Source organism: Lonchura striata, chromosome Z, assembly GCF_046129695.1.
Source record: "Lonchura striata isolate bLonStr1 chromosome Z, bLonStr1.mat, whole genome shotgun sequence".
NCBI classification, from domain to species: Eukaryota; Metazoa; Chordata; class Aves; order Passeriformes; family Estrildidae; genus Lonchura; species Lonchura striata.
The window spans coordinates 80,354,980-80,931,695 of NC_134642.1; the positions used below are offsets into that span (position 1 = coordinate 80,354,980).

The following is a 576,716-nucleotide window of genomic DNA, read 5'->3' on the forward strand; positions in this document are numbered from 1 at the left end:
GACTTTGACAAGTTACCCCTATGCAAAGAAGAACCAGATAATCCTGTTTTATTTTGCTTATGCTTAGCTTTCTTGGCAGAACTTAAATAAGTTTTAATGGTAAAGGTAATTGGGTGGCAAGATGTAACAATCTAACTTAGCAAAAGGAAACAAAACCAAGCATTCACTACATGACTTCTAGTCATGCTCTCACAATTTAAACCAGTACCTTGTAGTCCCAGTCTGCACAGAAAAATTGAGAGGCTGTGAAGGACTGTGGATATTTGGGAGGTGATCCTCTTGCAGAGAAGAGTTTTTCAAAGAATACTACATAGGGGATAAGCTGTTGCTTTTCTTAAAAAAGCACAACAGACTAGGTCCATGATTAAGCACAAAAAGGAGAATATTGTATCCACAGTACTGCACTTTTCCCTAACCCATTAGAATAGCTCCAGACATGTATCTTTGGGGTAAGACAATGAACAATGTAAAGCCAAAACCTACATCTCAGGGAGCTGGTGTTATGCCTGTCCCACGGCACCCAATATATTCTGATATTCTTGTAGAAAGAAGTTAGTGAAGTATTTTTTATCCCAAGGACAGGCTGGCTGTCCTGGCTGGCAAATGACAGGGGGCTCAAGTAACCAGTCTGCTGCCTTTTGTGCCCCACATTGTTCAAACACAACAGAAACCACGTTTGTTTGTAACCATCACCTCTTCTTTTCCTCTCTGCAACTTTCTGGATGCAAGTTTTGAAGATCCTCAATTCTGTTCCACTGAGATTAATTAGACAGAGGTCTACAAATTACATGGGACACAATAAACTCAACCAATGATCTAGGCAAGGCAAATACAGGCTGAGAGGACTCTCCCCAGCCAGAACTCCAAGCCAGGTCAGGGAGGCAATTAGTCAAGAGTGACATAGATGTCCATTAAGACAAGCATTTTCCACCCATAAAAGAAAATATTTATATATACAAGCCATCAGTAGGAAGTTCTGATGGAGAAAACAGCTGACTACTTTTATGTTTAATAACCTCATTACTGTGGACCTTAATCTTTAAAAACTCTGGTTCTTTTTTTTTTTTTCACAGATAATAGATCTTCATTTATTCCTTCTGATGTTTGGATATTACAGTCACATTCTCCATAAGAACTTCAATGCTTGTCCTAAACACAGTTTCTAATTTAAACCTGTCATTCTTATGTGGGTAATCTCAATTTCTACTATTATGAGACATACTAAAATACTACCAGCTGTAGTATGCAGCAACACTTCAAGTTTTGGAAAACCTGAAAATCTAAAGATTTTCTAATACAATTTGTATGAAGAATTGCCCTTTCTGGATAAGCAGTGCTCTTTAGCGGAACCCTGAAAGCAGAAAAATGCAGTTATTGTCTGGACAACATCACCTATTGTGAGCTATGATGAGACAGGGTGGTGATGGGATGCTGGAGGAAATTGGAAGAAATAAATCTTTTCTTCAGTGACTACACTTATCTATGTTGATTTCAAAAGCAAAGAGATTTAAATAGCTCCCACAACTGATTAAGAAAATAACCTGGTTGTCATATATCTTGTAGACTCAGATAATTAATATAAGAAGATACAGACTAAAGCATGCCACATGTAGCCTGCTGTGCCTTTCTTTCAAATTTCCTTTTAGTAGCAGATGGATGAGAAGAATTCCCTCAAGCTCCTACACCAGCATCTGCTTCTGAGTGAGGCTGAGCCTGCAGAGGGATTGCTCCAATTCAAAGTCAGTCAGGGCCACTAAACTGCCCAATTGATTTCATGTTTATCACATTGTCTTATATTCATATAGATGAATATATGGGGGATGTTTCTTGCTGCAGAAGACAGAAACTCACTCTGATAAAGCATATTTTCTGGAATTACTAAATTAAGATGAACAATGGTACAATCTGGAAAGTTTTTTCCCTTTTCTGGGAGTTTCTATGCATGGTTACACCTGACTGACATATTTCTGAGTGTATCTTTTTTTAGCATTTGTTTATCTTCATAAGAAATATGGGGAAAAAACTGTAAATGGGACCTCCCTGGGACAAAAAGTCCTTTTAGTAAAGCAAAAAAATTACAGAACTCATCTTGCATTCAGAGTAAAAATTATCAGCACAGAGTGTTTTTCAAAGAAATGGATTCTGTAAATAAGAGGTTCAGAGCATTTTTAAAGTCCCGGTAGTGCTGCCTTTCATATTCTCATAGTGTGTGTCTGACATAGGCTTTAACAGTACAGCTATACCTGCTGCTCCTCATCAGTCTGTATAACAGTCTAATTTACTGCCACCCCACTTCTAAGTTCAAATTACTTGGCCATACTAACATTCAGCTGACTGAAACAAAAAACAGGAAAAACTCAATTTCCAGCATAGGGGAGGAGAAGGGAGTATACAAGAAAAGGATAAAGAGGAGGAGGAGGAGAAAGAACATCTCTTTGTTGCTGGGATGAAAATAACTGAAAAGTACATCATACAGAGGTGAAAACTAGAAAATAAAAGCAACTACGAGAGGTACATCAGAAAAGACAGAAACAAAAGGAAAAGTGGTGGAAAATAGTGTATAAACTGAAAAAGAGAAAGAGGATGAAAGTATTATAAAAATGCTCTAAGCAGGAATTGCTTCTGTAGGAGCTGCTCCTGCCAAGCAGGGACAGAAAGAGAGTATCAGATGAGGTCATGAAAATGTAAACAGCTTTGATGGAATTGAAGTGCAAATGTTGCTTGCACAGGTCTTATCCTCCAATGTAACATTTTGCCTTGAAGGCAACAGGAATGTGGTCTAAGCACCATGGGTGTTCCTCCCCTTCATCTGCTTCCACAGACCTCCTGTGCTCCTCAAAAACCCAAGCTGCGTCCCTGGCCTGGCTTCCTACCTTGCTGCATGGTAAAACACAATTTTTAAAGGTGTGCTTCTGGTGCTTCCAGCAGGGAACTGGCAACCTGTCTTGCTGTGATTCCTCCTAAGCACATGGGTTATTAAACAGCAAGGCATGCTCTAGGTTGCTCATATAATATGTTTTTTGGGTTTTTCAATGTTTGGAGGTTCTTTTCCCAGCACTTGAACAAAAAAAATGAAGCAATTGCTCATGAAGCCAAGTACATCTCGATACCTTGAAGATAAAAATTTAATTTTGTCAGCCTTGGAGAGCTATGTGTCCCACATTAGATGTTCACCAATGATTGTGAATGGACCAAAGTGTACAGCCCTTTATAGCACACTAAATATTATGTACAAATTGATTACACCATGGACATTAATTTATTTTCTAGGACACAAAACTAGGAATGCTACAGCTTACACGGCATGTAAAATGCAGTACTAATCCAATAGTTGCATATTCTCAAACCCACCACATTCCAGAAAACCACAGATTGCCAGGGACTAATACAGCAGTGCTCCAAGGATATAAGGGTTCTGTACACAGCATCTGTGAAGAGAAGATTAATGAGATTAAGCCATTCCTTCTTTATTAATATATCTACAGAAATGCTTTTTCTTTACAAACTGATAGTGTTCCATATTCATAATACCAAGTTCACCAATAATTTCCATTGCTGTTAGCACTGAATGATCACGATGAATTTTTAATTTGTTTGTACATGTATTTATATCATGTTCATGTTGTCTTGATAGTGTCTGAATTCCTAGGATCTTAATTCATTGCCAGAACAGCATACCTGAAATACTTTTTGAATGTCGGTGTACTTATACTTTGAAATCTATTAACCCAACTGATGCTTGTAACCAAGTTCTACACCATTCCTTGCATATTTATAAATGGGTGTTTGTACAGATTATAATGCTACCAGTATTTTACCAGTTAAAAATAAATGTTGTATTTCTGTTTGCTGCTGTCTGTATCATGAAAAAAAAAAAAAGTATTTTACTTATGCTGCTCTCTCAATAGAAGTATAAAGAAAATCAAGAAGGCAATATTGACTGTATAGTAATCATTACTAGTGATGCAAGTTCTTCTGTAAAAGATGTAAGGACTGGCAGAAGAGGCAGACAGCTGATTGAAGCAATATTGACCTTTTCAGAAAAACACTTGTGTCTTCTAAATTGATTGTTTCATCTACTACTTTGAAGCTTTCAAAGAAAGCATACTCAGCTTAGAATAAGCATGACATTTAAGGACATTAAATGTCCTTAAATTATTTTGGGAAATAATGTAAAAAAATCACCCACTTCTCGTTCCTTCCTGTGTGATCCTTCTGCATTTGGAGGAACCAAGTTCAGAATGCTGTTGAGCAGAATTTGTACCAGGTACAAGTGTCCAGGTCTTGGCAGAATATGCTGCAGAAATGGGCACTGGAGAGGGAGAATGGGTCAGCCCCACACATGCACCCTCAGTGTACCCATTGTGGGGCACAGCCAATTCCTCAGCCAAGATGGTGGTGACTCTGTAATAACACATAACATGGGAAAACGCTGCACAATACCTGTGAGGGAGGACTGAGAAATAATCTGAGGAGCAACCCTACAGACTTCAAGGTGAGTGCAGAAGGAGGGTCAGAAGAGTTCAGTGCCAGAGCTGAGGCTGTCCTGCTCACCATGGAGGAGACCATGGTGGGGCAGCTATGCCCCTGCAGCCCATGGAGGGTATGGGGGAGCAGAGATCAGCATTGTACCCATGGAGGAACCCACACGGAGGATGCAGAAGGTCCCAGGAAGGGAACTGCAGCCCATGGAGAGTCTACCCCAGAGGGGCTGTTGCCAGTGGAGGGTAGCCCACATTGGAGCAGGTTTTGGTGGCAGGATTGTGACCTGTGGGGGACCCACTGGCGTAAGCTGTTCCCGTGGAAAGGGAACAGCTGGAGCAGTAGTGAAGATCTGCATCCTGTGACAAGGACCCACAAAGGAGCAGTAAATTAAGGTCTGTATCCCACAGGAGGGACACGCTGCAGCAGCAGAAAAGTGAGGAGGAAGAAGCATGAAAGAACCACTATGGACTGACCCCAGCCCCTATTCCTCATATCGCTTTTTGGAGGCAGAAGGATGTAGAAGTGTTGACACTGAAAGAGAGCACTTGAGCCTAGGAAGAAGTTGGGAAGCCTTTCAGGTTTTGTCTTTGTTTCTCATCATGCTACTCTATTTTTAATTGGCAAATAATTAAATCAATATGCTCCAAGTCAAGTCTGTTTTGCCTATGACACTAATTAGTAAAAGATGCCCCTGTTCTTACCTTGTCCTATTAGATTTCCATCATATTTTCTGCCCCTATCCAGTTGAGGAGAGTGAGTGAGAAAGAACGGGTGGACATCTGGCACCAGTCAAGGCTGACTCATCAGAGAACTGATGATAATTCACCTAATAGTAACAGATATCTTAGGATGATGGTAGAAAAAGATAAGCTTGGAAAGGATCTCAAGATGTTTCTAGGTCAAACTCCAGCTTAATCAGCTGTGAGGCTAGACAAAGTTTCCTCAGGACATTATTCAGCCCTGCTTTTAAAACTTCAGGTGTTGGGAACTACACAGCTTTATAGTCTCACACAGGTAAATGAGAGCCATCAGGGCAGAATATTGTTTGCATCTATATGAATATGCACTAGACAGCCAACAAATCAGACACCATGTTAGTGTGAATGAGGTTTTGAACATAGCAGGGCTGTCCAACCATAGAGCATTCTTTAGCACATAACTTCATGAGCTTCTTTAACACAGGGTATTCCTGATGCCCTTTACACCACACTTATACAAGATAATTAATTTGACCATAACAACAGAGAAAACTCATTAACACTTTGACATTTATTTGGACTTATACGAAAGTATGACCTTTAGGTTCACGGAGAAAATCTGAGCAACTGAACAGTTGATGGGTTCTGAGATTATTCAAATACCTACAGAACAAGCCAATATTTCCATTTGCAGGATCATCCTGTATATTTCTTCACAGGTGGAGACATATCTGGTTAAAGAATACTGAAAAAGCTATTCAGTTATAATGAAATTACTAACCTTGTCAAGAATTTGATTGCTGGTTAGTTGGGATGTCCAGCTTACTCATGATAACACTTAGAAAAGTTCCCCCATGTAAGCGATTTCCAGGATGTCCCTCTTGGTTTCATTTGCTCAGAACAGCTTGCTTTAATGAAGAATCGTTTTGATTTTGCTCTTCATGAAAAAAGACTGCATTGGCACTACTCTCTAGAGGAGACATAGCCAGAAGACACAATCCCTGAAGGCAACCAGAATCCACCCAGTGAAAGCTGACTGTAAATAAACCAATACCCACTCAAATGCATACTGAGCTTCAAGCTTAAATTGGTGGCCAGAGAAGATGGTGATTATTTACCTCGGGAATAATCACATTTCTTGATGATAATTGGAGGGAATACAAGAGCTACAGTGACCCATGTGTCATCCCTAGGAAGTCTGGTAGCATTGAATGGGAAAATTCGTGTCAGTTTCAAATTTTCAGCCCAGTGGTGCTGCCCAGAGAGAAGTACACCAAAGCCAACTTGAGTTGAAAAAGGAAATGTGTTACATGCTCCTTACATACAATTACAAGCTCTATTACAAGCTTACTGCACATAGTTACTTCTCTGTTGACTCCATGGCAAGTGACAGAGATCACTGCCAGTTCACACCATCTCATCACTGACAAAGTGATGTCTGCACAGATCCAGGTATGGAGCGAGAGTGACAGACATCCCTGACCCTCTCTAAATACCCACAGAGCTGGAAGGAAACTGCCCAGTGCGATGCAGGTTTGTGTAGGAAATGATACAGAGAGAAAGACAATTATTTGTGTTGTGAAAATGTATTGAATTCTGTACAAAAATGGCTCTACACAACATGGACCTGTGCAGAGCTACACAATGATCAAAGTACCCAGCTACACCTCCATGTCCCTGTAACTAAAGACACAGAACTGTGCACAGCTCGACCGCTCCGCGCGTCCCGAGGCAGAACTGGAGGCAGACAGACGCGGCTATATCCAGGCACAGCGCTGCCCCGTACGAACAGGGCTGGGACGAGACACAGGGAAGGCGGCCGGCCCCTCTCCGCCGCTCCCCTCGGCCCCTGGTCCCTTCTGGAGATCTCCGGAGCACAGGGAGCAGCGGGAGACCTGCGGCGCGCCCCCAGCCCCGCCACAGCCGCAGCGCACCCACAGCCTCCCGGGCCCTTCACAGCCTCCCAGCCCGGCAGCCCCGCAGCGCTGCCATCCCCGGGCGTCCCGGCCCCGAGCCCCGAGCCCCGAGCCCCTCAGCCCCTAGCTCCTCAGCTCTCAGCCCCTCAGCCCTCAGCCCCTCATCCCTCAGCCCCTCAGCCCCTCATCGCTCAGCCCCTCGGCCCTCAGCCCCTCATCGCTCAGCCCCTCATCCCTAAGCCCCTCAGCCCCTCATCCCTCAGCCCCTCAGCCCCTCATCCCTCAGCCCCTCAGTCCCTCAGCCCCTCAGCCCCTCATCCCTCAGCCCCTCATCCCTCAGCCCCTCAGTCCCTCAGCCCCTCAGCCCCTAGCTCCTCAGCCCCTCAGCCCCTCATCCCTCAGCCCCTCATCCCTCAGCCCCTCGGCCCCTCAGCCCTCAGCCCCTCAGCCCCTCAGCCCCTCAGCCCCTAGCTCCTCAGCCCCTCAGCCCTCAGCCCCTCATCCCTCAGCCCTCAGCCCCTCAGCCCTCATCCCTCAGCCCCTCATCCCTCAGCCCTCAGCCCCGAGCCCCTCAGCCCCTCGGGCTCTTCCCTCCCGCCCGGCCTCCGCCGCCGCCGCCGCCGCCTCAGCGCCCCTGGGCGCCGCGGGCACCGCAGCAGCTCCTCAGCAGCGCGGGCGCCTCCCGAGGCGCTGTCCCCGGGGCAGCCCCGGTGCCTCAGCCCCACCGGCCCTTCCGCGCCGCCGACCCCGAGCCCCGCGGCCCGAGGGCGGTGCCCGGTGCCCCGGCGCTCCCCGCCGCTGCCGCCGGGCCCTGGGAAGCGCCGCCCGGCCCGGCCCGGCCCGGCCTCCCCCAGCGCGGCCGGAGGGGACGCGCGGCGGGCGCGCGGGGCAGGAGGGCGCGGGGGCAGCGGAGCGCGGAGGGGCGGAGCAGCGTCTCCCTCTCCCGCAGCAAAAGGCCTCCTTAGCCATGGGGCACTTTGGAAATGAAATGGGCCGAAACCTCGTCTCGGAAGTGCAGCTCGAAAGACCGCTGCCCCGAGAGGCGGAGGGAGGGCCGCGGCAGCTGCCGCACCTCCGCAGCCGCTCCCGGCCGCTCCCCCGCTCCTCCCGCAGGGACACAGCGCGGCCGTGCAGCCGAGGCTGCAGAGCAGCTCCTGCCAGCCCTGCCCAGCGGCACCCTTGGCGGCTGACCCAGGGCAGTGCGGAGAGCAGGGCGGGCAGCGGAGCCTGGGCCATCCCTGCCCGGACTCACCGGCCTGCCGCTGCCTCCCGTGTCGCTGGCAGCTGCTGCCATCCCTCTTCCTCCTCTTCCTCCCGGGCTGCCATTCTCCATCTCTGCCCCAGGCCCCCTTTCCCCATCGTTTTCTGCTGGGTTCCTTCACCTGGGGTAGCCTGCAAGCCTTGACGTGCTCGGCTGGATTAGATGGGCAAAGCCTGGAGCCACGAGCTGAGTCCCCTCTTGCTGCAGTCAATGCAAGCGTCTTTCACCGGCTTGACTTGGGGAGGTCGCTGGGGCTTCTGCCTCAGCCAGGGCCTCTGTGGAGCTCTTGCTCTGCTTGCTTGGGGGCACATCTGGAGGCACCTAAAGCAGAAATTCTGGCGGTGAGAAGTGGCAAGAGACAGGCTGGATGAGGAAGGGAGCAATTGCCAAATTGCCCCTCTCTCACTCTACGGCTGTCCCCAGAGAGGCTGGAGGGAGATGGCATGAGCTGGCATGGGAGCAGAAGCCCCCTCAATCTGACTGCTCCCCCACTGCCACTTAGAATGCATAAGAAAGGGCTGTTCATAGTACCAGAGGCAGTGCCTTGATGTGAACACCATGCCCTAACACAATGCACATTTTTGGTTTGGAAACCTGCCCCCAAGCAAGTGGAAAGTGCATATGCAATATGAAATATCTAGAGGGATAAGAGCTAAGTCCATCAGCTGGCAGCAAGAGTGGCACATGTTTCCTGGGGCACTAGAATTCTTTTTGAATAGGAAGTATACAAGGAGACACCAAATGAGGGAAAGATTGGGCTTGGTACCCACAACACATGAAAAGTAATCTGTGATACAAATATGGTTTTGGCTTTGAGAACTAGCTCAAGGCAGCTCAATACTCTTGCAGCTGCTTGAGATGCAGGAATAGCTTCTGGTCTGCCAAACTATCTGTCTTAATGTTATGGATAAATGAAGTTGTCATCCCATATTCCCCTTTCTGTTTCAGCTGGGCAAAGCAAGAATATCTCCACATGTGGTGACAGGACAGGTTTAGCACCGTTAGAAAGCATGCAGATGGGTCATCTTCAAAGAAACATAAGCTGTAACACTTGTATACTTACGAATTTATTTCTAACACCTGCAGACAGAAGTCATTGTAAAATTGTTACTATCAAGTCAAGGGAAAATTGTGACTAACAGGTAGCAGGGAAACAAGGCATTTTTTAGAAATCTTGCATTTTGAGTAGTAACCCACCACTGAGAAATGTGTGCCGGGTTTATCTGCTTTAAAGAGAGTAATATTTCTATGGTTAACATTTAAGACTCTAGTAATCCCTTTTCTTGCAATTATTCAAATTGTGACATACATCCTGAATGTAGGTTTAAGTCATGTTCTTACTAGAGATAGGACATGCACTCCTCTGATTTTTTTTTGTCTCCTCAGCATCTTCTCAAAACTTCTGTATGCATTTTATATGACATCACTATACATATAACAAGTTTCAATGGTCAGTGGTATAAAGAACCCTTCGACACAATCTGAAATTTTTCTCTAGTTAAAGGACAGAGCTAACCTCTTTTTCTCTTTAGGAAAGTAAGACTAACTGGAGTTATCTGTTCCTGCAAGCTTTTTATCCCAAAAACTTGGTAATGTACAATTATTTGTAAGTATAACTACTATGTGGAATGCTATTTTTACCCACTGTATTTTTTTAACCATAATTTTTTGTGCCTTACTGATATATTTATAATCCTCCTTACAAAGAGGAAGTGAGATTTCAGATCTCACACCTTTTACTATATGAACAGGTTATTTAAATGCACCGTATGACCTGTGTTACAGAAGGCTCAGGTCCTTGTATGGCTTTATTTTCTGTGGGCAGTCTAGGCAGCATGACAACAGAGCAAACAGGTGTGTAATATGCATGTTATCCACACTGGGGAGAAGGAAGATTTTTTGCTTAAGTATTTGACCTGCCTATACCAGGTGCTGGCTTTTAGTCCCTTAGGATTTTGCCAAATAATCAGAAAAGCCTTTCTTGTAATCAGGGAGAAAGCCAAACTGTTGATGCTTGTCTAAGGTCACTCCTGTGTTACTGATCTGCAATTAAATGTGAGAACTTTGCTCTGGGCTACTGAGGCAATGGAAGATTCTCCAGCTGACTGACTTGACTGCTTTGGGATTAGAATCCTGCAGTAGTCAGGCAAATAAATATAGTACCATGGTAGACAAAAACAGTGTCACAGCTGGACAGCTCTGTGCTGCATGCAGAATAGAAGCATCAGTCAAAGTTTGTAAAAGAAGCCTTTTCACTGAGACACAAAGTGCAAAATATATCCCCTTGTTACCTAAATTCCTCCTCAGAGAGGGATCAGGGTGCATCTCAATTTAATCTTAGCCCTACACTTAGTCAATGCTTTATGCCTAAATGATTATACAGCTGTAATACAATCCTTGCACTGATTTGTCCAACACAACTAAGGATGGCAAACCATAATTTATTTAAAACTATTACAGTAATGCTAATTAGCAGAAAATACATATTTTTATATTTATTTATAAAATATCAGAATTTCCACATAGTATAATTATCTATAACAACTACTGTAATTCACTATTGTTGAAGCACTGTTGAAGCACTGCTACAGCACTAAGGCTAGCAAAAACCATTTTTCAGTAGAGATTGGTGTTACTCACCCATACCAACTACCATGGGCAAATCTCTTCCATTCAGTCTCCAGGAGCAACCTTGAGGCATACCCACACTCTAAGGGAAGGATTTTCACACACCTTAGGGAGGTATGTGAGAAGTCTTCACTGTGAAAAAGTGGGACTGGGGTTTTGCAGCGTGACCTAATTGACTGCCAGTCATAGATATTTTAGGCTAAGTGTTGCCAGGCTTATTCAGCAAAATATGCTCCTTTTTTTGTAATTAGCTCTTTGGTTTCTTCTGTTCAACACTTCTGACTCTCTATATCAGGGTCTTGCATGGCTTTCCACTGGGTCTGATAGCTGGTCAAGGAGACCTCAGTGTTTTCAGCACTAAAATCAGTATATCCTCTTTGCTCAGTCTCATCACTGATAAGCAAAACCTACTTGCTCATTGCATCACTGAACAGCAGGCCCTTTTTGCTCAGTTTATCACTGACAGAATGTAACTATTATTAAGTTCAAGCTGCTGTATCTAGGTTTAGGCAGAGCATCCTACTACAGACTGACATTTAGAAAGCTTCTTAGAGGTAAAAGTGTCAACTTAATTTTTAAAATATTAATATTCTTATTCCACTTTTATGGAACTGTTGAAGCTGCATTTTCAACACTGTGCCTGCCATACTTCATTAGAACTTTCCTTCATCTCCTCCTTTGTGTTTTGCATTGGATACCGCTGAATGCCAGGCTGTGTGCAGCAGAACAACCTTGCACAAGCCAGATCATAGTAATTATGATGATGAAGTTTTTACAGTATCATCTGGTAGTGCTGGATTTCCTGTGTAGATCTTATGTGAAGATATACACCATGCTGAGCCTGAAACAGCATCCATCACACAGAATCTGCCAGAATTCACAGAATTCCTTCAGTGCATCAAATGGCATTCATAAGCACAGAGCAGCAGGCAACTCTTAAATTGTGCTTGATTTTAAGCTCTGTCTTTGGTGTGACAGCCTTTTGTCTGCACCAGGAAAATATTTGGGAAAATATTTAAGGATTTGTTCTTTAATGAATTGGTCAAGGATGTACCCCGACTTTCCTCTTGATTTGATAGTCACCACATATATTAGCAGTGAATAACACTCATCATACAGGCTGGCACATCTGTTTTTGTTGTTCTTGTTTGGGGGATTTAATTTTATATTATGCTCCCTCCCCTCTTCAGCTGCCTGTCTTGGTCCACTCCCACTTCTGACACCAAAGAGGTCCCAATGGAGAGTGAGGCTAGGGGGAGGGAAACTTACCAGTTTCCTGAAATGATACTGCTTGCAGTGACACTGCAAACACTCATCTGTGTCATCTAAGCAAATATCCAGGTTCTTGTATATTGGAGTTCCTGAAGACTTCAGAATATTCAGAAAAATATGCCTTTATTGCTCTGCTTCTGCTATGTGGACATCCCAAATCTTGAATCTGAGTGCGGGTGAGAAAGTGAGTTTTCCCTACATCAGAATACTGGTTTTACAAGCCATTACAGCCCTACAAAAGGAGACACATTTGTACACAGTACAGACAAATTTGACATACCATTACCATATTGAAAAATGATCCTTAAATAATCTAAGTGCTGAGATTAACTAACTCTTGGGGTGCTATATACATGTGTATAAATATCTACATACATGTATGTGCATATAGAGATATATATGTATCTGTACATATGTGGGTATATATGAATTTAGGTATACACATGTATAGGTGTATATATAGGTGTGTGTGTGTATATAGGTCAATATCAGTGTGTATAATAAATAGATATCGAGAGAGAGAGAGAGAGAGAGAGAGAGAGAGAGAGAGAGAGATAGGCCAATAAAGACCTACATGTGTGTCTATATATTTAGAATATTATCAGTATCTACTTAATGTATGCAAATATAATATATATATGTATATATTATCAGAATATATTTTAGCAGTGTATATATGTATATATACATATATACATATATATGTGTTACATATACCTATATATTATGTATACTCACATGTATTTCTATCTATTTTACAGCCATAAAAAACAAGACACATTTGTATACAGTGTACAGAAACCTGGCATACCTCCACCATATTCACAAATGATCCTTAAATCATCTATGTGCTGTGAGAAGCTAACTTCTAGTGGTGCTATATATGTGTATCTATATATTGGTATACATGTGTGTGTATATATAAATATGTATGTATGTGTACATATGTGCGTATATATAAATAGAAGTGTGCATATAAAAATATATATAGAGAGAGGTATATATCTATATATCTATATCTGTACCTATCTATACATATAGGTTCTTATCCAGTGAAACCCTAAAGCAGAAGATACAGAAAAAGAGGGGAAAGTCACTTATGTCATTGACGGTGGGTCACAGACTGTGGGACTATGTGGGGCATGTGCAGGGCTCGCTGTCTCTGGCTGCCCTTGCCCTCGTCCATGCTTTCTTCCTGCCCCTGCTACTCCTCCAGGTATTCAAATGGTCCCAGAGGCATAAGCACAGCCTTAACCACCTCCACCTATCCAATGTCATTGTGGTCCAGGAATACCAGAGCATCAGCTGTTTGTGCGTGCTGTGTCCTGGGCCCTCTGTCCCTTCTGCTGAGGTTGGCAGGTGCTGGGCTGTGTCCAGGAGAACTGAGCTGTCGGCTCTGGGGCTGTGAGGGACATAGGCTGGCCCTTCTTCCTCTGTTCCTCTGGCTTTTGCACCCATCTCTTCATCTATACTTTGTTCCTGCTCCCGTGGTTCTTCTGGCTCATCAAAGGATCTCTGGACCACGGCCTTCTTAACCTCCTCTGTCCATACATAGTCATGGTAGTCCGGGAATACCAGTGCATCAGCTCTTTGTGCATACTGTGTACTGGCCTCTCTGCCCCTTCTGCTGGGGCTGTTACCCTCATCCTGCACCAGTGCCTTGTTCCAGGTCCCCCTGTTTTAACATGTGCTCCTTAGATCCCGGGATCACAATTACAGCTCTACTCAGGAGCTCATCCCTCATGTACGGGGCTGTGTCCAGCAGATCCAGGCCATCAGCTGTGTGGTTGTGCAGGCAGGGCATGTGCCAGGCTCACTGCCCCTGCTGCTCTGGCTCTTGCTGCCAGTGTTGCATCCATGCTGTGTTCCAGGTACTCCTGCTCTTCTCTCTGCTTGAGTTTCTGGATCACAATCATAGCTCCAAGATGGTCCCAGGGCAATGGCATGAGTGAAGAACTGACCAGGTTAGGGTATTGCCTGAACTGGAACCTCTGAGCCAAATGCCCAGCACTGGAGACCCTTGGAGGTGCGACGAGGATTGGATACAGGAGGCAGGAGAGGCTTTCTTGTGGTTTGAAGTCCAGCAGGTTTGTTGGGTGAAGTGAGGGGAGGGTACACAGAAGAGGAGAGCTGAAGGGAACACAGGCAAGCAGAGCTCCAAGCACCACTGTGCAAGGGTTTTTAAAACATCACAAAACAGGGGGTGGACACAATGATATCGCTGTCTGGGGGACTATGTACAAATCATAAACGGGACGGGACTGCTGAGGAGCGTGTCTCAAGCTGTTTATTTTCCAGCATCAATCTCATTACATGGCTATGACAATGGGAAGATGCCAGCAGCTCACATCTCAGCAGCAGAAAAAGAACTTAATGTTACAGCTTACTTTAAAAGTTTTTTGACCAATCACACAAAGCAAAAGCATATTGACAGTAGTTCTATCCAACCACTATTAGCACACGTACCTTTTGTTAAAGCAATGCTTGCTTATTGTTAGTACAATACCTGCTTGTAAGCCTTAAAGCACAATGCACAGAGCTCCATTATTACGCTCAGAACTTCCTAATATCTTGCTAGATAAACTTCTCTGTAGCTTAGGGAGTGATTCTAGCCAAGCATTAATACACAGACCATTGTTCTATTTGTCCTTACTTTTCTACTTCTTATACGACTTTTCTGCTGACAAATCTTATGGCTCCTGCTTAGCTCTAACTGCAGTTCTGCTGCCTCTGAGGCCTGCCTTTAGCAGCTTTCCCAAAAACCCTCTGATTTTAAGGATTCCCACAATTCCCTCTCACAGTTTAACTAAAAAGAAACTTCTGTAACTTTGTTGTTTATTGACTGCTTTGTATTTCATAGCTTTACTCTAATATATCTGCTTATTACTTGTTTAAAACATCTTTTCGCTCGCATTAAGCATTGCTATATTACAACACAACAATTTTAATGTTGCGAAAGTTCTATCAACTTAAAGGGTATATGTTATATCTGATAGCAATTACAAGTGATTGTTCGAAAAAGTCTCGCTGGTTTTAAGGTCTTAATCTAAAACTTTCTTCTATGTCTACACTTTCATTTACTATCTCTGTAAGATTTTTAAGAACTCTCTGTGAATCTATTTCTTACTTCTCTGTCTTGTGTGATAAAAATTTCTTTGATAGTTTTGTCTATCATTTATTGTACACACTGAAGTATGTAAAGTATTACCACTAGTATTACCACTAAAACACTTAACACGTATAAACTTATTTTAGAAAGATCTTTTAGCTAAGGCGTAAAGCTCTATTTTTGGAACAAATTATCTAACTATGACCCACTATTTTTTTAATTTGAGTTGTCAAATTTTTCAACTTTTGTATGATTTTGTGGATGGATTTAGAATGATCTGATAGGTTTATATAATACAACCCTTCAAATTCATCACAACTATGTCTATGTGTTAGTAAAAGAAAATTAATTGCTGCTCTATTTTGAAGGGTAGTCTGTTTAACACTGTTAACATCTGTTAGCATATTGTTGATTGTAATGTATGTGGCATTAGTTTGTTTACTTAGTCAACATCCAGCCTGATCTAATTATTTCAATGTTATTGCTGAAGCCAGCTGGGGTAAAAACAATCTTGCTGAAACCTTTTTGCAGCATTCTAAGTTATGAAATCACTCTTACAATTCTTATCACAGTGATGACCAGATTTCATTCTTTTATGTTTCTTCTTAATTATTGCTTTAGCCATATGTGCTCACACAGTGAGTATTCTAATGCTACATGGGCCACCTTCAAGGCATGATGGAAGGCTCTGCTAAGGTCAATCTGTTCAAATGAACTAATATTCTTTTGATAATTGTCATGGATATTGGTTAGCTTTGGAAAGCACATTTTAACTGTCTGAACAACTTGAATTGTTGTGTGCAAAATAATGGGGGATAATATTGTACTTTGGAGGATCACCTCGCTAATCATTAGCTGTAAACATAAATATCAATTATTAAAAAACTAAGAATTTCTAATTCTTGGGGTTCAGATACTGCTTTGGGAAGTTCTTTGGCTCAAATGTTTTAATTTAACACAGGATGCTCCTATTGTCAATTTCACTAGGCTTTCTATTGAATTGCTTTCTGATTAAGGGTAAATTCTTTACTGGCACACTGACTAGATAGGTTGAGAAAGGCTTTTCTGGTTCTGAATTTTTCTGGTTCTGAATTAGACAAGCATATGATATTTGAGCTTGCTGCCTTGGCTAAGGTCACCTAAACATTTGGGTTTTTGGTTGTTCTATAGGCAAATTTGCACAAGACCTGACATCAAAATGGCCTCTTATTATGGCCACCACATCACACACGGCCACGCCCAGCTGTGCCTTTCTGTTCCCTAATGCGATCTTAAGAAAGACAGTGAAGATATAAATGATATGTGAACAAGCTGAGATGAAACATACAGCTTTTGTACTTTTTCAATTTCTGCTTTGCTACCTGTTGGCTCAGCAAGAAGGATCCAAGTAAATAACAGTCCAGAAGTATGAGAAAGGGAGAAGAGGAAGGAGATGCTGTTATTTTTCCCTGCATTTGTCCAAGAAACACTCCTCATCTATAAGCAGCAGCTTAGTAAGTTTTATTCAGGAAGCAAGAAACCGTCAGCCAGCGTAGGATGTCATGACTACATCATCAGGCATCTCTTTCTCCACATGCTCCTGCCTCTGGATTTCACATCTTCCTTTGGCCTTTCCGGCCACTTAGAAGCTTTTTCTCACTCTCCCTGACATCCACTCATTCAAAGCCCTGCCAGAATTGAGGATTTTTTCTGAATTGCTGTAAAGGCTGTTGGAGGCTGCACTCTGCCCTGTGTCATGACACTGAACTCTGGAGGATTTCTAGAACTGCACATCACTCCGTTTTGTGGAATTCTCAATCAGAAGTGACTTGAGCTCAATAAGCCAACTTTTGACTTAATTAACTGGAATATTTTCCATTCCCTTCTCCCATCTAAGGCACTTTTTTCCCAGCACACTAAAGAGGGCACAAATGAGTCAGATCACAACACAGGTTTTGTTTGTTTGTTTGTTTGTTTGTTTGTTTGTTTTTGCCTCGCTTGTCCTTGAGGCTTTAAAAAGAACACCTGGGATCAAGGCATGTAAGCACTGCCAAGACACATTACAGGGACAGCTCAAGGTGTTGGTAAATCTGTGGAGAGAATAGCGTCTCCTTCCAGACAGAAGCTAAACAAATTTTTTGCGTTGGTGCTTGAGCCAAACAAAATACACAGCTCCTCCGCATTTGACTGCAAACTGGGTTGGCCTCAGCTATATTTTTAGTTCTCAGTCCATGTGCTAGACTAACAGGAGTGACATGCTCAAGAGATGCTCTTTAAGCTCAGTTTCTGTCTTCCCCTTCTGCACGTTACGCACCACTAGATGGCATTCAAAGCATGAGCCATTTCACATTTCACTGAAGACTTGCCAGGATTTCCTTGACCTCATTATTAATAAGTTAAGGGAAGGCATTATGTGCCCAGAAGACCATGATGTTTTATTCTGTGAATCCTTAAATAATGATACTTATGCCTCAAGGGAATCTTGAAACTAAGTTATCTGGCTGAAGGGCGTTTCTCTCTCTATGGTGCTATGAAAAGCAGTAATTTTGGATTAAATGAAATATAAAATAACCCAGATATGTTCCAATGAAAAAAAAATTATGAAAATGGCGGGGGGGGGGGGGGGGCAGGGGAAGTAGAAGTCTGTGGAGAGGCAAGCTACGAAGCTACATTCTACATAGACATGCATAGCAAGTATATTTTTTTCATCCCTACACTATGCCTCTTGACAGGGGCAAGAAAAGGAAACCTGGATTCCAAACAAAACCAGCCCTGGACAGACACCATGAGCTCAAGTTTTTTTAATCTATCTGAAACTATTATTGATTCCAACAGAAAATAATTTTTATTTTAAAATATGGGGTAAACAGTATAAAAACAGGAAGAATAAGGTCCTAATTACAGTACAATGCAGAAAAAACATCCTCAAGTTTCTGCTTTCTCTCTCTTCTCAGAACTTCCTTCTCCTGCTCAGGCTCACACAAATAAAAATACACCTACCCACGATTATTTCTAAGAGAATATATGACACGGTGGCTGCTAGGAGATACCTCTGGCTAACCCTATCTCCTGGCCCATGCCAGGAGTGGTCACTCGCTATCCGCCCCTGGGGTCAGCCTGGGTAGCAGTGTGAGCAGCAAGGCTGCTCTCTGCCGTTGCTGTTTTTAATCTGAGTCGAGAATTCCAGGTGAAGGAAAAAGAGGAGTCATTAGTATGGGTTCCCAAGAGGTTTAATTCTTGAGAGGAACAAGGGAAAAGTGACAAAGAATACAAGCTTGCAACAACTTAAATAGGGGGGAGGTTAGAAGGGGAGGACACAACCTTCAAACAATTACAGGACACCTGCGGAGGAGCACAGGGTGGGGAATACATTGTGACAGCCAAACGGGGGGCAACAGGGGAGAAGAATAGTTTAAACATACCAATGGGATTTCAAGGGATACAGGAGAGACAGAAGATTGTAGGAATAAAGTTGAGACTACAGCAGTGACAGACAAGGGAGGAGGGCAGGGTTACACTGACTGGCAGGGAAGGATCCAGATTAAAGGCTTTGTCTTTGGGGAGATGGACAGGGAAATGGGAGGATACCACTCTAGGTTAAACTAAATATGCACGGGGGGCAATCAGAACAAACCATTTTGAACTTATAACAGAAAAAGCACACCACCACAAATATAGATGCAAGATGCAGACAGGTAGGAGTGTTTAGATGTAGTTTATGCTACCTTGGTGCATTTCTTTAAAAGACTTAGCAGGACCACTGGGAAAAGCTGGGGACCACCACTCCCGATTCCATGTTCCCAGATGTACTCTGAATTCAACCTGTGCCAAGAGAACATAGAAAAACAGCTTTATGTCAGCTCTGATAGAGCCTATTAAGATGAGTTATTAGGCTTTGTATGCGATCAGTTACAGCCCTTGTATTGTAATAGTGAAATCACAGACCAATAAACTATTAAATGCATCTGTAACCAAAATAGGGAACCTAGTCTGCTATCCAAGAATATGAATAAAATAATATCTCAGAAAGACAAACAAGACAGGGCACTAATAAGGGCATAAGCATGTTTCTGAAGAAGGATGAAGACATGGCAATGGTCATTATGTCCAGGTTTTTTTCCACTTGTCTTGATTCATCATGGAGCAAAAGCCAGATTGTTAGGAGATGGAGAGAAAAGGATGAAGTTCTAGGTTGGTGGACTATATTACCTTCTGGTGTACGGAAGAAAACAGAGACCAGAGTAAGTAAGGAACTGGTCACTAAGGAAGCAAGAAATTCTGTTTTGAGTTTTGAAAAGTTTAAATTCCTTTACTACATGAAGTACTTAAAAAGTAGGCAAATGCTTCCAATGGCAGTGAGCTCTCTGTGTTTCTCATGTCTGACTTCACTGTGATATGTAACCCTTTCCACAAAAATCAGCATTCACAATTTATACTTTATGACCTTCTTAAAAGACTGCAAAAGTTTTGTTACATTGAAACACATAGAGGTCAAAATATGTAAATAATTCAGGTACTTTATGTGCAGCTGATTCTCTGAGCAAAGCACAACAGAAAACTCATTATGCTAATATTTTTAGAAATGCTACAGGCATATGGATAAGTGGAATCCCCATCGAACTGCATTGACAGTTCCTCAGCATGGAAACCTTCAGACACCTTTTGAAATAATGTATGGTTGAAAAACAAAAGATGAAATATTCAGTACAGCTCAGTGTAGCACAGTAGTCTTTGTAATAGACCATTTATATTATCTTTCCTCATTAGCTTCAGGGGCACATTAAATTATACTGGATTGTTGCATTTACTTCAATAGAATTAATGCAAGCAGTATATTATGAGATTATGACATATTTTCACTTCAACTAGATTAGAAGGAGTAGAAGACCTACAGGAAACCACACTGCTGGTAAAGGAAAATTCGTTTGGTTATTTTATGTAAGCACCATGCAGAGAAACCTTACTCTGTTTTGGTGGTGGGGTTTTTTGTTTGTTTGTTTGTTTTGTTTGTTTTTTTTAACTAGATTTAAAATATTTACTGTTTCCTTACAAGTAGATTTCAAATATGAGGGTAGATTAGTTACCTGGAAAAGATCTGATAGGATGTGTCTAGCTTATTTTAACCCATTCATGAGGAATCTTATTACAGATTGAAAAGTGAAGAGAATAAAGGTTTATAGCCAGATTAGGTTAGTCCAGATGGTTTTTATCTGTTTTAATTATTAAGTGATCCTATAAAGCCACCCAAAGTTGATGGAACAGCAGCAGCTTCCATGCCCTTTGTGCAGTCTAAAATAACACTTTGGAAAACCTAATTCTTCACTAACTCTTGCTCTATTTTCAACTAAGTGTGTCAGGCACAGTCCACAGAGCAGGTTCTGAGGTGCCATTCAAGCTGTATGGCATAAAGAAGCCCAGAGCTGCTCCTCTGCGTGAGTAAATGAGTTAACTGATCAGAGGAGGCTGCTGAATATATGTATTTATGAGATTAATTTTTATTTCATAACTCAGTAGCTGTGTTTTTTTTTTTTAATCTCTATTCCTGTGCCCCCTTCCAAGCTTAACCTCTCTCTGTTCAGCTTTCCTCTTTGCTCTGAGAGTTTCCCTCACTCTAATCTTTCTCCTTGCACCTTTAAGTACTCTCTCTCTCTCTCTGTCTGCATTCCCACATTCCCTGGCTCTTTTAGAAGATTTTTCACCAGGGATAAAACAAGCCTGAACAGTCAAGTCCCCTGTTATTTGGTGGGGGTGGGGGAAAGGCTGCACAAGCAGCTGCACAGATGAGCCCTGAGCCATGGCAGAAGTTGCAGTCTGGTGCTTCTGCAGCTTGGGTGTAGTGAAGGCCAAAGAGTTTGCGCTTCTCAGCCTCAACATGTTTCAGGCATTATTGTGCCCTGATACTGAATGTGACTGGGTTTTTTCCTGTTTTTCAGGCCAGATTTGCAGTTCCCCTACTGCCAAGGAAAGGGGCTGGTGGGTGCTCTGACCTGGGTAAATATTGCCACCCAGCAGCAGGATATGGACTATTTGGCTTTTCTGGCCTTCAGCAAAGGTCAAAAAGGTAAGGCAGTTTTATTTCTCCCAGCAGCCTGTGGTCCTTGATGGATGCCTTGAGTTAGCCCTATTTCTGTGCTCTGAGACTGCAAATTTTTGAGTGTCAAGAAAATTAAGGTAAGAGTGAATTAAGGTAACCTTGTGTCTGAGACACAAGTCTGAGACAGTCTTTACTTACATCTGCCTTGTGTCTGGAGTCCATGCATGAGTCAACTGTATAGAAGTGGCGACATTCAATAAATCACTATTTTTTCTACTCACTGTCAGAATTTAGGTAATAGACCTTAGGGTGGTATTTCTGCAAATTTTAAAGTCCTTCCTTCCTTCAGAGGAATTATTATGGGCTGTTCTATTGAGGTTTTCTTGAAAAAGGAACTAGACTCCTCACAATACCAATAAATTAATGAAGCACTTGCAAGGGATGTGGTATCCTGATAGTAATACTCAAAGCTCAGTCTGAGCTCTTAGTTTACTCCACAAACTGATGCCCCGAGACCAAGCTGAGAAACTGATTCTATATTAGGATGCTTTGCTTTCTGCAGAAGCTGAGGAAGGATATTATTATGAAGTGAACAAGATACCTTGCCTTTAAATTTCACAGATATTTTTGTCTGTAAAGGAATAGTGGCATTCAGAGTACATGCTCTCCAGCCTGGCACACAAGCTCTGTGTGAACCAGTTCCAGGTCTGGCTGCCTCAATGCAGCCCAGGAGCAGCAGCACACCAGGATGGTTGTTGTTCTGGGATCCAAGCTGCTGTTCTGCTGAGAGGTCCATGACAATTCATTGTCATCTGTCAAAGCTCCTGGGTGTCCGAGGTGGGGCTGTGCAGCACCAGGCAGGGACATGGATTTGGACGCACATATTTTTCTGCTCTCTATCCCTCAAGTTTTACACCTTATTCTCTGCTTTTTCTACTGTGTCCATCCCAGCTGTGTCCTGAAACTGCCATTTGCTCTTTGTCCTGCTCCTGTCCCCTTCTCAGTATCTCAGCAGCTTCCCTACTCAGATTGGTGCTCCCTGTCACAGCCAAAAAGTTCTGTAAGAAATTTTCAGCACCAGGTGTCATTCTTGCTTCCATTTGACCCAGATGGCTTCAGGTCAACATCATTTTCTTTGCTTAAATGAAAGTTCTACTGTAACACACATACATATTTTTATGTTTTTTCATAACCATGTATGTATAAAACATCACTTGTTCTCCTTTCCTACAAGAAAGGCTCTTTGAGGGTGGGCACTTCCCTTGTGAAAATGTGTCACAGTGACCAGAAGAAAGAAACTTTTCTTTGGATCTTCATAAATGTGATGTTAAAAACTAGTCTTCCAAAGTTTAAGGTAGTAGAATATATGTTATTATTCCAAAAGGAAATATAATAAGGAGATAAACAGAAACAGTAGTAACAGAATCATAGTAAGCACAGTTGGGAGGACTCTTGAGAGATTATTTAATCCTTAGTAATTCTTGCAACAAATACACAGTCCATGACTGCTTCTGTCTCTTTTGGCAGTCCCTCTCCCAGTAGTTCTATTCCCATTAGGACATATACAGCTAAAATTTATCTTGATTGAATTGAAGCCCGTTAATTTTTATCATCCCCATTTTACACAGATTATTATCATGTGCCCTATGAATCCTCTTTGGGCCATAGAACACAAGATCCTCTGGTCTTTCCTTACGGGTCATATTTGATCATATTAAATTCTCCAGACTCTTCTAACATCTTTCCTAAGGGCAATACATAAGCCTGGGACAGACTTCAGCTGAGCCTTACCAGAGCTGCATTGAGCAGAGAGATAAATGCTCTATTATATTCCAAATATCCTGTTGTTGCCATGGGCAACAGCAAAAAGGAATAACCAGTGGCTGAGCCCCCTCCCATTAGTGAGGAGACTATTTGCCATCTAAACAGAATTGAAAGAGATAAGGAAGGTTGTGGAAAGTGGATGAAGGAAACAAAAAGCACCAGCTGAGTCCAGATAAACAAGCAACTGAGGTAAGTGAAGGTAGTACCATATGTAAATGAAGAACTGGAAAACTGCAAAGTGGCTGAGCAAATAAAAGGTGAACCTTTTGCAGATTGCTTAGCTTAGAGGAAACTGTAATTGTGCACAGATCCTTTTCCAGGTTGCCAGGTCTCCACATTGTGTGGCCAACAACTTTGTGCTGCACATCCACATCTCTGTCCGTAACATCTAGGGGCAGCTGCTTGCCTGCCCATATTTTCACCTTTAATTATTCCCACCTGTACATAGCTTGGAATACAGTTTTCCTCACAACAGAAACAGCACAGATTTTGGAGTTTTTAACTGAAGTTTATGTTGTAGTCTAGTGATCTTCAATTTCCTTTCTCAAGGTTTGCTGCCTCAAAACCTTTCATTTTTTTTATTAGTGAAGACAATTACTTATGTTGCTATTCCATACTCTGAATACCATCCGAATTAGTTTGTTTGACAAAATAATTTTTATTTCCAAACCCAGCCTCCAGTATACTCACTGTCATTTACCTCTTCATTTCAGTGCAAATTAAATAAGCTTGTGACTGTCTTTGCAACTTACTAATTTTCTTTCTTTAGTGTCAGAGTTTGGAACTGGTTAACATTCAAAAACATTTCAGATCAGCTTTATACCTTGTTACTTTAGGTCTGGTTTTGTTTCCTCTAGAAGCTAAGGCTGAGGAAGACAGCTTTTAACAGCAACATTTAAAATTTTCACCTGCTCAGTTTTTACAATAGATTAAATTTCTAAACAACTTCTGATAATTCTAATCCAAAAGGTTAGATATTTTTTTATCTAAAAAATCTATCTGTAAAAGTTCCCAAATAATGCAGATACCGTTTAAAATTTTGCTGTTCAAGAACCACTCCTCAGCTGGAAGGAATGTGAACATTGGGCCACATGAAGTTGCTTTACCTCCATTTTTTAATCATATCTCAGGTGTTCCTAATTAAGCATGGAATTGGGATACATCCTATGCTGTAAAAGAAATAGTGGAATTTGAAGTGGGTGCTAAAACAGGGATCTTGAAGACTTAATTCTCTCTTGGAATTTGATGGGATGGAAATGTGTCATGTTCAACACATGTGACTTGTAAGGAATAGCTGATCTTATTACCTGACTTCATTTATCATCCATTTTAAAACAACAAACCTCTCTAGTCCTCTCTAGACCAGTTGGTCACCTTATCTCCCTACCTTTTCAGGAAATACTGCATTTAGACATGGGTGAAATATTCCTATAGACACAATATTATGAGTGGTTTTGTTGCATTGACTGGGCATAAGGATTAATGTGGCAAAGTCTCTGTAACCCACTGCTGACTCACAGAGAGTTACAAGTTTTCAACACCTTTAAAGATTGGGGCATACTGAAGGACATTTCCTTTACTAGCTCAATCTTGAAAAAAATAGCGATAAACTCAGAAAGAGCAGTAGCAAAATATTTCCTGTGGGTCAGATCCATGCCATGAAAGTTTTAAGTCCACGGGCAAAACCAATTTACATCATCTCTGCTCAGCTTTTACAGGACACTTCCTTTCTAAAAATGTAACACTTGATTTTCTCAAACTGACATAGCTTTTCATTTCTCCATTCTCTTGTGAAATGCTGTTGAGTTGCATTACCTTTCACTGGATTTTGAAAATTCAAAGTGATTTTCATTATAGAAGTCTCTTCCTATATTGTTTTCATTAACAGGCTCACTAGATTCAGAAAGATGTACTTTTTTGGAAAAAAATAATTAATTTCTGTTTTCTTCACTTTACTTGCATAGACTAAAGTTCAGTTATTGCCAGCCAGTCTAAGTAGGCTACCTTTTTTGACTTATTAAGAAATTAATTTGAAAGATTGCTGTTTCTGACTTTGAAGTGCTGTGAGGGCTCTTACCATGTCAAACTTTCTCTATTATGCCTGAGTTTTCTACTAAAAATCTTTTAAAATTCCATAAACAATCAGATAGTAGAGTAAATGCCAGTGTTGTTTCAAGTACACTGTGGTCATAATAGTGCTGTCCCATTCACAATGAGAGAAAATCAAAAGGATTTTTGTTAAAAATAATCTTTGGGTTGAGTTTCATTCATTTGCTTCTGAATTAGGAAAAGGTTAACAAATTCCCTGTACTGAGCTGATTCTCCTCTATCTAACATGGAAAATAGCTTCAAATCCATAAATAAGTGTGACATGCTGTAGTGTGGCATTGCTGCAATGTCATTCATTGTAAACATGCTGCAGGCATCTCCTTTTTACCTGCCCCTTTGTTCCTTATCTTTATTCTAGATAATAAGCAGAGAGGAAATATTCAAAGCTATTTTTGTCTCCACATGCATGGATTGAGTGTGCTCCAAAACCACTAAACCAACAACAGTAGGGAGCTAGATTCCTTTTTCCACTTAACAAAGGAATGGCTCAAGTAATCATTCAAACAGCATAAGAAAGATTAGATTATTTTTTTTCCTGCATTTTGTTTCATTGTTACCCTCATTGTAAGTGGAAAAGATCCATGAGAAAAGCAAATTTTTAGCAGGGTCCCTAGTATTGCTCAAGGATGATTATATTGTCAAATAAATCCCAAAAATTATTTGAAAAATAGGCTAAATTGAATGGCAAGGGACTTTGCTAGTTATTGTAAACTTCAGGAGAGTCTCATCTAGAGATGGGTGACTGAGTAATAAAATGTTACATGAAATTCAGTGCCAGTCTCCTGGGAAAAAAAACAAATATAATTATAAAATATAATTATAAACAATAAGTGATGAGTAGAGGATAAACTGAAAAATACAATTATATCCTCCTATTAACTCCATCACTCCTGCATTTTGTACACAGAAAGTGTGTAGTTGAAGAACAGGAGGTGGAGGATTCAGTAACAGGGATGATCAAAAGTGTACAACATGTTTAAGTTTCTGGTATCAGGTTAATCCAAGTAGATTTGGATTCTGTAGTCTGGAAGAGTGGAAGAGAAGGCAAGGGAAAGCTGAAGAGTAGACAGTTGATTACTTTTCCTCTTAGCTCAAGCATGAGGAACATAATGGAGTTATCAGACAGCAAGCTTAAAACGAGTAAAAGGGACATAGCACACAGCTAAGCCAGGGAATTAATCATCCTCAAATATCAAGTAGTCAGAGTGGGAGTGAGATTAGAAAAACTGACATCTGACAAATTCATGGGTGGCTATTGAACATAAGAGGCACAATTCAACCTCTAGTTCAGGAAGTTCCTTAATCACAGATTGCCAGATATTCCTTACTTCAATGCTACATGCTTTCAGTAATATATAATTTCCTAAGTTTCTGTCTGAGATGAGTACCAGATGGTCCCTGTTTTGACCCAGTTGTTACTATGATCCTGTATTTTTGTGCAGTACGCATTAAATTATGCCGTGTCTAGGACCAGAGCTGACACAGAACCAGCCTTCATGGTATCAATGAGATACAAGTGATTTCCAGCATAAGAACATCCTTGGGAGCAATAAGGAGCATTCCCTGCATTCCTATGAGTTTGTGGACCCAAGCCATCAATGGCACAACACTGCCAGCTTTGAGGATTACCATCTATTAAAGTAAAAATCAGGAATCTGAGGTCCGGTGTGACTGTGACCGAGATTTCTAATCAATTTTGCACAAGCAACGTGCAGACACCAGATGCGATTACCCAGCCAGGACCAAGCTCTGAGCAGAGCTCCTGTGGTCAGGAGCCCTCATCATCAGCAGCAAATTCCCTGACTCAGCCAATGCTTTCATTTTCATATTTTTGCAGTGGTAGCAAGCCTGACTCTAATTTTGGATACAAGTAGTGCCATTCTTGGCCTTAGGAAATGTATGCCACAAAATAGGTAAGAAAATAGGGGAAAAATGTCAAAGGGAAAGATTCAAATTACAATACCATTGGAAAATGGGAAGAAAAAGAGAACTCTTCCTATTAAAAAATAAAAGTAAAGAGAAGGCTTATTTTTATAAAGAAATACATGTGTCTTGAGGTTCATCTTATAGGCTACATCACGTTACAGAGTTCTGCATAAGAAGGTCACCACACTTCTCACTAATCTATTACTTCTTGTGCTGCTCACAACAGTAATCTCTGGCACATGTTTATCAAAAATATTAAAAGGCTACAGATCATGAGTCATATAATACTCTAATCTCCTCACAACTTTTACTCATGTGTTTCATCCTATGTTTTAATTTTTTTTTGTTTTAATTAGTTTTTTTCCTTTACCAAAAACCCCAAATTGTAAGCAATGTAAGCAGGTAGAGGAGCAGAAAGATTAAGAGGTCATGATTAGGGAAAGATGAACAAGTAATGTAGAAAGATTATGCAGATAAATATCTTTAATAACAGTTCTTGATGCTAATGGCAGAGTTTCTTAAGTGGTATAACTGGGTGCCTTCTGTTATCTATCATGATGAAAACTGATGATAATTAATTTCTTGAAGAAAAGGAGATATATTGGACATCGGCCAGTTCCTTGGTTTGTTCCTCATTACCCAGTCTTTCCTTCTTTGCTTGAAAGAGTTAGAAGAGCAGCTGTCCAAGTGTATTTTATAGGTTATGAAAGCATAGTTTATTAGAAAATAAATTTCTTCAAAAGTCAACATGTTTACAATTATTCATATTTCTTCATAGAAAATGCTAATCTATCAGCATCTCCAAATGCAGTTGTTGCTCTGAAAATAAAAAGTCAAAAACTGAAAGAGATGTTTGGTTTCTATCAAAACAGAAAGTTCTGTGGTTTTGGGGTTTTATGTTTGTTTGATTTGAGGTTTCTTTAAGTACTTGTGTAAAAATGAGGTCTTAATAGGAAACTAAAAACCTGGACTTAATTCCATTGAGATGAAACTAAACTTTCAGGTGTTGGAATTCTCACAAAACAGAAATTACTGTTTACAATCAGCTTTTGAAAAATTCTTCTTCATTTTCATTTGAAAATTTTCCAGCTTGTTTATCTAAGGGTTGGAGGAATGAAGTTCCTCCACCACTAAACCCTGACTATAAATTTGTATTTTCAATTAGTTAAAAATATACTTAGAAGTCATCCTTCTGGTCACCTCTAGCTTTCAGATTGTCTCAAGCAGTAGCCTGTGATATTTATTCTAGGAAATAGTTCTAGGAAATCAGATTGATTATTAAGATTGTGGCTGGTCAGCATTCCCCCTCAGGATATTTTACTGACCTACTGAGCTTTCCTGACAGTTTAACCTCAAATCAGGAAAACCCTTTTGTTGATAGAAAAATTCATTCAGTATGACCTAGTTGCTAGTTACAGCAAGATTCATCTAGTAAAACCTTTCATTTAAAAGCTTTTTTATTGGCGTTACTATTCAATAGCTTGGGGTTATTTTTCCTTCCTTCATGTACACAGCTGTGAGATAAATGAATTCAGGTATCTTCAAGTAACAAATCAATAAAAGATATTTGCATACACCCCCTTGCTTGTTAATTTTCCCCCTCTGTTGAATGCAATGATTTTACAGATTAATTACTCCATTACAGTCACACCCCAGACTGATGCACATCACGAGATAATGTGGCTGCAGACAATCCTTTAATCGAACCTCTAATTCCAACACAATCCTATTTGCAGCCCTAACACAGAGCACATATGTCACCTTGATTCATCCTTGAGTGGATACCAACCTCTGAGGAGCACGGCCAAGGAGCCCTCACACCCTGCTGGGGCAGCACCGCCTCCATCAGAAGGGAGAGCCCTGACAGTGCCACAGCCTCACACTGTGCCACAGCTCCTCCTTGTCGGAACTCAAAATGTCCCTCAGACATTTTTGGAGGTTCCAGGCCCTGGTTGGAAGCATTTGAGACCCTGGCAGGCAGCTGGAAACAGCTGTGATTATGGATTTGAACATGGAATGATTTACCAACTTTGAAGGTGGAACAAGGAGTCACAGAAGTTTACATATTATAGTAGAAATAGTTACAAAGTAGAGGGAAGAATTTTTTAGTATTGTACAAGGGGGTTTTAACACCTGTACAGGGGGGGGTTTACTTTGTACATGGGGGTCAGAAGTTCTAAGATGGAGGAATGTAGACCGGTCCTGCTTCTCCTCTTTCTTCTTCCTTGCCTCCATGTTCTTGGTGATGTTGGCATTCACAGATTGGTTTAGAGTAGAAAAGCACTTGGTAATATTGGTAGTAGGTATTGGGGAATAATTGTAAACATGTTATATGTAATATATCTTATAAAAGATAGCAGCAGCCCTGGGTGGGGGGGGGAGAAGAAGAAGACACTGGACAGTGAGGGTGTCAGGAGTGTGTGTGTCTCTGCCGGGGCCGCTGATCAAACAGCCGCAGCCCGCGAACACAATCTGTTAGATAACTCGCAATAAACTGCCTTGAGACCAAACAACAAGAGGCTGTGGAGTTTTTCTTTGGAAGCACGGGTTGGAGGAGAGACTTTACCACCACATGGAACCCCTGAACCAGGCCAGGGTTCTGACACTCCTCACTGTCACTGGCAGTAATGGGGTAATCTCCCACTCCACAGTGTCCATCCACAGAAAAACATTTTGTTTGACTTCACAGCAGCTTTTCACAGATAATGAGATTGCTTTTGCAAGGAAGACAATAATTTGCACCCAAACAAAACTGAGAGGCTCATTTTTTTCCCCCATGAAACACCAGTTTATGCCAATAATACAAAAAATTTGAAGCCATCCACCAAGTGCCAACATGCAATGAAACTGGTTTTAGTATTTCATGCCAGTTGTTTTGTTTGTTATTTTTTTATTTCCCCAGGAAGATTTAATCCAGTGATGCTATAGGAACTCACTAATTTGCATTACACTGCATAATACAACATAAAGAGGGCAGGAAGGTCTCCTCAGTGTAAGCAGAGAGAAAATGTGAAAATTTATGGCTGGGACCAACATTTTGACATTATTTCCTCTCACACAAATAATGGACAATTTACAGTTGTTACAAAAATGAGAAGATATGAAGGATGTTGTAAATAACAATAGGATGAAATATTTTAAATTCCATACAGTAAGAAAGTTTGATATGACAGAGAATTTAATTTTCTGCTGCAAGGCATGCATCCCTCAAGGGGTCAGTGGGGAATGGTCCAGTGCACCACCCATTAGCAGTCCTTTGACCTTAGTGAAAATCCATCCACAACTTTTTAAGGAAAGACACTCTAGAATGAAGCCTTCAGTCCTATGCCCTGCTGCAATATCTACAGTAAAGAAAATTAAAATCCATTAAACAAAGCTGTACTTTCTTTCTTTGCCACTAGTTTTCCTAGTAACATTCTTCTTTACCTTGCCCCAGTCTACTTCCCTACTTCTTCATTTTCTTTACTTCCTTTGTCTAGAAAGCCAGCTGGGAAGGATATATGACCCAATTTTACATATAAATATAACATGTAGAGATAGCAAAAAATTTAACAATTCATCTTTCTCTGCACTTATAATTTAAAACTGCATGTGGTTATTCTAAGATGCAATAGTGGAATGCTGTATTTTCATGCAGAGCTAGTTATGAAAATTAGTTTTTTTTTATTAGCACTGCAAATTATGTTAGAGTCAAATAAAATTATATGAGTAAACCAGACAAATAAAACTAATTGCATTGTGAGAAATTTCAGAAAAAGTCCTCCTTTTTTCTGGCTCCAGCATCAAGAATTACCAATATTATATCATCAGAAAAATTCATTTGCTGATCACAAGGCTGAGGGAACTACACTGTTACCTTGAAGTTTTTTTATGAGCATTTTGATGAGTGTGAAATGCATAACTGGTCTGTGGGATTCACAGCTTCCTTGCTGTTCTGAGGCTGTTTCTGACCACATCCAAATGAAGTAATTTTTTTTTTCTTTGCTATTGCACACAGCTTATTCTTCACCTATAAGACACAAAATCACTACACATCTCTCTTCATAACTAACAGCTCCCATCAAGATGAAAATGCCACATTACATTGCCTCATGTTGCAAACAGTCTCAACCCAGAGAAGACCTCTGTGTGACTGAGGTTTCTACACAGCCAAGCTTTTTCTGAGAAGTCTGAAGTTCCAAGACAGGGAAAAACTATGGTATATCTTTTACACTTTTTTCTGCATTAACCAGTGTAAAAATTTAAATGTGGTGCCACAAGGCATCCTTAAAGATCCTGGATTCATGATACATTTCCAATTTATTCTAAAAACACACAGTTTGGAGATGTTGCTTGGCGTGTATGAGAAATAGCTATAAGTTTCTGATAATAGAAGTTTATAGAAGGCAAATTTTTGGGCAGTCAACACTTCCAGTGAGTCATTAACTCCAATTAAGTCCTAGAAACTAAATGTTTTATTATCTGTAATGAACCCTCAAACTGCATCTATTACCTAAATGCCAGGAGACTGGAACAACTCATCAACAAGTCTGACTTACTGAATTGGTTTCCTAGAACTGTATTTACAGTGGATGGAATTCCTAAGATCAGTCCTGATGACAGACATTAAAACCAGCCCTTCTCCTAGAGCAACATAAATCTGCGGCAAATCCACTGAAATTAACTGAGCTGTGGTACACATAAAATCAGAGTGAGATCCCAGATGTCAGTTTTTGACAAAGCAAAAGAAAACTCACCATTTTCAAGGTTTATACTTAAAAAGATGTAGTGAGTAAACATAGAAACACTATCTAAACAACCTTTTTCTGTCTTGACCTCTGCACCTCATCCAGTGGGAGCTGAGAATGCCACATAAACTCATACAGAGCTTAATGGAGGTAGCAGTAAAATTCAAAAGAAATGGGATCAGTTTCAGGGCATGAGGAGTGCTCAGGATGTAGTGAACAGGAAAAGCAGCTCCTCACATGGCCAGGTCTGGCAGAGCTTGAAATCCATGTAAAATTAAGTGAAACTGCATTTTTTTCAAAAAATTTCAAATATTTTCCTGTGTAAATACAGGCAGGTTGGACTGTGGGTGGTATTTTCTTTGTATTTCCTCTTGCTACACAGCAAAAACCCTTGCATTTAACACGGCATCTTTTTCAACACCACAATCCTCATATTTTATGGGGCTCTGAAAATTTTAAAGGAACGATCTTTAATATACCACATTACTATGGTGGTTGGCTAGGACTTTTTTTTTTTTTTTTTTTTTTTTGTGGTGGTTTTGTGGTCCTTCAGAAAGGTGATTTTTGCTCTGCCATGTGAACACCCATCTAGCTCCAATATCAGAGACAACACCTTCGGGAGAAAAAGTTTGAAGCGTCTCAAGAAAGGGGGAACCTCTAAAGAGAATATGCAGGCAAAAGCAATTATATTAAATTCCAATGTAAATAAGATTAAACATTAGGAAACTGGTTACAGAAAGCTGCTACAGGAAAAACTGTATGATAAAAATTTTAAAGCTGTACAGTTCATAGAAAAAGTTTCTGAACTGATTGGTGACAAGCAAAAAATAAAGGTCAGAATAACTATACTTGTGTTAATTGGAGTAGAAAATAATTGTTCATGAGGCAATTATCTCCTCCTTTTAGCTGGTTTACTATTTCTTGTTCTTTACCTCTTCTGACCTATTTTATCTCAAAATGCCATTTTTCAGCAATTATTGTCTCTATTGTCTCAACCCTTTCAAAAACAGCCAATTTTTTCTTGACAGCTTGACTTCTAATGTTGTCTTTTCTGACCTTTTTTTTTTTTTTTATTCCCTGGGTGTATTTATTAACCTTACTTTGATTTGTTGTGAGCATGCTGACACAGCACTAATTTTGGTTTCAGCTTGTTAGCTGTAAGCAGGAGTTACCCCTGAGTCCTCTTAATGTCACCAAGAAAATCTAACTCTTCTGCCTCTGCATCCTGAGTCCTTAAACCTCTGGATAATGTAGCAACCTGTGAAGCACTTGCATTCCTATGGGCCAAGCTAAAGCAAAATATGATCAGTAATTAGGTGTCATGATTTATACATCTGTTTCTTCTAGATCCTACTTGCTTCAGAAGTATTAATGTTTGATTAATGTGGTCTTCTTTTTGAAATCTCAGCTGAAAATACTAAGTCCTGGGTGAACAGATGGTGAATTAAATTGAATGATAAGAGGGAAGAAGTTAAAGCACTTTGAACAAGAAATAGGCAAGCACAGAATGGAAACGGCATTTTCATTCCTTAAAGGGGAAATATACAATATGTCTTGATGACTAGCAGAGGGCCCTCCTAAATATTCAATTTCTTTATTTGTGGGTGTCTATTTATTTGATTCTAAATCTTTTTTTAGCACAGTGTGTAACATTTAAAAGCACCAAAACACCAGTTTCAACAGAAAAACACTGAAATACTCTTCCATGCTGGAAACTGCTGGTTTTGTTGGAGTATACAGCACTGCCAAGATACCCCATGGATCCCCAGGGACCAACTGGAAAGGCATGGGAGAGGATAACTCTATACTTTTAGTGTGAGAGGAAAGATGGTTCCCTCTCAGAATGAAGAATTCTGTGCCAGAGTACAGGAGCGAGTTCCTGAAGAGACTCTGCATCAATTTCTGCCACTGCAAGGTTGCAGCTGAAAAGACAGGGAAGCTCCTGAAAGTGTTCTTCTTCTGCTGAGCTTCTGTTGATTGTGTCACTAGCATCTGGAGCTTCTGCGTTTATTGTAAGACTATCACATTCTGGTTTATAGCACCCCATATCTCCAGTTCAATATGCTTTACTGAATCACCAATAAGTCCAGCAGCAGATGTGTGTATGCATCTCATCTGTAAAGCTATGCCTGGCTGAGACTGCCTTTTAATACTGTGTTTTCTACTGCCAGTACACTTGAAGAGACTTTGTTTTATCCTCTTCATTGCTAACCCTTCTTCTACAAATCCCATTGCTTAAAATAAAACCTTTGAATGGAGTGTTTAGACAGTTTTATGCACATAAAAAGCAAGCAGATGTATAGAACATTTCTTAATTCCTCCCTGGATCTTTCTAGGCTAGTTCTTAGAAGATTAGAGAAAACTATTAAGCACACACAAATGTGTTTTCTTTGTTTCACATATCTGCTTTTTTCAAAGTGGAACTTCTGTGGAGGAGTTTCCGGGAATTGCATCAAATAAAACAATAGCACCACAACACAACTGGCTGGTAAACTAAAACCCAGGAAACTGCTATGCTCCAGAGGTTAACCTGAGGGGAAAAAAAAATGTGGCGTGTATTCTAGATATTGAAATATCCACACCAAATGCTTTCAGGATCTGTTTTGATCCAGATACTCACGCCTACAATACTTGAAGCAAAATATTACTCAGCCATGATCTTTGAATGACTAACATCATATTGTGGGTCAAAATTTTACTTGTGTTTCATCTTTCCATTGTCTTCCTTTGTATCTTTTTGACTAGTTTGGAGGGCAGCTGGCCACTGAGTCCTGGCACTTGGTGGGATTGAGGGTATATGAATACAGTCCTCTTCACAAAAATAATGTGGTGCAGATTTTCATCAGACCTGTGTTAGTAATTTATGTACCTTCCACTTTCTACAGCTTTAATTAGCCTTAGGAGAAATAGGTTGGGTGAGCACAACAAAGCAGATTAATATATCTCAGAGTTTGGTGTCTTAGATGTGGATTTCAGGGGTACTGAGCTTCAGAACTGAAGCAGTTCACTATGTAGTTTTCAAATTCTTCTACATGCCTACTTCACCACTGTTACCTAAAAAAGGGAGAAAAGGCCTCTGACCTTGGATCAGTTGCAGAAAGAAGAAGAAATTCATTATTAGTGCCAGCTAAAAATAGCTCCTACTGCATCTTCTCTTCTCTGACATTTAGAGTGTTCTGCAGACGAAGGAAATAATTTAGAAAGTGTGCAAAGAATTTGTGTGTGTGCTTTCCAGTTCACTGGATATCAGGAAAACTGAAGGTGTAATCAGAAAATGAGTGAAGATTAAATGTGAATAAAACCACTTGCAAATATGCAGGATTTAAATATGAACTTGTCTTCTGTACCAGCTGGAGAAGATGTGGTGAGAGACAGTCAACAAAAGGAGCTATCACAATATTTCTTGTTCATTTCCACTGGTGCAACCTATGTGGATATGCAACAGAAGCAGCTGCTTAAGCTATTTTTAAGTTTCATAATACATGCTGGAGATGAAGTTACTTGCCTTAAGATCATGTTACTGGCCACACTGGAAGACACTGTCATTCCAACTGCTGACAATACATGGTAACAGGGATTTAAAAGTGATGAATGTTCCCTAATTCTAACTAAATGTAATTGCTCATTTAGCATGCAACATATATTTGTTTTACTATTCTTTTCCCTAAACAATTAAACACAATATATGAATCACAAAAATGCATAAATATCACAGCGCGCAGTGCTTCACATTTGATTGACTACAGGAATTAGAGAGATGAGAAAAGAGCTGAAAAGCACAATTTCAACTTTATAATTTAGTTATGACTTAATAATCTTCTTGTTAAATGCATAGTGATCCATTTGATAAGAAGGCATTCATAATTGTCCTGCAAGCACTGGGAGATGCTCAGTGTCTTCATTACCCTCTCTGAATTTATTTTTCTTGGGAAAAAAAAAAAAAAACCAACAAACAACTCCAAGCCCTATATGCATTTAAATTTTTCAGATTTTTGGATAGAACTCTGAGTACCTCTGCCTCACCTAATCATCCAGGCACCTGTTCCCTAGGTGGGGCCAGGTTTCAGCCTGTGGGTGGGTATCACCATAGCCAGGTCCCCTGCAGGGGCTGAGCTGCTTGGCATGCCTGAATCCCAGCATCATTTGTGTGCAGAGCCAGAGGAGAGGCAGGGAAAATCCCCTTTTGTAAAACAGACTAATTGCTAAAGGAGCTGTGCAGGAAGCAGGAGGTTTGGCTTTGTAACCCTCCAGAGGAGCACAAGGGGAGTCAAAACATCTCTCTGTGTTTTTTGGAGGGATTTTATTTTATTTTATTTTATTGGTTTGGTTTGGTTTGGTTTGGTTTGGGTTTTTACTTTGTTGGTTGATTTGGGCTTTTTTTGTTGTTTCTCTTTTCTGTTTATTAATTTTATAGAAGTTCTGATGCCACCTGCAGGTGAAATTTCCTCTGACACCCATCTCCATTTCTTTTCTCCCCACTGCCAAATTGTGTCACCCATGCCCTTTTATCTCCTCTGGCACTTGCCAGACCCTTCAGATGCAACACAGCAACACCAAAAGATGAAACAACCAACCACCTTCCTTTTGCTATGGTGGTTTCTGACACATCAGTGAATTAAATCAGCTTATGGAGGTCTAATCAGTGTAGGGGCCAGAATGGAAAATGTGGCACTCAACAGCAGAACTCTGCTTCTGGTGTAGCCAACAAAATACTATGACAATAGCAGGTGTTTATGGCAATGCAGTGATATTTCTGATGTTTTGGGTTTTTTTTCCCTTTTCTGCTTCCAAAACAGGAATACTAATAGAATGGAATATCCATGCATCTAATCACTGGGGCATTCTCAGAATAACACTCTGTATATATTAGACCTTTAATTTGAATAATTGTTTAAATTACCCTTTCTTCATAATAGTTGTTTTCAGTTTTCACTTTCCAGAAAAAAACTTAAATGCAAAATGAAAGACTACACGCAAATGTGCTGTTTCAAATCTGATTAATTTAGTATGGTTTTTAATAAATGCTTCCTGTGCTCATTACAATTTTGCAATTAAAACTGAGGAAAGCAATCATTTTATACTGACATTGTGCTGATGATAGGGCCATCTCCACCATATACATGTTTAACTCACTCATTATTACATTATTTAATTAGGAGAAAAGAAATTAAGTAAAGTCTCCTTCTCCCTAGGTGATCAATTAGACTTTTCTATTCTTATTTCTTTCCTCCCATTATTAAGATGAAAGAACCTGGTTTGGTTGCTATTTCCACCTGAAAGCAGAGAGTTCCGATACAACAGACTATTGAGTTAAATGCAAAATTTTGATTGAGAAATAAAACCAGGGCACTGTAGTAACTATTCAATTTAAAACATGCATTTCAAGGAAAATATTTTTATACTTATTTAAGTACTGATGAATTAATGGTTAGGCAGCAAGAGGACTGAACATTGCAGTGAAGAATCTCAATTATAATACTGTTCTCCTTTTCAAATTATTCAGGAGAATCGTTACTGATAATAGAATCAAAGAATGGTTGGTTAGAAGGGACATTAAAGCTTGTCTGGTTTCCTGATGGAAACTCCCTGCCATGGAAGGACATATATTTCACTAGATCAGATTGCTTAAGGCCCCATCCAACCTGGCTTTGAACACTGCCAGGGATGGGCATTCACAACTACTGTGGGCAACCTGTTCCTCACCACCCTCACAGAAAATAATTTCTTCCTAATATCCAATCTAAACCTACTCTCTTTCAATTTGAAGATATTCCTTCTTGGCCTGTCACTCCAAGATCTTGTAAGAAGTCCCTCTCCATCTTTCTTGTGGAGCCCCTTCAGGTACTGGAAGTCCACAGTTAGGTAACCCTAAGAACCTTCTTTTCTCCAGGCTGAGCAAACACAATTCTCTTAGCCTTTCCTCACAGCAGAGGTGCTCCATCCCTCTGCTCACCTTGGTGCCTTCTCTGGACTCTCTCAGCAGCTCCATGTCCTTGCTGTGCTGGGACCCCAGAGCTGGAGGCAGCTCTGCAGGTGGGGTCTCACCAGAGCAGGGCAGAGGGGCAGAATCCCCTCCCTGCCCTGTGCCCACGGGGCTCTGGGTGCAGCCCAGGACACACTTGGCTCTCTGGGCCGGGAGTGCCCATGGCTGGCTCCTGCCCAGCTCTCACCCACAGCACCCCCAAGTCCTTCAGGGCAGGGCTGCTCTCGGTCTGCTCATCCCCAGCCTGGGCTGGCACCAGGGATTGCCCTGACCTGGGTGCAGCACCAGCACTTGGCCTTGTTAAACCTCATGGGATTCCCAAGGGCCACTGCTCGAGCTTGTCCAGATCCCTCTGGATGGCATCCTGTGCCTCAGGAGTGTCAGCTGCACCACTCAGCTCGGTGTTGGCTGCAGATTTGCTGAAGGTGTACCATTAATGAAGATATTAAATAGAGCTGATCCCAGCACAGTCCCCTGAAAGGCACCACTTGTCACTGATGTGCATCAGCACTCTGAGCTGTTGACCACAGTGCTCTGATGGGACCATCCAACCAATTCCTTATCCACTGAACAGCCCATCCAGTCTGTCTCTCTCCAGTTTAGAGAGAAAGGTGTTGTGGGGAACTGTGTCAAAGGCTTTACATAAATTCAGATAAATGACATCTGTAACCCTTCCCTTGCCCACTGATGGAGTCATTCCATCACAGAAGACCACAACTGGTCAGGCAGGACTCACCCTTAGCACAGCTGTGCTGAGTGTCTGGAATCACCTCCCTGTCCTCCATGAGCCTTAGCAGAGTTTCTAGGAGGATCTGCTATGATCTTCCCAGGCTGACAGTTCAGAGTTCCCAGGGTCCTCCTTTCTACCCTTTTCAAGTTGGGTACAATGTTTTCCCTTTTGGGATATTTGGGATTTCATTTGATTGCCTTGACTTTTCCAATATCACGAAGAGTGGCTGGGCAGCTACATCAGCCAAGCCAAGCCAGCCCTTGGAACTCTAGGATGAATCCTGTCGGGTCCCATACACTCAAATACTATTCAGGTTCCTCAGGTGGTCCTGAACAGGGTCTTTTCTTACAAGTGGGAAGCACTTTGCTCCTCATACCCCATCCTGCTGTCCATTTACTCGAGAGGTGTGGGAGTAGAGGTTGCCAGTGAAGACTGAGACAAAACAGCTTTCTGAGACTTTTTTTAATCTGTTGTCACCAGTTGACCAACATTGATGGGTATACCTTCTTTAACTTGAGGACTCGTGCATAGTTTATTTCATTTATAGAATCGTGGAATATCCAGAGTTTGAGACCCAGTATCATCAAATCCGTCTTCTGGTCCTGCACTGGACAGTCCCAAGAATCACACCATGGGCCCAGGAGCATTGTCTAAACATTTATTTGAGCCTACGTGCCGTGACCACTTCCCTGGGGATCCTGTTCCATTGCCCAAACACCCCCTGGATGAAAAATATTTTCCTAATACCCAACATAAATCTCCCCAACACAACTTCAGGCCATTTCTTCAGCTCCTATTACTGGTCATGACAAAGAAGAGATCAGTGTCTGTCCCTCCTCTTCCCCTCACAAGGAAGTTTCAGACCCCAGTGAGGTCTCCCCTCAAGACTCCTTTTCTCCAGGCTGAACAGACCAAGTGCCCTCAGCTGCTCTTCATAAGGCTTCTTCTCAAGGCCTTTCACCATCTTCCTGAACTCCTTTGGACATCCTCTAATATCTAAATGTCTTTTTTATACTATAGTGCCCCAAACTGCCCCCAGGACTCAAGGTGAGGCCGCCCCAGCCCAGAGCAGAGTGGGACAATCCCTTCCTTGCCCCCTGGTGATGCTGGCCCCGATGCCCCCAGGACAGGGATGTCCCTCCTGGCTCCAGGGCACTGCTGGTTCATGCTCAGCTTGCCAGGGACCAGGACCTGCAGGTCCCTTCGCACGGTGCTGCTCTCCAGCCTCTCATTCCCGGTCTGTCCCTGCACGCAGGGCTGCCCCATCCCAGGAGCAGAGCCCAGCGCTTTCCCCGCTGAGCTGCACCCAGCTGGTGATTGCCCTCGGTCGGTTCATCGAGGTCTCTGCAGGGCCTCCCTGCCTTTGAGAGAGGCAGCAGCTCTTCCCCGTCTTGGATCACCTGCAGTTTGCCCAGTCTCCCTTCCAGCCCTGCGTGCAGGTTGGTTATGAAGGTGTTGGAGAGCACGGGGCTGAGGATGGAGCCCTGCAGGACCCTGATAGTGACAGGTCAGCAGTTTGATGTCACCCACTCAGTGTATCTCTTCGTGCCCAACCTGTCAGCCAGTTGCTCACTCAACACATGATGTGTTTATCCAGCTGTGGACTGGATTTTGTCCAGAAGGATCCTATGAAAGACAGGATCCTAAACTTCACTGAAATCCAGAATACTACATCAGCTGGCAGTAGGTGGCTTACCTTGTCACAAAAGGAATTAGGTTTGACAAGCAAGACTTTCCCCTCAGAAGGCTGTGCTGGCTGTGACTAATGGCTACATTGTCCTCTAAGAGTATTTCACTACCTCTCAGAATAATATTCTCCATAATTTTACCAGGCACTAAACTGAGACTGACAGGCCTGCAGTCTTCAGGTCATTAGTCTTGCCCATGCTGAAAACTAGGACATTGTTTTCCAGCTTCCAGGTGACAGAGACCCCTTGAGATTCCCAAGACCATTCAAAAATCAAGAGGCCTCTCAATGACATCAGCCAGCTTTTTGAGCTTTCTGAGGATCCTTAGATTAATTCCATCAGGCCCCATAAATTTAGAGGGATTTGTTACACTTTAAACTCACATTCTATGAAGATTAATGAAAAAGCTGATTGGAAAGGTAGTTAAAAATTAACGAGCTTGATCTCTATCTAGTGCATATATAATTAAGAAAGGTGTGATTATTCTTTTTTCATTAGCAATTCAATAATTATCTTGTGCCTAATACATCCATACAGACTTCAGCATCTAGCATCCACATAAAAAACTGACTTCAAGATATGGTGAGAGGTTGCCTGGCAACAGCTCTTTTATTTTATTTTGAATGGCATTTTTGGGGCAGAGAGTGAGTAAGGGAAGAGCTGGAAAAAAAGTTTGACTCCAGAGCTCTGCTCTGGATTCCTGTGTTTCTGCAGTACTAGGATTCTGCTCAATGTGGATGTGAGCCCACCAGGGACCATGCCTGGCAGCTCTTTGACTTAGTGTCTGACTCAAGCTGTGTAGCTCCTTCTTCCATCCAGACAAACCAGCCTCATTAAGAGACACAAATAAACTGAGATTTTTTTGATGTCAGTCACATGAGGAAGTTCTGTGATGTCTGCCTCCGGAGAGGAATGCTTTCTCTTAGGAGTACGTGACTGGGTAGTTTCACTAAAAAAAGGATCTTCATGCATGGGTATATAAGAAACAAAACTATACCTGGGTATAGTTTCCTTTCTGCTGATTGTACAGTTGTACTACTCAGTCCTCCCAGGGCTGCTACAATTTTCAGGTCTGCTCACACGGAGTGTAAGTCTTGGGACTATAAGCAGTAAATAAACATTCTAAGTCTCCTTTCTCAGAATACTTGGGACCTGTGTCCCCATGACACCCTTCAGTGTAGATAGGATAGTTTAGTTGGTTTTTTAGATTGTTTTGAATGCTGTCTTCTGACACAGACATAAAGTGTTATAAAATACTTTATATTTAAATAAAATAAAAATAGGTCAAGGGAAAAGGAAATATGGGAAGACTGGAAAAACAAAATGCACCATCAACACAGTACACTGAGAAGGCAAGATGTGAGCTTAAAGGCATGCTGATATGCCAAAAGTACAACCCAAAAACTGAAAAAGAAACCTAAAAAGGAAAGAACAAGAAGGACAAACCAAAAAAAAACCCCACAAAAAACCCACAAAAACTCCATAGAACTTACTATCAGATGTTTTACATTTCTGTCATATTTCTGGACTACCTACAAATCCAATGCATATTTCTGCAAAAGCTGTAGCCTAGAAAAAATTATTTGACTGACCATAAAAATTTCATTGGCAAAAGCAAACCAAATGTTGCAAAATTCTTGGATATATTAACAGCAGAAAATCAAGACTATGTAGTCCTGACTCTGCTCCTTATGAAGCCACCTTCTAAGGACTGTACTTTTCTTCTATACAGTGCTGCCATTCTTTTTCATCTATTCCCTCTTGGTAGAAAAGTAATGAAATCACTTGTTTCTTAGGTTGCTTGAACCATTATCTAACCATTTTCTCCACATCCCATTGAGTCCATATATTGAAACTGAGTGATTTTGAAAGAGTATTACTAATCATTGAGCCTTTGATGGGTTTGTTCTTGTCAAAAAATCCAATCTATCTTAGTCCTTGTCTTTTAATTTTGGATTTAAAGTAAATGCATCACACATGTAAAGTGCTGAAGACAGAAGTGCTGGATGTGTTAACTTCTGCATTAAAAAAGTTCCTGCTCTACAATTGTAGGTTATTTTCATACCCCAGAAAAAAAAATTCTTGAGGGAAAATACCATGAATTTTTTTTTTGTACTATTCTTTTAATGAATGCTGGATGTTACATGGGAAGATTTGGATTCATTTTGCTGGTTTTATTTTGAGGCAAAATAAAAACCAAAAAGGTGAGATAAAAACAAAGGGATTAACATCAGCAGTAAGAGAACAGTTTTAGTATGAGCTAGGTCTTCTAGATCTGCTTTTTAACGTACCCTTTTTTATCTGATTTTCTGCTTGTGCTTTCACTTACAGTATTATAGGTGATAACAGCAATGGGAAATACTAAAAAACACCAACTGCATACACCTTATAACCTTCTAATGGCATTATCACTTGGTCCTTCTCTGAAACAGAGTAAAATCTCATCTACATCCATATTGCCATAATTTTATATTTCGAAAGGAAAGGATGAGCATATTTGTATCCCAGTGTCAGGAAGCAATTTACTGTCTCTGCTTATAAAATATGCATTCATGCAAATGACAATAATAGCTGCTAATTTATTTAAATCAGAGTTTTCTGTACCCTATTACTGGCAGAGAGTTTTGGTGGTTTTCAGTCTGATCTTTGAACTAAACAATAAAAAATGGCATTCTCTTTTCTGAGCAAAAGCATGTTTCAAATCTAAATTCTAACACTGCCCCTCAGAGTGACTGCAAATTCTCCTATCACAGTGTTACCTGGAAACTGCACTAGTACATATTCAGCTATGAACAGAAATAGTGTTACACAAAGGATTTAGGACAGTAACCTGTCAACCCAGCCTGAAATTCTTTCTCTCTCTTAGAGTACTTCATTAATTGCTGATTTCTGAGAGCAGCCTTTGAGCCAGTGGTACATGAATGTACCAGTAATTTAATTTAGAACATGTTTCACTAGTTTGCTTTACAAATTGTGAAAGGCAGTAGCAGTAAAGTTTTTATAAAAGGCCATGGATATAACAGCTGTTTCTTACTTTGTCTACTATGACTGTCCCTCTGTTAGGAATGAAATTAAATTGATTTAGCATGATTTGTTCTAGATAAAACCATGCTGGCTCTGTCTTACTGCTTCATTATCCAAATCTTTGAAGCAGTCACATATAATTTTTTCTTGTCTCTTCCCAGGAATCAGGTTCAAGTGGGACTGCTCTACAACTCTACACATTGTCCCTTCCCAGGCCTTTTTTAGAGACAAATAATACAGTGGACTTTCTTCCACTCTTCCTTTTTCTTTGAAGAGATCTTAGAAATAATTGCTGGGGTTTATAGAGTGCTGACTGGAATACGCATAATTTGTTTTGTATTATTTCCAGGTTCTTTCTCCCATTTTCTTGCTAGTTATTTGACTCCTCACTAAAGCTATGTTTTGTTCAGGTAACAATCATAAATAAGCTCAAATTGCCTTTCTGTGAAGAAAGAAGCAAAAGAGAGAGATGAATGTTCCAGCCTTCTCTTTTTCTCCTTTATTTCCTTTCCCCTTAGCTGAATTGCTGAATTATAAATTTCTTTGTAGGCCCCCCTCATGAGTTTACAACAGTTTTCACATTTGCAACACACTCTGCCTAATTTTGTGCCTTAGTTTGTTTTTTTTTTTTTAATTTACAGTTGCACACTCAGGTTAATCCTTTAAATTCATGTGCCACTTAGTTGTAGCTTTTAAAAACAATATAAATCAGGCACATCATCTTTCCAGAAATAATTCAGCTTAAGCTGAACCCAATCGCTGCCATTTCTGTGTATAAGAAAAGACCCAAGCAGAGGATGTCCCCGCCAGTGGTTGTAACATGAAGGCTGCAGTGGAGCTGTTTTTTCCAGAACTCAAATACTACTTAGCCCTCAGCCCCATGTCACCTCTTCCCAAAAACTTGTGTGATGAACACACAAATAGTTCCTCAGTGACTCTGACACATGGAACCCAAGCAAATGGGGAGAGGCTAGTGGGCAGCAATCTTCTTCATCAATGTGGCTTTTTGTAGACACAATGTGTGTCTTCTCCCAGTTAGCAACGGGGAAATACACTCCTTGTGAAATTTTGTATGAGGATAAACTGAAGAGGTAAGCTAGACCTGTGAATTCCAGTGACAAATGGTATCCCACAAACTACATCAGTCAAGTTCAGTGTTTGTTTTCATTTTCCTTTCTGCCATAACTGGTATTAAATATTGAAGAGTATCCACGAGTATCCGTTGACTGTGACCTCAGATAAAGTAGTGGTGCTTTCCAGTCTCCTATATCTTGGCAGAACAGAACAAATATTTAAGAATTTACATCAAAAGATTAGTTCCTATTTCAGCTGACAAAACGCTGGAACCAGTTACTGAATTGGACAGAAGGAATGGATATTTGCATGTGATCTCTGGTGATTTAAGCTACAGAAACAATAAATTTATTCCAACAAGTCATTTGCTACTTCTACAATGGAAAAATTAACACTCCAAGCCCTGCTCTGTTATTTTCCTGGGGGAAGAAAAAACACTCTAGGAAAACCAATCATTGAAAAGGGGACTGAAACCAAGTGGTTTGATTGTTAATACTAAGTACCATTTACAGATGGCAGTACTTGTGTTAACTTTGTCAACCATTCCATTATATAGTTAGGTAAAATGAAAATTAACTTTGAACTTTTGCTTCCCTTTATTTGCCCAGTTCACATATTGAAAAATATATTAAAGTATAGTAGTATAGGCAAATATAACCTGATTTTGAGGGGTTTTTGATGTATTTTCCTCAAACATCAAAGAATTTGAGAATTTTGAGTATATATATAATATTTAATTTTTTAAGCCTTGGCACATAAATACAGTTAGGTATATCCCACAAATCACTTGTTTCTAGAAAGATCTTAATATGTTCTCCAGATTTTTGAAAATATGAGTTGATTAGATTGACCATTTGCAGGCGTTTCTAATTTTTGTAAAACATATATTAAAAATACAAGTTATATTTCTTTCTCAAATTACTAACCCACTTTTGTGATAGTGCTAAAGATGTGCATTTATAGGTCTTAAACATTATTATATTATGGTGTGCTAACTGAAAACTTAACTAGAATACTATTGGTGAATTCCTTAGTCATGAATTTCTCAAGCATTATTTAACAAAGCATTAAAAATAGCAAGAGCTTTCATCCATCAAAACATAAATATCTAAATAACTGTCCTTACAGTTTTGCTTCTCATTATATTTCAGTGAACAAAATTACTTCAATGAGCTTTAAATTCTGTTTGCTATAAGAGGAAGTTGTTCTTGAGTATTAGGAAGCAGTTCTTTTCTGTGAGCATGGTGAGACAGTGGCACAGCTTGCCCAGAGAAGCTGGGCAGAATCCCTGGAGGCATTCAAGACCAGGCTGGATGGTGCTCTGAGCAATCTGGGGTAGTGGAAGGTGTCCTTGTCCATGGAATTAGATGAGCTTTGGGGTCTCTTCTAACCCAAGCCATTCTATGATTTGATGAGTCCATGAACAGCTGACATTGCTTATTTCTGTGTTGTCAGGGCCTATTTAAGGGCCTGGCATAAGACTTGCATGCCTTCGCATTTTTTGCCTGTAGTCATTTGCCTAACCAATCCTATCATATAATCTTTGAAGAGGGTATAGTTTTTTATTATTATTTTTGCCATTATACTTAATGGTAAATTGAAAGTCATTACAAGTTTAAACTATCTTACTAGCATTAAAGAGATGCAGATTAGAATGTTACAGTTTTGTTCTTTCTGTCCACAGCAATAATTTTGTTTAACTATTACATTACCAAGAAAATAATAATGACATCAAGGAAAAGACTTACTAACTTATGGCATTTAGCTCAATCCACAAAAACCCAGAGTTCCCAGATTGCATAAGGAATGAATGAATGAAACATATCTTTCCATCCTAAGGGACCATCCCACAATTAACTAACAGCTTCAGGTCCACCAAAAACTTTATAAATATTACAGTATGAGAAGCATTATACATACATTTGATTAAGTCCTGGCTTGTGTTTTAGCTTTCCTAAGAGACCATACCTGGCAGAACAGTCATAAAGGTGTCATGCATTTAGGCTCTCCTCTTTCTAAACCTACCTTCCTCCCCTACAGCTTTCCATTGGTGTAGGGCTCCTATTAGCACATCAGGTGTCACAGCTACAATTGACTAGAAAAGACACTCTATTCTGTTAATTTATTTATGCTACTGAACAATTGTTATATAAAACTGCTGCTCTGGATCCTAACTTGTAACCCCCAGGTTAAGACTGTTTAAAAAGGTCCTCCTGTCATCTTCCCATCTTTTACCAGTGGCACAAATACCTGACAGCTGCACCTTCTCAGCTGTGGGGGTGATTGATTATGGTTCCTTTTCAATGCTGTGCTTTGAGCAATGCTGATTTAAGGTCTGGCTGTTGAGAAACTGAGCTGTCTGCAGAGCATGTAGAAATGGAGCATCTCATCAGACATCCCATGTTAGGTTCCTATTGAGCGTCAGTCTGACCCTGAAGTCTTTGATTCACACCAATAGTTAGCAATGAAAAGATTTTTAAAGTATATGGAGCCATTTATCTCACCTATATCTTCAATTGTATATTTAACCAAAAAGAAGCAGTTTTCCTTTTATAAATTTTTCTCAAAACATACTTTCTCTTTCCGATAAATAAAATAAAACCAAATACAATATAGGACAAAATTTGTCCTATAAATAGACAAATACATATAAATAGGACCTTTCATAGGTCCTAGCAGCAGCAATATAATCTCTTATTCCTGAATCACAAAAGATATTTAAAGACCTTAATTTACTGATGATATTGATCAATCGCTTTTATGAAGCCAATTGCTTAGATTTACATATCTTATTTTAAAGCTAGGATTGGTGTATTGTGGAGGAAATAAAAACAGAACACACTTCTGCCACAATCCAACTAAAATAAAATAGCCATGATTCCTTTACCTAGAAATGTTTAAGCAAAACCTCTTGTGTCATTGCTAAGACCAATGAAATAGCTAATCACACTGAAAATATCTAATTCTGTAGAACTCCAACCCTGAAAAATCAGAGTGTGGCAACATTGCAGCAAGAAGAGTTGTGCTGAGCAGCTGAACACTGCATTTTGAGTGATCAGGGGCTCTGCTGGACTGGAGTTCATGCACAGTTCTGCTGATTTGTTGAGCTCTGTGGATGCAGAGAAGCAGAATGATCAGACTGTGATGAAACTTTTAATCTCCCTATAATTCAGAAAGCTAGCCCAGCAGGCTTTGAACTCACCAAAACTCAGTTATGCACTTGGAACAGACCTCTTAAGATGAAGCCTGTTTTATGTGAACACTGTAGGTTTTTTGATCATAAGTACAGAGAGCTCTTTCAGAATTGCCAAATCTTTCTATAGTTAAATAGTTTTCTTTTAAGCTTAACTTTTTATGCATGTAATATTTTTGGATCAGATAGGTTCTATAAAAGAAATAAGGATTCCTTTGCATTCACAGTGAAGAAAGAATCAGAAAACATTTGAAAACATTTTCCCTTGAGGGAACTGAAAAGCTCTAAGAAAACATAAGGTCTGTCATATAAAGTTTAATGGGAGGAGAATGATATTTTGTACCCAGCTCTTCATACTATCACTATGTTCTAAGGCCAAAAAATAGTACTGAATGTCCTCTGCATTGGAATTAAAACCTTTTTGGGTATGTTTGATCTCTTGGCAACTGAGTGATGTTTAAGAATTTATCGTCCTTACCTGGAGCAGAACACACTTAACTGGGTATTACTTTTTCAAGGATAAAAATCCCAGATTTAAACCTGGCTCCTTAGCCCAGAGGGTTTGCTATTTTAATGCTATGTCATGATACCAGCAGTGTTTGTAGAGACAGGAACTAGAAATATAAATGCATTTAGTTATCACACTTTGGGATTTATGCTATCACCCCAGCAGAACTGTAATCCTCTTTGCCTCTGTATGCTAAGTAATTTTGTTTTGGAAATAAATGTCATTATTATCATTAGGTGAATGAGATTTAAAATGTTAAGCTACTTATCTTGTTCGTCCTTCCTTTCTTCAGAACTGCTTAGAAATCAAAGGCTGATGACAGTGTCAGGTGAATAACAAGAAATATTTTTGTCCTCTGAAGAATATTAACGTACAGAACTATGCTTAAAAAGCGGGCAACATTACTGAAACTATATTACATTACCTATTGAACAGCAACTCATTTTGCAAGACTGTGACTTGTTTATATTGCATATAATCTCATTTCAGCCTCCTCTGGGTTAGTCACATGCCTGTCTTAGAAGAGTTTTTGTGATTAAAAATAGTTTGCACCTGGTGGGTTAACACAATGTTTATTCTTTAAAAACCACTGGTCTATGGAATCACAGAATGCTTATTCTGTAGGAAGGAAAACAGGAAAGTAACCAGCTCAGTTGTGCCAACTTTTGCCAATTTGCCAGGTCGCCAGGTGTGACTTTGGGGTTGGTGACCACCAGAGACCACCATAGACCACCAGAGAAATCCCCAGGACAGAAGAACATAAGCAGAGGGGATAAAACACATGTTAATTTTTTGGAGAAAATGTTTATTATACACATATTTATTCCAGGAAATCAATGGATACATATGTAAAATATAGCATATAAACGGGAGTTTTTTTAAGCTCAGTATGCACAACTTACCTCCTCACAATGGATACCCCCTCTTGCATCCAGCTAAATAAAGAATGCCTGCTTTGTAATCCTACATTGGTGTTATGGAGTTTTATTTTTACTGATTTTTGGTAAGAGTTCCACCCCATGGCTGTCATCCACACACAACACAATAAATCCAAAGTACATGCTTAGTGTGGGATTTCCAGGTAGGATCACCAGTCAATAGGCACTAACTAGACTTAGAAGGAGATGGATATGTAGGAATATTAAGAAAGCCTCAGAAAGTGGGTTGTGAATTTTTTATCAATTTATAGGTTGAAGGCATCCCCCCATATTTTTCTGTAAAACTAGTAATACAGTCAGGACAGTTTTATTGATTCCTTAGTTAAAAGAATATGTATGGGCCACAATTTTCACAGACACAGAGACATGGCAGGCACATAACGTCCATGCACAGCTGTTGCAAATATTGAGCCTACCAACAACTGTTGTTATTAGTGTGATGTCCATGAGTTACAGTAAGTACAGAAATGCTGAAGAACATTGGTTTCTGTCTGTTCTCATTTCAGTTTTGAACATGTTTTCAGAGCAGACAATTTTTTTTTCTTCTTTGCAGATTCAGGTGTAAGCAAGGACATGGAAGCAAGCAGTTGTCATGACATGTGACCTACATTCACTCTGTAATTTTTTGCATTTAAAAAAAATCTAAAAAGGAAGAAATGGTGCATCAAACTAGCAGCTAAAAAAGATAGCATAAAAACAATTATGTTTTAACACAATAATTATTCCAATACACAAGAAAACTAAGAAGTATATCCCAAATTATTATATCAGACTCTTTTTCATGCTTCAAAAATAAAAAAAATACCCACTGTAAGTAATGATATATTGCTGCAGTATGGTACAAAATCATAGTTGAAGTATGTAGGTACAAAGTAGAAATAGTTGATGGCTATTTTCACTATTCCATTTAAAATAAAAAGTATCTTGATGTAATTTTGCATAAATAAAAAGTCTAATTACAAGGTAGTAGGAACACATCTTTCAGAAGAGGAAATGAAGGATAAAGGTTATTTAAATGTAAGTATTTAAATTTTTTTTAATGTGTAAGGAATTGAAATCAATAGGGCCTGATGAAAATTACTGTAAAGTAAAGGTTCTCTATGGAATTTTTAACAGCCACAGCTGACCCCATTTCTCTCACAATACAGAGATAAACCACTTAAAAAGAAGATTTCTATTTCATTTTCTCAAGAAGAGAAAAATCAGAGATTGATGAATGGTTATGAGGCATGTCATGTATACAGGAAATACTCTCACTATAATATACTCAAACTAGTCTTCAATCTATTATCCAGGCAGCTCACTATACAATATTTAAAAGTTGGACACTGCTTTGACAAAAGCTGTCAATTCTCCACTAGTAGCAGCTAAATAAAATACATGCCTTTTAATGTTTCTGTGGCAGTTTTTCTTTTCCCAAAATCTTGGTTTATTATTTAATTTAATGGTTAATCAATTTGTGTTGCCGCAGCTTGAGTTTTTAAAAATTAGGAGGTAGATTTGCATGGTAGAATTTCTTAATACAATATATTCTAAATATCAAAACCATAAATGCATAAAGATCAGCTGGACAAATTCATGGAATTAAAAATCAGACATGTAGTTAAAAGGCTCAAGAAGTCCTGTAGGTCACAACTGTTTGAATATGGAGTAGTAAATGGGGAGAAATACCCCTATATACTTCATTCAGCCTCAAAGACTAATAGCTGAATTTTTGAAACAAAATTAAAAGCTAAATTTTGCATTCATTTAGTTCTCCAGTTATAACCACTCAAATAAGAGGAAAACCATTATTTTCTACTCTGGCACAGGGAAGATATGATGCATAATTCATGCCTTTGAAGCCAGTCTGGAAACACTGAGTGTTTTAATACATAGGAATAATTTTCTCTTTTTAAAGACAGATATCTCTAAAAATGCAGTAAATTCCAAAGTGCACTGCCAAAATATTAATATAAATTCAGTACTTAATATCATGAATTTTGTTGAAGTCACTTATGCAGAGCAAAGAAATATCTGGTAACGCAGTTACATAAATTAACATTTTGTGCACAGCATGTGACTGTACAAAGCAAAAATGGTTATTTGGAGTACACTTGGAGTATTTAAAGATGAGAAAGCTGTCAATCAATATTAGCCTGTGGGGAAAAACAATTTTATCCAAAGCAAAAAGCACAACATGGATAATAATGAGTTATTAGGAGACAGGATTCCAAAAATAAGAGCCTTGGAGATGAAGATGTGAAAAAAAAACAAGACAAACAAGTAAATATTTGTTTTTAAAGAATGGGGTCTTGTGTTTTTTTTAAGTTAACTGCACATCAGTTTAGCTTTGCAGGACTCAGTGGCAGGATGCTGGTCAAACAGCTGAAAAGGGCTTGTGTTTGTGCTGCGCATCATGCAGATGTAATGTCCAAAGCCCAGTGATTTGTACCCTTACCTTTTCCTCCCAAGAACATTTATGTGTGTTATGATAAACACTCAGCACAAAACAGAAATAAGCCCCAAAGAGGTCCAGAACAGAGAATCACAATGACCCCTCCAGCCACTCCAGCTATGAGTTTATACATCCACAGCAACACACTGAACTATGTCTCTAACAGGGACATTTTTACAAAGAATTGAATCTCTGACCAATGCTCTGCCAGTGTTGAAAGTAAACAACCTCAGGGCTGAGCCTCTTCCTTGGCTGTGACCACTCCAGATGACTATGAAACGCAATGAGACACTGGCCAAAATCCCTTGGGCTATTAGCAAATGCCATCTCTGGTTAGAATCATGTTTTAGCACATTTCAAAAATTTAAAATGACCTCATGCTATAAATAAAACAACTTCATTCTTGACCTTATTATTTTTCCATTTTACAATTGCCTCTCTAACAAATCAACCCAGCTAAAAAGTGTAGGTGAAATACTGCTGTAAGCAATGTATGAATTACATTTTTAACCTTGAAAATATAGACTTTTTTTTTTTCCCTCAGGGATTCCAGAAGTAAATAAACCTGATTTTTTTTTCTCAAGTTTTTCTTAACTGTTCAGTCAGATTTGAAATTACAGGAGTACCTGAGGCTGAATAAGACGAGTTAACAAAATTATGACAATGGTCTCTATATAAAGTTTAACTTCTAGACATCTGAAGTATAGACAAAAATTAATATCTTGAATATTATTTCTAAAATGTATCTCAACATCCCATCAAGGGGAACAGATCTACGATTTCTGTATTATTGAGGGCAATAAGATTCCATTTTTCCACCACCTTGAAACTCTGTTGAGGCAAAGCTCCAGATGGATATAGCTCATGAGGCATAAATTAAAGCAGTGAAGCTCTTTTCCCTCTTTCCCTTCATTCACTCACTGAATAAAATAATTTCCCTCATAATGCTACTCTGTTTCCTATTTTATTTTTCTCATGTAGACTAGCTGAGCTCACCTTTATATTTTTGGAAGCTGTAGAATACCAATGACAGAAGTGAAAACGGTGATTGTGCCAATATGCAGAGATGGATAAACACAAGATAATTAAATGTTCCCTTGGTGTTTTGGAGTTGTTTAAGATACAGGTTTCCTTACTTTTATTTCTTTCTCGTCTTGCTTGTGTTGTGGTTTCCCTTTCCTCAGTCTATCCTTCCTCCTTTTCATTTACCTAACTTCCCTCCTATTGTTTTCCCATTGAAAATAACACTCCGGCTTCTGGTTTTTCTCATCAACTCCACTAGGAGGATATACAAAAAAAAAAAAAATCCCTATACTTCCTTTGGGAAATGATTCACCACAAGGAATAGATTTTCACTAATACTCTGACACAAACAGTGAGGGGAAGTGCCTTTTACTCTGAGCGAGTGCACTCAGGCTGCCTGCATCAGAAACGCGGCTCTGAGAGTGGTATAGTTCCTGTCCAGCCACTCTGCTGTGAGTATGTATGTGCAGGAGGAAGCATTAATTTGGCCTTTTTCCTCCCACACCCCTCCACACCAGCCCACAGAGATGGCTGGTTGCAGAGAAAGAAGCAGACTGAAAGACAAGTGGACAAGAAGGAAGCATTAGGACTGAGACACTGGTGCTTCCTACCTTGGCTGCTAATCTCCCCACACTCCCTCAGTCAAGAGAATGATCCTGAGCACCCAATGTTGCAAAGCAGGTGTGTAAAGCAAACTGGTTGGATACATTCCCTATAACTTTTTGTCAGTGCCTTTCCTTTGGAAGAGGGAGACTGTAGAAAAAAATCAGAACAGACTGGACTAACTAAACCAGAGGGCTTCAGTCCACTTTTACTTTGTGGGGTTTTTTAAATTTCTATTTCCTAAATAAGCAAAAGTTGGTCCATTGCACTCGTTTGGCACCACAAAGGAGTAAATTAATTCCTTAGATTACAGTAGCACTGCATCTTGTTATTTACAAAGTGTCCAGGATACAGATTTTATGACAGGCAATTCCATGTTCAATCCTCTGATTACTGGTGCAAAGTCTGACCAGCAAATGTTCCTATACAATCACTATCAATAGAGTTGTGAAATTAGTTACATTATTTTGAATGCTAATATTTTATATTAATATTTACTAGGAGGTGTGTAGAAACTGGAATATGTAAAAGGCAATGCATAAAGGGATGTTTTATTTGTAAAATGTATACAGATGAGAAGCCATTACAAAAGGACTGGATGGCAACCTAGAATAAGCAGGAGGTGTGTATTTGAAGAAAAGCTGTCAGGAGATATGCATATGTCCATGGTGCATGGGCATAGCAACCAACAACACCACAGAAAGTGTCACTGCTGCCAGTGACTCTCTTAAAATCAATTGAGTCGCCCGAGGCAATGCAACACTCTGGAAAACAGGATTGATGAAATCTACGTGACCATCATGGGAAATTAAAACACCAGTCCCCTCTGTTAGAAAAATACAACCTGTTTTTCAGAGGAGATGTCACTTACCCAGGCACCCTCCCCCCTTTCATTATTTGCATATTGTGTCACCTAAACCCCACTGGTATTTGGGACGTAAACAGTACTTGATACATAACAGGAATACAGCACAAGCACAAATCTCTAAGTTGTGCAGCCTCCATGGTCCCTTTGGTTTAGCTTAGCTCTTTCTGTGTCCAAAATCCACACTTCTTTATGATCTCCAGCTTGAACTCTGTGAGAGTAGCGCTATCCTGATGTGGTAAATTCAGTGTAGCATTTACTGGTTAGAGTGTAACTGGTTAGAATGAAACAGCTTGAGAATATCTTGGTGAGGATCCAATTGCAGCCTAGAACCTTAAAAGAAACCAGTGGCAATGCAACAGCTGTAATCTTTCATGAATGGACTGAAAGTGACCTTTTAAAAGTCACCTAGTCCAACACCTCTGGAATGAGCAAGGACATCTTCAACTGGAAAGATTGACCAGAACCCCATCCCCTCTGACCTCCAATGTTTCCAGGGATGGAGCACCTATCACCTCTCAGGGCAAGCTGCACTACTCCTTCAATTTTTTTATTCTGTTTCACATTATTTAGAGCATTGGTTATTGCACAGTAGGACTTAAGAATGGCTATTTAGAGAGAAGATAAATAAAGAATACATAGAAACAGAGATGCTGTACCCTGTCCTTTCCATTTAGCACTAAAAATATTTTTTTAAAATTTAAAATGGCAGGAAAGAAAGAAAGAAAAATATTATATTCATTATCCCATATGTTTTACCAATTATTTTAAGGCAACAACAAAATAATTAATTTCAAAATATTTTTAGATGTTAGACAGACAGGCCCAAATTTAACCTACTCATATGTGAAAAACAGCCTTATATTTTCATATTTAAGCTCAATTCTCTTTTATTATTTTAATTGACATTACCATTTCCTTCCTGTACAGAAACACTTCTAGGATTTGTGGCTCCTATTTTAAAAATGCAACAAAAAATTTCTAATGTGTTTATTGCTGAAATACTTACTAAATCAACTGAACTTCCAGAAATTAAGGCACAATCTTAGTGTGTAAGTAGTGGAGAGATACAACTGAGGGATTGCCTTCAAAAGTGTAGATTTTTAAGCCCGGAAACAGAGATACCTATTTTAAAGTGGTCACTTTTTATTAGCACCACAAATTATGCTGACATGACAGTAAGACTGCACTTGAAACAGAAGTCTGTGTGTTAGGCTAGATTCTGATGTAATACTATTAATATACACATATGCCTTACTAATCTGTAAAAAGTAGAGCAACTTGATATCACAGGGAAACAGCGAGAGTTAATATTAAATAGAAAAATTATCATAAGGCAAATAAAACATATATGTAATCACATATGCAAGCTTGGAGATAGAAAACTTCACAAGTACCTGAGCCAATGTCAACAGGGGCAACTGAAGTCCCATTGCTGCAGTATCTCACTATATTTTCAAGGGAAAAACATGAGATTAGATTCCATTTTGCTTCTCTTTTTTCCCCCATTAATCAACAAGAAAGTACCACACTAAGTCACACAATAGCATAATGCCAAAGGTCTTATAATAGGAAGTGCAGTGAAATATATACCATATTATCCAAATCAGGAGGAGCTAAAGAAGGGTGCATCCACTGTATCCCTTAGCAGATAGGAGAAGGATTACTTTCTTCCAACCAGTAGTTAATTTCTGAGTGAAACAGAAATTTTATTTCTGAAACAGAAAACATCCTTGTTAGAATGCACTCACAGAAACACCTCTATTATACTCTGAAAATTATTTTTGTTTATTTGCTACATGGTTCAATTATTGATCAAAAATTACTTTACAAGTATGAGGAATAGAAATCTAAGATTTTATAATTACTTAGACAATTTAACTGTGATGTAAATATTAAATTACATTTATTAAAGTAGTTTGAGTACTCTAAAAGTTACAAATATTTAAATTCAGTGGTTTGACATTACCATATTCTAGTTTTTCAAATGGTCTTGGAGTATGTGCTTATTAATTCTACCCTATTGCACTACCAAATAAGTATGCAGTAGTGACAATATTGCTTAACAGAGATTCAATAGCATGCAATTCTACTTGGACTAGCAAGTCCTGCAAGATTTGGCTCCATTACTTCCTTAGATTTCAAAGATTTTTCTAATTTTTTTCTCTTTGTTCAACTGCAAAATGGTCAATATGACACTGATTTAAAAAGGTTTCCAGAAGAACTGCAGAAGAGGAACTAAAGAGCAGTAAACCTGAATTCTTCACAGCACAAGTTGGTGGAAACTATCCAAAATAATAAAATGAATGGTTGTGTGGATAAATTATATTGACTGGGAAGTAATCTGTATGGGTATTTTATGACTTTAAACACAAATCCAATGGCATTCTTCAAAAGAGGTAAAAACCTTTTAGATTAGATTTAGTCTACTTCAATTTTCAAATAATATACCCCTGTTTTTGTAAGATCAGGCACAGTAGCAGTGCCTTTGTCTCAAAAGGCAAAGAGCAAAACTCAAAGAGGAACTCAGATGAGTGTGAAAGGCTTGCTACACCTTCCATTTGGGGACTGACTAGCTCAACTAGCATAGTTCCTCCTGGGAAAAATATGACTGACAGGACATTTCAGATCACAAAGGACTGATTACTAGAGAATGCTTTACTGTCTCTCTGGACACATGAATGAAGTGGCTTCAAACAAAACTCACAGTATACCCATTCAGAACAAACAGAACAATGCATTCTTCACAGAGAGCAAAACTAAAACACACCACATTCTCATATTTTCAGTATATGTTTTTCTCTGACTGATTCTTGGTCCCAGCAGAGAAGATACAATAATTTTATAAACAACCACTGATTCACAGCTGAGGGAATGAAACAAATGTACCAATCAAATTAATTAATACTGCACAGACAACCTTCAGATTTCTTAATATTTAAGTGGTTTTTTTGCAAATAATGTTTTATAAGGTCTGTACATTCTGCCTAAGAACTCGACCACTCCATGAAATTGTACACACAGATCCTGAAATGATTGCAAATGACAGCATTCAGATAGATATATTTCTGAAGAAATATAAATCTCTCTGCAATACTCCTGCAGCACCTCACTACAGTTTTCATCTGTTTCAGAACTGATTTTCAATTGTGACTTTTATTCTGCATGAGACCTTCTGTCAGCTGTCCTGGTGCTGGAATTTACAAGTTGATCAGTACTATTTGTGACCGACCAGTGCCTCAAAAAATCCACACCTGTGAATGTGAAAACAGTGCTGCCACTTCATGGTCTAGACTTATGGGCATGCCAGAACAGATTTCCCTTTTAAGTAACTAACTGAGTAGCTACTTAGAAGTATTTATTTCTGAATCCTTACTAAAACCCCTGTAGTTTATCTTCCACAAACATATAAAAGGCATGAGAGCAGGACAGTAGATATCTTACTTGAGCTGAAATAAACTGGTTTTCAATTAGAAAAATATCTATTTTGCTTCTAAAATAAGATTATCATGTGTAGTTTTAGTAACACACAGGAATTTTTAAAGTGGTTTCAGATGTGACCTTTTGTGTGGTCTTTCCCATAGTGATGAATTTAGTAATACTGATATCTAAAGTCTAACTCTAACTCCCTTATTTTTTCTCAGAAAATTTATTAACTCAGCTGGCTTCTACTGCACAATAACTGTTATTAAAATGTGTTTTAGCTGAAATTAAATATTTTTTCCTGAATTTTTCCTAAAGTCTTACAATTTCTCAACAACCAAATCTATTTTAATGATATAGATTCTGCTTTCTAATACACCCGTCCACAGTAAATGTTCCTGTAAATAATATAATTTTTTTATGAGCTTCAGTAAATGAACAAAGCTTGGACAATACACAAAATCAAGGTTTCAACAAGCTTTCAAGGAAACAACTTGGTTCTCTTTTTACTCAAAACCTGCCACTTGCATCAGTGATGTAGTTATAATCATGAATTTTTCATTTGGGCAGCCTTCAAAGATTTTTCCCAGAATACTGTGTGGACAGAGAAATCATGGTTATTTTGAACTTTACATAATGAATGTTGATATCAGTGAACTAGGATGCAGACTTTCAGAAAGAAAGAATGCAAAGATGGTCATGAGTGTAGCTATTTGATCTCACTGATATTGATGTGTTAGTTTCAGTTGAGTTATATCTGACCTAGATCTAATAAATTAGGCCTCTATACTGGTCTGGGGTTTTTTCCCAGGGAAATAGTAGCAATATCTCAGATAAAGGGTATATTAAGAAAAGACCAATGACAGTAACAATCAGAAATGCAAACATTTCAGATTTCAAAATGTATGCCTTTTAGAGGAAATTATCTACATTTGTTGATTCTCACATAGTTTCTAAAAGTGCATTAGTTGCATTAAACTCATTGGATTGTATCATATGTATTAATGTACTGACAAATAAGATTATCATGTTTTCTTTTACGAACATGAATGCTAAACTAAGACTCTAAATTGGTCCCTCTAGACTACTTATAATCAGCAGACAGGATCAGGTAACTCTATCAGGCAATTTTTCTTAAATGCCTAAAATAAGTTAGAATAATTGCCCCATGTGATATGTTCAACTCAGCTTCAGATAACTGAGATTAATCTTACACAGGGTGTACAAAACCATATCCTAACAGCACTCTGTATCATCTGCTATTTACTCAAATTTTATAGAAATTAAGGCTTGATATGTTTCTTTTAGTATGTACTGTAGCATAAGCATGCTGAAACAAAATATTAAGACTTTCACATAAAATATCACAATCTGGAGAACACTGAAATGTACTGCTCCATTCCCAACCTAAAATTTTTAACTCTTCCTCCAGGAAAATTGCAAGTACAAGTATCAGCCGTGTTAGTTCATTTTTTCTATATAAAAAAACAGTAGAGGGGAAAAGTTTATCAAGCCCACACACTGGTACAATTGCTTCCCTGGTAAAGAAGTCACTTCTGATCATGAGAAAAATTTGACGAAGATACCAGAGATTTGCTTCTTTTGGAAGAATACATAAAAATTTTTTTTCAGTAACATTGCTAATTCTGTTTGGTTTAGATCTTACATGAAGTCCATACTATTCTTGCTGTTTGTTGCTACTCTTATACACAGAAAAAGAGACAGATTTTAACACAGCTATATTTTTTTCCATTTTTGGAAAATACCACATGAGCAAAAATAATCCACTTCTATTATACAATTCAGATTTAGTGTCTTCACTGTGAAATGTTTACCATTACTCTTTGCTCTGTGGTGGAACACTACCATGCAGATGGCTGCCTGTCTGCTCTTATCAGAGTAACTTGGGTCACCATAAGTAATTCTTCTATTTATCACAGGCAATCTTTTAGATACTATGACTGGATTCTAATTTCTCCTAAGATTCTGTCACTTGTGTCCTGACCTTTGATAGCTATAGCTGAGTTTTATCTCAACCTTTCCTCAAGAGCTTCCCTTGCCCATCTGTTAGATACCAGCTTCTGTACCCTTTGCAGTACTTTTGAGTAATCCAACACAAAATTTTTACTCTGTGTCTTTGCCTAATGACACCTCTTGTTGTAAAGCAAGAACTATTTAAAAATCTTCCAGGCTTAAGAGACCTGGGTAAGCAAAGCACATCAACTAACTTCACCTTTAGGGTGTCTCTATCCTTCTATCTCCCAAGGGAAGCAACAATATTGTGTAAAGATGCAGACACCTGTCTTTTGTGGAAAAATCACCCTTCTTTTAGCAAGTTGAACATTCAGGGTGCAAGTTCAGACCTCTTCTGATGTCAGGACTTGAGCGTAACTCAAAATGACTCATTCTCTGGACTAAACTCAAAGTCATTTTTCATGAATATTCAAGACCCTCATATCTCATTTTCTTTCCCATTTCAGTTCCAGCACAGGAAACTTGGACATATTCCATTCAACTATCCTTTTCCTTTATATTGACAGGATAAGATTAACTAAAAATAATTTGGCTTTTGATCCTGTGATCCCAAGTTGGAATTTCTTTTCTGACATTAGTGTTTTTCTTTTTCCCTTTGTTTTCTCTTAGAAATGTGAACCTTAACATGAACCAGACTACCTACCACATGCTTCAAGTTGTCTGATCTAATTAGCTCATGCATTGATATTTAACTACACCAAAAACTAAATTATAAAAAAATTACAAGCTTTACAGTTCTAATTATACTTTTAGGATTCCGGAGTTATAGAATGTCCAAGTTTAGATTATTTTTCCTGAAAATAATCTCTTAGTTTTTCCTGTGTTATATGTTGGAACCCAAGACATAAGGTGTTGTGGGTTCATGCTTTCCTATTTCTTTTTCTTGACTGAAATTTCTCCAGTAAACAACTTACTGTTGTGTAGCACAAAACTAAGTACATTAATGAATGATCTTTTAATACTAAAATAAAAATTGCCCAAAACAAACACAAAAAAGGGAAGTCATTCTTCTTAAGGGTGAATTTTATTTGTGATTGGCAGTCCATAAATAGAGAAGGCTAGACCCTCTGTAGCAAACATCTGTAAAACTACTATCTAAACTTTTATGTCTATGCTTTTACTTACTTGGAGTTCTCCAGATTGCCCTTTGTCCTGAAAGATAAATGTTGCCAAAATGGCTCCTACAAAATGTTGTTTAAATACACCACACAGCAAACTGGGAATTGTAAGAAATGCTTTCCTCCAGTAATTATATTCTCCAGAGTGAGGAAAATATTATTCTACTTAGTATTATAGTTAACAACATTGATATCTTTCATGCCTTTATTTAAAATGTTGTCCTACAGAAAAGTTTTTCACAGTGAGCTATAGAATTAACCCAATTAAAGCACTTCTGAAAACATCCATCTTACAACTAACATTTGAATATATAGGCAAAAAGCTAAAGAACTTTTCTTGGTAGGCAAATTCTACCAAGAACTTTTCGGTGAATCTTCAGTATGATCATTTTGTTCAACTGTCAAATTACTGAATTATAGCTGCTGTCACTTTAAATTGTTCAGTAGGTTCTGGCTTATTCTTGTATATGTTCTTATCTTTACAGATTGAGGACAGAAATTGACTTATGTACATGTAACAAACACTTAAGTGCAATGGAATATTAATCTGATCATCATCTGAACATTGTTTTAAAAACTAAACAACAAGTGGTAATAATCTCCAATTGAGTGACTAGCCAGCAAGCTGAAAAGACAAGAAAGGAGATTGTTTCAAAGACTATTTTGAGAAACACATTTTCACCCACAACTTTAATGCTATCACAGTATACCATTCACCTTTATTCAGTGAATTCCCCATCCAGCACACAGAAAAATCCTGTGTTTACTTCTTGAATAGGTACTCAGCAGCAGAAGGCACAAGGGGAGGAAAAGGAAAGGTCATAGCTAGGCCATAGCAGTATGTTACTCCTACATAGAGAAAAAGAGAGACAGATTTTAACACAGATTTTTTTTTTTTTTTTTTTTCCCCTAGGGAAAACAGCTAGGGTAAATTCCTACTGATTTCTAATGGCATATGTTTCCTTATGCCACAATTTAGAGTGGTTACAGTCAGGTCCCTTGAGAATCCTAACTAGTTACTGTTTTTCTACTTCTCTTGTATGTCTTTATCCCATGTGAGGGAGGTTAGCTTGAGAGTGACTTACTCTCCCTTTTCATGAAGACAGATGGTATAATAGCCAAAGTTTCTTTCTCCACTAGCTGCAGGTGTTCAGCCACAGGGGCCAGGGAGGATCTATAGCTGCAAAAGCTCTGCAGCAGCTGCTTAAAGTGCTCTCAGCATACCAGTGAGCTGGCTCACACTGCTGGGGCAGATACATTCTCTATTTTTCACCTGTGGCAACAGTCCTGTGCTGCACTTCAGCACAAAGGTGCAGCTTATACTTAAACGTCTGTGTTCACATTATTACCTCAGGGAACCAAGGGACTGCAAATTGTAAATGACTACTGGTGTCATTTCATTTTCCTACAATTGTTTAGACAAGGTCTCTGCAGGCTGAACAACATCAGCCTCTCATCACAGGAGAGGTGCTCCAGCCCTCTGACCAGCTCCAGGACCCTTCTCTGGACTCACTCCAGCAGCTCCTTGTCCTTCCTGTGTTGGGAGCCCAGAGTGGGGTCTCACCAGAGCCAGGCAGACAGGCAGAATCCTCTCCCTGCCTTGCTGCCCACAGGCCTTTGGATGCAGCCTTGGGTGCACACTTGGCTTTCTGGGCTGCCAGTGCCCATGGCTGGCTCATGTCCAATTTTTCATCCACCCGTACCCCCAAGTCCTTCTTCTCTGCTCTCAGTTCATTCATTCACATGCTTGTGTTAATAGTGGGGATTTCCCCAGCCCAGGTGCAGGACTTTGCACTTGGTCTTGTTCAACTTCATGAGGTTCACATGGGACCACTCCTCAAGCCTGTCAAGATCTCCCCAGGTGACATCTCTGCCCTCAAGCACATCAACTTCATCACTCAGCTTGGTGTCGTCCTGAGAGTGTACTCACTGCCACTGCCTCTGTCATTGATAAAGCCATAAAATAGGATTAGTCCCTTGAGGGACACCCCTCATTACTGGTTTCCACTTGGACATTGAGCCATTCACTGTAACTCTTTGGATGCAGCCACCCAACACTTCCTTCTCCACCCTACATCTCCATCCTTGATCTATCCAAATCAAATCTCCCCAATTTGGACATAAGAATGTTGTGGGGGACTGTAGCAAGAGTTTTACAGAAGCCCAGTTAGATGACATCCATAGCTCTTCCTTGTCCAGCTACAGTCCACATGTAGTTACTCCACTGTAGAGGGCTAATATGTTAGTCAGGAGGAAATCTGTTCAAAGACATTCTCATAAATTGGATTCAAGAAAAGTTTATGAAGTGGAAGATTATTGTGTGTACCACAGAGACATTTAAAATTGTCCTTTTTAGAACTGTCTCACAGATGAACATTCTTTGATTTAATCCGAATTCCTTAGAACATAAAACTATTATGATTCTTATCTGTGGAGTTTTATCTTCTTTTTGCCAAGATCAGGATTAAATAATGAGACAATATTTCTTGTTTGGACTCAGATGTTTATTAGTTTTTACCTATATTGCAGTCTCAGTAACTGTGGGTTCTGTAGCACTTCCCTCTAACAAACTAAAAATGGAGCTGTGTCTCTCTCTTTACAAAGCCTTTTGAGAATAAACTATCCAACTAAGAAATAACATCTAAGTTATTTTTACTTTTAACCCAATAACCAACCACCTGTGAGTCATAATGCAGATTTTTTAAAAAAATTACACAATACCACCCAAACCCATGAAGATGAAGAACTAGCTTATGCCCTAAAACCTCCATCTTGTCTTATAAATATTACTATATTCTAAAACCTTAAATTCTAAGTTTTCCAACATGTGATATTACACACTTCTATTCAAACTACACAAAACTAATCCCAGTTCTATCATTCAATTTTGAAGTCTTCTCCATGGTGTCAGGTCAAGTGCAGTGTTCTCTTGGAGGTCAGTGCCTGTCAGCACAGAAAATCTAAAATTCTCAGTAACCAGGGTTCCAACACTCATCCTTCAACTTTTAGGCAATATGGTAGTGAAACTAAAGCATTTAAAACTATTTTTGAATTTACAAAAATATTACTGGGAACAACTGTCTTTCAAAAAGCCGTAATAGTGTGATACCTCTGTAAAAGATACCATTTGGAACAGCTGAATCACGGGATCATAGAATGGTTTGGGAGGGACCTTATAAAGATCATCCAATTCCAACCCCCTGTCAAGAGTCATCTCCCATTAGACCTGGTGGCTCAAAGTCCCTTCCAGTCTGGACACAGCTTTGAACACTTCCAGGGGTGTGGCAGCCAGTGCCTCGCCATCCTCATAGTGAAGAATTTCTTCCATGTATTTAACTGTGCCAGTTTTCATAATATTGGTCAATTTTTTATCAGCTTGTATTTAGATATTCATGATCACAGTTTGTAGGACACAATTTCATGACACTTGAAACAGGGATAATCATGAAACAGCAATGACAGAAATTGCAAATAAAAATTATATTCTAATCCCATGAAATTTTCATTGTTAAATTAAGCAGAAAAAATCAAAAATGTAAAATGCACAGACATAGGTATTCATCAGTATGTACCAGCTTTCCTAAATATGTGTTTAACACTTGCAAACATTTGTGGTTTGACAGCCTCTTGTGACAGGCTCTAGTATGATCTCTGTCCAAGGCAATTCCTTTGATAATGAGGGGGCAGAACTTGTCTAGACCAAAATAAAGAGAGCAGAAAGCTGTAAAACACTGCAGGTCATATCAAGGCAGGAAATGAGGACTAGAAAAGAATTTGAAGAACACATTACAAAGGATGCTCAAACTGGTAGTAAAAAGGCCTTTACACACATCAAAAGGAAGAAGGTAGTTACAGAACTCATGAGATGGTCTAAAAACAAAAGTCCTAACTGGGCTAGGGAGTACAAGGGTGTGGTCAAGGATGGCAAAGCTAGCAGAGAAGCTCAGAAACTTGTCTACCCCAGGCTGCATCTGGGTATGCTTGGGATTCACAACACCAGATCTGCCTCCCACTGAGGATGGGATCTACACAATTTGAAGTAACTTCACAGGAAATATGAGCCTAAATAGGGAAGAGAAATACAGGCTGTACAAACACTTCTGTAAGTGAAGAAAGTCATCCAAACTAGGCAACACTGAGGCACAAATTATGAGAGACCTCAGCTACCAAACTGTGGAACTACTGGTTGTGGCATAGAACCCGTCCTCAGGTTGGGAGGAGGCCACTAAACCATCACTGCCAAGCGAGGCCATGACAGCTCAGCTTGAGAGGGAGAAACTGGAGAGGCTGAGCTCGTCCACTGTGAAGCTGAAACCTTGTGGCAAAGCTCACTGAGCACATGGACAAACAGGGGCTGCCTGGGAATATTTTATCCTCGTGTTAGCGGCGACAGGCTGCCCAGAGAGGTTATGGAGCCTGCCTCCCTAGAGATACTCCAGAAGGGTCGGCACACAATGCTCTGACACTCAGGCGACCCTTCCTCAGCAGGAGGTCGGACCAAAGGGGCTGCTGCGGCATCTTCCAACCTTGCCCATCCCGTGATTCTGCGATCTTTAAAAGGCAACCTGCCCGACTGCTTGCTGCGTGAGGGTCTCAAGAAACACCTCACGAGGGGCCAGCCCGTTTTCCTTCAGCTCCCACAGTGCCCGCGGAAGAGCTTTCCGCCGGCATCCCCTCCCTCCCACACCCCAGAGCTGTCCGCGCCCTCCCTCAGCAGGGACCTGCGCTTGTTATTCCCGCAGCCTCGGGAAGCTGACCCCGGGTGACCGGCCCGAGTGACCGGCCCGAGAGACTGAGGGACCCTCCCCGGGTGACCGGCCCGAGAGACTGAGGGACCCTCCCCGGGTGACCGGCCCGAGAGACTGAGGGACCCTCCCCGGGTGACCGGCCCGAGTGACCGGCCCGAGAGACTGAGGGACCCTCCCCGGGTGACGGGCCTCGGGTGACCGGCGCCCTGCAGGTGACGGACCCCGGGTGATCGGTCCTGAGGGCGTGACTCTGCCAGGGGTGACGGGCCCTGTGAGGGGGAGGAACTCCGGGTGACTGGCCTTCCAGGGGTGCCTGACCCTGGATGACCGATTCTCGCAGGTGACTGACCCACAGTGACCGGCTCCCGGCTCCCGGTGCCCGGTGCCGGGGCTCCCGCGCGCCCCCGGGGCGCACGCGGCAGGTGCGCGTTCACGGGGCGGGGCGGGGCGCGCCCCCGCGCGTGCGCGCGGCCGCCGCTGCGGGCTCGGGACGGCGCGGCCGCGCCTGCGCGCGCCCCTCTCCCCTCCCGGACAAGATGGCGGCCGCGGGGGCAGCGGCCGGGGGCGGCGAGTGAGGGACGGGGGGGAAGCGGCCCCGGTGCCGGCGGCTGCCGGGCAGGGACAGCGGCAGGGGCTGGGGAGGAGCTCTGCGGCGAGGATGAGGAGCCGGGGAGCCGGGGCAGGGAGCCGGTGAGGAGGGAGCGGGGCTGCTCCGTATGCGCGGCTGCCCGGCGCCCCTCACCGCCCCGCAGTCGGGGCGTAGCTCGGCGGCCCGGCGGAGGCGTCGGAGGGGGCAGAGGAAGGCGAACAGGTGAGTGCTGGGACCGGGATGAGCCCTCTGGGCGCTGCCCCCGCCCGGTCCAGTCCAGTGCGTGTCACTCGAAGCCTGTGCAGCAGCTTTGCTTTGCTTTCTTTTTTTTTTTTTCTTTTTTTTTTTTTTTTCTTTTTTTTTTTTCAATTTATTTTGCGGTAGCGCGATGTAATTTGACATCACTTACTGGTTTGGTCCTTCAAAATAAGTCTGAAACCATTCAGGTACTCCATAGCTAGAATACCCCTGGAATATGAAGGCTGCGTCTTAGGAAGAGCTGAGCCACGGTCTCCTGTGAAAAGATATTTAAAGGCCTTGACCTGCAAAAACCTTAGTTTAACAGTCCACTATAAAACGTGTCATTAACCTCGAAACTCTGTGTTAGGAGGCCTTGTTTCTTCTGTTATGTGCCCTCTGACCTCTGGTGATGAAGGGTGGGTGTGTACAGGTGTCTGTGACCACAGCCTCAGATTCTGTCATAATTTTAGCCTTCATGGCCACTCACAGCTTCAGAAATAACTGGATATACATCAGAATATTTCCAAATTCTGTAAACATCAGACGTCGTTGAATGAGTACAGGGAAATGAAGATGCAGGTGTACTAAGCTGTCCGACTTAGTTGTTCACTGCTGCCTTGCGTGTCCCCGCCAGCTATAAACAATACAATGGTGCTGACCTGTAGAGCTGTAAGACAAACCTTTTGGTAAGGCTGTCACAGAAATTTCTTACCTTATGAAAAAATTAAACATAGTTCTGCAGAATCAGATTTAATGTATTTGCTTCTACCAGCTACTGGTTGAACTAGAGGAAATAGTTCTGTGTACAGGTGGAGAAGCACAGGGTTGCAAACTTTGCTTCAGAAGTACTGCTAACATTTTGGTAAGTTAAGGCTACGTCAAGAGTTAAGTGAGATTAGGTCATTAATTGAAATGCAGAGAAATTGAACTTTTTCCTCTCCAGGGTGCTGTAATAATACATTTTTAAACTGACTTTGAAAAAGCTTGTATGCCAGATCAATTCATCCAGTCCTGAGCAAAACGCTGGACATCATGAGACCATTGTTGTGCTTTAGCTTCAACTTCCTTGATATGTTTTTTCCCTTTAGTTAGAGTGAAGACTATTTATAGCGTAATTGTGCCTATTGACAAAGGCTTTGCAAGTACTTGCTCTCCTTACATGCTTTAAGTGTCAAAAAAGTATAATATTTGGTTAGAGCTGTATATGTACTTGCAGCATAAAGGAGAAAAAAGATTGTGGACAGCCATATGGTGATGTAGTTACTGAATTACTATTTTTTTATTTCTAAGAAATACAATAAGAAACTCTGCTGAGCATAAAATATGTATTACAGCCTGCCTTGTTTATGCACATCCCCCATGCAATGAAACCCGTGCTCAGGTATGTCAAGTGTTGGTATCCAGACATCTCTTGCACAAAATACTCTCCACATAACTGACATCACAAATACATAAATACAAGTTTTTTGGAACATACAGCAAATAGTGTCAGCAGTGTGCTATGCTTTTTGTATGCAATCAATTTGTGATACTGTTTTGGTTTGTATTAATGCTAAACTAGTAGCTGTTGACCCTAACAAACACGTGCATTTTGTATTTGCAGTATTTTGAGTATGCTTAATACACAAATAGATATGTTTTTTGTCTAAAGCTCAGTCTAAGTATTTACTTCTCATAAATACTTTTAGGTTATTTTTATCCCTCTTCTATCTATAAAGCCTCTATAGTAAGGCAGTTATATCTCTCTGTCATTCTAGTTAAAACTAAACAGTTTAATTAATAATAAATCTTCCTCAATCCTGTCATGATTGAGAAAGAAAATTTTGATTTGGCTTACTTTATCTTGGCTAAAATCTAAAAATTCCTTCTTTCTGCACAAGCAAAGCAAGTTGAATTTGTTTCTAACTTTTATATTGTCTTTTAAACAGCTCAGTAAACAGTCTTTTAAGCAGTAACAATAAACCGAATTATTCACACAGGTGTTAGATGTATGCCTTTGGAAATATTAGCAAGTATATGAGTTCACAAAATGCCATGGAGGAAAGGTTGAGGGAGCAGGGCCTGTTTAGTCTGGAGAAGACCAGAATCACATCAATGTCTGTATGTATCTGACGGGAGGGTGTCCAGGGAATAGAGCCAGACTCTTCTCCGTGGTGCTGAGCAATAGGAAAAGAGGAATGGGCAGAAACTGATGCACAGGAAGTTCCACCAGAATATGAGGAAGAACTCCTTTACTGTGCAGATGATCACACACTGGGACAGACTTCAAAGAGGGGCTGTGGATTCTCCCTCATTGCAGATATTCCAGAACCTGAATACAGTTCTGGGCAATGTGCTCTAGGATGACTCTGCCTGAGGAGAGAGGTGGGACCAGATGAGCTACTGTGTCCCTTCTACTCTTACACATCCTGTGAGTGAAAACACACCATTGATTTAGGATAAGGATGCATCTTGTCTCTACTTTTCCAACTTCTCAGAAGTTGTTTCATAGCATTGTACTACTGCACAATAATATCTGTACAATTAGATATCTGTTAATTCTGTGGTCTTTACTCACACTTACCTGAAATTCAGTGTTAGAATCCTTTGGGTTTTGTTTTGTGCCTCATATTCTTTGAGTTGTGTCAGTATAATTTGGACATTAGAAAGCAATATGTTGTCTTTTTATATCAAGTTACATGTTTTCACAGTATGGTTTTAGTAGCTTACAGGATATTGATGTAATAAGCAATAATTTAGCTTGTAGGTAATCAACTTGGTTAGTAAAACAGACTTTTTAACATTTCATATTTTAATGGAAATATCAATATTATGAATGTTAAAAGAAAAAAGTGTCAGGATTATTTTATGATCATTGAAGTGTATTCGGAAGTTTCCATTGTTGGTTTAAAAATGTATGTGTGAAACATATTGAATGAATGTATGTGAACTCTGCTGGGAAATAGTTGTAACTAATTTTTAAGTGAATCTTCTAATTGTTTGCTGTTCAAGATCGTATTAGTTTCATAATCCTTTTTTTACCAGTATTGGTAAAGCAAAACCCCTATTACTTCATAGCCATACCTCTGATACCCTTCAGATTAGCATATCCAATTTAAAAAGCTTCAGTACTTTACACTGTTGGGATTTTTGTTCTAATCAACTTGAATTATCACTACAAATACAACTTTGGTTAAAATAGTGTTACAAATAACTCTGATGGTTATTTCAACAGCAAATCATGGTGTTCTGTCATAGAACGTTAGCTGTTCCCCTGATTGTCATTCAGTTTTAGTTGAAAGGTAGCATTGAGTTGCGTCAGTTGTAGCTGGGTGATAAAGCTACTGAGCAGTGAGCATTTGCTCAATATTCTACCTCAGTTTAACAGGGAAGTGAAGGATAGGAGTGGTATGTGGTTGGAAGAAAGGTTAAAAAGCTAAATGCTTACTTGGATTTGGTATCTCCATGTGCTACTGTAACAGTACCTCTGATACTGCTTGCTGGTCATGGTCACAAAGATAGTATATGCTAATTTGAACTGACTGCCAAAGATTAATTGGGTTCATGAGTATGTTCATTTGTGTCTTAAAGCAGTTATTCTTTATTAAATATTAGTCATCTCTAATGGAAATAAGAAATTTTAGAAACATTAATGCTTTTTGAGATCAGAGAGAATTCATTTTGCCATTGCTTCCACATGGATTTTAAGAAGATAAAAAGTAAAATTCAGTAGACAAGACTATGGTCTGAATAAGTAAATACAGTTGTATTACAGAACAAGTAGTTTGATTTCACTATGGAAATGTTAAACTAAAGCATTGGAGTGTAAGTATCAATAGTATTTTGATAGGGCTTTCATAGGTATTGTATTATTTTTCTGGGGTGTGTTTTAACCCTAAGATGAAAGAATATTAATCTGTAATGGAAGAAGAAACCTTACTCATATAGAGTTTATTTTCAAAATAAGAAGAATTAGGCTGTGCAAACTTGTATAATGATGCCTCTCTTAATGCAGTATTTTTTTGAAGCTACAAACTTTATATTCTTGCCCTATAATAGAAATCTGATGACACAGTCAAACATTACTTAAGACTTAGCTTTTCACACATAGATTAAATTCTTAGAGTGAAAATTGCTTAGTTTTCTGGAAATCAGATACCAATAAAAAGCTCTTACTTTTACTGTTAATAGCATGATTGTTGGCTGCTTTAAATAGATTCTGAAATGTGCTGAGTTTCACAAAGCTGAGTTTGGCTCTTAGTATATTGGCCTTTTTTTGTAGTAACTGGCATGTGGGGGGAACTGGAAGGAAACTAGGACTTCTCATTGTTGTGTGACAAGAGTGCAAAGAAATAATGAAAGCATAAATTGTGTGAGTTGGCTTTCCCTTTATTAATGGAAAAAGGTTCTCAGGATCACATGAGCTTTTTCTCTTCTCTGAAACCCCTGCTAGGGAGAATCCACATTGCTGCTGTTCTTCTATTTAAATACCCTCAGCCAAGAATCTCTATAGAACTAAGCAATATTTTTTCTTACAGAATAGTGTTAAAAATTCCGATTTAACACATTTTTTACAGAAATTTAGGTGTATTATGCAAATATGCCTGCTTTGTCTCATTGTTCTCTCACTTTAAGTGGAGTAAGTCATAAAACTCAATATAGTACTTGGTGCTTAGCTATTTCTTGGAATAAGATTTAAATTTGTTTGCATACTATAAGTTGAAATTCAGCTGATCAATGCGAAGCATTTCCCTCAAGCTCCTACTGGCTTGTTGTGTTACAGACTCAACTGGAGTTTGTGAGTTGAGGACTTTGTGTAGATAGTGAGGTGACTTCTGATTCAGGTCTGCCAACCTGACCTCAGTGCCAGGGCAAGCCATGGAGCAGATTGTCCTCAGTGCCATCTGGTCTGCAGGATGACCAGGGGATCAGGCCCTGCCTGCCTGGGATCTTGGCATGGATTTATGAAAGGCAAGTCTGGCTTCACCAGCCTGGTCTTCTATGACGATGTGACCTGCTTGGTGGATGAGGGAAAGGCTGTGCCTGTTGCCTGCCTGGACTCTAGTAAAGCCTTTGGCACTGTCTCCCATGGCATGCTCCTGGAGAAATTGGCTGGTCATGGCTTGAACAGATGTGGTGCCTGGGTGAAAAATTGTCTGGACATCTGGACCCTGGGAGTGGTGATGAGTGGAGTTACATCCAGCTGATGGCTGGGAGTTCCCCAGGGTCCAGTGTTGGGACCAGTCCTGTTTAATGGAGTGTTCCCTCAGTCAGTCCAGACAATACTAAGTTGGGCAGGAGTATTGATCTGCCAGAGAGCTGGAAAGATATGCCAAGGGATCAGAACAAGCTGGATCAGTGGATGAGGCCAATGGCCTGAGTTTAAAAAGAGCAAGTGCACAGTCCTGCTTTGAGTCATAACAACCCCTGCAGCTCTACAGGCTGTGAGAAAAGTGTCTGGAAAACTGCCCTGTGGGAAAAGGGAGGAGCTGGTCAAGAGCAGCTGAAGGTGGCCAGCGCCTGGCCAGGTAGCCAAGAAGGCCAAGGGCATCCTGGCCTGTGTCAGCAGCAGTGGGGCAGCAGGAGCAGGGCAGTGACCGTCCCCCTGGGCTGGGCAGCGCTGCGGCCAGAGCTGGGAGTGTGTGTCCACTTGTTGGCCCCTCTGAAGCTGAAAGTCCTTGAGGGGCTGGAGCGTGTGCAGAGGAGGGAATGGAGCTGGGGAAGGGGCTGGAGCATGAGTCAAATGAGGGAGCTGTGGATGTGTAGCCTGGAGAAAAGGAGGCTTAGTGGGAACTGTATTGCAGTTGAATATCATACAAGTGCCTGGGAGGAAGTTGTAGGGAGGTGGAGATTCTTTCCGCCTGGTAACAAATGATAGGACAAGAGAAAACAGGTCACACCAGGGGAGGCTTAGGTTGATATCAAGGAAAATTTCTTCACCAAAAGGGTTGTCAAGCATCGGAGCAGGCTGCCAGGGGAAGTTATGGAATATCACAAAGTGGTAGAAAAAGTTGTAATTTCCAAGTACCTGGAGGTACTTAAAAGTCATGTAGTTGTGACACTTAGGGACATGGTTTAGTGAGTGATGGCTTGGCAGTGTTATTGGTGTTGATGATCTTCAGGGTCTTTCCAACCTAAATGAGTCTTCAATCCTAAAAAAATGGCGAATGAATGCCTGAGTATGCTTGTCAGGTTAGAACTTTAGGCTGTCATTGTATATGCTGAAGTGGATTCCTGCTCCTTAGTTTGGTTTGTCTTCTGATGTCTGAATTGTTTGAATTTGGGGTTTGTGATTTTGGTATGTATTGTTTTGTAACTGTTTTGGGGACTATGGAAAGGTAAGAGTGTGAATAAAAATATAATATATACTGGTTATAGAAATAAGAAGTGAGGTTCCAAATCAGAAGTCAAAATAAAAAGTACTGTAACATTAAATGTATCCGTATAACTTCAGTGAATATTACCCATCAGTGTCTTGAAAGACTTCTTTTGTCCTAAAGTTGTGTGAATTTGGTCACAGACTTCATGTTCAGATATATACAGAATGAATCTGTATTCCATGTTGCTGCTTGTGTTATGCTTGGAGAAATAGAATTAACTTCAGAGTGATAGGAGCAAAGTGTTACTACATCAGAATTATTATAAGGAATTTGTCCAATGTCCTTGTTATATGTCATGTGGCTTTGTGTTGGAATAAAGCACGGCATGTAGTGTGCAGAGATCTTTGTTGTGACAAGTGTTTCTTGCTTTTGGGTTTTATAGTTAATAGGTTTTTTATAAGTAGTTTTGTAATAAATTTGTGTCGTTCTCAGTTGGGATAGAGCTGCAGACTCTTTCCTTCTCTACGATTCATTACACAAGTCATTATAAAGATGGTTTTCCTGATTGCTCTAGGTAGTTGTCTCTCAGTGTGCACAGAAAGCTCTTGCTTGAAACTGATCTCTGTTCTCAGATATTAATTTGCTAAGTAGTGGAGCTTGATTAAAGTAATACTGTTTTTCATGCAGCTCCTTGGTTTCTCTTAATTACAACTTAAAACTATAAAAAAGGTAGTGCCACAGAGAAAGGTAGAATTGAGGTGAGTTTATAGCTAGACCTCCATTTCAGTGTTTTTTTTTGCAGGGAGGAGAAGGGGAGGGTTTAGTTATTACTGGCAGCACAGACCTGAAGATGAAGCTTGCACAGTCTGTTAAAAAGCAGTCATATATGCTATTACAAGAGAACTGCCTTATCAAAATCGCTTTTTTCACAGGTATGCAGGCTCTTTGTTATTCAAGAGGATAATATTTTTTTCATAGTGTGTACAAACTACTTACATTCTGAACATACGTTTTGGAAAGTCTTGTTGCATAGTTAATATTAAATTACCTTTGCCTACATTTGGGAGCATATGCAGGATAGAATGGGAAGGAAATCTACCACATTGATACCTACTTTGGGACATTGAAATTTAATAGCTTGGAGAGTACACTGGTTTTGTTTGTACTTTTTTTAGAAGTGTTATTTTTTGTTTTAGACTTGTTATTGAAGGGAACTCTTCAACCAGTTTGTTAGGTTAGGAAGTCAACATTGCTCAGTTTGCTGAGTGCATGGTGATAGCTCTGCCCAACATCTGCACCCACTCTCAGGTCTTGTCACTACACATTGTAGCAAACAAGGAAATTAATGTTCATTGTCTATAAATAGGGTAATTCTCTAACTAGTGTTCTATCTTCTATTGGTTATTGCTTTCTTGCTCCTATCCTAATTAACTCACATTTTCACTGTTTTTTTTTTGGTTTTTTTTTTTTGTATCCCAGATAGAGAGGGTTTCAAAACAATTGCTGACTTTTCTTTGTTACTTCCTTATTTCAGAGTTCTGCAAAATGTCCTTGTGGTCCATAAATTCTGTATTCCTTGTGTCCAATTTCAGCAATAGGTCTCTCTCGCAGGTTTTGTTAACCTCCTCCTAGGTCTGAGATCGCTGTAGCTTATCCAGGTTGATTGAAATTGTTTTAGAAGAGTTTCAGTAATTTTCCCAAACCCTGTTCCCACAACAGCAGGCTGTGACAAACCTTGCTAAATGCTGGCTACAGTGATAGATGACAAACTAGAAATTTATGCTATTTAAGATTTAAACAATTAAAATTAAATTTGGTAATTTTGGTAATTAAATTTGGTGATTACTATTTTGGTAATTGAAACAATAAATTAGAAAAGTTTATTAAAACAATTAATAGAAAAGTTATTGGGAAAGTTATATCATTAACTAAGCACTATATGGTACAAAACTAATCATTAGTCTCGGACAGGGATCAAATGCTTCTGTTTGTGAACATTTTCTCCCACTGCTACATAGACTCTTACTTTTTTTAAGTATAACTTTGTTTGCAAACAAACTTAGTAACAGGATTGTCATGTAATTCACTAGCTATAGGAAAAGTGTTTTGTGAGGCTATGGTATAAGAATTGGAAATAAGTTCATGTTCTACAAGAAGCAGTTCATGCTGCTTGTTTGTCATAGATGGTCAAGGTTTTGTCTACTAGTGTGATGTAGCAACAGCTTTAATTTTCATTTTCATTCTAATGAAAACATTGAAACATTCAGTTATCACTGATAATTGAAATGTTTAAAATGCTTCTTTATTAAAAAAATAAAAAAGTGGAGTAAAAGTTGCCTATTTTCTTTGATACAGTTTAGTATTGCAATCCATTCCTTGCCTGCTTGAACTGTCTGTAAAGAGATTGTTGAGCAGTGCAATATTTTTTGAGTGCAGCGGTGCTGATTGTCATTTCAATTACCAACAGTTACCTCCATTGCTTTTTTAAATCTAACATACTTAGGAACAGGCTAAGCTTCATCAAACTATGAAACAAGACATTTATTTTGGAAATAGAGTGAAGTAGTTTGATCGAACAAGCTCTTAGTTTTATTAAGTTGCATTTTGTGTGTACAGTGTCTGAATAAAAATACTGAGTTCCTCAGCTGTTCCTCTTGGACACAGGTCACAGTAGTGCTGTCTTTGTAGTTCTATATTCAGATGCAAGTTTTGCAAATAACTTCCACTTTGTCTCAAGTCACTGACATCTTAGCGTCATACTGCTGCTGTCCATCTTGGTTAGTGCTGCTCAGATTTCATGTGTCTTTTCCGTGGTTACTTGTTTCCAAGACACCATCCTAATACTTGATGTGTTTTGAAAATACACATTTGAAAGTATTTTTTTGTGTGTTGCAAAGTCTTTTGGTAATCATATTGATCTGGATATTTGGTCATGTTGTTCTTTACTATTCAAAAAAGTGTAAGCTTGTTCTCAGGACCAGAAATTTGGTATGCCTTCATTTGTTAGCTTTTTCATGCAATTAAGTGGTGAGTTCTAGTGCCCAACACTTTGAAACATTGTCAGAAGTCTATTGTCTTTTAAGGTTTCAAGTGTGTGACCTTTGGACTCCTGATGCCTGTTGAGTAAAAAATACTTTTCCTGTAGCTGATGTAGTTCCTGGTTTGCAGTGTTGGTATTCTGTAGCAATTTGCTTGTTTCAGTGAAAATGCTAACCATCTTGCCATTTTGCTGTTCAGCTTCAAGTACACAAGTAGAGACTTCATTTTCATAAGAAAGAGAAATCAGCTTTCATTCTGAAAGAAAAGGTTGGACTTTGAGGCCTGCACCGATGCCCTTCCAGTGCCCCTAATGCTTGCCTGAAGGAAAGAGTGCCTCTTACCATCATGTTTAGAGGTTCTTTGAGTGAAAAATTCCCATTTATGGTGGGTAAAGCATACGTAATAAAGGGCTAAGTAGCTGTGCTGCTTCTACTATAACAGAAGAAGTGATATGAGACCAAAGTAGTCTTGAACTCAATACTTTTTTTTTTTTTTTTTTTTGTGGAGAGGGGGATTGGGGTTTTTTTGTTGTGTCATTTAGAATTAAGCTGTGTCATGGAGAGAGGGATACAGGTATTTGAGTTAGACATTCTACAAAGAAAATGCTGTATGTGCCTTGAATAACAGGATTTCTGGAGTTAAATAACTGCCTCTTTTCACTGAGATAGTTTCCAAAGTCTGTGTTTTTTGCTCAGAAAGATCTACACTTAAGATCTCTATTCTTTCTTAGCTGTTTCCCACACAATTTGCAATCCAAGGGCTCAAGTAAAGTCTCCTCGATTACTGTGTATTAGTCATGAAAGACTTGGATGTAGAATGAACTTTGGGTAAAATTGTTGGCTATCACCAGGTGGTGTACGACAAAAATAACTGCTGTGTAGCACCTGCTATACACCAGAATCTAGACCAATTTAAAAAAATAAGCTATGTTACAATTTACTTACTTCTGTCATCAAAAATGTATTTGTCAGCAGTTTTGGAGTAAAAGCTTCAGTGCCAGTAACCCTGATGCTACAATTGTCACCTGTCATTGCTGAGGAGATAGTGTCAGCAGGTAGTGCTGAAAGACATGAGATTCCAAGGTTAGAAAATCCAATATATGATTGTATATCTTTCCACACAGTTGCTTTTTAATGTAAAGTTAAACTGATTTTACAAAATAATATTTTAGTATACAATAGAATTTGTTTACAGACTTTATAAATACCAGAATTCAAGACAACTGAATACTTCCCAACTTCTTCATATACTTGTTTCTTTAATCATTTGTGGTACTGGTCTTCCTTCCTCTCTGTATTTCAGCAGAATTACTGTATTAGGGTTTTGTTCTATGGTATTCAAATTGTTCAACTGCAAGCATTTCGTTGTATAGGACTCTAATTTTAGCCCATTGTAGTGGACCAGTGACTCTGTTTCCACAAAAGCAAGGAAAAAACCTTACAGAATGCATGCAAATGATTTCTAGCATTTTTCTACATTTTGTTTTGTTACTTCAGTGAAAACTACAGGCTTAAATGAGAAATAAGAGATGAAAATGGGCATTGTGATTTTTTCTTTTGTTCCAAATATAGCTTATTTGTTTATATGTATTGTTATATATGTTAATGACTTTTTAGAAATCCAATGTACTGAACATGTTTATAGGAGAAATTACAACATTGAATAATGATACTTAATTCACATATATAAGTGTCTAAATATTTTTAGAATGAGCTTTAGAAAGTTTGAAGTGCATTGCATGGCTTGGAACCAATTAAACAGTTTTAATTAAGTTCATCTCTTTGCTTTATTTTCCTTTTTTTTCACTTGAGTGTCACTGACATTTCATACAGAGTACCAAGAAGCGCAAAGTATGCCTGAGTACCAGTTCATATACATATATGGTTATTATATTTTTGTCCTAGAACATCTTTGTTAATTTAACATGTATACACTGTAAATCTATATCCTTGCATTCAGTTCGATTCATTCCACAGTTGTGTTAATGCATGCCAGTGCAATCAAGTAGCCAGAATATTATGAGGCTTCTTTTTAGTTAATATAAGACTAATGGGATGCTTGAATTGGCATGGACTTAGGTCTCTGACAAAAGATTTAGATGCCAGTCCAAGTGATGCCTTGCTAATTAAATGTCTAAATGTCATTAAGACCTTGAGAACTAGACTTGATTCATAAAGCTTTTTCCAAAAAAAATGTTTCAAGTGCTGGAAGCTGAAAAGAATTAATTGAATGGAGAAAGAGAACTTGTCTTCCTCTAAAACCAGTGGATTTGTGTATTGCTTTGTTTTCCATGAAAGAGTAGTTGTCCATACATCTTTATACTGTTCCAAATCACTCTCTCAGTTTTACTTGTGAGCAAGATTTTCAGGTTTTTATAGGTTTCTTTTTTTGGTTTTTTTTTGGGTTTTTTTTTGTTTGTTTTTTGGGGGTTTTTTGTTTGGTTTTTTTTTTTTCACAAGTGAAATAGTGCCCAGAATGATGTAAAACTACTGAAGAGTCCATGTGACAGTCTGGTATGTGTCCAGCAAGGAAGACTTGAAAGTAGTTGTAGTGACAAAGCTTGGTTGTAATTCACTGTTTTCTAATTTAGAAGTCTGAGGTGGTTCAGAATATTTTAACTTGTACAGAAAATACTGGAAAATGTGTCTATCTTCAAGGTACCAGTGCTCCTGTGGCTGTTTTTTTTTTGCTCTCTGCCAATATATTAACTCTTAGAAGTCAACTGCTCTGAGTATGGGTGGCTTTGGAAGGTAATTCTCTGCTACTTCCTTAGCCAGTGTCTGTTGTTGAAAATTTGCTGACTAGTGATGTAGAAGTGATGGAGTTCTTTAGAATGCCAAGTAATTGTGTGGGCAGTTTGCCACCTGGTTCACAGTTTGAAGAACTGTCTATTTTATTCAATCTGTTCCTTCTAAGTTTACTGTACCATTTCTGAACATGGATGCATAGTGCTTTCCATCATTCTTGCCTCTGTTCTGAATTGTCTAAGTTCTAAATATAATTGTATTGCTTCTGTTCTCTAGACGCCCCATAAGCTTCAGAACTGCTTTATGTTGTAGAAATCTCAAGTCCTTAACAAGACACAGGTTTTGTGCTAAAGCAATTCTGCAGTTCAAAGCCCATGGTGCAGAACACTGCTGGGCAATAAGGTTGTCATGAGCCTCACTAGCAGCACTTGTCAGCATTTGCTCTTCAGGGAAGGAAGGGTAAAAACCAGTAAATAGGAGAACGCCAGGAAAAGCATCAGCCTAGACTGGAAAGCCCCTGCTCTTGTAGTTCACTCAGTGAAGTCACACTGTGACTCCAACCTTTCCTGGAAGTGCTTGGACATTGTGGAGTGGCTGTGTGCTGTCACAGGTGCTGTCCCACACTTCTGTGTGGTGGGTGCACATCTGGGAACACAGGGCCAGTTCTGGTTGAGTCACTCATCAAGGTGACTTTAGTCACACCTGTGTGTGATAATGTGATGAATGAGTGCCATGAGTGAATGTTGCACAAAATTCCCAAGTATCTGATCATGAGATGGGACAAAAAAAATGAGATGGGGCAAAAAAAATAAAGTAAAGCAGAAAAATAAAGAAGTGAGAGTGGACAACAGCTCATTCATAGTCTTGAATAAGAAAATTTCAATTGCTGCCTATTGTGTTTCTGGAGAATGACTTTGGTTTTCTGTTGAGTGACAGAAGGGATTTTGTCAATGGCATGAGATCTCTCCTATTGTTTCTTCCTTGTTAGAACAAGTATTACCTACTGTGAAGATTTCTGCCTTTCTCTTGCCACCTGGGGTAATTAGCTTGCAAAATTAGCTCCTTCAGTGTTGTGGGAAATACTTACAATTCTTGAGCTCTCAGCTTACCTTAATTTTCAGGCATTAAGTTCCCTGCAAGACTACTCTATTTGGATTTTTTTTTGTGTAGAAAGAATGTATTATGTTTGTTTGCCCAAGTTTTCTTGGGATTGCTCAGTTTACTTGAGCTTGCAAGGCAAAACTTTAAACTTGAAGTAGTTTGAATTTTAACATCAAAATGTTACAAATTACTTCTAGCGAGGGATTCTGTACTTGATTAGAAATAAATGTATTTATAAAGAATAAGGGATTTATGAGATGGAAATTCATGCTGAGAAGGACTGTGTCAAATATGACTAAAGGCTGGTGTTGTAGCTGACTTGCACTGGAGAGTTTTGCAAATACAGTCTTTTCATTTAAGATTGAAATATTTGGGTTATGTATTAGGAGAAAAGGTGGTCTTCTAGTGCACTTAGCGATGGAGAGCTTTTATAAGTACTGTTGTGATTAATTAAAATTTTCCCTTCCCACGACTATAGGGATTGAAATCTAAGATGCTAAGTACACCAGTAATGTTAGTTTTAAATTGTTACATCTTAACCTGTTTCTGCAGAGTAGCAACATTATATACTTTAATGATGCATTTCTATTATGGGTTCTAAGATTAGTGCATACAGTTTAAGTATTTTGGTTGAATAGCTTGTGACACTGGATTCAAGGAAGAGAAGCTGACACTGAAATATGTATTCTATCTAGATAAAGAAATTCCTCCCTTCTCAGTTTTTGACAGACTTAAATGTGTTTTTTCTGCTCTTTTACTCTACTGATGCTTTATTTGCTCTGGGCATGGGTATCAGTCCTTTTCTTCAACTGGTTTATCCCAGTACTGTACTGAAGTAACTTGGGTAGTGGTAAATTTTCAATAGTAGCTGTCTCAGATGCTGTTTTTGTTACTTTGAAGATGCATGGTATTTCCAAGATGGCCCAAAAAAAAGAGGGCAGTTTTGTGCAACTCCTAAAAATGTGGATCACAGAGCACTGTTGTAAAGCTTGGTACTGGAAGCAGCTTGTCTAGAGATCCAATGAATATTTCAAATTTGTATTCCTTTTCTACTCCACAGATCAATTTTAAAAAGGTATTCATGCTGCTTGAATACTGGGCAGAGCAGCTTGAATTTTTATCCCCTGTTGGCTATTCAGTAAGCTGGACCTTCTTATTAGGAGAATAAGATATTGTAGATTTCTTAGACTTTTATAAAAACACTTCCCTCTCCAATGAAAGGAAAAAAAGCTTTCCCTCCCCACTAGTGTTCAAGATGTCATTCATTCAAAACCCCAACAGAAAAATGTAACTCCTTGCACCCACACCAGCCACATATATTTTGAATTGAGGCTGTGTATTTTTAACTTTCAATAAACTGACTAAATGGTGTGCCAAATGAGGAGGGGAAGAAATTAGTATGCCACTATTGCCTAGAGGCTTGTGTAACAGCAATTCTCTAAGGGAGTGAAACCCAAATCATCCAATGACACATTTTTATGGTGAGTAAAAAAGCTGAAGAGAGTAAGAGTGCTTCCAAAACAAAAGCTAGTCGAAAAATATGACATGAATCATTATTTGCAATGATTAATATGGCAGTGAGCAGAAAAATTGCATATTGGCCAGGTGTCTTGGAGGGTTGTGCTACCTAAGAGCACAAGTCGATTCTTGTCCTGGTTTTTACCTGAGATAAAATTTTCTTCCTTCTGCAGGAGGGCTGCTTCCCACAGCAGCTCATCTTTGCATGCACAGAAATCAATTAATGGTGAAGTTTTGTATTGGTCCTGAGAAATTAGCTGGGGGATTTTCTTTCTTAACCTTACCAAGCAATCAGCTCAGTCTTGGTGGTGTGAGACTTGATTATAATTGTTGCAAGATATTATGAGTATATGCACACTGCAAGGAATTAAATCCTGAATTAACTGAATTGTAAACTTCCATGTATTTCAGTCCTGAAGTAGATCCCAGCACTGTTCAGTGTGACCCTTACATTAGAGGCTGTAGAAGAGTAAAAGTTGGTATTTTTTTAAATACTTTGTCTCAACTTGTGGGCTTAATTCCTACTGAACTTTTGTGATTTGATTAACTGCACCAATGTTGAGAAATTAATTTCCACTTTGTCTGATGTGTGCTGATGGATCTCTTTAAACTCATGACACTTAAAAATATTTTCAGTATACAGTGATAAAAAACAGCCTACTTTTTTCTAAACCAGCTAAATTGTACTCCTGAAACCATACAGTGTAAATCTTCCTTGACAAGCCATTTTTTATTTGTGGTCTTTCTTCAAACTCCCTAGTAATTACTTTTATGTACTGAAATGTGGAATTTTTTTATATATCTTTGAGTATGATATATGTGTCCTCAGATTCCTTGCCAGCACTTTATCTTGTAAATGATAGTTTTTCTAGATTGATTTGATACAGTTGTCCTGTTGTACCTAAGAGCCTCTAAGGCTTGAGCCTTAAGTGTTCAAAATATTTTAATTATGGCGAGAGAACTCACAGCCATGACTTAGCAAGATCTTTGTGTTTCTAGATCTTGTCAAAGCCTTTCTTAATGCAATGGATTTTATTAAGCTTGTGTCTAGCTGGAACTTTTTAAATCTTAGTTCAATTTTAGCACATTTGGAGAATGGTCATGGTTAATGTATGTTTTTTGGAAAAGGTTGTTGCTTACAGGATTCCACAAAAATTAACTTTCCCTCCTTTTAAATACCAATGGCAAAAAATTGATAACCTTTGTTATTGTGTTGATAACCTTTGGCTAAATAGATGACCCTCAGCTCACTGATTTATTGTTACTAAAATGTCAGAATGCTTACAAGAAATCAGCTCTTGCATTAAGAACATCTGGTTCAAACCAAACAAAGGGAGTACTGAAAAGAAGATTGTGAAGAAAAAGGTAAATATTACACTGATGGAGCTTCCATTTGTCAGAGTGCTGTAGAATTCTGGCATGCTCCTGGTCACTATAAAGCTTACATGTAGCCATGTAGCATCCATCTTTTAGCAGGGACCTCTGTCAACCACAGTGTAACAAGAAACTGAGTCTAACCATCCACTTGACTTGCAGTCATCCATGTGTCATGTGAGTACTCTGACTTCTTATGGTTAATGCTGAGTATGAAGAAGCTGCAAAATAGTGATTTATCTTGTAACCCAGGCCAGTGCAAGTGTTCCAAGTGTGCACTTAGTGCAGATCTGCCATCAGACAGATCCAGAGTCTGACATTACCCAAGAAACAATATAATGGTTTTTGTCTTTCTTTAAATGTATTTTTCTAGTCTATGGCCCCAGTGGAGAAAAGAGAAAAACTATATATTATTGAAAAAAGTCCACTAGGAATAACCTTCCATCTGAAAAATAATCACCAGAGAATCCCTGAGGTATGCTGACTGAGGGCTTTTATATAAAGATGTTTGGCCTTCAGTACCATTAACAGACTACTGAAACAGAATTACAGATGGGCTAAAAGGTGCAATTACAAGTTTTCAAATTCGCTGGATAAGCAGTTGGAATGAGTGGGTTGGCACATAACAGCACAGTCTGGTCAGTGGGCTAAGCTACACTTGAAAGTCAGCTTTTTTTATCTGGTCACTGTGAACTCACTTTCTGCACATTACAGACAAATTATAAGATTCCTAGCTCACATCTCTAAAATCAGCTTCCAAATTTCCTCAAAGGTTGAGCCATTTAGTGGATTGAATAAGCACCATCCATGAAGCAAGTGAAACTTACAATATGTAGATACAGTAAACTACCTAACAAGCCTGAAAGAGCTACAGCAGAGGAAATGGAGTGATATAATGCCAGGATAGTGTGATGTTGTTAATTAGTGGAGGAGGAAATCATAGGAAATGTGACACAAACTTGTATCAGGTGGTGCTTATTATATAGCTGAGATAGAAGAGTGGATGGTGAAATACACTGGATTAAGGGTTTTCTAAACAAATTCTTCATTATTGCTTTTCTGTTTTTAGAAAATGTGACTAATATTGCAGGCTGGGCTATGGCTCCACACTAGAGCTAACAGATGTGAGGAAGCAGTATTTTTCATTGATTTTTTTTTTTTCTTTTTAATTTAAAGCAAGAAAGCTTTGTGCAGATGGAAAAGTTTAGTGAGAGGGAAGAAAGTATGAGTGGGAGATGCCCTAGAGAGCAGACTACTTCTGGACAAAAGTAAGGAATTGGCAAACAGTAGAGAGCATTAAATAGTAAAGGATTAGAGACCAAGTAATGCATTTCTGTACCACTCAGTTATGAAATAACTAAACAGCATGTATTTTTCTGCTTTTCCTATTTAGCTTACGGTACATGTCCGTGGGGTAGTTAATTGACCCCACAGACAAGGAAGGACAGACCTTGTCATTGCTTCATTGCTTGTGGAAAAATCTTCTCAAGTTAAGGAGCTGGTAGCACAGCTTCCTAGAGGGAAGGGAAAAAAAAAGTGGAATTTAGTACATTAGTAGTATATTCTGGTCTCAGTACAGAAAATTCTTGGTTTTGTAGGATTATGGCATGCGTTCTGGATAATGCATTGGGAACAGTAACAAAGTTGTTCATTCTTTCTTCATCCGCATGAGAAAGGCAGTCCTTTAGGTTCTTGATCTTCAGGAAAAGTTTTTCTGATGACCTTTCTAGTGCTCATAGTTGGAAGTTCCTATAGTTGGGGTAATAATATGCAACATATATGAGAGAATTATGATGGAGAAAGCAGGGCTACAGCTCTTAATGGCCAAAATAGTGATACTAATGCCAAGGGGATCAAGTTATGAGTTTTCTCAAGTGTGTATATGAAAACTTTCACTGGTCCTGGTCACATGGTAAGGACAGGCCTCAGAGGCCTGTACTTCATGTGGTAGTGAGAGACGTGAATGTACCTTCACCATACTAAAGAAAATTAAGAACAAAGAGAATGTATATTGAAGCTTCATTGATTTTTTTTTTCCCATGTAAAGTTGAAAGGCATAAGACAAACTTTGGTTACAGCAGTTGCTGAAATTTTTAGAGTCCTGTAGTGAGATGAAATTTTTGTCTGTGTAAAATACATGTGAAATGTCTTCCATTTATTTTGTTAGTGAAATCTGTGAAGTACCAACCATCTTTTTAAATGTGCAGTCTAATACAAGCCAATGCCTAAATCTTTCACTAGAAAATTCTGAAGGCAAGATCTCAGCAGCACTATTGTTTCACATTTGCAAATAATGCCAAAATAGTTCCTGGCACCAGAGAGAGAATTTAGTTCATTACCCAACCGCTCCCTGCCCAGGGATTCTGAGGTAGGTAATTCTCTGCATGTTCAATGACTAATAATGAAATATCAATAATTTTAAATATATTAGGTAGTTAAAAGTTTCTAGAGAGAAGAGTATTTGCTGCAGAGGGTGAGGTTGCAAATGTTAAGAGAATTATCCCATTTATGAGCCAGCTATCTAAAACCAGAAAACCTCTTGCATTTTCTGTTGTAGTAGTCATGATTTTATGTGGCAGATTGATACTTTGGGGGATGTACCATATGTTTTTTAAAAATTTAGACCTTAATCTACTTGGAGATTCTAATTAGCACTACTTAATAGTGGGTTGTAACAGTTAATGACAATTTCATGTGGTCTTAAAATGTATTTTTATAAATGCAATGGGAAACACGTACCATATAGATTGCATCAAGAATTGCCTAAAAAATACTGCCAATTCCATTTCTGGATTCATGCAGAGGATTGACTCTTCTGATTTAAAAGGGTGGGTTTATGTAATATCTTGCAGGTATTGCTAAGTCTGTCTTGGTAGAGGTTTCTTTGAAAGAATGAAAAAGTCATCTTGTTCCATCTGCCAGACAGAAAATAACTAGCCGAAAATAAACTTAGCCTAAAGTTCCTGTAAAATTCCTATCTTTTTTCCTGAAAGCTTGACTTTTTTTTTTTTCCTCAAACAGTATTTCATTGGTATCAGTTTTATTAAGAAAATACAGTGCTGCACATAGAAAGCAGTTTTGAGGGAATATATTCACCTGTATAGCAGTGGTTTGACATCACTGAAAGATGCATATGGGAAGGGTCAAAGCATGCTGTTTATTAAACTGAATTTGACTTAATATTGGATTTTGCTGCAGAGGCAAGTACATATGACACAGACCATAAGATGCCATGTTTATGAAATCATAATAGAATGGGCATTACGATGAGGGAGGAAGGGAAGGGTTTTTCCCTCCCACTCAGCTGTCATCTTGGCAAAAAGCATTAAAGAATTTGTGTTTCTGCTTGTTCTGCAAATAAATGCAAGACTTCAGGCTACAGAGCAGTGAATTTGTTCAGATTGTGGCTCCCAGACTCAGAAAGGATTAACCAGTGCCAGTAGTAGCAAAAATCTTTTCACATAGTGGGAACTACAGTTAGTTTTTCAGAGCTGCAGAAAATGCACTATGGTCTGTGTAAATAAATACATTATGTAGCCTTCCATCTTTAGTACACCTGTCTTGGGTTCTCAAAACTTAGTTTTTCACTTTTAAGTGTGGAATTTAAAGTATATAGTATTTCAGTTTCTTTGGTTCTCCAGTGTCATCTTTGCACATGTAGTCATTCCAGGGTGTGTGATATTTGCCACTTCTGAACGCTTGCCACTCTTCAGATTTAAAACTATTAGAGGAGCATCCTGATTTGGTATTAAGCTATAACTTCTATTGCAAAAATTTTCCAACTGATAACACAGATGTTGAGTGGTGTCTGTATTTATTTGAATGTACACTTACACTAACGTAAAGAATTTAGGATAGAGAGAGCTTCACAATAACAACTTGGGAGCATTTTGGTTTGCTTTTCTGAGAGGTGGAGGAGTGGTGTATATCACTAAGATATCAAATAAGATGGCTTTAGGTCTAAGGACCATCTAGGTTCTAAAATTTGAGCTGTTAAGAATACTGTGACAGTTTGTTACCGCTGAGGGAGGATGAACTTGGTTGCTGTGAAATGGAATCAAGTGGATCATAAACCACCATAAACCATATTATGTCAACAATTACTGTAATTAATACAAGCTTTATAGCCAAAAATCATAAAGCCTGGAACACTCTTGACTAATGGCCCACTTAACTTTGGCTTAAAGTGTTTTACCCTAACAGCTGAAGTAACAGTACCTCTGCAGTTAGATTGAGTGGTGAAGTTAGAATTTTGTACAAAACTATCCTGAAGGTAGCAAATGACATGTCACACATCTTCTTAATCATGAAGACATTTGATATAAGGTTATCTGGTAAAGGGCATCTTTTCTGAGTGTGGAATGTTGCCTTCTCTGATTGGAAAAAGGTGATATGAGGAAACAGCTCAAATGAAATTAGTAGTGTTTTAATAAAGTGTGGTGCCATTGCTCACATGCATGCACAGGCTTGCAGTGCTTTTAGTTTAATCTCATCCCAACCACGAGGTCCTACATGTTTGCTTGTCTCACGCAAATCGGAAAGATTATTATAAGCAAAATGAAGGATTATAAGAAGGCATATCAGGACATATGTTTTTCATGAGTTACCTATCCTTATGTCCCTTTGTATAAGCATATAACTCCATAATTTATGTAGCATACCACAGGGAAGGGCATTGTTCTGCTCTGGATGAGGAACCACTGTACCTTTTCAGATGTCTTCTATAATGCTCTTTTTTGTTGGGATGGGTCACACTGCCCATGGAGCTATTCTTGAATCATTCAAGGGGAATTAAAAGGTTTAATATTGTGCTGTTTCTGCAAAGCTGACTTTTATATTGAAGTTTTAAAAAATATTCCTATAGTGGCTGTTATATGGATAATTGTTTTTTAAAGTGAAAAACAAACATAGCTGAAATATGGCTTAATTTCTCCTGTGTCTTGGATTTCAGTAGTGTGCTTCTGTGAGGTTTTAAGTCAACCTCATGAACACGTTGTCACATCCTTACCCTTGGAGAGAAACAATTTCTGAAATTGATAATTTCATAAATTGATTTCTTTCACCAATTCAGTTGTCTTTTAGATTTTTTTTTCCAAGTGGTTTAGATATTTTTTCCCAAGAATGTATTGTTCTGATTTAACATCGCTTAAATGTTAAATGTATTTGATTTGTTACTAAGCTACCAAGTAGTAACTTCATATCTGAAAAGCACATGAAAACAATGTTTTGCTGAACCGCAAAGAAATCTGAGATGCCCGTGAAGGACACGCTTCCTGCTGCCTTTTTAATAGCGGTGTCTCAGTGTGTTTCTAGGTGGGCAGGACCAGCTTTAACGCGACCAGCTCGCAGAACCTTTTTCATTCCTCCATTGAGTGTGAAACGTTCCGTTTCGGCAGGGCGGGTTCGGCGCGGGGGCGCGCGCGGGGCCGCGCGCGGGGCTCCGCCCGGGGCGGGGCGCGGCGGGGGCGGCCGCGCGCGCCATTGGCTGCTCCGCACGTGACCCGCGGGGCCGCGCCGTGCGCGCGGCGCTGGCGCGGCCGGTGGCGCGGGCGGGGCCGGGCGCTGGCGCGGGGATGGAGGCGCGGCGGCCGCGGCCATGGGGTGAGTGCGGCGGCGGCGGCTTCCCGCGCGGGCGAGGCTCGCCGCGCCCGGGACGGGCCGGGGTGCGGGGGAGGAAGCGCTTTCGCAGGTTAAAGAAAAAAAAACCAACCCCCGTCCCCCCGGAAGCCAAAAAGAAAACCCAAAATACCGGGGGTGCGAGAAAGGGCTTTCTCGCGGCGGGGAGGGGAGCCCCGCAGTCGCGGGGACAGACGGGCGGGCATGGCGGGGAGCCGCCACGGGCGGGACCGAGCGCAGCGCGCCGCGCCGGCCGGAGGCACAAAGCCCTGCGGAGCCCCTGCGCGGGCTCCGGGGCTGGGAGGAGCGGGAGGAGGAAGAGGAGCGGCGGCGGCCGGGGGTCTCGGTGCGGGCAGAGCCGCGGAGGTGCCCCTCGCGGGGCGGCGACGCGCCGCCCGCGGGTGGCACCGGCCCGGCTTTGTTAGGGACGGGCGGCGGCGGCGCCTCCGCTGCCGCAGCGCGGGGAACGCGCGGGTGGGCGGCCGGCGGGAGCGCTCGGGGGGCAGCGCTGCGCCCTCGGCGCGCCCTGGGATCCGCTGACTTCTCACAGATTTATTTAACATCACAAAGAGGTGCTTGGGTCCACGACTTAACCTGAATGCTGTGGGAAATCTTAATAAATTATGTATGAAGCAGTGGGTCCTTTCTTCCCCTTTGTCAGATACGCAGCTTTTATGCTAGTAATTAGGTCATTGCTAGCAGAGCGCTCCTTGCTTTTGCAAAAATATGTGGCAATTTTTGGAGGACACATATGCTGCCAGATCATCTCATCCTATTCGGGTTTCGTGTCAAGATACGGTATTCTTCCTATCGACTCACATGGAAGACCTTGTCTGTGGGCTGTAAAGGGCATTTTTCGTTTGATAGGATTTTCTTTAGAGGACCAGTAGGGCCCGGTTTTGACTTGATTTGGAGAGTCGTAGCCTGAAAAATGCCTTTTAAAGGCGTAGCAAGAAACACACAGCTTCTTAGTGTGCCTAGAACTATTTTCAGTAAATTTCAGTGCATACGTGAATAGCACGATATTGATCTATTTCTGTTTTTAAGTACTTCTTCCACCCTTTGCTGTTTGTTCTGTTGAAAATGCTTCTGTGTTTTTTTTCTTACTGTCTTTTTCCCATTGGTTAATTTTTTTCTGTTATCTAATGCAGGTAATAGATTTATGAGTATTTTGTCAAGATTATAGTTCTTTGAAAATATACAGAAGCATGTATACTGAAAGCCATTTCCTGGAACCAGACTCTTCTTTATTTTTAAGGAGACTTGAAGTAATTATTAAAATTATCATCTCCTCAGTTCTGTTAAATACAGTGATGCGCAAAAAAGGTTTGATAAAGAAAAGTCTCAGTTTAAATACCTGCTTTATATATCCCCTCAAAATATTTTCTATATATTTATAATAATGAATCTCCCATTTTATCAGTTAGTGAGGCTTTGGATAATACTACATTTTAAAACACCACTTGAGAACTTACTATTTAGAATAACTGGTTTCAGTAGGTAAAATGGTGATAATAGATATTTCTGCTTAGGCATCTTGAGCCTTCCTTACAATTGCTTGAATATTCAAAGACACAGAAGATGCAGAGGTGTTTTCACCGCTTTTTTTTCTAAAAGAAAGAGAGTGACAAAAGCACAATAGTGATTATGATTATTATTATGGTGATGCTTCTTCCTGTACTTTTTTAACTCTTAAATAGTACCATTCTGTGTAACCACTGTAGTAATTCTGTAAGTCATGCTTAAAATAACTGGAATAAAAGATCACTTTTAATTATAATACTTTAATTTATTTATTGGTGCATACTTTACTAAACATCATCCTTGAAAAACAAAGTACTTAATTATGATAAATGTTCTTATACATCTTCACACAGTATACCATTGTTATATCAGCATGAAATAATACAGCACAAGTTGGAAATGCGTGTGCTTGCTCTTGGCTCCCTTGATCTCTAAATTCTTAAGTTGGATTTCAGTATGCATATTGATTTAGTTGGTAAAATGTTTATGTTGATGACATATGGTAAATTCTTTTGTTAGTGTGGTGAAATCTTGTTTAAAATAGGCCATACTACTAATGATATGCTACAATGCTAAGTTATTGTCAGCAAAGACTTAGCTTCCATTAATGGTTTTCCAAAATTCATTCAGCACCTGTGTGATCAGGTGCTGATATATTTCCTGCAAATGAAGACAAATGGTCTTCTGGTCCTTAAAAGTACTGAAGGGAATCCTGAAGACGGCCCTGATAGGTCACCCAAGATGGAGAAATTCTTATTTATTGTAAATTATTTTTATAATATATAATAGAATTTTTATAATATGTACAGTGTTTTAAATTATAGCTGATTTATTTCATATTAATTGTTTTGCGTTTCTGTTTTAATGTAGAATAGGAAAAGAAATACCTCAGACTTAATAGGTCAGGCTTTTTAATAGCTTAAACTTTCTAGAATTGAATCATTAAAGATTATGAGAAATGTGAAGGTAAACAGGAGCAAGTCATGTGCAGTGAGGGCATACACAATTAGTCATGAATTACAAAGATGATAATCTTGAAGGATGAGTTTTCAGGCTTGTGAATCATTCCTGATCCAATGTAAGTTATGATTCAAATGATGTCTGGAGTGGTTTGTGTTCAATATAGTATTTAAATGCAAATCATGTTTCGAATTTTCACAGTCATATTCTGAATACAGCATGACTAACCAGTTAAGAAACTTCCCAACCCAGAATTATAAAGGAAGAAGTGGGAATTTTCTTGACAGTGTAAAGAAGCTGGACTTGACAGTTCATAGTCTGAAATGTATGGCTTCTTGATTTTACTCTTTTTGTATTAATAAGAATGTTTTTTCATTGTTAGCATTCTTTAGTGACATTCCAAACAATAAATTATTTTCGTTTTTCACACAAACACATACTTGACCTTTATCATACTTGACATGTAATGAGGCACACTAGAGTTCAGAGTATGGTGTTCTCATTCCTTCTCCTCATGGTCTTTTACGGAATGCTGAGAACATGCATCACTTATCACTTTTGATTAAGATGAGCAGATGATGCTTCTGTTCATGGTTGGTGAGTACAGGCAAGTATTGAATTTACAGAAGTATCCCAAAATATAATTATGGATTGAAAGCTCTTTCCAAGTTATGAATTAATTTCTGAGAGAATTAAACACAAAAACATAGTTTTTACCCAGTTCCCCACTCAAAAGGATTTAGGAAGGTTGGGTATAATAAGATTTGTTTTAGTCCGCTGTCCACAGAAATATCCTTCATACAGAAGTGGGTAGAAAAACTAAAAACAAAATCTTCTTCATGTAAATGAAGTTTAAAGAAAATTGTTTGGTCTTCCTTTAAAGGGACTAAGGCTTTCCCAAGTTGTATTAGGATAAGTAATAACAGTAATGGCTCTTCATCTGGCCTTTGCCTTTTTCTAAAGGGTTGAAAACCCCAGGAATCCACAGTATGCTTAATCTAGTGATTGTAATCTGGTATGATTTGTTACCAATTTTTTTCAATGTCATCCTTTTCAAATTTATTTAAAAGATTACTGTTATATGACTTGCAATTAACTTTCTGTTTTAAAAGCCCTTGTTGTTAAAAGAAACTGGATGAAGAGCAGTTTTCTGTGATGATTGTTTTTTTTACTTCTTCCTCCATTTCTGTTCACCTGCGTGGGCTCAAGTAGAGTGAATGAGGGCATGAGCAGATCTGCTGCTCCACTCATGGGCGGTTCTCATTCTGGGCTGCGTATTTTCTTAGTTGTTTCTAACCACACTCAAAGCCACTTCCAGACAGCTCATTATATTTGTGTACCCACATTGCCCAGTTGAAGAGAGCCCAAACAAAATGGTTTCCCTTTCAGCTGCTCCTGACTTGAAGTTTGGGGATTGTTCTTAAATTTGGATGGGGATAGGAGGATCGAATATGCTGGCAACAAAGGCCATTTTAGTAAAGGATGGACTTATGACCACATGGAAATAACATAGTTTTTCAGCGTGATGCTGAAGAAGGCAGAAATGTTTTTTCTGCTGTTTGGAGAGAATTAGGATAATGGGTTTTTATGATTTGAGTCCAGTGGAGTGGAGTATTTTGCAGTGAGTGGGGAAGGAGAGAGCTGGACAATGCTAGTGAAGGATAAACATTTTTAGATTGGCAAACCTTGAAAGCTTGCCCAAACTAAAATGGATAAGACAATCCCTGACAGAGTGATACTCATTTTTTATAAGTTCTTGAACACAGCACTTGGAGTGCTGGTATTTTGCCAGAGCTTAAAACCTGAAGGCAAGCTTCAAACAAAATAATGGAAAATTCAATACAATATTCAGCCAACAGAAATTGAACTAATGCAAATTGCTGTGGTTTGATATGTTCAAAAAAAGAACAGTAAGACCCCCACACACTTCTTTCTTATGAGTGTATAGATAAGGAAGCTGCTTGAAAATGGTCCACTTAAGGAACTTACTTAGCTTGGAACAGCTGTGCTGGATTTTTTGCCCCTGTCTGTCAGCCATGCCCCTCTTTTGGAAATAGCTCTGCAACAGCTGCTGAAGCATCGTGGCTAATGACCCAGCACAGTAAGTTTAAACTGACACCTATTTCAGATTACCTTGGCAGTCTAGCAGTAATCTGCAGTGGTTTAGCAGCTGCTACTTGAGCAGCTGAGCTCTTCCCTGGGTGGAAACCATGAGGAGATGGGTGGAGCAGGCAGCTGGGAAGGAGGCACAGCCCTCCCTGCCACTAGCCACAACCACTGCTTGTCAGAACCCCTAGGCCTAGTGCTTAAAAATAATCTGTTTTTAAAGGTAGTTTAGAGAAAGTAATTGGAAAAATACCATGACAGTGTCAGCATTTCCTCCCTGAATTCAGTGTAGTGTGCCCTTGAAGGCACAATTCCCCATTGGGCACATTCCTATAAATGAATGACAAAATTTGACAGAATGGTAAAGAATAACAAAGATGAGATACTGGGCTCTGGACTGAAGAGCTCCATATAGATACATATTATATGTAGCTACCTGTAGAATTAAATTTGTTACATTAAGAAGATAACATTGTGAAAATCTGAGTTACAGAGCATAGGAGTAAATCTGCTTACTGGTGGTAGTACAATGTGATGGTAGTGTTGATATATTTTATGGATATAAAGCAATAATGAGACTCTGAAATATTTTCATAAGGAGATTTAATATCTGACAAATTGTTGAAGTTCTTAAGTAGAACCTCTTCATCTCAGTGTTTGTGGAGCTGGGATGGCCCCAAGATTGTAAAAGTCCTTGTTCTCTAGCCGGTGCATCCAAAGGAGTCTGAATGGGTAGGATCAGCTTCTCAAGGTTGTTTATGCTTCCTTATCTGTGACATTCTTTTCTCTGACCTGCCGAGCTCTGGCTAGCAAGGAGGCCATGGCACTCTGTGTCCTGCCTCAGGCCGAGTTTACATTATATACTCAAAACTATGTGTATTATGTTTACAATATTGTGCCAATATTTATCATCTATGTTAATCAATGTGTCTCTACCTTAAACCAATAGAAAAGTGTCACCATCACAGCAAGACATGGAGGACAAGAAGAAGGAGAAGGCCAGGACACGCCCAAATCCCCCCATCTTGACTCCCTGAACTACATTCTAAAAACCCCTTTTCACCCTTCGTTAATCCAAATATCACACTACTCAAACCCTTGTGGCTTGTAATTTCTCATACAAAATTTGCAGCTTTTTCCATGGGCTGAAATCGAAGCCACAGGTGTTTTTGACTTCTTGTCAAGGTCTCCCACCCCCTGCCAGGGTCTGGAGACAGCCAGGGCAGCCAGAGGGATGTCCTGGACTCTTACACTTCAGTGCATATTGGGTATATATGCTTGCTGATTTCAAAGGCTCTGATCAATGAAGAAATTCTAAGTTTTCAGGCAACATTACATTTTTTCCTGTCACTTGGGATTTGAGATCAAAATGATTGCATGTAAATTCCTTTCTGGGCAGTGGCTACTGGTACAGTTTTCTTAATATAGGAAAATGCATATCTAAATCTTAACAGCATATTTGCATAAATTTAGGCTTCTCATTAATTTTGATTTTAGTGCATAAAAGAGTTCTATCCAGCTTGAAATTCCTCTTTGATATGTATATTCATGCAAAGTGCTGATTCAGTAAAGCGTGAAATTTCTTGTCACAATTTCCCCTTACTCTGATAGGAAATGGAGAAGAAATATGGGTCAAGGAAGTAGCACAGATAAAATTTTTTGCTGTCTCTTTCCTCTTTCATGAGTGTATTGAATTTCAAAGCTTCTGTATTGTGAGACAGTTATTTTTCAGAGTAAATCTAGAGAAGTCAGGATGTATTTATTGTTGCCTTTGATGACCACTTTGTGAAGAAACAATGCAGTTAAGAGTGTAAAAGGGAGCTTGACTTGAAGCATAATAGTGAATTTCACAAAGGTGGGTTGTATTGCATTTGTGATGGGTTTTCCCTTGGGCCGGGTGAAACTTGGAATGGATTCTGGAGGTCAGAGTTCTTCTCCTCCATTCTCCCTCGCTGTAGTGGTTTCTTACAGGGAAGGAAGAGCTGTTTATTCTTGATCCAGCCGATTCTGACACTAGTGGTGTTGAACATATTTGCAAGTGCAGTGGTAGAGCTTCAGACCAGTGGGCCATGTCTAAGGTATTCCTTGTTTTCCTTTGGGCTGGTTAATTCTGCTCCAAATGAGGTGCAATGTGGCTGGGAAACCTGTCTGGCCAAGAGGGTCCAGAGTTTAACTCTTTCCTCGAGCAAGTAATTTAACCACTGAAAAACTTCAAAAAGGAGATGAAGTGGTACATTCAGTTTCTATTTATGCTGATGGTGCTGTGTTTAGAAAACATACAATTTATAAATTATTTTAGATTTATAATTATTTTTTACTCAGAGCAAAGATACTAGGAACATATTGGGACCTGAATTCTGATCTGATGTGTCAAGTTTGAGGCAGTTGGTAAAAATGTATTTTCAAAAGAGAGGCAGATTTTAATTTTGAGGGCTTTATCTCATGCATGGAACAGCTTATGTGTAATGGAGCCCTGTGATTTCACTCTACAAATCATGTGCCTGAGAGATGACACAGTGTTCAGCATCAGAAAGCCTAAGCTGCTTTGTGGTCATACATTACTTTTGTCAGTTTCACCCATTTTAAAATTAAATAATGGTGTCTTTTGTGAAATACTTTGGCATTGCATTATTTTAGAAGAAGAAGGAGCAAATATCTTGGAGATATCAATAATAAGTACAGCAATTGTCTGTATTGAAGTTTAGGAATGCAAGATTGGATTTCTTGAGCCATGAGGTCTGGCTCCTTCCTGTGTAGTATGCTTGGCAAGGATCCTGCTGAACTACAAGTTCTAATTAATGTTGCCAGCCTAGGTTGATAAATGATCGATTTACACCCATTTGTTCTGTGTCAGTATTGTGTTTTAACATAAATTTGTTCTCCCTCTTCAGTGTTTTCCACTCCCTAATAACAAAGTATGGCTGTGTCATTCCAGCCTTTGATGTCCTGAGGCAGCCAAGGTTTGCTTGGCTAATCTCTTCTAAGATATTCTGTCATTCCCTGATCACATCTTTCTCTGCACCCACTTAAATTCACTTTTCTTACCCACCTCTTTGTAAAATGATTTGATTACTCTGGGAATCGTGTTTCCTCTCCTTGTGCCAGTCACACTGGCGGCACACAGTGACCTGCAGGCTGGCTACTGGGAGGCTTCATTGCTCCAGGTTTTGAAATTCCTTTGTAAGTGACCCTGTGTCACTATGCTCTGCAATTCCACCCTGTTTCTTCTGCTTTATTTCTGACTTCATCAAATTCATTGTGTATGATGCGGAGTCCTCTGACCTTGCGCAACCTCTTGAGTTTATGTGGGAGCAAGTTTTGATGCTACTTCTTGTGCCAAAGTCAGTAAGAAAACATTTTAAAATGCCTGGCACAGTCTAGTTTTGGGGGAACTTTGCTGACAACCTGCCTCCAGCCCAATAATTTTGCTTTCAGCACTGCCCTGTTTCATCTTGATGTCTTTGAACTGCTCCTTTACCTATGTACAGGTTTTCTGTTCATCTCTGTTGTGACTGTGATGACAGTGTCGCTTCCTTTGGGCATCTATTTAGCAGCAAAAAAAAAGTTACCCAGGTTATGGTAATCAGCTTTTTTTTTAATCTGAAAACCCACAAAGCTTGACATTTGAATAAATCAGGAAGTAACTTCTACTCTGAGGTAGGATACTGTCTCTTAGTGGTGATGTCCTACTTTCATGTTACAGGAATAAAGGAGGCTTAGGAACTTAAATCAGAAGGATGGAAAGCCAAACCAAAGCTCTCCTTCAGGATCCTTACTCGTTTAGCAAAAATATGTTACGCACATAAAATACCAGAGCTATGCAATTTATGTATTTCTACCATAGCTCCTCCCCTCATCCATTTTTCTCCATTTCATTTGTTGTGTGTGCACATCTTGGTAATGGGGCTGATTGTTCTGAATTTCAAATCTGTAACTTAGAATTCCTAAAATGGACAGGAAATGGAAAAACTGGATACTTATTTGTTATTACCTGTCCTTTCACATTAGTAATGAATTATAGCAATGGGAGAAAAATATACTCTTATCTAGAAACAAAATGCATGTCATATGTGTCACAGAGCAGCTTTTGTAAATCACATGTAGATGAATAAATGTGATATATTTTACTGATATACTTAAGTAAAAACATTCTATCACTATTTCAATATAGTGCTAATTAATAACACATAATAGAGAAAAATTTGCATTCTTCTTCACTTCTGTCTGCCTTTCTTTGGCTTGTACATGCAATGTGTTCTGAAATGTGAACTATAGCTATTGATTTTCTTAATAATAATGGAAACTATTACCTAATAGATAAAAGCATACATGAAATAGAAGCAGTCTGTCCTTACTGATTTTTTGGTGTTTGTGTGCTTGTTTTGTTTTTGCTATGACTCTTCTTGACAAGACTCAGCCTTTTAGATGAAATAGCCTAATGGTAAGATCCAGAATTTGCATTGTAGAGAAGTTATTTCAGATTGCCTTTGTTTCTCAGAAATGAGGTCTTCAGTAAATCATGACCACATTTTGAAAAATAAATGTTGCAGATTCTTTTCATTCATGGAAGTCATGATTTCGTAAGTGGCAGGTGTCTTCTTTCTCCTTTGATGGTGGCAGGTGCTTGGAAAGGAAATAAACCAGTCATATCAAATGCACTACAGCTTTTGTTATTGTTCCTTGCTTCAGTGGTGTACTCTGTTCTTTGCATTTTCTTCAGTTTAAATTTAGAAAGGTCAAACAGAATTTTCAAAATTTGTATTGAGGAAATAAAATGTTTTTGAATAATTTTACCTTATTTTTAGTAGACTGGATAATTCAATTGAGTTTCATTGGGAAGAGGAAACTTGATTTATAATGGGTTACACAAGCAGTAAGGTCAAAGTTTTTTCAGAGGTTACAATGAAAATGCTAAATTACAGCTTTTAATTGTTTAATCTTTTCCAAAGTACTGTGTTGATCTGTGAGTCTGGTTTTTTGGGTTTGTTTTTTTCTCCGAGTTACAGGCCATATACTTAGGAAATGTCTGCAATGACATTGGAAGGGTAATGTGTGTTATGTGAAGTGCTACGCTTCCTTTTTTTCTCTGTAATGGCTGATGAATAAGAAACTGATAGCATTAATTCTGAAGAGCTTCAAACATTAATTAGCCATGTTTTAGTTAAACAGCGTTAGATTAACAACTCTGCCAGCTTTTGGTTTGGAAAGTAGGGAACAATTTATAGTTCATAATTGAAATTCAAGTACTTCTTCTCTCTTCTGTATAATGGCTGAGTAGTTGTGCTGGTGTTCTGGGACTGTTACAGTTTTGCTGAAAACAGTATGGGATGCCTTGATATCAAGAGTAGCCTTTCATATTTAAATTAAATGGTGCAGTATGACCACTTTGTGTGGAAAAAATTTGTTTTAATCATGTACCTTGAAGGATAGTTTTACAAAATATCTACATATTTACTACATTTGATGATGTGGAGTTTTTTCAGTTAAAATTTCCCAGTATTTACTGTTTTTTTTTTCATACAGCATCTCTCTCAGAGGGTATGCTATTCTAGGAGCATTGAACATCTGTGACTACCATTTGTTTCCTAAAATAAGTAGGCAGTCAGCATCTTTTAGATCTGTATGAAGATGCTTTTATCTACCCAAAGATTACTATATATGGTGTATTACCTGCAATTTCTCCTTGCTGAAACTGAAGTGCCAGTAGTAAAGATGCTTTTGTGTGATGCAGTGATTTTCTTTCATGTATTCTAGCTTCCCCTAATATCTGATGCAATTGAGAATGAACTTTCTTCATTTGCTTAATCATGCACACCAAATGGAAGCCCACAGAAAAAAGTCTTGATCTGGCACTAGTTCTAGTCATTAACAGTTTGGTGCAGTGAATTTAAATTAAATGTTTAGAAAGTCATGTGGTAAGTGGGAGAAAGAGATGATTTTGTGGTTAGATGCATTCAGATAGTGAAGGTTCTTTTCTAAAATGCTTAAATTTAATATTTTCTCTTATTTTTTAAGGGCTGAGGGTAGCCCAGGATGGCCGCAGCTTCATATGATCAATTGTTAAAGCAAGTTGAGGCATTAAAGATGGAGAACTCCAACCTTCGGCAAGAGTTAGAGGATAACTCGAATCACCTCACAAAACTGGAAACCGAGGCGTCCACTATGAAGGTATTGCAAGCTCTGTGCCTGCGTGTCGGGGTTCTCTCACTGCTCTTTGTGTCATGCACTGGGAATCCTTCAGAGAGTTTTGCATGCTTTTAGATTCCTATGGAAGTCCTTTTCCAGGCTGTGTAGAGGAAAAGCTTTCAAAGCTACATTTCTTTATTATTATTTTTTAATTTCAAAGCTGTTTTCTAGAAGCAGCTCCCAGCATGGTGTGATAAGCACTACCATTTTAGCACAGCTGTACTTCCCAGCAGGAAGTCCAGAGTGCTGACCAAGTTGACAAAGCAAGTATTGTTTGGCTCTTGAAAATGTGGGAAGCACTGGAGGTTTTCAGTGTTTTCAGGTAATTTAAAAAATTTGGGGGTTTATTATACTTACAGTATTTAAGGTCTTAACAGGAGAAGTTTGTTTTAACATAAAACCACAAGTTCTCCAATCTCTCCCGAAGCCTAAATTAATACTTGATAAATTCATGCAGATTGGTTCCTGTTGGTGTTTGTTAGCTGAGTGTTGGGCTTCAGAACCACCCATCCAAGAGCAAACACTAGGCTCAAGTGGAATTTAGATGGATTTTAATCAGTAGGAAGGTACACAGTCAGCTGCATCTGTGTGATCCATGATACTGAACAAAGCAGAATTTTGCAAGCCTTAGAGCTGCATTAATGCAGTACTCTTCTAAGCTGACAAATCCTACTGCTTTCTGCTAGCAGACAGCAAAACCAGTCTGCTTTTAGTGCCTCAGTTAGAAGGGCTCAGAAATTGTTGGTATTTCTGTGTATATTCCTGTATAGGGTAGGCATATTCTAAATATTAAACGACATTTTCTTCTCCATCTCCTAGTTTCCTGATCTTCTTACGACAGACTTAATGTTAAACCAGTGTTTAATTTTTAAAATATGGTAATTTGATTAATATAGAAATTAAAAATATTTGAACTCAGTTTTCTTCTCCGCCAGCATGAAGACGGTAAGAAGAAAAATTCACTGTAAGAAGTAAAATTATCAAGCTTTCTGAAACACTAGTTACAGCACTTGAAAAAAGCATAGGTATTTCAGATACATTTAATCCTTGCATTGCAGTTTAAAATGAAAATGGCTTTGATACCTAAATTAAAAGGAATATAGTCCTTTATACCAGCTGCTTGAAATGATTGCCGTTTATTTACAGCTGTAGAAAAAATGTTCGTTTGCCGAGTTACATGTCTGAAAACTAGTTCTGTCATTTATATTAATTTTTTATATTATTTTCCTTAAGATAATATTACAACAAATTTGTCAGTAACTCCCTTCCACTCCTTGTTATTGCAGTCTAAATTAAAGAAGGCAAGAGCAGGACAAATGATCTTGCTGCTAGTTTTACAAAAGAAGTCCAAAAATGTCTTTTTTCCTCTTCTTCATCCACATACAGGTGTTTTGGTTTTTGGTTGGTTGTTTTGTTTGTTTGAGATTTTTTTGTTTGTTTGAGATTTTTCTAGCTTTTGTGCAGATAATTAAATTTCCAGTGACCTGAAGCCAGTCCAGCTGTACAAGCTGGTCTCTAGGGCATTAATTTGGGATGTGGAATGGCTCTATGTTCTTACATTAAATCTGGCAGACTACCAAACAGAAAGTGGCTCTATTGCACTCCTCTGTGCTTATGAAGATATGCAGACTAGAGGTCTCATTTTTTTCTGTCCCAGAGTTCCCTTTTAGATCTAAGGAATGTAACACAAGAAACCCTCCAACTCAAATATCAAACTTATTATGTTTCTTTTCATTCTGGGGGGATGGATGGAGAAGAGATTGTTCAGATTAATTAGATTTTTTTTTAAACCATGTTCTATTAGGAAATCATTCTTCAGGTTTATTTGCTCTTGCACCTGAACTAAGAAGTCATGTCTTTCCCCTGTTTGTTTCAGACTCTTTTCTTTGGAAGGGATCACAATGCAGTTTTGATTTGACTCGAACCTGAAGGATGGTGTGGGAATGATCTTGGGGTCAGATTGGAGTAGGTGGGTGAAGTCTGATGGGGATCATTGCAGGATTCTTTTAAATTGGAAGATAATTTTAGTTTTGCAGGCTTTTGGAGAAAGTATGTGTTAGCTGTTTTTGCACTGAACAAATCTACATGGTTTGTATGGTTCCAGTGCCATAATTAGGGATAATTACAAGCAAAGTCATTACCAGAGCCAGAGCAGTCAAGATTGAAAGCCCTTTGGCTACCATATATGCGGTCAAAAATTTCCCGAATGTCTTGGAAAAAATGATCCTTTGGGAACCCAAAATGTTGCAGAGCCCTTGTAACCCACCCTGCCAAGTGAAATCCTGGATATTAGCTGGGGAGCAGCAGTGGAGAAGACAAGCTGTGGTTCCATGGCAAACATCCCTGTTCTTGCAATGTGAGTTTTGGTCTGTGGCCCAGTGCAGGGACATCTCACAGTGATTCTTTGGACTGCTGCTTTGTTTGTCTTCTCATTTCCTTATATTTTCAATCGGCTGTGAAGGGCAGTAGTTAGGAAGGGCATTTTAAAGACAACATTAAAGGAATTTCATTTTGGAAGTAACAGTGTTAAAATGTTGTGTAAGTGTGCCCCATCTTTATAATCCCTTCATTTCAGAATTGTAAGGTAATCATATGGGAATTAAAAGCTTAACATGAGCTCATCTTGCACATGTATTTATTATAAACTACTACTGACCTATATAAGAACTGTCTCTGAATGCTTCCTGTTTAAAGCTAAATCTCTTACCTAAAAAGTGAAAACTCCATTTGCTGACCAGAAAACAACATGATGGGTAAACAAAGAGAAATGTGATAATGAGGGGTGCCTAAATGACCTCTGCTTTGTTTTTTAATTTATATTGTCCTAGGGATTAACTGTTCAAACAAAAGAAATCCCTCAGAGTATTATGACTAACTTGGGAAATTCAGTTGTTTTTGTTGGCTTACTGTCAGATGAAATACAGCAGTTTGGTGTGATAAAATGTTCTCTCTAAATCAACAAATACTCTGTTGGATGGTCAATGAAATAACAGCGTTGGCCCATTAATAAAGAAAAATGGTATCAGTGTCTAGATGTAAGAGCAACAGCATAAAACACAGACTGTGGACAAATAGAGAAAATCATGAACAATTTTATCTGAATTCAAAACTTGTAAAATTCATGGAGAGACAAGAAGTAATCCATTGTCACCTATACTACGTTGTGCGTATACCTATCTGTCTCTCACATTTGCGAAAGACTTTTTGTGAGACTTTCCTGCCTGGTTCTTGCAGAAGACTAATATTTTTGTCTTTAAGGATTGCATTTATTTATTTATTTATTTTTAATGTCATAGCTAATTAGTATCAGCATTTTTCCCCATATAAAACATGGGGGAGCAGGTATGTTCACCTTAACCTCCAGAACTTGCGTAAGAGTGACATTATGCTTGATTTCCACACTCAGTGTTTGAATGCTTTGACTTTTTAGTAAACTAGTAAATCAAGATATATGTAAGAAAGCCATTTTTAGTATATGTGATGCTTTGTGAGCAAAACATTGTCTCTTTTGTTTTCATATAGTGCACTTAAAGTTTTATTCTATGTATGGCTTTTCAGTTTATTTAGTGTCTTCTGTATTGTTTCCACATGTATCAAAAATAAAAGAAGAAGACAATTGCTAGAAGTGATTCAAGTTTGTTAATTTTTTTTTGAGGAGTGTTCTAACCAGATAAATACACACTATAAAGAAATGTGGTAGTAGTTAAACTCTTTTCAGAAAATTATGAGTTGTTCATTCATGTGTTGTGGAGGGTGGTGTTTAGACAGATCATTTTCTTCATAGAAACATTTTAGTTTTAATAATTTTCTGTGAGGTTTCTTTTTATTTTATTTAGTTTGTGTGTTTGAAGGAATGAATGTTTAAAAGACCATGTCCTAGAGAGCTCATTGCTGTCATGTCCACTGCAGATCCAGTGTGTGATTTATTTTTGACATAGATGTTGTTTGTGAGTTTCTTCTTCTAATAAGCCAGCCGAGCAGTAAAGCTTGCAATGCTACTATGTTGGATTCAAATATATTTTCACTAAATAAAAAAGGAAGAATGAAGATATTTTATTTTGAGGATTTTTATTTTGAATGTGTTTGTAAAATAGTAAGCTATGGTAATTTAATGTAGTAAGAAAAGGAATATTAAGTATCTAGAGTATAATATCCCAGATTTATTTCAGTGTTGTGCATACTTTGGGATGTTGATGAATTAATACTCAAATTTGCAGAATCGAAGGTAAAAAGAATGGTAAAGAAGATGCCATGGTGTCTGGTTTTCATCTTCTGTCATGATGCCTTTGAAAAAATTGTGAGAAAGCTTATATTGTACTAGAACTAATGTACTTTTATGTCTAAATATTATTTAGTTGCGTTTTATTTTATCTGCAAGTTTAACTTCCAGTTATATCTTTTTCTGCTTATTGGAAAGAATAAATATACAAATCCTTATCGAGAATAGCAGATTGACCAGCAAGTTAGCAATTTAGCGGCTACACAAGTTTGTTTGTCTCATTTTAAGAAGAGGGACTTCGGAAAATGTGCTGATTGCAGATTGGACCTTGTTAGCCAATGTTTGTTTATAAAAAAGAGAAGATGTATGTTCAGAATATTCCAGAATCTAACTTAACTGTCTTGTACTGTTTTGACATGGATGCTGCACTTCATGATCTATAAGTCATGAGAGCTTAAAATTTTAGAAGTGCTGATCCTTTACATCAGGCATACTTGTGGCTTAATCACACCCGTTTTTAGGAGTAAGATTTCAGATACTATTTGTTCCCATTATGCCCCTTGACTAAATGTAAGATTTCCTTTTAAATGTCTATTGGGCCATTCTCTCGTTAGGAATGAGTCACTGCACTTACCAGATGTCATCCTCATGAGGTAAGCAGGTGATTCCATTTTCTTTTAAGTTGACAAACCACACTTGGTGACTTTACAGTCTGCATGCATAGCTCCCACTTCTTGATATTTAACCTTGAAAACCTGTTTTGTTCTGATCAGCTGTCTCTGATCATCAGTGTTTATTGATCCTTGTCATAAAACATAGAAGGTGCTGGAGATTATATTCTAATTGGCACAGCAATGTTTGGTTCAGTGTGTGCTTGCAAATTAGAATTTGAAGCCCAGCATATTCACAAAGACCTCTGATACACACTGCTTAACATATTGTCATGTGCTATATGCACATGCAGTTTCCATCTGTCTGTGTGTGTACTTCCTCAAGTAGGTGGTATATGAATACATTTGAGAGATATCCAAGTTTGCAATGGCATCTTCAGAAATCTAACAACAGTTTTTCTTCTAAGGTACCAGAAATTACGCATTTTGCTGAGAATACTTACTGTGTCCAATAACAGCACTTTTCCATCTCTGTGCAAAGTAAAAGTATTTTTAGCTGCATTCTCTCTTTTCCTTTTTTCATTTTATCTTCAGAGAAAATACTTTTGGTTGGCATTGCATACAATGAAATGTTTTGCCAAGGCTTATGTAGAAAAACACAACTGAAAAATTACATTAAGCTATGAAAACAAACTGTTCAGACAAGAATATTTAAATATGCTAAAATAAATATATTTGATCTGGAATTGCTGTTAGTGAATAGGCTACATGTAGTTACTAAACTGCAGTATAACCTGAGATGTTTTGTTTGAATCCTGAATGTAGTACAATACACATTTCTTAGTTTATCCTGTTGCATATTAGAATATTAGCATTATTTTCAGAACTGGATTGCAGAGTCTGATTTCTGATTGATCTAAGTTATCTGGTATGTTGTTACTTCTGCTAAGAGATAAATCAGATATAACGTAGTGGATTATAGTTGCTTCATGGACCAAAACCAGTGTTGTGATGTCTCCCCAGCAACTGGTCATAGGGAACTTGATGGTATTCCTTACTTTGATGAGAACATCTCAGTAACCCTGTGTGGAATTTTAAGGTTCTTGGTTCTTTGATGATTATTCAACTAAAATAATTGTAGAAAATTAAGTGCAGAATAAGTAGTCTTTTTCTTTTTACTTTAGAAAAACAGTAGTGTCTTAGTGAGGTTTCTGCCATTATCGGTATTTCTTTTCAACATAGTCTTAGGTCATGTGGAAAAAACAGTGAGATAGAAGAATTTGACTGATGATTTTCGTGGTGGTATAAATAAACACAGGAGCGTGAACAGCTGCAAAAGAATCTTCTGGGGTTGAGTAAGTGAATTGAATAAGTGGCAAATAAAATTCTGTGGTCAAAAGCATAGAAGAATTGTGGCTTCTAGAAAAGAGCCTTAACTTTATGTACACATGAGGACTGAATTAATATGGCAACAGCATAGAAAGAGGTATTAGAGATACTCTGAATGCCTGAAAAATAAAAGGGCTTTTCCATGTAATGTCAAGTTAGTGCTTAGTTTGGATCCACAGAGTTGTTCTGATATTGGGCATTACTGGGCATAAGTAGGGAAACAGAACATTTATAACTGTGCCAGGATGAATACATGCTGATCAAGAAGAAGAGTATTATGTTCTGTTCTGATGAACGTCCTTAGGGACGACCTAGTAGAGTTCATCATATTAGGTACCAGAAAAATCAAGTGATCTGAAAATCTTCCTGAAGTGGCATGATTGAATAAAACAGGACTTTTCAGGTGAAGACACAGGAGAAGGAGCAGGACAGGACAGATGTTGAGCTCTAATAAAAGATGATAAGTGTTGTGAGGAGAATTATTAGGAAATTAGTAGTTTTCCTGAATACTAGATCTAAGGGCATCAGGGCATCCAAATAACAGTGTGAGATAAACAGTGATAGATTGTTTTGTATCATGTGTTTGCATGTGAGGTAGAACCACTGGAGATGTGGTTTCAGGATGTCTGCAAGTCATGGCCAGAGGGAATCTGAGGAGAGGACATTCAAGAGAAATGAGCAGTAGGTTTTGCTCATGTATCCTCACTAGGCTCCTGCTGTTGGAGTGGAAAGAGGTTGGTTTGGAAATATGTTTGGTCTCTCTCTCTCTCAGTGTTAAGGATTGTGTTTGCTTTTGATTCTGTTCTTGATTCTTGTCTAGAGCACAAGTCATATGAGGAGCAGCTGAGGAAGCTGGGGATGGTCAGCCTGAAGAAAAGCTCATGGGGGACCTTTTCACTCTGTACAGCTTCCTGATAGGAGGTTGTTGGAGAGTTGGGAGTAGGTCCCTTCTCCAAGTAACAAGCAACAGGCTAAGAGGAAATGGCCTCAAGTTGTACTGGGCATGTTTAGATTGGATGTTATGAAAAATTTCTTCACTGAAGGAATTTTCAAGCCCAGGAACACTCTGCCAAGGACAGTAGTGGAGTCACCATCCCTGGATGTATCTAAAGGATGTGTAGATGTGGCACTGAGGGACATGGTTTCATGTAGGACTAGTCCAGTGGCTGCTTTAATGGCTGATCTTGAAGATTTTTCCCAGCCTAAGTGATTCAGTGATTCTGTTATCATCCTGTAATGTCAGTACTATGCTGCTGTGAGGTTGCAGACATTTTGCCACTCTTACGGCATCCTTCAGTTGTGGTATTTATTTGTTTCCCATCATCCTAGGTCTGTCTGTGCGTGCCTGGGTTACAGCTCTTCAGAGAAGAATCCTGTTTACGTGGATACAGACTGTAGTGAAAGAAACTTCTTTTTTTCTCTGCCTGCTTGAAGCAGTTGAACATAGATTTTCCCTCCTTAATTAGCCTATATGTCACCAAGTGATGAGAACTTTCTAGCACACTCTTCATTTGCTCATTGCTATGCAAGGAGTGTACCTCAGAAAGTGGTGTCTCTGTTGAATCTGCCCTTGTCCTGGCATTGTTTCCTTGCAACTTCCAGCCAGCTCTAATAAGTCAACTTCATTTTGTCTGAGTGATTTTTCAGCATTCTGGCTGATATGGCCAAATTTAAGATGTCTGGGGGTTTTTAACACTTTTGTACTCCTGGCTCTTAGGAGTTGTTATTACGGTAGTGCAGGCTCTCCTGTGTTAGCAGAGCTTTTTTTTTCTTCTCTAAACTTACAGGTCTTTAAAAGCATGTTTTGATCTCTACTCGCCTGGCACACAGAAGGTGCTTTGTCCTAATTTCTCTGATACTTCACTGAATTTTGTTGTTCCATTTTAAAGAGCGTTAGGCAGGAACATAAATTCCAGCCATCAATAAAAAGAAATGCAGAAGGATTTGGAAATACTGCATCTTTAGCTGATTTGAAGACAGTAACAAGTGAGGAGTTTGTGTAATAAGTTTCCTGCTTTTGAGAAGGAAGCTGTGTGAGGGAGTCAACCAACTAGTAATTTGCACAACTGAGTTTATTTTTACTCTTTCTCATTTTTAGACTTAAAACCCCAGAACAAACAAAACCCCCAAAAACAAATAAACAAAGGCATTTTATTTGGGTTTTCAGATTGAAATTACAATTTTTAGGCAGGTGATGCCATCCTGATTTTGCCACTTGGTCTGTACATCCTTAATACAACTTTACCTATTCTACAAAAAGGCTTTCCAAAGTCAGTGTGGTTAATGCTCCCAGGATGGATGAAAATATATATTTGTATAACATAGTGTTATTTTCTAATTTGCTACTGCAACGGAAGTCTTTAAATCTATATTTTCGGCATATAGTGTTGTGTGATGAGTGAAGTATTTATCTTGAAAGTTACTCCTTTATAGAAATTGAATCTACAGGAAGAACTGAACATTTTTACTAGATTTTTTTTTTTTTACATTATTAAAAGTAAGCTAAAACTCCATCTTCTTCTGTCAGCTGGATTTCTTAGCTAAGCTGTCTCCTTGAATGACTGTGGTCTCATTATGAGTGAGTCACATACTTTCTGGAAATTGCACTCCCCATCAGAAACACTGTCTTTGGACAGCCAAACTAGTAGGGGAGAAATAAGTGAGAATTACGAGATACACACCTCAGCACTGAACAGACTGCTCAAAATCCAAATGCACTCAGTATAAGCTAACAAAATACTTGCTTTCAGAGTAACCAAACTGTGTTTTGTATTCTGAAATAAAACCATTTTTTAAAAATTAGTGCATTAGCTGTGAATCAGCTAGATGTAGAAATTTAACATTTTACCTGCTTATTAAGGGAGAACATTAGAAACATAAGAGTATCTGACACATTAAAAGTCAGGTCCCTTCCAAAGGGTTGACAACACAGGCACAGCAGGTGCACATATGCCCCTGTTCTCAGTGTGAGCTTCTTTAAGCTTTGAATTCATCCCATTCTGCACAAGTGTAGTAAAAGTTGACAGAATATGGTGTTACCTAGTTTTGTTCTTTGAGTAGCCATGCTAGCTTTCAGATTTTTTCATATTTACTTGTTTTAACTACCTGAATGAACAGCCTTACTGCCTGTACATGATAAAAGCTGGTCTTGTCTGGGAGTGAAATGATGTTTATCTTTTTTTAGCAAATGCATTGTTTGGTGAACAGATAGGGAGAAAAGGGATTGATTCAGCAGTAGCATTCCTTGCCTGTGTTAATATTTGTGAAATAGGTGCTAAATTCTCAGCCTCTATAACTTGTGCTGTGTGAATTCACCCAGTAGTTTCGTTTTCTTATCTGCCTGGTTTTCATATAATTTCAACACATCCTTATCCAGCATGTAAGCACTTGAACTTTTGAAATCTTGCAAGGGAAAGCAGTAATCACAGCAAAAATATGTTCTTGTGATTTTTTTCACCTAATAAGAAGCTGCATCTTCATTTCCAGATTATTTCCCTTGCTCTTAGTTGGATTTTGCATCTGAAGAATGTTTTTTGTGGCTTTTTGTGCCCCATGCACTCCATCCTTTCAGGAGGGAAGAGGTGATACTGTTCTGAAGGCACATGAAGGTGACTGTCACATCAGGATAGTGACACAGGGAATTAAAACACTGATAGCATGGTAGATACTGCAGGAGATAGCACCATGGTTAGATCCTCCAAAATATAACTAATTTTGAAAATAGTGATGTGTATTGATCATTTGACAAATACTAATGTGTTAATGCAAGAAACTGCCATAAGCCAAACTAATTCTTACAAATTGTATCAAGTGATGAATTCTGGGAATTTAGTGACTGCATATCTAATGCAGTCAGGCATCTTTTTAGGCTCACATGAACTAAAAATGTGGTTATAAAAGTCATTTAGCATTCTACAAATCACAGATATGTAACATATCAGTAAATTTATTTAATCTGCAAAGAAGCAGCAGTGGCGTTATATTGTTGGGGGGCTGTGTGTTTCTATGATTTTACAATAAGTAATATTTTTAGATCTTTGCAATTCTTAAGTTTCTACCAGGATCCAAATTGGCTGGAAAATTGAAGAAATATTGTTTACTTTTCTTTTTAGAATTTAGGTGAAATAAAGCTGATGGTACATAAAGTTAATGCCATTACTGTAGACAATCCTCTTTCTGAGCATAAAATCAGATATAACTTTAGTTGACCTGACAGTGCACTTGCACTAAAAACTCGGTACTGTCTTCTGTAAGTGGTTACAGGAAGTGACAGCTCCTGAGCATGGTGGCACTGGGTGAATATTTTCCATTTAGAAAATGACATTGTTGGAAATTAAAATGAACAACATCATTTCACATAAGAAATGCCTTCCTCTTTCTGCAAGGTTGAAAGTTGAGTTGCTCCCATGTTCAACCTCAGTCAGCAGTGCTGTCATTGGTGGTGTTATCATGTGGACCTGGCTACAAGGTCGAGCAGCCTGAGCAGTTCTCAGCACTTGAAGGGCTAGAAGGGCTTCCCACAGGTCTGATTAAGCAGCAGCATAATTCACCAAAATGTGCAGGAGCAAAGAGCTCCTTCCAAGCACTCCCTCAGCCACTATGAATGTTGTACCATATGTGACAGAATTAATGCACTGTCAGGTTTATGTAGATAGGAAAGGTCATGTAAGATCTTGAACTTAAATTTCTACTATCTCTAAAAAAGAATAGTATTCTGATGCCTACCCCTCCACCATGGTTCTGACATTTAATGGTTTTGTGGCATTTGAGTGATGGTTTATTTAGTATGTTACCTTTTTTCCTGCTTTTCTAAATAGTAATTGAAACAACGCTCAGCTCCATTGGAGGTCAAAAATTACTTTCAATTTATTAATTTTATGTTATATTTTCAGCATACGAGGTTAAAAATATGAGTACCGATCCTGTCAGAAATACTGTAATTTAAAAATAATGATGATTTGGTTAACCATGATTTTTATTAATTCGTTATGCATATTCCCATTCTGTATGCTGCTAATAGATGTTGGATTGCTCTCTGAAATCGTGAACACTTTATTTGTGCAATTAAACCTGGTTTTATATTCAAATATTGTAAATACAGTGGTAACCAACATAACTGGCCTATGAGTATTTCTAGTGTGCTGCATCCAGAAGTTTCATATATTTAATTTTCATTGTGATTTTCACAGAATACACATAGCTATGACAAAAGTGAATATAACTAATAAAGCTTAATGTTTAAGGGATAGGGGGGAGAGAATGGTGTTTACAGAAGATCAAACATACCTGAATTGCCATCAAAATGTGTTTTTACATAGACCATATTTTGAAATATTCCCCTAAGTATTAATATTTATACTTACAGTTCCCAAAAATTGAATACACTCTAAGTCTTAACTCCTTGGGATTTCAAATCAGCCATTGTAAGCACTATTCTTCTGTGATTCCTTTCCTTATTAGCTGCTTGAGTAAATTCACAGCCCTTAAACCATGTTATTTACATGAACCCTTACCACTTAGCTGGGTGCATCTACTGTTAGTAAAGGTGCTTTTATTTACCATAGTTGTGCAGTTACATGGTGACAAATCTGACCTCTTTTATTTAATTATTCATAAAGTAAGTTTTATATCAGGATTATATTCACAGAGTCCCAACAAAAAAACCCAACCAACCAGACAAAAAATAGACAATGTTTCATTATGTCACAGTCCAGAGACTGTGAAGACACAAACCCTTTTAAATGATGATGAGTCATAGGGCCTGCTCCATTTCCAAAAACATTCTTTTGTACTTCTGCACAGAACAAGATAAACTAGGTTATACTTAAGTGACCATTAAAGTAATTTGACTTGCATTCTTTGAAAGAACAGAAAAAGCCTTGCAGCCTTTTCTTACAGATTTACATTTGTGTATTGTTTCAGTAAGTCACTGCTAAGTCAATAGAGTTTGCTTAGACTAAAGCTGTAAACCAGTACTAAAAGACTTACTGAAATTTGCATAACTAAACACATACTAATTGAACCTTGGAGAGTATTTTATGCTTTAGCAAACATTATATAAAATTTAATATAAAATTATCATGGAAAAATATATTTTCAAAGCACTCTATATATGTAAACAGCATTAGTGTTGAATCCTAGATTGTAAATAGTTAGTAAGTAAACATTTTCATTAGCACAGTAACAGATAACTTGCCATGTTTCCTCCCGAAGGATTATTGCAGAAAACTTCTCTGTTCCTTATTCAAGTTTAAAATTGCAAATTCCCCTGACTTGTCATTTTAGCACGCAGCCTCATTTTCCACCACTATCTGGCCATAGGGCTGCATCTCCTTCTCTGACCTTTGTCTCCTTTATTTAACTGCCTGTTGAATTGTCAGCTTAGATTTTGAAGTGCACTGTGATGGAGTTTAAAGTTGATGGTCACAGCTCTGTAATGGCATTGTCGCCTTAGCAATAGCACTGTGGAAAAGAAATGTAGAAAAATACAGGAAAACTAACTTGAAAAAAACTGCATGTGCTGTTGAAGGAAAAAGGGAGTTCTTAAGTTTCTAAATTCTAAATACAAAAGCTAAAAGTTAAAACTTAACTTTCTGAATTGAAACAGAAAATTCGAGCGAAGTGATTTAGTGTGCTAGTGTTTAACTGGTGCCAGTATTTAGAAAAGAGCAGTCCCTTGCTGCCTGGATGCCTCAGTCATGTAATTTGGTAGGGCAGGAAAAGCTGATGGTAGTTCCATCTTAGAGCAGGAAGATTCATCACATAGGGAAGTATCCTGAACATGCTGAAACAGCAGATGTGGCACACATGTGAGAGAGAGGCTTCTAAAAAGGGAATGGAGGGAGAGGTGCGATTTTCGATTTTTCCCTAAAGTGCTGTTTTCAGAGAAAAATGATTCATTAGTTATTTAAATTTGTCCAAGTTTCCAGTAACTCTCAAGACCACTTCACATATCCACACTGCCCTTTTAGACTTTAAGCCAAGACTGCTATCTGCAGGTCTGCCCTTGCATCACACTGTGCAGGAGCCCTTCTTTGAAAAACACCACATCAGTTGTTTGTCTGCCTTTGCTGACAGGGCAGATGTTATGTATACAGATGGCTGTATGGCTGATGAGGGTGCCCTTGAACATACTTAAAAGCAGAAGCACAGGGAAGATGTCTTTCCAAGAGTATGGACTTTATCACCCCAGGCTTGATCCTAAAGGCAAAACTGATGTTAAAAGGCAACACAGTAGGTGAATTGTGTTGAGGACCCAGCACACACTCAATCTGTATTTCAGGGTTTTGTCTTTGGACTAGTTTCAGCCTGATGGAATGAATGCCCATCAGCAGACCTGGGTGAAACTGCTGGCTTGGCTTGATCCAAAAGGAATTTGTTTCATGCTCTGAGATACCTGCAGTGGGAATCCAGGTACAGCTGGTGTGGAAGGATGGAAGTCTGGCATCAAATTGGTCCAAACTAAGCCATTAATGTCTTAGGTGGACAAACACCTTGACTCTTACCAGTAAACTGGAAATTTGGGTGTCTATACTCCGGAATTATTCTTCCCAGAGACGCATGGCAGCGGCTGCAGCACCTGGGCTGGTGCCATTTGGTCTGAGTCTAGGGCTTGAGATTATTTCCCCAGAACTCTGCACAATTCTGTACTCAAAATCCTTTTACTCTTCTCACTTTTTTTTTAGTAACAAGTAACAACACTTTGAATAGAAAAAAGCTTATCACTGCACTGCTTAAAAAAAGAATCTTGACTTTTTGTAGATGCCAAAGGTTTTTTTCCTCTTGAAAAGAGAATAATGTATTTAAAAGATACATTCTATGTAAGTTGCAAAGATACATTCTGTGTAAGTTCCAGTAATATTGACAGTAAGGTATGGCAGACTCTTAAAAACTTTTGTATGGGCATATTTTTAAATTGTCTAGAATTCATTAGTTTTCAGATCTAAACAAAACTACAATCCTGTGTACAGAGTCCATATATGAAAATTACAGAATACCTTCCATTAATTCAGAATTGTTTAATTCAGGTTTAACCTCCTGACTATTGCTGCTTCTAAAAATATTTTCTATGGCACAGTATGAAAAATGATATTTTAAATTTCAGTAAGGGCTTTTTGCCTTGTAGCCAATCTTTTTTATTTGTTCTTGCTATTGATGCATCTGTCATGATGATATTGAAAAGACTTTCACTAACTTGCATTTAATTTCCTACGTGAATTTAGGCCACTGAGCATTCAAGACCTGGGGCTTACCAGACCCCTTTAGTGTAATAGTCATTGTTTACTATGATTTTTTTGTAGATCAGAACTATTTCCTTCAGCTGTATAATTTTATCATATGTAGTTTCAATAGCACATGGCAGTATTCTCATATTTGAAGCTTCAGCTGCATGAAGGAATTTACATCTCTTTCTGGTGGGCCTGATGGTGGTTGAAATAGAAGTAGTAATAATACAAATAATAGGTGCCATGAAGGAAACCTAAATCTTTTGCTTCCAGGCATGGTAATGGTAGCATTTGTACTAATAATAACATGATTCTTTTTGCGGGTTTACAGTGGTACTAAAGCCTCAAAGAAAAATCCTGGGGATTGCCTCTAGTCAAGATACTTTTCTCTTAGTTACATATTCAAAATTTATTTTTACAAGACTGGCTGATTTCTCTGTGTTTACATTTATCCATCTCTTAATTCAAAATAACTGGTATTCACTTTGAGAAGAATTTTCAAATAATCCAATAGATTGAACTGCCAGATAGGTTTATGCAAGATACACTTTGCATCATGACAGTGCTGGGGTAAACATTGTAGAACATATCTGATGGGAATTAAAGTTATGACTCTTGATCACTGCTCACATAAAATATAATTTACATCAGTGTCTCAGTAGCTGTTAGATGAATGTGCACTTTAGGGTAGGATAGGATGTATTTACCTTGTGTGTTACTATTGTAAGGATTTCTTAATTAGGCTTAATTTCTTATAGGAGGTACTGAAACAATTACAAGGAAGTATTGAAGATGAGACAATGGCATCTTCTGGACAAATTGACTTACTGGAGCGACTTAAAGGTAAATCTAGAATTATGTTTTAAGTAGATTGATTTCTTTGTCTATTGTTTTTAGTTTGTGATAAAATTTTTGGAGTCAATTGTATCTTCTTTCCAGCACTAACCTTGATGATTAGGCATAGTCTCAGTGCCTGAACATTTTTGCTAAACATTTTAAGACACATTCTCAGGAAAAAAAAAGTTTCTCCATTTATACTTTTGCTACTGTAACTCTAGGATTTCATATGAATTATGTTTGATATAACTCACATTTCTTCAGAAAAAAAAAGTAACAGTTGGTGTAGTTCCAGCAATTTTCTAAATTTGTTTGCATATCCTGCACTCTCCATGTCATATTACTGGAATTGTTTCTGTCATTCTGCTTATTTATGCCGCCTTCCCTATAGCACGGGCTGGAATGTGTGTATCCCGTTGTATGGGAAGTGCCAGCAAGCCCAGACCACTAACTCCCTGTATTCATCCATCATCCTTGCCACTGACCCTGAAATTTCATAGGGATGAACAGGGTAGTCATCTGTTACATGATGGTGAAACATTTGCAGGACCTCCGGAAAAGAAATTGTTAGGAAGTGGGTCACAAGGTAATTCATATGATGTTTATGCAAAACTCTGTCCATTTCTTAAGTCCTCTGGGAAAGAGGCAGGCAGGCTTTTGTAGGATACTGTTCTGATTGCCAGGATTGTAGTTTGGCCATCTGCTCAGATAACTGCTGTTCTCCTAGTCCACCATATCCATTGTTTTTGTTCACAGTATTTTTGCTGCATTTCTGTGCAAAATGCTTCCATAAAAAAACACATGGATTTGTTCGGGAAGTAAGAAATGATCTTTTTGTGCTACTGAACCTTCAGCTCTGAAAAATGTTTGCTGTTTATTATCCAGAACTGAATTTGGAAAGCACCAGCTTCGCTGGGGTGAAGTTAAGGCCAAAGATGTCCGTGCGCTCATATGGGAGCCGGGAAGGGTCCGTGTCCAGCCGCTCAGGGGAGTGCAGCCCAGTCCCCATGGGGTCATTTCCAAGAAGAGGCTTTATGAATGGAAGCAGAGAAAGCACTGGTTACTTAGAAGAGCTAGAAAAAGAGAGGTAAATTTATTTTTCTTCCAATATGGATTGACTTCTAATCTTAATGTGGAAGTTTACTGACACACTTAGTATTTAGCTGTCACGAATACGGTTTTGATCAGTGGTGTATTCACCTATCATTAACCTTGACAGATAAAAAACCAGGAATCTACATTTTATTAAATGCATATGCAGAAAAATACTTTAAAAATCACGAAGTATCATTCAGTTTCTACTGCTTTTTCATTTGTGCATTTCATTGTTACTCTTTGCTGGCTGAAGGGTTTTTTTGTTTTGATAAGCAGGTTGTCACTGTCTCACATATATTTAAGTAGCAAGGGTGCAGTGTTCTTCCATATCGCCTCGCCACTGTTGCTAAATGCTGAAGCTGTAACAAGATGATGGTTAAATAGTTTTCTCTTGTTTCCAAATGATTGTTTAGTATCATAACTGGTTTATCAATTATTTACTGTTAGCAGACATTTACCTTGTTACTCTACACTCTCAGCAAATGCATCAACCAAAGCACGTGTTCTTATCTTCAAGATGTTGTTCCCATCAAATGTTTTGTATCGACAAAATCCTGGAATTTCTTTTCTTGAAAGGCAGTGGTACCCATTTATAGGAAGAACATACTTTCAAGTCACAATACAGAATTGTAGCACTTCATCAGTCACTTACAAAGGAAATGCAAAGTTAAGAGACATGCAGCTGTTTCCACTGAACCCATCTTTATTTCTTAAAATGAATCTGACTAAAATACCAGATGTTTTCAGAAGCCCATCTGCAAGACAGGGTTTCCTAAAGATTCTTTCCTACTTAATGGATGGGATATCAAGCTGTGGGCTGCAAAACCAGATAAACTGCAATACAGTATTTTTATGCCTAGTAGACATTAACTAGCAAAAAAATCCAGTTTGAAGTTGTAATAGAAAAGCTTTATGGTTAACGAGCATGTTGTGGATAGCCCTCTAGAAACCCCTTCTCTAAAGGATTTTCTCTGGAGTTCAGCAAAATTTTTGCAGCTAAGACCTGAAAGGACAATGCTTTTCTCCCAAGATCCAGGTCCCTGGTGTTTTTGGTCCTATCAGCAGAATAAAAGTAACTGCCCTGGGTCCATACTGAGCCTGTTGTAGCAACCACTCAATTTTTTAACTTTTAGCCAGAACCACCACTAATGACACTTGTTCTATTGCATAAAATGTAGATTTCTGAGGAGCTGTATAAGAATATTTAGAAATTTGTGAATCTTATTTCTTGTTCATCTTATTCTTCATGAGTCTGATGTGTTTGTTATTTACTGTCTTAACAAACTGTGCATTTGCTTGTATTATTCCAGTGCTGTGTTTTACTACAGGTGATACTAAAATCTTTAAACATAGTTGGAACTTTCAGTGTGGTTCCAGTGAACCCCTGCTCACTTGGAACAAGCAGTGTTTATAGCAGCCAGAGTTCTTTAAGGTGATTAGCACCTCTGATTTATGATCTGTGATCTTACCCCATCCTGGTGGATTCTGAGGTGATTGTTCTTAGGACATTTTTCTTGGCAGTGAAGACAGCTTAGGCAGTAAACCAGCCTGTGTTTAAATAATGCTGTAGAAAAGGGATGAGGATGTTTTAATTTCAGAGTAGCTTAGACACTGTTACTGTCATAGCTGATGGAGTAAATATTTGTGCTGATGGAGAAGATGGATATATGGAGGCATGGCTAGATCACATCTGGCTTCATTATTAGTAAAATGACAGATAATGCAAAACTGCTCTGTTCTTTCAGCTGTTTCAGGGTACAAGTGGAAGCTTGTAGGGCTCTGGTAAGAACCCTGGTTAGCTAAATTAATCACAACTTGGGGGCTATAGGACTGTACATCTAAAACCACTGCCATTTCTAAAAGAAAAAAAGAAAATTAAACACTTATTTTCCTGTGTTTTGTGTATGAATTTGTTTGGCATATTTACTAAATTTCTGTGTCTCTAAATGTAATATATATTTGCTAATCAGTTTTGGATTTTTGCACTTAAGCAGACTTTCAAGAACGTGTTAAACTTGACAAGCATAAAATAATTTAGAATAAAATAACACTTTGCAGAAATATGCAGCAGGAGACCATTTCCATTCAGTATTTTAACATGCTGGTACAATATATGCTACTTAAGGGCAGCAGTGTTTGTGTGAGGACTACATGATGTATTAAAATATTTACAGCAATTTGGTGGGCACCTGGCATCCAGTCAGGATCAACCCACCACTTGACTGAAAGTGAACTTATGAGAGGAAGACAATTTATCAATTGATTCGCCTGCTAGAATAAAGATGAAATTATTGGCACATATATAATTTTCTTGGCTCTCCTCTAATTCCAAAGTTTAAAAAAAAGACAAAGAGAAAAATGGGCAGTGGCAGCACTGTGCTTTTAAATTGCCAGTTTAGAATATTCTAATCATGAAATATCTCTTGTTTTCTCTGGCTGTTTCAATGTATACTTGATACTTATATCAACGAGAAATTTTTTCAGAGTCCACTGCAGGTTAATTTTTTTGTGTGTTTGCCCTTGGCAATTTAGCAAATTTAATAATCTCACATTTTTAAATTCTGTAATTGGCCACTAAAGATGACAGTCTTCTCTGAAATGTTATATATTTTATATGAAAATGTTTGCATTCTTTATTCCTTCTGGCTTGTGCCATTTGTTTTTTTATTTCCTTGATGTTGATTTGGAGCATTTTCTATCTTGTGGTTTCTTTCTTCCATTGTGTTTCTCCTTTTGGCTGGCCAGTAGAACTGACCTCAAACTTTACAGCATCAGCAGTGCTTTTCAAGATGTTATTTTATCTCCCACCAATTGAAGTGAAAGTATTAATTATAGTTGTAGTTTACATAATACAAGTAGAGTAGCATATAGTTTGTTTCCCTTTCCCTTTTAGCCAGGAATAATATTGACATAATCATGCAGAAAATACTTGAAAAAGAAGTCAAGAGTTTTCTGCATTCATTCAGCTTCCTCTATTGCTGGGAGCTTCAAAAGTGCCATGTGAGAGGTCTTTGAAAAACCCACCCTTCAGAAGAACAGCTCAAATTGAAAACATTCTGTTAACTCATAAAAATATTGTAAAGTTCCAAAAGCTTTCCCCATTTGCTGTGCTGAATTCTCAGTGAACTTGACAGGGTATGACAGAGAACAGAATTTTCTCTGATGCTGTGAGAGTCCTAATGTAAACATCTTAGGGGTATAAAAAAGGTGAAATAACTGCGCTGGTTTTTTCCATCTTGTTTTTCATGACCAGTAGCAGCTCTTCCACTTTAAATCCTCTCCTAACGCCGAGAAGCTCCAGAAGGCTGAGAAGCAGCTGTACTTCTAGTTGGAATAGTATCTGAGAGCAACGTTAAACGGGGGGAGCAGCTTATCAGACACATCTACAGAGAACTGCTGCTTATTGCTGCTTATTTTCATGGAAACTGAAGTGCTGCCTGCTGTAGTTGTAGCAACCCTTCAGGTTCTGTGCTGGGTGAACCTAAAGACTGCCAAAACCTGAATTCTCATGGAGCAGTGATACCAAACTAGTAATCCCATATGAAGCATCACTTCAGAAAACAAAATGACAATATTAAACAAGTCACCCTCGGGTTATGCATTATGTTGTTTATGCAGCACTGATGGTTCCTAAGTTATTTTCTTGCTTCCAGCATCTATTGGGCATGTCAAAACAGATTGAATGACACACTGTGTCACATTCTGAGTACCCTACATTTCCTAAGAGGAACTTAATCACATGTTTATGTAGCTGAAAGTAATCCCTCCAGTTTCTGCTACCAGTTCTCTGACATCCGGAGGCAGAATTAGTTAGTCCTTTCACATTTGCAAGTCCTCAAAAGCTAAAATACTTTTTATAAGGATTGCATTAATTGTGCTTTTGCAAATTTTATTCCACATCTTGGACACAACTGGTGCCTGGGCACTCAAGATGGTAAAAAGGGAAGCCATGCAGAATTCCAGTCTGTACAGAGATTAGGCACTAGGGCTGTGTGGCAAGAGAATGGGCAGGTGAGAGGCAAAAAAGCTTCCTCAACGAGCTTTCCCCAAGCACCATCTAGTAGTTTTCCCTTCAGTCTGTCTTAAGGACTTTAGGAATTTCTGCCAGCCACATCCTTCTGACTGAAGAATTACTGCCGTCCTGTGATAGTGCTCCACTTACCTGCCAAATTATGGTAATTGTTTGTTACTTCTTTTCAATAATTTTTATTGTAAACCTTGGCATCCTTAAATCTGTTCCAACATGACTGTTTGATCAAGTCTGGAAATTTATGTCATTTTGTTCATGTTTACAAACATTTAGCACTCTTAGATGTGTGTAGTTTTCCAGTGTCACATTCAAGCGGAGGGATCCTCTAATTAAATTTTCCATTTGCACGCAGGCCAAGCCACTTGTATAGGATATGGAATAAATGTTTAAATCATCAAAATTAGCTTGAAATATTTTTAAAGCAGGAAATAAGTCAGATTATTTTAAATACAAATTTTAAATTTTTTCTTCTTTATTCTGTGTGGAACATTAATTACCTTCTCAAATAATGTCTGTGATTCATTATCAGAATAGTCAGGGGAAATTTGTACTTTTGCTGTATGCTGTGTAATTGTTCCTTAATGACTTACAAGAATTATTCATAATGTGTTTGTGTGCTTTATTAAAGGTTCATTTGCTCAGAACTGCTGGAGCCAGGGAGGGATGCAAAAGTTAAGGGATGGGAAATAATACTGGGCAAACTTGTATGCAGCTTTCTGTCTTCTGGCTAAGTGTTGGTTTTGTCATCTCTGTTAATGAGCAATATTAAAACATCAGAAGGAAGAACAGTACTCACAGAAAGCATTAGAAAGAAAATAATAAACTTGTATTAAAAAAAGGAGTGGCTTTTCTGTTTATTCCTACTAGCCAGATTTTGCTGAAAAATTTTGGTGTATATTTTGAGGAGTATTGTAGACATGAGCATTATTTTACTATATTCATGAGATTTAGAATTATATAAAATTCAGTTCTTTAAGGATTGATACAAGTAGTATGTGAAATTTTTAAATAATTTTTTTCCTTGGTAGTCTGCATATATTACTCATTTTGTCTTTCCCAGTTATTACTCAGGTATGCAGTATGCTTATGATACCCATTTAAAATATATTTAATAGCTGTAAATATAGCTTGTCTATAACATTTGGTGGAAAATACTGGTTTAAAATATTTTAGACACTCACAGAAATGGCTTATTTTGTGTGCTTTACCCATAGTTTTGCTATGGGTGACAAAACAAGTAAAAGGACAGTGCAAAGGTGAAGATTCTCAATTCAGTAATTCAGGATTGAGGGTTGTACATGACCTTTTCTTAAATGCTGTTTGCACTATACAAAGTATATTTTTGAAAGAAGCTGGGTACAACTTAACACACCATTAATAACTGGTTTTGCTTTCACAAAAGATCTCTTAGCGTTGGATTTTTAGAGTAGTGATTTTTAGAGAAATATGTATATTTTTCTGTCTCATAGATAAGAACCTGAAATGCTTAGCACAGATGATTGGATAGGTTGATTAGCCAGGACCAGGGAACTGAACTCAAATGGTGCCTTCTTTAAACTTCCAGATGGAAATGAGGTGTTAATGATGAGAAACTTCCTCCTTCTGCTTTTAATAGATCTCTGTTGCTTGCGGAGCTTGAGAAGGAAGAGAAGGAAAAGGACTGGTATTATGCCCAGCTTCAGAACCTGACTAAAAGGATTGATAGTCTCCCTCTTACTGAAAATGTAAGTACCTTCTGAGTGCTTGGTGAGATGTCGTGTGCTACAGTCTCTGTTTAGATGCTGTGTGTATTTAATTAATTTGGTGGCATTCTCTACTATCACTTTAGTTCAAAATTTTTTTTCATTCGGTATGTAATGATAACTTAGCTTAAATGATGCATTTCCTATAGAATTCTACACATCAAAATTCATACATATCATATAAATGTCAGTGAAAACAGAGGAACATTGAGAAGTCATTATGACAAATTAATTGACAAATTAATGACAAATGCATGTCAGTACACTTCCTTAACTCTGTTCTCCCCTGTTCCCCTGTAAAGTGATTCTATAGCAAACTCTCTTCTCCCCGGTAAAGTGATTCTATAGCTTATGCTGGTGTTGCTGTAAGGTTTTACTGTGGCATCTCCAAAGCATTTACATTCAAGTCACCGTTACCTGGGATAATAATGTCTGATATCCCACATAATGTAGGATTTCCTGTTAGATGTCAGCAACATGGATGTATTTCAAGTGCATCCTTCACACATAGAGTTGGGAAGGTGTGGTTGAAAGAGTCACACCTGATGAAGGATCAGTCAGCCTTCTGGAACTGGAAACAGACAGCAGAAGCACTTCTTTGGTGGGTAGAACTAACACTTGAGTCATGGCCAAGCTTAGCAGAGTACCACAACCAAGGGAGAAGGCATGAAAAAGATTTTGAGGAACTTCAGCCCATTCTCAAAGCACTGTCAGCTCTGTGTCAATCTGTTGTAAATTTTAAGGTCTTCTTCTCTGTTCCATAGATAATGAGTTCACTTAGCTACTCTTAGGATTAGAATGCACTACTTAACATCCACACTAAAGACCTTTTGTGGCAATTTATATCCATTACTGCCTAGGCCAGACACAGCAAACTGACATTTGGTTCTTGCAGATGATTGTCTTGTTTTGACTTTCTGAATTGACCTTGGTGAAGTCTTCTGGAAAGACTGCTCTTGGAGACTTACTTATTTACAGACTGAGTAATAGACCAAAGCCAGTGAAGGGCTTTGCTTCTGCCTCAAAATATCTTTTAGTTCAAAAGTCCTCCCTTAGGCTGTATTGCTGCTCTTAGGTCTAACACTTGTGCTCTTTTCACAGGGAGTGCAGTAGCTTAATACTTTTGAATAGTTTTGAAAATGCCAATTCAGATGGCACACATCACAATTTTGTTGGTAGCAGCCAGATATTCCTGTAGGGAATTATGATTTCATAGTGCTTATTTATTATATTCAGCAATTTGACAAAACTCAGGTATAGTCTGCTGCTTGAACATCATTGCGTTCTTGTTTCTCTAATGCAGTCATGTTTTAAGAGTGTATTACTCTGTTTTATGAAATTTATTATAGAAAAGTAATGGTCCTGCTTTTTGTTCTGAGAAATACATTGTTTACATCAATAGTATTTGCTAAATGCCTTCCCTGTACTCTGGTTTCAGTTCTCCTTGCAAACAGATATGACCAGAAGGCAGCTGGAGTATGAGGCCAGGCAAATCAGAGCTGCAATGGAAGAACAGCTGGGCACTTGTCAGGACATGGAGAAGCGAGCACAGGTAGAGTTTGCCTTCCACCATTAAAAGCAAGGGGAAAAGTTTTCCTGCATATTTATTAAATTACTGGTAATTGTATCTTTAAACTGTATGTAAACACAGCATTTAGTTAGCCTTTCAAATACAAAATAGAATCAGGACATAAGAAATAATAGGGCAAGAAGTACCCTCATCTGCCTGTTGTAAATAATCCTTTGGATTCAGCAGATGTAGACAATCTATCAAAGATAAAATACTTTTTAATTATAATTTCCTTACAATTTACTACCATTTTACCTTCACAAAAGCCACTGTATTTGCAACTGCTTTATTTTGCATCTTTTTTGCTGTGTTTCTTCATGCTTCTGAGTTTAGAATAAAATCCAGCTACTGTTAAGTTTCCTTAGCCAGAAAAGATATAGCAGGGGATAATCTTTTCAAACAAGATGTTCAAGTAAAATGTAATTCAGTTACATATCTGGGAGTTTTTCGCTCTCACCAAGAGTTGTTTTGCATTCATGATGATGATATGTACATACCTAACCACATGGCCCACCTGTTTGGAAGTATAAATCAGAATGCAATCATGTACAAATTATAAATTAAATAATCAGTTGGTTGCTGGTTATAAGAAATAATCCTCCATTGCAGAAAAGCAACAATTTGGATTATTTATTACCATTTATTTCTAGATGTATTAAATAACCAATTTAGTAAGATTTTAGGGTTTTATGGTGAATATGATGATAATCAGTATTTTCAGTAGAAAGTCTTTTTAGACATTACCTCCCTTGCTACGTTGACTCAACACGAAATTTTACTACATGAGAAACATTTCTAATTTGGCTTTACATTTAAGTTAAAGCAACTGTACTGATTACAAGAGGTAATTAGAATAGTTGTTTTAAAGTGAGTAATTTAGTGGACTTTTCAGAAAACTCTGACAGTTGAAAGTATTTAGCCACGGAGATACCCTGCAGCTGTGGGTTACGTGTGCAGGGCTGTGCAGGCGTTTGGCTGATGCTCTCAGGCAGGCCCAGGTTCAGGCTGCGTGGGGAGTCACTGGCTTGGTCTGGGAGCTGTAGGGCAGTTACTGAGGGTTATCAGCAGGGGTGATGCCCTGCACAGTTTCAGCTGTGCAGTTTGTACCAGCCTGTCCCCAGTGAAGGTCCTGCACAGCAAAACTCCTGGGAAAGTTCTGCTGCTGCTAACTTGCTTAAGTTAGAGGAAGATGAATTAAGCTAAACAGGCAGGCTAGGCTGCTGGCAGCATCCTAAATGCACTTGGGCAGGGATTAAAAGAAATTATTCAGACACACAACTTGGCTGTAGTCATCTCACTATGTGGAAGTAATCAAGTTGACCCTGAATTTGCTTCTTCCTTGATTTTTGAAGGGTTTTAATTTTAGTGGGGGGAAGAATGCTGCCAAGATCATGTTGAAATATATTATGGGCTTCTGAATTAATGTTTGACATGGAGTCTGTCACAGCTGTTTCACTTTCTCTCTGTATGTGCGTAGCACTTACATGCAGAAATTACAGTGCCTATTATAGAAAGATTATTATATATAATAATATATATATTATAAAATGATTATATAAAGATTATTGAATACAAAGTAACTGCTTCTGCATGTGCTGCTTGTGAATTTATCTGGTATTCCTCTTGATTTCTGTCTGCCAAGGACCAGTGCCAAAAATGTGTAGACGCTCACTGATATGCAAATGCATAAGAGCAATTTGTGCATTATTTCACTGTGATCTTTAAATGTGCAAAATGAAACATTTGTATTTGGCAAGGATATTCAACTTGTTAGTTTAACCATTTTCTTTCTGCTCAATATTTTCTTTCCACCCAGACTGATTGGGATACACAATACTGTTCAAAATGCAGGCTTAAGGGAGGGAACATTTCAGCCACATAAAGGTTGGCGTTGCAGACATCTTAAATTAAGAGTCCCAGAGATTATTCTGTGAGAGAGCTGATAACCTGCAGTTGCCCAGGTTGCACTTTTGCACTTTTCTGTAGCTGCCCTTTCTCGTGAACTTTTAAACAATGGCTTTCTTCCATTTTTTGTGTGGCATGATTTGGCTTTGTTTCCTTCTGAAGCAACTTAACTTAGCAGCTCACTGTTGATGTCTTCTATGAAGATTGCTCACAAGCACATGCCCAGCAGTTGTTCAGAAAGATGGATAAGAAGGCTGTTGACAAATTATTTCAGCTAGTTTAATGATTTACACTAACTTTTAAACTTGTAGCTATTATCTGAAGCCAGTAACTTCACATAGTAGTGCTTACTTGAAAAAAAGGAAAAAAGCATTCTTAACGATGTTTTATTTTTACTTTTCTTATTTCTTCAAATGTTGAAGCCAATATATTTAGTAATAAGTAGTAGCAAACTTAATTTCTGTAAGATATATTTAAAAATACTTCAATTCTAAGACTGAATTCATGTTCACATAGAATTTATTTTTCCTTCAAGTCAGACCAAAAAGGATCTTTTTTTTGAGGTTAAGAGTTCCTTAAAATCTTACATTAAATTACCATTCTTAAAAGAATTGATCCCAAGATCTCTAAAAGTTTGCTAAAGCAGCAGACCACTAAAGATAAAAGAAATTTAGATCCTGGAGTTTCACACAGATAAAGATTTCAGTACTGTTACATTTATATGATGGTCTTGTATGTATACCAAGCCATTAACGCATTTGTCTTTTCTTTATGTTTATTTTGGAAAAAACCCAACCAAACAAAGAAGGCAGACAACATTTAATAAACAAAATGTTATTCCTTATTTTTGCTTTCTATATAGCGATTATTTTTCTGTCACTGTGAGTGTGAAGGAATTTTATTTTTGTTTTGTTAGACACATTTCTGGGACAGTAAAAGCCAAATAATTCATAACTTCAAAGGTAAAGTTACTTTCTGCAAATATTTTATGTTAATAAAAATTACAAGTAAATATAATAATAAATAGGAGTGTAGTTGAACAAATAGAAATCAAAGGTGATATTGCTCAAGTAGGTTCTAAAGTTAAAAACGTTGCTTGTTCCATTGTTTTGCCCATTTGCCATTAGGCTCTACCTCTTTGTGGCAAGAAATGCGTCCCTTTTTTCTGTTTCTACGGTGTTTGGCACAAAGTACGGTCCTGGTTAGTGGAACTCCCCAGTTTCCCTGTACTAGAAGAAAATTAATTACAAGAATGATCTGATGTTTAAATCCCTGAACTGAAATTGGAAAAGGTGGATAGAATTCCTGTCCCTTTGGAGGACTCAGTTAATAATACTTGACAAATCATTCAATATTTAATTGTTTCCATCTGCACAGCTTTTTTTCCCTGTGTTTAGGTGCATATATAAAGATATTCAGATATTCTTGATGCCCTTTATTGGCTATGTTGGTGGTTACACAGAAAGAAACTCAATTTATGGGAAATTTTGGGGAGACCTGTGTCTTTTGAGTGCTTAAAAGGGGACCTTTAAGAAACTTTTTATCAGGGAATAGTGGTAGGAGAAGGAGTGATGGCTTAAAATTAATGGAGAGTTGATTCAGATTAGTTGCAAGATAGAAATGTTCTGTGGTGGGAGTGGTGAAACACTGGAAGAGGTTGCCAAGAGGCAGCAGGGACCCCATCCCTGGAAACATCCAAGGTCAAAGAGGGCTTTCAGCAACCTGACTTGCTTGAAGATGTTCCTGCCCTTGGCAGGGAGTTTGGAGTAAATTACCTTCCGAAGTCCCTTCCAACCCTGACTATTCTATAACTAGATAAAATTCAAGTAATTCTTAAGGACAGTGAGAGAAGTGTTTTAATCAGTCATGTGTTTGGTCACCAATGCATAGATATTCCCAGAAATACTTTTCTATTATCTTTCTAATACTGAAAAACTTCTTGAACCAGGAGCAAAGGGTGGGATAAAATATCTGTTTGCCTCTGCGCTGAAGCTTTTATGCTTTCCAGTACTTTGTTTTACAAAATCAAATCAAATTTATAGCTTAAAGTCACAGCTTTCCAGCTCTACTAAATGTTGATGCTTATGGTATTTTCCCCACAGTGCTTCTGATGTGTGTTTCAGTAATTCATATTTTGTGATTAGACTTCCTTTTTTGTTTCAAAATTTTCTAGATAGCATTGTGTTTCTATTGCCTGTGCATCTTCTGGCATTAGCACCTGTTGAAAGTCCATCTTATTTCCATTTTCAGGTTATAAATATGTCAAATAAGGTTGGTTACGATGATGATCTTTGCAGTGTCCACTAGATTGCTTTTCTAGTATAGCATTATAAGTGTTAATCAAGTAAAGGCATCAGAACATTTTTCAACAATATGCCCATTTCACAAATCTATCCATGACACAAAAAAAAATACTTTAATGAGTTTAATTCGTTTGGTCTTCTGCCTACATTTAAAGTCAAATGTGAATTTATTAAATTATCAAGGTCATACACTTACTGTTTTACAGACTGATAATGCATCCTGTGCTTCACTGTACAATTTGTGTGGAGTACGTGTATCCTGTTACATTTGGAGTCTCTTAACATTCCCTTTTCTAACCACAGAATGGTTCCAGTGGGAAATGAGTAGCAACATGTCTATAAAAGACTGATTCAGAGATGTCTGTAAAATCCCAGATAAACCAAAGAAGCAGTATGTAGGTTTTTATATATATATATATATATGTACTTAGCCTGCTAAATTCTTTGAGATTTGTAAGAGAGGAAAATCTCCGAGGTTGGACATAAGTACAATTCACAAATCAATATAGCAACTGAATGTAATAGAAATCTGTCAGGGTCTCATACCTTCAAAGCCACTCTGCAAATGAAGATATCTCTCAGATCTCTGTAAGGCAAGTAAAATTCTGATATTTGGTACGAAAGTGAAATAATTTGCATAAAATGTCAGTTTCAGAAACATGAATATTGTACATGTTAAAGGGAGCATTTTTTAATAGTTAAGTGGGTGCTGTGTGACGACTTATTACATCCAAACGAGTATTCAATGTTATTAAAACCCCAACTACTCGCTTCTCTTTTGAATGCTTGCAATCATCCCTTTCATTACAAAGCACACTTGAATTACTGCATGTAGTACCTGCTGCATGTACCTACTCAAGTAGGTTTGTTTTTTAGTCAGCAGTATCTGCCAAGAACTCTTCATGCTGTCACTCTGTACAGTAAGTAAAAGGAGTTTTTGAACAAAATCATATGTGAAAATCCATTCATTTCAGGCAAGGGTGGCCAGAATTCAACAAATAGAGAAGGACATTCTTCGTATACGACAGCTCCTGCAATCACAAGCAGCTGAAGCAGAGGTTAGTGAGCAATAACTTGCCTATTTTTATTGTGGTATGTATATTTTCTCTAAAAACCCAAAAATACTTGAATAAATGGTAGGCAGGATTATTCCCATCAGCTGTTGATGTCACAATTAATCAGGTAGTCAATATTCTTAGACTGTTACTTGCTCTGTTTCTAAAGGACTGAGAATGGAATACTTGTATTAGTCCTCATACTACTGCAGAGCTTCTATCAATAATCATATGTAAGTTAAAAGTTTAGCTTGAAATTTCATTTAAAATGTCAATATGCAACATGCTTATGAAGGCTGAGTTCTGGTTTTATAAATAATTAAAACAATTAGTTGTACATGCCTTTGTAATTATGAATCTGTGATAAGCAGCTTCATGGTTTGCTTGTCTTTTAAAAGAGATAAGATGTAAAAAAAGGCTGAATAGTGCTTCTGTCAGACTTCATTATAGAAGCCTGGTATATTTTAGTGTTTAAGTACAGGGTTCTATATTAAGAAATGCAGGATGTTTCCTGTAAATTACAAAGTCCATAGCAGTAACTGCCATTGGCAAAAAGTGCCCTTGTGGAAATTCATTTAGAATGTCAGCTCCATTTCTTGTAATGGTAAATTAAATTGTGTGTTTGATATGAATATTTTATTACTTGCCTTCATCCAAAATAGCTACAGAAAAAGCTCAGGATATCATTTGGATCACTAAAGGATGTATATTTTTCCATTTTGTAAATGAAAATTTTCCATTTGTTTCATAGTTCTAAGATCTGGGGGAAAATCAATTCTTGTAAGTGATGCAGACTGTAGTACGTGAAATTAAAGTTGCCTGGTCTATTGACATAAGTCAGTCCAGGTGTTTATAGATATTGACAAGATCTTCCTGAGCCATCTCTTTCTTCAGCTGAACAGTCTCAGTTCTCTCAGCCTCTCTGTGTATGAGAGATGCTCAGGACCCTTAAGGACTGTTGTAGTCTGCAGAGGGCTTGTTTTAGTGAATCCATTGTAAATCCAGCTGTATTGTGCTGGGCAGGCCTGAACAGGACTTTGGATGTTGAGTGGAGAGGATGAGCCACCTCCCTGGCCCTGCTGGCAGTATGCCCCTCACTGCAGCACAGGACATTGCTGGAATTTTGCCACAAGGCCTTTGAAAGGATGGCCCAGCAGGACCTCCAGGTGCTTCCCAGCCGGACAGCTCAGCCCTGTGCTGGTGCCTGGAGTTGTTCCCTCACAGGTGCAGAGCATTGCACTCCCCTTGTTGAACAGCTTGAGCTTCCCCTCAGCCCATTCAGGTCCCTTTGGAAGGCAGCTGAACCCTGTGCTGTATCAGCTTCTCCACCTTGGGGAGGGTGCACCGAGTCCCAGCATACAGATGCTGGACAATATTGAACTCAGTTTGCTTCCAGCTGTACTGTGTGCTGCTGATTGCACCCCAGCGAGATTCCCGCAGTTCTCAGTCCACATCCCTATCCCTGACCACGCTGCTTGCTCTCTGAGCAGCCATGCAGGGCCATGCTGGAGAGCAGCACTTGGCTGTGCCCATTGCCCAGCACAGGCCTGGGAGCTTTCCCAGCAAGGCAGCACTGCTGCACCTTGTTCTTCCTTGTGTGCCTTTTTACCAAGGACGTTCTCTTATCTCAGCTGTGTGCATTGCCCTTGTGTTCCCACCAGTCAGGGCTTCTGCCTGCCAGCCCTACCTTCTGTCCCCTGTTATTTCTGGTGTAATGCTCTCCCCACCTGGTTGACCAGCCTCTCAACAGATAGATGCTCCATATAGTCAGATGGAGTGTTTATCTTTTACTCTGGTAGAAAAAAAAGAACAGCATTTTGAACTTAACCTGAGCTCAGGGACTCAAACAGTGTTGAGATGCTACTACAGAAAATAGGTTTTGTCATAGTTTTTCACTCCTTCCACCAAATTATTTGGCTGCCTCATACACTGAAGGTCTGATATATTGAAATTTTCATTTGTGTCTTATCTGGGAGACGTTTGGATATCTGGTTGCATAGTTACACATTTTAGGACAGACTTACTAGCATGCTGATGGTGGTAAAGGAGACAGTCACTAGACACACCCTAATACTTTACAGTGTGTTTTAGTCATTTCCAAGTGACCATCTCCTACAAATTCTGAAATTGTCTGGTGGTTTAGTCACACTGCAAAGTCCATATAACTGAAAAATACAAACATGAGACATTTTTTCTATTTTTATCCTGTACCTGATAAAGTATATTTCTTTAAGAAGAAATCTATGCAGAAGTGGGAAAATGCTGGAAAATTCTTTTAACCTTAGCACAATAGTGTTTGATCCCTGTATTTGTGGTTAATACTTAGTTTTGTACCATACAGTGCTTAGTACAATGCCAGAGATTAGCCTTGTGTTAACTCCCTACATCTGTGACTAATAAGTTGTGTTCCAGCTAATGCTTCCTTATTTACTTATATCAGTAATTATTATGTACTAGCTGATCTGTTAGTTTTGAGAACAAGGATTGTGTGTGACAGCACAGAATGATTAAGAGAAGTACTTTATGGCTTGATCACATAAATTTGAGATACTCTCAAGGAGAAAAGATTCAACAGAAGGTCTGAACCATATCCAGATAAGTCCATGGAAGTAATTAGCATATATGCATGTATTCAGGAAATGTGATTAATATATATTTATTTCAGGAGTATACTCTGGCCTGTTGGTCTGTTACTGAGCATGCTTCAAGGAGAATTCCCCACGCATTAAGCACTGATAATAAAGAAACAATAGCTTTCTGACCTGGTAAATTGGTTAGAGAGTTTATTTCTTGGTTTCTGGCGCCAATAACCAAATTGAATGTGCTCCTTCTGTTTTAAAGACCTGTTAACAACAATAATAATTATCTCAGTTTGTCTGCTGATACAGTAAGTGCTGTGGTGATGCAAGTCACTGGGGAACCCAAGTGCAATGTATCTCTAAGAGTAAGACCAAATATAATGCTGCAGCTAAAATCAGCTTTTGGAAATCTCAATGAGCAGAGAAAATTCTCACATGCATTTTATCACATTTTTAAGGTTTGGTAAATTGCTAAGTCTTGTGAATGATTCTAGAAAAAATTGAAGTAAGTGGTGTGGTCTTCTTCCACTGTAGGGTTAGACCTGTCCAGAAAGAATTTTCAGTTGTTAGGTACAATATGAAATTATTCAAAAGTAAAAAGGAAATTTTTGGCAGTAGTGGTACAGGCCCTTCTTTCATAATATCTATAACTTGAAAATGCTTCCATTACACAGTGTTGCCATAGACAAAATGTAAAGGATTTTTTTCTTCCTGAGATTATTATTCTCAGCAGGTTTTAAACTGTGATGGACCAGGAGCATTCTCAATTATTTGACTCACAAGACTTTCTTTTGTCTTCTAATCAACTGTAGCAAAATTATTTCTTACAGTTACTTAGTTTAATTTGTTGTATTTTCCATTTCTTATATATGTCTTACTTATACATGTATGTCTGTTGTGTTTAATATGAAGTAATGGTGATTCCTAATGAATATGCAAATGCTCTGGCATCTCACGTTGACAAAGCATTAGGTAAAATTATATGTAATTGGCTTTCTTAGCAGAAATAGTCATGGTCTACTGTGCTAGCTAGAGTTTATAATTCTCTACTAATGAATACATGGAAATTAATAACTGATAATGATAATTCTTGCTGTCTTTAGAAGAACTTAGAAAACTGTGGCAAATGTGATGGAAGGAGGAGCTCCATGTCCCTGTAATCAGCACATGCAGTCTCCCACAGTTCTGCTGCAAGAGCAAACAAGTGAACTCTGTCAAACTAACTTTCATGGTCGATGCCAAAATTCAGCAATGGCAGGGGTTACAAACCCAGCTTAGGCCTCCTCAAAAGTCTCTAAATGCCTCTAAACAGGTGGTGCAGTTTAACCCAGGGGACTAGATTGCTGTTCTCTGGCAGCTGTGCCTCACGTAGGGTTTACAGAGCCTGCTGCTGGTCACTTGCTCTGGTTCTTTGCTGATATGGTTGGTAGCTTATGTATTTTCTTCCACAGGTCCTGTGTTCAGTGTTGAAAAGCACCATGAAGGAGGGACGTATTTTCAGTTATATTTTCTATATTGTCTTTCTAACCATTAATCTGCAATCTTTTAGATTAATATTAATTTATTTACAATAATACTGTATCTATACAAATATATGTTTACATTATCCATGTGCATGGATATGTGCTATTTTCATATATAAGAATAAATATGTTTAATAATGTTATACATTATATTAATGTAATACATATTTATATAAATACTCCATTTTCAATTAATAGCCTGCTTTCTGATGCCTGTGTTGTTATTAACTCCTTTGTGCCAGTCTGCATGAAGAGGACAGCTCACTTCAAATTACTTCAGTGGCTGAAGTGGTAGGGAGTCTTCACTGAGAGCTCACAGATTGGGTGTTCAATTCCAGCTGATGACTCATGTGACAGTAATGGGGTTTGCACATTGTGAGCACGTTCTGCATTTCAAATCAGATAAACCCTGCTAGTAACTGTTAAAAACTGCCTTGCAAATTATTTTGTGTGGTGAGTTGACTACATTTTGTATTGGCGTGTTCTTGAAAGTGCTTAGGGGGAATGGGAAGGCATTTCATTCATAAATAGCATGTAGCAAACAAATGTATGTTTATAGAAGTAGAAAGTATTAAAGGAGAGCAGAAACTTTTCTTGTCAGGGAATGAAATATCTGTGTCTCTGATGTGGATGCATCAGAACTATTTAATAGATACACCCCATTTTCACTACCCTGTCCCAACCCCCAGGAGTGTTCTTGAAAGGAATATTATTTCCTCTCAGGTGACCCAGCAGGTCAGAGCCTTGCTAATGAACCATTCAGATTTTCACCTCTAGGCATGTCCATTACTGCTTTCAGTGTGCTTTCCAGTCATTTAGTGACTGGAAAATTCTGTCTCAATTTTGTCAAACCCATAATTACACTTTATTCAAGATTGAAGTGTGTTGTGAGACAGGAATTCAGCATTGTACTGAATTCACCTCATGTACAGCAAGGCCTGATCTTGACTGGGTGCCCCTTTCTTGTACTGACAACCAAAATTTCTTCAGTTACTGTGTGAGCATCAATAGCAGTTTCATACACAGTGACAGAGATGGTGAAAAATTAGAGATCAGATCTTAAAAAGTAGTAACATTTTGTGTCTTAAAATACTTTGAGATTTGCTTTGTGGCTTACTTATTTTCCATAAGTGAAGGTATAATGTCAAGGAATTACCTGTAGTTGTTTCCAATTTTCTCATATTACTAGTTCGTGTAATATCTTGTATTTTTTACATACCTTATTCCTTTAGTTCAACTGTGTTTACACTTCTAAATTTATCCCTAAATTAATCACTTGACATGCTGATTACTGGTTTCTGAAATTCTGTTCAGTGTTAAGTGAGACTCGTCTATCTTTGATGAACAGAACAGTTACTTATGCCAGTGATACTGTATGAATTTAATCACTGAGAGTATCCAAAGATGTTCCAGGGTGTGTACATTGAAGAGAGGCATTGCTAAAAGTCAGAGATAAATATCCTTAAAGCAAGAGGCAGACTGCTATCCTAGGCTCTGCAGCTCAAGAACATTTCAGAGCCACATAGAAACTGCATGACATAGACCATATGTGGCTAAACAAATTAATTAAGATTGTGTTTTCTGTTAGGTAGTAGGCTCTCAGTCTGTGAATTGAAGCTTGGCAACAAAAGCAATATTTAGAAAATAATCTTGCTTTCAGCTCCGGACTTCAGCCATTTCCATGGACTATCCATGTCTTTCTGAAAATCTGAAATGTTTTAAACACGTTAATAGATGACGTTTGATACTTCATGTATTTCATAACTGCTCATTTAAATGCCTATCAGCAGCAGGGAGACCAGTTTCATTTTTATGTAAATGTATAAAAATCTGTTTTCCTAAAGGAACTGAAACCTGTCTGTACCAGCTTGCCACATTAGTTAAATGTATTTTGACAAAATTTTAGATGGATCAGTATCAGGCTATATAAATTTCTTTCCTGTTAAAGTGGTAATTCCTGCACTGTTTGTCCTTGACATTTAGAAATATTCTTACAGTACAGATATCCTTCTGTTCAAGCAGAAATTATTCATCTTTGAACGTGAAGCTTAATTGAACGGTGCTGGCCGTGGTCCCCAGTAAAAGCAGGGATCACGTGCTGAGCAGAGCAGTTGTTTGCTCCAATTCTATTACATTTCTGATAGGGATGTGAGCACAGCTGGTGGAAAATGGTGCTGCTGTGTGTCACAGCAGATCCTTTGTCTTGCAGGGCTGTAATCCTCAGAGGATATGCTTCTCTTTCATCTCATAGTTTTTTGAAGGCGTTCAGTGTCGGCTGTTAATTTTTGAGGCTCAGGGTTATGAAATGCAAAGTGGTGCTCAGTGGCTTCCTGAGGATGCAGTTTTGATGTGCTCACAGCTGAGAAAACTCTGAATGATAAATTGTACCTAATTTCTGTTTGTAATTTCATAAACTCTTGTATTAACAGAGAGCACCTCAAAGCAAGCATGATGCAGGTTCCCATGATACAGAGAGGCAGAATGAAGGTCAAGGAGCAGCAGAAGTCAGTGTGGCAACCAGCAGTACTGGTCAGGTAAGTAGAGTATTTTGCTTGTTTTAATATAATTAAATATTTGAGACATACGATGCTTACATGTTGGTATTTAATTTACTGTATTTCATGCCTACTCATTTAAAAAGATTGATGTTTTTCTTCTTTCCATCTATATCTGGGAAATTTCTTGTATTTACTGTAAGGAAGTGTTTGAATAAAGGGAAGTATAAATATTCAGTAATGCAGGGAGCATTTTTCTTTTGTTTAAATGACTAATGAGCCTAACGGTGTGAAAGAGATAGCAAGAATGAGTACACAAAATGCATTTCATTGTAGGGGAACTGTAATAGACAAAGTGTTAGTAAATTATGGAAAATTGTTCAAATTTTCATTTTGGAAACTGCTACTAAGATAAGTGAATGACAGGTTTATTATTAATACTATATTATCTAAAGCTTTGAAACTGAAGTATCAATGAGGTAATCTCCTGAAAGTTGACTGAAGTATTATTTAAATGCTTCTAAATAATCTTCCATTGCTCCTCCTTCTTTTATTACTGAAATACATTAGCGGAATATTTTGAGATACACATTAAATTCTTGTCTTTTAAAATCAATTCTTATTACTTCTGTCTTTGGCTAAAGATGCTTTTATTTATTTACCATGATTATTTTCTTTCATTATTTCCAACTGTAGCTTAGACATTCCCACTATTCCCACTATGTAATTTGGGTTTTTAAAACTTCATACTACGAATTCAATAGTTGAATTCATATACAGGATATTTTTGTTACTCCAGGGAAGTAAAATTAATTAAATATTTTCAAAAGTGTCTTGTAGAAGATTTATCAGAAAGAATTGTGGTTTGGCTGAAATATTTTACTTGATTAAACATTAAGCACAGCCCATAATTTTGCTTTAGAAATACATTTGATCACCATTTGGAATTAAATCCAATCATCCAGATCTTATTGTGGTTCTGACTCTTAATTCTTTTGACAGCTTTATTGTTTGGGAAGAAAATAGTTCACTGCTGCTTTTGGGCTGAAAGCATAATGTATTTAAATAATTGATGCATTGTTGCTCTATCATCCATCTTCAGAGAATGAATTAGGAGTTTTTTCTGGACAATATATTTTACAGAGAAGAAGGGATTGTCATGTCTTGGCAGACTTATGCAAATGGAAGATCCATTCATAATTAAGTGAGGCCTTAATGTTGAGGATTTGTGCAATTTTGACCTTTGCCTTGTAAAAATGTATAAAACATGGCTATTCCTTCTTCCTGGTGGGGGATAGAGCCGGGGCACTGTATGTGTGTTAAAACAGCCATCTGGGGATTATTTACTTTCAGTCCAAGTTCAGACACAGAAGGTTTAATGGATTGGACATAACATTTATTTCTGATAAACCAGCTCAGTATACTTAGAGCAATCACTATTCAGTGGAGTGGGGAAAAAAAATGTTTTCACCAAATTATTTTGTTCTAATTGGTTTTGTAGTCAGTGTTAATTGAATCCAGGATTTTTCACTTTTCAAGTGTGTCCTTTCAGCACCATCTTTCAGCTGTCTTTTCCATTGCACTCACTACTCTCCCACTGAAATAAAATTTTCTTTATAGCTTCATTTTGCAAGTTCTATAAAGGAATTTGTTGAGATTGTCCATCTTGTTGAGAAAATGTGTCACAAAACAGGAAAAATTACTTAGCTGGCATGGTAAATAGCAGGGTAAAACAATGAATGAAAGATAGTGAAGTATAAAAGCCAGAAACAAGATCAAGTAGACAGGAAAAGATTTTGAAGGACGAGGTCCAGCACAGTAAGGGTCCACGTAACATTTCCATGTCATTTCCCATTTTCTTGGATGAATGACTGCTCACCTGACATTAGTTCCTTGGCATTACTCTTTACAAGCCAGTGAGAAATGTAGTTACACTTCAGCTGAGCATCCTGGTAGCAGGCAGCACAGCCATGTGATGGCTCTGAGGGAATTGGTTACCTGAAATGAGGTTGCTATTTCTGTCTACACCATGGTGAATTTTAATAGATAGCACCCAGACTTACGTTATTTTTTACCTTTGTGGATGAAACAATCACACTGAGCTTAATAATGTATAGTTTTAGTACGTACATTATGTTGAACCTGTTACCCTCTGAATGTAGTTTGAGGAAATATGAAGTTGACTGCATGGTGCAAAAATCTGGGAATTCATTCCCATGTTCTTAGCACTGAACATTATTAAAGTGAATAATGGAGAAAATACAGTGTGATTTTCTGCCTAAGCTTTTAGATTCTGATTTTTTCCCTGTAGTCAACAAAAAGTAAGGGAATATAGATTGGAATAAATTGTGTTAATATAAATAATTCCAGCTACACTCTTGTAGCATAAAATTCTTCTGGAACATGTATCACATTTTCTGGATTTGAATGTGGGAGTGAAATTAGTATAATAATGTTAATGTGTTTAAATATTCCAGTATAACTGGATTCTTTTCTGTCTATACAAACACTTTAAGTTACTCCTACCTGGTACTTACAGTATCTTTCAACTTCATGTTAAAGATACTGAACTGTATGAACTGCAAAATACCTATTTCTTTGTGGAGCACATAGAAGAAACAGACATTATTTCACAGCATCTTCCATGGAGTTCTCTTCAGTTATCTGTTTTTACTGGGGAAAAAAAGTTATATTTATTAATCCAGATGCAAATTAGGCTAATAATTCTGTTAACAGATTTTAGCTTTTTTAGAGGATCAAAGAGAAACTCGTGACTACCTTAGGAAAACCAAGACTGAAATCAGTTACTGATACTAAAAGTGTTCTCTAAAGAAACATTTTTAACTTCCCAAAGCAGATGGGAAGGGAATGATATAGTAGGGAAAGCATCACAGACAGAAAGAAAACAACAGCAAATTTAAAAAGAATATGAGTGGATAAAAAAAGCAAAGAATATGAGTGGATAAAAAGTGGTAGAAAAATAAAAAATGTAAATACATGAAATTAATTAAAATAAAACAAAGACGCTGATAAGTGAGTCTTGCTAATACAGCTAGGAGCATACCTAGATTCTCGGAAAATTACATCCAGTGTCGGCATTATTTTACAGTTTTCACTAAAATAACTATGCAACCACTTATAATTTGCTTTTAAAATGGACAAATTCAAGTAGAGCTATTCATTTGCCCAGATCAGTCTCTTGTTACTAGTGGGTTCTTGGATACCTATTTCAGTGCACTATAGAATCTGACATAAAAGTGGAGGCTGTTTTTCTCACTTTGTCAAAATTATTATTCAGTTTGTTCCAAAATCCACTTTTTCTTGGTGAAAATAGTAATTAAATCTATTCATTTTAAAATACAGTTCTTTTGAGACTGAATCTCAGGAAAAAAAGGTTAATAAAAGCAGGTTTTTTACCTCTATGTTGTGTCAGGGCAGAGAGGACCTAAGCGAAGGAAGTTGGTAGTTCATTGCTGTTGGCAGAACTGCATCATCCAGTGCTGAAACTTACTTAGCCAATGTTGTTCTGTCCCTCAGACTTTATTTTATATGAGTTGTTGTTTAAATCTATAGGGTTCTGCTGCTCGAGTGGACCATGAGACAGCCAGTGTTATGAGCTCTAGTAGTAACTATTCTGTTCCTCGCAGACTGACAAGTCATCTGGGTACCAAGGTAACCGAAGATTACAAACCACAGGTCGCTAATGCTACATTTTTACTAATACAATAACCTCATTGTTTCTGCCAGTAGTACTAATACTATCTGAACAGTCTTGTCCATAGTAATTTTATTAAGTTAAAATTTTAGTATATCTTTTCAACTTTGAAAATATATGCACAGAAATCTTTTTTTTAACTTGATGATAAGAGTCGTTACAGTAAGGAACAAGCAATTCCTAGAAGCTACTGGGATATCAAAAAAAGCTTGTGATGTTGCTTTATAATCCATTATGAAAATTAACCTTTTTAAGAGTGCTTCTTCAAATACTTTTGCAGAATCCAGATCCACAAAACAGACACAGTTGTCAAGAAATAGACCCAAAAAAATTATCTAAGCCCTTCACAGCATCTGCAGATAGAAAACTGCACTAAAAAATACATATACAGCATGAAAAGAGAGAGAAAAGGGCAAATTCATGAGCCACTGGATCTCATACTGCCTCTGGAATCTGCAGCAGTATGGATACTGTGGGTGCTGTGCTCAGAACAGTCCTCTGGGAAGCTGGACCTATTAATTTTGCATAGTGTTAATTATTTTGGGCCTTAAAACAGTGTTACAATGTTGTTATTTCAGTCCCATGCTATATGCACATCCTAAATGGAGGTAACATCAGCTGTCTGTCTGCAGACATTTTCACTGCAACCTGTAGAACTCTACAAAGTTACTAACAGTGGGAAAGCCTTGAAGGCAGGAACAGTGTAAGACTTAGGTTTAACTGAGTGTACTCTGTGTTAGGAAATTATTGATATGAATGCCTTAAAAGGGAGAATGGTAGAGGTTCTAAATGGAGGAGTATATTTACAGGGGCAAAAAGAGATGAGTCTGTGTAAACAAGAGAAACAAAGAGCTTTTTTTGCTTGTTTTTCCTATAACACATGAACTACAACTTGGAGGCCTGATTTGGTGGCTTCTTCAACTTTATTCTCTGGCAAAAACTTAACCTTCCAAATCCAAGTAACACTGTATTATAGCTGCCAATTGAAACATCTGCAAAGAGATGCACATAAAGCAAATTAAATTCACTCTCCTTTAAGAATCAAAGGTTTTGTTTAAATGCTGCATTTGGGGGTAGCAGGAAGAGAGGATCTCCAAACTGGGATGCTAGACTGTCACAGAAGTGGCTCCTATTTCAATGGGCTTTGCCATGTGACCATACAGTTTCACAGACTCTTAAGATTTGTATTGCCTCAGCAACCCTCTAGTGTTTAGAGAAGTCTGTGTTACCAGATTTGCTGTTTAGTCTGCCTGCTGCTGTTCAGTTTTTTTGAAACGTGGTATGTGTATTAATCTTCAGGCACATTGGAATTGTCACTCAAGACACCAAATAAAATCACTCATTGATAGGATAACTAGTGCAAATACCTAATTATTAGTAGGAAAATAAATGGTCCAAAGTCTCATTTCTTCCTTAATTACTATATTCTAGAGAAACACACATGCTGCTACTTTATAATTCCCTTTGATAGTTTCTTTATGTTGTGCTTTGACTTTGAATGTTCCTGTTTATCTTGGCTTTACGAGTTAGGAGTTTTTAGATAGTATCTAAGATCATCCTCTACATCCTGTTATTCTACTAAAAGTTGACTAGAAGAATCAAATGCATTTCTTGATTGAAAGCTGTTATGGAAGAATGGGAGTACAAACCAAATAGTGCCTTGACCACAGTATTACACAAAAGCCAAGGGAATCACTCAAAAATCTCTATTTTTAATAAAAAAATTTGGGGTTAATCCAAGTTAAATGGGTGATGCTGGGTTTTCATGGCATGAATTAATTTAGCAAACACTAAGTATTTTATGCATACTAAATAAGCATTTGTTTGCTTTACTGTTTTTAACCCTGTAAACTTGAAAAAGTATTAATGTAACTCTTTAGTTTTGCATTTGCTCGAAATAATCTGGTCTGTATAAAAGTCAGTGATCATAACAAAAAAATATCAGTTAATTTGAGACTTTTTAAAGGAAAATTTTAAAATACATGGATGTCAGGTTTTTTCAGCATGATGTAGAGTATAAATAAAGTGTAAATAATTCACATAGAGCATAGCTTTTTAAAGACAGATTTAATTTTGAAGTTATTTTGGTTTCCCAAAATGAAACACTTTCATTATACATTTGTTTAATCTTTTTTTATGATGGAAATCTGGAAGTCTATGCTATTGGTTTTGTAGATTAATACATTTAAACACAGCTACCCCCCACTCCCAGCCATTTAACCACTAAGTGGAATTTATTAAGTATATGCTGCTGAAGTAATAATAGTGTTTAATTACATTTAAATAGCACAATTAAATTTTTCACCATTAAATAAGGGGGTTTTTTGCTCATATATTTTTGCTCATATATTTTTGCTCATACCATTCAAATTTTGTTTCAATTTGGTGTGTGTTTTTAAAACGTAACTGTATTTTTAAAATCATTTGACCTGCAGGTGGAAATGGTGTATTCATTGTTATCAATGCTTGGTACTCATGATAAAGATGACATGTCAAGAACACTGCTAGCAATGTCTAGCTCCCAGGACAGCTGCATAGCCATGCGTCAGTCTGGATGCCTTCCTCTCCTCATCCAGCTTTTACATGGCAACGATAAGGACTCTGTGTTGTTAGGAAACTCCCGTGGTAGTAAAGAGGCCCGTGCCAGAGCCAGCGCAGCGCTGCACAACATCATTCACTCCCAGCCCGATGATAAGCGAGGCAGACGGGAAATCCGTGTGCTCCATCTCTTGGAGCAGATCCGTGCTTACTGTGAGACGTGTTGGGAATGGCAGGAGGCACATGAACAAGGCATGGACCAGGACAAAAACCCAAGTAGGTTCTGCAAGCCATATAAAAACATTTCGAGGATATATTGAAAAGAGTGAATTTACAGAAAGTACAACTCTAATCTGACTTCTTGTTGAATGTATGCAAGTTTTTTTATGTACATATGTGTGTGCATAGTTTCTTCTTTATTCAAGTTCAACTACTGTTGGGAAATAGTATGTGTCACAGATATGATACCCTATTTACAAGCTTTTTATTTAAATCTTGGACTTTGCTGTGCTTCCCAGATAGTGATTCTAGTAGTTTATATTTGTAATTTGTAAAATAATATTGAAGATATACTCATTCTGTTTTACATTTTTATGGATAAACAATCCCAAATTACTCGTAGTGCAGATGTTTAGGCGATAGCACATTCCATTTGGGAGAGGGGCAGAGAGCACAAATTAAATAATCTCCATCTATTAAAATGAACTGTTATAATAATGTTATATATGAGAATTGTAAGTTAATGGGATTTTTCTCAGGGAACAATTAGAAAAATAGATTTAACCTTAGAGTTACCTTTGTTGCTTTGCTGACTTGGGGGCATCCCATGAGTGCAGCCTGTAGGTGTCCCTGGCAGGTGTGTGACAGAAATCAGGGTTGCCTTGTGCCTGGTGCAGTTCAGTAGAGGTGGCTTCTGCACAAGCTGTAAGAGTACCATTTCTGCATTATCAAGAACCTAGCTCACAAAAGTATGAACTTAAAAACTTCTGGGTTAAGAAGCAAAAGGTTTAATCAACCGTTCATAAGGATAGAGCACCCAAAGAAACAGAATATTATTTATTGCCATCAGAATATTTGACCATATTGATTTGTTTTACAAACATTATTAATTTCTAAGAGTAATAAGGTAATATTTTTTCCACTGCAAGTTCTGTTTCTAACTCAGCACATACATTCAGGATTCTCCCTAATTTGTTTTCAAGCATCCAATATATTTACAGGACACACCCTCTTTAGTAAGTCTTAACTAATTGTAAGATCATGGATTACTGGGAAAATACAGACCTGACCAGAACTGCAGCTGCTTTATTTTTAAGATTAGATTCGCTCTGGAGAACTTAGGATCTAGACAAAATTATTTGGAAGGTATTAATTTTTACCTGTTTCTGGATCAGTGCCTGCTCCAGTGGATCATCAGATTTGTCCTGCAGTGTGTGTTTTGATGAAACTTTCATTTGATGAAGAACACAGACATGCAATGAATGAGCTTGGTAAGATCAGACTTGAGAAACTTGCTAGAAACCATGGCACTCCTTGTGCATGTCACTGCATATATGGCTTTTTTTTACTAACAGTTTAGGCTATTAACAGCAATTCATTTGTATCAGTTGCTACCCCCTAATTGCTGAAAGCAGTTGAAATTAACTACACCATTTCCCAGTGGATAAATTATTATGTCAGTTGCTGTTTTTTCTGGCATGAATTGTGAATTTCGGAAGAGTAATATTATTTGGAAATATTTGCAATTTTACAAGTATTGGACTTAAAGCTGAGACTTATTCCCAGGATGGGTGTTTTTTTGCTTGGTGTCTTAGTGGGGTTTTTTCATCCTGCATTTGTTCTTGTTTGACAGCCTGAATTTTTTTAGTCCATGCTCAGTAAATTCCATGCATGCAAGTTTAGCAATTCATATGTCTTTCTGAGCATTGTGGGTTTCAGATGTTTGAAGTTCTTCTGTACATAAAAATGAAATTCATTCCTTGCTACATATGTTCTGTACTTAGAAAATTAGAGTGCACCTATGACTTTTTTTCTTACATGTATCTTTTTACAGGAGGTTTGCAGGCCATTGCTGAACTGCTTCAAGTGGATTGTGAAATGTATGGACTCACAAATGATCACTACAGTGTTACCCTAAGGAGGTACGCTGGCATGGCTCTGACAAACCTGACTTTTGGAGATGTGGCAAACAAGGTGAGAGCAGCACTGTAAACTTGCAGTAATTTCAGTTCATAGCTGTTTGAATTACAGCTCTTAACACAGGTGATTAAAATCTCCAGGATAGGGTATTGAGTTTAAATTCAAGGTAGGAATTCCAAATACCTCTCTCATTCCATCCTGTTGCTGACAGAGAGTACCACAAACAGAATGTTGCATCATACAACTATGGTATTGGCTCTCAAAACACTTTTGTCACTGAAAGCAAGGAGTTTATCTATTGGCCTGCTTTTTTAATGAGGACTAGGTTAGTACAGCACACAGTGATTTTATAGTAACTGATCTTTTCTGAGAATGTTGAATTAACATTTATAATTGAGTCATTTTCTGAAGTTATCAGTTATTTAACCATACTACTACTGTCTAATTAAATGTTTCCAACCTCTTCAGGCTACAGCTTACTTTTAAGTATCTGGATCAAACTGGGCACTACTTCAATCATTATAAAAGAAAATTGGTTCTCCTAATTTTTGACAAGGACACTTCTTTTAAACGCTAGAAACTTCCAATAGACTTGCCAGCCTGTGGATCTTAACTCAATACTGAAGACTTACCCTTCTGCTCTATAGACATTTCAGCAGTAAATGGAAATAACAGACTTACAAGAGTAGGTAACAACACATTGCTAGCTCACAGGGGTTTTTATCTGATACAGTGGAAGGAAGGCTTCTAAGGTAGTAAAGGTCCAGATCATGTCCTAGAACTGCTGTAAAAAAATTCAAAATGTTAGCACAATTTTGCCACTTACGTGTTTAAACTGATAGCTATGCTGAAAGTTTTAGTAGTTGTAAACCAAGTATTTAGTGTTGACAACATATTTACTAAGATTTTATTGAACTTAGATATGATTTGTCTAAAATATCAAAACATTGTGCAGATGCAGCCATCTAACCTGCTGTTTAATACTGCTCACTCTTTTTTCTCCTGATTCCTAACAGGCTACATTATGTTCCATGAAGGGCTGCATGAGAGCTCTTGTAGCCCAGCTGAAATCTGAAAGTGAAGACTTACAGCAGGTAATGCTCTTTTGAGATAAAATATTTCATTTGTTGTCTTGTCTGCCTTAACTTTGATGTGAAATTTTTCTCACACTTATTTCATTAATTAGGAGGTACATTCTTCTTGTAAAACATTCTTATCTGTCATTTCTGGGATTTTTTTGTGGTTTGTTTTTTTTAAATCATAATGCATGAGCTTCAAATCTTATTTTATGACCCTGATCTGTTACTGTCTGTTCTAATTAGTCCTGCCATGTAAGGAAAACAGCCTGATAATAAAGCCTCTAGGAAATGCTTACAGTAATCCTCAGCTGAGAGAGCAGAACTGTTGGAACTTTTGTAAAATTACTAAATATTGAATTATAATCAACATTAATTAATGCTTATTGTATACAAAGTGCACAGTACTTTAAAAGAGAATCCCCATTTTCCTTGCAGTCTGAGTGAATCATCAGATAAAAAAGCAATTTTAAGTAAAATTGACCATATGTCTTAAAATGCTGTTAACAAATATTCTCCCCTTAATAGGAGGCACTCACTAGTTACAATTGAGAAAATATTAGAATTACAACAGAGGTTATCGGATAAACTCTGTGATGTGGTATTAGGACATGTATTGAGTATTCTTGAAAAGAAAGTCACAGCCCCATGGGCCCTCTGACCTCTGGGATGTCTCCAGCCACTGACACCAAGACACCACACACACACACCGAGAAGGAAGTCTTCCACTCAGGACAAGTTATAAATGGGATTTAGTAAGAATATGGGACTGAGTGTACTCAAAAGGCATGTCCACACAACTGTATCAGTCAGTCAGCTGTTCGGATGTCACTGTGCCTTTCTGTCCCCTTTGCCTTCCTGTGCTGAAAGATCCCCTCACTCCATCTCTTTTCCTGCATTTGAAACCTTTGCGTCTTGCCATCCCACAATAAGTGTTCTACATTCCAGAATGCTCTTCCCCTGGATCCCACAGTGTCCCACATCCCCAGTCCAAAATGGGCAGAGAGTTACTCCCTTTGACTCCCCCGAGTATCAGTCTGGGCCATGGGGTAGTGGGTTCCCTGTGAGAGCTCTGGGAAAAGCCTGGACAGGGCACAGCTCCCACCTGGCTTTGGGCTCCTGTGTTGCTCTGGCTGTGTTGAGGTGGGCTCTGAGGAGCTGGTGGCTCCTTGGGAGCAGCCAGGATTGGGTGTTCCCGGGCCCTTCCGTGTGCCACCGGCTCCCTGTGCTCCACTGGGGGTGTGAGCAAGGGAGCATTCACCACATAACCTGAAAAGTTTATGTCGCTTCTGTGACAATGAGAACACCCATAAGCAAAAGTTTTCTATCAAATTAATTTCACGAGGGATATGCATGCTTACGGCTGCTCACGAACGGATGGAGGTTAACATGTAATCACTGCCCACTACAGTGACAACCTATGTCAGTCTAACTGCTGCCAAGTACAAGGACATCTTCTGGAGATAACTATTCTACTTGTAAAAGACACAGTGTATTTTAAAAATACTTTAAAGAGGTTTATAAACATTAAAATAATCATACCATCTGAGAGACAGGCAAGTTCTATTGTTCTATTTTCTAAGTGGAAAAACTGAAAAAAAATATTAAATAAATCTCTCCTCTGAGATAATATAACTCTAGAACAGACATAAGAATAGAGAAGAAAATCTGTCTACAAATGTTCTACCGGTGTGGGAAGCAGGGAACCTGATTTCAGATCTCTGTTTTAAGTACCCACACACAAAAGCCAGTACCTTTGATCAAACTTGATGCTGAAACATTAGACCAGTCTAGCAGACAATACAACAAAAAGCAGATGTTAGCAAATTTTAGTTCAGTACCTAAACATGACCACTGTTAATTAACCATAGCAATTGATAAGTCCAGGTGGAAAGTCTGGTAACCTACTAAAAAAGTACCTATCTTGAAATATGTTACTTTTCTTTCTCATTTTCCAGGTCATTGCAAGTGTTTTGAGGAACTTGTCCTGGCGAGCAGATGTAAACAGTAAAAAGACTCTAAGAGAAGTTGGAAGTGTGAAAGCCTTGATGGAATGTGCTTTAGAAGTTAAGAAGGTATCTTCTATAAGTGATTAAATTGGATTTTTGAGAGATTGCATTTATTTTACACAAAACACTAATATGACCATTGACCATTTTTTGTAACAGCAGTTGCTGAAGCAGTTTATGTGGTTTAGGTAATTTGCCTGGAAGAAGAGTTTGATTTAACATAGCAGCAGACCACAGTGGAGCAATGGCACCTCAAAACTAGTATTGATCTGATTTTAGTTATGAGGGTTGACCACTTTTGCTTTTCAGTTTCGTGAGCTGTGCTGTTAAAATAGTCTTTTTTTATAATTCTGTCATTTAATAAAAGCTCTTTTCAGTTAGTTAGTAGGTATCTATGACTTCTTTGATGTGTAGATGGGAGTATATTCCATCCCAGAGACTCCTGCCAACTGGTCTTCGAGCCCTTTCTATCATTGTGGCAGCAAACAAGTATTGGGGCACATATTTCTGATACCTCTGGGGCAGGCAGTACCAAACCCATGGCTGAAGGAAGGAGCAAAGTGAACCAAATACATGGGCACTGCTGCCTGCACCTACCTTATCGCCCCAGAGAGCAGAACTGGAATGTGTAGTTCCTTTAAACTAACTTAATGTGTTTCTGAGAGCTTAAGGTCAATAGCTGAAAATTTCTGTCATGTTGCTGTTTTCCTAGGAATCCACCTTGAAAAGCGTTCTGAGTGCCTTATGGAATTTGTCAGCACACTGCACTGGGAACAAAGCTGACATATGTGCTGTTGATGGTGCTCTTGCATTTCTGGTTGGCACACTGACATACCGAAGCCAAACAAACACTTTAGCCATCATAGAAAGTGGAGGAGGAATACTAAGAAATGTTTCTAGCCTAATTGCTACTAATGAGGACCATAGGTAGGTACACTTCTGACAGTTTTTTCTGGTTCCACATGTATATTTAGTACACAGTTTCTATGACCAAGCCTTAATATGAATGCATGTATTTAGTAATTAAAAACAGTTAATTTGTAGTACATTTGATTAAGGGTGTTTCACTTACATAACAGGAATATGCAAACAGATTAAGAGCTGCTGCTTGCTAATGATGAACTGTACTAAAAGCTAGCTATTCATATTTGTAATGGGATTTGGTTGACATTCAGATAAAAGCTAGTGGATATACAAGTTATTTGCACAGGAGAATTCTTAATTATCCTTTCTAAGAGCAAAATTAATTTCTAGAATAATAGATTTATTTTTTGCTTTTGTCTCTTACCCTTTTGAAATGCCACTTACAGATGTTTGTTTCCAATTACTTAACACCAGGCAAATCTTGCGAGAGAACAGCTGCTTACAAACCTTGTTGCAACACTTGAAGTCACACAGTTTGACAATAGTCAGTAACGCATGTGGGACCCTGTGGAATCTCTCTGCTCGAAATGCAAAGGATCAGGAGGCACTGTGGGACATGGGAGCCGTGAGCATGCTGAAAAACCTGATTCACTCAAAACACAAAATGATAGCCATGGGCAGTGCCGCAGCTCTACGGAACCTCATGGCAAACAGGCCAGCAAAGTACAAAGATGCCAACATTATGTCTCCAGGATCAAGCCTCCCGTCCCTCCATGTCAGAAAGCAAAAGGCGCTGGAAGCAGAATTAGATGCTCAGCATTTATCAGAGACTTTTGATAACATTGATAACTTAAGCCCCAAAGCATCTCACCGCAATAAGCAGAGACATAAGCAAAATATATACAGTGAGTATGTCCTGGATGCCAGCCGCCACGACGATGGGGTGTGCAGGTCAGAGAGCTTTAATGCTGGCAATATGACTGTGCTCTCACCATATGTAAATACTACAGTATTGCCTGGCTCCTCCAGTAGAGGAAACACAGAAAATTCTCGATCTGAGAAAGACAGGAGTGTTGAAAGGGATCGAACAGTAGGTTTAAATACCTATCATCAAGCTGCAGAGAGTACTGGGAATTCCTCTAAGAGAATAGGAATGCAGATTTCTACAGCTGCAGCTCAGATTGCCAAAGTTATGGAAGAAGTAACAAGCATGCACATTCCACAGGAAGACAGAAGTTCTGGTTCCACTTCTGAAATACACTGTTTGACAGAAGACAGAAATGGCCAGAGGAGATCAGCTTCTGCCCATACTCACTCAAATACATACTTTCCAAAATCCGAGAACTCAAACAGGACATGTCCTGTGCCATATACAAAAATGGAATACAAAAGAGCTTCAAATGATAGTTTAAATAGTGTCAGCAGCAGTGATGGCTATGGTAAAAGAGGCCAAATGAAACCTTCCATTGAGTCTTACTCTGAAGATGATGAAAGTAAATTCTGTAGTTACGGCCAATATCCAGCTGACTTGGCACACAAGATTCATAGTGCAAATCACATGGATGACAATGATGAGGAACTAGACACTCCTATTAATTATAGTCTTAAATACTCAGATGAGCAGTTAAATTCTGGAAGGCAAAGTCCGTCCCAGAATGAAAGATGGGCAAGGCCTAAGCATATAATAGATGATGAAATGAAACAAAATGAGCAAAGACAGTCAAGGAACCAAAATGCAGCCTACCCTGTGTATACTGAAAGTGGGGAGGATAAACACATGAAATATCAGACACCTTTTGGACAGCAGGAGTGTGTTTCTTCCTTTAGATCAAGAGGATCCAGTGGCTCAGATCAGAACAGAGTAGGCCCAACTCTTGGAATGAATCAGAAAGTAAACCAGTCCTTGTGCCAGGTTGATGATTATGATGATGATAAGCCAACCAACTACAGTGAACGTTATTCTGAGGAGGAGCAACATGAAGAGGAAGACAGGCCAACTAATTACAGCATGAAGTACAATGAAGAGGAACATCATGTTGATCAGCCTATTGATTATAGTTTAAAGTATTCAACAGAAGTTCCAGCACCTTCTCAGAAGCCATCTTTTACTTTTCCAAAGACTTCTTCAGTGCCACTCAATAAAACTGACCATATTCCCCCAAGCAGTGGGAGCACATCAGCCCCCTCATCTGGTTCAAAGAGGCAGAACCAGCTTCACCCAAGCTCTGCACAGAGCAGAAGTGGTCATGCACAGAAGAACACCTCCTGTAAGGCTCCCTCTATTAATCAGGAAACTATACAAACTTACTGCGTGGAAGATACCCCGATATGTTTTTCAAGGTGTAGCTCTTTGTCATCTTTGTCCTCAGCTGAAGATGAAATAGGACGTGATCAATCCACACGTGGCACCGATACCAATAACACACTGCAGATTGCAGAACTGAAGGAGAACAGTGGGGCTCTACCTACAGAAGGTGCAGCAAGTGAAATCACGTCAACAGCACAACACATCAGAACAAAATCCACTAGACTTCAGACTTCTAGCTTGTCTCCTTCTGATTCCTCAAGACATAAAGCTGTTGAATTTTCTTCAGGTGCCAAATCTCCCTCAAAGAGTGGTGCCCAAACTCCTAAAAGCCCACCAGAACATTATGTACAGGAAACACCACTCATGTTCAGCAGATGTACTTCTGTAAGTTCCCTGGATAGTTTTGAAAGCCGTTCAATTGCTAGTTCAGTTCAAAGTGAGCCTTGCAGTGGAATAGTAAGTGGTATTATAAGTCCCAGTGACCTTCCAGACAGCCCTGGACAAACAATGCCTCCAAGCAGAAGTAAAACACCACCACCTGCTCAAGGAGTTCAAGTAAAAAGAGAGGGACCTAAAGGAAAAGCAACCACTACAGAGAAGAGAGAGCCTGGTCCTAGACAGGCAGCTGTAAATGCAGCTGTTCAAAGAGTACAGGTACTGCCAGATGCTGATACACTATTGCATTTTGCCACAGAAAGCACACCAGATGGGTTTTCTTGCTCTTCTAGCCTGAGTGCTCTGAGCCTTGATGAGCCATTTATACAGAAGGATGCGGAGTTAAGAATTATGCCTCCAGTTCATGAAAACGAGCATGGTAACGAAGCAGAACCTGAACAGTCAGATGATACAAAGGATAACCAAGAGAAGAAACCAGAGAAGCCACCTGAAGCAGAAAAAGACATTCTGGATGATTCTGATGACGATATTGAAATACTGGAAGCATGTATTATTTCTGCAATGCCAACAAAGTCTTCACGTAAAGCCAAAAAGCCTTCTCAAGCATCTGCTCCAAAAATACCTCCTCCTGTAGCCAGAAAGCCCAGCCAGTTGCCAGTTTACAAACTTTTGCCTTCACAAAGCAGATTGCAATCACAAAAGCACGTGACTTTTACACCAGGAGATGATATGCCACGGGTATATTGTGTTGAGGGTACACCGATAAATTTTTCAACAGCTACATCTCTGAGTGACCTGACAATAGAATCCCCCCCGAGTGAGCTGGCCAATGCAGACAATGTGGGCGTGGGAGCAGAGTCAGGGGAGTTTGAAAAACGGGACACCATTCCTACTGAAGGCAGAAGTACTGATGATTCTCAGAGAGCAAAAAGCTCAACTGTGACTCCCCTTGGCCTGGATGACGACAAAACAGAAGAGGGTGATATTTTGGCTGAGTGCATTAACTCAGCTATGCCAAAAGGAAAAAGTCACAAACCTTTCAGAGTGAAGAAGATAATGGATCAAATTCAACAAGCATCTTCATCTCCAAGTAGTAAAAACCAACCAGAAGGTGAGAAAAAGAAGCCAACATCACCAGTGAAGCCTGTTTCCCAAAACAGTGAATACAGAGCACGTGTGCGAAAAAGCATAGAATCCAAAAGCAATGCTAGTAATGAAAGAGGCTATCCAGAAAACAGAGATGCAAAGAAACAGAACCTTAAAAATAATTCAAGAGAGTTTCATGACAAATTGCCAAATAACGAAGAGCGTGTAAGAGGAAGCTTTGCATTTGATTCCCCTCATCATTATACACCTATTGAGGGAACTCCTTACTGTTTTTCACGGAACGATTCCCTGAGTTCTTTAGATTTTGATGATGATGATGTTGACCTTTCAAGGGAGAAGGCAGAATTAAGAAAAGGAAAAGAAGGAAAGGAAATTGAAAGTAAAGAGTGCTCTAATGCAGAGCAGTCTTCAAATCAGCAACCAAGTAACAGGACACAAGTTTGTCAAAAACACCCAGTGGGCAGAAGCCAGACAAAAACTTTCTCTCAGTCAACTAAAGATATTCCAGACAGAGGAGCAGCTACAGATGAGAAAATGCAGAACTTTGCTATTGAAAACACACCTGTTTGTTTTTCTCGCAATTCATCTCTTAGCTCACTCAGTGATATTGATCAAGAAAATAATAACAACAAAGAAGGGGAACCTGCAAAATGTCCCGAGGCTCCTGAGCCACAGGTGGAATCCAACAGACCACAGACTTCTGGTTATGCACCTAAATCATTTCATGTTGAAGATACTCCTGTGTGCTTCTCTAGAAACAGCTCTCTGAGTTCACTTAGTATTGACTCAGAAGATGATCTTCTGCAGGAATGCATTAGTTCTGCTATGCCTAAAAAGAAAAAGCCCTCAAGAATGAAGAGTGATGGTGAAAAAAATAATTCCAGAAACACAGGTGGTATACTGGCTGAAGATTTAACACTGGATTTAAGAGAGATACAGAGGCCAGATTCAGAACATGGTTTTTCACCTGATTCAGAAAACTTTGACTGGAAAGCTATACAAGAAGGTGCAAATTCTATAGTTAGTAGCTTGCATCAAGCTGCAGCTGCTGCATCACTATCTAGACAAGCTTCATCAGACTCTGACTCTATCCTTTCATTAAAATCTGGTATTTCTCTAGGGTCACCATTTCATCTTACCCCAGACCAAGAAGAAAAACCTTTCACTAGTAATAAAGGTCCAAGAATTATTAAGCCAGGAGAGAAGAGTACACTGGAGTCTAAAAAAGTAGAATCAGAAAGTAGGGGAATCAAAGGAGGGAAGAAAGTATATAAGAGTATGATCACAGGAAAAGCACGCTCTAATTCAGAAGTTTCAAGTTTGAAGCAACCACAACAGACAAGTGTGCCTTCAATTTCACGTGGTAGAACAATGATCCATATTCCAGGACTTCGAAATAGTTCTTCAAGTACTAGTCCTGTTTCCAAAAAAGGACCCCCACTCAAAAACATGAACTCCAAAAGTCCCAGTGAAGGCCAAAGTTTGACTAGTTCTCCAAGAGGAGCCAAATCATCAGTGAAACCTGAACCAGCTCCTGTGACTAGGCAGCCATCAGGGTTGAACCAGAGTGGATCAAGTAAAGGACCTTCTAGATCAGGATCTAGAGACTCCACTCCTTCTAGACCTCAACAGCAGCCATTAAGTAGGCCTCTGCAATCTCCTGGACGAAATTCCATTTCCCCAGGAAGAAATGGTATCAGTCCCCCCAACAAACTGTCACAGTTGCCAAGAACATCATCTCCTAGCACGGCTTCAACTAAATCCTCAAGTTCAGGTAGAATGTCATACACACCACCAGGCAGGCAGATGAGCCAGCAAAACCTTACAAAGCAAACTGCCTTACCTAAGAGTACCAGCAGCATTCCACGAAGTGAGTCAGCCTCAAAGGGGTTAAACCAAACTCTCAGCACCAGTGGATCAAACAAAAAGACTGATCTGTCCAGAATGCCATCCACGAAGTCTAGTGGAAGTGAATCTGACAGATCTGAGAGACCTGTTCTCGTTCGTCAGTCAACTTTTATTAAAGAGGCTCCGAGCCCAACTCTGAGACGGAAATTAGAAGAGTCAGCATCATTTGAATCTCTGTCACCTTCCAGGCCAGATTCTCCCACAAGGTCCCAACTGCAGACCCCAGTTTTAAGTCCTTCTCTTCCTGATATGTCTTTATCCACTCATTCACCTGCCCAGAGTAGTGGTTGGCGAAAATTAGCTCCTACTCAGAGCCCTACTGTAGAATACGATGGAAGACCAGCAAAGCGTCATGACATAGCTCGTTCCCATTCTGAGAGTCCATCTAGGCTGCTGATCAACAGATCAGGAACATGGAAGCGCGAGCACAGCAAGCATTCCTCATCACTTCCTCGTGTAAGCACTTGGCGAAGAACTGGAAGTTCCTCCTCAATCCTGTCAGCTTCTTCAGAATCCAGTGAAAAGGCAAAAAGTGAAGATGAGAAGCAGCATGGAGGTTCTCTCCCTGGACACAAGCAAAGTAAAGAAAGCCAAGCACCAGCAAAAGGTACTTGGAGAAAAATAAAAGAAAATGAAATTCCTCAGATAATGAATGATCCTCAGCATTCTTCTTCGGGTGCCACAAATGGCTCTGATTCCAAAACCCTCATCTATCAGATGGCTCCAGCTGTCTCTAAGACAGAGGATGTGTGGGTGAGGATAGAGGATTGCCCAATTAACAACCCTCGATCTGGAAGGTCCCCAACTGGAAATACTCCCCCTGTTATTGACAGTATTTCAGAGAAAGGGGGTGTGAATGGTAAAGATCCTAAAGAGATTCAAGAAAAGCAAACCCCAGGGAGTGGAGGTGTTCCTGTTCGTACCGTTGGCTTAGAAAACCGTCTGAACTCTTTCTTTCAGATAGACAGTCCAGACAAGAAAGGCACTGAAACAAAGCCTCTGCAGAATAATCCCGTTCCTGCACCAGAAATTAACGAAAGTACTGTTAATGAGCGTACTCCATTCAGTTCCAGTAGCTCAAGCAAGCATAGCTCCCCCATCGGTGCTGTGGCCGCAAGGGTGACGCCTTTCAACTACAACCCAAGCCGCAGGAAGAGCAGCGTGGACAATAGTTCTGCTCGGCCCTCACAGATACCAACCCCGGTGAATAACACCAAGAAACGTGACACCAAGTCTGAAAACACTGACTCCAGTGGAACACAAAGCCCTAAACGTCACTCTGGCTCTTACCTGGTAACTTCTGTTTAAGTGCAACAAAAAAATAAAATAAAACTGATGTATTATATACAGCAGCTACTTAGAAACTTTGTTTCAAATGAAACAAAAAAAAAATGGGGATTGATTTTTTTGTTTGTTTTTGTTTTATTTGTTGTAAATAGCATTGATTCTTGTTAGATGGTCCTTGTTCTGGAAGCCATATTTAATAGTATTCTTTGTCTCCACTGGTGATATTTTGCAGGAATATCTGATTGACAGTTCGGAATAAAATTGCTAAAGCAAGTGTATTTGTACAGTATGTTTAACATGTATTCCCATGTTTAACATGCATCTCATCCCATTATCCTTTGAATATTTCTTGTCATTGAAATCATGAAATAGCACAATAGACATGATGAAGTCATATTGCTTTACCAATAATTTCTAGATTACAGACCAACTAAACTACATCAGGGAAGAATTGGTATTATTTATGCAAAAAAATATACTCATGTTTAGTATTTGTGAGTTCATCTAACCCAATAATTAATCATGTGGCTGTGAAATTCACAGTAATATGGTTTCCGCTGAACAAGCTTTCCTAGCCTGCTTTTCTGCATGAATGGAACTGATGGTTCATTTTATGAAGTAATGATTAACATTTCTGTGGTCACATAATGTGCATAGATAGTTATGGTGTAACAATTTACACTTTCTTTGTGCTCTGAAAAAGAAAAAAAAACAAAAAACAACTGTGTAACTGTAAAACCTTGAACAAAATTATTTTACCTGAATTAGATTTTATCTTAAAGTAGGTAGAATTTTTTTGCTATGCTGTAACTTGTTGTATATTCTGGTATTTGAGGTGAGATGGCTGCTCTTTTATTAATGAGACGTGGGTGATGTCTCAATAGAGACTAAAATTAACATTTCAGAATAAATTATTATGATATGTAAGTTGTGTGTGTTACTTCTACATTACATAAAAATACAGGATTTTACTTTGAGATGTCACCATATAATGTGGTTGTATGCACTTAACACTTAAGGCCTGATTTGGGATAATTCTGCACCTCCAATATCTATTCTTTCTTATCACTGGCAAATGGCTGTTGTAAGATGCTTTTAATATTTGCAGGATCAGGCCCTAGGTCTTCTGTAATATATTTGTAATTGAAACAGTTTCACACATCTCAGGTGCAAGGCTAAAGGCAGGGTATTTCCAGTAGCCATGCAGTATACTTGTTCTCACGACTGCAAGCCTGAAACAATATTGTATCTATACAAATAATATTTGTAAAACAAAACATTTTTTGGTTGGGGATATAATGTAGAATGTGAAATAGTGACTATAAGATGAAATTTTGCTTCTGTTTGCGCTCTGTGGGTTTTTTTTTTTCATTTATTTATTTTTTAAAAAATTATGAAGGGAAAAATATCGCAAGAATCCCATGGCAGCAAGGAATTTGTTACCATAGTAGAAAAAGAATTTTATGCAAAACATGACATTTGCTGCCTCAAGCCTTTTAAATGCAAATATAGATTGTACTAGAACAGTGCTGAAAAAAAACAGATTTGTGCTTTAAAAATATAAATATACTCTGAATTTAGATGAGGATTACTTCAAAGTAGTAACGTGAGAGAACAGAACATTAACCATTCTGTGCATGTTTAAACATACCATGAAATTAAATGGTATATCAGTTTTGTTGTATCTCAACTGGATTGTTCTAAAGGTAGCTTTCTAAATAACTGATATGTCAGAATGCCCTGACTTCAGGAAGCCCTGAAATAGAGCAATTTACCTTTATTTTAGCTTTAACACAGTTGCAGAGTGTATCACTTCTGTGGCTTTTGTACTTCTGATACTGAAATGAATCAGTTGAATTCATTATAAATCATGCACTGATTTAGGAACACAATCAAGGCACTATCAGCAGACAGAAGTCAATTTATATAAAAGCCTGTACCAAAAATACCTGTTTGGCAGAAGTGGTATCTTATAAGGTTGCTCTTTTGTTCTTAGCTTCTTGTCAGATTTTCTTAGAGACATGCCATGTTCCTGTATCACCTCATGACCCTCTTAAGAAGCAGCACTCCTTGTGTTAGCATTTGAAATATTTTGCATACAGCATCTTCATTAAACTTATAATATGAATGAATATTTAGTGTCCTTTTAAAGGTGAGATAGAAACAGATTATATCACATGTTTAAAGTCAGGACTTCCTGCTGGAGTAGAATATGGAACTCCATCCTTGAGTTTTAAATGAAAGACCACTTTTGTTGTAAATGTGTTGATTTTTTTAAAATCATTATTTTGAGCTGGGCTTTTAATAACTAATACAAAAATATACAACATAATCTAGAATAGTTGTTTAACACCGGCATTACATATTTGTCCTGTCATTAAAGAATTGAAAGTAAACTCAGTCTCAGAAAAGAAATTCTGGTTTCAGTTCTGTTAGTGAAAAATTACTGAAATCAGTTTTTTAATCAGAAGATAACATGAAATAACAAGTAATTGTATGCGTATCAAACACCAGAATGTCTTTGAAAATTATAGTGGCTTCTTGATACAGACTTGGGGATACTTCATGATCATTATAATTGGAAAATTTCTCTTTGTATCCACTGAAGTAAACCTATATTTGTAGCAAAGACAAGCTAGAGAAACTTTCCAACTATAAGGGTAGTGATACACTAAAATATGCTTCCCATGGGAGTTGTTAAATTTCCATTATAGAAGTTTTAAGAAGAGGTTTATGAAACATCTCATAGGGATGGACTGTATATTTCATATTGTCTGTGTGCAGAGATGAGTGATCTTTTGAAATCTCTTCCAGATCTACATTTCTCTGATTCTTTATCTAAAATACTTAGTATCCACTAAGAGCCTTTCAGAATATTTAAAGACATCCATGATGTTTGATTTATGATGGGGATATAAAGTTATATTCTTTAAGCTTAACTAAAAAACATCCCAGAAATATAAAATCAAAGATACAAAAAATGGTTGCAATAAGTATATTTGGTCTTGGATTTTTTTAATGGTGACAGAGTCACAATAGTCAGATTTGATTTATGCTGCTAAAGATAACGTCTTGTTCCTTGGTTTTATTTGTATGAAGTTGCCACAGCAGGTAACAGATTATTTATGTCAAGGCAAAACAAAGAATAGCAAGGAGCTAAGGAAACCAAGACTCAATTTACTGTTCTTCTGGGATGCACTGCCTTTCTTTCTACCAATTTTGGTAGAATTTTTTGTGACTTACGCTTAGACCTTTATTTGTCCTTGAATTAGCTTATCATATCTTGTGCATACCAAACTTATACTTAAAAATCAGTTTATACTGAAAAATAACTCATAAAGCTTATTTCAGACTATCTTCTAGCTTTGTCCTCTTGATGTGAAAAGCAGAGATCTGACCTCCCCGCAATTTGTAATTAGTTCGGTTTTTAAAATGTGCTTCCATTTTAGTTTCTTGGCAGTGTGCCACAGTTAAAGTTACTGCTCAATTTCTGTGTAAGCTCTTCTGACTAAATATTGCAGTCTTTAAAAGGGGAATTAATCTATTTCTATTTTTCATGTGCAGTTCTCTATCGAGAGTATTTTCTCCTGAAAGATTAAAGATAATACAGCTCTGTCAGATATGACAGCTTAAAAATTGAAAGACTTGCCATGGTATCCTGATGAGACTTGAATATTGTTTCAAGCAGGATTTGGCTGCAGAATACAAGTATAGTTTATGCTATAAATATCAGTAAGCTGCAGTATTCTTCAACAAAGACAAATACCTTTGATGGCTTTAGGGAAGTTGTCTGCAGTGTCTTTGGTAAAGGAGGAGGGAGATAAAAGGGACAGTTTCCAAGTGAGTCATGTTGTCCTAGGGATGTACTTTCCTTTCTTCCTCAGTAAATTACATAAGCTGTACCAGAGAGAAAACAGCTTATGCGAAAATTCATGAGGCATTATTTTGAAGTATACCAGTAGACCACAAAACTGCATAATCTTTGCCTGATAACCTGGAAACTGAATTATTTGATGTCTGCTTTGGAGTACTTCATAGCTGTCCATTCCCTTGATCCTCTTAATAGAAGTTGATTTTACCAAGAAAGATGACTGTGTTAGCTTCCTTTAAGGATAACGATCCATACTATTTCTAGAACTGAAAAAATGGCATGTGCTGTTCAAAGATGTTTTCTTCTCCATTCCATACTTTTCTATGAATCCTGGCTCTTACATGACCTTTCAGTGGACTTGCTCACCTCTGACCTGCTCCCCTGATGGGGTTAGAGGATTAGTGTTGCTTGGATATGCTGAATTTGGTCAGTGCATAATTGGATGAGTGCCACCTGAGCAAGCAAAAAAGTAAATAAAACAGCTAGGGGTGGTTGAAAGAGTTTGGGATAGTTTACTTTATAGGAGGTCATTGGATTGAGCCATTACAGGGAATTTTAAGCCTATGTGCCAAGTTTCAGACCTTCACTCATTTTGACACAGCAAAAGCAAATTGAAGTTGGGGTGGTTTTTTTGTTGTTTTGTTTGGTTGGGGTTTTTTTGTTTTGTTTTATTATTTTTTTGTTCGGGGGGGTTTTGTTTTGGTTTTGTTTTTTCTTTTTAACTGAATTTTTGTCTAATGGATTCTAGTGCTTTGCATTTAAATACCTTATATTTGGGTACATCCTTAATCCTGGAAATCTGACAACTAACTTCAGAAGTATTACATCAGTATATGGGTGCGGAAAATATAAATTTCTTCAAAAATACCCCCCCGCCCCCCCCCCAAAAAAAAAAAAAGTCTACCACATGTAAACTTCTGGGAGACAATTTTTAGATTTACAGTATTACATTCAATGCAGTAAATCCTTCCAGTGAAGAGATTTATTGCAACTATTGCTTTCCTAGAAGAGGCTTGAAGAGGAAGAGGTAATATCTCCCTTTTTTAATGAGGGCAGTATTGTAGGGATGATCTGGAAAATGTTTAGGTGGACTCTGTACAAAGAAGTTGTACAGTTACTGCAGTTACTAGATGCCTCCCAAATGTCCTTCCCATCTAGCTTTTGTGAAATAGTACAAACAGCCATAAGAGCATCACTAAAAATCATGTGTAGACTTCCACCTAAATATAACTTCCAACATCTACTGTAATGCCTTGCAAAGTTGGATCCATCTGTGTGACAGCTTTGTTCTTGATGAGATGTGTGATTTGGATGAAGCTGTGAATCAGAAGTGAAGTGTCAGTTAACGTAAAGCATGACTTTCTCCACATGTTTAAAACTCCGAAGACCTTTTGATACCAAATTACCCAAGTGTATTCACTCTCTGGTTCCACAGCCATCTCCTTTGCACTTTGACATTTAACCAGAAGAGATGCCCACTTTTTAATTTCATTTCAGATCACATGTAGAAATAAGATTCCTGCATCATAGTTCCCTATATGCAGAATAACAGTTTGTATCTGTAAGTGTGTTTATAGAGAATGTTACGTAGCTAAGGTTGAGTTTTTAGTCAGAATGGTAAGTTAACTGCTTACGTGTTGTGTTTGGTTACATATTGGAAGTGCAAGGGAATTTGGTGTGGTGCTTTAAGAGTTCACAACATAATTAATGCAGGTGTCAATTAACTTGTGATGCCAAGATGAATTTTCTGCTGTGAAGTTTCAGTTTACCAGATGTGCTGTTTACTTACTCCAAGATTGGGGAATGCCTCCCTAGTAGTTTTACAAATTACCTTTCTTAAGAAATTTCCGCACAGTTACAGGCTTATGTATTAGTGAATTTCTGCCACTTCAAGATTTAAAGAAATTATTTGAATTTTGCTGTTTGTGAAAACATCCTTTGCTTGAGTGGCTGTAGAATTGCAATTAGAGTATCGGGAAGATGTAGAGGGAGCTAGTTCACTCAGTAAAATGCACTTCTGTCTAGAGCTCAAGCCATACATAGAAACAGTATATCTAATGCCATCCTTTCTGGAGGGATCTAATATGTAAAAGCTTGTGCTGGTTCTCTGCCAAGTAAACTGTCATCCTGTGAGATCAGATGAATTTGCCCACCTGTAAGTGTTGTTTCTCTTGAACAAACTTAGCCCACAATTATCTTTCCTTCAATTTTGTTGTTCGCTTCTGCCTGAGATGCATTACTGTTTATATCCTAACTCTGTAATTAATTCTTTCTTCAATTATTCTAATGTATTTTGTTTCACAGTATACTTATTCTGAATTTAGTCTTGCTATGCATAATTTATTTATTACTTGCAGTGTTACATAAAATTTCCTCCTGATTGCACCTTGTCAGACTGGAATTGTTTTCTTGGCTATTACTGAAAGTTAGGTGTCTGTCCACTGTATTAGAAACATTACTTCATTTAAAAAGGAATTTGTTGTTAAGACACTTCAGTAATTCAGTATATCAGAACAAATGCTCAAAAAAAGCCCCATGCATTTTCATTTTAGTGATATTCGCATTTCAGATAAGTGGAAAAAAGAAGCTTGAAAACCTGGTTTACCTCTGTTCTCTTCCATGTTTCACCTTAGAAGGAGCTGCACAAACCAAAATCTACTTCTGACACTATAAATAATTTCATAATGCCTCTATTACTTAAAATAGTTTCACAAGGCTTATTTCATTATTACTTATAAGCATAGCAGAGACTATTAATTACTAAAGTCTTTCTTTCCTGTAATGAATGAATTCTTTAGTCCCTGATTAAACTATTAAGGGACCCAAGTTGATTAATTCCCAACACACACACATACGCTTATATTTACATATGTATTTTTCAGTCCCCTATTCAGTTTAGACTTTGACAAAAGTATTTAAACTAAAAAAAGGGCATTGTTGATGATTACTAAGGTTCCTTGTTTTCTAATAGTTGTAACACTTTTTCATATTGAGTTCTAGAAAAACGTGCACTTAAGTCTTGGTTTATATGCAGAAAAGAATATTGTCTTGCTAAAAATTTAAATGTTTTATTAAAAATAATAATTTTTAAGAGCATTATAATTATAACCTGCCATTTAAAATAAGTAGGGATCATGAAAACAAGGAGACAGTGATTATTATAGTAAATACAAATGAAGGTAGGCTAAGCCTAATTCTGCCCTTTTTTCTCTTAACAGTCCTCTGTACAAAAAGTACACTGGTAGCAAGGAAGGGCTTGTGCACCTTACCTGACTGTTGCTAAGGTCTGAGATGGCATACATTCACACTGAAAGTAACCGTGGAAGAACACATAAATAGATGTAAGAGTTAAGCCATTATATGAGTTATAAGAAAACTCCCAATTTTTATTATTTTTGTAGTAGTACTTTTTATTTTGTAGTAGTATTTTTGTAGTAGTTATTCCATTGGGTGATGAAAAGGAGTTGGCATCCTTTTTTTTCCTGCTATACTGAGCAGCTGCACACCTGTGATGGATTATTTGACACTTCAAGTGTTTTAAGTATCATTGTTTAACCACAGTTGCCCATCAAGCACTACCCAGCCACTCACTCTCCTCCTGTGGGATGGGAGAGACAATCAGAAGAGTAAAAATGAGAAAACTGTAGATTTAGATAAAGACAATTGAATAAACAGAAAAGGGAGAAAATAATAATAAATCATAGAGAATACACAAAACAATTGAGTCACAATATAGTTGCTTACCACTTGCTGACTTATTCCTAGGCAATATCTGAGCATGAGCCTGCAGCTCACTTTCTCCACAGGTATCCTCAGCATGATGCCATAAGGTCTGGAAATAACCCTTTGGTTGTTTTACATGTCCCCCCTCAACTTGTACCTCTCAGTTCTCTTCCTGGCAGGGCATGAGAAACTTACTTTAGCAACAAAAACATCAGTGCATTTTCAACATTCTCATACTAAATTCAAAACACAGTACTACTATACTACTTACTAGAAAGAAAATTAACTATCCCAGCCAAAACCAGAACATAAATCGTTTGGACTTGTTAGAAGTGAATATTTAGCTGAAGTGAAAGCTGTGAATTCAGAACAAATACTGTATTACTGTATCACACACAGATGACTGATGGTTTCTTTTAATCTTGGAAGCTGACTCTACACAGCTGTGTGAATTTACACAGCTGTCAGCTGCTTTACAAAGCTAAAACAGAAGGACAAAGAATGGGTGTAAAACTGAGCTCTGTACTTAAGAGATACAGTCTTTGCAATCAGAAGGAATGAGAGATGTGTAGAAATCTATGGTTTTCCATTTTGCCAGTTCCATTGTGGCCAACTAATAGGGATTTGGATAGCATCTTCACAATGTGCCCAGCATTCTCCTCAGGATCTTAGTGAAACACTGTATATGTTGTTTGCTGTACTTCGTACATTAATCTTTACAAGTCAAGGCTTCAGGTTAGGTGACATAATCCAAAAGACTTTTAGCTCCAAACACTGTACAAGTCAGGCTGGTTATTTCAAGGCCACTTGTCAGCTACTCTTGGTGGTGCAGCTCTTACACAGATTGAAACGTGGCTTTAGAACATCCCACACTCCTTAAATAAGATATTGACTTTTATAGTCCCCTGCCGTTGAGATGAACAGAAGTGGTGCTTCTGCTGATTCATAAAGAATGTTTTGTTGGTGTTCCCTGTATGGGCACGAGACAGTGCCTCTTCTGATAACACTTCTGTAGCAGACAGGATTCTGAATCAGTACAACTGAAAGGTACTCTATGGATTTAAAATCACAGAATCACAGAATGGCTTGAGTAGAGTGGGACCTTAGAAATCATCTAGTTCTGGGTTGAAACTCTGCCATGGGTAGCGACACCCCTTGCTCTGGGAAAATGGAGCATACAGTCCTGTAAAAGTGGCAATTAGTGGTTAATTCTGCATATTGACGTCTCATGGTAAGTAAGTACCAGCAAAATGAAACTAAATGAAAGCATAATTTTCTCTCTATGCTGTTGAAAATTCAGTGTTGGACAGACCAGCCTGTTACTTCCAACTTGAGTCATAATTCATGAATCATTTTTCACAATGAAAGTTTTGTAGTTTTTTCCCCCAGCCCTTATTACTTAAAAATATCCTTCTGGAATTCTCATTTCCAAAAACTGTGAAGTAAATCCTTTCCATGTTGCCCCTTCCCTTCAGTGATCATTGAACAAATCAAAATTTTCCTCTACATCCCTGTTCTGTGTTTTATCTGCAATCCACTACAGAGCTGTTCCACCAATCCAGGTGAAAATGGGTCCTCTCCTGAATAACTTCACTAGTCCCGTTATTACATAGGTATTTTTAGCATGTTTAGACTATGGAGTGTAGCCTCAAGTAAGAAGAAACTGAACATGGATACAAGGTCTGAATAAGGTGTATTTGACACTCCCAGTAAAACACTGTGTCACAAACAACTGTGTCACCTCAAATCATCTCCGCTTTCTTGAGCTCCCACTTCCAGTTAGGGTATTTGCATTTACCCCAGGTGAATTGCAGCAATCTATCACAACCACTTTGAATTGCTATTTTATATTTTTAAAGGGCATTTGTTGCTGGGTTGTTTTGTTTGGGAAGGGTTTTCTTTGAGGACTGAGGGAGTTCTTTAGGTTTTGTTGGGGATTTTTTTTTGTTTGTTTTTTGTTTTTTGTTTTTTTTTTTTCCCCCAACACCATTAATAGTAAAAATAGAGTCTCAGTCAGGAACCTGACTTGCTGGTGACAGTGTCTACAGAGACAGAATTCTCAGCTTTAGGGTTTCATAGTGTAATTTTCATTTCCTACCCCTTTCCTAGCACTGCAGTGGCCACAGATACAGGAATAACCTCAGCAAGTTCTACAAAGCTTTCCAAGACCAGGATCCCTGCTACTACTCTCCATCAAGACCAATCTGTGGTCTTGATGTTTTGCTGCAGTTGTGTACAAGTCCTGTCCTCACCAGCAATTGTACCTTCTCTTCATACTACTTTAAATTGTTTAAAACCTGTCAGGTGTTGAGTGCTCCGTTCCATGTCTGAGTCCAGGATCAGCAGATACTTGGGAAACACAGCTACAGTGTGCCGGAGCTGGAATGCTTTGTGACCTGCTTCTGTCTCTGAATTCCTCAGGCTGAAAATATGCAGAATTCAACTTTGAAATGTATTTCTTATGCCACTAGAACAAATTCAGTGATTGAATGCCATATACTCAGTAAAGTCATTCTACAATGATGATGGGGATTAAACTGACATGTCTCTACTCACTGCTTCATTTTAGGCATCCTAGTTCCAAGATATTGTGAATTCTAGCACCTATAAAGGAGATTGGTAAGTAATAACAAGATCTGCAGAAAAAAAACCCCATGCTTCCCCTGTGTGGTCAGTTATGTTTGCCATGTTGATTCAGTCTGTAATTTCACAAACTCCGTTTCTGACAATTTAAAAATTTTTCCATCTGAAAAAGATGTGGAAAATAAATTTTTGTCTTCATACCCTTTCTATTTCACAAATGCTGTCACGTTATGTATCTTTTGCAACACTAAATTTAAATATTGTTTTCCAAGATAAGCCATTAATATGTTGGTATTTAAAAGCTACATGAATTTGAAGAAAAAAAATGACATGCAACTGCCATATAAAACAACATTAAAATACACAAAACCTTTCCCAATGTCCTGTATTAACTGGACTGATTGAGGGCAATCTTAATATGCAATGATAGTACTCAAAAACTGCAGCTGTGTTCCCTGCCTTTAACATAGTATCAGAGCACTTCTTCTCAAGGAGATGCAACAAAAATTGCTTTACAATCTAACTGAGGGACTAAAACCACTGTAGAAATCTAAGGGAATAGTATGGAGTAAATTTTAGTATTTTTCATTAAGTTTTAGCCTATATTTCTATTTTTAAAATATGAAGTTGTGGCAATGCCAAATAAATATTTCTTAGCATTACTTCCTAAAAGATTATATTTGATCTTCAGTTCAAGCCTTGCTCGAGCACTCTCCTGCAGAGAGAGATTTATGTTTATATCCGTTTGGTTCAGACCTCTGTGTCCCAGAAGAAAAGGGCAATGCATATAGTTCAAGCCAAATGGCAGTAAAAAGGTGTAGGATGACCACGTTTCATGTGATGGTCAGACCATGAACGTGCCCTGCACACTTCATGCCTGCACAGAGACAATGACTATATTGTGCATGGTTTGTCCACATTCACCCTGTGCACACACTATGCACTTAGCACCCCTCTCCTTCCTGACAGCCCACATCTGTCTTGCTAAAAGCAGATGACAGCAGTTGACAGAAGAAGCTTCTGCCCATGTTGGCTGATGCATAGATTTAAGCAGTGACAGCCTCAACAACAGGACAACTCCCAAGGTAATGGTAGTTCTTGACACTATTTTGGTGGTAGGGATCTCAATAAGTCTTTCAATAGAAAGACAAGTATGTGCAAGTAATGGAGATCTAAAATAAAAACACTGTGCAAAGAAAGAAAAACACAGGAAATCAAGCTACTGCTAACAAGATGAGAACCTTTTGTTGCTAAGCAACAAAATTTCTAAGTAATTACTGTAGATGGATTACCTCCAAGAAAGCTACACTTGGCTCTGTATCGGTCAGTTTCATGATAAACTGGAGAGAGCCCTCAAAAAACCTGTCTTTAGCACTGGACAAGTATTGCATCAAACACTTCCTTCATAACTGGCACACCTAATTTACATAATCTTGTTTTTCAGCTGAGGACCTTGTTGAGTCATGTTTGTGAGGAGCTGCCAAGTTGCTGAGCTGGTCCCAGAGAGCTGCAGTCACATTTCCAAAAGCTGCTTGCTCCTGCTGATGCCACACAGTTGTGCTGTTTGTGTTTTCTGCACTACTCTGTACAGTGCATTCATTCTGACAGAATGAGAGCAAAGACAGAAGACAACAAAACTCATCTTTCAAAAGCCTGAAGAGACAATAAGTTTTTAATCTGTGCCGCCCTGATTCTTTCTGAAGCTTCTCCATAACTCTTAACTCTTCCAAGTTTTCATGACTGGTACTTGCAGTTCTCCCCTGGGACACAACCACTGTGGTAAACTGGGTCTTAGCATTCCCTCTTCCATATTTTGCTGCCAGCTGGATGTGTTGGTGGAGCAGAAAAATTTAAAAAGACACCGCCACAGATAAATAAGGAATAGATAGCATCAATTCTTTGTCCTGGTACATTGCTGCTGTATGACGAGTAAGAGTACACAAAATACGTGTGAAATTCGCAGGGTGATGAACGGCTGAGGCCGGCAGGGACCTGTGGGTGTCACCTGGCCAGGCCCTGCTCCCAAGAGCTGGATGCAGGATCGCTCCCAGGCGGCTTTTCAGGATCTCGGGGACACAGGCCAGGACCCAGTGTGACCCCGTAGTTCTTCCCTTAACCTTTAGCCTGTTTTTCTCATGCAATTTTACAAGAAGCTGTGGTAATACGAAGCATTTCGCGGCGTTTCTCAGATAGAACATTCTTTCAGTCCGACACCGCTTGAGCTCCGTGAGTGAAGAGCACCACAGGCGGCTCCGGACACACTTCGCGCGGCCCATGGCCGCCCTCTGGGCTCGTGCTTCAGCCCATTGTGCACGGGTGCGCGTCACACCGAATGCGTGTGTCACACCGGCTGTGTGTGTGTCACACCGGCTGCGTGTGTGTCACACCGAATGTGTGTGTGTGTCACACCGAATGTGTGTGTCCGCCACAGCACCCCGCGTACCCCCGCCGCTCCCGCCCTTCCCGCCGCCATCCCGCCCCACTCCCTCAGCCTGGCGGAAGCCGCTCTGCGCGACCGCGGCGATGACGTAGCGCCTCCTGACAGGCTGCGGCTTTTGACAGACAGCGCCACTGACCAATAGAATCCCGCGGAGCCCGCTGGGGCGGGCCCTCCCCGCCGCCGTGGCGCGGGGCGGGGCTGGCGCCGCTGTCATGGCCGCCGCCGCCGCTGGCGCCGCGTCCCCGGCGGACAAGGAGAGGTGCGGTGAGAGCGGCTTGTCTGGGGTCGGGGCTTGCTTGTGTTGTGTCACTCAGGGCTCTCGAAACAGAAAACGCGAGCGGAGCAAGGGGTGGTGCTGTAAATCCCTGTGGAGCGAGGGATGATGGTGGTTGAAATGAAATCCCTGCGGGACGAGGGGTGGCGGTGACACCGGCGTGGCTGGGAAGTCAGTGAGGAGAATGGAGTTCCCAGGCAGAACAGAGCTAGTGGCTCATAAAGGCAGTAGCAGCAAAGCGTGCAGAACACTGCTGGCCAAGAGAAGGAGAAAGCAGCAGTGGTTGAGGTGATTTGGGATGTTTTACTCATTTTATCTGTTTTCCTATGCTCTCATAGATCCTTATTAAAATCAGTGCGGGCCTTCTTCCACGTGCCTTTGGTCTCAGCTAGCTGGTTTTTAATTCTCTAATTAGTATAATTGAGATTCTGTCACGCTAATCCTGTGTATATGCTTGGAAATCCTGTGTATATGCTATTGAAAAATCTTAAGCCATTCTCTAAGAGCCCAGTGTTTCAGTAGCTGTTATAAATGTACCCAAATCCGGGGTGATCTGTACTGTAGTAAAATCTTCTTTAATGTTAATTCTTTTCAGGGAAATGTTAATTCTTTTCAGGGAAAGACATGTGTTCCATGTTTCAAAATTGTAAGAAATAGGTCAAAAGGTTCTATTTCAGCCTCGTGGTTTTTATTTGTTTTGTTTTTGTCTCGGGACCCTTGTACACGTAGTGCCCCAAAAAATGGTGTCATGCAATGTCCATGATAACTCAAAGTGGGATTTTGCAGCATCCTACTAAGCAGTCTAGGGAAAATAAATGGTTGTTGTAAGCTGCTGAACTTCTGTGTTGTAACCATGACATTTATTTTCTGTTTTACTAGGAAAATACTGCATAAGCATTAAGGAGCTGATATACCTTGCTTAAACTCACTGTTTTCTCTTTTTAGATTCATCTGCATTTATCCAGCTTATTTGAATAACAAGAAGACAATAGCAGAAGGAAGAAGGATACCTATAGACAAGGTAATTTCATGGGTGGCAGGGAAACAGGACATTTTGTTTTGCAGTTTAGCAGTGTGTAGAGTGCTGGAAAATAAATCTCTCTGATCTTTCCATTCCCCCGTGGTTTGGAAATAACAGTGTATTTGAAGGTGACCTAGTGCCTGCATGTGAATTTAGTAGGAGAGCCCTGAGCTGAAGTGTTTGCTTTCAAGGGAGCAGCACCATGAGCAAGCAGGCGAAGTAATGAGGAGCTGAATACCCTCAGCTGTTTGCAGAATTTGAAAGCAATTCAGAAAAGAGAAGCCAGGTAACGATTGGGTTCTAGTGACTGACTCTATGAGCCTGTATGCTGTGTCCTGTCCATGTGATACACAGGCATGGTAGCTATTGCTGCTTTGGACATGTCCAGAAATAGTTTTTTGTCATCTCACTCATTTGTAATAATTTTAGCAAATAGTTCTGGGAATATAAAGGGCTTTTCTTACTGCTTAGGGTTTGGGTTTTTTTTTTTAAATAAAATCTTTCTTGAGTATACAAGTCACCTATCAAAGGTCTGCCTATGGGAGGAATCTGCTCCCTCGCTTTTTTCCTCCCTCAGTCCTTGCTATAAGGTCCTTGTGTTTCTGATTGACACCTTTTGGTATCTCTGTACACATAATAGCTCTTAACTTAAATTACTTTTTCTAAGCAATTCTTTAACTTGCTCCCCTGTCCTAGTGAATTCTATCTCATCTGTTTCCTGATGGCTTAGCTCTTTTTTAATGTTTTCTAAAGCACAGCATCACTGACAAATGACTTCTACACTAGATTTGTACCTTTTCTTTCCCCATCAGCTTTTCCTAATTACTGAGTATAGGGTGGGATACTGGTCTGGTTTCTTTATTGGCAGGTTGTAGTTGAAAATTAATTAATTTTAACACATTGTTTCAACAGGCTGTTGAAAACCCCACATCTACAGAAATCCAAGATGTATGTGCAGCAGTAGGATTCAATGTGTTACTAGAGGTAATAAAAAAAAAAGTCCCCACGTACAAAAACCACACAAATTTGTTATGCATCTCTATTCTCTCATCATATAATTTTTTATAACTTGTGGTTCAGAAGTTTTGTTACTAGCTTTGCTTGCTTTGTATGATAACTGACCATAATCATTGTGTAAATGTTGGAAATCTGATGCAAGTCAGGAATACCTCAGATCTCTCAGACAATGTTACTTCTAAAGCTTATAAAAAATCACTTATGTTTTACCAGCCTTCTTAGAAAACTTTCCTGGATGCTTAAAAGTGCATCTGAATAAAAGCTAGTTTTACAAGCTGCAACTCTGCAAATTAAGGTTTTAAAAATGAATATTTTTAATGGAATGTAATGACCTTTGGCAATGAGTCTTGTATAGAAACAGGATTCTGATAATTGGAATCTTCATAGTCCTTTGGAATTATGTTTCAGGCAGACAGTGTTAGCTTTTTATTGCAGTACATAGTTGCTCTTTAAATAGTTTATTGGTTACTTTTTCCTAAGGGAATGAGTCTGGATTTCTAGAGAGGTAACTTCACACTGTCATTTCCTTAAGTAATTATTAATTTAGAACAGTGTTATTTTTTCTGAGAAGAATATAGACCCTCATCCAGAAGTACCCAAAAGCTTGGTACAAAATCACTTTGTTTTTCAGAAGTGTCTGGACAGTGCATACCATCTGTACTGAGAAATCTGTGATGTTTCATGAAGAATGAAGGCTATAATTAGCCAAAAGCAGTGATTGTGCCCTATCACTTGCTATCCCTAGGTGTCCAGAAGGGTTTGCAGCAGTGAAGAAAAACAAAAACCTGTGACCCTGTGGTCCAGACCACTGGGGACATAAAATTGTCCCTGTAACAGTTTACTCACAAAATTGCTCAGTGCCAGGAGCTGTTCACAGCAGTGCCTCTGAAACAGTTTTGTCTTCCAATGCAAGTTGTAATGCGTTTCTCTTTTTGTATGACAGAAAAACAAGATGTATCCCAGAGAGTGGAACAGAGACGTGCAGTACAGAGGTAGAGTAAGAATCCAGCTCAAACAAGATGATGGCAACCCATGTTTACCTCAGTTTCCAACACGTGAGTAGAGTGCCTGAGTTTAGCTACCCCACCTGTTAATAAACCAGGAAGACTTGGTTTATTTTATGTTAACAGCCTGCTTAATTAGTTTTAACTATTATAAACCCTACAGTTTACCATTAAATCTCATTGTTTGTATAAGTCAATAAAATTAAGTTATGAGCATTGAGTAAAGTTTGTAAAATGCTGTTGCCTTTGATTCTGCTGCTTCTGCAGCAGTGTCATTGGAGGGGTTTATGGGGAACATTGTGTGATTGCTGCATTGAGCAAAGCATGTATTCAGTTTTGGCTTACTGCTTTGTTGACATTTAAAACAGTTTAGTTCTTAAATAGCTAAATTCCACTGTTTTCTTAGGATACATACATCATCTGTGCATCAGTGTGGATGCTAAATTGATAAAACACAATACTGAGTTAAACTGAATTTTCCACTGGCCATTTTCATAAATTAACAATGAGGCAACTGCCCTTAACTAACTAATAGAAATTACTCATCTTAAATGTCTATTTCATATTTTGCTTTTTTTCTGAAGATGAATCCCTATGTCAAAGAGAAACAGTATATATCTTAATGAAAGAGCAAGAAGAGTGCTCGGTGTACAGTAGCATAAGAGTGCTGACAGAGGGAGATGATTTAAAATCAGAGTTCTGCTGGATGGCAGTAGTGCCTTTCTAAAAATGCATGTACCTTTTGCCTGATTATTCTGTCCCCAGTGTTCTGGACTAGTAGGAGATGGAGGGAAAGAGTAGCAGGAAGCATGTAGACACTTGGGAGATTGTCAGGTTATATGGTTTTTCCAGACTACTGTGACATTTATCAGTCCTTCATTTTTTTTCTTTCCCCCAAGAATTTTTCAGAAACTGCTTGCTGTACCAGGGGACAGAAACAGATCTCCCAGGTTTTACATCCATTCTTAACAAACCAGTCATGCATTGATCTCTCTGTGTATTTTAGGTAAATCAGTGATGCTGTATGCTGCAGAAACCATTCCCAAACTGAAAACAAGAACTCAGAAGATGGGAGGTAGTGATCAAAGCCTTCAGCAAGGAGAGGGAGGCAAGAAAGGGAAAGGGAAGAAGAAGAAATAAATTGATGTCTGGAGTTGGTGTTGCATCACATAGTTGTACTTAGAGCAAGTACAGGTGGACACCATGCAGCGACTTTGAAGTGAAGATACAAGCAAGAAATTAAGAGGTGAAGCTGAGTAGAACTGCCTGCTTTTCTTGGAACTGGAATGCATGTAACTGCCTTGCATCTGTGTAACAATAAATCTCTTTTCACACATAACCTGGCTGTCTGACATTAGCACCCACATTAGAAGTGGAAGAACATAAGCAAATAGGGTGGGTGGGACAATTATTTTTTTCCAAAATAAATATACACCTTTTTAAATCTGGTTGCCTTAGTAAACCATTTATTTATGATAGAGAAGAAATTGTCTTAATTCTATGCTATTTTGTATAAGGAAGAAATTATTCACCATGAGGGTAGTGAAGGTACAGGTTGTACAGACAAGTTGTGGATGCCCCATTGCTGGAAGTGTTCAAGCCCAGGCTGGAGGGGACTTTGACCACCCTAATTGTTATGGTTTCACTCCAGGTGGCAACTAAGCACCATCCAGCCCCTCCCTCACTCCCCACCCTCAATGGGATGCAGGGAAGGATAATCAGGAAAGAAAAAGATGTGGGTATAGGTAAGAACAGTGTAATACAAACTAAATAAAATTCAGTAATGCAAGTGACAGTGATTATAATAAAATATAATTGTCATTACAATTTTTTTTTAATGAGAGGAAAAAGTCAAAATAAGTGATGCACAATGCAATTATTCACCACCTGCTGATACTCAGCCCACCCCCAGCAGTGATCAGCCCCTCCTGGCCAGTCTCCTCCTGTTTATATACTGGACATGCTAATCTGTGATATGGAATATCCCTTTGGCCAGCTTGAGTCACCTGTCCTGGCTTCTTGCCACACCTCCTCACTGGCAGAGTGTGAGGCACTGAAAAGTCCTGGGTTTAAGATGAGACTGCTCAGGAACAAACAGAACATCAGTGTATTAGCAGTATTATTCTCACACTGAATGTAAAATACAGCACTAACAGCTGCTGGGAAGAAAATTCACTGGATTGCAACTGAAGTCAGCACAACAGGCATCCCTTATTCCATATAATTTCTGTAATGCCAGGTCCCACTTCCCAAAACTCCATTACATTCCTGTCTTTTGGTACAAACACACACAGATAACATTCCCTTAAATTATGGACCATCCCTGTAAAAGCCCATTGAGTTCACTGCATGACCCTGGGCTCCATCTGTCAGAACCAGTTTTCAGGCAGGACAGAAAGTTTGTGGTGTTGGACTGTTGCCTGTGGAAAGCAGTTCTGAATCCATCACTGCTGTGCTCATGGTTCCATCAAAGTTCATTCTTCATTAATGTGTGACCAAAAGGGAGGCAGGGTCAGAGCCACAAATCCAGTATTGCAGACAGTCATCATGGGGTGGCCAGTGTGGTGATGGGCATAGGGCCATCATGGAAGTGATAATTCACAGTGTTACACAGTGATTAATTTAATTAATTTGCTTTATTTTCCCAAAATCAAGTCCCTTTAAGACATATCAGACTTTTCTATCCTTTCACAGGACCCACCATGTGCATCCAGGTCCCTAAGCAAAAACAATCCCAGGGATAGGTTTACCTTTGCCTGACTTAGGAAAAACTCAGTCTCTTTTTCCCCAGCTTGTCTTTAATGTTCACTGCAGGAACTTTATCCTCTTGTACAATAAACAAAAGTTTAGACTGGGTCACACCAGCTGGTGGGCAGTCCCTGGGCGTTGACTGACCAGGTTGCCTTTGCTGCATGTGCACCCAAAGGTGTGAAGGTCCCACCACCCACTGCTCTCAGTGTGATCTTTTACCATCCATTGCATCCTTTGATCTTTCCAGAGGCTGGTGCATGACAGGAAATGTGACATTCCCACTCAGTACACTGCTCTTTGGCCCAAGTGAGGTTGCTTTGGAAACTAATCCCACTGTCTGACTCGATTGTTTCTCGTGTAGTCTCCCCCATAAGACTTGCTTTTCAAGACCCAGGACAAAGGGTGTTTCCAGCCATCCAGTGGTTGATTCCTACACTGTGAGTACATGGCTCTTGCCTTGGTAGATTTGGGGGACTGACACTCAAGTTGCCTGGCCCTACCATATTGACACTTCATCCATCATCCTCCATACCAGAGACTTTAATCACACTGCCTGTTCCACATCCTTAACCTCTGTGATAGTGTCCATGCTCAAGTCCACCCCTCAAACACAGCATCATTTTAGCCAGAACAGGACCCTCTCCATGTCATCCCATAATTCATTCCAGAGTAATGTTGGATTCTGCAGGAAAGGACTGTCTTTGAACACACACACAACCTTCCTGCTCTCTTCTTACTATTAGGGAGAATTCTTGCCTTTCAATGTGAGCAGTTATGCAGATTCTCGAAAACAGAAATGTTTAGGAGAGGAAGTCCTGTGCTCTAAGGCTGTAATTGACCATGGTCATATACAAACATCTTCAGGGAGTATTTTTCGGCTGCTCTAAGAGTTTATATGAGCTATCTTTACAGTGTGTGGCCTAAATTTTGGGAAGTTAGTTAAATGGTATGACTGTGAGCTTACAAAATAACATGGAGATGAGACATAGAAACAGATGCTATATGAAAAGGGTTTTTTGTAGCAGAAAACAACTGGACATGGTTAGAGGTAATTAAGGCACATCCACTATATTATAGTTAGCGAAGCGCTACAATTAGTTGCAACATGAGGAAAAATACCAGAATGGAAGATACACTTGCAATATAAAAGACTAAAATTGCCCACAGATTGTTAGACTCAAATTATTCCTGGATTCTGCTGACTGATAAGTAATATTTCTGAAACTTTAAATAAATTGAGGGCTCTGTGAAAAGTTACAATCACATTATGCTTAACTTTTGTAAATCAGAGCTTCAGACTACAGACAGCTGAAAAATGTGGAGGTCGAGTCTTGTGGGATATAATTTACTGTGATCTAAAATTAAATACCTTCACAAGTGGTCTGAACCTATCTGTGTGTGTGTGACTTACCTTATTGGAACTGCTTTTCAAGCTTTCCTGATCTAAGAACCTAAAATACTAAAGCAATTTTAGTCTAGGGATCTTGCAAGGAAAGACAAGAAAGACTTCTGAAAAGGGTAATATTGAGCTCAAATACATAAATTGTTAATTAATTAAACTAACAAAGAAAGCTTTGTGGGCATTTTGAGTAAAGCTGACTTTATGTTTTTTACACCCTGCTAGGAAATCAGATTACTACTACCATTAGGAGGTTGAAGACTGAGTTCCCTAACACCTATCTGCTTATCCTCCTATCTTTAAATGGGACTGCTTTGCTTTTTATGATTTCTGGCTTTATACTAAGTACATTATGTAAGCAATATTTGTTCTTAAACAAGGCGGCACAAAGTTAAACACGCCTCCTCTTTTCCTGACAGAGTTAGTTTATAAATGAAATTTTCATTTCTGTATTTTAATAAACTGGGTTCTTTGGAGGATTGAAAACAAGGAGGTCAAGACCACCTCAGGTCCTCCTCAGTTAACAGACTACGCCTCATTTCTGGGAACAGGCAAAATTTTATCGACTATTGTGGGATTGGGAGTGGAAAGAAAACTAAAATTTTCTGTAAAAATACAGAAATATTGCAATGTTTATTCTGAATGCTGTGAGTAAAATTTTTTATTTTATTTTCAAGAGGAAACTGGGTGATAATGAATGGCCTTTTATTCCACCTGCCTTTTAGAGTTTTCTGTGAGGTTTTACTCATGCAGTACCATTGCTAAAAAGACACTCTGCCCGAGATTTCCTGTAGATGGCAACAGTAACAAAGGAAGGCATGCATCCATGAGTGTGAATTCAGTCAGCATCCAGGACAAGAGGAATATGGATAATGAACTAGTGTCCCAGCCCAGCTCCCTAAAAGTACGTGTCTGTTATTTCCCTATACAATTTTCTGGGTACCCGAACAAAAATTTGAACAACATTTTAAATATGAGATCAAAATCCTTATATGAATCTTTACACCAATTTCTGTGTCAGGAATGGATGGTAATGTTGGCATTGAGCATTGGGGAGATGTAATGATACAGGCAATCAATAACAGAATAACTAAAAATGAGAATTCTGCACTCTTGTGAGATAGGTGGTTTATTCTTTCAGATGTATATAGCATGTGGCTGCTATAGCAGAAGCACAACCTTAATTACTCAATTCTTAATTAAGTAATTATAGAGAGGAAGCTTAAAAAGGTTATTTTGAAATGTGTTTTAACTTGGGAAGCGACAATTATGTGTAACCATATGTACTTGTCAGCCTTCAGCCATGAAGCAACTCAACAGCATTGTGAAAAACACCTGGTCTTAAAAAAACTTGCCTGTATGTACATCCTGTTCCTTGTGTGTGTTTCAGAAACTTGTCACCAGAACTCCCTTTTGGGGCACATATTGTGGGATATTTTTATGTGCTTTACTTTGGAGCATGAGAGATGGTGGCTCTCTTGATTCCTCCTCTGGAGCTACACATGCAGTGAAATGGAACGGGATGGAATGGAATGGGATATAGTATTTCAGGAAGAGAAGTGATGTAAAATAATCATCCAAACCAACTAGCCTGACCACTTCATCGCTGACCAATAGTTAAAGCACACTATTAAGGATATTTTCCCAATGCCTCAACACCGACAGGCTTGTGGCATTGACCACTTTCTCCAGGAAGCCTGTTCCAAGGTCTGAGCACCCTCCTGGTAAAGAAATGCTTCCCAGTGTCAACTCTGAACTTCCCCTGGCACAGCTTCAAATGATTCCCACACGTTCTGTCACTGGACATCAGTAATTTAGCTTCTTCCTGTTAAAAACTGGCCCTTTTGGGGTTATTTTCTCTCTTAGGATAAGGGATACCCCAAAGATGTTTTTTCCCCCTAAATAAAAAGATGATTATTATTATATAGTTTTTTTTTTTTTTTAATTACTCCTTGCCATAGTGGTTGTGTAAGGGAGATGGAGAGGAACAGGTAAGTCTTTGGTAGTTTGGGATTTGGGAAGAGCAGAGGACACTCCAGTTAGGAACTGAGCAGCCTGAACTGTAGTGCTATTTCCTATGAAACAGCATGTGTGCCTCTTTTTTTCTGCCAAGGTTTGACGGTTCTTTGGCATGTAGTTTTTCCGTGTTTTGTCTGTTTGCTTCTCACATAGCAGAACTTGGACATGTTTAAGAAGTTTTCAAGTATTCTTCTCCTGCAAAGATCCAGCAATACAAAATATAAACTTCTTTGAAATTTCATTGCCTCAGCAAAGGTGTAAATTACATTGCATTGCAAAGTATGCTAAATTCAAAGTTCATTTTAAATTATTTTTACTTGACTAGTTCATGAGTTCATGTGGTTGTCTGAAAATATTTTGCTACAGAATCTCTTAATTCTGTACCAGTAGGAAGCACAATTTTCATAAAACTGTAACAACGTGGTTGCACAACTGAGGACTTCCTTAGTAGCCATGGGTTGTCATTCCTCAAGAACAGTTTCCCCATCACACTGCATGTAGAAGTTCTCTAGAAGACAAGATGTTCATCATATTTGTCAGCTGCTCTTTACAGAAAATGAGACTCTCCCATGACCTACAAGGAATTCTGTTTTTTTTTTACAAAACTCCATTCTTCCTCCTTTGCATAAGGAAGCTATTGTTTGTGGAATATGAAATGGGGGTAAAGATGATTAAGGAATTAGTAATAAAAATTGTAATTGATTCTCAGATTATTTAGAAAGAGTTGGCAAGACTAGAATGCAAACTCAAGAAACTTCATTTTATTTGTCAAATTAAATGTAGTGAGGGTTTGACCTGACAAAATTCTAGTCACACCTTCCACTACTTATAAGATAGTCCTTTGTTAATTGTATTGTTCTGGTTTGGAGAGTTTTCATTATTTTATCACTAGAGGTGATGTTAACATTGGTGGGGGACGTTACGTTTTCCTGAACTTACTCTCCTTTTTTGCTGAGTTTGGAAAGGAGTCAGATAAAGCAGACAAAATGTCCTATAAAGAGTAGCAACAGAAGTTTTAGGTAAGTGGAACACCACTGCCAAAAAGTATTCAGCATTGTTTGCTGAGGTAATTTATGGAACACCAGGAAACCTTATGGGAGAGGAAAAACTTCAAAATCCCTATAGTTTACAGTCTTTCCTTGCTATGTTTCTAGAGAATCCGACACCTTAATGACTCCCAGGTAAGCCAGGGCATGAAGCCTAGAAAGATGCTTGTGGTGCTCACAGCTGGCAAGAGCTCTGCATTCCAAACTCTTCTGTAAGGGGCAGATGGTCTAAGCCTGTTCGGCTGCATGCTCAGATTGGCATGGGACAGAGACACTTCTTTTGGATTTTAAGAAGTTTGTAGTGGTTCCACAGTAATGAACTTCAGGGAAGGGGAATAAAAAGTGAATACCGTGTAAAGACCTTCTGCCTTCCTAAAGTAGCTAGGTTTTCACTGTAGAGGTATAAGGTTCTTAAGAAATACTGAGACATCATACCAGTCCCATAGGAATCTCTTTATTGGTGTCCATTTTTATTCAGCACATTACAGCTTCAGCAAAGACACGGAGCAGATGTGTTACCAACATTTGTACATAAATGTTGTGAAGACACAAAGAAAAGCACTGATCTGCGGGGCCAGCCCTGTGGAGCTACTTCCAGGAAAGGATAACTTGCTGCAGAAATTCAGACATTTCTACTTGCATCAAGGCAAAAAACCAAGGACAATTTCTGTTAACAACAGACTGTAGTTCTAATTCAAGTAGAAATCTGACAGAAGAGCACTAATTGTATATGCTGATAATATCAAATTGGTAAAGACAAGAAATTGATTTAAAGCCTTTCAAGTTCTCAGAGAGATGCAAGGGACTGTTTCAACATTTACCTAACATCTATCTAGAATGTTTTATCCCCATTAATAACAGTGGAAGAACTGTTTAGTAGTATAAGAAAATAAAAATAAATCCTGTCTCTATTACAGACATCATTATGCTTGAAAAATCTGAAATTTACTGTAAGTTTTTAGGTAAGTAAATTACGTAGTGCTTTGCACTGAAATAAAATAATCTATTAAGAATCCTCATTTATTTTCATCTAGTTACTTCTAATCTCAAGAAGTGAAACTAAATTACAGTGGCCACATGAGTGCTTTACATAGAGATGACAGAGTTTAAAACATAGGACTAAGGTCTAGTAAGGCTTACCAGAAAGTCCAGTGGGCTCATGACAGAAGTCAAGACAAGAAATTAAACCAGTTAAATGGTGATACACTTCAAACTTCTCACATGCTTAAAACCTAGAACTTTGCTGTAAACTTTATCCTCTTCAGCATATCCCCTTGTAAAAAAAAAACTTGTCAAGGAACGATTAGCTAAGAAATCTTTCACTTTTTCTTCAAAAGACAAACTGCATGCTGTCCTACAGAGCACAAGGTACAGCAGGTCTTGTATTTCCCTATTGAAGATGCCAGCCCCAAGGGCTATGTTTTCCAGCTCAAAGCTTAAAATTCTTTCTTCTACGACACTTTTACATCCCCTCTTATACAACATCTCTCTCCAGGTTAAAACTGACCTGCTGAGTTGCAGTGTGTGCTTCACACTTTTGTAGTTCCTGCATCTGAAAATTTGCAATGAATATTTATACAACAATTTGGTAAAGAAAGTCAGAAGTCCTCAAAACTTTTTTTTAAGATTAAATCTTTAGAACTCAAGATGGTGTACTGGAAATAATTTTTATCCCATCGAAAGTCTAAGATTCCTTTCTGCACGTTCTGTGAGCTCTGAGAATTGTCGTACCATTACTTTAAGCTTTAAAGAAATGCCACCATGGAGATGAAAACACAGAAATTTCAGTAATTCATGCCTAACTAATTAATGTAATCGTTTTTGTTGAAAATACCACAGTGTGAAAGAGATACAAATCTAAGAAAAAATATTTTTTTTACATTGATTGTAAAAAACCCTGTTATTCTCTTAGCAACTTTGGCTGCACTCCTACTGATTGATCAGGAATATATCAAGTAACAAGAAGAGCATCTCCACTCAGGAAGTTTAAGTGCTTACAGAAAGTTGTTCTTAGTATAGTCAGAAGAGATTGCAGATCTTTATGAGCAAAAAAAGCTTGTGAGAGTTGTGGTCTGTCCCCTTAACGAAATAATTCTGAGGACTGACATTCAAGGCAGGTGATACTTTAAAAAGAATTCGGGAAAAAATGTTAAAAATGTTTGTAATGGTACCACTCCTTAGCTAAAGGTGGCTTGTGCTTTTTGAATGTGATCTTAAAAAGCACACTTTGAACAATTTTGGATAACAACTTGTTTTAGCAAGAATAGGCAAGAAGTTGTACTTCAGTCACGCTGTGTTAATCTTGTGGGATTTAATGCATCCATTTCTAGCAAATCACTCCAGGCCAATATAAGCTTGATCACTCCAAGGAAGTTATTCTTTCCTATATTTAGTATCCATCCATTTAAGAATACACACATTGTACCAAATACTGTGTTACAACAAAACATGCAACAGTGAATAATCTCTATAATCAGGTGGCTAGAACACATAATTTCACAATTTACAGCTCTAGTGGTGGGGAATACATCCATTATGCCATCTCTAACAATAATTCCCTGTATATTCAAGAAGATCCATTCAGAATTTTCCCTATGAAATAGCTTTGTGCTACCAGATGCACCACCACAATCAAAGAGTAATTTCATACACAAAGAGACAAGTAAAGTGCAGAGCCTGAGTGATATATACTTTTTATTTATGTTACTGCAGAGATTACTGAAAGACTTCTTCTGCATGAAGATGAATAAAATATTTTCATTAAGCTTCAGATGCTGCCCACTGCATTGCTTTTAAATAAAAATGCATACTCTCTACCAGTCACAGCAAAGTAGTAAGTAACCTTACAGCACATTCCTTTAATATGTCAAAATGTTTCCAAGGCAATATTATTGAACTTATACCACAGTCCCCAGTAACATCAAGCTGCACAAAGGAGGTGGTAGGGAAACTTATCCAGTTTAAGTGCTCTTCTTTTCTTCACCCAGCAAGTTCACTGTTGCTTTCTTGGCTGCAGGAAAATAAAATCAAGTTTAGTCATAGGCCCACAGACAAAGTGGGTTATCAAATGTTCTCGAACTGAATGGAAAAGTATTTCTTTTTACTCACAAGAGAAAGAACACAGAAGAAAATCATAGCTTTTGTATACACCTAGATATAGTGATAAAACTTATCATAAAAACCATTCAAAAATAAAACATAAGTAAGGAGTAGAAAAGTAACTGTGGTATTGTTAAAACAGGGCTGCTCATAGTGTTAAGGACATACAGGTTTGCAGCAAGAAATATACCATAATGATAAAACAGGCTTGGAATAATACTAATATTTGTGTATGCATGGTCACTTAAAAAAGGCTATTGTTTTATTTTGGTGGTTTTGTTTTGTTTGGTTTGTTTTGTTGTTACTGTTAGGTTTGTTGGGTTTTTTTGGTAGAAATCTTTATGAATAAAAATAGGAAAAAGAAAGAATAAGTGATGAAATAAGGGCAGGAAAATCCCACATGCAGCATTAAAGGACATTAATTAAGGTACATACATGCCTAACAATAAGGACTTGGGAAGAATCATGCAGCAAAATTTCCAAGAATAGTTGAGCAAGGCAGATCTTTTAAGCAGACAGGAAAGTTGGTAAAATGAAATGAAGCTGCACTTATTGTTTGGTGGAGAGGAGCATTAAGATGCTTTGAAATACAGATAAAATCCTTTCAAGTGAAACTTAAAAAATCCTTTATTTTAGCTACTTAATACATCTCCTTCTCTTATTCATAAAACTATCATCAGATATTTTAGAATGCAAGGGTTCACTACAGAATGCAAGGAAATAAAAAACTTAAGCAATCTACAGGCTGTTATAACACATAAAAATAAAACGTAAGTTAATTCCTTTAAAGCGAGGAATCCTTTGATCTCCAGAGGAAGGAAAAAACATATACATGGGAAAACTGCACTTTCCACAGTGCTGTGTATTGTTGTTAATTGTTTATTGCACATCTGGGAGACCCTCTATACTACCAGGTATTTGAGGGAGTATTTTAGGAGATATGAGGATCTACTAAAACAATAACTGCATTTATGAAAGTTATGTCTGGATCTGCCTCTAGAGAGAATGTTTTTAGTGGTGTGTATAATGGGAAGACACAAAACCAATCACATTTCTTCCACTCATTCTAGCCTAACTGCAATTCTAGAAAGCAAGATCCACTGCAGCCCCCATTTCCCAAACTTAACTTCTCCATCATAACTTACATTGCCTCTTGCAATGTATTTTTGTTTCCTCCAAATGATGCATATTAAGTGCAGCAATAAGAGCTCCCCAGTGCAATTGCCCCTACTTGCTGTGACCAGCGCAGGGCCTTTTGCTCACCCTCTTTAGTGATGGTGTCTGCAGTCTCTGCAGCCTTGTCTTTCAGGTCCTGCACGACACTGTCCAGCTGCGCCTCGTGCTTCAGGAAGAAGGGACGGATAATCCTGTGGTAGAGAAACTCTGCCCCATTGGAAGGGCTCGGAGCCATGCACCACAGCAGGAAGCCGCACTGTGAGAACGAGAACATCGGCCTGAGTGGAAGGAATCCTGAGTAGGAGACAAGGTGCCTTTCCCAAGTGCCGGAGAAGCGAGCGCAGTGGGAGCAGGGAGTCGTTCCCTGCACGCTCAGGGCTCCGGGAGGGCGCACACCAGGACAGCCACACACAGGCCATCTTTACACTGGAATTATTTCATGGATAGTGTAAGGACAAAGGAGGAGGGCTGCAGCAGTAAATCCAATCTGGTGTCAGGTGTATCAAGACCACATGCACTTTTTTTTTCTCTTTAAGGTGGAACTATAAAACCTGGCTACAAAAACATCAGTCTCTCTCAATATTTCTAAAGCACATGGCACAGGCCTCACTGAATGCCTGGGTCCCTAAATTACTTCAATTCAGCCAAAACACATCTCCCTCCTCTCTGTCTGCCTGCCTGGAAAACACAGTGAGGGAAAGAACAGTACTGTGTGTACCCCAGAGGTAAGTTGACAAGGAGGAGAGATAAACCCAAGCTACACACAGTGCACAAACAAGAGCAATGGTTCTGCATTACACTTTAGGTATAGCTTTTAGAGCACCATCTGCTCTCCAGAAAAATCAAAGACCATAGTGTGGGGTCATATTTCTGCATCGTAAAAAAGGGGATTGGAAACACAGTTATTACATGTACTACAAATCCCTGTCTTTACTACTTGAAGCACTTTTATTTGGCTTCAGTTTCAATGCCATACATCACACAAAGACAGTCAAGCAGAGCAAGATGAAACATTTAAGGGACAGGGAGTGACATAAACTAAATCTGCCTGAGCGATGAAAATACATATAAAAATACTTTACAGGATAAAACAGAAACAAAATGAAGTACATTTTCTCAGTGTTTGTACAGTTCATTCTATACCCAAATAGTACAGTATTATTCCATGTCAAAAGCCTCTCCAGAAAATGAAGGTATAACAGCTTTTCTCAGACTACCCTTTCCTGAAACAAAAACCAAAACAACCTCAGCCTAGAAACATGACTTGTTTTCATGTTAGAAAGGATTCAATATTTGAGGATTTCCACACATTTCTGGGCAGAAAGGAAACAAAACACACTTCTTCAAACAAAACAGTCTTCTTCAAGCAAGGCCTCCAAATATTTTGAAATATGTCTCCTCTACTCCTTCCCAACAAGGTATACGGAGACTGAATGTTCTGTATGTTCTACTCTTCCCATCTGTAAAATTTTGGCTTTGTTTTCTCTGCAGTGCCAGACCAATTTACCATCCTTCTGGCTAAGGATTAAGGTTTCCTCTTTGAACTATTTGATCATGTTGTCAAAACAGACTGAAAGGAATGTTTGCCAAGAAAAGAAAGAAAGGTTTTTTAAAGTAAAGTGTTCACGAGAGAGAGTGGCCCATCAGGAAAATTCCAAGGAACTAAAACAAATAATTCAACATGCAATAAAATCTGGCACCAATAAATAGCTACTGATGAATTATTAAATATGGTCAAAGAAAATAAAGGCAAAAAATGCCTTTATCAATAAAAACACTGATTTTCAAAAGCTTCAATTCTTTGGAACTCAATATAACAGAAAGACTACATGGTAGGATCTTATGTTGTTATCTTTCATTAAAAGCTGAGAAGTACACTGACTTTACTTCCTGTTCAAGAACATGTGGTCAATTACTGAAAGTTACTTCTCCCTGTTGCCCTGATTTTTAAAAGTGTTTTCTTTTACAGTTCTTTTGAAAGTTTTAAAGTTCTCATAAAACTTCTTCAGCCTTCTGATAATGTTTACATATTTTTACTAGAGTTCTCACACACTGTTCATTTAAATAATGATCATTTTACATTATTCTTTGTGAGAAGAGAGAATTGATAGGCTTAGATTGATCAGTGTGGTTGAAAAAGTGGCAATTTCATCCTCCAATCCACCGTCATTTTTAGGATTCTATATATTGTGAGGTCAGAAATAAAATTAGTTCTTTTTTCTCTCTTGAACTCACCAAGCTTCTGTGTACTCATTTTGTGTCCAATAGCAACATTTCTCCCACAAAACTGCACAAATATCTCAACTTCTACATAAAAAAAGTTAGTTATCCTTTGTTTTAGAACAATCCCTCAAATCGAAGCCCAACTTCCTCTAAAACCAAAAGAAATTGAAATTTCCCTTTCCCTGCCTCTAAGAACAAAATTAGTAATTTTGATTTGACAGCTTTGTCCCACCCTAGTTGAGAAAAAAAAATTACAGATTTGTTCTCAAATACTTGTTACTTTTGAATTGTATTGAAACATGTTTATATGCATTTTCTATTGGACTCGTAGCAAAGTTGAGATTCTCACTCTTTTCAAAGCTTGAAAATGTCAAACTGCTAACTTAGTTTATTTTACCCCTATTCTCATGAAAATGAAGTAACACAGGCTAGTTCACTAACTTTGTTGAAAATAAAGAGGGTTGTAAGAAGTTCCAGCAAGCTCAGAGTGGTAAAACTGTTAAGTGGAAAAATAAAAACCCAAGCCCAAAATATATTCTTGCAACCCTGCAGACCAGACAGATAGGGAATGGAATTCACCTGAGCTCAGTCTGGCTCACTTGGACCTGCTTGTAGCAGCTGTTTTTGCCCTGGCAGCACCAATTTTGTTCAGATATAGCATGACAGTATTCCAAGGTAGAGCCATTAGTGGAGTAAGAACTTGGTGGTGGGAGTCACACCCACCACCAAGAATACTCATACAATGATAAACTCTGCTGCTTTTACTGGATACTGTACTCTAATACCTGAATGCCACAGAAATCTTTAAAGCTTGAACGGAAGTATTTAAAACCCAATCATATGCACAAGAAAGTATGGGTTGCATGCATGTCCTGTGCTTCAGAGATAAAAAAAGCAAGCAGGTAAGTAAGAAGCGAGCACTACCAAAAAAACCCCCAAAAAACAAAACAAAAAACCAGCCCATAAAATCCAAGAAAAAACCCACAAAATCAAAAAAAAATGCCATATGGAGAATAAAAGGGCAACATTTCTTTCTCCCACCCATAAAATTTTCTAGTCTGCTGAAAACTTTAATGTTACAGAGTCTAAACTCTGGACTTGGGGACTCTGGAAGCAGTGGTGCTCAATGTTTCAGCCACATATATGAACATGTTTTGAAACACTGAGCAACTAGATCTCCATCTGGAGTGGAAGCTACAAGTGATATCAAATAATTCAGCACATCTTGAGAATGAAAGCAAGCTCAAAATGTTAATGAATGATGTATCTGGGCTTCTACTTCATGAAAGACATATGGACACATCATAACTACCCTCTTAGTTCATGGATGGAATGAAGTGTGGAAGCTGCCTGATTTCTCCTTCTCCTCCTGTGGTGTAACCTCCACCCATTTCCACCCATTCAGCAACACTTTCTGATTCTCAGTCAATACCTGCCTGCCTTTGTACAAACCTGTCCTGCCAGCCACTACCGAGAGCAAACATTTGGCTTCTATGTGCCTTCTGCAGCTATTGAAGAAAGCTGTGTACTGACTTAATTCCTTGTGCTTGCTTTTGCAGAACTGAGGAAAGTTCCTTTCCCTTGATTACAATACTGCATGTAACTATGGCATTCCTGAAACCATTTTATCAGAGCCATTTGAAGTCTTTATTTGGAAATTCAACCTGAATTTCAGCTGTGTGCTCTTCAGAAAGAGAGCTGTGGTGGCATGAAGAAACCACTGCCACATCTTTTTCCACTAAGAATTTAGAAAAGAACCTCTGAAAATACACTGTATGAATTCAGCTGATAGATTAAAGTAAAAGGTGTCCAAATGATTGCCACAGTTGAGGCTTGTTAAAGACTGAAAGGAACAAGGCAGACATGTAAACCAGTTGTCACAGTCAAATTTTGTCTATAAAATATGGCATTTCCTGGAAACAACTTTTGACATCGTCAGGTCTTATCACTAAAATATTAAATGACCCCCACAATAGCTGGCAAGTAAATTGTTTTAACAACTTTGGTGGGACTAAACCAGGATAACGAAACAAAAGAGAAGGAAGAGAATAGCCCACTGAACCAGAAAACCAATAACAGAGATAAAGAGCAACCCCTGCAGCAAGCTACGTCTTTTACCCAACAGCATATAGAGTGATCAGCTATTAGCTATTCCTAGAAGAATTTAACATGTTAAGGTTGACTGAAACCTTAGATAACACATTAACCAAATCATTGTTGCTAGTCAAATCACACTAACAAGCACACTTTAGGAACCATCTCCTCTGATAACTACCAGTTCCTTTCAGGAAACTGAGCTTAATTAAAAATTAAAACTGTAGGACAAAATATACCTTGTGTTCCAATTTCCTTCCCTGCTCCAATAGCACAGATGTTATGACCTCTTTCATTATTTTACTTGCCACTTTTACTAATCCCCTTAAAACAAAAATAGAATCACTCTGTGGGGCTTACCATGTCATTTGTCCAAATTTACCTGAGCACCAAGAGAAAGAACTGTCTCTGGTTTGAATTTTTTTTTTTTTGGGACAGTTACAGTCTTTTCTTCTTTCCTAAAACCCAGCAGACCTTTCCCTTCCACCTATCCCAACTTCCCCTCCTGCCTCATAAAACGATCAGCTGTAAACAGATCACTCTTAAAACAGTAAATTACACATAACCTGCATGTAAAAAGAAGGTGGACCTGGGAATGATTCCAAATGAATCTGTTGTTATCTACCCATTCCAGGAGATGTTAAATCAGTTTTATCAAAAGGTCCCATTTTAGGCGAGGGGTCACATGAATTAACGTACCTTTAGCATGTAGTAGAAAGGGAACCATGACAGAAAGATGTCAGAGAAGAATTCAGCTATGCTGAAAATGCCATACACAACCCAGTAAGTCAGCCACTGCGTGTCATCATCTTTGTTGGGACTTTCAATGGCCTTGATTCTGCAAGGAGAATAAATCAAGTGAGTAGCACAGTAGCATCAGTCTCATCATGTAGCGATGAGGATTTTATGACTCAGATTTGTTGTTATATGTGACTCTCCATAATTCAATTACACCAAGAAAACTAATTAACATCTATCACTCAGACAGTGTGTCAAGATCTTTGAACAGTAAAGCTTCTTCCTTATATACCAAAATTCAAAACTAAAAGATACTCCAGCTGTTTCTACCTCTGGGATTACAAGGAGGATAAAAACCCAAATAAAACCAGTGAGCAGTCTGACCTTGTTCACAAAACATTTTGAAAGACAAAAAAAGAGATAATCTTTGGCCATGGTTCCAGTTCTGGAGGTATTGTAGTAATCCTGACCAGAAAGTTACTGCACATTAGAGCATTATTGATCCATGTAAAAGATAACCTGAGTGAGCCCAGTCCTGTGAGGCACAGGATGTCACTGATTACAACACGTTCCTGGCCTTGCCTATAGTGACCATCCTCCTCTGGAAACCAGAAAGGAATTATGAACAGAGTTGTAGTCTCAGATGAAAAAATCCCACAATACCTTAAGTTATCAAAATGTGGTAGCATTGTCTCCAGACAAGGCCCACACAGTGTGGATCAGAAACTCATTCAGTGCTGCATAGTCTGGGGTTCCCAGCACCACCACTGGTATAACACTGTCTCTATTATTCTGTTTATTTTACACAGTTAGGTCTAATAAATAACATTTTAAATGTACTTGTACATACACTAGATTCCTCTCTGAAAAGGGAAACTTATCATAGGATTTCCTCTAAGTCCTAAGAAGCATATGTTCTACATAAGCAGAGGGAATCCAGATCCATATGCATTTGCATCACCTAATGTATTGCTCTATAAATTAATTCCTACAGGACTTGCAAAGTCTGATGTAGACTAAAGTATTAAGAACAGGGTAAAAATACCTCTACTAAAGTATTGGGCTTTCTGCATAATGATTTAATGGGCTTTTGTTCTCCATCTGCTATGCAAATGTAGTTCAAGTTTATACAGTTTTTAAAAACAGAAACTAAAAGAAGCGCATGTGCTCTTTCGGTAAAAGTAGTGGAGTAGAGTTTCTGGAGCCACTAAATTCCAGATTAGAACTGTAAGAAATTTTAAAAGAAAATACTAGGAAATCCAAGCCTAGTAATTTCAATCTTAAGAGTCTTAGAGAGCATTTGTCCTCTCTACTTATGCTGGAGGATTAAAATCTGTAGACTCAAGTTTAATGTAGTTAGTTTAAATTCTTCTATCACTTTTTTCTTTAGTATCAGCTGTATTGTTTCTGAAGCAGCATGTGTGAGACGTACCAGAAGTGCCAAGTTTTCTGTTAGTTCCCTTAAAAAGGCATAGGGAAGTTTACAAGGCAGAAATCAGGGAGCTGGCCTTAAGTCCATTTCCTGATCTGTGAATTGAGAAATGCTGTGGATTATGTCACTTCCTAGTTCTGTAGTCAGTGGGGAGCAGGGAGAGTTGGGGGAAATAATTCCTGTGACATATTTTAGCAAACCCACTACAAGCAGAGGGAGCTGGCAGAGCTGCTGGAACAATTTCCTTTGAAATGCAGTACAAGGACCTGATACTTAATTCATGCATTATTTCTACTGGAGTGCAAGGATGGCCAGCAGTGTCCTGCAGTGGGAAAAGTAGCAGCCCTTGCCATGACCCATCAATAAGGGGATCTTACCAACACACAGCATCACAGGTTTTGCAACAGCAAGTCTAATTTCTGCTACTATTGTCACAGGCAGCCCTAGTCCAAGCAGTCTCAAAGGCAGTGACAACTCCAGCTGCTCCTACTCCCACTGTTAAAGCACATACTTTCCACACCCACACCTCTGAAGTATTCTAGTGAGACCAGGTGAAGTGACTGTACAAAAACAGCCCCTGGACACCACAGGAGTTAAGAAAGAAACCTATAGAGCTATTTTCACTGTGTGAAACTGCACTTCTGGAGGTAAAGAAAAAAGTACAAGGACCAGTAAGGATATTGGAGTGGTGGATAAATGGAGCAGAGAAAGGAACCAATTGCAAAATTTCTCACTGTTAAGGAAAACTTGCTGTAGAGGCTCACTATGTGAATTCCTTTAATTCTGGCAATTTCTCCATTAGAGGCATAGAAGAGAAGGTTTATATTACCACAATAAAGCATCCTAGCTTGGCATTTGTGAGAAAATACCTTGCAGTTAACCTGCCAGCAGTCTTCCTGTTTTCCAGTCACCATATATGGATTTAAGGAGAATTGTTTCATTTTCCTTTTTAACATTATTAAAATCATCTCGGTAACCACAAAAAATAGCTTCCATTAAAAAAAAAAAAAGCAAAATAAAAAGCTTAGAATCTCCAATTTTGTGGCAAAAGGCAGATGGCATATCACTGTGTTAATGGGCCACATTCTGTTATCTTCTCTCCTCTGGAAACAAATGGCCTTTGAGAGCTCCTAAATGCAGTGCCATGGGTGTTCTCCCTTTGAATGTTCACCATCTGTTCCTGTAGTTCCTTAGGGGATACATGAACAACACGCTTTTACTGTCAGACACAAGCAGCAGCACTAGAAGTAGCCAAAGCCCCATCAGGTTTAGCCAGCTGATGTACGCAGCATTAAATCCACACGTGGCTGTTTTCTTACACACTGCAGGGAACAGCACATCTCCCCTTCTCCTGCAGTGGTCTGATATTGGTGGGCAAGGCCAGGGGCAGCACCCTACCACAGCCAGCAGGGAACAGCCACGTCAGCTCAAACTGCTCCTGTGGCCATGGCTCCAGTCCCAGCCAGGGAGAGAGGGAGGGAGGGAAAAGCAAGTCAGAGCAGGGCCACCAGTGAATGAAAGCTTTACTGAAGTCAAGGAAAGGCAAGTATTTTGTAAATATTCTGCTTTGGAATGAGGAGTGTGTCCCTGAGATGAGACAGGGAAATCCAGCATAACATGTCCCTGCTGAATAAAAGGGCAAAAGTTACCACCATCACTTGCTACTTACACACTATTTCAATAGTAAGTCACAGAAAATAGTACTTGTCCAAGAACAAGCACAGTAAGTTATGCAGAACATCTGAACAGAGAAGGATTTTCATCCATTTATAACTACATTCTTTTCAACATGAGAATCACACCATAATTAAACTTAGTCCTCCAAGTTATTCTAGAGATATTATCCTGGTGTAATGCCCTGCACAATTGAGCTTAGGAGAGACATCACAGACAATCAACCCAAGAACACTCCATTCTTCTCCATGTTAGGTCACCAATCAAACAGGCTGATATTCGAAATGCAATCTCCATCAATAAGTGAAAAGTTACAGACCAAGAGGCACTGACACTATGTTGTACTTTAGGATTGCCTTCTTTTAAATTATTGCTGTGTTGCAAGAGCAAATAAGTCAGTCTCACTAAAACACTGTATTTTCTAACAAATGAAGGACCATCCAAAGACAATGGCTTCAGATTTTAAAAAACTATACTGTTTTGTCTAGTGCTGATCTGACTAAATTCCACTTTAGTTATGCACAATAATTACATATCCCAAAGGATTTTTTATACTGCTTCATCACTAAATGCAGAGGACTTTTAAACAGAGCCTCAAACAACTACTTACAGTAGTTCTGAACCTTGGAGGTAAAAGCAATCACTAGGAACAGCTCCAGTAGTCTGGACAGTAAATACCACAGATCAGCAACTTTAGTTAGCTGCACTACCAAGAGTGAAAATGACCTGCTGTGGGCCAGCACTGTGATGGATGTGGAGCCAAGAGAAACTTCATTTTCAGCCGCATCTGTTCCCCAGGAACCCTGCTAGCTGGTGGTGCCAAGAGGGAAGGGTGGAGGTGGTCACATTCTGTAGCAGCCCAGGGCTCCCATCCATGCTGTACTTACAGTGCCAGAGCACTGGCTCAGCCTTGACCCTGTGCATCCTAAAATCAGTCAAACTTTACCCTCGATCAAGTGTGGTTGCTTACCCTGTTACTGATAGCAACAGACACTGGTCTAATTTTAGTAAGTTGCCAAGTGGAGTTCTTTCACTTAGAGCCTGTGACTCATTGCAACAAAAAATCAGCTCTTTCCCAAGAAGAGACTGTTGCTCCTCAATTAGCTCTGGCATAACAAACTATTTGTTACAGTAAATTCACACATACAGTACTCACAGTTTGAGTAGTATATGTGTTCGGAGTGGGGGTTTTACTGAGCTGAGTCCAGATGTGGGAGGCAGAAATAAAGAAATGCCAAATTTTATTGCTGTGGTCTCCTGTGAAGTGATCACCCTTATACCTGCAATTTACAAGGTGAACCTGACGATTCTTGTACTAAATAAAGTTACATGTTCAAGGCAAAAGATCAGCCTCCCTTAAACCCCATGCTCATGTTGTAGCTGGGAAAGACTGGACCATTTTGTGCATCCTTCCTTCAGTTTTCTGGTAAGTGCTATATGAAATGAGTAGGTAGGCATATTTGTCATACCCTTAGCCAAGCGTAAGTTTGTGTTTGGTTTTTCTTCACTTAACTTAAAAGCCCATGAAATTACCGACACTTCTAAAGCTTATCCTACTGGTCTGCCCAACTCTCTACAGCAGGTTGTAAAGTCATTTACTTCTACCTATCTATCCAGACACCCACGCAGAATCAACACTCCACTGCACACAAACTTCCTTAGCTTGGTGCCTCCCTGTCGTCCTCATGTCAGACTCATCCTGGCAGGCTGCCTCCCTGACATCTCACATCATTCCAGTGAAACCTGTGTCTTTGGATTCATTTTATCATTTTGGCTTCTGCACTTCTATCCATCACATAAAGGCCTTCTGCTTTCCATCTTTCTTCCTCCTCATTGATTGCAACAGCAGTCATGCATTTGCAGATATAGAAAAGATCTTCCTGCCAACTGCACTTACACAATTTCTGTGATTTAAGTCTCCCAGTTACCCTCTCTCACAATTTTGAGGATTGAGCAGAAGGGATAAGAAAAACTCATCAAGGATAGCAAGGGAGGGTTTCACTGACCATGCACAGACAGATATTATTTGAAGACACCAAAAAGCTACACGACAGTAGTACAAAGGGTTCTGTGTTTCTGGAAAGGAAATGGGGACTGAAGTAGCAAGAGGAACACATGCCATTTTGGCCACCCTACAGCCTACACGCTAACTCAACACAAAGCAGGGGAAAAAGCAAGCATCCTCTCATTTCACTGCTCTCTGCTCCCTCCTGGAACACGTATTTGTAGGGCCAACCAATGAGTCAGTTCCCAGTTCTGACTCAGGGCAAAACCAGCTTCCCCAAAACAAACTCCCACACATGCTGGCTCTTCTGCTGGGATTAAGATGTGTTAGTGCCTCGGTTCAGAGTAGACCCATCTGTGTAACAAACACTGCGGTGGTGTGTCTTTAATTTGGTATTTGTTCGATATCTGTTCCCCCCCCATCCCTAATCTCCTCCTCTCCCCAGCTGTCAGTCTTCCCTAGCTCTTCCCTAATCCCCTCATCTCCAAATTGTCAATCCTCCTTTACCCTGCCCCTTTCCCTGGAACCTTCCCTGTCATTCCTCCTAGCTCCCTCCTCTGCTTCCAGAGCATTCCCTGTCTGTTTATTAAGACTCGAAACCCTATTGCTTATTTTGTGTTATTCCACTTCCCTGCTTCCCCGATAGGTTTGTGATATGTTAGTTCTGCCCTAAACTCCCCCCTGCTATTCCCTCATTGGTTGATGTTCCTACACCCATCTCCCTGAGTTCTTGTATAAAACCTCTGCTCCCGCTCCCAAAGAGGTCTTGGGGCTCACTGAATAAATCCATCTTGTTCACCCCCAAGTCCCGTGTCGCCTCCCTCTGTTCCCGCACCACCAACTGGGACAGCAGAGCTTCACCGGGGGAGCGGCCGCCCGTTCTCTTCCCTCTCGCCGCCCAGCACAGCACCGCTCGGGGAACCGCAGCGCGCTACTACAAAACACCTTTATATTTTTAACCTAAACGTAAGATGTGGAAGTAAAATCAAAATGTTCATACTGGTATCAGAGTATTAGACTCCCTGAACCTAAACACTTGCTTTCTTTAGAAAGGAAAGCACCTAATTTGTCCAAATAACTGCTGACATGGCTTTTAAACATGTTAATTTTTTATACTAACATTCTAAAACCTAAAAACTGAAAAGTGAGTATGCTTGGAGGAACTGGTTTGGCTGGACATATTAAGAACAACAAACCAAACAACTTTTTAGTGTCTGAAGCTCCAGATTATCAGACACAAGAGAAAACAGCACAAGTGCAGACAGATTTTAAAAAATTCTACTTATATTTATACTGGGCATTGTGAATCTGGTTAGGTATGTCAACTCTCTCAAATCATATTTATAAACCAGCAGCAGAGCATTACTTCTAAACCTTGGCACATCATGCATCATTTTTCATGAAGGACGAAAGTAAGCATTTGCCTTAAAATTTGTTAAGAGAAAGGAAATTTGCTGTCCTAGTTCTCAAAAAATACACAAGAAATACACAAGCAATTTTGTCTTTTCTAAATAACTGTCCCCAAGGAAAAGCAGTATTCCTGTTTTAAAGGTATGAAAGAGGAAAAGGAACTAGAAGACAGACTCAAGACACCATGACAATATTCAAGCTTCAATTGAGTGTTTAGACTTCTCTAAAATCAATCCAGATTGTTTCCTGCTGGTAAAATGCCACGAGCAACATTTACATAGTGAAAGCAACTAAAGTGAAGTAACAGCATAAACGTAGTCAAAGCAGAGAGAGGCATTATTGTACTAAACTGCTTTTCTCCCTTGAAGACACTAGTAGTAAGTTCAGACATTTTACTGCCCAAAGCTATTTTCATCTTCGCTATTTTTAAACCAAGCATGACAGCACTTAAGAGATTTCCAATCTTTGCACACATTTCTTAGTCATCAAAGGTTCCCTTCCTGCTTGCACTCTAATTTTAACGAGGCAGTTAACCACCACTAACTATGGGTGGAGCTACATTTCAGCACGCTAGCTCTGGAAAGTTTAGAGAAGCGGCGAAAATGCTGGCAATTGTATTTACACACTTGCCAACACTAATTTTTTCCATCTCTAGCCTGATTACTGCTTTGTGCAGTTAAAGCTTGCTAGAAGTTTAAAAAGTTGTGTCTATCACCTATGGCAAACTTTTCAGTATTGGTCTACTGCAACCACAAAAGCCTGTAAATTAAGTATTGGATTTCAACTTAAAATTATTTTTTCTCTTTCATCAGGTTGTACTTACAGACTCCTAAGGAATAAAAGGAGAGATTGCCAGACTTACTGGGAAACAGCCAGAGAACTACTGCTTCATTTTGCCTATGTTAAGAGATTGAGGTGAGTCCTTGCTGTGACATGGCATGTGGATGTACGGGGAGATTTTTGTATTGCCAAAGAAAAAAGTCCTCCATGTATGAAACCACTGAAGATTTACCCAAGGCAAAGCTGAAGGTGAACAAGGAGGAATAAGGAGAGAAACAGCTGTGCCTGCTTGAAGCTGTTTCAGGCATGAAGCAGAGAGCTGCCCCCTCCCCTGGCACTGGTTTGCACCACAGTGATGAGAACACAGGCAGCAGTGCAGCTGCAGCTGCACCCCTTCATACCATCTGCTTGGTCTAGCAGTTACAGCCTCCAGCATTTCTCCACTGAAATCCATACCTGCTGCACTGCACACACCACAGTGAATACAGACATGACAGAGACCAAGAAAAATAAACTGCAGATTTACACAAAGCCTGACTGGCAGATACCTGCACAAAACTGTCCTGGTTTCATGCATAAACAGAATTAACTCTGAGCTGAGGGTCTCTGGGTTTGCTGTGACTCCAGTATATTTTCTTTCAGGAAAGCACAGAGATGGACAGCAATCACAATGACTGAAGTAACCCAGAACTGATATCCAAGTAAAACAGATTTGGAACACGTCCATAGGTCACCCATCAGGCAGCTTGTTTGCCATTTTAAAACTGTAAAGATTGCTGATGTCCCTTGAGAGCACAGACACCTGTCCCACTCTTTCATGAGTGCCTTTTCTGCTGACAAAGAGTCTGACCCACTACTTTGTCCCTGGCCGTGGCAGGGTGGCTGGAACTACATGACCTTCAGGGCTCCTTTCAACCCGAACCATTCTTCTCTTCAACAATTCAATTACCAACAATGGAGAAATGACACACTGGACTACTTCACAAAAGAAGAAAGTAAATTAACCAAGGAAAAGTCTTTCACGCTCGAGAGGAGTTACAGCGTTTTCCTTGTCCCCCCTCCCATCACTGAGGTAGGTTTGGAGTAAACAGCGCTCCTTAATGCACCTTTGTCTCCAGCCCATCACCAGCAGCCGGCACCAGGCACACGCCGCCGATGCGCCAGTGCGCCCCGCTCACCCATCAGCGTTTTAACAAACACCCTCAAAGCGGCGACCCTCCCTCCCGCACGATCCAGCTTCCTGCTGGGGATGACAAAGCTGGGAACCCCACCCCAAAGCTACAGGAACTTGTAATCAAGTGTGGAAACCAGCCGGCGTCTCCCATCTGTAACTCCTGTAGCACTCGCCAGATGGGAGAAGCCTCATTCTTCACCTGGCAGCTGTACCTGCTCAAGGAAAGGGGTGGCCGGCAAAACCAACACTTTGTGCAGCACGGTGCCGGAATGCCACCCCAGAGAGACTCGGCACGGCCGCAAGTGATGCGACTTTGCCACCACATCGAAGGGCGGCACCCGGAACCACCGCGTGGCGCAGGAGTCGCGACACTCACGAGACGTAGGCGGGGTAGGCGAAGCCGATGATGTTGCAGAGCAGGGACGCGCCGTATCCCACCACCAGGTACACGGCCACGACCCCGAGGATACCTGGGGAGAGAGCAGAGAGCCGTCAGCGCCCGAGGGACCGCGGCGAGGAGGCGCGGGCGGGGCGGCGGCGGCCGGGGCTCACCGGTGGCGATGTAGGTGCGGCTGACGCCGGTCTTGCTCTCGATGCGCTCGAGTACGGCGGTCATGCAGTTCTTCTCGTGCAGGAAGCGGTCGAAGCGCTGCCGCATGGCCGCGGTCATGGCGCTGGTGCCGCTCCGCAGCCCCGCTGCCCGCGCCGAGCGCAGGCGCCGCCCCGGCACCCGGCGCCCGGCCCCGTGGCGCCGCGCCCGGGGGCGGCGGCGAGCGCCCGGGATCCATCTTCCGCGGCGGCGGCTCGCCGAGCCCGCCCCTGCGCGAAATGGAGGGCTGGGGGCGCGACACGGCAGCCGGCGTGCCCCGCGGCCTCCCGCCCTTCTTGCCCCGCTGGCAGAGATAGGTCCTTAATCCCGGAGGGGGCCAGGGACATTGATGCCCTAAATCCCTGCAAGGATGGTGCGCCTTGGTCAGGTATTCAAACAGACAAGACCCCTGTGTCGGAGACGGCAAGGAGGAGGAGGCCACGCGCGTAGCCGGCTCCAATATGCCTAGAACTGCACTAGTGACTAGGCCAGTCTGATCCTAAAATCAGATTAAATAGCATAAAACATCAAAGAGAAAAAGTAAAGATAAGGATTTGTATTAACTGGGAAAAAAAAGGTAGCAAAATAAATTAGGACACAAAAAGGGAAAATGAAGAATGGAGTATCATGAAAAGGACATAACCCTGCAATACAGTTTTCTGTTTGTTTCAGAGCACAGCCCTCAGCAGGTAGGATAGGCAACTTGCCATTCTGCATGTGGTGCACAATTCTCCCAGCCCAGGTGTGTCCTGCAGCCTGTGAGTTTAGATGTCAGTTCTGCTACTTCATGGTAACCTACTGGTAGTGGCTGAGTAATCTGGACAAATGGGCTGCTGCTGCCTGTGGTTTGGTTCTGGTGTTTAGGACACCAAATCCTTTATAGGTGCCCCACCCCCAAAACCAATGCGTGATACAACGCTGAACGGTGACCAAAAGTTGGAGACAGATGGTAGGCACTGATGTGATGTAGAAGAAAGGTTATGACAATTTGCAGGTACCCAAAAGGCGCATGTGGCCACGCCGCGGGCAGCAACACCTTGCTGTAACTGTACCCTGGAATTCATGGCGTGTGCAATGTTCTTGCCAACTAAATATAATTTGTTGGCTGTGATGTAGTCCTGGAAACTTCCTCGGCTGGGCTGACCCTTCCGAGCAACTCCTCTGCATTTGACTCAGCATTACAATCAGTGCTGGGACTCTTTATGCCCTCCTCAAATCTGTGTTGTTCGGAACCTGAGTGTGCAGAAAATACTAATCAGTCTTCTTTTGTGTGTTAACTTCACCTAAAAAAAAAAGTAAACATCGCATTGTGCTGTCAGCTGGGAGGGATAGCATCTTGGATATAATTTAAATTTAATTGCTAAAATACATTTTCTTCTTTCAAGTAACTATCTTATTAAAGCAGAGGTGAGGAGAAGAGGGAGAATAATGTTCAGTCTATAACCGCTGTCAAAATGTTTGTCCTATAATAGCAACTTTTTTTTTTTTTAATACAAGGTTTCTGCTTTTATTTAATGGAATAAAAAGATACAGTTAAAAATGATCTTTGGAGGTCATATAGTGCAATCTTCTGCTCAAAGTATAGCTAATGCTAAAGCTAGATCCTGATGCTCAGGATTTGGACATCTAGGGTCTGAAAATGTTAATGGATGAAAATTTCTGCAGCCTCCTTGGGCAGCCCTTCACTGTGCTTAACTGCAACCAAAGAGATATTTTCCCCTCACATTTGAAACTGAGATGTCCTTTGATGTCACGTGTGACTGTTTCATCTTGTCCTTTGTCCTGATTTTTTATACTTCTGAGGAGGGTCCAGTTCACTTTAACCTCCAAACAGAGAGCTGAAGGTAGCAACTGATGTCCCCACTTAACCTTCACTTCTGAGAAGAAGCACAACAGTCCCAGATCATTGACCCTCCTCCTATGCCATGTGTTCCACCCCTCTCCTTATCCCTTCTTTGTCTGCTGGATCCATCTGATATGTCTTGGGTTTTCCAGAGAACGGGGAGGACTATTTGGACTGGAATTAGAGAGTATGAAAGGATATACTGATGTTTTCAAATTAGTAATTATTAGTAACAGTGCCAGATAGCCTTAAGAAATGGTCTGGTACAAGATCTGTGACAGATTTAATTCTTGGCTTCAAGCAGAGCAAAATTCTACACCTTAACTTAAAATACAGCAATATTAAAAATGTTAGCAACTCAACTTATATTCCCTTTCTTGTCTAGTATATAGACGTTGTGTAGAAACTCCCTGCCTTTTAAGGATACTTTAATGTTCTAATGTGCCTATGGGTTAAAAGTGAAACAAGGCAATTACCAACAAAGGTTGCAGAAAGGAACATCACTCTCGTTTTACTTATGATTATGCAGGGATGCCATAAAAGTACAGGATCTGCTAAATCCTAAATGACCACTTCTCAAACTGAAGATTTGCAGGCTTGGATCATAGTTTGTAGGAGTGCAGAAGCCTCGTAGAAACTTATTTTGGTCTTTTGGGGTTTGTTTCTCTCACATGCTCACTCTCTGCACGTAATATGGTCCTTCTAAAAATTTGGGATTTTTTCATCATACCTGTAAGACTGAAGGACTGAGGAGAAGAGCAGGTAAGACACAAAAGTATTATAGAAAAGAGAATTTAATAAAAATGTTAAAACCAACTAAATTCTTGCTGAGTTTTCATAATAACTCACTGTCTAATTTTTTGTTATTTTATTTAAAACTAAACTATAAAACATGGCATTAATAGCTCCCCCAGCTGATCTGTGCTAGACAAATGTTTTCAGTGCACTACAGTGTGCTGTGTAAACTTTTCATAGTAGTAAGGTGCATAACTGTTTTATTTAAGATACCTATGCTACAGGGTGAGAGAAGAGTGAGTTTTTAGAAGAAAGAAACTGGAAAATCAAAGAGAAATACCAAGAATCTTCCAGCACAATATGGAGAACATGCTGTATTGGGCAGTGGTCTTTCATGTTCCCACAAAGTCCTGAAAATATGAATGAGGAAGGAATATCATAACTTGAAAGATCTGGAGAGGAAAGTTAAAGGCAGATTGTATGACCTGCTCAAGAAGCTTCTGCAGGAGAGTAAGAAAAGTAGAAAAATGTAGCAGAACTACCCCATGGAGGACCAAGAGGATAAGTGCCTTTCCACCTATAAAGATTTGGTGTCCTAAACACCAGAACCAAACCACAGGCAGCAGCAGCCCATTTGTCCAGGTTACTCAGCCACTACCAGTAGGTTACCATGAAGTAGCAGAACTGACATCTAAACTCACAGGCTGCAGGACACACCTGGGCTGGGAGAATTGTGCACCACATGCAGAATGGCAAGTTGCCTATCCTACCTGCTGAGGGCTGTGCTCTGAAACAAACAGAAAACTGTATTGCAGGGTTATGTCCTTTTCATGATACTCCATTCTTCATTTTCCCTTTTTGTGTCCTAATTTATTTTGCTACCTTTTTTTTTCCCAGTTAATACAAATCCTTATCTTTACTTTTTCTCTTTGATGTTTTATGCTATTTAATCTGATTTTAGGATCAGACTGGCCTAGTCACTAGACAAGCTCTCTTACTTCTTTAACTGCCTTCAACACTCTTCAACTCTTTTCATCCTGAGCTGAAGCAGTACTCCACTGTTATAATCAACCCAGAGTTAAAGGTCAGCTCATGGCTTTAGCACAGGTGTGTATTTCATGGACTCACAGAATGGTTTGGGTTGGAAGGGACCCTAAAGCTCATCTCATTCTGACCCACCTGCCACGGGCAGGGACACCTCCCACTAGCCAAGGTTGTTCAGAACCCTGTCCAACCTGGCCTTGAACACTTCAGGGAGGGGTCAGCCACAACTTCTGTGAGCAACCTCTGCCAGGACCCTACCATTCTCACAGTTACAAGTTTTTTCACAATAGCTAATCTAAAACCACTGTCTTTGTTTAAAACCATTCCTCCTTGTCCCGTCATTACACACCTTTGCAGTGTCTTTCCCCATCTTTCTTGTAGGCTCCCTTTAGGTACAAGAAGGTGCTATAAGCTTTCCCTGGAACCTTCTCTCCTCCAGCCTGAACAACCCCATCTCTCTCAGCCTGTCTCCCCAGGAAAGGTGCTCCAGCCCCCTAATCATCTTTGTACTCCAGCAGGTCCTTGTCCTGCTGATACTGGGGCCCCAGAGCTGGACGTGGAGTTTGAAAGGATGATCACATCCCGAGGGATGTTGTGTTACTTGGACCATCTGGTTAAGCCTGTTTGAGATCAGTGCTGCCTAAATGAGCCCTGCTGTCTTGACCTGTAGCTTGCCATGTCATGTATGTAAAACAATGCACATGTTATTGCCATTAAATTAATGATTACCTGCAAGGTCTTGGACTACAAATTACTTGATCTGATCATGAAAGCACTGTAATATCAGGAAAAGCCCAGTATAGAATCTTCTGAACAGGCTCACCACAGCTCTCTATACATAAAGTAACCAAATGATTGCTGGCTTACCTTTTTATGTGTGCTTCCTATCTCCTCTGCAAGGGGAGAGGAGGGAAGGGAAGGGAAATTCAAAGGAATTCTCTTCACCTATTAAAGTGGCATTTGAATAATCTTGCTTAAGGTTTCTATCATCAAAGAATAGATTGTAATCACAATTAATCAAATGCAGTTAGACTAGTTATATTGTTTTCAATTAAGTGAAATTTTGCATAAAGAAACAAAAAATCACTTTGAATTGTGAATTTTCAATAAAATTGCTGGCTTACCTTTTTATGTGTGCTTCCTATCTCCTCTGCAAGGTTCTCAGAACCCCTCCAAGGTTTAGGTACCATTATTCATCCAAGTTTCTAATGAGTGCATCTTATTAGATATCATAATGTCTTGTACTTCACCACAAGCGTGTTCCTTTCTATGGTGCTTTCAACTTAATAAAAACCCTTCCAAATTATTTTCAGGTCTTTATGGTTCTTTTTCCTTTGCAATCAGGAAACTGAGATGAACACAGATTTAAGCCTAAAGTTTCGTTAACTTTTGTGTGGGCGATTTGCTTTACCTAAAACTTGCTTCAACGTATTTTAAGTATTCATGTTTCTTCACATGGGTTATATGGGACTAGTTCTGTAGTATATCACTGTCCCCCTGATGGTCTGTGCCAGCTATTCACTCACCTTTTACCATGTAACACATGGAGCAAAGAAGGGGAGTAGTGCTTGCATTGTCTCCTTGCATATAAATTTGACCCAAAATACCAACTTGTAGCAACTGAGGGTGCTGAGCTCATACTGCTTACAGAAAATATTACTTTTCAGTCCACTTACCTCCCACCTCCATATTTTGTTGGAGATTTTAGTATAGAATCTGTTTATTGAAAGGCTGAGTGGAATTAATGCCTGATTACTTAGGCAAGCTGAAGTCTGCAATCTTGATTGCAGACTCTCAAGTTTCTGCCTTGGTCTTTATTCTAATTCACATAAACGGCAAATAAATGTTTATTGAGTTCTGGATTTGGATGGTGCTTCCTATCCAATGCAATTCTCACTTTGGTGAGATTCTCCAAGCAAAACTTTATCCACTTTCAGCTCTTGCTTGTCCTGTGCAATCCAACTCCTTTTCTGAGATCCCTTTCTGAATGCGCAAATGGCTGGCCCATTTTGTTTTCTGCCATCTTCTCTCTTTGCGCAGTTCAAACAGACAACAACATTATTTTCCAAATATCTTATCGCTATCTTTAGGATTGCCGAGTCTGACTGATAAGCAGTAATTTAAAACCAGTTGGACTACATCACTGGGTGATTCTGCATATTGCTTGGAGCTGTGAGGTGTTGTGGGTACTGGATGAGCTTCTCTGTGTTATACCTGGCCTTCCTGCTCTCTTAATTGCCCTTAAAGCTTGACAAAAGCTACTTCCAACTTTGCCACCAAAGCATGCAAGTTTCCCTGAAGGATTTATCTTTGGGGAAATATAACCTGAATGTGTCAGCTTTAACTCAACTTACTTCGTGTGAGCTAACAGGTAAAAGGAGTGCATGTTAATTTACCAAATAAATTAGAAAACACACAGCAAGAAAAAGAAACTACAATGATACACAACTCCAAATCCTACTTGTGAACATATTTTTTCTTATGTTGATGTTCTGGCTAACCTAGTCTTCCAGCAATGTCTCCAAAATGAAGCAAGCAGAAATGTTCAAACACGTCTCTCCTCTCTCCCCTGTCCTGGAACACTGTCTGCAAACTTCCATTATGTTCTTCAGGTAGTACATTTCTCATATGTTAAGGATCTGTATTATCCAAGAATGATTTGTAACTTAGGTAATATTTGACATGTTTGCTTCTTCATTGTATCAGGCTGGGTATTTTTCAGAGACCATGACAGGGCTAAAAGTACCATGGCTAGCATGAGATGTCAAAGTGCATTTTCTAAGCCACCTTTTTTCCTCTTTATCAATTGTAGGAGCTCCTGGTACCAAATTCACATGGGAGATGGGGACCGGGACATGGGGTGCAGCTTGTGAATGTAGCAAACAGGGAAAAACAATAGCACCAAGACCATCCTGATACCTGAAATAATCCAGATGATACAACTTTCAAAGAACCTCCTACATCTGCTCTTTCTGGTAAAAACTGAGCTTTTTGGATTCCTGAGGAATGGGATTGATCCATTTGAACTCAGATCCTTCCAGCTGTTCCTATGTCTAGACATATCAATAGCACTGTTAGTGGACTTTACTTTTCCTAACAAAGTACTTCTGTTAGTCAGTGTTAAAGTGATCCACCCATCACCTCCAAGCATCACAGCAATAAAAAGAGTGGAGCAAAAGTCACTGTCAAATACCACTTAGTGGAGTTTGCTCATGAGTGCGGCACCAATGTATGTAAATACTTCTACAGCTGCTCCTACTAAGACTGGACTCCAAAGTCATCTTACAGTATTGTTTTTTCTACACCTGGTTGAATGCCCTTTCCTAATACTTCTGGAGCTAGTATGGAGCCTCCTGTTCTCTGTTATATCCTTGGAAAGGGGGCAAAGAATCCATCTCTCACTTTCTGTGCCTAACAGTCAATAACAACTGTGAATATACATACTTTTTGTGTCTTCAAATGCTGGACTGGTGTTTCTGTGTTCTAGTTTTGACTAGGGCAGAGCTAATTAGCTGGTATGGGGCCTTGTTTTGGATTTGTGCTGATCATATTCCATACCATATAGCATCATTATCAGGATAGCTGTGGGGAGAACAAAAGGGGGGACATTCAGAGTGATGGCATTTGTCTCCCCAAGTCACTGTTAAACGTGATGAATCCCCATTCTAGAGATGGCTGAACACCTGCCTGGTCACGGGAAGCAGTGAATTAATTTATTGTTTTGCTTTCTTATTTGTGTAGCTCTTGCATTCCCTATAGTTTAATAGGCAATAGTAATAACTTACTAGACAACTTAGTCTTTATCTTAACCAACGAGTTTTCTCATTTCGCTGATTCTCTCCCCAATCCCCTAAGGGAAAGAGCAGCCAGAAGGAGCTCAGGCAGTTTGGCGAGGAAAGGAAGGGGAAGAAGAAGAAGAGGAGAAATGCATCAAAAACTCGCTGCTACTTAAAATCAAAGGCTGCAATGGCAGCAGCAGCTGCTGCGGAGAGAGCAGCGATACCCTCTGCCGGCAGGGAGGCTCCTCCGGAGCCGGGTTTGTTTCGCAGGATCACAGAATCATTCCCTTTCGGAGATGATCCCGTCCAGCCCCCCGCACCAGGGCGCGGTGCCCTGGAGCAGGAGGCGCAGGAACGCGTCCGGTGGGTTGGAATGGCTCCGTGGGGGAGAGAGACCCGCGCCCGCCCCCGGCAGCGGTCCCAGAGCTCCGCCACTCCTCACCGTGACCTTCTTCTTCACACCGCGGCGGAACTTCCCGTGTTTCACTTTGTGGCCACTGCTCCTCGTCCTGCCGCCGGGCACCACCCCCCGGCACCCGCACTGGAGGAATTTACACGCATCAATGAGAGCTCAGTCTTCTCCAGACTAAACCGGCGCAGCTCCCGCTGCCTTTCCTCACAAAGCAGAGATGCCCCACAGCGTCCTCATCCTCATGGCTCCTGCTGGACCCCCTCCTGTGGCTCCCTGTCTCCGTGCTGAGGAGCCCAGAGCTGGACACAGCACGGCAGCTGTGCCTCACCGGGCTGGGCTGGGCTGGGCCGGGCCGGGCTGGGCCGGGCTGGGCCGGGCTGGGCTGGGCTGGGCTGGGCTGGGCCGGGCTCGGCTCGGCTCGGCTCGGCCCGGTCCCGCTGCTCCGCGTCCCGTCCGCGTCCCGGCGCGCCGCGTTATCAGCGCGCTCGCTCGCGGCCCCGCCCCGCGCCGCCCATTGGCCTCCCGCGATCACCTGAGCGCGAAGGTCCCGCCCCGCGCCCCGCCCCATTGGCCGCCGCTCCGCAAGCGGCGGGCGCCGATTGGCCCCGGGAGCCGCCGCTCCGCCGCCGCTCCGCAGCGCGGCCCCGCCCCCGCCGCTTCCCTGCGCCCCGGCCTCCGCCGCGTCGGGATGAGCCGCGCTTCCCCATGGAGACCAAACGGGCCGAGATCCCCAGCAGCGTCCTGGACGACCTATGCAGGTACGGCCGTGGGGCGGGGGCGGCCCCGGGGCTGCGCTGCCGCTGCCGCGGGAGGGCGGGAAAGGCGCCCGCCCCTGCGCGGGGCGCCGCGGGATGCTCGGGACGCGGAGCGGGTGCGAGGCCGCCCGCACCGAGGGGCGGCGGCCGGGCAGCTCCCGCGGCGGCCGGGAAGCGGAAGGACGGGGCTCGCCGCGCTGCCCCCGAGCCCGAGGCTCCGCCCTCCCGGTGGAATCGGTGCGGGAAGGGCGGGAAGGCTGCCCGCGGCACCCTCTGGAGCGGGTGCGGGGCTGCGCGGGGCGGCCGAGTGCGGGAGGCAGGGCAGGAACGTTGTTTCCTGCGGGGCTTTCCTGCGGCGCTCGGGCCGGAAAAGGTAGAGCTGCGTCGGCGGTGTTTGCGCAGGTGAAGGAAGAGCCGGGAGCGCTGGTGCGGTGCCGCTGCTCTTTGGAAGGGCGGCGGGGCGACCCTGCCGTGAGTTACCTCTGCTGGGAGGACACCCTTCGGCCTGAAGCTGCTTGTCGGGTCTTCCAGAGTGAAATCCTTTTCTTCTTCCAGGGGCTTTGCTTACTGGAATGAACATTCCTATACCCCCTCATCAACCAGTGGCCAAGTTTGGTTTTCACCACTGCCTTCCTTATAATTCCTCTGTTGGGTTTGTAGCCTTGTATACTTTATTCGTGGATTCCTCACCTTCTTATAATTCTTCTCATGGCTTTGTAGCCTTGTATGCTTTATTTATTTGTTATACTTTTATTTGCCATCTTCTTATGCAATTTTCGCATGTGATGACACAAACTGTGTGTGATATTTGGCATGAAATAATCCTTCTATTTTACCACCTCCAAGGGATTCCTTAGGTATTTTTGTAAAAGAGGGAAAGGTTAGTGAAGAGGGAAGATACCCCACTTACGTTACAGTTTTCAAATGAGTGAAAATGTTTAGAAGTGAGAATACCACAGGAAGGTAGAACTGTCCTGCTCAGTATTGTTTTCCACTTGTCCAGTGCAAGAGTCAAGCATTTGTGATAGGCATGTAAATTTTCAGTTCCTTAAATCTGGCCTCTGAAGCATGTTTCTGTTTCTGTTGTGTCTCCTTTGGCCTCCGTGCAGAGAGAGGAACTCGCCTTTCGGTTCCCTATATGACACATATGACACAAGATTTAAGAGTTCTTCAGAAAATCCAGAGAGGAATTGCAGTGAAACTGATACAGCCTGTTAGTGTCACTTATGATAGAAGAGCACATGGGTATTTGAATCTTACATTGTAATAGGATCACTCCCAGTGTCTAACTACGTTTCTTTGAGATACTGTCATCTTCCATCTTAAAAATGGTGTTTTGTATTATGATTGTGTTCATATTATAAATGTGTTATAAAAATATCTGTAATTTCCTACATTCTTCAATCTACATATGATACTAGTGGGAATTTTGGTAGAAAGTGACAGGTGATTTTTCCTACTCAGTTACTGGGTATTGTTAAATAACAACTTACAGGTATCCATGTCAGTTTTCGTCATGCTACCTTGTGCTATGGAGCTGTTTAACCGAGTAAAGAAGTGGATGTGCAGAGACATAATGTGGGTTTAGCAGCTTCTTGAAACTCCTTTTGTCTTGTAAACAAGGGCTGTTACCCCATATTTTGACTCCAAGACTGTGGTTGGTTCACCTTGCTCAAATAGCCAGATGCTCACCCAGCTCCTCTTCAAAAAATATTTGAAAAAGAGCTTTTTCTGCATCCTTGTTTTTCCCAGAGAAACTTCATGTCGGCTTCATCCTTTCATTCTCTACTCTCCTCTGCCTCCTCCCCTGCAAGCAGCTCAAGGGATAGGGAATGAGGGTTGTGGTCAGTCTGTAACACAAAATCCTCCCTGGGGCTCCTTCCCTCTTATGTTTTGCCCCTGCTCCAGTGTGGGATCACTTCTAGGGCTGAGGCTCCTTCAGGACATATCCATCTGCTTCAGCATGTGACCCTCCACAGGCTGTAGGATGGACATCTCTTCCTTCTTCTTCTCCAACTTTGGTGTTTGCACTCCTGTTTCATGCTGGTTTTTTCACTTCCTCTGCCTGTCTGGTATTTTTGTCCTTAAATACACTTCCCCGTAGGTTCCACCATCTCAGCTGCTGCCTCCAGCTGTGTCCTACAGTGTGTCCAGCGTTACCTCATCACTGCCAGCACCTGGCAGCTCCATGTAGAGCAACCCAGAGATGCCTGTTGTTAGCACTTCAGTCGCTCCAAGTAACTTAGAAGTTAACTTTTTGATTAATAAGTATCATTGCAGTTGGCTTTTCTCTTGTTCTCTAAGTCTAATCCCTGGCATGTTCTTACTCCTCTTTGATACTGCTGCATATTTTATCTTTAGATTTATGTTCAGCTGCAGTGCTGGGGCAAGCAGATATCATCGACTAGATGTAACGTAGACTTTTAAGTTTTTATCTTTTAGTTACGGCAGCTTCATAGATAAGGGATCTTTTCAGCAGTCATAATAGGACCTTCAAAAGAAATTGGGAGTGGTGGTGCCAATAGAAAATTGGCAAGTGGTAAAATGTTGGTGTGAATAAGGTTATTTATGCAAGGGAGAATCACAGAGTGCTTTGGGTAGAAGGGACCTTAAAGATCATCTCATCCCACCCCCTCTGCCAAAAGCAGGGACACCTTCTAGACCAGATTGCTCCTGAGCACTTCTAGAGACAGGCAATCCACAACTTCTCTGGGCAGTGTGTGCCAGTGCCTCATGACCCTTACAGTGAAAAATTATTTTCCTATTATCTAAACCTGCCTTTTTTCTCTTTAAAGCCATTCCCCCTTGTCCTGTCACTATGAAATTGTAAAAAGCCCCTCTCCAGCTTTCTTGCAGCCCCTGAGGTCCTGCAAGGCCTCACAGAAGACTTGCTCCGGCAGGTCCCCATCATCTTTTGTTGGAGCTCCTACAGCTGGACACAACACTTCAGGTGAGGTCCACCAGAACAGAATAAAGGGTGAGAATCACCTCCCTTAACCTGCTGTGCACACTTTGTTCCATCACAAGAGTGGACTGGGAGCTCACAGTGTCAGCTCATGTCAAGATTCTCTTCCACCAATACCCCAAAGCCTCCTCCCCACTGCTGCTCTCCATCCATTCTCTGATCAGACTGTGTTTATGTTGTGCTTGGGATTGTCCCAGCCAAGGCAGAGCACCTGGCACTTGGCCATGCTGAAATTCATGAGGTAAGCACAGACTCCCTCTCAGGAGACCTCTCAGGCCTGATGAGGTCTTCAATACTATCTGGCCAAGGCCATTTTTCTGTGTGAAAATTGGATAAGAGGATGAGAAATAAAAGTATAATAAATAAAAAAAACATACAAGGCTACAAAACAAACAGAAGAATGATAAGAAAGCGAGGATTCCACAAATAAAGTATACAAGGCTACAAAACCAGCAGAGTAATGGTAAGGAAGGCAGTGGTGAAAACCAAGTTTGGCCAATGAGGGGGCCAAATGAGGGGGTATAGGAATGTTCATTCCAGTAAGTTTAGCTGAGTATGGACCTACTCCTGGAAAACGGGAAAAAATTAGAGGAATCAGAATAAAAAAATATGTAGATGCTAAGAAATCAGAATTAGATACAATGACAAGAAACAAACCTTTTACTTGCACTAACTGACCAACTGCCAAGAAACCACAGGCATGACTCCCAGGAATATCAGCCTGGCCTTTGTATTTGGTAGGGCTTTAGACCTGGGGAGATCCCACACTTGGGGTTGAGGGGAGTGCCACACAAAAGGAGAAGCAGGGAGGGACAAAGCAAGGGTAGGCAGAGGGGGTATAAAACAGGCTGGCTGTAAAACTGGGCAAGTTAGTGCACTTCTCTGTCTGCCCCTTCTGCCCAAGTGTCACAGACTGTCCTATCTTACATCTTCTTAGTAAATATTTATTTTTGTCTGGATAGTTCCGCTCTGTACCCCCTGTGTCTGTGTGCTCCAAGGATGAAGTGCCAGCTGCTGATGGGAGCTGTGTGTGACTGGGCAAGGTGTCAGCTGCTGGAGTGAGGGAGCCGATCTCAGCGCAGCCACTCCCGGGAGGGGTCTCAGCTCCCGGGGTCTGGGTTGGCAATGATGAGTGTCCTGGAAACCAGCTTGTGTGGGGGAAGTGGTGTGAGTGAGGGCAGTGAGGGGCAGAGCACAGGCAGCTGCAGCAGGACTGTGGGTCACCACCCAGACGCTGGGTGGGAGGGGTGGGTGTCTTCCCCAGATCTGTTTGTGCACATGTTCTCACTAGGAAACTTCAGACTGGACCGTCTGGTGGGGCAGCGACCTGTGTGATGGGGGTGAGGGTCTGGGGTCTGGGCAGGGCTGTGGGGTGGAAAATGACACCTGTGCCAATACCTGTGAATGTGTTTGGAAGCCTGGGGAGTATCAGGTGTGTGCCTGCACCGGTGACCTGCCTCTGTCTTTGGCTAGAGTGCCTTAGAGAGGCAACCAGTTCTGGGATCCTGTGACAATTCATACTTGTCAGATTTTAGGTAAAGAGAGTATCCTTTGAGCAATGATACTACGCACTTTTGGAATTTTAGCTGGTTGCACTCAGGAGCTGATGGTCAAAGATCGCCATCAAATGATTTAAGTTCAGTGGGGTGTATATCCTTATGTTTCTAAAAAGGAAGTTCTGCTTTTGATACAAATACATAAATAAATAAAGCTTCTTCTGCTTAACTAAAATGGGCTATCACACCGTGCTGCTAAAACTTTTATCTCAGTGACTCTTATTTGTGTGCCAGTATCTGGGCTAAACCTGATTGTCCATGTTCAGTTTCAGACTGAGGAAATTTGTAGGATCATATTGAATTTTAAAATCTATGTAGATTATTACTTTACTGTGGTTTTAAATGAAAATATGTAACTATATATATTCAACTTGTGTCCTGATAAAGTAGCACTGAAATATCATATCAGAGTTTGCAGATGTTCTGTAATGGTATTGTAAAAATGCTTTCATTTTTGTAACACAGCCATTTAAGTAAGTTGTCTTCACACTCCCTGTTTTCACAACAGTTAATTTACTTAGTGTATTGTAATTGATGTTTCTGAAAGGTCATAACAATCCATTTTCCTTTTTGACTTTAAAAGTTGTATTTTACTCTGTGAAAACCTTTTACTGTCCTTGTGGAACATGAGGAGGATCTGGTGGTCTGTTTGTGTGTGCTAATGGATCAAGAATTGTACTGTTGCAATGTTTTATTGTTAGCTGTATTTAAGTCAGTAGATTTGGCTTATCTTACTCTTTTTCTTTCCTGGCAGCCGATTTATTTTGCACATTCCAAGTGAAGAGAGAGACAATGCAATCAGAGTGTGTTTTCAGATTGAACTTGCCCATTGGTTTTATTTGGATTTCTACATGCAAAACACACCAGGATTACCTCAGTGTGGGATAAGAGACTTTGCTAAAGCTGATATCCTTTTTATTACTCTGCTTGTTTTCTGTCTCAGCGGTGAAGTGTGAACTGAATATTGTTAACGGTAGGTATTTCATAGTATGGTATTATCAGTTCAGGTATTAATGATTAAAAGTTAGCATTGCTAGGTATGTGATGTTACTGAGTTCACTGCTTCCATGATTTTGTGGCACCCACAAAAGAGATGTTTCTTGGACTGCTAAAGAATTATGGAAAATGGTTCATTTCTGATGTTTGAGGATTTTTTCTCATGGTTGTAGTTTGCATGCTAGGTTGGTTTCAAGGCTGAGCTGTTGGCGCTCTTCAAACTGAACTCCACAGTTTAATTAATTAATTTTTAAGTAACTAGTGAGATAAATATTAAAGTAGTTGAGGGTGGTATGTGTTCTGCCATAGGCAGTGGTATATATTTGTTGGAAATTTCTGTAGGGTAGAAACTGCATTTTTACTGAATTCAAATGCTTGGCCTTTGCTTTTTTTGTTGCTTGCAAGGGCTGCTAGAATGTGTACTATCTAGTCATTGCTAGAGAAAACTTTGTGGCTTTCATTCAGCAAGCTTTTTAGTTTTAACCTTGTCGCTGTGTTCTTGATGCAAGATTGTAATATTGCTTCTAACTTTGAGGATAATATTATCCATGGTTTCACTACACAACATACTTAACTGTTAGTTTCATACTTTACATTTACTTTGAAACACTACAGCTTTTAACAGTAAACTGTAAAAATATGGTTGTGTCCTGTTGGTTGATGTTCTGCTGTTATTTTATATGCGTTTTTAATTATAAATGTATTTTCAGATTAACAAAGTTCTCCTATTAATTGTAGGCAGTGCAGAAAAAATGCAGTGTAATAGATGTTATATGCTCATTACATATTTCCCTTTCTAGCCTATATTTGCCACAAATATTTGTTCTGCTGCAGTGTATTTTTAAGTATTCTGCTGTGGAGTATTTTTTACTGGTATTAAAATATATGAAAAATATAATATTAATACTTTGATTAGGGACTTGCAAATTTTCTCTCAAAAATTTAGAGTTATAGAGGTTTATATTTTCTCTGCATGATAAATTGTATTAGAATTTAGATTTCTGTGACTATATGTCATTCAGTATTTTTTTAGTGTAATAAATACTGAAGATAGGATTCTGTGCCATAATCTTAACAAATGATTGTGGCAAAAATTTATTTCCATTTATTTCAAGCACGAGGAATTGACATTTTTTTCTGTCTTGCTCACTTCAAAATTAAGAAAATGTGTTTGCAAATAACACATATTCAAAATAACTGTTATGGGGTTACTTTTTTCCAAAATTACCTTCCTTCAAACAAGCAGCCTTGTGCCATCTTTTTTCTTGGTATGGTTTTTTACTGTTTTGTTGGCTTTTTTTTTTTTTTTTTTTTTTGGGTGTCTTTTGTGTTTGGTTGGTTTTGGGTTTTGGTTTTTAGGAATTGGCAAATTACTTGATGTACTCTGTGCTTCCTAGTGGATTATTCATAATATTTATTTATTTTCAAGAGAATCTATCTTGAAAGGAACTTAGGGGAGGAAGTGTTTGGTCTAAATTTGGAGTGAATATCTTTTGTATTCAGTATGTGCCTTGGAACTGGCAGCTTAAGTTTATCTTCCTTAACAAGCTGCTATACTCTTCAATCACTGCCCCTTTTTACTGCCTCAAGGTGAAGATGTACAAAAGGTTTTAGATGAGTGGAAAGAATACAAAATGGGAGTGCCGACCTATGGTGCAATTATCCTTGATGAGACACTTGAAAATGTAAGTATGGAAATAGTTGTGAAGGACTGTCTAGAGGGAGGGATGATATATGCTGGCAGAAGTAATTCTTGGTTGTTTACATTTTTCTTCTGGAGAAATTTACATTCACTGTCAGATTCACAGAGATCTGACAATTACTTGATATTGGTGGCTGTGTACAGAAATATAATGTGAGTCAGTAAACACACTTCTGCATGCTTTCCTTCTCAGATTTTATTTTTTATTCTGAGTTACACGATTATGTAAAATATTTCAGTGTTTTTGCTAGAATGCAGCAAACCTAATGATTTCCTTCCTTGAGGCTACCATATTCTTTTGGAGAACAAGGGGATGGTGGAGTGAAGACATTTAATGAAATTGGTTAGAACATCTGCATGTTTGACAGTTGCATTTCCTTGTATTTTGTAGGTTCTTTTGGTTCAGGGCTATTTAGCAAAATCTGGTTGGGGATTTCCAAAAGGGAAAGTAAATAAAGAAGAGGCACCTCACGACTGTGCTGCTAGAGAGGTAAGTTATATCAACTCCTTTAAGGTAAAGAAGTGAAATTTATCTGAAATCAGGATATATGTGTTGGGTGAAAAGGCACTTTACTAGGTAATCCTGATATTGAAACCATGTGAATAAATGATCTGTTCTTGCAGTCATCTTCTGGTGCCTTTCTGGGTTCCAAAATGGTATCAAGGTTGAGGTTATATATTAAAATAAAACAAAAAAAAGGTTTATGTTTCACATTCTTTTGCATTAATGTGCTAAATGAAGTGAGTACTATTTTTAAAGTTCTCTGCTGAACTGTGAATTTACATTTAAACATGTGGTGCTTGGGAAATCTTACATAATTTATGACTTTTGGTGTGTTAATTTCAAGGGTCACCATAACTTTAAAAATGCGGAGAAATGGGAATTCAGCCTGTGTACACTGGTCTGTGTAAAGAGGTTAAAGAGCTGAGTTAGAGGTTGTAGAATTTTATGTAAAAGTTGTGAAGAACCTAACTTTTCTATTTTTCAGTTATGTTCAGGAACAAGAATCAGTGTATATTTGCAAGTACAATCTGAAAAATGAAATAGTCTGTGGTGTTTATTGCTCCTGGAGACCTAGATATATAGTGAAGCTGCATATTCAAAATGGCCTGTAAAAGAATATTACTGGTACAAATTCAGTGTTCATTCAACATAATACTTTCAGAATTTTTGAGAGAGAAAATTAAGTTGAGGGAAAGTAGTATGGTGCATTTAGTGTTCTTCAATTGGACTGAATCAGTATCTGGGAAATCACAGGATTTGTTTTTTTTTTTTGTTTGTTTGTTTTAAGTATACCTATCAAGGATAAACCAGACAGCTACTTCAAAAAGGAGTTACATAAAGTGTATCTTCCTCTTCAAGTTATGCCAGCCAAAGCATTAAAGGGGACACAGTTTTATAGTGGGGAAAAAAAATCTTTTGATGGTGTTGTTAATTTGAAAAATCTATTTAGATTTCACTAGTGAACAGCACTATTATAATCTTTTTTCCATCAAGTTAGATTGTCATTGTAGATAGACTGAGAATTTATTTTATATCTGAAATAAATCTTTCAACTTCTTTCACTGGAGTCAGCACAGATCTGAAATCATAAGCTTCATCTGTGTAAAATCTGATTGAAGAGGTCTTCACTTGGCAGTGCCTACAGAGTTCAGTAGTACCTCAGAAGTTGATGAGGACTAACCCCATCCATATTAATAAATTGCTACATGAAAGTGTAATAGAATTGTTTCAACTTGTATAACAGGTTTACAGTTTCAGAGAAATCTAAAGCATGTAGATAGTTTTTCTATTTATGAGCAAACCTCTGTGTGTAAAGGCTTGTTTTTCTTAGCAGCTTTCATGGATATATCTGAAAAATCATCATTCCTTGGTTTGTGGTAGCAGGTTGTGAAAGGATAACTCTGAATACACACTCACTAACTTCTTCTAAATACTTCTCAGGTGTTTGAAGAAACTGGGTTTGACATAAAAGATTATATCTGCAAAGAGGAATACATTGAGCTGCGAATCAATGATCAGTTAGCACGGCTGTATATCATTCCTGGAGTTCCAAAGAACACAAAATTCAACCCCAAAACTAGAAGGGAAATTCGGGTATGTACTGCCTTGTCCGAATCTATAGCAACTTTGCAGAGGTTGATTTTTAAAGTCAGAAGTGTGTAAAATAATGAACCCAGTAAACACAATGAACACCTTAAATGCTGGGTACCAGTGGCATCTCTTCACTGTAGGTTTTTGTGTTGACTTCTTAGAGCTTGCCTGCAAGTCTGATACTTGACCATCTGACTGACATCTCTATTCATCATGAAAAGACAATAGAGCATGGTGCTAAAATACAATTATCCTCCTCTTGTAGGTGGTGTATATATTAATAATTTCATATTATTCCTAGTTACAGATGCAAATGTAACTATATATTTTCAAGTTGTAATTATTAGTTGGGGACATGCAAAAGCCCTACATATAAAAAGGACAAACTAACGATTGTTTTCTTTCTTTCATGGCTAATACTGTCAGATTTAAAAAATAGTATATTTTATGGAGGAAGCTGAGAAGGGGACAGAAAAAAGGAACTATTTCAGATGTATTGTGTACCATTTGGCTTTTAAAAGGTATTGTGAAAGGGAAAGACAAAGGCTTGTTGGAGACTTTGTCAGTGGTATCTGTAATCTTTGAAGTTTGAATACTTTTTTCCTTTATGGCAATTCAGTTTAAAATAGCTATATTTCCATGCAGATTGTGTCACTAAATAGGGCACCTTGCTTTCTAAATAATGAAAGTATTTGACAGGACAGAACTTAATTTCTTGCATTAGAGACCTGGTTTTTTTTAAAATATGACATAAGATGAAATTTGAGGGTTTTTTAAAATAAACAGTAAATATGGTACTTTGTAGAACAGTGACCATATATGTGGGAATGTTGAAGCATTCTTGCAATGACAGAGTTTTGAAGCTTTGTCTTCATCTGATCTAATGCCACCAGGCAACCTGATTTTGTACTCCCTGTAGAACTATATTGAAAACTTGTTCAGTTTGGACCGTATTTCCATAATTTGCATCTTGTGTGGACCTGGGGCTTTCAGAGTAGATAGCAAATCTCATCTAGGTTCTCCTACACTGTCTGTGGTCAGAATTCCTGATTTTGTTTCCCCATTCTGCTAAGTATACGTATATAAGTTTTAACTATAAAACTGTAACATATAAGCAGGAACACAAATCCTGTCCTATCCCCATGTTTTTTTTTTCTTTTATAATAAACTTGAAACTTACTGTCAAACTAAACACCCTTCTTACATTTTGAATGGGTATTGGTGGTCCAGTATTGATAACACTTTAAGTAAAAAGTTTTTGGAAGTTATTCAAAGTCTGTACATTTATTTATGGCATTCTGTGTGAAGTGGTTTGGTTGGTTTCTTTATGAAAACTCTTATTCAGAGTTTACTTGTTGATTAATACCTTTCATATTTTAGGTGTGATATCATGCAATGAGTTTCTGCTGTACCATCTGCTACTGTAGTGGCAGTCAGAAGTTAATTAACCTTTTGTGAAAAAGGCTGTTGTGGCCTGTTAATTTAAGTCTTCCATTGTAATTTTTTAATTAAGGGAAATAATTGTGGCTGATACACATTTGCAACATTCTACTAAGGCTACAGTAGAGGATATTGTGATTTTATTTCTTGTTTTTCTAGAATATTGAGTGGTTTTCCATCGACAAATTACCATGCCACAGAAATGACATGACCCCAAAGTCCAAGCTGGGTTTGGCACCTAACAAATTTTTTATGGCAATTCCCTTCATCAGGTATGTTTGAGATGAGGCAAATGCTAGGCCAGGGTCTTTCAGACAACTATAAGTTCTTTAGAGTTGTTTTGGTAAGTAGATCTTGTTGTACTACTCCTTGCTCACAGGCCATTGAGGGAATGGATTTCCCGAAGGAATGGAGACTCCTCAGACAGTGACAATGGTTTTTCATCTGCAGGGAGTGCACCCTCTAAGTCCAACTTGGAAAAAGCTAGGTAAGAACCAGGTCAGTTTAACATCTCTATATTCTTTCTTACAAAACACTGGTCATACAAATATGACAATATTATACAATGAAAATTATATACAATACTGCTTGTCCTTTTCTCTTTCTCCAAGGATTTGTGTTTCAGTAATAGGTAAATAACAGAAAAATAAGCATAGATGTATATATGTATATCATAGACTAGTAAGTAAGGTGAGAACTTGATTAATGTGATGATACACAGGTGTAAGAACTGAGATTGTTTCCTCAGTCTTGTTTATGGGAATCAAAAAAAAAAAAAAAAAACCAACAAAAAAACAACAAAACCAAACCAAACCAACAAACAAAACCCAAACAAATAGGAGCTAAAGCAAGTAGATAACTTCCAGTGCTTCAAGTTCAGTATTTTTGGCACTGCAGCACAGGAAAAGTAGGACTCTAAGTAGTCTAAGAAGTGATAGATAAAATCTGTGGGAATCAGTAGGGGAATATATGCTGCTGGCTTTAGATTCAGCTGAGTGAAAAGTGGTAGAGCAAACGTTGAAACCTGTAGTCCCTATGAGAAGACTTCAGTAATTTGAGCCAGGGCAACACCAAGGCTGAGAACAGCAGGACCAATGTTAATGTGGACTTGGCCTCTTGTCTGTGGAGAATGCAGATGGCAGTGAGCATTATTAGTTTTTTCCGTATTAGGTTACTTAAGATTGTCTTCCAGATTGTTATCAAAAAGCAGAAATTTTTTTTCACATTTGTCTTCTGTTCTCAGTAGATTTGAAGTTGTGTTGTAAACTTCTTTCTTTTCTTGTACTAGATCCAAACTTCGCTGTAGTCAGCAGGTGCTTACAGATGGCGTTTCAGGAGAGCACTTGGTGAAGCCAAAACAGCCACAGAAGCCATCTAATCATCCTGAGGTGTCTGAAGTTTTGAAAATAAAGGTAGGTTGTTTCTTAGGCAGGCATATGCATCTGGACTATTTAAAACAGATGTCTTTGTTCATGAGGGTTTCCTCTCTAGGACAAAACCAGTGAATTTCATCACCACAGAATGTAAAAGTAGAAACATGGGAGTAGGGGAATACTCTTGGGAATTCTTTGATTTATCTAACAGTAGAAGTGGTGGTATCAGGTAGCAATTATGTTGTTTCATGTACAGATAGTAATTAGTACATGCCATTTTGCTGTTATCTCTAGTATATCTGCATCAGTGCATGGAAATTCACTTAACTGAATTAATTGTGTAATAATTCTGTTCTTTTCAGTGCAATAGAGAAAGAGTAACAGTTGATGGCCCTGTAGTTTGAGTGTATGTCTGGTTAATTTCAGTGGGCTTCAGTTTTTCTGCAAAAGAAACTGTTAACATATTTTGAAGTTACTTGGAGGGAAGTTTTAGTTACTAAGTAGGAAATGTTAATCCAATGATGTCCAATTCTGCCATTTAAACTCTTCCCTCTACTTATTTTGGACTTAACAGCAGAGCCAGAACCTGAAGAACAATGGCAGAAAGCAAAATCAAGACACTTCCAGCCAAAAGAAGCGAACAAATGGACTGCACAGTCAACCAGTTAAGCAAAACAATACCTTGGTAAGAAACATGCAGTGTCTGTGTCAGTAATGGGTTCCAGTAATGCTTAACAAATGTCCAGGACAATGTCCCACTGAAAGAGAGTAGAATGCCTGTCTATCAAGAGTATGTTTGGTCAGAGTATTTGATACATGTTTGTTGATATATAACATTTCTTACCTTGTATGTATATACATCTATAAAACAAGCATACTAAATTTCAAAGTTTGCATTTTAGAAGTAAGTAGTTTGAGCTGTTGAAAATTTGTCAGCTGTTTCAGTACACAGTAGCTTTCAGTACTGCAGCTTTCGAGGTTCCTGTCATGTAAAAGTCTTCTGTGGTGTGTAGTAACAACTCAGTGTAGTACACATCTTATTTATTCATGTGTGATATCTTTCTGTAAGCCTAGGGATTTGTTATGCAATGCTTAGAAAGTAGTGATGTAAATATGTATTATTTCCCTTCTCTCCAGCAAAAAATGTTGAGACACAGACTTGGCTTGGATGCCAGAATCTCACATAGCTTTTCAATCATACAGTGGAGCTGATTACAGTAAATTCCAGTGCCACACTCTTAGTGTTTTACATTCCCTTGCAGTTACTAATTGTGTTTGTCCAGTTCTCAGTGGGAGTTGACTCAGTGGGCTGTGCTGTCTTTTATAGTAGAATGTGCTTTTGATTCCCTGTTTTTTATGGCTCTTCAGTATATTTTGTTGGCTTTTGTGCAGCAGTGAGCCCCCAGTTCTCTATGCAGCTCAGCTGGCTTGTCCAGGCTTTAGTTTTTCTTATTTACAGGCTTTAAATGAGATTCTTCCCATTCTTGGGTTATTGCCTTCTTTCTCTTATTCAAGTAAACATACAGAAACCATAAACTTGTCCTAAAATCCTGCAGCAAGAAATGGTTAGTTATATTTGAGTCTGAGTGTAGAGGAATGAATTGACTGCCCAGAAATTTAGATGGATAGGAAAAAACTGTAATGGTAATCTTTAAATTCTTCATGGAGATAACTCTTAATGCTCTACAGTTACTTTATAGGCTTTTCATGAACTTTTCTAAATATTTGTTTTTTCTGTTCCACTTGTGTTTTCATGATGGTCAGTCTTTTGAAGTTTGAATATTCTGTGTCCAGTGACAATTTTCTAATGTAATTTGAAGGCCAGGAAACTTAATTTGCAGAGAGTGCAAGGAGCCATATTTTTTTTTGTATCGGTGTACTTAAAGCAGCAATACTTGGGGCTAAAACAACTCCTCCCTGGAGAGTTTTGAGTTGGTGTCTCTAAAGCATGTTAATTTAATTGGCAGTAGCAGCATGTTTGCAAATACATTCCCCTTGCCTCTTTTGGGACAAGCTTATTGAAGAGTGGATTTATGCCTGCACAACGTTGATTCCACACCATCATATGCAAGACCCTTCCATCCTAAAACAGTTAGAAAGTACTCAAAATTTTCCCCTAAAAGTCTGCATGTTACAAATGTTTTAGTGACTGTTAAAAAGTTGCATGATTCTGAAAGACTTGTGGATTTAAAGCATGTTTGCTACATCAAGTAATGTGACAGAATTAATGCTGAGTTAGGGGTAAAATAATTCAGCCATTAAGTGTGTCAAAGCAAACCAGCATGCCTGTTAGATGATGCTTAAATATAATGCCATTTCTTCATCAAAAATGTGTAATGTATGGTCATTCTCTTCACCAGAAATGTGAAAAAAGGCTTAATCCAAGAAGACTTCAAGATAACTTTGAAACAGGCAAGTGCAGTCAGAATTTTCATACACTGTCCTGTGCTACAGGCTGAAGGCACCCGAATAATGATGATTGAGGGTTTTTCCTCAACCATTCCTCATGCCAGCCTTCCAAATCTTATAAAGTCATGTTTTTTCAAGGTAGTCTGAGGTTTTGCTTATTTTTTAATGAAAAAGGTACCATTTCATGTTGGTCTTGCAATACTTCTCTTTAATTATTAAGACTGACTGATCACAAGGTGGCTGAGTGAAAAAGTAACTAAAAGCTACTTTAGAAAAACAGCATCTGAGTAGACATAGTGCTGGTAACTGAGCATTGTTTTAAGGCTTTCTGTCCTGCTAGTAATGAACTGCAGCAGAATGCACACAGTTCTTTACTTACTGCTCAGGAAACAGTGCCATTCTTTTCTCCTTGTTAAGAAATGGCTATTGAGAAATTAAACAGTATTATATGTGTAAAAAAAAAAAAAAAAAAAATATATATATATATATATATATATATATATATATATATGTGGCTATTGAAAGTATTTCCAGATTGCAGTGAATTTGAAGATTTATTCTAGCCTCTATAGACAACTTGTAAATATGGCTGTTGTGAGTTACTGTCTTCTGTTTATGACCAAACATACAGGTTTTGTTATAAATATTAATTGAATGTATGTTTGAGGTATGGCTTTGTGTTGCTGTTGATACTTTTATTGACAACTGCCCATTTAAAATTTGTTTCATACCTTTTTCTCCTTAAGCAGAAGCAGCCTATGAGATGTGTTGCTCCAGCGAAGACGCACTGCCAGAACACGTAGATGGACATTCTATGGCATGCAATGGCCATTACAAATTTGTTTTTTCATCAAGAGCTTTCTTGAGTTTCAAGTTTGACCATGATGCCATAATGAAAAGTTTTGACCTCTGACAGCAAACTTATTAGAAGTAAGAATCAGACTTGCCTGTTGCAATTGAGGGGGTTTCTTATCCAGCCTTACTCTTTCTCAGGAGTTTTTTATTTTGTTTTGTTTGTTTGTTTTTAAATGCAATGCAGGGACTGACGGCTGGTTTGGAAGGGTTTGTTCTCTTTGCAGTATGGGAGTGGCATAGTCAAGTGTTGCACTTTAAATGCAGTCTAGCCTTTGTCCACAAAAGTACCTTTCCAATGTTCAGTTCACTTGTTCCTAGCTGTGCATTAGAGGGCATTCTTTTTACTTGTGTTTTATTTTTTTGTGGTTTTAAATTTTTTTTTATTGTAACTTGCTGTGTTTTTTGTAGAATGTCATTGACTTTTTTTTTAACTGTTGGAGTATACCAGCTTGCTAACCTTTTAACTGTTCTGATGTAAATTATTGGACTTGTTTGTCATTATTTTGTAGAACATTGCAATATTATGCAGTGGCAATGAACTAATACTCAGAGGACACCTCTGTCCTAGTGATTTTGAAACCAAGTTGCACATTTCAAACCTAGTCTCAGCCTGTCATCCTTTCTCTATACTGATTGTTTGCCACAGATACCTTCCCTCTTTCACACTGATAGTTTTTGTTGGCGGGCAATCACTAGTACTTGAGTCAAATCTATAGCATGTTGACTTTTTGTACCTACTCTTCCTTGGTCTTCAATAATGACACTCAAACTGGGTAAAATTCAGCCCTTCTAAGTGTCTAACTTAGCTCATGTGCACTGCCCACAGCTGCATAAGCAGTTACAAAGCAGCTGCTTGTGAAAAAAAGAGAAGCTTAAACTTTTCTGTGAGAGGTAACTTATGTAGAATTTATACTGAATGTAAATAAGCCACTGAACAGCTTAATCAGGCTTCCAATAACTATTCCAAGGGTGTTCAGTATTGTATTCTGTGCTGTTGTCTTCAGATCTCTTGTGTAGTGTATCTGCTCTGTATATATCAAGTAGTATTGAATTGCACTTGCAGTTAGCATTTAAATGATCTAGCTTCAGTTATTTTCAGCTACAGTGCTTTCTTAGGAAAAACATGAAAGATGGGGTGGGGATGGAGAGGAGGAACAAAAAACCTGTAAGATTTTTGTGATGAGGGTGATGAGTATTACATCACCTGCAAGTCAGTGGGTTTTGAGCATCTGCGTTGCAGTGGAGAGAAATGCACTGGAATAATTTGTCACAGCAGCTTGTAATAGCAAGCATGTCCCAGATTTAAAAATGGACTTTTCTCTAGAATAGAGGTAATTGATAACTTGATAGGTTGAATGAACTACACCCTTGTAGTGTATCTACATGCACTGAGTTTTTATGCAACTCATATATGTCATCCAAAACCAAAATCCTGGTCTTCCTTCAACCACCCTACTTCATATACCCTACCTAGTGTTTTCTTCAGAAATAGCTTTAGAACTTTCTCCTGGGTTATTCACCTGCCTGGCACCGGGTGATTTGGAACTCTAGTGCTGTAATAATTTTGGCCATGGGAGTGTTCAACTTCTGTATCAGTCAACAGGAGAAATGGACTACAGCATTTCCTCCTTCTGGAGGACAAGGGTTCTGAGGGCCTTGTTTTTCAAGACCAAATTGTGAAATAGCTCAAATAGCTTTGACTCACTTTTCTTTTGTTTTTTCTTAAACGTATCCAAAGGCCATACAATGACAAAGAAGAGTAATTGAGAGGGTAGGATTATGCTGGAGGAGGTTACATTATTCAGCTTCAGGTGAATACTAATCTTTAGTTACTTCTTTGTGCTATTTTAGTTGATTTCCCAGCAAAAGTGCCTTTACTCATGGTGAGGCAGAAGTTTGTATCATATCCTGAGGCTGCTACTGCCTGTGGAGCTACTAGGACTCTCCTAAGGCATAATTAAATAACAGGCTGTGGAAATCCTTTTATAAATAAGTTGACTTTTCAGATAAATTAGTAATAGATAATTTAGTGCTCTGTGAAATAATGGGGATGTTGATGAAACAGTGAACTTGGAGCATCTGTTTGGGAAGTCCTGTCCCAGGCAAGAAATCTTTAGAACAATGGAAGCATGTTCTATGAATAGGACGTGCTGGCTGCCCTCTGTTTACTGTGTAATTTTTTTCTTCTTAGTGAAAGGTTGGTTCAGTATGAGACATTGGTTGCTTCATTAAGCAACCCAAAGTGAAGCTTATACATATGTCATTCATTCTAGTAAACCTAGCCTTAATGTGAGTTGCAAATAAATGTGATAAATATGCAATAACTTACTTCTTTGTATAAGGGTACCGTTTCCTGTAGTAGCATTGCTTTCTGCTTTCTTAGTAAGGTTTGTCCTAAAACTATATAAATGTGGTGGCATGTGATCTACTTGGTGGATCCACTTGGCTCCAACATGCCCTGCACCGTGAACATTTTGTTTACTGTTGTTTATGTTCTTATTTCAACATCCCTTTAGAATTGTATTTCTAAGTTTAGAAGTACTGTTTACATTATCCTCCATAAAACAGTGAAGAAATATCAAGTGAGATACAGGCTTCAGTTCTGTGAGTTTTTACTTTACAGGAGCTAGACACAGGGAAATATTAACTGTTTGCATGTCTGACTCAAGAGCTGGTGTTGAGATACTTGAAAAACAAACACTGTCAATTTGAGAATGCTGCCATTTTAGGGGTTATTCAGATGATGAATGGTCAGTCAGTGTTCTTGGAATCAACTTGCAGAGTAAACCAATATTTAGCAAAAAACCCTACAGCTGTGTGGTGCTAGGAATCTGGTACTAGTGTGCTGTTTCTAGTACTACATCAACTCCCTGCTTTAGCATGAGGTTTTTAGCATCTCTCCTCAGAATGCTTCTATTACTTTGACCTTGGACTGAAGAGTGGCTGGCCCAGTTAGTTAAGTGACTGAAGTGCTGCTGACTTCAGCTCCTTGATGTACATCAATCATCCAGCTTTTGAAAGTAACTGTGTCTTGCATAGTTTGAAGCCTGGCAACAGTGGTTCTGGGAAGCAGAGGGGGAAATAGCTTTATTTATTGCACAATCAGAGTATTATTTTTTAACACAATGTAAATTCTTTAGACCAAACATACATAAATTGTTTCTAATGAAATTTTGGGCCTAATCACTGTTCCAGGCTTCTGTGCTGTGTTTCAACCTTGCTGAACTAATTTGGTGATTTGAGAACAATACTTAGTAGGTGATTTTCTTTCACCTACGTGTGAAAGAGAACTGTTACAGATGTAACAGTTATTTTTAAAAACAAGGCAGGCTTCGGGTCTGGCTACTTCTAAGGTACTTGCTCTCAGATTGTAATTTCAAATAAGAATACAGTTCATCCAACCTTTACTTAATGTGGTGATTTGCTTTTGCACTTAGTTATGGTGTGAAGAGCAGAGTCTACATTAAGAATCCAAACTCCAATATCCTGTGGTGCACGACAGCACTGCTGCTCCAGGGGTAACTGGCTGCCCAGTTGTGGGGTTAGTAGGCTGCTTAATCCTCAGATACTTGGGGTTTTATACAAATTCTGAGCAACAGGTTTCTTTTCCAGAGGTAAAGCCAGGTGCCTTCATGTTTGAAGTTAGGAGGTTATATTCTAAACATGTTAGGAAGCTCATAGTTATTGATAATTAGTAGAATAGTCTCTCTTGTTGATATTGATTTCTGTAAATAAACCAATTTTAAGTCTTGCACTGTAAATGTTAAATAATCTGGTGCTTATACACAACTTCATAATTTCAAATTGTTTTTGTTATTACAATATTTCAGCTTTTGAAACAACCAAAATTATTTAAGATGTGGTAAATTTATACAAACTAACTGAAGGTGCTTTTACAGTAAACTAGACTTAGAAACTCTTCCATTATAGGTTTTTGTTCATATGCATTTATAGCAATAGTGTAGTCAAGAATGGAAGTAGGCTAAATGCTAGTATTTGCACTGTTCTTAATCCCATATGTAAGCACTGATAGATGCAGTAGTATTTGTGCTGTGTGTGCATTTCACTTTTTCATGTAGCTTGTGAACTTAAAAGGAAGTCAACATTAAACAATGACATTGGCCGTATTCAAGATTGTACCAGAGGAACTATTCCAGATTGGTAGTAGTACAATAAAACAAAATACTTGGGGTTTGTCTTTCCATTGAAAATGTTAGGTTCAGCAAGACTTAACGTTTTGTGCAGATTCAGCTTTACAGAATATATTTAAATTGTTCTCAGCTCTGGCTGCTTTTGGGAAGTCAAATCTGTCTTCAAGTCCTCCTTCAATACTTCCAGGAAATAAAAAGCTTCCTTTTAAGTAATTGTTAACATTTCAGAATGTTTAAATTTGGAAAGGTCTCTATGGAGATTTTACTGAAAACAGAGTATTTTGTAATTTCTAAGCATTTATATTGTTGATCAGAAGAACTAGCTTCTAGTTTCCAGTATGGGTTCAGTGCCTTTAAGAAAATGATTATAGCTCATAGAGCATTAATCATTTTAAAATAAGGCATTCATAGCTTTTTAAGAAAACATCCTGCAAACACAGTTCTCTATGACACATTTCCAATGGTGAGAAGAATTTTGCAAATTTTTTTAAGCATGTTTGATCAAAATTACTAAACTATGGGGATGAAATTTGTATCTTACTGGTTGGGTACATAATTTTGTTATGCAGAAATGTATGGAAAACCACATGATTAAGAGCTCTCAGCAAATACTTCTCACGCCAGTACTTGCAACGGAACTTTAGAGTGTCTGCATGGCACTGCGCTATGTGGAAGTTTAACCTAACCCCTGAGGAGCAGTTTAGCTGGGTTTGCAAGGCACTTTTACCATTAAAAAGCAAAACAGACCCCCCAGAAGAAGGTGTGGGGTTGTTAATCCAGGCAGAATGCTTGACTGGTGTTCATGTTCCAGGACCCAGACTTGGGCATTGCTTCCAACCGATGACACTTCAGGGCAGCACTGCATGCCTCACAGAAAACAGGAGCCAGTGCTTTGTGGTGTGGCTCAGGCATGAAGGGTTATGTCTTCCTCCTGTGTGTTAAAGCTCAAGAACTCGACCTGTTTTCCCCTGTGTAAGTGGCACATCAGTGCTCACTCGAGTAGAAGGTTCGTACAGCTAAAGAGTTAAAATCATACAGATTTTATACAACTTCCGTTATGGTCTTTGGAAGGAAGTTTGCATTAGTCAGCTCTTCAGTTGTATTAAGTAGAATCTGTAACTACCTGTAACATCTGCTGTACTGATGATTGTGATTTTGTTTGTTATAAATTGATTCAAAACTGAAGCACACCATTATAGGAGACTATGACTAAGTTAACATTTTCTTCTATATTGTTATTTTTTCCTCTGTAAAATTAAATTACTTTATAAATAAACATATTGAATACTGAAGTATGACAATAAGGATTGCTGGTCATTGTGGAATGCGATGCCTCTGCTGCTGGCACAGGTTATTCTTTCACTGTAGAATGTTTACGTGTTGCCTTAAGCCAGCAGTGATTGTATCTCCTCTGGCCAGGAGAGGAAGGATTCTTTTAAGTCAGCTGTAAAAGTGGATGCCATTCAACACAACGGAAAAAAATAATACATGTTAGACAAACTGGAGAAAGGAAGTGTCTGAACTTCAATCAGTGCTTTTAGAATATTTATGTAATACTGAGTATTATGTTTTCTTTATGGTTTGGTCCATATAACTTGTTATTAAAAGAACTGGACACGTGGTAACAGTTTCACATGCACCCTTCCTTTTCTATAACGTGTTCATTGAAGATGTAGAGGGTTCTGGGGTTCTTGAGCACAGCTAAAACCTATGGCCAGATCTGAGTTCTTAACAACTTTTCATGGCTCTGTTAAGTGAACTTCGCTGATAATGTCAAACCATCTCCCTCAGTAACACAGCATGGAGATGAGGTATCTTTGTGCCAAGGTGTCTTTACGCAGTCCCATTCAACAGTAAGGTGACAAGCCATGGTGAAACAACTCCCAAGGCAAAGAAACAGCATTAGAAATTTATTCAGAATATAAGAACATTTGTAATATAAGTACTATAAATGCCTCTGTATAAATAAATGCAGTTTTTACAATTCTATATCAAATGAACACAAAACAGCTATTTTACAGCTTGGAAACTAAAAGTAGCAACACATTTAAAGCTAATTCAGCAAGGTGAAAAGTTTCTAAAGTTACAATGCATGGTGCAGTATGCAGGAGGAGAAAACTAATTAAACTAGTAAAGCACGACATGAATGCAAACTTAGTCACATGTGTTTTGCAAAAGCTAACAGTACATTCAAGTTGGTGAAGACTTGTACATCATAGAAAAAAAATGAATTTTTTCTGAGCACTGTGAAATACAAAGTTTCAAAAAAAGTCCAGTCATTAATTCATGAATGGACTTAGGTTGACAAGAATCACCTCTTTTTCTTGCTTTGCAAATTTATTATTTCTGCAACAAGCGTTAAGAGAGTTAAGTTGCTGTAACTCACGGTGCCCTGCACGCTCAGGTATTTCTGGTGTGCTGGTACTTCAGAGTTGCATAAAAGGAGTTTGAGGTTTTCATGGCATTTTTGTGAGAGTTGGTGCTGTTTTAATGGGGTACACTGGAGCTGAAGCTGATTATCACTAATGAACAGTTTTCACAGTAACATTAAACCTGTGACCACTTCCCAGTTGATCGTTCTGCTATGCCAACAAATGATGCAGTAGCTGCTTGCTGAGGCAAAGAAATCAACTGCTGGTCTGGCAAGCTACAGCTACTGCCAATGCTGGATGGTACCAGTGCTGCTTTTTCATCTACAACCCTTACAGGGGAAAAAATGGGAGTGGTTTACATTTACTGATGATTTATAATTTATTCTAATGCACTTCTAGAGCACAGTTGGCACGGAAGATTTGTGCTAAATGTAGAGAAATAATCAGCATATTGTCAGGTCTGGAAAAAACCTCTTTGTAAGAGTATCTGAATTTTTTTATTGAAGAAACTCTTCTGTGCTGAGGGTGCAGAAGCAACGTCTTCCACTGGTCCAGGCTGCCCAGAGGAGTTGTAGCTGCCCCATCTCTGGAATGTCTTAAGGCCAGGTTGGATGGGGCTTGGAGCAACATGGTCCAGTGGAGCATGTCCCTGCCCCCAGAAAGGGATTGTAACAAGGTGATTTTTTAGTGTCATTTCCAACCCAACGCATTCTGTAATTCCATTAATCGAAATAGGAGAAAAAATGAGCCTAAGAGGCAGCTCAGTGCAGTATGGTTTCTGTCCTCTCCAGTGAAAGGTATTTCACACAGACATTCTGAGGTGACCTCAAGTCACATGGGTTTTTCAGATGCTGAAAGACAAGAGTGTAACTGCATTTTTGCCACAGCACATGGTCAATTCTTTCCTTTGTGATTCTTCAAAATGAGAGTGCTCAGCTGCTGATGGCAAACCCCAATGCTCCTGAGTGTGAGAAAATTGGGCCAAAAGGGGAAACACCTTAGAGAGCTGCTAAGCAAAACCACAGAGACAGAAGAAATCAATGTGCCTTCTCCCTCAAGAGACTCATTTGCAGTAATTTCTTGTGATATTATAAATTAGGAAGTGCAATTATTCTGAGAAATAGGGTTGATCAAAACCAGAACATCACTACCTAAAAATTTTGAAATCAGCATTGTTTTAATTTGCTGTTGCAATCAACCACATGGGATGCCAGCTTTGTGGATGATGTACTCGTATCCAGGGACATAGGAACAACTCTACTACTCTTCAGGACAGAAGACAACAGCAGCTACAGTGGTAAGAGATGGAAAACCAACAGCTACACTTCCAGATGTAACCAAGACTTAACAATAATGCCATATTCTGAACACAGATTCCCACAACTATGCTGTCTGACCTAACCCAACAGCAGGCAAAAAGAGTCCTCTAAAATATTTCATTAGTACTAGTAATGGGAGGAATAAATGGAAAAGTTATCATGATTCTAAATATACTAGTAAAAAACTTGAGGTGCAACTCAGCATGTAAAGCAAAACCAATAAACATCTCCTGAAATCAGATTCACTGAAAATCAGCCTGGAAAATGCAAAGCAGAGGCATAACACAGCAGCAGGCTAACACAGTGAAGGGACTACAGCTTGGCTTTTTAAAACACACGTGAAGCTTTTTAACGTACTCTGCCAAAAAAAAGAAAAGAAAAAAAAAAAAAAGAAGTGAATTCTGAATATAACAGGTGTTATGGCAGACTCCTGTATTTTGACCCCTACAGAAATCAACCTGATCCCCATGATTTGCTTACTATTCATTAACCTAACAAAACAAAATTTGCACTTCAGTCAGTTTGATAATACAGTAATACGTGATTTAAACAAGTGATTGTTAGCAGTAACAGAAACTAACCTAAGAAAGCTGTAAGACTTCACCATTCACATTCTGTTTGTGGCTGGATATCCATCTACACATCTATAATTTTGTGCCTATGAATTCAATATTAAACAGGTACATTACTTAAGTACCCTTTTTTGGTCAAAAAAAATGTATAAAAAGACGACATTCCACCTCTTGATCACAGTAAGCTGTATTAAGCACAACACATGTGACAAAAATGGCCCAGCTTCTTAAAGAAAACCTTGGATATAGTGTATATCACAAGAAAAAACAATTTTTTTCTACAAAGTAGTTGCAAACACCATGCAATATAAATACCAGGAGGTCTTCTGTAATTTCTTACCCACCCTTGGCACAGACTGTCTGTGTGGCACGGTGAAACCCACAGCCTTTGGCCCTCTTATGCACTGTAAGAATTACACTCTTATTATAATTCTCAGAGATGCAACAATACTTTCTTGTTTTTTTTCCCAGTCTTCCTACCGGACCTGCACTGTGAACAGCAGAACTGCAAGCAGGGCACAAAGAAAAAGCCAGCCAGGTTGTCACACCCACTCTGCAGCTGCCTGTTGGTGGTGAATCCACAGCAGCGAGTCATGAGGGTACAGTATGGACTTGTGTCAGAGAGAGCTCAGGGACTGGGAAAACTTCCCCATGATCCCCAAACTACCCAAATGAAAACCTCTTAACATGAATTATTCTGCTGTGTGACACTGTCACGCATGGGCCATTGATAAAATGGAAGAGAAGCTGTATGAATACAGAGATAACAACACAGACAATGTACACAATTAGCATGATAATTCAGGCACTGCCATTTTACATTATGAAACAGTCCTTAAGGTTAACACTTTTATTATCCCCATGATACCTCTCTGGGATCCCAGAGAAGGAGCTTTTAAGTTTGTCAGCATTGACAATCAGAGCTTTTAACATTTGAAGCTACCTAAAAGTCAACCTCCAAAAGAAAGAAAGTTGTAATGGCACTAAGCATCCTTTAAAGAGATGCACTTAAAGTGAAGTTTCATTGGTGTGTGGTCTGGAGTTCTCTTCTTCCAGTAAAGCTATTCTTTGTTTGAGCATTCTTACTTGGGTTTCATGTCTCTCCACCATGGCCATCATTTGTGATTCCAGTTTCTTCAGCTTATTTTGATGCTTTTTCTTTGCTTTTTCATAAGCTGCTACCAAGTTGCTGTTAAAAACACAAGGTATACAAGGTAATTCTAACAAGCTTGTTTCAGACTAAGTGCTGCAAAAAATCTATGCCAAAGTCCCGTCTTCAGGGAACTTCAAAGGCTGGGAACTGATCCCCGTCCCAAAATTTACCAGTGCTTTAAAATGGATTAGATACAAACCTTTCTGATCCAAACCCAGATCATTATTAATGTCAGTGTCTTTCCTGGGGGAAGCACACACCTTTTCCAGTAAACTGGTAAAGAAAACTAAACAAGGTTCAAAGAGGCAGATGGAGTTTGCTGTTGATGACCTCTCATACCACTTCTATGAGTCAAGACACCGCAGCATCAGATGTGATTAAAAAAAAACATTGCATGGCCAGAATCTGCATAGAAATCAAGGACTGATTTTGCCTTTTTCATTTTTAAGAAGTAAGATTTACATTCAGAGGATGGCATCTTGTGCTAACTTGCTAGCTGCTGAGTAGCTTCTGTGCCTCCACCTTGACTGGGTTGGAAAGCTTGACATGGGTGATGCTTCTCACCAAAAAGGCTTTTAAATGCAATTTAAGGAAAATCACATTGTGAGTCAGAGGGCAGCTGCAGTCCACCATATCCAAATACAGTACAAGAAAAATGCCCTAATGAGCAACGGAACTTTTAAGATTAACCTATTTCCCTGCTTTCTGTTCTTTACTATGTAGTTGTCAGCGGCCTACATGGGAGGTTTAAACCTCCCCTTTCTCTAACTGCAACCCTGGAGTTGACACGTGGATGGAACATGAAGATCCCAAAACTTCTCATTAAGGTAAGTGGAATATTAGTGTTTTGCAAGAACACAGTGAAAATAAACCAACAGTGCACTCATCTGCAGATAGATCCTTTACCTGTTTGCCCTTTTAAGGTCATTCACAAATTCTGCAGACTGCTGATGTCTGATTTCGCTGCTCTTTGTGAGTCTCTCCAAAGCACTCACTAACTCCTGCACTCTTGCTTTCAGTTTCTTCTCCCTGGATCAGAAGAAAAGGAGGTAGATAACTATTTTCAAAACAGAAACAGTACTTCAGCTTGGAACTGTGTAAACAATTGTCCTGTGCTGAACTGACATGCTGCAAATATTTTCCTTACTATTACTAGGATAATACAAGAGGTTGTTCTTACATTAAACTTTTCCAAAGGTTGGTATTTATAACATTCACCATTTTAGAATTCAGGGTCAGAGAAAGAACAGACAAAAGAGTGAACTAACTTCTCTGGTATATCATGGTGCTGTATGCATTAAATCACACTAAGAAATAAGATATAAATAGCTAATATAGTTACCAACTCTGAACCAAAAGCTAATTACATGAAATGTGACAAAATGGAAATAAGGTATCTTATAACATTTTCACATTACAAGTCTCTCTATGAGGAGAAGAAAAAGTCAACAAGATAGAAGTTCTGGGCAGGAGCAAGCATTACAGCCAGGGGATTAAGCTGGATTTAAAAAAGCTTTTCCCAGGTAATCACATGGCATGAAGCAGGTGCTTCTTCCTGGGGAACTCCCTGCTCCAGAGCTGATGGCTGATGCCTGCTCAGCCCACTCCTACACACACATGGGACTGTTCCAGGAGCTCTTCTCTGTGACCCAAGCTCTGCACAGATAGCCCAGAGAAAAATCGTAAGATTTGGAAGGGGGAAAAAAGAAAAAAAACTAAAAAGAAAAAAAACAGTTTTAAGAATTATACAGAGCTGGGCTCAACTGGGACACAGATTTTGCAGCATAAAATCTGCCATGTGGGAACTTTGTGTGTTTACATGGAGTCTGTGCTTCGTTGCCTAGAACCACTCTCCCCTGCTTTGTTGCAGTGCTGCTACATGAGTACACTTGTTTTCACCTCAAAAACGAGACAACTGCTAGTTCCCATATAAGCCCAATGGGAATGAATATACTGAAGTTTGTGAAAGCAGAGACCATAGGGATCCTCCTGGAATCCTAGGTCAGCAGCCTGCAGTTCCCAGGAAGACCTGGATATGGCAGCCTTTTATCACTGGAGAGAGGGACAGCACCCAGCTCCAGCAGCAACAGAAGGGCTTTCACAAAGTCAGCTGGGGAAATATTCCAAGTTAGCAGTCTATCCCAACAGAATCCAGCGCTGGGTTACCAGCCAAATTAAAAAGGACATAAGAGGGCCCTTGTTGAAGAAGAATCATCAGTATTCTTTGTACGTCCATTCATTGAAGGAACACACCCTCTGCTTTCAAGTAATGCAATCCTTCTCTCTTGCAGTTAGAAGTTCAGTGCTATCTATCCCAAATGTAAATTTTAATTTTTATATTCTATCTCAGCAGTCAGAAAAGCTCAGCACAGTCTACAGCCAAAATCTGTTTTCTGCAAAGAAAACAGGAAGAAAAAGAGCCAGAGTACAAATAAATAAAGATCAGATGTGGCACGGGCCAGACCCTAAAGCATTCGTGGCACTGCACTACTGATGTGACAGAACCGAGTAAAAAGTGACTGTAACACAGTAAATTTGTGCTTCTCTGTTCCAATGGTTGCTACATCCAGAGGCTCTGGGGAAGGCTCAGTAGCACCATTTCCAGCGTAACAACCTAGTGTGAACAGCAAGTCCAGTAGAATAAACATGCACAGTGTTTAGATGGGCAGAGAAATCTCAAAATCATGTGAGGTTTATTTAACATCATGTCCAAGAAAACGTATCGCTGTGGAAACGCTGCACACAGTGCCACATGCAAGAGCCCTGTAAGCCACAGTTCACTGCAGCTAAACTGCTTCACACACAGCTGTTGTAATAAAAGCTGTGTGGTAAAGAAATACAGTGGAAACACTTTGAGGACCTTTTCCTGCATAGTAAAGTTTGGTTGCTATGGTGACTGTTACCTGATAAAACAATGATACCGCCTTTTTTCACTCACCACTCACACCTTCCAACCAGCCCTGTTCAGCTAAACATCAAACAGTATTTTTTTACATTTGGTCTAAAACATCCTTGTCTTGCTGCTTGTCAAAGCCACAGAGCCAGCAGAGTGGTAAGCAACCTGTTCAAGCTACTTAAACAACTTTTAGATGCCAGTTCTGAACCTTCTGAACCAGGAAACAATGGGTAATACTTCAAATCTATAGATGGCTCAAATTTACACTAGCACCAGTAAAATACATATATTTCTTTTGGCTTTTCACAATGTCTTCAAGTCAGTGAAATACCTACTCAGCCTTAATCTCATGGAAAGTAATTGGTGGTTTGATTGCATGTGCTGAAATGTCTCAAAAATCTGAAAAAAACCAACACATTAGGATCTACTTTTACACCCTTTTACAATTTTAAAACTGCCTGAGTATCTTTACTTCAAGACACATTTCACAGAACAAGTCACACTTGAGGAGCCACACACAGCAGCAACAGAAAAGGCAGAGCAAACACCTTGGTTTACTCTGGGAAATGAAGATGCACTGGGTTAATGACTATTACACACTAAAACATGTAAAGTTTACTCCAGGGTGCTGCATCTTCTGTTTGAGCAGAAGATGAGAGATCTCAGAGCTGTATGTCACAGGCTGGCAAGAACCCCGTGCCTCACAAGTGTTACTCCCCCTGAGTCCCTCAGGTTCTATCACTGACCAGGCAGTTTGGTCAGAAAGAAGTGTCCGCACTTGTTTCTCTTCAAAACTGATCGCACAGTTAAGTGAGTAAGAGTTATCCTGAATCCTGAGGTGTTGTCCTAAGGGGATTTCCAGCACCACAGCACTTTCCTGACTGCAGGATGTGAAAAATCAGGCACTACAGGGCTTAATATGTCACAAGATTTTCAATATTGCATATGAACCACGACTCTACCATGAGAACACATCAAAGCTGCAAACCAGGGATGAGACTGCATTTGATGTGACAGATATATGGAACAGCCTACTGATGTAGGTATAGCCTGCTGCTGCCAGACAGTCTTCCAGAGTCCAAGGGCCAAACTGCCATGGAAGCAGACACACCAAACTCACACTGCTATTGTGCTCCAGGGGTGTAATATGGACCTCTGTGTATCCCAAGAAAGCACTTATCTGTGTATTTTGATGGGAAGGGGGAAGAAGTAAGTGTTTTTCAGAGAATACAAATTCTGTGAGCCCCTGACTCACACTCTATTGGACTGCAGAAGTCCACAGAGCTCCTTATCCCAACAATTTCTCCTCCAAGTGCATACTGCAAGCTGGACTGCAGAAAACACAGCCACTACACTTCATGTGCACAGAGAAAATGAACAAGTATTCCCAGAAGAGGGAATGAGCTTATGATCTGAGGGCATGGCTCACTTCCAGCACAAGGGTTTTCTGCTGCTGAGAAGTCAGCTGGGGAAATCCCTGACTGCTCCGTTTCCAGGGAAAAGCTCAGAATGAGTGTATTCTCGGCCTACAGCCTACAACATCTGCTAAAAACACTATTTTCAGTGAAATTACTAATATGCTGGTAATAAAGGCTTTTGTTTTGTATTTTCACAATCAAAACACTCAGTGGACAGTTCCATAGTGGTTTTCAAGGGCTTTTTGTTTCAGGATGGCTGAATAGGAAAGGGCTAACTGGTGTTCTCTGGTTTCAATGCTACCGCTTTAGACAATAGGGAATTCTGTCAGGGCCTTAAAGGAAACTGTTTCTGTCAATTTGGCCTCCACGCATTGACACCATGTTTGGCACACTGTAATGTAAACAAGGTCATGAGCACCTTATATTTTCCCTCCTGACCAGGCTTTCCCAGGTATGTCCAGGTTTCATGTGCTAGAAGTCTTCCCAGATTTTCCTGCTCCTTGCTGATTTCACTGAAAATTCCCCAGCGCTGCAAACAAGAAGCTGCTCTTCTCTGGCCTGCCAAAAGTTGATTTTTCTGCCCCTGGCTTGGAGTGCACCCAGCTAACTCCCCTTCTTTTGAAAGCAACAGCTACCACCCCTCTGCCCTGGGGTCAAGAGCACCACAGCTCTTGCCAATTCTGAAGCAAAAGAGGAACAGTGAGGTTTCTCCAAACAAGAGGTGAGAAACTTTCCCACAGCCAGGCAGAGAACTCTTGCAATCCCTAGGGCACATCTTCTTACTCATCAAAAGAGATCTGCTGTGGGCAGATCCCTTCAAATCCTGTCTCCCCTTGAGGAGTGGGATGACCCGGTTCAGCCCAGCACCTGCCCCTGAGCTCTGCAGGCACAAAGCCCTGACGCAGCAGCACCAGCAGCAGCCAGCCCAAGGGGACAGAATTCCTGGCAGAGCTATTCATGCTGGAAGAGCAGCCCCAAAACACGGGGGGAGGGGGAGGAAAGGCACTTCCTGCACAGTCCATAGCTATTCTGCAAGACCTCTGCTTTGAAGAGAAGGCACACATCTCCCATTCCACACTCCACTCCTACTCCTTCCCTGATATCCTCCCGTTGTAGGGAGCCTGGCACCACCCCTCACTCCCCTCTGACTTTTCCAGTTGAACAGGGTGACGCATGATTGCTTTCCTAGGCATCTGACTCCTCTCAGGAGATAACAGCTGGACATTTAAAAGGAATACAGATAAATTCTCTCTTCATCAACTAACTCTAACTCTTTGTCAGCTAATTCTCTCTTCATTCTCTTCATCTAAACTAACTTCGTAAATCAGGCTGACATGCAGAATCCCCAGGCAAATTCGAATGCAAAATGCACGCTTGCCTCACTGGTCTGGCTTGGCCAGCTAAGGGAAACAACCAGAATATAATAAATGTTTTAAAAAGGCAATAAAGCAACAGTACACAAATCCAAGAGAGCCACCCTCTTCAAATGCCATGTCTCCCTGGCTCACCTGCTGAAGCACCACCCGAGCTTGCCAGCTCCCTGTGCACAGGAGGCCTTTCCCGATCGCAGAGGTGACAGAGGGTGTTTCAAAATCCACTTTGCTGGTGAAAAATACCGTACTGCTTTTTTTTTTTGCTGATTGCCAAGATGCTCAGAACAGATCTCAAAAATGGTAACACAGTACCACAGACATGTGTTGCACCACACAGGCCAGGTGTGGTCCTGAAGCAACATACTGGCAGCAAAAAGGAAGAACAGCCCTGGAGGGAGGCAGCACCATGCCTGCTGCACTCACTGCTCAAACCTCCCACCCAGCTTTGCCAGCCCAGCCTGGAAGCTCTCCAGACCTGGAGCTATTTGGAGCTCCCTGTGATGATTCTATCGAAGTGCACAGCAGCTCAGCAGTTCAGATAACCACACGGTGGTAAGAACGACTTACTCTATGTCAAAAATAGCAAAAAAGACAAATTATGGTTGTCTGTGAGGCATATGGTAAAAATAGTTACTCAAGTGCTTCTAAGGAATCTGTCCCTGCTATCACCATGAGTCATTTCTCTTCTTGTGAGAAGGTTTCTCTTAGTGGGACTCTCCAGAGGGATTTCCAGAGACAGGCCATGCCTTCTGAAACCCCCCTGGAAGACAAGGGGAAACCACAGCAGGATACCTGCCTCGTGGATGACTGCAAGCCATTCTAATGTCTGGCTTTCAAATGCCTCAGAGCTTCTTATCTCCTCAATTTAATTGATGTGGTAATTGAAGAATAGAAATAAGCAAACACTGACAGAAAGCAGCTGAAGATGCATCAGTAGGTCCAGAACAAAAACCTTTGTCTCTCCCCCTACTTTTACCCACTGCATGTTTGTCCTGTACCTTGGTCAAAGAAAAGTCTAAAGAGTAATTTTAAAAATGAATGGATATGATGTGTTTTAGGCATTTCTATTTCCATTTCTGAGACAGCCTTACTGTGCTCAGCATAGACCTGAATTTCAATGATGAAATTTACTGACTGCTACTATCATGAAACTAAGGTCAGCCCTTGAAAATATGCAAGCTTACAGTGCCATCACACGGAGTTTATGGAAATTTAAAATAAAGGAAGGTGGCTTGATTTCTCTCTCACTGACCTTGTGTCAGGAAGTAGTCACTGCCACGCCTTGGCCAAGTTTTCTATTGAAATGTTTGCTCTCTGAGGAGAAGTTTGTCATGAAACACAGTTGGGGTCTTCAGACAGGGATTAGGACATAAGAGTGCAACAAACATTGTCTCAATAGACACCAGGAAGTTATGGCAATAGCATGTGTTTTTTATGTCCTACTAGAAATACCTGCAGCTTCCACTCCAAAGAGGTGGGACCACAGTTCTGTGCAAAATGTACCTTTTGTTAACAGACAAGAGCTCTTTGCCAGTCCTACTGATAATTGCTCATTTCCTCTCTCCGAAGTGACTTCACAATTAGTATCATCACTCACTACATTATATCTTAGTTTAGAAGTCAGCAGGCATGGTAAATACAAAGTTCCTTTGCAGTGTTGCCAGATGGAAAGTCACTCTTTTGTGAGGGAGATACTGAAACGTGTCTAGACTGATGGTTCATGTAATCCTGCACAGCCATCAAGGATAACAATTTTGTGCCAAATGATGATGCAGCTGAGGTCTGAACAGTCAGTCTAGTTACAAAGCGTTTTGCCTGCCATGGTCTTGCCTAGTGCTGCTAGATCCTTCCTGGCCAAGCATTTTAAGGATTTATAAATTATTCTCTAAATGTATGGATAAAATGCAACCCTACACAGACAGAAAACCTATCAGCAGCTGGAAATACAAGCACAGACCACAGGAGGACCTCAACCATCAAAACATTTGTAGCAAGGCCTAGGAAGAGGAAGAAGCTTCAGTCTTGCCAGCTTGGCCATTTTTCACAGAATGAAAGAACTTAGTAGAAGAAAATATCAGCTCTATCATCATTATCATCAGCCTTCTAAAGCAGAATGGAATTCTTACTGCCTCCCTCCTGCCACTTGTAATGCATTTACCTGCATTAATGCATAACCTGGTATGTGTCTACTGAGTTACAAACTCATACAGGTCACGCACAGTGCTCCCTGCCCCAGCAGAAGAGATCAAACCAGTAAGGAAGAGAACTCATTTAAGGTCTTTCCTCAGGACTGCACCACGTGTCTGATTTTGGGGTATTCAACCAAATCTTGTCTTATAAAACTGGCCTCTGGCACAATCATTAAGGTGTCAACACCAGACCATAAGGCTGCTGAGAACACATTCCTACCCTCTCAAGAGTAAGATACTTCCTGCCAAGAAGCCTGTTTATGGATGTGTCAGACGCAAGAAAGAAGAGACGTTGTGCCCATTGAATCACTCCATCATTCCATTAAGAAAAGAGAGCGGGAAAACCAAAACTGTTAAAGACTCTGGCAGAAAGTGTTTACATTTGGCTGGAATATGATATATCTGAATTAGTAAGCTTAGCCTGCAACACCAGAAATTGGTATAACAGATGTAGCTTTAACTGCATAGGACTTTAAGATAATTTACATTTATCCCAGTTAGCATAGTGACCATGTAAAAGACAAGTGAATTCTTAAAAAAGCTGGTAACAGGGGTTTTAATGCTGAGCACTACTACAGAAAATCCTGAGTTTTTCTAGAACTAATATGTTATGACCCAACTGCTTCTGTCTTGAATTTCTGCTGATGGGCACTAACAACATAGGTTTCACAACAACGCTACTGGATTCCAGATTTACAAAAATAGCCACATCTGCAGAGAGAAGCCAGCCTGGCTCTGTGGATGAGATTGTTCTGCTGTATGGCCATTTGCAGACTATGAGCAAATAAATGCTTCCAAACTACACCAAAACCCAAACTCCAACTACGCCCTGATGTTTTATTTGGGTTTCACTCTGTTTCAGTTAACTGAGAAGAACCTGACAATTTAACAGCAGCAGAAGGACAGAATGGGGAAGTAGCAGAGGGGGGAGCACCCAGAGCTTTAGTGTCTGTAAGGATGGGATAAGGAGGGGACAGGAAGCAGGGCCTGCTGATTGACATCACACTCTCTGATAAACAGACTCAAAAACCAGTGGATTTCTGCAGCTGTTTTCCCCTGAACCAGTGTCTACTGCCTGGAGAAACAATAGGGAGGACCAATTGCTGGACGTATGGACCAATTGTAACCAGTCCTGAAACACTCCTGAATGCTGGCATTTAGATACTGCTCTGGACCCTGGAGCATGACAGGCACTTGTTTCACCTTTCCTCCCACCTCCACCCTTCAGCAAACACAGCTACTGGGACCAATGCCTTAAATTATGTATTCTGGTCCTACTTCCTTGGCAGGTGAAGAGGATGCACTTGCAGAGGAGAAAGGACTTTGATCATTTTTAGAATTCTTTTGTGGATTTGTGATGGACTAAATATCACTGTGATATCCGACAGCTCATTTATCCATAACAGCAATTAGGGATTTCTGGTATTTTCTGTGGCTTAACAGGTTGCAGTAAGCTTTCTCCATGTGCTAGACAGACCTTCAACTGACTTGCAGAAACAAGACTTCAGGGTAAGGAGGGCTAAGCATGCAGCCTGATCTGGCTGGCACACTGATTAGGGAGAGAAATACCCTGTTCACACAGCTTGCAGGAACTGTGCTTGAGCCCCACTGGCAGCAGCAATCACACTTAGTACAGCTGTATTTCCATTACACAGAAAGCCTTCACAATTTATGTACAGTTTAATCCGATTATTTTTCTTCTCCATTTCTGCCTGACAAACTGTACTTGCGAGGCCCTCGGCTAGAAATCCATGCTAATCAACTTAAGGCCTAGTAGATAAAGCAAAGTTGTTTTCTCTGTGTTGTCAGCAAACCACATTTCATGACTATACTCAAACCTCTGCTAACTAAGGTTATTGGCATCTTCTCAAAATCCAGGAGCAAATAACAAGAGCTGGAAGAGCAGCAGCTTGAGTGAAGGGAGAAAATGCTGGTGGAGCAGCTGACACCAGAGAGCAATGTGGGGATACAGGAGAGGCCAATGGCTTTCTGCAGCATTTATATAAATTACTTTGCTGATTGGTTTTATCCACCTACATACAAATGACAGTTTTGATTATTTTACCCACAGAATTTTGTTCCCTGCATCATGCAAACTAAGTACTCAGCAACTGCCAGACTACTAAGCAAATGGTATGAGATGTATTGATTCTGCAGTGGTAATGATCTTACATTTTTACATAATGCCTTTAAGTGTCCCTAGGCACAGCACATGTTACACCTATGAAAAAAAGCACCTCAGGAATGAAACACCACAGCTGCCTGAAAGGACATTTCACTAACAAAGAAGGTGCACCAGTAAAGCAAAACACACTCTTCCCAGCCAAAATTCTTAGCAGAATTTTGGACTGGTTCTAAATATAAGAGCTAGATTAGACACCAGACAGCCATTTCTTGGTAAAAGTGAAACAAGTATTGAAACAATCATCAAAACTATGAATTTCTTTGTCATTAAGCTTACCAAATACCTGGTGAAGGAAAAGCTGCTGCACAAACAAATATCTAGCTAATGTATAACTATACTGAAAGCTTAGGCTTAAAACCTGGCTGTTGATAAAAGCTGTTTGTCAAGACATCAATTTTCTCTCCCATTGAAAAGCTAATACCTCACACAATGTCATTTGTAATTGAACTGTGGCTCCACTTACATACTCAAGAGGCAAATGGAGCATCTGAGTCATCAAAATGCCTGCAATTCCTACTCCCCCCAGGTTCTAACCTGCAGCCAGCCTTCTTAACCAAAGATCACACTTCAAATCCCGTCTTTACTAAACATTTTCTTTATACACAAGAAATGTGTCATGTCACTGTTTTATGTCTCATACTCTTGCCTGGTAGTGGTCATTACTGCCATTTTAAGAGTTTCTTTTATTTCTAAAATTCAACTGAATTCTGGAGAACCTCAAGGAGAATGGAGTTGAGCACCATGTGAAAGCAGCTAAAGAACAACAGCAGGAGAGAATGGAAAATTAGAAGGACTTTGATAGTTTTCCTTCTCACAGGACCAATCTGTGATCATTCTTCAAACCACTTGAGGGTCAGAGTGAAAGCTCAGAAATAAACTTTTCCCTGGATCTACAGGACTAGTCCTGACCCTAGTGAGGGAAGCTGTGCTTACCTCCTGAGTGCATTTGTCAGCTCAGCAGTCAGTTCACTCTCACTGTATGGTCTCAGCTCAGCAAGTGTTAGTGGTGTTGCAGTGCCATCACTGCACTCCTGAGAAGGAGGAAAAGACACTTGATTAGAAATTACCAAACATCTTAATGAGAAAATTCTGAAAGCCTCTTAGTTCAGAGTACCTTTAAAATGAAGGTGAAATAGACAACACAATGGTACAGCAACACAGCAGTGTATCATCATACTAAGAAATGGACTAAACAGATAATTACTTCACAAATGCCTCTAAATATTTTTAAACCACCACAACCCATTGACTTACAGAATTCTGCTGCTGTGTACAAAACTGCCACTACCTTCCTTGTATTTTTTTTGACACAACACATGAAACAAAGAGGCACTGGGATCAAGAAATTCAGATGATTTATTGCCAGGAATAAGGAAGTAAGACTTCATGTCTTGGTTTTTGTTTTTAAACACATAATTGACATTTTCTGGGGATACACCACTAGAATAAGACAAAGTTTTCCAAGGTATTTATTTCTTAATGCAAATTATTACTGCAAATGCAGAAAACTGTTTATTCTGAATTATTTTGCATTAAGAGAAGAGTCATCATCCTCAAATTATTACAATCTGACTTGGAGAAAGAGATTGTCAATACAATGCTCTAAATGCTGCAAAGAAATGAGTGGTCATGTTTTCATATTTTGTGTTTCTGGGAGAATGGCATTTTGCTTAGACTCCCTTCCAGTGTTTCCAGTGAGTGGCAACAGGCAAAACACATGCTCAACCACAGAAAGTTGTATGTCTGCCAAGACTGGCCTTGTGGTAGTCCTCAAAACACCCTTATTTTAGCCTATGCTTAACACCAATTCTGCAAAGTCCTCAAGTCACAGCATGGAAAGAACCACCTCACAACTGGGGAAGAGAGAAAAGATCTGCATACAGACAAAATAAGAGCATGATTAACATGCTAAAGACTGCAATAGGGATGGGAAAGGTTTAATTAATCATGTTTACAACTTTGGAAATGTAGCTCGACTCCTGACCTTGCCCAGTTTGTCTCTGCTTCCACTGCTGGTTGAGCTGAGAGACCTCATTCTCTGCTCTTTTTGTTCTTCCACTTCAGACTTCAAGTGCTCAATATGGACAAGGTAGGCCTGCTCCTGGGCCTCTCGAGTGCTCAGCTTCAATTCCAAAGCCTTCTTCTCCTTCTCCAGCAGGTAAAGCTGTGCCTTGAGCTCTGCCATCTCTTCCTGTTGAAGAAACATTGTATTATTGCATGCTGCGTCATGGGACTAGGAAGATGAAGTTAAACAAGATTTTCATCCACTCTTATAGCCTAAGTGTTCTTTTAATTGAAAAAACTTTCAGCATCCAGATAACTTTTTATAATCACATTGCAGATTTGTCAAAGACCCGTATATCTTCAGTCTGAGTATGATGAGCCGTGCCACCCTTTTATAATCTTCAGGAATAAGCTCAGAAGCAAAATTAGAATTAGACTATCAGAGATCTGAGAGAATTGCCACAGCTGCTGAAATTTCTCTGGTTCTAATTTGTCCATCAGCAACTATTGTCTTAAAAGCAGAAGTGTATGACTTTGTCCCTAAAAGCAAGATTTCAGTTTCTTATTGATATGCAAGAATTAATCTCAGTGGAAGAGGTTTGAGAGACTAGGACCTATTCAGTACCTTGTAATACCAGCCTCTGTGGTAAAATGAGTTATGTCAGAAAGATCAACTGAGTTTGGCCCCATCAGATGTCCATTTATAATTTCCCTCCCCTAGGTGGCCAGAAGCCCAAGTACACACAACTTGAGTTTAACAGAAAAATGCACTAATTTATTTTCTTCCCTAAACACAATCCACAGCAGATGGACACTGGTACTTGACAGAAAAAAGCTCAATTCTGAGAGCTCCTTCTTGCATCTAACAGGGCTGTCACCTATTGTAAAACAATGTCTGTTGCCTAGGGACAGACCTCTGTTTTAACATCTGTCTGACAGTGGCTGGGCAGAAGTTTAAGAGCAGGGCATGAGTGCAATGACCCTTCTTTTAAGCACATGCTCCAAGACTCCTTTGAAAGGAATAACTCTTGGATTATTCCTGAACCAGAAGGCTCTTTGTGATTAACAATACTTCAGAAATGTTTCTTGTACAGAATGCCTAGTTATTTTCTGTACCCAGAAAAATCCAATATCCACAAAACCTTTGAGATAGTACTAATAAATAATTTACATTAGGTGCTTAAAACCATCACTAAACTAACAAAAGACGGCCAAAACAAAACAAACAAAAAACCTCAACCCAGACTCATGTTTCCACTGTTTAGCTTGCCTTGCCATAGGTCACTTAATGGGTGAATACTAAGTTCATGCAGACATTTTCTGTATTACATTTCTCTTGTTCACTGTGTAAACACCTCTGAAAGACAGAAGTTTCTTGTTGTGTGGCCAGTCTTGGAACAAGTCACTATTTATTAAAACAAACAAACAAACAAAAAAAACCAAAACAACAAAAAAACCCCTAAAACCCCAACCCTAATCACAAAAATAATACAGGCATCTTGCCTTATTGTTCAAAAATAATGCTGTTCATATTTTAGTCATTATTAACAAATGTGATACAAAACTAAATCTTTACATGTATTTAGAAAAAGTTTTTATGTTGAAGATTCCCGGAATCTAAGTTCCTACCAAAAATCTACTGTCTGGATTAAGAGTAAGCAGTGCACACAGGTGTATCACAGTTACAACCATCACTGGCTTATTCAGAACCATGCAAAAATAAAATCCATATCTTAAAAAACCTGAGGGATTTGGAAAGGTTTGTATGAGCTTTAATGTCATTGATTTATTCATCTGTGTGTTTGTGAACTGAAGGTTAGAAGCACAACCAGTTTCATTCAATGTGGTTTACATAAATTTAGTTGTTAGGCAAACTCACCCTTAATTGCCTCTGTCAACAGTAAAAAAAATGTGAACAATACTGATAAATAATGATGGGGAAATTTTATTACAGGAGTTGAACTGGATAGTCTGATATACTCAAGTGTATGCATTTAACTTCTTAAGTCTCTACTTCTAAAGCCATTAATCTACTTAGACTGCTTAGTGAAGGCTGAGAAGTAATTTGAACAGAGCATTTTGACACTTGTATGAATAAAAGATACTTTCGGCTGTCCATGTGGCATGGTCATGACAAGACCTTTCCTGGCTAGAGGATGAAGCTAGGCAAATTCAGTCCAGAAATAAGGGGCATTTATTTTCTAAAATAAAAAAGTGAATTTATCCACTACAGCAATGAATCTCTGGAACAGGTTTTTCTCATCATGCGAAAATTTTGACTTATTTTCATAATTTTAATGTATCCAAATTCAATAAAAATTTGACAATCAATGTTTAACTCCTTTGTTTATGAAGACAGTAAGATTAGATCATCATATATGAATTCAGCAGTTTGCATCCTGTCCCAGAAGACATATCATGCACTTCCTGTATGTTACTTTTCTCATGTCAAAACAATGTGACTTGGAAGCAAAGAAGCAAAAAACCCCCAAAAAACAGGGGAAAAGTTAAAAAGCTTGTGTCAGCCAGTGTCTTACAGAGGCTCACAGAGAAGGAACAGGAGGGAACAGAAAGGCTGATGGTGGCTAAAAATTCAAACTGCAGTTGAGGATTGTGGTATGGACCCAAGCCATTTTAGGAAAATTCAAGTAGCTCAGGTTTACTTAGAGAGTCAATATGCAGCAATTTTTTCCATGAAAATATGTTTTCTGAAGACTGCATCTAAATTTAATTGAAGTGACAGCGCCACCGTTGTACATTTACTATTTCCCTTTTTTTCCAGTTACAGGTTGCTGTGAAGCTCTTTTGCGGTTTAACACACCTGCATCTTCAGAGTGTGAGCACAAGTGGCATTCACTAAATGAAAGCCTGAAGGAGGAGGGAGGTAGCAAGTGCACCTCTTCTAGGGGACTGCACAAGACTTAATACAATCCATGCAAATTCACAAGCTTCAGGTATCAAATCCAGCAGTTGTTTTGGGACTAATTAATTTAATATTGAGGGATATTTTATACTTGCAGTCATACTGTAATCCTGACTTTGGGCAAAAACTTGAATGGAAAATAAAAAATTCTAATTCAAAATAATCAGAGATACCACAGAATTCTCAAAATCAAAATCTGTATTCTATTTGGTCACATAGGACTCTAATGTTGCAAGAAGTTTTTAAAGTCACAGAAAGTCATGACTCCAGGAAAACCACAGTAAACAAGGTGGGACATACCAGGCTTCAGAATTAAAACAAACATCACAGCAGATAAATGTCATGCTCTAGTTAACTGTATTTCACTATACAAATCTGTATGAGCATGAAGGGCTGTAACAACTGTGGACAATGGAATTCTTAACATTTTCCACCAAGAGACTGTAGTCTCAAAGCACATATGAGCAACATTATCAACACCTGTACACAAAAAAGGAAAAATTATCAGTGTAGAAAGCTGAGACTTCTTATCTAGATTAAGTCCTTTGAAATTCAGAAAGGCTGTAAACCAAGAATTATTTACACCCATCAGAAGTAATCTCCTTGCTAACTGGGGCATGACAACAACTGACCTCGAAGCAAGACTACTCAATGACAAACCCAAGACAGAATGTATTTGGAAACATGGTTAATTATTGCTTGAAGCAAAGAATTGAATTTTCTAGAAGTAATGGCAGACCACTAAGTCTTATGCTCTGGATCAGTAAAAAGTAATAATGAACAGGGCAGCATAGAAACAACCCTCAAACTGCCTTTCTAATTAATAATGAAGAACTATTGTTGTAAGGGTATTTCAAACTGATGAGGTGATCAGTTTTTACTGGAAATCAGAAATGGAAGGTGCCAAAAGATGTGGCAGAGATTCCAATGCAGAACCAAATTTTGGGAAAACAGCAGGAGATTTTAAGACCCAGCAACACAGGAAATCATTGAGTAGCTTGGTAGAGCTATATTGTCCTTGCTTAGAATGTAGAACAGAGAGGACAAATTAAAAATGCTAAACAATGAAGTCTTCTGCAGACCATCTGCTTCAAGTTAAATAAAATACTGTAGGGAAACTTTAATTCTCCATTTGTCTCAGAAGGAGGCAGATGCATATGCTGTGTAAGATACATGTTTTATATAATTGATGCAAAAAATATACTCAGAAAGCCGAAGTGATTCCTGACCTTAGGTTCAACTCTGGTCTAGCCTGACAAACAGATGAGGAGGTGAAATGCAGACCTGAGCAACAACCATGGAAGCTAATAGGTAACACATTTGACAAATCACAAATTTTCACAACTGAGTTTTCACAATGCTTCTTTCAGAAATGTAAGGTTTTCCTGCAGTTGTGAATTTCAGCGAAGTACAAGAAATTACAATGAGTAACAGTACTGTCAGTTTCTCCGTACTGCATAGGGCTGAAAATAACTTCACACACCTGTGCAAAATGTGTGTCTATTATGTATGCACTACACACAACCCAATCAAGAAGAAAATGTTCTCCCAGAGGCAATTCAAGCAGTGAAAACACTGCCAGGTCCAGCCAAATGGATGCTGTGTGTCAAAAACAAGTTAGATGACTGTTGTGGGGACAAAAGAATTACCAACACTCAAAAGGGTACCAGAAATTATGATATGCAACTGCTGGTGTTCCTGACAGTCAGGGAAGACTAGGCCACTACTCACAAGGGATACAGCTCCACAGTTTGCCCTTACTTTTAAATTAAAATAATTAGAAAAATTAATAAGTGAAAATTGAAAAATAGAGGTAAGAATGGCGTACATGGCGTACAAGAGATTTCAGGGAAGATCTGGATACAAAAAAGGAGTGTGATATCTGGAAAAAAAAAGAGTGATATCTGAAATACACATCTGATTATCTACCAACATCTTACAGTACAGCTTGCATGTTTTAGTTGTCGGGAATATATTGCTGTTGATCACAAAGTATTCAAACAAGTAACATAATTTTACATCTCCCAAGGTCTAGCAAGCAATCTTTTCTGAACTGCAAATAATGAATGCATTATTGCAAAACTGTGACTGTCATCATGGAAAAACAGCAGCGCCGAGAACATAGTTATCATCACCAGGCTACCACTTAGCCAGAAGCAGGACATCTGAACAAAAATCTCTGGCTTTAGAAACTCATGAAACTATTAGGATTTTCTGTCCCACTCAATACCATCACCTGACATTTCAGCAATTAGTTGGCTAAATTAGCGCTTGCTAAAATACAGAAATCAAACTGAATCAATTCTCAATGCAGACATACACTTGTATTGCCTTTGGTATGTTCCTATGTTTTAGTTCACCTCTCAAAATCAATATAGAAGACTGACTTAAAATAATGTAGGCTCTACACCTGGTCTGTAAAGATCAGCTTTTCTAGATCACATCTTAAGAGCTGGACATATAAACCAGGGTTTTCTCCAAAACCCTCTGTTAATGCAAGTCATTACACACCCTACCCTTTGTTCAGTCTCTGGACTGAGCTACAGATTGCACCACAGTGCCTAGAACAGCTCAGGACTTGTGACCAACTGCCAGAGAGCATTAGGGATGATATCTGATCATTCGTCCTTCCACAACAATATGAATTTATTCTGCTTCAGTTCACAAATAATCATGATGCATATTCTCAAGCTCATAAGTAATGAACTATCTCTTGGGAAGTGCTGAATCATGGTTTTTAGGTCATCCCTGAGCAATTCAGCTGTCATATCTCTCCAAATAGAGCATCTGGTTTGTCAAGAAGAGCACTCCAAGTATAGAAAAACAGATGAAGTCTTCCTAATTCAGAACACACATAGCTCATCACTGTTAATGCACTGCCTTCTGTCGCTTTTTGACTACTGGATTTTCAGTCCAGATTATGTGTTTCAACAAAGTTACCCTTTATTACCCAGTGACCACTATCAAAGCCTCCCACGTGTGACTGAGCATGTTTTGTGACACAGAGGCATTGCCAGCAGAGCAGCTCCCCTCTCGATTATGAATAAAATACCTTCATTGCCATGAGTTCCTGCATCAAGACTGCATTTTCCAGGTCCAGCCTCTGGTTGTCTCCACGTGGCTTAACATCATAACTAAGAGGATCAATGTGGATGCTTTCCAGCTCCAGCATTGTCAGTTTCACTGCTGCCCTGTCGTTTTTCAGCTGCTGGATGTAATCCTTCAGCCGCTGCTCATCTTCCTTTGTAAACTCCGTGTCACAACTGCTTGCAGTGGAGCTGGTAGTACTGGAAAGACAAAGAATGGTATTAGAAAAATATACATTTGAAACAAATTCCTAATTTTTACATCAAACATCCTCCCAATACTTCATCAACGTAACTGAATCTTAATTAAAAGCTCATAGAAAGGACACAGATGTAGCATGACTGGACGGACACTGCAATGTGAGGTGTGACAAATTCAGGATACAAATTAATTCTTTAAGCTGCACAATAAAATTGATTATATGACAACTTCTCTGCAAAGCCAGATATTTAACTGATGTCTAACAGCATTACTTTAGCTGAAATGGTTTCTTCTGAAAAAAAAAAAAAGGTGGATTTTTTTTATTCAAAAATGAAAAAAAAAAACTATTAAGACTTCTTAGCAATAACAACACAGCAAACTGCTCAGACACTGAGTCTTCTTTGAGAAGATGCATCTGCTAAGAAAAAAAGAATGAACCTAGACTTGATCCATCTCTGCTTATGACCATATCAGTTATCACCTCAGATATTTTAATGGATACTTTTAGGAATCAACCTAATGAAATATCCACTGGCAGATGCCAGGAGAACTATCACTTCATGTGAGGTGTACTCCTCAGCATTCCTTCAGGGATAGAGTGATTTAAAACTAACCAATGGAGTAGCAGGAATTCTAATAAAAAGTCATCATGAAAGATTTGGTGTATCTTCTGAACAAATAAGGGCCCATTACTCTGCCCCATAAGTGTTTACACAGAGATTGCAGAAAGGGGTAATAATGTCATTAGAGCAACGGGGGCTTGAGTGCTGCCTACCCACCTCTATGCATGCCAATGCTGCAGGGGGCCCAGACTTACACAGCTGTAGCATTCCAGGGCTGAATATAGTTGCAATAACACTAAAAGGAAAATAAAATGCTATGTTGTTTCTATAGCCTCACTCAAAGCTCCCTGCTGTCTCCTGAGGTCCTGCAATCAGCTGCCGGGTGAGGGATAAGTCATCCATTAACTGTGCCTGTCTGGAATGCTAGATGATCTCAGTTATCAGCAGGGGAATAAATCACTTTCTGTATCAAATTGCACTGCTGTCCAACATTTTTGTAATAAGAAGAAAGTCCCACCCGCTAGATGGTGTGAGAGCCAGGATGATGTCCTAAAATATTATGCATGTGCAAAGGGAAAGCCTATCAAGACAGGATTGATTTTTCTCTTTCCTTTGGTTCTACTTCAGCTAAAGCTACATTGTGCTTTTAAAGTGCTTCATATAATTGCCCATCTTTCCACAAATTCCAAGGACAGCCTTGGAAAAGATAGAGAATCAGCAGGATTTTCTCAAAATCCTTCCCCCTCATGGAATATCGTATTACAGCTCTTTACTACAGTTCTACGTTTATTTCACATTATTCCCTCCTTTTCTGAGGGATAAGAGGTGCCTGCTATAGTTGACACAACTGTAAATTGGTCTTTGCTTTTGTTTTCATCCATTTCCTTCTGCAGCGGAGCTTAGGAGCACTCAGTACCCATATGCATAGAAATCCTTTCAGGCTGAAACAAATTTTTGTTCAGACTATTTCTTGATTAGAAAATCATGAAACACTTACTAAAGCCTGTTTTACTGAACCTAAAGGTATCTTGCTGAATTAGATATTTATATAAAAAGAATGAGGATAGACAATGTGGAAAGTACTTTATTCTGTACTGAAGTCATGTTGTAAGTTTCGTCCTCAGCACCCAAAGACTGCAATTGCAGAGCTTTTCTGGATTAAATGTAAAACAGCTGTTGTTGGAGGAAAGATAGCTTTAAAAGTCTTGGGGCACGAAGACCTCATCTCAGTTTTTGCTTGAAAAGGAAAGAAAACCCAGCCTTCCTGCTGCAAATGAAACCTGAGCAAAAAAATGTTAAAAGTTTATTGTTATGTTGAGCTGGACCTCATACTCCATGCATATTCACAGATTTTGGCCCTTGAAGACCCACAGCTATGCATATATATGTTAGGGGAATGGAACCCAAAATGAGGAAGGCAGTCTGGGCTGCTGCCAGTGATACTCAGCCTGCTTTTACTTCAGTCCTGGCTGCCTGCCTGCCTGTCTGCAGCTGAGTTGGCTCCTCTGGTGAATTGCTAGCAAGCTCCTCTTCTTCTTCAAGGTTTTTTTTTTAAGTTGGAGGGAGCTCAGTAACGAACTTGTGTCTCAGCCAGCACACAAGAGGACAAGAACCTTCAGCCTCCCACTGCATTTAGCAGCATATCCCCACCCAAAAGACTGGAAGCAGCTGGGGTAGAAGGGACAGAAACAGCACTGCAGTGTTTTCGATCTCCCCAGCAACTCTGCCAGGGTGTGCTGCCCCAAAAACCCCAACAAACAGCTCTCCATAGACACAGTGCTGGTCCACTACTGCTCTCTTCAAGGGATGACAACTGGTCAGCACTTCATCCTGAATTTCTGATACTGCCTTCCCTTCTGAACAGCAATCAAGACAAAGGAAAACATTTACAGTATAATGCATCCATCCAAAAACCACAGGAAACTGTTGCAAAAGATGTGCAGTTTCTTATTTCTCAAGTGTTTAGGTAAGCACAGGGAAAGGATCACAGTTTCATCACAGCTGGAGAGAATACATCAGTCTGCCCATTCTCACGGATGCTGTATGAGAACAAGAAATATTCTTCACACTTGTTTCATTCCTTGAGTCTTTTATGATGATGTAATGCCTAGGTGATGTAAAATTAATTTTCATACACAATTTTTGGAAAATGTATGGGCTGGTACAGTGTAATGTCAATGTTATTTGCTAGCATGCATGTGTGTGTGTAACATGCAGTGGATGGACATAGAAGAGGTTTTCAGCAGTGCTTCTCTGTGAGTAGTTTCTGCACGCTACAAAAATGTATCCATAAAACCCTAAACGAGCATTATTTTATCTGTTAAAAATCAAGTAAATAAATTAATATAACTGAAATTAAGTAATGGTGTGGATAATACAGTAGAACTGAGATTAACATTGTCAGAACTGAATCTATAAACTTGCTTAATACCTGCACAGAACCTAAAGCTTTAAAGAATGCAGTTGCTCCACTGTGCACATAGTCCAAGCACCTTCTTTCTAGCTGAACATTGTGGTTTGAGATCTGGGACAGCACAATGCCAGCTTCTCTTCCTCAGAAACTGAAAAATACCCCAATTAGGCACAGGACAAACAACAGCTAATACCAGAGCCTTTGGTAAACTGCCCTGCTTCCTTCTGAGACTGCTTCAGTCCAGCAACAAAGTGTTACACAGATAACACTGAAATACCTATTTAGACACTTCCAAATAACTTATTTGCATGCCTCAGCCAAGATAGTCTTGTCTGTCACCAAGTTATCTGAAACCTGAGATGGTTCTGATGAGAGATCTACTCCTACCGTTGACCAAGTTCAGATATTTTGTGACACTGCATAATACTGAAAAGAATTGCTTTTCCACATAAGGAACCCGATCTGTCCTCCCATGAACCCAGAGGTAAGGTTGGGCTTACTAGCAAAGCCTGGAATAAAATACACCATTTTCTGACAGTGTTACAACTGGGCTTCTTCCCTTTTGTTTCCTTCCAAAGGTGCAGTAAGTCAAACATTGTTGGCAGTGTATGTTCTATACTTAGCTTCTGTCCATTTAAAATAATTATGATTTCCAACTATATTGCAAACTGATTTATATTTTCAAGAACTGAATTGGCAACATTATTGTGGTGCTGCTGCCAGTCAAATGAATTTAGATGCTCTTTCATTGCTTTTCATTTATTTTCATTTCAGTTGCTGCCTTTTAAAGTCTTTAACCACTCATCACTAGTGGCTCACCAAGCACTTACTCTCAGTAACATGTTCAGTGATTTGATTCAGAATCTCATCTGAAATTTCAAAGCCCAAGATGGGTCAACAATTCCACTGTAAATCCATATTCTACAGGATTTCAAACAACAGGGAGAATTAGTTATTTGTCACAAGTCTCAACAAAGGATAGTTCTCATCATCCTACTGCCACTTTATTAATTTAGTTTCAAAGGGAAAAGGCAGCAATACATATCTGCAATTAAACGCCTTCAACAGTGAAACATCAAAAGCAAGAAAAATCTGTTTTGCAGATTCAAAGGAGGTTTTAATTGAACACTGTAAAATTATTTTTGCAATGGTCCCCAGGTGGGCAGTGGTTCACACAGCACTCACTAGAGGTGAGAGGAATGACCTTGAATTGTGCCAGAAGAGTTTCAGGTTAGATACTAGAAAAAAAATTTTACTGACAGAATCTTCAGACATTGGAATAAACTGCCCAGAGAGGCAGTGGAGTCGCCATCCCTGGAAGTGTTCAAGAGGTATTTGGATGTGGCACTTGGGAATAAGGTTTAGGGATGGTTATGGTGGTGCTGGGGTAATGGTTGGACTGGATGACCTTGAAGATATCTTCCAAACTTGATTTCTGTGGTTCTGTGATATATAAAAGTACATGCCTTTGGAACCAAGACCGGTATTTCATCAATATGGTAGCACAATGTTTGTGGCTGTAAGCTGAAGAGGGGATTCCTCTCTTTTGAGACAGGGTAGCAAAAATCTGAAAACACCTCTAACCATGTGTCACGTGAATGTAACAGAAGAAAAAAAGAGAAGATTTACATTTTCTGGAGAAGCTGAAGTTTCAAAAATGTCTTCATTGATACGTATGCTTAGGCAAAGATAAACTACTTTGGACATGGGGGAGGGGAAAGGGACAACAATTTTTAAGTAATAATCAGATCAGGGTTCCGATGTCACAAATTCCTGTCTTGCTATGTGCTCTCTGGGTGAGTGACATCAGCTTTTATCTCCTATATTCCACTTATATAAAAAGAAATTGTAGAAGTTACCTCATTCAGCACAATATCTTGCTCTACACCAGAAAAAAATACCATAATGATAATGGTGATTCAAGATAAAACATTTCTTTAATATTAAAACACTAAATTTGCATTTTCATATTCATGACATAGCTTATCCTGATGACATTTTAAATTCTATGCCACTTTAAACATACTCTGCTGAAACTTCATCTTCTGAACCAACATCATACATGGACACATACACAGAGGTCCAGCTGACCACCACTGAACACAGACACAAACACAGACTCTTATCCTCCCAAAAATTCTGTTAAAGCAAGCAAGAGCTATAGAGATTATGTTCCTACCAAACACTTTCAGTGCAAGTCTAGGAAAGCAAATACAGGAACAATCCCCCTCCCCGCCAGTTCTTCCCTGTCAATACTGGAAACTGCCTGAACTGTTTCCAAGGAAAAAAAAAATCACTATACCCTGACTACATGCCACTATCTCACAAGGAACAAAAACACTGAGGTAGTTCTGAAAAACTGAAAATGACTCTTTCAAACAATAGAATGGGAAACAAGCTTGGCTTAGGTACAGGTGTTACTATAGGTAGACACAGACAACATGTTTGCATACAGGTGTAGATATGGCCTAAGACACAGCAAGCCAAGTCTTTGAAACAGCTTCACGTAATTTCTTTCTAGCCTGGTTTAAATGCTTTGGTAGAAAGTGGGACAAGTGTGCTACTAGCACAGATGCTGCCACAATCATTTCTATGTAAAGACACAGCTTCAGTGTACTGAGAGTGCACCAGAAAACTTCTCTGGATAAAACATTAAAATTCACCTCACATTAGGACCCTGTTCCCTCAGATTACCTTTTTGCTCCCTTTTTAGCTATTCCACACCAGTCATATGGCAGGAAATAAGATCCTTTGGAGGAGGCATCAGCAAGAAGAGGAAATGATACAGTACCAAAATAAACTTCTGAAGTGTCAAAAAAATGACAGCATTTGAATAAAGAACTGGCTAGAAAACTGAATTAAAATGAAGGTTTAGAGCAAATCTGAGAAACAAAAATAACTTTTAAAGAGAAAAATGCTCATCTATATTTATCCAGGACACTTGCCAAATTTGTATCCATGCACAAGCACACATATTTACTGCAGAGTACAATTATACCAGAGGCAGGCAAAAACTCAAAATGAAGCTCCTGGCAGATATATTTGAACTGGAGCACTTCTGCAATAATAGCTCATCTATGTTTTATTATTTTATAAGTCTTCAGAAAAACTGCAGTATCCAGCCCTTCCTGGAAGAATCCAATCTATTCCACACCATGAGTGAAAAGAACAGGATAAAAAGGAATAATTTGGATGGGTGCAAAGTGTAAGGAAGGAAAAGGGAGAGGAAATGGTTTAAAAGTGATGGCTAGATTTGCAACATTTAGAAAATAATTCTTGAGAACTCCAGTGAAAGCCTGTTTCAGATCTCTGGTTCTCTGCACATCCATGCTATCTGCATACAATAGATATGAGTAACAAGAACATGATTTGAGTTCCAATAAAACAGTAGGAAAGTCACTGTAGTAAAACAAACATAATGGTTTTGCCCTTCATAAGGAAGATCAAAGTTCTAAGTAACCCATTTGCAACAAATTTACACAAAACTCTTGTTGGCTGGAGTTCCTCAAAGTCCAAAGACAATCAGACCACTGAGGCATGGCAACTTACAAATCAAAGCACAGAAGCCAAAGGACTGAGGTGAAGGAAGGTAGCTCACCAAATACAATAGAACATAACTTTTTGTCTGGAATCAAAGATTAGGAGATTAGGAGAGCAGAAGAGTTGCAGCTACCTGGTGTGGCTGTTGGAGGATAGGCTTTCCCAGGGCTGCACACTACAGCCTGTGACTGCATAGGCTCCCCCACAGCTCCCATCCAACTTCATCAGCAAGGCTTTTGCTGCATTCTCAGCTGTCTTCCGGCAGTCGTGAGCCCTCTTAAGCATTTGTGTGATGTTTTCATCACCATTCTGGTCCCCTGTTTTCAAGAAAACAATGTTTCAGTCAGGAATTAAGGCAAGAGATCCTTCTACTTGCTCTCAGTTTATACCAAGACAATGACAATAAATTACCAATCTATGAACTAAAAGCAACTTCACTTCTTTGTGAGCATCAGTGATTAACTGGGACACTGGCCTGAATTACCCTGCTCCTCATCACAAGCTCCAGGTACTTATGGCTCCAGGCAACATGTCTTAAGTGATGCAGAATTTTAGCTTGTCTATTTGTAATGGGTGTGCATTCTGCATTAGCATTAGGTTTGGATGCTCTAATTATGAACCCACTGGAAAAGCCTCAGCCTCATTTACAACTCTTACTCCAGTCAGTGCAGTGTGGTTTCACAGAGTAGTCATCTCCACAGCTTCTCCAAGGCACCTTGATCTCAAGCCTGATGGTTTTCCAGAACACCTTCTTACAGGCTGCCTGGCCAGACAGAAGAATCGCTCTGCTGCTCAGAAGCACCCTCTCACATTTTACAGTCATGCATACTAAGCCAAAAGAAAACTAGCCCTGGTTAAGTTGCTATAATTTTTAGTGGTTATACAGCACCCATGTAGCTGGTAAACTTCAGGAGAAGCAGAACTGAAACCACCACTGTCACTACTCCTACAGTCTTCCAGCTGCACTGCAGTCAAGTAACTAAATTAAGACATGTTACTGGCTACACAGAAAATCTACAAATGTATTTGTAGATTAAGCTACAATATATTTGTACTTTAGCAAAACCCAACAGCTTGCTCATGTGTTAGATTTTCATGTAATCCTTGTTCAAGTCAATTACCTATACTGCACACTTGTTGAGTGAAGGGTATGCACTAGAAATAACATTGATGAGGAAGAAAGGATGCTCTGTTAGGAGAAGCTGGATATGCTCATCTTTAAGTGATGTAACTCCCATGGATTTTCTGCTCACAGATGTTGATATAAAGCTTCACTGATCTTCAAACCAAAAATCTGTTATTTTATCTAGGTGTGTTCATCAAATTTCATAATGAAGTAAAGTTACATAAAACATACACAACTTCCTCCACGCTGTGCTGTGTAATGGGAAATTTGCACTACTTCTCAGGGCTGTAACCGATAATTAAGAGCTGTAGACAGATACCTACATAAAAATTTAACTACAGTCTCTTCCATAAAATGCACGTCAGATGAAATCCTACTCAAACCCAAAGCATTTCTTCCTTATTAGATTTCTTTCTACCACCTACATGATTAGAAAATCCTAGCCTAAATTCACTTTTGCTACTCACTGATCTCTGCCAGCTGGGACAAGTTCCCTAGCATATTGTAGGAGGGAACAGCAGAGGTTGGAGAAAGGTAGAAGAAAATCTCAGACATCCCCTCTACTGAGAAGCCAGAGCTCTTAACACACCAGCTATGCATCAGCACAGTATGAACAGTTATTCTCCCTCTGAATGCTTCTTTCTCCTTGAAGATTACTATGACTGCCTTCTCCTATCAATTAAAGGAATGGAACTATTAACACTGGAATTTCATTGTGCAATCACCTCTTTCTATCAGAAGAATGGAGCCAGCAGCAATGCCAAGCTCCAAATTTCTGAACTGTACTGTACCTATGATAGTGGCTTGTTCCATTATTTAGTAGGCAGCATATTAAAAAACAACACCTAGCCACAGGATTAACTAAGCACAGAACATACAGGCTAAACAGAAGATAGAATGTTTTAAAATTCCACAACAAAGGTAAAACAGGGTGAAAAACTACAGCCTTAAAAACAATTTTTATTCATACTCAATGCTACACTTGTATTATTTTAATCTCAGTTTTTCACAGATTAGACTGTTTCTGGGGAGTCAATCTTAGTGAATCTGGACTTGCAACTACCACAGCTGCACAGGCCTAAGCCACTGTGCTCACTGGTATTGTGCAGCTACACGCCTACAACAATCTCACCCCTGCCAGAAGAGGCATCTCCTTGTGAAACCAACACAGGTGAATTAAAATTGCTCTCTTGCATTTTACCTCTATTTTTGGGGCGTATAAAATCATTTAAATAGTTAAAACCAAGAAATTACTGGAGCACATTCTTAACTAATGGGTGATGATATGATTCACCATTACAACCAATGTTAGATGACATGCCAGAACAACACTTAAATTAAGTGATACATTGACATCTTACCAACAGAACCAACACCTGCAGCTCTGAATTGTCCAAGAATGAGACTCTGCTCACTTTCTGCCAATGCTAACAGCAGCTCATATGCTTCTTTGCACTGTTCACTGAGAGGGAAAACAAAAACCACAAAAAATGTTAACTGCAATTTTAAAGAAGGACAATACCTGCAATAGCAACAACGAAAAAAGAGCTGTCTGATTAACTGCATGATTCTATACTACTTGTCTAGCAGCAGGGTTATTAAAGAATATGATACACATAGCTTCTATCACAAACATTCAGCAGTCTCCCATTCTTGTACCAGTGACAGGCTGGCCTCAAGTAATGTAACAAGTCAAAAGACAAGAGACTGACCCAAAATAAAGGAAGCTCCAGAAGCATGTTTTAAACAGGTGGCAATAGAAACAGCGGTCAAGATGATCCCTTTGACAAATTTTTCCCAGAGTGTCTTAATATACAACATACAGTATACTATACTCTACAATATAATTATACTACACAGTGCTCTAAGTAGAAAAGAGGCAAGAAAAATACTTCTTGTTCTGTCCTGACTGTAAGATGTTCCTCCTTAGGACAGAAGAGCTTCCAATTATATTTATGAGTCATACAATCCCTGTTGAATTTTAATGTTTTTAAAAATACATACTAATACACTATTATAAATTTACAGTTCATTGCAATTTGCTCAAGGCTGATAGTAAAAGAATACATTCTTTAAAAGGCACATGGTTTGTTCCAAGACCAAATCTGCCTTTCCAAAATTAGTTGCAGTTGAAGGTGTTAAGTGACACCATATTTTTGTGAACAGTTTCATGAAAATTTACATACTTACTACCAAATACCAAGCCATTAATCCACAATTCCAACTGATGTGATACAAAGTAATTCTGAGTTATGTGGAGTTTAACAATCTCTGCTCCACTGGTCTTGGGAAAGTACAGAGAACCTGTATCTTAAGGTTGGATTCAGCAACACAGCCTCAGCCTACACACAACCCCTAGTTCAAATACTAATTCAGTATTTAAGAATGAAGAGATAAAACCTCTACATTCCTGTAAGATGCTGGTCAACAACAGTTGAAATACCCTGTAAGAATAACTTCAGTTGGGTAGTTTTGTCAGGCAGTTTAACCAAAGGGGTGTCTTTTTAGGGAGGAAACAAAAAATAAACACTATTACTATGGCACACCATCAACTTCACTCTTAAACACTTCTACCAAGTCTCCCCCAGCTCTCTCTTCCTGGCTGAGCCCCTTGTGTAGGTACATACCTGTACTGCAGTGCCAGCCTGAGGGCCGTGGCATTGGACTCGTACTTGCCCACAAGCATGCTCATCCTCTCTGCATTGCTCTTGCACTCCTCCAGTGTTATTGTCAGCAAGTCGTTCTGGGATTTCAAGTGTTCAATACGGCTGCAAAAAACCAAGTAATTTGCAACCTTCAAGCTTAACTTGCAGTCACTGTCCTGAAAATTCTAGGACAGTCACACTTCAAAACAACAAAAATTTCATAGTTTACAAAAGTGTTTTTTTAATGAAGATGGCAAAATCCATCAGTTCTGCATATCCTATCACAAGGCAAGAGGATAGAAATTTCTCTTAAGTCATCCTCTTCTCCTCCCCATAAAACTTAGTCATAACCCTGTGCAGCAGTAGCAAGCAGAAAGCTGTATCCTGGTTTTGCAGCCACAAGTCTGCATAGGACAGTTTCATATTAACCTTTTGCTCAATTTTTCTGCCTTCATTCCTCACTTTCTGCTGCCACATTAGCAACTTGTTTTAAATGGCATATTCATTAGTGTGATTATGGGTGTGTGCAGGGATCATGCAGTTGCATAAATGCCTTCTTTCTTCTGAAAATCCAGAGTAACCATTCCACCTGAATTCATGTTTGGGTTGTGATTAGAGAGGCAACTTCCAAACTACAAATGAGGTTTCAGTGAGGCAATTTAACCTCCAAATGTTCTGGCAAAAGTAGAATAGAAGCTTAACTGTAATACCCTCCCACAAGGAAGTTAACTTTGAACATGAAAATGAAGATTCAGAGTATCAGTACTACTGTTTATTCTCCCTGCTGAACCACACATCAATATACTTTACCTAACTGTAAAAATTTGATATATGCCAAAACTAAAAAGAGACAAACAATTTAAAACCTTGCACAGGTAGTTAGTTAAGAAATCCATGCCATCCAGGACTCTGAAATCACTAACTTCTTGACAAAGAAGACTGAGAAGGGCTAGTATATATGTTTGTCAGAACAAAGCCCTGACCTTTCTAAATGCTAAAACTGCCACTTTCCATATCTTGACATCTTCTATAATGATACATGTTGTCAAAGCGTAATTGTGCAGTGTCCAGAAAAAAAGAAAAAAAGAAAACAAGAATAAAGTTTTGCAGCAGTACAAAAACACCAGCTATAAATAAAAATAGATATTGTACTCATCAGACTAAATCTGAGCCTAGCTAGCTGTGGGGAAGACAGAATTTGGATAGAGACATGCTGAGACACAATTCTCATACTCCTGATCCAGTTTTGATTTTATGTGCCAAAAAAGACATGAAATACTGGTTTTTATAGAGCTTGCTAAAGGATAACACCAGCAGTGTTTCAACTGCAACCAGAAAGCTGTAATCTCTCTTCTGCAGACAGAAACCTATTTGCTACACCACCAAGTATCAGTACCTGTATTGAGACAGTTAAATGTTATTATTCTGTTTCTTCAGGACAAAACAAAGCAAGCTAATTTCAGAATGATGCAGACTAAGTTATGGGAGTCCTTATTTCAAGGAGCAATGTGTCTTATGACAAAAGATGCCATGACTACTTGGCCAGCCACAGAAAGGGACACTCCAGAGTGCACATAGGGGAAGGGGCTGTGTTGATTTAATAATGCACAAACAAACTTATAGCAGTAGAAAGAATCCTTAGCACACGATTCAATCTCCTCTTCAGCAAGCACATTCCATGCTTATCTGCAGCTGCCACAGCTGAGCTGGAATTAAACTAAGAAATTTTCAAAAAGGGTAAAAAAAGCAGTCAACTCTAATGAAGCTAACAGAAGACAACATGTGTAAGTACATCTAAATTTTTAGCTCACCTATTTAATCTCTCCGTCTCCACTTCAAACTCTCGGATTTTGCTTTCAGATATAGCAGATCCATGTGAATAGAGAGTCTGGAAGATTTCCTGGATGTTTGAGCAGTCTTGGAGGGAATGTGCCAAGTGTTCAGCCACTGTACTAGAGACCTGCATGGGGCAGTTAATAGATCATTGTGAAGAGATATCCACTGGATTTCTCCCAGATACTTTCTGCATTAAGAATTGCATTTGATTGCATGCATTCACTTCAATGCATTCATTATTCAGTTTTTGTTATGAGCTTTACACTGAATAGAACATTTACAAGATTCCACTTTTAGAAGCCATTTTGTTTCTAAAATTCTACTAACCAAGGGGAAAGGCCACTACTTCATTATACATTTAAAAAGTCTACTATGCAAGTTATTTATGTTATTGAGAGCTTAGCAAAGGATTAGAGCCAAGTTCTTCAGTAAAAGAAATATTAACACACAGTAACAACAGTGTTATTGATTTACATTGGCATTTCAAAAGCAGAATCCAGTTTGCTGTTGGTTGAAAGCTGTGAAATGAAACTGGAGAGTCTTTCTGAAGAATATTTTGGTGGAACTGACTTGAAAATTTTCCTCTTGAAGTCACTCATGAGAATGACTTCTATCCACTGGTTTTGGGAAAATGAGATCTTAATACTGGATGAAATATTCTTTGTTGAAATATTTTTGCTCAAGCTAGCTTTTAAAGTATTTTGAGATTGTAAACATATTAATTTTATTAAAAAAACAATGCTTTTATTGGAACATGGATCATGCAAGCACACAGTTCTTAGTCCTTACCCCTATGCTGCTGATTTCTGATCCTAAGACAGGTCTATCAGATGATGAAGACTCTGATCTTGTCTTTGACAACTTCACTCTTTCAGCAATCTGTAAGTCAGAATGCTGCACAAGTTACACAGCAGCCCATACCCCATAAAGATCACACAAACCCCATCTGTTCTCTAGTTATACTTGCAAAGCTGAAGCAAACTACTAGAGAACTGAGTCCTGCATTATGACTGAGAGAACTACAATAAATAATGTTTAATCCCTTTCCACAGCTCATGCTCACAGACCTGTTCAGGACTCCCCTAAACGTCTCCAGCTAATTCCATGTTTGCACAGCACAAAATGAAGCCTGCTTTTCCCAGGTCATGAGAAGGGTTACAGGAACACAAACCCGACCTTGGCGATGGGAATGTCGTTGCTGCTGCTGCTGGTGCTCAGCTCTCCCGTGCTGGGGTTGACGGGGCGGTTGGCAGGAGTCAGGCGGCTCGGGCTGGACGGGCCCGTGGCCTGCACACTCTGCAAACGAGTCTGCAGCTCCCGAACCTGCAGTAGAACACAACATTCTGATTTTTCTACTTTTATGGTTTAAATAGTCTGGAGATTTTCTCATTCTCTAGCCCAATCTAATTGCTTCTGGCTCCATCACAGAAGTTCAGTTTTGTACTCTGGTGGCTGTGAAGTTTTCACGTGGGGAGCAGATGAGTGGAGGTTATTTAAAAATCCCACTCCTATCAGATTTTTAAACTATGTAGAATGTGGAAATATGCAGAATACTGTAGAATAAGTACTCAAAGTTTCAGCTGTACTATAGGTGTAAAAATAATTCTCTCTGGGGTAAAGCTAAAGCTCCAGCGTAAGATGATGATGGCTAAACAAATCAAATTACAATCCTCCTGTTAATGGAAAACTCCAGTGCTGAAAAAACTCTTGACATAAATAAATCACATGACGACTTGGTCATATTTAAAGGTTAAAGAAATTCAAACATTAATCATGCTTTTAAATTGGAGTCAACTAAAACTACCATTTAGTAAGTAATATCCAAACAAAAAAAAAATACCAGCAAAGTATTCAACCAACAGTCTGCAAAAGCTCTCTGTAAATGTACGCTGCAAACACTGCATGGTCCTCATATAACATCAGATACTTTTAGAACTGATGTCAAAAGATATTCAGTTTAAAGGTTAAAAAACCAAAAAAGAAAGGTCTGCAGGAGCCAAACTATAGCTATGCTAAAGATTATGGTGTTTATCTTTGGAATAATTCTTAACAGACAACGAATAAATGATCTGCTTAAGCAACGGTTATGGCAGAAGGTAAAGAGTCAGAGCTCACTTTTCCCACAGATCTCAGACAGAATGTGAGATGGGAGAAGGTGAAGGAAACCATCTAAAAAGGAAATTCCCCTGAATGCAGTTGTCCTTAAATACAATGGTTTCTACACAATTTTGTTGGAAAAGTCCCTCTACAAAACTGAACTTGTGAAATTTTATCAGAAGTCCAGTCAAGTTCAGTCCACTTGATATCTTCCCTTGTATGTAGCATGACATGCAACTGTGATTCCTACTGTCTAAAGAAAGTTATGATTTTATACTAAAATACATCTATATAAAGACTAAGCAAGCTGAAGTCCTTTAGTCAAAAAAAAACAAAATTAAAGTTGCATCACAGCTTAGACTTTCTTAGGTGTAGGTGCATCTGGACAGTGTTTATTAATCTCTGCTTGAAGCAGCAGCAGTGGTCATGTTCTCTGCACAACAGATGCTTCAACCTACTGCAGAGAGGAAAGAGTTCAAGGCAGAATGCTCTCCAGTCACCAAAGCAGTATTTTATGCCTCCTACAACCCTCTACAGCCTGCTTCTATTTCCTGAACAGTATCCCTGCCTCTCCCTCTGTTGCATGCAAACTGAAGGACAGACTATCTGCACATTTAGTGTCAAAAGAATTTTTAGGTATTCACAAATTAAAAAAAAAAAAAAAAAAAAAAAAAGTCTGTGTATTTTACATAATGTGGTATTTTTAAAAAGCCATAAGTAGCAACAATAATAACATATAAAGTCACACTGCACTTCTAAGTTCCCTGTTCAGTTGTGAAGGAGTGTTAGACCTTGAACAAAATAATTCCAAACAACCAAAGTACACAAAACCTCAAATCAAATCCCCCAGTATTAAAAGTAACTTACTGAAAAATGGATAATGGGTGCTTGACCCAGAATTACGTATCATAAATGCAATTATCTCATTAAGTTAACTGAGCAAAATGTACGGACATGCATAGCAAGAATCTTCACATGTTTGCAGCTGAGGCCTCCTTTGTTCATACAGACATATTTAGGTTCAACATGGGTACAGCTGCACTAATACAAACCTGAAGGACAAAAGTGCTCTACTGCTGCAAACCAATAATTTCAGCCTGTTGATATGCATAAACCTGAAATAAACCACGCATGCATATTTTTGCTTGCAGATGTGAAATGTCAGTACAGACAGGACTTGTACTGTGGCATTGACACTGAGGAAAAAAAAAGCAACCCCAAAACTTCATTAAGTCAAAATTGCCATTTATTACTATTTCTTTCAACCCAGGCTGTACCAAATTAAATTCTCCAAGTGCTTAAGTTACAGCATTGTTTAAAAGCAAACAAATAGGAAGACCGTTTGGATGTATTCTTTATAAAATAAAACCCCAGCCTCCATGTCCAGCTTAAAAATTGCTAAAATATTCATCTATGCTCAGAAGCCAGTTCTGGAAGATTGCAGTTCAAAAGCAAGTATTATTTTAAATTTAAGTGCAGCCAGGAAAGAGAGTGGTAAAGTTGCTTAAATGCCAAGTGTTGGTAGACACTGAAGTTAAGAACTACCTTATGCAAAGGCAGTATCACAAAAACCTTTAATGCAAATAGGTTTTCTTTATTCTGTGTTTTCTTACTGTGAAGTGACTACTGGCCAGGATTGCAAAGCTAATTATTCATACAAATCTGTAAAACAACACTGGCAACAGAAAGAAATTAACACATTTAAGAGTGTAGTCAGGTAAAGTTTTGCCCAGAAAAGCACTTCTAGAAGAAAACTTAGAGCACAGCACAATTATTCATCTGTGCAACTTACTGCTTTAATATTGTATCATAGAAGCAACCACGAAAACAAGCTGCCTGCTTATCTGTACTTCCTGAAGTATTTACTAAGTCAGGCCTTCATTTATGAAATTACATGCTGAACTGACTGCTATAAATAACTGCACTAATTTTAGCAACACTCAGTAATGGATGCTAATTCTGAGCAGGATAACAGGGCAAGTTTGTCTGACTGGTAAAATCTCACATCTCACAATTCCCACATTCACCAAGCACATCATGGCTGGGCTGTCCATCTTCCACACTGCCCAGAGACACATTAGGTAACTACTTCTGGTCACCAAAACCTCCATTTATAATAGAGACATATGCAGCATCTCTTCAGAAAGTGCTTTTCCACACTAGTAGCTATTCTACAGAAAAAATAAAGAATGACCAAAGAGAAAAAATATCCCAAACTCAAATCAGAGTTCAGAAGAGCCATTTTATTATCTGGTTTGGTGAATCCACAGGTTATGAAAATAATGGTTTTAAAGGCGTGATTAAAAATTGTCTGACCCCCTGTGTCAAGTCTTATCATCATTACCAATGTAATATAAATTATTCGGTAAAGGTTAACTCATAGAATGAAGATTAACTGCAGTCCTGCATATGAGACACAATAAACACTTGGAAATGGGAGACAGAGGAAGGGAATGTCTTACAGGAAATCGATGACAAAACTGGCAAAATGCAATGGGCAAAGACAAGTATAAAAACAAACCCAAAAAAGTTATATTATAACACAAGAAGAGTGTGGATTTCTGAGTCTGGGAGGAGAAATAACCAAGAAGGATTTAAAGAAAAATTTACTGAATCCCTGCATCACACTAGTTTAAAAACAAACATACAGAAGGGTATAAAAATTGCCATAAACTCCTGAAGCACTAAAATGAGGTGGAAACTGGCAAGCAGATATTATTATGTGGTCAGGAAAAAAAAAAGGATTTGAGAATAAAGGGGGAAAGGATAAATCCAGGGAAATGTCTGTGAAACCCAGAAAAAAAGATATGTAAAGATCGTCCACATGATTGAAGGAAGTCCAAATAATTAATGGAAGTAAAGAAGTGCTGGATGGAACAATGGAAAAAGCAGGAGCAGGTTCATTAAGTGAGACACAAGGCAACAGAATCATTAGGTTTCAGAGCAATGAATAGCCTAGATACAAAAAAAAGGTCAGGTGCAAACAGATGTTCTCAAGCTATTAATATGAACAAAAGTAACTCGAAATCTCACTTATAAATATTTGATGTTTTGCAATTGAACCAACTGTTGAGCTGCATTTTTTTCTTTTGAATGCTGAGAATTGGAGTAGGAAATACTGAAAAATTAAAGGTAGTTTCTTATCAGCTTAAGAACTAAATAAAAAGAAAGTAAGAGTAGAAGAGAAAAGGGGCTGACAATATATAGCAATGTTCAATTTATGAAAGACTTAATAAACTATTAACAGATGTCACAGACATGCTGTCCAAATGCATCATGGCCTACAGAAAAATATTTCAGTGGAATATTTTCATTATTTGTAACCATGAGAAGCATGTTTTTAGTCTTTTTATTTTGTGCATACATAGTGACAACTACATGAGTCATTAACACATCCTCAATAAAACACCACAGCTACGAACTGCCTGTTTCTATCACTGATTTCCACATTCAAAGGACACCTGCTGCTTTTGTTTCTAAACCAGTTTCAAATGAGGGACATGCTCGCGATTATTTCCATTCTATCCTACTTGTGACCTGTTTCATCATACAGTACCTTTGAACCATTCAAGTAAAAGCACTTTTCCCCCTCAGCATTCTAATGCTGCTTCATTTCCTTTCTCCTATTATACAGTGGAGGAAGACAAAATACAACAAACTACAGGGAGTGAACTTCTCCCACTTTCTAATTTATTCATGCATACTACAGATCTGTGGAGGAGAAGATGCCAAATCTAACACTCATGTAACAATCTGAGCTGCTCTGAGTGGTGAGAGTCTTTCCCAGGCAAAAAAATCCCCTACCTTTCATTGATTTTCAGCCAGATAATTTTCTGCCTCTCCTATATCATGAGCACCAGAGCAAACAAAATTTGCTGAGTTTCTATGTATTTTTTGTGATCAACTGAGTATGGTAAAGAAATCTTTCCTGGTATCTCTAAGGTCAATTAAACACTGAGTATTTGCATGCAAGCTTGGAATCAGAAGTAAAACTAATTTGTTGACACCCAGGAGGAGATGATGCTGCATAAGCAAATACCATGCAAGTGAAGGGTGCAGAGAATGGAAATAGCTTTGGGCTGCTAGCTCAGGTTTCTGGTGCTCATCAAGATAAAGGAGACAGAACAGCTTCAGGGTCAATTTAAGCTGTGCAAGCAGAGATATTAGAGATAATAATCTCTAAGGGCTCATAATGTATCAGTGTTCTCCAGCAATCTGGAACAATACCTTCTGATCCCAATGGGAATGACTACAAAACAGAGTCCAGCAGATCTTGCCAGCTTTGTGTCATCTGAGAACAGTGTAGGTCCAAGAACACCTGCAAGACCAAGGATCTGAGTCCTGCTGTGGCAGGGGTAGGTTTCAACTGTTCACAAGAATCATCTATTTTTGGAGAGCCCTCTGCTCAAATAAAAGTTCTCTGGAGTGGGAAATATGGGCAGCTGATTAGATCACACATAAAATGCTGATTTTCTACTACTCCACACATTATGTTTCCATTAGCTGAAGACAAGTGGTTTTTTTCTGGTCAGTTTGGTGATTTCAGCTGAGTTTGGAGAAGGTATAGAACAACTTTCACAACTAGAATCATAGAATTAACTGAACAAGCTGACATATGGCTCATGCAGAACAGACTTAGACTTCCAGAGCTGGGACTGCCTTTTCACTTCAGACTTAGTTCTTCAGAACAGCCTCAGGGAAGCCTGAATGCTGCCCACATCCACTGCCTTTTATGCCAAACAACTCCTTAAGACTGTGCTGAGGTACCACTCATCTGACAACTTTTATAGGCAGTAATTTAAAAACCTACAATTTTTACTTTACCATCAGGATAGAGTTTAGATGCTGTTTCACTGCTGCTCATCTGAATCCCCTGCTGAATACAAGGGCTTTTGTGTAACTTGTAATAAATATTACTTTTTCTTCTACTGCTTAAGCCTGTTACTCTCTATAGCAGTTGTAAATAATGCTGACCCGATTACAGCCTTATTCTCATGAATAATAATATTAATCGCACAGACTGGTACAGAAGATCTCCACCATCTTATCTGTATTACTGGATTCAGGATTATGGTCAGCTATGTGTAAGCAGTTTCTAGGGCACTGACCAGCCTGGCCCTAAATAGATACTATTTTTAATGCAGCAAAGTAATGCAGAGATAAAATAAACCTCTGCATTATGAAACTAGCTGTTACACTGCAGACAACCTACAGAAGTAAGCAATTACCTCACTCGCTAATGACCTGTGAGAAACAAACTCTGAATGTATGATGTTTCTTAGCTACTGTTCCAGAGAGCAGCTCAATCTGTTAACTGAGTGCAGTAAATACCTAATTAAATTAAATCTCCAACAAGCCTGAGAAAAATGTATTGAAAGCACTCTGCTTGATTACAGACATTGGTCTGAAGCAACAGACCTATTGATCTGGTCAACTTCAAGCTTGTTCACTTCACCCAATTTAATTTGAGAAGGACAATAACTAAATTTTATTTGGACCTCCTTTCCCACTCTCCAGGGAAATAATTTGAAGTGACTTTTGAGTTCAGGTGGCGTATAGAAAATATTTCATAGGTCAAAGAAAGCATTTATTTTGTTGTCACTATGGACATGAAGCTACATTAAAAATGCAAATATGGTCTCCAGTGCAAGAATTACATAATGTGCAGACAGGGTCAAATGTCACAAACTAACTTCTCTGGTGGAGGTAATAAATCAGTTATTCTGCATGATAAGGATGATATCAATTACCAGATTTCAGTAAAGTCCTCTGTAGTTACAAACAACTGAAACAAACTGATCATCTTAATTCTGCTTCCATCAGAGATGCCTCCATAATAGAGAACCAGAACTGCTGTCAGCCAGACAAAACATAGCAGAATTGTGAAAAGATGCTAAGGCTGGCTCTAGAATCAATGCAGCTGTGTTAACTTGGCTTTTTGTGCTTTTCTTCGGATACAATCCTAATTAATGATCCCAGTTTTAACAGGTATCTTTGCATAGTAATGTATTTCATTATAGAAACATAACTTTAAATATTAAATTTTAAATTTTAATTTTAAAGCTCCACTTAGAAAGCAGTCAGTAGCTTTATTCCTTACTGTTTCTTCAGAATCACAATCTTCCTGTGTCTTGGGCACCTCACAGTCTAACTTCTGGCCTCATACAGCCACAAGTGTTTCTTGTTCCTGAGTTTAGAGAGACATTGCTCCCTTTTTTTTTTGTTGTTTCTCTAGCATTTATAAAGAGCAAACAAATTAATAATTTGTTTTGCCATGCTGAACAGGACAGGTCCCTACTCTACAAACAATGACCATTTCTCTGACCATTGTCTATGTATTCTTTTTGCCAATTTAAACTGCACCTTTAAGAGATAAGAATGACACATAACAATCCAGATCAGATCTCACCACTCTTTATACAGTTTTTCCAACCCCTACTGAAAATAACTTCTGTGGTACCTTATAGGGCTGAATTTGCTACTATGGCTCAGCCAGGCTGATCTCTGAGTGTACAACACCAATTCTTTCCCCTTTTCTGTTTCTCAACTGAGGAGCTCCTGGATGTCAGCATAAATTCTTGGTACCATTCTTTTAAGCCCCTTAACTTGCAAGTCATACTTCTCAAAATGGGCATCTCTTTGTATACTCAAGGCCACCTATCTTTCTCCTGTTTGATATCTCAGTATTGATCTGTGTCACCTGAAGTGTCAATAACTGCATTTGTGTAAGCAAAGCTCTCAAGCGCACACTTTAATTCTCTGCCTGCTTGTGTTGATGTCCACCCCCTCAATGTGGCAACAATCCAGCCAGTCCATAAACGCTACTTCTGTAGCTCAAGGGGTAGTATTGCCTCCACTAAAAAAAATTGTCAGTATCAGTCCAAAAATTTCAGGACTGAAAACAACCTATGGTATATAATAAGAAGTGGTCTTGCTTTATATGATACGAGATTACTATTCTTGTCTCATCATGCATTCCTTTTTAGTGTTAGGAGAAGACAGTGAGTTTTGCAAAGGTGATTTGAGGCTTCATACCCAAAGACTGCAAATCTCACACGATGTGGGTTCATGCTATAATGGCAGAGTCACTGCAGAACAATGTTGGTTTAGAATAGCAAAAAAAGCTAATCTGCTGCCAACAGGTAAAGAGTAATACTTGCAATATTTTACCATGATATGGTGATATGAATTGACATTTAGACTGAACACAAACTTGAAACTCCCTGCTTTAAAAATAAAAAAAACTTGATATCTAAATAAAACTCTGTAAATTCAACAGGTACAAAGTAAACAAATTTTTAAAGTAACTGAGATTGAGGTCACATTCTCTTGGATGTTTCATCTTTTTTGTGAACAAATCTTCCCCCTTTTTTTCCCACTTTGGACTCCACACAAAGCACAAAGCCTTTATCTGGCCTTAAAGCATCATAAAATGTTGACAGGGAAGCAGGATATAGCTGGAACTACTCATTGTTCAGTATGAGAATTACTGTCCACTGACAGGAGTCCTGCTCTTTTTCTTTCTCCTAATCACAAATTGAATTCCTATCAAAAACAAAGAAATATTTGTTGTTTACAGGAAAAAATAGCCTCACAGGAAAATTCACTAGATGAACATCTGCTTTCTCTATATCCAAGTTATGTATGCTTCCTTGAAGATGAATATCAGTTTTTCTGATTTCTGAAATCAGGCTGTTGTGCATGCTGGCTGTTTTTCACACACTCTTTTTCAATTATGTTCAGTTCTGTCCTAGTTTTGTCACTTGTACAGACCAGCTTTGGAAACAAAAAGTCCTACAGCCTATAGAACAGGAAGTGAGATTAAAGAGAAGCCTGTTCTGGTGACAAAATCACACAGGTTGGACGAAGAAGGCATCATCTGTGCAGCAGCCTTACCCTTCTACGCAGCCTGTCCCTCTCCTCACGGACAGCGTTCATGGTGGCCTTGGTCCTGTTGAGCTCCTCTTCTTTGCTGCACAACATGGCTGTGAGGCTCTCATTCTCTTCCCGTAGGCCAGCCAGCTCCTTCTCCCACCGAGACCTCTCCTCAGACAGGTTTGGATAAAGGTCACGTCCCAGCACTCCCTCAATCTCCTCCACGGTCTGTAAAAACACAGTCATCAACAAACAGAAAGGGGCAAAGACAACTGACCAGGACTCATGGATAGATGGAACAGAACTGTGTGTTAATGGGCAACTCTACACACTTATACATACACTCCTAGCCTCTCAATACCATTAGTTTGCTTCTTTTGTTTGCTAAGTAATATCAAACAAAATTATTACTTGTTTTCTTTTACAGTTTGACCATATCATTAAAACATTTCATACTGACAAACACCAAAGCAGACAAATACATGCAAATAAAACATGTCAACTGTGAGTGACAGCAATCCTGGTAGTTTTATCTAAGACTACTTTAGAACAAATTAATAAGTCCTTTTAATGGGCAAGCACTGTACTTACTGTTTCCCTGCTGAGTAACAGACAGAACAGAGCAGTATGTGAGTGTGCATGGCATGGGGCCTTATTTATTGCTAGCCCAATGCCACAAAAGGGCAATAAAAAGAGTGGGAGAGGATTAAAAGAGGGTCCTTCTTTTCGATGTTCCTGAGTATGTTCTTTCCTTGAGGTGACAGAAAAATAAAAGAAAGAACTCTGGCCTTGACTAGGATTACAGGGGATGTTACAGCCTTTCTAGTACCTATAAAAAGGCTGGGATTCTCTGGGACACAATGGCACCCAGCACTTCCTGTCTGTGCCCAGAGCTGTATAGACACTGCTCAGGTACAAGGGACATTCAGGAATTTCCAGTGGCAGAAACTGAACTACAAGCACCCACCATCAGCAAGGGATGTACTGCCATCCTGAACTGGCTGTCAGGCTGGCCATTAACATGCTGAAACAACATAACAGCCTGTCGGGGAGCCACCTGCAGTTTGGAATCTACTACCCAGTGTATGCTGTGCCTGTGCTCCATGTCTAACTATGGAAAATACCTGCAACAAGCAAAACCATTCCAAATGTTGCCCATAAACTTTTGAATCTCCCTGAAAGCAGTGTGTATTGAAATTATGGCAAGAAACATGGAAAATAAAAGACTATATGACATCACTGGCAATGCAGAAAGTTCATTCCATTGGCTAATCCAAAAACAAGTTATAGGCAAAGCCTATACTTTTACATCTAATATGGAAGATAACCACCATATACGTATTTACCACTACTAAAGCTGTGTTAGAATGACATGTTTAATTCTTATGTAAGAACATAAGTACTGTTGCCTATGAGATGATCACAGACAATGTAAGTGGGACATGAATACCATTCAAAAGGATAAACTGAACAAATAATAAAATTTCACAATGGTCATAGTGAAATTTTTCAGGTATTTTTTGCTAGTAGTAGTTCTCTGAATGCACCAAGGTTAACAATAATCTATTTAGTTGTTTTATTCAAAAGAACATTTATATCCTGATGTGTCCCTTCCAATTAAATATATTCTAGGAATCTATGATTCCATATATGACTGAATATTCACTGCTTTATTTCTTTAAACTAGAGTGAGCAAAAGAACCAACTAGACCAAAAGAATCAACTACAGCTGAAAATAATATGCCTAGTTGGAGACACTATTTTTTTCCTGCAAGAAATCTTACCACTGTTTCCAGCATTGTCTGACTTTGAGGTATCAATGAAGTTTTATTATTTGTTCAGTTTATCCTTTTGAATTGTATTTCATGTCCCACTTACATAAAACTGCAATACCTTTTAGAGCCACAATTATGAAACTCTATTGACAGAGTATCAGAGTATCTACACAGTAATTCTGCTTACAGATTTGACAAGAAACTGAAATTACTTTTCTGAAAAAGAAAAGGCTTGCAACATCTCTGTGAGGTGAAAGAAGCTGCAGGTCTCCCTTGTATTAGCTTCACTCGGACCCATAGGTCTCAAATTATGACCCGGTAAATTATGAGCATGACTTTGCATTAATAAGCACAGGGTGGTTAATCTCACAATGTAAAGAGAAGCTCTGTAATGGCAGGAGCACCCTCTTTTGATGATGACAGCTTTATTTTAAACAGTGCCTCTTTATTGTTGATTTCTCCACTCCCTTCTTCCCCCACACCACCCTCGAACTTCCACTGCTGTTTTTCTCGCCCCTCTAATGCAAAGTTCTGCTGCTGCCTCCTTCCTCCCTATTCCCCACGCTCCAGTGTTGCAATTTTCCCAACCCCTCCCCTTCCTAGACCACTACTTCTCAGAGCACTACATTAGAGCAAATCTCTGGCATCCAATATGCTATCAACCATCCTCCACAGAAAATAAAACATAAACACTGTACACAGATACAGCTATGTAAAATAATGCCGATTAGTATTCTTCAAAGCAGCAATACAGAACAGTTTTCTCTGGTGTGTTGCTGCACAGCAGATAATTCAGGTATAATTTCATGGAGTATGGGATTGAATTACAATGTTGTGTTTTGAGCACAGGGCAGCAGGATGTCATATCATGGTAATTCCAGTCTTGCTGCTGACACTGCCATCAGTGCTCTCAGCCTTATTTACAGGAAGTGTTGTGTTATAGATGAGATATCAGATTAAATCAGCAAGTATCAGGTTTAAAAGACATTAAAGCAGTACTTCTTACCATGGTGTAACTTAATGGCACAATTTATTCCTAACAGAATTTATAGAGGCCAAAAATTTAGACAAGTCCAAAACCAGAGTAGATAGAAACAAAGAGGAAGATTTCACCCATTAAAATTAAACACAGAGACATCATCTTTGGTTCAGGTTCCTAAAGACCCACTTTGCTGGAAGCATCTCTGAAGGAAGAAGAATATACTATGCATGTAATTTTTGGTGCTGTCTTTCCATTAGCATCTGCCACTAGGTAGACAGACTTTCGGTCCAACCCAGTACAGCTGTTCTCATATTCTAAATGTTTCATGCTTGGAAATATTTACAGCTTTTTAATCAGCAAAATTTTAGTGGTTAGGTATCCAGAATAAGCAAAGCATTAACCAGAGTATTCTGTGAAAATTTACTTAAATCCTTTTCTTAAAGTATGCTTTTGTAACTGTTCAGTTAGTAATACAATCTGATAAATTTTTTTCCATGTCTTTGCAGTTTCTGTGGAGCAGAAACAACTGAGACAGCTAGGGTGACATAATTTGTATAAAAGAAGCAAAAAGTAATTCAGCAGCAACTGCAATAAAAGGAACCCAGTAAAATTTAGCCACCAAAGCTGAAGGATTTAAAACACTTAAATGCATTAGTCTGTTGCTGAAGAAAAAAGCCAACAGCCAAGACAAAAAGTAGTCAGAACTCTTCAGGTTTCCATTCACAATTCCACCCACTTTAAAATTCTCTCCGTTTTTTCACTGAGAAAACTTGAAAGCAGAAATGACTGGCAGCCAGGGGTGCAATGGTGGAGTGGGGCTCCATGTGTGGGTTTTGCTCTGTTAATCACATCTCACTTCAGATACCTCTGAGGGCCTACACAGGCTGATCTCTACCTATTTCCCAGAATCCACAGTCTCTCTTTTGGTGAACAGTGACCTCTGAAAACAGTTAATAATAATAATTGGCAATACTCAAAGTCCTGATCCTAATCCTCTGAGACACTCAAATAAACTGCTTTAATACTGATTCCAAGAGACTAGAAGTCAAATACACACACATTCTTCAAATTACTACTCAACGTTAATTGCTTTATATTTTGTTATATTCCTCAGGCACCACCAGGGAGAGAAGGAATTTCTCCCAGTGGCAGAACAAAGGGCTGTCAAAGAATCGTCAGAATCTAGAATGGTCAGAGACCTCCTCATGAAAGACCAAACTGTCAATACAATTTTTCTTGTACAAATGAGTGACTGACACCTTTCCACCTGACACAAAAAGCTTGCTCATGTCTTCCCCTGTATATAGGAAGATTCTCTGTGGCTCTCTTGCTTTCAGATTCTGAACTGCAGTGCCTTTTGTTACATGTGCCACCAAACATCCATCTCCTTGTTCTATTACATTCACAACATACAGGTATCACTTGAATTATTTCTTCCTGAGGCTGACTTATCTCATTTGAACTAATGCACAACCAATGCCTAGTGTTAAACTAGCTTTTTCTGCACTGTGGGGAAGGTGTTCCCCAGTTTAGTGTTCCCACTGAAACAACTGCAAACCACCCCCTGTTCACACACTTCCAAGTTTCCAGTGAAGGGATAGAAAGGAAAATCAGAGGCACAAAAGGCAAAGATTGGGGGTTGAGATAAGAACTATTTACTTGAAATAGCAATGAGGTAAGAAAATGAATAGAAACAGCAAAAATACTAATAGGGGAGTGTACAAGAAATGGGCATTTTGCACATGAGCTCTTACCCCCAAGAATACATGACAGGGAGGGACCCCTTTCCCCCTTCCTGGAAAATGAGGGATAAAGGATAACCAGGCCATGCCCTCTCCTGGTTACTGCAAAAATTAGCCCAGTCCTGGCTGGAATCAGGACAGCTTTGTATTTTAAGGTAGCCAATCACAACTTAGTGAAGTGTTTTCTGTCACTGGTCAATGATTACCTGTAAGACCTTGGGCAGGTGAGAGCATGTTTGCTGGATAAGCAAAATTGCTTAAGAAAGTAAATTAATTGTTGAGTATCCCCATTTCTCTTATCTTTGAAATGAGCATAGGACAAATGCATTTCTGATTTGAGGTCCAGAGTAGCTCCTCCTGTACCCTGGAAGGTGTAGAACAGGTGTGTTACTACTTACAAACACACACTGTGAACTTGAGTTGACTCCTTTAAAGTACTTTTAGCACCTTTGGAAGCAAAGTGCAATTTTAATTATTACAGAAGTGATCAGGTGTCTCAGGCAATAAACATGCTGCATTTTAGAGCCTAATGTTACCATTACCTTAATAGCTAAATCACAATGTTCGCTGGCAGTAGTGAGTTGTTCAATGTGCCTGTCCACTTCTGCCACCGATAAACTGCAGCTGCTTTTCTTCCTCCCACAGACAACATTTTCCAGACCTGTCAGCACTCTCTGCAGTTCTGAATTCAAGTCACTACAGTTATCTAAAAGAAAGCAAGACAAAACAAAACAAACATCACAACAATTAGTGACTCAGTGAAAAAACACACTCTTAACCAGGAAGTGTCTGCTGCAGAACAGCCAGGACTGATACCGTTCAGAGAATGTCCTTGCACTCTGCTACTTTTCCCTTGACAACTGATAGGCTTAAGTACCATAATCACATCAACTGAAATCATGAGCTACCTCTCACCTGACAAACAACATCCCACAGCTTATCTGAAGTGTTCATTCTTTCTTCAGAACTCCCTCTTTTCTCAAGAACATTGCAAGACATTACATGCTTACATTCTGTGACTTTTTAAATGTTGTTCTTCTGGCCATTCAAGGTCTATTATCCTGATTTTATTGAAGACATACATTCATCTCTGTAAATACAAGATTCTTCTGTCTGGTACATTCATGGATGTTATGACTTGATGTTTTTCAGAGGAATTTTTGTGGTTGTACTTAGGTATTGCCTGATTTTAAAAAATCGTGGTGTTTACAGAAATGATCCCTACCAACCACCTTAGAGCCTGTGTTTTAACAGCTACTCCTTCAAACAAAATGGCAGAATATTCAGGGATCATAACACCACAACTTATGTTTCATACTACAACCGTATTACCAGCTTATACAACAATGCTCTTTTAATTATAATGTATCACAGAGAATTATTTCCTTTCCTGTCTTTAGGCAAACCTCTTCTAGTTCCCACTGCCACAGCATCCTCCACATATGTGAGAACAAGTGAGTCTCTGCACCTTGCTAGCTCACTCCATAAATTATTTTTGTCTTATGGTCACCTCTGGTGATGGACAATGGCAGACCCTAAGGCACACCTGTGGCAGAATTCACCCTCGTGCTGTCTCCTGGATGTGCCAGTCAGTATTTCTGGCTTGCTAGGTCAGAGTCTGCAGTAGCTACCCACAGCAGAGCACACAAGGGGCGCAGTATGAGGTGGCAGCACACCTGTACTCCTCTATCCCACTAAAAACAGTGGCAAGCATTCTTGATGGAGGCTGTGACTTCTGTACTGCTGCTGCAAGTGCTTCAGCGTGGTTAGAACTTCATGGCAGTCTCACAGCTGTGGCTCTTGCAGGGCACTAAAGAAGTGTGGCATTGAACTGGGTTGTAATTTTAACATACTTGAGTCACCAGATGATTGCAGACTGCCTTGAGATCTCCCTGTGCAAGGGCAGACTGAGAGCTGCTGGATGAAGGAACAGGAGGAACAGAAAGTGAAAAACTGCAAACTCATGATCATTAACCTAACTCCACAGCCTAATAGATACAAATACAAACCTACTGCTGACCAAAAAGAAGAGTTTAGAATGACGTTATAGCATGGCATGAAAAATTGGAATAGGCAATGTATAAAAATTTCTTCTGGGAAGTAATTTCACTAATTCCTAATTAGCAGCCACCCATGTGTTACAGTAATACCAGAAAAGCCCTTCATAATAATATTACCACTCAGAAGCAGAATATAGCAAGCAGGATGCTTACTTGTAAAAACCTTGTGTTTTGTTTGTTTGAATTTGCTTTTTCCCATAACATCTTCTGTAATAAACATCTTGTACATTTAAACAAACTTCACAAGACCTCGTCTGCTGGGATTTATTCTGACTGTGACATTTCCCCCATAAAATAAATAGTTCACAATGTGAGAACCCCATCTCTGACAGAAAACCAGCACAGCGCAATCACAAGCTCTGCAAGACATACTGGAGAGCATTCACAGTTCTAGCTCTATGTGTTTTACTGCCTACAGCAACGGAGCAGCAGATCCACACGCATTAGAGTGTCATGAGGTATTACTGGTTTTACTAAGTCATGGATTAGGGGCAGTCACTTTATCAGGGCAGTAAGCAAGTCATGCACATGGGTTATTAGAGCATGATTTTTTATCCTTACATACCTATATTTAGAAGGATATAAGATCATACATATTCCTGTATCTATATATGTGTGTGTACACTTTATTTTCACAGGAATATGGAAACAAATCCAAAAAGCATCTATGGGTAGAAGGAAAATATGGAAGAAATGCAGGAAACCCTAGAGATAATGTTCTTACTTTGTCCATTGTTATCTGTGAGCCTACCCTTCAGGGAAATGGAGAACCCAAGATTTGCAGATGCTTGTGGTCAAAGGAATGATGAAAGTCAGAGGGTCAACAAAAGTTCACAAATACACACTTGGCATGGAAACTGAGTCAGGTTAGGCCCTGACATACTATATAATCACATGACAGTGTTTTTTGGATTAAGTAGGAAAGGGAAGAGAGAGAAAGGGGAGATAGAGAAGAAAAGAGTGGAAGAGAGACAAAGAGAGAAGAAAGGAGAAGAAGAGAGTGGAAGAGAGAAGAAAATCACCAGTCCTGGCTCTGGCATAATTCAGCTGTTCAGGATGCTGGGTTGCACATGCAAAGCAAGCACCCTAGGCTTTGTGGACCTGTTTATAGGTAAGTTTTCCCTGCTCTGGATATAAATTTCTCCCTTTCTATTCAAATTAGTTATCACAGGCAATCTCTTCTTTCAGACCTTTCTGAATGTCTGGGAGGGCTTCTGGGGTCTTAGGTGACCTGGATTCCTCTCTACAGCACATGCCCCCCTTCTCAGCTTCACCCCCATGCTTGTGGTGTGCTGCGTTGTGCTCATGTCCTGGAGCTGAACAAGGACACTTGTCTCTGGGAAGTGCTGCCTGTTACCTCCATATGGCTCTTTTCTCCAGCAACATCCTGTTCCTCCTCAGAATGTGTTATTACCTACAATCCTTGGCTGGCTCCAGAGCTATCTGTCTGTTGGTTTCTGAGACAGACACATCATCCCCCTTATCTTCTAGGTCTCTACATTGTACATCATTCTACTGCCATGTTTTTCATTGTTAGAACAAACCTGGACAACTTGCCAGTTATATCCACAAACACTGGTTCAGCTTCACTTCATGAAGACAAAATATACCCTGAAAAGCAAATTAGTTTCTTCTTTTCTTTTCTTGGTAAGAAGAAAATTAAGGAAGAAAAGACCCTCATATTAGAATCTGTTAAAATATGACTTTAACAGTAAGCACTAGCTTTTGAAAGTAAAACATTAACTTCTTTATAACTTTAAAAACCTCAGTTAAATAGTTTCAATTCCTAGGTCAGACACTTCACAGTCACATTATTATTAATACTGTGGTATCAATGTTTCTAGAAATTGTAGACATGAAAATTCAAATGTGCTGTTGCAGGTCTTGCACTCAAACAATATAGTATAGAAAACCATAATAGAGTTATGAACAAAATTCTGGAAATCTGTCATAGTGAGGATTTCACCAGAACTCTGCTAGAAAGTCTGCTTTTGGGGAAATGGAGGCTCAGGGTGGACCTTACTGCATTCTACAGCCGAGAGGAGGCTGCAGTCAGGTGAGGGTCAGACTCTTTTCCCAGGTGACAAGTGACCAAACAAGGGCAAACAGCCTCAAGCTGCACCAGGGAAGGTTTTGACTGGAAATCAGGAAAAACAGGTTCATGGACAGGGTTGTGAAGCATTGGAACAGACTGCCTAGGGGATGCGTGGAGTCACCATGCCTTAAAGTGTTCAAAAACTATGTGGGTATGGCACTTGAGGACAATAATTAAATTTAATGGTGAACATGGTGGTGGTGCTGGGCTGATGACTGGACTCAATTATGTCACAGATTTTTTCCAAACTCAATGACCCTATGATTCTACAATCAAGGCACAAAGATTACTGCACATCTAAGTTCACAGTCATGTAGAAGCTCAGATACCTTTCTGTGGGAAGTCATCACTTCTGCTGAGAACTCACCCACATCTGCAGTGACCATGGTGGACTGGTTCTCTGGCACTGAGACAGAGTTCTGGTCCATGCTGCGTGAGTCTTCATTAACCTCCTGCTGGCTTTGGCTCAGCTCCGACCGCAGCTCCGAGTACTCATCCTCCTCCCTGGCAGAGAGAGCAAAGGCAGAAATTAAATTATCTGAGGAAAAGTATATCTTTGTGATATTCACTTCAGACCTGTAAGGTGAGCCATAGGATCCAATTCACATGAGTGTTCTGTCCAGTAAGAGATGACTTTAAACTCTTCACTGCAAAGCCACTGTGCCACACCCCTAATACCCACTTGCAGCAGTTGGTGCCTGGCTTCCATTTCTTTATTCCCAGATTCATTATTTCTCTTGGCTACTGGAGAAAGAAGCAATGGGTGGAACTGAGTGCTACCAAGGATGTGTGCAAGGACATAGGCTGCTCTGCAGTTACTCCCCATCTGATAATTTACACAAATCAGCACAGGTGGCTTTGATCCCAAAGTGGATTAGACATAACTGGTTTTGGTCTCTTTCTCAATTCAAGGATGTCACCACCTCGTGTGAAAAGTAATCATGCACATGCATATACCTGCATATGTGAATTAAAACGCTCTTGGAGACAGGTTGGTTTTTAATTTTCTCTTCCCAAAAGAGAGAGGAAGAGATAAGTGAGTACTGCACTGAACTGCTGGAGTTAGTGCAAAAGGAAAAGCCTCAATTACCTAGGTTTTAGTTTATTTGTCAAGTTGGATCAACTAAATTAACTGAGGACACAGAATACTTCAGCAAAAGCTAATGAACTTAAAAAATTAGGGCTTTTCTCTCCAGTCTCCACACAAAGAGTTCAAAGCACTGGAAAAAAGATAAGTAAACAAATACTAGCTTTGCTTGAGAACATTTGTAAACATTTTTTCTTTTGATCTATTTGCTGATTTGACTCAGACTTACTATTTTTTTACTTTCATAACAACTTTTTTTTATTAAAGTATCTATTTTAAACATTGGAAAAATACCAGTTTATCCAGGTGCAGGGCCCCTCTGATCGATAACAAACAGCAATCATTTTGTTGCACACTAAATCACATGCAGAGATTAATTTTGCTGCAAATTCAGCAGAAAAGTGTGAGAATGGAACCGTCTGGCCTTGGAAACAATGAGAAACAGCAAAGACCTATCTGGGGATCTGCATCTGGGAGGGGTATCTATAATGTTAGGTCTGTTGTGTTTATGCTACATGATAATGAGTGTTTCTTGCAGGATTCGTCCTGGAGGTGTGTCTCAATTTGTCAAACAGCAGATAAGATGGCCCATCGTGCAGGCATCAATGACAAAATTAAAGTCTGTTCTCAGAGCTGTGGAGCTAAGAACTTATGTACCTCAATAAAACCCCAAAAAGTACTTCCAGCTTGCTTGCTCAGCAGGGTTTCCCAAGGTAGTGAGATGCAATTTCTACCATGCTCTTCTAGCCCTTACATTTGCTTCACTGCAAAGAAAGTGTAAATTTAGCAGAAGCACTTACTGGCTACTATTACTAAACAAGATGCAGGTCAGCTGGTTAACACTGAGATTTACATCAAAGCAAGGTCTTGGAAGCACCATGCAATACTTGTTTAGGACAGTGATAGAACCTAATCATGAATAGCAGGAGTTAAAACAGTGTAATGAAGACACATAAGCATCAGTTAAATGTTCCATGAACCAGTTTGTTATTAGCCACAAAAAAAGCCACTAGTAATTACCTTTAGACAAAACAATTACCAAGCACTCAAAGAGTTGTAATTTTTCATCTGAAGGTAATTGATTTTTTTAATTCATGAAACAATTACTCTGAAATTTTTAAAACCTGCATTACCTCTACAAATGGATAAAAAGCTCTACTGGCCCTAAAGCAACAGCATACATAATAACAATTTCTCACCACTTTTCTTTGGGGTCTTCTTGCACAGATTTTTCTGTTTAAAATACAACACAGCCTCATCTAGCTAGAACTAGTTCTGGGTTTTTCAGTTTAAGTGCCCCTCAGTATCTTGGGACAGTGAAAAGTACATAATGCAGTAGGACTCTCACCATTCTGATGACTCAAGCCAGAAGTCAGTTTCTAAATGGACTAATGCTTTTAAAAGCTGACCAGGAAAGTCAGAAATCCATTTCTGATAAAGTGGCAGCAAGGTCTATCAGTGCCTCCACCACCTGAGAACACACTGGAAACAGACTGAGGGCAAGAATAAGGGGGAATTCAAGGGCAGTGATACATCACAAATATAAATTTTGCCTTTAAAACTGATGCTGCTAGTAACAAAAGATGCTGTTTGATATTTTCCTTTCTCCAAAACAGGGGAAAGTGTTCTCCAGTGGCACTGGAAAGACAAGGTGCTCGACAGCTGACAATGACCAGCCACTGGACTCCAGCTACACCACCCAGAGGTGGAGACACTACAACTTCCTTATTGCTGCCATCAGCAACAGCCTGGTTGTAAAAAGCAGCCATTTGCTCTGTTATGGGCCCGGATGGTCCCACTTGCTGGAATGTCATGGTAAGTTGGGGGCAATTAAGACCAGATCAAGCCATTCCAAACATGGATGGGAGGACTGAAGAAAAATACCTGTGCTTTTCAGTTACTTCTTCACCAATTGCTTTCTTCACAATGAGGTGTAACCAAGGACCAGAATATTGCATAGACACTTGGAAAAATTTGGTCTAACAGTGAGCAAAATTGCACATTTTTCAGCATCCTTTCACACCACAGCACACTGGCAAAAGGTGCATGTTCTCTTCATGGATGCAAACAGTCCATAGCTTTGTACTACAGGTGCCAGCAGATTTTCAACAATCATTTAATTTAAAAAACTATTTTTAAAACCCTCTAAGACCCTCAGATAGAAAATACTACAGGTGTATGTGCACAAAGATTGACTGCACTCTGCATACAAACACTTGAGGTCCCTCTGAACTAGTTCATTGTGAACAATTAGTGAGACGCTTGAGACAGCACAGAAATTAATCACGGAGGGCAAGTGGAACTAGGCATGGTGTGCTGAAGCCAACATTATCACACCCACACTGCCCTTTGAATTGAATCCATGTGCCAAGTTCCACCTAGCAGATATTCCACCTCAAAGCCAGAATTAGACCTTCAGGTCACTGTGTAAACATAACTTTAATTGCTGTGGGTTATTTCTTCTGATGCTGTAGTCTCTTTGCTACCCCTCTTCTCCATTAACTTCCAACATTTTCTAAATGTATCTCAGATTAAAAATTGTAAGTCTGAACAAATTGTTTTACAGTAATGCCTTATACGCTTCTTGACAACTGTTTCAAGTAATCCTTAGCAGGCACCAACATTGAACAGAGTATATTTCTGTCTGGTATTGTTATAGTTGTTCGCTATTTTTAGAGTTACAGGGATGTACCCAAACAGCCACTGGTTTAGAACTAAAAGCAATTAGACATTCTCTTTTCCTTTTCCTGAACCTCAATTTGACATCTAAGAAAAACTGTCAGTCACACACTGAAGTTACAGTTGATTTTGACAGCCAAAGAAATTATTAAGAAAAAAGAGTCAAGTTTAAATGAATCTAAGTCAATACTAAAAACTCCTGAAGTCAGAAATTGTCACCTTAAATGTAGACATTACTACATTTTAGTACTCTACTGTGTAATTTCTATAAACTTTTTTGTCCTTCAGAGTTACTGGGTGTGTCCTTTATGTCCAAGTATTTACAATATGACTCTAGGAAGATCCATTCAACTGGTCTTCCTATCTTCTATGCTGTACACACTTTGAGATAAAATTGCACGGACATTGTCAAAGGACAGAGATCTTTGGCAACAGAGGCACGTCTACTTGCACGTGAGTATTTTAGTACTGGACTCACTTTTTTCACCTTAATACCTCCTTTTGGAGGGGGATTCCAAACCAGCTAGGCTGTCCGGAGCATCAGCAGTAGGGAGATGAGACAATTGCAGATGAACGCTGGCTTGCTCCCCCAAGCATGGTGAACTCATTTTCCTCAAGGAATGCTGGAAGAATGCAGAGCAAGAGCTGCAGCTGAAATTCATGAGGCCATACACATGGACCCAAGAAATGGCTAGCAAACCTAGAAAAATCCTGTAAACTTCTAAAAATATTCCTGTAAGATTAGTGGTACTGGGATCAGCATATCAGACATACCTGGAAAGAGACATATGCATTGACATGTGACTTAAGCTCTCTCATTTCCCAGAAAAGCTGTGCCTTCCCATTCCTGAAAGTGTCCAAGGCCAAGCTAGATAGGGTCCTGAGCCACTGGTCTTGTGGAAGGTGTTCCTTCCCATTGCAAGGGTTGAACTAGATGGTCTTACAAGTCCCTTCTGACCCAAACAACTCCATGATTCTAAAGCTGGCATTACTAAACCACATGAGCAAAAGCTATTACACTTCTAAACTCTGACATTTCAAAAGCAAAAAAACCCCCAATGCACACCAAAAAACAGAGAAAGAAATTCTCAGAATGGAGAATCTCAACAAGCTTATGCATCTTGCCAACACTCCTCCTCAAACTGTTGCAACACCTTATTCAGATTTAACATGGTGTCTCCTTATTTTCTGACCTACATTCTGAGGGCACTGTTCACATTCAAATAAATAGAATACAATTTAAAGTGCATAGTCGAATACCCTCCATGAAGCAGTGGTTTCTTTAAATTGTTTCCAAAATATTTTTGTGTTTAGGAACTATAAGGAATGTCACAGAGTAGAGGTATATGAAGCTAAACATTAGTTATTTTTACAATCTAAAATCAATATGTGAAAAAGAGAGTCACTGTGTCAGCACTGGGGAAACATTAATCTGTTATGCTATTTATGTAAACTCTGCTTCCAGAAAGACAGCCCAGATTTTGTGACAGCATGAGTAAAGCCTCTGCTCAACACTACCTTCAAGGAGACGAATCAAAAATAAAATCCTCCTGTTTTAGAGGAAAGTGTAACTGCTGAGGCCCAAGCAGGGCTGTGGTTCCTGAACACTTTCACTCAGGACTGTTCTGTTCCAGCTCTCAGACTCAACAGTCCCCAGAGCCAAGGGTGGAGTGCTGTGAGTCAACCTGTTCCAGCAAGGACAGCAACTGCACCACCCTTGCTCTGTGGGATGCATGGACAGCTTCTCAAGACTGACACATGTGGATCCCAGAGTGGATTTACAGAAAGCCACAGGAGGAGGTATCAGTTTTCCTTCTTTCAGCAGGTTTTACAAACCCTGTGGAATCCCTTCAGTTTCCATTTTCAGTAGGAATATTATTCCTCTGGTCCCTGGACACCAAATTATTAGCCTGACAAAGAAAATAAGCTATTTCCATCATTAAAGGAAATAAAAAGAGCCACTAACTTAACAAACTATTTTTGTTTTTACTAATAAAACCAAAGCAAATAAAACCAGATAAGGCATTCCAGCTGTCTGAGCAAAACAAGCTCTCATATGATTGAATTAAACTGGAGTGGCATGACAATGGTGTGGCACCTATTGCAGCAGTATTGTTCTGATGCCTTTAAAGACCAGAACTGCCAAAAGGGGCAGCAAAACTGCATTTTTCATAAGAAGCAAGATGTACATCCCATCAGACTTGGCTCTTACACCTCATGTTCCTGTGCATGTCACAGCTGACTCATTTATGGACATGGTTAAACATTCAGAGTTATTCACCTGATTCCAGTAGTTCGTAACTGTACACTACTTGGCATTTACTTTGCCACAAGGATTCCAAACATACCATTTTTATTAATTCTATGTAATATTCTTCTTAAATGTCATAAGAGTTTTTCTGTCACTCAAGATGGAAAAAAATCAGAGCCGCTCTCATGCTTTCTCAGATTTTATTTTTCAACTAGTCTTTTCAAAAGACAAATGGAGAGTTTGTCTGCAGAGGTATCAAGCATAAATGAAGAAGGGAGTCATGGGGATTTTTTTCAGAGAACTACTACCAGCAGGAAATACCTGACAAATCTCACCATGACCATTGCTAGCTGTGATCATCTCATAGGCAAAAGTAATTATGTTCTTACATAAGAATTAAACATGTCATTCTAACATAGCTTTAGTAGTGGTAAATATGTATATGATGGTATTTCCTCTGATTTATGGTACACCAAATATTTTTCTTTTTCCATTCTAATATTTTAATGAAAGATTAAGTGAGTAATTGCAACAACATTGCCTTGTGCTAGCAGAAGTATTTACAACACAGAAATGAAGCAATTACACAAAAAAAAGTGCAACTAATAGGTAAAGAAAAACGGAAAAATTTGCTACATGGCTAGAGCACCACATCAACATTACCCAAAAATGCATCAAATCTAACTTGATGTTCCCTAGAAAATCCACAGATTCTGGCATATCGTTGCGTCCTCACTAGGTAAACTTTAGGAAGCTCCTTCTGCACTCTAGTCCAACTTTTCTACATTGAAAATAATATGTAAAAACAACTGAGGAAAAATGCTTCCATGTAGTCAAACATAAAGTTTATTTTAACAACCTGGTGTAATGCCTCAAGCTTTGCTGCTGTAGAATCAGGCAGTAACATGATTTGTACCATTGTGTTTTGTCAAAAAAGCCAGCAAAAGAAGAGGCAAAACCTACTAACATCTATTTGAACCATATCTTTCCCACGAATGATTTTGCTTAGGTGATCTACAGGAGGCTGCAAAATAACGTTAAAGGCAGAGGTTCAAGTTGGGTGTCTTCACCTTCCTTTATACACTTCTACGGCACACTGGCACATTACAGAAAGGAGTATCCGGATGTCATGATGTATGTTTTGCAGTGCTTGTCAAGTTTTGCAAAGTGTGGCTTTGCCAGAGAGAAGGTAGCACTTCTTGGGTGCTTGGATGATACCCTGCAGAACACTCGCCTTAATTATGGGCACTACTCTGTACCCATCATGACAAGCCTGAAAGTCGTCATCACATTAGATTATAACTCACACCATGTCTTGCCCGAGCCTTGCCCTGGCCCAGAATTCCCAGGAAGCTGCAGTACCTTATGGTTGCACCCTGCAGCCGATCGATTTTCTTGTTGAGCTCGGCAATGATGCTGTGCAGCTCTGTGATCCGCTCCTCGTAGCGCAGCGTCGTTCGCTCCTGCACATCCTCGTGATCTCTCATCAGGTGGGACTGCTCACACTGCAGCAGACAAGCAAGGAAACAGAAAGGCTGTTATGGGCAGCTGCAGGGAGAAGTTGGGCACAGGGCAGGAGTGCACTGCACTATGGTTTTCCTACTCATCAAATCAACAGTGCCTTAGCAAGAGAAAAGGACAGACACAAAACGCCGACAGCTATACGTGGGTAGGTAGTTATAATATTTGAGGAACCCACAGACTATGCAGTGCACTTCTATTATTTGTTTTTTTCCTAAAGAGAAGTTGTCACTTCTGCTTCAAAATAAAACCCCACTATTTGCAACTCAAAATAGCTAGAAATATATAAGCTTTGAATCCTAGGATCTTCCCAGTGTGGTCTGAATTAGAACAAATCCTATGGCAGAAACCACACTATTATAAAGTAATCACACTTTGAGGTTATATCTTCTTCTCTGGTGTAAATACTTCTTTTTCTTAATGTTTATAGGTAACACAGTGTATTTTTAATATGTGTGTAATCTCCAATAAAATGCTCATGATTTGAACAATTAAAAAGCTACATGACTGCTTGTTTTTCACACATATCACAAAATCCTCCTCTTTTCTTCACACAGTATTTTAAATGTAGTCCCCCTAGCTTACTCTTCAGGCCAGCACATGCTCTATTTCAATTACAACAAACCATTACAAACCATTGCAATTACAAGCCAGCACTGCATGCTGATTGAAGATTTGCTTGCTTTGATTTCTAACATTTTGCTTCTGACCCCCTTCAGTCTAGCCTCCTTGCAATCACACAATGCCAAGTATCATGCTGGCAAAAAAATGAAAACTCAAGCCATTTAACAGTATAAAACCCACATTCCTTAATTGAAGAGTTGCAATGTAAAATTCTAGCACTTCTAAGAGCCAAAATTGATATTAATATTGGAGGTCTCCCAAAATTGCTGAATCAAACATTTTTTTTCAAATCAAGTAAACACTCCGTACAAGCTAACTCCCTAAACCCTTTGTACTACAAAAAATAATGAAGTAGTAGATGTGCCAGAATTTTCATAATTTGCTCCCATGTATTTTTGCCACTTACATTCACAGCTTGAGAACATAAGCTACATAAAAGACTGCTTGAAAATTAAAATTTAAAATAAGCTTCAATAACATTTTTATTTTGAACTTTACATAAATTTATACCACAGTTTTTAACTTCCATGAATATACACACTTAAAAGTAGCACAGACATTAGAGCACCTTTCCATACACTGTAACAAAACCATTTCTACCTTCAGTTGTGGTAAAAATCACTTTAACCTACTTCATGTTGGCAACTGATATGGTTGTACATGTAGGCTATGACAAGTCTTTATCATAGAATTATTCTACAGCTTACTTCTCACATTTCCACATCTTAACACTGCATATTTCTAAAGAACTACCATGGCTTTCAAAGTGCAGAAATAACACAAAGAAAATGTGTCACAAAAGCTTTAAAGCAGGTTTAGAGGCATTAAAGAGTTGCTTCTTCAGCCTTTCTAAACCTGAATTTCCTCTGACACATATATGGCCAGAAATGCTATCTCAGCATTATCAAGATCAATCTATTATGTGCAATTGTGGTTTTTTAGCTTTTAAACCAAAGGGATGTTTCAGATAGAGTGTATAATAATTGTTTCCAGACAATAAATAAAACCCTAATCACAACAATTTTTGTCTTTCCAAGCTATGCAGTGAAAAGCAGAATTTGTTTATACTGACTGAAGATATATGGACTTTTGCTAATGGGTCTCAGCCACATTACAACTTGATTTCTGTTTTCTCCAGACATTTCTCAGTCATCATTTTTCAGGATAACATCATCTGGTGACAGATGTACTTTGTGAACAACCATCAGTCTGGCAACATGCAACAATAGCTTCACATCTGATCTTTTAAAAGTGCTCTTGAATTGTCTTAGGTAAAAGCAAGTGGAAAAGGCTGAAAGGAAACCTCTGTAAAAAACAGGCCATTATGCTAAGGACTGGTCTGTCTTTGAGGTGGGGAACTGCACCTGGGACAATTGCATCTCCTAAGTTCTGGTCAGCCATCAAGGAAAAACGGCAGAAGCATCCAAGCAAGTAAATATGGTTCAGTGTGAATCCCAAAATGCACCAGTGGATAGTTCTTCTGGCTATTCAGGATTGCTTATTATTAATCTGAAAAATTTAAAAGGCAAAAAACCAAATTCATGGTCTTCTACCCACTGGTAAAGTTTTTCTCTGGGATACTGCACCTGTTCACCATCCTCCTTAGTTTCTTTGTGCTTTAAGCCTCAGAACAGCTATCTACCACCAATCTGTACTTACTTGCAAGCTGTAGACATTCAGCTCTTAAAATTTATTTGCATGTCAGTCATACAATATAAGGTTAATATAAATACATATACATTTAATAATAAATAATAAATACCCTGTGCCCTTTTCCTCATCTTTCTTCCAGCCTCATACTTAAGAGCTCCAGTCTCAAAACCCTTAAGAGGTCTAATTCTCTAAGACAGCCAACACAGGAATAACCTACTGAGAGGTTGCAAAAGATGAGCAATTAATTGTTGAAGTCAGGAGAGAAGTTTCCAGCACAGTTCTCAATATAAAGTGAGAACTCTTGGTTGTTTTTTTGGTACAGATTAAAAAGGTTATTTCATTTACAACAAAAATTAACAATGGTTAGAAACACCATTGTCTGATCTCTTGATGCTGGGAAACAACAGCAAGAAGTGTCTGAGGGAGAAGGATGAAATTTCCTATTAATGTACACAAATTCTTACTGAAAGAAACACTAACAATGTGTTAAATTCTGTTAATGTTTATATTAAATTTGCAGTGTTCAACCAGAGGTCAAAAAAAAAAAACCCAACAAAACCTACTAGTAGCAGTGCTCATTAAGAGATGCCCCAGTGCCCCAGGCCCTGCAGAGATAAACACTGGCTGTGGTATTGTTCATCAAGAATACAAGTCATCACCTGAACAAGCCACAGTGATAAACCTGTCTAACAGGATTACAAAAGCTAAAAAATCTTTGCTCAACTAATACAGTATTTTAATTTGAAAGGAGTGGCAGATTTAGAAGTGGCAATCCAGTAATCTAAATTTAAGTAAAAAAACAAGGCTATAGTGCTAAATCCTCAATCACAAAAACATGCATGGTCAGATTTAAGTGTTCTGTGGTATGTTTTGTGCATACTTAATGTGGAAGATGAATACAAGCACACAGAATTAATCCAAATCAGATAACGACATCACACAACAAAACAAGTAATTTCAATGTTCATCTGAGCACCATGCATTTCTATTTCAAGATTCTCTGTTAAATGAGAAACTGAAGCCTTCCTGTGAAATTTGCATGTTCTTACATGTCTACAGAGGATGTTGCTTCTGTTCTTATATGTCTACAGAGTTTTGGTTTTATTTTTTATACTGAAACTCTGCTGTTCCTCCCTATATACTGAATAATCGAGAGGATGGCAAAGAATTATTACTGCAGTAATGAGACTTTCTGCTGTGATACAGGATTCAGAACAATATAGCACATTCTTTGTCTACAGCTATTATAAAAATCCAAAATAACAATGAGTAAGCACAAAGAATGAGAGAGCAGGACAACCTTGTGAAAGGAGATGAAATTATAAGAAAAATATAGTAAGTGAATTATCTATTCTTGTTGTATTTGATGACACATTCAGCATGTTATTAAATCCCATGCTCAGTCACAGAACTGCAGAACTCAATGTCGTCACAGGATATTGGAAATGCCAAGAATGCAGATAGGAAGATTATATAAATCCATGGAGGATAGGACTATAGAGGACTATAAAATGTGATGTGGCCTCCTGCTCACAGATGTCAGCAAAAAGGTGGGGGATATGAAAAAGAAAAATTCTCTATGTGCATTTCTTATGCTCTCCCTTCAGAATCCAACTGTTTATCATTATCAAAGCTAGGATACTGTGTCACACAGAGCCAGTAGAAAGCACAACAATCCTCATAATCACAAAAAGATTTTTGGAAGAAGACATTAGTTGTGGTTCACCAGTGTTTCACAGCAAATTTCATTCAAGAGATCGCTTTATTGCTGAACTGTACACTGACAAAAATACAGAGAAAAGAGATCTGCTGTGTTACTGAAATAATAGAAGCATGTAGAGAAATGCTATATCTGGTCTCCATAGACAGCAGATTTGGAAAGGAGTATGCTAAAACAACCACTAATCAATTACATCACTTCACAAAATCTTAAGCCCAGGCAGTGCAACTAGCTTTCTTCACCATTTGTCATCTATTACTTGAGTTCTGGTTCCCCAAATCACCTCCACTCTGCAAATCACTAATCCTTTCTTCCAAATGCCTCACATGCCTTATGAAATTATGGGAAAGGTATTACCAAAAATGCATTTTAAGAGCTATTTGTTCCAGAGAGCATTTACCATGCCAGTTAAAATGAAACATGTGGTGCCTTGGTAAGACAAATCCAGATGGAGAATAGAGACTTAATACTGACCTACTAGCATCTGAGTATGGTTATGCAGAACCTCGAACACCTCTTATTTAATTTATCCCTTCTGATTCACATTAGACAAAGGCTGTAGAGGAAAGAGTAATGAACAAATCTCTGTGGAGTGGGAACAAAAGTTTAAAAAAATGTTAAGTAGCACACATACTTGGTATGCAGTTAGAAAAAGAAGACAAGGTGCAGTGGTTTCACCAGTGTATGTCTCAGTACTTATGTACTGCCAACACATTCAATTCAGTTGTGTTTGTTTAATGATTTGAATTCCTTAAAAAATATTTGTATTTTAAAACATACTAAATTCTATCCTCTTGAGGGCTTCAGAAAAAAATGAACTGCAAAGAGATAAATCATTAAACCTTTATATAAAACTGATCATTAAAAATACTTATTTTCTTAATCTGGAATCTAGCTATCAGCCTGCCTTTCACACATTCCAGTTGTGTGCTCTTCACAGGTCAGGAGGCACTGATCTCTATGTTTGTGTTTGCATGGCTCAATATCAAGTAAAACTCCCAGCATTACAAACCAAGCACTATATACACATGCATAATTGGTAATCCATCAAAGAAAACACCAAACAATCTTGAGCTAACAGAGCACATATTAATTGGTGTTAAGGACTGATCCTTAATCCTAGTTGCCATCAGTGTCTATTTGGTACTGTATGAGAGCACCTAGAATGCACTCATCACTGGCTGAGAGATAATCTCTCTATTTTTAGGTAAAGACCCAGAAATAAAAACAAAACACTAACAAAACCCCGTGACCCTCCAGAGTTATAAATAGCAACAATAAAGTCAGTGCAATCATGCAAAATGATGTGGATCATTCGGATACAATGAATCCACTTGAGAGTTTAATTATTGTCAAATGCAGCCTCATATCAAACTGTAAGCCAGAAAGAAGACTCTATCCCAGGAATGCCACAGAAATTAGAAAAGGCTCTCAGGATTATAGCTGATAAACCATGTTAACTCCAAGCATGGCTCTAGATCACACATTAAGGGGAATAAAAACATGAAAGTGATTTTATTTTTGGGTGTTACATTGATGGCCTGCAATAACAGCATCACTTACAAGCCCATAAATCTTAAAAGCAGCTGAAAAAAACATTAGGGAATTCAGGCAAAGGCCAAAATAATGCAGGACTGAAGAAAGAGCCTGAAAATCAAGACTGCTCAAACATTTTTATATATGGCTTGAATTTAAGTATCGCAGATGAAAGGTCTCATCAAAATCAAATAAATACTGAAAACTTTAAATCTGCAAAATCACAGAACAACTAAGGATGACAGGGACCACTGGAATGTACTCATTCAGGCCCTTATCCAATCCAAGACCTGGTCCAGGTGCCTTGAGTACTTTCAAGGTTGGAGATTCTACAACATCTCTAAGCAACAAATAAGGTGCCATATTTTACAGGACAAAATTATTTGTTTGTCCCTATCCAAGCATTTTTAATTAATTCTGAAATGTTAACTATTTATAAAAGGTATTTGGTACAAGGCAGTATCTGAAAACAAAGATTTTTTTACAGGAGAGAGAAATATTAGAAACAATAGTTCCATTTGCCTTGCTTGCATTTGCCTCTCTGTGAAAGCATTAGAGTTCCAGCCTTATCTTATTTAACCCCTTAGCATTCCACTGGCTGTGTTTTCCACAATTCCACAATTCCAACTGGCATACTGGAAGCCAGACTGAGATCACAAGTAATTTCTCACATAACATCAAAGCACTGAAATTAGCAGTAACTTTTGATCAGTGCTAATTTGTGCTGTGTTTAAATGTGACCCAGGAATGCAAGGCTCTGCAACCAGTTACCTAACCCACTGAGAGCAACCTGTAGTTCTTATATTCTACTATTATTCAAACCACTTGTTGCTTATATTGACTTCAAAACAAAATGTATCCAATTAATTTTTACAGGGTTTTTAAAGAAGAATGTCTTCAACACATTAAAAGTATAACCTATGGCAACGATGTGTCTTACAGTCTTAAAATTCTTTTGACTTGTGACATTGCTTGATATTTTATCCTCTCTCTGAGGAACAAGGACTGCACAAAACTAAGGATTATCTTCAAAATCTTGAACTACTATTGCTCACCTGTGCTTTTGCCAATTTCTTTTCCAATAGGTCACGCTCCTTTTCTGTTTGTTGTAGACGCTTATTAAGCTCCACAATGTCTCCCTTTAATGAAGCCAGGGCTGCTAAATGAAGCTGGAAGACAGAAAGGAAAGAAACAAATTAACCAATTCACATGCCATTTAGCACTAGAGAAGAGATAAAATTATATGGAAGCTATAGTGATGCTGGATTTCTGCAGCAGTTAATAGGAATTTCAGTAGAACAAAGCCTAAAAGAAATCTACATGCAACTAACAATTTAACAAATAGTTTTTTGAACATGGAATTTTTATTTCCAGGCAGAACACACATTCCTTCACTACATCCTTTGTAAGGGTAAATACAATGAGGAGTAATTCAGCTAGGAATGTGTAGATTACTTCTAACACTACTTCATTAAGACGTAGCCTAAGTCTTGTGCTGTAAAACCTTACACTAAATGTTGACTAAGATTTGCATTGTAGAATGAGGTGTACCACATTTGATACCTTTAGACATACAGAGGTAATCAGTCTGATGAAAGTGGATAGCTCCATGCAAAGGATTTGGTTTTATTTTGCAACTAGTGCTTACTCCACTGCGAACTACTCTTCTGCAGTTGTTACTCTCCTCAGTCTCACACCAGCGAGTTTCAGTGATTCTTATCTACTAACCCACATATGAAGAACCCGAGCATTTTTTCTTTTTGCAGATCCTTTTGATGAAAGATACTTTCTACACTTAGCTGATAGCATGTGGAAATATATATCAGGCTAGGCTAATTCACAACATTGAATTTAGGTTAACTACACAACTTAAAAACCAAGAACAGTTCTTAAAAGAATTTTAATTGTTCCCACTCTCTTCTTGTCCCTAAATACCCCATTCATCGTTTCACCAAACACACCAGCCAGAATTCAACACTAAGTATTAACAATTACAACTGGAAAGTCCAAGAAGGAGAACTAGCCACTAGCCCTGAAGTCTTTCTTTGTAGTTTTAAAGAAACATCTTCAAGTTATACTGGGTATGAAAATAGAAGTGACCTTTCACACTAGACCAAGCAACACAGTAAATATTGCTCTGCTGCCAAGATTCAGGCTGAAATACAAACTCTTCTAATCCTCCACCCGCTTTCAGTTCCTCAATCTGATATTCTGTGGGGCAGGTCAAAAAATATTTTTTCTTGTTTCATTTACAATGAATCGTTAGTGCGTCCTATTTTGATATAAATTCTACCTTTATAATACTGGAAGCTAGCAAAACCATAGCTGTTTTCCCATGCTGATGTGTGAAAGCAGCTGCCTGACAGCAGAGAGACCAGAACATTTGGCAACTGGTTCTTCACATACAGTATTCCCATTGTTAATGAAAAAAACTCTGCCTTCAAGACATGAAAGGTAATTTAAAAAAATATTTGGATGTGAATTCTGAGTTTTTAAATGCTGTGTAACTAGTTATTCCCTTGATCCTCACTTATCAGTTCAGTCGACAGGGCTTTTATTACATCAGCTATAAAAATACCTTACATACATGCAGTTATTTGTTTCAGTATAAATATACACATGCATAATTATATATTGCAGAACATTTAAGATTTTCAAGGCAGCCTCATTTTTCATGTAAAGCTCAGTAACTCAGGCTTGCTATGGGCATATCCTACACAGCTTTTATAAAGCATGTACACTGAAACCTCTTAATAAACCCAGAAATATCTTGAATACTTTAAAGTATTTTTGGCCTTCAGAAGAAAGAAACTATGCACTGATTTTACAGTGATGAGAAAAAAGAACCAGATCAATTGTACCAATCTGTTAATAACTTTCTTCCAATTTTCAGGAAATCTAGTAAATTTTTAAGCCATTCTTTTGCCTTATTTCCATAAGAGAGTGGAATTGTTGCAATGAAGCTCACAAGTTTGTTCATCAGAATGTACATCCTTCACCACAGCTTTCAAATAGTACATGAAAAATGGCTACAATTCTCCACATTGAATAAAACAATGCTACATAGTCAAATATAATTCCCTTTCATACCCTGTAATTAAATGATCACCAGCTGTTGTTTTAATTAAATACAAGACTATTAATGCCTATACACATGGCCTTGTAATATAAAAAGACACTATTAATTTGAAAATCTCAATGAAAAGCAAGTTATTCTCTGAACAGCGGAACTAATGAGGCAGACTTCCAATGGATTTGTCTTTGTCCTCTTCACCCTCTGCAGTCAGCTCAGCTGTTCTTCATGTCCCCTAGCACACTGCAAGCTGAGTAAGAAACAACATGAATTGTGCCTGGTTTTAAACCCTGCTGCCTGGTCCAGCAGCCCCTGCCAAACACGAGTATCCAATATGTGAGTTACACCCACCTCTGTGCTCAGTATAGCATCTCTCTTCTCCAAGTAACCAAAGGAGGGCTTTATTAACAACAAGGAAAGCTTGTTGCATCTTTTACCATCCAGAATTACCCTTTCATTAATTGGACTGTTTTAGTTTCCACGGTTAATAAAATAAAAAAAAATAAAAACAAACCCCAAAACAAAAAACAACAAAATCCAAAACAAACCAAAAAACCCCAACAAACCAAACCAAAACCAAAAAAAAAAAAAAAAAAAAAAACCAAAAACCCAAAACAACCCCCCCCCAAACAACATAGTGAAAGGGCAGACTAGGCAAAAAGAAGCTACTGTAATAGAGGAGGGCTGCTTGTGATACTCTAGTTTGATGCTTCCAGCTAGTACTGAATACAGAAGGTTAACACAGCCAGTGTAATTGTGTTCACAGCAGTGTCAAGCTCGCCTCTCCAATTCATTAAAAAGGCATAAGGCATCATTGCTACACTTTCACTTAAGGTGTGAGTGTTCCCACAGACCATGCTTCCCAGTATGCTTGTTTATCACAAGCAGGTGGGAACTGGAACATGATCTTTGGATGTGGCTGTAACTCAGAAAAGGAAACATCTGAGCAAAGAGCTAAAGTCTATGCAGACGTATTCCAGGTGGGGGAAAAATAAAGTTCATGTTTAGAAATCAAGTTTAATAATCCAAAATATTAAAGCGGGAAAAACTTAAGTTAAAAATCTCAACCAGTAAGTCAATCACAATTGTAACTCTGCAGCACTGAACCACTATAGGATTGTGACAACTGAGAAGAGAGAACTGGGGTAGGTAGCCACATGGCATACTGTTTGTTTTCTCTCCTCAGCAAACAATGACAGATAAGACAGAGTCGTAATGACTAGCACTCATGCCATACATTAATAGTTCAAGGTGGGCTGCCTCTTAATGTTACAGATCAAAAACTCAGCAGTGCACAGAATTAACACAGATAGCACAAAGATTTCTGTTCATACAAGAGACTGGTCTGAACCTTTAAGTAACAGACTGCAGAGGGACCTACCTCATACAGAGAAAATAGTCAACTGACAAAGCCTATGCTGTTTAAAAACTTTATACTGATCCAATACATTTACTTGACATCCATCAAGAAAAAAACCACGGTTGTGATGCTGAGGCATCACAAACTGTCCAACAGGACATGCTGGATCAACGGGTGAAAGCAAAGATAAGAATGGTCAGACTAGTCAACCAATTTGCTCCTCTACCATCATCCAAGAAAATAAGAAAATATATTAGATGCACAGAATAAATAAAAAATTCATTACCTATCTTAGCTTAGAAGCTACAATTTCCTTGAGCTTTTATTGCAGTAACAACAGTGGGTTGCTTAGTGAAACATATACACTACATGCTATACCCAATATATCTGTCAGGTTTTAATATATTAAATATATAGTAAAAATTACATATTATTATTAAGATATTACTAATATAAATTAACAAACTGTATAATATGCTTTTGTTAAAATGCAAACCAATGTACACTAAGTTTTGAAAGGTACCATAATTACAAAAACATAAGAACAAGCTTAGGAGAAGCAATTTCCTAACCTCTGATCAAGCCTCCTTTATGAATGCAGTTTCTTCCTTATTACCCACCTGCTCCTAGAAGCATTTCATACAATACTGCAGACACGATATGTGATGCCTATTTTGCATTGTGCTTTGAATACTGGTTTTGGTGCTGTGAAATGTTTTATGCAGGAATTAGGAACAACATTTGTGGGCAGTCAGATTCCTGAAGAATTTTGTGGGAAAGAAATACAGAAGTAGATGGGATAATAAGATGAACTGAATGCCAAGGAAGCAGGTGACTACTGTACTGCTGTACACACTGGTAGATGTGCTCTGATGCCAAGAAAAAAACAAGAGAAAGATCACAAAGGAAAATGAATGAGGGTGCTGAAAAAATGATAAGGTTAAAGCCCTGAAAAGCACTAAAATTACTATTATACTCAGCATTTTTCCAAGACATTGTGAAATGTGATCCTCACCACTAAATCGGATCCACATTTTTTATTCCCTCAGCCTGGAACCAGACTAATTAAACCATATTGCTAAAACCAGTTGTACTGACTGCACATGTTTGTTATTTTCAACAGAGAAATTACAAAAAGGACCTACGTACATAATTCTCTGTGAAATTCACATAAGTATTCATAAGTACTAATATTATCTTCTTCCTCTTGTTTCCTGTATTCCTAAGCTACAGTACTGCTGCACACCAGTTTGGGAACCAATGTTCAGAAAGGTAACTTCTGACAAAACCAGGGAGCCATAAAATCATACCAAACTATATACCACTACAATGCAGCCAAACACCAAAAGCCAGTTTATTCATTCTCTGTGTGTCCTCTGTGGCTGACCAGTAAAGCCTCTCCATGGGAGAAGGATCAGAGACGGGCCAGGGTATGTGTCCACAAAGCTCAGGAAGAATGTGGCTGGACGGGACTGAGCACAGCTGTTTCAAAAAGAGCTGACACTTGATCTCAACACCAAGAGGACCTGAGGGTCGGTTATTTTGATAAACAACTATCAACAGCTGAAAAAATGAGCTGGTGTGTCTTTCTCCCCAAGCTCATTAAGAGTGTCAATGTTTCTATGTTAGCCAGGCCAGTGTGGGGTGTTATACATGGCTCAGCCCAAAATAAAAACTACAAAACCATAATCAGCTGACAGAATTTCAAAGCGAGTGATGAGCTTGAGCGAGTTTCAATTCACACATTTACACTTGGCAAGGCCAGGGATGCCCAGGGTGGTAGCAGGAATTGCATTAGAGAGAGGCTGGGAACCACACTGGTGGTGTGACTGAGCTGTGCACTGCAATTGCTCTCCTCTGCTGTGTTTGACTTGTGCTCTCATTGTGTTTTGTGACATGATGCTAAACCAGAAATCCTGTGAATCTATCTTCAAATAAGTAATCCTGTGTACCATCTTCAAGTAAGTAAATCTTATGTTAAACATCACACCTTCCACATGTGGACTACCTAAAAGAACCTGGTCAGAGAGTACTAGACTCTGCCATTCTCTCCTCTTTTTTATTTCCCACTGGCATTTTGCATAGTTTAGTGCAAATCATCCAAAACATGGGCATTTTCTCTGTATGCAATTACTTAGTTTCATGACAGGCACTCTATGTAAAAACATCTGATTAAATAATAAGAATGTTGTCTCTTCTCTGAAAACATTCCCAATTCTTTTATTATCAAATTACACTACGCTGGCATTGAAAATCCAAGCTGTTTTTTAACATGAAGCATCATAGGTGTAGAGGACAACATGGAAAATACAAGTTAGAACTCCAGCTAACAGCACAGAAAGGGCAAAACAGCAAATGTCTATCTGTTGTATTTTCTGACACCTTTCTTCTTCAAGAGAAGGAGGGATTTTAGTCAAGGAATGAAAAGTTTGGTGATGTGAGTTCATAGTGAAAAACACATCTGAAGACAGAACAATAAAACCGTCAGCAATCTCAGGGCTGTGGTTGTGCTGTGGATTGCTAACTTTCATAACTGGCAGTACAGAACATTATCAAGGCTTGTCCAGGGAAAGCACAGACAAGGCTGGCACTTATCTGCCGAGATGAATGAGGAACTTTCATGCTAAGGCATGGTAGATATACTGAAGACATGTGTGCAAGGCACAGAGAAAAAAAAATACACTGAACAGTAAGTGTGAAAGAAATCAGAGCGCTGCTTCACACAACGAGGAAAAAAACCCAAACAAAAAGAAACAAGTCAAGTCAAAGCTTAAAAATCCTTCTGAGAGAGAAGTTAAAAGATATGAAACTCAAGTTACAGACATTTGTTGCAGATAAAACTCCAAGGCGTTGTCACGTTTACATTTTATCAGGAACACAGATCAGCACTAATGCAAACAACACTTATTTAAAGTGATTGCTACACAAATGTCTGGCTACTGTCAATCATTTTTCTTCTCTGTCCTACATAATTTTCATGCCACCTTCTCTTATCCATGGCCCATAAAATGTGCATTTTTTATGGTCCATGTGATGAAATAAATGTAATCAAACTCAGTTTCTGCAAATCTACTGACAAAATGGAAGGGAAAAACATAAAAGAATAACCATATCCCAGAAGCAGTGACATGACAGATCGATATTCCCCAGACATTTTCAGCCGTATGATCTCTGGAGCACAGCCCTGAAATATCACAGTCAACAGCCTTGTAAGTAACTACCCAAGGCAAAGTTAAAATGACTAAAAAGAAATGCTACCACTGAATTGCTGGATATGCCTACAAATATGCCCTAGAACTTTATGCCTGAAACTCCTGTTACATGCTAATAAAAAGTCTATATATTTTCAAGCTGATGTACAAAATGGACATTTTGTGACTGTGCTTCTGAGGCAATTATTGTCATATTAAACATTAGACAGTTACTTCATATGCTTGTGCAATACTAAACAAATAATGTGCCAACACTTGCCAGGATGGAGCCATTCAAATTCTAGAAAAACAAAGACCAAATTTTTGTAAGACACAGTTTTAATTTGAAAAATCTGCAGAAGATGTTTTCAATCTGTTTGTATTATTTATAAACAATTTCAACTGAATTTGCTTGGGTTTTTTTTTTCAACTGAAAATCAACATTTGCAGGCACTTGCAAATATTTCAAACTATTTCTTAAAACAAACCAAAAAACTATTTCAACTAAATCAAAGCACAAAAATGTTCCATAAAGAAAATACAATAAAGACTGCTTTAGAAGTACACAGAAGAAGTTATCTAATGCTATTCTGGTGAGCAGGATCAGTTTTAAAACGTATTAAAGGAAAAAACAAATAATGTAATCATGGAAAATTTTCCCTTGAAAAATTAATCTGGCAATTCATACTTGATGAATGGACCCTGCTGCTAATTGCACTTCTGAGTATGCCTGAGGCCTAGACTAATGGCTCTACTTCTATTAAGACAGATGTTTACAATATCATTGAAAAGAAAATTTTAGGTGACATGAAAAGAAAAGCCAAATACTAGACCTAAAAATAACAAAAGGAGACTAACACTTGAATCTGGGACTGCAGAAACAACTACACATTGGCAAGTTCACTCGTTTGTGATTCTTAAGAACCTTCCCTGTGTCACTGCAGGGCAGCCCACATGTCCAACCCGATGCCTCAGAACTGGCATCTACACTGCACAGGAAAGGTCAGCCTTGCTTTTGCCTTCCAGAGGAGGAACCTGCAGCTATTTCCACTCCCAGTGAGGGAGCAAAACAACAGTAATGCAGGGTAAGGAAATGGGCTGCTGGGGAGACTAAGCTTAGAACAAAATACTCTATGCATTTTTCAACACACTGTCTGCAATCACAGCCTTTCTTTAACTAAAAATAATAATAATAAATTACTACAAAATGATGACCTAGGAAGGGTTGTAGCTAGATCCTTCATCCAGTCTTAGAAGGATTTTATCCCCCTTCAGTGAACTCATTTAGCATTCTTACTCGCCTTGCACTTGCTCTCAACATAATTTAAGTAAGGCAAATTATCTCTTTACCACTGCACCAATGGATAGAGGAACAGACTTATTTTTTTCTATCTCCTCTTCTGCCTAACATTCCCAGAGAAAATTAACAGAGGAGAAAAACAGCAAGGTTCATTGCAGGTCCTTTTCTCTTGAAATCTCAGGATGCCAAACTCCTTTACTATGTTCCTTTCCATTTCCTTGAGGTAACAGGCACACTATTTTCCCCTTAGGAACAAAGTGAGTGGAAAACTAATCCCAAGAATGCACCTCACTCAATCCTTTGCATTTAGCATTATGGTGACCCACAGTACTGTGTTGGCTGCAACATTCCAGACAGGGTGTAAGCTCATCCATATTGGATTCTTTACCGAGAGTTCTGAACTCTTGGTAACAACTTAACTTGTTCCTTCAGCCTCAGCTTTTTCTGACAATAATACAGATCTTTCAAAAGAGGGATCACCATTCAAGAACCACTCAAACATTAGCTACTACTTGTTATGCTAATTTAATCATAATTTACTAAAGTATTTCATGGTTCTTGAGTTCTTTCCAAAAACTATCTCAAAATAACTTCTTATTTTGAAAGGTAGGACTGTGGAATAGCAATGAAACTATTTACAATGATACAAAGGATCTCTGTCTCCAGAATGACCCATGTGATCTGCTGTCACCATAAATTAAGATAAATAAGATCTGTATTGCCAGGTCCAATCAGCACTTTGTTTCTACCATAAGCAATAAAAAAAAAAAATCAAACCAAAAACAACTCAACCCAGAAAACAAACAAAAAATCCACCAAATCCTCTGGGATGGACTTGTCCAATTGTTTGAAACAATCAGAAAGAAAACATCTCTCCAGCATTCCTTAGTCAGCTTATGCCCTAAAGAGCTTTATATTAGAACATCCACTATGTAACTTCCAAAAGTACAGTTCTAAAATGATTTTTAGAAGCAGCTAATCAGCTTTGGATCTCCCATATGTGACAGCAAAATTCTCTGCATGCACATGTACTCGCTTAACAAAAGATACTCAGTACAGTTCTTAATTACTTCCCCTTCCCAAGGTTAGCTGCACCTCTGAGACCTTCATGTCCTCTTCCCTGCTCCTTTAAGCTCTGGCCAGCAGCCACTCCCTCTTCTGACGGCCACTCCTTCCAGGAGGCCCAGCATCCCTAAGGGCACCCACCAGTCAAAGCCTCTCCAGAGTGAAAAAGTGGGGAAAAAAAAAACCCTCTAGTGGTTTTCAGTAATGCAGATTGTGTTTTTCCAGATAGAAGAACAGGTTTTAAGTGAAATTTTTCAGTAAGAGATTTTTATCAACAGTTATGCCATAGAGAGCAAGAACTTCCTTGAATGGGGTTTAAGTATAGGGGTTTTAAGTATCAACCACCTTTACACTCCTGGCTGTAAACCTCAGACTACTCCATGCTGTATTCCCGGTCACTGTCTCACTACTGCATGCCAATTAGCACAAGCAACTGTTTCCTAGATCAGAACTAGCCATTTTAGGTAGAAGTCAGTTCTTTTGCCTAGTAATCTTCACAAGCCAACCAAAACTGGATGCACAACTTCTCTATGGACAGTTTGGACAGTTAGTTTCTTCATACTGAATACAATTCCAAGGCAGGAAAATTACTTATGCTACTATAACTTCAGTAGGTGCAGGAAATTTCTAGCTCCATGACATAAACCTTTGTGTGAATTATCTTTGAGTATTTCTCTCATAAGAAATACCCAGTACATTCTGGCATTTCCAATCACAATTCTAGCATTTTTCACTGCCTCCTCTTTCTTATTACCTTGTCAATACACAGGGGAAAAGCTGACTAATTTTACTGAAAGCTTTGCTAGTGGATGGCAAACTGCAGCAGCAGTTAGCATTACTTCCTGCTGAGGCTTTCCACTGCACTGTATGTCATTATTCAATTTATAATTTTAACAAATTGGATACAAAACAATTACTGCTGCAAAATACAACCCTGATAAGGCTCTGTGATGAATCATCTCCAAGAGAGAGTGTGTTACAAGGAAGTGAGTATGTCAACAGTTACTACAACACTGCTAAAGGAGTTTATTTAGAACAGAAAACGCTAAAAAGAGCATCTGCTTATTTCGATTTCAGTACATCAGTATGTTTTTTTATATTTATGTAAAGATTCTTAAGGAAAGTATGCTGAATAATGAAAAGACTCAAACACAATTGCTACGTTCTATCCTGACAAACTGCTGCCCCTTTCTAAAAAGTCCATAACCCTATTCAAGGAAGTTCTTGCCCTCTATGGCATAACCCTTGATAAAAATCTCTTACTGAAAAATTTCAATTAAATCCTGTTCTTCTATCTGGAAAAACATAATCTGCATTACTGAAAATCACTAGAGGTTTTTTTTCCCCCTGCAAGATAAAAGCAATGTCAGAGAAACAAGAAACTGAAAATGCCCTCTACCACCTTTCATCCTCCAACTGATACCAGTTATTTGAATGTTCAGATATAGTGCTAGCAACCAGAAAGCCTTATGCAAGATTTCTGCATGATGCCTCAAACTCCTTTTGGATAGCAACTTCCTTTGGAATGAAGCAAACAGCACAAAGATATGCTGCTCATGAACCAGAGCTGTTAAAAAAAACCTCAATTGCATGAATATATTTTTCTTTTCCAGTCATACAGTTTACAGTTAAAGCAATAGAACCTCCAGTGCACAAACTAAGAAGCTGGAAATAAACATTGATAAATGTTTATTATTAATTGCATTAACGCAGACAAATCTGCACAGCTGGCAGACCTCAACTTGCTTACTGAATAAGTATTTGTATAGGTAAGTTTTTCTGTATTTCAGTAACACCTGGATATATTACTCCATTCAGGTATCTCTGTCTGTAGCTTCAGGCACAGCATCTTGTTTCAAGTGGTTTCATACTTTTTCAGCAATTTATTTAGGAGGTTTCTCCCAACATAAAAGCAAGTAGCTGTAAAATTTGCAGAAATCAAGAGTTTGTGGCATGACAAATCCAGGCTAGATCATTTGAGTCAACTGGTGACAGCAATTTTCTAAGATGGGATCAAAAATAATTCAGAGACACAGACAGTAATCATGAACCTGAAGCTACTCCAAGTGTTCATGAATGCATTGGTTAGAATTTCAGCCCAGTTCAAAATTCTGTCTTCAAAACTTGTGGGAAGAAAAAGGTGTCTGGAAAAGCCTGGTACAAGATTAAATGTTTTTCTCTTAACCTCTCTTCCCACAATGACCTCGTTTTCATTTTTTTTTTTTACTGTAAGTTCAGATACAGAGGCTTGACAGATGAACTTCAGTTTTTCTTCAAGTGAGGATGTCTCTATTCTCTTTTTCAACTGGTATAAAAAATATTCTCTTGTTCCTCAAGAAGTGTACAACAATTTTCTTAAATGTCAAAAACTTATGCAAATGAAAAGCCATTTTCTAACCACACTATTTCATATTTGGGTTAAGACTACTCATTTTATATGAATTTTTCTCTGCATTTTTTTCTGCAAAAGAATAAATGCGAGGATTCAAATTTGATTTTAAGGATTTAAATGTGAAGATTCAAAAATTAATCTCCACTTGTATATAGACACACTCAAAATTTAATTGCACTTAATGAAATTACAGATACTTATAATTATCAGACTTGAAAGTTTCAGTCACACAGAAAAACAACAATCGCTCTAACTTTTTGAGATTAACTTGCATAGTATTCTCAGTATTATGTGTCTGTCTCTACCATGCCCATGGCAGATTCACTCCTTATCTTGGACTTTGATTGCCAAATTCAACCCTGTATTTCACCCATGCAATCCTATTAAATAAACAGGAGTTGCATAGATATTTATGAGTCCACAGTATGGTTCCATGGAAAGTGCACATCCCCTGAGACTGTTGTTCTCTCCTTGAGTGTAATTTTCTTTGCTTTAAATCATCAAATAATAACATAAAAAACATTACTAATTCTCTAAGGAAGTCAGCACAGCACAGAAAGTTGCTTCTACAGTATTTTGACAAAATACATTTTTTATGTTTATATCACACAAATGCCTACACATGCACATAAGAAAAAGCCAAATCAGGGGTCATGACAAGACAAAATTCATAATTTATAGGCATTGTATGTGTCACACATCCCACTTAACACTTCAAAATGTCTGTATCCTTTTTAAGACCACTTTCACTAAGAGTCACCCATACAAAAAGACTCACTGTGAGCATGAAATATAAAAAGCTTTCAAGCGGTAACAGGCACAGCTGTAAATCTACATAAGGCTCTACAAATAAATCTTGTGCTCTCTGCTGCTGATATAGAAAATTAATCTTAAGACGAACACAAAGCAGCACCTCCTTATCTGTTTAAAGTAGGGCAAACATTTTACTCATGTTAATTGTCCTGACAGAAAAGGATCCACACTGCATTATTCCATCAAACACATGGTTTATTTTTCACCCCTGAACAGCACATAAGTAAAAGAATTTGCTGAGTCCAAAGTTGTAAAGCTATTCTGCATTAATTCTTCATAAAAATCGTACCTCATTCATACAGCATTCATGTTTGAATATTTATACAGCATGTGGCATATTACTCATATAATCTAGTAGAATGAAAGTGGAAGTTACTTTTTTCATTTTTCATGGCTTCACCATCTGTGTAACAGAATACTTCACAGTTCAGGTGAAGAGTTACATTGGTGCATTTTTTTTCTATTCAATTTCATTTACATTCTCAGTAATTGTTTCTGTGGGCTCTAAAAACTAAAAATATCAAGAATATTATCATTAATGTAATTTTAAGAATGAAACAGTGATCACTGTAATGTAATATCAAGAAATATTATCATTAATGTAATTTTAAGAATGAAACAGTGAACACTGTAATGTAACTGAAGAAACATCAGTGAAAAAAAAAATCAGTTTTTCCATCTTAAAGTAGATTCCTGTGTCAAAAAGCATACTATAGAAGTGCTGTATCAGACCAGACCACAGGCTGACAGACCAGCATCCTCTGAGAGTGGCAAATCAGAGAGAATTTGAAGAAAACACAGAAGATACCTTTACACATTTGTAAAGCTTCTCTGGTATTGCTCTGCACATTCTGCACCTCAAGCATAACTTTTGTCCCTTTTGATCTCCTTCATATAACTTGTGAATTCATAATGCTCTCTCGAAACATATACCCATTTTTCTTCCTTATCATCTGAGGCTAACATACCCTAATCTATTTAACAGGACAAGTCCTTCCACTTTTGATCCTCCCTGGAGCCTTTCTTGGAAACGATTTGGTTTTACAGCTCTGGTGCTTGACACATCACAGCCATGTGGGACAGTGCCTGACTGTACAGCTGGCCATGCTGATTTTTTGCTGTCAGCAACCTCAATCTATGCATATATTACATCACTGACTTCCACTACATTAACAATCTAGCCTGCACATAAGCAATCCTTGTGTTCTCAAGTATTTCTCCTGGGTATATTCCCTGGTTCTCTGTGCTGAGAATTTCAAAGTAGTCTGTCCTCTCCACCAACCCTATCTCAGATAACTGTATCAATTGCAAGGAAAAACGCAGGTCTTCAGGAGAAAGCAGTGGGAAGGGTATTAGCAGCTCCCCCTCCATGAAGTGGGCAGGCTATGTCTTCAGCTAAAGCATTTCTGTGGATTTACTGTGTATGAATGCTGGTAACAGCTGCTGATGTGCAAGCAGCAACACAAGACATGTCTATGCACATGACGGGTATAGGAAAGAAGGCAGCTTACAAGTGACGACATCCTGGCATGTAGCAGAGATGGCAATTACCCAAATTATTCGTTTTCTACAGAACTGTAAAATTAACTTGACTCTTGGGTAACTTGACTCTTGAGCAGCTGACTTCAGTGAATGAAACTCCTACTTCCATATTCATTATTTTGACAAATGCTATCAGAAACATGCATTTCTGGTGAAGCACTGCCACATACATTCATCCCGAGCAACATCCCCACACCTTTCATCAGAGCCCGCTAGCTCAGATAAGCGTGCATTTTCAAGATGCTGTTTCAATATCCAAGCTACACCTACACTCTGCCATGCTGACTTAGTTGTAAGCCTTGATGTTCACAGGGGGAGGTCAAGGGCTCAGAGGCGGCTGCACCCGATCCTCCAGACTGCAATTCCAACCTGAACTCTCCTTTCCTTCACTGTTGTGATTTCTCCCCTCTCCGGGATCTCGATGTAGTATACTTTTAGATGTTTCTTTTTTTTTTTTTTCTCTGGATTGTTTATTCCCTTCCCCACATACCATTCTTCTCCTGTTCCCTCCCTCGACTGAAGCTGCCAGCAACTCCCCGTGCAGCCTAGAGCCCGCAGTGCAGCAGCTGTTTCCATTCAGCCCTGTGGTCCCTCCGAGGATGGAATTAGCCCCTCGTTAACCCTCTCCCTCCTGCTGTTATGCATCGATGCAGCTATTTAACTAAGTGCGGGGAACAATTAGTACCGTCTCTGTTTGCAGTCACCATTCCTGCCTCTGTCAGCTGCAATGCTGATATGCAGCAGCATACTCAGCTGTCGCAGGTACCTAAGCCCTAGAACGTAAGAGCTCAAAGACTTTTTCTAGAAATTCAGGTCGCTAACAGGTATTTTAAAGGAGACTGTGTGACAGGGATCAGATTTACAAAAGCAAGGGTCAAGTTTTAATACATGTTATTGCTTGAAAAACAACAAACAAAAGAAGCAATTTTACAAAGTAATCTGTTATTTCTTGATGGTTTTGTGTTTGATTTGTTGATTCCACTGCTCAAAATAATGGAATTCTTAATGACATTTCTTTGCTGAAATGCACCTAACTGCTCCATGTGCCAGAGTATTTGGGAATACATACTGAAAAACAAACTTTTAAAATCCTGTTGAGATAAAACAGCTTTTTAAAAAAAGTGGCAGCTCTAGAAAATTAACACTGTTTTCTATTTTTATATTGCAGTAAGTGTGTGTTCCTCCTCCTCCCAGCCATAGTCCTCAACTGTCTCAGTCCATTTTCAAGTATTTTGTCCTAAACAAGAAGGTACTGATGGCTTTCTTTCACACACAGCTACTTGCCTCAGGCATCTCATCCAAGTCTCAGGTTATATTTGTCATTAGATGGACCCAGACTACAATTTACACAAAACTCTTATTACAAAAGAGCCAAGCTTTAAACAAGTTGCACAGTGCAGGCAGCAAAGCTGGAAGTGGCTATTTGGGCAGAAACAACAATGCCTGCAAACCTGACCCTGATCAGCCGAACACATGCCTCCTCCTGCTCTCCCCAAACTCCTGGGAACAACCACAGAAGTGTTCTGTGCTTGGTAGAAGGCTCGCTGTCCTAGCAACAGACCTTCCCCATCACTGTCTTGTTTACTCTTCCTCTGAACCCACCAGAGGCCCTACTACTTCCATGCTGGAGAAAATCTGACTGCAGGACCTGGGGCTTAGCACAAACCCTTGAAACCACACTGATTCTGTAACACATGTTTATTCAAATGTTTACTCCTTAAGTGAACCTAGGACTGAGTTTGGGGCTCTTCTAGCCACCCAGATGTTAGGATTTCTGCAGGGGTTAGGGCTGGGGAACAAACTAAAAGCAAACAAGCAGTTTTCCTCTGAAGGAAGAATCCCTCCCTACCTCATGACCTGAAATTATTGCTCCAGACACAGTTCAATGTCACCTACTGAGCATTATCTCCAAGCACTCTGCAAAATACTCTTCCCAGTCTCAACAACTGGAAGGGTAAAAGAACTTCAGACCCCACCATGAATTTGCTCTTTCTTGAGTCACACAATGGGACATCTTCCTGCCAATTTGACTCTGCTAACATCACTGCAAAGCAATCTAATCAGCAGGAATCCAAATGTCCACTAAAACAAACAGGAAAAAATAAAATCAGACCTGACCCAGAAAATGAGGGAATGTAATTTATTTTCTTGTCTTGTTCTAGGATTCTAGAACCAGAAAGTGTATCTGAAAGCCTGTGCCAATCTGAATAAAAACATACTGATATACACTGTATATTTTAGAGTAAAAAGGTGTCACCCTCTACCAGGACATGCTTTGAAGGAACAAAATCTGGTCAGAGGACAGAAACTTTATATAAAACACATTACATGAAACTACCACAGTGGAGATAAAACAAGACTCAGTCCTACTGTTACCTTCCACTTCAATGAAATTGTAATCATAAACATATAATTGTATGCATAATGTGGTTTAGCTGCCTATGATATGTAAATTTCAGTTTAACTTTTTATAGTCCTAACAAACCATATGTCCAAATCCAGTCAAATTTAAGTGTAGGTATTTCTTGAAGGAAAGTATGTGAGAGGCAGGAAGGGAAGAAGTGTTTCCTGAGAATGTGTGCACCAGCTATATGAGATTCTCACATTTATCTTTTCAAATAACTCCAGTAGAGCATTTCCGTAAATGTAATTTGTAGTGCTCTTTAATCCTGTTACCAAGATTTCCCATTTGCCCAGTCTCAACAGAGAACCAGAGAAATTTATAATCTGCTTCTCTGAGCACTGATCATGCACAGTTCATGCACACTCAAAAACATCCATTCAAGTTCCATTTATAAATGTATAATGAGACTGCAACAGTCCCCACTGCACTAGCAGAATATTACACAATCTCTTCAGGTGCTGTGGGTCAAAACTGGATTTGTGTTAACCTGGTTAAGATATTTTGCTGAGGTCAGTTCCACTGCCCAGCAAAACCATGAGATTCAAAGTTTGCAAAACTGCAGCATGAGGAATACCACCGGGCACCCTTATCTTTCCAAGCTTTCCCTCAATCCATATTCAGATGAAAATAAATTCAAGTTTGGGTTGCTATTAGAAAACAGAGCAGGAATGCTCATGGCTTGTGACTACCCAAGTTTTTGAGCCACAGTGGTCCAAAGTCTCTGTCAGTAAGAGGTTTGTATCACTGATTTTACAGCCCTCCTTGCAATTACTTCTACCTGAAGCTCAGAGCTGGTTGTATAATTCAGTGCTACCCACCAGCCATACTCTGGAATCATCAATTCTGCCTTCCATTTCTTTTCATATGATACCAGGCTGTGTACCTAGAGACCACGTGCAGTTGGTAGGGCTTACATATGCTTCCCTTGTAGTCACCCCCAACTCTTCCCAAATGTTGTAGTGCAAACTGTGGGGACATGGTCAATAAATGGGGCTGTGAATTAGACAATTTTGAACTAATATACTTCAGTTCCCTGAGATTTGAGTTAGCTGCTCTTAAGCAAGGACATTAAGGGCTTTTCTAATTAATAGCAAATGTTCCATTACATTACAAAATCAGAAATGAGGACAGAGATCTGGAAAAGAATTCAAGGACAGTATAAACCAGATGTCTCTAGGCAAGACCATTACACTTAAACATAAACATCTCTCTGCACAACTCACGCACATTTTTGCAGAGTTACCAACTCAACAGTTCCAGTGCAATTCCATATCCCAGAACTACACACTGCAGGAGATACAAACTCAGCACAGTCAGCCAAGAGAAAATCGGGGTTTGTTTTACATACTCAGCTATGTGACTATCAATGGACAAGCCCGAACTGCCAACAAAAATTATGCAAACTGAGAATTAACCATTCTGTCTGCTCAACCCACTTCTCAGCTATGGGCAGAATGAAGGCAGATGGGAACACCCCAGCCCTTCAAAATCCCAACAGGCCTTACACATTGTAGCTTAATTTTATCCGAGCTGATTTCTAATCCTTACACATGGGATGGAGCTGTTTTCTCTCACCAGTCTGAATCATCTGCTTTGAAACTATTACATCTTCCTCCTCCACACTCCCCACAGATAATCGGAAGGTGAGACTCTTCCATGCCTATTGTAACACAATTATACTATGCCATTTCGAACAATTAAAAAAACTATTACATGGACAGATATTTAAAAAAAAGAGTCCCCAATCACCTTTTACTGAAGTCTCTCACCCAGCTAAAAACAAAATAACATAATGGCTTAACAGAATTAGGTTACTTACAGAATTAGACTAAAACAAACTGAAGAATTCCCCCCCCCCCACCCCTCCAACAAACAAAAACAAAACCCAAATTATTTCATACTCTTAGAATCCAAGTAACACCAACAATAGAACATTGAGAAATTCCTGTAGCACATAGAAAGTAAGATTTGAGAGGCTCATCACTATCAGCTCTTCCGAATTAAGGCCTGAAAACACCATACACTACTGGTTAAGGAAATCCCTGGGATTTCCTAGGCAAAGTGAGAATGTAAAACTACTAATACTGTAAAAATCTTGGAGTGAAAAGTAAGATACCACATAAATACTTTACAGAAGCGGGCAATGATATTTCTTTCCACGGATAACAATAAATGGAATTGCTTTTTTTTTTTTCCAGATCAGACAGAAAATGGCAGATTTGACACTGGAAGCCAGTTGTTTCATTTCCCTGACCAGTGGTCCTATCACCCAACCATCCTGACCCCAATGAATTTTATCAACATATTTTGGTAGGCACACTATAAGGTTAACTCTGCTTCCTATCCTATGTACATGAATTATACAGTACAGTAGTTACATTAAAAAACAGTAATTTCAGAAACTAATAAAACTCTGAATTTTTTTTTCAATCAAAAGTGAGGTGACAGTGCTAGTTTTCTGGTGACAATTAATTTTTTAGACTAGGATAATTAAGAATTAGAAAGCTTGCTTTGAAACAATAATTGAGAAGAGTCATTTCATTCACATGAAACCACAAATGCAGTAGTGATTTTATCTCTGTAAAGCAAAACCACAGAGGGAATGAAAGAAAAGCTTTTATTGTTGTACTGCAATGAATATGGAAACGATTTTTTTACCCATTGTAGACATTAAAATTTAGTAACACTGTTTTGGAAAATGTAGTAGGTATTGAAGTCAAGATATTTCAATCTGTCTTCACTGACCAGAGGAACTGGAAGAGCTTATGCAGCCCCCACCAGACACCAACAAAAAAATGCTTTCTAGATCATCTTAAAATATTTTAATGCAGCAGCTAGAAGGCAGAATAGAAAGTAAACTAAAAAAGAACAGAGATATACAAAACCTACACTGAGCCCTAGTGTCCAGAATTATATGTAAAAGGGAGTTGTACGTAATTTATAGTTAAGAAAGCAGGACTTCAGATGGGAATCGAAATTAGATTGTATTATTTTAGTTGCAACTTGTTCAAATTTCATGGAAGCCATGTCCTTGCAGTCATTTCAGAACACCCTGTTTTCTTTTATAAATTAATCACAGTAATGTGCTCCGCTGTCAGACATCATGGAAATACCAGCCCAGCTGACAAACATAATTCTAACGCTCATTTGCAAAGGTGACCAAATCAGTTCTTTACAAAGGATCTATCAGTTAATAAAGATACATCTGCCAGTACATGAGGTATGTCTGGAAATGCAACCTGTATTTTAAAAACCTACAAAGCTAGACCTAATTCAATGTACCTGACCTTATGTCACCAGGGAAGCAAACCCAGAGACATGAAGGATCGGGAGTGGTGAATCTGAAAGATGTGGAATGGTGTAAGGTTGAGGACTGCCCCAGAAACATGAAATGATTCAGGCTGGATGGCTGATCTCTAGCCCAATCTTGTGCTCACAGTAGAGTCAATGTTGCTTAGGACTTTTTGCTTAGCTGGGTCTTGAAAACTTTCCTGGAAGGAGACTGGATGTGGTAACTGCAAAATATATCCTGTTTAAGTAAAAGCTCCAAGTGTCTCAGGAAGACTTAATTTCAAATTTAATTAATTTACAGTCAGACATACACAACGACATCATAAAGTAAGCAAAAATGCCATTAAACTGTGAAGAGGCATCAACTGGTGAGGCCCACCTTATCTAACTTCAATACCTACAAAAGGGAACTAAATTGGACTAATGACATCTGCAACTAAGGTAAACAGGCTGGTATTGGAAATATCAGTGAAGAATGAGAAGCAGTACATAAGTTTTACAAAGAAAGTTTGAAAATTGAAGTGATTTTGGTAGAAGGCCAGATAATACAAGATAGGATGATATTATACCAAAAGTGAGTTATGGTGCAGCAGGTCCCTGACGGAGGCATAGAGGGAATGTGAAGCAGCAGGAGAAGAAACTGTGCATTTATGGAAGGAGTCAGTAAGATGATAGGCCTTTTCTGCAACTCAGGTAAGAAGTCATCTGGAATAATCCACTCAGTCCTAAAACTGAAATTATCCTAAAAATGAAATTATCAAGCAGAGAATGAGATACTGAGGGATTCAGAAAAGTACAATGAGCAGCACAAAGCCACTAACCAGACTGCTTTGCATGACTATCTACCTACTCTCAAGTGCTATTTTCATCACTGCAGATAGTCCTCTTCATCTCTTGCATTTAGAACATAAAGATATATTTGAAATAGAAGAAAAGAAAAAAAAAAGCCCAAAACTAAGCAAAATATGGAATTATTCGTTCCCTAAAATCCTTAAAAAATAAAACTTAAATTTAGAACAAAGCAAACTTATCAGTACAAACTAGTTTATATCACGAGATCTTCATTACAGTATTACCAGCTCTTATACATAAATAAAGAGCTTCTCTTCAAAAGTATCTCTGATAGCGATAAAAGAATTGTGCCTGAATTCTTTAGAAGAGTCACACTCGTCATAAATGAGTAATGCCACAGGAAAACCTGTAAATCCATTATTCGGATAGCCTACTACAATTTTGATTTGCATTCTTAGAATCTTACTTTAGGTTGGCATTATTCTGGCTCACCATGGGAGATACCCCTTAAATGCCAGCCCTTCTATCCTGTCCCCACCCTGCTGTGGGGAAGGAGGTGAGCAACCAGCTGGGGAGTGGCTGCCAGAGGCGGTCAACCCACCGCAGTACCCTATAGCACATTCCCAGGTGAGAGAAAATATACAACTTAAGAGAACTCAGGCCCTCTCCCTTGTTTCAAATACACTCTGAAGACTAATTTCATGTCAGTATGTGATTACAGCAACAACAAACCTGGACAAAGGAGCAAGTAGGAGCAGGAAGCAATGAGGTTTAGTTGTTGGTTTGGGTTTTTTTACTATCTGAATTTAAGAACTGAAAATATGTGATTATCAAGCATGTCAAAATGAACTTTTCAAAACCTAAGTGAGATGCTGTGTAACTCAGTGAAATACAGAAAAAAATTCTGTGCCAGAGGAGGAAACTTCAACAATCATCTAAAAATAGTTTTTAAAAAATGAGGGAGTTCACTTCCAGATGAGTGATTGTGACTTTGCTGCTTTCAAGCTGGCTGTAAGCCAGCTGAGCAAGAAAGAGATTTGTCTTTGCAGGTCTGGCTAACACACAAATAATTTCAGAGAGAAAAGCAAATTGGAGCATCAGATATCAGCCTGTTCCTTTACTCTATAATGGCCAGAACACAAAATGACTTATGAGTATAGCACACAGGTCACACTGTAGCTTTTCAGAACTCATGTGAAGTCTGTTTTATGTCATCCCAAATACTCTTTATATCATAGAGAAAATTGACAGAATTTCTCCCAGATTCTTTACAATTAAACCTCTTTTTTTTATTGGAACTCTAATGAAGAAAAAACACTAACGAAGGGCAAAAACAAAAGCAAAGCTAACTGTCAAACCACAGAGGAAGCCAAGCAAAGTCCACTTCGGATGCAAGCCCTGAAGACTATATGAGCACAAACCTTAATTCTTGATCAAGCCCGAACTGTCCTGAATCAGTGGAAAACATCCCCAGAGGAAAGATCAAGGTGGGACACTGCCACCACTTTCACAAAATTACACCATCTTTTCCTTCTGAAAGGCTTTTCCAGTATGGGACTGCCCCAGCTGAGATACCTTCAAGCAAACACCTATTTTATCCGTCCTCATGACTGTCATTCATGAGAGCCCTGGAAACTCAGAGGGTCACAAGTTTAAGCTGACCTCCTTGTTATCACCATCTCCTCCACATACTGTCACACTTCCCACCTGACTGTGTTTGGACTAAGTCCCACAGCCTACTTGTGCCTTCTGTCAGTGTCACTCACCCACCAGGAATGCACCCATGATCATTTCTCTCCCTCAACTCCTATCTCCCCTGGAGTGGGAAAGCTAGCACCACTCTTTTGGCAAAACTTGTCAGCAAGACAGAAGATCTCACTCTGCTTGTTTCACAGCAAGATTCTTCCTGAAGTTTCTCTCCAGCACCTTTTGTTAGTGTTCAAGACCTGCTTTGTACTTTTATCATCTAGCTCCCATAAATCCCCCCAGGATGCCTAGGAGTATAGGAAAACACTGTTGTCTTCGCATCCTAGCTAGCACCAGCTCTCAGAACATCTCCACTGTCTCTGTGATTAATATTTTGATACTGTTTTCACAGATGTTTAAATCAGGTGTAAAGTTCCACAGGGAAGGATTCAGCTTTTCCTGTTTTTTTAACCACTGAAGGCATCCCCTTGAGGAAGTAAAAAAGTGATCACATGGATAGGGCTGTAGCACTTTAATTTCCTCAAAATTCATTCTGAAAATTAAGTGTAAAAATAAAGTCAGTGTACCCAAAACCTGAAAAGAAGGTGGATCCTAGTGAGAAAAGAGCAAGTCTGCTACTAGGACTGTGATCTCTCACTCTTGGCCTCCAGATGACTGCTTATGCTTCCCAGAGTATCCTGTCCATAGGGACATGAAATTTATCCCAAGACACAGACTGTGTGAATAACCAGGTTGGGGGTGTTAATAAGACAGAGGGAGCATGTGAGCAAGCAGCATTGCCAAGATGTGCATGCCAGCCTTTCCAGGCACAGTGTCCCAGTGACAGCTGTAAAACATGCAATGAGTTCACACAAGAAAGAGGAAGAATGCACAAGGGAAGGCCTGTGGACACAGAGGACCTTTAGACAGCACATAGCAGCTCTCATTGTTCACTCTGCTACAGAATTACACAATGACAAAGGGACAGAAAAGGAGGTCTCTAAGAGCAAAAATAATGTGTATATTTTGGCTGGAAATAGAGAATTTACCACACTGGAGCAGAAAAGCAACATATCTGAGGTGTTTACTATTGATGAAAACCCTCCACTTGAGAGGAAGAAAGGCAATAAAATTTATATGGTCAATAAAACACTCTGCATGCAAGACTAAAACTATTCCTTAGTCCCTGCTGTAAGTGAGCTGAGGTAACCTGTACCACATAATCTAGTATAGATTAGAAAATGTATTGATAAAAATAAGAACACCGCTGTCCCATCTGTGCAACAGCTGCCCTTGTCATAGTAATGAAGGAAGTGAATAATGCTTTTGAACTTCTGTCACTGCTGCTGTAAGGTGGAGAACTTAATAACATCCTGAGTGGTAAATGGTTAAGTGTGACTTGTCTAGATCCAGAGTGGCAAAGAGCACTGCACCCATCACACCTCCCACACTTATTCAAAGTTTCGAAAGACCCTCCTTTAGCAGGAGGAAACAAGACATGTGGTAGCTTCTTTTCTAGGTGTGAAGTTTTAGTTTATACCAATTCATACATGATGCATACAGTGCAAATGCAAATCAGCCCACACACTTCCAAAAGGAAGAAAACCCCAAACAAAGAAGTTCAGACACTCTGAAAGGCCTGCACCAATAGAACAAAAAGCTAAATATAAAACAACGCAAGAGGTGTTTGCAATGTTACTTGCATGATGCCAAGGCAATGCACAAAGGAGAGGCTGCAGTACATCTTTCTTTTATTGTAACTGCTATAAATCCTTCAAACATAAGAATAAGGCCAGAGTTAGTTTCTTGGTTGGTTTTTTTTTTTTTTTTTTTTTTTAAACAGAGATATCTCTGGAAAAGAAAAGGTTATTCTGATTTCCCAAGAGCATATTTTAGAATACAGCTCCCTCCCAACTTCCTCAACAACAGGAAAGTAGTTAAGCCACAGGGAAGAAGAGGAAGAAGATACTATGCTGTAAATCTTTTTCAGCCTTGTCTCAGTCTCCCAAAGCAAGTAACAACAATTTCACAAAACAGGGGTAGTGCTTGCAGCATTCTTCAGAAGCACTGGCCAACTCAAAGGCTGAACCTCTGAAACTAAGGTTGAGAACTAATACTGGATGTAAGCATGGTCACATCCCTTACTCCCACCAAACAGATGAAAGTGAGAGTGAAATGCACTGCTCACTTCTACCTTCTTTATGTGGGACTTGATAGCAAAACCTTCACCTATTTGAGCAGATTGTACACAATCTGTCATAGCAGCACTAAGAGAGGGTTCCAGGACTTTTTACCATTGCCCTTTGTACTATTTCTCCTAAGATGGAAATAAACCAAATTAATTAGAGGCTGCTGGGGCTGACCTGTACTAACACGCGCAAGGGCAGACTGGTGAGGTTTGCTTTGTTTTCTAGTAAAAGAATCTAATATATGCAAAGATGCAGAAACATGTTAAGTCTGTAACAACAGCTCTTATGCAATGATTGAGATTAAAGAGGAAGTGTTCATTGAAAAAAAAAATTAAAATATTTTTTTACCAGAGAACTTTATTACTGTTAACCTGTGATGATAGAACATTCTGCACAGGCCCTGCCACACACAGAAACCACCTATCTACTCTGGGACAAAAGAGTTTATTTTCTAGATTACCATATGCAGAACTGTTTCTCTCAAATAAAGTGTATTCAGATGTGAGGTCTAAATGCTAATGGTTATTGTGATAAAGTATTGTATCATTTATTGGCTCTATATCTTCTGTACTGTCAGGTAGGTTCACATCAAAACACCATCCACAACCTACCTGTATTTGGCAATAGAATTAATGTATTGATGTGAATCAAAAGGACTGATAACTGAAAACAAGTCTGTTCTTGCAGTTGACCTCTGACATGTTTCCAGCTGGCAATGAAATTATAATGCAGATCAAAATACAATGGTGTAATTTCTTTGTACTCAGCAAAATTTAGTAAAAAGAGTTTTTGAAAGATTGTTCACATCCAATTTGCTGCAGCTGGTACTTTAACAAAAATGCCAATAATTATCTGGTAAAAAATTACTTTACAAATAAGACATCTTAAATTAAGGAGTTCAAGATGCTGTATCTATTTCTATACCTAACTGCTGCAGAAATATCCTGAACATTTGCTACGAAATAAGCTTGCGATTTTTTCTCTTGTGTTAGTTGTGGGGATGGAGGCAACTAAAAGCTACAGAGAAACTTTAAGATCAAAGGAAAGAACAGATATGCTGATACGAGGTTTTATTTGGTTTATTTCTTAAGACTACAAAGTTTCCCTGCAACTCTCCAGATCCTTTACTGATTTATCCTTCCTAGTAAGTTAAATTATTTCTCATTTTAAAAGTTTCAATGGTCAGCTCAGGCATGTAATTAATCTCTCCTGCACCTCTAGTATGTGATCTCATTGTTTTTTTGGCTGGACCTCCCACTCCCAAGATCTGACATGTCTGAAATATTTGTATCGAGGCTGCTTAATTATCACCCAGTGTCACCAGCACTTCCTCGCCATGCTACCTTCATCTGCCTCTGACACACAGGATGGTAATAGCTGAGACAGAAGGTTTGTGGTTTATAACCCTGCTCCCAGAAAATCAGCCAGCTAATTATGCACTCCCATGTTCATATAAACATAAAGATATTTACAGTACAGGAAAAAGAGAAATATGGACTCATGTTTTAAGTTGTTGCTCCTCCCAGTTAAGATCATGCAGAGGTTAACCACGCAAGACGGGATCACTTATCTGAAGCCGAACGCTCTTACGCTGTAACTTAAGTTTTTAAAAAAAAGATTATGTTTTGTTCACACCTGGCACCTGAGTGCCCCTAGGTACTTGTCCTGTTCGAAAGGGGACAAAAAAAAGCTTTAGTGGCAGAAAATGGCGGGGGCACAAGCGGCACACGGCCGCATCCCGTGCCCTCCCGGCGCCTTACCTGGGTCTCCGCGCCCGCCGGGCTGCGGGGCCGCCGCGCCCGCTCCCCTCCGGCCGCGGCCGCTCCCTCGCCAGCTCCCCCTGCCCGCCTCCGCCCCGCCTCGCCCTGCCCCCGGCCGCAAAGGCAGCGCGGGGCAGGAAAGGCGCGATGCCGCCCGGAACGCGGCGCTGGGGCCAGCCGCGCTTCTGGGAGGCGGAGGAGGGAGCCCCGGGCTGGCGGCAGCAAAATGCTTTCGCGTTCTGCCCTCGCCGTGGACCACAACGGCTGCCCCATCCCAATTTCGGGCGAAAAGCTCACCTGGAACAGTTCTTTAAGCCCAGGGTGTATGCCTGTCTGTGGGTGCTCAGCTGTCCTCAGCGGGGAGAGGAGATGGCTGGGAGACAGGCCCTGCCTGCAGGAGCCCCTTTCAAGCCCGCCAGCCTTGCAAAACTATTCCCCACTAAAATCCTCTCCTGACAAAATCCTACATGCAGCCAGTCGTTGTTTCAGAGTTTCAGTAACTATGAAAGCCCTTTCTACAAAGCCTTTCTTGTTCAGGAATGTGTGTGTACATACCTGGGAGAGGAAGGGGCAAGAGCCACGTGCCCCGGGAACAGAGGAGTGGCCGACCCAACAAATGCACCTTCAAGCGCAGCCTAAGTAAGTGCCATGCTCCCCAAAGTGCTGCCTTCTTCAAACAGGAGGAAAGCTTTTCCCTCTACCCCCTGCTTCATCTACAAACCTCAGGCTACCCCACATTCCCTGCAGGGACCAGCAAGAACACCCATCAGCATGCTCTCATCAAGTGTCTGCAAGCACATAAGTCCAATACTGGAGAAGCAGTTTACACAAACCTACTTCTGTTTGGACATTATTTTCTCTCAGTACTTTGCACACAGCCTCTGTTTTCTCCAGACATCTATTTCTCCTTCACTTAAAATTTGTAAAAAATGCCACAAAATGCAGCAGAATGCTGATTATTTGTGAGAACTTCTGTTTTCCTGTTTCTTTATGAAAGCTCCTTATCCACATGAACAGGAAACCTTGTGGTAATCAGCCTCCTCCGTTTTGTTAAAAACACTGATGCCGACTGCCTGGGAAGCAAAAACAAATCCATCCTGAGTTCAAGGGCATTTCTGCATTCCAGTTGTTTCTCTGACAAGGCTATGTGTGACACAGCAGCCAATTTTTTTTTCAACAGCAAAGCAGCAAACCCCCTGCACTTTAAACCCCCACCCCAACAATAAACAAAGCTTCTCATATCTGCTGCTGAAGAACAGTGACCTTACCTTAATACACTGCTCACTTGTCCCATTAGCAGTGAACACAGCATCTTACATCTAACAAGATCTGCCATTTTTTAATCAGTGAAGCTTAATGAAGCATTAGCCTCTTTCACACCCTCAATCTCTGCAGCATATGAAATATCTCAGCTTCAGCCTTCTCTCTGAGTCTGTCCCCCTGCTCTCAATCAGTAAATGATGAACATGTGACAGCAGGACTTCTCCATCGAGACTCATCTCATATCAATAAGAGCTTTCAGAATGACCCAATCCACAGATTACTTTACGTCTCAATGGTACTTTGCAGACCTTATCTGGAGGCTGGAGAGTGTTCCCGTTGCGTATCACATTTCCAGATTAGCAAAAGATTTATTTTCAGGTGCTCACATTTGCAGTAAATTTCAAACAAACCTATAATAATAAACAGGCATATGCAACAACAAAGAACAAAGCATTCTACAGGTCAGCATACAGTTAGAAGTCATGGTTAGAGCAGAAAGGGAAACTATTATTTCTAAATCTAAACCCATGCATATTATATGTATTATAAATACCCATATATAACCTGTTTTTGCAGTGCTAAGTATCACCTTGACAAAACAAATTTAATGAGGCAAATTAAGCCACAGGATTCTTCCATTTCAAGGGGGTATCCAGAATATACTGTGTCAATGCCCATAGGAAGATGTTCACTCCTTTTCTGTGGAGCACTTGAGTCCTTCACCCTAAATCTACAGTTATCGTTAATGCAAAAATAAGAAACTATGAATATGTGATATATACATGAAGTTCCTAAACCTTAGCAAGAGAAGACCAGTAAAATGAACATACATCATTGCCATTAGTCAGCTTACAAATGTCACCGCATTAAAATCCATTCTAAACACAGATCTGGCTCCTAATAACACAGCCAACTTAAGTATGTCGTGAATGATCCTTAATATTTGAAAATGCACACTACTTTTGACTGTTCTGCAAGCTTTTGTCTAGTAAGGGAAGTACCGATTTTGTTTCTTTCCCTATGGGTTAGTACAAAACCATTACAAACTTCTTTCACATGGAAGGAAACCACTCCAAAGGAAGCAAGAATTTGCATGAGAATGTCCATCTTGTGTGCAAGTCACCACAAAAAATCTGCATAAATTGGCACTGTGTAGGTGGATGATAAATTTCCCCACATGTCTGAATATGAAAGACAAATTTCAGTCCTGACCTATTTTACTGAAGACTGAATTCCCTAAATACATACACTTGCAAATACGGAGCTAAATGCTGGAGCACGTGGATACTTTTGTAAGATACATGTTCCTGTTATAAGAAGTAATTTGGAAATTTGATTGAAAACCATAAAAAAAGACTTTTGTTCATCAGTTCAAGATAACATATTTAAACAAAATTCAGTTATTTGACCATACTCCCATAAATAATAGCTGCTGACTTTCTTAAGTGATGCAGAGCCTTCTTGGACAGACTAGTTTTAGATCCATAACCTCACCACCAGGTGAATGGCACTAGTAGCCATTCCAACCTTTCCTTCATAATTTTTCTGCAACTGCTCTATCTCAAAGCTTACCCAGACCCTGCCCCTGCCCCACGTGCCATACCAAGACTGAGCTGTGCTTTTGTGATGCATGCCAAAATATATTTCCAATTCCCTTCTTCATAACTGAAAGCAGCATTCCACTGTAACCCTGAAGATCTCTTCTGGTTCCATCATTAAACTCTGGTATTTTAAAAGGTGGTTTAGATCATACGCAACTTCTAAGGATATACTTGCTTCAGACACTTGCATGCTCAGAAGCTTCCTTCTGATTTTTCCCACCCTTTTTTTCTGCTATAAATAAGTAATAAAAAAAACAGCTGAATAAAGGTGCTTAAACTGCTTCGCAATACCTAAAGTATGCTCCCCTGATATCCTTCTGTATCCTCAAAGAAACAAGGTTCTGACTAGTATGCTGACATCATAAAACCACTTTAACAAAGGTATTTTGAAAGAATCAGAACTGAAGTTTCTGGTTCACATCACTAGGAACAACCAATTCTCTTCTACTATCAGAAGGAACTTCTGAAAGAAAACTGTTTAAACTGCACATTGACAGTACAATGAAAGAGCCAAAGCCCATGAACACATGAGTGTATGGATTAGGGAAAAGCAGCATGTAGAGCACTCAGATTTTGAAAACACTTGACATGTGACGCACTAAGGCATCCTGCCAACCAGTAATGATAATCCTAGATGCCATAAGTAGCTATAACCACTTTGCCACTTACACAAAATGTATGTTTATAGCTAACAAATAAGTAAAACTGTAATACCACAGTAATTCTCAGGCACCTTGCAAAAGGGGTAAGCTCAAAAATAGTCTCGGTAGCAAAGTTTCATTTTTACTTCCAGCTTTTAAACCTCTTCCTATTCTTCTAAATGCAAACTGGATCTGGCCGGACAGGATTTCAAACACATTTTTTAATATTTACTTTTTAAATTGTATTTTTATTTCAGACAAACTAAATTAATATCCATCCAAACCACCCCAACCATTCTACTAAGCCATAAAGACAAAACCAGCAAAGGGTTATCAGAGGAAAACAAAATAAAAGCAATAGGTCTATACACAAATTTTCTTTGTATGGATTGCAATATATTCTTCAGACAATAATCATAAAGATGTGCTGCTCTACCAAAAACCTGTCTTATGCCCAGTGCTCCTGAATTACATTAGAACAGTTAGCAGCTTCATCTGACCAATTTATGTTTCCTCTTTTAATGGGCATAGCTGATTCAAGAGAAGATTACATCTATCAGAAAGACATTTAAAAAATGAAGTATATAAAAGGTAACAGTGAGTGCAGAGTTTATTAATTATTGCTATTAAAAATAAGCCTTTGTAGTAATTTTTAAATAAGCTTTGCTGAGGAGAATTTATATACCATCTCAAATGTCAGTATTTGTTTGACTAAGGAAAACACTCAACAGACTCATCATTTTACTCCAGACCCTGCAAAAAAGGAAGAAAATCTACCACTTACTAATTAATATTGCATGACAATCACTCCATCCACAACTCTACCATTTAAAATTTACCAAATAAATTAGGCATTCTAAGAGACAGATAAATTGAAGTAAGGCAGTAAGTGCATAAAGTGATGCTGACTGAAACCTTATTACAATGGTAACAGTGTTCTAAAATGCATCTATCTTGGTCTTGTCCTTCTTTGAAAATAATACGTTCCTTCTTGAAAAAAAATGTGTCTGGCAAATTAGTTATTTTTGGGAGACCACAAACACAGGGAGGGGAGAGCTTTCTCTCTCACCAACATGACAGACAGCCCTGTAGTAATGTTAACCAGTTCAATATGACAAACAGATTTTAATCTACAGACCTAAAACTTAACTCATATTCATGTAAACTAAAAAAAAAATTTCTCAACTGTTCTTTTTGTATTTTTATATCTTTATAATTATGTAAGAGTTTTAACATATTTTGTATATACAAACTCTCAGAAAACTTAAGTCTTTTATCTGTCTCTAAGTAATTGTTATGCAAACAGGATTAAACTTCTGTTACTCAAGCCTCCAGATTTGGCCTAAAGTTGCATGCATAGGTAAATTCATGCCTGCAACCAACCTTGTAAAAATAAAGAGAGCATGAAGTTTTACCAGAACAAATATAGGGCTAATTACACATTGCTGAACTGCAAAAAGGCATTATTTTTAATTACACCAAATACATCTGATTGAACCAATCTTTTGGCCAATTCTATACTCTCCATGATGGAAACAGACTAATACAACCAGCATCACAGAAAAAGCTTTCAAGCAGCTGCAGCTTACTTCAAGGTGACCCACCTACTTTGTCCTTAATTCTGTATTAAGAACACAGTATATATAATGGTAACAACATGCTGTTGTAATATCTGTAATATACAGCATACACAACACATAATAATAACATAATTCTGCATAACACACCATTTTACACTGTGTTTTTATTATTCCTACTTCCAAACCTGTCTGGTGTGCTACCTCTAAAACAGGTTCTGTCCATTTAGCATGAGTTAGTCAGGAATACTTGAATTTCTAATACAAAATTATATATTTTCTATACTCCTTCCCCCTCCCACCAATTTGATTCTACGTAATGCAATAATTTTTATATCAAGTCCCATTTTCCTTACCACATTGCCCTATTGGAAAGCTCTTCATGCCCTGGAAAACAGGCAGCTCTACTACACTGTCAGCCACATATGGGTGCAAGATGATTTGGGTGTGCCGGTGATAAACAAGTATGGACAGTGATTGCATGGAACAACTGGTTGCAGCAGAGTCACAGAATTCAAAACCAGAAGAAACAGTGATGATCTAATCTGACCTCCTGCATAACACACAGGCTGTATCACCCCACCTAGCAATTACCTGCCTCTGTGACAAGTTTGATACGGTAACTCACCAACACTGGTTTTGCCAGATACGTTTTGAAACATTCACCTACAATGCTAATTTGACTCACACTGCATCAGGCAGGTCCTACACCTCCCAAAGACACTTCCCAGAAGAAAGGAGGATGTCCTTTTCTGGATCCTGAGATTACTGGCTCACTTTGCCACCCCATCCTGTGCTGACAGGGCAGTCCTTGCTTGCACACAGCAGCCGGATTAATTAATTCTCCAGGAGAGTCATCATCGGTCCACAGCCTCATGGAGAGCACCCACTGGTGCTCTCAAGCATGAACACCAATGCAGCAGCTCTCCAGGCGGCACAGAGTGCCCAGTCCCCTGATTCAGCTCAGGGACTTGCACCCTGCCTCAGAACAAACCCCAGGGGTAGTTCCCTTGCATGACTTCCCTGGCTTCCATAAGCCAGGTAAGAGCAAGGTGTCACAACGTGGTACCACTTAATTGAAACAACCCATGCAAAACATTTATTCAATTTCTAATTAGATTTGTCATTGTCAGGTAAATTGTTCAGATTACCTAGTAAACACCTATCTTTTCAATGCAAATATTATAGTAAGTTTCATGTTGTCGGCATGTTTTTTAAGTAGAAAGACGTTTTTTGTTTCAGAGACAAAACCAATTAGATTGACAAGATAATATTATTTTGAGTTTTCATATTTTTCTTTAAATTTGGGGCTGTACATAATTCAACTTCTGTATGATTATTTCAACCAATTTGACACCCCAAGTCCACAGACAGAAAAATATAATTAAAATTGTTTTAAACTCTTGTTTCTTTGGATCACAGGATTTTCCAATGAATTAACTGTTACATTTTATACATCTACATGATTTTTTAAAAATTTAGTATGTTTCTAATACCCACCCATGGACATTCAAATGAGAAAACTCCAGAAAAACATTAACTTCTGACTAAAACCTACATATGTTCTCTGCTCAGTATTTATCACAAGTCGCAGCAAAGTGGTCTGCCTTAGAAATCTATCTTGAAGTTACCTCTCCCTCCTGCCCTTGCAGTAATAATCAGCAGATCAGAAAGTTTTTGTATGCTGTGCCTATCTTCCCTGTCATTTCACAGAGTGAAAACTGTTTGGAAGAACCTGCAGCACGACAAATTCCCTGGAATGTGCAGGCAGAACTTCTGACGAACAACCAGCATTAGAAAACCTATAGTGCTGTAACTGCACCTTTCAACACTGAACCTTCTCCTTCCACCTCCTCAGGTAATAACAGCCACACTTGTTTCTCTCTTTTCCTCCCCCTTTTTCCCCTGTATGACTTGTAAGTTATCGGCTGTATTCAATTCTGCCTCATTTATCACAAACGAAACCACCAGCCAAGTTCTAAAAACAGAAGTATTTCTGCAACACACAGAATGAAACCAGCAACTGCCTTTTTCTTTGTGAGTTATGCATATAGTCTAGATGCTTAATACTGATAGAAAATGGCAAACACAAAACCCTTAACAAAACACAAGAGCTTTTTGCATGTTATTGATGTATAGGTATGGGGTTTTTCTGCAGCTTCCAACCTGACAACCGTCACACGGAGGGACACAGTATTTCAGATCTTTGTGTTCTGGGCACATTTCTGTTTAATTCCTGTTCAACATTGAATTCAGTCCACCATAACTTTCTGAAGAATGTTTTCAGCATTTACTCAACTTGTCAGTGTGTAATACTTTCAAGGTTATAAACTAAAGACAACTGGTGTATTTGGTTTTTTCCAAGCACATAATCCTTTGGGGAAAACACTGGTAGGATGTGGTTGGGTTTTTTTGGTGTTTTTTTTTTTTTTTTTTTTTTTTTGTGCAGGAATACTGTCTTCATAATTTTAATTTCTACGTAAAAATACAGACATACAAAAGCACATAATCCTTAAGTAAAAAGAGAATTGGTTTTATGGGCCAACAGGCAATAAGGCTTGATAGAGAAGTTTCCATCCTAATGTTCTGATCATAGGTCACTGATCTAGTTGTAAAAAGTTATCCAAGTATTCTTCTAGCTTCTCATTTTTTAAGTACTTTTAAGTTGTACTGACTTCATAAATCCATGACCTCACAGTGTTTTCCACATTTCAGATGTAGAAAATATTTTAAATAGATGAATGGTTGAAAAGCAAGCTTGTATGGATGTCAGTATCTCCACCTTAACCATAAAAAGGAAGTCTTTTGGTGTTCAGAAAATTTGGCATACAGCAACTCTCTCACTAAAGTTTTTATTTATCAGAGGATAAATCAGGTAATGTGGATCACAGTGGATGATTGCAGGGGTTTAGCTCGGCTGTTGTGAAAATAGCCTTGTCTCCAGTCCTGTAGGAATCTTTACTGAAATACAAAAACACTCCTTGTAACAAAACCTGCTGCTGCATCCCTTCTGAGCTGCAAAGGAGGGCAGGAGGCACGGCCAGTGGCTCTGACTCACATTCCCAGAAAGTGAGGCGGTGCAGCTCAGGCAGTTCTTCCCCCAGCCGACTTCTCCGGTTACCTCCAGAGTACAAAGCTCTTCCTGAGCCACTGCAGCTCACAGCCATCGGCATGAGTCATTCCTGGCTCCCGGCTGCATCCCTGTGCAACAATGCAAAAGGCTGAGAAGTTCAGTGGATGTCCAACTAAGCCAGACCCCTTATAGCCAACAGCAACCTGACAAAGGCAGCAGCAGCAGCTGGACAGTCTCAGCTATAAAAGCTCACTGAGAGCATGACTGTGAGCTCAAAAGAGTAAAATTTCTAAATGCTTTTGCCTTTCCCCTAAGAGATTCACATGCTCTGTGTGCAGATATATTGCTGTTTATATATATTAATACATGTGTATATATGTGCATAAATATGTATGCAAATATATATGTACCACAACAATCATGTGGTCTGCTTAGGTGTGAGATAATAAAATAATTAAGTAAATTTTGCATTTGCATTTTGCAGTATCAAATGTGACTCTTATACTCATTATTTACTGCATTTACTGAAAAGTGTGATACTGAGAGCTTCTGTACTTTTTTCAGATCACTTCCCACTGTACAAATATCAGAGAAGAAATGGATTCTAGGCTAACTTTAAGCCTAAATTGAAGACAGTAATTTGTCACCCAAAACTATTATTGCAAAAAGATTTTCCCATTACAAATAGCCTCACTTGAGAGCCAATTTCTCACAGGTGTCACAAAGCAATTCCCTTTTACGCTGTTGCATGAGTACAATTACTGTTACAGAGAAATCTCCCCAATGATTTTCTTCTTATGTTGTGTCAAAGCTTTTCACAGAATTATCTCAGTACTTCCAAGCATGTAGTACAGATTTGTCTGCACATCCATTAAACACTTAGACATACCCTAGCTCCTGAAGACATTTACTTCAATAGCAGTCATATTAACCTTACTTCAGAACATTTTAATAAACAAACATTTAGAGAATCATGCTGCTCTCCTATTATTATCCTTTACCTGAACAACATTATATCTTGAGTTTGGAAAACAATTGGTTTTCTAAAACTCTCTGCCAAAATTAACCTCTATTGTTCTTTTCTTTTATTGCTATGCAGTTCTCATTTACAACATTCCCAGTAGCGTCTGGTAAAATCATTACTGATGGGAAAAGCAGCAGCTCCTCAGGTTAATATGCATTCAATATGCATCACCTTTTTTAAGTCTTTACAGCGGTTGGGCATTAGTCTGCCTGTGGGAGGTGGTGAGCAAATGCCTTTAAATTGCTTTTTTACTTTTGTTTTCCTTCTCTCTTCTTCTACTTACTAAACAATTCTGATATGTAATTTATCAACTGAGGAAAGGAAGAATTAAGAAACAGAAAAACACGTGGCCCTGAGAAAGTACTGTTCATCAACAGCCAAAACATTACTATGTTATCTACACTGTTTTGCTAAAGATTTAAAAGATAGCTCAGTACAAGGTGCTGTACCTCCCTCCCACCCGGGTCCAGTTCAAGAATGAAAAAATAATGCAGATACATCATGTACTAAGACAAGAAAAATACTTTCAACTCTAAAATAAAACAAGGAGGGAATGTTATGAAAGTATGTTTTAAAGATGTTTGGGGGAAAATGACTGAACAAATACAGTCTGTACTGTTCTGGGGGTAAGACTATTAAGTGACAACCAAATCAGATATACAAAGACATTAGCACAAAATAAAACAAATATGAATGGCAAGGACAATCTAAGGCTAGATCAAGCAAGGTAATTAGATTGCAATGAGGAACTGACTCTTGAAGGAAACATTGACTGTTAAAGAAGAATAAAATCAAGGAATGACTCTTTATTGTCTCATAATACAAAAATGAAGTTGTGACACTGAAAACAATTACATGTCAGGTTCAATACAAATACAAAAAGACTTTCACATAATATGTCACCAGTCATTGGGACCACCGCCCCACCACACAGATAATATTTGCTAGTTTACATGGATTCAAAGAACTCTTTCATTAAGGCAAGAAAAATCCTTCTAAAACTGTTGATCAGAATGGCCTATTAGGTGGGGCACAGCAATGCCTCACTGCTTTACTTTTGAACAGAGCATCTATTCTCAGCCACTATCTGAAACAGACCACGCAGTAATCTGCCTTCTCATCTGATGTCCTGTAGGTTTTCTTACTTACAGCTTAAGAAATTACCTATTCATTTATCAATACAAATTTTGCAACTCCTCCAAGCTCATTTTCCTTGTTGAAGAAATTCCATTTCTTAGGTCCTGCTCCTACAAGTGTCTTCCCAGACCCTCACAAAATGTGGGACCAATTGGTTCAGTCCAAATAGGACAAAGTGCCTTGAAGGCAGAAGAGCAAAAGCTTCCAGAGGCAGGGCAGCCACTAGTAAAACAGAAACTGTGTGCTAGGACAGGAGAGTGCCAGCCCTACCCCTGCTTTCTGCCCAGAGCATTCCACCACCTCACCCAGGCCAAATCCTTTAGCTTGCATGCCACTTGTTTGGCTGCTGTCTGAGCAGGCAAGAATAATTTCTGTTACCTCACTTCTCCTCAGTTTTAGTACTACTTGTTTTCACAAACAACGATAAACTCTAGGGAAATACTGGCTGGAAAGGGAAAGAATCTGAAAGAGCACAGAGTAAAAGGAAAAGGGAAGGAAAATAGAGACTAGAGCTTTATTTACAAAAATGAAGCTGAGGACTGGCAGGGCAAGTCTAACATGGTACAGCAGAAAAAACAGGTTATGAGATCAGTGATCAACTGGCAAGGAGAGCACTTTAAACATACATAGGAGAGGGAGGTTTGTGCCTGCCAAGAATTGCATTGTTTCTTTCCATAACCAAACCAAGGCTGCAAGAGGTAATTAATCTAAAGATGTAAAGGAAAAAATCTGCATGGGTAACTCTCCAGAGTAGCTCAGCAGCACAAACACAGATACAAAAACTATTGACAAAACGGAATGGCTTTCACTCACAGCCAATAAACCAGGCCCTCAGGACTAGTGTTCCTGCTATCAGAAACATTTTGGTTGTTGATGAGATTGCCCTGATGAGAGTGGTATTGTTAGAAATACACCTGGAAGAAAGGATTGTTGCTGAACTGAGACCTGATTAACATGGAGGGGTAAGCCATGTAACAGCACTGAAATCAATGCTGCTTACATCCCAGGCAAAATTCAGCCCAAGGTGGGTTAATTGAAAGATAAATCTTTAGTAAACATACAAGACCTATACAAATTATGACTACCAAAAAGTATGAAAGTCCCAATTTCTTCTTATGTGTAGCTGCAGATCAGCAGAATTTTAAACATCACATGAACACTGTCATTAAGGGAGTTTCTACCTTGTGACAGCAGCCATGATCCACTAACACTGATTAACTGCACTTAAGTGAGACCAGAAGCAGAAGGATTGTGTACTCAACGGCCAACACAAGTGTCAATACCTTTCTTTCCACTTTATTTATTCATTTCTGTCTGCACATTCTCCTCCCAAAATAAAGCAATGGAACACATCTCAAAATGACCCAAAGATAACTTGCCACCAACTCTTACACAGAAACATTCAAAAATCTACTAAAATATCTTAAAATTCTACATTCAACCACACTGCATGCTGTATCTGGTTATAAATTGTTAACTACTAGAAAGTAAGAAATGAGAGCATGTACAGAATACGACCTTCTACTTGTTACATTTCATCTGTGCAGCCAAGTGTGCTATGAACATCATTTAACCATTTTTGTTACTTCCTTATTACTCTGATTTCCAGAAGGAAATCCTGCTCAAATCCAGGCAAATTTTCTTGACATCTGTGAAATTTTAAATAGTGTAGCACAGTCTATCTTTGCTGACTTGAGGGTAGTTTTGAAAGAAACAGCTTGAGATGTTGTGATTCATAAGTGGAGTTAAATCAGTAATCGGAAAAGTTTCAATACATGTTCTGGTCTAAATTTTCTTTGTGATTATTTAACCTGGTCAGCATGTCTTAATGCCAAAGCCATCTCTGACTACACTACACATCAGCTCTATTTGCAGTGATGTCCAGTCTCTTCTATGATGAACAGCTCTCTAATTGACACTAGGTTTTGCAAAGGCTGTTCAATTCTGAAGTTTTAAAAGGGAAACTCTTCATTAATTTTAAATGGTTTAATAAGCTCTAGTTGTCTTGGTATTTTATTTTCATTGTCAGCATGTTTCATTCTTCAGAAAACAAAAAAACACTTTTTCTGCCACATTAATCACACAAGAAAAGCTAATGACGCCTTGTCAAATTGACAGAATTAAAAAAGTTATCCAGGCATAAAAAGCCATAGTCTTTAGTATTCTGCCATATTATCCCTCATATCAACCTGTACTGTACCTAGTTCTTCAATTAATCTGGCAAACTTGAAGTGACTACTTCACTTTCAAAATTAGTCTCATATAAAGTCAGCATATCTAGAACTGTAAAAGCAATAAAGCATCCAATCACACAATTGCTAAAGACTCTCAGACTCTCAGTGAGGTTCAAATACAGTAATTTTTAATGTAATTTTAAAAACCCCAGAGATTATACTTGGATTATGTATCGAGCTTCTGTCATCACCGGATTTTTAAAATTTAATTGTTCACTATGTTTTCATGAAAAAAAAAAAATGAAGTCACAGAAGAGTCAGCATTATCTACTTACTCTGGCAAAATTTTTACCATATTAATCTTGAAATGATACTCTAAATATAATTGACCAAACCTAGTGTATTCTGCAAAAGGTATTTAATGTACTGTTTTTTTTGAGAATAATGTCTGGACATTGCATCTTCCAATCAAATTTGAAAACAGTACTAGGAGAATATTTGCCCTACCAAGAACAATCTCGAGTACTCACCAAAGAACCAGAAAGTTACAAAAGCAAATTTCTCCTTCTTTGGAGCAGTTTTTTTGTTACTCTGGAAATTCCTGAAATCAGACAATTCCCTTCCCATATGAATACAATGGTCCTCGTTAACAATAATCAAATTTACAGGTTATACAGTGCCTAACACTGGGACATCAACTGCTCATTTCTACAGTCATGTTTCTATTAGTGGGCAAACTACAATAAGAGGTAAGAAAGCTGTTTCAAAGCTCATTAACCAAGACAGCATGCCAGAAAAACCAAGTAATGCTACACTAAGATGCCAAAATGAGGACTTAGAATAAAATAAAAAGTTTTACTGAAACTTAATCAGTGAAGAAAATGGTTCATTACAGGAGGTCACAGAACAACACATGTCCAGATCCTACACCAAAAACACATCCCTCTACCCAGTAACTCTTCCCTGTGCAAGAAAACAAAGTCCTGTGATGTCACAGAAAGTATCACAAAAAGGGTCAAATATGACATGGGGAAATTATAGAAGGAATACAGACCATATGAGAGAAGGCAAGAGATTTATGCAAAAAAATCTGTATAATGGAAGACTTTTAAAAGCCTTTCCAAAAGAACTAACAGCAACAACAAAAGTCTCCTAAATGCTTCTACCCATATGTATCAGTAACTTAGATAATGCTCAGACCCTCAGGAAAACTACTCTGATCTTCCTGACACTTCTAATTTCCAGAATTGCTTTAAACTATATTTGAGCTATACTTTCAATACTCCATCTGTAATAAAGTTTTAATTTATTTCAGAGTACACCTTTATTTCTCAGAAACCTTTATAAACACTATAAACACCCTGCCTGCATGCATAAAAGAAAGCTGCTTTTTTTTTTCAGCCTTAAGTTCCCTTTGTTCCTTTAGAAGAACTATCCTCAGAAATATTTCCCATTATCTATAAAAGTTTATCAGATAATTTTTTGCATGCAAGTCTCCTGAAAATAGACTTTGAGTAATTTGTAACTAAACTATGTATTTTTCACAGCATAGTTTATTATTTAGTACCAACATGCAACATTTCTCTGGAAGCTTTATACAGCCTGGAAGTTTTATTGAAGATTCTTTTTCATTCTGTCTACTTTTCTCAATTTTTCATTACATTTTGTGACATCCTATTTCAGACAGGGAAGGCAGACATTAAAAAAAGCTTTGATGACACACACGCAAGTACATTTGGAGTTAAAAACCAGGCTTATCTTTCAGCCCACTCCATTAAGTATAATGTAGGAACCCACACTCAATTTCTCATACATAGCAGATTACTTTACATCTAAGAATTGATGCTTGGGAAAAAAAAAAAATCATTAATTGACAGAAGCCAACAGAAAAGTATGTTTGATGCTAGAACAGAAGCTAAATTAATACAGATAAGTATCTACATATCTCAATATAAATATACGTTTATTCTAAGGAGAGGAAAAAGGGGTACATTCACTTTGCTCCAATTTACCATCCACAGCTGCTTGCTGAATTGTAGCACTGTGCCTGAAAATGGTGATTATTTTTAATGGAGATGGTATCATACAAAGATTATGGTATCTTTTGTTCTTTTTTTGATTCACCATTGGTTGGCATTATTAATTATCTCAATCAACCTCCATTGCAATGATGCACTCAAGGGCAGGACTGACATTGAGAGAAAAATAAACAGGCTGAAGGACTGGGCCAGCAGTAATTTCATTAAATTCAACAAGGACAAATGCAATCTCCAGCAGATAAGAACTAAACTCACTATAAGCCATACTAGGGACTGACTGACTTGGAAACCATTGTTGAAAAGGGGCTGGTAAAAAGAAAAAAAAAAGGCTAAACAGGTGCCTACAGTGCACAGTGTCAGCAATGAGAGCTAAAGGTAATCCTGAATCCAGACAGCAGATAGGTGAATACTCCCACTTACTCTGCGCTCTTTAGACCACCCTTTGGAAGCGTATGTTCAGTTTTGGGCCTCAAAGCACCAGAACAACATTCAAATCATAATGTCTGGAGTCATACAGTCATAAAATGGTTTGGCTTGGAAAAGGATTTTAAAGATCATTTAGCCTCAAATCCACTGCCATGGGTAGGAAACTGCACTAGACCCTGTTGCTTTGAGACCATCCAGCCTGGTCTTGAACACCTCCAGGGATGGGGAGTCCACAACCTCTCTGGGCAATCTATGCCAGTGCCTCACCATCCTCACAGTGAAGAATTTCTTCCTAATATATAATCTAAACCTACTCTCCTTCATGTTAAGGCCACTTCCCCTTGTCCTGTCTTCAAGGTACCTAAACAAGCTTTTCCAAGGGCCAACTACGTAAACAGGGTGCTGAGCACCTGAGGAAAGGCTGTGATTACTTGTTCAGACGCAGCTTTAGAGAACCTCATGCAGCTTGCCAGTAGCCATAAAGGGGCTAGCATGAAGATACAGCCATGCTTTCTGCTGAGATGCATGGAGGACATGAGAGAACAAAAGTCAAAACAGAGGAAGTTCCAGCCAGATGTGTGGAACAACCTTTTCCCTCTGAGGACAGCCAAGCAACAGATGGGGTTGCCAAGAGATGCTCCATGAAACAGAACCTGGCAGAATTTAGTCAATCCTCCAGCTATCACTGACTCGGTATTAAAACACCATTAAAAAAGACCCTGTATCTATAAGTACTCATCTCTTCATTGTTTAAGTAAGTACACAAGACCCTGAATGGCACTGAAGGGTTGAAAAAGAGAATTGTTTTCTGTGTCATCTGTTTCATTTGGAAGTATGGGATAAGCAGAAGCCACTTCCAGCCTCACCTCAGTCTGTGTTCACATCAGCTTCTTCTATAGAACACAGTATTATCATGAATGGCTGAATTGAACATGAGAAATACTTTTGATATCTGTATTTGCATAAATTGATTTTATTAAACATCCCCCAATCATTATTTACTAGTTCCACTGTGCACTATTTGCAAAATTACTAAAAATTATTTTTGTTTATTTTTTTTAACAGGAAGAGCCAGCTTCTACTCAGGAAAGCCACAACAAAAGGAGAGGAAAGAACAGAATACTTCCCAGAGAGAAATGGTTTTAGATCACTGGATTACTGGAAAGGAACATAAACTGATTTTAAGCTCTACATATAGATATGACTGCATTAAGGTTATTTTACTAAAGACTATGATCTCAAAACAGGAGATAAGAGACTGAATGAAACAATCTAGAATGAGACCTGTCATTGAGACAAAAATACTACAATAGCCATATAAATGCAGCAACACAGGAGCAGTATGTCATTTGTAAAAAAAGATTTCTCTCACTGACATCTCCACTTTTTTATCAAGTATACTGATTTAAAATAGCTAAAGAAAAGATGAATAGACAAGCGGGGAAAAAGAGTAGCATGCGACACATTTGTCCTAAGGGTGAATAAAGAAAAACTCAAAACATTCTTAGACTGTTAAATTGAATGGAAATCTTATTGCACTTGCTCTGTACTTTATATTTGAATTACAGCCTTGAGCAACAGCAGCAAAGTTTCTTTCAGTATTTCCTGTTCTTCTGGTTGACTATCATCAGGGCTAATAGATAGATTATTATCAAAAGAAATAAAAATTATTAAATCCATTATCAAGAAATAAAAAATCTTCTGAAAAATCATTGCGTGGAGTTATTATGAGTTAAGGCAATATATACGTGTAAGCATGTTGAGCAGTGAGATACAAAAAACAAACAAAAAACCCACCACCACCAAAACCAAAAACCCATCAATATATAGATAACATCATATTCCATTATCAATCCAGGATTTTGCACTTGAAAAATGATATAAAAATAAACAAGAAATAACATTAATTTTTATTTCCTTAAACCCAGCCAGTTTCCCTGTGCACAGCAGCAGTTGTTTATATAAATTTGATCCAGAAAGCTTTCCTCAGAATGACAATTTCTTAAGTTTCAGTATTAGGCTTTTCTACCAATTTTGGTGGTGTTTTTTTTAAGCAGTTATAAGCAGAATGAAGATTGGAATTACACTCTGGCTTTTGCATACATGTTTGTAATTTTCAGTAATTATAATGAAAAGTCAAATATTCTATAATAGATCAGAGCTTGGACCACAGAACAAAAATAAACAAACATGCTTACTTTTGAAACATGGAATTAACATCTATGAAGATAAACAAGCATAGGTTTATGAAGGGCAGGTCCTACTTGACTGTCCTGATCTTCTTCTAGAACAAGGTGACCTGCTGAATGGATCAGGGAAATGCTGTGAATATAATCTACCTGGACTCTGGTAAAGCCTTTGGCACTGTCTCCCATGGCATTCTCCTGGAGAAACTGATCATGGCTTGAATAGATATGGAGTCTGAGTGCAAAACTATTTGGACATCTGGACTCTGGGAGTGGAGATGAGTGGAGTTACATCCAGCTGGCGGCTGGGAGTGCCCTAGAGTCCAGTGTTAGGACCAGTCCTGTTGATAATGCAGATGCCACTGAGTTGGGTAGGAGTGTTGATCTGCTGGAGGGCAGGAAGGCTCTACAGAGGGTTCAGAACAGGCTGGATCCATGGGATGAGGACAATGGTCTGAGTCAGTTCAACAGGGCCAAGTGCCAGGTCCTGCCCTTGGGTCACAACAATCCCTTCAGTTCTATAGGCTGGGGGAAAAGTGTCTGGAAAGCTGCCTGGTGGACAAGGACCTGGAGGTGCTGGTCAAGAGCAGCTGAACATGAGCCAGCTGTGCCCAGGTAGCCAAGAAGGCTGATGGCATCCTGGCCTGTGTCAGCAGCAGTGGGGCAGCAGGAGCAGGGCAGTGGCCGTCCCCCTGGGCTGGGCAGCGCTGCGGCCAGAGCTGGGAGTGTGTGTCCAGTTGTGAGCTCTTCAATTCAGAAGGACACTGAGGGGGCCAGAGGGTGCCCAGAGGAGGGAATGGAGCTGGAGAAAAGGCTGGAGCACAAGTCCATCGAGGATCAGCTGAAGGAAAGGGGAAATGAGCTCAGCCTGGAGAAAAGGAGGTCAGGGGGCCCTTCTCACACTCCACAATTCCCTGACTCACTCCTCCTGAGAAGGGTGCAGCCAGGTGGAGGTCAGGCTCTACTTCCAGGGAACAAGGGACAGGAAGACAGGAAATGGTCTCAATGGGAGGTTTAGGTTGGAAATTAAGAAAACTTTCTTCACCAAAATGGTTGTCAAGCATTGGAACAAGTCACCCAGAGAAGCAGTAGAGCCACCATCTCTGCAGGTATTTAAAAGATGTGTATATGACGTGGGGACATGGTTTAATGGTGGACTTGACAATGCTGGGTTAATGGCATGACTGGATTAATGGTTGGACTCAGTTCTTAAGGGTTTGTTTCCAGCCTAAATCACTCTATAAAATCAATGACATGCACAAATGATCATCGCATTATGGCTAAATCTGATTTTAACTGTGTTAAACACTCAAAGTCAAACATTCTTCCTCTCTTCAAAACTTGTTTTATAATATAAAACAAAGTATTCAAATGCTAAAATGGGAAAACTTGTACAATTGTTTTGGTTAATTCAAGAAGTCCTAGGACTATTTGCTCCGGAAAACAATGAAAACATGTAAAAAATAGTTTTTAGCCTCTGGCCTCAACAAAATAATGAACGATACATCATTTTGATTCTCAAAAATAATGCCTCAGTTATCATCCATTGTTCTAACCATTACACAAACAGTTCTTCAAACCAACATTAACCAGTAATGAATTAAAAATTAAGGATTTTGCACTTTCACCAAATGGAAAGATTACAGAAATGCTGATGAAAATACAACCCAACAGCAGGTGTATGCTTCCCAAGCAATGGAATCTTTAGTACTTCCCATGGGAGGTCAGTATATAAGTCCTCTGAATTTTGGTGAAAATTCAGCTGCTATGTAGTTCTGCTGGACAAACATTTCTAACTAGTTTTGATAATTTCTTTTTTTCACCCTTAATATGCTTCAATTATATGGTTATTCCTGTATGTAGTACTTTACAACAGTAAATGAGTGGAAAACTAAGTACTATTCAGTTGCAGTAACCTTTGTCACTCATTATTTTTTTGCATTTCAGTGAGATTTCCCACTTTTCATAAATGCTCGTGTGTTCCTGTTTTTCTTCATCAGCCTATTGGTTGATCTTTACAATATCATTAATTGGTATAAACCCCTAACTCATAGGAAAAGGACAAAGATGGCCTTTTCTCCTCACAGTGAAGGTACAAAAGTTGAAATTATTTCTTCCAGCTCTTACGTAGAGTTATTTCACAAGGCAAGTGCTCTTTTTTTTCTTTATTTGTTTGTAGCTGTGTACATCTTTACATCTGGATGCTGTTGGAGAGGGCTTTATAGTCTTGCAGTAAGAAGATGAGAGATGGCGTTAAATCAGAAGTCTTTTTTATGAAGAGCACTTAACTCCTGAATTACAGCTAGTGCAATTTCACAGTGGGAAAATTATTCCACTGTATAGGCCAAAGAATATCTCATCTTTTGCTATAGATTCTGTATACTTGAGCTTCCTATTTTAAAAAAATAACTCCTAGTGACTGTGGCACTGCTGTTGTACATATGAATTCTTTTGCAAAAGAAGCCCTCTAGGACAAACAAAAAATCTACAGTGATATAGGGAGAAGACAGAAGACACAAGGATGTAGTAACACAATATTAGCAAGCAGAAGAAACAGTGAACAAGCCCATTACTATCCTGTTCAAAGCTTGTCTAGCCAGGAAAGCTATATAGCATGAGAGAAATGTTTTAAAGCCAATAGTTACTGAGAACTTATTTGGTCTTAATTTGTATTTATCCAGAAATTCAGTTTGTTTTTCCTTTTTTAGATCACTTGAAATTTCTTCCAAAGCAGTACAACTCACAACCAGAAATGGGTATGTTTCAACTCAGAGGAGAGTCTCACCCAGGCAATTCTACCAGCATAATTACAGCTGTTTAAATACAGCAGTGTACAGCTACACAACTGTGTAACACCCCTGTGTAGACAAGCCCTCACTTTTTTCTCACATGTAATATGGGAATAACTCCACTTTCTAAATCACAAAGGTGTTTAGTAATTACAGCACTCTAGATAATCAAACACACCTCTTTTTTTTTTTTTTTTCCCCCTCAGATAACACTGCATTCTTCAGCTTCTCTCCCCCCGCCATAAAATTCCTGTAGAAGCCCAAGATTATGGCAGCTTTCTGTTCAGCTAAGAGTGATGTGTCTTCTGTGGAAATATTGTTGCTCTCCCAAGTCATCTGCAAGGATCATTAAAACAAAGTGACTTGGCACTAGCTGGAACTGAAATTGCTCCTGCGGCTGCTGCTGAAACTGGAACATTCTCAGCTTCAGACACCACAGGCACACTGAAGTCAGGCTGGCACACAGTGGGTAACCATCAACTAATTAACACACCACACACAGAGGAGACTATGGAAAAAACAAGACTGCTGTAGTTATTCTTTAAATGAGCAGGCCATGGCCAAAAAAGCTCTGAGGTAAATACACTTGACATAGGCTTCAAAAAATATCCAGTTAAAGAAGTAAATACAGCAAAGACATACTGTATTACTTACCTCTTTGCTTGCAGTCTGAAGCATGGTTATCAAGTGAATCTATGTTTAAAACTATGAAGAAACTTGGACCACAATAAGGATGTCCACCTCAAATGTGAAATGGCATAATTTGAACCATCTATCGCTCAAATAGTTAAAATACCCTTCATGTAGACAAGAAAAGAAAACAGATTTGGGATGACCAAGGGAGGCCTGAAAGAACTGAGAGGACTACCTTTTCTGCTAAGTGTTAGGATAGGCCATTTTCTGAAGAAATACATCAAAACAAGGAGAGAAGATTATTTAATTTCCTGGTTTTCACTATTTTATTAGACACATACAATTAGCACCCTGGCTACTTATAATTTAATAGCTATTAATTGCTACATGGAGAAAGGTAGAGCACATACCAACTTTCCTGTTTCTTTTTATGTGGAAGTTACCACTGAACTCTACTAGTACCTCTCTGAAATGTTGCAAGAAAACTTTGGGGGTTTTTCTAAGCTGAAAAGAAAAGGTGAAGAAAGCTCACTTCAGACAGGATTACAGTCTTGCAGAGATTTGACGGTACACATCCTGGAATCTACTTCTTGAAATACAATTTGGAGTTTTCAATGAGTCTAACAATTTTCCTTCCAAAAAACTCATCTGTAAAGGAATACCACCCTTATTTCAAATTACAATAGGCAGAACTATAGCAGCTAGAGACTCCTGTCTGGAAGGACCGTCTTAGTGCTTCTTGGCATTTGAAGCACACTTGAGGTACAGGTGCTTAAAGAATATCTCATTTCTTTCACAGAGTAAATAACCAAAAGTCACAACAGCAAATCAGCTCACTGATGTGAGGTTTGGGAATTCTTCAGTGAGGAGCAGGACATGAGCCATAATCAGAGTGCATGGGTGCATAATTTTTTAACAGAAATCCTCAAGGGTAGGACTGGAGAACTACACATAGTAAATAAGCATAACTCATGTTAGTCAATGGAACTATATAATCTGTAGATAAGGCACTATAGTTTTGTCAGGACAGGTCCTTTTGTAGGCACACTTCTAATGGGGATGCCTTTCCCCCACTTTTGCTATGCCTCTGTTTCATAAACATGAAGTATATTCTCATTCACCACTGTGCTGGACTCCCAGTTAAGCTATGTACTGAAGAGATTCAACTCTATAAGGATAAGTAAAATACTATATGTCTCTCCCACTTTTTTGTTGCTCCATCAGCTGCAGGCCCAAGCACAGTATTAATAAGTAAACCAATTTAGACCAGGACAGTGTGTTCATCTATGCTGCAGTCTCACGTTTCTCCTACCTCCAATTACAAATTATTTTCCCTTAGAAGTGCTATAGCTCTTACTGCTGCCCTTGGTGGATATCATATCACAGCCACAGATAACACAAGTAACACCATTACCTGCAGGTGCAGGTTGGGATCACATTGATCCAGTTTGTGGGGCCTTGGCTGAAGGTCAGACATACCTGGCTACATGAATCTACGCCTGAAGTGGAAGATGAAGTACTTGAAATTCAGCTCTACAAATTCTGCATAACCTTGGGCTTGGTGTCAAATATAAAGGAGTAAATTTCCTTTCCATCTGTCCTGCTCTTCCTTTATTCCTTTTGTTTTTTAATGAACCTTATCTAGTGCCTGATTACTTATGCAACAGATTTTAAAGAAACACAGAAATCAGGGAGCTTTCTTGTAAGGCTCAGGTGATCACAGACAGGAGTTCATGGTGTTTTCTCATGTATCTACTTTGCATATTCAGTGGCATATTACTAGCAGGAAAAATACAAAGAGCAACAAATAAAAAAACCCCAGAGGACACCCTGCATTTGAATGCAATGAGTAGTTTTAATTTTCAGTCAACACTACTGCTTTTAACCCATACTCCTCCCTTACTTTTTAAAATTGTCTAAAAAAACCCCAAAATCATATCTGGATGCTTCATATAAACATAAGAATAAAAAGTAAGTATTTTCAGAAAATACCAACTGTAAAAAATACTGTTTCCATTAAAAAAGAGAATTCAGAAACACAAATTAAGCAATTTACTTCAAGTTGTTTACAGAATCAATGGTAATGCTGTGGTGACAACTAGACCACAGCATCTCACTGGCAGCAGTGTCTAACCTCAGAGCAGCAAAAATTAGCAGAGCAGGAATAACTTCATTATTGACACCTTATAGCTAAATTTTCCCTATTTGCAAAACAGGCAATTCCTCTTGAAAATGAAAGATATTCATAGTTGTAAAAATAGATTTTTATGATGAATGAATGAACTATACAGTATTATTTTTACTTTGATAAAATAGTTCCATTCTAAGCCTTAAGAAGTCATTTTAGGGATATATATGTACTACTTTAACCACCTCCAAAGCCACACAACAGTTCCTAATATTTGTTTTAAAATTAAAAATCCAGATGGATCAGGTGACAGAACTTTTGTTATAATGTGGCTCTGCTGCAGTTTTGGTTTTCTTCCTACATTAACTCATTGACAGGGGAAAATTAAGATGTGGGCCTTGTGTGTGCTGCATTGGACAATTCCAGAGCTAAGATAGCTCAGGGCATCAACTCTTGAAGGCTACACTCTTTAGTGATCTTTTAAATTAAATTTGTATTTCAGTAAACAGGACAGCTGGAAATTGGCATATTACTTCATAGTAAGTGGAAATGCTGAAAAGTTAATTTAATGAAGAAATATCCTAGAGAAACAATCCAAAACTATGTGACCTTACGGTACTTTTTACTGGACAGGATACCCCAAACTGTACAAGTGTAGAAATTCCTGTCAGGATACTCCCAAGGCAAATGGACACCTCAAGATTTACAATCTGCATGATGAGCTTGTGCCAAAACACATAATGGAAAAATAGTAGCTGAAATATTTTCTTTTCACATCTGGCTTTTGGTTTGTGGTTTGGGTTGCTTGTATTTTTTTTCTTTTTTGGCAAAAATGCAAGCCATGGAACAATGTTAATAGAGCAGGTTGACTGTTACTCAGAAGACATTCTCAAAGCAACATATCCATGCAATGGGCTACTAACCTTCCTGCTACCTTCGGAAAGAGAAAATATTACAGAATCGCAGAATAAGGTGAGTTGGAATAACTCTGAGAAGAGTTAAATTATTCATGCCATTCTTCCAAACCTCAGGATTCTGCAGTAGACAGAGATTAGTTCAGTGCTATAAGCACCCCGCTTCTGACTGGGGGGTGTTCTAGCCACATCAGAGCAGTCTGAAATAAGTCCACCACAGTCTAGAAGAAACTATTTTCAGAAATGCTGCATACTTGCACAGGGAATGTCTGGACTGCAAAAAGTAAGTAAATAGAAGTCACAGACTCAACATTTTTCTATTGCAATTAAATGTACATAACTGAATCTATTGTTGTGTTTAAAACCAACCAAACAAACAATATAATTATTCATTAAATGCTGTTGTAATAAAGTTACACTTATTTAATGCAGATTGTTTTATACATTTTAGAAATTATTTCTCTAGAATAATTTTGCAAGTTCTACTATCTATGTTTTACCTAACAACGTTCTTTTTAGTTTATTTTAATAGATCAGCTATTTTCTTACATCAACTGGCAAGAGTTGATGTAAGAAAGTAGCTGTAAGTTAACACAAAGGCAAAAAGTCCACCTAGTTGAGACACCCAGCAGAGGAGTTTGAGAACTTTCATCTGGAATGTGGTTTGCTTGCATTAGAGTACTAAGTACATTTGGAATCATAACACTTTGTGTTAACACTTAATTCTTCAGAGAAAGATAGGAAGAGGGTTATGCTTTCCAGAGTACTACCTGGCCTGATGTGCAGTCTCATTCACAGACTCTTGCCAGGTACTGCAAGGGAGTGGCATTGAAGGGTGTTACAGAATAGTGAAAGCACTAAGAATAGTCAACTGCCCTTTCTTCTGCTACCAGCAAGAGGATGGCTGGAAAAAATAACTGTTCAAGCCAATGCCAGACATTACGATTCTGATTTGGCGAAACTGTGATGAAAAAATTCCAGGTGATATGAAATGGATTCTAAAACAAGTGACCAAAAGTTATGTGTAAAAAGTAGCCAGTCTGGGAATGCCAAGAGTTACAAAAGCCCTGCTGGTCCCTATGGTATCACTTCTTAGTAAGCACACCCAGTTTGTGTTAAGGCATTTTGCATAACACTCCCTGAGGCATCTGTTTCACTCTTCAGTTAAGGAAGGTTTTCTGGTCTCATGTCCCTGTCCTGATGGGCATGTCAATACGTATAAAAAGAGGGGTAAAAAGTTCCTAGTTATTTGCTACTTTGGAAGTCTGCTTGTGACTGGTTTCCTCTAATAATTTATCAAGCCATCACATCATGGAGCAGGTGACCAGAGGTACTGTAAACCTAAAACTTCAAAGAGCAAAGGAGAATTGCATTTGGCACAGCCTAAGCTTTCACAGAATACACAATCTCTCTGACAATACTTCCAGAAAAGCTAGCACACGTTGCACAGAAAAGAAAAGGGCAGGGGAAGGTGAAAGAGGGAGGGAGGGATTTTGTTGCCAAAACTTGATTTATGCTGCTTTGAAGGTGGTATCAATGTGTTTTTCTGCACTGTAAAGTACAGTTGCAGCATAACTTTGCCTTCTTCATTTAGGCAGAGAAAATAAATGGGATTTCCCCACCAGGCTTACACTTTGGGAGTTTTGGTAGCACTTTTACTTTAGCCAACAGTAAAGCATGTTTTTAGCTATTCTAACTGCAACAACCACCTTGGACATCTATAGCTAAAATCGCTAAAGAAGTCATAGAATAATTGACTTAGAGATCTCAGATTAGTCTACTAGTGAAATAAATGTACAAATATGACAACTTCATGTTACATATTACAACCTTAAGTGCATTAAAATAAATTTATAGCATTTGGCCTCACCAAGCTTTTAAAGCCCTCAGAGAATGAAGTATTTTATTTGTGTGTCAACATAACAGTCCATGGAACAGCTTGTGGAACCTCAAAGTCACCAACTGTGACCAACAAAAAACTGTATGGGAGGACTCCTGATTTTGGAGGAAGTTTAGCTGCTGTATCTCTGTCAAGACTAAATCATTGCCATACCACTAACTATGGGAAAATCATTGTTAAAACAGCTAAGCAAACAGGCACTTAGAATGCCATACCACTAACTATGGGAAAATCATTGTTAAAACAGCTAAGCAAACAGGCACTTAGAAGAGGAAAGAAATAGGCACTTCTCCAGTCACAAGCTGATTGCAAGCAATACCAATACAATACACTTTTACTAGAAATACTCAAGACCAAAACAAAAATTAAACACTGGACAGTACTGCTTAATGTCTTATATAAAGTATTTACAAATATACTTAGAGATACAGAAACCCATGTAAATATTAAAAATCTATTTCTTGAAAAAAATCCAAAGATTGTCTGTATAATTTTAAAAAAAGGGAAACAGTAAGCTGAACACAGGTATTGGAGGATACATACGGTTCTGGGAAGAAGGGCAGAAAGCAGGAGAGCAGAATTAGGTTGACCACAGTGCACTGACAGGGAGGACAGTAATCCTGGTGAAGAGGGATTTAAAATGAAAGGAGCTGGACCTTAGAGAGAGTGAAAGCAGAGGCACCTGCTGGAACACCAGCTGCCCACAGAGGTGGTGCAGACAGCTGCCAAACAGCAGCCTCTCAAACAGCTGCAGCAAGACAGGCAGGAGCTGTCCTCTCAAGATCCTTCATACAGTACATATGAAATTGAAGTTTCTGCTAACTAGTGAGTGAAGTAGGCTATAATAAAAGAATTGACAGTCAGAGCGCTGAGAAGGTTCAGAAATTTCTTATATTTTACAATAATAACAACAAGGTGACAGCACCAGATCTATCAAGATTAATTACTGCTTGGGAAAAAATGCTTAATTAACTCAATGTATGTTACATTTTGCAGATTTTAGAAATTTTTTTTACACAAATTGATTTTCTTACTGACTGCTGGAAAGAAAACACCTTGAAGAAAGCAAAAAGCAGAGTGGCCATGAAATCACACTGCTGGCAAAGGAATTGACTCTTAGATTTAGACAGACTCCTCTCAAATAATAATAGAAAAGAAATGAAAAGGATTATGTTTCAGTGTGACAGAATCTCTTTAAATTAAGCATTTACTAATGCACTTAGTCAAAGTCAACAACATAAAGCTCCAGCAATTAAAAAAAGTTTCTTTCAAATATGCACCATAAACCCAAACTCCCTTGATGATTAACTGTATTGCATAATAGTGGCTCTTAAGAGATACAGTCAATAAGACCAAAAAGACATGGTTTGTGCAAATTATGATTCCTCATGACTTGCACACACCTCTGACCCCTTGAAAGCCATTCTGATTATACCAGGGTAGTTTTTATGAAATGAGCATGACATGCTTGTTTTATTTCATCCACAGTTTTCATCTCCATCAAGACCAATCACTGTCTGTTAAGGAATAATTTATTCTTATGTCAAGCCCTTTTGTTATTCTTTGCAGATGAGTCATCAGAGAGAGCAGCTCTCTTAAATCTTGCTTTATTAAGATAGTGAACTTGCTGTAGTCAGAAAGCATGATGTAACCATGAGGCACAGATAAAACCTGGACAAAATTCAATGCAAAATAAATTCTTAATTGATTTGAGATTAAACAGACATTAATATAACAGACTTTTTGAAAGAACCAAGTGCCAAGGAGAGATGTTAGATCATGAAACCTGGAGTTAAAGAACTACTGTCATCCCAAGAACCTCAGATGAAGCTATGAAAGTACACTATTATCAAACAATGTATTTTAAATCAGAGAGAAACATGGAAACATGGGGTTTATGGAAGAGATAATTCTTTAAGTGGAAAAATCTAAAATCTGCTAAAATCTATGGTAAGAGTGAAAACTCACCTGCTTTAAAGACGTGACTCATAAATGGATACATTCTTTGGTGTATTAATTTCCATATTCTGTGTTGTTAGCTACATATCATAGCAAAAGTAAGACCAATTACTGCCATTCCTCTTGCTCTTTTGGTACCTATGGTCTGTTCAGGAGACACCAGATAGAACAATATTTTGGACACTGGGCAGTCTAGATATTCAGTAACAGCTGGATCAGTTCCATGAATCATAGAAGAAAAGGTTTTAAAAGCTGCACAAGTAACATTTTTAGATTAGTATTTCTATCACAATAAAATGGCATCTTCATTTAATAGGTCAAGTGGTCAATCTTCAGTTACGACCAAGAACTAATCAGGATGATTAGAAAGCAGAGGCCTCTCACCATGTCTCTTTTCATGGTGGCTCTAAGACTCTCAGATACAGTCTCTAACACGCTTAGACTAAGATCAGCTTTTTGATATAAAGAAACAGACCTTGAGATTGTCAGGTTTTACATTATATATATAATTCAAGTAATCCTTTGGGAAAACAACATCCTTTTCTCTGGAACATGGCCAGAGAAAGCAGGGCTTTCAGAAATAGGAAAACATGAAGAAAAACATGGAGGGAAAAGTATTTAATGTCACGCTGTTAGCAAAGAAAAATATACTAGCACAACAGCATCAGAAAAACTGCATTATCGTTGAACAAAACATCTCTATTTCTCATATATTCAAAATTGGAGCCAGGAGGAAAGGGAGGAGGGAGAAATATTTTAGAGACTCTGATAAAGCTCTAAAATGGAACATCCCAAAGCCAAAAATGATAGTATAGCAGTCCTTTTAGACTTCAACAGGGAGAGGACAAAGCTAGAATATTACTGACCAACAGTTTATTATAAACTAATGGACAAGACTTTAGAGAGTCCAACCAAGTATGCAAAGAAGGAAAAAATTAAATCTAGATCCATACAGAGCAGAATCAGTCAGCCTCATTTCCCAAAATATGATTCTGCAAATAATTTAACTTAAGAAAAAAAAAGTTTCAAACAATTTCTGTTTCTTTCCATCAGCAAATAATTTGCCTTTGGATTATCTTCTTCTAACTTAAATCAAAAGCAGCTGTCCTTTTCCCAATACCACTGATGTTTTAAAGGAGTGTGTAATATATAGTAGATACACAGAATTTTGTATTTTCAGAACACTGAAATCACTCACTGTTGCTCAGAACAACTCTGTAAATAAATAAATAGACACAAATAAGAATAGAATCTTTACTCTTCTTAAATTAAGCATGGGAAGGGAGGGATCACCAAGTTTCCTCTTGCCCTGGGACAAACACACTACATGCTACTTACTACTCTTCCTTTTAAAACAATTAGCCATTTGGAATCTCCGCTGTCTCTAATGGTTTTCTGCCTCACCTCAACTGGAATTCATGCCAAGAATCTTACATGTTAAAAAAGGTCTGAGTAATCCAGCTGTGATTCTCAGAAGCTGCATGCCACAAACAACAACTGACTATATTGCAGCTTTAGAAGGCTCCAGGATACTAAATTCCCATGTGTTTTTGGTCATGTTCTGCAGCTACCCCAGCAGAAAGTTCTGTAATAGATCATCTACACTGCCATTTTTGACCCAGTAGGAAAGCACTTTTACTTGTGTTCAGTGCAGCATACTTATTTTACTTTTCATAAAGGAATTTCATTATTTTTTTATCCTGTGTATGGAATCCACCAATCACCGTTCAGTTCATGAGCTTTAATTAGGTGGAAAATCAAACTGCTTTCAATTTATTTCTCTTTTCCCCCATTACAAACATGTATTTTCTGGAGCAGTTAAAAATACCTTTTACTATGAGTCCCAACGCATACAAAAAATATTCAACAAAATCACAAGATGCCAGTTCTCATTCAGCCCCAAAACACTTGGAAAATGCTATCCTTAAATCTGCACTGAACTTTTTAATAAAAGTAGAAATCAATTTCATACTGGTTGCTTCAGCTTTCATATAAAAACTCACTAAGAACATGGGTAGGCCTATGTCAGTAAACATTGGTATTTGCAAGATTAGTTAAATCCTCAAATGCTAGTTTGTCCAACTAACACAAAATTATGTGAACTTCATTAGTCTACTGCTTAGATGATCAATATTTTTTGGCAACAACAATTTATCAAGCAACAATATCAATGAGTTACTTTTTTCATGTCACCCAGTCTTAAATAGAAATATTTTACTAGAACTAAACAGAACTCTCTCAGCACTGCTGTAAAACTGCAACTTGCAGGTAGTTTAGGACTGTACTTTTTTTTAATCACTTTGACAAAAAAAAAACCAGAGTCACCAAAAAAAAAGTGACCAAAAAAATGGTATTATTTTTGTACCCACAGAGTTTTGAATGGGTATATTTTACTTATAATTTGGAAATACTGTCAGGCTTGCAAAAAAATATTTCTTGGAACATCACCTAGCAAAGAACTCTGTACTCTCTGTCCTTTACAGTATCTTTTTACTTCAGTGTTCATTTTAGTTCAGCACAATGAGAAGCAATGTTTTTGTGGGGCTTAAAAAATTCAAGATTTAAATAGAAAAATTATTATAATGCAACGAGTTCACAATCACAATGTATTTTGCATATAACTATGAACTGCATACCACTTATTAGGATGTTGCCAGGTTTTTATCTTAATGCATATAAAATTTTATGCAGGAAATACAGCAGCAATGACAGCAAAACACTGGTTAATATCATGAGACACTGCAGCAATGCTGAAATGCCCATGCCTTCCCCCTGGTCACAAAGGTCTCAGTTTATCTAGATCAAATGTTTTTCATAATTTCTGTTAAAATGCCACAGACAGGTTAGTAAACCACCAGGTGGAACAGAACTAAGTTAAACTTCAAAGCCATTTATTCTCTTTTAGGGAAAGAAGAGCATCAAAGCATTCAGTAATATTTTCTTCTCTGCTTAAACATTTTGTTTTCCCTTTTAAGCTTTGGCTGAAGTCTGCCATAAGACTCTGGCTTTGGGCAAGAAGAATAAGAAGAAACAGTAGTGGCACTGTGGAACTTCTAAGCATATGGCATTTGCAAATTACCATTACTATAGTTCAGAACAACCAGAACTAACGACATTCAGAAGCTTACAAATGCTATCACAGAAAAAAAGTTACTGAAGAGGAGGATATTTCAGCAGATTGCATGAGGGATCTCAGGGAAAGGTAAAGGTACCCTCATACCCTATTACTGCTTATGGCCCGTAGTCATCAAAGCTAAACTCTGAGGAGACAGCTATTTGCAAAATAGTAATGCGAGACACAGGAATTTCAGTAAAACTCAGCCTGGCGATCATAACTTTTGTGTTCTCCAGGAAAAGCCCTCTCACAATGTCAGTTTGTGAAGGAAGCTTGACTTTTTACAAAGTATTCCACAACAAAAAAGTACAACTCCTGAGGCAGAAAACTCAAACCATAAATTCTCCATAAATCTTACTTTCATCATTAGGCTTTTAAATACTGTGTAATCTTCAGGAACTCTCTATGGGTACAAAATAGGAGTGGGTTTTTGTGAAAATGGTTTGGCTGGACCAACAGCACCTGGGATCAGCCTCCCTGAGCCCATGCCAGCCTTCAGTGCTGTTGCTCACTGTGTTCCATTACTGTACTGGTTTAATTGCAACAGTTCATTTGCTGCAACATCACGCTAATTAATCACAGGACAGAAGCTTGCCTTTATGCCAAGAGAACCAAGCCCTTTCTCCAAGCACCTGCAGCCTCACACAGTCAGTCCTGCCAGAGGGGGGATTCTTTCTTCCCTGACTGAAGAATATCAGTGAGAACTCTGGAGGACCCTGCATAAGTCTTGGAGTGCAACATAAATAAAAGGACAGGGACAGGGAAGAGGTAGACTGACACATGTGAAAGGCAAAGGGATCAAGGGCAGCAACAATAAATAAGCAACTGCAAGAGAGCTGAAAGAAAAGACTAATGAAAGCTGAGAACACACAGTGCATTTAGTGAAGCTCTAAGGAGGACAGAAGAGCATGAACTGCAGGCACTGAAAACAAAAAAGCAGAAAAGTCTTCTCAGAGGCAAACTATAAAACCCAATTAACATCTGCTGATTGAGCTTACAGGCTCTAAATACAACTACTATGGGCAGGAGAAAAAGGATGTTAATAATTTATCTAAAAATACATAAATCGGAAGACCTCATGGTCTAGAAATCCTCTGTGTCATGGCCACCTTTTTCAAAAATCAATTTTCTCAAAGTTACTAGATCATATTGTCTCTTCAAGCAATGCCATAAAATCCACATTAAAGCTAGAACACTGTCATTCTTTAAAGAAGTAAGCCTGTACCAATTCAGCCTATCAGTAAAATCCTCTAAAAATCATTGTTTTGCTAAAGAATTGTTTCAAGTATAATTTCATAACCATGCTCCAGCTAGATTAATTCCTCTTTGCAAGACCAAGCCAAGCAACTGCGATTGAAATACTAGTTTGATTAATAAGATTTTTGATAAATCATGGCAACATAGTGAAATTAATAAATGGAAATAGTAGAGTTGTTTCTTATACATTACAATGACAGAATTACATCAATAATGGTGTGCAGCTTATTTCAGCTCCTTAAATGACATGCACTATAAGGGACAAAGCATCACTGTCATGGCAATGGTACTGCATATTACTGGATTTCAAATCTAACACAAAGCTTACTCTATCAGTTGTTCTATTTATATATTCTGTACAAAATACAGGGTTTTATACTTGGTTTAAATAAATAATAATCACTAAATCTTGGCAGCATGGTTCTTTAACTATTCCAGGATAAGTCAGATAGATGATGTAAGGCTACCAACTGTTCACAGTTCCCATTCAGACAAATAAATAGCACAGCTTTAGATACAGCCCAGTTTGATGGGGAAAACAAATCTAGAAAACATCAAAAAACTATAACTCAACTGTGAATTACTTCACTGACTTCAAAAGACCACATAAATCCATAATTTTCATTTCTCAGTAAAATCTCTGCTGTTAGACTTAAAAAATGAATGCTGACTCAGTTGTCAGAATGATGCCCTGAAACCCTTTGAAGTCATGAATCAGCAATGGCAAAAGTTCACATGAGACTCACATAACTTCTTAAGTTTGAGGTGTATTTCCTCTTGACATCTTTCTATTGCTCCCTCCCCCTTTCCCAATGGACGCTGATTCCTGTCCTCAGCTTTTCCTCCACTGCAGAGTGCTTCCATCCTGACTGCGCCAAGTACCAGTGTTCACAGTTACAGAACAATGGTGTTAAGAAAAAGTCCTTTCACAGGGAAGGGAATAACTATTTTTTAGCTTTGCACTGGAAACTGTGTTTATACATTGTTAATGAGCAGACTGTGTGTGGATTTTAATCACTGTAGAATTTCCTGCTTCTCAGAAATGGCGTCCAATAGTGCCTGACAGCAACACACAGATATACCAAATAAATCTGCCATCCTCAGGGACCTGGTGTAATGCAGTACTAAACATCCAGGACATCCATATCCACATCAGGAATTATTTGCATTCTTTTTAGACTGAATTTACTATGAATGTATCTTTGAAATCTAAGTTTAACTTCAAAGCTGATTTAAGTGAACAAACTAAGCTAGATTCTGGATTAACAGAAAACTCATTATCACTAGAAACTCCCACATTACTGTATTTAAAAAACAAAATCTAAATTTAAACTTCCCTACTGTGATTTATTTCTGTAGTAATGCTTTTTCAGATTCTTATGAAGGCAGCATTCTACAAGACAGAACATACATAATGTCAACATCTGGTAAGAACTAAAACTGCAAAATTCTTCCTTTCTTCTCTTGGAAGGAAAACATCTTCCATGAAAAGCCACTGTAATTTGCTCTAAAAATTAACAACAAAGGCACAAAGACAAACAGTGGAAAGGTCTTCCCCTTCTATTTTTTTCTTTTTTATCACTGTAGGTCATCCTCTGTAGCACTTTGCCTTTTTTCTTTTAAATCAGAACAATACAAATATCTACTAAATTCTAATCATACCACTCAACAGAATGAAATTAAATGTTTAAATAAACGGACAATTTCTGAAGCTTACTAATTCCTTTAAAGGAATTATTCATGCTAGGATACTATCCTCTCTTGCCACTTCTAAGATAGAAAAGTTTCTGATAGAATTAATTCAATACATATTCTGCAAGTTAATATTGTGTTTATTCACAGAAAGTTCCTTTGGTATTTCTAAAAGATTTTTCTAAAAGATTTTTTTCTGTTTTTGATTCCAGTACATACTGTGCTCCTATCATTTTCAAAGGCACAACAGTTCATGAAATAGTATTACAGAAAGATTATTTGACCACTTTCATAACTGCAAGACAGTGGAGTTTATGACCCAGAGAGGAGAGAGGTGGTTAAAAATCAAGATCACAGCTGTAGATTTCACTCAGACCTCTCCTTGGAAAAGTCCTGTGGGATAAGGTTCTGAAGGGAAAGAGGCCTGTGGAAGCTGGTGGACATCAAACTGAATGTGAGCTGGCAATATGCTCTTGCTGCAAAGAAGATGGATGGATTTTGCCTGGACAGCAGATCGAGAAGTGCGAGTGAGCCTTCTGCTGTTCTCAGCTCTAGTGAGGCACAGCTGGACTGCTGGGTGCATTCTGGGCTCCCCAGCACAAAACAGACATGGACATATTGTCACAAAAAGTATGCCAAGATGATGGATGGACTTTTGCACCTCTCCTATGGGGAAAGCCTGAGAAAGCTGGGACTGTTCATCCCAGAAAAGAAAAGGCTCAGGGGATCTCACCGATGTACAAAACTCCTGCGGGGAGGCTGCGAGGAGGATGGACCCAGGCTCTTTCCAGGGGTGCCGTGACAGCACCAGAGGTGATGGGCACACACTGAAACACAGGAGGTTCCCTCTGAACTTCAGGAAACTCCTTTTCCCTGCGAGGATGACCGAACACTGGTTGCTCAGGGAGGATGGTTGAGTCTTCAACCTTGGAGATATCAGAAAGTTTTTCACAGTCTTGGGCACTTGGCTCTAGTTGACCCCACCTGAGTGGGGGCTTATACCAGGTGATCACCAGAGGTCCCTCAACCATTTTGTGATTCTATAATGGGAAATGACATCTCATTACTGAAGAATATGATTATGTAACATTCTGAATGAGATATGACACTTGCCTATAACACTGGCATCAATCATTGTATTTAAAAGTGCTTAAACACGCTATAAAAAGAGATTCAGCCTAACACACAATACAGAAATATAGGAAGTTAAAAGAAACTCTCACAGGAAAGGAGAAAATCTACCTTCGTGAAAAGCAATTAGCACATTTATTTCCATTCCAGAAGGGGTAGGTATTGAAATTCAACTGCATGGAGTTTCACAAAGAAAGATAATTATGGGTATTCAGAGGTATTCAACCTTGCAGAATGTGAGACAGAATCTAAGTTTTAAAAAGCATGGGAAAAAAGTTCTGCATTTTGCAAATCTCTCTCACCAAGTAACTAAATTAATATAGATCTCCATGCAATTATGCCTTGACAGCTATGAACCAATACATTTTTTCATACTTTGCTACACAGGGAAGATATCCATTAGTGGAAGAGGAGAAATAAAGATATTCTGTCCATTCTTTAATCCAGCATCTCATAGGACAGAAAAGTATAATTGGAAATACTCTTAACAGTTTCTTTTTCTTTGCATACAGCAGACACCTACTTGCTTCAGGCAGACAAAAATTTTTATCTCAAAGATTTACTTATGTCTTTCACTGAAATTAACTGCATTTTTAGTTGGCATAGGCCAGACCTTCCACCAGAGGAGTTATACCCTGGCAGATCACTGACCTGTGCTATACCAAGAATCAAGAGAGACTCATCTCTTCCTTACAGGAGTGAGATCACAACACACAAAAAGAAAGAACTAGCTGATGAATAGGTCAACCACCATGAGTTTTTTTAAATTAAAAAATTCAAGTGAACTGGGATATCAGTTTAAATAAAAAAAATAAAAAGAAACACCTAAGTCAGTAAATTAGACAAAAGCAGCATCAGTAGCTTGGAAAAAATTATGCTGTACAGTGCTATGCAAAAAAAAAAAAAAAAAATAGATGAAGAGATGGGAGAAGGAACTTATTAAGATAAAACATTTTGTATGTAATGTAAAAAGGGGGAAGAAAAAGTCAAACATGTAACATATATAACAGCAAAGGACAGTCCTCAGTACAGCATTCTAAAGGTCTTTTTTGCAAATGACAAACACCCACTTTGGTTTCTCTACATGGCTGCAAAACCCATCTTGAGCACATGAATCCAGGCAAAGGAAGGAAGATTCAGCTGATGTGCCTCTTAAGGAGTGGCAGTCCCAAGTACAGTTAACAGCAAGCGAGATTTTACTACCTCCTATACCTGGCAACAGCTTAATGATAAACAAACTGTGCCATTTAGATAGGATGCAAAGTTCAAATGATTATCAAACTAGAGGTATCCAGTTTGATAGGAACGATAGGAAGGAAGGATAGGAAACAAACCAGCACAGTTTGGGGTAGGATTATCACAGCCTCTTGTAGATGAAGGCCAGATAACGTGTCTTTGCAAGCAAATGATATTTTTGTGTTTACAGTCTGCAAAGGGAAGACCTTTCAAGATAGGCACCTATGCTGCTTTGTGGGAACACCAGCTTCAGCCAAATCTCTGTTCAATCAGTTCAACCAAATCAGTTCAGAAGGATACTGAGTTGTCACTGGAATAGTTTTGGATTTTCCACGTAGTATAGTGACAATCTTGTATTTCTCTGTCACCACAACAGTTCTGCTTTAAAAAATTGTTCTGGCAGATTAGAAGCCAGAGGTGCTGTTGTGAACCTATCAAACACTGAAATAGCCTCACATTTTAAAATGCATAAATGGCCTGTTTTTAAAACAGTACCTTATTTCAATTATCAGTAGATGGCCATAATCCTGATGTAAATTTCTGTTTTGGAATGTACTACATTTTAGTGATATCCCAATAATGTGCAATAAAATCCAGCAACCACCTTCTGAAGCATTTCAAAAATTCTGCAAAGGTCACTGAGGGTAATTTATAAAATTTTGCATGCAAGTAATATTATTACAAACAACAATAAGGGGTACATCTAAGCATACTGAAAATATACTTCTTTTCATTTGGGAGGGCTGAAAAGATTTCTGTAAATATTGTGATTTTAATGGCAAATTTTCATATACAATCACAACAGAGTGAGAATGTGTAGGCCAATTTCCAGAGTCTTAATGAATATTTCTATTCATTAGAGACAGTTAAAATCTAAATCTACAGAAAATATACATCATTCATACAGACAGTTAATTTAAATGGGAAATCCTGACATGGGACTGCCTAAAGTAGTTTGCCAGCCAGTGTCAAGAAGCCTTTTTTACCAGCATCAGATCCTCACACCAAACCTTCATCCCTCAGAATCTCTGAACTCTGAGACCATCACAGACTATATTAATTGGCAAATTATTACTACATGCAACAGAAGACTACAATCAAACCTTTCCATGCTACGTGACAAGCAGAAATTCTCATCACAAGTAAAACCTGCAGCTAGAAGTACCATGCAATGTCACAAAGACAGTAAAACCTAAACATAAGGAAAATACCCAGAAGCAATATGAACACATTTCGTTTCCAATTGTACATAAACTACTCAGAGCCCCAGAAGAGGAATGTAATGACACTTCACTGTAGGTGACCAAACCAATGACACAGCCTCTCTTCCCACATACACAGCACAGAAACTTCTTCCTTTGCAAACCTTAGCCTTGCAATCTATGGATTCTTCTTTTATGCATCCTTTTACAAACTACAAATTCAGAGACTGCAGAGGAATACATAAAAATACCTTCTGAAAGAAGAATCTGGTAATTGTTCCCACACAGAACCATGTTCTGGTATGTCTAAGGTCTGATCAAAGGCAATAGCACTTTTTCCTTTTCCAAGCTGGAAGAGGAGGAGGAAAAAGATTACAATCCTTATCTCCAAAAATCTTCCAGGAATAAACTCTGGCATTTTTATCTATGAATAAAAACATCAAATCTGTAAACACAATTCAACAATCCAATGCATTGTTAATGGTACTTTCATAGCATATATTTGTACTAAAAGATTTTACAGCATGTAAGGCATTTTTCAAACATGTTTTTTTCAGGAGCAAGGGATATTAAAGTATCAGGCAGATAAGTTACATAATCTTTGTCTTTTTTTTTCATTAGGAGGCTGCAGAAGAGCATTATCAGTCCTGACAGTGTCTGGGCATTTTAACTAATCTTTTTATAGTGCTTCAATTTAATAATAGCCAAGCCTGGAACACACTCTGTGCCTGATAAGCAGCTCAAACAAATCCTGGAAAAAACATTTTCTTTGAAGTCACAGTGTTTTTTAACACTGGAAATACCATGCACACGGTAAATTACATATATTGATCATGCTGGAGCACCTTCAGCTTGACTATGGACCCAGTCTAAAGGTTGCATTCAGACTTAGAGTCACTGTCCAGGAGCATGCCCATAAAGTTTACCACTGAAGCATTTTCTTTAAGTTATTATAAACACATCACTGTAACAGAGACACAGTGGAAGTCTTTAAAATCTGTGATTTTATTTCACATCTAATGTCTCCACACTCCTCATAACAACAGCATGCGGAAATGTCAGATTTGTAAGGTTGATTAGTTCTTCACAAAGCTCATGTGAAAGGAAAGAGGAAAGAGTTCACCCAGAGATTTGCAAACTTTACCTCAGCATCTCTGAAGCACTAAAGCTGGGAACACCCTTGTAAGGCTACAGGTGTTGCTACCTCCAGATGGAAGTTTTACCCAGGTCTCCACTAGAAACCATTTAAGAAAGTTTCTCCTTAAGGTACTTTGATTTAAGCATACTGGGTTGTAATGCTTGCTTTTCTAAGAGTTTAGCAGTTCACACTGTTCACCTCTTTGGTTTGCCTACTGTTACGAAAAAAATCAGTTAACGCAACTTTATCAAGGTTAAAATAACTTTAAAATGTGCCATATTTGCTGTTTGATAACCACAGTCCACTCTATAGTAAGGCTGCAATATTTTAAAGGATTAATAATTTATCACATTTCCCAAAACATCCTCTGACTGGGAAAAACACACCGCCTCTGTTAGCAAGGCACAGTACACCTTTCTGTGTTACAACCTGCACAGCTTTGGCACTGACAGCTGAGGTTATAGCCTGTAGCAGAGATGGAATTGCAGTAGAATATGGTGTTTACCTGCTCATGAGAGGTATTGGAAATACCCTGGCACATTCATTGCATGACCAGAGACCATTCAGGAAGCTGATGAAGTATTGGGGTGATATTTGCTCACTGATTTTCTTGGAAGACTACCAAGCTCAGGAAGATAAAACAAGTGTTTGGGATTTAATCCTACCTTGGAAGACATAAAAAAAACCTCTTCCCCGTTCCATCAGTGCTCTTTCCCCACACCTAGATACAGTGACAGCACAAGCTGGCAAGCTGGCACTTGTTCTAAAGGAACAGAGGCACACATGAGAAAGTACCTGAGGGTGGGGATGGTCCCGTCTGAACTCTTCCTCTGCCAGGAGGCTTTGAGTGATGTCCTGCTTCTACTGGTTACCCACCTCACACCCCACAGCTCCCTCACACTCACTGGACTTGTGTACACAACTCCAAGCCATACTACCCCTCTTGTTTCTGCAATTCTCCAACTATGTTCTTCATAAGAGTCTACTTTTTAAGTAGAGCAGCAGTGGAATACAAATCTAAGAAGGAAGTGCAATATTGTCCCACTGTAAAATTACTAAAAAGTCAGAATTTAAGCCTTTCAGACTTGGTCCTTTCTTCACATTTTTGTGAAATCTTTTGCACAAACTCATTTTTCTGCTTTCTACAAACACCAGCTTTAAAGCCTTTCCTTCCTTTCCCTCCCCTAAATTTTAAACACCTTGTTGAAACAAAGAAGTTAGTAATCTTTCCAAGACAAAGAGCCCATCTGTTTATTCCAGTCAATGTTGAAGGATTAAAGAATATGAAGCTGTAACTAATGCTGTCACATACAACAGCAGTATCCTAAACACTTGACCTCCAAACATCAAGAAACAGGAGGTGTAAAGTGTGCACCTAAAGCAGCATGCTATCTCCTAATTTTGCCATGCAGAAAATACTAAACTTTTCAGATGTTATACACGATCAACTCATGCAGCAAGTGCTAAAAAACCACAATAAATAGTAACATAATACAAATCAGCTGCAATGATGAACATATTGCTTTACTATAATATCAGCCCTTACATCATTACAAAATCTCTTAGGCACAGTCTTATTACCAGCAAATCCACAAGGCTCACTTAATGAAAATTATAGCAAAGAACACAGCTCGGCTTTTAATTCAAGGATAAAACTTATCTCTTAAGTATACAATTGAGAAAAATATCACTAAACTCAGCATTTAACATTTCCTTCACATTTCTGCACTACTAATTTTAACTGTCCCAGCATCAGGCACAGGAATAAGTGCTGGCCACATTCAGTCCAACAGGTGTACCAGGTCAGATATCAGCTCTCTCTATTTCAGCACATCATCTCCACAATGAATGGGAGGGAAGCAGGTAAAATCAGTGTTAATATGTAAGGAATACCTTCTCAGAATACTGGGGTTTAAAACCAGGTAGTGCCACTGAATACGGAAGAAAATACAGATTAGGCAATCTATCTCCTTCCAGATGAACACCTCTTTCTGCAGAATAGACAATAGGTGCAAAGCATTTAAATTCTGATACAAAGTTTCATTTTTAATGATGTATAAAACAGTTTGCAATTTTGGACACCCCACTGTTAACCTGTACATATTTTCAGTAAAATTCATTATGTTGGCTGTAAAAATATGCCTTGTGTTTACAACAAAGGCTTTCAGAATTTTATGAGTAAGAAGTTGAAGGGATCCAATGACAGCTTTAATAATTTGGGTATTAAGTTATACATAAAAATTACATCCTTCCTTGATTCAAGCCTTAAAGGCAATCTCTGCAAATTGTGGTAAAGGCCCATTTTAGAAAAGTAGAACAGAGCTTTTTTGGCTACTACTGCCTATTTACAAAGGTACCACAGCAGCTGTAGATGCTCACAGACTACACAACAGTGTTGCCTCTCTTACTATATCTTATATATATATCAAAGAAACGCCCCAGCCAAACAAACCACCAAGCCTAACACCACCTTGCTATGTAAGAACAAGGTTTCTTCTAACTCTCTAGGCAGGTACACCATGACAAATCCACCATGCAAACAGTAAACTGGATAATCTTTCTTTCTTTGGACTTGAAACTTGAAGGCAAAGAAGAGCAGAAATGGGGTAACATGAACTGACACATTTCAATAAGAAAACAGCTTGAACTCTGGAGCTGGGGAACCACAGAGTTTAAGTTTTGTGGAGGTCTGAATAACCTACAACAGAAATCAGATTTTTTTGGTCTGCTTTCTGCATGACCTTTGGATGGGGGCAGGCGAGTAAATAAAGACTATCAAGACTCCTGTTTACCTGGACAAGAGTTTAGGAATAGCAAACATCAACCATACACAAGTTTGTACAATCACACAAGAAACATATCCTTTAATTCTTGCAAAAGAGAGATTAAAATCTCAGGTAAAAAGTTCTAATACAGATGGAATGAATTGCAATACATTTATTTTCTCTTTTGTCTAATGTATCCAGTTAAGAATGCCTTTATTATGTCTTCAGGGCTTTGTAGCTTTCCTGTTTATTTTAATAACAGTAGTTTCATGCCTAGAGCTCCACGTACTGAGATAAAGAGATTAAGGCACCTACACGAAAACCCACTGTGTGTCATGTGAATCATAGTACTTCTTGGTCTGTTATCATATTTGCCATTCAGATATGTACAGTAGTAGCAGCCCACTGTAATATCAGCATATGAGTGGTAGAGATAGAGGTGCAGGTGAACACCAAGACATCAGCCATTTATTCAAATTCCTGTTGCAGCCATTTCTCCATCATTTAAATGAACATAAGGCTACTGTCCTTCATTGATCAAAATAAACAGGGTGTATAGAAGACAGAGCCAGAAAGGAAGGAGAAGAGCACAACAAAGATGGGAAAAATACAGATACATAAACCATAGGTACAAGCTCTACCCAGGACATTTTACCTTCAATTATAGCCAGTACCAATCAAGTAAGACCTTTCCCAAGAGGGAAAGGTCTAAAAGAAGCATAGATATTAAGGAGAGCTATTTGAGAAATTAACAAATAGGAGTGAGCAGCTATCTACTACATCTCAAAGCACTTACACATCTTCTTCCCTAGAGAGGTGGAATATGATGTTTCTGTGAGGCTTCCATGTTTCACTGAAAACACAGTGTTTTACCCAAGATCACTGCTGAAGCTGGCCCAGCCCTTACTGGGGACTGGCTAAGGCTCACTAAACGAGCAGCTCAAACTGCAAAGATGAAGATGAACAGCAAACAAATTATGATAAGCAGCTGGGGAAAGTTAGGAGTTTTATGATCTTCTCTGCTATGCCTGCAGACAAAAAGGAACCTATTTCTAACCCTTCTGTAGCACTGGAGTCCAAAAGTGAACTAAGGACTAAAGAAAGCTTGTTGAGAAAAAATCCCAACTAAACAATGACAGTGTTGCATAGTCACAGACTCCTTCAATATCTCCCATGCTAAAACATCAGAAAGAAAAGGTATTTCTCACAACAAAAGTCTTATTCAATCGATGCATGAAGGAAACGTGAATAAGTAATTTCAAGGTACAATGTAAATAGTACCTACTCCAAATACTGACTCCAATATCAATTATTTGAGATACTCCATGATCTATTTTATCTTGCAAAGTCTTGAAAATTAAATGTTGAGGGAATAGAAAGCAGTAATCACCACCAATAAAACAACAGCCAGAAACTCTGACGAAAAGTAACCCAGGCTTTTATGCTGAATTTATGAACCCCACCTATGCTGAATTGCCAATATAAAATTTCTAAGCAATACTTTGAAAAAACTAACACAGAAATAATGTAACTGAACTATTTCTACTTTAAGGAGAAACACATATGATGTTGCTTTTGTCAGACCTCCCAGTAACAAATCTCTGTCCTCTTGTAGGGCAGGGTACAGCACTTGCTTAAGTCTCACCTATTTACTTGCCTCCCTCTACCAGCCTACTGATTTATTCCACTTATATCATTGTTCCATTCTATACCTCAGCATCTCCTTTCTCTATACAATTAACTCCAGAAACTGTTAACTCTCTTATTCTGCCAAGCATATCCTATCCTTAAAAAACCTAGCATATACAGGATACATCACAGTAAAAGGTGTATCAAAAAATGGGCAGAAGGAACAGAGAAGCACTTCAGTTAAACTGGGACAAGACAGACTGTGGATTCAATTTCCTACCAAATTACCTTAATCAAATGATTGGGATTTCATAGCATAACTAAATTAGCAGTTCTCAGTAAAGCCCATAAGGATTACACATCTAAGACATTCCAGTAACTGAAAAAGTATGCCACTTCTAAAGTATTTATTAAGAATTTGCATAACATCTGATATGGCTTTAATTTCAAATTTATTAAAAACACACACAATCATGTTACACTAAAACATTATCACAATTACAAGAAATAACAGCTTGACTATGGTTTCCAGTGAAAAAGGAAAAAGTTTCTCATTACTTGTTTTCTTTTAGGCAAGGAAGGAAAGTAACCTAATTCATCTAACCTAAACAAACAGTATCACCTTGGCTAAATACAAGTAAAACAACTTCTGCCAATGTTGTTGTCTTACCAATGAATTTTTTTCATTTTCTACTCACCTGACTTCCCTCCTAAATTAATCACCATCTGTTTAATCTCAACTGAGATCTCCATATTTCACCTACTGCAAAGATGAATGTTGGGTATAAACACAGCTCTTGGAGGGAAGACAATCACTGCTGCAGGGTAACAGGAAAAATGTCTCTACATGGTTGCAATCTTTAGCCTTTCACCACTCATTCAGAGCAAAGCAGCAAAAAAGCTCAGGTCATTTCCTGACTGGCACAGCAAGTTATAGCAAGATACAGATTCTATTAATTTTTAATTGCATTGCTCGCGGACTGAAAGCCCGAATGGGGAATGTTTCTTTTTAAAGTGTAAAGAAGGGCACTGAAACTGCTTACCTCACTCAGCTCTGCAGGGGACTCATTTCCATATTTCATAGCAACTCCAGAATTCATGATTAGTCTTCTCAGGGCTTGACGATTTCTGCAGATTGTAATGCTTCAAAGCTTTGTTCAACTAATTCAATACTTTCTTCTCCAAAATTTTTCTCTCTTATACATTTTGCTCTAGACAGCCATTTTTATTCCACATTGAGAGTTTAAGTTAATGATGCAAGATCTTCTAGGAGAGCCGAACTGGCTTTGACTTCACAGACAATCCATTGCTTAGAGAGGCTTGTTAATAATGTGAAGTGCTCAGAGAATGCAGGGAATGACGTGCTTACCAGGATCCCAGGGCTGTCTCAGTCCATCTACAAGGCGTGCTTCATCTCTGCTATCTGCTTTATGCTTCTCTTTTCCACAACTCTGTTAAAGGGCATCTCTCAACGCCGCTGAACATACTCAGAAAAATTTGATGAGCTTCACACAAGTTCACAGAGAAATTAAAAAGAGAGTGCTGCTACAGCTCTCAGTATCTGGGGAGGCAGAAAGGAAAAGAGAAGAAAGCTCCCTTCCCCGAGAGAAACCAGTGCTGCACTTCACGCTAAAGTTTCCCCTGCCAGCAAGCCTGGAGTTTAAGTGGTTTATGATCAAACACAGCTGTCTTGCTGCTGGCTAAAGGGTGCATGGAGGGGCGGTGCCAAAAGGAGAGCGCAAGTGGGAGGGAGAGAGGGAGGGAGCTACAGAGAGTTCATTTTGGAACTACAGGCATCTCTCCAGCTTTGTATACTAATTACTACACAGAAAACTATAAAGCTAAGTAACAGGAAACGCCACCTGGGTAATAATAAATTGGATTCCTATTTCCCTATTCCTGTGTGCAATTAAGTAAGGAAAAATGGGGGGCTGTAGGGGGTGGGGGGGTTGTAATGATTTCAAAAGGTCAAAGTAAGCCTGAAAGCACCATTAGAATGCTGCAGATTTTACATAACAGACTGACATTTTACAAAGAGTTCAGGAGATGCTACTAGAGGAAAGGAAGAAAAAAGCATTTTTTTTCAACATTCTGCTAAAAATTGAGGAAAAATCCTTAATAAACTGGGTTTGTGGATGTCCTGTGCCCATCACAAGAAATAACAACTCCTCTTCCCCTTTCCTGTGTTCCCTAAAACACAATGACAGCTCCACACACTTTTTGATTGGATTTCTGATTTAGTTCTTGAGTCAGATGTAGGAAACACAATCCTCTGCAGCTAAAATTTATCTGACCATCTTAATACAATATATTATTGAAGTGCCAGATTAGTTCAGAAAAAAACCCAAATATAAGACTAAGGAATAAATGTGATAAAAACTGTGTACTCTGACAAAAACATTTTCATAGGAAACAATGTATTCCAAGATCAGCATTTTGGAAATAACCACGTGAGTTTTTTGCTCCTCTGTTAGTCTCATATTAGTATCAGCATGCAGACATAGGGATAATTCACCCCAATTCACTACAAGAAGTGCATTAATATGTTGAATCCAGAAAAGCACACCTATATTGCTCTATGGTACTGCAGACTCGTTGCACATCCTGGGTCCCTGTCCTTCCTCTGTGCCCAGCACCAGAAACTGTAACACTCCTGTGGCTCACAGAGTAACAGGATTGCCACAATCTTGTTCAAAGATGTTTTACTTTCATCCTTCAGGCCTCCAGTTTGCTTTAGCACAGTCTGTATTTTGGGATTTCCTGTCCTCTTTTCATGCCCACCTTGCCTTGCCTCCACTCTCCATTGTTTTTCCCATCGAGTGCATCTTCCCTGTCCCACCTTCACATTCAGTTGTGCCTCAGTGCTTCTGTGCATTCTGTGTGTATTCCTCCTGACTCACCCGCTTTGTTTGCCACGTGTGTTTCCAGTGATGCCCTGCAATCCGCCGCAGGGCTGCACTGCTCTCTGCTGGCAGAGGGACGGAGTCTCGCAGCACAGGGTGGCACTGGGACAGACCCTGCTGTCCTCTCCAGGGCACTGGGACAGACCCTGCTGTCCCCTCCAGGGCACTGGGATAGACCCTGCTGTCCTCTCCAGGGCACTGGGACAGATCCTGCTGTCCCCTCCAGGGCACTGGGACAGACCCTGCCGTCCCCTCCAGGGCACTGGGTCCAGCGCACTGGGACAGATCCTGCTGTCCCCTCCAGGGCACTGGGACAGACCCTGCCGTCCCCTCCAGGGCACTGGGTCCAGCGCACTGGGACAGACCCTGCTGTCCCCTCCAGGGCACTGGGACAGATCCTGCTGTCCCCTCCAGGGCACTGGGACAGACTCTGCTGTCCTCTCCAGGGCACTGGGACAGATCCTGCCGTCCCCTCCAGGGCACTGGGTCCAGGGCACTGGGACAGATCCTGCTGTCCCCTCCAGGGCACTGTGACAGATCCTGCTGTCCCCTCCAGGGCACTGGGACAGACTCTGCTGTCCTCTCCAGGGCACTGGGACAGATCCTGCTGTCCTCTCCAGGGCATTGGGACAGATCCTGCTGTCCCCTCCAGGGCACTGGGATAGACCCTGCTGTCCCCTCCAGGGCGTGGGGAGGCAGGGACAGGAGGCTTCTCCAGACAGCAGCACCAGCATTGCCACAGCAGCGGTGTACACTGACCTCCTGTGCATTAAAATGTGATTCACAGGGATCTGTACCCAGAAACAAAGGGGCTGTATAGTGACCCAGCACATTTTTCATAGATAACCCATAGACTTCCATTCAAAACTTCCTGCAGCTGACACAGTACATTTTAAAATGTTTTATCTTTTCAAAACTATACCTTCATAAACAAGGCAGTCTTTCGTATTTTGGATTACTACCCACATTAAACTTTATTTTCCTGTTTATAATCTGCTCTGATCCTACCTTCATCCAGTTCTATCACATCTATCACAGGTTTACCAACACAGGGTTGATCCTCAGAAGAAGAATACTAAGAATAAAGTTCTGAGGTTTTTCCTTTTCTAAAGGAACCCATATTAATTATGGGTTCAATACACTGCACTTCCCATGCTCTATCCCTATACTGCCAAATACTTCCCTGCTGACTGAGAACAGGCATTCAGAAATTAAAATGTGTGATTTATTTTCTTTAAACCTCACCACTGTTTGATCATTTCTGGCAGACCAGCCATCAGACAGACCAGAGCACATGGTACTACAGCCCAACCAGGACACTTCAGGATCTGAAAGAGATCCATTCTGCATTCTACACCTATGCTACACAGGATTTTTTTCGTGCCTTTTTCCTACTCTATGCAGTAACATGGTCAAAGGGACAGAGACTGACTGAAAAACAACATCAGCATTCACAGCTTCAATTGTGCCTAAGAACCTGGGAGACACATGCAGCTACTTTCAGAACAAAGTTTGTTTAACATTTAAAAATTAATTATAACTTGTGCAGATGAATGAAATGGTTAAACCAAACTCTGATGAAAAATTATTTTATTTTGACCCCAGATGACTCCCACTGCAACCTCTGCATACTTGCACTGCGTGGTACGGGATTAGACATTTTGCAGTTAGAAAGCATCAAGTGTTAACCTATAAAAACTGGCAACACTTGTTTCAACATCCTTATAAACTGAACAGGCATTTCTTTACTGTGAAGGGCTGGCTAAGACTAAATATAATAATTCTTCTAAAATACTTACTATTACATCAAATTTTTAAAATAAACACATCAAGAATGTATCCTGAACATCTGAAGATGTAGAACTTGTTCCTGTGTGAAATGTCATGATTGCCTTGCGTTTCTCCAAGTCTGTTAACTAACTAAATGAAAATGTTATATCCCAAAATCAACTTCCCTGATAGACGTGCCCAGCTATCCACAGGCTGGGCTGTTCCACCACTTCCAAACACATGTGAGTGACCTAATACAATAGCAGGGTACTAAGAACTTTGTTTAAGCCAAAGTGTATTTTCCCAATAGCTTGTGCCAAAGGCAGGCTTCAAGGCAAACAAAAGAAAACCTCAAGTATGCCAATTCTGCTTTGCCAGGAAATGAACAGAGCACCCTGTGACCCAGTGAGAGAGGGGCCTGTTGGACTCAGTCTGTCTCTGTTGTTTGGCAGCTCACTGTCCATTCTCTGTCTTGGTGACTCAGCTCCCTGCCTAGGACAGCAATGCTTCCTTGCCCTCAGCCTTGCTCCTGACTCCTTTTTTAGCCTCTGCAGGCAGGGAGGGGGTTGGAGTGGGAGTGGGAAGAAGAATCAGATGTTTCTTAGCCCAAGATGATGTACTGCCAGTGGATGCTTCCATGTAGAACTGGGTAACAAGAAATGGGCAACAAGAAGATGGACAAACACGACTAGCAGAGGCTTCAGAAACAACATCCACTGCACGCTTTGTCTGAGACAGAGATACTGGCCTGGGCTTCCACTCAATTGCATGGCATTTCTGATCCATTACTGCCTTGTGCACCTCTAAAGCACTCATGATGCACATACTGCTTGTGGTAAGTGCATTTGCACTGACAGATTCTTCCCAAGATAATTTCAGAATTATGCAGCAACAACCATTACCATGGCCTGTTTGCTGATTGCTGAATTAATAATCCTATGGCCACCCTGTTCCATTTGTTTACTCTCATTCAGCTGTAGAAAAAAATCATTGATATATGTCTGAGACTCACTGAGGATTTCTAGTTTATTGATTGTATCTGAATAAGCATTTCATAAGACTTGCTCTATCACATAGTGTGAAAGGATTCTTTTGGGACAAGTGACAGCTCCATCACCTTTCTCATCTGTACTTCTGAAAGTGCCACAAAATATGCAAAACACTAGCGCTCTTGTTATTTTATAAGACCTCTCCCTCATAATATGTCTCAGGAATTATAATAGTATGTTTTCTTACAGTTACTGGAGCAGGTGTCACACTTGGCATACATGAATATTCCTTCCTTGTTTCAACAGCTGTAGTGTAAAAACTACAGCATAAAAGTAATTATCTACTAAATATATGCATGTCACATATTCTTCAGCATTGTGTGTGCCACCTTCTGAGAAGCAGTTTCACTGTGTATGCAACATGCACCATTAGCTGATCATGATTCCAGGATGTATGAAATAAGGCCTTCTTAGTTGGTTCTGTTTAATTAGCTCTGTAATTGAAATGCAACTAATTGAAGTCCACTGAGCATTTTGTTCCTGTTTGTTTGTTTCAGTATCATCCCTACAGTTAGAGCAGCATTCTGCACAATCCAACACACAAATCACACCTGAAAGTATTGCAAATATACTACAAACAATTTGAGTACAATTTTTTTTCCTTTTCATTCTTACACAAAACACATTGGCATAGTGCCAAAGTGCAAATTTCCATGGAGAAAACAGCACTCATATTACCATGAAAGCTAAACTTGGAAGCAGAAAGTCAATACAATATACAAGTTGGATAATGTTTCCAGAAAATTCTTTATTCAATAGCACTAATGCACTATGATTTAAGAGGGAGAGGCTGAAAGGGATGGTAGGTTCATGATGCAAACTGTTCTCATTAGTGACAGTAAAGGTTATGCACATAGGTTGAGAGAAAAAAATTCCAACCCATTTGAAACAATTTGGAGTAACCTACACTGAAAAATGAAGCATTACCTCTGAAGAGAACAGGAGCAAATATTTTTTCTTTCATTCAAACCATCTCAATTAATCTGAAACAGATAATATGTCTAGAACAATATAATTACAAAACAGCACTTTAATCAGCTACTCTCACCTGTTCACCCTCCCCCAGCTACTCAATTTACTTAAAAAGTCACATCCTTGACCTGAGCAGTCTCCTTGGGAGTTCACATTTGATCCCTCTTTCCATCCTCCAGTATTTCACACCATGAAGCCACTCACCAACCTGTCAAACAAATACTCTCTTTTCCTGTCATTTCATCTAAACCTATCACATTATTTTGTATTCCTGCTGCCCCCAAAGAGCCTCAGCATCAGGGCAGGACAGGAACATGACTAAGAGTCAATTTGTGCCTGCCATTTATGTTGGTGACTTATCTGTGAGGACAAAGAGAGACAATAACCATTTCTACATCACAGCCACCTAATTATCATCACTTTATTTGCTCCTTGCTTGGAAATACCACCAAGGCTAATCTATAAACTACAATTCATTCCATCATACTTCTGCTTAGCATCCTTTCATAGTCCATAATTCCTCCAGTTATTAACCACTAGGAAATTAATTCATTTGACTTCAAGTCCCTACTACCTTGGTATCCAAATTGTATTTCCTCCTGTTTATCAGTTGTGAACTGAACCTCTTCCAAAATTTCTCACTTTTATAGAAAGATTTGCCAGAATCCAGAAAGACTCCCCTGCTAAGTCTCTCCTATTTTTCCCAGTCTCTAATAGTGAGGTTCCCTCTATTCTCTCCTTACTCCTTACCTCTCTTTTGTTTCGTACCTTGTCTTTCACAGGCTCTCATTTCAGCTCCAGTCCTCATTCCAGAGTTGCGATCGTGCCTCTGCAAATATTCAGCAGCCCTTGAACTATACTAAGACATCTGCATGTAATTATTTTTCCTAACTCCATGATTTCTCTCCACTCTGACTTTTATTACCACTGGCACACTGAACACTCAACTCCCTAACTTGGAGTGTCCTGAACCATGGATTGATGAGTTCCCACAAAGAAAGGGGATGAGTCCTGGCCCCTGGATTACATCAGAAGTGCTTTGGCACTTCATCCCCCACCTAGCCAAGCATCCCATTTCACCATCTGTGGACAAGATCTCTGAATGTTTAACAGATGAACTGTTGGATAGTTTCTGACTATATGTATATATACACACACATACATATGTACACCTGTTTCACCCATTTGTATATGTACAGTGTATGACCTTTGTAAATATCCTGTACTTACACAAATAAGTGTATGCACATGTATACTCTTCCACATGCATGTACATACACTTAGCTGCATCTATCCATCTGTCTGCTTACCTACTATGTATATTTGGATCCAGTGAAATGTTCCACTTGAAGTATCTTCAGTCCAGTGAATTCTGGCAAATGCAAATCAAGCATCTGACAGATCCCTGATTGAAGCTCTACACGACTTTAGTTGACATGAGCACTTAAATTACAAGAATGTGAACTTCTGTGACCACTTAAAGGTTTGGGGGGTTTTCTTTTAGCAGAAATTGTATCTAAAATTACATTAACAATTACATGAGCTGAAGTAATATATAGAAAAATTTCAGTGACTCAAATCCCCTAGTTTTCAACCAGATCTATTCTATGATTGCCGTAAATGAATTCCTACAGCCCTCATCTACATTCATTAATTTGATATATTTTGTGTCTGCATAGTTTAGTAGCTGCTTATGATAGTCAGCAAGTTGGTCTACTGATCACTTTTCAACTCCCTACTAGCCAATAAATACTAGCATTTTTTTTTCCTAAAGATCTGGTATTTGTGGACTTTTTCTGTCTGTGGACAGCTAAAGATAAAATCCAAACTTGCTATTCTAAGCCAACATATAGATCTGGTCTATCAATTTCAGTTTTTCCTTCTAACAGCTTTTCCATATAAAATTTAAATTTCCCAAGTGACATTTTTCCTTTACATCTTCCTACATTTAAGTTTCTCATCATAATCTTCAAGGCTATCTTACCTCTGCCTCACTCACATCTACTTCAGGCTTCATATCTGTCAGTTCCATTTTACATTTTGAGGGATGGCAGACAACACTACTTCAGTATTTATGATCACTCTTTCTTGTATGGTTTTATTTGATTTGACATCCCAAGACATTTTTCACAAGCCACTTACAGTTACTTCACATGATTACAGAACTAAAATCTTCTTTATTTTCAGTCCTCGCCTGGATAGTCTCTTACTTTAAGAAATTATTTGCTTACTGTTTCTAGTGTTTACTTTCAGATAAGACTCTATCAACCAATGAAATCAAGTAAAATAAACAACCCTGTATCTCATACAAAAAAAAAAAAATCTTGTTTGTTCTGCCTTCACAATTCAGAATCCTGGCACAAGATAATTCATCACTATGAAAAAACACCTACCACTCATGTGGGTGCTACAGAAACAAAGATTTTTCCTTCCTTTTCTAAAATGTATATCAGAAAATCCAGAAAATCAGTATTTATGTAAAAATTAGATTCAAACAACAATATGCATTTATAATCTCTTAAAAAATTCAGAGAATAGAAAGAGTCAATGTCTTTTTATCCAGTCACGTTCCTAAAATTATAGTTTCAAGCAGGTAAATGAGTAAAAAACTCAGTACAGGAAATTACAGATGGCTATTTGGCTTAAAGGCATGAACCTCACTTGAGTATCTCAGTGACGTGAATTTACTTAATTATGGACTCTTCACAGAACAGACAATACCCTTCCTGAAAAAACAAAGCTTACTTTCGTTGCTTCCTATCAGGAAGAAAAGTGGAGTTTACTATTTCACTGCAACACAGCTACAATCATGCACTGTCTCTCACATGCGAAGTGATAATGTGGATTTCTAGCCCAAAATGGAGCAATCATGCTGCAACAGTTTTTAACATAATGTAAGAAGAGCATTTACAAAGAGCACATATGTATAAGTACTCCCCTACCGTTTTCACAGTACTAGAACCAAAACAGTTTCCCAAAACAGCTGTGCTGACAACCACACAGTCATTTAAAAAACATCACAACTCAAAGAGGAGTGGGGTGTTTTAACAGGAGCAGCATTTTGCACTGCCTCAGGTCCATGTCCCAGGCCTGACAGTGGCAAAGAAACAATTCCAAGGAACAGGAGCATCTTGATGAATTTTACTGTGCTACTGACAGGTTTCTGTGGGAAATCTGCCTTGCCTCTGTGGGTTGGCAGGATAACAGCTTATTACTCCACTATAACTAAACTTGCACTGAATTGCAAAAGCACTCAACAGAGTCCATTTTCAACTGTGCACTTCAATGAAAATTTTCACTTTATTACCAAAATCCTGTATGTCATGTAACCAGAACACAAGAGGGTAGTGTATGTATAAGAAAAAGGGCAGTAAGTCATCTCACCATCTTTTTAAAAAATGAGGATTCACAGAAGCTCAGCATTGCCAACTTAAACTCAAGTCAGCAGCTCCCTCTCTGAGAGCAGGCAGAAAATCTGGTGAAAAAGAAAACCCTGTAACAACAGGTACATGGTAATCTTTCTAGCACACCAGAACCCAGGAGGGTAATCTTGCTCCACCAGGCTAACCCCAGCCCTCAGACTCAGCTTGCAACTGATAACAATAATAATGATGTTAACACTATATTCTATACAGCTGTGTGCAATGATCCTGGCCCACTGTATCAGGTGATTTGCTCTTCATCTCAGACAACTGAGGGAGGGAAAAATAAATTTGGAAAAGTAAAAAGATCAGAACACCTGCACTAGAGCTAGAACTTCCTTGAGTACAGCAAAGAAAATTGGATGCATAAGGGCATTTTCTCAGCAATGAGTGGAAAAAAATATAAAGTCCTTGCAACTAAGTTAAATCAAAAGTTTTGAAACCTTCAAAACATCTATTTAAACACCATTGTTAAGACCCTCTTTCCTATAGTGCCCGATTGCCATATGCCATTTCACATCGTCCAAACTAGGTCAAAACCCATCACTCTCTGCACTTCATCTTTGTCATATGCTTGTAAGAGAGACCATTCGACTGTCATGTAAAAGAGCCAACTAAAAGCCTCAGTCAAAAAGATCTATTAATAGTCTGCCTGAACAAATGTGACCTGTGCTGACACCCATCACACTGTGCTATAATTGTCTCCAGATGGAAATAGTAACAGAATTTTTTATATATATATATATATATATTTATATATATATATATATATATATATAATTTGCCACTTGCCTATCTCTATCTCTGTTATAATGTTGGAAATTCAAAAGACAGCAAAACTACACTTCATATAAAATAGAGGAGTCCTGCCAAACCTAATCCAGAATGTCCATTTTAAGAGAAAAACAAATAACTGACAATGATTTTAGAGGGCTATAGAAGTCAGGCCTCTATAAACAAAATGCATAATCCCATTACAGCTGATGCCTGCTTGAGACAAACAAAGTGCATTACAATGCTGGCTTGATATCAAAGACCTAACAGCTTCCCACACCCCTAAACATAAAGTCTGTCAGACAAAACTGCCTTTGTGCCTGCTTTTGGACAAGCCAAACCTCCTGAATCTATATTCCGATAATCAGTTCTTGCTTTAATGGAATTCTTGGATTCTATTTTTAGCCTGGCAGAAAAGAAGCTATGCTTGGTTTGGAAGCACATACACAGAAGGCAAGATTATCCTGGGCACAAAGCTTTTGTAGTAAGCTCAACTGCCCACACCACTAGAATCTTCAATTTCAGTTCTTGCTATTTCAGTTCCAACTGAAGGCATGATGTGACTATATTTTTATAGAAATTATTTCTATTGTCATGAAAAAAAATTGCAGTAGAAGTTGCATACAGAACATGAGAAAAGCATGGCTGCAAGGGGAGAAGAGAAAGAGTGGAAGCTCCTCCTAAAAGTGGTTTATTGTATGTACTGGTTCCCAAGTACGGAACAGAGTCCCCAGATATGTTCCAAATATGGAACAGTAACTCATGAAAAATCAGTCTCTACACAAGCAACCAAATTCCAACACATCCCACAAAGTGCCGATGTACTGGATAAATTCCTCAAAATACACAAAATCTAAGTATTTCCTATCCACACTAGCCTCATGCAGAGGGCTAGAGAGACATTCAAAAAGAAATGCCTTGAGAGCACAGGATACCTGATGCTTTGGGGACCATTTCCATGATTGTAAGGGAAGAGGTACGGAAGCTGAAAGAGCAGAACTTCCCAAACTAAGGCAAAAATAAATTATTTTAAAACAGAGTAGATTTGGAAAGAAGGGTTGGGATAAAAGGGGCAGACTTTGCCAGAGGAGGACATACCAATATTAATGAGTTCTAAAACCATAAAAGTATCAGAACTTAAATGAGAAATTTTGAAGTAGGTTCTCATAGCAGCAACACCAAACAAAAGTAGCCTACAAACCAACCATGGAATTCCCTTTCTCACAGTACAATTTTATTTTCAGACTTCTTGCTACCTTCCCTTAAAAGTTCATTTCCCAAAAGAATTTCCACAGAATTACCATTTAATTTAAAACTAATGCCTGTAAATTAGCAAAAGAGAAAATGGTTCACATTTAGGAGAGATGCAAGAGTATCCCTAGACTGCCACAAATCTCTAGGAATCCCTTTTTCCCTCATCCCCTGCAAAAGGAGCTTTGCTTTCTTAGGTAACCAGAAAATCCTTCCTGTTTCTAAGGAGTCAATTTTAAAATCTACATTTACTTGCTTAGTTAAAATAAGCTCAAAATGTAGTCTTAAAAAAAAAAAAAATCACACTACACAGATGAGGTGTACATCTTTTTGGAGAGTGAATGATACCCTGTTTTTAAGCAGTGTAATTTTTAACCTCTGAACACATTAACATTAGACTGACTTGTACCACATAAAAGCTTATACATATAAAGATGAACAAGCAGACATCCTTTATCATCAGGAAATCTGAATTTCAGTCTTTGTAATGGAAGACTTGGTCATGTAGGCACGTGCCCTGATAGTCACACAGCAAAGGACAGCAGAAATATCAGCTGGCTGTCTAACAGTCAAGGCAGGAGGTAAGGTAAGAAGTAACAGAATAATTGATGTATTGTCATATTGCTTGATGTGCTGGAGAAAGGACCAGACAAAGAGATTAAATTCAGTGCTTTGAATTTAATCACAGAATATCACATGTGAACATATCCTATATACCAAGCACCTCTGAAATATTCTTCTGCTAAAGTACTAAGCATATTTTTTAACATTAAGGAATTACAAAAAATTATAATATGCTCAATAACACAACAGCAGTATGGAATTTACATGTAAATCACTTAATTTACTTTTACATGTACCTCAGAGCACATAAATGCTTATTGTGACTCAGCATTAAGAAGGACATTGATATTGTTTGAAGCAATTATCCAGAACAAGCTTCACTACAGCCTGACATAAATGTAAACACAAAGATAATACTAAGTGTGCTCTTTTATACACAAAAGCTATTAATATAAGCAGACCACAGCAAATTAAATTTGCCTGATTAAGGAGCAGATCCAGGTAGGAAAGGAAAAGTCACGTGTTCCTGAAAAATGCAGTAGAGACTTTCAGAATACTGTTGCTCAGTATAAACTATGTCAACTAAAAAGAATAGCCTCCTCAAAACAGTGCTTCTGTCTGTCATAACTTGCAGTTCAATGCTCTCCAGGAAGAAAAATTAGCAAGGCAGACATTCACTGAGTCTGACTAATGAAGAGGTATTGCAGTAAGAATATCTACTGTCAGATAACATGACGCTTCATAAAACAAAGACATTGAGTTCTCATCTGCTAGTGATCATGCCGAGAAACTAATACTAACACAACTATGTTGCTTTGCAGTACATGTTTTTCACAAGTATCTTCAGTTTAACTTTGTGCTTTACAAACTTTTGGGCAATGTACACAATAGAGATGGTATCTGCATTTGATAGAGTCCATAGCTAGAACTAAATCTAGTTTAATTGCTTTAATTCTGCTGTACATAAAGCATACTTTGTCAGGCAGATGCAAATTAACAGTCCATTCTCAACCCCAGTGATGTCTTTAGTATCTCCAGATGAGATTCAGACACATGCAAATCAGACAGTGGGAGATAAGAGCATATACCAGAGCAGTTACAAGAAGATGCACTGAGAACATTTTTGCACTAGTTTATTGTTTGTACTTGATGGAGACATTCCAGAAACCAGCTCCTCTTGAGATGAGAAGTGTAGATTTGGCAGGTGGAGCAGTCTGCACCAACACCCTCCCACCTAGACACATCCATCTTGCATTGACAGCCCTGCACAAGATAAAAAGCAGGATTATGCACACTTTGTGGTTGGCCAGGAGAGTGAGATGCTGCAGGAAGTAATTCTTCCTGCAGCTCTTCTCTCTGACTAAGAACAACCACATCTGTGGCAAGGCTACATTGAGGAGGAAATAGAAACACAGCCTCCTAAAATATGGTCATAATGAAATTCTACCACACTCTGTTCTCAAAAATATAGCTGTACCCTTTCCTTCTGTAAGTCAACCATATTCTCATAAAATCTTCTCCAAGTAAAAAAGCTTTGGCAAGAAAGGTGCAGTCCAAGAGATTCTAGTATAGCAAGAGTGTCTTTGGATGGAAAAATCAAAGTGTTCTGGATCTCACCAGACCAGGGAACGGACAATTAATGTCAACATACTTGGGGTCACATTTTAAAGACTTTTCTCGGCAGACCAGATGTATTTCCAACTAAAATAATAGAGATCTTATCATTGAGGCAAATGAAACAGACCCAATGGCTTTTTATTTATGTAAATTAAGTTACTTCTGATAATAAATACATTCATCTTCACACCTCATTTGGGCAACAGAAACCAGCATTAGGCACACATACATGCATTACCATTTATATGCACACATTCTATTAAAAAAAATCAAGTGTATTCTAATCACATACAAGGAGAATATGAAAAGGGAATTAAGCAAATCTTATTGCTTCTGCTTATTAAACTTCAGTGGAATTTTAATGTGAAATATGCCTATTATATTGAGATATTGCCTGTGTGATGTTTTCACAGAACAGCAATACTGCATTTGCTGGATAAGAATTCCATCCCTCCTTGTGGCACTCTGTAGGGTGCACACTGAGATCCCATGGCTGCTCCCAAACATCCACATGCACCAACAAATCCATCTAAATGCTTTCATTCTTTTCTGTCCATGAAGATTTAAATTATTTACAGCTCCCAAACACACACACATGAGGACTCCTACTGGCACAAATAGGTACATCATCAGTAAGTGGCAACAAGTCATGTGAAAGGTTAATGTGAAAGGTTAATATTTTAAATGTTGGTACCAAGGGTACCAACATTTATGACTAAAATTTATACTAAACCTCTTACCAAGGGGAAAGAGTTATAAAGAGGAAAGCGTTCTTAATATTTAAGTTTAATAATGCAAATCTGGAAAACGCTGAAAGGGATTAACACCCTATAAAGATTACAGAATAAATTATTCAGGTAAAACAAAAGCTGAATTTGAACATGGCTTAATAAATCAAATTATAGCAAAATGATACAAAATGAACAATGATAGAGACATATGAATGAGTATAAATGGCTAAATTTCAAATAGTACTGTTTAAAAAATTACATCACTCCTGTGATGAAGAATAATGCTTCAGGGCACCCATTATGTTTCCATAAAATCCTGTAGAGCTGCATGTTCCCAAAAATATAAAAATGCATTAAAAAAAAAGTTTCCCTTATAAAATTATTTTCTTTCCTAGGCACAGTGGACTGATGTTAATTTAGCTTTTGCAAATGGAAAACCTAAATATTAAAGACAGCATGGACACCTTCTGTCTTGACTGAGGGGTATAATCTATGCTGTAGGAGTACATTATCACCACAAGGATGTCTTTAGCCTGACTGCACAGTATAAAATCAAAATGAGGCTAAAAAAGCCTGCCAGAAAGTAAAATAGGTCATTTATAGTAAGAATTGACACTTGATTAATTAACTGAATTCAACTTTTAAGAATGGGAAAGCTGAGATCTGTAATATCTGAGAATGAATGCTAGGGAGCAGCTTGCTTGTCATTGTGGCAAACACAGCTCCGTAAAAGATCTGAGAAAGAGACAAAGAAGGAAGAACCTATATTAAATCTCAGCTCTGTGAAGGCTATGTTTATCTCTCTGAAAAGCCTAAATTTAGACTGCAGTAAGCATGCCCTGTAGTATTAAATTTTGTGGAAAGATGAATAAATACTGAAACCCAAAGTAAATAATTCTCTCAATTTTCTCTCGCTCCTTTCTCTCTCCATTTTAATAAAGCCAAAGTAAAAATTTATATATGACCCATGACACCAGTGCTCAGCAGGAGTCAAATGAAGATGTTCTTGTATTCATCTACATATAAATGAGAAACTGATGACTCTACTGTGGTTTTGAAAAGCATAGAAGAAATACTTTAAAGCAGAAGTGTAACAGATTAAAAAAAAGGTTGGGCATCTTTCATGACAGCAAGCATGGAAGGAATATAGAGATCACAAAATCATAGAATATCTTGAGTTTGCAGGGACCCAGTCAGGATCATCGAGTCCAGTTCCTCGCCCTGCACAAAACACTCCAAGAGTCATACCATGTGCCTAAGAGCATTGTCCAAACAGTTCTTGAACTCCGTCAGATTGGTGCTGTGACCACTGCTCAGGGAAGCTTTTCCAGTGCTCAGCCAGCCTGGGGGAAAAAAAACTTCTCCTGATCCCTCCTCTGACTCAGAAAGCCATGAAACCTGGGATTCCATATTTTTTATAAGCCTCCTGCATTTTTATTTTTTAGATTTCTATGTGTCATAGCAATGCAGTAACCATCACACTGGGCATTCTTGAGTAACACTGCACACTGCAGCTTTGTATCCTATCTCTGTAAATGACTGACAGCACAAAACTTTGGAATCATTGTACAACCATTAGTAGTTACACTTAAATTACGTTTCTTGCCTTGATGATGTGAACATCACTCAAGGCAGGGTCAGATGTTTTACCAGAGAAATACAATGTGTATTGTTTGCCTTCCATCTCCTCTTAAAGGAGGTGTTATATTGGGTAGACTTGATTAGTCTTTTACAAATCTACATGTTCTCTGCTCTCACTTAAAATTGCTTTTATCTCCCCACAGGTAACAGAACATACAAACAAAGCTGCTAAATGACCTATAATCTCTCAATCCCCCCATATTATTCTCTTTGTAATACATAAGTGCCTGCTTGTTTTCTGCTCCCATATGCTGATCTCCTTTTATAATTCCTAGGAAAAATGAGGACACAATTCCTTTAAGAAAATATCCTTTTTTTAAACTCTTTTTCCCTCTTAAGGAATTTTTAATATCTACATTTTTTTACTCTGCATATGGAAATAGGTCCTATATCAGCTCATGTTTAGGAACTTGGGTAAAACAAGAAAGCTTTTGCAAGCATTGTCAAAATACTTTTCATCTTTTTTTTTTTTAAATAATGTAGCTGGAACACATTGATATTCCTCTGTTGTCAGCAATCACTTCCATTTTGAGTAGGATGTTGGACCAGACAACCTCCTGAGGTTTCCCTTACAGCTTAAATTATCTTGTGATATCATTAACTAGGAGTCTACTTCATCAAGGTCGGGCATGCCAATGAAGAGTAATTTTTTTAATTAGAAATTTTTCACTTTCATTTTATCATCTTTTACTTCTCCACCTAATCTTTGGGCAACATAAACCAGAAAAATAGATGGTCTGTTATAGGATGCCTGGGTTAAAATTAAAATACAAACATAGTCTTAACACAAATGGGGAAGAAGCAAAAAATAGTATCTTATTCCTTCAAAGGAGTTCTTCAAATCACAGTTCCACACTGGTCACCGTGAAGAAAATTCACCTTTCTCCAGTCAAAACCAGCACAGACAGTTATGTGGGCTTTTTAAAATGGAAAATAGTATTTGCCTATAGAAATAAAAAAGCACATCAAGGTCATTTAGTGGGTAGTAATGAAATAACATGTGAAGAATTCTGCTACACAACACTTTTGAGCAATCTGACACACTTAAAATTAATTGGGAGGACATTTTAATAAACAAATCTTCTGTTAAATTGTATCAGATAGGAACTTCAGTTTGACCACTCACAGACTCCTAATTTTTTTGACACAACTGGGTTATCAAGCTTTGGAAACACTATACACTACACAACATTATTTCTAAAATCACATTGGTTTTCTGAAAAATAAAGAAAAAATTACTTCAATAAGGGCTCTAAGAGTGGAATAAATATGCTTCTTCAAAAATAAAAACAAAACAAAACACCAGTCCTCCTACAAAACTTAAAAGCAAACTTAAATATAAAATGCACTTACAGTGTTGGCAAGTTCTAAGTAGCTTCCTCCACCAGAGTTGCTAAAATTTGAGGCCTGAGCTAGAAGTCTTTGCAGAGCAGCCTGTTGAGTCACATTGCTTCTACCATACTCCAACACCTTTGGTAGCATAAAATGACTGTGGAGGTCAGGACTCTGAAGGTCTCTTGCTCCTGAATCATACTCCCAGCTTTCTCTGACTCCTGATACGGCACCTAAAATGCAGAAAAGGAAAAACATTCTAGTATGAATGGGGAGCCTGTTCCAGTGACAAGCCATCATTCCAGAATGGAACCATTCCCTAATATCCAGTCTGAACTTTTCCTGATGCAACTTCATTCCTTTTCCTTCTGTCCTGTCACTGCTCACCAGAGAGAGGAAATCAGCACCTCTGTGGTCACCCCTCAGCCTTCTCTCTTCTCCAAGCTGAGCAAACCCAGTGATCTCAGCTGCTCCTTGAGATCTTTCACCATCTTGATCTCCCTCCTCTGGGCATAGTCCCATAGTTTGATGCCTTTCACATACTGAGAAAATGCCCAAAAATGCACACAGTAGTCAAGGTGGGGCAGCAAAAACACAGTGCAGATTACTACCACCACCTTCTTTGACTGGCTAATGATGCTGACACACACCAGGACACAGTCCTTTTGGCTGCCAGGGCACTCTGCTGACATAGGAATAATCCTGACCATCATTCCAGAAAGAAAAAAACCCCAAACCTCCACTACTATTACTGCCCATCTTGCACGTGCTGATCGTATCGGGGAAAGAAAGTAGTAAAATTTCCAGGACATAGGTGAAATACTAAATTACAAGATTCAGAAGGAAAACTAATAGCATTTCCATATGTTATTTAGTACACTGCAAAACTAGTGTCGTTTAGAACAGCTAAGGACCAAGAAATGAGTACCAGTAACTTACATCAGACTGAAAAGCAGCAGAGATCAAAGAGCAAAAGAGGAACAACATAATTCCTTTAAGTTTTTGCTTACTGAATGCCAACAAATAAATGAATCTTTTATCTATATAGTTATATAGTTTTTTATGTTACCACTGCCTTTTTTATTATCTCAGGTTTGCTTGTTTCAATTCAAGTCCCAGACACATCAATCACAAGATGTTTCATTACAAATCAATATAAGGATATGATCTTGTGGCAAGTGACAATGAATGCTTTGAGAAAGTTTCTGTATCATGAAGCTGTACGGTTTCTATTTCTCCATGAACAATCCTTCCAATTCCCTATGCACACAGTTGGGGTTAAAGCATAAAACAAGTAGAAGAAAAATTTCTAATTTTGTCAGTAACTATTTCATCCCTGGCTGCTTGTGGTTCCCTTACAAATGTCCCACTCTTATTAAAATCTTGTAAAGTTTTAGATTCAACAATTTTCTATGTCAAAACAATCCAGAGCAGGCACTAGATTATTTAATAACCCTAGGCAGTACTGTAAAATTTCATCTATAGTATAATGAAGATTAAAAACTAGTAACTGACTTGTCCAGGCATACACTGTGGTTAATAGGAAAGTCAGAATAGAATCCAGAGCTACATACTCGACCAAAACTCTAAATTAAGCATGCAATTATCAAACCATAAATAGTTACCTGTAAGTCCATCCTGTTATATTGAAAGTTTTTCCTTTTTTGAACTAGATTTCTCTCTCATATATTAACCAGCATGATAAGGAAGTGTTTATTAATCAGTGGTTATTATTTACTCAGTACATTACCAGGCAAAACCAATAAACTACATAATGGACTATTAGGAGAATGTCTCCCCCTCAACAAGAAAAATTTGAGATGTAAAAGTACAAGTGGAAAACCAGCCAGAAGGGTTGCAAGGCAGCAACTGATCTGTTGTTTCAGGTCAACACCCTAATACCCTGTAAAGCTGTTATGCATGAAAAGCAGACATAGGAAACCTGGAGTTGGGTTCCCTGTCTTTGTGCAATATTCTAGTCTTGAAACACTGAAGTAGAAAATAAAGAATAATAATTACATTTTATACCAATATAATTACCATGATTCCTTACCATTGGTAGAGGGAGATTAATTAAAGATTAATTAAATTACTTTCACACCAAGAGCATGCACCACTGTACCTCATCTAGCTACGTGCTGCAAGCTTTCCAGCCAAATTGCACTGAGATACAGCAATATTTTACATAGCAGGCAGGGCACTGTAGCTGCACAAAACATTGGGTGTCTCTGCCCTCATGTGGCTACAGAACACCACAGAGCAAAAACAATCAGCAGCTCACCGACATGAAGCCACTGAAATGTCTCAGGCATCCAAGGGCAGCAGAGGATCGGTACTGCCACTTCCCAGGCCTGCCAAGAGCAGGTGAAACAACCATCTCTGGGCAAGCAGAGAACACCTAACACAAAAAGAGTCAATGCTCCTCCAGTCTCTCAAACACAGAGTTCCAGACAATATAAGAATGATATAACTGATCCTCTTGAAGGAACCTCAAGAACCTATTTACCAGAAGAGAGCAACATGTACCATGACAAGGAATAGAGGGGCCCTGCCTCTAGCCAGGTAGAGGACAGGGACAATTGGATCTATTGGACCGTGTGGATTCGATGGCCTGGCACATCTGAACCACAAAAATATACAGCTTTGGTTGACACCGGTGCCCAATGTACCCTGATGCCATCAAGGTATGTAGGAGAAGAATACATTTCTATTTCTGGGGTAACAGGAAGATCCCAGCAGCTTACTGTATTAGAGGCTGAAGTGAGTTTAACTGGGAACGGGTGGCAGAAACACCCCATCGTGACTGGCCCAGAGGCCCCATGCATCCTTGGCATAGACTATCTCAGAAATGGATATTTCAAAGACCCAAAAGGACATCGCTGGGCTTTTGGGATAGCTGCTGTAGAGACAGAAGACATCCGGAAACGGAATACCTTGCCTGGTCTCTCAGATGACCCTTCTGCTGTAGGACTGCTGAGAGTTGAAGAACAGCAGGTACCAATTGCCATGACAACAGTGCACCGTTGGCAATATCGTACCAGCAGAGACTCTGTGATCCCATCCATGAGATGATTCGTAAATTGGAGAGCCAAGGGGTGGTCAGCAAGGCCCATTCACCTTTCAACAGCCCTATATGGCCAGTACACAAGTCCAGTGGGGAATGGAGACTGACGGTGGACTACCGCGGCCTGAATGAGGTTACACCACCACTGAGCGCTGCCATGCCAGACATGTTGGAGCTTCAGTACGAGCTGGAGTCCAAGGCAGCAAAGTGGTATGCCACCATTGATATTTCAAATGCCTTCTTCTCCATTCCTTTGGCAACGGAATGCAGACCTCAGTTTGCCTTCACCTGGAAGGGAGTGCAGCACACCTGGAACCGACTGCCCCAGGGGTGGAAACACAGTCCCACCATCTGCCATGGACTGATCCAGGCTGCACTGGAAAAGAACGAGGCTCCCGAACATCTACAGTGTATCAATGACATCATTGTGTGGGGGAGCACAGCAGGGGAAGTCTTCGAAAAAGGAGAAAAAATTATCCAGATTTTACTGAAAGCTAGTTTTGCCATTAAACAAAGCAAGGTTAAGGGACCAGCTCAAGAAATTCAGTTTCTAGGAGTCAAGTGGCAAGATGGACATCGTTAGATCCCGACAGAAATAATCGACAAGATCACCGCTATGTCTCCACCTACCAATAAGAAGGAGACACAAGCTTTCCTAGGTGCCATAGGCTTTTGGAGGATGCACATTCCCGAGTACAGCCAGATTGTGAGCCCTCTCTACCTGGTCACCCGAAAAAAGAATGATTTCCACTGGGGCCCTGAGCAGCAACAAGCCTTCACCCAGATCAAGCAGGAGATCGCTCATGCTGTAGCCCTTGGCCCAGTTAGGACAGGACCAGAGGTAAAGAACATGCTCTCCTCTGCAGCCGATAACCATGGTTTGTCCTGGAGCCTTTGGCAGAAAGTGCCTGGGGAGACTCGGGGTCAACCACTGGGATTTTGGAGCCGGAGCTACAAAGGCTCTGAAGCCAACTACACTCCCACAGAGAAGAAAATCTTGGCTGCCTATGAAGGAGTTCAAGCTGCTTCGGAAGTAATTAGCACTGAAACACAACTCCTCCTGGCACCCCGACTACCAGTGCTGGGGTGGATGTTTAAAGGAAAGGTTCCTTCTACACATCATGCCACTGATGCCACATGGAGTAAATGGATTGCCCTCATCACTCAGCGCGCCTGTATTGGAAATCTGAATTGCCCTGGGATTCTGGAAATTATAACAAACTGGCCTGAGGGGGAGACTTTTGGATTGTCTGCTGAAGAAGAGGAGCAAGTGGCAAGTGGCACATGCTGAGGAGGCCCCACCATATAATGAGCCACCAGAAAGTGAAAGACAACATGCCCTTTTTATGGATGGTTCCTGCCGAATCATAGGCACTAGCCGGAGATGGAAAGCTACAGGTAGACCGAGCTGCCAGAGTGAAAATATCACAAGTAGACCTAGATTGGCAGCATAAGGGAGAACTATTCCTAGCTCGTTGGGCCCATGATGCTTCTGGTCATCAGGGGAGAGACGCAACATACGGATGGGCACGAGACCGAGGGGTGGACCTTACTATGGACAACATCTCACAGGTCATGCACGACTGCAAGACCTGCGCTGCAATCAAACAGGCCAAACGAATGAAGCCTCTGTGGTACGGTGGGCGATGGTTGAAATACAGGTATGGGGAAGCTTGGCAAATTGACTATATTACGCTTCCCCAAACCCGCCAAGGCAAGCGTTATGTACTGACCATGGTGGAAGCAACCACAGGATGGTTGGAAACCTACCCTGTGCCTCATGCCACTGCCCGGAACACCATCTTAGGCCTAGAAAAACAGGTCTTGTGGAGACATGGCACCCCTGAGAGAACTGAGTCAGACAATGGAACACATTTCAAGAATGGCCTCATCAACACCTGGGCCAGAGAACATGGCATTGAATGGATATATCATATCCCCTATCATGCTCCAGCTGCTGGCAAAGTTGAACGATGCAATGGACTGCTTAAGACCACCCCAAAGGCACTCGGTGGGGGAACTTTCAGGAATTGGGAACTGAACTTGGCAAAAGCTACCTGGATAGTCAACACCCGAGGGTCCATCAATTGAGCTGGTCCTGTCCAGTCTGAACCCTTGCACACAGTGGATGGAGATAAAGTCCCTGTGGTACATATGAAAGGTATTTTAGGAAAGACTGTTTGGATTAATCCCACCCCAGGCAAAGACAAACCCATCTGTGAGATTGTTTTTGCTCAAGGACCCAGTTATACTTGGTGGGTAATGCAGAAAGATGGGCAAACCTGTTGTGTACCACAGGGAAACTTAGTCTTAAGTGAGAACTATGTGTAAAGTTTCATCATGATGAAGATGGAAATAGGAAAGGGGGTGGATAATGTCCAAGATTTAAAAAAAAACTGTTTTCCTATTACAATCTGAGTAGGAGTTCCTTAGGGCAGTTTTCCTTATCTGCTGTTAATGGCCCCATCAATGCCTGGCCACATGACTCAGAGATAACACCGTCCAGGAGGAGGAGGTAATTAAGGACACACCTCATAACTCATAATAACCCACTGTGAGATGCTCTGCCCAGGGGGGAGGAGCTAGGCATTCCCACCTGGATAAAACTGGAGATTTCTAGACAGAGGGGCAGCCTTTTCACAGGTTCTCCAAGAAGACACAGCAACTACATCTGCCATCCCAAGAGGACTGCAGCGACTCCAATTCGGACTGCTACCAGAACGCTGGCCAGGTTGTATTCTGACTTTGTCAGTAGTCTTTCCCTTTGTATTATTGCATGTATTTTTGTCCTTTTCCCCTTTTCCCAATAAATTGTATTTCTGACTTGCAGTCTCTCACTAGTTTTGCTTTCAAACCAGAACAATCAGGAAACACTGGGGATTCATTATGATATTATGACTGTATCTTTAACCCAAGTTTTCCTAAAAGCTCATGTCAATACTCCTAATTTAAAACATACATACTAAAAATGGGAAGAGAGATGACTGGAAGTCATTTCCAGTATTTTATTTTGGACTTAACCCTAATCCCTAAATTTTCCCACTGTTTTCCCAACAGATTCCAGAACTCTGGCTGTTAAAATGCTGTCCTGGATCATGCACCTCTCAAATCTCAGCTCTGCAGGGAAACTCTGGAGTCAAAACTGAGATTTCACTGGTAATTGAAAATTCAACCAGGAATTAACAGACAACTCTTGTATCTTGCTGTAATTAACATATAATTCCTTCTCTTACAATACTAATCAAAAATAAGGAAACATTAGGTATGATGGCTGATAGCTGAGCGAGTAACCAGAAACCTATAGTTAATAAATCTGTGTTTAAGATTAGTCTTTACAGAAGAACATAGATCCCATGGTAGCTTTTCCCTGTGCAGTTGCACTTACAATAACAAGAAGAGTGAAATTTCTGTATCAAGTGAATCAAAATTATCATGAAAATTCCCAGGTAATAAGCATGATGGAAGTTGGTGTTACTACAATGATTAGACAGAAGGAAAACATAAATAAATAAATTCATTGCACAATATTTGTATTAGACAGGTAATATAAGAGCACATAATTGTTTTCAAATTATGTAAATAACACTTTAATTCCAGAGTAAGAAAGTTTAAACAACACTGTCTAGAGTGAATGAATACATTAAGTATTAAAGAATAACAAAGGACAGTTTAGTTTGATGGCAAATGAAAGATTCCATAATTACATAAAATTTCAGTTTGTGAATTGTACCAAAGTGTTTAAAACAACTTTAATCAATTCACTCGACTCTGAAGTTATGTTGGTTCACAAACATGGCTCTGAATAGTGTACCCTTCCTACCTGCACTGAGAATTCTTGCTGTCTAAATCTTTCTTTACGACCTGCAAAGCTCTCTGGTCTGTGTTCTGGTATTGGTGCCACCCTGCCACTCTGATCTGAAAGAAAATGGTGTTTTAGCTTATGTTCCAGCAGTTCAGCTTCTGTCCAGGAGGCTTGTATTCTGGAACAAAGAAACACAAGCCTGCCAAAAATACAAGTCTGCCCACACAGCCAAATTTTTGGTTTGGTAAAGGCTAATTTTACCAGGCTATGCTGGTGAACCAAGCATTATGTAATTTCTTCATTGCTCACAGAGTAGAAAAGATAAACAACCAGAATGCTAGGACACTGAAGATGTATTTGTTTCTGAGAGGACATGGGGTATCAGGAAAAATGAGGTACTGTAAAATTAGCCCTGCATCAAGTTCTGAAATGAGTCCGACTTGTGAATGGTGAACATGAAGACAGCTGACAATGTAAGTGCACAACCAGCTCCTTGGTCACACAGATGGACCTCACACAGTGAGGAGTCTGATCACTGTTTTCCATGAGGTAGCCATGACATTTAGCTACTTAAACTTATATGTATTATATTACCAAAAGAATGACTATTTGTCAGCTTTTTTTTTTTTTTTTTTTTTGCCATCTTTCATTCAACAGGTAAATTGTGATAACCTATCACAAAGAGCTGGAAATTTGAATTATTATTATTCAATGAAGGCAACAGGGAGATTAGTGAAAAGCACTAGCCATTTCAGAGCTCCTTGCTAACTTCAGTAATAATAGTTTTGGAGGTAAATGCACTGAATGAAGGGGGAAATGTACAAAATTAACAAAGAACAGTCATTTTGCACTTGCTAGCCTTGAGGAGAAGGTCTTCCTATAAAAAATGCAGGTAGTTCAGGAAGGTAAGAAACATGAGAGTAAACCTTTGGACATTCAGACAATTCAAGTCTTCCAGGCTGCTGCAAACATTACAAAACCCAAATTAACTTTAAAGAAAATTTAGGAACTGAATAGAGTTCCAACTGCTCAAGCAACATACCAAGAACTGTAAATCAAAACAACTGAAAAGAAGCTATTTTCTGTAGAGGGATCAACTTTATATCAATCCAACTTGATTAGGAAGGTGAGAATAATAGTATTTGGAGCTTATTGCAATTATTTCCACTGTTTTCTACAAAACACTTCCATACAGGAATCAACGGCCAAAGGTTCTGGCTTCAGCTGGTAGCCTGACAGCTAATATAACTCTTTCCTTTTTAACAGGAATCACTATTTTCAAACTTATTATTTTGCATTAGATGATAAGACAATACAAATGACACCTATGAATGGTACAGCAGCAGAGTGATGATGATAATACCTGATCCTCACATGCACAGCTGGGTGAGAGTGTTTAATACAGAAAGCTAACTGTACATCCATTACAAATTCTAGGAGAATTCAGGGTGGAAGAAATGTATTATCAACTCAGCATTCAGTCCTAGAGACACTTCACGTTAGAATTTTTTGCAACACTTGACCAGTGACCAAGAAGGAAATAATTAACATGGGCAAAGCAATTATGGAAAATGGGGAATCTCAGGGCAAGAGTCTGTGGGATCACTGTCTACATTTTTTTTCTCCCACCACAGCTTTTTTTCCGGTTTGATGAACATTGCACACAACATAAAACATTAGGCTGTGTTATTTCAGTCCTTTTCTCATTAGCCTTGGGAGTGAGGATAACAAGCTCCAAGGGAAGGAAACCACAGCTACACCTCACACTGACTAACTAAAACAACTTATTTATGGGAGAAATCCCTTTTATGAAATTAGGTCTAAGAGGAAAACTGAACACACTGATAATTTCTGCTCTAAAAGACTGCTGTCAGCTCACACGTCATCTTCCTTTTGTCCCTGAACTATAAGTTCACACATTTGCACTTTCTACTGGTATATTTTGCAAAATCATCACAAAACCTTAACTGTATTTCAGGTTCAGTGAAGTAACCCCAACATTGGTACATTCAAAATTTGGGAATTCTCCAATTTTGTGCTGCCCACCCAACTCACTACAGGGTATCATTATAGCATAAATTTCAGAAACACTTAAATGCATATTAAAGAAATGGGAATAGTCTGCAACATAATCAGCACTCTTACTTACCAGAGTAATACTATCTCTTTTTTTTTTTTTAGGCTTTTGGATTTTAATTTTTTACATTACATGACATATTTTTCTAAGGAGATTTTTATAACAAAACCTATGTCAAATCTTCAGAAAAAGAAATCAAACGGCTACATAAAAATTAGGATAGATAAGTGACTAAGCTTGCCAAAAGCAAAACCATAAAGTAGACAAGGTAATTCATAAAACCTTGAGAAAGCAAAACACAGAGACATATCTAATTAAAGATGAAGTCTCTCTCATTACAATTTCCCAGTTATTCAGCACAGCTTTTGGATGAAGAAGCTGGGTTTGTTAAACCAACAGTCCAAACCATATATATTAACAAATGTTTGTGGAATTTCCATCAATTTACCTTCTTCACATTTATTTCAGTTACTGGAGAAATACAGCTATGTAAATAAACTATCATGGATTCAGTACTTTCCAGCAGACTGGCATTGGCCATATAAGAAATAGTTACATAGAAAACAAAATAAAAGCACACTATCCATAACTCCTTCATACACCTGTACTTTACTCTGAAATTATTTAAGACTATCCTTGAAACCAGATAACCATTTGCTCTATTCAGACATAAGAAACAGAGAATGGGGATGACTTCTCAACAGTCTAGAAAACAAGGTCTCCTAGTACCAGTATTGTTTAAGCACCTAAACTAAATTTTGCCAGAATGCTGCTGATTAACAACTGCATTGTGTTCAGGAACTCAATCTAGAATTTAATTTGAAGTTTGTATTAAGGAAGAAAACAATCTTTTTTTTTCCCCTGAAAATTAATAATCTCTAGTAAAGAGAAGAGTATACAGTATACAGGAAAAAGAGTACATAAAACCTTAAGCCACACGGAAGCTAAAGGAATTTCCAACATACCTTTCAAGTACAGTATTTGTACTGTATGCACTGCATTTCTAAAAAAAGTTGGCTTTCCTTACATGGAAATTTATAGGTGAATAATCAGTTTCCTCCCGATTACTTTTCACTCAAGACAACCTCACTTTAGATCTGACTTTAATACACATGTATCCAAGCAAACAAATGAAACATCCAGAGTTCTTTGCCTGTCACTTTCATTTTGTTCCTGTTTCATGAACCATAGTATGTCAGAGCCATAGTAGAAGCAGGCAAGTGAAGAGCAAATCACATAAATCAGGAGAGATAAAGCAAAAATGTGCTGAGAGGGAGGCCTTGATTTACAAAAGCTGAAGTGTAGGATGTGTGACAGTGCTCATCTTGTGCCAAATGAAGCATACCTTCTATGAAAACCCCAGTAGCCTTACAGCTGCTCAAGCTGATCACAGTTTGCATGGAAAGCATAAACTGGGACACAACTCAGGAAGTGACCTTGTAATCCATTCCAAACCATATGGCAAACCCAAACCACAGCTAGGAGTGTAACCCTGGAGTGACCAGGAGGCACAGACAGCAGTGCCCTGACACAAGCCTGACCTGTAGTGCTCTGCAGAGCTGGTCTGCACCAGCCCTTCCATCAACTCTGGGTAGCAGCAGCTCTCAGGAACAGCAGCTTTCTGTTTCCCTCAATTCTACCCACTCAGCTGTCTGTCCTTCCCCCTTCCTCTCCCTATTTTAAGGTATTTGGTTATTTCAAGGGCATTTGGTGTCAAATACACTGAATTCCTGTAACTTTTATGGAAGGCACTCTGTTAGTGCCTCTACTGAGGAAGGTAACAGCTGAATGCAATGCTCAGCCTTGACCAGATACATTGCAGGGGTGGGGAAGAGAGGCTTCCCTGCAAATACATGGAAGGATGGAAACCTCAGGACAGCAAGAAGAGTTTGTTCCTCATACAACTGGAGGGCAAGATGTGCTAGTCGTGGTGGCAGACCATGGTGAACACTAAAGACTTGCAGGTGTTCAGAGGCTCAGTCCTGCAAGACAGGGTTAGAAGGAGGGAAGCCATGTGTGTGTGAACAAGTGCAACTATCTCTAATTCAAAGTCCCTGAGCTGAAATTTAATATGCAAGCATTGTTACATGGGCACTCAGTCCCTACTACCTTCCCTAATAATTTTCTTCTCACCATGCTAAGGGACAGAATAAACATTTGAGAATAAAGTCTGGTCTAACACAGATTAGCTGTTCTTACATTTTACAAATATTCAAACCAGAAGAAAGCTTCAACCTAGTTTGTTTTTCTATTAGACACTTCTATCCTGTATAGATTCACTGGTGTTTAATGCATACTATTTGTTATTATTTTAGTAAGAGTCATCAGATGTCAATTGTAAACCTCCAGAAATTCATGTTCATTTGTAAGGATGCTCACAGAACTTAAATTCTATGTTTATTAAAGAAAAATTACCTATATTCTGCTGCTTTGCACAAAGACAGTGGTATCAAAAGATTATTTAAATGTAATAAATTAAACCACTTACAGCTAACAGGAGTTTGTATGTAATTAAATTTGGCCTAGCAGAAACTCAAAGCTTTTCTAGTTAAACATATCTAAGGGTGAAACTTTGCTCATAAATCTCAAAATATGCAGCATGTCTCTGAGTCTATATAAGCTCTGCAGTTTTTAATTAAATACAGCATAAATAAATGTAATCACTGCCTCATTTTATCAAGAGCAATTTATTTGCAGTAAGATCAAACATGGAATTAATGTAAAGCAAAAATAATGATTTTTCAGCCCCACTGGTCTGCCTCTCCTGTTTACCCATAAGCTTAATTTAAGGCTGAATCCCTGCCATTCCTTTGATTATTTCTCATGCTTGATCCACTATGCAAATAAATTATCACAGCAAGTTTTCAGGGGACTTATTTTCAGTAAAGAAAGAGGAATTGGCTATGAATCAATTATTAAGTACTAACCTACAGACAAAAATTGGTAAAGGACTCTTGTATTCCTCACTGTTTATCTAGAATATGAAATCATATCAATAAATACACGCAGTTACAGGAAACCAAGAATTTACTAATAAATAGTGCCATTTCCTGTTCATCCAATGGGTGCTAAAAATCGGCTATTTTTTTAACAAGGGGAAAAAATAGCAATTTGCTCCCTGTAAAGAACTAGACAAATCTATACAATGCATAATAGAAATAATTCTAATGCTAGCTTCTATAAAAGATATACAAAGCTATACAGTATTGAAAAAGCTATCAGAAGCCACAACTGTTTAGGTAACTCCCTCCTTTAAATATTAGAGATGTAGTTCTGCTGTGTTAAAGTTTTCATGTGCCAAGCAATCCACCTCCATCACTCACTACATTATTCACACAGATTTACTGTACCCATCATAGCTCTCCTTCTCCATAGCTGGACAGATCAATCCACAGATTTGATCAGTAACAGACATTCTTCCTGCATTTCCTGCTGAAATGATATAATAAAGAGTCAGGTCACATTTGATGACTGCAAGATTCCAGCAACACTGTCTAAAGTTATTTTATTAATTTTTTCAACTGTATTTTAAAATGCAAGAATGTTAACAGAGTTTACATTCCATTTCACTTATAGAAAAATAACTGGTTATTACTTGCAAATTATTGTTAAAGCTCCTGCTGACATTAATAGTGTAGGATAAGAACAACACATTTTAACAGCTTTGAATTGCTGATTATAAACATCAAAAAGCCTAATTCTAGTAACTTAGAAAACTTCCTTTTTTGTGCACTTGAATAAAACATGAAACTTTAAATACATATGCTCATTTGCTCACCAGGATGGTAGACATGGATACAGTTTTGGCTTACTGAGCACACACATGAGTAAGTATTAATAAACCTCAGTCCTGTACCTTGATTAAAAGAGTCAACCAATTTCCTCACTTCTGCATCCCACCTGGAAACATGGCATGAACATTTGTTGGGCAAAGTTGGGCAAAATTATTTGAATAACCTTATCAATGATAAAAAAGATGGATGAGACGAAGTTCAATAGTAAATTAGATGCAATAACTCTTGCAACTTTTTTTCAAGTTATTTTCTCCATAATGAAAAGCAAAACTTCTAAACAGCAACGGTAATGTTATATTTCGGTAAAAGGTTTTGCCTTTTTTTTTTTTTTTTAGGAATTTGGAACAGTTCCAAGAAAATTAACTGTTCCAACTGTACCAACAACAAAATAATGCCTGACTGGTAATCTCTGCACAATTACACACAAACTTGCAGTCTAAAAACACTCATGTCAGAGGCTTGATCCCTTTGTTTCAGATCATCAGGACCCCTGCTACTCAACACCAGTCAAATGAGTTTTGAAATTCTGTCATTTATGTGCCCCACATCAATACATTATACCAGCTTTAAATTTTATCAGCAGGTCATATAAACTATGTAGAAATTAGTCTTGGAAAAAAAGCCTGTAAACTATCTTTGAAAATAAAGTTTAATTAAAAGTGTTTTGACCAGCAAAAAAATGGTAACATAAAAAAGAACATCCACCAAGCTCATGTTTGAATTTGTACATTATGTCTCTTGTCTCAAGCAATGCTTAGAAAGTAACAGCAAAGACTCAATAATAACATAATCTATTCTTTGATCACTAATGAGTATATAAATGAGTCCTCAAAGATATGAAAGGCACAGAAACATCAGAAAGGCACATAAAGGCGCAGATCATAATTCAAGCTTGACTGCAAGTGTAATTCCTCAGCTGTCATTATGTTCGTGCCACAGGCTGGGTTTATATCGTAGAAATATATTGCAGTGCTGTTTCCTTGACTCTTCGAAAAGAAAGCTGTGTAGAACATTTTGAACAGTGCTGCCACAATGGTTTTCATTTACAACCAAATAAAAACCAGTTGCATCCTAAATGCTCATCTTTAGTATTTCCTCCCATCCTTTTTTTGTGGGGGAGCATCTCCGTATGTTCTCTAAGAATTCGTGTAAGAGTTAAGGCAGGACAAGGACAAATTGCATAATTCCCCATAGTTTTAGAAGTACAGTGCAGTAAGATAGACCCACTTGCTCAGCAGAGCAAAATATATCAAGGCAGAAAATAGAAATGTCTTCTGAACTTAACTTTTGGGGAAAAAAAATAAAAATGGGTTCGCTCACCAATTTAAAAAATGCATTAAATTATTCTTGTAAAACTAACAGAAACTGGGGAATAGGGGGAAAAAAAGTAGTTGGGATTGAATTTTATACACTAATAAATTTGGAAGTTCATCTATGAATACTTTTTGACAGCAATTAGTAGCATTTCTTTGTGGGATAAATTTTGAGACTATTATGTTGGCCTTTCTCTTATCAAGTTTCTGTCTTTCACCTCTGATTATTACAAACCATAATTACTTGGCTGGTTTGTCTAAGAAAGAAGATTTCAAACCCCAGAAATCTGGTCAGCAAACAGGGAACTTTGTATAACCATCTGAGGGCAGAACGACAACTCTGTTTTGCAGAAAAAGTAATTGTATCAGCACCAAAAAAGCAGGCAATGGAACATAATTGTATCAGCAAGGCAACACACAATACCTTAAAGCAAAAAAAAAAAAAAAAAAGGCACAATTTTGGCTTTGAAATATTGTCTGACAGCTCCAGAAAGAGATCCACAGGCTGGAAATCAATTGAGCTTATGAAAATTTCAATACAGAAAGTGATGGGAGAAATGGGCACAGGAACTACAGAGTTTTTCAATTCAAGACTATATATGAAAGAAGCATAAACAGAAGAAATGCTAACAACAAACTACCTCTATAATAAAATATGACCATGAAGCTACAAAATATGAGATGGAAGAGAAACAGAGCTATGAAACAGATTTGCTCTGCTGAGAAGCCAAAATGAAAAGCCAAGGCACATGAGATCATAGGATGATAAGGGAGTGGTACAGACCATCTAAAAAGCAAAAAGATAAGATCACCAAGAATACAAAGTAAACAAGGAAAATTTGAATTTCTGAGATAACTAGCCAAAAACATGTGCAAAAGTGACTGCAAGACAGAACATGCTAATCCCATACCTACAAAGCTAATACATAAGTAAATGGCTAGACAGACCAAACCACCAAAATCAAAACATGCCCAGTTTTACTTTCTATGAAGCTGACTACTGATGAGATAAATACAGGTGTGACTAATCAGTAAAGTCCTGCTATGGGAGCAGGATAAGAGATGGGCTAGGGTGATGTGCCTATGAAGATCAGGGTGTGTGCTAGGACTGATCACAGCTGTTGCAAAAAAGCTGGCTTGATCTCAACACCAAGAGGACTTGATGGTGGGCTTTGCTTTAGATAAACTATAAACAGTTGAGAGAATCAACTGGTGCTGTATTTCTCCCTGAGTTCAGTAAGAATGTGAACGTCTCCCTGAGTTAGCCAAGCCAGTATACACAGCTCAGCCTCAGTGGTATTGTGACTGAGCTGCACCCTGAAATTGCTCTCCTCTGTTATATGTGATTTGTGTCTGTATTGTGTTTCCAGTATGCTTTGCATCCTCACTGCTAAAACAGAAATCTCATGTTCCATCAACTACCTTCAAATAAATAAATAAATCTGATGTTAAACATTATACCACCAGAGGCTGATGCCACTTTTGTGAAGAATGGACGCAGGTCAGTTCCATGGTCACCAAGCCAGCAGTTGTGCTTAGCCAGCACACACCTATTAAAGGGAAGTGGGGAATGGGCAGCATCCCCAGATTTTTCCACAAAAACACCACAGTTTGCCATTTTTGACCCCAGAATCTGTCCTTTAGTCTCTTTCATTTTTTACAGGGTGAAAGGAAGCATTGTGCAGGTGTTAACATTTCTGTTCTAATGCTGATTGGTCACAGTGCTATCAAGGACTGTGCTCAATGATACTCCAAGGAAGTCTGTTCTGTTGCATAATTTGCATTTTCAGAAGAGTATGCTGTGCACACATTCTAGTTTACATTCTGCTGGCAAGTCTGCTTCCATTACAACAGCACTCTAGCATATGATGAAATTATGCGAAGGCAGATTCACAAAGCCCTTTAGGGGCAACCCTAATGCCAGTGCAATCAGTAACAAACACCCCACAGTCTACCTTTTGTCAAATTACACCCACAGGATATTCAAGTCATACCTACCTAAACTGTTATTGCTGCTAGTTGGCCAGGAAGCTACTCTATCTCTTAACTTTTTCTTTTTACAAGAGTCATCCGATTTCACAGAAAGCTCCACTTCCTCCTTCTTGATTTCCTGTACCAGTTCCATGCGACACTGACTAAAATCCTGGAAGGAAATTTTTCCATTTTCATCTGCTCCCAGCTGGTGCATGATCTCTGCAACAGACGCCTCCATATTCAGCTGGCGGCACACCATCAGCAAGTCATTCCTAAAGATATTTTTAGAGGGAAAATAGGGGTGGGGGAAGATTGGAAAAGTGGGAGTAGAGAAAACAAAAAAACAACAACTTAGTTTAGAAGAAAAGGAATACTAGCCCTGTCTAATCTGGATATGCATTAATGCACAGGCGTTTAAAACCAATAAGCCAACTCCTGAAGGAAACAAAATCTTAAAACAATTTCTCCAGCATCTGAATAATGACAGATGCATATTTATCAAATGACAAATAATCTCATTCTAAATAAAATGTTGGCAAACCAATTCAACCAGATCTGAAGCAACAGCTGCTCTACGCTACCAAATCTTCTGGGTGCCCTATTCTCTCCATTAGAAAAAATATTTTTTAGAATACTACCACTACTTTGCTACTCTCACATTTCACTGCTTCTTTCCTGACATCCTCTTCTTAAGCACTTTTTGGATTGCACAGCACTACCATACCAATTTATACCACAAATAGCATGACTGTGTTTCTATGTTAGGGCCCTTTTAAGAAGCTTAAAAGCATATAGCTTATTTCTGTGTTGTACAAAATCTTTCAGTAGACGGAAGGCAAAGGAATAGTGTAATATTACTATGATGTGAATTATTAGCAGATTTAATAATATTATTTCATTACTAGTATCAGGGCATCATTCAGAAGGTTTCTGTGAAACCATGATACATTGAAATACTCAAAGTTCTTGTATGAAGAGCTTCAATGAAGTAATTTATTATCAGAATCAAGGCCCATTCTATTCTACAGAAAGAAGTTGTACATTGGGTGGAGGTCTGTAAGTGTCTTCTATGCAGAAATTCCAGAGCTGCAGCAACAGAATTCTTCGAGTTGTTTACAATGAAATTGGATAATAGCAATCACAGTAACAAAAGTAATAGTAATGATGACAAGAATTATGATAATGACAATAATAATGATAACATGACCATGTAGTTTAAAAACAAATAAACAAAACCCGAACAAAAATAACAGAATGCAACCAAATCTCTACTTATGACAAGAAATAACTTTATTGCAGAAGAATTAATCACACAGGCCAAATACAAGCTATACTTACTTGCAGTTCAATTTTTGCTCAGAGTTTTGTTCTTAGATTTGAATCTGATAAATTAATAAATAATCTCCATGGCTCAGTTCCTTGTTTTTAAAAATTAAAACAACACAAATACAATCTCACAGGGTGTTGCAAAGAAAAACAAGGATGACAGCATGTTTAAATTTTTACATGGGGAGTGACAGATACAATTCAGCTACATCTATATCTGTTCTCTTGGAACAGATCAGACGTAGCCTCGGATTGAGGCTTAGATGCTCAGATTGAGCATTAACTTCTGCAGAGGTGTGCTAATTTTGAAGTGAGTAACAGGACAAGCAGTGCAGGGTGATTTTGCCAGGGAATTCCATGACACAGGTCTGTTGCCCTGGTTCCAGAAGAATTCATCTGCTATATTGGGGCAGAAGGAGGCTGCAGCACTGGTAGCACAACTTACACCGCTCGTTTTCCTAATTTCAATTTTCCCAGATACAATTCGGATTGCTACTTCAAAAAGGAAGTTAACACACTGTTTTCTGCCATTATATAGTTAAGAAAAACAGTCTTTACATATTTGAAGCCCATAATTAGATGTTGCACCTTCTTTTGAATAAAGAACCCCATTTTTTGTATCTCAAATCATCATAAGCTGCTCTTGTCTTTCTCTAAATGATCCACCAACTGAATGAATGACAGCACACAGAACTGGACACCAGCTTAAAGCATACAGTGAAAAAAGACTAGAAGGTAAAAGCAGAAGTCCTGTTCTGCAAAAGCACAATTCTGTTAATTTAAATTTTACTTGAGAATCACTATAAATCTTCTGAAGTTTTTCATCAAGCACACATCCTGTATGTGTATCACCAAATGTGCTAATGTCTGCTTATCCCTACTTTATGTCACTTGATTTTTTTCAAGCAATAGCTTCATCTGTCAGCACCAATTGTGACTCTTATCCCACAGCAGGCCTCTGATTTTCCTTAGCTTGATGTCATCTCGGATTTAAGGAAGTTTACCCATTATCATGTCATGCAGATCATTAATCCTTAATAATGCTGCTCTAGTCCAGGCCATCCTTCTGATTTCAATTTGATACAGTATTTTATCTGTCAAACAAAGCACAGGTGTCTAATGAGCTCCAAGTATAGCTTGGAAAAAAAACCTGAACAAACTGAATTCTCTCAGTCTCTCTCTCTCTAGTTCCTTAACTTGCCTACGAGTGTCATAAAACAACATCAAAAGCCTTAAAATAGCTAAGACGAAGGGCATCTCTTCTTTCACTCCCACCACAAACTGCTGACACTACATCTAGTGATCTAGATGAGTTCAACCTAACTTTTTCTTAACAAATCCATATTCAGCAAGTTGTCGACTGGCCACCATCTCAACACACTTTTAAAGAAAACCAGCATATTTTATGTTTCCCTGTTTTTGCTCTTCTGTCTTTTAGAAGAGCTCAGGGGAAAAGAATGGAAATAATTCTGAGATTGTCTTTAGGATTATTATATCAAAATCTCCAAGTACAACTAATTAAAACAAATCCAAGCACTCTTCAACTTATTTCTTCCCTCCCCATCAAAGGTATTTGTTACCAGTCCTATTTGCAGGAACAATTTCACTACATGTATTATTTTAAATGTAGAAAGCAAAACAAAACAAACCGAAAATATCATACATCTTAGCATCATCAGCAGCTCACTGACTCCCTCTCTTGGGTACTCTGTTTTTTTCTGTCACTTTTTCAAAACTGTGGAACAATTTTACACTTGAAATTCCCTGCTAGTTTCAATTTCTGCATATTCCAGTGCCTGCTCACAACTACCTGCAACTTGATCCAGATCTACAACACTGAGCATCATCAGGAAAAAGATAGGGTTAACAATCAGCCAGCCCCAAAACCCTGTATGCTTTATTCATAATTCAGCCACCTGAGCTTCTTCTTCACAACTCTGTCCTGCCTTGGCTGCTTCTCACGATACTATTCCAAGCATGCTGCCTACATCACCACTCCTTCCTCTGAGGAAGCAAGGGATGGTTCCCTTCCCACCTCCCTACCTCAGTGTGTCCGTGTGTGTCTCTCCCGCACAAGACAGCCAGCCTGCAGTACAGACCTCTCAGAACAGAAATGTATTTTACAGATGACACAAGAAATGCATATTCTACTCACTAGAAATAGCTTAAACTTTGTGCTCTGATCACCTACTCTGTATTGATAATAGGAACTGCAGCTTTCAACCTGCAAGGACAGGGTGTCTCTTTTCAGCTAAGGGTCTTATCTCTGGAGAAAGAACTGTTGCAGGCAAACAAAGGTCCGTCTGTCAAAGGAAAAGCAGAGTTTGTCAACAGAAGCTCTGCCATTCGACACTTTCTTTTGTGCTGTTCACTGGTTTCAAATATACTGGTATTACACAGTAACAATTCAACTTACATACTCTTCCATATGGTTAGAACCTATCAGGAGCACAGTTCTCGTTCAGAGATGGTCTGGTCTCTGCTACCTGGCTTACCCTCAAAAATTACATGTGGGATTTCATCAAATAATCACTAATAATACATAAATATTGTTCTTTTCTGTCAAATATTAAAATGTACTGCTGTAGAAAAACTCTCAGAAGAAAGGAAATATTAAATGTGCTGATTACAATTTAGCATTATGGTGACATTAACACAGGTCAATTAATGCAAAACTTGCTGTACTGGGATGAATTCCACATATTTATTCTAAAATTCCACTATTTGTTCTAAAATATGCATGTAAACATTCACAGTAAAAAAAAAAAAAAAAAAAAAAAAAAAAAAAGTGGATTTGAAAAGCCATGTATCCAAAGCATAACTCTGCCTTCAGATGCCATTTGAAGCCCATCCTTTGGACAACACTCAACACTTAGGCACAACACAAGCCTTGTTAATGCCTTTCATCTACCACCTGAGACACAAGAGCCTCAGTAAAATCTCTGTTGTTCTTTTACACTTCTGAAAATGAATTAACTTTTAGTGAGATTTCTTAGTTCAGATCATTTGGATTGAAGCATGTTTTAAAAATCAAGAAGACATAACCAGAGGGATCACAACTACCCCCAATTTAATTTCTTACCCCCCTCCACCTTCTTGGGCCAACATTAAAAGTCACATAGCCAGATAAAAAGTCACAACTATAAACTGGCCATGCAGCAAAGAAATATTTCTTACCAAGCTAGTGTATAGCTAAGGTGACTCTTTGAACAAATTCTCATGCAGACAGAATGAAACTTCAGGACCAGTAGATAATCATCTGGCAAAACAGGCTGACTTAAAAAAAAAAATTAAACCCTCCACTAGAAATTCACAACTCATTGTGTAAAGAATGCAGGTGCACAGATTAGGGGTGTATATTTGCAAGAAAGGCCAGGTACCCAAGTATTTTGTGAGGTTCCTTACTCCCAGTCAAAACATGTATGACCTACTGCTTCAGTCAATGTCAGGTAATATCCAGCCTACCCCAGCAATCAAAGACAAAGAGGATTTAAAAATAATTTTAGAATCCATCCACAGCTACCAGCAAAGGACTTGCACATGGCACCCTCAAACAATAAATACAAAGGAGTTAACTGGAAGAATGCTTTTCTCATTCAAGAGCCTCCCAACACTGTCAACCAGTCAACACATCCATGAATTCCAAACTATAGGTCTTGGCAAATTAATTCTAAAAACATACAGAAAGTTGCTCCCTATGAACATGAGCTAACCGACTGTGATTAAGGAGGGTGCTAACTGACTTGTCTGCTGTAATGGAAGATGCACTCACATATGAGCTAAACAAAACCATAGCCCCTGTCATACTGCTATTACAACCACCAATGGTTCCTATGTTATACGCCCAGGGCTATGGAGTTGCTAGAAAGACCAAGCACCAAAGCATCTTATGAGGGCTTGAACTCCCTATCACCCTTGGGAAGAAAGAGTATTTTTGTGAAGTTGATCTTTCAGAATTGCAACAAGAAAACCAAGAAAACACGAGGAAAAAAAAACCAAAATCCCAGTTTAAGAATTACTTTTTTTTTCATCACGAAAGGGAAATGACTGACTTCAAAACTACTGACTTTACAGAGTGATTAACTTACAGTAATAACCCAACTAGCGTGGTATTTTCAACAATCTCAATTAAAAAATAAATATAAACAACAAAATTAATAAATATAACAAATAACTTCACTGCTTAGAAGCCAGCTGGATGTAAACTTTCTACAGGATCAAAAAATTTGACATTTGTATTTTCAAGTGAATTACTGTTTGGTCAGTTTCTCCACAGTACAAGCTATCTGGACAACAAGGTCCTAAGAAAGAAAATACAGTAATACCATAAAACTACAAGTCTGAGAAATACTTTAGTCCCTTTTACCAGACTAATAATGCCAGTGAGGAGAGGAAAAAAGCAATGTATAAAACACACCAAATAACTCCTCTAACTTTAAAACATTCACAGCTCCAGCTAAAGCACCCTTCAGGTGTCTGATGTTTACATAAGAACTGAAGTGCTAACCAATTAAAAAATGTATTATGTTCAGGCAATTCAAGTTCAAATACATTCTTTTGACTGTGTACCAGTTGTAATAAATACAGACTTTGAAATACATAATCCCTTAATGAATGTTGATTCTTGGTGTATTTTCTAGACACAATATTTGTAACAAAGGGAATACCTTTTTCTTCATCCTAAACTATATCTCTCTGGCTTCTCATACACATCCACCCTTCAGGCTTTCCCCGTAACTTATTCCTTTTTTGGTTATGATGCTCCAAGAGAAGCCGGGGAAGACAAAGTTGGACTAAAAACCCCACAAAATTCTATACAACTCTGGAATCATTGACTAAGGCAAGTCCCAGGAGAAACAGAAAAAACAGACTACAATCATGTGAAAAACAGCACAGTGCTTCCAGTCACCGTTTTACTCGGCATATATCTACCATACAGTAAGTATTGTGTTGTGTCCATATAAAAGCAATCCTTCAGTTACATGGATTCCAAACCCTGTGACAGCCTCCTAATGGAGATGGATGAAGACTAAAGCCTAGGAACAGAATCTGGGAGCTGAAACTGTTTTCAAGACAAACTAAAGCAGCAGTGCAAGGACAAAATACATTTTACCAAGGTTTGGGGGGGTGGCTTGGGAGTTTTGGAGATTTGGGACCTTTCCTCCCTGAATTTCTAAAACTGAGCTGGTTTAAAGAAAACACAGAGCAAATAGTCCAGACCTCAAGTGAGAACAAAATCCTGTACTGAGGTCTAAACTTTTTTGGTAAGAAGAGCCCAGTTATATGCAGAGCCAGACTGAAGGCAAGGACTAAGCAAAGCTTTGTCCCAATCTTACTGACATTTTGCAAACTGCTTCTAAATGATTTCTCCTGGTTAAGACAGCTGGATTGAGGCCAGACTTAAAACTGTACAGTACTGGGATCAAACTTCTTTTGAAATTTGAAATGCCAATGGCTGAAAAACTAGCAGAATTAAATATTACTTATCTCACAAGACTTCAAAGGCAGGGGTTTTTTTCCACCTGTTCTGTTAGAGTTGACATTTTATAAAACTCTTGCACGTAGGATAAATAGCTTTATCACTGCCTAGCCTGCTGACATTTGAGCACTCACAACAGCATGTCTCTGATGCTACTTTTTACCAGCACAAAATACCCTGCAGAGATTAGATGCAGAATATTAACTTATGCTCAAAGTAAGTTTTTAGAGATTCGGATTGACCATGTTCACATAACTTCATAAATGATCATCTTATGGATTAAACACGTATTTTACCAACAGTGGTAAGATGACTAGTCACAGATAACCCACACTGATTTTGCTACTTCATTTTATCCGTCCTTAAGTGCTTCAATAGGTATCTCTTTAAATGTTAAGCATAGAAGTTGAAGCACATTAGCAAAATCAAACACTTGAAAAACAAGTTACATGAAGTGGCAACAGAGAGTAACAGAGATCGAAGAGGAATAAATCCCCTCCTTTAAAAAGACAATGAATAGATTAATATTTTGTTTTCTTGAAAATACTGGGTTTTCTCCTCTAACAGCACACAGCCACTACATGTAGAAAAAATGGAGGGGGAGGGAGAGGTGCCAAAATACACTCAGCAAGAAAGCAGTGAATGTCCTCTTACTGTGATAACATATTTAAAACAGAAGGACCAGCCTGTACTTGCAAAAGTTTTGAGCTCCCAAAGCCATGTACACTGAAACCACTCAGGTAACAAATCAAATTCAGCTAGTTCCTTTTAACTGCTTCTGTGCAGGGCTGGAGAAGCCACATTCAGCATGTCCTTTTAACAGGCTCATTACAAAGTTAGTAGTTTTTAACATCTTACTCTATGTAGTGGTACTCTGTTTTTACCAAGACTTTCAGTAAGACATTGACCAGTGTAAAAAAAAAATTGTGCAGACAGACAACACCATTTCGAAAACTCTACCAAGAAAACGTAATTCCATTATCGTTAATATAATGACAAAGTTCTAGCTGAACTAAACACTAGCTTTAAGTCTTTTCTTCACTATCGTAAAATTATTTATCCATGCTTAAAAGTTAAAACTGGAAATCTAACATATTTGTAGCTTAATAATGAAATTAATTTTTTCTTCACCAATTATTTACACAGCTCATAACCTCATTTTTTAAAGCAAAAGTATTTCCTGCAGATTCAAAGTTATCTTTATATTTTGCAGTGTTACAACTGAGTAACCCAAAACTGACTTAGTGACTTGTGCAGTGAAGATGAAATTCATTGTGTGCTAAATGGAAATTTAATACAATCCACATATAATAAAGCTACAAGGCAATTAAGTTTCTGAAGAAGACATTAATCTAGCCTGTCACCCATAGAAACCCACCATTCAAGGCTATATATGCAGACAACATCAAAAAGAAAAAAGGAAAAAGCACACGTCCTCAACAATTCACCAACCCTCTGAAACGGAAAAATATTTATAACCGTAACATCAGATTCTGAAACTTTTCAAAGCAAACAGAATAAAACAAAGGAAAGCAATTACTGTTTTTTTCAGTTAACAGTCTTTTGTTAATAGCAACACAATCCAGCTACAACTGCAAAACTAAAGTTCTGCTGTAAACAATGTTTAAGGCTGCCTTTGCTCTCAGCAATGCTCATCCAGCTGATCACAAGCATTAAGAATCCAGCCTTAATTGCGGAGTGCTTTGCAACTGAGTTGGGGGGTGGTACTTTTTGGTTGGTTAGTTCGTTTTTGTGAAATTACTTCTTGTTGCAGAAGTATCATAAGAATGCCAAACATTTCCAAGATGTTAAAATAATTAAGTAACAAATATTAACCCCAAAAGAATCAAAAGCCATTTCAGTACAAGCCAATAAGTTAAAACTCTGTTATTTTCTCAGGATTTTTCTCTAGCTAGATGCTGCAAAATTTCAATATGCGCATGTCAATGCAAGGCTCAGAGACACTGGTTTAGCATTTCATATCCCATAGCTCAGTGTCTTCTGGATTATAACCACAAATGGCACATCCTTAATTATGCTCTATTGCTTTGATATCATCCTATTTAGAGTCTGAAATTTAATCAATATCTCAGGTGAGAGCCTGAAAATTAATCAGTATCCCAGGACATGGTCCTCCTCTACATCTGTGTCTCTACTTCCCTGCTACTATTTAAAAAGGTTTATTACAGTTTGATGCACAACAAACAAAGGATTTCCACAGCTGAAATAACAGGTTATTTCATTAGGAATGCAAACATCTCTTTTCCCCATGCAATATGAACTAAATAAATAGACATAAAATGCCTGCCTTTGCTACAAGTATAAAGATCTTCTTTTCCTTAGCAGCTCTGGAGTTGGAAAAAAAAGACACCTTATAAACAAACTGCTGCATGTGCTAGGCAAAGAAATGACTGACCAAGCTTCCAGCCTGCAAGTAGAAGGAATATTAATTTTCAAAGATAAAATTTATACCCAGTAGCACCTGCAAAACAGCAAATTTCAGTCCCATTGCATTGAAAAGAAACTAGTGTTTAAAAAGAAGATAATGCTAATAATAGGTTATAGATCACAGCCAAGTCTGGTCTAATACACAAGGAAGAAGATGATTTTAAAGTGCTAGCTTCTGTGTTTTCAGCTCTTTATACAGATGTCTGGGCATTTATTGTCATGTTTAACGTGCTGTGAAAGATATCGTGAGGTGCAGAATTCAGCCTCCACTCTCCACTGGGGCTGCAAGAAAGCCAAAAAAATTGTTGGCCACGAGGATGAGCAAAGAGAAGTCCAAAAAAGCGGGGCAAGAAGAACAGGAAAACCAAGAAACTGGCCCATATGAAACAAAACAAAACAAAGCTCTAGAAAGAAACAAACACAGAAGCCAGACAAACAGTATGCAAAAAAAAAATGGCAAGATGAAATTTAGTGTAAAAGCAGCCATAACTTTTTTGTCTTTCTTTTAGTTGACTACATTAAAAAGGATGCAATAACCTAAACACTAGCACTCTACACAACAAACCCACACCTGCTATACTTTCAACAGGGACACTGTGAGTAGTCCATAAACCTGATAGAGTTGTCTATAATACTATACTATATATAGTAATAGTAATAGTAATAGTATTATACTATACTATATATAGTATACTACATACTATAAAGACATCCAAATCCAACTGGTCAAGTCTCCTCCTGCATAAGCCACGGCCAAAAAACAGAGTAGAAGCAAAACTGAGTAACTACAGAAAACAAGAAAGGCATTATACAACTCATCACCTAATGAAGTAATGTCAAAGATAATTTCTTAAATATTCCTTCACTACTTTGTCACACATATAGAGATGTAAGGGAAGACAGTAATATGTAACACCATGTTCTCTGATAAAGGCCACGCCAGTTCTGCCTTGAATGCAAAACTCCCTTCTGAAGCAAAGTATTAGCAACCTTCAACAATGAACCCACCATCTCCTGAAGCATTTTCAACACCACCCAGGCCCTAGGCTTTATTGCCATTTTGTCATGAAATTCAATGTCTCTACTCAGACATATCCTGGCATTTTCAACACTCTAGTTCAAGCAACACTCTGAAACACTCACTTTGAAGAAAACAGAATACAAATTTGGGACAAAACTTAGGGAATGTGGATTAGTCGATCAGAAATGAGTAGTTTCTCTCAACTGTCTGTATGAAACACTAAAACATTAATATTCCCCGAGTAAGGTCTTTAGATTATAAATACACAGAGAGTTTACATTCCAGAAAGACATGACAGTACAGAAAAGCAAGTGTGCTCTGAGGAGACAGTGTACATTTTACATGAACATCGCAAGCTTTCAGACATCAGAATAAATTCTGTGAAGACCATAAGCTAATGGAAAGAGAAGCAGTCTTAGCACACTGGTTGAAAAGTACACATTTTCAAAGTGTGAAAAACAGCTGTTCACTTTGAAAATTTAAAAGGTTTATTAAACCTTAACAAAAATACAACAAAAAGACTATACAAGGAAATATTTGCAGCGCTTGTTTTGTATTTGAAACCCATAACTGTCAAAATAATCATTAGACAGAGAGGGGGAAAAAAGCATTCAGGGAGCTGTTTAGATAAGAAATATCACACCCTTGAACTTTATTTTAAAAGTTGTTACAGTTTTTCAACAACTTTCTGGCTCCAAAGAGATGGCAGTGGGAATTCAAGTTTACTTAGCCTTTCTTTGGGTCATATTCTTAGGTTACAGTATGGCAAACTTAAGAAATTCCCTCACTGTCCCAGTTCTCTAGAGACACGTACTAATTGCAAACAACAGCATAAGTTTTCATTTTGAAATGCAAGTTTCCACGACCTCTGGCAAATCCCGCCTTTTGAAGTTCAGTATTTTTTAAATTACGGTGTGAGAGCTCAGAAATACCATTGCCACAAAACCAACTCCTGACCAAAACACACTGCTAGTGCTTTCAGACACATAAACATTGCACTGTAGCTTATTTCCAAGTATCTATTGCAAATGAACAATCCATCAGCCTGCGTGACACTCCTCTAACTCTCCGAGGACCAGCAGAGGAATTTAAACGAAACTGTGTAACAACAATATTGATAAACCCGTACTGACAAAACAAAATCATAGGATCCGGGAGAACAGTATGAGTTTTCTCCTAGATCACCCACGACCGGCTTTTTGTGTGTTTACTTGCAAAAACCACCTGCCCAGGGCACGAGGTGATCAAACCCAGGCTCGGAGCGTCACCTTTCCGCCCCGGCAGAGGTGGAAGCGCTGCGGGCAGCGCTCGCCCGCTATCCCGGGAAGCTCTCGGCGCCGAGGCCCCGCTGGAGCCCCTGGCTCCGGTGCCGGCGGGAGCCGCGGAGCTCCCACCGCTGCTCCAACTCGCCCACAAGTCGGGGAACGCGGGGCGAGAGGAAGGACGGGACGGCTCCGTACCAACAAAGAGCCGCCTCCCGCTGTCGCTACCTGCCGATGAAGCCGTCCCCATCGCCGTCGCAGGTCTGGAAGAGGCGCCTCATCCTCTCCTCCTCGCCCGTGCTGGAGGTATCAGCGCTGCTGCTGCCGGTGCTGTTCACCTCCGCTACGGCGGCTGCCGCCATCATGCGCCCCGCTCCGGAGGAGGAGGCGGGGAAGAAGACGAAGAAGAAGGAGGGGCGCCCGGGATTCCCAGTCCCGCCGCGCCTGCAAAGTGCGAGCGGCAGCACAAAGCCGGGCCGGGGGCCCTGCCGGCCCGCACCCTCCGCCCGGAGGCACAGCCGGGGCGGGATCCCGCCGGGTCTTGGAGCGGGGTCGGGGCGGCCGAGGCTCGGAGCTGCTGCCGGATCACTCACGGCACTCCCCGGCGCCGGGATCGCGGTGGGACCGCCGGGAGCGAGCGGGCGGTGTCGCCAGCCCGGGGCGGCTGCCCTCTCTGCCGGGGCCGCCGAGTGCCGGGCGGCCCCAGCCCTGACAGCGCCGTTTCTGCTCCTTGGGCTGGGCAGGGCCGGCTCCCTGCTCCGGGGATGCTGCTTTGGACGGTCTATGGAAGTCTAAAACCTCCAGCGGTTTCGGTGGCCCTGCGTTTTCATTCCAGGCTGTTTGATGTGGTACTGGTCAGGTAAAAGCATTCTGAGGTGCAGAGCACCAGCCCCGTCTTGATTCATCCACTGATCAGATTTTACCTGCGAAGTCAACAATTCATTTTTCTGTCCCTGAACATGTTTGTGGCCTGTACACTTCCCTGTCTGTTGGTCTCCTTTTAATTTAAAGAAAAATAGTTTTCTTTGCAATCATCATTTGGCCAGATGAAAAAACTAAAATCGTGCCTGTATAGTACAGCTTCTTAATTTCCCCTGGTATCTTTGCCACTCTTCTCAATATCTAAATTTTATCCAGTGCTTTTTATTCTTATTCCTGTGAAAAGAAGTTATACAGCACCAGCACTAATCTGTTTTATGATCTCTAACTGGAAATGGGTACTCTGAAACAGTCTACAACAGCATATCAGTTTACATAACACATTATGTTTCTTACTCCATCATGTCGCATGATTAATTTGGGTGAACTAAGTTTTTTCCTAACCTATTTCTGTGTTTGAAAAAAAAGACCTTGTTATTAAGGACACATATTTCCCTCATAGCCTCAGGTATTATTCCTTTCCTATTAATTAAGTCTTTGAAGATAGCCAGTTCACACCACAAAACATCTTGATCTTCCTTGTTGCTGTCAGGGATTAATGAATATATCAATCCAGCAAAGTTATCACATTTGTTGCACAGTGCCTTTGAAAGTACATGAACTGATGGCAACAATTCTAATTGTTAATATTTATTGTACCTTGATTATATGAGTCATTACAAGGTAAAGAGTTCCTCTGGCATTTTATTAACTAAAACTACTTGCAAGTGTAAGCATGCATACACTCACCCTCATATGGTCTTGGTCTCTGCAGATTTCCAAATTACATTGCTCACATTAGTTCTTGATGGATGACCAGGGCACTGTAGTATAGAGCCAATACACTTCCATACTCTTGCAAGGCACTTAAACCAGAAAATACTGCAACTGTCCTTTCAGATGTTCCATTTCCTGACCTACAGTGGTCTGACTCTTAGTCTTAGCATATGCCTTTTCAGTCCCAGGCAGGATGTTGTTTATTTGTGATACTAGCTGATTATTCCCGCTGTTTGTTTACACTGAGGACTAGAGATGTGAAGTCACAAAACCACTTTCTTCAGACAGATCCCATAGACAAGCTGTTCAATACCACACACAAGAATCCTTGCACACATTCTACAAGTATAAGCACATACTGCTTCTTACTAAGAATGAAAATTCTTAACCACAGGGAGTTGGACTCGATGTATTTGTACGTATCCCTTTCTTCTCATTATATTCTTTGATTCTTTGATTCTTTGCAGAGTCCTAAAAGAGTGTTTCCTGATGAGGCCACCAATATCAATGGAGCAAGACTGGATCCAAAATACAGCACCGATAATCTCCAAGAACAATCTCTCTCCATCCTGATGCTATGTGCTAAGCTTCACAGCTGGCCAGTTCTCACAATTTTTAAACTAATCTCCCACTTCTCATCTAATCTAGATAACACTTCATCTTTTGTTGTAATTTTAGATGCAAGCTTCACACAATAGCTTTCTTTGTGGATCAGAAATTCACCCATTCCTTATCTTCTTCCTGCTCACTGTGAACAATTTTTGGGTTAGCTGAATTGAATTTTTCCTGCTGTCTTTTCCTTCTGGGGATCAGCTGTAGTTAACTTTTTTTGCATTTGCACCAGTCCCAAGAAAACCTGATGCAGTGTTTTCTGACTTGCCTGATAACAAAGTGAAGAATGTGAATTTCAGATGGCAAAATCCCCACATTTAAAACACAAACTATGCCGTGCAGCAGAAAGTATAATTCTGCCTGAAGTATCCCTGGTGTGAGGGGTAAAAAGCCTCACATCACATCCCTGTGATGTGAAAAAAGAAAGCCTCACCACACATCCCTGTGTGGTGCCTAGAAAGTTGTGAAGACAACAAGGAAGGAGGGCAAGGAGTAAGAGTTCTGTCCTGCTGTGAGTAGCAAAATAGGCTCAATATTTCACAAAATAAATATTTAAGAAGTTTGTATGTTTTCTGTTTAAGGCTGTGGGTTTTAGCTGTCAATCCGTTGGGTATTTGTCTTCTTATGTAAGTTAAATCTTTTGGTTTTCAATATAATTGACATTGTATAATATAAATTTTCCATAATGCCCTGATTTCTAAATTCAAATAAGCATATACAGCACAGTCAATGTAAACATTACTAACAATGCTGTAGTGTTGGGGTGTGTTTTAAGTTCCCCCCATGTTATGGTTGCTCCTTTTCCCCTCTTTATGTTAAATTGTCTGTCCCTCCTTCTCCTCCTCCCCCTCTGCCTGTCAGTCTTCCCTTTCCCCACCCATGTTATGTAACTTTGTGCTGAGTCATTCCCCTGACCCCACCCCAGGGCTTGTCTGTCACTCTGAGGCCTCTCCCTCCTTTCCAGAACCTTCCAGCTAAGGCCTTGGGTGATAGGCTGATGCTTGGGGACCCCTCCCTCCTTCTCACCTCATTGGATACCCCTCCTGGTTGTCATTCCCTTCACCACTCCCAGGCGGTTCCCTATTGGTTCACTATTGTTCCCCTCCCGTGTTGCCACACCCTGTTATATACCCGTGCAAACTGTTTTCAGTTGCCTTTTGGGGCATACTCGATTCGAGTTGAGGTTGGTCTTGTGGACTACCAATAAACTTGGAGCTGTGATACCCCCAAAGGACGACTCCCTCATGTTTATCAACATCGCCTAAGGTCCTTTACTAGCCTGGTGCATCTGAAACTACCGGTCACATCCCTCGCCCGCAGTGGTCATAGGGAGTGGCTGTTGTTGTCAGCCGTGCCGAACACCTGAGCTGGCCGCAGACCAAAGAGGAACTGCGACAACTTGGCGCCCAATGTGGGGCCTGGAATCACCGCCAGACTTCACGGACAGGACCAGTGGGGCTGCTGCCCTTGGATTACAAAATCCAGACATCAGCCTGCAAGAGCTCCGTGGCCACTAAGTTACCCCTGGTCACAGGGGACCTTGTTCTAGAGGTTGCGCTCCTGGGGGATGGGAGAGGCAGCTTCTTCGGAAGTCTCTCCCCGACAAAGACCCCACTTCGGATTTTCTGTTGCCCCCCGGACGTGGTGAGTAGGGAAAATCCCTACATCTTCCCTTTTTTCTTCTCTTTCTCTGGGTTTGGGACAGGAGGATTCCCTCCTTTTACATTCCGTGGGTGGGGGGAAAGATTTTGGGGCGTCCGGTTGGGATCTTTTCAGTTCCTTTCTGACTTTTTTCTGAAGTGGGAATTTTAAGTGTTCACGCTCTGTAACATCATGGGCAACAAACTCTCCAGGCTGTGGGTGTCTTTATGGGGGGTGGGGTTTCTGTTAAAAAGGGACAAATTAAAGATCTGGTAAAGTGGCTCTTTTTTCATTTCCCTGAGGTGACTACCCCTGAAAAGGTTACTGACATACAGTTTTGGGACCAGGTCGGTCAGAAATTAACTATTTTAGGGAATACGGGGAGTAGTCCCATCTCCAAATTGACATTTTGGGCACTACAAATTTGAACCATCTTAAAAGCAAAGCAGGGAATGGAGACAGAGCCACCTTCAAACAGATCTTCCCCAGTTATGTTTTCTCCTAGCCCTCTTCCCTCCCCTGTGTCCCTTAGACCTGGAATTCTGAGGGGAGCAACCTGCGATTCAGCGCAGGGTTGCTACTGACTCCTCGGCTCTCCTCAGCATTCCAGATCCCCCTGCCTGGGGAGTCTTGGACATCCGCCTCCTTGGGAACTTTCCAGCCCCCATTTTTCCCCAGAATGTACAGCCCCGTACAAAAAACCTCCAAAGTTTGTAAAGTTTAATATTCCCAATTCCCCACCACCCCAAGATGGCCCCTGGAGAGGACAAGATGGTGGATGTTGCGTGGCTTTTCCTGCCACTTGCTCTCCTCCCATAAACGGTGCTGGTGCCGAGGAGGGACAAGATGGTGGACGCCACGTGGGCTTTCCTGCCACTTGGTCTTCTACTCCCCACAATCCCTTTTCTTCCTCTTCCAACCCCTTCCTGTCCTTCAACCCCTCCCTGGGTTCCTGCTCCTCCCTTTCTGTTGCCCCTCCTCCTCCCTGCAGTCCCTCCCCCAGCTCTGCCCCTGGTTCCCATGGGCTTAGCTCCTCCCAAAGTTACACCCCTGTACCTGACCCCTCCCTAAACCACTCCCCCAGAGCAAAGGTCCTTCATCCCATGGGCTCCACCCAGTTCCCTGGCCCCTCCCATTTGGAGCCGGTTTCCGGTTCTCACGGTCCCCCTTCCGGTTCGCACGATACTGGGACCGGGGGGGAGGGCCTGGGAATGGAAGTTGTGCTCATTTGCCATCAGGTTCTGTTCCTGATCAGATCAGTCCCACACAGACAATCCTGGCTGCACCGGTCACGTACATCCCGCAGGCCGAGGGCAGCACTTGTGCCCAGTGGACCCCGCTGCCTTTCCAGGTCACCAAGGAGTTATGTAGGGCACATCAGAAGTTCACTAGGGAGAGCGAGTGCTTTTGGGGGATGCTGATGGCTACACTCTCCACCGACCTTACCCCTGCCGATACCTGCCAGCTCTTCTCCTGCCTCTTGACTCTTACGGAGTTCTTGAGGTGGGAGACGGAGTGGTGGAAGGAGGTCCGGGACTCCCTATATCAACTTTGGGAGAACCCGGCCACTGCCCATGACGCAGGAGGAAGGATGCTCTCCCTCGACCACCTCTGCGGCCAGGCAGAGTGGGCCGGTGGAGGGTGACAGGCCTCAGAAATTCCCTGGGGCCTGTTGCGGGAATCCGTATGGGTGGTGGAAAGGGCATTTCTGAATTTAAAACCGAGGGGTCCGGTCTTGAACTGCCTTAAAATCGTGCAGGCCCCCAATGAGACTTTTCTAGACTTTGTCGAGAGGCTCTGCAGGTCAGTGGAGCTCCAGATCAAGGACAAGACAGCGAGGCAGGAGGTGCTGCAGGAGATCACGGCTGTAAATGCCAACGGACCATGCAAAGCAGCCATCCTGAGCCTCCCACTGGAACAGAAGCCGACCTTGCAGGACATGCTGGAGGTGTGTGAAAAAAAAGTAGACCTCTCAACAACAGAAGACCCAACCGCAGGGGAACCTGCACCGGCCGCACCACCGCTGGCCAGATCAAGACTGACCCAACGTGCCTACGCCACCAATGCCGGACCACCAAGGCCACATCCATGCCCTCGGCTGATGCAGCGCAGCCAGAGACCAGGGGATCAGTGTTATCTGTGTGGGATTCTGGGACACTGGCTTGGGGACTGCCCCCTTAAAAGAGACTTTCAGCAGTGTAAAAAGGAGCAGGGCAGGGCCTAAGGACAGCGAAAAACCTGATTTGTGAGTGCAGCTCCCCCCTGCACTCTGACACAAATTTGGTGGGCCCCATGACACCGCAGGGAGGGGGAATCCAGCAGATGCCCACAACAAAGTCGACCTTTACTAGACTGGACACTTTCCCAATGGACAAGACGTGCACTTTATGAAGAACAGCACTGCAGGCCCATCCTAACAACCCTATTGCATTTCAGGCTCCAGCTGACAGAACCATTGCACCTCTGGGACTCTGACCTTCACCTGGTCTCGGTGGAGTCAGAGGGCTCAGGTACCTGGAGCCAGCTGTGATGTAAGTACATTGTCGTTGGGGACACAAAGTACGCACCCCAGGTGATCACAGTATTACCCGGGTTAGTAACATCAGACCCAGGGCAATTTGCGCTTCCCCTGTATTGCGTTCACCTGTTGGTGTTTCTTCCCAAGGGTCAGACAGTGGCCTAAGCCATCCTGGTGCCCAAACCATTTTGGGACCGGGAGCAGGCGGCTAACCTCATGAAAAGGCTCATTCCATCCGTACACTGGGCACAGGCTCTTGGGGAGAACAAGCCAAAAATTACATGCTGCCTCAGTTTCTGCAGGGAACGAGAAACAGTGCAGGGGCTCCTGGACACAGGGGCAGATCTGATGATCATTCCCATTTGGGAGTGGCCGTCACATTGGGAATTGCAGAACGTGGCCGGTCCCATGCAAGGTATAGGAGGCATCCAATTGGCTCATTGTCTTGGTTTGACAAGACAGGAGTCTGTGAAGGAGGGCAAAAGCCTCCTGTGCAATGGAGAAGGTAAACCCCCTCCCTCCGAATTACTAGGATTTTTAAATTAAAAGGCTCTCAGGCAAAGATATGCGAATGGGAGTAACAATTCTTTACTAAGAGAAAACTAGATAACAATTTAAAAAAGGCAAATGCAATCAGTACAAACAAAACTAGTGATAAAGTCCACAACCTGAGGATTCAGGGTGTTGGTAGCAGTCCGGTTGAAATAATATCTGCTCCTCTTGCAGTGGCTGATGATTTGCAGCTGAAGTGGTGATCTTTAGAAGGGTATAGTTTTCTCTGAAGATCTGGTGACAGTTGGGCCGGTTTTCCTCTGCACCGGGGCTGCCTCCAAGCTCCGCCGCCGCCGCCTCACCGCGCTCCAGCCGCTTCTCTGGGAATCCTGCCGAAGGAGCTGCTTCTCTGGGAATCCCGCCAAAGGAGCTGCTTCTCTCGGGAGTCCTGCAGAAGGAGCTGCTTCTCTGGGAAATCCCACAAAACGAGAGCTGCTCTGTCCCCCAAAAGGTACCACTTTATACAATAAAAGAGTGCTTGGCTTCCCCCTCTGGGTGGAGCATCTCACAATGGGATGGTGTTATGTTTCCAGCCCTGCAGTGAGTCAGTCAATGGCCCATTAACAAACCATTACCTCTTCTGAGCAAACCATTGTTCTTGGAAGAGATAACAAACCTGCCCAACCTCCAACAGATGGCAAATAGAATACAAGCTTATCTTACAAACCAGGACACTCGTCAATAAAAGAGCATTGTGCAAATTGAGGGGCTGGATGGGCAATTAGCTTCAATACACCCATTCATTTTTGACTTTACGGAACTCCTGTGGGGAGGGACCTGATGGCCCAGTGGGGGACAAAAATTGACATCCCAAAACCCCCCCCCAGCTTTTTCAGGTGGCGGTCACTGAGGAGTGTGCCACCCAAAAACTGAATTGGCTAACCGATGAACCAGTTGGGTGGAACAACAAACAAAAACTAGAGGCACTCGAGGACCTAGTGAAGGAGCAGCTTAAAAAGGGTAACATCATGGAGACCACCTCATCGTGGAACTCCCCTGTCTTTGTTATTAAAAAGCCTAACAAAGACAAATGGCGGCTCCTCCACAACCTCCGAGAAATAAACAAAGTCATCAAGGATGACTCTTCAGCCAGGGATGCCATCCCCATCAATGCTCCCCCAAAATAGGAATATCCCCCAAAATTAGATATCAAAGATTGTTTCTTCCAAATTCCCCTACACCCTGACAATGCCCCACGGTTTGCCTTCTGGGTTCTAACCATCAACCGAGAAGCCCCAAGGCAGAGATACCACTGGAAAGTTCTTCCTCAAGGTATGAAAAACAGCCCAGTGATCTGCCAATGGTACGTCTCTTCCTTGCTGTCCCCCGTCCGTGTAGCTGTAGGAGACACCATCATCCTGCACTACATGGATGACATACTGGTATGCGCCCCACTGACAATCTACTTTCCTATGCACTTGGTCTAACAATGGATTCATTGATTGCTGCAGGGTTCGAGCTCCAGATGGAGAAAATTCAGAGGATGCCACCTTGGAAGTACCTGGGACGTCACATGACGGTGAGGACCATTGCTCCTCAAAAATTGAAAATTCGAAATTCCGTCTGGACCCTAGTGGACCTTCAACAACTCTGTGGGTCTTTAAATTGTGTAAGACCGTGGCTGAGTATCTCCACAGAGGATCTGGACCCCTTTTCAATTTATTGGAAGGGGGAGAGGGGCCTAGTTCCCCACGGACCCTTACCCCAGAGGTGCAGAAGGCACTAGAAAAGGTAAAAACATACATGTCTGCCAGGCAGGCCCACCGCTATTAACTGGGCCTGTCCTTCCAGTTCATCATCCTGAGGAAATTGCCACACCTCCATGGGATGATATTTCAATGGCACAGTAAAATCAGGGAGGAGGACTAGGGCTCAAGGAACCCTCTCTTAATCATAAGAGTGGGTTTTCCTCAGCCATCATCGGTCCAAAATAATGATCTTGCCACAGTAGCTGATGTCTGACCTCATCCGGAAAGCGCAGCTGCGCATCAGGGAGTTGGCAGGGTGTGACTTTGACATCATTTACGTTCCAATCCAATTATCTACGGGCCAGTTTACAAAAGTGATGCTAGAGCACTTACTCCGTGAGAATGAGTCCCTGCAGTTTGCGGTGGACAGTTACACCAGTCAAATTTCAATTCATCGGCTAGCCCACAAAATTTTTAATTCGGTTGTCCGAATCTTATTATCACTCAAAAGGGTCCAGAGTAGGCAACCCCTAAAGGCCTTGACAGTTTTCACTGATTTGACCGGAGCATCCCACAAGTCAGTAATGACTTGGAAGGATCCTCAGACTCAGCAATGGGAGGCAGACATCACCGAGGTGAAAGGATCACCTCAGGTAGCTGAGTTGGCCGCTGTTGTCAAGGCCTTTGAGAGGTTCCAGGAACCCTTCAATTTGGTTACAGATTCAGCATGCGTAGCCAGTGTAGCGTCCAGGGCGGAAAACGCAATCCTGCAGGAGGTGCGTAACACTGCCCTATATGAGTTGCTCTCATGACTGGTAGATTATGTCTCCCACCGAGAGCAACAGTTTTATGTGATGCATGTCAGGTCGCACACTGACATGCTGAGGTTCATTGCCGAGGGCAGTTGAAGAGCGGATGCCCTGGCAGCCCCGGTACACATGGTGCCACTCCCTGACCGGTTCCACCAAGCAAAGGTCAGTCATCAGAAGTTCCACCAGAATGCACCTGGCCTGGTCCGGCAATTAAAACTGACCCGCGACCAGGCCAAGGCCATTGTGGCGACATGTCCCAGTGCCAGAACCACCAAATCCCCGCACTTAGTGCTTGGGCAAATACCCGAGGCTTACACAGCTGCGAGGTGTGGCAAATGGATGTCACCAAGATCCCTGAATTTGGCAGGCTTAGGGATGTCCATGTATCGGTAGATACCTTTTCTGGTGCCATCTATGCCTCTACCCACGCAGGGGAGAGGGCAAAGGATGTCATCAATGACCTTATCCATGCCTTCTCTGTGTTGGGAGTCCCTATGGTTTTAAGAACGGACAATGCCCCTGCATATGGATCCAAGGAGCTCAGGAGCTTCCTGCAGCAATGGGGAGTGGAGCACATGACTCGCATCCCCCACTCCCCCACAGGTCAGGCCATAGTTGAGAGGACCCACCAGAGCCTGAAGATCATCAAACACCAACTATGAAGGTGGAGTCCCCTCATATCCAGCTGGCACAGGCATTGTTCGCGCACAATTTCCTGAACTGTGCGTTTGAGAACCTGAACCCTCCCATCACGCGGCACTTTAAGACCAACCCTCAGCTGGAGCTGAAAGAGAAGCCCCCTGTCCTTATCAAGGACCCTTAAATATGGCAACTCCAAGGGCCATTTGAACTTATCATGAGGGGGCATGTGTACACATGTGTTGCTACCCCCTAAGGGCTGAGATGGGTGCCTGGTAAGTGGGTGCGCCCGTACATCACAAAATCAGTCCAGGCCGCATTAACCCAACAAGTCAAGGACGTCTGCTGGAGGAGAAGGCGAAGGACCAATTCAATTTAAGTTACCCCTCGTTAATCCTGTTTTTATATTTATTTTAAAGCCTCAGTCTGAGACCACAGAGAAACAGCATGGACCCCAACCACCTGTTCATCCTACTCTGCCTCACCATCCCCAGCTCTTCATGGATCATTCCCCAGCCGAGAAAGAACATCTGGAAGACGGTGGCACAAGCCCTTGGACAGGACAACATCTGCCTGTCCACCTCCTCCGCTGCTGACCCATTCCTGTCCTGCCTTGTGGGGATCCCATATAAATTGAATTATTTCCCTTTCACCTTCCCTAACCCTACAGCTTCTCCTGGCAGGAAAGCCCATTCCTTCACCGTCCACCAGCTGGAGGCATGGAGGAGATGGGTCAAACTGCTCCCCCTGATGAAAGACAATCCCCAGGAATTAGACCTACTCGGATCCTCCCCTGCCTACACCTGCATCCGTTTTGATGTTACCCCAGATCCCCAGGACTGGCCTGATACTGAAATCAAACAATTTAATCAAGCATACACCGCTAAAGAAGGGTGCCGACGTGTAATCAAAATCCCTATGCTCTCCACCCTTGACAACCAACCCCATTCCCTCCCAAAAGGCACCTTCTTAATTTGTGGCACCTGGGCCTGGGCTGGCATCCCCCCTCACCTTATCAGAGGCCCATGTACTTTCAGCCAGTTAAGCCTGTTAACCCCCAGCCACACCAAAATTTCTCACTGGAAACAGATGAATGGAACTTCCCAATTGGCTTGACCAAAACGAGATACCAAACTCACTAATTTGGATGAAAATTGTGATTCAAAAATTATTCATTGGTCCAAGCCAAAAGCATGGCCACCATTGTATTTTTGCCATGGGTGGCCATTGCCCATGCCTTCAGGGAATTGGCCGGCCTGGAGTGCTGGGCGGTGAAGCAGGCCAATGTTACATCAACTGCGCTTGCTGGTCTCCTATCAGATGAGGAGGTAACAAGGCAGGCAGCCCTTCAGAATCGGCTGGCAATTGATTTCCTCCTTCTCCTACGTGACCATTCCTGTCAGGAATTTGAGGGCTTGTGCTTTATTAACTTAACATCCAAGGCTGGGAACGTCAGGAAAGTGATCAACAAAATGCAAGAAATGATCAAGGACATCAAGAAAGAGACTGGGGATTGGTTGAGTGATTTGGTGGGAAATTGGGGCATCTCGGGCTGGGCCACCTCTATTATCTGTTCCGGTTTAATGATTGTGTTTGTCCTCATTTTAGCCCTCGTTATGTTCAGGATTCTGAGACGGGTGGTGTCCGGCCTCATCACCAAAGCACTAACTGTACAGACAGCGAATCCAGCTGCGCTCCTCTCTGCCAAGGAACCTGACAGGATCAGCCAGTCCCAGAACCCAAAGAAGGACCCTGGGTGGAGACGGCTCCCACCTGCCAGCTGTGGTTCGCCGACACCTAACAGGACTCGGAATTCCTACCCCGACCCAAATTTAATTCATTTTGAGAGACTTTTAAGGACTTTCTCATCAGTTCTTTGTTTTGTTTAAAACAAAAAAGGGGGAGTTGTTGGGGTGTGTTTTCAGTTTCCCCATATTATGGTTTCTCCCTCTCCCCCTCTATATGTTACATGGTCCGTCCCTCCTCCTTCCCCTTTTGCCTGTCGGTCTTCCCTTTACCCACCCCAGTTACATAATTTTCTGCTGAGTCATTCCCCTGACCCCACCCCGGGGCTTCTCTGTCACCATGAGGCCTCTCCCTTCTATCCAGAACCTTCCAGCCAGAGCCTTGGGTGATAGGCTAATCCCCAGGGACCCCTCCTTCTCTCTTACCCTATTGGATGCTTCCCTTGATTGTCATTCCCTTCACCACTCTCTGGTTATTCCCCATTGGTTCACCATTGTTCCCTCCCCATGTTACCACCCAGTGTTACAATCCCCTGTCAGCTGTAGCCTGCTGCCTTTTGGGGCATACCCTATTCAAGCCAATGTGGATCTCATAGACCACCAATAAACTTGGAGCTGTGTACCCTGAAAGGACGACACCTGTTATGAACAAGTTCATTAGCTGAAGGAAGTTAAGAAATTTAAAGTTAAATGTATTAAGTAAGACTGTTATTACTTGTTAAATCCCCAATGATGTCTCCCTTATATCTCTCCATGTTGTGCCCCTTCATTGTACCTGTCATCCATGTTGCGACCACCGGGTATTGCCTCCGCTGCTCCCCAAAATGGCGACCAGAGCACTTCTGGGGATATGCAAATTAAGGACAGTAACCAGAAACTCTGAAGACAACAAGCCAACTTAAAACTTGAACAACAAACTGCCTTTGGCGATCGGGAAGGAGTCCCTCTACCTTACCAGCACTACAGATCATCTCCAAAGCATCGCCATAACCTAAGTAGAGCCAACCGAGAGTAAAAACCCTAGCCAATGAGCCAAGAAACATCTTCCTAGGCACGCCCGTGAGGACGGAAGCCCCAGTTCTGCTGCACAGCAAAAGTGACTACCTCCTCCTCTGTGTCACCAAAGGAAGCAGTGGCGGTGTGCGTGACCCCTCGGGCCCCCACCCAGAGCTGGTCACTTTAATAAAGGCATTCAAAAGGAGCTGGTCTCCTTGCCCATTCATTTCAGCTGGGGGCTCGTCCGGGATAGCCACGACTGAAGAGGACACCAGGACTGGGACAGCTGCCCACCCTGGGCCTCCAGGACAGCTGGACATCCTGACGAAAGAGAGGACCAGCATGGGCACGGCGACGGCGAGGAGCGCCGAAGGGTGAGTAACCCTGGTGGTGGGTGAAGGAGGCGTGCGAGTGGCGTGTGAGTGAGATGAGAGCCGGCAGCTCGGACCCTCAAAGCAAGTGAGACTCCTAGTACCGCGGTTCCGGACTCCTGCGAGGAGGCCGGCTGGGAACGGGGGGAAGCGAAAGAAATAAGTGAGAGAGGTGTCTCCTGGGGATAATAAGGGGCTCCCCCGGGCATGCAGGGGATAGCCAGGTGTGAGTGGCACGCAATAGGGCTAGGTCTCCCTTGATAAGACCGTTGTGGTCTGGGTAGGTCCAGGCGTGGGGAATACCCAGACATTGTGTGAGTCTCACTCATTTACAGGGTGCCCCCAGGCACTGCCGGCATTGAGCGCCCACGATGGTCCTCACTTCCCAGGGCCGGGCCAGACGTGCCGTAGGTGGTGCGCTGCCGCGGTGTCAGGAAGGGGACTGTAAACCCATGGCCGAGAGCACCGGGGTGGGAAGTTGGAAGGGCAAGGCCAGGCACCACACATTCTGCACACATCCCTTTTTCCTAGACTATTCCGCTGGGGAGGGGTAGCCAAGTCGGACCGGTGGACGGCAAAGGGGTTGGGCCCCACTTGGGTTGATCCCAGTTTCTGGGAAGGGATACCCCCGGGTAACCCCATGGAGTCTCCTAGACCCTTCCTACCTCCGTTCAAAAAATTTAGGAAGGAACGGTATTAGAACAAGGCGGTCTAGCCTGGGGACCCAGCATCTACACCTGGAGGAGTTAAATTCCATACTGAATATTTTATTCTGCCCTGAAGAAGTTAGGATGATACGGGCAGCAGGAATACGAATTTGGGAGAGGAAGAATAGGATAGAGCCCCCTGGAGACCTGAAGATGCCCTTAGTAGACCCTGGGTGGGCCCCCAATAGGGAAGTAGGCAGAAGAAACATGAGAGATTATAGATCTCTAATAATCAAAGGTATAAAAGAGTCGGTTTCCCAAAGTAGCAACACCAAATTAGCTTTTGAGGGGACCCAAGAAAAAGATGAAACTCCTGCAAATTGGCTTAATAGATTAAGAAGAAATTTTCAATTATACTCCCAACATAGACCCCAATAGCCCAGAAGGACAAGTGCTTTTGAAAGTAAAATTTGTGACAAAATCTTGGCCAGATATAAGGAGAAAATTAGAGAAGATCGAGGACTGGCAAGAAAAAGGCATAAATGAGTTGTTAAAAGAGGCGTTGAAAGTTTATCTAAGAAGAGAAGAGGAGAAGGCCAAGGCAAAAGCTAGGATAATGGTGGCTGTGGCTTGAGAAAGTGTCAGGGCTGATAGTAAACAATTAGTTCTGCCTCCGGGAACAAATTAAGGGAAACCCACACCTTTGGGAGGGCGAAGCTGGGAAAAACCTGGACTCAGAAGGGAAGGGGGGAGACCAGGAAGAATAGAAGGGACATCTAATGATAGGGCATGTTACTATTGTGGGGAGGTTGGACATTTTAAGAGGGATTGCAAGAAATTATTGATGGATGAAACAATTGCACAGGAGCAGGAGGCCCTAGAACGGGTCTTGAGAGGTGATGATTAGGGGTATCAGGGGCTCTATATGTTGGGGGACCCAATGAAATATCAAGAAGAGCCCCTAGTAAATTTTAATGTAGGTCCGCAAGATGAAGACTTTGAATTTCTCGTGGATACGGGAGCGGATAGAACAAGCATAAATAAATTACCAAGGGGAGTAACTATTGGAAGTAAAACTTGTGAGGTACTTGGGGCAGAAGGGAAACCATTTAGAGCTCCAATTGTGGAAAAAGTAAAGGTAGAGGGAAATTCTAGGCGGTGCATAGTAGATATACTTTACTTGCCTAACCTAGAAACGAACTTGTTAGGCAGAGACTTACAAGTGCTGTTGGGAGTGGGGATTTTATCAGAAAAAGGAAAAATGGTAGTCAAACTCATGAAATTAACCCAAAAAGATCTAGAGGAAATTTACCCTGAGGTGTGGGCGGAGGAAGGAAAATATGGATACCTAGATATACCGCCCCATAAAGGTAGAAATGCACAGAGATGCTCCTCCCATACGAGTAAAGCAATATCCAGTATCAGTAGAAGGAAAGAAAGGACTGGTGCCTGTGATTGAACATCTATTAAAAGAAGGCATTTTAGAGCCATGCATGTCCCCACATAATACCCCTATATTGGCTGTGAAGAAGACTGAGGGAAAATATAGGTTAGTCCAAGATCTGAGAGAGGTAAATAAAAGAACAATTGAACGACACCCCGTGGTATCTAACCCCTATACATTGTTAAGTCAGATTCCAAGAGACCATGCCTGGTTTACCATAATAGACTTGAAGGATGCTTTTTGGTCATGCCCTTTGGCAGAAGAATGCTGGGATTGGTTTGCATTTGAGTGGGAATATCCAGATAGAAACCGGAAAATGCAGCTAAGGTGGACACGCTTACCCCAAGGATTTACTGAATCCCCTAACCTGTTTGGGCAAGCATTAGAAGAATTATTAGATCAATTCCAGCATAAGGAAGGGATAGAAATATTGCAATATGTTGATGATTTATTAATATCAGGGGAACATGAGAGTGAGGTAAAAGCTGTGAGTATACAACTATTAAATTTCTTAGGGAAAAAGGGGCTGAAAGTATCAAGGGACAAAGTGCAATTTGTAGAACCTGAAGTTACTTACCTCGGGCATGTGACTGGAGGAGGGTATAAAAAACTGAGCTCTGAGAGAATAATAGGAATTCTGGCTATCCCAACTCCTAAAACGAAGAGAAATGTGAGGAAGCTATTGGGACTGTTTAGATATTGTAAACTCTGGATAGATAATTATTCACAGAGTGTAAAATTTCTGTACAAAAAATTAGTAGACCAGGAACTAATTAAATGGACACAAGATGATGACCAACAATTACAGGATCTGAAATGTAAATTGTCCTCAGCCCCAGTACTGAGTTTGCCTGATCTTAGGAAGGAATTTGACCTCTTTGTAAGTGCGGAAGAGGGAATTGCTTATGGGGTACTTGCCCAATAATGGGGAGGGTCTCGAAAACCTGTGGCATTTTTATCCAAGCTATTGGATCCTGTAGCTAGGGGATGGCCTAGCTGTCTACAAGCCATAGCAGCAGTAGCAGTTCTAACAGAAGAAGCTCAGAAGCTAACATTACAGGGAAAGATCAAAGTGCATACACCACACGATATTAGAACAGTCCTCAGCCAATGAGCACAGCAATGGCTCACTGATTCTAGGATCTTGAAATATGCAATTATATTAATAGATACTGAAAACCTAGATATTAACACCTCTAAATGCCTTAATCCTGCACAGTTCCTTTCCAGTGAACCAGAGGAAAATTTAGAACATGATTGTATTGAGTTGATCATTATGCAAACAAAAGTAAGGGAAGACCTTGAAGATATGCCTTTACCTTATGGGAGAGTACTGTTCACGGATGGGTCCTCCAGAGTGATTGCTGGGAAGAGGGTCTCTGGGTATGCGGTAATAGATGGCAAAGATATGGAAGTTGTAGAAAAAGGGAAGCTGTCTCTGAACTGGTCAGCCCAATGTTGTGAAGTCTATGCATTAAAGAGGGGATTGGACCTACTAGAGAACAATTATGGCACTATTTATACAGACTCCCAATATGCATTTGGCATAGTCCATGCATTTGGGAAGATCTGGGAGGAACGGGGATATTTAAATTCAAAAGGTAAAAGTTTGGTACACACTGAGCTGATAAAATTAGTATTGAAATCTTTGCAGAAACCCACAGAGATAGCAATAGTGCATGTAAAAGGACACCAAAAAGGGTGTCCTAGAGATAAAAGGAAATAAGCTTGCTGACCAGGCAGCTAAGGAGGCAGCTTTAGAATCAGGGGAACCAATAAAAATTTTCAGGTTAGAAAAGAAAACTGGACAGGAAGAAGATGAAGTAACACCAATATTCAGTGAGAAAGAACGGAAGGCTATAGAAGAACTTGGGTTACACCAGGGGAAGCAGGGGGAGTGGTTAACCCAAGATGGGAGGAAATTCATAAACCAAGCACTGGCCTGGAAAATACTAACAGAAATACATGACACATTGGGGAACTCAGGGACTATGCGACCACTTCCTCAGAGAAAATCTTTGTATTGGAATATATGATCTGGCCAAATCAATAACCAAAGGATGTGTAATTTGCCAAAAGATAAATCAGAAAATAATGAGGGAAATAGAACCAGGAGGAAGAGAATTGGCTTTAAGACCATTCCAAAATATTCAAATAGACTTTACTGAAATGCCTCCCGTACAGGGATATAAACATTTACTGGTAATAGTAGACCACCTCACCCATTGGGTAGAGGCTTTTCCTATGAAAAAGGAAACTGTAGAAGTGGTTGCAAAAATAATCCTACAGGAAATCCTTCCCAGATACAGTTTGGTGAACACCATTGATTCTGATAGGGGACCTCATTTTGCTGCTCAGGCATTACAACATGTAATTGAGGCTTTGGGAATGAAATGGAGACTGCATACTCCATGGCATCCCCAGAGTTCGGGCAGAATTGAAAGAATGAACAAGACACTCAAAAATGTGTTAATCAAATTGATTGTTGAAACCAAATTAAATTGGCTCAAGTGTTTACCTTTAGCTCTGTTACGCATTAGAACAAGGCCTAGAGCAGACATAGGAGTGTCCCCATATGAAATGATGTTTGGGCTCCCCTTTTTACTGTCCCCCTATAGTGCGGAAATTATGTAGATGGGGAAGAGGCTACTCGAAAATATTTAAAGGCTATTGGAAGGACCCTAGAGAGCCTGAGAAAAAGAGGATACATACCTCAAACTTCTCCCCATGATACTAATGTGCACAACATTCAACTGGGGGATTGGGTACTCATTAAGTCATGGAACAACACTCCTTTAACACATAAATTTGAAGGTCCCTTTCAGGTGCTGCTGACTACACACACTGCCAATATGGACTCAAGAGAAGGGTTAGACTCATATCACTAGAGTCAAGGGGCCAATACCACCTCCCATCCGAGGACCTAACTCCCCTGCACTGTCTGAGAGACCAATAGACGGAACCCCACCTACCAATCCAGGAGAGTGGACAATAAGCCAGGACCCAGAAAATTTGAAAATAACCCTCAGGAGAAAAACAGGAACCAAGGACCGTGGGGTATAAGTTGTTATCAGCTGCTAAGAGATTTATTAAGAGAATCACTGTGAAGGTTAAGAAGTTGTTATAAGGTGTTAAAGAGTTTATAGAAAAAGTTATAAGTGTTCAGACTTGTTCTCAGTATTAAAGAGCTGAAACCCTCCCTATAAAGGAAAACTTCTCCTACTGAGCCTCCCTAAAGGGTAATAAAATTTAACTAACAGAGAGTGGAGTATTTAATAGTAAGGGACTCTTTTAGGGAACCTCAGATCCAAGAGGCAAGACCGGGGGGTGTCAGTGAAGGAGAATGGCCCCTACCGGACTCTTGGGAAAATTGGTGCTCCTGTTATTGATGGAGAGTACTCTCAGCAGAGAGAGAGACCCTTGCACCAAATGTTATCACCCTATCTATGATGGGGACGACTTGAGGTCCCTATTTAGAGTCCACACTAATATAAACCCGAACTGCTTTAACCACTCTCAATTACCTGCCACGAGGATGGGAGAATCTATTGGACCACCAAAAATACTGCCTCTTATAGGCAGCGCCTACTTGGGGAGCGCCCAGTAGAAGAAACATGGTTCTGTTTCGAGCATGAAGGGTTGAAAGACCTGATAAAAGAAAAACCAGTAATGCAGAAGGAAGATGATTCTGAAACCCCCTTAGGGAAAAACTTATTTATAGATTTGGTCGAAAAGATTAGCAAAGAATTGAATTTGACTGACTGCTGGGTTTGCAGGAGTACTCAAATGATAGAAATCTGGCTGTGGGAGGGAAGTAGTTTAAGTCCACTAGAAATCTTAAGATGGAAGCAAATTAGACCACCAAATGAAATTCTAAAATCTCAGGGGAGGGAAAAATGGGAATTGAAATTAAAGGTATTAGGAGAAGAATGTATACTGACAACGGGAAGGAGGTACAGTACTCAGGTGGGAAAAATGGCATGTAAAAGATACTTGATAGTAAGGAATTCAGGAACTACATGGGTCCCAAAGGAACCTCTTACATACTGGGCCATTGAAAAAAAAGGAAAGGGATGCATATACCATGAAGGGTATAAACTCCACAAATGCACAGAAAAAGAGATCAACCCCTTCTGGGGAATTAGGGAGCTGTCAAAATTTTGGGAATTTCCAACTGAAACAAGAGAGGGGTTCTGGCAAGCCCCAGAGTACCTATTTTGGATTTGTAGGGATACTGTATATACTAGGTTACCTGGGGACTGGGCAGGGAGTTGTACTATTGGAATCATTAAACCAGCCTTTTTCCTCTTACCCAAGAAATCAGGAGCACATCTAGGGGTCCCAGTATATGATGATTTAAGGAAAGACAAAAGAAAGAAAAGAGACATAATTGACATGGGAGGTACACAGACATGGAAAAGTAAAGTATGGACCCCAGAGGAAATTATTCAAACTTATGGGCCAGCAACATGGGCTCATGATTGGTCCTGGGGATACCGTACCCCCATTTATATGCTTAATAGGATAATCAGACTCCAAGCAGTACTAGAAACAGTATCCAATCGAACAGCATTGGCATTTGAACATGTAGGCGACCAATTATCACAAACAAGGGCGGTAATCTATCAAATCAGATTGGCAGTGGACTATCTATTGGCAGATGAGGGTGGTATATGTGGGAAGTTTAATTCATCAGAGTGCTGCTTGGAGATTGATGACAAAAGTGCAGTAATTAAAAATATATCAAAAGAAATTAGTAAATTGGCCTATGTTGGAACTCAAGAGTGGACACCTTTAATAAGTGATGACTGGTGGGACGACTTATGATCTTTTAAGGGAACATGGTGGAAAAAGGCTGCATTTATCACAATGTGTGCAATAGTGGGGTTATTATTTTTGCCCTGTCTAATCCGGGCTGTGACTTCCACGACTGGGGCGGGTATCCAGCTTTCTGAAGGGTCTACCCAGAAGCCACCTAAAATGATGTTGATGAAAAGCCAGGAGCAGAACCACGAGAATGCCAGAGAGATTTATAATAAATTCCAGAGACTCAGAAAGGTTTATTTTCAGGAGCCAGAAACAGCAAATTGATGCAGGCATAAACCCGATCAAAGAAATAGAGGGGGGAGTTGTTATAAACAAGTTCATTAGTTGGAGGAAGTTAAGGAATTTAAGGTTAAATGTGTTAATTAAGACTGTTATTACTTGTTAAACCCCCATTGATGTCTCCCTTATATCTCTCCATGTTGTGCCCCTTCACTGTACCTGTCATCCGTGTTGTGACCACCGGGTATTGGCGACCAGAGCACTTCCGGGGATATGCAAATTAAGGACAGTGATCAAAAACTCCAAAAAACCCCTGAAGACGACGAGCCAACTTAAAACTTGAACAACAAACTGACTCTGACAATCAGGAAGGAGCCCCTCTACTTTACCAGCACTACGAATCATCTCCGAAGCGTCGCCATACCCTAAGTAGAGCCAACCGAGAGTAAAAACCCTAGTCGACGAGTCCAAAAGCGTCTTCCCAGGCACGCCCGTGAGGACGGAAGCCCCAGTTCTGCTGCACACCAAAACTGACTACCTCCTCCTCTGCGTCACCAAAGGGAGCGGCGGCGGTGTGCACAACCCCTCGGGCCCTCACCCAGAGCTGGTCACTTTAATAAAGGCATTCAAAAGGAGCTGGTCTCCTTGCCCGTTCATTTCAACACCCCTGTCTTTGTTATCATCACACATGGTCCCCTACAGGTCTGGTGCAGCAGGACTCACAGGTCACACCCCTCGCCCGCGGTGGCCATGTGGGGTGGCCTTCGTTGTCAAGACTGCCTAACCCAGGGCTAGCTGCAGACCAGAGGAGGCACCGTGACACACATCAGTTCCCATTTCAGCAAAGACACAAGCACAGGAATCACAGATAAGAAATTCTTCTGCCTTCAGTCTACTGCTAAGCTCACAAGACATGGGATCCCTGCAGTTTTCATGCTGCCTTCATAACATGTTGTAGACCCAGAAAGATCTGTTAGCACTGGATCATTCCACTCTCCCTCCTGTGCTTTGTCATTTACTCACCCTGGAAACTAGAGTTTCTCAATTTAGGAGTGAGGCATAGTGGAGAAAGCTGTGGGAAGAACTGGGGCATATCTGACCCTGTTGGAATCGTGCTCTTCCCAGCCTTCATTCTGGATTAATTACTGAACTCTATGGATGCTTTGAGGGCACTGAAGGGCTGCAGTTCCGTTCAGTTCAACTGTGATGTGGGAAATGGATTTGTAGAGACAAAGCCCAAGTTCTGGACCATGGCAAGTGAGGACCTGAGAGAGATTGTTTTACAAAGACAGAACTGATCAAAAGGCCTTTTCTTTGATGTCTCAAAAATAAATAGAACTGAAGTAAGGGAACTGGAAGTAGAAAAGACAGAAAAGTAAGAAATGATGCATCAGCGGATGATAGGAGAGGTTACAGAAAGGGGGCAGTGGCAATCACCCGGATCAGCAGCCAAAGGTCTGGGGAACTATCAATGTAGGAGTGTATCCAGTAGTGTGCAGTAAAGCAAGAAATGCCCATTTTCACTGCAGTTAATTTATTAAACAAATATCTCTCAATGTAATTTGACATCAGCCTTACTTCCCTAAATGTGTATAAATACATAACTTATTTCATGGGATCATTAATGATCACAGCAGCAAACAGCTGTCTGGTTACAAATTTACCGTAATGCTTAAACCCCTGCATACTGGAATTCCTTTTTTGTTTGGGTTGTTTGGGGGTTTTGTTTGTTTGTTTGTTTGGGGTTTTTATGGGTTTTCTGTTTGTTTTTGTTTTTTGGTTTTTGGTTTTTTTTTAATAATCAAGGAACTTAAAAGAGAAATAAATATTGTCCTCTTTCATTAACTTGATCTTGAAGAATTGGCTTACCAGTGATCTTTGCATCATATTTCAACAGCTAGCAAGTCTTACAATATTTTAAATATTTTAAATAAATATTTTAAATATTTTAAATATTTTAAAAATCCCAAACAAACAAAAACCAGAAAGACTAATTTACAGTCAAACCTGACACAGTCTAACAGTGCATAATAGATACTACTGTTTCACCAACATCCTTTGCAGTTCTTTTTCTCTTAGAACTGGCATCTTTTGTGGAACATAAGAGTGTTTACAAGAGATAAAATGTTCTGCAAACTGAAAAGAAGTCAGCAAAAGTGACTCTAGGGAAGGTAAAATAAGAATACCTAATTGTATTTAAACATGCAGATGTATTTTTGCATAAAACTGTGCTGCCTCTTAATTCTTCTTATAAAAAATACATGGGCATTTGATGTATGTTAATACAAGAAAATAATTCTTATTCCAGAGGTTATTTGTTTTGAGTAAACATTAGCCAGAAGGTATTTCTGAGGCCAATCATGAAAGCAGAATTTTTAAACACTTACAGGTTGTTATTTCTAATACGAAAATCCACAGCTAGTAATTTTTACTAGGAGAATACGTATAAAGAATACAATCTCCATGTCTAAGAGTTGGTCAAGCACAATTCTTTGCTCATTCATATGCTGAGTGCAGACTGCGACTCAGTATTTAGCAGGGCTGCAGCAGGCAGTGCATGCCTGACCACACTCTCCTATTTTTTCACCCTTCTAATAGCATTGGAGAGTCAAAAAAGCAATGAAAAGAGAAGGGCATGTATTAAGGAATTTGTTATGCAGGATGCACTCAGGCTTCACACCATTTAGCCATACAGATGAGCCCTAACCCAACAGTTACCTCTGTGCACTGCTGTATTTACAGGATTGCAAACTGAGAGCAGAATTGAGCCGAGGAATCTTTTTTCAGAATCATGGGGCTTTTTGTCTGTAGGAAGGCAAGCTGATGCTGTTAAGAGGTAGAAACTGTTAAGAGATCTGGGTTCTTAAGTAAAGATGTGACTCTTTCAAATTAGTTATGAACTCTCATTTTTCCTTGTTGATACCAAAGATGATAAGAGGAATGCTCATCTTATTCTGCTGACGTGTTTAATTTTCCCTAACTGTGATGTGCTTTGAGGTGGCAGTACTGAATGTCACAGGAACAGCTATGAGGAACTAGCATTTTGTACTTTGATTGAAGATACATAGTCAGATACCTGAACTGAAAAACTGAAAAAAAAATTAAAAGTAACCTTAGAACAGATCAATTGTTCTGCTCCAGTGTAATCTCTCAGTGCAGAATTATGCTGAAGTTAGCTTTGTAAAAGGCTTGGTGGAGGTCGCTTAAGAGCTATTTTTCAGCTAGCTACATCAGACATTGAGTGTTTATTTTCTATTTATTTAATTGCCCATTTCAACTGAGGAGTAGTAGCTTATTCTTCTTCCAAGTACTCTCCTTCTGACCTAATGATGTTTCCGAAGCAGCAGCCTTCAGTACCGAGGCCTGTGTCAGGCCCAAGTGGATTTGGTTAAGTTTCTAGCTCGTGTCTTCAGCGTGGAGTCCAAGGACAGCAGGAAAAGCAGGGCAAGCAACACTTTACCGAGTGAGGAGGCTGAGGCCCGAGATGACCCTCGCCACAGCTCCGTTTCATGCCATGCCATGAAAGCAGGTAATTCATGACGGGACAGGGAGCAGGGCCGCGTTCTGCCCGCAGCCACACGCGCAGCGCGCTCCTCGGGCAGCCGTGCCCCCCGAGCGGCGGCACAAGCGCCAATTTCCTCCCGCCGGGGCCGGCTCGGCTGCGGGCGGCTCCAGCCGGCCCCGCCCCGCCCCGGCGGCGCCCTCGGGCCGAGCGGCTGCGGCCCCGGGTCCGGGCGGTGTCGGGGCCGTGCGGGGCCGCGCGGGGCCGTGTCGGGGCCATGTCGCGACACGGGCGGGTCCCGCGGCGGCAGCCCGGCGGGGCTGCGGGGGACGGGGCTGCCGCCGCCGCGGTGCGCGCCCGGGCCGAGCCCCTCGGGGCCGCCGGCGTGGACGAGGTGGTGGCAATAGCGGCGCAGCTGGCCCTGGAGCGGTTCCGGAGCGGGGACGAGGCGGGTGCGCGGCACGGCCCGGCCCGGGGGCAGCTGCGGGTGTGGGGAGGGCGCTGGCAGCGGGTCAGGGAGGGGATCCTGCCCCTCTGCCCGGCCCTGGTGAGGCACGGCTGGGGTGCTGTGTCCATCTCTGGGCTCCCCAGCACGGAGACAGGGAGCTGATAGAGCGGGTCCGGCAGAGACCACTGAGATGAGAGGTCTCTCATCAGGAGAGCTGTGGGAGTTGGTCCTGTTTGGCCCAGAGGAGACTGAGAGGGGATCTCACTAATGCATATGAATATCTCCAAGATGAGTCCCAGGAAGGCGGTGCAGGCTTTTTGGTGACAGGACAAGGAGCAATGGCCATAAATTCAAAGAGAAGAAGTTCCACCTGAACATGAGGGAGAGCTTCTTTCCTTTGAGAGTGGCAGAGCACTGAAACTGCTGCCCAGGGAAAGCATTGAATTTCCCCCTCTGGAAACATCCCAAACCCTAGATGTGTTCCTCTGTCACCTGCTCCAGGTGACCCTGCAGGGGGGTTGCACTGGGTGGTCTCCCTTCCAATCCTAACAATTCTGTGGTTCTGTAACATTGAGTTGTCAAGATTACTGCCTGTTGCATTGTTACTGTCTTTTCATTATTATTTATCATTCTAGAGATGGAATTTCCTTCTAGTTTCACTAGTACTGAAAGAGCATTTGTTCACCGGCTCTGTCAGTCTCTTGGACTGGTATCTAAAAGCAAAGGGTGAGTCGGGGTACAGTTTTCAGTTCTTTGGTGCAGATGATAGAATTTCAAGACTAATGATAACCTGATTGATGTTTTCAACATCCTCAACTGTGTTGCAAGGAATAGTATTAGAAAAAAAAGTGTAAAAGTAGCTACAGAAATGAGCATCTTTGTTCATTGCTGTATGCATGCTTGGAAAAGCTTGTGACATGCATTTTGGGACAGCTTGATTTTATACTTTGTGGATTTAATGGCTCCATTAAAAAAGGTTCTCACTGTGATTTCTGTTTTTTTTCCAAAGATTTTGCTTAGCATCTCATACCCTGACAGATAAAAGTTAACCTAGAGTAGGTTCCTTTTTCCTAAAATAAGTTTCCCCTCCCCCCGACAGAAAAGGAGCCAATCGATACCTGACTGTAAGGAAGAAGGATGTGTCAGAGGCACACGCAGTCATGACTTGTGACTTGGCTCTCTGTACGAAACACGCCGTCCGGAGCCTAATTCAGCGCTTTCCCGTCACAAATAAGGAACGCGCGGAGCTCCTGCCAAGGAGAGAGCGAGGAAGTGCCTGTGCTGTTGAATCTGTTACGTTCAGCATGTGTTCTGATTTGGACTTGTCCATCAACACCACTCGAAACCACCTGCAACCCAGTGACAAAACAAACCTCTTCCTGCTCTGTCCCCTCTGGTGTCCTAACAGACACCTTCAAACAAATGCATTAATTTTCCTTACTTTTAAGGTCTTTTATAACTGGTGCTGTGAGGAACTTGGGAAGTCATATCATGCACATTGAGATGTCCACCTTGTGTTGTGTTAATTTAGAATCTTTGAGCCAGTCCAGCCAAATCTTTTTGGAAGCACATTTTGAAATGTGGCTTCACAGAAGTAACTATGAGGTGGGGTTGAAGAGTCAGTGTTACTGTGATGCCATAAGAATGCCTATATTAGAAAATGAGGTTGTCTGTTCTGCTTATAGAAATAAATGTCCTTGATAAATCAAAAATTTCAGTTTTTACTTCTTCATCTCTACAAAATAGATTTGGTCCTTAAGAGACTACTGTCCAGACTTCTTGATTTCTTGAATATGGAAGAGTTCACGGAAAGACAAACTTCGGTTGAAATGTTGGGTTTTTTTTTTAAAAGCAAGGTTTTCATCTAGATTATTGCTTTAGCAGCTACAAGTGGAAGAGTTGCACTGTGTTTCTGTGTGCAGAGATGGGTGTAGTGAACAGAAAACATTTGTACCAGTATGCCTTGTTTAATTGCATGGTTTTGATACGTGGTGTCTCTTCTTGACGTGCTTTCTTTGCTGTTATTTCCAATTGTTTTAGTTGTTTAATAGGATTGTTATATGAACCAGAGGGAAGCTGTAATAAAAGTACTGAAATGCAATGTCTTAGGAATGTAAGGGATAAGTTAATGAACAGTCTAATATTTGCCTTTCTCTGCATCTCAAGAATGTATTTTTAGTTCTCCTGATCTCTTAGTCTGTTTGTCTTGGTACAACAGAGCTTGAAATTTAGAATATGAATCTGTTAATGGCATTACATATGTATAACTGAGTTTACAGCAAACTTTTCATTCTGCCAGAGAATAATTCTCAAGGAATTACAGAGTAGCACTTGCAATGATGGATGTGAAGTAGCTCCCTCAGAAGATGTGCCTGTTTTTTGGCTACTTATGCACTGCTTTCTAACACATCGCACTGCTGCGTGGGGGCCAGGGCTCTTGATACAGCATGCTTGCATTGGTATGATTTCAGGCAAACGTGTGGAATAGCTTAAAGGTTTAACTCTGTCAGTGTGTATTTCTAGGGGGAACTGCAGGTGTGAAATGTGGGCGCAGATACAAAGGCCACCAAAATACGCCAGGCTGATAGTCTCTGGTTTAGTTTGTTTCTCCTTTTGCTCTTTGTAGGCTTTTTTGACTTGGAGCAATGCTCTGGAAGAGTCTGGTTTTCTTCAAAATACCTATGAAAGTAATAACTGTTTTGAAAAATATCTATTGCAAGCACTGCAGGACATGCTATAAATATGACATCTAAATGTGTGATGGGTTTGTCACTTTACCCACAGGGATGCATAAAAAGCCAGCAATGTTAATTTTTAAGTACAATTTTTGAGCAGTGTTTTTGTGACCTTCCTCTGTGTCTGCATAAATGACCTTTTAACTTGTCTTCACAGAAAAGAAAGAAGTAAACAAGACAAGTGGTCGACTTAATGATGGTATCCCCCAGGTCCCAGGGAAAAGAGGGGAATCAGAGTTTGATTCCTTCAGGCAGTCACTACCAGTTCTTGAAAAACAGGAAGAAATTGTCCAAACCATAAAGGACAATAAAATTGTTTTGATTATAGGAGAGACTGGATCAGGAAAAACGACGCAGGTATGTTGCTTCAATGAAATAAAAACTATAACAGTATTTATTCTAAACTAATGCCAGTTGTGTAACATTTGTGATATGGGGTACTTTGATGCTGTTTCAAGGCTTTCCTTTTCCTGTGTGATTGAAAATGTTGTTCCAATTTATTTTCTTGCTTTTGAAACACTAAGCCTCTAGATAGGTACTAGAAACAAAAATGATTCCTTACAATTTTCTGGTAGATACCATTTTTTCATTAAAATAATACAAAATATTGAAGGGAAAGTAGCTGTGATGTTTGTATAACCCTTTTTCTTCTAAGGCTAGTTCTGTTCTTAGTATCCAGAGTAATCTATTTTTTGTGTTAAAATGTGAGATTATCTGCAGGGCTTTGGTTTTTTTTTTTAGATTTCTCTGAAGCAGGAGGGAGGCACTGTAAGGTTTTTCTTTAAAAAAAACCTAAATAGGTTATAATTAGAAATTTACTTTCTGCTGATTCAGATATGCTTGCTATGATAATTGTAATGAAAAGTCTTTTGCAATGTGCAATATTGATATGCAGTTAATGGTTTCCCTGTGCTAACAAAGCTGTGACTTTCTCAAAAAGCAAATTTGAACCACTTCTTTACAGATCCCTCAATTTATCCTTGATGACTGCTACAAGAATGGAACTCCCTGTCGTGTGTTTTGTACTCAGCCAAGACGTTTAGCAGCTGTTGCAGTGGCTGAAAGAGTGGCAGCAGAAAGAAGAGAGAAGATTGGCCAGACAATTGGTTACCAGATCCGGTTAGAGAGCAGGTACCAATGATATTTCTAAGTGTCGGTTGATCTTGTGTTGGTCTTGTGAATCTTGTGTACATTGAAACTGCAGTATGTTTGTGTTGCAGCCTCACAGGTGGGATACGTTACTGCAGGTAAGGAATACGTAAGAGTGAAAAGGATGGCTTTCTTCCTGTGTTTTGCAGTTTCATGTAGAAGGCTGTCTTACAGAACTGAATCTCAGGTATTTTCTGTTGATTTCTTCTGCATGGAAATCCTTGTCTGATTTTCAGATCAAGTCTACACTTTCTTCTTTTTTTCCCCGTCCTCTCTGCTTTTAACATGTGTGGATTCAAAAGGTCTGCAAGCTTTGAAGGTAGGTGTGAAAACCAGCATGCTGTAACAAATGTTATGTAGTGAGAGTTGATAGGAGCCATAAAAGGGAAAACAGAAAAATTGGAATGTGACTGATGAAGCTGAGCATTATTTATCAGTCTAGCCTGGATTAAATGTATTCTTCTTCAGCTGCTGTGTTTAAAACATGAAGTGATGTAAAAGTAGAGGTTTCAGTATCACTTGATGAATTTGTCTGTAAAGCAGAGCATGAATGGATTGTTTGGGGTTTTTACATCTTTGCACCGTGTAGCGAAATGACATTTCAGGGAAAGGCCAGCAGTTGAGATATGAGTGACCAGAAGATGGCTAAAGGTTGTGTTGCTTGAGTGAACAAAGATAACACATAGCTGGTGAAAATGAATGCACTTGAACAATGAAGCCACAATAAGAATTCAAATATGTGTATGAAAGCTCACAAGGATATTAAGAGATTAGAAGAGCTGGTGAAGATGTGTCACAAATAAGCCGAATGATTAATATATGGAAGTACTATGCTGGCAGAAGAAGAGCAAAGTCAGGTGAAAATGGTAGAATTACTGGGAGCAGTGCAGAAAATCCAGCTTGAGAAAAATCAATAAAATTCTCCAGGGAAACACTGAAAGGGGGAGATAACAATATTTTGAGCTGTGGACAAAAGAAATTTGGAGTGGAGATGTTGAGAGGTGTTTCTAGTAAGACAGAAACATAATTTTTAAGGTTTTCTCAACTGTCTTCCAGAGAAAAGCTGTAGAGTACAGTACAGAGGAACTTTTCAGCTCTTTTAGGATGGCAGTAGCAGAGGGAGTAGTGAGAATTGCTGTTTTTATTGGGACAGCTAACTGTGCCCCAGGTATGGAATTGTAACATTTCAGTATTTTCACCTCCTGAAAAACCAGAGGATCAAGCAGATGCCTCTGTGATTTAGTCAGCTGTAATGAGTTGTGTCTTCAAGGCAAGGCTTTGGGAGCTGTGGGGAGGCTTCTGTGAGGACGTGCCAGAAGCCTCTCCCGTGTGTGACAGAGCCAGTGCCAGCCAAGACAGACCTGCCTCTGGCCAAGGCTGAGCCTATCTGCGATGGTGATAGTGCCTCTGGGACACTGGGGAATGGGGGAGGAAAACCTGCACAACAGAGGCAGCGGTTCAGGAAGAGCGGTGAAAGCATGTGAGAGAAGCAGCTCTGCACACAGGAAGGTCAGTGCAGGAGGGGAGGAGATTCTCCAGGTGCCAGAGCAGCCCATGGTGCAGCCCATGGTGAGGCAGCTGTGGCCCAGCAGGCCGTGGAGGTCCGCGGTGCAGCAGGGGTCCTCCTGTGAAGGATTCTGTGTTGGAGCAGGTAGATGCTTGAAGGAGACTGTGATCCTCTGGGAAGTCTGTGCTGAAACAGGCTCCTGGCAGAAGCTGCGGCCCCGGGGAGGGAGCCACACAGAAGCAGGTTTGCTGTCAGGATTGTGACCCTGTGGGGTCCCACACTGGAGCAAACTGTTCCTGAAGCACTGCACCCTGTGGAAAAGGACCTGTGCTGCAGCAGTTCCTGGAGAACTGCAGCCCATGGGAAGGACCCATATTGGAGAAGCTCGTGGAGAGCCCACTTTCCCGTGGGAGAGAACCACATTCTCCTTATCTTTCTCTGGGGCCTGGGAGTCTTTTTGTTATGTTTCTTCTCCCTTGCCCGTGGAGAGGACAGATAGAGTGGCTTGGGTAGGCACCTGGTGTCCAGACAGGCTCATCCCACCACGTGTAGACAAGTACAAAGGCTATATCCAAGCACAGGCTGAGGAATTGGAACCTGGTTTTCCACATGGAATTTTCTAGTAAAATGAATGACGTGCAGGGTTTCTTCACAGTTTTCTTTTATTTCCTTAGTTATTAATATTGAATCTTATTCTTTCAATTAATACGTTGTCCAGAGTTTTGAGGCGCAAGCACTACAAATTGTTAGGAAATGTCTGGGAAAAGGCATAGTTTAAAAACAAGTGGTGTGCATGAATCTTTTGAGGAGAGAACTGTAATTTCTCTTCTGGTCAGCAGCTGCTTTAATTTTTGATCCATGGAAAGCTTTAAATGGTGCAAACCCCTGAGTTGTCTCTGTGATGTGATCCATAGGGTTTCTCCAAAGACGCTGGTAACATTCTGCACTAATGACATGCTCCTTGGCACGCTGATGGCAGGAGACAGCACTCTCTCCACCGTGACCCATGTTATTGTGGTGAGCATCCTGTGGTCTTTCATGTGGGGTGGAGCAATATGTATTGCTTTGGAAAATGAGGTCCTCATTTGTTTTACTGAAATTTGCTGAGCACTTTAGGTGTTTTTGTTTGGTAGAATCTGAATCAACTTCAAAGACTTTCTGAGTCCTCAGAGTAGAATGCATGTTTCGTGCAGTTTGGTGTTTTTCTGTGTGTTTGCGTTTTTCCTGTAAAAATATCTTATTTTCATGCCAATGGTTAAGTGTGGAATCAGGAGGAGTGGAGAGGGACAGAAGTGTAAATATTTCTGAACTTCCATGGTCAGCAGAAAATCCTTAGGGAGGCTTACCTTGATGTGGTTCAATGTGATTGTGTCAGATTTTCTCTTACCATTTGTTTTAGCAATACAGGTTTTCAGTCCATTTGTTTGCCCAGAGTTTTCTAGATAATGTGGAGTCTAATTGCTAGCAAACTATTCAGATTGTTCATTTGTGATTATGTCAATATTCCTATGATGGAACTGAATAAGTAAAGGGAACTAGAATGTTTTTGGCAAGACTTAAGTACTGAAGATGAAAAGGTAAGTTTAGGTGCCTGCCTGTTTATCAGAGTTAAAAAAGCATGAGAATGATTTATACATTCTTGATGTCAGCCTACAAACTTTGTATTTTGAGTCCTTGTTTCCTTCATTCATAATATAAATCAAAACAGAAGAATGAAAAAGATGATTAATCAGTTATGTACCTTAACTTATAGGCTTTGTGTATGACTTGTCTAAGCAATTTGTCTGTTTTTCTGATTATGTGGTGTCATACATTTTTTTAAATGCTTATCAGTGGTGAAGTGAGAATTTATTAAAATAAGATTTGTAGTTTGTGGTGTTTTCTTGAAATTTGGCTTCAAATACAAAACCAGAGAGGTTTCAGATACTCACTTTAGCCTCTAAAGTTAAGGTGCTTACAGCTTCAGCATTGCAATGCACTCAGCGCTGACAAAAACTTTTTGAGGCATTTTTGTTTCTTTATGGATAGTTTTTTTAAAAAAAACCTATTACTTAAACTAGACTCACACATTTTAAGGCCTCTGTAATGTGCCACCAAAACATGTATTTTTTTTAGAGAAGTTTGTTTTTGTCAGAAGTTGTGAATCTGTGATGGTTTTTTATCTCTTTTTTTCCCCTTTTGTTACAGGATGAAGTACATGAGAGGGATAGGTTCAGCGACTTCTTGCTAATAAAACTGAGAGATGTGCTGCAAAACCAGAATAATTTAAAACTAATTCTCTCTAGTGCTGCTCTAGATGCAAATCTCTTTATTAGGTATTTTGGAAGCTGCCCAGTAATACATAGTAAGTCTTGATCTTAACTCTTAAGTCTGAGTATACCTGCCCTGAGACTCACAGATCTTACTAAACTGTAGCAAATTATTCTGAGTAAAGGCACATGATTAATACACTGAGAATTCCAGGAATCCTTGTTCTTTCTGTATGCAGGTTTCTTGTTTCTTGACTGTTTGCACCTCATTCAAAGTGAAGTGTTTGAGTCACTGGGAGTTCTGTAAATGCAGGTACATCCTGCCCCCCTCCACTCTTAATTGAAGAAGTAGGAAGAGGTTATTGAAGTTCTGTCTTCATGCTGATACAGGACTTAGGAGCTACATGAGTGTGATATATAGCAGTGCATTCCAGTAGGATCTTACTCTTCAGGCTTTGTGAAGGTTGTCACTGGTTACTGGATAAAACACAGATAACTGTACCAGTTCAGTTCAGAAATACAGGCTTAGGCAGATTGGGTTTCACATGAAAAAAGAATCACATGATTCTCTGATTTAAGGAAAATGAGTAGTTGTTCATCTAGGTAAATATTCAGAAAAGACATCCAGTTTTGCTTAGTTTGTTTGCAGACTCAGTTACCTGCAGTTAGACTACATTCAAATGCAAAGAAAAGTTACCATTATTTGCTGGTTTAATTTCATTTGACTGATCTTTAGTAAAGCCAAAATGTAAATGCGTGGGAGATTGCGGGTTTTTGTGGGTTTGCGGTTTTTGCCCCACCCTCCTGGCTTGCAGGTTTTCTGCATGGGTGACCTCCTCTGGCACCTTGCAATCCTCTTACTTTTTCAACAGTAATGTCCAACTTTAATGTGTTTTGAAAAGTAGCTTTTAAGAGAAATGCTTTATCTGACAATCAGGTAGACTCTCTGCATGTCAGCCTTTTTAAAAAAAATCTCAATGGTTTTAGGAAATGGGATTGCTTACTGGTTTATTTTAGCAAATGTTTGTGAGGAGGAAACCTTTTTTTCCTTCCTTTTTTTGCAGATGGAATTGTTTAGTTCTCAGTTTTGAATTTCTGCCCAGTTGAATAAGGTTTGCAGCTTGTTGGAGACAGGAATCTGGAAATTACACGTGATTTCATGTTCTTTGAATTTTTTTTGCAAGGGAGTGCCTCAGTTATGATTGTTGTATGACTTTCCAGTTTAGTCTTTTTGCAGCTTCCTGTTCTTTCAGATCGGTCAATTTGTGTTGGAAAATCTGCTGGCAATATCTCCCAATCTCTCCAGTTTACCACAGTGTTTGTGCTGGTTATGTAACAGGCCAATAACAATTCAAAAGATATTTTTTCCCCGTTTTTTTTTGTTGTTGTTGTTTTGGGGTTTTTTTTTGGGTTTTTTTTTTTTTTTGGTTAATTTAAGAATTAAAAGAAGTGGCTTTGTCTGTTAATTTAATATACAAGGTTTGAGTCTCCTTCAGCAATACGGCTGACAAAATCCTGACCACAGAAACCACATTTTGTGGCTGTGGATCGCTGTAGTACACAGAGTTTGTGATCAGTGTTGGAAGGCTTCCTCTGTGACCAGCTTCTAAAAGTATGTGAATTGTGGATTGTTCTTTCTGAAGGAAAATCCTGAGTGTTCCTGAGTCAGGTTAAGGAACAAGAAATCAAAATGTAGAGATTTTAATCTTCATGCAAAAAGCATCCTGCAATGTCGACAGATAAGGTCTAGAAAACAGTCCTGTTGAAAAAGAGATCAGGATAAATTATCAGAAGGTAAAGGCCGCTGGGATGTCTCATCTGTCAAGAAGTATTCAGTAAAGAAAGCTCAGCTTTGCTGAATTAGTAGAGGACATGGAGATAAGGCTGCCTTCTCACATGATTCTCATGAAAAGAAAGGAGTTCAGTACAAAGATTTACTGTCTCTGTGTGGAACCTTGCAAAAAGCTGTATTAATTGCTTATTATTTAATTACATTTTTAATCCAGATGGGAGACTTACATGGCAAGCTCTTGTTTGTAAGCCTAAACAAAAACAACTGTTTTCTTTTTCTCGTTTAAAAAAAAAATTGTAGTTAATAATTGTCAATCTTACGAACATCTCCTGCTGGAGCACTTCATAAAATTGAAGAGGTTGAGGAGAAACAAGGTGGCATTTGATTTTGGAAATGTTTTGTTTTGTACAGTTTCGAGAAAAATAAACTCCAGTGAAGGTAGTTTTTTAAAAAATTAATTCTGTAAGTGAAGCTGGTGAATATATGATCTTTTACGGATTTTTTCTATTTTAGTCCAAGGGAGACCTTTTGAAGTTAAAGAGATGTTTCTGGAGGACATTTTACGAAGCACTGGGTATACAAACAAAGAGATGGTGAAGTACAAAGAAAAGAAGCAGCAAGGTCAGCGGACTTGTTAATTCTAAGGGTTGGCAATGAGAATCATTGATTGAACAAACAATTAACAGGATTATTTTCTGTTGAAATTCCAGAGTCAGGAGATTAAATGAGTGTGATTTAGATGACAGCAAGTATCTTTAAGCTGTCAATATTTACATTATGGAAATAGTTTATGCAATTAAAGAAAAAAGATCACTTTGATTCAGTGGTTGCATTCTGTTTTCACTCAGTTGATGAATGTCATCTTTTTTCTAATTATTATGCTGTAGAGTTATATATAACTGGGGGCTCTGCCCACATGAATGCTAAAGAAGCATAGGATGCTCTGTACCTTTGGGTGCAAATTAAAGTGCAGCTATTAAAGCAGGCATGATTTTGTACATCTTGCACTAAATGGACAAGGTATTCCCTTCAGTAACATTTTTCACTGCTTTCTTCAGGCATGGATGTATTTTTTTAAGTGTTAACACTCTTGAGCTAAACATCATTTGTTTTAAGTTGATTAAGTAGATACTGCTTCAGAAGTTTTCCTGGCAACTGAAAGTAATGATCCCAGTGATTATTTAAAGGAAAAGTAAAAAATGCAAACCCCAAAGCTATAACATTCAATATCCAGTCCTAACTGGGTATTGATCACAGTGCTCATCTCTGATCACTGGGGTCAGAAAAGTTCAGTTAGGACACTGGTGTTTGCTGATGTTTCTTCCACTAGTGTAGAAAAGTAAGTTGTTACATGCAGGGACTGTATCACTTGTCTTCAGAATTCCATTTGTGGAAAAAGATCTGGCCTGAGATTGTGTGGAAGGTGATTACTTAAGGAAGATACTTTGAATGCAGTAGTTTGGAATAATGGAGGTTTGGGGGGTTAAACACCAAAGTGTTGGGTTTTACCTCGTTTTTATAGCCCTGGTGCAGTGCACTTTGGGTACCCTTAAACATGTCATTTCTGTTGGACTGGTAGTAGCATTCTAGACTAAAAAAAGATGTTGAATGGGTAAAACTTGGTAAAACCTGCTGTGACTAACTTTTTTAGTAGAAAACAATGGATAATAAATATGACTCTAAAACTTTCTTGGGGAATACTTCACATTCTAGAAGAGAAACAGAAGAACACTCTTGCTGAGTGGTGTTCAGCTCAAGATAACACTAACAAAGGGACATCTCGGAGACAAAAATCGGTTCCAAGGACAAATGAGGAGTACAAACGGTTGGATGATGGCGGTGACACAGTATTTAATCAACTGGTAAGTTTTTTCTTTAGTCGGAAGAGATGTTACAGGTGTTTATATTTGTGTTGTATTACTAGCCATTTAAAATCTGTTTTCTAAAGTTCTGTCGAATCTTTCAGGACATTAACGTATTTTAAAGATTACTTGATGAGGATGAACGGCTCTAGCTGAAGTGTGCTCTTCAGTTCGGGTGGTTGCACACAGCTTTTCCTCAGATCAAATGGCTCGACTGCCATTGTGTTCGTACTTGCGTATGACAAAATCAATGCATGAACTGATACCTGAGTGCTGGGTTCTGTGGCTGCTGGGAAAAATAACCATTGCAATTCTTTGTGGGTAATGTATGAGAATAAAGACAACTCTTGGAAAAGATGAAGCTTTCAATATTGTTTTTTGTCTTCAGACTGAAAAAGATGTGAATTGCCTTGAACCGTGGATAGTAAAAGAAATGGATTCCTGTCTTTCTGACATCTGGTTGCATAAAGATATTGATTCGTTTGCTCAGCTGTTAAATCTTATTTTAACTGAAAATGTCAGTGGTAAGTTTCATGTGTTATTGCATAAGAAAAGAGCAACCTCAGATGTACTTAGATTTTTATGGCTACTTTTATCTCCAGTTTCAAATGGTGTTACCTTTGCATTCTGATGCTGACTGAAAAAATGATAGGGCTAGCAGAAATAATGAGTTGTTTAGTTAGTTGTTGTTTTGAAGTATTGACAGAAGTGTGTTTCTAAAACAGTGTAGAATTCATATGAACTAACTTCAGAGATAAAGTGAGGAAACAAATTCTCTTTGGGCTGGAATTTGAAAGCAGTATTTGTACTATATTTAGATGAAAAAATAAAATTTCTACTGGGTTTGCTGGATTTTTTTTTTTTTTTATTTCTCAGTTGATTATAGGCACAGTGAAACTGGTGCGACTGCTCTGATGATTTCTTCAGGGAGAGGCTTTTTGAGTCAAGTAGAACAGTTGATCAGCATGGGAGCAAGTATCCACTGCAAATCATCTAATGGCTGGTAAAAACAGAGAAACCAAAAGATAGATTTATTTGTCAATATAGGAGAGAGGAAGAAAATTCTTTAACATCTAAATTAATTTGCTAGCTTATCACACTGCTGTAAGAACTATAGATTTTGACAGCCTCAACAATTTCTAACTCCTGATAATCACATTGTTTTCTGTAAATTCTAAATTGAATTCTTAATTACATGGTCTTGATTGTGAGCTATAAACTTTGTTTCAGTAGGTCTTGTTTAAGATACTGGTTAGTAGAACAACTGTAATCTACTGAATTGAACCAAAATATTTGGCAATTCCTATTTTCATGTAGTTACACATATCAGAAGATCTTTCTGTTATGTTTCTAAATATATTGTAGCATGTAAAAATATTTGTGGATCTGTAGAAACTCAGGTTTTGTGGTCATGGAGTATGTCTTCATATAAACAGGGAAGTACAGTAAATAATTGTAGTATGGAATGATAAGAATTAGGATTCCAGGGGTCTGATATTTGGTACTAACATTTGAATAACTTGGGGAAGAAATGCAATTTAAAGTTAAAAGGGTGAACTGCATAGTGAGGACAGCTTCTGAAAGACATGAAATAGCCAGATGTTATGCCTGGGGTGTGACTTTTTGAGATGACTTCAAGGATACTGCAAACAGGCAGGTCTGATCTCTGCACCATTTTTAAAGGAATGGCACCTTCTTCCTCCTCACTTCCTTGAGCATGTTTGCTCCTGTGTAAAACTGACATTCTATTGTGGTAAAGAACTGTAGTCACCTAAAAGTCAGCTGTTAACACCTATTCAAGCACTTTCAAATGGGAAGTTGCAGATCCAGCAATAACAGTACTGATGTCAATACAGAAATGGGTACAAAAGTCTGATGTCAATTGCCTCTCCTGATGTGCTCTTCATATGCATCTTTTGAAGTGAAAAGTCTAATAAAAATACTTGTGCAACTATTTCAGGATGGCTGTGGACTGGGCTAGGCACTTTGGACAGACAGAGGTTGTTCATCTGTTGGAATCCTACAGGTAAGCTGTAACTGTTTTGCAGAATGAGTTGTATATGATATACATAGAGTTGTGATGGGAAATTTGAGATTTGTGTTCTTCTAATCAGAACAGGTTTTAGCTTTTCATGCTCTAAAATCTGGACTTAATAGCAATACCTTTTTTTAAGAATAGGAGTATTTCAAAAAATAAACAGCAAAAAAGTTTGTACTCAATAGCATATTGTTTATGCTTGCACAACTTGCTAATTCTATACTATGTACCATTTTCTTTTCACATGCTTATTTTGGAAACAAATCTGTAATGTGTTTTTATCTATATTTTTTATATGCAATAGGCATATTAAAGAAAATTTGCAGAAGTAATGTGTACACTAGGCCATTCAAGAATGATTTTCTGATTAACTTACAGTTATCATACTTGTGGTAGTGTTTTGTAAAGATTATCTCTACTATAATTTCTTTTAGTGTAGTTTCTGCTAGTGGGAAATTTTTGGAGAAGACGTATCTCTCAAATATTTTTACTTGAACAGATAAACGAGAAGTATCTTTATACTTTGCTTATGGTTGTGTTTCAATGAAGTTGAAGAAAACTAAAGTTAACACTAATAAATAAAGCGGCATCCTTCATTGGGTTAACATTGGAATCAGTAAACAGTAATAGTATGGTGATTCCCTTCTGGTACACTTAAACATCAGAATTCAAGACCAACAGTCATGTTGGTCTCGGTCTAAGTTTGAGTTGATGGCTCAATGCAAACCCGAAGGGGCAGCCTTGATTCTGGTGTATTTTCCTGTTACAGCGCTTCATTTGGATTTGGAAACATGGATGAAAGTTCCAGTTCCCTGGTCCAAAAAAGTGCTAGTGACCTTAGTGCAGAGGACAGAGAGCTACTGACAGCTTACCATCACAGTTTTGATGATGAAAAAGTGGATCTGGATCTGATAATGCACTTACTTCACAGCATCTGTCATAGTTCTGATGCAGGTAGGTAAATACCTAACCAGTGGTTGTGGATTTGACTTCTGATAATCATGCTCTTTTTTCAGCAATCCACAGATGTTAAAACCTTCTGAGTGCTATTCGACATGTATTTGAATTTTCTGTTTAACTTTGCAAACCCACTTCCTTTTTTAGGAGCAATTTTAATATTTCTTCCTGGGCATGATGAGATAGTGAGCCTGAGGGACCGCATTGTTTTGGATGACAAGAGATTTTCTGATAATGCTCACAGGTAAAACCTTTAGTTACTGTGGCTTTTCATTGCTTCTTTTAAGGATCCTTAAAATGTTCCTTTTGTCTTGCATTAGATACCAAGTTTTCGTGCTTCATTCAAGTATGCAGACTTTGGACCAGAAGAAAGTGCTTGAAAGTCCACCTTTTGGCATCCGCAAAATTGCAAGTATTAGAGGACTTTTTCCAATGCCACAATGACCTATTTTGCCATTGCTTTTGCAGTTATTATAGTTTTGGTGGTTTTGGGTTTTTTCTTTGCAGATTCTTTCTACTAATATTGCAGAAACCAGCATAACAGTCAATGATGTGGTGTTTGTCATTGACTCAGGCAAGGTGAAAGAGGTAGGACTGCCTTAAATTTTCCTAGTGTGATTCTAAAACACACAGTGTATAAATTTTGGAGAACTTTTTTTTTTTTTAATTACTTTACAGTAAAGTGAGAAAAAGCTTTTACTAGCTGAGAGCTAGTGCCTGTCAGGCAACAGTCCTTTCTGAAAGGCTTCAACATGAATTTGTTTTAAGACAAATACTGTAAGCTATCCGTCTAAAAAACCTTGAAAATCTTGAATTTCAAAACTTGTGGAGCATTAAGATACTAGAAAGGAGATACCCTCATTAATTCACTTGAAATTGAGAAGGTACCTTTGTCTCAGAAGCTGCTGTATATATTACTATTTCATACTTTTTAGAAAACTCCTGTTGGTAATCTAACTAACTAGTAACTTGTATTTCATGTACCCTATTGAGTTTTCAGTTTGTATTCCTTTCTTTGTTTTTCTAGAAGTCTTTTGATGCACTGAGTTGTGCTACAGTGCTAAAAATGGGGTGGATTTCAAAAGCCAGTGCTATCCAGAGAAAAGGCAGGTAATAAATGCCTCATAGTGGTTCCCATTTTGCAGATATGCACAGTCCTTTATGTTTAGAATAAACCACACAACATAGTAATTGTTTCTGGCCTATTCCGGTGTTGTGTTGCATAGAGGCCAACACTGGTTCTCTGCAGACGAGTAGGCGTCAGCATGTATTTCCTTGGAATAATCTCCCAAGTTGTAGAAAAGTGATGCTCAGGCATTTCCCAAAGGTCTGGGTTGTTTTCCCCCCATTAATTTGTTCTCCTTCCTCTTTCTCCCACGTAGCACCCGCAGTCACAATGTTTTCACATCATGTCTATGGGCAGAGGACTGCCTATTTCACTTTCTCCAAGCTATCCATGACTTAACAGGCCATGATTATATTCTTCCCAGCACTGTGGGGGAGGGCTCAGAAGTTTATGTAGCAACAAATGCCTGTTTAATCAATCATATTGGCATTAAGCTGCATGTATGCACATAGATGTATATGACTGAGAGAATTTGCTCATTCCTCCCTCATTCACTCACAAGTTACTTCATCTTTATTCTACCTTTTACTCCAAGGATAACTTCTGTTTAGGGGATGTGAGGGGAAGCAAGAAAGTTTGCAACTGGTTCCTTACAACAAAGGATGATTGAGATTTGGACTGGTCTTAGGTTAGCAAAAAACCCACAGCACTTTACATTAGAAAAGCCTTGTTTTTCTTTCTCCAGATTTCTCAGTGTTGGGTTAAAATTACAGTAAAAAATTGCCACACTCTCAAAAATAATTAATGATTAGGAAATTCTCATGTTGCATGTGACCTAACAACACTTTCTTCATGGTAGTGCCTCTTCTTTTCCATTCTGAGTTTCTGTGTCTGTTTGTTGGCTTTTGGTTTTGTTTTTAGAAAGAAATCCTCATTTTCACAACTTCCCATATTTTATTTTCAAGGGCTGGGCGCTGTCAGCCTGGGGTCTGCTTTCATCTCTTCAGCAGGCTCTGATTTCAGAATATGTTGGAATTTCAATCTCCAGAACTTCTAAGACTGCCGCTTCAGGTGCATGTTCAGTTAGAAACTATAACTTTAAAAAATACAATGTCCTCAAACCATACTACTAATTGCAACAAATCATGTGTTTGGCGGCTGCTTCCAAATCTTGGTAATCTTTTTTTGTTCTGCCTTTTACCTTGCAGAAGATCTGTTTGTACACAAAAATTCTGGCTCCAATTAATTGTCCAATTGTAGACTTTCTTATGAAAGCTCCTGATCCTCCGCCTGCTGTAACTGTGAGAAATGCTGTGCATATGCTTAAGGTCAGAAAAGGAATAAGTTTAGATGGTAATTGTGTTTGATCCCAAATTTGTGGTGTAGCAGTTTACTGACTTCAGTTTGTACTGAAGCTGTTTTTAATTACTTAAGGATGTTTTGAAGTTTTGCTTGTTGTCTGTTTTCATTTTGTGTGTGGGGATGTGTTTTTCCATGTCAAGGGAAGAGAGTGCTTCAAAGTCTTGTCTCTGTTAATAGTCTGACTTGCTTCTTCAGTGTTTGGAAACAAGTCTAGTTAAAGTCCATTATTCACATCCTTTTTGCTTTCACTGTAAATTGATTTTGTCCACTGTACCCATCCTCCTCTCCTTTATTTGTTTGTTTGTTTGTTTATGAACAGACCATAGATGCCCTGGACCCTTGGGAAGATCTCACTGAGCTTGGTTATCAGCTGACTGAATTACCTGTAGAGCCACACCTCGGTAAAATGGTGTTGTATGCTGTAGTTCTGAAGTGCCTGGATCCTGTTCTGACCATTGCCTGTGCTCTTGCCTGCCAAGACCCTTTTGTGCTGCCCACGCTGGCCTCCCAAAAGCGTGCAGCCGTGCTGTGCAGGAAGCGTTTTGCTGCCGGGACATTCAGTGACCACATGGCCCTGCTCAGGGCTTTCCAGGTAGTCTTTCATTTCAGAGAGTACTAATCACAGCACATCACCCAAGCAAAATGCAGATGTACCAGTTGGATGTAGAGTGGCGGACTGTGATTAAGTCCTCAGAGAAGACTTTCTTTTTGCCTAGTGCCTTTCCTGTGTACTGGACTCATAAATTTGTGAGGGAACCCTTTTTGTAGTATGTTTTGTTTCAAACCCTAGAAAATTTTGAATGTTTCAACAATGTGCCTCTTTGCATCCTACTACACTGAACTTTGAATCATGATCTTAATGTAATGATCTTTATTTATTGTTTTAATTTGACATAATCATCACTGGAGTGAGCACATAAAGAGAATCTAATTGTTGAACAGAAAAAATAATCTGGTTTGATACATTAACTTTTAGAGTGGGTTTTGCATTCATTTTATTGACATAAATGTAATCTTTAAAAAAACACCTGCAGTTTTTAGTTTAAGTCCTTCAAATTAATAGGCAAATGTAAAAACATTTTCAGGCATGGCAGAAGGCACGCAGTGACGGCTGGGAGAGAGCCTTCTGTGAAAAGAACTTCCTGTCCCGAGCCACAATGGAAATCATTGCAGGAATGAGAACACAGGTGCTTGGCCAGCTTAGAGCCTCAGGTAGAGAAGTTGGAAACAATTTTAACGTTGTTTTAAAGTCAAGCATATAGAAATTGTAACAAAAATCATGTTCACTGGTGTAATTTTCCTTAATTTGAAATACACTGTCATGCACACATTCATGCAGGGTATGGTGCAGATGAGGAATTGTGGCTGATCAAACTGAAAGCACCTTCATCTCCACATGCCACTGCGTTTCATGTTTTAATGAATTATTCCCATAGGAAATGTCTTTATATTGTAGAAAATAGTGGTATTCTGTGTCAGTATGAAACCCCTTATCAGGAAGGATTTCAGCGTAATGGTTTCTTCTTGGTGCTGTTAAGGTTGGCAGTGGTGAAAAATGCAACAAAGAAGTCATTTATTTCACCTTTTGTTTCTGACTCCTTTTGAGAGCCAAACACAAGGTAACATGGCACTGTTTTGTCTCTTTCATTTGTCAGGTTTTGTGAGAGCCAGAGGAGGAGCTGATATTAGAGATGTTAATACTAACTCTGAGAACTGGGCTGTAATTAAAGGTGCCTTAGTGGCTGGGATGTATCCCAATCTTGTGCATGTAGACAGAGACAGCCTGGTGTTGACGGAACCAAAAGAGAAGAAAGTGCGATTTCATCCTACCTCTGTTCTTGGTCAGTCTCAATATAAAAAGGTAAAGACACTTTGAATTCATAGTTCAAAAAAAAGGGCACTAAAGTCTGTCACGTGTTTTAGAAATGTCTTTTCCTGTTTGTCAGTACTTCAAAAGCAGTATAGGCATTTAACACTACAGCTTTAGAAAATACTGTTCTACCCAGCTGATAGAATTGGAGTTGATTCATTTTTCTGTCGTTTCAGTTAGTCCTTTCTCTAGATGGAAAAGGCAAAAAGGCAAAAAAACTGCCCTGCTATAAAATTGTTTTAAAGATATAATGATCCCTATTCTTAAAAGCAAGTTTTTCTCTGAAACTCATTTTTAACATTTCTTTTTAAAACAACATATTTTGTTTTACCATGGTAGGATAATTGATGAATCTGGTTGAATTCTCACACTTTTTTATGTGCATGTGCGGCTTTCGGGGGGTTCTCGCTGCTGTCCCCCGTCCCTCCCCGGCCCCCCGGGACCCTCCGGCTAGCTGTCCCCTCTCGGGGCCGGGGTTTTCCGCGGTCCCGCTGCCCTGGGCTCACCAGGCAGGGCTGGGTTAGCACGGTCCGAGCGGCAGCGTTGCCTCAGTCGCCGCTAGGATTCGAGATAAAGAGACCAAGAGAGACCAATGGTATGCTTGTCCAGAGAGGTTGTATTGCCTGAACGGTTGCAGGGACCAAAAGCCCCGGGCTATTGCCCAGATACAGTTTTATACAGCAGAATTAAGAGTTAAGGTCTAAACAATAGAGACAGTTTTCATCTTAGGCACATCAGAACCGCCCCAGGGGCCAGGTCCAATGGGAACTGCTCAGGGGTGGGGAGAAAGGGGGTTTAGAGAGGAATGCTGAAGCAGGACTTTCCTGAAACAATGGAGCATACATAAATGTATCTTTTCCCTCAGTTTCTCATTTCCAGGGCCTTTCTAAAACAATGGGGCATACATAAATGTATCTTTTTCCTCTGTTTACCATTCCCAAGGCCTTTCTAAAACCTTCCTCCACACTACCATGCCAGCATGATAGCAACATGCATATATATTTTTATATGTATATAATTGTACATGTATTTAATTCTCAAAATACAGAATCATAGAATGGTTTGTGTTGGAAGGGACCTTAAAGCTTATCTCATTCCAGCCCCTGCCATGGGCAGGGACACCTTCCACTAGTCCAGGTTGCTCAGAGCTCCACCCAGCCTGGCCTTGGGCACTGCCAGGTTGAGGCACCCACAGTGTCTCCGGATAAAATGAGAAATACGTTCAAATTTACATTAATTACAGGTAGAGGGTACAATAGCCTGGTTTTACCTGCTCTTCCACAGATTGCCCCAGCAAATGGACAAGCTGCAGCCATCCAGGCCCTCCCCACAGACTGGCTTATATATGATGAAATGACGAGAGCTCACAAGACAGCAAACATCAGGTGCTGCTCTGTTGTGACACCTGTCACCGTGGCCCTCTTCTGTGGACCAGCCAGACTGCAAAGTAATGCCTTGCAGGCATCTTCATCCTTTCAAGGTACACTGGAGTCTGGATTTGGGATGTTTCCATTGGTATACATCAGCGTGTGACATGCAGAGCTTATTTTTCAGTAATATTTAATACATATATTGGCTGATTCTGGAAACAGCGCTGTTATAATTCCTGTAGCTATTCAGGAAGAGTTTGTTGGTTCTGTAACAAATCTCTCCATTTTGGGATTCCTTACCTATTCAAGTCCATAAATTACACAGTCGTAGGGTCTCAGAAACTGCAGTATAGTTTGTAAGGAAAGAATGCAGCCACAATATCTAATGAGAACTGTAGTATTGGTACTGAGAAGTGTAGTATGCATGTTCTCTTTCTGCAGACTACTTTATTTGAATCATTGAACCAGATTATTCAAACAGAATAATTTAGAAACAATCAGTATGGCAAACAAGTCATGTTGCTTCTAGCTAACACATACATTTTCAAGATATGTTCTACTGATAATTTTTAATTTCAGTTAACTGTACTATTAACTGTAAGTAATAGAGAATATATTTACATTTCCTTCTTTTTTTCTCATTTAAATTGAGTCCTGTTGGAATGGAAGCAAAAATAACTGCTTCTAGTTGTCATAGTTTGAATCAAACTAAAAGTCCAACTTATTTCTAAAGCTTTCCTGTCTTGCTTTTAAACTGTGAACCTTAGAGTAGTACTCATGCTGACTGAATTGCACTTAAGAAAAATAAAGAATCCTAATTAATAGCCATACATATTTTTTTTTCTTACTGGGTCTTTAAATCTGCTGTTTTACTAGGAAATAGAGGCATGTGTGATTTTGCCAACAGCTTTAGGCAAAAGTTGTATAGTGGCCTGTGAAAACTGGTGAAGGTACATGAGTTGGGTCACATCATATCAATCCATGTTTTTACATAGTAGGACCTTCAGCAGGTCTGGCTACTTGATTGCTGCTATCTGGAGCAAAGACTTTGCAGTGTATTTGCAGAAAAGAAGAGGTAGTTTTACAAATGTTTACATTTAAAGTCAATTTTAGAAGGAAAAATATTGCTGGTAATATAGTAGTATGCGGGTTTTTGTATAGAAATAATAGTAGAAAAAATATGGAAATTCTGATGAACCTTTTGTCTTTAATTCAGGGGGAGGGGTATCTAATGATAGCAGCGACAGTGAGATGGAGGACAGGACGTCTGCTGATCTGGCACTGCTGAAGCTGGATGAATGGCTCCATCTTAAACTGGACCCTGAAGTAAGAAATTACTCCTGGGTTTGCTTCATGTAGAGGAATTGTAAAAAGATGTGAAAAGGTTTTTGTAACATTTGAGTAGCCAAGAATTTTCTCCAAGAATGTCATGGTCCATTTAGGTCTCTCGAACTAGGTACTCTGTGATTTAACCTTTACTTCACAAGCTCATTAAGAATTAAACGGCTTCAATCCCCTTTGGCACAGAGTTGTCTGTTGCATGAATTTGTGTATTCAAAATCCAAGTTGCAGTGTTTGATCATCTGTCACCCATACCTTTCTCTTCTTTTACCTGTCAGAAGAAAGAAAGAGAATAGTCACCTAAGTCAACAGTGAGAGTGCTCATCCCTCTTCCTCCATATTGGTGTGGGTGTCCTGTCTCTCACAAAAGGGAGCAGGAAAGCCTCAGCAATCCAGATGCTGTTGGGTCTGTTTCAAAAACTTTCTGGGTAATATGATGTTTTATATCTGAGCTTGGCAGTTTTGTCCCTTTCCACAAGTCAGCAGATTCTGAAGAGACTGGCAGACAAAAAATGATGGGTGCAAGGGACAGCAAGCTGCAGGTGACAGTGACAGCATAAGGGCCCTTCTGCTCCTTCTGGCCTCCTGTCCTGCCTGCATGGTGCTCCATCAGGCCATAGCACAAGCTGGGATAAGCTAAAATCTGGACAGGAGCTGAGAGAACAGTCACATTGGCATATTGTGTTCTTCTTTCTCTGAGAGGATAACCAAAATCAGATCAAAAAAGGAGCACTTGAAGCTGAAGTTGCTGAGAGAAAGTTGCTGTCAGATTTTGGAAGGATACATTTCAAATCCTCTTTGAAATAGAAGTCTTTATGTCATTGAGGAGCTGTGGCTGCAGTTTATGGGTCATGAAACACACAACTTTACCAACTCTAATAATAATACTCTCTCTCCTAGTCATGTCCAGAAGAGTGATTTTTAAAAATTTATCGTAATGGAAGCGTTTCTGGTAGCAGAATTAGACAATAGTCTTCTGAATTTAGTCATCACATTTGACCAGGTGTCGATGTAAGAAAAATATCACTTAGAGCTCTTTTCCATCAACTATACTGAAGAGTGCATGAGTAGAGACTGATTTGAGAGGAAGGGCATAAAGCATGAAAGGATTGAGTTTTCTTGAAAGATAAGAAGGAAAAAAAAAGTCTGTGGAATTACAATACAAAGCTAAGTTTAGTACAGAGCTAAATGAAATGTTTCCAAAATGACCTTGTACCCAAGGAAAAGAAAGCAAATTAACATCATAGTTTAAATATGGATTATTCCCCTTCCCCAAGACCTTAGTCTTGCCTTCAATTCTGGGCTCTGTTTATATTGGAATGCCAGGTGTTGCTTGATAGGGAAAAGACAGGGTTCTCTTACCTGTGTGATCTAATTTTCATCAGTATTTAACAGAATTGGAATTCATTGCAGGCTGCTGGTATGCTGCTGCAGCTCAGGCAGAAGTGGCACAGCTTGTTTCTGCGTCGTATGCGAGCTCCTTCTAAGCTGTGGTCTCAGGTTGATGAAACAACTGTAAGAGCAATTACAGCTGTTCTGAGTGCTGAAGAACAGTCTGCAGGTCTGCAGCAGCCTTCAGGAATTGGCCAGAGACCAAGGCCTGTGACTTGTGAAGAACTTCCTTTGGCATCTACATGGAAGTCAACCAGCAGCAGAAAAAGCTCAACAGAAACAGAATTGTCTGACTCCTCTCATGCTGAAAAGTAAGATGCTGAGGTCTTCTGCTTACTGTAGGTTGCAGTTTATGTATACAAGTATCACTTAAGTTTCTGCTAGTAATAGGTGAAAACAGTGGAAGTACATTTGGAAGGTGTTATACTGTTGTATGCTGCATTGTAATCCCAAAGAGAAGTATTTCATACCTGGGGCTGCTGTTTGAGAGAGCAGTCAGGAATATTGTCCATGAATTGTGATGTTTGAGAAGTAGCAGAAGAAGTTTAACAGTAGCATTAAAAAGCAATGAATGGTCAGTATGAGTTTTTAGTTAGGTTTAATAGATGTTGTAGTTGCTGTAATACATGTGGTCATGCTGTAGGTGGACAGGTCGATGTAAATTGTTCAGTGACTGCTTGTGAAACTCAAGGTATGTCCTTTGTAGGGTTTCAGTGAAATCTTCTTCTCCTGCACTCCACCAGCCAAAGAAGTACAAAGAAAAAGACATTTTGCTCTCCGGACAATCCTCAGATGACAGATCAACTCAGTCCTCAGTAAAACCTGCAGAAAGCAGTAGCTATTCCAGCCCCTGTGCTACTCCTTCTTCTCCAGTGTCTGGAAAGGTAGAGTTCTCTAACATACTACCCTGCTCTTCCAAAATAATAGAATTTCTTGCTGATATCATTCTGCAGTTAGGTATTTTACTGATAAATTAGGAATCTAACGTAGCTTTTCATTTGTAACACTGCATAATACTTCCTTCTGGAATTTAAAAATCTAGACTAAATATCCTTGTTTCACTAGTTTAATACAGCAAAAATAATTTATGGACTGCTGAGGTAAAGCTATCCAAAGTAGAAAAAATGAGATTTAAAAAAAATCCCAAACTTGTTCTAATAAACGTGTAAGTTTTTTTCAACTAAATGAGTATATTATATACATACTTCTGAAGTTTTTGGATTCTGCCTTTTTCTGCATTCATAATAGATTTTCAGTATCAATACTGATTCTGTCTTACCTGCCTTACTAGGACTGATTTTTGTGATGGTTATTTTAACAAAGCACACATTTTTAATGAGATTACTGTGACAGTTGTCCCTATATACTTGAATAGTAGACTGCAGTAACACAAAGGAGATCATTCAGAGGAAACTTCATGGACTCATTGGAGGATGTAGTAATTCCTCTTGAATCTTTCAGCTTTTAAATTAAGACAGCGTAAAAGGAAGAAAACATGTTTCCCGAATATAGAAATGCGAGTAGTGTGCTGTAGGCTACACTCTAGGATGATGAATTTTGGTGTCATCTCAAGGTCTGTCAGATTTTAACCAATTCTAATTAATCACTAGGCTTTTTAATCCTATTCTGCTTCCTGCCCCCTATTCTTGTTTCCTGCCCCTCATGGATGAATTACTGTGGAAGGGGCTAACAGCAGGCCTGTTAGCTAAAGGAGCAAAAAGAAGCTGAGAGGCAAGAAGCTGATCAAGAGCTCTCTCCAAGGCTGCTACCAAGGAGGCTGAGAGAAGAACTGGAGAAAGATAAGGAGAGAACTGCAGCTGGATAAAGCATTTTCAGAAAGTTAACTAAAGTCACTGTTACTGTTCACCAGTGGTGTTATGTTGATTTTTTGTGGCCAACAGTTGGGGTAGAAGAAGTATAAACAATTAGAAAGTTTATAAAAGGTCATGTTCGATAATAAAGAGTTGCCATCTGAGACCGCCTGTGGTCTGTGCTTTGTGTGGCGACCGCCTCACGATGCAGTGTATATACCAGTGACAGCTGGTGCCCACCGCGTGGAGCAGCAGCCTGAGCAGCGTGGTCGGTCTGGAGCCACGCGGGGTCCCAGCGACTGGCAGCCCTGACCCGCTGGGGAGTGGCGGGGGAGGCGGCGCTGGTGCAGCTGAGAGTGGCGGGTGGAAGCCACAGGCAAGTCCAGACCTGATTTTCTCCTATCAACACACCTGGAAGCAGGTGGGGCACCAACTAGTGATAATGGGAGATAAATCTAAAGAGGAAGAGACTGTTTTGGCTACATAGAAAGCTTTGTTAAGAAATAAGGGAATTACTACTTCAGACTATGCCCTTTGTAGTATATTGCTGTGGGCTAGATCATAGGATTTTGCTACTGATCCTGACACAGCATTTAGTGTTAAAGGTTGGAAAAAAAGTCAGGAACAAGCTGTGGGAAGTCACCTGAGCGGGAGATAAAACTATTGTCAATCTAGTTGTTACTTGGAGATCGCCTTTTGAGGCATTAAAGGAATGGAAAACAGCGGGAACAAGCAGAGTACAAGGTGGATGAAGATTTGGGGTTGATAAAGTAGTCTGATGGGAGGGATGAGTCAGATGGGGCCTCTGATGGGGAACTTGTTGCATACATCCTTGAAGAAGGTGCAGGTGCCCATGGAAGTTACCAGGCAGGCTACCAAAGCTTCCAGGAAAGTTGCCAGAGCTTCTGGGCTGGATGCTGAAGCTTTTGGGAAAGCTGCTAAGGCTTCTGGGCAGACTGACAGAGTATCTCCTTCTCAGACTCCTAAGCCTCTTTATCTCACACCTGCACAGCAGCTTTCAGCGCTGCCTCTATACACTGCACCACTGCGCCAGTTAGCTGAAATGTCTTTAGCAGAGAGACAAACCCAGCTGTCTGCCCCCTGCTCTCCTCTGACGCTGTTGAGGCAGGATGGGAATGAACAGACTTTGTTCAGAAGGCTGAGACTATAACTGATTTATTTCAAAATACATCACTCTTTTATACAGAGCTTTGTGCAGACCAACTCTATTGGTCCTGAAGTGAAAACATGTCACCCTATTGGTGTGCAGTGGATGACGTACAGTAGTAAAACCTAATTATAAACAATGTGAACAAGAGAGATAAAGAACTTACATTCTTTCTCAACACTTTCTCAAGCTTCTACCTGGTTAGAAATTTATGGTTTTTCTTTGAATCTAAGACCTACACCCCTCCACTCTAGCCCAGCCATTTGCCGCCCGCCCCCCTCTGAGCTGCATGAACAGTTTGCAAGGTCGTATCCTCCACTGCTGGACAGTGACAGCAAATCAAGTGAAGAGTCACCCGCAGTAACACCTGAGGTGGGGCAGGGAACTGTTGGCAGTTCAGCTTCTAAGAGATCTAGCCCTACTGCCCCATGGACTTTGCCTCTGTGTCAAGTAACTGTGCTTCCATGACAGCCTCAGAAGTTTTGGGAATTTCTTAGGAAGAAAGCAGCTGAATAAAAAAATTGGGACCTAATAGAAAGATTTGGTGCCCCAAAAGTACCTCAGGAGGAGAGTGTTAAGGCAAATGTTGCCTGTGATAATCCTATGGCTTTTCCAGTTTTTAATGCAGTTCCTGGAATAGGGCAGGATGACAGTCATCATGTCTTTGCCTGGAAGGTTGTGCAAGATCTCCAATTGAAAGTGGCTCAGTTTGGTATTAATTCCTCAGAGGTAATGCAATTAATACATGTAATTAATGCAGTATGCTTGTACCTTATGACATCATGCATCTTGCTACAGTTTTATTCCAACCAGTACAGTATGGTGTGTTTCAAGAAACTCAGAGGTGAGTGGCTGAGCTCACAGCTTTAACAAATATGCAGCTGCCTCAACACGACTCGTCATGCTGTGGGTGTTGATGCCTTATTGGGCACTGGGCCTTTTGCTAACCCAGATTTGCAGGCAAGGTGGGATCCTTCAATTTTGACACAAGCTCGGCAAATAGGCATGAGTGCTTTAATTAAAACAATGGAAATGGCAGCTCCAAAACAGAGATATGTTACTATACAACAAGGGATGAGAGAACCATTTTTGCAGTTTGTGGAAAAGCTTGCTGCAGCTATTGAAAAACAGGTAGATAATGAACCTTTGTGACATAGATTGTGTATAGAATTGGTGAAAGAAAGTGCAGACCCAGACTGCAGAACGATTATTGACACCTTACCTGGGGAGCCCACATTGCCTGAAATGGTTACTGCTTGCTCAAAAGATGGTTCAGTAGAGCATAAAATGACAGCTCTTGCTGCAGTTCTAAGACCACCACCGAAATGCTGTAATTGTGGACAGCAAGGGCATGTAAGGGCACAGTGTAATACCCAGAAAATAACATCTAAGTCAAATGCAAGCAGCAATGTTATGTGCAATCATTGTGCTAAATTTGGGCACTGTGTAAGAGTAAGTATCATGCAAATGGTCAGCTGTTGCAGGGAAATGGGAAGAAGAACACGAAGGGGTGTGTGGGGACACAAATAACCTGACGACCATTAACAGCAATTATGGGCCTTCCCGGCACTGCAAAGCTACCCATTTGCAAACAGTATTCAGGAGCAACAAGTGGGTCCACAGGGATTGATGTACCCACCACCGACACAGTAACTATTTTGACAAAAGAAATCTGCAAAGTGCCCCATGACACCTATGGCCCAATAGGACGTGGATTGAGTGCATTTCTGATAGGGATATCAAGTACTACACTTAAAGGTATTCATGTGCATTTAGGACTTATTGATGTTGATTATTTAGGACAGAGTCATGCTATGATATGAATTGATGACTGCCCTATTACTATTCAGAAAGGAACTTGCATCACTCAGCTTGTAGCCTTTGTGAGTTTTGTTCCCAATACGGTAAGTACCTCAAGTGTTCCGGACTGAGAAAGTAACGGAGAACCATCCAGAAAAGACATGCATCCTCACAGCCAGTGGATATCATCCAGGGACCGTATCGGTAACAGGTTTGATTGACACTGGAGCAGATGCTACAATACTCTCGTGACTGCATTGGCCTCAATCGTGACCTCACTCGTGCAAGTTTTGGACTGATGGGGTTGGGTGGTTCTACAACAGGTGGCTTGTCAGCCATTGTAATTCATGTGAAACATCCCGATGGCCAACAAGCTAACATCAGACCCTCAGAATTACTGGGATTTTTAATTACTATTATTACAGAATTGCTATGGATTTTTAATAGGAGCCACTGTGATGCAGGGTGGTGAATGTCCAGTTGTAGCCTTGACATGGTTAACAGATAAACCTGTCTGGGTTGATCAGTGGCCCCTTACTACTGAAACGCTTACTGCCCTGCAAGAATTAGTCACAGAACAATTGCAAGTGGGTCATATTGAAGAATCATTCGGCCCCTTGAATACCCCTTGTAATAAAAAAGAAATCAGGAAAATGGAGACTTTTACATGATTTACAGCACATAAATGCTGTAATGGCAACAATGGGAGCTTTACAACCAGGCTTTCCTACACTGACAAAACCTGGCTAAAAGATGCATTGAATCAGATATATATCACTAATACTTTCTGAAAGACTAAATATGGTCTGCAATAATTCTAAAGTTCATCAGCTGCTTACATTATTCTTAAAATGTAAAATTGTACTGCTCTCAAAAGTAAGAACCTTCCTCAAACTCCTAAGTAAAAGGTTGTTTGAAACGTATTCTTTCAAACAAGAAGTGTTTCTCAAATATTTTACAAAACCTAGTGAAAATATTATTTTCTTGCAAAATTTCACATTCCTGTACAGACCCAAGCCAATTGTGCTTAAGCAATCATAATTACTCACACTATTACTGTGTTCTTCTACGCTACAAAGTACATATTATTTAATGTCAGTAACTTCATTTTATAAGCTAAATTAATAGTTTAAGACTTTCCATTAGGAATCAAAGTGTATCTGACAGTATTTCGGAGATTGAAATGTGTGAAAATACCACAAATACATAAAATTGCAGTCCTATACAGCATGTGAACATAGTAAAATACAATGATCATGACAGTTACATTTTTCCATTCTAATCTTTTTCTGAAGCTTTGCATGTGTACCAGGTAACTGGGCTGGGCTTGGTGTATCGCTGTAGAGCCCCAGGAGCTCTGCTCCCACTCAGCTGAATGTTAGCACATGGGCACCAGCCCTGGGCAGGAGCCAGTACAGGGCCCCTCCTGCAGGAGAAAGGATCAGGCCCTGCTCTGTAACTTTCATTTTGGCCACTTCTGTGAACAGGTAAGAAAGGTCAAAATGAAACTTTTCCCAGCTATTTCCGTCTGCTTTATCTTTTTAGGTGCCAGAACTCTGGGTCACAGATGGCCTGGGTGTGTGCTGAGCAGTGCAGTCCCCATGAAGTCCTTGGTTTCCCCACAAGTTGCCATGCCTTGTTCCCAGGTGTGCCCAGCTCTGACAGGAGCAAGAGTCTGCAGCGCCGTGCCCTGCTCAGCCAGGGCTGTCTGGCACAGAGCAGCAGCAGCGCCAGCACCTTTCAATCCACTCCTTCCTTATCTTCTCCTGGGACACAGAAGCCTCTGGAAATCAGCACCACCAGTCTTCTTCCCAGCTCGGAGCAGCTCCTGCTGGCAGGCAGATGCTGCCAGTTTGACTGCTTCCAAAGGGGAATAAAGGCCGAGATGTACATGCTCAGGAGCCCTGGGCATATCCAATAAATGTGCAAACATGTGGGAGATTTGTCAGGAATTGTTTCAGCTGTTATGCCAACAGTGCCTTCTCTCCTGGTTCTGTGTGTTATAGATGAGTCATGTAACAGTTGGCTCTCACTGTTAAGAGGTAGATATTATGGGGATGTAAAAATGTATAGTGATGTTATTGTAATACATCCTCCCAGAGTCCTATTTCCCCTGCCCCTTGCAATAGCCTTGGTAGTCAGGGGTTTTGGGGAGGGCTGGCTTGTGACCAGGAGGTGTGGGTGGCGTAGCAACACCTGACCTCCAATAAGAATGTAAGAAAGGAATCTCCACCAGTGGATGGCAAAACTTTGACAAAACTTTGGAGGGGTTAAGGGTATAAAAGGCAGAGCATCCATTCTATAGATGTGCTGCTTGTAATGGTCAGAGACTCCCAGTGCTGCAAATTTTCCTTATTCAGTCCTTTGTTAAGATTTAATAAACATTTAAATTTTTTAAAAGTAAGCGTTGTTTCTCAGAAGTGCAATGCTTTGGGCCATTTTCTTGGTCTGGTTTCCTTTGCTTGGGTCCCATCTGAGTGCTCAGTTGGGGTACAGGCTATAGGTGTTTGGTGCACTCCTGGAGTTACTCTTGGATTCCTTGAACAACAGGGTTTGGCCACAAAGTGAATTTGTGCTGCTTTGTGACAGAGAAGAACTTCCCCGGTTATTTTGCGTTTGCTGTACGGAAGGGTGGTTATTGCTCTGCATAAATTCACAGGCCAATATAGAGTGCTTGCACTGTGATGTCAGGGCATGGTTGCCATGTGGTCATGGTGACAGCAGAAGGTTGTCTTGGTGCACGGAAGGCCTCAGTGTCAGAGCAACCCTAGGGCTTGCTCAGTGCAGGAGCATCCTCCTGGTTGAGGCGCTTGTCAGTGAGAGCTGCCCACTGACAAGAGCCTTGTTTTTTCTAGTGTTGGACAAATCTGCACAGCAGTGCTACAATGATTGAGCAACTTGCTGCTGCAGCTTTCACAGCTTATGGCGTTGTTTATTCTGGCTATTACCTCACTAACCTGGCACGTAAGTAGAGGTTTTCCCTGGGTGTACCCGAACCTGGCTTCTGTATGTCTTCCTGCTCTTTGTTAGTGCCTGAGTTATTTTAAAACAGAAAGAACACTAGAGTGCCACTGGTTTGGTAAAGCTCCTGTCAAGGCATCCAGGTACAAGGGGATTTCTGCAGCCACAGGGGCAGCATTTGCAAGGGAACCTGCAGGGGTTCTTTTCCCTCCACGGGAGAGTCTGAGGCAGCAGAGTCTGTCTTTTCCTCAGTTTGCTGGGACATGCAAGACAGCTTTGAAAATGTAAACTGGAGACCTTCTTGGAAGGCCTTCTAACAACTGTGCAGTATTTCCCAGAATTCAGGGAAAGCTTCTTTCTTTCTACATTTTGTCATGAAAGGATTTGACTGTCTAACTTGAGCCTTGACTGAGTGTTAAATAGTGATTCCCTTTGCAAGGAAGAGCAAACTCCAAAGCAGTGAGTGTCTGCTCCTGGAACTTGGAGCTGCTGCTGTGTTGTGTCACAATAGAGCCTGCCCCGTCAGAGTGGAATTTTGGAAAAGCTTTTCTGGGCAACTGTTTCCAGCAAGTTAATGAGAAGTTGTGCATGCATCTGATTAAAAAAAACCCTAGGTACCAGAAGGAGAGGATTTTTAAAAGAGGTGTGATGTGTTTGGTAGAACAGGAGCATTGAGTGTTAGAGAACAATTTGCATTTTCTTCATCATGTTTGTATTCATTTAATGGCTAAACAGGCCAAAGGGTAGGCATGCCCAAGAATATTATCTGGATCTCTTGCTGGTTGTATGAATGAAATGTGTCTGCTGAAGGGATGTTGTGAAAGGGAAAACTCTCTGTTTGCGGTGCTTGTTCTGTGGGTTTCACCAGCCCAGACAATTTTCTCACAGCATCTGGTTCATTTTCCCTTGCCTACTACAGGTCACCTGAAGCATGTATTCAGCGGTGCTGGTCCTAAGGTGAGTAAGAAAGGAACATTTCATGTTTGTGCTGTTTGGCAATTGCAGAGCAAGCTGTGTGCTTAGCCAGAACCAGTAGGCTGTAGAGGGCCAGGCATGCAGGCTGAAAGAAAATCCATTTTCAGGCATTCCACAACAAATACAAAGGCATAGCTGGATATTTCCTAATTTCCAACTCAGAGCCTTGAAGACCTACAAACTCAGTTTTGCAGAGAGTTGAATAAGCCCATTTTAATGAAGTCACAGCAACTTAGATTCCTATCCTTATAAAACTTCATGATACTTCCTTAGAAGATGTGGTTGTAGAAGTAGAAGGACAATTTAATGCGGTATTTGCAGTCAAACGGGCAATTTTGTGGCTGGGCAGCTGCGTGGGCCAAAGGAGCCCAGGGTGCTGGTCAAGAGCAGCTGAAGGTGGCCAGCGCCTGGCCAGGTAGCCAAGAAGGCCAAGGGCATCCTGGCCTGTGTCAGCAGCAGTGGGGCAGCAGGAGCAGGGCAGTGACCGTCCCCCTGGGCTGGGCAGCGCTGCGGCCAGAGCTGGGAGTGTGTGTCCACTTTCTGCCCGGTCGGTCTGCATCTCACAAAACAGGATGGGACCCGGACTGGTTGCAGACTTAGCATTTATTATGTCTGTATCATCCAAGCAAAAAGCCAGAGACACAGAGAAATGAACATCCATGCAAATCTAGATCAAAGGCAAGATGGCAGTTGATGCAAAGCCTTTTTCTACATATTCTTTGAACCTATAACATAAAAGAAAAGGTGCAGAGTCATTATACCCTAACCAATAAGAAAAGGACCCATGTGGGTTTAACATTACCAGAAGGACTTCTATGAACCTCAAACGATATAGAGTAATTCATTATATAAGACTGAAACTTTTTCTATTTTTGCAAAGCATATATCTAGGACTTTTGACATCTCAAACTATCACTAAGTTCTTGTTCTTTCTTGCTCCTTATGATAAATATAAATGAATTCACTTGGTTCTTATTTTCCTAGCTTCCCATGAGAAGGTTTTGAAATTTCCCAGCCTTTTTCAGCTTTATGTCTACTTTCTGGGGCCTTTTTGCACTTTCTAAAGTTTTTTACCTTTTATATATTCCTACAATTCCCCCTCTCTTTTTAAATAAACTATTTTTGACTTGTCACTTATTTATTACTTTGTGTTCCATAGCTTTACTACTGCATATATTTATTCATGTAGGAAAAAAGTTATAAACTTTTTACATGAAGGTACTTTTGTTTTTGTTTGTTTTAAGCTCTATAATTCTAAGTTAAACCATTCTTAATGTTGGGTAAAGTTAGGTTTAGTATCTGTATTAGGTTCTGATAAATTTTGACTTTTTTAAGGCCTCAATGTAAAGGTTAAATTTGTGAGTGACTTTAATTGTTTTTGCTGAGGTTTTGTGAATTCTCTATAATTTTTTAAAATTTTTTTCTTTTGGAAAATAAAAACTTTTTTGATGAGTTTGTAATTTGTTGTGAATAATGAAGTGTATGTGGTATTAATATTAATATTCTAATAACAAGATTTTACTGAACTTGTAAAGTTCTTTTGATTAAGGAGTTAAGCTCTACTTCCTGAATAAATTGTTTAACTATGTTTCTTTATTTTTAATTGTAGATTGTAAAGTTTTTAAGTTTTTGTATATTTTTGTGAATGGATTTAGAATGATTAGACAAATTTATGTAGCACATTCTTTTGAATTCTTTTCAACTCTGTTTATGTGTTAGAAAAGAAAATTAACTGTTGTTTGATTTTGGAATTTGTTGGACACTGCTGATGTCAGTCTGCGTGTTACTGAGCGCACTGGATGTGGTATTTGTTTGTTTAGTTAATATTTAATCTTGTCTATTTGTCTTAATGTTTTTTCTGAAGCAATTGTAGGTAAGAAGAAGCTTGTTGAAATATTTTGTGGTTTTTTTTGAAAGACTGAAATTACTGCTGTAATTTTTTGGGTATATATGAATAGATCTTTTGTCTTTTCTTGTCTTTTTTGAAACTGTTTTAGTACTAGGTGTTATTACAGTGAGTGTGCTAACGTTACATGATTTGTCTTTAGGGTATGATAGAATGTTTTGCTATGTTTTATTTCTACAAATGAACTAATAACATTTTGGTAATTTCCGTGGATATTTGTTAACTTTAGATTTTTATCTAGAGTGTATGAGTAATTGCACTAAAGCCTTAAATTTTTGTATTCATAGTAAGAGTGAATAGCACTGTATTTTGGAGAATTATTTTTTTTCTAATTGTTTCTTGAAAATGTGACACGGAAATTTATTGCTAAGGAACTACGGATCTTTAATTCTTGGGGTTCTGAACTTGTTTTGAGGAGTTGTTTGGTCTAGAGGCTTTAATCCCTTGTGCGATTGTTTCTATTAGTAATTTCACTTAGCTTGTTGTTAAATCACTTTTTTGTTAAAAGATCATGTTATATAGGTATTGGCTAATTTTTAGTGGTACACTAACTAAACAGGTTGAAAAAGGCTTTTTTGGATTTGAGTGAGACATACATATGGTATCTGATCTTGTAGCTTTGGTTAATGTGACTTAGACATTTGGTTTTGGTGTTGTATAGGAAAATTAGCATGATAAAAAGTAAGCAAAGTTAGAAAATGCAAAGTGAACTGATTTTCTTTCATATCTTTTTTGTTGAGTTACTCTTTGTTAAAAGAATTTTCAATAATATTTTAACTTTTAAACTGCATTTTTTGGAGAGTTTAGAATATTAATTTTTTAGAATCTAATGATAAGAAATCTTTCTTTTCATGTTTTTGTTAAAAGAGCTCTACGAAACAAGCTCTACACATGTATCATTATCATTAGATTGAAGTTTGCAGATTCTACAGGTGACATAGGAACACTGGGCGTGACTTGTAGTCTCTGTTTAGCTTACGTTTGTGTGATTGCTTTTTTACTTTTGGGTTTGTTAGTATGTTTTGGTGTGTTGTATGGTTTGATGCTCTTTATTGGAATTCACTTTGCTTTTCTAGTACTTGGAGAAATACAAGTATACTCTTTGCTTTAAGTTATTAATTGGCGAGGACTTTTAATTTGTCTTCTTTCAGGTCTTTTAATTAAAACAAGAGAATTTTTTTTTAGTTTTGTTTGTGTGTTATTTGTAAAATGCTTAAGAATTGGTGGATCTGGTTCTGCAAAAGAACTGTTTAAAAAATTATAAACATATAAAGCTTGACTCAATTTTATCTGTAGTATTACTTCTGCTCCCCTCTTCTGTTGATCTAAATGTGTTTTAATATGTGATATGTCTTTTTAACAGTTGTTTGATTTGTGGGGGAGTGGGGAATACTACAGGTGTGATGAACATTTTAATTTATTAGGAATGTTGTTACTTTTTGAGATAGATATGTGGGGCTATTGTTTGTTTTCATTTCCTGGAGTACACTTAATGAAGTAAATGTTTGTAAAAAATGTTGATAGGTACGATTACTTGTTCTCTTGTGTGGATAGAGGTAAAAACTGTACTTGATAGTGAATCTACTGAAACATGAATATTTTTAAATCTCCCCAAAGAAGGGTATTTAGTGATGTTTGTTATAATTGTACTCTTTATAAACTTTGTGGATTAACAGTTCCTGTAGAAACAGGGGTTTGCACAAGGTGACAATCAGGGTAACTGTTAATAATAGCTTTAGCTTGGGATTTAGAGATACAAAACGTCTGTACAAGTACTTGTGTATATTGAGGAAAAAGGTATGACTCAATTTTGCATGCTGAAAAATGTTTGCTAATGTGTTTGAGATAACTATGGCCAGTTTTTTTGTTCTTGTATTTCTTTTTGCTAAACATCTTGGTAAAGATGAATGAGTTGTAATATGAGAAATAAAATATAGGTTAGTTCTGTGTTGTAAATTTTTATGAAGACATGAGAGCTAGCAATATAAATTATTATTACTAATATTTTTTAAAACGATATTTTTACCTACATTAGTAACAGAGGTAGAATCTGTAATTAAACTGAAAGGCTTTGAAAATAGCTGAAGAGCTTTAACAACAGCAGCTATTTTAACTACTTGAGGAGAACTTTCAACTATTTGGATATTTGATTTCTAATTTTTTGTAGTTTGATTTAACTATACAATTACTGATTTATGTGTTTTTCTTGACTTATTAGCGAAGAGCGTTGTATTACTTAAAGGCCCTTCACTTAGCAAGGGCTATTTTTTGAAACTCAATTTTGTTTGTAATAATTTGTGACTTGGATAATGAATAGCACAAACACTTGCAAAATTTAAGAATGCATTTTGTAAATCATCTGAATTTTGTAATGCCTAATCGAAATAATCTTTATTTAAAGGTAATTAGAGAACTGTAAAATCTTTACCTATTAAGGTTAATATTCTTGCTTTGGCCTTAATTACAATTTGTGCTACTATCTCTAGGGTTGTAGAAATTGTTTTTGGAGACTTGTAGGGAAGAAAAACTTATTATTCTACTATTAATAATGGATCTTTCTCAGATGGATCTCATGGAAAAATGAGGCTATAAAGTTGTAGCTTCTGTCTCAAAGCAGTCAGGAAGAAAGGTTTCTTGGGAGCATAATGATGGGCTTGTCTTCTTTGGAAAGTTTTTGTGACTTTTTATGGTGAGTTGAGCTTCAGGTGTTAAAATCTTGGGAGATTTAATGTCACAGTTTTCTCTCAGTAGATCAAAAAGTGGAGCAAGTTCATCGTTGGCAATTTTCAAAATAGGTTTCATCTAGTTCATTTCTCTTAAAAGTTGCTGTAAATCTTGCAAAGTGTTGATGTTGACTTGAAGGTGTATCTTTTGTAGTGAAATTGTTTGTTTTGCTATCTTCTATCTTAGATATTTTTAGAGTGGGATTTCTTGTATCTTAGATGTAGAAATTCTAGTTCAGTCTTTTGGATTTCAGTGACAGCACTGTCACGAGTTTGTTTCATCTTTGTCTGTGTCAGTGCTGCAATGAGGAGATCATCTATGTAGTGTAGAATTGTGGATTGTGGATGCTTCTGTCAAGTTGGGCACAGTACTTGTGTGACAAAATATTGTTAAATTGTTAGAGAAGTCTTCATCCCTTGTGGTAAAGATTTCTAGTGCTATCTTTGCATTGGCTTTCTTTGATTGATGACTGGAACTGAGAAGGCAAATCTTGGGGCATCTTCAGGATGAAGTGGTGGTATGTTGAAGAAACAGTCTTTTATAGCGATAATGACAAGAGGCCAGTTTCTAGAAATTATTGATAGAGAGGGACGTGCAGCAGCTGTCTTCCTTTCAGGACTTGGAATAGTAACTATGGATTCACTTTGTAAGCAAACAGTAGTTCTTCTGATCCTTGTGAGTGTTCTCATAGGTGATACTAAGTGTTAGCTACTGGGCTAAAACAGGAGAGAAATTACAGAGACATCTGCACCGTATCTGGTATGCCTGTAACATAAATTGTTCTACCACGATGAGTTAGGGCACAAGTCAGTTCTGGTTGGTTTAGAACATACTTCTAAGTATGTTCTACTTAGAAGACACCTAGCATTGGAGTAGAAATCACATCTGGAACACCTTGGTACACCGTTTGATTGGTTAACAAAGCATCTTGTTGAGATACATTTTGTTTGAGTATGTCTATAGGTAAAGCAATTGTAAAAGCAAGAGGCGTCTTAGGTTGAATTATTGTTGGGGCTTTGAGGAGAAGAGCTAAAACTATTAGCTCTTCATTGTAGTTTACTGAAATGATAACTGGAAAAATTAATAGTCCAAGACTTGTATTGTTGTCTTAACCTATAAGAATTTAAAATTCTTGTCTTTGTTGTGATTTCTTAATCACACCTGTAGGTATACATTCGTAACAGAAATTTTTTAAAAACCGTATTAATTTTGAGTTGGCCAAGTCCAGTTTTGTCCTTGGAGGTAATAAGAAGGAACATCTTGTGGTACTGGTGGTAAAGGTGTTTGGCTTTGAGGTCTCCTAGTTAAGGCTAAGGGGGCAAAATTCCCTGGATTCTGGGTTACTAATGCTTGTTTCACTGCGTGGTGGGTTGCGCTTTGCTTGGAGTTTAACGGTAGGGGATTACTATCTATATCAAATTTAGAATGACAATTTTTTGCATAATGTTTCCCTTTTTGATATTGAGGACTAAGAGAAGGTATTCTTCAGATTTTATTATTGGATCAAGGTAAGTCTTTATCACATGACTAGTCTTCTCACATCTGAAGCACGACTTTTTAGTAGAATTTCATTGAACAGCAGCAAGAGTTTTTTCAAAAAGTTTTATTTGTTCTTCCATTGCTTTTTAAACTTTGTTTTTTAGTGAATCATGAGATTTAGTAATTTGCTCTCTAAAGGCACTAGCTTGTGCTGTAGCAAGATACCTTGGAGTGCTAATTTTACTGTAAGTTGAAAGCATTTGAGTAACAGTTGGAGGCTGTTTGGGTAATGTAGAAATAATTTTTTTGCAATCATCATTTGCATTTACAAATGCTAGGTTTTGGAGAATATAAGAATGAGCTGCTTTATCAGGGCGTTGTTATTCAACAGCTTGTGTTAACTTAATTAAAAATGTACGATATGATTCATTTGTTCTTTGTGTCATGGTCGAATATGCTTTAAGAGGAGTACCTGTTGATTTGACAGAAATGAAAGTTTTTCTTGCAGCTTGTTTAATATCTCTCAGCACTGACCTAGGAAAAAAGTTTCTGTGTCTGGTTTATCATATGGCAGTTTGCTAGACAATTTAGCTTCTGAAAATGTTTCATATGTACTACTAACATATTTTTCCCTTAAAACCTTAGTAAGTATTTTCTGCTGGAGTTTTCATAAATAACATAAATTGTGAATTAGTTAAAATCAGTCTTGCCACAATGCGATAATCAGTTGGCATGAGTTCATAAGAGTAAAAAAAATACTTTTTAACACATAATTAAAAATAAAGAGAGTTAATTCTGCTTTCTTTCAAAGTTTGATTTCACTCTTTGATGTTCTTGTCATGGTTTGACACTGGCACAATGCCAGTGCCCCCATGAAAATTCAATCTCTCAATTGAATGCTGTAATGCAATCGAGGACAGAGCAAAGCAAGCCAGAGCTTTTTAACAAGGAAAAAACTTTATCAAGCTACTACTATAAAAGGGAAAAAAAAGAGAGAAAAAAACCACACAAAGATCAAAATGAAAACCTTGCAAAGTATTCTTCCTCCCACCACCAACTCCAACAAACCACAGTGAGACACAATCTGGACCCCAATCAGGTTTCCACCCTGCAGACAATCGATACTCAGTCCATCAAGGGAGAACAGGAGTCTCCTCTGTGCCACAGACCCCCCCAAGAAACACACTGCCACATCCTGTGTTTCCATGTCACACATGGCACCGCCCGGAGAAAAAGTTTGCCATGGTGACCCTGCTCCTTTCCATGCACAGTGCTCTCACCACCAATGCCTGGATGGACCGACTGCTTTTAGGATTTTTTCTTTCAAGGATGCTTTCCAAGAGGGGGAAAACAACAGCTCAGTTTTTTCATTTTTTGGGACGACAGTTCCCCCCATTTTCCCCTGGGGCCGAGGGTCCAAGAACAGAGATCTTCTTCTCTTCTTCTTCTTTGAGGTCAGGGGACACCACCACAAACCCCCTAACTCTTCTCTGTTTGCTCCACTTCTGTCTTTTCCCAGCTGAAGCAGGTCTCTTGGCTCACTGGCATCCTCCTAAAATACAGTCTCTCTTGAAAGAGAAAAATCGGTTCAGTCTATGGCCAACAAGGAAAAGTCCAGCCAAAAAAAACACTCCTCATCTCCTCCCACCTAGAATTCCTCCTTCTAACATCCCAGGGTCCAAGCTGTCTCTCTTCCTCTCTTTCAAACCGAGGAGGAGTGAAATTTCACCAAGCTTTCATTTCTCAAGGAAGGGTTAAAAGTCCCGACTCCCAGGGCTGGCTCGATGCTCAGGCTCTGGCTCCCACAGGCAGCTGGGCACCTTGCGGCCCCCTCGCTCTTCTCCTTCCCTGCGGCGTACTGCTGATGCTGATAAAACCACCGCTGTCTCTTTCTCTGTCTCTCTTGAGAGAGAGACTGGGGGGAATGGAGACATCCCAGATTTCTCCACCCTTCTACCTGCAGTGGCCAGCCCAGTTCCAGTCCCTCCACCCCTGGGCCCACCTCAGTCAGGCCATGGGCCTCCCCCTCCCCACCCAGCCACGGCCGGGCAGGGGAGAGTCCTGCACTGCACGCTGACCGGAACCAAAGAGAGCCAGTTCTCCTGGGAATTCTGCTTTTAACCCCTCTGTGTTCTCAGAGGCGTGTCCACCTTCAATTGGTCAATATCCAAATTGACCTCTGCCTTCCGAGAAAATTCTTTTTCCATGTCAAAAAACAAGAGTTATAATGTGAGAGTGATTAATACATAGGCCTACTATTATCCCTCCCATAAGAGACTGGCATGGATAAAATTTGTTCGTTTAAAAACTTAAAACCTCTTTTTTTTCCAAAAGATATAACCCTATTTTTTTCTAATCAGATGTTGCTACATCATGTTCTGAACTAGGCAGATTATTGTTGTAGCAACTGAGCTCTGAGAGAAATCTGTCTTGGTTTCTAGACACAGTTCTGGGCTTTCTGCTGAAAGAAGTCTCAGCTTGGTTCCTTACTAAATTCTTACTATAGCAACTCGCAGACTCAGCTTTATAAATTTTAATTTTCCTTAATGATTTAGATCCCGATTTTATGGTCCTGATTGTGCTTATTAATTTCAAATTTCCCAACATTTCTCAAAATTATGTCTACATTCTAAAGTCATCTTACACTTTAGAAAGATTTTTATCTTTTTATTAACGTAAACACTTGTGAGCCCATCTGAAGCAGAAAGCCCTGGAGGGGCTGGAGCGTGTGCAGAGAAGGACACAAGAGCTGGGGAATGCTGTGGAGCACAAGGCCAAGGAGGAGGTGCTGAGGAAGCTTTAGGGTGGAAAACGGGAGCCTCTAGAGGGACAATCAGGCAAACTTCCATGGTTCCATAGGTGACAGTGCTCACCACCAGGGCTGTTCCCCTGCCAAACATGCCCTCACTGCATCCCAGTGCTTTAGACACTGGTGTCAGAGACACTCCCTGCTTGTTGCTGGTTGCATTTTTGTTTTGCTGGTTTAGTAGAGGAAAAGTCCTGTTGATTTTCTAATTTTCCAACAAGCAAATATGCTTCTGCACAACGTTTCCTGCCCTTTTCCAGCACTGGATGAGATTCAGATCCAGTTGTAGGCTTCCATGTCTGCAGCAGCAATAGCAAAGGTGTAGCTGTCTCTTTCTTTCTTTTCCATTACAGAGCTTTCAAAAGCTAAAACTCTGCATTGCAGAGACAATGTTGCTTGCTGATGGCAGCCAGGGAGGAATATCAGCTTCATATCCATATGCAGTTCTGTTGAATTGGCCTGGTTTAATTTGATCGGTGTGGCTTAGAATCCTTTTACTATCCTTTTACTCTGGAATTTTATGATTTCTCCTTGGAAGATACGGTCGTAGATGTGAGAAGGAAGGAGGTTATACGTGATAGGTAATAGCTTGTCGCACACGCTTCTCTCTTGTCCCAGAGCACAAAACCAGCATCGGTGTCTGCCCCAGCTCCCTCTGCTCCTGGAGAAGATGAAGAGGAGCAAATTGAGCAGAATGACCGCGAGGCTCCATCAGTGGTCACAGCAGAGCCTGACACTTCTGTAAGTGCCAGTTGTGGGTGGTGCTGTCTATCGTGCAACACAGAGCAGCAAGATTTCCTTTTGCATTTCAGAGCTTTCAAGAATTAAAAAGTCAGTTACAAAGAGATCATTGCTCCATGATAGTAGGGAGGGTGGAATATTTATTTCAGAGGAATTTGCATTACAGGTGGATTAGCCAATTTTAATGCCATAAGAGCGCATTGGAATCCCATTGCAATTAAAGTTTCCCAATTTTCCTTGGAAGAAATGGTGGTAGATGTGAGAATATAGAAGGTTATAAATTATAGGTAACGGCCCGTCCCTAATAATTCTTTCTTGTCACAGATGACAGAGGAAAGAGCAGTGTCTGCCCCAGCTCCCTCTGCTCCTGGAGAAGAAGCCAAAGAGGAGCAAATTGAGGAGTATGACTGCAAGGCTCCATCAGTGGTCACAGCAGAGCCTGAATTTTCTGAGCCAGTAAGTGCCAGTTGTGGGTGGTGCTGTCTTTAGTGCAAGGCAGAGCTGCAAGTTTCTGACCAGCCAGCTCTTGCTGCTGCTTGGCTGAGGATGCTGAGTGCTGGAGTCCTGCCAGGACCCGGCGATTTCCTGCAGGCAGTGACCACCAGCCAGAAATTGGCCTTGGACCTGTCATGTTGAGGCACCAAAGCCTGTTTGCCTCAGGGTGACCATCTGTCTGCTCGGCTCAGTGAAGCTCTGTCTCTTGGTTTTTGAAGTGCTGTTGCCAAGTGCACATGAGGTGGTGCTGGAGCTTCATTTGTTTGCTTTGTTTGCTTTCTCTTTGTGGAAACATGTGTTTGGCTGGTGAAATTGCTCTTCAACTTTCTTGAGAATTTATTCAGTTCTACAAAGTGTGTGGCCCAGCTGTCTTGTGACTTTTAATAAGATGGAAGGAGACGAGTGTGTTGTCCATGAATCTGTGGGGAACAAGACCTGGGGCCACAGAAACAAAGTGTGTAGATGTGAAGCCCTGTTGTGAGGCAAAAAGCTCAAGGAGCAAGGTTCTGTAGATCCATTTTTAGGGTTACAGTGCAGCTTTGGAAATGGCATTGGAGCCTGGAGGCGGGGGTGAAGCTGCAAGTCCTTGACTGGTGTCTTGTTGCTGAGAAGAGGCAGGACATCTTGGAACAGGGGATGCTGTATTTGAAGTCAAAGGGGCAATTTTGTGGTGGGGGAGCTGCGTGGGCCCAAAGGATGAAGGCGTGCCGGTCAAGAGCAGTGGAACAAGAGCCAGGGTGTGGCCACATAGCCAAGAAGGCCAAGGGCATCCTGGCCTGTGTGAGCAGCAGTGGGGCAGCAGGAGCAGGGCAGTGGCCGTCCCCCTGGGCTGGGCAGCGCTGCGGCCAGAGCTGGGAGTGTGTGTCCACTTGTTGGCCCCTCTGAAGCTGAAAGTCCTTGAGGGGCTGGAGCGTGTGCAGAGAAGGACACGAGAGCTAGGGAGGGGTTTCAGCCTGGACAACGGGAGCCTCCTGAGGGACCTTCAGGCACACTTCCATAGATCCATATGTGACAGTGCTCACCACCAGGGCTGTTTCCCTGCCAAACATGCACTCACTGCCTCCAAGTGCTTTAGCCACCTGAGGAGGGAACACTTTGGCTTGTTGGCTTGCTAGGAGGTGAAGCCCTGCCCATTTTCTCTCTTTTACAACAAGCACAGATGCTTCTGCACAAACGTTCCTGCCCTTTACACGCACTGGATGGCATTCTGATCCAGTTTGACTTTTCCATATCTGCCGCAGCAATAGCAATGGCCTTGCTGGCTATTTCCTCTTTTTCCATTTCAGGCCAATAAATAAAAGAGCTCAAAGCTCCATTGTTGTGCAGGGGCACCATTGCTTGCTGATGGCAGCCAGGGAGGACTATGAAATTCATAGAGTGCATCAAATACAGTTCTGTTGAGTTGGCCCATTTTCATCTGGTTGGAGTGACTTAGAATCCCATTGCTAACAAAGTTGAGGATTTCTCCTTTGAAAACGTGGTTGTGGATCAGAGGAGAAACGAGGTCATAAATGAGAGGTAACGGCCTGTCCCTCATGCTTCTCTCTTGCCGCAGATGGCAGAAGGAACAGCGGTCTCTGCCCCGGCTCCCTCTGCTCCTGGAGAAGGAGCCAAAAAGGAGCAAAAGGAGCAAGATGACCACAAGCCTGCAGCTGTGGCCGATCGATCCAAGACAGTAAGTGCCAGTTGTGGGTGGTGCTGTCTTTAGTGCAAGGCAGAGCTGCAAGTTTCTGACCAGCCAGCACTTGCATGTTGCTTGCTGAGGATGCCGAGTGCTGCAATCCTGTGGGACGTAGCCATTTCCTGCAGGCAGTGGCCTCCAGCTAGAAATTGGCCTTTGACCTGTCACTTTGAGGCACTGAAGGTCTGGGGACTCTGGCTGAGCTTCTGGCTGCTCGGCTCAGGGAAGGTCGATCTCTGGGCTTCTGCAGCGTCGTGGCCAAGGGCACACGTGGCAGTGCTGCAGGTGGCAGGGCTTTTTTTGTCTGTTTTCCCTTTGTGGAAAGGTGTGTTTGGTTTGTGGAAGTGTTCTGCAGTTTTCTGGAGCACTTCTTCACTTGTACAGTCTCTTTTGGCTTTTGCTAAGCTGCAAGGAGATGATTGAGTTGTCTAGGAATCTGTGGGTGCCATTCTTGTTGAGTGTGGCCAAAGAAACCAAGTGCCTCGTTGGGAAGACTTCTTGTGTGGCAGAAAGAAGAAGCGGCAAGTTTCTGTGGACGCCCTTTGCGATGAAGCCTGCAGCTTTGGAAATGGCATTAGGGCCTAGGGTGGGGGTGAGGCTGCAAGTCCTTGACTGCTGTCTTGTTTGGCTGAGAAGAGGCAGGACATCTTGGAACCGGGGATGCTGTATTTGAAGTCAAAGGGGCAATTTTGTGGTGAGGGACCTGAGTAGGCTAAAAGGACCCAGTGGTGCCAGTCAAGAGCAGCTGAATGTGGGCTAGCGCTTGGCCACATAGCCAAGAAGGCCAAGGCCATCCTGGCCTGTGTCAGCAGCAGTGGTGCAGCAGGAGCAGGGCAGTGGCCGTCCCCCTGGGCTGGGCAGCGCTGCGGCCAGAGCTGGGAGTGTGTGTCCACTTGTTGGCCCCTCTGAAGCTGAAAGTCCTTGAGGGGCTGGAGCGTGTGCAGAGAAGGACACGAGAGCTAGGGAGGGGTTTCAGCCTGGACAACGGGAGCCTCCTGAGGGACCTTCAGGCACACTTCCATAGATCCATATGTGACAGTGCTCACCACCAGGGCTGTTTCCCTGCCAAACATGCCCTCACTGCCTCCAAGTGCTTTAGCCACCTGAGGAGGGAACACTTTGGCTTGTTGGCTTGCTAGGAGGTGAAGCCCTGCCCATTTTCTCTCTTTTACAACAAGCACAGATGCTTCTGCACAAACGTTCCTGCCCTTTTCACGCACTGGATGGCATTCTGATCCAGTTTGACTTTTCCATATCTGCCGCAGCAATAGCAATGGCCTTGCTGGCTATTTCCTCTTTTTCCATTTCAGGCCAATAAATAAAAGAGCTCAAAGCTCCATTGTTGTGCAGGGGCACCATTGCTTGCTGATGGCAGCCAGGGAGGACTATCAAATTCATAGAGTGCATCAAATAGAGTTCTGTTGAGTTGGCCCATTTTCATCTGGTTGGAGTGACTTAGAATCCCATTGCTAACAAAGTTGAGGATTTCTCCTTTGAAAACGTGGTTGCGGATCAGAGGAGAAACGAGGTTATAAATGAGAGGTAACGGCCTGTCCCTCATGCTTCTCTCTTGCCGCAGATGGCAGAAGGAACAGCGGTCTCTGTCCCGGCTCCCTCTGCTCCTGGAGAAGGAGCCAAAAAGGAGCAAAAGGAGCAAGATGACCACAAGCCTGCAGCTGTGGCCGATCGATCCAAGACAGTAAGTGCCCGTTGTGGGTGGTGCTGTCTTTAGTGCAAGGCAGAGCTGCAAGTTTCTGACCAGCCAGCACTTGCATGTTGCTTGCTGAGGATGCCGAGTGCTGCAATCCTGTGGGACGTAGCCATTTCCTGCAGGCAGTGGCCTCCAGCTAGAAATTGGCCTTTGACCTGTCACTTTGAGGCCCTGAAGGTCTGGGGACTCTGGCTGAGCTTCTGGCTGCTCGGCTCAGGGAAGGTCGATCTCTGGGCTTCTGCAGCGTCGTGGCCAAGGGCACACGTGGCAGTGCTGCAGGTGGCAGGGCTTTTTTTGTCTGTTTTCCCTTTGTGGAAAGGTGTGTTTGGTTTGTGGAAGTGTTCTGCAGTTTTCTGGAGCACTTCTTCACTTGTACAGTCTCTTTTGGCTTTTGCTAAGCTGCAAGGAGATGATTGAGTTGTCTAGGAATCTGTGGGTGCCATTCTTGTTGAGTGTGGCCAAAGAAACCAAGTGCCTCGTTGGGAAGACTTCTTGTGTGGCAGAAAGAAGAAGCAGCAAGTTTCTGTGGACGCCTTTTGCGATGAAGCCTGCAGCTTTGGAAATGGCATTAGGGCCTAGGGTGGGGGTGAAGCTGCAAGTCCTTGACTGCTGTCTTGTTTGGCTGAGAAGAGGCAGGACATCTTGGAACCGGGGATGCTGTATTTGAAGTCAAAGGGGCAATTTTGTGGTGAGGGACCTGAGTAGGCTAAAAGGACCCAGTGGTGCCAGTCAAGAGCAGCTGAATGTGGGCCAGAGCTTGGCCACATAGCCAAGAAGGCCAAGGGCATCCTGGCCTGTGTCAGCAGCAGTGGGGCAGCAGGAGCAGGGCAGTGGCCGTCCCCCTGGGCTGGGCAGCGCTGCGGCCAGAGCTGGGAGTGTGTGTCCACTTGTTGGCCCCTCTGAAGCTGAAAGTCCTTGAGGGGCTGGAGCGTGTGCAGAGAAGGACACGAGAGCTAGGGAGGGGTTTCAGCCTGGACAACGGGAGCCTCCTGAGGGACCTTCAGGCACACTTCCATAGATCCATATGTGACAGTGCTCACCACCAGGGCTGTTTCCCTGCCAAACATGCCCTCACTGCCTCCAAGTTCTTTAGCCACCTGAGGAGGGAACACTTTGGCTTGTTGGCTTGCTAGGAGGTGAAGCCCTGCCCATTTTCTCTCTTTTACAACAAGCACAGATGCTTCTGCACAAACGTTCCTGCCCTTTTCACGCACTGGATGGCATTCTGATCCAGTTTGACTTTTCCATATCTGCCGCAGCAATAGCAATGGCCTTGCTGGCTATTTCCTCTTTTTCCATTTCAGGCCAATAAATAAAAGAGCTCAAAGCTCCATTGTTGTGCAGGGGCACCATTGCTTGCTGATGGCAGCCAGGGAGGACTATGAAATTCATAGAGTGCATCAAATAGAGTTCTGTTGAGTTGGCCCATTTTCATCTGGTTGGAGTGACTTAGAATCCCATTGCTAACAAAGTTGAGGATTTCTCCTTTGAAAACGTGGTTGTGGATCAGAGGAGAAACGAGGTCATAAATGAGAGGTAACGGCCTGTCCCTCATGCTTCTCTCTTGCCGCAGATGGCAGAAGGAACAGCGGTCTCTGCCCCGGCTCCCTCTGCTCCTGGAGAAGGAGCCAAAAAGGAGCAAAAGGAGCAAGATGACCACAAGCCTGCAGCTGTGGCCGATCGATCCAAGACAGTAAGTGCCAGTTGTGGGTGGTGCTGTCTTTAGTGCAAGGCAGAGCTGCAAGTTTCTGACCAGCCAGCACTTGCATGTTGCTTGCTGAGGATGCCGAGTGCTGCAATCCTGTGGGACGTAGCCATTTCCTGCAGGCAGTGGCCTCCAGCTAGAAATTGGCCTTTGACCTGTCACTTTGAGGCACTGAAGGTATGGGGACTCTGGCTGAGCTTCTGGCTGCTCGGCTCAGGGAAGGTCGATCTCTGGGCTTCTGCAGCGTCGTGGCCAAGGGCACACGTGGCAGTGCTGCAGGTGGCAGGGCTTTTTTTGTCTGTTTTCCCTTTGTGGAAAGGTGTGTTTGGTTTGTGGAAGTGTTCTGCAGTTTTCTGGAGCACTTCTTCACTTGTACAGTCTCTTTTGGCTTTTGCTAAGCTGCAAGGAGATGATTGAGTTGTCTAGGAATCTGTGGGTGCCATTCTTGTTGAGTGTGGCCAAAGAAACCAAGTGCCTCGTTGGGAAGACTTCTTGTGTGGCAGAAAGAAGAAGCAGCAAGTTTCTGTGGACGCCTTTTGCGATGAAGCCTGCAGCTTTGGAAATGGCATTAGGGCCTAGGGTGGGGGTGAGGCTGCAAGTCCTTGACTGCTGTCTTGTTTGGCTGAGAAGAGGCAGGACATCTTGGAACCGGGGATGCTGTATTTGAAGTCAAAGGGGCAATTTTGTGGTGAGGGACCTGAGTAGGCTAAAAGGACCCAGTGGTGCCAGTCAAGAGCAGCTGAATGTGGGCTAGCGCTTGGCCACATAGCCAAGAAGGCCAAGGCCATCCTGGCCTGTGTGAGCAGCAGTGGGGCAGCAGGAGCAGGGCAGTGGCCGTCCCCCTGGGCTGGGCAGCGCTGCGGCCAGAGCTGGGAGTGTGTGTCCACTTGTTGGCCCCTCTGAAGCTGAAAGTCCTTGAGGGGCTGGAGCGTGTGCAGAGAAGGACACGAGAGCTAGGGAGGGGTTTCAGCCTGGACAACGGGAGCCTCCTGAGGGACCTTCAGGCACACTTCCATAGATCCATATGTGACAGTGCTCACCACCAGGGCTGTTTCCCTGCCAAACATGCCCTCACTGCCTCCAAGTGCTTTAGCCACCTGAGGAGGGAACACTTTTGTCTTGTGGCTTGTTGGCTTGCTAGGAGGTGAAGCCCTGCCCATTTTCTCTCTTTTACAATAAGCACAGATGCTTCTGCACAAACGTTCCTGCCCTTTTCACGCACTGGATGGCATTCTGATCCAGTTTGACTTTTCCATATCTGCCGCAGCAATAGCAATGGCCTTGCTGGCTATTTCCTCTTTTTCCATTTCAGGCCAATAAATAAAAGAGCTCAAAGCTCCATTGTTGTGCAGGGGCACCATTGCTTGCTGATGGCAGCCAGGGAGGACTATCAAATTCATAGAGTGCATCAAATAGAGTTCTGTTGAGTTGGCCCATTTTCATCTGGTTGGAGTGACTTAGAATCCCATTGCTAACAAAGTTGAGGATTTCTCCTTTGAAAACGTGGTTGTGGATCAGAGGAGAAACGAGGTCATAAATGAGAGGTAACGGCCTGTCCCTCATGCTTCTCTCTTGCCGCAGATGGCAGAAGGAACAGCGGTCTCTGCCCCGGCTCCCTCTGCTCCTGGAGAAGGAGCCAAAAAGGAGCAAAAGGAGCAAGATGACCACAAGCCTGCAGCTGTGGCCGATCGATCCAAGACAGTAAGTGCCAGTTGTGGGTGGTGCTGTCTTTAGTGCAAGGCAGAGCTGCAAGTTTCTGACCAGCCAGCACTTGCATGTTGCTTGCTGAGGATGCCGAGTGCTGCAATCCTGTGGGACGTAGCCATTTCCTGCAGGCAGTGGCCTCCAGCTAGAAATTGGCCTTTGACCTGTCACTTTGAGGCCCTGAAGGTCTGGGGACTCTGGCTGAGCTTCTGGCTGCTCGGCTCAGGGAAGGTCGATCTCTGGGCTTCTGCAGCGTCGTGGCCAAGGGCACACGTGGCAGTGCTGCAGGTGGCAGGGCTTTTTTTGTCTGTTTTCCCTTTGTGGAAAGGTGTGTTTGGTTTGTGGAAGTGTTCTGCAGTTTTCTGGAGCACTTCTTCACTTGTACAGTCTCTTTTGGCTTTTGCTAAGCTGCAAGGAGATGATTGAGTTGTCTAGGAATCTGTGGGTGCCATTCTTGTTGAGTGTGGCCAAAGAAACCAAGTGCCTCGTTGGGAAGACTTCTTGTGTGGCAGAAAGAAGAAGCAGCAAGTTTCTGTGGACGCCTTTTGCGATGAAGCCTGCAGCTTTGGAAATGGCATTAGGGCCTAGGGTGGGGGTGAGGCTGCAAGTCCTTGACTGCTGTCTTGTTTGGCTGAGAAGAGGCAGGACATCTTGGAACCGGGGATGCTGTATTTGAAGTCAAAGGGGCAATTTTGTGGTGAGGGACCTGAGTAGGCTAAAAGGACCCAGTGGTGCCAGTCAAGAGCAGCTGAATGTGGGCTAGCGCTTGGCCACATAGCCAAGAAGGCCAAGGCCATCCTGGCCTGTGTGAGCAGCAGTGGGGCAGCAGGAGCAGGGCAGTGGCCGTCCCCCTGGGCTGGGCAGCGCTGCGGCCAGAGCTGGGAGTGTGTGTCCACTTGTTGGCCCCTCTGAAGCTGAAAGTCCTTGAGGGGCTGGAGCGTGTGCAGAGAAGGACACGAGAGCTAGGGAGGGGTTTCAGCCTGGACAACGGGAGCCTCCTGAGGGACCTTCAGGCACACTTCCATAGATCCATATGTGACAGTGCTCACCACCAGGGCTGTTTCCCTGCCAAACATGCCCTCACTGCCTCCAAGTGCTTTAGCCACCTGAGGAGGGAACACTTTGGCTTGTTGGCTTGCTAGGAGGTGAAGCCCTGCCCATTTTCTCTCTTTTACAACAAGCACAGATGCTTCTGCACAAACGTTCCTGCCCTTTTCACGCACTGGATGGCATTCTGATCCAGTTTGACTTTTCCATATCTGCCGCAGCAATAGCAATGGCCTTGCTGGCTATTTCCTCTTTTTCCATTTCAGGCCAATAAATAAAAGAGCTCAAAGCTCCATTGTTGTGCAGGGGCACCATTGCTTGCTGATGGCAGCCAGGGAGGACTATCAAATTCATAGAGTGCATCAAATAGAGTTCTGTTGAGTTGGCCCATTTTCATCTGGTTGGAGTGACTTAGAATCCCATTGCTAACAAAGTTGAGGATTTCTCCTTTGAAAAGGTGGTTGTGGATATGAGGAGAAACGAGGTCATAAATGAAAGGTAACGGCCTGTCCCTCATGCTTCTCTCTTGCCGCAGATGGCAGAAGGAACAGCGGTCTCTGCCCCGGCTCCCTCTGCTCCTGGAGAAGGAGCCAAAAAGGAGCAAAAGGAGCAAGATGACCACAAGCCTGCAGCTGTGGCCGATCGATCCAAGACAGTAAGTGCCCGTTGTGGGTGGTGCTGTCTTTAGTGCAAGGCAGAGCTGCAAGTTTCTGACCAGCCAGCACTTGCATGTTGCTTGCTGAGGATGCCGAGTGCTGCAATCCTGTGGGACGTAGCCATTTCCTGCAGGCAGTGGCCTCCAGCTAGAAATTGGCCTTTGACCTGTCACTTTGAGGCCCTGAAGGTCTGGGGACTCTGGCTGAGCTTCTGGCTGCTCGGCTCAGGGAAGGTCGATCTCTGGGCTTCTGCAGCGTCGTGGCCAAGGGCACACGTGGCAGTGCTGCAGGTGGCAGGGCTTTTTTTGTCTGTTTTCCCTTTGTGGAAAGGTGTGTTTGGTTTGTGGAAGTGTTCTGCAGTTTTCTGGAGCACTTCTTCACTTGTACAGTCTCTTTTGGCTTTTGCTAAGCTGCAAGGAGATGATTGAGTTGTCTAGGAATCTGTGGGTGCCATTCTTGTTGAGTGTGGCCAAAGAAACCAAGTGCCTCGTTGGGAAGACTTCTTGTGTGGCAGAAAGAAGAAGCAGCAAGTTTCTGTGGACGCCTTTTGCGATGAAGCCTGCAGCTTTGGAAATGGCATTAGGGCCTAGGGTGGGGGTGAAGCTGCAAGTCCTTGACTGCTGTCTTGTTTGGCTGAGAAGAGGCAGGACATCTTGGAACCGGGGATGCTGTATTTGAAGTCAAAGGGGCAATTTTGTGGTGAGGGACCTGAGTAGGCTAAAAGGACCCAGTGGTGCCAGTCAAGAGCAGCTGAATGTGGGCCAGAGCTTGGCCACATAGCCAAGAAGGCCAAGGGCATCCTGGCCTGTGTCAGCAGCAGTGGGGCAGCAGGAGCAGGGCAGTGGCCGTCCCCCTGGGCTGGGCAGCGCTGCGGCCAGAGCTGGGAGTGTGTGTCCACTTGTTGGCCCCTCTGAAGCTGAAAGTCCTTGAGGGGCTGGAGCGTGTGCAGAGAAGGACACGAGAGCTAGGGAGGGGTTTCAGCCTGGACAACGGGAGCCTCCTGAGGGACCTTCAGGCACACTTCCATAGATCCATATGTGACAGTGCTCACCACCAGGGCTGTTTCCCTGCCAAACATGCCCTCACTGCCTCCAAGTTCTTTAGCCACCTGAGGAGGGAACACTTTGGCTTGTTGGCTTGCTAGGAGGTGAAGCCCTGCCCATTTTCTCTCTTTTACAATAAGCACAGATGCTTCTGCACAAACGTTCCTGCCCTTTTCACGCACTGGATGGCATTCTGATCCAGTTTGACTTTTCCATATCTGCCGCAGCAATAGCAATGGCCTTGCTGGCTATTTCCTCTTTTTCCATTTCAGGCCAATAAATAAAAGAGCTCAAAGCTCCATTGTTGTGCAGGGGCACCATTGCTTGCTGATGGCAGCCAGGGAGGACTATGAAATTCATAGAGTGCATCAAATAGAGTTCTGTTGAGTTGGCCCATTTTCATCTGGTTGGAGTGACTTAGAATCCCATTGCTAACAAAGTTGAGGATTTCTCCTTTGAAAACGTGGTTGTGGATCAGAGGAGAAACGAGGTCATAAATGAGAGGTAACGGCCTGTCCCTCATGCTTCTCTCTTGCCGCAGATGGCAGAAGGAACAGCGGTCTCTGCCCCGGCTCCCTCTGCTCCTGGAGAAGGAGCCAAAAAGGAGCAAAAGGAGCAAGATGACCACAAGCCTGCAGCTGTGGCCGATCGATCCAAGACAGTAAGTGCCAGTTGTGGGTGGTGCTGTCTTTAGTGCAAGGCAGAGCTGCAAGTTTCTGACCAGCCAGCACTTGCATGTTGCTTGCTGAGGATGCCGAGTGCTGCAATCCTGTGGGACGTAGCCATTTCCTGCAGGCAGTGGCCTCCAGCTAGAAATTGGCCTTTGACCTGTCACTTTGAGGCACTGAAGGTATGGGGACTCTGGCTGAGCTTCTGGCTGCTCGGCTCAGGGAAGGTCGATCTCTGGGCTTCTGCAGCGTCGTGGCCAAGGGCACACGTGGCAGTGCTGCAGGTGGCAGGGCTTTTTTTGTCTGTTTTCCCTTTGTGGAAAGGTGTGTTTGGTTTGTGGAAGTGTTCTGCAGTTTTCTGGAGCACTTCTTCACTTGTACAGTCTCTTTTGGCTTTTGCTAAGCTGCAAGGAGATGATTGAGTTGTCTAGGAATCTGTGGGTGCCATTCTTGTTGAGTGTGGCCAAAGAAACCAAGTGCCTCGTTGGGAAGACTTCTTGTGTGGCAGAAAGAAGAAGCAGCAAGTTTCTGTGGACGCCTTTTGCGATGAAGCCTGCAGCTTTGGAAATGGCATTAGGGCCTAGGGTGGGGGTGAGGCTGCAAGTCCTTGACTGCTGTCTTGTTTGGCTGAGAAGAGGCAGGACATCTTGGAACCGGGGATGCTGTATTTGAAGTCAAAGGGGCAATTTTGTGGTGAGGGACCTGAGTAGGCTAAAAGGACCCAGTGGTGCCAGTCAAGAGCAGCTGAATGTGGGCTAGCGCTTGGCCACATAGCCAAGAAGGCCAAGGCCATCCTGGCCTGTGTGAGCAGCAGTGGGGCAGCAGGAGCAGGGCAGTGGCCGTCCCCCTGGGCTGGGCAGCGCTGCGGCCAGAGCTGGGAGTGTGTGTCCACTTGTTGGCCCCTCTGAAGCTGAAAGTCCTTGAGGGGCTGGAGCGTGTGCAGGGAAGGACACGAGAGCTAGGGAGGGGTTTCAGCCTGGACAACGGGAGCCTCCTGAGGGACCTTCAGGCACACTTCCATAGATCCATATGTGACAGTGCTCACCACCAGGGCTGTTTCCCTGCCAAACATGCCCTCACTGCCTCCAAGTGCTTTAGCCACCTGAGGAGGGAACACTTTTGTCTTGTGGCTTGTTGGCTTGCTAGGAGGTGAAGCCCTGCCCATTTTCTCTCTTTTACAATAAGCACAGATGCTTCTGCACAAACGTTCCTGCCCTTTTCACGCACTGGATGGCATTCTGATCCAGTTTGACTTTTCCATATCTGCCGCAGCAATAGCAATGGCCTTGCTGGCTATTTCCTCTTTTTCCATTTCAGGCCAATAAATAAAAGAGCTCAAAGCTCCATTGTTGTGCAGGGGCACCATTGCTTGCTGATGGCAGCCAGGGAGGACTATCAAATTCATAGAGTGCATCAAATAGAGTTCTGTTGAGTTGGCCCATTTTCATCTGGTTGGAGTGACTTAGAATCCCATTGCTAACAAAGTTGAGGATTTCTCCTTTGAAAAGGTGGTTGTGGATATGAGGAGAAACGAGGTCATAAATGAAAGGTAACGGCCTGTCCCTCATGCTTCTCTCTTGCCGCAGATGGCAGAAGGAACAGCGGTCTCTGCCCCGGCTCCCTCTGCTCCTGGAGAAGGAGCCAAAAAGGAGCAAAAGGAGCAAGATGACCACAAGCCTGCAGCTGTGGCCGATCGATCCAAGACAGTAAGTGCCCGTTGTGGGTGGTGCTGTCTTTAGTGCAAGGCAGAGCTGCAAGTTTCTGAGCAGCCAGCACTTGCATGTTGCTTGCTGAGGATGCCGAGTGCTGCAATCCTGTGGGACGTAGCCATTTCCTGCAGGCAGTGGCCTCCAGCTAGAAATTGGCCTTTGACCTGTCACTTTGAGGCCCTGAAGGTCTGGGGACTCTGGCTGAGCTTCTGGCTGCTCGGCTCAGGGAAGGTCGATCTCTGGGCTTCTGCAGCGTCGTGGCCAAGGGCACACGTGGCAGTGCTGCAGGTGGCAGGGCTTTTTTTGTCTGTTTTCCCTTTGTGGAAAGGTGTGTTTGGTTTGTGGAAGTGTTCTGCAGTTTTCTGGAGCACTTCTTCACTTGTACAGTCTCTTTTGGCTTTTGCTAAGCTGCAAGGAGATGATTGAGTTGTCTAGGAATCTGTGGGTGCCATTCTTGTTGAGTGTGGCCAAAGAAACCAAGTGCCTCGTTGGGAAGACTTCTTGTGTGGCAGAAAGAAGAAGCAGCAAGTTTCTGTGGACGCCTTTTGCGATGAAGCCTGCAGCTTTGGAAATGGCATTAGGGCCTAGGGTGGGGGTGAGGCTGCAAGTCCTTGACTGCTGTCTTGTTTGGCTGAGAAGAGGCAGGACATCTTGGAACCGGGGATGCTGTATTTGAAGTCAAAGGGGCAATTTTGTGGTGAGGGACCTGAGTAGGCTAAAAGGACCCAGTGGTGCCAGTCAAGAGCAGCTGAATGTGGGCCAGAGCTTGGCCACATAGCCAAGAAGGCCAAGGCCATCCTGGCCTGTGTCAGCAGCAGTGGGGCAGCAGGAGCAGGGCAGTGGCCGTCCCCCTGGGCTGGGCAGCGCTGCGGCCAGAGCTGGGAGTGTGTGTCCACTTGTTGGCCCCTCTGAAGCTGAAAGTCCTTGAGGGGCTGGAGCGTGTGCAGAGAAGGACACGAGAGCTAGGGAGGGGTTTCAGCCTGGACAACGGGAGCCTCCTGAGGGACCTTCAGGCACACTTCCATAGATCCATATGTGACAGTGCTCACCACCAGGGCTGTTTCCCTGCCAAACATGCCCTCACTGCCTCCAAGTTCTTTAGCCACCTGAGGAGGGAACACTTTGGCTTGTTGGCTTGCTAGGAGGTGAAGCCCTGCCCATTTTCTCTCTTTTACAATAAGCACAGATGCTTCTGCACAAACGTTCCTGCCCTTTTCACGCACTGGATGGCATTCTGATCCAGTTTGACTTTTCCATATCTGCCGCAGCAATAGCAATGGCCTTGCTGGCTATTTCCTCTTTTTCCATTTCAGGCCAATAAATAAAAGAGCTCAAAGCTCCATTGTTGTGCAGGGGCACCATTGCTTGCTGATGGCAGCCAGGGAGGACTATGAAATTCATAGAGTGCATCAAATAGAGTTCTGTTGAGTTGGCCCATTTTCATCTGGTTGGAGTGACTTAGAATCCCATTGCTAACAAAGTTGAGGATTTCTCCTTTGAAAACGTGGTTGCGGATCAGAGGAGAAACGAGGTCATAAATGAGAGGTAACGGCCTGTCCCTCATGCTTCTCTCTTGCCGCAGATGGCAGAAGGAACAGCGGTCTCTGCCCCGGCTCCCTCTGCTCCTGGAGAAGGAGCCAAAAAGGAGCAAAAGGAGCAAGATGACCACAAGCCTGCAGCTGTGGCCGATCGATCCAAGACAGTAAGTGCCCGTTGTGGGTGGTGCTGTCTTTAGTGCAAGGCAGAGCTGCAAGTTTCTGACCAGCCAGCACTTGCATGTTGCTTGCTGAGGATGCCGAGTGCTGCAATCCTGTGGGACGTAGCCATTTCCTGCAGGCAGTGGCCTCCAGCTAGAAATTGGCCTTTGACCTGTCACTTTGAGGCCCTGAAGGTATGGGGACTCTGGCTGAGCTTCTGGCTGCTCGGCTCAGGGAAGGTCGATCTCTGGGCTTCTGCAGCGTCGTGGCCAAGGGCACACGTGGCAGTGCTGCAGGTGGCAGGGCTTTTTTGTCTGTTTTCCCTTTGTGGAAAGGTGTGTTTGGTTTGTGGAAGTGTTCTGCAGTTTTCTGGAGCACTTCTTCACTTGTACAGTCTCTTTTGGCTTTTGCTAAGCTGCAAGGAGATGATTGAGTTGTCTAGAAATCTGTGGGTGCCATTCTTGTTGAGTGTGGCCAAAGAAACCAAGTGCCTCGTTGGGAAGACTTCTTGTGTGGCAGAAAGAAGAAGCAGCAAGTTTCTGTGGACGCCTTTTGCGATGAAGCCTGCAGCTTTGGAAATGGCATTAGGGCCTAGGGTGGGGGTGAGACTGCAAGTCCTTGACTGCTGTCTTGTTTGGCTGAGAAGAGGCAGGACATCTTGGAACCGGGGATGCTGTATTTGAAGTCAAAGGGGCAATTTTGTGGTGAGGGACCTGAGTAGGTTAAAAGGACCCAGTGGTGCCAGTCAAGAGCAGCTGAATGTGGGCTAGCGCTTGGCCACATAGCCAAGAAGGCCAAGGGCATCCTGGCCTGTGTCAGCAGCAGTGGGGCAGCAGGAGCAGGGCAGTGGCCGTCCCCCTGGGCTGGGCAGCGCTGCGGCCAGAGCTGGGAGTGTGTGTCCACTTGTTGGCCCCTCTGAAGCTGAAAGTCCTTGAGGGGCTGGAGCGTGTGCAGAGAAGGACACGAGAGCTAGGGAGGGGTTTCAGCCTGGACAACGGGAGCCTCCTGAGGGACCTTCAGGCACACTTCCATAGATCCATATGTGACAGTGCTCACCACCAGGGCTGTTTCCCTGCCAAACATGCCCTCACTGCCTCCAAGTGCTTTAGCCACCTGAGGAGGGAACACTTTTGTTTTTTGGCTTGTTGGCTTGCTAGGAGGTGAAGCCCTGCCCATTTTCTCTCTTTTACAACAAGCACAGATGCTTCTGCACAAACGTTCCTGCCCTTTTCACGCACTGGATGGCATTCTGATCCAGTTTGACTTTTCCATATCTGCCGCAGCAATAGCAATGGCCTTGCTGGCTATTTCCTCTTTTTCCATTTCAGGCCAATAAATAAAAGAGCTCAAAGCTCCATTGTTGTGCAGGGGCACCATTGCTTGCTGATGGCAGCCAGGGAGGACTATCAAATTCATAGAGTGCATCAAATAGAGTTCTGTTGAGTTGGCCCATTTTCATCTGGTTGGAGTGACTTAGAATCCCATTGCTAACAAAGTTGAGGATTTCTCCTTTGAAAACGTGGTTGTGGATCAGAGGAGAAACGAGGTCATAAATGAGAGGTAACGGCCTGTCCCTCATGCTTCTCTCTTGCCGCAGATGGCAGAAGGAACAGCGGTCTCTGCCCCGGCTCCCTCTGCTCCTGGAGAAGGAGCCAAAAAGGAGCAAAAGGAGCAAGATGACCACAAGCCTGCAGCTGTGGCCGATCGATCCAAGACAGTAAGTGCCAGTTGTGGGTGGTGCTGTCTTTAGTGCAAGGCAGAGCTGCAAGTTTCTGACCAGCCAGCACTTGCATGTTGCTTGCTGAGGATGCCGAGTGCTGCAATCCTGTGGGACGTAGCCATTTCCTGCAGGCAGTGGCCTCCAGCTAGAAATTGGCCTTTGACCTGTCACTTTGAGGCACTGAAGGTATGGGGACTCTGGCTGAGCTTCTGGCTGCTCGGCTCAGGGAAGGTCGATCTCTGGGCTTCTGCAGCGTCGTGGCCAAGGGCACACGTGGCAGTGCTGCAGGTGGCAGGGCTTTTTTTGTCTGTTTTCCCTTTGTGGAAAGGTGTGTTTGGTTTGTGGAAGTGTTCTGCAGTTTTCTGGAGCACTTCTTCACTTGTACAGTCTCTTTTGGCTTTTGCTAAGCTGCAAGGAGATGATTGAGTTGTCTAGGAATCTGTGGGTGCCATTCTTGTTGAGTGTGGCCAAAGAAACCAAGTGCCTCGTTGGGAAGACTTCTTGTGTGGCAGAAAGAAGAAGCAGCAAGTTTCTGTGGACGCCTTTTGCGATGAAGCCTGCAGCTTTGGAAATGGCATTAGGGCCTAGGGTGGGGGTGAGGCTGCAAGTCCTTGACTGCTGTCTTGTTTGGCTGAGAAGAGGCAGGACATCTTGGAACCGGGGATGCTGTATTTGAAGTCAAAGGGGCAATTTTGTGGTGAGGGACCTGAGTAGGCTAAAAGGACCCAGTGGTGCCAGTCAAGAGCAGCTGAATGTGGGCTAGCGCTTGGCCACATAGCCAAGAAGGCCAAGGCCATCCTGGCCTGTGTGAGCAGCAGTGGGGCAGCAGGAGCAGGGCAGTGGCCGTCCCCCTGGGCTGGGCAGCGCTGCGGCCAGAGCTGGGAGTGTGTGTCCACTTGTTGGCCCCTCTGAAGCTGAAAGTCCTTGAGGGGCTGGAGCGTGTGCAGAGAAGGACACGAGAGCTAGGGAGGGGTTTCAGCCTGGACAACGGGAGCCTCCTGAGGGACCTTCAGGCACACTTCCATAGATCCATATGTGACAGTGCTCACCACCAGGGCTGTTTCCCTGCCAAACATGCCCTCACTGCCTCCAAGTGCTTTAGCCACCTGAGGAGGGAACACTTTTGTCTTGTGGCTTGTTGGCTTGCTAGGAGGTGAAGCCCTGCCCATTTTCTCTCTTTTACAATAAGCACAGATGCTTCTGCACAAACGTTCCTGCCCTTTTCACGCACTGGATGGCATTCTGATCCAGTTTGACTTTTCCATATCTGCCGCAGCAATAGCAATGGCCTTGCTGGCTATTTCCTCTTTTTCCATTTCAGGCCAATAAATAAAAGAGCTCAAAGCTCCATTGTTGTGCAGGGGCACCATTGCTTGCTGATGGCAGCCAGGGAGGACTATCAAATTCATAGAGTGCATCAAATAGAGTTCTGTTGAGTTGGCCCATTTTCATCTGGTTGGAGTGACTTAGAATCCCATTGCTAACAAAGTTGAGGATTTCTCCTTTGAAAACGTGGTTGTGGATCAGAGGAGAAACGAGGTCATAAATGAGAGGTAACGGCCTGTCCCTCATGCTTCTCTCTTGCCGCAGATGGCAGAAGGAACAGCGGTCTCTGCCCCGGCTCCCTCTGCTCCTGGAGAAGGAGCCAAAAAGGAGCAAAAGGAGCAAGATGACCACAAGCCTGCAGCTGTGGCCGATCGATCCAAGACAGTAAGTGCCAGTTGTGGGTGGTGCTGTCTTTAGTGCAAGGCAGAGCTGCAAGTTTCTGACCAGCCAGCACTTGCATGTTGCTTGCTGAGGATGCCGAGTGCTGCAATCCTGTGGGACGTAGCCATTTCCTGCAGGCAGTGGCCTCCAGCTAGAAATTGGCCTTTGACCTGTCACTTTGAGGCCCTGAAGGTCTGGGGACTCTGGCTGAGCTTCTGGCTGCTCGGCTCAGGGAAGGTCGATCTCTGGGCTTCTGCAGCGTCGTGGCCAAGGGCACACGTGGCAGTGCTGCAGGTGGCAGGGCTTTTTTTGTCTGTTTTCCCTTTGTGGAAAGGTGTGTTTGGTTTGTGGAAGTGTTCTGCAGTTTTCTGGAGCACTTCTTCACTTGTACAGTCTCTTTTGGCTTTTGCTAAGCTGCAAGGAGATGATTGAGTTGTCTAGGAATCTGTGGGTGCCATTCTTGTTGAGTGTGGCCAAAGAAACCAAGTGCCTCGTTGGGAAGACTTCTTGTGTGGCAGAAAGAAGAAGCAGCAAGTTTCTGTGGACGCCTTTTGCGATGAAGCCTGCAGCTTTGGAAATGGCATTAGGGCCTAGGGTGGGGGTGAGGCTGCAAGTCCTTGACTGCTGTCTTGTTTGGCTGAGAAGAGGCAGGACATCTTGGAACCGGGGATGCTGTATTTGAAGTCAAAGGGGCAATTTTGTGGTGAGGGACCTGAGTAGGCTAAAAGGACCCAGTGGTGCCAGTCAAGAGCAGCTGAATGTGGGCTAGCGCTTGGCCACATAGCCAAGAAGGCCAAGGCCATCCTGGCCTGTGTGAGCAGCAGTGGGGCAGCAGGAGCAGGGCAGTGGCCGTCCCCCTGGGCTGGGCAGCGCTGCGGCCAGAGCTGGGAGTGTGTGTCCACTTGTTGGCCCCTCTGAAGCTGAAAGTCCTTGAGGGGCTGGAGCGTGTGCAGAGAAGGACACGAGAGCTAGGGAGGGGTTTCAGCCTGGACAACGGGAGCCTCCTGAGGGACCTTCAGGCACACTTCCATAGATCCATATGTGACAGTGCTCACCACCAGGGCTGTTTCCCTGCCAAACATGCCCTCACTGCCTCCAAGTGCTTTAGCCACCTGAGGAGGGAACACTTTGGCTTGTTGGCTTGCTAGGAGGTGAAGCCCTGCCCATTTTCTCTCTTTTACAACAAGCACAGATGCTTCTGCACAAACGTTCCTGCCCTTTTCACGCACTGGATGGCATTCTGATCCAGTTTGACTTTTCCATATCTGCCGCAGCAATAGCAATGGCCTTGCTGGCTATTTCCTCTTTTTCCATTTCAGGCCAATAAATAAAAGAGCTCAAAGCTCCATTGTTGTGCAGGGGCACCATTGCTTGCTGATGGCAGCCAGGGAGGACTATCAAATTCATAGAGTGCATCAAATAGAGTTCTGTTGAGTTGGCCCATTTTCATCTGGTTGGAGTGACTTAGAATCCCATTGCTAACAAAGTTGAGGATTTCTCCTTTGAAAAGGTGGTTGTGGATATGAGGAGAAACGAGGTCATAAATGAAAGGTAACGGCCTGTCCCTCATGCTTCTCTCTTGCCGCAGATGGCAGAAGGAACAGCGGTCTCTGCCCCGGCTCCCTCTGCTCCTGGAGAAGGAGCCAAAAAGGAGCAAAAGGAGCAAGATGACCACAAGCCTGCAGCTGTGGCCGATCGATCCAAGACAGTAAGTGCCCGTTGTGGGTGGTGCTGTCTTTAGTGCAAGGCAGAGCTGCAAGTTTCTGAGCAGCCAGCACTTGCATGTTGCTTGCTGAGGATGCCGAGTGCTGCAATCCTGTGGGACGTAGCCATTTCCTGCAGGCAGTGGCCTCCAGCTAGAAATTGGCCTTTGACCTGTCACTTTGAGGCCCTGAAGGTCTGGGGACTCTGGCTGAGCTTCTGGCTGCTCGGCTCAGGGAAGGTCGATCTCTGGGCTTCTGCAGCGTCGTGGCCAAGGGCACACGTGGCAGTGCTGCAGGTGGCAGGGCTTTTTTTGTCTGTTTTCCCTTTGTGGAAAGGTGTGTTTGGTTTGTGGAAGTGTTCTGCAGTTTTCTGGAGCACTTCTTCACTTGTACAGTCTCTTTTGGCTTTTGCTAAGCTGCAAGGAGATGATTGAGTTGTCTAGGAATCTGTGGGTGCCATTCTTGTTGAGTGTGGCCAAAGAAACCAAGTGCCTCGTTGGGAAGACTTCTTGTGTGGCAGAAAGAAGAAGCAGCAAGTTTCTGTGGACGCCTTTTGCGATGAAGCCTGCAGCTTTGGAAATGGCATTAGGGCCTAGGGTGGGGGTGAAGCTGCAAGTCCTTGACTGCTGTCTTGTTTGGCTGAGAAGAGGCAGGACATCTTGGAACCGGGGATGCTGTATTTGAAGTCAAAGGGGCAATTTTGTGGTGAGGGACCTGAGTAGGCTAAAAGGACCCAGTGGTGCCAGTCAAGAGCAGCTGAATGTGGGCCAGAGCTTGGCCACATAGCCAAGAAGGCCAAGGGCATCCTGGCCTGTGTCAGCAGCAGTGGGGCAGCAGGAGCAGGGCAGTGGCCGTCCCCCTGGGCTGGGCAGCGCTGCGGCCAGAGCTGGGAGTGTGTGTCCACTTGTTGGCCCCTCTGAAGCTGAAAGTCCTTGAGGGGCTGGAGCGTGTGCAGAGAAGGACACGAGAGCTAGGGAGGGGTTTCAGCCTGGACAACGGGAGCCTCCTGAGGGACCTTCAGGCACACTTCCATAGATCCATATGTGACAGTGCTCACCACCAGGGCTGTTTCCCTGCCAAACATGCCCTCACTGCCTCCAAGTTCTTTAGCCACCTGAGGAGGGAACACTTTGGCTTGTTGGCTTGCTAGGAGGTGAAGCCCTGCCCATTTTCTCTCTTTTACAATAAGCACAGATGCTTCTGCACAAACGTTCCTGCCCTTTTCACGCACTGGATGGCATTCTGATCCAGTTTGACTTTTCCATATCTGCCGCAGCAATAGCAATGGCCTTGCTGGCTATTTCCTCTTTTTCCATTTCAGGCCAATAAATAAAAGAGCTCAAAGCTCCATTGTTGTGCAGGGGCACCATTGCTTGCTGATGGCAGCCAGGGAGGACTATGAAATTCATAGAGTGCATCAAATAGAGTTCTGTTGAGTTGGCCCATTTTCATCTGGTTGGAGTGACTTAGAATCCCATTGCTAACAAAGTTGAGGATTTCTCCTTTGAAAACGTGGTTGCGGATCAGAGGAGAAACGAGGTCATAAATGAGAGGTAACGGCCTGTCCCTCATGCTTCTCTCTTGCCGCAGATGGCAGAAGGAACAGCGGTCTCTGCCCCGGCTCCCTCTGCTCCTGGAGAAGGAGCCAAAAAGGAGCAAAAGGAGCAAGATGACCACAAGCCTGCAGCTGTAGCCGATCGATCCAAGACAGTAAGTGCCAGTTGTGGGTGGTGCTGTCTTTAGTGCAAGGCAGAGCTGCAAGTTTCTGACCAGCCAGCACTTGCATGTTGCTTGCTGAGGATGCCGAGTGCTGCAATCCTGTGGGACGTAGCCATTTCCTGCAGGCAGTGGCCTCCAGCTAGAAATTGGCCTTTGACCTGTCACTTTGAGGCCCTGAAGGTATGGGGACTCTGGCTGAGCTTCTGGCTGCTCGGCTCAGGGAAGGTCGATCTCTGGGCTTCTGCAGCGTCGTGGCCAAGGGCACACGTGGCAGTGCTGCAGGTGGCAGGGCTTTTTTTGTCTGTTTTCCCTTTGTGGAAAGGTGTGTTTGGTTTGTGGAAGTGTTCTGCAGTTTTCTGGAGCACTTCTTCACTTGTACAGTCTCTTTTGGCTTTTGCTAAGCTGCAAGGAGATGATTGAGTTGTCTAGAAATCTGTGGGTGCCATTCTTGTTGAGTGTGGCCAAAGAAACCAAGTGCCTCGTTGGGAAGACTTCTTGTGTGGCAGAAAGAAGAAGCAGCAAGTTTCTGTGGACGCCTTTTGCGATGAAGCCTGCAGCTTTGGAAATGGCATTAGGGCCTAGGGTGGGGGTGAGACTGCAAGTCCTTGACTGCTGTCTTGTTTGGCTGAGAAGAGGCAGGACATCTTGGAACCGGGGATGCTGTATTTGAAGTCAAAGGGGCAATTTTGTGGTGAGGGACCTGAGTAGGTTAAAAGGACCCAGTGGTGCCAGTCAAGAGCAGCTGAATGTGGGCTAGCGCTTGGCCACATAGCCAAGAAGGCCAAGGGCATCCTGGCCTGTGTCAGCAGCAGTGGGGCAGCAGGAGCAGGGCAGTGGCCGTCCCCCTGGGCTGGGCAGCGCTGCGGCCAGAGCTGGGAGTGTGTGTCCACTTGTTGGCCCCTCTGAAGCTGAAAGTCCTTGAGGGGCTGGAGCGTGTGCAGAGAAGGACACGAGAGCTAGGGAGGGGTTTCAGCCTGGACAACGGGAGCCTCCTGAGGGACCTTCAGGCACACTTCCATAGATCCATATGTGACAGTGCTCACCACCAGGGCTGTTTCCCTGCCAAACATGCCCTCACTGCCTCCAAGTGCTTTAGCCACCTGAGGAGGGAACACTTTTGTCTTTTGGCTTGTTGGCTTGCTAGGAGGTGAAGCCCTGCCCATTTTCTCTCTTTTACAACAAGCACAGATGCTTCTGCACAAACGTTCCTGCCCTTTTCACGCACTGGATGGCATTCTGATCCAGTTTGACTTTTCCATATCTGCCGCAGCAATAGCAATGGCCTTGCTGGCTATTTCCTCTTTTTCCATTTCAGGCCAATAAATAAAAGAGCTCAAAGCTCCATTGTTGTGCAGGGGCACCATTGCTTGCTGATGGCAGCCAGGGAGGACTATGAAATTCATAGAGTGCATCAAATAGAGTTCTGTTGAGTTGGCCCATTTTCATCTGGTTGGAGTGACTTAGAATCCCATTGCTAACAAAGTTGAGGATTTCTCCTTTGAAAAGGTGGTTGTGGATCTGAGGAGAAACGAGGTCATAAATGAGAGGTAACGGCCTGTCCCTCATGCTTCTCTCTTGCCGCAGATGGCAGAAGGAACAGCGGTCTCTGCCCCGGCTCCCTCTGCTCCTGGAGAAGGAGCCAAAAAGGAGCAAAAGGAGCAAGATGACCACAAGCCTGCAGCTGTGGCCGATCGATCCAAGACAGTAAGTGCCCGTTGTGGGTGGTGCTGTCTTTAGTGCAAGGCAGAGCTGCAAGTTTCTGAGCAGCCAGCACTTGCATGTTGCTTGCTGAGGATGCCGAGTGCTGCAATCCTGTGGGACGTAGCCATTTCCTGCAGGCAGTGGCCTCCAGCTAGAAATTGGCCTTTGACCTGTCACTTTGAGGCCCTGAAGGTCTGGGGACTCTGGCTGAGCTTCTGGCTGCTCGGCTCAGGGAAGGTCGATCTCTGGGCTTCTGCAGCGTCGTGGCCAAGGGCACACGTGGCAGTGCTGCAGGTGGCAGGGCTTTTTTTGTCTGTTTTCCCTTTGTGGAAAGGTGTGTTTGGTTTGTGGAAGTGTTCTGCAGTTTTCTGGAGCACTTCTTCACTTGTACAGTCTCTTTTGGCTTTTGCTAAGCTGCAAGGAGATGATTGAGTTGTCTAGGAATCTGTGGGTGCCATTCTTGTTGAGTGTGGCCAAAGAAACCAAGTGCCTCGTTGGGAAGACTTCTTGTGTGGCAGAAAGAAGAAGCAGCAAGTTTCTGTGGACGCCTTTTGCGATGAAGCCTGCAGCTTTGGAAATGGCATTAGGGCCTAGGGTGGGGGTGAAGCTGCAAGTCCTTGACTGCTGTCTTGTTTGGCTGAGAAGAGGCAGGACATCTTGGAACCGGGGATGCTGTATTTGAAGTCAAAGGGGCAATTTTGTGGTGAGGGACCTGAGTAGGCTAAAAGGACCCAGTGGTGCCAGTCAAGAGCAGCTGAATGTGGGCCAGAGCTTGGCCACATAGCCAAGAAGGCCAAGGGCATCCTGGCCTGTGTCAGCAGCAGTGGGGCAGCAGGAGCAGGGCAGTGGCCGTCCCCCTGGGCTGGGCAGCGCTGCGGCCAGAGCTGGGAGTGTGTGTCCACTTGTTGGCCCCTCTGAAGCTGAAAGTCCTTGAGGGGCTGGAGCGTGTGCAGAGAAGGACACGAGAGCTAGGGAGGGGTTTCAGCCTGGACAACGGGAGCCTCCTGAGGGACCTTCAGGCACACTTCCATAGATCCATATGTGACAGTGCTCACCACCAGGGCTGTTTCCCTGCCAAACATGCCCTCACTGCCTCCAAGTTCTTTAGCCACCTGAGGAGGGAACACTTTGGCTTGTTGGCTTGCTAGGAGGTGAAGCCCTGCCCATTTTCTCTCTTTTACAATAAGCACAGATGCTTCTGCACAAACGTTCCTGCCCTTTTCACGCACTGGATGGCATTCTGATCCAGTTTGACTTTTCCATATCTGCCGCAGCAATAGCAATGGCCTTGCTGGCTATTTCCTCTTTTTCCATTTCAGGCCAATAAATAAAAGAGCTCAAAGCTCCATTGTTGTGCAGGGGCACCATTGCTTGCTGATGGCAGCCAGGGAGGACTATGAAATTCATAGAGTGCATCAAATAGAGTTCTGTTGAGTTGGCCCATTTTCATCTGGTTGGAGTGACTTAGAATCCCATTGCTAACAAAGTTGAGGATTTCTCCTTTGAAAACGTGGTTGTGGATCAGAGGAGAAACGAGGTCATAAATGAGAGGTAACGGCCTGTCCCTCATGCTTCTCTCTTGCCGCAGATGGCAGAAGGAACAGCGGTCTCTGCCCCGGCTCCCTCTGCTCCTGGAGAAGGAGCCAAAAAGGAGCAAAAGGAGCAAGATGACCACAAGCCTGCAGCTGTGGCCGATCGATCCAAGACAGTAAGTGCCAGTTGTGGGTGGTGCTGTCTTTAGTGCAAGGCAGAGCTGCAAGTTTCTGACCAGCCAGCACTTGCATGTTGCTTGCTGAGGATGCCGAGTGCTGCAATCCTGTGGGACGTAGCCATTTCCTGCAGGCAGTGGCCTCCAGCTAGAAATTGGCCTTTGACCTGTCACTTTGAGGCACTGAAGGTATGGGGACTCTGGCTGAGCTTCTGGCTGCTCGGCTCAGGGAAGGTCGATCTCTGGGCTTCTGCAGCGTCGTGGCCAAGGGCACACGTGGCAGTGCTGCAGGTGGCAGGGCTTTTTTTGTCTGTTTTCCCTTTGTGGAAAGGTGTGTTTGGTTTGTGGAAGTGTTCTGCAGTTTTCTGGAGCACTTCTTCACTTGTACAGTCTCTTTTGGCTTTTGCTAAGCTGCAAGGAGATGATTGAGTTGTCTAGGAATCTGTGGGTGCCATTCTTGTTGAGTGTGGCCAAAGAAACCAAGTGCCTCGTTGGGAAGACTTCTTGTGTGGCAGAAAGAAGAAGCAGCAAGTTTCTGTGGACGCCTTTTGCGATGAAGCCTGCAGCTTTGGAAATGGCATTAGGGCCTAGGGTGGGGGTGAGGCTGCAAGTCCTTGACTGCTGTCTTGTTTGGCTGAGAAGAGGCAGGACATCTTGGAACCGGGGATGCTGTATTTGAAGTCAAAGGGGCAATTTTGTGGTGAGGGACCTGAGTAGGCTAAAAGGACCCAGTGGTGCCAGTCAAGAGCAGCTGAATGTGGGCTAGCGCTTGGCCACATAGCCAAGAAGGCCAAGGCCATCCTGGCCTGTGTGAGCAGCAGTGGGGCAGCAGGAGCAGGGCAGTGGCCGTCCCCCTGGGCTGGGCAGCGCTGCGGCCAGAGCTGGGAGTGTGTGTCCACTTGTTGGCCCCTCTGAAGCTGAAAGTCCTTGAGGGGCTGGAGCGTGTGCAGAGAAGGACACGAGAGCTAGGGAGGGGTTTCAGCCTGGACAACGGGAGCCTCCTGAGGGACCTTCAGGCACACTTCCATAGATCCATATGTGACAGTGCTCACCACCAGGGCTGTTTCCCTGCCAAACATGCCCTCACTGCCTCCAAGTGCTTTAGCCACCTGAGGAGGGAACACTTTTGTTTTTTGGCTTGTTGGCTTGCTAGGAGGTGAAGCCCTGCCCATTTTCTCTCTTTTACAACAAGCACAGATGCTTCTGCACAAACGTTCCTGCCCTTTTCACGCACTGGATGGCATTCTGATCCAGTTTGACTTTTCCATATCTGCCGCAGCAATAGCAATGGCCTTGCTGGCTATTTCCTCTTTTTCCATTTCAGGCCAATAAATAAAAGAGCTCAAAGCTCCATTGTTGTGCAGGGGCACCATTGCTTGCTGATGGCAGCCAGGGAGGACTATCAAATTCATAGAGTGCATCAAATAGAGTTCTGTTGAGTTGGCCCATTTTCATCTGGTTGGAGTGACTTAGAATCCCATTGCTAACAAAGTTGAGGATTTCTCCTTTGAAAACGTGGTTGTGGATCAGAGGAGAAACGAGGTCATAAATGAGAGGTAACGGCCTGTCCCTCATGCTTCTCTCTTGCCGCAGATGGCAGAAGGAACAGCGGTCTCTGCCCCGGCTCCCTCTGCTCCTGGAGAAGGAGCCAAAAAGGAGCAAAAGGAGCAAGATGACCACAAGCCTGCAGCTGTGGCCGATCGATCCAAGACAGTAAGTGCCAGTTGTGGGTGGTGCTGTCTTTAGTGCAAGGCAGAGCTGCAAGTTTCTGACCAGCCAGCACTTGCATGTTGCTTGCTGAGGATGCCGAGTGCTGCAATCCTGTGGGACGTAGCCATTTCCTGCAGGCAGTGGCCTCCAGCTAGAAATTGGCCTTTGACCTGTCACTTTGAGGCACTGAAGGTATGGGGACTCTGGCTGAGCTTCTGGCTGCTCGGCTCAGGGAAGGTCGATCTCTGGGCTTCTGCAGCGTCGTGGCCAAGGGCACACGTGGCAGTGCTGCAGGTGGCAGGGCTTTTTTTGTCTGTTTTCCCTTTGTGGAAAGGTGTGTTTGGTTTGTGGAAGTGTTCTGCAGTTTTCTGGAGCACTTCTTCACTTGTACAGTCTCTTTTGGCTTTTGCTAAGCTGCAAGGAGATGATTGAGTTGTCTAGGAATCTGTGGGTGCCATTCTTGTTGAGTGTGGCCAAAGAAACCAAGTGCCTCGTTGGGAAGACTTCTTGTGTGGCAGAAAGAAGAAGCAGCAAGTTTCTGTGGACGCCTTTTGCGATGAAGCCTGCAGCTTTGGAAATGGCATTAGGGCCTAGGGTGGGGGTGAGGCTGCAAGTCCTTGACTGCTGTCTTGTTTGGCTGAGAAGAGGCAGGACATCTTGGAACCGGGGATGCTGTATTTGAAGTCAAAGGGGCAATTTTGTGGTGAGGGACCTGAGTAGGCTAAAAGGACCCAGTGGTGCCAGTCAAGAGCAGCTGAATGTGGGCTAGCGCTTGGCCACATAGCCAAGAAGGCCAAGGCCATCCTGGCCTGTGTGAGCAGCAGTGGGGCAGCAGGAGCAGGGCAGTGGCCGTCCCCCTGGGCTGGGCAGCGCTGCGGCCAGAGCTGGGAGTGTGTGTCCACTTGTTGGCCCCTCTGAAGCTGAAAGTCCTTGAGGGGCTGGAGCGTGTGCAGAGAAGGACACGAGAGCTAGGGAGGGGTTTCAGCCTGGACAACGGGAGCCTCCTGAGGGACCTTCAGGCACACTTCCATAGATCCATATGTGACAGTGCTCACCACCAGGGCTGTTTCCCTGCCAAACATGCCCTCACTGCCTCCAAGTGCTTTAGCCACCTGAGGAGGGAACACTTTTGTCTTGTGGCTTGTTGGCTTGCTAGGAGGTGAAGCCCTGCCCATTTTCTCTCTTTTACAACAAGCACAGATGCTTCTGCACAAACGTTCCTGCCCTTTTCACGCACTGGATGGCATTCTGATCCAGTTTGACTTTTCCATATCTGCCGCAGCAATAGCAATGGCCTTGCTGGCTATTTCCTCCTTTTCCATTTCAGGCCAATAAATAAAAGAGCTCAAAGCTCCATTGTTGTGCAGGGGCACCATTGCTTGCTGATGGCAGCCAGGGAGGACTATCAAATTCATAGAGTGCATCAAATAGAGTTCTGTTGAGTTGGCCCATTTTCATCTGGTTGGGGTGACTTAGAATCCCATTGCTAACAAAGCTGAGGATTTCTCCTTTGAAAAGGTGGTTGTGGATCTGGAGGGAAACGAGGTCATAAATGAGTGGTAACGGCCTGTCCCTCATGCTTCTCTCTTGCCGCAGATGGCAGAAGGAACAGCGGTCTCTGCCCCGGCTCCCTCTGCTCCTGGAGAAGGAGCCAAAAAGGAGCAAAAGGAGCAAGATGACCACAAGCCTGCAGCTGTGGCCGATCGATCCAAGACAGTAAGTGCCAGTTGTGGGTGGTGCTGTCTTAGTGCAAGGCAGAGCTGCAAGTTTCTGACCAGTCAGCACTTGCATGTTGCTTGCTGAGGATGCCGAGTGCTGCAATCCTGTGGGACGTAGCCATTTCCTGCAGGCAGTGGCCTCCAGCTAGAAATTGGCCTTTGACCTGTCACTTTGAAGCACTGAAGGTCTGGGGACTCTGGCTGAGCTTCTGGCTGCTCGGCTCAGGGAAGGTCGATCTCTGGGCTTCTGCAGCGTCGTGGCCAAGGGCACACGTGGCAGTGCTGCAGGTGGCAGGGCTTTTTTTGTCTGTTTTCCCTTTGTGGAAAGGTGTGTTTGGTTTGTGGAAGTGTTCTGCAGTTTTCTGGAGCACTTCTTCACTTGTACAGTCTCTTTTGGCTTTTGCTAAGCTGCAAGGAGATGATTGAGTTGTCTAGGAATCTGTGGGTGCCATTCTTGTTGAGTGTGGCCAAAGAAACCAAGTGCCTCGTTGGGAAGACTTCTTGTGTGGCAGAAAGAAGAAGCGGCAAGTTTCTGTGGACGCCTTTTGCGATGAAGCCTGCAGCTTTGGAAATGGCATTAGGGCCTAGGGTGGGGGTGAAGCTGCAAGTCCTTGACTGCTGTCTTGTTTGGCTGAGAAGAGGCAGGACATCTTGGAACCGGGGATGCTGTATTTGAAGTCAAAGGGGCAATTTTGTGGTGAGGGACCTGAGTAGGCTAAAAGGACCCAGTGGTGCCAGTCAAGAGCAGCTGAATGTGGGCCAGCGCTTGGCCACATAGCCAAGAAAGCCAAGGCCATCCTGGCCTGTGTCAGCAGCAGTGGTGCAGCAGGAGCAGGGCAGTGGCCGTCCCCCTGGGCTGGGCAGCGCTGCGGCCAGAGCTGGGAGTGTGTGTCCACTTGTTGGCCCCTCTGAAGCTGAAAGTCCTTGAGGGGCTGGAGCGTGTGCAGAGAAGGACACGAGAGCTAGGGAGGGGTTTCAGCCTGGACAACGGGAGCCTCCTGAGGGACCTTCAGGCACACTTCCTTAGATCCATATGTGACAGTGCTCACCACCAGGGCTGTTTCCCTGCCAAACATGCCCTCACTGCCTCCAAGTGCTTTAGCCACCTGAGGAGGGAACACTTTTGTCTTGTGGCTTGTTGGCTTGCTAGGAGGTGAAGCCCTGCCCATTTTCTCTCTTTTACAACAAGCACAGATGCTTCTGCACAAACGTTCCTGCCCTTTTCATGCACTGGGTGGCATTCTGATCCAGTTTGACTTTTCCATATCTGCCGCAGCAATAGCAATAGCCTTGCTGGCTATTTCCTCCTTTTCCATTTCAGGGCAATAAATAAAAGAGCTCAAAGCTCCATTGTTGTGCAGGGGCACCATTGCTTGCTGATGGCAGCCAGGGAGGACTATCAAATTCATAGAGTGCATCAAATAGAGTTCTGTTGAGTTGGCCCATTTTCATCTGGTTGGAGTGACTTAGAATCCCATTGCTAACAAAGTTGAGGATTTCTCCTTTGAAAAGTTGGTTGTGGATCTGGAGGGAAACGAGGTTATAAATGAGTGGTAACGGCCTGTCCCTCATGCTTCTCTCTTGCCGCAGATGGCAGAAGGAACAGCGGTCTCTGCCCCGGCTCCCTCTTCTCCTGGAGAAGGAGCCAAAAAGGAGCAAAAGGAGCAAGATGACCACAAGCCTGCAGCTGTGGCCGATCGATCCAAGACAGTAAGTGCCAGTTGTGGGTGGTGCTGTCTTAGTGCAAGGCAGAGCTGCAAGTTTCTGACCAGCCAGCACTTGCATGTTGCTTGCTGAGGATGCCGAGTGCTGCAATCCCGTGGGACGTAGCCATTTCCTGCAGGCAGTGGCCTCCAGCTAGAAATTGGCCTTTGACCTGTCACTTTGAGGCCCTGAAGGTCTGGGGACTCTGGCTGAGCTTCTGGCTGCTCGGCTCAGGGAAGGTCGATCTCTGGGCTTCTGCAGCGTCGTGGCCAAGGGCACACGTGGCAGTGCTGCAGGTGGCAGGGCTTTTTTTGTCTGTTTTCCCTTTGTGGAAAGGTGTGTTTGGTTTGTGGAAGTGTTCTGCAGTTTTCTGGAGCACTTCTTCACTTGTACAGTCTCTTTTGGCTTTTGCTAAGCTGCAAGGAGATGATTGAGTTGTCTAGGAATCTGTGGGCGCCATTCTTGTTGAGTGTGGCCAAAGAAACCAAGTGCCTCGTTGGGAAGACTTCTTGTGTGGCAGAAAGAAGAAGCGGCAAGTTTCTGTGGACGCCTTTTGCGATGAAGCCTGCAGCTTTGGAAATGGCATTAGGGCCTAGGGTGGGGGTGAAGCTGCAAGTCCTTGACTGCTGTCTTGTTTGGCTGAGAAGAGGCAGGACATCTTGGAACCGGGGATGCTGTATTTGAAGTCAAAGGGGCAATTTTGTGGTGAGGGACCTGAGTAGGTTAAAAGGACCCAGTGGTGCCAGTCAAGAGCAGCTGAATGTGGGCCAGCGCTTGGCCACATAGCCAAGAAGGCCAAGGCCATCCTGGCCTGTGTCAGCAGCAGTGGTGCAGCAGGAGCAGGGCAGTGGCCGTCCCCCTGGGCTGGGCAGCGCTGCGGCCAGAGCTGGGAGTGTGTGTCCACTTGTTGGCCCCTCTGAAGCTGAAAGTCCTTGAGGGGCTGGAGCGTGTGCAGAGAAGGACACGAGAGCTAGGGAGGGGTTTCAGCCTGGACAACGGGAGCCTCCTGAGGGACCTTCAGGCACACTTCCTTAGATCCATATGTGACAGTGCTCACCACCAGGGCTGTTTCCCTGCCAAACATGCCCTCACTGCCTCCAAGTGCTTTAGCCACCTGAGGAGGGAACACTTTTGTCTTGTGGCTTGTTGGCTTGCTAGGAGGTGAAGCCCTGCCCATTTTCTCTCTTTTACAACAAGCACAGATGCTTCTGCACAAACGTTCCTGCCCTTTTCACGCACTGGGTGGCATTCTGATCCAGTTTGACTTTTCCATATCTGCCGCAGCAATAGCAATAGCCTTGCTGGCTATTTCCTCCTTTTCCATTTCAGGGCAATAAATAAAAGAGCTCAAAGCTCCATTGTTGTGCAGGGGCACCATTGCTTGCTGATGGCAGCCAGGGAGGACTATCAAATTCATAGAGTGCATCAAATAGAGTTCTGTTGAGTTGGCCCATTTTCATCTGGTTGGAGTGACTTAGAATCCCATTGCTAACAAAGTTGAGGATTTCTCCTTTGAAAAGGTGGTTGTGGATCTGAGGAGAAACGAGGTCATAAATGAGTGGTAACGGCCTGTCCCTCATGCTTCTCTCTTGCCGCAGATGGCAGAAGGAACAGCGGTCTCTGCCCCAGCTCCCTCTGCTCCTGGAGAAGGAGCCAAAAAGGAGCAAAAGGAGCAAGATGACCACAAGCCTGCAGCTGTGGCCGATCGATCCAAGACAGTAAGTGCCCGTTGTGGGTGGTGCTGTCTTTAGTGCAAGGCAGAGCTGCAAGTTTCTGACCAGCCAGCACTTGCATGTTGCTTGCTGAGGATGCCGAGTGCTGCAATCCCGTGGGACGTAGCCATTTCCTGCAGGCAGTGGCCTCCAGCTAGAAATTGGCCTTTGACCTGTCACTTTGAGGCCCTGAAGGTCTGGGGACTCTGGCTGAGCTTCTGGCTGCTCGGCTCAGGGAAGGTCGATCTCTGGGCTTCTGCAGCGTCGTGGCCAAGGGCACACGTGGCAGTGCTGCAGGTGGCAGGGCTTTTTTTGTCTGTTTTCCCTTTGTGGAAAGGTGTGTTTGGTTTGTGGAAGTGTTCTGCAGTTTTCTGGAGCACTTCTTCACTTGTACAGTCTCTTTTGGCTTTTGCTAAGCTGCAAGGAGATGATTGAGTTGTCTAGGAATCTGTGGGTGCCATTCTTGTTGAGTGTGGCCAAAGAAACCAAGTGCCTCGTTGGGAAGACTTCTTGTGTGGCAGAAAGAAGAAGCAGCAAGTTTCTGTGGACGCCTTTTGCGATGAAGCCTGCAGCTTTGGAAATGGCATTAGGGCCTAGGGTGGGGGTGAAGCTGCAAGTCCTTGACTGCTGTCTTGTTTGGCTGAGAAGAGGCAGGACATCTTGGAACCGGGGATGCTGTATTTGAAGTCAAAGGGGCAATTTTGTGGTGAGGGACCTGAGTAGGTTAAAAGGACCCAGTGGTGCCAGTCAAGAGCAGCTGAATGTGGGCCAGCGCTTGGCCACATAGCCAAGAAGGCCAAAGCCATCCTGGCCTGTGTCAGCAGTAGTGGGGCAGCAGGAGCAGGGCAGTGGCCGTCCCCCTGGGCTGGGCAGCGCTGCGGCCAGAGCTGGGAGTGTGTGTCCACTTGTTGGCCTCTCTGAAGCTGAAAGTCCTTGAGGGGCTGGAGCGTGTGCAGAGAAGGACACGAGAGCTAGGGAGGGGTTTCAGCCTGGACAACGGGAGCCTCCTGAGGGACCTTCAGGCACACTTCCATAGATCCATATGTGACAGTGCTCACCACCAGGGCTGTTTCCCTGCCAAACATGCCCTCACTGCCTCCAAGTGCTTTAGCCACCTGAGGAGGGAACACTTTTGTCTTGTGGCTTGTTGGCTTGCTAGGAGGTGAAGCCCTGCCCATTTTCTCTCTTTTACAACAAGCACAGATGCTTCTGCACAAACGTTCCTGCCCTTTTCACGCACTGGATGGCATTCTGATCCAGTTTGACTTTTCCATATCTGCCGCAGCAATAGCAATGGCCTTGCTGGCTATTTCCTCCTTTTCCATTTCAGGGCAATAAATAAAAGAGCTCAAAGCTCCATTGTTGTGCAGGGGCACCATTGCTTGCTGATGGCAGCCAGGGAGGACTATCAAATTCATAGAGTGCATCAAATAGAGTTCTGTTGAGTTGGCCCATTTTCATCTGGTTGGAGTGACTTAGAATCCCATTGCTAACAAAGTTGAGGATTTCTCCTTTGAAAAGGTGGTTGTGGATCTGAGGAGAAACGAGGTCATAAATGAGTGGTAACGGCCTGTCCCTCATGCTTCTCTCTTGCCGCAGATGGCAGAAGGAACAGCGGTCTCTGCCCCAGCTCCCTCTGCTCCTGGAGAAGGAGCCAAAAAGGAGCAAAAGGAGCAAGATGACCACAATCCTGCAGCTGTGGCCGATCGATCCAAGACAGTAAGTGCCAGTTGTGGGTGGTGCTGTCTTTAGTGCAAGGCAGAGCTGCAAGTTTCTGACCAGCCAGCACTTGCATGTTGCTTGCTGAGGATGCCGAGTGCTGCAATCCTGTGGGACGTAGCCATTTCCTGCAGGCAGTGGCCTCCAGCTAGAAATTGGCCTTTGACCTGTCACTTTGAGGCCCTGAAGGTCTGGGGACTCTGGCTGAGCTTCTGGCTGCTCGGCTCAGGGAAGGTCGATCTCTGGGCTTCTGCAGCGTCGTGGCCAAGGGCACACGTGGCAGTGCTGCAGGTGGCAGGGCTTTTTTTGTCTGTTTTCCCTTTGTGGAAAGGTGTGTTTGGTTTGTGGAAGTGTTCTGCAGTTTTCTGGAGCACTTCTTCACTTGTACAGTCTCTTTTGGCTTTTGCTAAGCTGCAAGGAGATGATTGAGTTGTCTAGGAATCTGTGGGTGCCATTCTTGTTGAGTGTGGCCAAAGAAACCAAGTGCCTCGTTGGGAAGACTTCTTGTGTGGCAGAAAGAAGAAGCAGCAAGTTTCTGTGGACGCCTTTTGCGATGAAGCCTGCAGCTTTGGAAATGGCATTAGGGCCTAGGGTGGGGGTGAAGCTGCAAGTCCTTGACTGCTGTCTTGTTTAGCTGAGAAGAGGCAGGACATCTTGGAACCGGGGATGCTGTATTTGAAGTCAAAGGGGCAATTTTGTGGTGAGGGACCTGAGTAGGTTAAAAGGACCCAGTGGTGCCAGTCAAGAGCAGCTGAATGTGGGCCAGCGCTTGGCCACATAGCCAAGAAGGCCAAAGCCATCCTGGCCTGTGTCAGCAGTAGTGGGGCAGCAGGAGCAGGGCAGTGGCCGTCCCCCTGGGCTGGGCAGCGCTGCGGCCAGAGCTGGGAGTGTGTGTCCACTTGTTGGCCTCTCTGAAGCTGAAAGTCCTTGAGGGGCTGGAGCGTGTGCAGAGAAGGACACGAGAGCTAGGGAGGGGTTTCAGCCTGGACAACGGGAGCCTCCTGAGGGACCTTCAGGCACACTTCCTTAGATCCATATGTGACAGTGCTCACCACCAGGGCTGTTTCCCTGCCAAACATGCCCTCACTGCCTCCAAGTGCTTTAGCCACCTGAGGAGGGAACACTTTTGTCTTTTGGCTTGTTGGCTTGCTAGGAGGTGAAGCCCTGCCCATTTTCTCTCTTTTACAACAAGCACAGATGCTTCTGCACAAACGTTCCTGCCCTTTTCACGCACTGGATGGCATTCTGATCCAGTTTGACTTTTCCATATCTGCCGCAGCAATAGCAATGGCCTTGCTGGCTATTTCCTCTTTTTCCATTTCAGGGCAATAAATAAAAGAGCTCAAAGCTCCATTGTTGTGCAGGGGCACCATTGCTTGTTGATGGCAGCCGGGGAGGACTATCAAATTCATAGAGTGCATCAAATAGAGTTCTGTTGAGTTGGCCCATTTTCATCTGGTTGGAGTGACTTAGAATCCCATTGCTAACAAAGTTGAGGATTTCTCCTTTGAAAAGGTGGTTGTGGATCTGAGGAGAAACAAGGTCATAAATGAGAGGTAACGGCCTGTCCCTCATGCTTCTCTCTTGCCGCAGATGGCAGAAGGAACAGCGGTCTCTGCCCCGGCTCCCTCTGCTCCTGGAGAAGGAGCCAAAAAGGAGCAAAAGGAGCAAGATGACCACAAGCCTGCAGCTGTGGCCGATCGATCCAAGACAGTAAGTGCCAGTTGTGGGTGGTGCTGTCTTTAGTGCAAGGCAGAACTGCAAGTTTCTGAGCAGCCAGCACTTGCATGTTGCTTGCTGAGGATGCCGAGTGCTGCAATCCTGTGGGACGTAGCCATTTCCTGCAGGCAGTGGCCTCCAGCTAGAAATTGGCCTTTGACCTGTCACTTTGAGGCCCTGAAGGTCTGGGGACTCTGGCTGAGCTTCTGGCTGCTCGGCTCAGGGAAGGTCGATCTCTGGGCTTCTGCAGCGTCGTGGCCAAGGGCACACGTGGCAGTGCTGCAGGTGGCAGGGCTTTTTTTGTCTGTTTTCCCTTTGTGGAAAGGTGTGTTTGGTTTGTGGAAGTGTTCTGCAGTTTTCTGGAGCACTTCTTCACTTGTACAGTCTCTTTTGGCTTTTGCTAATCTGGAAGAAGATGATTGTGTTTTCCAGGAATCTGTGAGGCCCCATTCTTTTCCAAGCTGTCTGTATTCCTTGTTAACCTGTTCTTTCCCTTTCCTCACAGTCAGTCACTCTTGTCTGAGAGGGATAAGCTGTTGTCTCTGACTGCTATATTCTGTTTGACTTGAGGTGCATGTGTTGATATCTCACCAGGCAGCCTCGAAAGACCTCCAAGAACACACTGGCCGTGAAGATCACCAAATTTGTCCCGGACCACTGGAACTTCCCCCTCCTCGAAAAGTGATGCAGTTTCAGCACGTCTGCACGGGCTCTGGTCCCAATCCTCGCTCTGCAGCAGCATTACTTAAAGGAACCTATGATGTGGAACCTGTGAACTCAATCTCAGCCTTTGGTGATCTCCTTCTTCTCAGCTCCTTCATCTCCCTCCACGTGGCTTCTGAGAACCAGGAGACTGAGGAGCAGTACCTGCGTATGCTCCGTACGTCTGGTGTATTTCTTGTCTGAGGGTCAGTGGATTGTGTGCAGGTGTCAGCAGAGCTGTACCAAATGTTCCTCCTGAGTTTGGTGTCACAGGGCCATTTAGGACTCCCGAGAGGAAGTGCTGTGCTCCGAGGCAGCGAGAGAGAGCTCTGGGTGTTCCTGCTGCCTCTGAAGACAGCTGGGACTGGCCTGGGTTTGCCTGAGCTTCCCTCTCGGCTAAAGGCTGAAGCAGGGATTTTTCTTGCATCAGCAGAAGGCTAGGCAAGTCCTGCATGCTAGTGGCCAAACCAAAGAGAATTTTTAGCTTCCTAATTTCCCCTTAGACTCCTGACTTCCAACCAGTCATCAGAGCAAAAAATCTTCACAGAAATTTTATGGTTTTGGACTTTTGTCTTTTTGGTTGGGGATTTTTTTTTAGGGGGCTGGTAGTTTGGGGTTTTTTGCTTTTTCCCTGTTTATTTTTTATGGGGTTGTTTTTTTGGTTTTCTTTTTGCTGGGTTTTTTGGTTTTGTTTGTTTCTTTGTAGGGGTTTTTTTTTGGTGGAGTTGGTTTATTTCCATCCTGAAGGAGCCCTTCTGCCCCACATGTCTTATTGATGTCATTTTTATGACATTTTTATGTTGCCACTACTACATATACAGTTTCTTTTCGTGAGAATGCTATATTTTTGTCAATAAAAACTACTGTGAAAGAATATCAGGTTACAGGAGAAATAGAGAGCAGGAGGTGTTTCCCGTGTGCCCCCAAAGAAAAAAACAGATACTTTTATAACAATCTGTATTTCATATCCTAGTTTTATGCCTCTAAAGATGTGTCCAAGAGAGACACATCGAAGTGGCTTGATCAGATAAATCTGTACTGCAGGCATTTCTCAGGAGACAGCCTCCAGCCCATCCATGGTATATTCCTCAGATCCATGGCACTTTTTCGTACCTTCCCCACTCTTTCCCATGACTCTTAGAATCCTACCCATTGGCCCGAGCCCTGCTCAGATCCGTCTCTAGGAAAACACATCAAGTCCTCTGGGATTCTGCAGCACAGCCCAATGAATCTGCTTCTTGCCCATAACAGCTGCCAGTGCTGAACTCTCAGATAAGACCTGGTGGGGCTGAGAACAGAGCCCAGTGGAGAGCCCAGTGGATTCTGTGTCTACCATCATCTGTTGGGACAAAAATGGCATTGATCTGCACCTCGGTGTGTCTGATCTCAAAGCCCATCCTGTTGTGGCATGAATGGGGGCAACAGTTTGTACGGGGCCCAGGCTGCCTGTGGCTTCTTCCCATTGCTTGTCAGTACTCATGCTTGGGCTTTGCCAGCCTTGTTGTGGTCACTGCCCTGTCCCTGAGGGCTGGTGGGACAGGGCTGGAGCCTTCCTTAGCCGCAAGATGGGTGTCTGTGAGCTCAGCCTGCTCATGAAGGGTGAGGGTCCCGATGCTGAAAGCACTGTCGACATTGGTTATAGCATGAGCTGCTCTGGATTACAATTGGAAAGGCATTGTTTGGGCAATGTTTTGGCTGAAAGCTGGAGAAGATGTGCTCCTCTCCTGGGAATGCATCTCCCTGTGCTTTGTTTCCTGTCAAGAGAACTCTTCCAAGGGCTCTACACAATCAGTCTCTGTGCCAGCCATCTGCACTGCAGGGCTGCCTGTCCTGTTGATGTTGTTGCTGTTGTTGCAAGTAGCTGACTGCCTCCAGACACTGGGGCTGCCTTTTGTATCTCCTGGAAGCTGGGATCTCTGCTTTAAAGTGAGCATCTTGCATTTTGTTTCCCTCAGGGAAAATGGTGAACGTGGAAAATCCCAAGATGAAATACACTGAAATGGAATATATTGGCAAGGGGTGAGTCCAGCCACACTTACTTCTACACAACCATGGGCCAGGGGTTCTTCTGCTATATCACTGGTATATCAGGTGTTCCACTGGAATATCTATCCAGTGTGAAGTCAGGTCAGCTGCAAACATGTTCAGACACTGGAGATAGATTGTCCTATCTCTTCAGTGCTGCTCAGAACTTGTGAGGGTGCTCAGAAGGCATTGTCAGAGACATCTCCATGCTGCCAAAGTCTGCCTACATCAAGGAGCAGGACCTGGAAGATCTCCTTGTCTCTCAAGTGTGGGACAGCTCTGTGTTAATTTCTTCAGTATTTTTGTATGTCTCAAAACCACACTGCCACACTAATGAATAAAGAAGAATCTTGCTTGCCTGAAAGGGCAACCTAGCCCCTCTCAAAGCTATGAGATAACAGTTCCCAGGAGAATTTCATTCAATCCACGGTTCTTGGAAGGAAATGCTCCATGCTCAGAATAGGAACCACAGAGTTTAGAAACTCAAACCTAAGATGAAAGAATAAATTCCCTTTAGGAGCTGAGTCAGTAAACCCCAGCGCTTCTGCAACCAGCCCAGGCACTGCCCATGCACTTGAGAGGAAAATGCATCATCTGCCTTCTGGCAGAGCCCTCCTGCATCCTGCAGGTTTTAGGCATTTACAGCAGAGATCTCCTGTGTGGGCCAGCTTTCACTCTAAGAAATAAACAGCTTCTCCTTTCTCTGCTTCTGTTTTGTTTCTAGGCATTTTGGATCTGTGGTTAGAGCACTCAACCAAGCCACAGGAGGAGAGGTAAATGTCAACATCCCCCACAGACTCTGCTGCACTCAAGGCCTTTCCCCTCTGGTGCGAGCAGCTGTGGCTGGAGCTTTGGGTCGAGCTGTGCTGAAGAGGCACAAGAAACACAGACTGGTACCAGCCTGCAAAATACATTGGGGACAGTCTTTGTCCTTTTCAGCTGCCAGAAGGAAGTCACGCAGGGCAGCAGTTCATTTCAGAGAAGGATGTGCTCACTCGCTCTCAATTGCTAAAACAAAGGTGGTGCCTTAGGGCATCTCACTGCTCTTTGGGGCTACAGCTTCATAGTCCTGAATTCTCACTTCTGGTTGCCAGCAAATACATCTGAAAGTTACTGGTAGTTCTTTAGCCACCTGCAGTGCTGCACTTGGGAACTGCACATAGGGAGAGATCTAAGAGGCGTCCCTAGAAACTCGAAGCCCTGCCCATAGCCCAAGATGTAGCCACAGAGTATTAAGGCATGGATTACTTCTTCTGAATCCCATACAAAGCAGCAGGGAGTGGGCTCAGAGGTTTGTGGGTGATAGTTGAGACACCAGTGTTACCAAGTGTTCAGGGCAAAACCTCAGTGGCCACATGTCCTGTAACTAGCCCCCAAGGGAGTGGAGAAATGGGCTATTGCAATGTCATTTCCTAATTACTGCAATGCCTAATCACAAGGCAGTTTGGCACAGCTCAACTGTGTCATTGCAAAATCACTTGCTCCATGTGCCTTGTGGCCTTGTGCCACCAGCTTCTCAAGTTACTGATTTTCAGTGTCATTTTAGGTGGCCATAAAGAAAATAAGCCTTAAGGGACAGCAGAGGAAGCAACTAACTGTTAATGAAATCACAATCATGAAGAAGCATAGGAGTCCCAGTGTTGTGAATTATTTAGACAGGTGAGTGGTCATGGTCTTATCCTGTGAATATGCATGTACATACTGCAAACATGAGAGGTTAAAAATCCACTTTGGTCACTTCTAGAAAGTAGAGCTGTTAATTATAATGTATTAATATTTCTCTACTCATCTGCAATGGATGAGAAGAGAGTGCATCTTGTCTGCATGAGTCTTCCCTGGCACACGTAGTTTGAAAATTATTCCAAAATTATTCAAAACCTGCATCATCTGTAGAGTACGAAGTTAATACTTTCTAAGTTCACTGCCTCCACATTCTTTTGGGATTGATTTTTTAAAGTTTCTTCAATGCTGAATGATGAACCATCCTAAAGTGGATTTCCCTTGGATTGTTGCCCCTCTTTTTCTTTGCTATGCATGCCAGGAAGACTAGGTGCTTATTTCCAGAAACACCACGCGTGACAGGCTTTTGATCTGGGCTCTTACTAAACCACACTTTTCACTTGCTGGCCATCTAAGACATCTCCTTTTTCACAGCTGTGCCTTTCTCCCTGAGACTGCACAGATTGCAAACAAAGCACAGCCAAGAGAGAATGTCTATTCCTTTTATTCTGTCCTTGTCACAAAGGGCCTTGGAAACAAGAAGCCCGGAAGCAAAAAATCAACCTAGCCATGCATGTTTATCTTCACGCCCTTGTTTCTTTCCTTCAGCCACCTTCTGGGTGAGGAACTCTGGCTGGTCATGGAGTACATGGATGGAGGCGCTCTGAGCGATGTCATCAGGAAGACCTTCCTGACTGAAATCGAGATAGCAGTCATCAGTCGGGAGGTCAGCAAGCCCACCTGTGCTTCCAAGGGTTTGGGCAGGATTATCTGAGAAATAGGGGCTCAGAACAGGAGAGGTTTCACGTGCCAAACTTTGCTTCTGCGTTGCTGGTATGCTATGGGCACGTAAAAGCATCTCCAGTGAAATGCCTGGAGTGCCCCTGCACTCACTCTACTCAGTTCTTGTACTCTTATCTCCTGCTGTTGTATTCTCACTCTGCCTCTTGTATCTGCTGTTCTCCATCTTGCCTCCCTAAATTTTTGCCTGTCTTCACTGCATTCCTCACTTGTAGAAGCAAGGTGCTGGTAGCAGGATTTGAAATGAACAGCAAAGGTAAAAAGAGAGACTATTTACTTTCAGTCCTCAGCTAAAAAGGGTACTAGTGCAGCTAAAATGCTCTTTGCTTCTGAGCACATCCACTGCAGCAGCAGTCATCCTGGCTGGTTTGCAGGGGGACAGTTTACAACAGCAGGTGCTGTTGCTCTTTCAAAAGGTGACATGCCTTTCCTTAGAAAGGTCCTGCTCTGCAAGTGTTGGAGCAGCAGCTCTTCCTCTCAGTGGCACTGTGTTCTGCCATTACTCGCCATTCCTCTGGGGAATGGGAACCTTTTAGAGTCTCTGTTTCTTTTCTGGTGTGATGAAATCACTGGGTTTGTCCCTCCTGGTTCTGTTTACTCTCTCAGTGCTTGCAAGGATTGGCTTTTCTTCACTCAAACCAAGTGATCCACAGAGACGTGAAGAGCGACAACATCCTTCTCAGAACCGACGGCTCTGTCAAGCTGGGTCAGTATATTCCTGGTCAGGTGCAGCTTTCAGGGATGTGGGGTGAGGGGCTGCTTTGAGTGGCTGCCAGCTCCCCAGGAATGGTGCTGGTGGCAGTGCGGGGACCCCCCGCTCTGAGCTGATGACATGGTTGCAAGGTGCACAGAGGTATGACAAGGAACAAGCAGTCAAAAGGGGTGTTGCTCTGTGTGTGTCCATTGCAGAGGGAGGGAGCAACAAGTCTAAAGCTTCCATAGAACAAAAGCCACTGCTGAAGGCAGTATACAAAATGTGGGGATTTGGCTAAAATCCTGAGGAGACAGAGCAGGGACAGTTGTCCAGGAGATTCAACAGCACATTCTCAAAGTTCTACTGGGCAATTCTTTTGTTTGGTTTCCTAATTGCACAGAATTCAAATAAAAGCAGTATTTTGCTTTCCCCTTAGCTGATTTTGGCATCTCTGTTGAACTCAGCCCTGGGAAGAATAGACCGTCCTCGGTGGCCGGGACTCCTTGGTGGATGGCGCCTGAAGTGGTGATGCGTCAACCATATGGCCCCAAAGTGGACATATGGTCTTTTGGAATTGTGGGAATCGAAATGATAGAACGGAAAGTTCCCTACTGGAGCCGAAGTCCTGCCACGGTAAGGAGCAAATACTCACTGATCCCACTTGTCTTTCTCACCTGCCCTGTGTTCTGCATGCCATTGGACAAAATCCCATTGCCATCTGCTGGAACTACTGCCACCAAGGTCCACTCCTTAAAATGTCCCTGCAACACATCAGCATCTGCTGTAGTTTTGGTTGCATCAGTGTGGAACTCAAGCTATACCACATGCAAACAAACCCCATGCTCAGGCAACATTTTCCTTTGGGCTGTAAGTGGTTCCAGTTCTTTGGTCTGTGTAGATGGCCACAATAACAGGAAACAAGCATCTTAGAATTGGTGCTATACTTCCAGAAATGAAGGAAAGAAAGCCAAACCTAACAGAGTTTCTAAAAGAGTGGTTTTAGTGAGGAACTGCATCCCCTGTGCAGTTTCTGCACACTGAGAAACATGCCTGGAACCTGAACATGAGGCTGCAAGGGCCACAGAGTCTCTTCTACTTCTTGTGCAGTGTTGCTGAAACACTTAGTGACTGTGTTTCTCTCATAGCCCAAGCCACCTTCTCCACATCACCAAGCCGGAGCCTGGTGAGAGGGAGAGCCTGCCAAAACCTCCTGTTTGTTTCCTGGCATTTTCTGGGATGGGCCTTCCATTCATGCATTGACTTGTGTAGCTAAATGAGCAGAGGGTGTCCACAGGGATGGCACCTCTCCATCTTCGGAGCAGGAAAAGCTTTTCTGTTGCTGCGTAAGGAAGCTGAAATTTTCAGGCTGCTGAGAGACAGAGCTGCAGTGGCTCCTGTGTGCCCAAGCAGGCATTTTCATCCCCATACATTAGTGCATGCACCTTAATGTGTCTGTGTTGAATATGAGATTATAAATGTTTGTTTCCTTAGCTGGGGGTTAACTGATGGATTTCCTTTCTCTTCTTCCAATTACCATTGTTTTCAAGAACAGGGCAAAAAACTTGATGAGTCTTGTTGTATGGCAACTGGGCTGAAGGGACCCACAAGCACTGCAGAGATGCCTTTCATGTCCTAATCCTTGGAAAGAGTTAACATAGCAAAGTCCCCCTTCCAAAATGCTGCCAAGTTGGTGTGAATCTTCAGAGAAGCAAATGTGCTTTTGCTGATGTAGTTCCCAACTAACTAGGTCAATCAATGAAATTGGCTGCCAAGGCAAGATCTGCGGGATGATGGCAAAGCTGTGGCTGCATCAGAGTTTGGTTTTTTGTTGGTAAAGTCATCTCTGGGTCTCTGCCAGGGCAGAAACTGCCACTGAAGAAGAGAGGTTAAACAATGGGTTCTGGGAGGGCAGTTAGAGATGGGAAAGAAGCAGGTGGAGCCTTGTGTTTCCTGTTTCTCCAGACTAAATTCCTGATAGCCACAGCAGGGACGCCACAGCTGCGGCAGCCCAAGCTCCTCTCGGCTTGGCTGCGTGACTTCCTGAGCTGCTGCCTGCAGAGAGACGAGGAGCGGCGCTGGTCTGCCAACGAGCTGCTGCAGGTAAAATGCCAAGGGGCTGAGGTGAAACAGTGTGCGAGGGATGGGCTCCTCCTCCACCAAGGTCCGAGGCCTCAGATGAGCCCCCTTCCTCCTCACCTCCACTCTTGGTGCTCTTCAAATGAAAATGCTGAGGAGTGCTAGACTGGGCTGGGCTGGCAGGGCTCTGTAATGTCCTTTGGTCCAAGTGTCCTGCAATGAGCAGGGACATCTTTAGAGGGATCAGGTTGCTCAGAGCCCTGTCCCACCTGACCTGGAATGGTTCCAGGGATGTGGCACCTACAAGCTCTTGGGACAGCCTGTGCCAGGGTGGCACCCTGCTCTGAGTAAACAAGGTCTTCCTTAGACCTACTCTGATTAGATCCCCTTTGTGTTTGAAACTATTTGCCCACATTCTATTGTAACTGGCCCTGTTAAAAACGGTGTCCCCCACTTTCTTCAAAGCCACTCTGAAGTCTTGCAAAGTGGCAATAAAGTCTCCCTGAGTCCCGTTCTTCACAAAACTGAATACTTCCACCTCTCTCTGCAGAAGATAGGACAGGTGTTCTATTTTCTTATTCTTTCTGTTGCCCTGTTTTTTAATTTGGTGGTGTATTCTGTTTTACCTAACAGCAAAAGAATTGATGTAGAGCATTGTAGAGAGACATGAAATGGTGGTGGAGGAAGCCACGGCTGCCAGTCCTGGCAGAGCACTCTGGAGAGATTTGGCTGTGGGCAGGAGGGGCTGTGAGGGACTCACTGTGAGCCTCTGAGGGGCCCTGGTTTGTGCCCCCCACCCCACCCTTAGAGGTTTCTGGCACACAAACAGGGAGAGCTGAGAGGGACTTGTCCCAGCCCCATCTGCTGCCTGGCACGCTCAGGCAGAGGGGAACTGGCCCAGGCTGACTGCCAGGTTGTGTGGCAGAGAGGGAACTGCAGGACCCAGCGCCACTCGGCTGACCCTGCTGGGAAGGAAGGTGCCATGCAGCACAGGAGGGGCAGGGCATGGAAAGGCAGACACTGCTCTGTGTGCCTGTGGAAATTAGCACAAGACAGGGACCTATGGGAGTCATTGGAGCTTCTTGAAAGGAAGAAACTCCAGAGAGAGAAAGCACCATTTCTAGAGCACTGGCAGGGCAAAAACCCCAGCAAGATGGAGAAACCAGAATAAATGGATGAGTGGGATTCTGGGCCGGGTTTGCCTGTGATGGCAAGGTCCTGCACATGACAATTGAGGAGCAGATGGTCCCATTGTTTTCCTTTCTGGGTCTTTCTAGGACCTAGAGGAATCCTGATGGAGTATGTGAGGCACTGAGCTTGGAAGGTCATGGTTCACTGTTCTTTGTTGTTTTTTTTTCCCTTTGGACAGCATCCATTTGTAACATCAGCCAAGCCAGTATCCATCCTGGCACCACTTATCACCGTCCTGAAGAGGATGCAGCAGAGAAGAATGTAACAACCAAGTAGAGATGTCATCACCACAAGGAATTTTGAGGACTGGAGGATTGTAGGAGGAGGATTGTTGATAAGGTTTTAGAGAATAGGATTTTAGAGGAGGATTGTAGAGTAGGATTTTTGGAGAGTTTTGTGGAATAGGATTGTAGAGTAAGATTGTTGAAGAGTTCTGTGGAATAGGATTGTAGAGGAGCATTGTGGAGTAGGATTGTTGAAGAGTTTTGTAGAAAAGGATTGTGGAGTAGGATTGTGGCGTAGGATTGGTAGAGTAGGATTGTTGAAGAGTTTTCTGGAATAAGATTGTAAACAAGGATTTTCATTAAATAAAATTTCTGAAAAATAAACTCACTTGGAAGACTGCCCACTTTCTGACCCCTTCAGAAAACTCAACATTTCCTTCTGAATTACCAGCTGGTTTTTATGGGTGTTAAGTCACACTTATGGCTTCTTTTGTATGGTTTTTAAGTAGGGGAAGGCTCTTCTTCATTCATCCTTTCCAGACCACACTGTCTTGGGAATGTGGCCAACTAGGCAGCTTTTGGCCAGCTGTAGTATTTCTAGTTGAGGCAGAAAGGGCAATGGCATTTGCAGGAAAAAGCAAAGGGCAAGTGGTGCAGCCAAAACATCCTGTGCAGATGCAGGCCTTCAGCTGTGACTCCAGAGCATTTGGGTGCCTGCCACTTGGATTTGTATCGTGAAGGGCAATGTCTTTGGCTGGAGGAGAGCCTCGCTCAGCGGAGAAAGCAGAAAGATCAGAGAGGTACTCTGAAAGGTCTCCTGCGGTGCAGAGCTGTCAGCGAGTGTGAGCTGAGAGCGGGCCCGGCCCTGCCCGGCGTGGAGCCGCAGCAGAGCCCTGGCAGAGCCCGGAGCAGCCTGAGCCTCGGCAGGGCCAGGCTGCAAGGAGGCCCTGGTAGCTGCAGGAGGCACAGCCCGGCCCTGCGTGCCTCTTGCTGGCAGCGGGCGCATCCTCCGCTCTCAGAGCCCAAGCGCAGCCGGCTGCTCCCGAGGGCAAGCGGAGCCCTGCTGGGCACAGCCCAGCCCGGAGGCATTGGCCCTCTGGAGTCTGCCCGAGGAGAGAAAGGCCAAGGGCAGCCGAGGCCCGCTGGCCTGGCTCAGCATTCCCACTCTTGTGCCGCTGCCCTGCGACTCCTGGCAAAGGTCAGCAGTGTGTGCAGCACCCTGGGCACCGGGGCAGGGAGCCGGGCTGCTCGGCAGGCTGGAGCACAGGGCAGCGTCCTTCGGGCACGGCACTTGTGCCAGGGGACCCGAGGCCAGCGGGAGGCAGGGACAGCTTGTCAGCTCACGGCTGCAGGAGCCAGTGCCTCACACAGCTCTGGGAGGCAGCGCCCGCAATCCCGCAGCTCTGCACTGAGCCACAGCAAAGCTGGGAGCTGCAGAGTGCTCTGCAGAAATATTCAGGGCCGGCAGGCCAGCCTGCTTTGTGCTCCCTGGCACACAGCAAGCGCTGTGCCACACCGCAGCTCGGAGCTGCTGGGAGAGAGGTGTTAGAGATAAACTCTTAGGTACAATTAAATGGAGGCAAAGTCATTAAAGTAAAAGAGAACCTTCTTCTTAGCAGAAGGCTCCTCTTGAAGCCAATAGCAGGTTTCTGAATATAGCAGGAATTGGATTAAACCTAAAAGTCTGCCACTGCTATGACTGAAATACCAATTTGCATGTTTTCTTATTTCGGAATCAAAATATGACCATGGGCTTTTAATGTTGGGTTTTTTGCAGCTAAGAGTGCAGATGCAATAATCACAGAACTCAGGTCATTTGAGATTACAGAAAGGTTAAAAACTATGCATGGGAAGGTAATAACAGGAATTTCTATCTAATAACAAATGGATTGTCCTGCAGCCTTGAGGTCATATCCTTCTACCCTTCCCAAATGAAAACCTATTCACTGAAGACCCATCATCATCCCAAAACCATGTTTAACTTAATTGGACCTGTTGATTAGCCCATGTAAATTAGATCTTTCCCTTTTATTTTCACTGACAAACTCTGATTCAATGTCAAATTATCAATCTTTCAAGGAAAAACTGTACCGTGCAGAGTAAAACCCAGGGCAGAGGCTTCTATACATAGGGTTGCCAAACCCTCTGTGACAGCTCCTGCTAGCTTCCTACATCAGCCAGAAGGCAACTTCGCTGCAACACAGACTTTCTTAATATTGGTGACATTTTCAAATCCAAAGACACTGCTTGTTTTCAAAGTCCTGAAAAGTGCATTCTAAGTTCATGAAAGCAAACACAGAAGCACTGATTTGGTTTAGGAGAGAAGGTGTTTGTGCAGTTGGATAACAGCTTACATGTTGAAGTGTCGGGGGGGATTTCTATGTTTGCGCTCACCTTGTTTGAGACAATGAGCGCAGTGTCACCTGTGCATCCCTGGATATGCCTTGAAGGTGCAATGCTTAATTTGTAATCAAAGGGGAAATGTATCTAAATTTATTAGGATAACCAGTTACTTTGTAAATAGACTGATAGAGAAACTTAGCAATTTTTGCTGGAGAATGGTTGCAGGAGAGGGGTCATGGATCAATGGAACAGTTATTCATTGATACCACTGTTTAAGACCCCAGAATCAGAATCAGCCTGTGTCTGGCCTGGGAACAAAGCTTGGGAAACAGGCTCTGTGTCTAGGCCTGGGAAACTGTACAAGGTCTCTCTAGGCCTGGGAAATAGAGCAAGTTCGGAATGAAATAATAAGGACAGGCATAAGGACAGCCTCGAAGATATGCTCTGTCCTTGGAAGGCATGACTTAGCAATGAGAACTTGGCTTGGAGAACTTAGCTACATCTGTAACCACCCGTAGGAGAAGTAAAACAAAGACCTTTGTAAACTTGACCAATGAGAGCTGTTGCTGACTTTGCTTGTAGCAAACCCTATATAAACGGACAGGATTTTTGAATAAAAGAAGCTTGCTTATCAATCATACTGACTGTGCTTGTCTTCCCTGCGCCCGCGTAATCACCACTTGTCCATTCTTTGTACAGAACAATCTTCTAAACCTTTTTAACTTAATGTGACCATGATACATTCCTAACCTTCATATTGCAATATATTTTCTAATTACATGATTCTGTAAGCCCTTGTAGACCATGTGCAATTTCTACCGGAGGTTGTCGTCAGCCTCTGGTGGTCGTTTTGGATGAAGGCTCAGAAGGCTTCCTCGGGCTTCAGCTGTTTTACCTCTGTTTCTGCACATGCTCTACAAGATTGTCTGCTCAAATAGGCACTGGTGAGTCTTTTGCAGTTAGCTTGTTCTGCTAAATTTGCTGATTTCTAGAAAGTGCTTCATTCCCATCCCTGGGTACAAAGCAACTACTTCTTTCTGCACAGCTTTTAGCATAGCTCAAGCATTATCTCATTGCCTCGGCACCTAAAAGAAGGTAGGGAGGAGGGGGCAAACCAGTGAGAGTGATGGGTCATTATCTTGTTAGCCAGGTATCAATTCTTAGATTAACTAAGGACTATTCTTGTCCATAAAGTACGTGCGGGGATACCACAAGGACAGAGGCAACGCATGGATTTGGGGCACTGGGCTTGGCACCAAAGTCCTGCTCTTGAGAGGGGTGCAGGGACACAGGGAATGTCAGAGGACAATGAGAGACGGGGACATGAGGCCATAATGGGCCAGGCATGATCCTGCACAGGATGGCAGCAAAGACACTTCCTCACCATGGCTCTGGCACTCCAGGGCACCCCAAAAAGGGCCGAGGAGTCCTATGTGTAACCAGGAGAGAAGACTGACATCACTGTGGGTCCCAGCATTCCCCAGTCCCTTGCTGGCCATTCAGTGCACACTGGGGACACTGGGCATGTGTGGGACATGGGGATGGGGTACACGAAGTTAAAGGGGGACCCCAAAGTGGAAGGAGTGGAAGCCAAAATCGCTGGGTGGAGATGCCCAAAGAGGAGGTGTGGTATCCCAAAATGAACGGAGGACACCAGAAAATTGGGGCGATCCCTCAAAAGGACACACAAAGCTGTTCCCTCCCTCCATTACTTACCAACAAGAACTATCTACCAACTGTGATAATCACATCAGGACCATTTACTCCATAACCAGCTAAGAACAGGACTGAAGAGTAGTTTTGTAGAGTAGGATTGTAGAGTAGGATTATAGTTTAGGATTGAAAATAAAGCTTCTGAAACTTTAACTTGCCTGGAAGATTCCCTTTTTTTCAGCCTGTGAATACACTCAGCATTTCCTTCTGAGTTGTCAGCTGTCTCTTAAAGCTACAAAGTGACATTTCTTGGTGCCTTTGGTAAGGTTTAAAAGTGGGGATGGCTCTTCTTCATTCATGCCCTCCAGACTACACTGCCCTTGGCATATGGACCACTGGCCCCACTTGGCACATCTGTGGCACTTCTAGATGCAGGCAGGAACCAAAGCAGAAGTGGTGCAGCCACAGACATCTCTGTGATGTCACTTCGGTCCTATGAGCTCCCACAGCTTTTTGTGATGTCACAATGACATCACTGTGATGTCACAGAGCTGCCTGCGATGTCGCATGGACATCCCTATGATGTCATACTGACTTCTCTGTGATTTCACACAGCTGTCTGTGATGTCACACTGACCTCTTGGTGACGTCACACAGCTCTCTGTGATGTGACATGGACATCACTGTGATATCACACAACCTCCTGTTATGTCACACAGACATCTCTGTGATGTCACACAGCTCTCAGCGCTGTCACATCCACATTTCTGTGATGTCAGGATGACATATCTGTGATGTCACACAGCTGTCTGTGATGTAACCCTGACATCTCTGTGACATCACACAGCTCTCTGTGATGTCACACAGACATATCTGTGATGTTACACTGACATCAGAGTTATGTCAAACAGCTGTCTGTGATGTCACACTGACATTTCTGGGATGTCACACAGACATCTCTGTGATGTCACTTGGTCTCCATGAGGTAAAAAATCTTTTTTTGGTGTCACAAAGTCATCTCTGTGATGTCACAGAGCTGTCTGTGATGTCACACAGCTCTCTGGCATGTCACAATGACAACACTTTGATGTCACACAGCTGTCTGTGATGACGTACTGACATTTCTGGGACATCACACAGCTCTCTCTGATGTCACAATGACATCTCTGTGACATCACACAGCTCTCTCTGATGTGACACTGACATCTCTGTGACATCACACAGCTCTCTTTGATGTCACAATGACATATGTCTGATGTCACACAGATTTTTGTGACATCACAATGACATCACTGTGATGTCACACAGCTGCATGTGATGTCACACAGGTATCGCTGTGATGTAATTTCCACCCCATGAGTCCACCCAGCTTTTTGTGGTGTCACATGGACATCTCTGTGATGTCACATAGCTATCTGTGATGTCACACTGACATCTGTCTGATGTCACCCAGATTTTTGTGATGTCACAATGACATCACTGTGGCATCACACTGCTGTCTGTGAGGTCACACAGACATCTCCCTGATGTCACCCTTACATCTCTGTGATGTCACACAGACATCTCTGTGATGTCTCAGAGACATCTCTTTGATGTCACTTCGACCCCATGAGGTCACACAGCTTTTTGTGGTGTCACACAGACATCTCTGTGATGTCACGCTTACATTTCTCTCACGTCATACAGCTCTCTGTGATGTCACAATAACATCTCTGTGATGTCACACAGCTGTCTGTGATGTCAGTGTGACATCTGTCTGATGTCACACAGATTTTTGTGATGCCACAATAACATCGGTGTGATGCCACACTGATGTCACACAGACATCTCCCTGATGTCACCCTTACATCTCTGTGATGGCATACAGCTGTCTGTGATTTCACACTGATATCTCTCCATGATGTCACCTGGATATCTCTGTGACATCACACAACCTCCTGTGATGTCACACAGATGTCTGTGTGATGCCACACATCTCTCTCTGATGTCACACTGACATCTCTGTGATGTCACACAGCCATCTCTGTGATGTCTCAGAGACATCTCTTTGATGTCACTTTGACCCCATGAGGTCACACAGCTTTTTGTGGTGTCACATGGACATATCTGTGATGTCACGCTTACATCTCTCTGACGTCACACAGACATCTCTCTGACATCACACAGCTCTCTGTGATGTCACAATGACATCTCTGTGATGTCACACAGCTGTCTGTGATGTCACCCTTGCATCTCTGTGATGTCACACAGCTCTCTGTGATGTCACACAGACATCTCTGGGATGTCACAATGACATCACTGTGATGTCACACAGCTGCCTGTGATGTCACACAGACATCTCTTTGAGGTCACACTGACATCTCTGTGATATCACACAGACATCTCTGTGATGTAACTTTGACCCTATGAGGTCACTCTACTTTTTGTGGTTTCACACTCACGTCTCTGTTGTGAGAACTTAAAATGTCTCTCAGACATTTTTAGAGGTTCAGGGCCTTGGTCAGAAGCATTCTAGACCCCAGAAGGCAGCTGGAAACAGCTGTGATTTCGAGTTTGAGCCATGGAATGAATTACCAGCTTTGAAGGTGGAACAAGCAGTCACAAAGGGTTAGATAGTATAGTAAAAGTAGTTACAAAACAGAGAGGAAAATGTTTTAGTATTGTACAGGGGGGTTTTAGCACCTGTTCAGGGGGGTTTTTACTTTGTACATGGGGGTCAGAAGTTCTAAGATGGAGGAAAGTGGGCTGATCCTATTCTTCCTCATTCTTCTTCCTTGCCTCCATGTTCTTGGTGATGTTGGCATTCACAGATTGGTTTAGAGTAGAAAAGCACTTGGTAATATTGGTAGTAGGTATTGGGGAATAATTGTAAACATGTTATATGTAATATATCTTATAAAAGAAAGCAGCAGCCCTGGGTGGGGGGGGGAGAAGAAGAAGACACTGGACAGTGAGGGTGTCAGGAGTGTGTGTGTCTCTGCCGGGGCCGCTGATCAAACAGCCGCAGCCCGCGAACACAATCTGTTAGATAACTCGCAATAAACTGCCTTGAGACCAAACAACAAGAGGCTATGGAGTTTTTCTTTGGAAGCACGGGTTGGAGGAGAGACTTTACCACCACTCAAGACACCAAACCAAACCCAGGGTTCTCACAGGGGATCAGAAAATTCTTTTGGGGTTTGGCTCATTCTCTCTTATTTTCTGCATTACTCAGAATTCTCCCCATTTGGGTCTACTTCTGGATTAGGAGTCTCATCAGCTCCTCTGGACATCTTAGCCCTCAGTTTAGAGAAGCTGTAGACTGTATAGAGGAAGCTTACTAGATTAAATATGACGAAAGTGGTCTCTTTAACATTCAGAGGAAACTGACCATTTTCAAAAAGGGAAATAACAGATTCAGAGAAGAAGGAAAGGAAAGGCTGGAAAGCTTCATCCCTTGTTTTTCCTCTAATCAACTGGGTGTCATTTCTAATAAACCCCCAAAACATGCTACTGGAACTGGGACCTAGGGTAGGATGAAGAAACTATAAACCAAATATATCTTGGACAGACTTCAGTACTCTTGTTAACAATAGTCCGACTTCTTTATTGCTAAAGTTCAATACTAAATTCTGTAATCTTAGACTAACTAATCCTATGTTTTTAACAAATAATCATCTACTCAATCCTAACTTGAAGAATCCTAAAAACTTAATCTTCTTTTATAATAAAACAGCCTGAGTTCATAGATGATTCCTTGCTGAAGCAGACGACTGGTGCCAGGACTCCACTTGCTGCTTGCCAAATTCAGATACTCATTGCTAAATGTGGGACAGCTTTTTGTGGAGGTACTGGCATCTGCTCTTCATCTCAGAGTAGCTGGGGCTACCCTAGGAAGAAGAAATAAATAAAAAATAAAAAAAATCAGGCATGTCAGCATTTCTGCAGAGTTTAGGATTTCCTGACCTTTTCTTTAAAATAGCCTTGAGGCAGACTCAGAGGTTACCAAGCCAGGCCAGTCTGGTTTTATTCATGTAAAGCAGTAAAAATACTCTCAGATTGACTTTGGAGCTTTCTGGGAAGTTTGCAAACTGAGGCTGTTCTTTTACAACAAACTCTAGACAAGTCTGAAACCACAACAACAACCCAAAGCCCAGCAGCTGCTAAAGAGGGCAAAACTCATTCATGCTTAAAGCCACTGAAGGGACTCAAACCTTCTCCATCAAATCAACAGGTGTGAGGTTTATCAAGCTCATGATACAAATCCAAGATGAAGTGGCAATGAGAATAATACTGTCACACCAAAGCTTCTGCTCTTCTGGGCCTGAAGATCTGTTTCTCTTTGAAAGACAAAAACTCATTCCACATGGGAATGAACACTTCAAACCATCTTGAGATAAATATTTACAAGCAATAAATCTTTACCAAGTTAAAATTCAGTACAAGAAGAGACAACAACAAATGCCAGGGATGCATCCCAGGCCAGATGCACCTGACTGGTGTGCAGGACAAGTTAGAAGAGAAAACTACAGTTGCCTTTCAACATTTTGAGAGGTTCCTGAGAAGCAGCAGCTTGGACTACTGGCCTCTGCCCAGTGACATTAGCTAGCAAGAGCCCTAGCACGGGCCTCACTGCACTGCTCCCCTGCAGGGCCAGGCTTGCCCTCAGCCTTCCACAGAGCATCCCTGGCTGCATCCAGTGCGAGCCAGGGCCCTGCCTGCTCCAAAGGCCACAGCTGCCCCACAGCCCCAGAGCTGCAGGGGCCTGACTGCCCTTGCCAACATCACTGCTCTGAGACAAGCTGGGCGCAATTTCCAGTGTTTTATACCACACACACACACACACACACACACACACACACACACACACACACACAAACACACACACACACACACAGACAGTTCTCCCTCCCCTCCTGCACTGCAAATGCAATGAGGGGATGCAGCACCACTGCTGCAGCTGAGCCTGTGCAACTGCACTGCAGGAAGGGAGGGCCTATGCGGGCCTAACCCACCTCGGTGTTCATCTCAGCTTTTCTCCCCGCCTGGCCCATCTCCTCCTTTAGCTTTCTATCCCTCTAGTTCACATTTACTATTAAATAATGTCTGTACTAGTGACTCTGGAATAGAGTCTTTCTTGCACCTTAATTCATGCAGAGGCTTCCCTTAATCATCAAATCTTTACTCCATCATTATCCACACTGGAGTTAGGAAAAGCTGTACACTGATACCTTCATTGAGATCCAAGGGACACTACTACTTCAGCCTCCCGAATTCTTTTCACATCTTTTTTCACATGGTAGTCTTCAGCACATGATTGCTGTCATTGTAGAACTCAGAAATTTGTGTCTTTCTTAAACCCAAAAGGTGCAGGGGAAATGGAGCCGACATTTGGAGACAGGTAGGAAGTAGAATGGGATGTCAAAGCCAGCAGCCAGGAAGAAGAGCGGCCACCAGGTGCTGGCTGGAGGTAACTGAGCTACTGCTCAATCCTCTGCTTCTTGCTCATCACAGGTCTGGTCAAGACAGAACCCCGTTTCTACAACAATAACAAAACATTTCATTATTCTCTGACCCAGATCAGGTTTTGCTCCATTCTAAAAAAGCAGGATTTGTGAACTAGCAATGGTTCAAAACACATGTTTTTTTTTAAAAAAATAGCAGTCCAATAATGGAAGACCTCCAGGTAAATATCTGCTCTATTGCATTCCTAGTTTCTCATCTTAGGACTTAGCAAGTCCTTCTCCAGGTCTACTGTTAAAAGGCTTTGGGAGGTAGCTCCCACTCCCTTCAGCATCTCCAGCAAAGCCTCCCCCAAAGGGGATGTCCTGTAAGTTTTATCTAGGTCCCAATTTCTGCTTGTACACACCAGGAAAATACTCAGCTTTTGCTGTCAAACTCCCACATGACTTACTGAAGAGGCACCTGGCTGTTTTAGAGTTTTATGTGTTAAAAATGAGATTAGTGCTTCACTATTAGAATACAGGAGTACGGGGTGTTGGTTGATTGTGAATTCTCATCAGGATGAACAAAGACAGCAGCCACATGTCAGGAAACTCTTGTGCTTTTAGGTACAGTAGTCTAAGGTCCAGCAGGCTACCTGCTGTGCAGACTCAAAAGCTGTTGGCGGACAAAACCCTTAAATTTGCACAAGAGAGTTTCACAAGTGCTTCCCAATAAGCCCTCAGTGCTGCTCAGTGCCCTTCAATCATCTCTCAGCTCCTCCCAAGGACCTTCTCAAAGCTGCTGACTCACAAGCCACAGCACATGGCCACAAGCTCCCCACACCCACTGCAAACTTCTGAACTGAGCATGGAGTAGAACAGGACAGCCGTGTGTGCCCAGGCAGAGTGAAGGAGGGACTGAGGGAATATCACCATTCTGTAGATCCTGTGTTGGTGCAGCCACGTGGATAGTGCAGAGCTGGAGTCAGCAATGAGGGTGACAGAGAGACAGAGGGACAAGAGGGCAAGAGGGCCCCATCTGCCTGGCCCTGGGGCAGCCTCTTATGTACAGGAGATTTTTCCTGCAGAGCCAGCCTTTTGAGGCCTCCTCCAGGGAATGAGTTGAGGTGGGGACTGAGCTCAAGTCTTCAGGCAGAGGAGAAATTTGGCTCAGGACAGTGCTGCTCCACCCCTGCAGGATCCTCTCTTCTCACCACAGCCTTTCTGTCACAGCACTTGGAATGTCTGAGGCAAAACATGCTTAGGCCTGCTCCTGCACATTCACATCACAGCTTTTATACCACCAGCAAGTCTGCTGAAACTTTACACAGCGTACAGAATATTAAAAATGCACAAAATACCTGAGCAGGTCTTGCTGGAGCGTTTCTCTCCGAAGGCCCTGGAGATGTTGCTTGGCTGCTGCTGGTGGGGCTCTGAGATGGAGCTGTTTTTCTGTAAGGATGGTCCAATATTTCAAGTTACAAGGCCTAAATATCAACTGTCATAGTCCTTTCCTTGCAGAGCTTCAGTGCCAGGACTCAAGGAAACAGCATGAAGCTGAGTTGAAGGAGCTTTAGGCAGGATATCAGGAAAACATGCGTGTCCCAGAGGGTGCTTGAGCACTGCAGCAGGCTCCCCAGGCCAGTGGTCACTCCAGCAAGGCTTCAGGAAGTGTTTGGACAGCACTCTTGGGCACCTGGTGTGATTCTGTGCAGGGCTAGGATCCTGGCAGGTCCCTGCTACCTCAGCATATTCTAAGAACCTAGGCTTCATTTCCCAGGGCTAATTGAATTCTAATTTAAAGTAGAGCAACATGTAAAGCTTGGACCTATATCAAGGAGGTTTCCTAACATATTTTACCCAAGTTCAATTTGATGGTATAATTCATTCTCTCTCTTTTGCCACTAGCTTGGGGCCTATAAGGAGTATGAAGATCCCAAGCTATTCCCAAGGCTTTCCTAACTTCTTGTACCCCTTCTGCAATAAAGTGGGAACCTCTATCTGATGACATTCCTAAAGGCACCTCAAATCTAAGTATTATTTTATTCAACAATATTTTAACCACTTCCCTAGACTGATTGGTGTGACAAGGGAAGTCTTCTGGCCACACAGAAAAGGTACCCACCATAACTAGGAGAGATTTAGACCCCTATTTTCTGGGAAATTCTGTAAAATCCATCTGCCACTATTCACTTGGAACATCCCCAGATTTTATGGCTCTCAGCACTACATTGTAAGCTGTGTTAGGGTTGTCTCTTTTACAAACTATACATTTTTGGAGTCTTGATTGTACAATCTGAGCCATTTCAGACCCAAATATAGATATTTCCAATGTTTCAAAAGTTTTTCAGTACTCCAATTAATGGCTTTGTGTTTGCAATCCACTTTTTCATGTAAGAGTGATTCTGGGACTACTCTTTGCCCAGCTGGGATAACTGCCCAGCCTTATGGTAATAATAACACTAAAAGGAGAGTGTACAAGAGGTGAACAAGTCACACATGATTGTTCACCATACAGAACTTGGCACACCCCATGACTAATGGCACACCGGCGGAGGAAGAACAAACCCCTTCCACTTCCCCCTGCCACGTGGCAGGTGATATCCAATTACCCCAAGGTTCTGGCCATACTCCTCCTGGCTGGTGAAAAATTTACCCCCGTTCTGGCTGGATCCAGGACATGGGATCTGCCCTGCGGGTCCTGGCTCTTCTTCTGGGTGAGAGACCTCCATGGCATCTGCCCGGCAAAAGGGACTTCAGGACAACCTACTACTTATTGACATTCCCCCAGTGCCCCTGTCCCAGCAACCTTTTTGCCTCTAGAAAACTTTGAACAGAAGTAGTACTTAGGTACAGTTCTGCACATTCTGAACTGGCAGGAAGGTGACCCACATGTCACTCTAGGCACATGTGCAGCACGGACAAAGAAAGTTTTTGAGGGGCCTGGGTCTCAAGGTCTTTTGTTCCAGGACTACCACCTGTTACTTTCAGATTCTGCTCAGGGATAACCAGTGATGACCTTTTTGTTCTACATGAGACATAACCATGTGTGGCACATAAACTGTCACATTTTTTCCCATTTATTTTCAAGTATATTCTATCAATCAGGACCATGGTGGCTCCTGCTCTGAGGTGCAGTGGCCATCCCTCTATACATAGGTTAGCTGTCTTTTGAGAAATAGGCTCAAAATACCACAGGGTTACTTCCTTCATTCCCATTCTTTGAGCTAAAGATGGAATTACTGTGCAAGGCAAAGGTACTCATGTATGAACAGTGCAAAGGGGTCAGTCACATCTGGTAACTCCAGAGCAGGAGTTGTCATCTATAACCTTTAAAATATATAGAAAGGTTGTTGGACATTCTGGAGTCCAGTGTAACACCTCCATGGAATCCTTTCATGACTCATACACAGGCCTTTCCAATAGTTCATAACTGAGGATCCATAATCAACACCATCCAGTCATTCCCAAAAAGGGACACAGATGTGGCCTCTGGTGTTTGACAAATTGCTTCCTCCCTTTCTTTCCCCAGACTGCACTGTCCTTGTGAGTGAGGCAGCCAGGAGATGAGACATGGGGAGATCTAGACATGGTCTTGAAAAAAAATACAAGATGTCATTGAAAATGTGCTTTGGATGGTAATATTCAACACATTCTTAACTACATGCTCTTATTATCTCTCCTGGTAATGACTGGACATCGTTTTTTTGGTGCCAGCTGACTTAAATCAGGAATAATCTTGGGTAGGGGGAAAATGACAATAAAACCATCATAAACTGAGTATAAAATGTTATCTACATGTGTCAGTAACTTCAATGGCCAGCTGCAGTCAGCATAATTATCAACCTGTAACTGTGCTCAGGGCCAGCATGAGCCTTTCCATGTCAGCTCCTCCTGCACAGCACATGGGGGCCTGGGCATGCTGCTGACTTGTTTCCTTTTAGGAGACTGGGATGAGGAAAGGTCAGGTTTTGTCAAAGAGATAATATTTGAGTGACTGTGTATGTGCTGGAAGCCTCACAGACTGATTGGTCCATGACAGGATTGCCCAGTGCTGGGGGGGCTGCACCTTGCTGCCCTGGATAGGGGTGTTAAGCTGCTCTTTTGCCTCAGAGAGAGCCAAGTGCAGCACTTTTGTGCAGAAACACTTCATTAGCCCTGGTTTGCAAAGCTACTGCAGCAACTGGTGTGGCCAGAGCACCCCTTTCTGCACTTGGAAATGAGCTGAGTCAGTCATGGGATAAGATAGGGCATTCCCCATGTGTGCCCGTTGTGAACTCCCTGTGCCCCAGCTGTGTGGCGTCCCGCTCCTCAGTGACATCCCACCCAGCCTGGAACATGGAACTCCCCGTTTCCAAGGACACGTGGCCATTGTCACCAGCACACAGCAGGACCGGTCAGACCCCTCAGCAGCAGCGTTGAGAGCAGAGGTGTCAGAGCAAGAGCGAGTGTTGTTCCAGCTTGGTTGGTTCTAGCGCACGTTGTTCAAGAGGCCGATCCACACACTGAGTGGCGGTAATTATTTACAGTTCTGTGCAGAAATGGGGGGGCTCAGGGACAAAATCACACACATTTTCCTAACAAATATTTTGCATTTTGCAGATTTCTCAGCAGGCTCAGTGGCTGTGTGGGAGCCAGAGCACCCGAGGCAGAGCGGGATGGCGGAGCCGTGGGCCTGGGCACAATCCAGAGCGTTCTGCACTGCGTCCCACAGGGCCCCCGACAGCACTGCCGTGCCCGTCAGGGTGACCCAGAGGCCCCAGGACCAAGAGGTGAGGGGCAGGTGTCGGGCGCTGCGGGCTGCCAGCGGGTGGGGGCTTGGCCATGGTGTTGGTGTCGGGTGCTGCTGACCCCGCGGGACCTGTTGGGCAGGGCTGGGGCCCCACTGGTGCTCCAAGGGCTCCTTTGAGGCAGCGGCCCGGGTGGAAGCAACTCACAGGGATCACACGGAAGAGGTGCCAGTGGAATGGGAAGTTCTCTGAGGGATGTGTTTCTCAGGGATGACACTGAGGAGGTGCCAGGCAAAGTCAGATGTTCTCCACGCTGGGACACTCAGGAAATTCATGCTCTGGGCATGGCTCTTGGTCAAAATGCATGGATTTCTCATTGTTCCTTGTTTGCACTGTACTCACAGAACATGTCAGGAGAAAGGAAACTCTCTAACAATATTTTTTAGATTTAGGAGTAGCCATTTCTTTATTCTCAGCTGTGATGCATAGTGGAGAACTCCAGCCACATGCACACCATTTTCAAAGCTTTTCCAAACAAAGAAATTTTAGCATTTTTAGCTAACAAAAAAATTAATCTTCATTGGTTCTAAATTACATATTTTCTTCAATTAAGTAATATTCTACTGTCTATTCGGTATTGATGTCTCCCTTCTCATGAAAATTAATGTGCATCTTTCAGTCCATTTATCATAGCTTTTTAGATTTTATCTCAGACAATTCTGCCTACAGAATGAAGCAGTTGGATGGCAGTACTTGTTTTTGTTAAAAATGTACTTAGACTGATGAACATTTTAATGAGTTTTAACCTCCAGCAGAATGCGATACATTATGCCCTAAATTATGAGATCAGCCAAGCAACCCAAATTCTGTTCTATATGATCAACCAAGGATAAACTGCTTCCATTTCACAGCTGCAAAGAATTGTATCTAGAGCTGAGGACGAGAGAAAGGGTTTTCATGCCTGTTGAGAGTAGACAATCACCTTATGCAGATGAAATTCTTCTTGGAGGTGACGCCAAGATGTGCTTCCTTAGTACCAAATAAATCCCAGCACCAGGTTGCATCCAAAATTCTTATATTTTTGTGAACCATTCTCACCTGCATTCTTAGCTGAACACTGGTTAGTTCAATTGTACTCAGGCACTTGATTTCAAGGGAAGCCTGTGTCTATAAATTCCGGCAACTGGGAAAGGATGACTTGCTACTTGAATGCTTGGCTGCATTAGAGGCTAAGTGAGGGTTGCTCTCTCAGGGCAGTTTTGTAGCCGGTTGCTTGCAGAGGGAGAACTGTGTCAAAGCAGCCCTTTCTAGTGATGTGACAGCAAACCTTCACAAATAGAGCTCTTGTTTAAAACAAGAGGCCTAGTTAATCAGCAGTGATGGAGAGTAGGCTGAAGTTTTTACAGAAAATATCTTTTTCCTTTTAGCCAAATGCCAGTGAGGCATCGCACAATGGAAGTGGACAGAATGTCAAATTGTATAACCCACTTGGAGGTATGGTTGCCTTTCACATTTTGCTCAATGTTTGTAAGATTTTCAACTTGGTAATTCATTTTTGCAGCATATTCCTGGGACAGGGGGATCTCTTGTGTTCCAAGATCTCAACTGGAGGTGGTATGGCCTCAGATCAACCTTGCAGTCTCTTGTCACTGCATTTAGCCACTAGTTTGTTTTCCCCTGAGAAAGCGTGCCAGTCCTTCCCTGTTCACATACTGGTTGATGTGATGCAATTTGGAGCATTGAGGTCAAGGTTTGGACTACCTCATGCACCTAAGTTCACTGCCTTGGTAGCTAAGGTTTTGATTCTGGAGTATCTAGGCACTGTCATTATTCTTTAAATTTAATTGGGAAATGGGAAGAAAACCTATGCATTTTTGAGGAAGTTGCATAGAGCATTTAATAAAGTCAGCATGGGAAACTTTGCTTGATTTAATTTTTTGTCTTGGTTGTTAATAAGTGAGTGTTGCCACAACGCTGCATTGGATTCTTTTCAAGGGAATTGAAAGGAAGATATTGATGTCATCTTCCCCACAAATCCCATCATTTCCCACAAAGCACCACGTGCTTAGGTGATGTCATTTCTTATTAATCTGTTCTCAATGCTGTTTCCCCAAGGAGCCTGGTTCCAGGCAGACTCAAGGTGCATATTCCCCTTCCAGGCATTCAGTGGTGCTGCCTGCAGCAGTGAACTGAGCCAAGTACAGCCAGCTGCCCTGAGAAAATCAGGCTCTCACCTGGCTGTGGCTGCAGCCACCTGCCTGCAGGGACGTCCCTGCCACTGCAAGTGCAGCTCTTGCTCTGCCTTAGCCTAGTGCAGAGCATTTTAAACTAGTGTCAGGGTGGCTTTTTGGAGAGACAAAACAAAACTTCACATTTCTCACTGGGAACGTTCTGTTTCACATGTGATTCTTGGTGGTGGTCTACATAGATCTTAAGGGAATATTTAACATTCAGTAACTGGGGTGTGAGGACTGGCAGCAGAGAGACAATTGTGGAACTTGGTGCCGCTTTGGCTTTAGGCTGGCACAGAGAAACTCAGGTGAGACAGGTCTGGTTGCTGGTAGGGTACAGGGTGCCTTTGCAACATACTCCATGCAGTACCAGTTAGGGACTGGGCCTTGTCACAGAATCAGAGAATCAGAATCAGAGTTGGATGAAAGTGCAGCTCTGTCCCCAAGAATCCCACCAGGTGCCTGTGGAACTTGTCCAAATGTTTTCTGAGCTCTGGTGGACTTGGTACCGTACGCAGTCTTGTGGGGAGCCTGTCCCAATTCCTGACCACCCTCTGGGTGAAGAACTCTTACCTAATTTTCATCTTAATGCTTGCTTATGGTTTCAGGTAATTTTCTTTAGAAGTCATTCAGGGGTATGGTTTTAGGAGGTGTTTTGTTTGAATGCTGTGGGAAGTTTCTTTATCCACATTGGATTGAACTCAAAACATTAGTAGTGTCTTCCCTTGACAACTGGCATGTTTACAGTGTTCTAAATAATTAAAGTGTGTGATGTTTGTGCAATTAGGTTTGCGGACAAATATCAGAGAGGCATGGTCCAAGGAACAGGAAGTGGAGAAAGGCATTAAGAATTTGACGTACATTGCAAGACTGAAGGAGCGTGTAAAGAAAGGTCAGTCTGTGTGTGTGTGATGGAAGACACAAATCTCCCGGATTTCTCACCAATACGCATGAAGTCTCCCTCAGCCACTAAGCACAAATTCCTGGTTTCAAAACAGTGCTTGCTGTGTCATATCCCCTTCCTTGACCTGCTGGCCACACTTCACCTGATGCAGCCCAGGACACGGTTGCCTTTCTGGGCTGCCAGCACACGTTGCTGCCTCCTGTCCAGCCTCTCATCCACCAGCACCCCCAAGTCCTCTCCACCTTCATCCCAGGCTCCCCATCCCATCCCAGCACCCATGCCCAGCTGGGATAGGCCATGTCCCAACTCCAAAGATGCAGCACTTTGCACTTGGCCTTGTTAAGTTCCCAGGGCCCTACTTGCCAAGGTTCTCCATGTCCCTCTGGATGGCACCCCATGCCTCTGGTGTTGTCAAACTTGCCAAAGGTGCATTTAATCCCACTGGCCATATAACTCTTGACATAGCTCAGTGCTTGAGCTTACAAACTGCAGAAATCATATGAAAACCACTGTGCATATAAAGAGTTTTTCATAAATACCTCCCTTCCAGTATCACTCCTTTACGTGGGCTTTTTAATGACTGTTTCTTCCCAATGCTTTACTATCTTGATTTGTAATGATCTATAAATTCTGAACAAAGAGCGTTTCAACAGTGTCGGTACGTCCTTTTGAATCAACTGCCTTGCTTCCTCCCGCTCCCCATTTGACAATTCGTTTTCTGTTTTTTCTTTACTGAAGTGAAAATACCAGAGCTCAGGAGAGCACCACACAGCTCTCCAGATCTTGTGCCTGAGAGGAAGAGAACGATGCCCATGAACCCTGCAAAATACATCCGGAGACTTTTCAGTACTGTTTCTCAGCGACCCATCAGAGACAGGGTGGTTCATTTACTGGCTCTGAAGAATTACAAGAAGTCAGAGCTACTTGCCTGCTTAGAGAGAGAGGGAGTTGTGGAAAAGGACAAGGAATCCCTTGGAAAGATCCTTCAGGAGGTGAGATCCTGGAGCTGCTGCCAGAAATGCTAACTCTTAGCAGCCTTACTTTAGGGTTTCAATTAGAAACCAATGACAGGCTTAGGAAATGCTCCTTGTTTACATTTTCCCATCAACTTTACCCAGTTTCCACCCAACTGCAAGTCCATGTGACAAAAAGAAAGAAATCTTCAAAACTTTGGAGGACTTGTTGTTGTTTTTCCTAGAATAGCTGGCAATGATAAATTCTTTGTAATGTTGTTGCTTCTCATGCCTTATTTTAATCCTCCCTCTTTCCCTTGCACTGTTAAATTGCTTCATAAAGTAACTTCACAGGGTGAAACTCTCAGCTAGGCAAAACACTTAGCTGAGGTCCTTAAAATACCTGGGGCAAGTTTCAGAGGAGAGAATTTTGGTAGCTGTATAGGGCAGTATATCATTTGAACGGATTTGGTGGTCTCTCAATGGTATTTCCTTCTACTTGGATCTGTGGGGATTGCCTTCCAGGGAAGGGTGTTCCAGGCAAATCCTACATGATAAAGGTGGTGGCCTAACTTTGAGCACAGAGTTTCTTTGCTGTTGTGTGGATTGAGTCTTCAGCTTCCTTGGCACCTGTTATTTCTCATAATATTCCATTTGTCATTTTAGTGCCTCTGGTATTTCTTTATTACAGCCATTCATATATGATTCACTTGGACTGAAGGATGCACTGGCTGTTTCCTTCCTTTTTCAATATTCCCCTTATTCAATATTCTCAATGTAGGCTGTTGCTGAATTATGCAAGCATTAACATATCAAGTAGCAATATTTCCTTTTTAGCTATGAAAAAAGTGATGATAAGATTTCAAAGCTCAGCTCCTTAGAGGGTAAGAAATGAAAAAAATTCTCCTTTCTGTTTATTTTTGTTCATGTTGAAGGAGATTTTGAAGAAGTAGTTTCTTGTTTGCAGTGTGAACTGCCTGAGATACTGGTTTGCATTCCGAAAGGGCTGTGTGAACAGCACTACATCCTGAAAAGCTGTTATTGACGTTTTTCTTAGCTTCACAGGGAGGTGGTGTTGTTTTTTTCTATACATGAAAAACCAGTAGGGAGAACTTGCTGAGCTCTTATACTCACAGTCTTCCTTCTCTTCCAACACAGCCTGAGTTCTGCTTTTAAAAAGTGAATTCCCGATTCTGGATATCTTTGTTACTGTTAAGCTGTTGAAGTGTAGCTCTAGGGTAGGTTATCTCCTATAAGCGTTCCATAGGAAGCTGTAGTTTCCTCTGAGCAGACACTTGAGGAAGAAAAGCAGTTCTGTTTGCAGAGACAAATGCCAACATCCTGTGGTGCTTCACGGGATGATGAAATCCTGCCCCTTACAGGTCCAGGCTGTGTTCTGCCATGGCAATGTAGCTGGGGGAAACAAGAGGGCAGCAGGTGTCCTCCTGAGGGTGGAAAAATATGGACTTGCTCATGGAGATGGTGTTCTTCAGGACCTACTCAAAAAAAGAAAATGAAAACAGAAAGGAAAAACCTGGTCTCTCCATGTATTTCAAATGGTGAAGACTGAGAGTTCTGGCATAGTGTACCTTGGTTCCCAAAGCTGTGTAAAAACCAAAAAACCTGGATCCCTGGTGCAGGGAGAGGTTTTCATAGCATCCATTTCCTCCATGCTTGCAGCAGTTTGGCATTTATTACATCCAAATTTCTACAGCCCAAATGGACCACACGTGTTAAATATTGTTGCTTCTTACATGACAGCTGCTTTGTTCTTTGCATCAAACAAAAATCCTGGAAAACTGGTGCATGATTTTCTTTTCGGCTTTGCTTTAGCTTTGTACTACCAGTTTTACATCTGTAGTCTGCCTTCAGGTGTAATGAATATTGATGTTTTAAATGTCTGCCTGTAGGTAGCCAACCTGGATGCAAATGAGAATTCTTTCAGTCTGAAGGAACGTTTCTTCAAAGACATTCAGGTTGATTGGCCTGGCTACAATGAAGGAGATAGAAAGACATTGGAGGTGACTCTTTTTCAGTAAGTTCAGTCAGGACAACAACCATTTCAAAAAAACCCTCTGGGAAATGAAGGTCTGTTTTCGCTGTGAGGTAAAAATGATGACTCTTATTTTTGCCTTGTAACCTGAAATGTTGGACCATCCTTACAGAAAAACAGCTCCAGCTCCAAATGTCACCAGCACCAGCCAGTCACTGTCTCTGGGACCTTCTGAAAGAAATACTCCACCTAGAACTGTTCAGGTATTTTGTGAAGTTTTAAGCATTCTCTAACATATATGATGTTTTCTCCCGCTTGCTCTTGGTGTCCAAGCAGTAGTGCTGTCTCTATAGTATATAAACTTGCAAGTGTATACTTCTACTGGGATTCCTGTATACTTTTCCTGATGGTTACAATGTCAAAGCCTGCAACAAGCTGCACACACATGACTTGTTTGTCACAAGTGGGTGGGAAACTCTGCTAAGGACAAGATGTGGACATATTTTTTGGTACCTAGCTGTGTCTGTGGAGGGTTCTTGATGATACGGCAGCTCTAGTACCTAAATCATGCACGGTAATGCCAGTGCTACTGTTTGAAGAGAAATCTTATTGAAGTCTATGATAAGGACATATTCCAGTACTGAGGCATTTGTAGGAAACTTGTTTTTCTGTCCTAAGCAGCATTTAGGCTCCCATTTTGGTTCAGGCTATCCCATGTGTGAGGAGGGGACTCTGAATCATCAGGGAATACCTTGGACTTGTCAGGCTTAAAATCAATACAAGAGGGCAAGGAAAAAATTCAGAATCTTGGAAAACACTGCATGAAAGGTATATTTTCTATACCTTAAAGAATTGTCTTTAAACAGCTCTGGTTTTCCCTAGCTCTTTTCCCAGCCAGAGCAGGAAATGCTGCAGGGCCCAGCATCCTCTTATGTCCTACCTCCATGCCTACAGAATTTCTGTCAACAGGCGGGCACAGAGCTGTGTCTGGCAATGCTGCTCTGAGCTGCTGCTGTGCACAGGTGGGAGCAGCGTGTGCTCGGTAGGGAAGAGGCTGTGATCCAGGGTTTCCTCTGGAGAACAGCAGGAATGAGACCTGCAGTCAGACTGGGGCTTCTCTCTGTTGTTATCATCTCTGCACTGAACACGCTGTGATCAGCACAGTACTGGCGGTTTCTTGGGGTTGCTTTGTGAATTATGTGGGTGTGTGACAGCAGGAGTTGAGTGTGTTCCTGGGGTGTCTAAGCAGAAATAGGGAACGAGATTGATAGAGGTGCTGAAGGGAATGTCTCTCCCAAAGCCATTTAGCTACAGAGTTGGAGGATGACTTGCTGAATACTCAGGTGAGAAAGTAGGAATGAAATAGAGAACATATTTAGCTGCAGCACCTCCTTGTATGACAGGCCATTTTAGGTAAGAAAGGTGTGTGTTCAACCATGGCCAGGTCAGAAATGCTGCTTTTTCAGAGCAAAACTAATTGGGATCATCTTTGCAGAAACGGCCTCTGGCTTCTGCCTTTATCAATCCTGTGAGGACCAAGAGGCAGAGGATTGACCAAGAGCCCTGTGATATTGAGCCAACAGCTGGTGGCCGCTGTCCTTCTTCCTTGGACCTGCCTTCCACATCCTGCTCAACTTTGAACCTCTCTCCAAGTGTCAGCTCCATTTCCACCTCCACGCATGAGCTACAAGAGAAAGATAAATTTCGGACTCCATCTGGAATCCCAGTGCCTGTCAGGGTGCAGGGGAAGATTTCTAGCTCCAAAGGTGAGAAAACAGAGTTAGACAGGGTGGAAAAATCCCATCCTTTGATTTTGATAAAATGCTTGCCATGAGCAAAGCCAAAGAGATGAGCAGAGAGTGCAGGAGCCAAGAACAAAAGGAGCCACACGATCCCAGCATGAAGGGTATTAAACTGATGGACCACTTTTAGATATGCTTCCATTACATTTTTTACTGGATATCTGTATGTTTTTTTAGTCATATTTAGCCTCCCATCTACCAGCACTTCCAAGTCCTCCCCACCTTCATCTCCAAGCCTCTCTTGGTGTCAGGGAAAGTCCCAAACCCAAAGATGCAGCACTTTGCACTTGGCTTTGTTGAATCTGATGAGGTTCCAAAGGCCCCACTTCCTGGTCCTTCCAGATGGCATCCCATGCCTCTGGTTTTGGCAAACTTGCTGAGGTTGCACTTAATCCCACTGTCCATGTCATTCTAGACATAGCTCAATGCTTGAGCTTACGAACAGGGGAAATCACATAAAAGCTTCATGCATAAAAAATTTTTCATAAAAACTTCCCATTCAGTATCACTCCTTTACCAGCTTTTAATGACTGTTTCTGTTTAATGCTTCACTGTTTAGATTCTTGGAGGTCTGTAAATACTGAACAGAGGCTCAAAAGTCTTGGTACATCCTTTTGAATCAACTTCCTTTCCTCCTCCAAACCTCCAATTTGAACTATTTGTTTCTGGTTTTCCCTCACTTTAGGAGAAAAAGCAGAGGTCAGAGGAGCTCAACAAAGCAATTCAGGTCCTGTGCCTGAGAAGAGGAGGATGATGACTGTGAGACTTGCAGACATTGACTGGAGCGGTTGTGCTGCTGTTTACGGCCGGCCCTACAGGGACAGGGTGATTCATTTACTTGCTCTGAGGGATTACAAGGAGCCAGAGTTACTTGCTCGGCTGCAGAGAGATGGAGTCAGGCAAAAGGACAAGGATTCCCTTGGAAAAATCCTTCAGGAGGTGAGATCGTGAAACTTGTGCCAGTGCTTCTTCCATCATGCTATTCTACTATTCATAATTTACTACTTCCTCACCGGTTGAAATTAGAGACTTTGCCAATAGTCCTTCGAGTTAAGTTCCACTGGGATTTCTTTCTCATAGGCTTTCATAAAATGCACACCCATTGAAAGATGCAGGAGATCCTTCCTTCCTTCCTTTTTAAATATTCCCCATCTGCATAATATATCAAATAGGAATATTTCCTCTTTAGCTAGGAAAAAGCATTTTGGAACTTAGTCAAAGGACTCAAATTCAACATGGACACACTTTTAGTTGATCCTACAGTGACTTTAAGGAACTGATTCCCTGAAGCTGTGACGTTTGTTGCTGTGTTTGCCCAGGGCAGTGGCAGGGATTTTTCACCCTGAGGACATTCACAATACCATGAGAGCCATGTTTTGCCATCCCAACTGAAGTAGCCCTTTTAGATTTCTGTAGTTTGCACATAGATGTAATGAACATTTGTTTTCTGAAATGTGTGCCTGTAGGTTGCTGACCTGAATGCAAAGGATAATTCCTTCAGTCTGAAGGAACATCTGTTTCAAACCCTTCAGACTGATTGGCCTGGCTACAGTAAAAACGATAGAGCGAAGTTGAAGTTAATACTTTCTAGGTAAGTTCAGTCTATTGGGGAAGGAAAAGAGCCTTTTTAGAAGAAAGCCCTGGGAAATGAAGCCTAGGTTCTTAGAATATGCTGAGGTAGAGGGACCTGCCAGGATCCTTACCCTGCACAGAATCACACCAGGTGCTCAAGAGTGCTGTCCAAACACTTCCTGAAGCCTTGCTGCAGTGACCACTGGCCTGGGGAGCCTGCTGCAGTGCTCAAGCACCCTCTGGGACACGCATGTTTTCCTGATATCCTGCCTAAAGCTCCTTCAACTCATCTTCATGCTGTTTCCTTGAGTCCTGGCACTGAAGCTCTGCAAGGAAAGGACTATGACAGTTGATATTTAGGCCTTGTAACTTGAAATATTGGACCATCCTTACAGAAAAACAGCTCTATCTCAGAGCCCCACCAGCAGCAGCCAAGCAACATCTCCAGGGCCTTCGGAGAGAAACGCTCCAGCAAGACCTGCTCAGGTATTTTGTGCATTTTTAATATTCTGTACGCTGTGTAAAGTTTCAGCAGACTTGCTGGTGGTATAAAAGCTGTGATGTGAATGTGCAGGAGCAGGCCTAAGCATGTTTTGCCTCAGACATTCCAAGTGCTGTGACAGAAAGGCTGTGGTGAGAAGAGAGGATCCTGCAGGGGTGGAGCAGCACTGTCCTGAGCCAAATTTCTCCTCTGCCTGAAGACTTGAGCTCAGTCCCCACCTCAACTCATTCCCTGGAGGAGGCCTCAAAAGGCTGGCTCTGCAGGAAAAATCTCCTGTACATAAGAGGCTGTCCCAGGGCCGGGCAGATGGGGCCCTCTTGCCCTCTTGTCCCTCTGTCTCTCTGTCACCCTCATTGCTGACTCCAGCTCTGCACTATCCACGTGGCTGCACCAACACAGGATCTACAGAATGGTGATATTCCCTCAGTCCCTCCTCTTTCTCTGTTTCACTCCTCCTTCACTCTGCCTGGGCACACACGGCTGTCCTGTTCTACTCCATGCTCAGTTCAGAAGTTTGCAGTGGGTGTGGGGAGCTTGTGGCCATGTGCTGTGGCTTGTGAGTCAGCAGCTTTGAGAAGGTCCTTGGGAGGAGCTGAGAGATGATTGAAGGGCACTGAGCAGCACTGAGGGCTTATTGGGAAGCACTTGTGAAACTCTCTTGTGCAAATTTAAGGGTTTTGTCCGCCAACAGCTTTTGAGTCTGCACAGCAGGTAGCCTGCTGGACCTTAGACTACTGTACCTAAAAGCACAAGAGTTTCCTGACATGTGGCTGCTGTCTTTGTTCATCCTGATGAGAATTCACAATCAACCAACACCCCGTACTCCTGTATTCTAATAGTGAAGCACTAATCTCATTTTTAACACATAAAACTCTAAAACAGCCAGGTGCCTCTTCAGTAAGTCATGTGGGAGTTTGACAGCAAAAGCTGAGTATTTTCCTGGTGTGTACAAGCAGAAATTGGGACCTAGATAAAACTTACAGGACATCCCCTTTGGGGGAGGCTTTGCTGGAGATGCTGAAGGGAGTGGGAGCTACCTCCCAAAGCCTTTTAACAGTAGACATGGAGAAGGACTTGCTAAGTCCTAAGATGAGAAACTAGGAATGCAATAGAGCAGATATTTTCCTGGAGGTCTTCCATTTTTTAACAGGTATTTTTTTTAAAAAAAGCATGTGTTTTCAACCATTGCTAGTTCACAAATCCTGCTTTTTTAGAATGGAGCAAAACCTGATCTGGGTCAGAGAGTAATGAATTGTTTTGTTATTGTTGTAGAAACGGGGTTCTGTCTTGACCAGACCTGTGATGAGCAAGAAGCAGAGGATTGAGCAGTAGCTCAGTTACCTCCAGCCAGCACCTGGTGGCCGCTCTTCTTCCTGACTGCTGGCTTTGACATCCCATTCTACTTCCTACCTGTCTCCAAATGTCGGCTCCATTTCCCCTGCACCTTTTGGGTTTAAGAAAGACACAAATTTCTGAGTTCTACAATGACAGCAATCATGTGCTGAAGACTACCATGTGAAAAAAGATGTGAAAAAAATTCGGGAGGCTGAAGTAGTAGTGTCCCTTGGATCTCAATGAAGGTATCAGTGTACAGCTTTTCCTAACTCCAGTGTGGATAATGATGGAGTAAAGATTTGATGATTAAGGGAAGCCTCTGCATGAATTAAGGTGCAAGAAAGACTCTATTCCAGAGTCACTAGTACAGACATTATTTAATAGTAAATGTGAACTAGAGGGATAGAAAGCTAAAGGAGGAGATGGGCCAGGCAGGGAGAAAAGCTGAGATGAACACCGAGGTGGGTTAGGCCCGCATAGGCCCTCCCTTCCTGCAGTGCAGTTGCACAGGCTCAGCTGCAGCAGTGGTGCTGCATCCCCTCATCGCATTTGCAGTGCAGGAGGGGAGGGAGAACTGTCTGTCTGTGTGTGTGTGTGTGTGGTATAAAACACTGGAAACTGCGCCCAGCTTGTCTCAGAGCAGTGATGTTGGCAAGGGCAGTCAGGCCCCTGCAGCTCTGGGGCTGTGGGGCAGCTGTGGCCTTTGGAGCAGGCAGGGCCCTGGCTCGCACTGGATGCAGCCAGGGATGCTCTGTGGAAGGCTGAGGGCAAGCCTGGCCCTGCAGGGGAGCAGTGCAGTGAGGCCCGTGCTAGGGCTCTTGCTAGCTAATGTCACTGGGCAGAGGCCAGTAGTCCAAGCTACTGCTTCTTAGGAACCTCTCAAAATGTTGAAAGGCATCTGTAGTTTTCTCTTCTAACTTGTCCTGCACACCAGTCAGGTGCATCTGGCCTGGGATGCATCCCTGGTATTTGTTGTTGTCTCTCCCTGTACTGAATTTTAACTTGGTAAAGATTTATTGCTTGTAAATATTTATCTCAAGATGGTTTGAAGTGTTCATTCCCATGTGGAATGAGTTTTTGTCATTCCAAAGAGAACCAGATCTTCAGGCCCAGAAGAGCAGAAGCTTTGGTGTGACAGTATTATTCTCATTGCCACTTCATCGTGGATTTGTATCATGAGCTTGATAAACCTCACACCTGTTGATTTGATGGAGAAGGTTTGAGTCCCTTCAGTGGCTTTAAGCATGAATGAGTTTTGCCCTCTTTAGCCACTGCTGGGCTTTGGGTTGTTATTGTGGTTTCAGACTTGTCTAGAGTTTGTTGTAAAAGAACAGCCTCAGTTTGCAAACTTCCCAGAAGACTCCAAAGTCAGTCTGAGAGTATTTTTACTGCTTTACATGAATAAAACCAGACTGGCTTGGCTTGGTAACCTCTGAGTCTGCCTCAAGGCTATTTTAAAGAAAAGGTCAGGAAATTCTAAACTCTGCAGAAATGCTGACATGCCTGAATCTTTTTTTTTTTTTTTAATTTCTTCTCCCTAGGGTAGCCACAGCTACTCTGAGATGAAGAGCAGATGCCAGTACCTCCACAAAAAGCTGTCCCACATTTAGCAATGGGTATCTGAATTTGGCAAGCAGCAAGTGGAGTCCTGGCACCAGTCGTCTGCTTCAGCAAGGAATCATCTATGAACTCAGGCTGTTTTATTTTAAAAGAAGATTAAGTTTTTAGGATTCTTCAAGTTAGGATTGAGTAGATGATTATTTGTTAAAAACATAGGATTAGTTAGTCTAAGATTACAGAATTTAGTATTGAACTTTAGCAATAAAGAAGTTGCACTATTGTTAACAAAAGTACTGAAGTCTGTCCAAGATATATTTGGTTTATAGTTTCTTCATCCTAGCCTAGGTCCCAGTTCCAGTAGCATGTTTTGGGGGTTTATTAGAAATGACACCCAGTTGATTAGAGGAGAAACAAGGGATGAAGCTTTCCAGCCTTTCCTTTCCTTCTTCTCTGAATCTGTTATTTCCCTTTTTGAAAATGGTCAGTTTTCCCTGAATGTTAAAGAGACCACTTTCGTCATATTTAATCTAGTAAGCTTCCTCTATACAGTCTACAGCTTCTCTAAACTGAGGGCTAAGATGTCCAGAGGAGCTGATGAGACTCCTAATCCAGAAGTAGACCCAAATGGGGAGAATTCTGAGTAATGTAGAAAATAAGAGAGAATGAGCCAAACCCCAAAAGAATTTTCTGATCCCCTGTGAGAAGCCCGGGTTTGGTTTGGGGTCTCGAGTGGTGGTAAAGTCTCTCCTCCAACCCGTGCTTCCAAAGAAAAACTCCACAGCCTCTTGTTGTTTGGTCTCAAGGCAGTTTATTGCGAGTTATCTAACAGATTGTGTTCGCGGGCTGCGGCTGTTTGATCAGCGGCCCCGGCAGAGACACACACACTCCTGACACCCTCACTGTCCAGTGTCTTCTTCTTCTCTCCCCCCCACCCAGGGCTGCTGCTATTTTTATAAGATATATTACATATAACATGTTTACAATTATTCCCCAATACCTACTACCAATATTACCAAGTGCTTTTCTACTCTAAACCAATCTGTGAATGCCAACATCACCAAGAACATGGAGGCAAGGAAGAAGAATGAGGAAGAATAGGATCAGCCCACTTTCCTCCATCTTAGAACTTCTGACCCCTATGTACAAAGTAAAAACCCCCCTGAACAGGTGCTAAAACCACCCTGTACAATACTAAAACATTTTCCCCTCTGTTTTGTAACTTCTTTTACTATACTATCTAACCCTTTGTGGCTGCTCGTTCCACTTTCAGAGCTGGTAATTCATTCCATGGCTCAAACTCGAAATCACAGCTGTTTCCAGCTGCTTGCTGGGGTCTAGAATGCTTCTGACCAAGGCCCTGAACCTCTAAAAATGTCTGAGAGACATTTTAAGTTCTCACAACAGAGAAGTGAGTGTGAAACCACAAAAAGTAGAGTGACCTCATAGGGTCAAAGTTACATCACAGATATGTCTGTGTGATATCACAGAGATGTCAATGTGACCTCAAAGAGATGTCTGTGTGACATCACAGACAGCTGTGTGACATCACAGTGATGTCATTGTGACAGCCCAGACATGTCTGTGTGACATCACAGAGAGCTGTGTGACATCACAGAGATGTAAGGGAGACATCAAAGACAGCTGTGTGATATCACAGAGATGTTATTGTGACATCACAGAGCTGTGTGACGTCAGAGAAATGTAAGCGTGACATCACAGAGATGTCTGTGTGACCTCACAGACAGCAGTGTGATGCCACAGTGATGTCATTGTGACATCACAAAAATCTGTGTGACATCAGACAGATGTCAGTGTGACATCACAGACAGCTGTGTGACATGACAGAGATGTCCATGTGACACCACAAAAAGCTGGGTGGCCTCATGGGGTGGAAATGACATCACAGTGATGTCTGTGTGACATCAAATACAGCTGTGTGACATCACAGTGATGTCATTGTGATGTCACAAAAATCTGTGTGACGTCAGATATATGTCATTCTGACATCAAAGAGAGCTGTGTGACATCACAGAGATGACTTTGTGACACCTCATGGAGTCCAAGTGACATCACAGAGATGTCTGTGTGACATCCCAGAAATGTCAGTGTGACATCACAGACAGCTGTTTGACATCACTCTGATGTCTGTGTAACATCACAGATATTTCTGTGTGACATCACAGAGAGCTGTGTGATGTCACAGAGATGTCAGGGTTACATCACAGACTGCTGTGTGACATCACAATGATGTCATTGTGACATCAAAAATGTCAGTGTGACATCACAGACAGCTGTGTGACATCACAGATATGTCATCCTGACATCACAGAAATGTGGATGTGACAGCGCTGAGAGCTGTGTGACATCACAGAGATGTCTGTGTGACATAACAGGAGGTTGTGTGATATCACAGTGATGTCCATGTCACATCACAGAGAGCTGTGTGACGTCACCAAGAGGTCAGTGTGACATCACAGACAGCTGTGTGAAATCACAGAGAAGTCAGTATGACATCATAGGGATGTCCATGCGACATCGCAGGCAGCTCTGTGACATCACAGTGATGTCATTGTGACATCACAAAAAGCTGTGGGAGCTCATAGGACCGAAGTGACATCACAGAGATGTCTGTGGCTGCACCACTTCTGCTTTGGTTCCTGCCTGCATGTAGAAGTGCCACAGATGTGCCAAGTGGGGCCAGTGGCCCATATGCCAAGGGCAGTGTAGTCTGGAGGGCATGAATGAAGAAGAGCCATCCCCACTTTTAAACCTTACCAAAGGCACCAAGAAATGTCACTTTGTAGCTTTAAGAGACAGCTGACAACTCAGAAGGAAATGCTGAGTGTATTCACAGGCTGAAAAAAAGGGAATCTTCCAGGCAAGTTAAAGTTTCAGAAGCTTTATTTTCAATCCTAAACTATAATCCTACTCTACAATCCTACTCTACAAAACTACTCTTCAGTCCTGTTCTTAGCTGGTTATGGAGTAAATGGTCCTGATGTGATTATCACAGTTGGTAGATAGTTCTTGTTGGTAAGTAATGGAGGGAGGGAACAGCTTTGTGTGTCCTTTTGGGGGATCGCCACAATTTTCTGGTGTCCTCCGTTCATTTTGGGATACCACACCTCCTCTTTGGGCATCTCCACCCAGCGATTTTGGCTTCCACTCCTTCCACTTTGGGGTCCCCCTTTAACTTTGTGCACCCCATCCCCATGTCCCACACATGTCCAGCATCCCCAGTGTGCACTGAATGGCCAGCAAGGGACTGGGGAATGCTGGGACCCACAGTGATGTCAGTCTTCTCTCCTGGTTACACATAGGACTCCTCGGCCCTTTCTGGGGTGCCCTGGAGTGCCAGAGCCATGGTGAGGAAGTGTCTTTGCTGCCATCCTGTGCAGGATCATGCTTGGCCCATTATGGCCTCATGTCCCCGTCTCTCATTGTCCTCTGACATTCCCTGTGTCCCTGCACCCCTCTCAAGAGCAGGACTTTGGTGCCAAGCCCAGCGCTCCAAATCCACGCGTTGCCTCTGTCCTTGTGGTATCCCTGCACGTACTTTATGGACAAGAATAGCCCTTAGTTAATCTAAGAATTGATACCTGGCTAACAAGATAATGACCCATCACTCTCACTGGTTTGCCCCCTCCTCCCTACCTTCTTTTAGGTGCCGAGGCAATGAGATAATGCTTGAGCTATGCTAAAAGCTGTGCAGAAAGAAGTAGTTACTTTGTACCCAGGGATGGGAATGAAGCACTTTCTAGAAATCAGCAAATTTAGCAGAACAAGCTAACTGCAAAAGACTCACCAGTGCCTATTTGAGCAGACAATCTTGTAGAGCATGTGCAGAAACAGAGGTAAAACAGCTGAAGCCCGAGGAAGCCTTCTGAGCCTTCATCCAAAACGACCACCAGAGGGTGATGACAACCTCTTGTAGAAATTGCACATGGTCTACAAGGGCTTACAGAATCATGTAATTAGAAAATATATTGCAATATGAAGGTTAGGAATGTATCATGGTCACATTAAGTTAAAAAGGTTTAGAAGATTGTTCTGTAAAAAGAATGGACAAGTGGTGATTACGCGGGCGCAGGGAAGACAAGCACAGTCAGTATGATTGATAAGCAAGCTTCTTTTATTCAAAAATCCTGTCCGTTTATATAGGGTTTGCTACAAGCAAAGTCAGCAACAGCTCTCATGGGTCAAGTTTACAAAGGTCTTTGTTTTACTTCTCCTACGGGTGGTTACAGATGTAGCTAAGTTCTCCAAGCCAAGTTCTCATTGCTAAGTCATGCCTTCCAAGGACAGAGCATATCTTTGAGGCTGTCCTTATGCCTGTCCTTATTATCTCATTCCGAACTTGCTCTATTTCCCAGGCCTAGAGAGACCTTGTACAGTTTCCCAGGCCTAGACACAGAGCCTGTTTCCCAAGCTTTGTTCCCAGGCCAGACACAGGCTGATTCTGATTCTAGGGTCTTAAACAGTGGTATCAATGAATAACTGTTCCATTGATCCATGACCCCTCTCCTGCAACCATTCTCCAGCAAAAATTGCTAAGTTTCTCTATCAGTCTATTTGCAAAGTAACTGGTTATCCTAATAAATTTAGATACATTTCCCCTTTGATTACAAATTAAGCATTGCACCTTCAAGGCATATCCAGGGATGCACAGGTGACACTGCGCTCATTGTCTCAAACAAGGTGAGCGCAAACATAGAAATCCCCCCCGACACTTCAACATGTAAGCTGTTATCCAACTGCACAAACACCTTCTCTCCTAAACCAAATCTGTGCTTCTGTGTTTGCTTTCATGAACTTTTTAGAACGCACTTTTCAGGACTTTGAAAACAAGCAGTGTCTATGGATTTGAAAATGTCACCAATACAAAGAAAGTCTGTGTTGCAGCGAAGTTGCCTTCTGGCTGATGTAGGAAGCTAGCAGGAGCTGTCACACAGGGATTGGCAACACTATGTATAGAAGCCTCTGCCCTGGGTTTTACTCTGCATGGTATAGTTTTTCCTTGAAAGATTGATAATTTGACATTGAATCAGAGTTTGTCAGTGAAAATAAAAGGGAAAGTGCTAATTTACATGGACTAATAAACAGGTCCAAATAATTTAAACATGGTTTTGGGATGATGATGGGTCTTCAGTGAATAGGTTTTCATTTGGGAAGGGTAGAAGGATATGACCTCAAGGCTGCAGGACAATCCATTTGTTATTAGATAGAAATTCCTGTTATTACCTTCCCATGTATAGTTTTTAACCTTTCTGTAATCTCAAATGACCTGAGTTCTGTGATTATTGCATCTGAACTCTTAGCTGCAAAAAACCCAACATTAAAAGCCATGGTCGTATTTTGATTCCGAAATAAGAAAACATGCAAATTGGTATTTCAGTCATAGCAGTGGCAGACTTTTAGGTTTAATCCAATTCCTGTTATATTCAGAAACCTGCTATTGGCTTCAAGAGGAGCCTTCTGCTAAGAAGAAGGTTCTCTTTTGCTTTAATGACTTTGTCTCCATTTAATTGTACCTAAGAGTTTATCTCTAGCACCTCTCTCCCAGCAGCTCCGAGCTGCGGTGTGGCACAGCGCTTGCTGTGTGCCAGGGAGCACAAAGCAGGCTGGCCTGCCGGCCCTGAATATTTCTGCAGAGCACTCTGCAGCTCCCAGCTTTGCTGTGGCTCAGTGCAGAGCTGCGGGATTGCGGGCGCTGCCTCCCAGAGCTGTGTGAGGCACTGGCTCCTGCAGCCGTGAGCTGACAAGCTGTCCCTGCCTCCCGCTGGCCTCGGCTCCCCTGGCACAAGTGCCGTGCCCGAAGGACGCTGCCCTGTGCTCCAGCCTGCCGAGCAGCCCGGCTCCCTGCCCCGGTGCCCAGGGTGCTGCACACACTGCTGACCTTTGCCAGGAGTCGCAGGGCAGCGGCACAAGAGTGGGAATGCTGAGCCAGGCCAGCGGGCCTCGGCTGCCCTTGGCCTTTCTCTCCTCGGGCAGACTCCAGAGGGCCAATGCCTCCGGGCTGGGCTGTGCCCAGCAGGGCTCCGCTTGCCCTCGGGAGCAGCCGGCTGCGCTTGGGCTCTGAGAGCGGAGGATGCGCCCGCTGCCAGCAAGAGGCACGCAGGGCCGGGCTGTGCCTCCTGCAGCTACCAGGGCCTCCCTGCAGCCTGGCCCTGCCGAGGCTCAGGCTGCTCCGGGCTCTGCCAGGGCTCTGCTGCGGCTCCACGCCGGGCAGGGCCGGGCCCGCTCTCAGCTCACACTCGCTGACAGCTCTGCACCGCAGGAGACCTTTCAGAGCACCTCTCTGATCTTTCTGCTTTCTCCGCTGAGCGAGGCTCTCCTCCAGCCAAAGACTTTGCCCTTCACGATACAAATCCAAGTGGCAGGCACCCAAATGCTCTGGAGTCACAGCTGAAGGCCTGCATCTGCACAGGATGTTTTGATTGCACCACTTGCCCTTTGCTTTTTCCTGCAACTGCCATTGCCCTTTCTGCCTCAACTAGAAATACTACAGCTGGCCAAAAGCTGCCTAGTTGGCCATTTTCCCAAGACAGTGTGGTCTGGAAAGGATGAATGAAGAAGAGCCTTCCCCTACTTAAAAACCATACAAAAAAAGCCAGAAGTGCCATTTAACACCCATAAAAAACAACTGGTAATTCAGAAGGAAACGTTGAGTTTTCTGAAGGGGTCAGAAAGAGGGCAGTCTTCCAAGTGAGTTTATTTTTCAGAAACTTTATTTAATGAAAATCCTTGTTTACAATCTTATTCTACAAAACTCTTCCACAATCCTACTCTACAATCCTATGCCACAATCATATTCTACAATCCTATTCTACAAAACTCTTCAACAATCCTACTCCACAATGCTCCTCTACAATCCTATTCCACAAAACTCTTAAACAATCCTATCTACAGTCCTATTCCACAAAACTCTCCAACAATCCTGCTCTACAATCCTCCTCTAAAATCCTATTCTATAAAACCTTATCAACAATCCTCCTCCTATAATCATCCAATCCTCAAAATTGCTTGTGGTGATTACATCTTGAATTGGTTGTTACATTCTTCTCTCCTGCATCCTCTTCAGGACGGTGATGAGTGGTGCCAGGATGGACACTGGCTTGGCTGATGTTACAAATGGATGCTGTCCAAAGGGAAAAAAAAAACAACAAAGAACAGTGAACCATGACCTTCCAAGCTCAGTGCCTCACATACTCCATCAGGATTCCTCTAGTCCCTAGAAAGACCCAGAAAGGAAAACAATGCAACCATCTGCTCCTCAATTGTCAGGTGCAGGACCTTGCCATCACAGGCAAACCCGGCCCAGAATCCCACTCATCCATTTATTCTGGTTTCTCCATCTTGCTGGGGTTTTTGCCCTGCCAGTGCTCTAGAAATGGTGCTTTCTGTCCCTGGGGTTTCTTCCTTTCAAGAAGCTCCAATGACTCCCATAGGTCCCTGTCTTGTGCTAATTTCCACAGGCACACAGAGCAGTGTCTGCCTTTCCATGCCCTACCCCTCCTGTGCTGCATGGCACCTTCCTTCCCAGCAGGGCCAGCCGAGTGGCGCTGGGTCCTGCAGTTCCCTCTCTGCCACACAACCTGGCAGTCAGCCTGGGCCAGTTCCCCTCTGCCTGAGCGTGCCAGGCAGCAGATGGGGCTGGGACAAGTCCCTCTCAGCTCTCCCTGTTTGTGTGCCAGAAACCTCTAAGGGTGGGGTGGGGGGCACAAACCAGGGCCCCTCAGAGGCTCACAGTGAGTCCCTCACAGCCCCTCCTGCCCACAGCCAAATCTCTCCAGAGTGCTCTGCCAGGACTGGCAGCCGTGGCTTCCTCCACCACCGTTTCATGTCTCCCTACAATGCTCTACTTCAATTCTTTTGCTGTCAGGTAAAACAGAATACACCACCAAATTAAAAAACAGGGCAACAGAAAGAATAAGAAAATAGAACACCTGTCCTATCTTCTGCAGAGAGAGGTGGAAGTATTCAGTTTTGTGAAGAACGGGACTCAGGGAGACTTTATTGCCACTTTGCAAGACTTCAGAGTGGCTTTGAAGAAAGTGGGGTGTCGCGGCGCGGCATGCGCCCCCCCTCGCCGCGATACCCCGAGCGGTGGCGTGCTGGGCGGCGAGAGGGAAGAGAACGGGCAGCCGCTCCCCCCGGGGTGCTCTGCTGTCCCAGTCGGTGGCGCGGGAACAGAGGGAGGCGACACGGGACTTGGGGGTGAACAAGATGGATTTATTCAGTGAGCCCCAAGACCTTATGGAGAGGGTGAACAAAGGTTTTATACAGAACTCAAGAGGAGGGGAGTAGAAACAACAACCACTGAGGGTAGGGCTGGGGAGGAGTTTAAGGCAGGACTAACATATGACAAACCTATCAGGGGAAACAGGGGAGTGGAGTAACACAAAGTAACCAATAGCGTGTTGAGCCTCACTAAATAGACAGGGAATGGTCTGGAAGCAGGGGAGGAGGCTGAGAGGAATGACAGGGAATGTTCTGGGGAAAGGGGCAGGGAAAGGGAGGTTTGACAACTTGGAGAGGAGTGGGTTAGGGAAGAGCTTGGGGAGATTGACAGCTGGGGAGAGGAGGAGATTGAGGGGTTGGGGGGTGAACAGACACTGAACAAATATTAAATGAAATAAAAACACACCACCGCAGTGGGGGACACCGTTTTTAACAGGGCCAGTTACAATAGAATGTGGGCAAATAGTTTCAAACACAAAGGGGATCTAATCAGAGTAGGTCTAAGGAAGACCTTGTTTACTCAGAGCAGGGTGCCACCCTGGCACAGGCTGTCCCAAGAGCTGGTAGGTGCCCCATCCCTGGAACCATTCCAGGTCAGGTGGGAAAGGGCTCTGAGCAACCTGATCCCTCTAAAGATGTCCCTGCTCATTGCAGGACACTTGGACCAAAGGACATTACAGAGCCCTGCCAGCCCAGCCCAGTCTAGCACTCCTCAGCATTTTCATTTGAAGAGCACCAAGAGTGGAGGTGAGGAGGAAGGGGGCTCATCTGAGGCCTCGGACCTTGGTGGAGGAGGAGCCCATCCCTCGCACACTGTTTCACCTCAGCCCCTTGGCATTTTACCTGCAGCAGCTCGTTGGCAGACCAGTGCCGCTCCTCGTCTCTCTGCAGGCAGCAGCTCAGGAAGTCACGCAGCCAAGCCGAGAGGAGCTTGGGCTGCCGCAGCTGTGGCGTCCCTGCTGTGGCTATCAGGAATTTAGTCTGGAGAAACAGGAAACACAAGGCTCCACCTGCTTCTTTCCCATCTGTAACTGCCCTCCCAGAACCCATTGTTTAACCTCTCTTCTTCAGTGGCAGTTTCTGCCCTGGCAGAGACCCAGAGATGACTTTCCTTTACCAACAAAAAACCAAACTCTGATGCAGCCACAGCTTTGCCAACATCCCGCAGATCTTGCCTTGGCAGCCAATTTCATTGATTGACCTAGTTAGTTGGGAACTACATCAGCAAAAGCACATTTGCTTCTCTGAGGATTCACACCAGCTTGGCAGCCTTTCTGGAAGGGGGACTTTGCTATACTAAATAATTCCAAGGATTAGGACATGAAAGGCATCTCTGCAGTGCTTGTGGGTCACTTCAGCCCGGTTGCCATAGAACAAAACTTTCAAAGTTTTTTGCCCTGTTCTTGAAAACAATGGTAATTGAACGAAAAGAAATGAAATCCATCAGTTAATCCCCAGGTAAGGAAACAAACATTTATAATCTCATATTCAACACAGACATATTAAGGTGCATGCACAAATGTATGGGGATGAAAATGCCTGCTTGGGCACACAGGAGCCACTGCAGCTCTGTCTCTCAGCAGTCTGAAAATTTCAGCTTCCCTTATGCAGCAACAGAAAAGCTTTTCCTGCTCCGAAGATGAAGATGTGCCATCCCTGTGGACACCCTCTGCTCATTTAGCTACACAAGTCAATGCATGAATGGAAGGCCCATCCCAGAAAATGCCAGGAAACAAACAGGAGGTTTTGGCAGGCTCTCCCTCTCACCAGGCTCCGGCTTGGTGATGTGGAGAAGATGGCTTGGGCTATGAGAGAAACACAGTCACTAAGTGTTTCAGCAACACTGCACAAGAAGCAGAAGAGACTCTGTGGCCCTTGCAGCCTCATGTTCAGGTTCCAGGCATGTTTCTCAGTGTGCAGAAACTGCACAGGGGATGCAGTTCCTCACTAAAACCACTCTTTTAGAAACTCTGTTAGGTTTGGCTTTCTTTCCTTCATTTCTGGAAGTACAGCACCAATTCTGAGATTCTTGTTTCCTGTTATTGTGGCCATCTACACAGACCAAAGAACTGGAACCACTTACAACCCAAAGGAAAGTGTTGCCTGAGCACGGGGTTTGTTTGCATGTGGTATAGCTTGAGTTCCACACTGATGCAACCAAAACTACAGCAGGTGCTGATGTGTTGCAGGGACATTTTAAGGAGTGGACCTTGGTGGCAGTAGTTCCAGCAGATGGCAATGGGATTTTGTCCAATGGCATGCAGAACACAGGGCAGGTGAGAAAGACAAGCGGGATCAGTGAGCATTTGCTCCTTACCGTGGCAGGACTTCAGCTCCGGTAGGGAACTTTCCGTTCTATCATTTCGATTCCCACAATTCCAAAAGACCATATGTCCACTTTGGGGCCATATGGTTGACGCATCACCACTTCAGGCGCCATCCACCAAGGAGTCCCAGCCACCGAGGACGGTCTATTCTTCCCAGGGCTGAGCTCAACAGAGATGCCAAAATCAGCTGAGGGGAAAGCAAAATACTGCTTTTATTTGAATTCTGTGCAATTAGGAGACCAAGCAAAAGAATTGCCCAGTAGAACTTTGAGAATGTGCTGTTGAATCTCCTGGACAACTGTCCCTGCTCTGTTTCCTCAGGATTTTAGCCAAATCCCCACATTTTGTACACTGCCTTCAGCAGTGGCTTTTGTTCTGTGGAAGCTTTAGACCTGTAGCTCCCTCCCTCTGCAATGGACACACACAGAGCAACACCACTCTTGAGTGCTTGTGCATTGTCATACCTCTGTGCACCTTGCAACCGTGTCATCAGCTCAGAGCGGGGGGTCCCTGCACTGCCACCAGCACCATTTATTAGGAGCTGGCAGCCACTCAAAGCAGTCCCTCACCCCACATCCCTGAACGCTGCACCTGACCAGGAATATATTGACCCAGCTTGACAGAGCCGTCAGTTCTGAGAAGGATGTTGTCGCTCTTCACATCTCTGTGGATCACTTGGTTTGAGTGAAAAAAAGCCAATCCTTGCAGGCACTGAGAGAGTAAACAGAACCAGGAGGGACAAACCCAGTGATTTCATCACACCAGAATAGAAACAGAGACTCTAAAAGGTTCCCATTCCCCAGGAGAATGGCGAGTAATGGCAGAACACAGTGCCACTGAGAGGAAGATTTGCTGCTCCAACACTTGCAGAGCAGGACCTTTCTAAGGAAAGGCATGTCACCTTTTGAAAGAGCAACAGCACCTGCTGTTGTAGACTGTCCCCCTGCAAACCAGCCAGGATGACTGCTGCTGCAGTGGATGTGCTCAGAAGCAAAGAGCATTTTGGCTGCACTAGTATCCTTTTTTGCTGAGGACTGAGAGAAATGAGTCTCTTTTTTTTCCTTTGCTGTTCATTTCAAATCCTGCTACCAGCACCTTGCTTCTACAAGAGAGGAATGCAGTGAAGACAGGCAAAAATTTAGGGAGGCAAGATGGAGAACAGCAAACACAAGAGGCAGAGTGAGAATACAACAGCAGGAGATAAGAGTACAAGAACTGAGTAGAGTGGGTGCAGGGGCACTCCAGGCATTTCACTGGAGATGCTTTTACATGCCCATAGCATACCAGCAACGCAGAAGCAAAGTTTGGCACATGAAACCTCTCCTGTTCTGAGCCCCTGTTTCCCAGATAATCCTACCCAAACCCTTGGAAGCACAGGTGGGCTTGCTGACCTCCCGACTGATGACTGCTATCTCGATTTCAGTCAGGAAGGTCTTCCTGATGACATCGCTCAGAGCGCCTCCATCCATGTACTCCATGACCAGCCAGAGTTCCTCACCCAGAAGGTGGCTGAAAGAAAGAAACAAGGGCGTGAAGATAAACATGTATGGCTAGGTTGATTTTTTGCTTCCGGGCTTCTTGTTTCCAAAGCCCTTTGTGACAAGGACAGAATAAAAGGAATAGACATTCCCTCCTGGCTGTGCTTTGTTTGCAATCTGTGCAGTCTCAGGGAGAAAGGCACAGCTGTGAAAAAGGAGATGTCTTAGATGGCCAGCAAGTGAAAAGTGTGGTTTAGTAAGAGCCCAGATCAAAAGCCTGTCACGCGTGGTGTTTCTGGAAATAAGCACCTAGTCTTCCTGGCATGCATAGCAAAGAAAAAGAGGGGCAACAATCCAAGGGAAATCCACTTTAGGATGGTTCATCATTCAGCATTGAAGAAACTTTAAAAAATCAATCCCAAAAAATGTGGAGGCAGTGAACTTAGAAAGTATTAACTTCGTACTCTACAGATGATCCAGGTTTTGAATAATTTTGGAATAATTTTCAAACTATGTGTGCCAGGGAAGACTCATGCAGACAAGATGCACTCTCTTCTCATCCACTGCAGATGAGTAGAGAAATATTAATACATTATAATTAACAGCTCTACTTTCTAGAAGTGACCAAAGTGGATTTTTAACCTCTCATGTTTGCAGTATGTACATGCATATTCACAGGATAAGACCATGACCACTCACCTGTCTAAATAATTCACAACACTGGGACTCCTATGCTTCTTCATGATTGTGATTTCATTAACGGTTAGTTGCTTCCTCTGCCGTCCCTTAAGGCTTATTTTCTTTATGGCCACCTAAAATGACACTGAAAATCAGTAACTTGAGAAGTTGGTGTCATGAGACCACAAGGCACATGGAGCAAGTGATTTTGCAATGACACAGTTGAGCTGTGCCAAACTGCCTTGTGATTAGGCATTGCAGTAATTAGGAAGTGACATTGCAATAGCCCATTTCTCCACTCCCTTGGGGCCAGTTACAGGGTACGTGGCCACTGAGGTTTTGCTGTGAACACTTGGTGACACTGGTGTCTCAACTATCACCCACAAACCTCTGAGCCCACTCCCTGCTGCTTTGTATGGGATTCAGAAGAAGTAATCCATGCCTTAATACTCTGTGGCTACATCTTGGGCTATGGGCAGGGCTTCGAGTTTCTAGAGATACCTTGCAGATCTCTCCCTTTGTGCAGTTCCCAAGTGCAGCACTGCAGGTGGCTAAAGAACTACCAGTAACTTTCAGATGTATTTGCTGGCAACCAGAAGTGAGAATTCAGGACTATGAAGCTGTAGCCCCAAAGAGCAGTGAGATGCCCTGAGGCACCACCTTTGTTTTAGCAATTGAGAGCGAGTGAGCACATCCTTCTCTGAAATGAACTGCTGCCCTGCGTGACTTCCTTCTGGCAGCTGAAAAGGACAAAGACTGTCCCCAATGTATTTTGCAGGCTGGTACCAGTCTGTGTTTCTTGTGCCTCTTCAGCACAGCTCAACCCAAAGCTCCAGCCACAGCTACTCGCACCAGAGGGGAAAGCCCTTGAGTGCAACAGAGTCTGCAGGGGATGTCGGCATTTACCTCTCCTCCTGTGGCTTGGTTGAGTGCTCTAACCACAGATCCAAAATGCCTAGAAACAAAACAGAAGCAGAGAAAGGAGAAGCTGTTTATTTCTTAGAGTGAAAGCTGGCCCACACAGGAGATCTCTGTTGTAAATGCCTAAAACCTGCAGGATGCAGGAGGGCTCTGCCAGAAGGCAGATGATGCATTTTCCTCTCAAGTGCATGGGCAGTGCCTGGGCTGGTTGCAGAAGCGCTGGGGTTTACTGCCTCAGCTCCTAAAGGGAATTTATTCTTTCATCTTAGGTTTGAGTTTCTAAACTCTGTGGTTCCTATTCTGAGCATGGAGCATTTCCTTCCAAGAACCGTGGATTGAATGAAATTCTCCTGGGAACTGTTATCTCACAGCTTTGAGAGGGGCTAGGTTGCCCTCTCAGGCAAGCAAGATTCTTCTTCATTCATTAGTGTGGCAGTGTGGTTTTGAGACATACAAAAATACTGAAGAAATTAACACAGAGCTCTCCCACACTTGAGAGACAAGGAAATCTTCCAGGTCCTGCTTCTTGATGTAGGCAGACTTTGGCAGCATGGAGATGTCTCTGACAATGCCTTCTGAGCACACTCACAAGTTCTGAGCAGCACTGAAGAGATAGGACAATCTATCTCCAGTGTCTGAACATGTTTGCAGCTGACCTGACTTCACACTGGATAGATATTCCAGTGGAACACCTGATATACCAGTGATATACCAGAAGAACCCCTGGCCCATGGTTGTGTAGAAGTAAGTGTGGCTGGACTCACCCCTTGCCAATATATTCCATTTCAGTGTATTTCATCTTGGGATTTTCCACGTTCACCATTTTCCCTGAGGGAAACAAAATGCAAGATGCTCACTTTAAAGCATAGATCCCAGCTTCCAGGAGATACAAAAGGCAGCCCCAGTGTCTGGAGGCAGTCAGCTACTTGCAACAACAGCAACAACATCAACAGGACAGGCAGCCCTGCAGTGCAGATGGCTGGCACAGAGACTGATTGTGTAGAGCCCTTGGAAGAGTTCTCTTGACAGGAAACAAAGCACAGGGAGATGCATTCCCAGGAGAGGAGCACATCTTCTCCAGCTTTCAGCCAAAACATTGCCCAAACAATGCCTTTCCAATTGTAATCCAGAGCAGCTCATGCTATAACCAATGTCAACAGTGCTTTCAGCATCGGGACCCTCACCCTTCATGAGCAGGCTGAGCTCACAGACACCCATCTTGGGGCTAAGGAAGGCTCCAGCCCTGTCCCACCAGCCCTCAGGGACAGGGCAGTGACCACAACAAGGCTGGCAAAGCCCAAGCATGAGTACTGACAAGCAATGGGAAGAAGCCACAGGCAGCCTGGGCCCCGTACAAAGTGTTGCCCCCATTCATGCCACAACAGGATGGGCTTTGAGATCAGACACACCGAGGTGCAGATCAATGCCATTTTTGTCCCAACAGGTGATGGTAGACACAGAATCCACTGGGCTCTCCACTGGGCTCTGCTCTCAGCCCCACCAGGTCTTATCTGAGAGTTCAGCACTGGCAGCTGTTACGGGCAAGAAGCAGATTCCTTGGGGTGTGCTGCAGAATCCCAGAGGACTTGATGTGTTTTCCTAGAGACGGATCTGAGCAGGGATCGGGCCAATGGGTAGGATTCTAAGAGTCATGGGAAAGAGTGGGGAAGGTACGAAAAAGTGCCATGGATCTGAGGAATATACCATGGATGGGCTGGAGGCTGTCTCCTGAGAAATGCCTGCAGTACAGATTTATCTGATCGCGCCACTTCGATGTGTCTCTCTTGGACACATCTTTAGAAGCATAAAACTAGGATATGAAATACAGATTGTTATAAAAGTATCTGGTTTTTTCTTTGGGGGCACACGGGAAACACCTCCTGCTCTCTATTTCTCCTGCAACCTGATATTCTTTCACAGTAGTTTTTATTGACAAAAATATAGCATTCTCATGAAAAGAAACTGTATATGTAGTAGTGGCAACATAAAATTGTCATAAAAATGACATCAATAAGACATGTGGGGCAGAAGGGCTCCTTCAGGATGGAGATAAACCAACTCCACCAAAAAATAACCGCTACAAAGAAACAAACAAGACCAAAAAACCCAGCAAAAAGAAAACCAAAAAAACAACCCCATAAAAAAAATAAACAGGGAAAAAGCAAAAAGCTCCAAACCACCAGCCCCCTAAAAAAAAAAAATCCCCAACCAAAAAGACAAAACTATAAAACCAGTAAATTTTTCTGAAGATTTTTTGCTCTGATGACTGGTTGGAAGTCAGGAGTCTAAGGGGAAATTAGGAAGCTAAAAATTCTCTTTGGTTTGGCCACTAGCATGCAGGACTTGCCTAGCCTTCTGCTGATGCAAGAAAAATCCCTGCTTCAGCCTTTAGCCGAGAGGGAAGCTCAGGCAAACCCAGGCCAGTCCCAGCTACCTTCAGAGGCAGCAGGAACACCCAGAGCGCTCTCTCGCTGCCTCGGAGCACAGCACTTCCTCTCGGGAGTCCTAAATGGCCCTGTGACACCAAACTCAGGAGGAACATTTGGTACAGCTCTGCTGACACCTGCACACAATCCACTGACCCTCAGACAAGAAATACAGCAGAAGTACAGAGCATACGCAGGTACTGCTCCTCAGTCTCCTGGTTCTCAGAAGCCACGTGGAGGGAGATGAAGGAGCTGAGAAGAAGGAGATCACCAAAGGCTGAGATTGAGTTCACAGGTTCCACATCATAGGTTCCTTTAAGTAATGCTGCTGCAGAGCAAGGATTGGGACCAGAGCCCGTGCAGACGTGCTGAAACTGCAGCACTTTTCGAGGAGGGGAAAGTTCCAGTGGTCCGGGACAAATTTGGTGATCTTCACGGCCAGTGTGTTCTTGGAGGTCTTTGGAGGCTGCCTGGTGAGATATCAACACATGCACCTCAAGTCAAACAGAATATAGCAGTCAGAGACAACAGCTTATCCCTCTCAGACAAGAGTGACTGACTGTGAGGAAAGGGAAAGAACAGATTAACAAGGAATACAGACAGCTTGGAAAAGAATGGGGCCTCACAGATTCCTGGAAAACACAATCATCTTCTTCCAGCTTAGCAAAAGCCAAAAGAGACTGTACAAGTGAAGAAGTGCTCCAGAAAACTGCAGAACACTTCCACAAGCCAAAGACACTTGTCCACAATAGGAAAACAGACATAAAAAGCCCTTCCACCTGCAGCACTGCCACGTGTGCCCTTGGCCACGACGCTGCAGAAGCCCAGAGATCGACCTTCCCTGAGCCGAGCAGCCAGAAGCTCAGCCAGAGCCCCCAGACCTTCAGTGCTTCAAAGTGACAGGTCAAAGGCCAATTTCTAGCTGGAGGCCATAGCCTGCAGGAAATGGCTACGTCCCACAGGATTGCAGCACTCGGCATCCTCAGCAAGCAACATGCAAGTGCTGGCTGGTCAGAAACTTGCAGCTCTGCCTTGCACTAAAGACAGCACCACCCACAACTGGCACTTACTGGCTCAGAAGATTCAGGCTCTGCTCTGACCACTGATGGAGCCTCGCGGTCATGCTGCTCAATTTTCTCCTCTTTGGCTTCTTCTCCAGGAGCAGAGGGAGCCGGGGCAGACACTGCTGTTGCCTCTCTCAGCTGTAGCAAGAGAGAACCATGAGGGATGAGCCATTACCTCTCATTTATAAGAATCTTTCTTCTCCCATATAACACTAAATCTTCTGAGGAATATTAAGAAACTTTTATTGCAATGGGATTCTATGGTGGTCTCATGGTATTAAAATTGGCAGATCCATCTGTAATGCAAATTGCTCTGACGTAAATATTTCACCCTGCCTACTATGAGGTAGCAATGATCTACTTGTTTTTCTGATCTTTTGAATCTTGAAAGCTCTGAAATGCAAAAGCAAAACTTGCAGCTCTGCCTTGCACTAAAGACAGCACCACCCACAACTGGCACTTACTGGCTTCGAAGATTCAGGCTCTGCTCTGACCACTGATGGAGACTCGCGGTCATTCTGCTCAATTTGCCGCTCTTCATCTTCTCCAGGAGCAGAGGGAGCTGGGGCAGACACCGATGCTGGTTTTGTGCTCTGGGACAAGAGAGAAGCGTGTGGGACAAGCTATTACCTATCACGTATAACTTCCTTCCTTCTCACATCTACGACCGTATCTTCCAAGGAGAAATCATAAAATTCCAGAGTAAAAGGATAGTAAAAGGATTCTAAGCCACACAGATCAAATTAAACCAGGCCAATTCAACAGAACTGCATATGGATATGAAGCTGATATTCCTCCCTGGCTGCCATCAGCAAGCAACATTGTCTCTGCAATGCAGAGTTTTAGCTTTTGAAAGCTCTGCAATGGAAAAGAAAGAAAGAGACAGCTACACCTTTGCTATTACTGCTGCAGACATGGAAGCCTACAACTGGATCTGAATCCCATCCAGTGCTGGAAAAGGGCAGGAAACGTTGTGCAGAAGCATCTTTGCTTGTTGGAAAATGAGAAAATCAACAGGACTTTTCATCTACTAAACCAGCAAAACAAAAATGCAACTAAACAACAAGCAGGGAGTGTCTCTGACACCAGCGTCTAAAGCACTTGGAGGCAGTAAGGGCATGTTTGGCAGGGGAACAGCCCTGGTGGTGAGCACTGTCACGTATGGAACCATGGAAGTTTGCCTGAATGTCCCTCAGGAGGCTCCCGTTGTCCAGGCTGAAACTGCCTCCACACCTCCTCCTTGGCCTTGCCCTCCACAGCCCTTCCCCAGCTCCCGTGTCCTTCTCTGCACACGCTCCAGCCCCTCAAGGACTTTCTGCTTCAGAGGGGCCCACAAGTGTTTATGTATATAGAAAGGTAAAAATCTTTCTAAATTGTAAGATGTCTTTAGAATATAGACATAATTTTGACTCCATAATAACTCCATCTCCTTCTCCTGCTCAGTGGATTTTTGGGAATCCAAGTATGTATTACTTGCTACTGCAACTAATGGAATAGATTTGCCTGGCAAGCCCAGTTGTGTCTTTGATTCTTTTGTTCATGAGTCTCCTCCTGAACCTGTGGCAATGACCACCAGAGACCTTCAGGATACTCCTACCCCTATGCCAATAAATTCTGAGAAATTATTTAAATATGTCAAATAATTTGGAGTAATGTTTAGCCTGTGAATTTCAGCAAAGTATCAAATATGTCTTCATTCCATGGATACAAAGTAGTAAGTGAGATTGGTGGGTGTACAGGTGTCAGAGGAGTGATTCCCTAGGCACTGAATACTGAAATCAATGAATGCCTCCTTTGCAAGCCTGAGCTGGCAGCAGGGATCAGGCCCTGCTCTGTAACTTTCATTTTGGCCACTACTGTGAACAGGTAAGAAAGGTCAAAATGAAACCTTTCCCAGCTATTTCCGTCTGCTTTATCTTTTTAGGCACCAGAACTCTGGGTCACAGATGGCCTGGGTGTGTGCTGAGCAATGCAGCCCCCACAAAGCCCTTGGTGTCCCCACAAGTTGCCATGCCTTGTTCCCAGGTGTGCCCAGCTCTGACAGGAGCAAGAGTCTGCAGCGCCGTGCCCTGCTCAGCCAGGGCTGTCTGGCACAGAGCAGCAGCAGCGCCAGCACCTTTCAATCCACTCCTTCCTTATCTTCTCCTGGGACACAGAAGCCTCTGGAAATCAGCACCACCAGTCTTCTTCCCAGCTCGGAGCAGCTCCTGCTGGCAGGCAGATGCTGCCAGTTTGACTGCTTCCAAAGGGGAATAAAGGCCGAGATGTACATGCTCAGGAGCCCTGGGCATATCCAATAAATGTGCAAATATGTGGGAGATTAGGAATTGTTTCAGCTGTTATGCCAACAGTGCCTTCTCTCCTGGTTCTGTGTGTAATAGATGAGTCATGTAACAGTTGGCTCTCACTGTTAAGAGGTAGATATTATGGGGATGTAAAAATGTATAGTGATGTTATTGTAATACATCCTCCCAGAGTCCTATTTCCCCTGCCCCTTGCAATGGCTTTGGTAGTCAGGGGTTTTGGGGAGGGCTGGCTTGTGACCAGGAGGTGTGGGTGGCGTAGCAACATCTGACCTCCAATAAGAATGTAAGAAAGGAATCTCCACCAGTGGATGGCAAAACTTTGACAAAACTTTGGAGGGGTTAAGGGTATAAAAGGCAGAGCATCCATTCTATAGATGTGCTGCTTGTAATGGTCAGAGACTCCCAGTGCTGCAAATTTTCCTTATTCAGTCCTTTGTTAAGATTTAATAAACATTTAAATTTTTTAAAGTAAGCGTTGTTTTTCAGAAGTGCAATGCTTTGGGCCATTTTCTTGGTCTGGTTTCCTTTGCTTGGGTCCCGAGTGCTCAGTTGGGGTACAGGTTGTAGTTGTTTGGTGCACTTCTGGAGTTACTCTTGGATCCCTTGAACAACAGGGTTTGGCCACAAAGTGAATTTGTGCTGCTTTGTGACAGAGAAGAACTTCCCCGGTTATTTTGTGTTTGCTGTACGGAAGGGTGGTTATTGCTCTGCATAAATTCACAGGCCAATATAGAGTGCTTGCACTGTGATGTCAGGGCATGGTTGCCATGTGGTCATGGTGACAGCAGAAGGTTGTCTTGGTGCATGGAAGGCCTCAGTGTCAGAGCAACCCTAGGGCTCGCTCAGTGCAGGAGCATCCTCCTGGTTGAGGTGCTTGTCAGTGAGAGCTGCCCACTGACAAGAGCCTTGTTTTTTCTAGTGTTGGACAAATCTGCACCGCAGTGCTACAATGATTGAGCAACTTGCTGCTGCAGCTTTCACAGCTTATGGCGTTGTTTATTCTGGCTATTACCTCACTAACCTGGCACGTAAGTAGAGGTTTTCCCTGGGTGTACCCGAACCTGGCTTCTGTATGTCTTCCTGCTCTTTGTTAGTGCCTGAGTTATTTTAAAACAGAAAGAACACTAGGGTGCCACTGGTTTGGTAAAGCTCCTGTCAAGGCATCCAGGTACAAGGGGATTTCTGCAGCCACAGGGGCAGCATTTGCAAGGGAACCTGCAGGGGTTCTTTTCCCTCCACGGGAGAGTCTGAGGCAGCAGAGTCTGTCTTTTCCTCAGTTTGCTGGGACATGCAAGACAGCTTTGAAAATGTAAACTGGAGACCTTCTTGGAAGGCCTTCTAACAACTGTGCAGTATTTCCCAGAATTCAGGGAAAGCTTCTTTCTTTCTACATTTTGTCATGAAAGGATTTGACTGTCTAACTTGAGCCTTGACTGAGTGTTAAATAGTGATTCCCTTTGCAAGGAAGAGCAAACTCCAAAGCAGTGAGTGTCTGCTCCTGGAACTTGGAGCTGCTGCTGTGTTGTGTCACAATAGAGCCTGCCCCATCAGAGTGGAATTTTGGAAAAGCTTTTCTGGGCAACTGTTTCCAGCAAGTTAATGAGAAGTTGTGCATGCATCTGATTAAAAAAAACCCTAGGTACCAGAAGGAGAGGATTTTTAAAAGAGGTGTTATGTGTTTGGTAGAACAGGAGCATTGAGTGTTAGAGAACAATTTGCATTTTCTTCATCATGTTTGTGTTCATTTAATGGCTAAACAGGCCAAAGGGTAGGCATGCCCAAGAATATTATCTGGATCTCTTGCTGGTTGTATGAATGAAATGTGTCTGCTGAAGGGATGTTGTGAAAGGGAAAACTCTCTGTTCGTGGTGCTTGTTCTGTGGGTTTCACCAGCCCAGGCAATTTTCTCACAGCATCTGGTTCATTTTCCCTTGCCTACTACAGGTCACCTGAAGCATGTATTCAGCGGTGCTGGTCCTAAGGTGAGTAAGAAAGGAACATTTCATGTTTGTGCTGTTTGGCAATTGCAGAGTAAGCTGTGTGCTTAGCCAGAACCAGTAGGCTGTAGAGGGCCAGGCATGCAGGCTGAAAGAAAATCCATTTTCAGGCATTCCACAACAAATACAAAGGCATAGCTGGATATTTCCTAATTTCCAACTCAGAGCTTTGAAGACCTACAAACTCAGTTTTGCAGAGAGAACATTTCTTGATGACACCAGACAGGGATGAATACTTAGGAGAGAGCAACTTCCTGCAGAGTTGAATAAGCCCATTTTAATGAAGTCACAGCAACTTACATTCCTATCCCTATCAAACTTCATGATACTTCCTTAGAAGATGTGGTTGTAGAAGTAGAAGGACAATTTAATGCGGTATTTGCAGTCAAATGGGCAATTTTGTGGCTGGGCAGCTGCGTGGGCTAAAGGAGCCCGGGGTGCCGGTCAAGAGCAGCTGAAGGTGGGCCAGCGCCTGGCCAGGTAGCCAAGAAGGCCGAGGGCATCGTGGCCTGTGTCAGCAGCAGTGGGGCAGCAGGAGCAGGGCAGTGACCGTCCCCCTGGACTGGGCAGCGCTGCGGCCAGAGCTGGGAGTGCTGTGTCCACTTTCTGCCCGATCGCTCTGCGTCTCACAAAACAGGATGGGACCCGGACTGGTTGCAGACTTGGCATTTATTATGTCTGTATCATACAAGCAAATAGCCAGAGACACAGAGAAACGAACATCCATGCAAATCTAGATCAAAGGCAAGATGGCAGTTTATGCAAAGCCTTTTTCTACTTATGCTTTGAACCAATAACATAAAAGAAAAGGTGCAGAGTCATTATACCCTACTCAATAAGAACAGGACCCATGTGGGTTTAACATTAACAGAAGGACTTCTATGAACCTCAAACAGTATAGGGTAATTCATTATGTAAGATTGAACCTTTTTCTATTTTTGCAAAGCATATATCTAGGACTTTTGACATCTCCAACTATCACTAAGTTCTTGTTCTTTCTTGCTCCTTATGATAAATATAAATATATTTTCCTAGCTTCCCATGAGAAGGTTTTGAAATTTCCCAGCCTTTTTCAGCTTTATGTCTACTTTCTGGGGCCTTTTTGCACTTCCTAAAGTCTTTTACCTTTTATATATTCCTACAATTCCCCCTCTCTTTTTTAAAATAAACTGCTTTTGACTCGTCACTTATTATTTTGTGTTACATAGCTTTACTACTGCATATATTTATTCATGTAGGAAAAAAGTTACAAACTTTTTATATGAAGGTACTTTTGTTTTTGTTTGTTTTAAGCTCTATAATTCTAAGTTAAACCATTCTTAATGTTGGGTAAAGTTAGGTTTAGTATCTTGTATTAGGTTCTGATAAATTTTGACTTTTTTAAGGTCTCAATTTAAAAGTTAAATTTGTGACTGACTTTAATTGTTTTTGGTGAGGTTTTGTGAATTATTTGTAATTTTTCTTTTGTATTTGGGTTTGTTAGTGTGTTTTGGTGTGTTGTATGGTTTGACGTTCTTTATTGGAATTCACTTTGCTTTTCTAGTGCTTGTAGAAATACAAGTATACTCTTTGCTTTAAGTTATTAATTGGAAAGGACTTTTAAGTTGTCTTTTTTATGGTCTTAATTAAAACAGGAGGATTTTTTTTTTTAGTTTTGTTTGTGTGTTATTTGTAAAATGCTTAAGAATTGGTGGATCTGGTTCTGCAAAAGAACTGTTTAAAGAATTAGAAACATATAAAGCTTTACTCAATTTTATCTGTGGTATTACTTCTGCTCCCCTCTTCTGTTGATCTAAATGTGTTTTAATGTGTGATGTGTCTTTTTAACAGTTGTTGGATTTGTGGGGGAGTGGGGAATACGGAAGGAGTGATGAACATTTTAATTTATTAGGAATGCTGTTACTTTTTGAGATAGATATGTGGGTCTATTGTGGTACACTTAATGAAGTAAATGTTTGTAAAAAATGTTGATAGGTACGATTACTTGTTCTCTTGTGTGGATAGAGGTAAAAACTGTACTTGATAGTGAATCTACTGCAACATGAATATTTTTAAATCTCTCCAAAGAAGGGTATTTAGTGATGTTTGTTATAATTGTAGACTTTATAAACTTTGTGAATGAACAGTTCTTGTAGAAACAGGGGTTTGCACAAGCTGACAATCAGGGTAACTGTTAATGACAGATTTAGCTTGGGATTTAGAGATACGAAATGTCTGTACAAGTGCTTGTGTATATTGATGGAAAAGGGATGACTCAATTTTGCGTGCTCAAAAATGTTTGCTAATGTGTTTGAGATAACTATGGTGAGTTTTTTTGTTCTTGAATTTCTTTTTGCTAAACATCTTGGTAAAGATAAATGGGTTTTAATATGAGAAATATAATATAGGTTAGTTCTGTGTTGTAATTTTTTATGAAGATATGAAAGCTAACAATATAAATTATTATTACTAGTATCATTTAAAACTATATTTTTACCTACATTAGTAACAGAGGTAGAATGTGTAATTAAATTGAAAGGCTTTGAAAATAGCTGAAAAGCTTTAACAACAGCAGCTAGTTTAACTACTTGAGGAGAACTTTTGACTACTTGAATATTTGATTTCTAATTTTTTGTTATTTGATTTAAATTACTGATTTATGTGTTTTTCTTGACGAAGAGCGTTGTCTTACTTAAAGGCCCTTCATTAGCAAGGGCTTTTTTTTTTGAAACTCAATTTTGTTTGTAGTAATTTGTGACTTGGATAATGAATAGCACAAACACTTGAAAAATTTAAGAATGCATTTTGTAAATCATCTGAATTTTGTCATGCCTAATCGAAATAATCTTTATTTAAAGGTAAATATAGAACTGTAAAATCTTTTCCTGTTAAGGTTAATATTCTTGCTTTGGCCTTAATTACAATTTGTGCTATTATCTCTAGGGTTGTAGAAATTGTCTTTGGAGACTTGTAGGGAAGAAAAATTTATTCTACTATTAGTAATGGATCTTTCTCAGATGGAGCTCATTGAAAAATGAAGCTATAAAGTTGTAGCTTCTGTCTCAAAGCAGTCAGGAAGAAAGGTTTCTTGGGAGCATAATCTTGCAAAGTAAATCTTGCAAAGTGTTGATGTTGACTTGAAGTTGTATCTTTTGTGGTGAAATTGTTTTGTTATCTTTTATCTTAGATATTTTAAGAGTGGGATTTCTTGTATCTTAGATGTAGAAATTCTAGTTCAGTCTTTTGGATTTCAGTGACAGCACTGTCACGAGTTTGTTTCATCTTTGTCTGTGTCAGTGCTGCAAGTAGATCATCTATGTAGTGTAGAATCCTGGATTGTGGATGCTTCTGTCAAGTTGGGCACAGTACTAGTGTGACAAAATATTGTTAAATTGTTAGAGAAGTCTTCATCCCTTCATTGGTAAAGATTCCTAGTGATATCTTTGCATTGGCTTTCTTTGATTGATGACTGGAACTGAGCAGGCAAATCTTGGGCCATCTTCAGGATGAAGTGGCATGTTGAAGAAACAGTCTTTTCTAGCGATGATGATGAGAGGCCAGTTTCTAGGAATTCTTGATAGAAAGGCACGTACAGCCGCTATCTTCCTTTCAGGACTTGTAATAGTAATCATGGATTCACTTTGTAAACAAACAGTAGTTCCTCTGATCCTTGTGAGTGTTCTCATAGGTGATATTAAGTGTTAGCTACTGGGCTAAAACAGGAGAGAAATACAGAGACATCTGCACCATATCTGGTATGCCTGTAACATAAATTGTTCTACCACGATGAGTTAGGCCACAAGTCAGTTCTTGTTGGTTTAAAACATACTTCTAAGTATGTTCTACTTAGAAGACATCTAGCATTGGAGTAGAAATCACATCTGGAACACCTTGGTACACCGTTTGATTGGTTAACAAAGCATTTTGTTGAGATACATTTTGTATGAGTATGTCTATAGGTAAAGCCATTGTAAAAGCAAGAGGCGTCTTAGGTTGAATTACTGTTGGGGCTTTGAGGGGAAGAGCTAAAACTATTAGCTCTTCATTGTAGTTTACTGAAATGATAACTGGAAAAATTAACAGTCCAAGACTTGTATTGTTGTCTTAACCTATAATAATTAAAAATTCTTGTCTTTGTTGTGATTTCTTAATCAGACCTGTAGGTATACATTCATAACAGAAATTTTTTAAAAACCATGTTAATTTTGAGTTTGCTAACTCCAGTTTTGTCCTTGGAGGTAATAAGAAGGAACATCTTGTGGTACTGGTGGTAAAGGTAGATCTTGTGTTTGGCTTTGAGGTCTCCTAGTTAAGGCTAAGGGGGCAAAATTCCCTGGATTCTGGGTTGCTATTGCTTGTTTCACCGCGTGGTGGGTCGCGCTTTGCTTGGAGTTTAATGGTAGGCGATTACTATCTATATCAAATTTAGAACGACAATTTCTTGCATAATGTTTCCCTTTTTGATATTGAGGACTAGCAGAATGTATTCTTCAGATTTTATTATTGGATCAGGGTAAGTCTTTATCACATGACTAGGCTTCTCACATCTGAAGCACGACTTTTAAGTAGAATTTCATTGAACAGCAGCAAGAGTTTTTTTTAAAAAGTTTTATTTGTTCTTCAACTGCTTTTTAAACTTTGTTCTTTAGTGAATCATGAGATTTAGTAATTTGTTCTCTAAAGGCTTTAGCTTGTACTGTAGCAAGATACTGTGGAGTGCTAATTTTACTGTAACTTGAAAGCATTTGAGTAACAGTTGGAGGCTGTTTGGGTTGTATAAATAATTTTTTTGCAATCATCATTTGCATTTACAAATCAAACCCAATCAGGTTTCACCCTGCAGGCAATCGATACTCAGTCCATCAAGAGGGACAGGAGTCTCCTCTGTGCCACAGACCCCCCAAGAAACACACTGCCACATCCTGTGTTTCCATGTCACACATGGCACCGCCCGGAGAAGAAGTTTGCCATGGTGACCCTTCTCCTTTCCATGCACTGTGCTCTCACCACCAATGCATGGATGGACAGAGTGCTTTTAGGATTTTTCCTTTCAAGGATGCCTGCCAAGAGGGGGAAAAACAACAATTCCGTTTTTCATTTTTTGGGACCACAGTCCCCCCCCATTTTCCCCTGGGGCCGAGGGTCCAAGAACAGAGATCTTCTTCTCCTTCTTTGAGGACAGGGAACACCACCACAAACCCCCTAACTCTTCTCTGTTCGCTCCACTTCTGTCTTTTCCCAGCTGAAGCCGGTCCCTTGGCTCACTGGCATCCTCCAAAAATACAGTCTCTCTTGGAAGAGAAATATCGGTTCAGTCTATGGCCAACAAGGAAAAGTCCAGCCAAAAAAACCACTCCTCATCTCCTCCCACCTCGAATTTCTCCTTCTAACATCCCAGGGTCCAAGCTGTCTCTCTTGCTCTCTTTCAAACCGAGGAGGAGTGAAATTTCACCAAGCTTTCATTTCTCAAGGAAGGGTTAAAAGTCCCGACTCCCAGGGCTGGCTCGATGCCCAGGCTCCGGCTCCCACAGGCAGCTGGGCACCTTGCGGCCCCCTCGCTCTTCTCCTTCCCTGCGGCGTACTGCTGATGCTGATAAAACCACCGCTGTCTCTTTCTCTGTCTCTCTTGAGAGAGAGACTGGGGGGAATGGAGACATCCCAGATTTCTCCACCCTTCCATCTGCAGGGGCCAGCCCAGTTCCAGTCCCTCCACCCCTGGGCCCACCTCAGCCAGGCCATGGGCCTCCCCCTCCCCACCCAGCCGCGGCCGGGCAGGGCAGAGTCCTGCACTGCACTCTGACCGGAACCAAAGAGAGCCAGTTCTCCTGGGAATTCTGCTTTTAACCCCTCTGTGTTCTCAGAGGCGTGTCCACCTTCAATTGGTCAATATCCAAATTGACCTCTTCCTGCCGAGAAAATTCCTTTTCCGTGTCAAACAACAACAGTTATATAGCGAGAGTGATTAATACATTGGCCTACTATTATCCCTCTCATAAGCGACTGGCATGGTGAAAATCTGTTCATTTAAACACTTAAAATCTCTTTTTTTCCAAAAGATATAACCCTATTTTTTTTCTAATCAGATGTTGCGACATCATATTCTGAACTAGGCAGGTTATTGTTGTAGCAACTGAGCTCTGAGAGAAATCTGTCTTGGTTTCTAGACACAGTTCTGATCTTTCTGCTGAAAGAAGTCTCAGCTTGGTTCATTAGTAGTTTGGTACTATAGCAACTCACAGTCTCAGCTTTCTAAATGTTTAAATTTTCCTTAATGATTTAGATCCTGATTTTGTGATCCTGATTTTGCTTATTATTTTAAAATTTCCCAACATTTCTCAAAATTATGTGTACATTCTAAAGCCATCTTACACTTTAGAAAGATTTTTACCTTTTTATATACGTAAACACTTTTGGGCCCATCTGAAGCAGAAATACCAGGAGGGGCTGGAGCGTGTGCAGAGAAGGACACGGGAGCTGGGGAAGGGTGTGGAGCACAAGGCCAAGGAGGAGGTGCTGAGGGAGTTTCAGCCTGGACAATGGGAGGCTCATGAGGGACCTTCAGGCACACTTCCATAGATCCATACCTGACAGTGCTCACCACCAGGGCTGTTCCCCTGCCAAACGCTTTCACTGCATCCCAGTGCTTTAGACGCTGGTATCAGTAACACTCCCTGCTTGTTGTTGGTTGCATTTTTGTTTTGCTGTTTTAGTAGAGGAAAATTCCTGTTGATTTTCTCATTTTCCAACAAGCAAAGATGCTTCTGCACAATGTTTCCTGCTCTTTTCCAGCACTGGATGAGATTCAGATCCAGTTGTAGTTTTTCATGTCTGCAGCAGCAATAGCAAATGCGTAGCTGTCTCTTTCTTTCTTTTCCATTTCAGAGCTTTCAAAAGCTAAAACTCTGCATTGCAGAGACAACGTTGCTTGCTGATGGCAGCCAGGGAGGAATATCAGCTACATATCCATATGCAGTTCTGTTGAATTGGCCTGGTTTAATTTGATCTGTGTGGCTTAGAATCCTTTTACTATCCTTTTACTCTGGAATTTTATGATTTCTCCTTGGACGATATGGAGGTAGATGTGAGAAGGAAGGAGGTTATACGAGATAGGTAATGGCTTGTCCCACATGCTTCTCTCTTGTCCCAGAGCACAAAACCAGCATCAGTGTCTGCCCCAGCTCCCTCTGCTCCTGGAGAAGATGAAGGGGAGCAAATTGAGCAGTATGACCGTGAGTCTCCATCAGTGATCACACCAGAGCCTGAATCTTCTGAGCCAGTAAGTGCCAGTTGTGGGTGGTGCTGTCTTTAGTGCAAGGCAGAGCTGCAAGTTTTGCTTTTGCATTTCAGAGCTTTCAAGATTTAAAAGATCAGTTACACAAGTAGATCATTGCTACCTGATAGTAGGCAGTGTGGAATATTTAAATCAGAGCAATTTGCATTACAGATGGATCCGCCAATTTTAATACCATGAATCCCATTGCAATCAAAATTTCTTAATATTCCTTGAAAGATTTAGTGTTATATGTGAGAAGAAAGGTTCTTATAAATGATAGGTAACGGTTCATCCCTCATGGCTCTCTCTTGCTACAGCTGACAGAGGCAACAGAAGTGTCTGCCCCGGCTCCCTCTGCTCCTGGAGAAGAAGCCAAAGAGGAGCAAATTGAACAGCATGACCGCGAGGCTTCAGCAGTGGTCACAGCAGAGCCAGACACTTCTGTAAGTTCTGGGTGGTGCTATCTATAGTGTAACACAGAGCAGCAAGTTTTCCTTTTGCATTTCAGAGCTTTCAAGAATTAAAAAGTCAGTTACAAAGAGATCATTGCTACCTGATAGTAGGGAGGGTGGAATATTTATTTCAGAACAATTTGCATTACAGGTGGATTAGCCAATCTTAAAACCATGAGAGTGCATTGGAATCCAATTGCAATTAAAGTTTCCCAATTTTCCTTGGAAGAAATGGTGGTAGATGTGAGAATATAGACAGTTATAAATGATAGGTAAAGGCCTGTCCCTAATAATTCCTTCTTGCCACAGATGACAGCGGGAAGAGCAGTGTCTGCCCCAGCTCCCTCTCCTCCTGGTGAAGAAGACAAAGAGGAGCAGCAAATTGAGGAGTATGAGCGTGAGGCTCCATCAGTGATCACAGCAGAGCCTGAATCTTCTGAGCCAGTAAGTGCCAGTTGTGAGTGGTGCTGGCTTTAGTGCAAGGAAGAGATGCAAATTTCGCGTTTGCATTTCAGAGGTTTCAAGATTTAAAAAATCAGTTATACAAATAGATTCATTCCTACCTGATAGTAGGCAGGGTAGAATATTTAAATCCAAGTAATTTGATTTACAGTCGGATTAAACAATTTCAATACCATGAGAGTGCCTTAGAATCCCATTGTAATCAAAGTTTCACAATTTTCCGTGGATGATATGGTGGTAGATGTGAGGAGAAACAAAGTTATAAATGATAGGTAATGGCCTGCCCCTCATGCTTCTCTCTTGCCACAGATGGACGAAGGAACAGCAGTGTCTGCCCCGCCTCCCTCTGCTCCTGTAGAAGAAGCCAAAGAGGAGGAAATGGAGGAGTTTGACCACGAGGCTCCATCAGGGGTCACAGCAGAGACTGAATCTTCTGAGCCAGTAAGTGCCAGTTGTGGGTGGTGCTGTGCTGTCTTTAGTGCAAGGCAGAGCTGCAAGTTTCTGACCAGCCAGCTCTTGCTGTTGTTGCCTGAGGATGCTGAGTGCTGGAGTCCTGCCAGGACCCATCGATTTCCTGCAGGCAGTGACCACCAGGCAGAAATTGGCCTTGGAGCTGTCATGTTGAGGCACCAAACCCTGTTGCCTCAGGGTGAGCATCTGTCTGCTCGGCTCAGTGAAGCTCTGTCTCTTGGTTTCTGAAGTCCTGTTGCCAAGGGCACACATGGCAGTGCTGGAGCTTGGTTTGTTTGCTTTGTTTGCTTTCTCCTTGTGGAAACATGTGTTTGGCTGGTGAAATTGCTCTTCAGCTTACTTGAGTATTTATTCAGTTCTACGAAGTGTGTGGCCCAGCTTTCTTGTGACTTTTGATAAGATGGAAGGAGACGAGTGTGTTGTCCATGAATCTGTGGGGGACAAGACCTGTGGCCAAAGAAACAAAGTGTGTAGTTGTGAAGCCCTGTTGTGAGGCAAAAAGCACAAGGAGCAAGGTTCTGTGGTTGCATTTTTAGAGGTAGTGTGCAGCTTGGGAAAGTGCTTTGGAGCCTGGAGGTGGAGGTGAAGCTGGAAGTCCTTGACTGCTGTCTTCTGTTGCTGAGAAGAGAGCAAGACGTCTCTGAAATGGGGATGCTGTATTTGAAGTCAAACAGGCAACTCTGTGGTGGGGGAGCTGCATGGGCCCAAAGGATGCAGGGTTGCTGGTCAAGAGCAGTGGAACAAGAGCCAGGGTGTGGCCAGGTAGCCAAGAAGGCCGAGGGCATTGTGGCCTGTGTCAGCAGCAGTGGGGCAGCAGGAGCAGGGCAGTGACCGTCCCCCTGGGCTGGGCAGCGCTGCGGCCAGAGCTGGGAGTGCTGTGTCCACTTGTGGGCCCCTGTGAAGCAGAAAGTCCTTGAGGGGCTGGAGCGTGTGCAGGGAAGGACACGGGAGCTGGGGAAGGCTGTGGAGCACAAGGTCAAGGAGGAGGTGCTGAGGGAGTTTCAGCCTGGACAATGGGAGCCTCCTGAGGGACCTTCAGGCACACTTCCATGGTTCCATACGTGACTGTGCTCACCACCAGGGCTGTTTCCCTGCCAAACATTCCCTCACTGCCTCCAAGTGTTTTAGCCACCTGAGGAGGGGACATTTTCTACCGTTGGTTTGTTGGTTTGGTAGGAGGTGAAGCCCTGTCCCATTGTCTCTCTTTCCAACAAGCACGGATGCTTCTGCACAACCTTTCCTGCCCTTTTCACGCACAGGATGGCATTCTGATTCAGTTTGAGTTTTCCATGTCTGCGGCAGCAATAGCAAAGGCCTTGCTGGCTATTTCCTACTTCTCCATTTCAGGGCTTTAAAGAGCCAAAAGCTCCTTTGTGCAGAGGCACAGTTGCTTGCTGATAGCAGCCAGAAAGGACTATCAAATACATAGAGTACATCAAATAGAGTTCTGTTGAGTTAGCTTATTTTAATCTGGTTGGAGTGATTTAGAATCCCAATGCTAACAAAGTAGATAATTTCTCCTTCGACGAGGTAGTTGTGGATACAAGGAGAAAGGAGGCTATAAATGATAGGTAATGGCTGTCCATCATGCTTCTCTCTTGCCACAGATGGACGAAGGAACAGTGGTCTCTGCCTCGGCTTCCTCTCCTCCTGAAGAAGAAGCCAAAGAGCAGCAAATTGACGAGTATGACCACGAGGCTCCATCAGGAGTCACACCAAAGCGTGAATCTTCTGAGCCAGTAAGTGCCAGTTATGGGTGGTACTGTCTTTAGTGCAAGGCAGAGCTGCAATTTTCTGAGCAGCCAGCTCTTGCTGTTGCTAGCGGAGGATGCCGAGAGCTGCAGTCCTGCAGGACGTAGCCATTTCCTTTAGGCAGTGACAGCTAGAAATTGGCCCTCAGCTCACTACAAGGGCTTTTCCCCTACCAAACATTCCCTCACTGCATCCCAGTGCTTTAGACAGTGTCATCAGTGACACTCCCTGCTGGTTGTTGGTTGAGTTTTTATTTTGCTGGTTTAGTAGAAGAAACGTCCTGTTGATTTTCTCATTTTCCAACAAGCAAAGATGCTTCTGCACAATGTTTCCTCCTTTTTCCAGCACTGGATGAGATTCAGATCCAGTTGTAGTTTTCCATGTCTGCAGCAGCAATAGCAAAGGCGTAGCTGTCTTTTTCCTACTTTTCCATTTCAGACCTTTCAAAAGATAAAAGCTCTGCTTGCAGAGACAATGCTGCTTGCTGATGGCAGCCAGGGAGGAATATCGGCTACATATCCATATGCAGTTCTGTTGAATTGGCCTGTTTTAATTTGATCTGTGTGGCTTAGAATCTTTTACTCTGGAAGTTTATGATTTTTCCTTGGAAGATATGGTCGTAGATGTGAGAAGGAAGGAGGTTATACGTGATAGGTAATGGCTTGTCCCACATGCTTCTCTCTTGCCCCAGACCACAAAACCAGCATCAGTGTCTGCCCCAGTTCCCTCTGCTCCTGGAGAAGATAAAGAGGGGCAAATTGAGCAGTATGACCATGAGTCTTCCTCAGGGGTCAGAGCAGAACCTGAATCTTCTGAGCCAGTAAGTGCCAGTTGTGGGTGGTGCTGTCTTTAGTGCAAGGCAGAGCAGCAAGTTTTCCTTTTGCATTTCAGAGCTTTCAAGAATTAAAAAATCAATTACAAAGAGATCATTGCTACATGATAGTAAGGAGGGTGGAATATTTATTTCAGAGCAATTTGCATTACTGAATTATTAGCCAATGTAAATACCATGAGAGTGCGTTAGAATCCCATTGCAATTAGAGTTACCCAGTTTTCCTTGGGAGAAATGGTGGTATATGTGAGGAGCAACGAAGTTATAAATGAGGGGTAATGGCCTGTCCTTCACGCTTCTCTCTTGCCACAGATGACAGAGACAGCAGCAGTGTCTCCCCTGACTCCCTCTCCTCCTGGTGAAGAAGCCAAAGAGCAGCAAATTGAGGAGTATGACCGCGAGTCTCCATCAATGGTCATACCGGAGCCCGACAGCTCGGAGCCAGTAAGTGCCAGTTGTGGGTGGTGCTGTCTTTAGTGCAAGGCAGAGCTGCAAGTTTCTGACCAGCCAGCTCTTGCTGTTGCTGCCTGAGGATGCTGAGTGCTGGAGTCCTGCCAGGAGCCAGCGATTTCCTGCAGGCAGTGACCTCCAGCTACAAATTGGATTTTGACCTGTCACCAAAGGCACAGGACGTAGTGCTGCAAGTGGCAGGGCTTGGTTTGTTTGTTTTCCCTTTGTGGAAAGGTGTGTTTGGCTTCTGGAAGTGATCTGCACTGTTCTGGAGTAGTTCTTCTCTTGTACATTCTCTCTTGACTTTTGCTAAGCTGCATGAAGATGATTGTGTTGTCCAGGAACATGTGGGGTGCCATTCTTGTCGGGTATGGCCAAAGAAACCAAGTGCCTCATTGGGAAGGTTTCTTTGTGGCAAAAAGCAGAAGCAGCAATTTCCTGTGGATGCCTTTTGCAATGAAGCCGCAGCTTTGGAACTGGCATTGGGCCTAGGGTGGGGGTGAAGCTGCAAGTCCTTGACGGCTGTCTTGTGTTGCTGAGAAGACGCAGCACATCTTGGAACCGGAGATGCTGTATTTGAAATCAAACAGGCAACTTCGTGGCTGGGTACCTGTGTGGGCCAAAAGGACCCAGGGGTACCAGTCAAGAGCAGCTGAAGGTGGCCAGCGCCTGGCCAGGTAGCCAAGAAGGCCGAGGGCATCCTGGCCTGTGTCAGCAGCAGTGGGGCAGCAGGAGCAGGGCAGTGACCGTCCCCCTGGGCTGGGCAGCGCTGTGGCCAGAGCTGGGAGTGCTGTGTCCACTTGTGGGCCCCTGTGAAGCAGAAAGTCCTTGAGGGGCTGGAGCGTGTGCAGGGAAGGACACGGGAGCTGGGGAAGGCTGTGGAGCACAAGGCCAAGGAGGAGGTGCTGAGGGAGTTTCAGCCTTAACAACAGGAGCCTCAAGAGAAACTTTCACGCACACTTCCATGGATCTATACGTGACAGTGCTCACCACCAGGGCTGTTTTTCTGCCAAACATGCCCTCACTGCCTCCAAGTGTTTTAGCCGCCAGAGGAGGGGACACTTGTGACTTGTGGTTTGTTGCTTTGCTAGGAGGTGAAGCTCTGCTTGTTTTCTCTCTTTGCAACAAGCGCAGATGCTTCTGCACAAAGTTTCCTGCACTTTTTACGCACTGGATGCAATTCTGATCCAGTCTGAGTTTTCTGTGTCTGCTGCAGCAATAGCAAAGGCCTTGCTGGCTGTTTCCTACTTTTCCATTTCAGGGCTTTAAAGAGACAAAAGCTC

At 41.0% G+C, this 576,716-nt stretch overlaps 5 protein-coding genes, 1 long non-coding RNA gene and 1 pseudogene across 12 annotated transcripts; 4 read left to right on the forward strand and 3 right to left on the reverse strand.

The window, feature by feature from the left end:
• Positions 1-53,907: 53,907 nt before the first annotated feature.
• LOC116184612 (uncharacterized) lies at positions 53,908-55,656 on the reverse strand. The gene is made up of 3 exons (XR_004149364.1): positions 55,628-55,656; positions 55,432-55,482; positions 53,908-53,933 (listed from the first exon to the last, which is right to left on the reverse strand). It is a non-coding gene; the product is annotated as an uncharacterized LOC116184612 (long non-coding RNA).
• A 10,243-nt stretch (positions 55,657-65,899) lies between these two features.
• Positions 65,900-159,837, forward strand: APC (APC regulator of Wnt signaling pathway). Of its 3 annotated transcripts, none has more exons than XM_021524795.3 (16): positions 65,900-66,168; positions 98,486-98,638; positions 113,859-113,943; positions 114,823-115,024; positions 120,678-120,786; positions 122,243-122,356; positions 127,557-127,640; positions 134,169-134,273; positions 137,808-137,930; positions 140,385-140,763; positions 141,882-141,977; positions 142,541-142,680; positions 143,643-143,720; positions 145,661-145,777; positions 146,424-146,638; positions 147,050-159,837. In XM_021524795.3, exons 2-16 carry the CDS (start codon positions 98,504-98,506, stop codon positions 153,600-153,602), a joined length of 8,535 nt encoding a protein of 2,844 aa, XP_021380470.1. In that variant the 5' UTR covers positions 65,900-66,168; positions 98,486-98,503; the 3' UTR covers positions 153,603-159,837. The 3 variants fall into 3 exon arrangements, with proteins under 3 accessions (XP_021380470.1, XP_021380469.1, XP_021380471.1); XM_021524794.2 differs by lacking the exon at positions 65,900-66,168 and adding an exon at positions 87,792-87,865; XM_021524796.2 differs by lacking the exon at positions 65,900-66,168 and adding an exon at positions 87,792-87,865 and having other exon boundaries at positions 137,808-137,906.
• Positions 159,838-166,370: 6,533 nt separating this feature from the next.
• On the forward strand, positions 166,371-170,853 carry SRP19 (signal recognition particle 19). Its single transcript, XM_021524807.2, has 5 exons — positions 166,371-166,457; positions 167,418-167,493; positions 168,406-168,477; positions 169,454-169,565; positions 170,521-170,853. The coding sequence occupies exons 1-5, from the start codon at positions 166,411-166,413 to the stop codon at positions 170,652-170,654; spliced, it is 441 nt and encodes a 146-aa protein (XP_021380482.1). The 5' UTR covers positions 166,371-166,410; the 3' UTR covers positions 170,655-170,853.
• Positions 170,854-179,405: 8,552 nt separating this feature from the next.
• Positions 179,406-195,275, reverse strand: REEP5 (receptor accessory protein 5). Its single transcript, XM_021524797.3, has 5 exons — positions 195,087-195,275; positions 194,911-195,004; positions 186,021-186,159; positions 181,092-181,260; positions 179,406-179,739 (listed from the first exon to the last, which is right to left on the reverse strand). The coding sequence occupies exons 1-5, from the start codon at positions 195,202-195,204 to the stop codon at positions 179,690-179,692; spliced, it is 570 nt and encodes a 189-aa protein (XP_021380472.1). The 5' UTR covers positions 195,205-195,275; the 3' UTR covers positions 179,406-179,689.
• An 8,309-nt stretch (positions 195,276-203,584) lies between these two features.
• DCP2 (decapping mRNA 2) lies at positions 203,585-224,525 on the forward strand. 4 transcript variants are annotated; one of them, XM_021524801.3, is made up of 11 exons: positions 203,585-203,694; positions 208,967-209,118; positions 210,766-210,893; positions 211,302-211,400; positions 212,856-213,008; positions 214,605-214,717; positions 214,825-214,932; positions 215,734-215,857; positions 216,393-216,503; positions 218,179-218,230; positions 218,974-224,525. In XM_021524801.3, exons 1-11 carry the CDS (start codon positions 203,642-203,644, stop codon positions 219,138-219,140), a joined length of 1,260 nt encoding a protein of 419 aa, XP_021380476.1. In that variant the 5' UTR covers positions 203,585-203,641; the 3' UTR covers positions 219,141-224,525. The 4 variants fall into 4 exon arrangements, with proteins under 4 accessions (XP_021380476.1, XP_021380477.1, XP_021380478.1 ...); XM_021524802.3 differs by having other exon boundaries at positions 218,977-224,525; XM_021524803.3 differs by having other exon boundaries at positions 216,396-216,503.
• A 596-nt stretch (positions 224,526-225,121) lies between these two features.
• Positions 225,122-406,183, reverse strand: MCC (MCC regulator of Wnt signaling pathway). 2 transcript variants are annotated; one of them, XM_021524798.2, is made up of 19 exons: positions 406,047-406,183; positions 394,307-394,554; positions 378,280-378,491; positions 291,801-291,914; positions 285,054-285,196; positions 278,042-278,178; positions 274,062-274,225; positions 269,042-269,248; positions 260,225-260,371; positions 259,838-259,927; positions 259,024-259,172; positions 257,195-257,335; positions 255,929-256,029; positions 253,575-253,758; positions 246,690-246,924; positions 240,695-240,901; positions 239,644-239,741; positions 229,556-229,678; positions 225,122-228,685 (listed from the first exon to the last, which is right to left on the reverse strand). In XM_021524798.2, the coding sequence occupies exons 1-19, from the start codon at positions 406,181-406,183 to the stop codon at positions 228,505-228,507; spliced, it is 3,018 nt and encodes a 1,005-aa protein (XP_021380473.2). In that variant the 3' UTR covers positions 225,122-228,504. The 2 variants fall into 2 exon arrangements, with proteins under 2 accessions (XP_021380473.2, XP_021380475.2); XM_021524800.2 differs by lacking the exons at positions 378,280-378,491; positions 394,307-394,554; positions 406,047-406,183 and adding an exon at positions 361,276-362,021.
• Positions 406,184-430,003: 23,820 nt separating this feature from the next.
• Positions 430,004-454,832, forward strand: LOC144248308 (3'-5' RNA helicase YTHDC2-like; annotated as a pseudogene).
• The last annotated feature ends 121,884 nt before the right edge of the window (positions 454,833-576,716 follow it).

Bases quoted from the DNA above. Each gene is read 5' to 3' on its own strand.
- APC (XM_021524795.3), top strand. From the start codon at position 98,504: ATGGCCGCAGCTTCATATGATCAATTGTTAAAGCAAGTTGAGGCATTA. The intron at 115,025-120,677 runs GTAAATTTATTT...TGCTTTTAATAG, and splicing joins GAAGAGCTAGAAAAAGAGAG to ATCTCTGTTGCTTGCGGAGC. The intron at 137,931-140,384 runs GTCGCTAATGCT...TTTGACCTGCAG, and splicing joins CCGAAGATTACAAACCACAG to GTGGAAATGGTGTATTCATT.
- SRP19 (XM_021524807.2), top strand. From the start codon at position 166,411: ATGGCCGCCGCCGCCGCTGGCGCCGCGTCCCCGGCGGACAAGGAGAG. The intron at 166,458-167,417 runs GTGCGGTGAGAG...TTCTCTTTTTAG, and splicing joins TCCCCGGCGGACAAGGAGAG to ATTCATCTGCATTTATCCAG. The intron at 169,566-170,520 runs GTGAGTAGAGTG...TGTGTATTTTAG, and splicing joins TTTACCTCAGTTTCCAACAC to GTAAATCAGTGATGCTGTAT.
- REEP5 (XM_021524797.3), bottom strand. From the start codon at position 195,204: ATGACCGCGGCCATGCGGCAGCGCTTCGACCGCTTCCTGCACGAGAAG. The intron at 195,005-195,086 runs GTGAGCCCCGGC...CTCTCTCCCCAG, and splicing joins CCGCACCTACATCGCCACCG to GTATCCTCGGGGTCGTGGCC. The intron at 181,261-186,020 runs GTACGTTAATTC...TCGTTCTCACAG, and splicing joins CTTTCTACTACATGCTAAAG to TGCGGCTTCCTGCTGTGGTG.
- DCP2 (XM_021524801.3), top strand. From the start codon at position 203,642: ATGGAGACCAAACGGGCCGAGATCCCCAGCAGCGTCCTGGACGACCTA. The intron at 211,401-212,855 runs GTAAGTTATATC...AATACTTCTCAG, and splicing joins ACGACTGTGCTGCTAGAGAG to GTGTTTGAAGAAACTGGGTT. The intron at 213,009-214,604 runs GTATGTACTGCC...TTGTTTTTCTAG, and splicing joins AAACTAGAAGGGAAATTCGG to AATATTGAGTGGTTTTCCAT.
- MCC (XM_021524798.2), bottom strand. From the start codon at position 406,183: ATGATGGCGGCAGCCGCCGTAGCGGAGGTGAACAGCACCGGCAGCAGC. The intron at 278,179-285,053 runs GTACTGCAGCTT...TCTCTCTGCCAG, and splicing joins CTGCAGGGTGCAACCATAAG to GGAGGAGGATGAGTACTCGG. The intron at 246,925-253,574 runs GTAGCTGCAACT...TTGTCTTTCCAG, and splicing joins TCCTCCAACAGCCACACCAG to TACTACCAGCTCCACTGCAA.